This window comes from Ranitomeya imitator, chromosome 3 (genome assembly GCF_032444005.1).
Source record: "Ranitomeya imitator isolate aRanImi1 chromosome 3, aRanImi1.pri, whole genome shotgun sequence".
Lineage (NCBI taxonomy): Eukaryota > Metazoa > Chordata > Amphibia > Anura > Dendrobatidae > Ranitomeya > Ranitomeya imitator.
The window spans coordinates 454,377,409-454,954,124 of NC_091284.1; the positions used below are offsets into that span (position 1 = coordinate 454,377,409).

A 576,716-nucleotide genomic window follows, 5' to 3' on the forward strand; every position below is an offset into this window, starting at 1 on the left:
TACGTGACTGGACAATATACTACATGACGGCAATATACTACGTGGCTGGGCAATATACTACGTGGCTGGGCAATATACTACGTAGCTGGGCAATATACTACGTGGCTGGGCAATATACTACGTGGCTGGGCAATATACGTTGCTGGGCAATATACTACGTGGCTGGGCAATATACTACGTGACTGGACAATATACTACGTGACGGCAATATACTACGTGGCTGGGCAATATGCTACGTAGCTGGGCAATATACTACGTGGCTGGGCAATATACTACGTGGCTGGGCAATATACTACGTGGCTGGGCAATATACTACGTGACTGGGCAATATACTACGTGACTGCAATATACTACGTGGCTGGGCAATATACTACGTAGCTGGGCAATATACTACGTGGCTGGGCAATATACTACGTGACTGGCCAATATACTACGTGACTGGACAATATACTACGTGACGGCAATATACTACGTGGCTGGGCAATATACTACGTGGCTGGCCAATATACTACGTGACTGGACAATATACTACATGACGGCAATATACTACGTGGCTGGGCAATATACTACGTGGCTGGGCAATATACGTCGCTGGGCAATATACTACGTGGCTGGGCAATATACTACGTGACTGGACAATATACTACATGACGGCAATATACTACGTGGCTGGGCAATATACTACGTGACTGGGCAATATACTACGTAGCTGGGCAATATAGTACGTGACTGGGCAATATACTACATGGGCAGTGCAATATACTACGTGGCTGGGCAATATACTACGTGGCTGGGCAATATACTACGTGGTTAGGCAATATACTACATGGCTGGGCAATATACTACGTGGACAAGCATATTCTAGAATACCCGATGCGTTAGAATTGGGCCACCATCTAGTGTATATATATATATATATATATATATATATATACAGGGTGGGCCATGTATATGGATACACCTAAATAAAATGGGAATGGTTGGTGATATCAACTTCCTGTTTGTGGCACATTAGTATATGAGAGGGGAAAAACTTTTCAAGATGGGTGGTGACCATGGCGATCATTTTGAAGTCGGCCATTTTGGATCCAACTTTATTCTTTCCAATGGGAAAAGGGTCATGTGACACATCAAACATATTCAGAATTTCACAATAAAAACAATGGTGTGCTTGGTTTAACGTAACTTTATTCTTTCATGAGTTATTTACAAGGGTCCTGTTCAGATTTTTGTTGTGCCCATTCTGCAAATTCAGCGCGATGATCTGGGTCATCCTGGTTGAGATGCTGCAGCAGCTGGATTTTGTAAGGGTGCCATTTGTGAGTACTGTAGCTAATATCCGCCGAAGGGATGTTCAACCAGTGCCAGATCAGCTCGCTGAATTTGTAGCATGGGCAAACCCAAAATTGGAACAGAACCCCCAGTTTACACTGAACATTATGTTCAGTGATGAGGTGGGCCATTTATATGGATACACCTAAATAACATGGGAATGGTGACACTTTTCTTGCGTAGGGTGTCTTGCATTGAAATCTGCTGCAATGACCTGGATACTGCGTTCACCAGACATCAGCACAATTTCTATCTGCTCTGCACGTGTTAACCTCTGCGACATGTCAATGGCTGTAAACAAAGAGAAACTTGTAAATAACTCATGAAAGAATAAAGTTACGTTAAAACCAAGAGCACCATTGTTTTTCCTGTGAAATTCTCAATAAGTTTGATGTGTCACATGACCCTCTTCCCACTGGAAAAATTAAAGTTGGATCCAAAATGGCTGACTTCAAAATGGCCGCCACGGTCACCACCCATCTGGAAAAGTTTTCCCCCTCTCATATACTAATGTGCCATAAACAGGAAGTTGAAATCACCAACCATTCCCATTTTATTTAGGTGTATCCATATACATGGACCACCCTGTATATATATACCTGTATATATATATATATGTTTAATTTGTGGACTATAAGATGCACCTGACCCTAAGATGCACCCCAATTTTTCCATCTTCTAGTCTGGTTTAAAGGTAGCGTGCCGAGGGGGTGGCATCACAGGAGGCAGGGTAACTGCTTCAGGAGGCTGGAGAAGGCAGCAGGAGTAGGCCGATGCTGCTGGCCCTGGGCTCTCATAAGCTGTTTGCGCTGGTGAGTGGAGTCCCCTTTCCCATCGATTTCCCTGTGGTGGGCTTTGGGAAAATTGCTGCCGGAGGCCGTGCACATGCGGATTGAGATCTTGGGAGACGAGATCTTGGAAGATGAGATCTCATCTCCCGAGATCACAATCTACGCATGCGCCACCTAAGGCAGCCATTTTTCCAAAGCTCATTGCATGGAAATCAATGGAAAGGGAGACTCTGCTCACCGATGCTGACATCTTATGAGAGCCCAGGGCCAGCAGCATCGGACCACTCCTGCCGCCTACACCAGCCTCCTGAAGCAATGAACCTGCCTCCTGTGACTACGTTCCACCGCACTCACCACTTTGGTAAGCTACCTTCAGATTATAAAATGCATCCTCATTTTCCTCCAAAATTTGGAGGGGAAAAAAGTGGGTTTTATAATTCGAAAAATACGTTGCCTGCAGAAGCAGGGAGCTGCTTTGTGTATGGTCAAGTGTCAAGTTTGCACCCTTAATGCCAGCCTTGCATAGATGTTTAAAAGCCTTATGGTGAATTAAATTTCCCGATGTGTAGCTTATTCCCACTGGTAGACTCAACTTCAGATATTCAATGGACGATCTGTAATAAATCATTCAGTGTGCAATATTCTCGCCAGCACATGTCCAATTTAGACAGGATAATCTGCCAATAAGAACGATGATCTTTTTGTGAGGACAAAAGATAATTTCTCATGACAAACAAGCATTTTGCTCATTCATTGGTTGATTGGCAGTCTATCTAGATGGCACAATTATCGTGAACGAGCGTCCCTAAGAAACTCTTGATCACAGTAATCGTGAAGTGTAAATGCACCTTTGGCAGCAGAATATCTATTGCTAATTAGATCAGCAAAGTATTCATGGAATTCGAATGTAAACTTCTAGGACCAGGGTGTAGATTAGTCTGTAGGCTTTCAGCAGCCTATATATAGTATATTAGATTGTAAACTAGGAGCAGGGTGCAGATTAAATTCTCAGGGGCAGCCTGTATATTGTATATTATATTATCAGCTCTTTTAAATGTTACACAAATAAAAATGGTAACTTTTATTTCCTGGTTGGATGTGCCGACATATGCCCTCTCGTCATTTCGGTATCGCTGTAATGACCAGTGGGTGCGGCACCCACCAGCATGTCTCCAGGCTGAACTGAAGATCGCAAGCCGTCAACATGGTGGGCTCCTATATATGCCCTCCCTCATTTACCTGTACATTATTCTGTATGCTCTCAACTGGATGTATATTAGATTGTAAGCTCCTAGAAGAAAGGTGTATATTGTATATTAGATTGTAAGCTCCTAGGAGCAGGGTGTATATTGTGTATTAGAATGTAAGCTCCTAGGATCAGGGTGTATATTGTATATTAGATTGTAAGCTCCTAGGAGCAAGGTGTATATTGTATTAGTTGTAAGCTCCTAGGAGCAGGGTGTATACTGTATATTAGATTGTAATCTCCTAGGATCAGGGTGAATATTGTATATTAGATTGTAAGCTCCTAGGAGCAATGTGTATATTGTATATTAGATTGTAAGCTCCAAGGAGCAGGGTGTATACTGTATATTAGATTGTAAGCTCCTAGGATCAGGGTGTATATTGTATATTAGATTGTAAGCTCCTAGGAGCAAGGTGTATATTGTATTAGTTGTAAGCTCCTAGGAGCAGGGTGTATACTGTATATTAGATTGTAAGCTCCTAGGATCAGGGTGAATATTGTATATTAGATTGTAAGCTCCTAGGAGCAATGTGTATATTGTATATTAGATTGTAAGCTCCAAGGAGCAGGGTGTATACTGTATATTAGATTGTAAGCTCCTAGGATCAGGGTCTATATTGTATATTAGATTGTAAGCTCCTAGGAGCAAGGTGTATATTGTATATGAGATAGTAAGCTCCTAGGAGCAATGTATATTGTATATTAGATTGTAAACTCCTAGGAGCAGGGCGTATATTAGATTGTAAGCTCCTAGGAGCAAGGTGTATTTATCTTTTCCCTTCCAAATTGACTCTCCTGAGCTTATAATACATGTAGATATACAGCAATATGCATCAGGACAGATGTGATCCAGGGAAATATCCAATCGCCACAACTTGGGTCAGGAAGGAATTTTTTCCCCCTGAGGCAGAACTCTCCGGGGGGTTTCTTCACCTTCCTCTGGATCTTTCGGTCCAGTGGCTCTCAGCCAGTCCTCAATGTCCACAGATAGTTCTGCGGTCTGTATAGGGCCTGACCTGAGAGACATTGGGATCATGGTTTAATTTATTAAAGGGCCAGTAATATTTTTATTACAGTGTTGCTTATTGCTATTCCAATAAAAAAATGAAAAGAAAAAATAAGTGTCATGGAAGTTTTTTTGTATTCACTTTCTTTTTACACAGTTACAATGCGATTTTCACATCTCCGGCCACATTCCAACTAATTGTATTCGGCTTTGTGTGTTTCACTTGTATTGAGCGAGGCCGCACAAACTCAAAATGCACTGTTCCAAATTATTAGGCACAGTAGAATTTCTATACATTTGATATGTTTTAAAGAACTGAAAATGCTCATTTGTGGAATTTGCAGCATTAGGTCACATTCACTGAACAAAAAAGCTATTTAACTCCAAGACATTCTAACAGGCCAAGTTACATGTTAACATAGGACCCCTTCTTTGATATCACCTTCACAATTCTTGCATCCATTGAGCTTGTGAGTTTTTGGAGAGTTTCTGCTTGTATATCTTTGCATGAAGTCAGAATCGCCTCCCAGAGCTGCTGTTTTGATGTGAACTGCCTCCCACCCTCATAGATCTTTTGCTTGATGATACTACAAAGGTTCTCTATATAGGGTTGAGGTCAGGGGAAGATGGTGGCCACACCATGAGTTTATCTTCTTTTATGCCCATAGCAATGACTCAGAGGTATTCCTTGCAGCATGAGATGATGTATTGTCATGCATGAAGATGATTTCGCTCCTGAAGGCACATTTCTGCTTTTCTATACCATGTAAGAAAGTTGTCAGTCAGAAACTCTATATACTTTGCAGAGGTCATTTTCACACCTGCGGGAACCTTAAAGGACCCTACCTGCTGATTCTGGCCCAAAACATGACTCCTCCACCTCCTTGCTGACGTCGCAGCCTTGTTGGGACATGGTGACCATCCACCAACCATCCACTGCTCCATCAATCTGGACAATCCAGGGTTGCTCGACACTCATCAGTAAACGAGACTGTTTGAAAATTAGTCTTCATGTATGTCTGGGCCCACTGCAACCGTTTCTGCTCGTGAACACTGTTTAGGGGTGGCCGAATAGTAGGTTTATGAACCACAGCAAGCCTTTGAAGGATCACACCTTAAGGTTCAGGGACTCCAGAGGCACCAGCAGCTTCAAATAACTGTTTGCTGCTTTGTAATGGTATTTTGGCAGCTGCTCTCTTAATCCAATTAATTTGTCTGGCAGAAACCTTCCTCATTATGCCTTTATCTGCACGAACTCTGTACTCTGCTTCAGTCACAAATCTCTTCACAGTATGATGATCACTCTTAAGTTTTCGTGAAATATCTAATGTTTTCATACCTTGTCCAAGGCATTGCACTATTTAACGCTTTACAGCAGCAGAGAGATCCTTTTTATTTCCCATATTGCTTGAAACCTGTGGCCTGCTTAATAATGTGGAACATCATTTTTAAGTAGTTTCCCTTTAATTAGAATCACCTGGAAAACTAATTATCACATGTGTTTAAGATTGATTTCAGTGATCCATTGAGCCCTGAGACACAATACCATCCATAAGTTTATTTGAAAAATAAAAAACAATTAATTCTTTATGACACTTAACCCCTTAAGCCCCGAGGGTGGTTTGCACGTTAATGACCGGGCCAATTTTTACAATTCTGACCACTGTCCCTTTATGAGATTATAACTCTGGAACGCTTCAACGGATCTTGGCGATTCTGACATTGTTTTCTCGTGACGTATTGTACTTCATGTTAGTGGTAAAATTTATTCGATATAACATGCGTTTATTTGAGAAAAAAACGGAAATTTGGCAAAAAAAATTTCCAACTTTGAATTTTTATACCCTTAAATCACAGAGATATGTCATGCAAAATACTTAATATGTAACATTTCCCACATGTCTACTTTACATGAGCACAATTTTGGAACCAAAATTTTTTTTTGTTAGGGAGTTATAAGGGTTAAAAGTTGACCAGCAATTTCTCATTTTTACAACACCATTTTTTTTTTAGGGACCACATCTCATTTGAAGTCATTTTGAGGGGTCTATATGATAGAAAATAACCAAGTGTGACACCATTCTAAAAACTGCACCCCTCAATGTGCTCAAAACCACATTCAAGAAGTTTATTAACCCTTCAAGTGTTTTACAGGAATTTTTGGAATGTTTAAATAAAAATGAACATTTAACTTTTTTTCACACAAAATTTATTTCAGCTCCAATTTGTTTTATTTTACCAAGGGTAACAGGAGAAAATGGACCCCGAAAGTTGTTGTACAATTTGTCCTGAGTACGTTGATACCCCATATGTGGGGATAAACCACTGTTTGGGCGCATAGCAGAGCTTGGAAGGAAAGGAGCGCCATTTGACTTTTCAATGCAAAATTGACTGGAATTGAGATGGGACGCCATGTTGCGTTTGGAGAGCCCCTGATGTGCCTAAACATTGAAACCCCCCACAAGTGACACCATTTTGAAAAGTAGACCCCTTAAGGAACTTATCTAGATGTGTGGTGAGCACTTTGACCCACCAAGTGCTTCATAGAAGTTTATAATGCAGAGCCATAAAAATAAAAAATCATATTTTTTCACAAAAATTATCTTTTTGCCCCCAATTTTTTATTTTCCCAAGGGTAAGAGAAGAAATTAGACCACAAAAGTTTTTGTGCAATTTGTCCTGAGTACGCTGATACCCCATATGTGGGTGTAAACCATTGTTTGGGCGTATGGCAGAGCTCGGAAAGGAAGGAGCGCCATTTGACTTTTCAATGCAAAATTGACTGGAATTGAGATGGGACGCCATGTTGCGTTTGGAGAGCCCCTGATGTGCCTAAACATTGAAACCACCCACAAGTGACACCATTTTGGAAAGTAGACCCCCTAAGTAACTTATCTAGATGTGTTTTGAGAGCTTTGAGCCCCCAAGTGTTTCACTACAGTTTATAACGCAGAGCCGTGAAAATATATATTTTTTTTCACAAAAATGATTTTTCAGCCCCCAGTTTTGTATTTTCACAAGGGTATCAGGATAAATTGGACCCCAAAAGTTGTTGTCCAATTTGTCCTGAGTACGCCGATACCCCATATGTGGGGGGGAACCACTGTTTGGGCGCATGGCAGAGCTCAGAAGGGAAGGAGCGCCATTTGGAATACAGATGTAGATGGATTGGTCTGCAGGCGTCACGTTGCATTTGCAGAGCCCCTGATGTACCCAAACAGTAGAAACCCCCCACAAGTGACCCCATATTGGAAACTAGGACTTATCTAGATGTGTTGTGAGAACTTTGAACCCCCAAGTGTTTCACTGCAGTTTACAACGGAGAGCCGCGAAAATAAAATCTTATTTTTCCCACAAAAATGATTTTTAGCCCCCCACATTTTTATTTTCCCAAGGATAACAAGAGAACTTGGACCCCAAAAGTTGTTGTCCAATTTTTCCAGAGTACGCTGATACCCCATATGTTGGGGTAAACCCATTTGGGCGCACCGGAGAGCTCGGAAGGGAAGGAGCACTGTTTTACTTTTTCAACGCAGAATTGGCTGGAATTGAGATCGGACGCCATGTCGCGTTTGGAGAGCCCCTGATGTGCCTGAACAGTGGAAACTCCCCAATTCTACCTGAAACCCTAATCCAACAACACCCCTAACCCTAATCCCAACAGTAACCCTAATCACACCCCTAACCCTGACACACCCCTAACTCTAATCCCAACCCTAATCCCAACCGTAAATTTAATCCAAACCCTAACCCTAACTTTAGCCCCAACCATAACCCTAACTTTAGCTCCGAACCCTAACCCCAACCCTAACCCTAGCCCTAACCCTAGCCCCAACCCTGATGGGAAAATGGAAATAAATACATTTTTTTAATTTTATTATTTTTCCCTAACTAAGGGGGTGATGAAGGGGGCTTTGATTTACTTTTATAGCGTTTTTTATATCGGATTTTTATGATTGGCAGCTGTCACACACTAAAAGACGCTTTTTTTTATAGCAAAAAAGTTTTTGCATCTCCACATTCTGAGACCTATAATTTTTCCATATTTTGGTCCACAGAGTCATCTGAGGTCTTGTTTTTTGTGGGACGAGTTGACATTTTTATTGGTAACATTTTTGGACACGTGACAGTTTTTGATCACTTTTTATTCCGATTTTTGTGAGGCAGAATGACCAAAAACCAGCTATTCATGAATTTCTTTTGGGGGAGGCGTTTATACCGTTCTGCGTTTGGTAAAATTGATAAAGCAGTTTTATTCGTCGGGTCAGTACGATTACAGCGATATCTCATTTATATCATTTTTTTTTATGTTTTGGCGCTTTTATATGATAAAAGCTATTTTATAGAAAAAATAATTATTTTGGCATCGCTTTATTCTCAGGACTATAACTTTTTTATTTTTTTGCTTATTATGCTTTGTGGCGGCTCGTTTTTTGCGGGACAAGATGACATTTTCAGCGATACCATGGTTATTTACATCTGTCTTTTTGATCGCGTGTTTTTCCACTTTTTGGTCGGCGGTATGATAATAAAGCGTTGTTTTTTGGCTCTTTTTTTTTTTTCTTACGGTGTTCACTGAAGGGGTTAACTAGTGGGACAGTTTTATAGGATGGGTCGTTACGGACGCACCGATACTAAATATGTGTACTTTTATTGTTTTTTTTTTTTAGATAAAGAAATGTATTTATGGGAATAATATATATATATTTTATTTATTTATTTATTTTTTTTTTTACACATGTGGAATTTTTTTTTTTTTTAACTTTTTTACTTTGTCCCAGGGGGGGACATCACAGATCGCCGATCTCACAGTTTGCATAGCACTCTGAGATCGGCAATCTCTCTCATCGCTGCAGGCTTACAGAGCTGCAGCTGCAGCCTGCTCCTGACCCGGAAGTACTCCCTGCAAGACCCGGATGCAGCCCTGCGGCCATTTTGGATCCGGGGACTGCAGGGAGAAGACGCTCGGTACAAGGTGAGCACATCACCTTGTACCGATCGTCTCAGGGAAGCCCGCAGGGAGCTCCCTCCCTGCGCGATGCTTTCCTGTACCGCCGGCACACCACGATCATGTTTGATCGCGGTGTGTCGGGGGTTAATGTGCCGGGAGCGGTCCGTGACCGCTCCTGGCACATAGTGCCGGATGTCAGCTGTGATAGTCAGCTGACACCTGGCCGCGATCGGCCGATCGCCTATGACGTACTATCCCGTCGGTGGGAATTAAGGCCCACCCCACCTCGACGGGATAGTACGTCATATGGGATTAAGGGGTTTAATCCAATTTGCATAATAATTTTGAACATGGTGTATAATGCTGCATAAAGGTTGATTATGGCCCCACAAGATGCTCCATAGAAACTTTTGCCCCATACAATGCTGCAAAAAGAGGGATTTTTGGTACTTACCGTAAAATCTTTCTTGGAGCCTTAATTGGGGGACACAGGACAACCATGGGTGTATGCTGCTGCTGCTAGGAGGCTGACACAATGCAAAAAAAGGAAAAGGCGTAGCTCCTCCCTGGCAGTATACACCCACCGACAGGCACCAAGTACCTCAGTTAGTGCAAAAAGCAGTAGGAGAAAAGACAGAACTGATAATAGTAAAAGTACCAACTCAACTAGGGCCTCCAGGCCCCAAACACGGTACCAGAACAATCAAGTAGGGAGGGTGCTGTGTCCCCCAATGAAGGCTCCAATAAAGAGATTTTACAGTAAGTACCAAAAATCCCTCTTTCTGTATCGCTTCATTGGGGGACACAGGACAACCATGGGACGTCCGAAAGCAGTCCCGGAAAAGGGTGGGTAGAAAGGAAATGAGAAAAGGTCTCAGGTCGGCCGGTGTGCGACCGCCGCCTGCAGTACCTTCCTACCAAGACCTGCATCGGACGAGGCTTGGGTATGAACCCGAAAGAACTTCGTAAACGTGTGCAAAGACGACCAGATTGCGGCCTTGCAAACTTGCAAGGCGGAGGCCTGGTGGTTAACAGCCCAAGAAGCTCCGACAGCTCTGGTGGAGTGAGCTCACACCCCTGGAGGAGGACGTGCCTCATGAACACAGTACGATTCTGAAATTGCCGAGCGAATCCAGCGCGAGATAGTGGATTTAGACGCTTGAAGGCCCTTCCGACGGCCTTCGGAAACAACAAGGAGAGAATCGGATTGACGGAAAGGAGCGGTTCTAGAAAGATAGACCCGAATGGCCCTGACCACGTCAAGCTTGTGAAGGGACTTCTCCAAGGGATGAGCCTGAGAAGAGCAAAATAATGGAAGGACAATGTCCTCGTTGATGTGGAAAGCCGAGACCACCTTGGGAAGGAATTCGGGAACCGGTCTAAGAACGATCTTATCCTGATGAAGATTCAGGAAGGGGGAACGGCATGAAAGGGCTGCCAGCTCAGAGACCCTCCTGATAGATGTAATGGCAATGAGGAAGGCGACCTTCCAAGAAAGAAGGGAAAAGGACACGTCATAAAGAGGCTCAAAGGGAGCAGCCTGAGGAGCACCAAGGACCAGGTTAAGGTCCCAAGGGAGGACGGAAAGGAGGGGCAATATGCACAACTCCCTGTAGAAAAATCTGAACTTGGTGAATGGAGGAAAGGTCATTCTGGAAAAGGATCGACAGAGCGGACACTTGTCCCTTGAGTGTGCTAAGGGATAAGCCCGAATCGAGACCAGACTGGAGGAAACCGAGAAGCTCCGGAAGAGAAAAGGACATTGGAAAAACTTCATTAGTTTCATACCACCAGAAGAATGATTTCCAGTACCTATGGTTGATACGGGAAGATGCCGTTTTTCTGGCTCTGATCATGGTCTGTATGACCTGAGGAGAGAGGCCAGAGTTCTTCAAGACTGCGGCCTCAACAGCCATGCCATTAAACTCAGCGACTGAGAACTCTGGTGGTAGAGAGGTCCCTGCGAGAGGAGGTCTGGGCGATCCGGGATTCTCCAAGGAGTGTCCGCGAGCATGTTTACGAGCTTGGCGTACCACGGCCGCCTTGGCCAGTCCGGCGCTATCAGTATGACTGGAATCCCTTCCAACTTGATCTTCTTTATCACCCTTGGAATCAAGGGGAGGGGTGGGAAAAGGTAGGGAAACCGAAACTGGGACCATGGAATTACCAGAGCGTCGTGGCCGACGGCAAGAGGGTCCCGGGATCTGGCGACAAACTGAGGGACCTTGTGGTTCATCCGGGATGCCATAAGGTCGACGTCTGGCGTGCCCCAGCGGTGGCAGATTTGATCGAAGACTGCGGGGTGGAGAGACCACTCGCCCGCTGCTAGGCCCTGGCGACTGAGAAAGTCAGCTGCCCAGTTTTCGACCCCGGGGAGATGAACGGCTGATATGGCCGGAACGTGGCGTTCCGCCCATCGAAGAATCTTTGCCGCTTCTGCCATTACTTGGTCTCTGCGAGTCCCGCCCTGGTGGTTTAAGTACGCCACGGCTGTGGCGATGTCCGACTGTATGCGGACGGGAAGATTCATCAGAAGAGACTGCCAGTGGATTAGCGCAAGGAAGATTGCCCTGATCTCCAGAAGATTGATGGGAAGGAGAGCTTCCTGGGTGGTCCAACGGCTCTGAGCCGTGTGCTGTCAGAAGACTGCTCCCCACCTGAGAAGGCTGGCATCGGTGGTGATGACCTGCCACTGAAGGGGAAGAAATGATCTTCCTCTCAGGAGAGAGGAGGACAGCGTCCACCAGGTTAGGGACTGACGGACCTGGAGAGGAAGGTGGACGGGACAGTCCAGGGAGTCCAAAGACCTGTTCCAGGTGGATAGGAGGAATAGCTGGAGGGGGCGGGTGTGGAACTGGGCGTAAGGAACAGCCTCCATGGAGGCCACCATTTTTCCCAGGACTCCCATGCAGAACCCAAGCGACTGGGGAGCTGGGCGTTTGAGAAGGCGGACCGCCTTGAGGAGCACTGAGAACTTGTCCTCTGGGAGGAAGACCCGAGCTAAGTTCGTGTCGAACACCATGCCCAGGAAGGACAGTCATTGGGACGGGATCAGGGAGGACTTGGTCCGGTTGATAATCCAGCCGAGACGGGTCAGTGTCCAGAGAGACACTGTCTAGCACAGTCTAGACGAGAGGACCCCTTGATCAACAGATCATCCACGTAGGGGATAACGAGGATCCCCCTGGAACGGAGGAGAGCCATGACCGCCGCCATGATTTTGGTGAAGACCCTGGGGGCAGACGCTAACCCGAAAGGGAGAGCCGTGAATTGGTAGTGACTGTCTTCGATAGCAAACCGAAGGAATCTCTGATGCCGTACACAGATGGGGACATGAAGGTCGACCGAGCAGAGGAACTCCCCGAGTTCCATGGCTGCGATCACTGACCGCATGGATTCCATTCTGAAGTGGCGAGGTCGGACGTGGCGGTTCAGAAGCTTCAAATCAAGGATAGGGCGAAGAGACCCGTCCTTTTTTGGGACTACAAAAAGATTCGAGTAGAACCTGGAAAAATGTTCTTCGGAAGGAACGGGAATTACGACTCCGGCAGCGACCAGAGACGTTACGGCTTGAAGCAAGCCGGGTAAATGGGACGGTTGCTTTGGGGGACGAGAGAGAAAAAAGCGATTTTCCGGGAGGGTAGAAAATTCGATCTTGTACCCGGAGGTAATAATCTCTCTGACCCAGGTGTCGCTGATCACTGACAGCCAGGTGTCTTTGAAGAGAAGAAGCCTGCCTCCCACCCTGGAAAGACTCCCAGGTGGGAGCGACCCATCACTTGGAACGGTATCTGTTGGAACGAGGTCCGGAAGACCTGGGAGGTGGAGCCCTGGATCTCCACATGGGAGCTGGCTTGTAAGAGGGTTTTCTACGCTCACCCGTGATAGTAGTTCGCTCTTGTTGCGATGAGGAATCTGAGGCTGCAAACGGGCGAAAGGTTCGAGGACCCTTTGGGTTAAAGAAGTGTTTTGGCTTGGACTGGGGGAGAGAGGTACTCTTGCCCCCAGTCGCGTCTGAGATAATTTTATCCAGAAGAGCACGAAAAAGCCTGGAACCGTGAAACACCAGGTTGGTGAGAGACTTTTTGGAAGTAGCATCTGCATTCCATGCTTTGAGCCAAAGAATGCGGCGAATAGCGACAATGTTGCTGCTTGCCCTGGCCGAACAGGCTGCTGCATCTAGGGAGGCAGTGAGAAGGTATTTCCCTGCGTGGTTAATCTGGTCTGCGAGGTCAGCCAGCTCGGTAGGGGAGGCCGAAGCCAAAATGCCCCGACGGAGGATCTTGGCCCAGGCAGAGATGGCCTTAGCCACCCAGGTGGAAGCAAAGCTGGGACAGAAGGAAGCACCCGTTGCCTCGAAAGCTGACTTAGCCAGTGCCTCAATTTTTCTGTCCGATGCATCCTTAAGCGATGCGCCGTCTGGTAAGGAGAGAACCGTCTTGGAAGAAAAACGGGAAATCGGCGGATCGACCTTGGGGGACTCAGCCCACTTAGAGAGAAGATCTGCGCTAAAGGGATTGAGCACGTCCAGATGTTTTCTACCCGAAAAACGTTTTTCAGGATGTTCTCAGTGTTTAGACAGGATAGAATCAAACTCATCATGGGTAGGAAAGGAGCGAGAGGGACACTTCGCCCGCTTAAAAGAGACAGAGGAATCCTGGGGGGAAACCTCATCTTGTTTTAGTTTGAGGGTTTGCGAGATAGCCGAAATAAGACTATCTACGACAGCCTGTATGCTAGAAACCTGGTCTGAATCGGAGTCAGAACCGGATTGGGAATCCACATCAGACCCAATGTCCTCCTCCGAAGAGGGGAATTGGGAGGAGGAGAGAAGTTTGAGCGCTGCGGAGGGACCCGGAGAACCAGACGAAGAGCCAGAGTCCTCTTTCTAGAGCGGCTGGCTGGTTTGTCTCCCTGTGGTTCAGGGTCAGGTGCGGCCGACTCGCCATGGGAGACAGTCGGAGCACTGGTGGCTGAAGGAAGCTGTGGAAGACGTTCAAGCGCCTGGATCAGGGACTGAGATACCTTAGTCAAATCAGAGACCGACTGCGAGATAGCAACGGCCCATTCAGGGGGAGCGCCCCCATCCCGAGAGTCAGAAGCTTCCTGCGGTGCAGACATGGCAGGAGGACTGCAGGACTGGCAGAGAGGCGACGATTGGCCTACTGACCACTTTATCTTACAACGAGCACAGGCGTAGTAAGTTATGGTAGGTTTGGTAGGGAAGGCTCTAGAAGAGTTGAACATAAGGTTATTCTGCAGCACTATACTACAGAAAAGAATAAGGGGCCTACAGTGGTATGGATAATACCGAGGGAGGGGCCAATATAGCGTCGCAATCCTACCGCACTGCAGAGCAGAGTTGTCTGTGTCCCCCAACGCAAGATGTCTCCTGTGCACGGAGCTGCTGAGGCAGGAAGTGCCAGCAGTGAAGAAGGGGCGGTGCTGTGCTGTGAGGAATAAGCCAAGGCTCCTGACAGGGCCGCACCGAAAGGGAAGGGCGTGCCCAAGATGTAAGAGCCATCCTGAGTGGAGAAGGAAAAGAGCGCCGAAAAAGCGCGCCCGAAAAAGGGCGTGGCCGGTTGCAGCTGTGAAAGTGAAAGTAAAAACGACCAGGACTCTGTGTGACAACGAAAGTGAAAGTAAAAACGGCCGGGACTCTGTGTGAGAGCACTGTACATCTAGACAGGGGAAGCTACTGCTGCGGTGGAGCGGCTTCTGAAGCTCTGGTACCTGCATATCCGGTTCTGCAGGTAGAGTGGGGAGAGAGGATCGTCCAGGGGCCCAAAGAGAGAGGGGTCGCTGGAAACGGAATCCTTCGTCCAGAAGACAGTCTCGACCCCAAAGACAAGGGGGAGGGTCACCGCTGGTGACCACAGTCTTCCTCTCAGCCCTCTCCGAGGAGAGGGGTGAGGGGGACCGTTTGGCAAGGACCGCCACCATAAAGACCCTGGAGCACCTGGGAGGGTGACAGGGGATAATGTCCTGCCAGCGGTCTGAGAGTTGCGATGCGGACGATACCACACTGCTCGCTCAGCCGCCCTCCTGGGGAGCCAGGGTGGAACCTTGCACCCTGAATGCTGTGATCTGAAAAAGAAAGCCAAAACGTTAATAAAAACAACAAAACCTGTAAAGGAATCAAGGTTAGTAGCGGATCTGAAGATCCAGGTCCGCCTCCTACAGACACTAAGCACAAACTGAGGTACTTGGTGCCTGTCGGTGGGTGTATACTGCCAGGGAGGAGCTACGCCTTTTCCTTTTTTTTGCATAGTGTCAGCCTCCTAGCAGCAGCATACACCCATGGTTGTCCTGTGTCCCCCAATGAAGCGATAAAGAAAGGTAGATTATGGCCCCATAAAATGCTCCATAGAATATTATGCCCCATATGCTGCTGCTGCGATTAAAAAAAAAAAATAATAAAAAAATGACATACCTCATGTCCTGAGCAGGCAGGGACAGTGGCACTTGCAATATTCACCTGTCTCCGTTCCACTGTCGCGCCGCTCTGTCTTCCGTCTCTCTGCAGTGACTGTTCAGGCGGAGGGCGGCGCGCACACTAAACACGTCATCGCGCCCACTGACCTGAACGTCAGAGCCAGAGGATGGGGAAGACACAGCGGCGCATGGCGGTGGAATGGAGACAGGTGAATATCTCCCTCGTTATACTCTCTCTTCCGGCGCGGTCCCTGCTTCTCCGACGTCCCAGGCTGGCAGCTTGTTCCTGTGTTCAGTGGTCACTGGTACCGCTCATTAAAGTAATGAATATGCGCTCCACCCCTATGGGAGTGGAGTCGCGTCTATATGCATTACTTTAATGATCGGTACCACGTGACTGCTGAACACAGGAAGAGCCGGAGAAACAGGGACTTGCAGAGACGCGCCTGGAGCAGGTGAGTATGATGTGACAGCTGCCACTCCCCATCCCCCGCCGACCCCTGGGACAATGACTCAAGTATAAGCCAAGAGGGGCACTCTCAGCCTAAAAAATGGGCTGAAAATCTCGGCTTATACTGGAGTATATGTGGTAAATATACCGGATTACTCACCGGTAATGCTCTTTTATAGAGCCCACGACAGCACCCACTAGAGAGAGAGGGGATCCGCCCCTAGGAACAGGAAACCTACAGAGAGATAAAAGGGGCGGCCCCCCCTCGCTCCTCAGTTGTTTTACAGAGAATAGGAGGAACCGCCGCCAGGTTTTAGTTAACAGGTTCAGGTATATCCATATATATATATATACATATTTACAACCTTATGCTACTTTCTTCTAATATTTACACCTCACCAAAGAAGCACCACGTGCGACTATATACAGAAAAGGGAGGGATGTGAAAGGGTGCTGTCGTGGGCTCTATAAAAGAGCATTACCGGTGAGTAATCCGGTATTTTCTATTCGCCACGACAGCACCCACTAGAGAGAATTTCAGAGACTATAGACTGGGTGGGTTTACTGAGTCAAGGACCGATACCCCAAAAGTCAGATCAGAAGCAGAAGATAGATCTAATCTATAATGTTTATAGAAGGTATTAGGTGAAGACCAAGTTGCAGCCTTACATATAAGGTCTATTGGCACATTCGCCCTTTCTGCCCAGGAAGTCGACAAGGCTCTTGTAGAGTGTGCTCCTATATGCATTGGAGGATCTCTACCTCCAGCTTTATACGCCAAGATTATGGCCTCTCTGATCCAGCGAGATAATGTGTTCTTTGTCACTCTGGTACCTTTGGTTTTACCCTGGAAAGACACAAAGAGAGCCCTACTCTTCCTCCAGTCCCTGGTTCTCTCTAAATAGGCTAGCACAATCCTTTTTACATCTAGAGTATGAAGTTTTACTTCTTCTGGAGTTGAGTGGTTCTCATAAAAGGTAGGTAACAAGATCTCCTGGGCTCTATGAAAAGTAGTGGCTACTTTAGGAAGATAACAAGGGTCTGTTTTCAAAATTATCCTATCTGATGTTACAGATAAAAAGGGAGGATCTATAGATAATGCATGGAGATCACTCACTCTTCTAGCAGAAACTAATGCCACTAACAATACCGTTTTCAAAGAAATATTTTTTAGTGAGGCTGTATGGAGAGGCTCAAACGGTGGCTGTGTCAATGCTTCCAGGACTATGGATAAATCCCACTGAGGAACCTGCGGTATGCTAATTGGTCTTGAACGCTCACAGGCAGATATAAATCGGGATATCCACCTATTACCCGCAACATCATAATTAAAAAGAGCTCCTAAAGCTGAAACCTGGACCTTCAGAGTGCTTACGGAGAGTCCTAATTCCAAACCTCTTTGTAGAAATTCCAACACTGGAAATATAGGAACTTCAGATGAAAGTTGTGCAGTATGGAATTGAAGAAATTTTCTCCAAATTCTAACATAAATTCTAGTAGTTGAAGGTTTTCTACTCTTCATAAGAGTGTTAATTAACCCACTAGAAAACCCCCTTATACTTAGTAACTGCCTCTCAAACTCCAGGCAGTCAGGTTCATGCCCTTTGCCTGAGGATGGAGGAATGGTCCCTGAGAGAGCAAGTCCTTGGACTGAGGCAGAATCCACGGGTCTGACACTGACATCGCCCTCAGCCATGAGAACCATGGCCTTTTGGGCCAGAATGGGGCTATTAACAGAACTCTTGCGCCTTCCTCCCTTATTTTTCTTATTACTATAGGTAATAGATTCCATGGGGGGAAAGCATAGGCCAGGTCGAATGTCCATGGTACCTGGAGGGCATCGAGTATGTCCGGCTTGTCCTCCCTGCATAGAGAGGCAAACCTCCTGACCTGACGGTTGGCTCTTGTGGAAAACAAGTCTATTTGAGGAACACCCCATCGAGCTGTTATTAATCTGAAAATCTTCCTGTTCAGCATCCATTCTCCCTGATGAAGAGTGTGACGGCTGAGGAAATCGGCATGAAAATTGTCTATGCCCCTGATGTGCACTGCTGACAAGGATAGCAGATGACCTTCGGCCAACTCCATGATGTCTGAAGCCACTTCTCTGAGTTTGTCCGACCTTGTACCTCCTTGATGGTTCAGATACGCCACCGCAGTGGTGTTGTCGGAGAATACTCTTGTGTGAGAGCCGCTGAGCTGAGGAAGAAAGTGAAGTAGGGAGTAGTATATAGCCCTCAACTCTTTGACATTTGAGGAATTATTAAGTTCTGAACTGGACCAAAGACCCTGGACCCACTGATCCTGAAAATGTGCCCCCCAGCCTTCAGGACTAGCGTCTGTGGTCACTATACTAGAAGGGGTGATTACCCATAGAACCCCTCTCGAAAGATTTTTTCGATTCAACCACCACATAAGGGAGTGTACTACTTCTGACGTTAGGAAAACTGTTCTATCCAGACATCCTCTATTTTTAATGTCCTCATCCAATACAAATTTTTGTAGATGCCTAGTATGGAACTGCGCCCACTGGACCGCAGGAATGCACGATGTTAGAGAACCTAGTAGTGACATGACATTCCTTAATGACATACTACGCTTTCTGATCGCTAAGGACACTTTATCGAATATGGAAGTTTTCTTATCCTCAGGAAGCTTGCAAATCTGGTCAACTGAATCTAGAAGGAGCCCAAGGAATTTCTGACACGTTACTGGCTGGAGTCTAGATTTTTCCCAATTATCCAGCCAGCCCAGGTTTTGTAAGGATGACACTACCTCCTGTAACCTCTGCTCACACTGTAGGGAGTTCTTACCTACAATCAATAGGTCATCCAAATACGGAATGACCAAGGTATCTTTTACCCGTAAAAAGGACATTACTTCCACTAGCAATTTAGTAAAAACCCTTGGGGCCATAGATAAACCGAAGGGCATTGCCCGGTATTGTAGATGACGAATTTGCCCTTCTATACAAACTGCTACTCGAAGAAATTGCTGATGTAAATGGTGTATAGGAATATGGTAATAAGCATCTTTAAGATCCAATACTACCATGTAACAGTTTGGAAATAGATTTTTTATGGCCGAACGTATGGATTCCATTTTAAATGTTTTGGGTCTTATAAAGGAGTTCAGTTTTCTCAAGTTAATTATAGTTCTGAAAGAGCCATCAGGCTTACTAATCAGAAATAAGGGAGAGTAAAATCCCCTCCCTATCTGGGAAGATGGAACCTCTACCAGGACTTGTTTGAGTAAGAGGGATTTAACTTCGGTTTCAAGTGCCTCTTGTTGAGGCCTGGATCTTAAGGTGGTAAGGAGGAAGGAGTCCGGAGGCCTTCTAATAAAGTCTAATGTGAGGCCTGAAGATATTAAATCAATGGCCCATGGATTAACCGTTATGTCTTTCCACTGCTTACTAAATTGTTTTAGGCTTCCTCCCACCGGTGAAATATAATCAGCGGAATTTATCTGCTGGCTTGAAGGGGCGCTTATTGAACAAATTTCCTCTTTGTTTGAAATCTTTGTTATTCCATCGGTCCCTGAAGCCTCCCTTCCTTCCGAATGGTGGCTTCTTGAACGCCCTTCTGTAAGAAGGAATAAAGGGATTAGGGAACCCCTTCTTCCTTTCACCTGCCTTAGTGAGAATTTCGTCTAAGACCGTTCCAAAGAGGTACTCACCCTGGCAGGGTATAGTACACAATTTAGCCCTGGACTGGGCATCCCCTTTCCAATTCTTTAACCATAAAGCGCGCCGTGCCGTATTAGTGAGGCTGGCTGTTCTGGCTGCTAGGCGGAGAGAGTCTATAGAGGCATCAGAAATGAAGGCTGCCGCCCCCTTAATCAAAGGAATAGAGGCACGTAGTTTCTCCCTAGATACACCACTCTTAATATTTTGGTCCAACTGCTCCAGCCAGACCAGCATAGATCTACTAGTGGACGTGGCTGAGATCGCCGGTTTAAATGCCGTGACACAAGCTTCCCATGACCTTTTAAGCAGAGCGTCTGATTTTCTATCCATGGGGTCAGGCAAGGAGCCCGCATCCTCTACGGGTAAGGAGGATCGGCGAGAAGTTGATGCTACAGCCGCATCCACTTTAGGAATTTTAGACCAAACTGCCAAGTCCTCATCATCAAAGGGGCACCGCCTCTTACATGATACCGGTACAAAGCCCTTCTGTCCTTTAGCCCATTCTTTTTTAACAAGGTCTTTAATGGCCTGATTCACAGGGAATACTTGGCCCTTTCGCTGCGATAAACCTGCGAACATGATGTCCTGTGGTGTCTGGGGATCTTTAGACTCTGACACCCCCATTGTTCCTCTTACAGCTTTAACCAAATTATTTACATTGTCTGTAGGAAAACAGACATAATCTTCCTCCTCCGAGGAATCCAATCTCTGAGAGATGTCTGAGTCCACCTCTCCACTTTCTGCTGATGTGTCGGCTATAGGTGAAAGAGTCCTTCTACTTCTCCTTTCCATATTACCCCTCAAGGACTGAAGCTCTTCCCGGATCATGAGACGTATGTCATTCATCCTGACCGAACTCTCCTGCTGTAAAGTGTTATCAATGCAATGTTGACATAGCTCCTTAATATATGAGTCAGGAAGGGGCTCATTACATATCTTACACTGCTTATGTTTAGATTTTGACGTCCGCTTAGCCTACAAAAAAAGACACAAGCAGAGGAGACTACTGTAAGAGATATGAAGCTATATATACACTTATCCGGAAAATAAAATATATACCGGCTGCAGAGTTGTCTGGTCGGCCTGGGGTTTGGAACGGAACGATTTTTTCCCTGATTTATCCGTGGAATCACTCATTTTTGAGTGTCCGCTGATTTTCTTATTAGCATCACCACTAGGCAGGATTACAACCTCCAGTGGGCGCTCAATATCTTCCTGAGACGACATGGTGCGCACAGTGCCATGTGTCTTCAGCCTTATATAGAGCCGTTCTTACAAGGGATACACGCCCCCATCTTTCCTCCCCCCTTTTTTTTTTTTTTTTTTTACCTGACCAACTTTATTGGCCCTCTCCACCGCTGTTGAGCGCCAAGGCGTCCACGCCAGCACGCTCAGCTGACCCCGCATACCCGGAAGTTCCTCTTTACATCCGGGTACGCCGACCATACAGCGCCTGCATGTGCGCTCGCGCGTCTTCCTTCTATGCTGCAGAGGAAGAGAAGCTCCTGCTACCGCGGCCGTTCATGCCCCACTGTGGCCGGAGGGTAAGCGCTTTCCATAGCGACACTTACTTGATGTGCTGACGGGGATTCTTTAGGCGGTGGAGCAAAAACCAACGGTCTCCCAACAGGGAGACTGTTGTGATCCCGGCATGCTGCTGATGTATCCAGATGAGGGGGGAACCAACAGGAACACCCGTCTCTGATGCTCGCTCTGGGGCCCCTGTCGCTCAACAGAGACGTACAGGCTGTGTTCCAGGCGAGCTTTTCCTCTTCTTAGCTGCAGAGATTCTCTCTGAGGGTTTCCTCCTTGGGAACAGGAAACCAACTGAGGAGCGAGGGGGGGCCGCCCCTTTTATCTCTCTGTAGGTTTCCTGTTCCTAGGGGCGGATCCCCTCTCTCTCTAGTGGGTGCTGTCGTGGCGAATAGAAAAAAACCAATTCTTCACCTGCTATTGATTTTTTCATTCTGCCTCCCAAAGATCGCAGTAAGGCTCGGCGAACATTTATCCTGCGCCGAGTGCTTACACCAGGGTTCCATGTAAATCTCTGAAATACGTGATTCATACGGAATCAATGGCGAAAGATTCCCTATGACGCAGATTGGAGGTACTGTGGACGCCGTCTGACCTGTGATCCGGCGGTGTCCGTCTTTTTAGGATTGCATGAAAGTGCCATAGGCCACAGTTTTGTGGGAAATCGCGGAACAGAGGCCAGACGGAGTCCAGAGTAACAACTGCCTAATTATAGTGAATGGATCCCTTGGGGGGGGTTTCATCTGTCACATCACTGAGAGATTTAGATGGAAACCCCAAAGTAAGTGGTCAGTGTAGAGTAATGGATAAATGTGATCCCAAATGTTATGTAAAATTTTCCCAATAACAGTTTCAACTCCATCCACAAAAAAAAGCAATTCCCCACTCAGGTCTGTCATCTGTTAACGGAAAAATAGGGGACTTCTATGTTATTGGTAGCACAAAGGCTCTGGAAAAGTGAAGAGGCTCCTGACCCGCCAAAACAAATTCAACACATTCTCAGCTCCCAAATCCAAATCCACAAAGGCTCTGGAAAAGCGAAAGGCTCCTTACCAGCCAAACTAAACCACATATAGCGTTCACATGTTGGCACTTCTGAAGAGATGAGAGCCCGCCTAACTTATGAGTGCATGTCTCCAGAAGCATGGGCTGGGCTTAACGTACTGGTGACTGCAACGTACTGGTCACTACAACGGCAGTTTGCAAGTTTCACTCGGCAACATTCATTGCTGCTTGTTTCTGGAAAATACCCATGGAGTCAAAATCGTCACTACTGTAGATAAATTCCCCAAAGTGGTATAATTTCCAAAATCACTTGAGGGTGGGATTCTGCTCTTCTAGCCATTAGGGTCTCTGTATATGGAGTCCGCAAACTGTTCAAGGAAAATCTGTGCTCCAGGAGGCAAATAGCGCTGTTTCTCCCTCTCCATATGGCTAAGCAGTACTGTACAGCTGCATATGTGGTATTGCCACATTCAGTAGAAATTGTGGGACAAATTATGGTGCCAATTTTACCCACTTCTTGTGGGAAAATATAAAATCTGGGGCTAAAACTAAATTGTGGTGGTAAAAATGTAGTTATTTTTTCTTCACTGCCCAATGGTATAAAATTCTGTGACACACCCATGGTGTCAATATGATCACTGCACCCCTAGATGAATTCATTGAGAGGTGTAGTTTGTAAAATGGGGTCACTTATGGGGGGTTCTGCTGTTCTGGCTCCTCATGGGCTCTCCTAGTGGGTCATGGCACCTGTAAACAATAACAGTAAAATCTGCACAACAATATGGTGCTCCTTCCCTTCTGAGCTTTGTACTATGCCTCAAAGTAGTTTTTGACCACATATGGGGTATTGGCGTACACAGCAGAAATTGCGTAACCAACTGTACCATTCATTTTCTCCTGATACCCTTGTGAAAATTTAAAATTTGGGGCTAAAGCAACATTTTTGTGGGAAACAGTAACATTTTGATATTTTTCTTCCACATGGTTTTAAATTCCTGTGACACCCCTATAAGATTAATAAAATTTTTGAATGCGTTTTTAAAATTGGGTCACTTTTTGGTTATTTTCTATCAGGTAATAAAAATGCCTTAAAACATTCTCTCTCATTATTCTGACATTTGGCAAATATTAATAATTATGGTAATCCTAATTGACCTAAAACGGAAAAGAGGTTATATATATATATATATATAAAAATAGACAACCCCAAAGAGGTTATATATATATATATATATATATATATATATATATATATATATATATATATATATATATATATATATATATATATATATATATATATATATATATATATATATATATATATAAAAATAGACAACCCCGCTGTACAGGGCACATACATAGGTTTACTTGTAGTTAATGCTCCCTCCACCCTCTGAAAAGATTTGCAGCATTTTAAAAGTCAACATTTTTAACAGATCTGGGAAGGGATCCAAGAAAGGATACCACCACCCTCACCCTCCAGTAAGATAAAAACTGTTGTAGGAAAAGTATTACACTTGTCAAGAATCAATTGGTATGTGTATTCTCAACACATAAATGAGAAGGTGCATTAATAAAAAGCCAAAATAAACTAAACTGGTGAAAGATTTATTTTATAGAAGCAAAAAGATAATTTTTCATACTACATACTTGCTATTTTGTTTCTGTATAAGTGAAAATGCTGCTGTTAATACGATCCTACAGACACAAAGCATGTGACACTGGGGACTGAAAGGCTCCTATGAGAAGACCGCGTCTCTATATGGCAGCGCACTACTAGAACATGAATTCCTTCTACCCTAACTAAGCGCCCAGCACCTATGGGCACCTATCTTACAGATCGACACCTGCAGTGGTGGCACAGAACACTCAGCTTTACCAAGATAAAAATATAAATTTATACTTTTGTTAATAACTTACATAAGAATAGTTATATGTCAAAGGCCACGTTCACACATTCAGTATTTGGTCAGTATTTTATATCAGTATTTGTAAGCCAAAACCAGGACTGGGAGATAAATCCAGAAGTGGTGCATATGTTTCTATTATACTTTTCCTCTATTTGTTCCACTCCTGGTTTTGGCTTACAAATACTGATGTAAAATACTGACAAAATACTAAACGTGTGAACGTGGCCTTATATTACCTGCTCAGCATCCTGCCATTTTGTTCTAAAACTTTACTAAAAGCAGGTTTTTAGATTTTTATTTAATGCACTTTCTGTGCATTTTATAGATTTTTATTTAATTTAGGTTGTGCATCCAGCTAAAAAGATCTGATAAGCGGAGTGTTGCAAGTTGGTCAGAATTGTTTTCAACCAATCTACTTCATCAGGAAGATACTTATAAATGTTGTTTGGCTTATAGCTGCCGGCTGCTAATAATGCTCCCACCTTAAGTCCTTTTCAGCCAGATGACAGGCACATTGTACAGCCTCCAGGAAAGCTCTAGTCCTGGGAGCACCCACTGATGTAACCCATTATAAGAATTTCCTTGAGCTATAGTAGTATAATTAGAAGTAATATGCATGTATATACCCTTTGTGAATATCACCTGCTCTAAATGTAATATTGCTGAATTTTCATACATTTAGAATGCTGCAAAGAAAACCAGCACAAAATAAAAATATCTGAGTTTTTCATTGTTGCCTCAATAACTTATACACGCTGAGGCAATGTTACGGCTTTTGGAAGAGCAAAAAATGATCTGTTGTGCTGTGAAAAGCTGTCAGCTGCGGAAGGTATAAACCAGTCTTTACTCCAAAGCCATTCTCATTGGGACAGAGCGGCCCAGTGTCCTCACTCCAGCTTCTCATCTCCTTCTTCTACATCCTTCAGACTGAGAACTTCCAGGGTGCCTTTCCCTCTCGTTTCACAACGTATCAGCTCATCGATTTCTCTGAAGCAGCCAGGATCAATCAAACAGACCTAAAAACATGAATTAAAGATGCGGATAGATTATTCCCACTGTAGCGTCAAGAAAAAAAAGTTTACATTCTATACCTTAGGGCTGGTAACGCGCCATAGTGCATGTGTGTGCCCAGCTTCTGCTGTACGAGCTATACATGGACCTGGCAGATAAAGCATGAACGCTGCTGGCATTTCCCGGCACGCCATTATGAATGGTGCCAGGGACGAACATATGTCATCCAGCACAAATTAATAGCTATTGTTATTATATGACATGCTCAGCTGAAAGCAAATGAAAATAACCAGGTCCTACAGTATCACACAGTGCAGTCCCCAGCAGACGTAATAACCCTGCCCGATCACAGATGTGGGAGAGTGCGCCCAGAAAGTCTCTGAAGGCTACGTGCACACCTTCATGACTTGTAGCCGGAAACTCTGCTGCAAATCCTGATGTGTAAGAAGGAAAAACACTGTGGAAAATACCATGCATTTTTGTTGCATTTTTTCCCCCACTCATTAGTATGCTGCAAGAATTGAAATGCTGCAGATTTGAATCTGCAAGGAAAAAATAAGCATGATGTGCATGAGACTTAAAAAAAATAAATCTTCGCTTTGCTGGAACTAGGAAATGCTTCAGATTGTGTGACAAAACTGTGTGAAAAAAAGTAAGAAAAATATAACGTGTTCACACACCCTAAATAGGTTATAGGGGACTTGTTGTTTTTTTTTTTTGGCTGTGGGACAAATAACTTACCATCAGGTAGTTGTTACCTACCAGCCAGTTCTACCCATCCCCCATGTATTCCAGATCAGGGAACGATTTTCCAACCTCATCTGACCTCACCAACAGAGTAGTTCTTTCTCTTCCTTTCCGCTCTGTTGATGAGGCATCACTGCCATGCTGAATGAAACCGGCCTCCCAGTAGGGATCTTTTCATGGTATGCAAATATATTTACCAAGCAATTCCTTAATTACAGTATACACTCGAGTATAAGCCCACCAAGTAGAAGCCAAGGCACCTAATTTTGCCACGGAAAACTGGATAAGCTTATTGACTCGAGTTTAAGCCGGGTATGCATTGTCCCATCATCCCTGTCCTGCTCTGTGTGGCTCCCCCCGTCACTGTCCTGGTATGAATGCCTCCCCTATCCCTGTATGCATGCCTCCCCATCCCTGTCCTGGTATGAATGCCTCCCCCTTCCATGTCCTGGTATGCATGCCTCCCCAGTTCCGTCCCTGTAAGCATGCCTCCTTATCCCCCATCCCTGTGTGCATGTTTCCTATTGAAAAACAAAACATCATACTCCCCTATCTGCACGCCCTGGGTGCTGGCACTGCATCTTGTTACAGCCGCTGGCGCCTGCCTGCAGCTCTTCCTGTGCTCAGCGGTCACGTGGTACCGCTCATTAAGGAGATGAATATGTGCTTTATGCCTATGGGAGATGCGTCCATATTCATCACCTTAATGAGCGGTACCACGTGACCGCTGAGCACAGGAAGAGCTGCAGGCATGCGCCGGCGGCCTGAATGAGAAGCAGTGCCAGCACCGTGGGCGCGCAGGTAGGCGAGTATGTGTGCGCTGGCTCCTGTCACCTGCTGCTCTGCCACTGGCTTTCTGTACCGTCACTCGTCTATAAGCCGAGGGAGGTGTTTTCAGCACAAAAAAAAGAGCTGAAAAACTTGGCTTATACACAAATATATACGGTATACTTAGAAAAGTTTTTTTATTTTTGATGTGCACTATAGTGGTATTTTTGGCCACAGTTACTCTCTAAGTCCCAGTCATTCCAATAGAAAGTGAGTGTGCCTACATGACTACTTCTCTTATAAAACCAAAGAACTATCTGGAATCAAGTCACAGCCTGACTGTAATACAAGTGTCAGGTACGTTACCACATCATTTACTTACAATCTCCAGCTCTTGGTCAAAGTCTTCACTCTCTATGTGTTTTATTAGTGGCTTCAACTTTTCTTTCAATCTCTTCCCATCCTTGGCAGGGAGGACAAAGCGCAGCCTCATGTGAGCTCGCTCTATCTGCATGGTTTCTTTAAGTTGCTTTATAACTTCCAGTGCCTAGAGAACAAAGAAGCTTATAGAATGCATAAAAGAAATGTGCACATATACCCTATGTATAAGGGAGCCCTACAGGGTGGGCCTTCTTAAGAAAGGGGTGTGGGAGCTATCAAAATTACAAACAACATTACAGTTTTTTTTCCGGATTATAAGACGCACCCCAAATTTTGAGGGGAAAAAAAAAGGAAAAAAACACACTTTTTTAATAAAATGGTGGTGCTTCTTACAATCCATGCGTCTTATTGCTTACCGGGGGTGGTGGCTGCAGTGAAGCAGGGTCCCAGGGACACTGGTGGAGGAGGCAAAGTGGAGCGTTGCTGCAGGCTGGGATGAGGGGGTGTTCGGATGTGCGATACGGCATGCCGCTGTGGGTGTCTCAGCGCTGAGATCTCATCTCTAGAGATCTTGGTGCTGAGATCTCCATCTGCGCATGTGCCGACCCCCGGCCGGCAGCCATTTTCCCGGAGTCCAGTCCACCGCATAGGAAACCATGTGACTGCGGGGGCTCTGGGCTTTCACAAGATGTCGGCAGAGCCCCCGCAGCATCAGACACTGGTGTGCCGCACCGCACATCCAAACAACCCCTCATCCCAGCCGGTAAGGTATATCCGCATTGTAAGATGCACCCCCATTTTCCCCAAAATTTTTTTGGGAAAAAAAGTGTGTTTCATAATCCGAAAAAGAAAGTACTTGCCCTCCCAGGGTTCAGAGACGTCTCTCCACTGCTGCTCCGGTTTCTGTAATTTGGCCCGTTACTATAGTTGTAGCACCAATACCATCTTGGAGTGCAGTGACCATGATGATTATGCCTGATACCAGAGAACTGATAAAATAACTGTATCTTCCACCCAAAAGTGAAAAGGGACATGTGGCACCACCTTACCCAATACTGCATCCCCCACTTATTGCATTAATCTTCTGGACTAGTAGTGCTGCTTAGATGAGTGGGTAGCTATGCACCAAACGGCAGTCGCCACGTGGCCATTAACAATAAGACTGCTTTCTACTAGGAAGTGACAGGACTCCTGTTTGTGGATAAGGACAGCACATATGTGCCAATATTTGTAATAAAGCTGCTCCTCTTCTCCATTATCAGTTGTTGGCTGCAGGAACACCAGAATTTAAGTGCATATTTTCAAAGCAACTGTCCTGGACCCCACCATCGGCTATGAGCAATGAAAGGACCTCTCAGAAGGCAATGGACAGAGAATGAAAGAAATTTGTTATGGTGTGTCATCCCTATAATATTGGACCAGCAATACAGATGTATTGAAGGAAAGGGGAAACCATCTGCCTTACTTGTTGTTTCGTGCTCTTCGTTGCCTTGACCGAGTAGTGGATGTCTTTCATGGCCCTCTCAATGAGGTTTACCGTGTACGGCCTCTTGGTTTCTGGATTTACACATTTGTCTGCCACAATTGTGGCAATATCCCGGAACATTTGCTCTAGCTGGGTACTCCGCTCTTTCTCAGACACTTGCAGCTCTCCCTTTGACAGAATCTGATATAAAAAGTAAAAAAAATAAAATGTAGAAAGCCTGTAACCAATATGCAGAAAACGCTGCTTACTTATAAAATGTAATTATTTCTCATGCTACAGTAGTTAGAAAATACACATACAAAGCACTGGAAAACGTGCAGTCCCTTGTGCTCATCTGAGTACATAAGACTGCCAATATGCCATGAGATGTGATAAGGTTTGCCCACAGTCTAGATTATACGAGAAGCCGGATCACACAACACGCCCTCTGGGTACAGCTATCTAATAGCGCACACAGACAGAAGGTAGTGACCTATGAAAGGGGCTTCAGCTTAAAGGGTGTCTGGGGCTTAGCTACTATAAAAATCACACCTCTGGGGTGCTCATCCATCACTCATTCCTCCGGTGTACTCATCCATCACTCATTCCTCCGATGTACTCATCCATCACTCATTCCTCCGGTGTACCCATTCATCACTCATTCCTCTGTTGTACTCATCCATCACTCATTCCTCCGGTGTACTCATCCATCACTCATTCCTCCGGTGTACTCATCCATCACTCATTCCTCCGGTGTACTCATCCATCACTCATTCCTCCGGTGTACCCATCCATCACTCATTCCTCCGGTGTACCCATTCATCACTCATTCCTCCGGTGTACTCATCCATCACTCATTCCTCCGGTGTACTCATCCATCACTCATTCCTCCGGTGTACTCATCCATCACTCATTCCTCCGGTGTACCCATTCATCACTCATTCCTCTGTTGTACTCATCCATCACTCATTCCTCCGGTGTACTCATCCATCACTCATTCCTCCGGTGTACCCATTCATCAATCATTCCTCCGGTGTACTCATCCATCACTCATTCCTCCGGTTTACTCATTCATCACTCATTCCTCCGGTGTACCCATTCATCAATCATTCCTCCGGTGTACTCATCCATCACTCATTCCTCCGGTGTACTCATCCATCACTCATTCCTCCGGTGTACTCATCCATCACTCATTCCTCCGGTTTATTCATCCATCACTCATTCCTCCGGTTTACTCATTCATCCGATGTACCCATTCATCACTCATTCCTCCGGTTTACTCATCCATCACTCATTCCTCCGGTTTACTCATTCATCACTCATTCCTCCGGTTTACTCATTCATCACTCATTCCTCCGGTCTACTCATTCATCACTCATTCCTCACTCATTCATCACTCATTCCTCCGGTTTACTCATTCATCACTCATTCCTCCGGTGTACTCATCCATCACTCATTCCTCCGGGGTACTCATCCATCACTCATTCCTCCGGGGTACTGATCCATCACTCATTCCTCCGGTGTACTCATTAATCACTCATTCCTCCGGTGTACTCATTCATCACTCATTCCTCTAGTGTACTCATTCATCACTCTTTCCTCCGGTGTACTCATCCATCACTCATTCCTCCGGGGTACTGATCCATCACTCATTCCTCCGGTGTACTCATTCATCACTCATTCCTCCAGTGTACTCATCCATCACTCATTCCTCCGGTGTACTCATTCATCACTCATTCCTCCAGTGTACTCATTCATCACTCATTCCTCTAGTGTACTCATTCATCACTCATTCCTCTGGTGTACTAAACATCGTGTTTGATGAATAGAAAAAGAGCAGTTTATCTTATGTGCAAATGAGAGTTGCGTGTCCAAAAAGGCACCGCTCCACCCTTTAGTTACCATGCTCCACCGCCCCCACCTATTTAAATTTATAGCGTTCCCTTGGTCAGACTTAGTGCTGCGTGAAGGTGAAGCCTTGGCATGCGGGCACACAGTGTTACTGCCTGGGCGAGTGCAGAGCTTTCATCTCTGTCACCACCCTTAGCTCACCTTTGATTTTGGGGGTGACAGGTTCCCTTTAAAGGGACACCAATTAACAATGTTGCAATACTGGACAGCTCCTGGTAATAACACTGTGTCCCAGGTCAGGAGTCGACAGCTCTAGTGATACACCATCAATGAGATTAAGGAACAGCAGTAGTGCCAGATTATAGATATTCATTTATTTGGGTAAGTGCTCACAGTGGATTCTTCAGTACCTGCTTGCAGATTTCGGTTTGATCTTCTGTCCCAAATGACTTGATAAGATCTTCTTTTTTAGCTACTTGTCCTTTAGACACATTCATGAATACAGAGTGGGTCTGCAAAACTTCATCAATGTCTTTCTCACTTTAAAAATATAAATAAAAAATAAAAAGTTACATAGGATGATTGCTACATTTGCAATTCTTTTGTATTTTCAATAGTGCTCATTGTAACCCATCTTGTAACAGAGCAGGGAGCGAGTAAAGTAACTGTCAGGAATGACTGGCCGCATCCTGCTACAATCTGTCAACAGTTGGGAGAAATGTAGCACGGAGCAGGGCGGCAGCACGGAGCAGGGCGGCAGCACGGAGCAGGGCGGCAGCACGGAGCAGGGCGGCAGCACGGAGCAGGGCGGCAGCACGGAGCAGGGCGGCAGCACGGAGCAGGGCGGCAGCACGGAGCAGGGCGGCTCAGTTGTGGAGACGCTCCTGCAGCTTTTTCATTAGCAGTTTATTTCGTGAGTGGCATTACCATAACAGTCATGTACTTTATCATCAGTATCATAGTAGTAGTATCATTATTCCATCACTTTATGATGAGCGATCTTTAGAATAATGGGGTTGCAGGTAATGGATCTCACAGTCATCTATAAGCTGGGATTACCCATTCATAGTGGAGCCCACCCACTATGGACTTTGTCACTGTGGATTTCACAATACATCTACAAATATATATGTGGACTGTAATAAAATCTATATCAAGCTATCATTTCTATACAGGTTTTTTTCAACTATTTGAAACCCCCTTCATATGTATCATAAGGTGAATTACTGTGGATTCTCTATCATTTGATTGGTGTGGGATGAACCAGAGATGGTGTGAGGTTATTCAGAGGACCCGGTCCAGTGGGCCTGTCACTAATCTGTGACCGCTAGACGAGAACCCTGTGAACCACCTTCTACCATCCTTCATCCCCAGCTACTCTTTATTACCCAGCCGGGTGCAACGCCATCGTTATGACGCACGTGTGACATGGCACCAGGCCGGCTAATCAATCAAAAGAAGAGTCAGGGATAATGGCGGGTAGGAGCCAGTTCTCCTGTTTGGGGGCTATACATTATGGATGTGGCCACTGGACCGGATTGTTTGCACCATCATTAAAAAAAAAAAAAAATGATGACTAGTTTATTCCCAGGCAGAAAAAGCTAAGTGTGAACATGGCTCAGAATAACCTCAGTGCTCACCATGCCTCTGCAGAAACAGTTTTGGACATGAAGACAACATAACACCGATCTCAGTTATGCAGGCACATATAGTCATATTTCCTTTTGGGGGGGGGGGTCCATTTAATTTATCATGTAAAATTGCTAAAGATTCATGCTGCTGACAAATTTAGCTTTAAAGACAGAACAATTTCTTAAGCCTGGGATTTAATACATGAATAACAAGTAGTGGTTTCTCAAGGGATATAATTATTGGTAAGTGCTTAGGCAGGTATAAAAGGGAAAGAGCAAGTTACACTCACTGATCCTTACGCATTGGAAATGCTCGCTCAGTCTAACTGGGCTATACTGGTGACATGCGACCAAACCAGGACGCAGAGAGCCGCAGGAGACAGCCGATGCCACAGAGCCTTGGCTGATGGGCGGCTTCCATCATCTGAGGGGGACTGTGTGTTTTTATAGGGGTTATCCGGCCTTGTGCGGAGCCCGTCACTTCGCACTGGAGGTGATGCCGATAAGACCTCACACTCCCGCTGAGGCGCATGTACAACTGCCGGCCATCATACATGCGTCCTATTACCAGGAAAGGTGCACAACAGCGGCTGATCTTACACTCGTCTCCTCAGGTGTCTGGGGCCTCGCCATCATTGGCACTGCTCACCGTGGCGGCACTGGACGAGGCCGGATAACCCTTTTACGGTCAGGTTTAGAGTGGTGGGTGTTCGGTGCCACCATGAATTCTGAGGCTCATTAGGAAATGGGGGCCATATCCCCCTGTGGCGGCTGCACAGGAGCAGTGACAGGGTCGCTGAGGGAAGGATTACTACTTTTGTACACAGGGATAGGCGTCCTTCTAGAAATTCTTACTAGTCTTTGGACAGCTCATTTCATACCAAGTACAAATTATAAGGCACAAAGCTGTCGGCAAGAGGTGAGGATTAGTGGTGATAATGATAATGGCTGGAGACACGGTCACTGATATAATCTAACGAGTTATTATGGTTTATAATGTGTCTGTGATATGATGATAAGCTGCTAGAAAGAAGAAAAAGGCATGTTGGCATCACTGTATACAGAGCTGACCCGCACACGTGACTCTGCTTGCGTGTCAAGCCTCGCTATGAAACGAACAGGTCTAGTTAGCCAATGACGTCACTCTGCCGCTTCCCTAGCCAACAGTTGCCCCGAGTAGCACGCAGCAGTCCAGCAGATACTCACGCTCCGCTCCTCCAGCTCATAACCTTGTTCTTGTAGCAGGCGATCTCATATCTCTTCCCTCCCTTCTTCATCCGCACCACGGCCACGTTGGTCAGGCGGATTTGGTTGGTGGGTGTGAATATAGACATGGTGGCTGTTGCCCCGGGGCTTCTCCCTGCCGCACAGTGAGACCAGAAGCCGCTGTCGCATGCGGTACTCCGTCACCCGTCACCTGCGGCCGCTTCTCCTAGCGCATGCGCAGAAAGCTGTGTGTTAAACGGAAGCGCTTTTGCCCCCTTGTCGTTTACGTGTTAATAAAGTTGGTTGAAGACTAAAGAAAAAAAAAAAAAAAAAAAGAGCAGTCTGAGGCTGATACGTAAGGAAACCAATATGGCGGCCCCCAGTGTGGCATGAATGTGGAAGTTGTGTGCTGAGTCTTGGGCTGACAGCTGTACGGCTCTCCTCAGCATGAAGCGCCTCCGTCAGATAGTATGGCCGCTACTGGCGGCGGCTTGTGTGAGCGCTCAGCAGGAGCAGCAAGGTAGGTCCGGGCACCCAGGTCTCTGCACGGCCGTGCGTCTGGTGGGCTCTGTAACCAGCGGCTCTGGGGGCCCAGCTCCTGTGTGTAGGTGTATAGCCGGGACTGTGGGGCCCCCGCTCCTGTGTGTGTAGTGGGGACTGTGGGGCCCCCGTGTGTGTAGGGGGGACTGTGGGGCCCCAGCTCCCGCGTGTGTGTAGTGGGGACTGTGGGGCCCCCGCTCCTGTGTGTGTAGCGGGGACTGTGGGGCCCCCGCTCCTGTGTGTGTAGCGGGGACTGTGGGGCCCCCGCTCCTGTGTGTGTAGCGGGGACTGTGGGGCCCCAGCTCCCGCGCGTGTGTGTAGCGGGGACTGTGGGGCCCCAGCTCCCGCGCGTGTGTGTAGCGGGGACTGTGGGGCCCCAGCTCCCGCGCGTGTGTGTAGCGGGGACTGTGGGGCCCCAGCTCCCGCGCGTGTGTGTAGCGGGGACTGTGGGGCCCCAGCTCCCGCGCGTGTGTGTAGCGGGGACTGTGGGGCCCCAGCTCCCGCGCGTGTGTGTAGCGGGGACTGTGGGGCCCCAGCTCCCGCGCGTGTGTGTAGCGGGGACTGTGGGGCCCCAGCTCCCGCGCGTGTGTGTAGCGGGGACTGTGGGGCCCCTGCTCCCGCGCGTGTGTGTAGCGGGGACTGTGGGGCCCCAGCTCCCGCGCGTGTGTGTAGCGGGGACTGTGGGGCCCCAGCTCCCGCGCGTGTGTGTAGCGGGGACTGTGGGGCCCCAGCTCCCGCGCGCGTGTGTGTAGCGGGGACTGTGGGGCCCCAGCTCCCGCGCGCGTGTGTGTAGCGGGGACTGTGGGGCCCCAGCTCCCGCGCGCGTGTGTGTAGCGGGGACTGTGGGGCCCCAGCTCCCGCGCGCGTGTGTGTAGCGGGGACTGTGGGGCCCCAGCTCCCGCGCGCGTGTGTGTAGCGGGGACTGTGGGGCCCCAGCTCCCGCGCGCGTGTGTGTAGCGGGGACTGTGGGGCCCCAGCTCCCGCGCGCGTGTGTGTAGCGGGGACTGTGGGGCCCCAGCTCCCGCGCGCGTGTGTGTAGCGGGGACTGTGGGGCCCCAGCTCCCGCGCGCGTGTGTGTAGCGGGGACTGTGGGGCCCCAGCTCCCGCGCGCGTGTGTGTAGCGGGGACTGTGGGGCCCCAGCTCCCGCGCGCGTGTGTGTAGCGGGGACTGTGGGGCCCCAGCTCCCGCGCGCGTGTGTGTAGCGGGGACTGTGGGGCCCCAGCTCCCGCGCGCGTGTGTGTAGCGGGGACTGTGGGGCCCCAGCTCCCGCGCGCGTGTGTGTAGCGGGGACTGTGGGGCCCCAGCTCCCGCGCGCGTGTGTGTAGCGGGGACTGTGGGGCCCCAGCTCCCGCGCGCGTGTGTGTAGCGGGGACTGTGGGGCCCCAGCTCCCGCGCGCGCGTGTGTGTAGCGGGGACTGTGGGGCCCCAGCTCCCGCGCGCGTGTGTGTAGCGGGGACTGTGGGGCCCCAGCTCCCGCGCGCGTGTGTGTAGCGGGGACTGTGGGGCCCCAGCTCCCGCGCGCGTGTGTGTAGCGGGGACTGTGGGGCCCCAGCTCCCGCGCGCGTGTGTGTAGCGGGGACTGTGGGGCCCCAGCTCCCGCGCGCGTGTGTGTAGCGGGGACTGTGGGGCCCCAGCTCCCGCGCGCGTGTGTGTAGCGGGGACTGTGGGGCCCCAGCTCCCGCGCGCGTGTGTGTAGCGGGGACTGTGGGGCCCCAGCTCCCGCGCGCGTGTGTGTAGCGGGGACTGTGGGGCCCCAGCTCCCGCGCGCGTGTGTGTAGCGGGGACTGTGGGGCCCCAGCTCCCGCGCGCGTGTGTGTAGCGGGGACTGTGGGGCCCCAGCTCCCGCGCGCGTGTGTGTAGCGGGGACTGTGGGGCCCCAGCTCCCGCGCGCGTGTGTGTAGCGGGGACTGTGGGGCCCCAGCTCCCGCGCGCGTGTGTGTAGCGGGGACTGTGGGGCCCCAGCTCCCGCGCGCGTGTGTGTAGCGGGGACTGTGGGGCCCCAGCTCCCGCGCGCGTGTGTGTAGCGGGGACTGTGGGGCCCCAGCTCCCGCGCGCGTGTGTGTAGCGGGGACTGTGGGGCCCCAGCTCCCGCGCGCGTGTGTGTAGCGGGGACTGTGGGGCCCCAGCTCCCGCGCGCGTGTGTGTAGCGGGGACTGTGGGGCCCCAGCTCCCGCGCGCGTGTGTGTAGCGGGGACTGTGGGGCCCCAGCTCCCGCGCGCGTGTGTGTAGCGGGGACTGTGGGGCCCCAGCTCCCGCGCGCGTGTGTGTAGCGGGGACTGTGGGGCCCCAGCTCCCGCGCGCGTGTGTGTAGCGGGGACTGTGGGGCCCCAGCTCCCGCGCGCGTGTGTGTAGCGGGGACTGTGGGGCCCCAGCTCCCGCGCGCGTGTGTGTAGCGGGGACTGTGGGGCCCCAGCTCCCGCGCGCGTGTGTGTAGCGGGGACTGTGGGGCCCCAGCTCCCGCGCGCGTGTGTGTAGCGGGGACTGTGGGGCCCCAGCTCCCGCGCGCGTGTGTGTAGCGGGGACTGTGGGGCCCCAGCTCCCGCGCGCGTGTGTGTAGCGGGGACTGTGGGGCCCCAGCTCCCGCGCGCGTGTGTGTAGCGGGGACTGTGGGGCCCCAGCTCCCGCGCGCGTGTGTGTAGCGGGGACTGTGGGGCCCCAGCTCCCGCGCGCGTGTGTGTAGCGGGGACTGTGGGGCCCCAGCTCCCGCGCGCGTGTGTGTAGCGGGGACTGTGGGGCCCCAGCTCCCGCGCGCGTGTGTGTAGCGGGGACTGTGGGGCCCCAGCTCCCGCGCGCGTGTGTGTAGCGGGGACTGTGGGGCCCCAGCTCCCGCGCGCGTGTGTGTAGCGGGGACTGTGGGGCCCCAGCTCCCGCGCGCGTGTGTGTAGCGGGGACTGTGGGGCCCCAGCTCCCGCGCGCGTGTGTGTAGCGGGGACTGTGGGGGCCCAGCTCCCGCGCGCGTGTGTGTAGCGGGGACTGTGGGGCCCCAGCTCCCGCGCGCGTGTGTGTAGCGGGGACTGTGGGGCCCCAGCTCCCGCGCGCGTGTGTGTAGCGGGGACTGTGGGGCCCCAGCTCCCGCGCGCGTGTGTGTAGCGGGGACTGTGGGGCCCCAGCTCCCGCGCGCGTGTGTGTAGCGGGGACTGTGGGGCCCCAGCTCCCGCGCGCGTGTGTGTAGCGGGGACTGTGGGGCCCCAGCTCCCGCGCGCGTGTGTGTAGCGGGGACTGTGGGGCCCCAGCTCCCGCGCGCGTGTGTGTAGCGGGGACTGTGGGGCCCCAGCTCCCGCGCGCGTGTGTGTAGCGGGGACTGTGGGGCCCCAGCTCCCGCGCGCGTGTGTGTAGCGGGGACTGTGGGGCCCCAGCTCCCGCGCGCGTGTGTGTAGCGGGGACTGTGGGGCCCCAGCTCCCGCGCGCGTGTGTGTAGCGGGGACTGTGGGGCCCCAGCTCCCGCGCGCGTGTGTGTAGCGGGGACTGTGGGGCCCCAGCTCCCGCGCGCGTGTGTGTAGCGGGGACTGTGGGGCCCCAGCTCCCGCGCGCGTGTGTGTAGCGGGGACTGTGGGGCCCCAGCTCCCGCGCGCGTGTGTGTAGCGGGGACTGTGGGGCCCCGCGCCCATGTAAAAGCACAACTGACTGATGCTAAATAACAGACCTAAAGCCTCCCCAACATGTTTCACCAGAAACCTGGCATCATCAGGGGACAGAGGACAGAAGCTGCCCCGCCTTGGCCTCTGTCCCCTGATGACGCCAGGTTTCTGGTGAAACACGGTGGGGAGGCTTTAGGTCTGTTATTTAGCATCAGTCAGTTGTGCTTTTGATTAACCTTGGAAGAGCGGCCGAACCAAACCAATACTTATAACCCAGGTGCACTAATGTGTTAGTGGCACAGACAATCTCCAGGAAACTACTATGCTGAGGTTATTGTTGAAAAGGAGTTCTGTCCTGGATGTCTCCTTATACCCTGACTCTTGTCATTTTAATCCTTTAAATAGTTAAATTTGAACCGTCTTTACTGAGGGATCACTTTCTTTTTTTTGCACTTTGTAATTAAAGGGAACCTGTCACCCCAAAAATCGATGATGAGGTAAGCCCACCAGCATCAGGGGCTTATTTACAGCATTCTGTAATGCATTCTGTAATGCTGTAGATAAGCCCCCGATGTATCCTGAAAGAGGAGAAAAAGAGTTTAGATTATTCTCACCCAGGGGCGGTCCCGCTGTGGTCCGGGTCCGATTAGTGTCTCAGGTCCGCTCCGGCACCTCCTATCTTCATTCCATGACGTCCTCTTCTGGTCTTCATGCTGTGGCTCCGGTTCCGGTGCAGGCGTACTTTGTCTGCCCTGTTGAGGGCAGAGCAAAGTACTACAGTGCGCAGGCGCCGGGCCTCTCTCACCTTTCTGGCGCCTGCGTACGGACGCCTGCGAAATAATAAAGCAATGGCGGTAGGTGACAAGATGTCTGGTCTATGCGTTTTCAGCAAAATGCTCTTGGCTAAGTGTATTGTGCGAAGCTGGAAAAGGTCTAGTCTGGTTATTGGCCGGCAGTATGCACATCACATACTTGCCGTCACATGATAGCCGCTCCCGTCTCTGACACTGGCAAATCCTCACAGCGCAAAGTGCGTGCGTTGGGAGGATTCACAAGTCTGCAGTCACATAGACTGACTGCAGACTTGCCATTATAAGTCAGACAACCCCTTTTAATCACGTTGAGAATAACCCTTTATCTGTCAATGTTCGTAGATCACAAGCAGGGCCCTCACTCCTTTTTGATATCGAAGTTGTTTTATTCTGTAATGTCTTTGTCACCTCTAAATGTAAAGTGCTGCGGAATATGTTGGCGCTATAGAAATGAAAATGTATTATGGTAAGTGGATTCTATAGGAGTGTTGTATTTTAGATGGAGTTCTTAACTGGATTACTCCGTTTCATTTCTTATTTCGTGTGTTTTTTTTTTTTTTGTCTTTTGGTGCTATATAAATAAATATTATTATACATCTAATTTTTTTTTTGTCTTTTTGTGTGTGTTTATTTTAAAGATGAATCTGCTGGACCATGGGATTTTCTGCATGTACACGTGAAGCAGTTATGGCTCAACCGGTTTTACATCTACGCATGTGCTGCAGTTGGTATCACTTTTTGGATCTGCAAACATTTTACCACAAGGAAGAAAAAGCAGGTCAGTATTTTTTATTTTTTTCTCTTTTCCATTATGCATTAAAATGGCTTGTGAGCTTGGTTTGTTACATCATTGTAAAGCCCATGACAAGTGAAGAAACTGCATAATTTACTTGCTGTTAAAATTCAGCTCTTTCCCATCTGTCCTATGTGGTCCTGTGTCCCTCAGCTGGTAAAGCACAGAGTCCCGAGATTTCCTGTCTGAGGTTTAAATGGAATGCGGGCTGTGAGTCCGGCACAGGTCTGTGCGCAGGAGGCGACGCTCAGCCAGCAGCTCTCACAGCAGTGTGCTCTGCTGACCTTCCAAGTCCCTAGAGAGTGCGGAACCTCACGTTGGTACAATTGGGGAGACCTCACCATGTGATCCCACTGACATGATATTGACGTCAGATGGGGTGGCAAAGTGTGACCCTTCACATTTCATCACAGAAAGTAAGGATCGCAAAACTGTATCCAGTGATTTATTATCTTGAAACTAGCCAGAAATCTCAGGATGGAGCTTTTTAGGTGGAGTTTGTGGCACTAAAGGGGTTTTCCCACTAACAAAAGTTTATTTTAATCAATAGATCTTTCAATAATAACTTCCACAATTGATGTGATTAAATAAAATGTCCCTGTGAGGTAAAAAAAAAAATCAGCAGAATAAGTGGAAGCAAAAGACGGTTTATTTCAATAAATAAAAAACAATGTAATTTTATTAGTGCACAATGCACAACAATAAGAATGGGGAAAAAATTGGGAGAGTGACAGTGAGTGCAGCACGGCGTATGCAGTAGCATAGAAATGTAACCACGTGACTTGCTAATACAAATAGAAGACACAGTAATTATAAATAACCACCTAAAGCAAAATCATAATATCAAGGGTAAGGAAAACCACACTTTAATTAGAAATGGATGGTCGAGTCGAAAATGTGGATAGGAGTGCAGATACACTGGGGTTAAATGTAACCTGGAATTTCCTAAAGAGCTGCCTGCGGGAGGTAATCAGACAATAAGTCCTGACAAATATTTGAGTAATAAGGAAAAAGTAAATATAGAAAAGTTCCCAACACTTTACTCCATAATAAAGTCCTCAATGAGCGTTTACAGGCAGTTATTGAGGTAGTAACATAAACATTAGCGTGGCTACGTGCCCAGTAATAAGATTTTGTGTCTGTGCTTTCCTTATGATCAGCATACTTATCCAACCTGGGGGTGTAGGCGAACCCCAGTGCATGTTTCACATTTCCTTCTTTGTGGGGGTCTTTTCCTGTGGTGAGATAATCTTATCAATGTGCCCCTGCTGTGTACTGTGTAATGGCCCTGTCTGACTGTACAGGGACATGGTCTCATCATATCACATCTCCTGGGCAGGGGAGGATGCAATACAGAGTATACTGACATTACGACATGGGATCACAGCTGATTCTTTCTTTTAACCCTTTCATGCCAGGGCCTGTTTTTGCTTTTGTAATCAGGCTAATTTTTTCGATTTAGACCAGTGTCACTTTGAGGTAGTAATTCTGGAATGCTTTAACGGATCCCAGTGATTCAGTGATTGCTTTTTTTCATGACATGATGTACTTCATTATAATGGTAAAATTTGTTCGATATGACTTGCTTTTAGTTCTGAAAATATTGGAAATTTTGACTAAAATTTCACAATTTTCAAAATTGTAATCTTTATGCCCTTATGTCAGAGTCATGTCACACAAAAGAGTTTATAAATATGATTTTCCACATGTCTACTTTACAGCTGTGCAATTTTGGAAACATTAATGTTTTTTGTTACAAAGTTAGAAGTGTGTTAAGTTGATCAGAAATTTATTTTTTACATAAAATTAACAAAACCATATTTTTAGTGACCATATCACATTTGAAATGACTTTGAGAGGTCTAAATGACATAAAATACCCAAAAGTGACATCATTCTAAATACTGCCCCTCTCAAGGTGCTCAAAACTACATTCCAGAAGTTTATTAATTCTTCAGATGCTTCACAAGAATTAAAGGGAACCTGTCACCCCCAAAATGGAAGGTGATCTAAGCCCACCGGCATCAGGGGCTTATCTACAGCATTCTGTAATGCTGTAGATAAGCCCCCGATGTATCCTAAAAGATGAGAAAAAGAGGTTAGATTATACTCACCCAGGGGGCGGTCTCGGTACAATGGGCATCGCGGTCCGGTCCGGGGCCTCTCATCTTCTTACGATGACGTCCTATTCTTGTAGTCATGCTGCATCTCCGGCGCAGGCGTACTTTGTCTGCCCTGTTGAAGGCAGAGCAAAGTACTGCAGTACGCAGGTGCTGGGCCTCCCTGACCTTTCCCGGCGCCTGCACACTGCAGTACTTTACTCTGCCTTCAACAGGGCAGACAAAATACACCTGCGCCGGAGACGCAGCGTGAATACAAGAAGAGGACGTCATCGTAAGAAGATGGGAGGCCCCAGACTAGACCGCGATGCCTAGAAGACCGGACTGCAGCGGGAACGCCCCTGGGTGAGTATAATATAACCTCTTTTTCTCATCTTTCAGGATACATCGGGGGCTTAGCTATAGCATTACAGAATGCTGTAGATAAGCCCCTGATTCTGGTGGAATCAGGTTTACACGGATTTACACGGAAACCTCAGTTAAGCGCTCAGCATAGAGTGCAGGATAAATGTGAGCCAAGCTTTACTGCGATCTTTGTGAGGCATAATGAACAAATCAACAGAAGGTGAAGAATGTTTTATTTGCTTTTTATGCCGATCCTTGTGCAGTATAAGTGATAAGACCACTTTATTCTTTGGGTCGGTGCGATTACAGCGATAACAGGTTTATATGGGGTTTTTATGTTTGACTGCTGTCAACACACTAAAAGAAGCTTTTTGTTTAAAAAAAAAAAAAAATTACTTACCGGTAATGCTCTTTTATAGAGCCCACGACAGCACCCACTGAGAGAGGGAATCCGCCCCCTAGGAACAGGAAACCTACAGAGAGAGATAAAAAGGGCCGCCCCCCCTTGCTCCTCAGTTGTATTACAGAGAATGGGAGGAATTGCCACCAGTGTTTAGTCAATAAGGCTACTTTCACACTAGCGTAGTTTTCAATACGTCGCAATGCGTCGTTTAGGGGAAAAAACGCATCCTGCAAAGTTGTCTGCAGGATGCGTTTTTTACCCCTCGCCACGACAGCACCCTACAGGAGAGAGGGATCCGCCCCACAGGAACAGGAAACCTACAGAAAGATAAAAGGGGGCGGTCCGCCTTTCCTCCTCAGTTTAGGTTTCCTGTTCCTGCGGGAACGACAGGACTCTAGAAGCTACGGAAATACCTGGGCATGCACGCCGCCTGTGCAGTCTCTTAGGAACGGCAGGGGCTGCAGCCTGGAAGCAGCGTCGGGGGAGTTCCGCTAGACGGCTCCCTCCTCGTCTGGAAGGCATACAGATGGCCGGGTCCGGAGAAAGCCGCCCGGCATCTGCATTATGCGGCGGCTTCAGCGTGGGAGTTCCTCGCCCGGCAGAAGGGGTGAGTGAGAGGAGCTTCCTGCATGGCGGTCCGGGGACTGGAGGCCGCTCCGCGCACGCTGACCGCCATTAGTAAGTTCACCCCGGAAGTAGATGCTAAACTTCCGGGGTAAGCAGGCCGAGATCAGCGGTGGGGGTAGCGCGAGTTCGCGCATGCGCAGTACCGCTTAAAAAAAAATGGCGCTCTATATAAACTGGCTAACCACTGTTACCTGCGATGCAAGATGTCATCTCCAGGTGCCATGGATCCTGCAGCAGGAGACTCAGTTCCCTCCAAGGACCGCTCCAGCAGAGGATCATCAGATGTCGGTCGAAAGAGCGACACAGTGGATAAATCCAAAGGATCTCGGCCGTCTGATCCGGTAATAGAAAGCTTCACTGGGTGAGTTTATAACTCTGCCTATTAAGCTGACGCCGTCTCCCCTCCTTTCTCTCTCTTTCTCCTCTCGCTATGTCTTATCTGGATCAGGCCAAAAAACGACAAAAAAACAAACATAAAGAATGCGCCTTATGTAGCCAGCCCCTACCAGACTCATACCCCAAAAAACTCTGCAAAGATTGTATAGCAGAAACCACACAAGGAGCAGCGGTGTCTGTTACGGACTTACGCGCCATTATAAGAGAGGAGTTAAAGGCTATGTCAAAGGATAAACCACAAAAAAGTAAATCCAAAAAGCCAACACCTTTATCAGACTCTGATAGTGAGCAAGCCGTACTCTCAGATGTCTCTATAGCCTCTTCATCATCATCATCTTCAGAAATTGAGGGACGTTCATGTTTCCCGATAGTGTGGATAATCTAGTGAAATCAATAAGAGACACTATGGGGTGTGAGGAAACAAAGGGCGCACAAACCACGCAAGATATAATGTTTGCGGGTTTGGCGGAGAGGAAAAGGAAATGCTTTCCAGTCATTCCAGCAGTGAAGGCATTAATAAAAAGAGAATGGGAGAAACAAGATCAGAGAAGTTTTTTACCCTCGGCGTCAAAACGGAAATACCCGTTTAGTGACGATGAGTTACTTACGTGGACCAAAATCCCTAAGGTTGACGCAGCTGTTGCCTCTACCTCTAAGCCGTCCACATTGCCTGTTGAAGACGCGGGGTTACTCTCAGACCCTCTAGATCGCAAAGCCGAGTCGTCCCTTAAAAGATCCTGGGAGGCAACTACAGGCATATTTAAGCCAGCAATAGCGAGCACTTGTACCGCCAGGTCAATGCTCATCTGGATTGACCAGCTAGACCAAAGCATTGAAAATAAAATGTCACGAGAAAAATTACGAGCTGCTATTCCCTTACTACGAGGTGCAGCAGCCTTTATGGCGGACGCTTCTGCAGATTCTCTCCGCCTAGCAGCTAGATCTGCAGGTCTGGTAAACAATGCAAGACGGGCGTTATGGATGAAAAGCTGGAGAGGGGACGCACAATCAAAATCTAAAATATGCGCAATCCCATGTGAGGGTGAGTTCCTCTTTGGCAAAACCTTAGACGACATACTCAAGAAGGCAAAAGACAGGAAAAAGGCTTTTCCTGATACCTCTATTCCCTTTTATAAGAGAGCCTTTAAGAGAAGGCCATTCAGCAAGAGAAGGCAGACGGACAGGTCGGCAACATGGTTCCCTAAGGAAGATAAACAAAGAGGTACCATGTTCAGAAGACCCAACCCCCCAAAAGACAGCAAATTCTGAGGATATAACCATTCCAGTAGGGGGCAGATTAAAATTTTTCACTCCCCAGTGGCAAAATATTACAACTAGTTCGTGGATTTTAAATATAATCAGAGATGGAATAAAATTACAATTCTCTCGCTTTCCCCACGAATCATACATTATAACATCTCTCAGCTCGCCTATACAACAGGAGGCCCTGGAGAGTGAAATCCAAACCCTATTATCAAAAAGGGTTTTGGTCCAAGTTCCGGAAGGACAGGAGACTAGAGGATTCTATTCTCCTCTATTCTTAATTTCCAAACCCGATGGTTCATTCAGAACAATCCTAAACCTCAAAAAGCTTAATTCATTTATTAAAAATGATACATTTAAAATGGAGTCTATAAAATCCACCATAAAGTTACTCTTTCCAAACTGTATGATGGGGGGCATTGATCTAAAAGATGCTTACTACCATCTCCCTATTCATGACAGATACCAGAAGTTCTTCAGGGTAGCGGTGGCAATCAAAGGCAAGATTTGTCATTTCCAGTATGCAGCCATGCCCTTCTGCCTTTCTACAGCGCCAAGGATTTTCACCAAAGTGATTCTAGAGGTGATGGCTTATCTTCGCAAAAAAGAGACATTAATTGTGCCCTACTTAGATGACTTTTTAGTCATCGGAAATTCAGTTTCTCAGTGTGCTGACCGTTTAGCTCATGCAGTTTCATCTCTACAGGATCTAGGTTGGATAATCAATATCGACAAATCCAGACTGACTCCACTGTCACTTCAAGCGTTTCTGGGGTTCCATCTAGACTCCATAACTCAAAAATGTCTGCTCCCTCAGGTAAAAATCTCACTCATCAGACATAAAGTCACAACAGCGATAAATAATCCTCACATGACCCTAAGAAAAGCCATGTCGTTACTGGGATCTCTTATTTCCTGTATACCTGCAGTCCAGTGGGCACAATACCATACCCGGACACTGCAGCACCAAATCCTCCAAGAGGAAAGACGGCTACTTAGCTTAAATGCAAAGATAACGTTGTCCCAGGAAGTTTTATGTTCTTTAACGTGGTGGCTGGTTTCTAACCATTTGATGAGTGGTGTTCCATGGGTAATAACACCATCTCATATTATAACCACTGACGCCAGTCCTCATGGATGGGGCGCTCATATGGGAAATGATTTTTGCCAAGGGTTATGGGACACTGAAGAATGCCACAACTCATCTAATCTGAAAGAACTAAATGCAGTAAGATACGCCTTATGTCATTTTCTCCCACAGCTCCGGGGAAAAGACGTTCGAATCCTTTCAGACAACACCACCACAGTGGCTTATATAAACAGACAAGGAGGTACTCAATCAGAGACTCTGATGTCTTCCGCTGGGAAAATTCTGGATTTGGCAGAAAAACATCTATTATCCCTCACTGCAGTTCACATAAGGGGGAAAAACAACCAGCAGGCAGACTTCTTAAGTCGACATACCCTAAGGCAGGGAGAGTGGTGCCTAAACCATCATATCTTCCAACGGATAGTATCCCTATGGGGTTGTCCACAAATAGACCTCTTCGCCACGAGAAAATACAGGCAAGTCCAGAAATTTGCATCCCTATCGTTAGCAGATCATCCGGACATTCTAGACGCTTTCCAAACCCCTTGGCAATACAGTCTAGCGTACGCCTTCCCTCCGATAATATTGTTACCACAGGTTATTCGGAAGATCAGGGAGGATGGAGCGAGAGTTGTACTAATAGCGACATTCTGGCCCAAAAGGCCATGGTTCTCATGCCTACAAGCCATGTCGGTTTCGGACCCTTGGGTCCTCCCCTCGACACCCAACCTTCTCTTCCAGGGTCCGTTTCTCCACCCCCAGGTGGACAATCTCCATCTGACGGCCTGGAATTTGAGAGGCAGATGCTAAAATTAAGGGAATTTTCCGAGGGACTAATTGACACACTCCTCCAAAGTAGAAAACGCTCTACCACAAAAATTTATACAAAAATCTGGAAAAAATTCCTACAGTTCCATAAATCTCCCAACACATCAGAAATTCCAGTACAATCTATATTGGAATTCCTTCAAAAAGGGAGGGAACTAGGTTTAGCTGTAAATACGTTAAAAGTTCACGTATCAGCACTGGGAGCCCTCTATGGCCATAATATTGCAGGAAATAGATGGGTATCCCGATTTATCACGGCTTGTGAAAGGATAAATCCTGTTAATATACCTAGAATTCCACCCTGGGATCTAAATTTAGTTCTACAAGCCCTAACAGACTCTCCATTTGAACCAATAGATTCAGTATCCATTAAATATTTATCACTTAAAACTGTCCTCTTGGTAGCACTGACTTCAGCTAGGAGAATCAGTGACATCCAAGCTCTTTCTATAGATTCACCTTTCCTGCTAACTTTTCAGGATAAGTTGATTCTTAAATTAGACCCTTCCTATCTCCCCAAGGTAGCGAAGAAATTCCATAGGTCACAAGAAATAGTCCTACCCACCTTTTTCAGTAACCCTTCCACTACTGAGGAATGTAAATATCACACTCTAGATGTTAAAAGAGTAGTTTTAAAATACATTGAAAGGACCAGTAGCTGGCGACAGTGTAGGGCTCTGTTTATATCCTTTCAGGGTCACAAGAAGGGTCATGCAGTCACAAAAAGCACCTTATCCCGGTGGATCAGGGAGTCTATCACACTGGCTTACTTCGCGAGGAAAGAAAACCCTCCGGAAGGCATAACGGCACACTCTACCAGAGCTATGGCAGCCTCCTGGGCCGAAAGAGGAGACGTCCCAATAGAAACCATATGTAAGGCGGCAACTTGGTCAGATCCTTCTACTTTCTATAACCACTATAGGCTTGACCTATCGTCAACTTCTGACCTAGACTTTGGCAGGACTGTCCTCAGCACAGTGGTCCCCCCTAGGTGATGGTCTCTGAAAGATCTCCTGTAGGGTGCTGTCGTGGCGAGGGGTAAAAAGCCGGATTACTCACCGGTAATACTCTTTTAGTGAGTCCACGACAGCACCCTCTTACATCCCTCCCTATATTAATATAGTACTTACTATTGAGTAAAATTCTTTTAATCATACATGAGCAAATAAGTTTGAAAATGAAATAAATTATATTTGCCTAATACTGGCGGTCCTCCGGGTACTCTGAAATCAAAACTGAGGAGGAAAGGCGGACCGCCCCCTTTTATCTTTCTGTAGGTTTCCTGTTCCTGTGGGGTGGATCCCTCTCTCCTGTAGGGTGCTGTCGTGGACTCACTAAAAGAGTATTACCGGTGAGTAATCCAGCTTTTTCCCCATAGACTAACACTAGCGACGCATTGACACACGTCGCAACCGTCGTGCAACGGTTGCGTCGTGTTGTGGCGGACCGCCGGCAGCAAAAAACGTTACATGTAACGTTTTTTGCTGCGCTGTGTCCGCCATTTCTGACCGCGCATGTGCGGCCGGAACTCCGCCCCCGCCTCCTCGCACCTCACAATAGGGCAGCGGATGCGCTGGGAAAATGCATCCGCTGCCCCCGTTGTGTGGCGCTTTCACTGCTTGCGTCGGTGCGCCGCAACGTCGCATAGCGACGTGCAGTGCACGACGCAAGTGTGAAAGTAGCTTTAGCTCCATAAACAACCATATATACATATTTACAATTTCTATATTCAAATTGCCTCTTCTGAGAAAAAAAGGACTTAAACTCTATAGCGCCACCTGTTGGAAGTAGCGATCCTACAAGTCACAATCAACCCTTTAATGAGTCGTGCAATATGACTTGGGATAAAAGCCAAATCAGTATCTCAATTCGCAGACCCGGTATTTTGGGCCCCAGTCCAGAGCCTTAAGGTACCATCACACTCAGCGACGCTGCAGCGATATAGACAACGAGCCGATCGCTGGAGCGTCGCTGTTTAGGTCGCTGTAGAGACGTCAAACACAGCAACTCCAGAACGATGTAGGAGCGATCCAGTGACGTAACGGCGACTCACTTATCGTTCTCGCTGGTTGTTGGCTCCATGTAAAACGTTGCTGGCATCGTTGCTTTTGCTGTCAAACATGACGATACACGCCGACCTGATGACGAAATAAAGTTCTGGACTTCTAGCTCCGACCAGCGATGGCACAGCGGGATCCAGATCGCTGCTGCGTGTCAAACACAACGAGATCGCTATCCAGGACGCTGCAATGTCACGGATTGTTGTCGCTCTCGTTCTCGTTGCTGAGTGCGACGGTACATACCCTAATTACAATTTCTAATCATATACTGTCTACAATCAGCAACTCACCACCAAAATACCACGTGTAACTATAATAAGGGAGGGATGCGAGTGGGTGCTGTCGTGGGCTTTATAAAAGAGCATTACTGGTAAGTAATCCGTTTTTTTTTTCTTCGCTACGACAACACCCACTGAGAGATTTACAGAGGCAATCACCTTGGGGGGTTCACCGTGTCAAGGACTGATACTCCAAAGGTTAAATCAGATGAAGAAAAGTCTAGCCTATAGTGCCTATAAAAGGTAGAAGGCGGAGACCAGGTTGCGGCCTTACATGTAAGATCTATTGGATCGTCTGCCTTTTCCGCCCAGGAAGCCGATATGGCTCTTGTAGAGTGTGTTCCCACATTTTCTGCTTGATCTCTTCCTTTGGTCTTATATGCCAGCGTTATGGCATCTCTGATCCAGTGACACAGCGTATTTTTCGTGACCCTGGAACCTTTCTTATTACCCTGGAAAGACACAGATCCCTGCTCTGCCTCCAGGCCTTAGTCCTATCTAAGTATGCCAAAACAGTCTGTCCTTTTTAGGTCCAGGGTATGTGGTTTTCATGAAGGGTAGGAAGGAAGATTTCTTGTGACCTATGAAATTTAGTAGCGACTTTGGGAAGATAGGATGGGTCTGTTTTTAAGACTATTCTGTCAGGCAATATTGATAAAAAAAAAATGGATCAATTGATAAAGCTTGGAGGTCACTCACTCTCCTAGCAGACACCAAAGCTACTAATATAGTTTTTAACGAGATATATTTTATTGAGGCTATCTGTAGAGGTTCGAATGGGCTCTCTGTTAATGCATGCAGAACTAAATTTAAATCCCATGGTGGGACCTGTGGTATATGGACAGGGTTTGAACGTTGGCACACAGATATAAAACGAGATACCCATTTATTACCTGCAATGTCATGATTATAAAGGGCCCCTAGAGATGAAATTTGAGTATTTACTGAAAGGCCTAATTCGTGTCCTTTTTGTAGGAACTCTAATATGGGAAATATAGTTACCTCCGTAGTTAAATCTGCTGTATAAAACTCTAAGAATTTTTTCCAGACTTTAGTGTAGATCTTTGTTGTGGATGGTTTTCTACTTTAAGAGGGTATTAATTAAACCCTCAGAGAATCCTCTAAGTTTTAATAATTGCCTCTCAAATTTCATACCGTCAAGTTCATGCCCTTGACTTGAGGGTGGAAGAAGGGGCCTTATGAGAGTAGGTCTCTGGTCCCCGGAAGAATCCAAGGATTGGAAACTGACATTGCTTTTAGCCATGAGAACCATGGCCTTTTGGGCCAAAATGGAGCTATTAAAAGTACTCTTGCCCATTGTTCCCTTCTCTTCCTGATGACTATAGGTAGAAGATTCCATGGGGGAAAGGCATAGGCCAGATTGAATGTCCTTGGGATCTGCAGGGCGTAGAACACGTCTGGATTGTCCTGCCTGCACAACGAGGTGAATCTTTTGACCTGTCTGTTGCATCTTGTTGCAAACAAGTCTATCTGAGGTATTCCCCATCTGGTAGTTATCATCCTGAAGATTTGCTTGCTGAGCATCCATTCCCCCTGGTGCAGGGTGTGGCAGCTGAGAAAATCTGCTCGGGAGTTGTCTATACCCCTGATATGTACAGCTGACAGGGACAAAAGATGTCTCTCGGCTAGATCCATAATGTCTGCTGTAATGGCCATGAGGGTGTTTGATCGCGTACCTCCTTGATGGTTTAGGTAAGCTACTAAAGTGGTGTTGGCAGGAATAGTGTACGTTCCAAATGTCCTTGCAGCCTGCTGTCTTCCTGTAACACAAATTTCTGTAATTTCTTAGTATGTAGCTGAGCCCACTGTACTGCGGGAATACAAGAGGTTAAAGAACCCAGTAAGGACATACTACACCTGCCAACTGCTAGGCATACTTTATTAATTATGGATGACTTCTTTGCATCAGGAAGCAGACCATTTTGGCTTACTGAGTCCAGATGAAGCCCTAGGAACGTCTGGCACGTCACTGGTTGTAGTCTGGATTTTTCCCAGTTGATAATCCAGCCAAGCGATTGTAAAGAATAAACTATATCTCCTAGTCTTTGGTCACATTGAAAGGGCGAATTTAACCCGTAAGTAACACATTACCTCCAATAACAATTTGTTAAAGACTCGGGGTGCCATAGATAACCCGAAGGGCATTGCTTTAAATTGTAGATGACAGATCTGACCCCCACCCCCCCATTGTGATTGCTGCCCGCGAAGAAACTGGTGATGTGAATTATGTATGGGCAGATGGTAATACACATCCTTAGGGTGTAATACAGCCATATAACAACCGGGAAGCAAAACTTTAATGGCTGAACGTATAGACTCCATTTTAAAGGTTTTAGATCTTAAAAAGGTATTTCATTTCCTTAGATTAATTATGGTTCTGAATGAACCATCAGTTTTGGGAATTAGAAATAAGGGAGAGTAAAAGCCTTTCCCTCTTTGGTGTGTGGGAACTTCTACTAACATTTGTTTAGATAAAAGGCTCCTAATTTCCACTTCTAACGCTTCCTGTTGTACCTGGGATCTTAAGTAAGTCAATAGGAAGGAATCCGGAGGTCTACGGATAAAGTCTAAGGGTACCGTCACACAATGGCATTTTGATCGCTACGACGGCACGATTCGTGACGTTCCAGCGATATATCCGTGACGTTCCAGCGATCTCGCTGTGTCTGACACGCTCCTGCGATCAGGGACCTTGCTGAGAATCGTACGTCGTAGCAGATCGTTTGAAACTTTCTTTCGTTGTCTAGTGTCCCGCTGTGGCGGCATGATCGCATGGTGTAACAAAGGTGTGCACGATATTGTATACGATGTGCGCATAGTAACCAACGGCTTCTACATCGCACATATGTCATGAAATTATCGCTCCAGCGTCATACATTGCAAAGTGTGACAGCAGTCTACGACGCTGGAGCGATATTGTTACGATGCTGGAGTATCACGGATCGTGCCGTCGTAGTGATCAAAATGCCACTGTGTGACAGTACCCATACATATTCCTCCTCCTCTGAGGATACGGACCTCTGTGAAACATCCAAATTAATTTCCCCACTCTCAGAAGAGGACTCTGCTCTGGGAGAAGTCTATTTTTCTGCTGGACTTTCTCTCTAATTTACTCCTTGAATCCCCTAAAGACTGCAGTTCTTCCCGGAACATTAAGCGCATGTCCTCCATCTTGACTGAACCCTCCTTCTGTAGGGTATGAATGATACAAAATTGGCATAATCTTTTGATATAGATGTCTGGCAGGGGTTCAGAACATAAGGCACATTGCTTGGTTTTCCCACTTTTTTTTGCCTATGAATATACAAAACAAAAAATAGGCGGTTATCAGCTTAGAAAAATCTTATCAAACACTCACCCTGGTGAATAATCTGAAAAAATACCGGCTGTAGGGATGGCTGTTTAGACTGGGGTGTGATTTTCTATTTAGACTGGGATTTGATTTTCTATCTTTCCGTCTTATCCGTGGAATCACTCTGTTTAGTGTCCGCTACCATTCTTGCTACTGTCACGAGTAGGTAACGTTAGCTCCTCCAGTGGGCGCGCGGTATTGTCACTAGGAGGTGACATGTTAGCGCGCACACACATCTACTTCCCCCAGTTTGTGCCTTTTATATAGCACCAGCTCATGGAGGCAGGACACACACCACACACACCACACACACACCACACCACACCACACACACCACACACACCACACCACTCACACCACACCACACACACCACACACACCACACCACTCACACCACTCACACCACACACACCACACACACCACACCACACACACCACACCACACACACCACACCACACCACACCACACACACCACACCACACCACACACACCACACCACACACACCACACACACCACACCACACACCACACACACCACACACCCCACACACACCACACCACACACCACACACACCACACACCCCACACACCACACCACACCACACACACACCACACCACACACACCACACACACCACACCACACCCCACACCACACCCCACACCACACCCCACACCACACACACCACACACACCACCCACACCACCCACACCACACCACCCACACCACCCACACCACACCACACACACCACACACACCACCCACACCACACCACACCACACACACCACACACACCACACCACACACACCACACACACACCACACTCACCACACTCACCACACCACACCACACTCACCACACTCGCCACACCACACTCGCCACACCACACTCGCCACACCACACTCACCACACCACACACACCACACCACACACTTTTTTTTTTACCAATATTGCCAGCAATGTTACTTCCGTATTCCTCCTCCCTGTGCAATCTGTCAGCCGCGCTGCCTCCTCCGAAATAGCGGTCGCTGAAGGCTACGTCACAGCATTCCCCATAGCGCCCCCGGAAGTATACCCGACTACTTCTGGGGCCCTCCAGTGACCACGAATGCGCGCGAATACACGCGGCTTCTCACTGGACCGGTCATGTGATTCAGGTAGGTGCCTGCGGTCAACATATACAGCACACGCCTTACCTTCCGGCCCCCTGAGGCAGCGCATTCCTGCAAGGTATATCCTGCAAACAGTGTCCCAGCAGGGAAACTGTTGCTATAGCATGTGCACAAGGAGCTTTCCATACCCCTTGGATCCATCCAGAGGTATTGTTAATAAATGACTCCTGTCATTTTACACAGAGGAGGGGGGAGCCTGAAGGAACATTCCCCCGACCCTGCCACCAGCACTGGAGCCCCTGCCGCTCTATCAGAAACTGCACAGGCGGCAATCCAGGCAGGTATTCCTCTTCTTAGCACAATCTTCAGAGACCTATCTCTGCAGGTTCCCCTCTAGGAACAGGAAACCAACTGAGGAGCGAGGGGGGCCGCCCCTTTAACCCCTCTGTGACCTTAGACGTACTATCCCGTCGAGGTGCCCTGGGCTTATCTGACCCTGGACGGGATAGTACGTCATAGCCGATCGGCCGCGCTCACGGGGGGAGCGCGGCCGATCGCGGCCGGGTGTCAGCTGCTTATCGCAGCTGACATCCGGCACTATGTGCCAGGAGCGGTCACGGACCGCCCCCGGCACATTAACCCCTGGCACACCGCGATCAAAGATGATCGCGATGTGCCGGCGGTGCAGGGAAGCACCGCGCAGGGAGGGGGCTCCCTGCGGGCTTCCCTGAGCCCCCCGCAGCAACGCGATGTGATCGCGTTGCTGCGAGGGTCTCCTCACCTCCCTCCCTGCTCGAGCCCCGGATCCAAGATGGCCGCGGATCCGGGTCCTGCAGGGAGGGAGGTGGCTTCACAGAGCCTGCTTAGAGCAGGCACTGTGAAGCCTGCAGCGCTGCATGTCAGATCAGTGATCTGACAGAGTGCTGTGCAAACTGTCAGATCACTGATCTGTGATGTCCCCCCCTGGGACAAAGTAAAAAAGTAAAAAAAAAATTTTCCAAATGTGTAAAAAAAATAAAAAAAAATATTCCAAAATAATGAAAAAAAAAAAAAAATATTATTCCCATAAATACATTTCTTCATCTTAATAAAAAAAAAAACCCAATAAAAGTACACATATTTAGTATCGCCGCGTCCGTAACGACCCGACCTATAAAACTGTCCCACTAGTTAACCCCTTCAGTAAACACCGTAAGAAAAAAAAAAAAAAAACGAGGCAAAAAACAACGCTTTATTATCATACCGCCGAACAAAAAGTGGAATAACACGCGATCAAAAGGACAGATATAAATAACCATGGTACCGCTGAAAGCGTCATATTGTCCCGCAAAAAAAGAGCCGCCATACAGCATCATCAGCAAAAAAATAAAAAAGTTATAGTCCTGAGAATAAAGCGATGCAAAAATAATTATTTTTTCTGTAAAATAGTTTTTATCGTATAAAAGCACCAAACCATAAAAAAATGATATAAATGAGGTATCGCTGTAATCGTACTGACCCGAAGAATAAAACTGATTTATCAATTTTACCAAACGCGGAACGGTATAAACGCCTCCCCCAATAGAAATTCATGAATAGCTGGCTTTTGGTCATTCTTCCTCACAAAAATCGGAATAAAAAGCGATAAAAAAATGTCACGTGCCCAAAAATGTTTTCAATAAAAACGTCAACTCGTCCCGCAAAAAACAAGACCTCACATGACTCTGTGGACCAAAATATGGAAAAATTATAGCTCTCAAAATGTGGTATTGCAAAAAATATTTTTTGCAATAAAAAGGGTCTTTCAGTGTGTGACGGCTGCCAATCATAAAAATCCGCTAAAAAACTCGCTATAAAAGTAAATCAAACCCCCCTTCATCACCCCCTTAGTTAGGGAAAAATAAAAAAAAATGTATTTATTTCCATTTTCCCATTAGGGCTAGGGTTAGGGCTAGGGCTAGGGTTAGGGCTAGGGTTAGGGCTAGGGTTAGGGCTAGGGTTAGGGCTAGGGTTAGGGCTAGGGTTAGGGCTAGGGTTAGGGTTAGGGCTAGGGTTAGGGTTAGGGCTAGGGTTAGGGCTAGGGTTAGGGCTAGGGTTAGGGTTAGGGCTAGGGTTAGGGCTAGGGTTAGGGCTAGGGTTAGGGTTAGGGTTGGGGCTACAGTTAGGGTTGGGGCTAAAGTTAGGGTTAGGGTTTAGATTACATTTACAGTTGGGAATAGGGTTGGGATTAGGGTTAGGGGTGTGTCAGGGTTAGAGGTGTGGTTAGGGTTACCGTTGGAATTAGGGTTAGGGGTGTGTTTAGATTAGGGTTTCAGTTATAATTGGGGGGTTTCCACTGTTTCGGCACATCAGGGGCTCTCCAAACACGACATGGCGTCCGATCTCAATTCCAGCCAATTCTGCGTTGAAAAAGTAAAACAGTGCTCCTTCCCTTCCGAGCTCTCCTGTGTGCCCAAACAGGGGTTTACCCCAACATATGGGGTATCAGCGTACTCAGGACAAATTGGACAACAACTTTTGTGGACCAATTTCTCCTGTTACCCTTGGGAAAATACAAAACTGGGCGCTAAAAAATAATTTTTGTGGGAAAACAAAAAGATTTTTTATTTTCACGGCTCTGCGTTATAAACTGTAGTGAAACACTTGGGGGTTCAAAGTTCTCACAACACATCTAGATAAGTTCATTGAGGGGTCTAGTTTCCAATATGGGGTCACTTGTGGGGGGTTTCTACTGTTTAGGTACATTAGGGGCTCTGCAAACGCAATGTGACGCCTGCAGACCAATCCATCTAAGTCTGCATTCCAAATGATGCTCCTTCCCTTCCGAGCCCTCCCATGCGCCCAAACGGTGGTTCCCCCCCACATATCGGGTATCAGCGTACTCAGGACAAATTGGACAACAACATTTAGGGTCCAATTTCTCCTGCTAACCTTGGAAAAATACAAAACTGGGGGCTAAAATATAATTTTTGTGGAAAAAAAAATATTTTTTATTTGCATGGCTCTGCGTTATAAACTGTAGTGAAATACTTGGGGGTTCAAAGCTCTCACAACACATCAAGATGAGTTCCTTAGGGGGTCTACTTTCCAAAATGGTGTCACTTGTGGGGGGTTTCTACTGTTTAGGTACATTAGGGGCTCTGCAAACGCAATGTGACGCCTGCAGACCATTCCATCTAAGTCTGCATTCCAAATGGCGCTCCTTCCCTTCCGAGCCCTCCCATGCGCCCAAACGGTGGTTCCCCCCCACATATGGGGTATCAGCGTACTCAGGACAAATTGGACAACAACTTTTGGGGTCCAATTTCTCCTGTTACCCTAGGGAAAATACAAAACTGGGGGCTAAAAAATAATTTTTGTGGGAAAAAAATTTTGTTTTATTTTTATGGCTCTGCATTATAAACTTCTGTGAAGCCCTTGGTGGGTCAAAGTGCTCACCACACATCCAGATAAGTTCCTTAGGGGGTCTACTTTCCAAAATGGTGTCACTTGTGGGGGGTTTCAATGTTTAGGCACATCAGTGGCTCTCCAAACGCAACATGGCGTCCCATCTCAATTCCTGTCAATTTTGCATTGAAAAGTCAAACTGCGCTCCTTCCCTTCCGAGCTCTCCCATGCGCCCAAACAGTGGTTTACTGCCACATATGAGGTATCAGCGTACTCAGGACAAATTGGACAACAACTTTTGAGGTCCAATTTCTTCTCTTACCCTTGGAAAAATAAAAAATTGGGGGCAAAAATATAATTTTTGTGAAAAAATATGATTTTTTATTTTTACGGTTCTGCATTATAAACTTCTGTGAAGCACTTGGTGGGTCAAAGTGCTCACCACACATCCAGATAAGTTCCTTAGGGGGTCTACTTTCCAAAATGGTGTCACTTGTGGGGGGTTTCAATGTTTAGGCACATCAGTGGCTCTCCAAACGCAACATGGCGTCCCATCTCAATTTCTGTCAATTTTGCATTGAAAAGTCAAACTGCGCTCCTTCCCTTCCGAGCTCTCCCATGTGCCCAAACAGTGGTTTACTGCCACATATGAGGTATCAGCGTACTCAGGACAAATTGGACAACAACTTTTGAGGTCCAATTTCTTCTCTTACCCTTGGAAAAATAAAAAATTGGGGGCAAAAATATAATTTTTGTGAAAAAATATGATTTTTTATTTTTACGGTTCTGCATTATAAACTTCTGTGAAGCACTTGGTGGGTCAAAGTGCTCACCACACATCCAGATAAGTTCCTTAGGGGGTCTACTTTCCAAAATGGTGTCACTTGTGGGGGGTTTCAATGTTTAGGCACATCAGTGGCTCTCCAAACGCAACATGGCGTCCCATCTCAATTCCTGTCAATTTTGCATTGAAAAGTCAAATAGCGCTCCTTCCTTTCTGAGCTCTCCCATGCGCCCAAACAGTGGTTTACTGCCACATATGGGGTATCAGCGTACTCAGGACAAATTGGACAACAACTTTTTGGGTCCAATTTCTCCTGTTACCCTTGGTAAAATAAAACAAATTGGAGCTGAAGTAAATTTTTTGTGTAAAAAAGTTAAATGTTCATTTTTATTTAAACATTCCAAAAATTCCTATTAAACACCTGAAGGGTTAATAAACTTCTTGAATGTGGTTTTGAGCACCTTGAGGGGTGCAGTTTTTAGAATGGTGTCACACTTGGGCATTTTCTATCATATAGACCCCTCAAAATGACTTCAAATGAGACGTGGTCCCTAAAAAAAAATGGTGTTGTAAAAATGAGAAATTGCTGGTCAACTTTTAACCCTTATAACTCCCTAACAAAAAAAAAAATTGGTTCCAAAATTATGCTGATGTAAAGGAGACATGTGGGAAATGTTACTTATTAAGTATTTTGTGTGACATATCTCTGTGATTTAATTGCATAAAAATTCAAAGTTTGAAAATTGCGAAATTTTCAAAATTTTCGCCAAATTTCCGTTTTTTTCACAAATAAACGCAGGTAATATCAAATAAATTTTACCACTATCATGAAGTACAATATGTCACGAGAAAACAATGTCAGAATCACCAGGATCCGTTGAAGCGTTTCGGAGTTATAACCTCATAAAGGGACAGTGGTCAGAATTGTAAAAATTGGCCTGGTCATTAACGTGCAAACCACCCTTGGGGGTAAAGGGGTTAATCTCTCTGTAGGTTTCCTGTTCCTAGGGGCGGATCCCCTCTCTGTGGGTGCTGTTGTGGCAAAGAGAAAAAAATAATAATAATAAAAAAAAAAAATTCCATGACGTCCCTCCTGACAAGCACCATCAGGAGGTTGTCCTTCATATCCTTGATGGGGACAGTGTTCCAGCATTTAACGCACTTCTGAGATTTGAGAAAAAAAAAAAAAAGGTGCAGAATCCTAAATTAAAGGGAACCATCTTTTCTGCGCACTCAGATGTAATTGCTGTGACTACCACACCCCTGTTTAAAATAGCTGGATTTTTACGCTGTACTATGGAAAGGATCTGGCTGTATTCTGCAGTGCCAACAAGACAGAGAAAAAAAAAAAAGTTCTCTGGATTGCTTTTGAATAAAATAATCAGGATTAAGATGAAAAAAAAGTTTTCCTGTCCCCTGATACCTGGAGCTATTTATATACCGTTAATATCTGTAATAGGCAGCAGACAGTAATGGAATAGACCCCCTTGCTGTATGCAATGAAGTATGCCACATACCCTGCCTGCATGCCTAGTACTGATATCTACCCTGTGTGCCAAATTATTATGCACAAAGAGTTTAGGGGTGATAAGGTTAGAATTTTTTTGTTTGTCATTTAAACTCATTGATGGTGATGTGTGTCAGGGCTCTTTATGTCACTGAAAGCAATTGCGGATACCTGTGCAAATTAGCTTGGCAGGTGTGTCCAAATAAAGGCAAGACTACTTTAGAAGGCTGTTCCACATTATTAAGCAACCTACATTTTTGGCCAAAATGGGAAAGAAAAAGGATGTGTCGGCTGCTGAGAAGCAACAAATTGTGGAGTATTTAGGTCAAGGCATGACTACAATCAACATTGCCAAGACACTTCATCGTGATCATCGCACAATCAAGAAGTGTGTAGCTGATTCCCAGCACACACGTGTGCGTGCGGATAAGATAAAATTGAGGACTCTTTCCAACAGGCAATTGCATAAGGTTAAAAGAGCAGCTGCAAAAATGCCTTGTCATAGCAGCAGACAAGTTTTTGAAGCTGCTGGTGCCTCCAACGTCCTCAGAACAAGAAGATGCAGGGTCCTTCAGAGGTTTGCAGCTGTGCGTAAACCATCCTGTCTATCACCTCTATCCACTGCACACAAGCAGAAACTGCTCCGGTGGACCAAACGATACATGAAGACTGACTTACAAACTGTTTTGTTCACCGATGAGTGCCGTGCAACGCTCGATGGTCCAGATGGATGGAGTGGCGGATGGCTGGTTGATGGACACCCCATGAAAACACTGCTAAGGCGCCAACAAGGAGGAGGTGGATGTTTTGGGCTGGAATCATGGGGAGAGAGATTGTCGGCCCCTTTATGATCCCTGAAGAGGTAAAGATGAACTCCATAATCTATGTGGAGTTTCTAAAACAACACTTCCTGCCATGGTTCAAGAGGAAGAACCGTGCTTTCCACAGCAAAATCACTTTCATGCATGATAATGCACCGTCTCATGCTGTAAAAAACATCTGCATCTCTGGCTGCTATGGGCATAAAAGAGGACAAACTTATGGTGTGGCCAACATCTTTCCCTGCCCTCAACACCATTGAGAACCTCTGGAGCATCATCAAAAGGAGTGTCTATGATGGCGGGAGGCAGTTCACATCTAAGCAACAGCTCTGGGAGGGTATTCTGTCCACATGCAAAACAATTGAAGCAGAAACCATCCAAAAACTGACAAATTCAATGGACGAGAGAGTTCAGAAGCTTCTTTCGAACAAGGGGTCCTATGTGCAAATGTAACATCACCTAGAATAAAGTTTTCACTTGAAAACTGTTTGATTTCATTTTATAATAAGCTGATAATGCTTATAACTTCACAATTGACCATTTTTTGTTCAAAATTAAATAAAAAAGGTTGAAAACTCTGCTGTGCATAATAATTTGGAACATGCATTTTGAGTGTTTATTTTTTTTAAAAAAGATACTGTTTTCATAGGCCGTTTGTTCCAAAACATTGCAATTATACTAGAATAGTAGATGACTGGAAAATAACTGACTGCAATTCAGATAGGTAATTTGGAGAAAATTTGAGGAAATATTATTTGCATAATAATTTGGAACACAGTGTATATACACCATAATTAGTCCTTAGAAGGACTGTTGGTTTAGCTGTATTTGTGTATTCAATATGGTATACCCACAATAACTTATACTTTCCTAAATCTGTCCCTATCTCTGCAGCAGCTCTCCCTACACCAGGGGTGTCAAACTGCATTCCTCGAGGGCTGCAAACAGGTCATGTTTTTAGGATTTCCTTCTACTGCACAGGTGATAATTTAATCACCAACTCATTATTTGTGTAGGTGATTAAATTATCACCTGTGCAGTACAAGGAAATCCTGAACACATGACCTTTTTGCAGCCCTCGAGGAATTTGACACCCCTGCCCTACACTGCCTAAGGGTACCGTCACACTATACGATTTACCTACGATCACGACCAGCGATATGACCTGGCCGTGATCGTAGGTAAATCGTAGTGTGGTCGCTGGGGAGCTGTCACACAGACAGCTCTCCAGCGACCAACGATGCCGAGGTCCCTGGGTAACCAGGGTAAACATCGGGTAACTAAGCGCAGGACCGCGCTTAGTTACCCGATGTTTACCCTGGTTACAAGCGTTAAACTAAAAAAAAAACAAACAGCACATACTTACATTCTGGTGTCCGTCAGGTCCCTTGCAGTCTGCTTCCCGCACTCAGTGACTGCCGGCCGTAAAGTGAAAGTGAAAGCACAGCCGCTGTGCTCTGCTTTCACTTTACGGCCGGCAGTCACAGTGCGGGAAGCAGAGACGGCAAGGGACCTGACGGACACCAGAATGTAAGTATGTGCTGTTTGTTTTTTTTTTTAGTTTAACGCTTGTAACCAGGGTAAACATCGGGTAACTAAGCGCGGTCCTGCGCTTAGTTACCCGATGTTTACCCTGGTTACAAGCGAACGCATCGCTGGATCGCATCGCTAGATCGGTGTCACACACACCGATCTAGCGATGACAGCGGGAGATCCAGCGATGAAAGAAAGTTCCAAACGATCTGCTACGACGTACGATTCTCAGCAGGATCCCTGATCGCTGCTGCGTGTCAGACACAGCGATATCGTAACGATATCGCTGGAACGTCACGAATCGTACCGTCGTAGCGATCGAAATGTTATAGTGTGACGGTACCCTAAGTCTGGACCTGACTGTGACGAGCAGGGCGGCGCCAGGTCTGATATAGACCTGATGACTCTGCGGCCAGCCAATCGCTGTAATGCCACAGCCAACATGGCTGCAGCATTCCACTGCGTGGCAGATAATCCCTGCATGTTGATTGGTGCTCTAAACAGTGCCAAACATGCAGGCGGTCACCCAAACTCCTGCCGAGCATCCCCGGAGATGCTCGCCGAGCATTACAGAGCATGCTCGCTCATAACTAGTCACCACTTCTGCATGTTTCACTCACTCCTGGTTTTGAATAACAAATATTGAGTCACAATACTGACCAAATCTAGAACGCGGCTTAGCAGATTACTTTCTTCACTGTAGTTGCTTATAAAACCAGAAGGAACAGCTGTTTATCCAATCTGTCTGAAGTGTATAGCCAGCTATAGAACTTAGTCCTGTCTCCATCATTAAAACACCAGTTATGATTTGATAACTGCTGCCAATAAGGGCTTTTTCAGATGTCCGTGATCATCGATCCGATTTCCAAATGCAATGCATGGACTGACTGCGTGTCTCCTAACCTAGATTGTGACTGCTTCATACATTTCTATGAGGCTGTCATGTTAGGAGTCGGGAGACACGCGGCCAGTCTGCATTGTGATCTGAGAGCGGACTGATTTATCATGGACATGTGACACTGCCCTAATTATTGTTTTACATATGCAGGTAGCGCTTCTTAGAATGTGAGATCTTGCTCTTTAATCAGCAAATGTGGCTGTGGAGAGTTGTGCATTGCTGATCTAACCCCCCCAATTTTGGAGTCGGGCCCTTTAGAAGCCAGAAAAGGGCCAGTTCTGTTACTTATCTTTTAATTAGACCTATTTAGTCAAATGTTTAGTGCTGGACTCCTTTATTTATTGCCTATGGTGAAATCCAACCGAGAGACATTACTAATCCCTGACTAGATGTAGCTTAGCTAAAGGAAAACATTGGGGTTTTTACATATTGGGCCAGATGATGAGTACCAAAGATTTCAATGGATGCTACACAATTGTCATGGTTTATAAAGAGGACTTTGATTAATTCAAATGCATAAGGAATATATTTACGGTACATAGTATTCATTATTAAATGATGGTAATTGCATTTTATAGACAGGGTTTGTTCCCCTACATCATATCAATCTGCATCGATGCATAAGTTCGGTAGGATCAAGTCTTGTCTACGATTTATTTCACTTACAACATATGTATTTAACCTAAACATCCAAAAGGACTCGTGATTTAGAAGTGTCCTTCTATGGCTGCCTCCTCGCAAATGCTAGTTAATACATTTCTGAAACTTAAAGTAATTCATGATGTGGCTTATTTTTGAATTTTTTTTTTTTTTTTTGGGTGGAGGTGAATTGTAAAGAAGTAAAATTTATTGAGTAAAATAAAAATGAGTTGAAAGACCATGGTTTGGAAAATGGGGCGATTCTCCTCCATCCACTAAAATAATAATTTCTTTGTGTAGCAAATGAAGCAATTATTAGATAATAGAGAGGACCTGATGAATTACAGCACTGTATTATTCAGTGAAATCTTCTGCTGTCCTGATAATTACTTTGTGTATAAATAAGTTAAACGCGTTTCTTTACAAGTTAAAGAATAGTTTCCTCAAGCTTTAGGGTATGTTCACACGTTCAGGATTTCCATCCTTTTTTTTTCAGGACAGTTTTTTTTAAAAAACTGCAGCTCTTGGCAGAAAACGCAGGTCCTTTTTTTGTCCTTTTTTGATGCGTTTTTGATGCGTTTTTTGATGCGTTTTTTTATCCTTTTTTTACTGTGTGTTTCCTAGGAAGCTTTTTAGGGCTAAAATGGCTGAAAATACCCTAACCCTACCCCTAACCCTACCCCTAACCCTAACCCTACCCCTAACCCTACCCCTAACCCTACCCCTAACCCTACCCCTACCCCTACCCCTACCCCTAACCCTACCCCTACCCCTAACCCTACCCCTAACCCTACCCCTAACCCTACCCCTAACCCTACCCCTAACCCTACCCCTAACCCTAGCCCTAACCCTAGCCCTAACCCTAGCCCTAACCCTACCCCTAACCCTACCCCTAACCCTACCCCTAACCCTACCCCTGGGGCATCGGAGCACGGGGGGGCGGGATCGGAGCACGGGGGGGCAGCCACACTCCGCCCACGCACTTCCGCCTGCTCCCCCGCACTTCCTGCTGCAGCGGTTCTGCACATCAAATCGCAGTAAAACCCGCAGATATATTTTTGATCTGCGGGTTTTACTGCGATTTTGACCTCACAATGGAGGTCTATGGGTGCAGAACCGCTGCGGTTCAGGAAGAAGAATTGACATGCTCCTTCTTTTTTCCGGGAGCTATTCAGCGCGGCTTTTTTTTTACAATTTCCGGACCATGTGCACAGTGTGTCCTGTTTTCCATAGGGTACAGTGTACTGTACCCTGCATGGAAAACAGCTGCGGAACCGCAGCGGCAAAACCGCCGCGGTTCCGCGGTAAAAAACGCACTGTGTGAACATGGCCTTAACTTAAGTACCGTATGTTTCCTGTCTTTTAAAAATACAGTAGTTCAGAAATGCTAACTGTATCGAATTTATCCAGATTAACCCTTCGAGACTGTTTTCACCTTTATGACCAGGCCAAAGTTTACAATTCTGACCAGTGTCACTTTGTGGTAATAACTCAAGAACACTTCAATGGATCCCAGTGATTCTCAGACTGTTTTTTATTCGTGACATATTGTACTTCATGATGGTGGTAAAATTTGTTTGATATGACTTGCGATTGTGAAAATATCGGAGATTTGGAGAAAACTTTGAAAATGTTGCAATTTTTATACCTAAATCTGATTTAAGTGCATAAAAATGTTATGTCCCACAAAATATGTCACACAAAATATTTCCCATATGTATAATTTACCCCAGCACAATACAAGTGCGCCAAAAATCCATATGCAGGAGAAAGCTGCTGTTTGGGCACATGGCAGGGCTTAGAAAGGCAGGAGTGAAGTTTGGAACGCAGACGTTGATGGAAAGGTCTGCGGGCATCATGTTGCGTTTGGAGAGCCATGATGTGCCAAAACAATGGACATCCCCCCCCCCCCCCCCGCCTGCCTTACAAGTGACCTCATTTTGGAAACTAGACCCCTTAAGGAATTTACCTAGTTGTGTAATGAGCACCTTGACTCCCCACGTGCTTCACAGAAGCTTATAACCTTGAGATACGAAAATAAAAAAATCTATTCTCTGCAAAAATGTCTTTAGATCCAAATTAGTTTTATTTTCACAAGGATAACAGGAGAAAAAAAGATGACAAAATTTGTTGTGCAATTTCTCCTGAGTATGCCAGTACTCCAAATGTAAAGGAAAACTACTGTTTGGGCACACGGCAGGGCTTGGAAAGTATGGAGCAATGTTTGCAGACTTCGATGGAATGGTCTGAGTGTCATGTTGCGTTTGGAAGAGCCCCTGATGTGCCTAAACAGTGGAAACCTGTCCTCCCCCACAAGTGAAACTATATTGGAATTAATCTAGAGTTTTCCTGGTATGTCAATTATTTTTATGTGGTGGCATACATGAGTAGTGTAGAGTACATCAGGTTGGCATGTGTGAGTGGTGTAAGTCAAGAATACATTTTAGTCCATGCATGAGTGGTAGATTCTGAAACGGTGTCTCAAATACACACCAGGTTTGTCAGGGTAGGTGTTAAACTGATAAATGGTGTCCTTTCATATTCCCCTTTGCACCTTTTTTGTGACCTTTCTCTTTGCAGTTTGACAGACCTCACCGGGGAAATGTTGCCCTCGTACCACACGGGCACCTTCAGTTTTGGAAGTACTGGGGCCCGCTCCTTACTGACTGCCATATGTTAGGGTCTTAATTACTACCTCCTGGAACTGAAGGAAGGTCGTAGTCTGACCTTCACATTGTGATGGCACGAAAAAATGGAAATTGCCATCTGTATGATGTGCAAGGACAGCTTCTTGTACCACACAATGGCTTTTCTCGCGGCACTGTAGGGTTGGAGGACTTGATCAGAGAGATCAAATCCCCACTCACACTTGTTCTTGTTGTAAGCCAGGACACAGTCTGGCTTGGTGACCTGTGTAGAGCAACGTCGTAGAGCGGTGGGGTTGCTGTCATCATGTATGGTCGTCAAGAATAAGGCACCCCTCTTATCATTGTACTTGACTGTCATCATGTTGTTGCTACATTGGGCTCTGCTCTCGCCCCTTCTGAGCAGCTGTGGAGGCCTCTGTTTCTTGTGGACAGTGCTGCAGGCTGCACTAGCACGCCTTGAGAGGGGCTTGAAAAGTGGGATGCTGGTCTAAAAGTTATTTACGTAGAGAGAACCTTGATCCAGCAGTGGGTGCACCAAATCCCACTCACTCCTAGGACTGAGGGGCATTCAGAGGGTCCAATCCTGGTGTCCTTCCCTTCATAAACTCTAAAACTGTAGGTGTACCTTGAGGTACTCTGTAGAGCTTATTTCCGTACCTGGCCCTCTTACTGGGCAGATATTGCCTGAATTTAACCCTTCCCTTGAAATGTATTAGTGACTCATCCACGGAGATGTCTCTTTGGGGAACATGCATGTCAGCAAGCTTGTTGCTGAAGTGAACAATGACCTGTCGAACTTAGAAAAGACTATCAAAGTTGGGGTCATCTCGGGAGTGGGCGAGTGGGAACATTTTGCAATATTACTGTAATGCAAAAATTTGTGGATAGCCTCAAAGCGTGTCGAGGGCATAGCCATGTTGAACAGTGGAGTGTTATACTCCAATATCAATATTGCCGAATTTCTGGCTTCTTCACTATCCACATGTGAAGAGCAAGACCCCAAAACTGTCTACTGTGTCTGCAGGGGTCCTATTGGCAAATGATGAAATGGTATTATGGGGTAAAAATTGTTGTGTGTACTAATTTGTCTGGGACACCATGAGATTTACAAAAGCTCAGAGAAAAAGACATTGAAAAGGTACATTTCTGTGAGGCCGGTAGTGTCAAATTGGATTCCTGACTGCACAACAAAATCAGGAATATGTGGCTCATAGCCTTCGGGGGGGAGGGGGATGTGTAGTCTATACAAGGTCACTAACTGTAGGCGCTGGTTCGTTTTCGGTGTCTGCGTGGTGGTTCGGTATCACTTGAGGAAGAGGTAGAAAAATAAAGGCAGGTGGGATCATCTCTCTCACTATCTGTGTCAGAGACAAATAGGCATATGCATATGCATTTGCTGAATACTGGGTTTGGTAAATTTTTTTCATGTGTATTTTTATTCAGGGGTGTGTGTATGTTTGGTGTAAACTCCCCCTTTTTTTTTCTTTTTTTTTCTCCCAAAACCGTAAAGAAACTAAAAAATAAAAGAGAAATTAAAAATATAAATTTGGTATTACGAAAAAGCAAACTTACTAAACAGATGTAATAAAAAAAATAAATAAAAAGAATAACTGAGTGCCCACAACTATCTAACATTAATCCTGACTATTTACTGTTGTAGATGTGGATTACTATGTTATACTTTACCTGTCCCATCAACTAATCCATCTCCATTCACACGAAAAACTGCAATGGGCAGCCGATCAGTGATATTCATTACTGACCAGCGCTCGACGGCCGTAGGATACACATACGGATGTGGTGCAAAAAGGAATGGAAAAAGTCTCTGCCAAAAGTGAGCATGAGTGCCAATCAGTGATGTGTGTTCGATCGGCAGCTGTTGGATGCATGCATGGAGAGGTGCAAAGTGGGGGGAGAAAATTTAGGGACAAAAAAGTCCTTGAAAACGGCATGCACGGGTTCTGTGATTTGTGTCACTGATCAGTGCTCGACAGCTGCAGGATGCAGAAAAAGAAAAAAACCTTTAAAAAAAATCATGTGATCAATTACTGATCAGTTCTCTGCGGCAGAAGAGGTAGGTGGGCAAAGGATTGGGGTGGTGTGGGTGGGTAGAGGTATTAACTCCTTCCCGACCTGTGACGCCATGTAGGCGTCATGAAAGTCTGTGTCAATCCAACCTGTGACGCCTATGTGGCGTCATGGCAGGATCACGTTCCTGCAGATCGGGTGAAAGGGTTAACTAAAATTTCCCCGTTACCTGCAGGGAAAGGGGGAGTGGTACTTCAGCCCAGGGGGGGTGGCTTTGCCCCAATGTGGCTACAATCGCTCTGATTGGCTTTCACTTTCAACAGCTAATCAGAGCAATTTGTATTTCACCAATGAAACTTGGTGAAATATTACAATCCAGCCATGGCTGATGCTGCAATATCGGTCATGGCTGGAGACCGCGATTCACCACCTACTGACAGCGGCGATCTGCCGCTGCTGTCAGTCTTTCCTCCACGTCCTGTCATCTGCTGCCCCCCCCCCCCCTGCGCTGTCCGATTTTCCCCCCCCCCATACTTACCGAGTCCCGGTGTCCTTATTTTTATTTTTCCCCTAGGATTAGGGTTGGGGCTGCAATTAGTGTTGGGGTTGCATTTAGGGTTGGGGTTGCATTTAGGGTTGGGGTTGCAATTAGGGTTGGGGTTGCAATTAGGGTTGGGGTTGCAATTAGGGTTAGGGTTGGGGTTGCGGTTGCGGTTGGGGTTAGGGTTGCGGTTGGGGTTAGGGCTGTGGTTGGGGTTAGGGCTGTGGTTGGGGTTAGGTTATGTGCACATAGTGCAGATTGGCCGCTGCGGATTCGTGTCAGTTTTCCATCACATTTACAGTACCATGTAAACCTATGGAAATCCAAATCCGCTATGCTGTGCGGAAATGCTGCGTTGTATTTTCTGCAGCATGTCAATTCTTTGTGCGGATTCCGCAGCGTTTTACACCTGTTCTTCAATAGGAATCCGCAGGTGATATCCGCACAAAAAACACTGTAAATCCGCAAGTAAAACGCAGTACGTTTTACCTGTGGATTATTCAAAAACCGTGCGGAAAAATCTGCGCTGCGGGCACTTAGGGTTAGGGTTGGAATTAGCGTTAAGATTAGGGTTAGGGGTGTGTTGGGGTTAGGGTTAGGCTTGTGGTTGGGGTTAGGGTTGGGGTTAGGGTTGTGGATAGGTTTAGGGTTGGGATTAGGGTTAGGGGTGTGTTGGGGTTAGTGTTGGAGTTAGAATTGAGGGGTTTCCACTGTTTAGGGACATCAGGGGTCTCCAATCGCGACATGGCGCCACCATTGATTCCAGCCAATCTTGCATTCAAAAAGTCAAATGGTGCTCCCTCCCTTCCGAGCTCCGACATGCGCCCAAACAGTGGTTTACCCAAACATATGGGGCATAAGTGTACTCAGGAAAAATTGTACAACAACTTTGGAGGTCATGTTTGGATGTGCAGGTCAGGTTTTTGAAATGTATTCTCTAGCCTTCTGATCGTGCACTCCGCCTCCTAGCTTTCAGGTGTTTTAATTACAGCAGGTCCAATACCCCTCCACAGAGAGAGAGAATTTTAGTCTAAGAAGAGGTTTCACATGCACCCATTCAGATGGAGACGTTTATTCTCAGCGAGGAAGGCAAGCGTAGGACCTGGTATAAGAGAGATGCCGTAAAGAGGCTACCAGGTACACATAAAATTGGCCATTTTTATGCGCTAAAAGCTCTCATTTTTCATATTTCTAGTGCAGTAATGCAGTTCAAATTTCGTGTTTTCAAGTTTGCATGTTTTAGCGCTGCAGTGTGCTGCCTTATTTACTTAATTTATCCTGTTACTCTTGGAAAACTAAAAAATGGAGGCTAAAAAATTCTGTGAAGCACTTGGGGGTTGAAAGTGCTCACTATGCATCTAGATAAGTTCCTTGGGGGGGTCTAGGTTTCAGAATGGGGTCACTTGTGGTGGGTTACTACTGTTTACGTACATCAGGGGCTCTGCAAATGCAACGTGACCCCCGCAGACCATTCCATCAAAGTCTGCATTTCAAAACGTCACTACTTCCCTTCCGAGCTCTGCCATGCACCCAAACAGTGGTTTACCCCCACATGTGGGGTATCAGCGTACTCGGGACAAACTGGACAACAACTTTTTGGGTCCAATTTCTCCTGTTACCCTTGTGAAAATAAAAAATAATTTTTGAGGAAAGAAAAATTATTTCTTATTTTCATGGCTCTGCGTTATAAACTTCTGTGAAGCACCTGTGGGTTGAAAGTGCTCACTATGCATCTGGATAAGTTCCTTGGGGGTCTAGTTTCCAAAATGGGGTCACTTGTGGGGGAGCTCCAATGTTTAGGCACACAAATGTTCTCCAAACACGACATGGTGTCCGCTAACGATTGGAGCTAATTTTTCATTCAAAAAGTCAAATGGCGCTCCTTCCCTTCTGAGCCTTACCGTGTGCACAAACAGTGGTTTACCCCCGCATGTGAGGTATCGGTGTACTTAGGAGAAATTGCCCAACAAATTTTAGCATCCATTTTATCCTGTTACCCATGTGAAAACAAAAAAATTGAGGCTAAAATAATTTTTTGGTGAAAAAAAAAAAAAAAAAAAAAGTTTTCATTTTTACAGATCAATTTGTGAAGCACCTGGGGGGTTTTGTTTCCAAAATGGGGTCACTTGTCGGGGAGCTCCAATGTTTAGGCACACAGGGGCTCTCCAAACGCGACATGGTGTCCGCTAAAGATTGGAGCCAATTTTTCATTCTAAAAGTCAAATGACGCTCCTTCCCTTCCGGGCCCTGTCGTGCGCCCAAACATTGGTTCCCCCCACATATGTGGTATCAGCGTACTCAGGACAAATTGTACAACAACTTTCGGGGTCCAGTTTCTCCTTTTACCTTTGGGAAAATAAAAAAAAATTGTTGCTAAGAGATCATTTTTGTGACTAAAAAGTTAAACGTTCATTTTTTCCTTCCATGTTGCTTCTGCTGCTGTGAAGCACCTGAAGGGTTAATAAACTTTTTGAATGTGGTTTTGAGTACCTTGGGTGCAGTTTTTAGAATGGTGTCACTTTTGGGTATTTTCAGCCATATAGACCCCTCAAACTGACTTCAAATGTGAGGTGGTCATTAAAAAAAAATAAAATGGTTTTGTAAATTGTGTTTTAAAAATGGGAAATTTGCTGGTCAAATTTTAACCCTTATAACTTCCTAGCAAAAAAAAAATTGTTTCCAAAATTGTGCTGCTGTAAAGTAGACATGTGGGTAATGTCATTTATTAACTATTTTGTGTCATACAACTCTCTGGTTTAACAGAATAAAAATTCAAAATTTAAAAATTGCGGAATTTTTTAAAATTTTCACAAAAAATACTGAATTGAGAGTCCTCAGTGGTTGATACCTTTTAATGGCTAACTGAAAAGATGGTAACAAATTGCAAGCTTTGCAGACTACAGAGGTAGTTTCGTCAGGCAAAGACTAAAAGAAATTCTGAAGAATCACATATTTATGCACAACATAGCACAGAAAAAAAAAAGGGAAAAACTATGGATAAGACAGGTGACATGAAGCAGAATTACCATGAGTGATAAACAGTTCTGTCCATAAATATTGGGCCAGTTCTTAGATAAGGATTGTCTTATTGTCCTCTGATTGGGGTCTGGTCTCTGTTGTGATGACCCCTCATAGTCTGAGGGGCAAGTTCCTTAGTTGATGTAAAGAGACATAAATCTGTGCGACACATTCATTCCTGCAGTGAGATTGTCAAAGGTCGTCATCAGTTTATATTCCCATACTCTTCTGTCTCTTAGATTTGAATCTACCTTTTAACACAAGTAATTTCATGTCCATAATGTTATGATTTGGGAGACAAAAATGTATTGCCACAGGTAGATCCATTCTTTTTTTTCTCTTATTGTGTGGCGGTGAGAATTCATTCTTGTTCTAAGCTTTTGCCCTGTCTTCCCCACATACAGACCCTCAGTTGGACATTTAGTACGAATAATTAGGTATACCACTAAAATTTTCACCAAATTTCTGTTTTTTTCACAAACGCAATAATTATCGACCTAAATTTACTACTAACATGAAGCTCAATATGTCACGAAAAAACAATCTCACAAACGCTAGGATCCGTTGAAGCGTTCTTGAGTTACCTCATAAAGGGACACTGGTCAGAATTGCAAAAAAATGGCCAGGTCATTAAGGTCAAAATAGGCTGGGTCATGAAGGGGTTAATGGTGGAGAGGGGTGTTGGGGTGGATTGTGAGGGATCAGAAACGTCTTCTTTCTTGAACACCAGCAGTGATGGCACAGGCTTCAAAAAGTCTGGCACTACAAGGTTCAGCACAACTTGACAGAACATCACTATGACTGCTCTGCACACGTCCGAAGCTAGAATGGGTAAGTGCAAGGTGGTTCACTTTAAGTGTATTTTTGAACCTCAAGAACATAAGTCTGTCTAGGTCCCGGTGGATGACATACCCACAGAACAACTTTAAAGACCACACTTTCTTTTCCCTTACTTTTGATTAAAGTTATTTAATTTTTCTATCAATACTGAACAGAATCTTTCCTTACAATTGAAAGGATTTACATTGTTTTTTTCCAATTACTACAGGCCCTCAATATTTGATCAGCTTTGGTCCACTTCTCGGCACACCATTGGTCAAGGCATTGGATGGCTCAGGCGAGCGCTGCAGCCTCTTCATTGCTTACATTACTCCAAACTGCACATTGTTCCCTTTCTTAGTGGTTGTGTGTAATATTGTAGCTACGTCCTGTTCAAAACAGTGAGACAAATCTGCAACCCCAACAAACAACTGATTGGTGGGGGTGACGAAAGTCAGACCACCATTGATCTAATATTGATTGCTTAGGATAGGCCTAGGCCATAAATATAAAGTGTTATAATTGGTATATTATACTGACCCAGGAATCCTTTTTTTTTTTTTTTTCTTTCCTCATCAGGAAGAAAAATCGTCTCTGAATGGTTTTCCACCATTAACAAGCAAAACATTAAAAAGCAACACTTTTAATAAGGAAAAAGAAGTCTTTGTTTCGGGTGTTAAGATTTTCTTTGGCTCTCAGACTGGTACTGCCAAGGTAGGTTGAAAGCCGCAGAATGCCTGTTCTAACAGCCACAAATCATGCAGCCGCGGGGACTCGAACATAATATACGAGCACGCCCAAGATACTCAGATAATACCCCATCATGCTTGGATAAGACGTCATCCGAGCGTGTTCACTCAACACTAATGACTACATGAATGGAAATCCACTTTAAACAGGCAGTTAAAATGATACATATTGTGATACATTTGTGTTTAGGGCTTTGCTGCTGCTCTTGCTGAAGAAGTTGCTTCTCTGGGGATTTCTGTAGAAATTATAAACATGAAGGACTATGATCCAGATGACCATCTGGTCGAAGAGGTGAGTACATATACACATGAAATAATATCCCATCCACTGCATTTTGGCATTGTAACATTTAGAAGCGCTGCCACAATGCAGCATTGTGTTTTTTGTTTTGGTTTTATTATATGGTAGTGTTGACCCCTTCACAAAAAAGGAATTTCCAGGTTTGCATCTTCATTTTTTCCTCCCTTTCTTCCCAGGCCACAACTCTTATTTTTCTGTTCAGGGCTTGTTTTTTTGCGGGATGAGTTGTACTTTTGATTGACACTATTCATTTTACTGTAAATTGGGAAAAAAATTCTAAGTAGGGAGAAATTGTGGGGAAAAAAGACAAACCCTGCAATTCTGACATTGTTTTTTTTTTATTTTTAAGGATTGTTTTTACGGTGTACGTTTTCTGGTAACCCCGCAATATGATTCTGCTCATCAATACAATAATGACAATACCAAAATACCCCTTTCTGACATCGGACGGGATAGTACATCCGACGTCAGAAGCCTCTCTTTGAGGTAGGCTCCGGCGGTGAGCCCACCTCAAAGCCGCGACATGCCAGCTGTTTTCAGCAGCCGGTGATTCTGCATGTGTTCATTGAACCATGCGGAATCACAGCGTCCTATACATTTAACGGTGCTATTTATCATGCGGAGACTGAGTGACTCCGCAAGATAATTTGACATGCTGCAGTCTGGAAAGACGTACCGCATGTCCGGTTACGCAGGGAAGCCGGAGGCGTCCGTTCATGCATAGTGGAGATGCGATTTCATTAAATCCCATCCATTATGCTGTAACATCTGGCCGCTGCGGATGTACGCAGCGTCCAACCCGGAGCATTTACTGACAGTAGAAACATACCAACAAAACAACCCAAAAATGTAGCTTTTTTTTTTGCTTACTGATTGAGTTAATTTAAATATTTTCATTTGAAATTGTCATTGTGATGTTTTTTTTATTTTATTCAGATTTTACAGGGTTTCAAAGGAACTCTGTAATGACAATCACAGGGGTCAGAGCCCCAACTGTCATAGTAACACATCAGCGACCCACAATCATGTCAGTCAGCTGATGGAATGATTCCCCCCACCCCACATCCCATGTTGGCACATGTAAAATTTTGCTGTCAGAGTTGACAACATCATTTAACAGATTAGCATTTACAGCCGGAGCTCCGCTTCACCTGTGATTGTTAGTCAGGTCCTGGCTGTAACACACAGCCATCACTTGCCAGGTATGTTGCGGGCTCACTTCATTTTGGTTTGTGTTCATGCCTGTAAAAGGCACCTTGAGGGATAAAAGTAAAAATTCCTGAATGCGGTTTTGGGTACCTGTACTTTTGAGGGGTGTCATTTTTAAAGTGAAGACGTTAGTTTAAATATCGACTAGTTTGTAAAATCATGCTCACATAAAGTATACATGCAGTACAGGTTATTTATTACCTACTAGATGGTGGCCCGATTCTAACGCATCGGGTATTCTAGAATGTATATGTATGTATATAGCAGCCACATAGTATATAGCACAGGGCACGTAGTATATAGGAGCCATGTAATATATAGCAGACAAATATTACGTGGCCTATACTATGTACTCCCCTGCACTTACTGCCCGGCGCCCGCTCCATAATCCCCTCCACTCACCGCTCACACAGGGTTAATGGCAGCGGTAACAGCCCGCAGTGTAACGCACTCTGTTACCGCTGCTATTAACCCTGTGTGTCCCCAACTATTTACTATTGATGCTGCCTATGCAGCATCAATAGTAAAAATGTCATGTTAAAAATAATAAAAAAAAAAACAAACAAAAAAAAACCTGCTATCATCACCATCCGCCGCGTTTCCCGCTCCTCGCGGCGCTCCCGGGACCGCTCCATGGCAAGCGGCAGCTTCCAGTCCCAGGGCTGGTGTGCGACAAGGACCTGCCGTGACGTCACGGTCATGTGACTGACGTCATCACAGGTCCTGCTCATACCAGCCCTGGGACCGGAAGCTGACGCTTGCAATGGAGCGATCCCGGGAGCGTTCCCGGGAGCGTTCCGAGGAGCGGGAAAGGCGGTGGATGATGAGTATAGCAGGACTTCAACGGGCCTTCGGAAGGTGAGTATATGTTTATTTTATTTTTTTAAGTCTCTATACTACGTGGCTGGGCAATATACTACGTGGCTGTGCAATATACTACGTGGCTGTGCAATATACTACATGGCTGTGCAATATACTACGTGGCCTGTGCAATATACTACGTGGCTGGCCAATATACTACGTGGCTGGGCAATATACTACGTGGCTGGTCCATATACTATGTGGACATGCATATTCTAGAATACCCGATGCGTTAGAATCGGGCCACCATCTAGTGTGTGTGTATGTGTATATATATATCTATAATATAAAGCTGGGAGCGTCACTCTGTCCGAAGCCTTTATAGACTGCGCAGGCGCAAGCGCCGGCGCAGTCTGGGCCTCACAGAGTGACGCTCCCGGGAGATCGCGGTATGGGTTAACACTGAACGCACACCGCGATCTCCAACAGAGAAGCAGGGACCGCCAGGAGGGTGAGTATCGGCCATATTCACCTGTCCTGCGTTCCACCGCTGAGCGCCGCCATCTTCCCGGTCTTCGGCCTGTGACCTTCAGTTCAGAGGGCGCAATGACGCGCTTAATGCGCGCCGGCGCCGCCCTCTGAACAGTCACAGCCAGGAGACCGAGAAGATGGCGGTGCCCAGCGGTGGAACGCAGGACAGGTGAATATAGTAAGTGTTGGTGGGCTGAGCTGGCGGCGATACCGGCACCTGACCCCCACAGCGCGCCGGTGTCCCCGTCTGCTCAGGCCCCCGGATGGGTGCAGCAAATGACAGGATGGGGACGCAGGATGGGTGCAGCACATGACAGGATGGGGACGCAGGATGGGTGCAGCACATGACAGGATGGGGACGCAGGATAGGTGCAGCACATGACAGGATGGGGACGCAGGATGGGTGCAGCACATGACAGGATGGGGACGCAGGATGGGTGCAGCACATGACAAAATAAGGACGCAGGATGGGTGCAGCACATGACAGGATGGGGACGCAGGATGGGTGCAGCACATGACAGGATGGGGACGCAGGATGGGTGCAGCACATGACAGGATGGGGACGCAGGATGGGTGCAGCACATGACAGGATGGGGTTTTTTTTTTGCTATCTGAGAAAAGCGGATCAATTATGCAAATGACAATCCAATCAGGCTCTGATCATCAGAATGTTCTCTTTAGGGCTCATATGGCATAACAATCAGCGTCTGCCTTTGGGCTACTCCTCTTCTTCCCATCCAGGACTTGCGGAGTTTGCAGTCCAAACAACTCTGATTCCTCACTTTGCCTCCACCTTCTCAGCACAAACTCTCCCAGGTTTGTTGTCCTTAACGGTGTCCTCTAGCTGCCACCACTTCTCTCGTCTCTGCTCTATGTAGTGCCCTCTCTGTACTGCAGAATTTCGTGGAAGACCATTGTCATCTCAAAGATAGTACTGAACAGATCGCCATTGCCAGTAATTACTCCAACAAATGGCACATAAGAAGTTTTTCGACAGTCTTCATGATGGTAATTAGTGTCTCACACATTGCACCCAACAAAACCCATGATATAAAACGGATAGTGTCCTGACATTATTTGTAACCCCCCAAGGAGAACCGTGCCAACCAAATACTGCCATACAAAAAGAGCCCTCCAGTAATGGCAGCCATTAGACAGTGCATAGGTGTCACTCTGCCTCTAGTAACCCACAAATGGTTCCATCTTCCTGCTATTTAGATTTTCGAATGATTTGCTACATACAGTAATAAGGTATTACTTGGGAAAGTCTTCGGGCATCCATAGTGTGGACAGAAGTGGCGTGTCTGCCCAACAGCACTGGTGCCTAGTATGTAGATAGGTTGATGCCCTTCTATACCAAATGCTAAGGATTTCTATAGAACTTTTTTCTCTCTAGGCATTTTTGTCAGCTACTAAACTACTTTGTGACTGTGGTGTCAGCATTTACTGGTGGCGTTTCTGCTGCTGAGCAATCTCACCTGACCTACATATCAGCCGTCTGCAGCCAAATTGATTTAGCTTCGCATTCTTGAATTATTATGGACTGAAAGTTGCCAACTGCCAGTGAATTGAACGGCACATTAGCATTTACATTGTTTATAACCTGACTTGACCTTTTTTTGATTGGAAGCTTCTGTGACTGTGATTTAAAAAAATAATAATGGCAAATTGTCTTTGCTTCAATTACTTTGGATTATCTAAACCAAACACTTGACTACACCTTCATTTGTGAAGAAGCGGGCAACAAGTGGCTTGCAGATGGCCCTTTTATGATGGTTAGGCATTAGAATAGCAGATTTTTGTTTATCATTTTCTTTAGATATTTAACCTAAATTTATGGCTAATTTTCTGTCTGCATGTGACTGTTTATAGGGCCTGCGACTGATGGCGTGGATCTCATGTTCATTGTGCTTGTTTTTGGCTTACATGCTATGACTGGAGTGTATTGAGGGGGGTGGGGTGGTAAATAAAAAGCACATTAGAATCATCTTAATGATACTACCTAGAAGACATAAGGTAGCACTGTGAATGGTAAAAAATGCTTTCCAGTCAGTGTAAGAATTACTGTTCTCTTCTCTGCCCCTCCCTCCTCCCACCAGAAGGAATTTAAAGGATTGTTCTACTACTTTCATATTGATGTTAGAGTGCCAGCGGTAGGAGGATGTTTGCAGTAGTGGAACTGAATAGTACAGCTCTGTCATCTGTGTAGTGGCGGCTGCCAGGTATTGTCCATATCCCCCTATTTATTTAAATGAGGAGCACTGCATTTTGCATATGTAAAAAGTTTGTCCGACACCACTCCATTTTGGATGGAGAGCAGTGTGATTACTTTGCACTGGCATATACCTATACAGAAATGTTTAATTCATCTGTCCTAGTAAGTGGAATAAGACTGATGATGATGATGATGACCTATCACATCGGACACTTTTTTTTTTTTAACCCTTTACCGTTGACCAACATACAAGTACAGCGGCCTTGTGCTCTCACTGTATAAAGTGAACTGTGGAGCTGATCCTGATCCATGCAGTGTCCATTGTGTTACATAGCTGATACCTGACTGTAACTGATGCCATCTCTGATCACATTAGTTTAATCTCTTAAATGCCACTGTCAAACACGACTGGCATTTAAAAATATGCAAGATGGCTGCTGTAAAATCTGATGGCCGTCAGCACTTTCCATAATGCAATCACCAATCAGTTGCTGCATACATAATTGCCCTATCTAATAAAGTATACAAATATTTACCCCATACAGTGAACACTGAAACAGGAAAACATATTAACCCCTTCACCCCAAAGCCTGTTTTCACCTAAGTGACAGGGCCAATTTTTACAATTCTGACCACTGTCACTTTATGAGGTCATAACTCTGAAACGCTTCAACGGATCCTGGTGATTCTGACACTGTTTTCTCGTGACATATTGTACTTCATGATAGTGGTAAAACTTCTTCGATATGACTTGCATTTATTTGTGAAAAAAACAAAAATTTGTTTGGAAATTATGAAAATTTAGCAATTTTCAAACTCTTAGTTTTTATGCCCTTAAATTAGAGAGTTATATCACATAATATAGTTAATAAACAACATTTCCCACATGTCTGCTTTACATCAGCACAATTTTGGAAACATAATTTTTTTTTTTGTTAGGACGTTATAAGGGTTAAAAGTTGACCAGCGATTTCTCATTTTTGCAACAAAATTTGCAAAACCATTTTTTTACGGACCACCTCACACTTGAAGTGACTTTGAGGGGTCTATATGACAGAAAATGCCCAAAAGTGACACCATTCTAAAAACTGCACCCCTCAAGGTACTCAAAACCACATTCAAAAAGTTTAGTAACCCTTCAGGTGCTTCACAGGAATTTTTTGAATGTTTAAAAAAATTGAACATTTAACTTTTTTTTCACAAAATTTTTACTTCAGGTCCAATTTGTTTCATTTTACCAAGGGTTACAGGAGAAATTGGACCACAAAAGTCGTTGTACAATTTGTCCTGAGTACGCCGATACCCCATATGTGGGGGTAAACCACTGTTTGGGCACATGGCAGAGCTCGGAAGGGAAGGAGCGCCATTTGACTTTTCAATGCAAGATTTGCTGGTATTGAGATCGGAGCCCATGTCACGATTGGAGAGCCCCTGATGTGCCTAAACAGTGGAAACCCCCACAAGTGACACCATTTTGGAAAGTAGACCCCCTAAGGAACTAATCTAGATGTGTGGTGAGCACTTTGAACCCCCAAGTGCTTCATAGAAGTTTATAATGTAGAGCCGAAAAAAAATTTTTTTTTATTAATTTTCACAAAAAATGATCTTTTTGCCCCAAATTTTTTATTTTCCCAAGGGTAAAAGGATAAATTGGACCCCAAAAGTTGTTGTGCAATTTGTCCTGAGTACGTCGATACTTCATATATGGGGATAAACCACTGTTTGAGCGCATGGCAGAGCTCGGAAGGGAAGGAGTGCCATTTGACTTTTCAATGCAAAATTGGCTGGAATTGAGATCGGACGCCATGTCGCATTTGGAGAGCCCCTGACGTGCCTAACAGTGGAAACCCCCCACAAGTGACCCCATTTTGGAAAGAAGACCCCCTAAGGAACTTATCTAGATGTGTGGTGAGCACTTTTAATCCCCAATTGTTTCACTAAAGTTTAGAATGTAGCATTGTGAAAATTAAAAAATAATTTTTTTTCCCACGAAAATGATATTTTATCCCTTATGTTTTTATTTTCCCAAGGGTAACAGGACAAATTGGACCCCAAAAGTTGTTGTCGAACTTGTCCTGAGAACGCTGATACCCCATATGTTGGGGGGAACCACTGTTTGGGTGCACGGCAGAGCTCGGAAGGGAAGGAGCGCCATTTGAAATGCAGACTTAGATGGATTGGTCTGCAGGCGTCATGTTGCATTTGCAGAGCCCCTGATGTACCTAAACAGTAGAACCCCCCCACAAGTGACCCCATATTGGAAACTAGACCCCCAAAGGAACTTATCTAGATGTGTTGTGAGAGCTTTGAACCAACAAGTGTTTCACTACAGTTTATAACGCAGAGCCGTGAAAATAAAAAATATTTTTTTTTCCACGAAAATGATATTTTATCCCCTATGTTTTTATTTTCCCAAGGGTAACAGGACAAATTGGACCCCAAAAGTTGTTGTCCAACTTGTCCTGAGAACGCTGATACCCCATATGTTGGGGGGAACCACTGTTTGGGCACACAGGAGAACTCGGAAGGGAAGGAGCACTGTTTTACTTTTTCAAAGCAGAATTGGCTGGAATTGAGATCGGACGCCCCCTGATGTGCCTAAACAGTGGAAACCCCCAATTATAACTGAAACCCTAACCCCAACCCTAGCCCTAGCCCTAACCCTAGCCCTAACCCTAGCCCTAACCCTAGCACTAATGGGAAAATGGAAATAAATACATTTTTTTACATTTTATTATTTTTCCCTAACTAAGGGGGTGATGAAGGGGGGTTTGATTTACTTTTATAGCGTTTTTTTGGCGGATTTTTATGATTGGCAGCTGTCACACACTAAAAGACGCTTTTTATTGCAAAAAATAGTTTTTGCATCACCACATTTTGAGAGCTATAATTTATCCATATTTTGGCCCACAGAGTCATGTGAATTCTTGTTTTTTGCGGGACGAGTTGACGTTTTTATTGGTAACATTTTCGGGCAGATGACATTTTTTGATCGCTTTTTATTCCGATTTTTGGGAGGCGGAATGAACAAAAACCAGCTATTCATGAATTTCTTTTAGGGGGGGCGTTTATACCGTTCCACGTGTGGTAAAATGGATAAAGCAGTTTTATTCTTCGGGTCAGTACGATTACAGCGATACCTCATTTATGTAATTTTTTTTATGTTTTGGCGCTTTTACACAATAAAAACTATTTTATATAAAAAAATAATTGTTTTTGCATCGCATTATTCTGAGAGCTATAACTTTTTTATTTTTCTGCTGATGATGCTGTATGGCGGCTTTTTTTTTGCGGGACAAGATGACGTTTTCAGCGGTACCATGGTTATTTATATCCGTCGTTTTGATCGCGTGTTATTCCACTTTTTGTTCGCCTGTATGATAATAAAGCAATGTTTTTTGCCTTGTTTTTTTTTTTTTTTTTGCGGTGTTCACTGAAGGGGTTAACTAGTGGGATAGTTTTATAGAGCGGGTCGTTACGGACGCGGCGATACCAAATATGTGTACATTTATTGTTTTTTTTTTTACATAAATAAATGGATTTATTGGGAAATGTTTGTTTTTTTTTATTTGGGGATTTTTTTTAATTTTTTTTTACACATTCTATTTATTTTTTTTTTTACTTTCTAACATTGTCCCAGGGTGGGACATCTCTGTATTAGATCAGATCGTTGATCTGACACTGTGCATAGCACACTGTCAGATCAACGATCTGACAGGCAGCTTAGCTGGCTCTCCAGCGCCTGCTCTCAGCAGGCGCCGGCTAGCCAGGTCACTTCATGACCCGGAAGGAGTCCGGCGGCCATCTTGGATCCGGGGACTCCTTCCGGGTCACCGGAGCAACGTGATCTCATTGCGTTGCTCCAGTGGGAGAGCGCAGGGAGCCCCCGTCCCTGCGCGATCCCCCTCTATGCCGCTGTCACTACTGACAGCGGCATCAGAGGGGTTAAATGCCCGCGATCGGCGATAGCGCCGATCGTGGGCATTGCTGCGGGGTGCCAGCTGTTGTATACAGCTGACATCCGCACCCGATCACCGCGGCGCTCAGCGCGAGACCGCGGTGATCGGTGCGCCGTACTAGTACTGCTGCTGGCACTAATGCAGTGACGGCAGCGCAGTACTAGTACGGCGCATGTCGCGAAGGGGTTAAAGTTCCTAAATCAGCATTTTTCAGTATGCCCAATTCTTCCCAAACATGCAATAAAAAACGATTTTAAACATCGCAAGTACTCCAAAATGGTATCACACAGGACCATTGATGGAAGAACAGTTATGGGTCTCAGAAAATGGGAACAAAAAACATTTTTTTATTTTTCATTACATACAGTTACATCCATATATATTTGGACAGACAACATTTTTCTAATTTTGGTTATAGGCATTACCACAATGAATTTTAAACAAAACCATTCAGATGCAGTTGAAGTTCAGACTTTCAGCTTTCTTTTGAGGGTATCCACACAGCATGCTCATTCTTTGTGCGAAATCGCGGCAATTCCGAACACATAGGAATGCATTGATCTGCTTACTTCCCACATGGGGCTATGCCCACCATGCACAAAGTAAACGGATCATGTGCGGATGGTACCCGGGTGTGGAGGAGAGGAGACTCTCTTCTCCAGGCCCTGGGTACCATATCCCTGTTAAAACCAACAAAAAAAGAATTAAAATTAAACACTAGTTATATACGCCTCTGGCTGACCCTGCATCCAGCCCAGGCCTAAGCGATGCTCCTGTTACCAGTGATGCTTTGCGACATTGACCTGTGATGACGTAGCGGTTTCGCGTGATGCTACGTCATTGTCGCGAGGCATCGCTGGGAACGGGAGTTGCCGGGAGCATCGTGAGGAGCGGGAAGGGGTGCTGCGGCCGCCAGAAGGTGAGAATATCACGATTTTTTTAAATTTTTTTTTTTTTATGTTTTTAACATTATATCTGTTTACTATTGATGCTTCATAGGCAGCATCAATAGTAAAAAGTTGGTCACACATGTCAAACACTGTTTGACATGTGTGACCAACCTGTCAAATCAATTTTCCAAGCGAACTGTAGCTAATTATGTTTTCAAAAAGCTAGTGTTTAGCGGGAAATGCATGCCAATTCTGCATGCATTTTACCTGCGGCAGGGAGTTGTGGAATTGCAATCTACTGTAAAGTACTGCAGTGCGCAGGCAACGGGAAAGGTTAGAAGCCCGGCGCCTGCGCACTGCAGTACTTTGCTCTGCCTTCAACAGGGCAGACAAAGTATGCCTGCGCCAGAGCCTCGACAGGAAGACAAGAAGTGGACGTCATCGTTTGAAGATAGGAGGTGCTGGACCGGACCGTGACGCCCATCGGACCCGAATCAAACCGGGACCGCCCCTGGGTGAGTATAATATAACCTGTTTTTCTTACCTTTCAGGTTACATCGGGGGCTTATCTATAGCATTACAGAATGCTGTAGATAAGCCCCTGATGCCGGCGGCCTTAGCTCATATATGATTTTTGGGGTGACAAATTCCCTTTAAATAAAAAAAAAAAAGAGAATTTCTTAATTTATTTGATAAATGAAATAACTTATTGCGAAATGTCTTCAGATTTTCTCATTAACGGAGTTTAACATTTGATCACCGAGTGCAGAATTTTGTGGCTGACATCCTAAATAGAGGTATATGTATTAGATCTCCTGGATCCAATACCATCATATAGCCTCTCTAGGATGTGGATTTGTTGGATCTTGTTGACGAAGTTCCTTGATCTGGTCAGTAATAAAATTCTTAGACTATGTTAACACCATGTCTTTTTCAGGCGGGTACTTCTCCGAAACCTGCCAGAAAAACTGCCATGGAATGCTCATGAGAATGAACATAGTCCTTTTTATGTGAAAACGCTTGCTGTTCATAACTTGTCTTTTAAACGTCTTCTAGCCTCTTCATGTTTCCAAAGATGCCAAGCGGTTAAGACGTTAGTGGACCACTCTATTGGTGTTTTCTGCTCTGGAGGCTATCTGTACTGTGCAAGCTGATGCTTGGTTTTCTCATTGTTGAATGGAGTTTTTTTTTTTTTTTTAAAGTCTGCAGCCAAACGTTAAGGTGCTCCAGAAGTAACCAAAAAAATTACACTACTGGAAAAAAGAAACCATAGACGTTTCCTGTGGTGTCTTGCTCTTGAAAAACTCAGCTGGTTCGGCTGCCTGAAAGCTGTCTTGTGCATATACCCTTATGCTTTCCGTGCTGAGGCTTTATGCTCCTCACCTTCTGAACACTTTTTGTTCTTCTCCATGACCATCCTAACACTCTCACCAATATCTTCAGATTCCTTTCACTTTGGTCTTCATTTGATGTCTCCTTTTCTTTGGTTCCTAAGGGGTTAGTGTCATTCAGTAATAGCCCAGTTCTAGGATCTGTCCTGTGATCCTGTGTTTAGTATAAACGGCCCTTCGTCATCTGTACGGATGGCTTGATGCTTTTCTCCTGTCAGATACCTCCTGGAACTCCTCCCAGTGACACTCCTAAATGTCTGTCAGTTAGAATGCTATACTTCAGTGGGTATACTTTTTCTAACCTTTCTAGTATGGCATGGATTGTTGCTTAGGGTAGTACATAGAAATATTCAATGGAACCACAGCACCACAAATGAATTTAGTATAAGTTGCTGTATAACCCATATAACATTTCTGATTTTCCTTTTGTAGACAACAAGTCAAAGCATATGCGTCTTCCTAGTTGCTACTTACTCTGATGGACTGCCTCCTGACAGTGCGGCGTGGTTCTGCAAATGGCTAGAAGAAGCCTCCAATGATTTTCGTTTTGGAAAAACTTTTCTCAAAGGCTTGAGATATGCTGTGTTTGGATTGGGAAACTCTGTATACAGTGGCCATTACAACACGGTAAAATTAGCGAATCTTTTTTTTTTTTTGCTTCATAATTATTTAGCTCTTTGTGAAAACTTCGCACTAAATGCCGTTTTTAATTGGGTAACTCTGACTGTAGTGGGGCTTTGTGTCAGCTTGTGACGTTTAGGACTGTCCGCACAGAATGACTGTTCAAGCGAAGTCCGCTTGTTCGGTGCTTCACGGCGGGGCCAATCCTTTCTATACACCTTCCCACCTGCTTGTTGTCCCTCTATCTACACTCCCCTGTTTGACAGCTCTGGCTTCATAGCGCCAGAGAAGGGTGAAGAAAGATGAAAAACAAGCAGGGGGAAGGTGTATATGATTGACCTGTCAAGAAGCACCGAGCGCCTGTACTGGTTTTAAACCATCATTCTGTGCTGACCGTCCTTTTAATCATTAAGTCTAGATCACACCATTTCTTTACTAGAAACCCGCCGGGGGAGGGGGTTGGGGAAAAACACTGAACACTGACCAACTGACATGCCAAGAGCCAGTTTAATGGGAAGTTATTACCTCCAGGAATGCTATTTACCTATAGATGTAGTGGTAGTCTGCAGCTAAATGGCATTTATCTCATGGAAGAAAAATAGTGATATTCCTAGAATGTTAGAATTGGAAGGGACCTTAAAGCTGGAGTCACACATAACGATATCGTTGCAACGTCATGCTTTTGGTGACGTAGCAACGATCCTGCTAACGATCTCGTTATGTGTGACCGCGACCAACGATCAGGCCCCTGCTGGGAGATCGTTGGTCATTGGGGAATGATCAGGACCATTTTTTTTGGTCGCTGATCACCCGCTGTCATCACTGGATCGGCGTGTGTGACGCCGATCCAGCGATGTGTTCACTTGTAACCAGGGTAAATATCGGGTTACTAAGTGCAGGGCCGCGCTTAGTAACCCGATATTTACCCTGGTTACCATTGTAAAAGTAAAAAAAAAAAACATACTCACATTCTGATGTCTGTCACGTCCCCCGGCGTCCACAGGGTTAAAACTGCTTTCTGTGTCAGCGCCGGCCGTAAAGCAGAGCACAGCGGTGACGTCACCGCTGTTACTGCCGGCGCTGACACAGTCAGTGCAGGGAAGCTCTCAGCAGCAGTGCGTGCATTAGCAGCGCTCTTGCCGAAAGCAGTTTTAACCCTGTGGACACCGGCGGGGGACGTGACAGACATCAGAATGTGAGTACGTAGTGATTTTTTTTTTTTTTTTAACTTTTACAATGGTAACCAGGGTAAATATCGGGTTACTAAGCATGGCCCTGCACTTGGTAACCCGATGTTTACCCTGGTTACCCGGGGACTTCGGCATGGTTGAAGACAGTTTCAACGATGCCGAAGTCGTTCCCCTGATCGTTGGTCGCTGGAGAGAGCTGTCTGTGTGACAGCTCCCCAGCGACCACACAACGACTTACCAACGATCACAGCCAGGTCGTATCGCTGGTCGTGATCGTTGGTAAGTCGTTTAGTGTGACTAAATCCTTAGGGTCATCGTGTCCAACCCCCAGCTCAAGGCAGCCCCCCTTCCCTGCAGTTGCTCACTCCAGTCATCGGGGCAATGCAGTGAGCTGTTAAGGCTTGATACAGTGTTGTGATCACTACACGGTATACTGATTGACAACCTGCTGTGCACACTCACTGTAGAGAGCAGGTTGTCCATCACCGTGGCGGAAAGTGACTACAGAGCACTCACTGTGTAGTAAGCCAACAACAGGTCAGCCGCGGGCATCTTGCTCTATATTGTGGTAGTGATGGCTGCCTACAGAATGAGCATGTCACTTCTTTCAGCGGCTTCATATCTTCCGAACCCTGAAGTAGTAACAAGACGTGACATAAGAGCAGAGACATATATGGTAGTTTTCCTATTGCTGTGCGTTTCCTGACTGAAACTGCCTGACATAGACATCATATACTATATGAGGATCTCTTATCAGACACAATCCACATTGTACATAATAATGAGCATGTATGTCTTTACTAATCTCTTTTTTTTTTTTCCATTATCAGGTCGGTAAAAATATTGACAAGTGGCTGTGGATGCTGAGTGCCAGCCGGGTGATGACTCGCGCAGAGGGAGACTGTAATGTTGTAAAGAGTAAGCATGGCAGCATAGAAGCAGACTTCAGTGCCTGGAAAGCCAAGTTCTTAAGTAGGCTGAAGACCCTGGTGAATGGGGAGAAAAAGTGTAGCGGGAAATGTAAGAAAGGAAAATGCAAAACAAAAAAGGATGGAGCAAACTCTGTGGACGAAGATGAGCACAAACCTGGAGAGTCAGAACATGAAGGTTCTGAGGTAAATCTGCACAGATACATGTTTATTCTTTCTCTAGGGGGTCGTCTGTATCAGTCGGTGTGGGTGTAGCTCCCATCACCCGCCACCGATCACCTATCTGTCGCAACAGCCAGAAGTAAATGGTGTATGGATACTGAACAGTGTGGCTCCATACAGTGCTTAGTGGCTGCTCGCTGTCCAGATCAACTCCTCGTCAAGTGAATCTGCTGTATAATGCTTTGGCCATCAAGTGTACGGAGCCTTGCTGTTCAGCCTCTGTACACTGTGTACCTCCTGGTCGTCACTGGAGCCAATAACAGCTGATTGATGGGGTGGGGGGATATTCACCAATCTGATATTATGGACATAATGTATGGCTCAAAGAAATATACTTCACAACATTGTTACTCCTTGGTGTTGCAATTTCAATTGTGAAACTAGTGGTTTAGCCTTTTCTCCAAAGTATCTGAAGAGCCATTTTTCAACATGACAGCTGTAGGCCGCATGTTGCCAGCTGGTGCTACTGTGAGCAGCCAACGTGATCTAAACATATTACCTTGACCTGCAGAGACTCCAAAATTATCTCTCTTCACTTACAGTGTAGACCAAAAGTTTGGACACACCTTCTTCTCATTTTAACCCCTTTACCCCCAAGGGTGGTTTGCACGTTAATGACCGGGCCAATTTTATCAATTCTGACCACTGTCCCTTTATGAGGTTATAACTCTGGAACGCTTCAACGGATCCCAGTGATTCTGACAGTTTTCTCGTGACATATTGTACTTCATGATAGTGGTAAAATTTCTTTGATATTACCTGCGTTTATTTGTGAAAAAAATGGAAATTTGGCAAAAATGTTGAAAATTTTGCAATTTTCCAACTTTGAATTTTTATGCAATTAAATCACAGAGATATGTTACACAAAATACTTGGTAAGTAACATTTCCCACATGTCTACTTTACATCAGCACAATTTTGGAACCCCAATTTTTTTTTTGTTAGGGAGTTATAAGGGTTAAAATTTGACCAGCAATTTCTCATTTTTACAACACCATTTTTTTTTTTTTTTTTTTTTTTTTAGGGACCACATCTCATTTGAAGTCATTTTGAGGGGTCTATATGATAGAAAATAACCAAGTGTGACACCATTCTAAAAATTGCACCCCTCAAGGTGCTCAAAACCACATTCAAGAAGTTTATTAACCCTTTAGGTGTTTCACAGGAATTTTTGGAATGTTTAAATAAAAATGAACATTTAACTTTTTTTCACACAAAATTGACTTCAGCTCCAATTTGTTTTATTTTACCAAGGGTAACAGGAGAAAATGGACCCCAAAAGTTGTTGTACAATTTGTCCTGAGTACACAGATACCCCATATGTGGGGGTAAAGCACTGTTTGGGCGCATGGCAGAGCTCGGAAGGATAGGAGCACCATTTGACTTTTCAATGCAAAATTTACTGGAATTGAGATGGGACGCCATGTTGCGTTTGGAGAGCCTCTGATGTGCCTAAACATTGAAACCCCCCCACAATTGACACCATTTTGGAAAGTAGACCCCCTAAGGAACTTATCTAGGTGTGCGGTGAGCACTTTGACTCACCTAGGGCTTCACAGAAGATTATAATGCAGAGCCGTAAAAATAAAAACATAAATATTTTCCCGCAAAAATTATTTTTTAGCCCCCAGTTTGTATTTTCCCAAGGGTAACAGGAGAAATTGGACCCCAAAAGTTGTTGTCCAATTTGTCCTGAGTACGCTGATACCCCATATATGGGGAGGAACCACCGTTTGGGCGCATGGGAGGACTCGGAAGGGAAGGAGCGCCATTTGGAATGCAGACTTAGATGGAATGGTCTGCAGGCGTCGCATTGCGTTTGCAGAGCCCCTAATGTACCTAAACAGTAGAAACCCCCCACAAGTGACCCCATATTGGAAACTAGACCCCACAAGGAACTAATCTAGATGTGTTGTGAGAACTTTGAACCCCCAAGTGTTTCACTACAGTTTATAATGCAGAGCCGTAAAAATAAAAACATAAATATTTTCCCGCAAATATTATTTTTTAGCCCCCAGTTTTGTATTTTCCCAAGGGTAACAGGAGAAATTGGACACAAAAAGTTGTTGTCCAATTTGTCCTGAGTATGCTGGTACCTCATGTTGGGGTAAACCCCTGTTTGGGAGCCCGGGAGAGCTCGGAAGGGAAGGAGCACTGTTTTACTTTTTCAACGCAGAATTGGCTGGAATTGAGATCGGACGCCATGTCGCGTCTGGAGAGCCCCTTATGTGCCTAAACAGTGGAAACCCCCCAATTATAACTGAAACCCTAATCCAAACACACCCCTAACCCTAATCCCAACGGTAACCCTAACCACACCTCTAACCCTGACACACCCCTAACCCTAATTCCAACCCTATTCCCAACTGTAAATGTAGCCCTAACCCTAGCCCTAATGGGAAAATGGAAATAAATACATTTTTTAATTTTTCCCTAACTAAGGGGGTGAAGAAGGGGGGGTTTGATTTACTTTTATAGCGGGTTATTTAGCGGATTTTTATGATTTCACACACTGAAAGACGCTTTTATTGCAGAAAATATTTTGTTGTTACCACATTTTGAGAGCTATAATTTTTCCATAGTTGGGTCCACAGAGTCATGTGAGGTTTTGTTTTTTGCGGGATGAGTTGACGTTGTTAGTCTACGTTCACATTAGCGTCGCGTCGCCGTTGCGTCGGCGACGCAGCGGCGACGCACGGAAAAACGCGTGCAAATTTGCGTCGCGTGCGTCGTTTTTGACGAAAATCGGATGCACAGAAAATGCTACATGTAGCGTTTTCTTGCGTCCGACGCTAGCGTCGGAAACGACGCACGTGGCGAAAAACGCCACCAAAACAACGCACGCGTCCCCTATATTAAACATAGGGGCGCGTCGCCGCTGCGTCGCCGACGCAACAGCGACGCACATTAGCGTAACGCTAATGTGAACGTAGCCTTATTGGTAACATTTTCGGGCACATGACATTTTTTGATCGCTTTTTGTTCCGATTTTTGTGAGACAGAATGACCAAAAACCAGCTATTCATGAATTTCTTTTTTTGGAGGGGGGGTGCGTTTATATCGTTCCGTGTTTGGTAAAATAGATAGTTTTATTGTTCAGGTCAGTACAATTACAGCGTTAACTCATTTAGATCATTTTTTTTATGTTTTGGCGCTTTTTACATGATAAAAACTATTTTATGGAAAAAATAATTTTTGCATCGCTTTATTCTGAGGACTATAACTTTTTTCTATTTTTTTCGCTGATGATGCTGTATGGTGGGTCGTCTTTTGCGGGACAAGATGACGTTTTCAGCGGTACCATGGTTATTTATATCACTTTTTGATCGCGTGTTATTCCACTTTTTGTTTAGTGGTATGAGAATAAAGCGTTTTTTGCCTCATTTTTTTTTTTTTTTTTTTAAGGTGTTCACTGAAGGGGTTAACTAGTGATATAGTTTTATAGGTGGGGTCGTTACAGACGCGGTGATACTAAATGTATACTTTTTTAAAATTTATTTAGATAAATGTATTTATAGGAAGAATATATATATTTTTTTTAATTTGTTTTTAATTTTTTTTACACATGTGAATATTTTTTTTTTTTACACTATAACATTGCCCCAGGAAGGGCATCATGTTATAGTGTAAGATCGCTGATCTGACACTTTGCTGTGCACTGTGTCAGATCAGCGATCTGACGTGCACAGAGCAGTGAGGCTTCCCGGCGCCCGCTTTGAGCAGGCGCAGTGAAGCCACCTCCCTGCAGGACCCAGATGCCGCGGCCATCTTGGATCCGGGCCTGCAAGGAGGAGGAGAGGAGGTAAGACCCTCGCAGCAACGCGATCACATCGCGTTGCTCCGGGGGTCTCAGGGAAGCCCGCAGGGAGCCCCCTCCCTGCGCTGTGCTTCCCTATACCGCCGGCACACCGCGATCATGTTTGATCGCGGTGTGCCAGGGGTTAATGTGCCAGGGGCGGTCCGTGACCGCTCCTGGCACATAGTACCGGATGTCAGCTGCGATAGCTAACACCTGGCCGCGCTTCCCCCGTGAGCGTGACCGATCGCTATGACGTACTATCCCGTCGGTGGTCATACGGGCCCACCCCACCTCGACGGGATAGTACGTCATATGTCAGAAAGGGGTTAAAGATTTTTCTGTATTTTCAGGACTATGAAAATTGTACATTCACACTGAAGGCATCAAAACTATGAATTAACACATGTGAAATTATATACTTAAACAAAAAAGTGTGAAACAACTGAAATTATCTCTTATATTCTAGGTTCTTCAAAGTAGCCACCTTTTGCTTTGATGCTTTGAGTTTTGATGCCTTCAGTGTGTTTACAATTCTCATAGTCATGAAAATACAGAAATCTTTAAATGAGGTGTGTCCAAACTTTTGGCCTGTACTGTACATCTGGGATATCATTGATCATCAATTACAAAGGGAGCTGCCAGCAGAGGATCTTGCTTTCTGTGCCAAAGTGGTGTTAATTGAGGGATAACATTCCACAGATTTTTTTTTTTAATTAACCTGATTGATAGTATGCCAAAGTGTGTAAGTCCATGTATTTCTGTGAGTGGCACTCATACTCGTTACTGAATTAATCATGATGTAGGCTGTTTGTGGAAATGTCTTCATATATACCATTGCTGCTGCTTGTACGGATGCTCTTGGAACACTACAACCTCCAGTTGTGTGCGCTCTGTAGCATGAGTACTTTATGGAGACTGAATCTTTTGAAGGTGGGATTCCACAGCACAGCCAGAGTGCAGTCTTTTTAAATGGCTTAATCATTGCCTTCCTGAGATAAGACTAGTGTTTACAGAAATGTGAACCTATTACTGGATCTATATTTATGGATAACTGTAGGTGTATATGATTTACATTATATTTTATTTATTGCTTTTCTTTCGTTTGCCGTAAAACTTCTAATTTTAACACAAATGCCTTTTTTTTTCTTCTACAGGAAGAACTGTATGAAACTACCAGCGAATCCGAATCTGAAGGGGAGACTGAATCGGGGAGTGGTGGTCTCATAGATGTGGAAGATTTGGGAAAGGCCATGAGCAGCATGAAAAAAGCAAAAGTAAGTAACACTGGTCCGTTTAATGTGTCATAATGGCCTGTGTGGTGCTGACTGGCATCCTGTGTAAGGTGAACGTTGGACTTTCTAAAAATGGTACATAACCATGTTATTACGTGGTTTTCCTATGCAGCCATAGGTAAAATTACTTTCTCATATTGATAGCATTTTCATTGGTGATTCCGGTAAGTACAACACTGTGACTGTAGTGGTCATGTGTAGAGCTGGCAGCTGGTGGGGGCATCCGCGCTTAGTAACCCGATGTTTACCCTGGTTACCATCGTTAAAGTAAAAAAAACAACCACTACATACTTACCTACCGCTGTCTGCCCCTGGCGCTCTGCTTCTCTGGTCTGGCTGTGAGCGCCGGGCAGCCGGAAAGCAGAGCGGTGACGTCACCGCTCTGCTTTCCGGGCGCTGTGCTCACAGCCAGAGCAGAGAAGCAGAGCGTCGGGGACTGACACTGAAGGTAAGTATGTAGTGTTTGTTTTTTTTTACTTTAACGATGGTAACCAGGGCCCTGCGCTTAGTAACCCGATGTTTTACCCTGGTTACCGGCATCGTTGGTCGCTGGAGAGCTGTCTGTGTGACAGCTCTCCAGCGACCAAACAGCGACGCTGCAGCGATCCGGATCGTTGTCGGTATCGCTGCAGCGTCGCTTAGTGTGACGGTACCTTAAGTGCAACACATTCAGTAGCCTACAAAGTGTTTGTTTATTGAAGTTCATTAAATTCCATGATTAGCTTTTTCTGTCCTCTTTAACCCCTTTCTGACCTCGGACGGGATAGTACGTCCGAGGTCAGAAGCCCCGCTTTGATGCGGGCTCCGGCGGTGAGCCCGCATCAAAGCCGGGACATGTCAGCTGTTTTGAACAGCTGACATGTGCCCGTAATAGGCGCGGGCAGAATCGCGATCTGCCCGCACCTATTAAATAGTTAAATGCTGCTGTCAAACGCAGACAGCGGCATTTAACTACCGCATCCGGCCGGGCGGCCGGAAATGACGGCATCGCCGACCCCCGTCACATGATCGGAAGTTGGCGATGCTTCTCCATTGTAACCATAGAGGTCCTTGAGACCTCTATGGTTACTGATCACCGGTAGCTGTGAGCGCCACCCTGTGGTCGGCGCTCACAGCACACCTGATTTTCTGCTACATAGCAGCGATCAGCAGATCGCTGCTATGTAGCAGAGGCGATCGTGCTGTGCCTGCTTCTAGCCTCCCATGGAGACTATTGAAGCATGGCAAAAGTAAAAAAAAAAAAAAAAAAAAAGTTAAAACAATGTGAAAAAAATAAAAAAATATAAGTTTAAATCACCCCCCTTTCGCCCCAATCAAAATAAATCAATAAAAAAAATATCAAATCTACACATTTGGTATCACCGTGTTCAGAATCGCCTGATCTATCAATTAAAAAAAAGCATTAACCTGATCGCTAAACAGCGTAGCGAGAAAAAAATTCGAAACGCCAGAATTACGTTTTTTTGGTCGCTGCGACATTGCATTAAAATGCAATAACGGGCGATCAAAAGAACGTATCTGCACCGAAATGCTATCATTAAAAACGTCATCTTGGCACGCAAAAAATAAGCCCTCAACCGACCCCAGATCATGAAAAATGGAGACGCTACTAGTATCGGAAAATGGCGCAAAATTTATTTATTTTTTTTTAGCAAAGTTTGGAATTTTTTTTCACCACTTAGATAAAAAATAACCTAGTCATGTTAGGTGTCTATGAACTCGTAATGACCTGGAGAATCATAATGTCAGGTTAGTTTTAGCATTTAGTGAACCTAGCAAAAAAGCCAAACAAAAAACAAGTGTGGGACTGCACTTTTTTTGCAATTTCACCGCACTTGGAGTTTTTTTTCCAGTTTTCTAGTACACGACATGCTAAAACCAATGATGTCGTTCAAAAGTACAACTCGTCCCGCAAAAAATAAGCCCTCACATGGCCAAATTGATGGAAAAATAAAAAAGTTATGGCTCTGGGAAGGAGGGGAGTGAAAAACGAACACGGAAAAACGAAAAATCCCAAGGTCATGAAAGGGTTAATTGTTTAATACCATGCTTCTTACTATTCTTTTTTGATTATATAAAAAACAAAAAACTAAAGCAAACTACGGAATCACTTTTCCGGCACCATTGAAGGGGGTATGTGATGCAAAGTGTTGAATATAACATAAACATCAGATGCCTCACTACTTCCTTCTTTTTGAATCCGGGCTTGTCTGTTGTATTTATCTTTGACCACTAGATGTCGCCAGACATAGAGTAATTGCCTGCTGCAATGCCTGACAGTAGCGGAACGGACTGCATTTTCTCTCGAGCTGTGATTGGCCCAATCTAAAAGTGCCAGCAATGAATTGAATTGCTATGCTTCAAACACTTCATCATCTTGTGCTCCTTATTAATATGCCATAACATAATAGTTTTTCCTGTTCACCATAATGTAAAAGCTGTACAATATAAATGTATACATTCAGCAGAGTAATGGTATGTGTTACATTAAAGTGTTATAAACACATAGGTAACCACACATAGAAGCTTGCGATGCTCAGTATTTGAGAACAGTCAACTTTTTGTTTGAAATTCCAGCCTTTTTATGGATTACACAGGTCTGCAAAAAAATTTTTTTCAAGAGCTGTTTTGGTTATTCCACGTAATCTTTGTTTAAGTGCGCTGAATCCGAAAATGACCTCCATTTTGTCATATGACATCACGTTTTCTGACAATTTAAGTAACTATGGCCTCATAAAATTAATTTTTTATTACAAATGTTTCATGAAAATCATTTTTTAACTGCAATGAGCTCACTAACACACTAAAATCGATTGTTCTTCCCTGTGAGGCTTCTCTTGGTACATTTACGCTTGTGAGTAGCATCTGGAATGTCTCTCTGAAGCGTCCAACAGTAGTCTGCCATCATTATAATGCTCCATCTTCCCTGGTATCTTGTTTCCATCTCTTTAACCCCTTTACCCCCAAGGGTGGTTTGCACGTTAATGACCGGGCCAATTTTTACAATTCTGACCACTGTCCCTTTATGAGGTTATAACTCTGGAACGCTTCAACGGATCCCGGTGATTCTGACATTGTTTTCTCGTGACATATTGTACTTCATGATAGTGGTAAAATTTCTTTGATATTACCTGCGTTTATTTGTGAAAAAAACGGAAATATGGCGAAAATTTTTAAAATTTCGCAATTTTCCAACTTTGAATTTTTATGCAATTAAATCACAGAGATATGTCACACAAAATACTTAATAAGTAACATTTCCCACATGTCTACTTTACATAAGCACAATTTTGGAACCAAAATTTTTTTCTGTTAGGGAGTTATAAGGGTTAAAAGTTGACCAGCAATTTCTCATTTTTACAACAAAATTTAGAAAACCATTTTTTTAGGGACCACCTCACATTTGAAGTCATTTTAAGGGTTCTATCTGGCAGAAAATACCCAAAAGTGACACCATTCTAAAAACTGCACCCCTCAAGGTGCGCAAAACCATATTCAAGAAGTTGATTAACCCTTCAGGTGTTTCACAGCAGCAGAAGCAACATGGAAGGAAAAAATTAACATTTTTACTTTTTAGTCACAAAAATGATCTTTCAGCAATAATTCTTTTAATTTCCCAAGGGTAAAAAGATGAAATGGACCTCAAAAGTTGTTGTCCAATTTGTCCTGAGTACGCTGATACCCCACATGTGAGGGGGAACCACTTTTTGGGCGCACGGCAGGGCTCAGAAGGAAAGGAGCGCCGTTTGACATTTTCAATCTAAAATTGGCTGGAATTGAGATCGGACGCCATGTTGCGTTTGGCAAGCCCCTGATGTGCCTAAACAGTGGAAAACCACCACAAGTGACCCTATTTTGGAAACTAGACCCCCTAAGGAACTTATCTAGGTGTGTTGTGAGCACTTTTATCCCCAAGTGCTTCATGCAAGTTTATAATGCCCGGGCGTGAAAATAAAAAATCCTATTTTTTCCACAAACATCATCGTTTAGTCCCCAATTTTTAATTTTCCCAAGTGTAACAGGAGACATTGGACCCCAAAAGTTGTTATCCAATTTGTCCTGAGTATGCTGATACCCCACATGTGGGAGAAAACTACTGTTTGGGTACACTTCGGGGCTCGGAATGGAAGTAGTGACGTTTTGAAAAGCAGACTTTGATGGAATGGTACGCGGACATCATGTTCTGTTTGCAGAGCCCCTGATGTGCCTGAACAGTAGAAATCCCCCACAAGTGACCCCATTTTGGAAACTAGACCTAACTTGGAACTTATCTAGGTGTGTGGTGACAATATTGAACCCCCAAGTGTTTCACTTAAATTTATAACGCCCGGGCGTGAAAATAAAATCTCCTATTTTTTCCTACAAAAATGATCATTTAGTCCCCAATTTTTAATTTTCCCAAGTGTAACAGGAGAAATTGGACCCCAAAAGTTGTTGTCCAATTTGTCCTGAATACGGTGATACCCCACATGTGGGGAAAAAATACTGTTTGGGCACACGTCGGGGCTCGGAAGGGATGTGGTGACGTTTTGGAAAGCAGACTTTGATGGAATGGTCTGCAGGCGTCATGTTCCGTTTGCAGAGCCCCTGATGTGCCCAAACAGTAAAAAAAAACCCACAAGTGACATTTTGTAAACTAGACCCCCAATGAACTTACATAGATGTGCCCCCTTTTTGGAACTACGGTAATCTACTGTTTCCTGTAAAGTAAATTAGTAGTGCATGGAGGTGTGGTACACTCTGAAGCAATCCTTCATACACAGGCCAGGTTTTTCGGGGCAGGTGTCGCATTGATAAATGGTGTCCTTGCGTATTCCCCTTTTGTAACACACTCGGCACCTTTTTTGCGACTTACCTCTTTTTGCAGTTTGCGGGACCTCCCCCGGGAAATGCTGACCTGGTACGATACGAGCACCTTCAGTTCCGGAAGTACTAAGGCCAGCTCCTTCCCTCGTGCCAAATAACAGGGCCTTAACCACTACCTCCTGGAACTGAAGGTACGACGTATCGCTGTGGCGTGCACATCGTGACAGCAGGAAAGCGTTGAGCATTGCCATTTGTACGATGTGCACGGACAGCTTTTTGTACCACACCTTGGCCTTCCTCAAAGCACTGTATGGTTGGAGGAGTTGATCGGAGAGATCAACGTCCCCCATGTTTTTGTTGTATCCCAGTACACAGTCCGGTTTGCAGACCTGTGTAGAGGTACCCCGTACAGTGCTGAGGGCACTGCCATCACCGTGTATGGTGGTCAAGAGAAGGACATCCCTCTTGTCCTCTTACTTGACCACCAGCAGGTGGTCGCTACATTGGGCTCTGCTCTCACCTTTTCTGAGCATCTGCCCAAGTAGTTTCTTTGGGAGGCCTCTCTGATTTTTGCGGACAGTACCGCAGGCTGCGGTACCTCGCGCAGAGAGGGATTTGTAGAGTGGGATGCTGGAATAAAAGTTATCAGTGTAGAGGTGATAACCTTTATCCAGCAGTGGGTGCACCAAATCCCACACTATTTTCCCACTCACTCCCAGGACAGGGGGACACTCAGGCGGTTCAATCCTGCTGTCCTTCCCCTCGTAGACTCTAAAGCTGTAGGTGTACCCTGAGGTACTCTCACACAGCTTGTAGAGTTTGATTCCGTACCTGGCCCTCTTGCTGGGCAGGTATTGACGGAATCCGAGCCGCCCCTTAAAATGAACCAAGGACTCATCCACGCAGATGTCCCTTTTGGGCACGTACACTTCTCCGAACTTTTTGTTGAAGTGTTCGATGACAGGCCGAACTTTGAACAGACGGTCAAAGTTGGGGTCATCTCGTGCGGGACACTGTGCATTATCGGAATAATGCAGGAACTTGTGGATGGTCTCAAAACGCGTTCGGACCATGACCATTCGGAACACTGGAATGTTGAATAAAATATCAACACTCCAATATTGCCGAACTTCTGGCTTCTTCAGGAGCCCCATATGAAGCATCAGGCCCCAAAACTGCATCATCTCAACTGCGTCTACAGGAGACCAGTTAGAATATGATGAACCGGTGTTTTGCTCCAAAAATTGACGAGCGTACAAATTAGTTTGCTCCACCATGAGGTTAACAAAATCCTCAGAGAAAAAGACTTTGAAAAAGTCTATTTCTGTGAGGCCGGTGGTGTCAAACGTGATTCCTGATTCTGCCACAAAATCAGGAATCAGTGGCTCGTAATTTTCGGGGGGCGAGGTCCATACGGGGTCCGAAGAGGGGCGCGCTGGTTCATCTTCAGGAGTGGGCCCTGCCTCATCTTCATCTTCATGAATGATGGGCACTTCTTCTGTCCTGCGGCGTCTGCGTGGCGGTTCCGCAGGGCCGGAGGAGGAAGATGAGGAGGGGGAAGAGGATGAGGAAGAGGATGAGGAAGAATCAGAAAAATAAAGAAAAGTGGGATCCTCTCCCTCGCTATCAGTGTCGGAGGCAAGGAAAGCATATGCCTCCTCCGCTGAATAGCGCTGTTGGGACGAACGGGACATTTTTTTGTCAGTATGGTGCTTTTGTGTACTTTATTGGTAACTATGTGTACGTGTGGGGGGATAGTGTTTGGTGCAAACTATTCTAAAAAGAAAAGCTAAAGGAAAAAAAAAAGCAAAGGGGAGAAAAAAATACCTGTGAAAGGAAAAGTCTAAAACAGCAGGCCCTAGCTCTGATAAGTGAACCGCGTCACTTATCAAATTTCGGCGCCTGCTGGGTGTACGAACGGGGATCTGGAAAAAACGCCAGGCATGAGAGCTCTGATAAGTGACACGGTTCACTTATCAGAGTTCGGCGGCTGCTGGGTGTGCGAACGGGGATGTGAAAAGGGAAGGCACAGATTAGACGCGGCGGCTGGGGGAGCGCAAGGGGATGGGGGAAAAAAAGAAAAGGCACGGATTAGACGCAGCGGCTGGGGGAGCGCACGGAGATGGGAAAAAAAAAAAAGAAAAGGGAAGGCACAAATTAAACGCGGCGGCTGGGGGAGCGCAAGGGGATGGGGGAAAAAAAAAAGGAAAGACACGGATTAGGCGCAGCGGCTGGGGGAGCGCACGGGGATGGGAAAAAAAAGAAAAAGAAAAGGGATGGCACAGATTAAACGCGGCGGCTGGGGGAGCGCACGGGGATGGGGAAAAAAAAGAAAAAAAAGAAAAGGGAAGGCACAGATTACACGCGGCGGCTGGGGGAGCGCAAGGGGATGGGGGAAAAAAAAAAGAAAAGGCACGGATTAGACGCAGCGGCTGGGGGAGCGCACGGGGATGGGAAAAAAAAGAAAAGAAAAGGGAAGGCACAAATTAAACGCGGCGGCTGGGGGAGCGCAAGGGGATGGGGGGAAAAAAAAAAAAAAGGGAAGGCACAGATTACACGCGGCGGCTGGGGGAGCGCAAGGGGATGGGGAAAAAAAAAATCGTCGATCGCGCCAATCAGAGTTGAATGCTCCGGAGCCATGGCAGGGGATCCGGAGCCATGGCCCGGGGCTGCCGAGCACGCAGGTACAGGCAGGGCACAGAGCGGTAACACCGCCGCTGTGCCCTGCGATTGGCGCGATCGATCTCGATCGCGCCAATCCTGGGGGGGTTTGGGCCCATGCCTGGCATTGCCAGGCACTGGCCTAGGATCGAGTACATCGGTACTCGATCCTAGGCTGGGACCTCACTGTTTCAGCCAAATTGATTGGCTGAAACAATGAGAAAGGCTGCGATTGGCTGCTCAGAATTGAGCAGCCAATCACAGCGATCGGCAGGCTGGGGGGGCGGCGACAGGCCCTAGGATGCCGACACCATCTTCCTGCAGGTAAGATGGCGTCGGAATTTTAATGCGATCACTGCGACTTAAGTCGCAGTGTCGCATTAAAGGGCATGACGTACTATTCCGTCCTTGGGAAGTAAAGCCCACCCAACATGGACGGAATAGTACGTCTGATGGCAGAAAGGGGTTAATGTCCTGGTGGAATCGTTCACCTTGCTCTTCACTCACAGCTCCCAAATTTTCAGGAAAGTTGTCAAGGTGGGAATGGAGGAAATGCGCTTTCAAACTCATCAGGCAACCTAAAGCTTGAAATACTTTCAGCATTCGTCCGACGATTTTTTTGTAGTCAGGGTCTTGTATATCTTCAGTGCATTGATGTCAATTAACAGTAATTTTGACTTTCAAAACCCTAAGATAAAAAAAAACACAAAAATTTTGAAAAATATACTAAATTTGAAGATAACTTTGCATTTTGTGGCCATTCCTGACGTCCAGGATTTTTGTCAATATTTTTTTTCGTTTTCAGCACACCAAAATACATGGAAATTAGATGAAAATAATCAAACAGCTTTTTAGTCGCAGACCTGTTATTTATTTTACTTGTATAGCGCCATTAATTCGACAGCTTTACATTCATTATCGGCACTGTCCCATTTGGGCTCACAATCTATATTCCCTGTAAGTATGTCTTTGGAATCTGGGCGAAAAACAGAGTACACGGAGGAAACCCATGCATGCATGGATTACAGCTTGTGGACATTAGTTAACTGTTTCTAGTTCTGCACCCTCTTTGTACCACTGGTGCGCTATACAGTGGCATGTAAAAGCTTAAGCACCCCGGTCCAAATTACTTTTATTGCAAAGAGTTAAGCAATTTGAAGATGAAATGATCTTGAGCAGGCCTAACGTTAAAGATGACACAATTCCTTTTGTATTTTAGGCACAAAAAAAAAAAAACTATTGTAACTTTTTACATTTTAAGAATTACAAAAAGGTTAATTTGCCCGTGCAAAAGTTTTGGTACCCTGCATGGTTAGTACCTAGTAGCGCCCCAATTTGCAAGTATCACCGCTTTTAAATGCTTTTTGTAGCCAGCCAAGAGTTTTTCAATTCTTGTTTGAGGGATTTTCATTAGTGATGAGCGAATATACTCGTTACTCGAGGTTTCTCGAGCATGCTTGGGTGACCTCCGAGTATTTTTTAGTGCTCGGAGATAGTTTTTTTTTTTTTTTTTTTGCTGCAGCTGAATGATCTACATCTGTTAGCCAGCATAAGTACATGTGGGGGTTGCCTCGTTGAAAAGGAATCCCCACATGTACTTATGCTGGCTAACAGATGTAAATCATTCAGCTGCAGCAAAAAAAACTAAATCTCCGAGCACTAAAAAATACTCGGAGGACCGCTGAGCATGCTCGAGAAATCTCGAGTAACAAGTATATTCGCTCATCACTAATTTTCATCCATTCTAACTTGGAAAGTTCTTCCTGTTCTATGAGATTCCTGGGTCGTTTTGCATGCACTGCTATTTTGAGGTCTAGCTACAGATTTTCAATGATGATCAGATCTAGGGACTGTGAGGGCCATTTTAAAACCTTCAGCTTGTGCCTTTTGAGGTGGTATATTATGGATTCTGACGTCTGTTTAGGATCATTATCCATTTTAGAAAGCCGTCTTCTTTTCAACGTCCGCTTTTTTACAGGTAGTGTTTTGTTTGTGTCAAGAATTTGATGAAATTTCATTGAACCCATGCTACCCTCTACCTGTGAAAGCATGATTGATCCACGAAGTATGATTGATCCACCCTTCATACGTGATGGTTGGCAAGATGTTTTTTTTTTTTTCTGCAATGGTGTGCCCTTTTTTCTCCACACATACCTTTTGAACATTGTGGCCAAAGAGTTTTATTTTAATCTCATCAGTCCAAATGACATGTTTCCGAAATGCATCAGGCTTGTTTACTTATTCGTTTGCATACTTCTGAAGCTGCATTTTATGGTGAGGACTCAGGAGAGGTTTTCTTATGATTACTCTTCCATGTAGGTCATATTTGTGCAAGTGTTAAACCTAGAACAATGTACCAGAACTCCAGAGTCTGCTAAATCTTTCTGAAGGTCTTTTGCAGTCAAGCAGTGGTTCTGATTTTGCCTCTCTAGAAATCAACTCTTCCTGAAATTTTGCTTGGTCTTCAAGACCTTATCTTGACCTCCACTATTCCTGTTAACTGCCATTTCTTAATTTTCAAACAGAAAAGGGCAACTTGAAATCGATTTTCTATTTTCTTATAGCCTTCTCCTGCTTTGTGGGCCTCAACCATTTTCATAGTGCTAGGCAGCTGCTTTGAAGAACCCCTGGCTGGTGTGTAGGCATTACACCATGAAATGTGTGTACAACTGCTGGTAATAGTAACAAATAGCTTCACTATGGCGTGTCAAAACTGATTATATTGTAGTGGCACTACACTGCAGGATATGGAGAGTGCACACTGTACGCTGGGGTCACACTGCACAGTGCAATAGGTAGTGTGCAGGCAGACCTATGCTGGGGTCACACTATACAGTGCAATATGGAGTGTGCAGGCACTGTACGCTGGGTCACACGACACATTGCAATATGGAGTGTGCAGACTATACGCTGGGGGTCACAGTACACAATGCTGTAGTCGTGTGGTGGGATGTGGCGTGTGCAGGCACTGTATGCTGTAGTCGTGTGGCGGGATGTGGCGTGTGCAGGCACTGTATGCTGTAGTCGTGTGGTGGGATGTGGCGTGTGCAGGCCCTGTATGCTGTAGTCGTGTGGTGGGATGTGGCTTGTGCAGGCCCTGTATGCTGTAGTCGTGTGGTGGGATGTGACGTGTGCAGGCAGTGTATGCTGTAGTCGTGTGGTGGGATGTGGCGTATGCAGGCACTGTATGCTGTAGTCGTGTGGTGGGATGTGGCGTGCAGGCACTGTATGCTGTAGTCGTGTGGCGGGATGTGGCGTGTGCAGACACTGTATGCTGTAGTCGTGTGGCGGGATGTGGCATGTGCAGGCACTGTATGCTGTAGTCATGTGGCGTGTGCAGGCAGTGTATGCTGTAGTCGTGTGGTGGGATGTGGCGTGTGCAGGCACTGTATGCTGTAGTCGTGTGGTGGGATGTGGCGTGTGCAGGCACTGTATGCTGTAGTCGTGTAGTGGAATGTGGCGTGTGCAGGCACTGTATGCTGTAGTCGTGTGGTGGGATGTGGCGTGTGCAGGCACTGTATGCTGTAGTCGTGTGGCGTGTGCAGGCAGTGTATGCTGTAGTCGTGTGGTGGGATGTGGCGTGTGCAGGCACTGTATGCTGTAGCCGTGTGGCGGGATGTGGCGTGTGCAGGCACTGTATGCTGTAGTCGTGTGGCGGGATGTGGCGTGTGCAGGCACTGTATGCTGTAGTCGTGTGGTGGGATGTGGCGTGTGCAGGCACTGTATGCTGTAGTCGTGTGGTGGGATGTGGCGTGCAGGCACTGTATGCTGTAGTCGTGTGGCGGGATGTGGCGTGTGCAGACACTGTATGCTGTAGTCGTGTGGCTGGATGTGGCGTGTGCAGGCACTGTATGCTGTAGTCGTGTGGCGGGATGTGGCGTGTGCAGACACTGTATGCTGTAGTCGTGTGCAGACACTGTATGCTGTAGTCGAGTGGCGGGATGTGGCGTGTGCAGGCAGTGTATGCTGTAGTCGTGTGGTGGGATGTGGCGTGTGCAGGCACTGTATGCTGTAGTCGTGTGGTGGGATGTGGCGTGTGCAGGCACTGTATGCTGTAGTCGTGTAGTGGGATGTGGCGTGTGCAGGCACTGTATGCTGTAGTCGTGTGGTGGGATGTGGCGTGTGCAGGCACTGTATGCTGTAGTCGTGTGGCGGGATGTGGCGTGTGCAGGCACTGTATGCTGTAGTCGTGTGGTGGGATGTGGCGTGTGCAGGCACTGTATGCTGTAGTCGTGTGGTGGGATGTGGCGTGCAGGCACTGTATGCTGTAGTCGTGTGGCGGGATGTGGCGTGTGCAGACACTGTATGCTGTAGTCGTGTGGCTGGATGTGGCGTGTGCAGGCACTGTATGCTGTAGTCGTGTGCAGACACTGTATGCTGTAGTCGTGTGGCGGGATGTGGCGTGTGCAGGCAGTGTATGCTGTAGTCGTGTGGTGGGATGTGGCGTGTGCAGGCACTGTATGCTGTAGTCGTGTGGTGGGATGTGGCGTGTGCAGGCACTGTATGCTGTAGTCGTGTAGTGGGATGTGGCGTGTGCAGGCACTGTATGCTGTAGTCGTGTGGTGGGATGTGGCGTGTGCAGGCACTGTATGCTGTAGTCGTGTGGCGGGATGTGGCGTGTGCAGGCACTGTATGCTGTAGTCGTGTGGTGGGATGTGGCGTGTGCAGGCACTGTATGCTGTAGTCGTGTGGTGGGATGTGGCGTGCAGGCACTGTATGCTGTAGTCGTGTGGCGGGATGTGGCGTGTGCAGACACTGTATGCTGTAGTCGTGTGGCTGGATGTGGCGTGTGCAGGCACTGTATGCTGTAGTCGTGTGCAGACACTGTATGCTGTAGTCGTGTGGCGGGATGTGGCGTGTGCAGGCAGTGTATGCTGTAGTCGTGTGGCGGGATGTGGCGTGTGCAGGCACTGTATGCTGTAGTCGTGTGGTGGGATGTAGCGTGTGCAGGCACTGTATGCTGTAGTCGTGTAGTGGGATGTGGCGTGTGCAGGCACTGTATGCTGTAGTCGTGTGGTGGGATGTGGCGTGTGCAGGCACTATGCTGTAGTCGTGTGCAGACACTGTATGCTGTAGTCGTGTGGCGGGATGTGGCGTGTGCAGGCACTGTATGCTGTAGTCGTGTGCAGACACTGTATGCTGTAGTCGTGTGGCGGGATGTGGCGTGTGCAGGCACTGTATGCTGTAGTCGTGTGCAGACACTGTATGCTGTAGTCGTGTGGTGGGATGTGGCGTGTGCAGGCACTGTATGCTGTAGTCGTGTGGTGGGATGTGGCGTGTGCAGGCACTGTATGCTGTAGTCGTGTAGTGGGATGTGGCGTGTGCAGGCACTGTATGCTGTAGTCGTGTGGTGGGATGTGGCGTGTGCAGACACTGTATGCTGTAGTCGTGTGCAGACACTGTATGCTGTAGTCGTGTGGCGGGATGTGGCGTGTGCAGGCAGTGTATGCTGTAGTCGTGTGGTGGGATGTGGCGTGTGCAGGCACTGTATGCTGTAGTCGTGTGGTGGGATGTGGCGTGTGCAGGCACTGTATGCTGTAGTCGTGTGGCAGGATGTGGCGTGTGCAGGCACTGTATGCTGTAGTCGTGTGGTGGGATGTGGCGTGTGCAGGCACTGTATGCTGTAGTCGTGTGGCGTGTGCAGGCAGTGTATGCTGTAGTCGTGTGGTGGGATGTGGCGTGTGCAGGCACTGTATGCTGTAGCCGTGTGGCGGGATGTGGCGTGTGCAGGCACTGTATGCTGTAGTCGTGTGGCGGGATGTGGCGTGTGCAGGCACTGTATGCTGTAGTCGTGTGGTGGGATGTGGCGTGTGCAGGCACTGTATGCTGTAGTCGTGTGGTGGGATGTGGCGTGTGCAGGCACTGTATGCTGTAGCTGTGTGGCGGGATGTGGCGTGTGCAGGCACTGTATGCTGTAGTCGTGTGGCGGGATGTGGCGTGTGCAGGCACTGTATGCTGTAGTCGTGTGGTGGGATGTGGCGTGTGCAGGCACTGTATGCTGTAGTCGTGTGGCGGGATGTGGCGTGTGCAGACACTGTATGCTGTAGTCGTGTGGCTGGATGTGGCGTGTGCAGGCACTGTATGCTGTAGTCGTGTGGTGGGATGTGGCGTGTGCAGACACTGTATGCTGTAGTCGTGTGGTGGGATGTGGCGTGTGCAGGCACTGTATGCTGTAGTCGTGTGGTGGGATGTGGCGTGTGCAGGCACTGTATGCTGTAGTCGCGTGGTGGGATGTGGCGTGTGCAGGCACTGTATACTCTTGAGTATTTTTATGTGTTAACATGTTGACGTCCACATAAAAGGTTTCTTCTACAGTTATTCATCTCCAGCAGACACTGTGATTTTGGCTGATTTTTTAAGTATTGCATTGTTACTATGGAAACCAAGTGTTTCTGTAAACCCGGTCTGAATTATCACTGATGTATTTACAGATCCCATGCTACCAGACAATAAGTGTTAGTAGTTCTACCACATCTATGTATGACTGTGTGTAAATTCATTGATGAAGCTTCAATTTGTATTTTCCTAAGAGCTATGTTATTCTGATCTGCTGAAGCATTGTTTCATTTCTGGCCTTCATCAATATTGCTGACTGCTAATAATCCATCTCCTTGTGTATACTACACTGTGTGCAGAATTATTAGGCAAGTTGTATTTTGATCACATGATACTTTTTATACATGTTGTCCTACTCCAAGCTGTTCAGGCTTGAGAGCCAACTACCAATTAAGTAAATCAGGTGATGTGCATCTCTGTAATGAGGAGGGGTGTTGTCTAATGACATCAAAACCCTATATAAGGTGTGCTTAATTATTAGGCAACTTCCTTTCCTTTGGCAAAATGGGTCAGAAGAGAGATTTGACGGGCTCTGAAAAGTCCAAAAATGTGAGATGTCTTGCAGAGGGAAGCAGCAGTCTTGAAATTGCCAAACGTTTGAAGCGTGATCACCGAACAATCAAGCGTTTTATGGCAAATAGCCCACTGGGTCGCAAGAAGCGTGCTGGGCAAAAAAGGCGCAAAATAACTGCCCATGAATTGAGGAAAATTAAGCGTGAAGCTGCCAAAATTCCATTTGCCACCAATTTTGCCATATTTCAGAGCTGCAACGTTACTGGAGTAACAAAAAGCACAAGGTGTGTGATACTCAGGGACATGGCCAAGGTAAGGAAGGCTGAAAAATGACCACCTTTGAAAAAGAAACATAAATAAAACGTCAAAACTGGGCCAAGAAATATCTTAAGACTGACATTTCAAGGGTTTTATGGACTGATGAAATGAGTGACTCTTGATGGGCCACATGGATGGGCCAGAGGCTGGATCAGTAAAGGGCAGAGAGCTCCACTCCTACTCAGACGCCAGCAAGGTGGAGGTGGGGTACTGGTATGGGCTGGTATCAAAGATGAACTTGTGGGACCTTTTTGGGTTGAAGATGGTGTGAAGTTCAACTCCCAGACCTACTGCCAGTTTCTGGAAGACAACTTCTTCAAGAAGTGGTACAGGAAGAAGTCGGTATCGTTCAAGAAAAACATGATTTTCATGCAGGACAATGCTCCATCGCATGCCTCCAACTACCCCACAGTATGGCTAGCCAGTAAAGGTCTCAAAGAAGAAAAAATAATGACATGGCCCCCTTGTTCACCTGATCTGAACCCCATAGAGAACCTGTGGTCCCTCATAAAATGTGAGATCTGCAGGGAGGGAAAACAGTCCAACTCTCGGAACAGTGTCTGGGAGTCTGTGGAGGCTACTGCACGCAATGTTGATCGTAAACAGATCAAGCAACTGACAGAATCTATGGATGGAAGGCTGTTGAGTGTCATCGTAAAGGTGGCTATATTGGTCACTAATTTTTGGGGGTGTTGTTTTTGCATGTCAGAAATGTTTATTTCTTAATTTTGTGCAGTTGTATTGGTTTACCTGGTGAAAATAAACTGAGATGGGAATATATTTGGTTTTTATTAAGTTGCCCAATAATTCTGCACAGTAATAGTTACCTTCACAAACAGATATCCTCCTAAGATAGCCAAATGTAAAAAAAAAAACCCACTCCAACTTCCAAAAATATTAAGCTTTGATATTTGAGTCTTTTGGGTTGATTGAGAACATAGTTGTTGATCAATAATAAAAATAATCCTCTAAAATACAACTTGCCTAATAATTCTGCACGCAGTGTAGATCACTGGAAGTGTATTGTGCAGCATTCAGCCATCATGCAGCAAATATTGTGGTTATTGCCCCCTCTATGTTATATTTATGGACACAAGCCATGCCGACCGTGGAGTACGGACTGCGCCATATAAGTTGATTGGCAGTGGGCTCTCCTGCTACCTGACCGTTCAGTGCCCATAGGTGACTAATAGTTGCCCTCAAGTGTACTAATTCAGTCATATGTAAACCAGGACACACTTGTCTTCAAAGCACGTTTATATTAGTGAAATATTCCAACTTGTATATATGTCTTCACAAGCCATAAAGTATAGCATGTAACGCCAAACTGAAATTAATCTAGTCTCTAGTCTACGGAGTCCAAGCAAAAGTGCTGCAGGGATGATAAAGTTTGTATAATTGGGCAGCCACCATTGTAACTATTTATTTATTATTTATTGTACCAAAAGTCCCAAGAGGGAGCTTTAAACTTAAAAAAGAACTAGTCCCAAACCCGGAAATAGAAACATTTAATGACTGTGTAACTGTGTTTCTAATCTATCTTTGTTATGGATATTAAACTGTCCACACATGCTGCAATATTTTGGGGCCTCCTCATTTACCTGTGTATTATGTCTTCCTGTTTGTTTAAAATGCACATCAAGTGATTTACCCTCTGCTTCAGGGGTCCCCAAAATTTACTTGGTCCAATGGCCACACTGCTATGCAGAACCAATCCCAAAGGCCACCAGAAGAAGAAAAAAAATGCTCACATTAATACATCACCACAACCAAGTTTTGAATATTTAAGGAGGATTTGGAGAGATTTTTTTTTCTTTGCTCCCAAGAAAAAAAAATTCAGTGTGAGCACCTGGCAACTTATACTGAGTTTTTGGTGCAGAAACTCTCCAAATCCTCCTCATAATATCAAAACTCTGAGTTTTGAGGATTTTTAAGTTTTAACATGGCCATGAATCAAGTTATGGATTGCTACATTTGAATAAGATCAGAACCATTGTCAGTACATAAATGCATCGCCAGGACCACAATCAGTACATGAATTGTAGTACAGCAATCAATTTTTAAGGTCAGCCATATACAATACAACCTGCAACAGTATATCCTTAACAATGGTAATGAGATACTGGGAGTTGTTGCCTACCATCATTAGACTGTGGAACATACAGGAATCACAGCACTGATACGTGCAAAGTATTACAAATAAACATTTACATTGAGATACTTTATAGGTGATGGCTTCTCTGATTGAAGTTCATCACTTCTTTCGTCTCCTTGTAGTACAGACGCCATGATGCGTTTCCATGCCTTCAGCTCATCTCTGTAGACTTCCCTCTTCTCTGGTCTTCTGCAGCACTTCCCAACACTGTGGCCCTAAAAAATTAAAGTATGCTTATACTGGCCCATGAATAAAAATGTCCCCTATGCTTTGCCCCTGAATAATTGCCCCTCTCTATATTCTTACTACAAAAAATGCCCCTTCTCAAAATATCCCCTGCACTCTGGTCCTCTACAAAATAATTCCACGCTCTGTTTTTCTGCATTAAGTACCACCACCCCACTGCCCCTCACTATACTGTTCTCCCATTTACAATTCCCCACCCCCATTGCTCCACAATGTGCCTTCACACAAGCATCAACCTGCCCCCTCATAGAAAATAATAGGGCATTCAGTCTTCGGGTCCTCCATGGATTGGGTTGACGGATAGGGCAAAAATGGGCGTGGTGGGGGAGAAAGCAATGATTGGGGTGGTGGGGGAGGAGGAAATGATGGAGGTGGTGTAATGGGCAATGATGGGGGTGGTGGGGGAAGAGACAGTGATGGTAGTGGTTTGGAAGGGCAATGATGGGGATGGTGAGGGAGGAGGAAATGATGGAGGTCCTGGAATGGGTAATGATGGGGAAGAAGACCATGATGGCAGTGGAAAGGACTGATGGGGTGGTGGGGGGGGGAGGCAATAATGGAGATGGAATGGGTAATGATGGGGGAGAAGACATTGATGATGGCAGTGGAAAGGACAGTGGTGGGGGAGGAGGAAATGATGGAGGGAGGGGAATGGGTAATGATGGGGTGATGGGGAGAAGGCAATGATGGTGGCAGTGGAAAGGACAGTGGTGGGGAGGAGGCAATGATGGAGGTGGTGGAATGGGCAATAATGGGGTGGTGGGGAGAAAGCAATGATGGTGGTGAGGGTAATCTTGGGGGTGGGGGATTGGGATGGGAGGGATGGGTATTTATAATGGATTTAGGAACAGGGGGAGGTGAAGGAAGATGTTATCGATTTGTCTAACACCATCCCTTAGTATAAAGTGTACTCACTTATGTATAGCACAGTCCCTTAGAGTATAGTACTCGCTTATGTATAGCACCATCCCTCAGTACGTAGTGTGCGTTTTTTTTTTGTCTATGCTAATATCCTTGGATTTTCAGCAGCAAAAACGCACAAATAATGATACCTGCGTTTTTGCTGCATTTTTTTCAACACTCATTGAAGTCAATGAGTGAGAAAACGCAGCAAAAACGCTGAAAGTGACATGCTCTATGTCCAAAAAAAGCAGCAAAGTACAAAATACTGATCAAACAAAAAAACAATGTTTCTGAAATCTCATAGGCTTTGCTGGTGTTGTAAAAAACAGCTGAAAATTAGCATAAAAAAACAGCAAAAACGCCCTGTGTGAACTTACTCTAAATGTACAAGTAAGCCTATAGTGCAAACTGGATGTACAAAGCCACTAGATAGTGGTAGTGTTGCGTAAAGTGCTAATGCTTATGGTTGTAAGAATGGTAGCATTGTAAGAGCAGCCTTCCACTCTAATCAGCAAAAATACACAAAAAATCGTTGGCGCAACATTGGCCATTGTAATTCGCCAGGGAAAGGAAATAAAAATAGTGAAGGTAAAAGTATGTCGATGAATTGGCTTACCATATCTGGCATCACAATGTAGTAATTGCCATTGTTTCCTAATTTGTTTTTTTTTTTTTTTTTTTTTTTTAATCAATCCAGGTTGATTATCAAACGTGGAAATAAGACGTTTGGTATTCTCTGCTTTCGCTCTTTTCGCCTCCTTTTTACAATACCTCTGCACACACATCCTATCCATCGTCTAATTATTGCTATGCTTATCTTCACTAGAACCCGTTCTCATTCTAGTGAGTTGACTTCTTAGTTTCCATTCACCGCATTGATATCCTATTTGTGCATGGTACATGTTTGTACGGTCAGACACGGCCATCACACAGTACACAGCAGGGGCACATTTATAAGATTATCTCAGCACAGGAGCATTTTATGTAAACACATCCAATTGTGGAACTTTTACTCCAAGATCCAGTAAAATGTACATTGTTTGTACGACAACTCCTTTTAAGTGATGTGCGCCTCGTAATGAATTATGCGCATGGTACTCCAGCGCACACTGTATTAAGACTCGTGCATGCTATGCCTTTCTTAATGATTTTGCCCCAATGGGTTTTCTAGGCTCCTAATGTAGCTAGAATTAAAAAAAAAAAAAAAAAAAAAGTGCAAAATGTTTACGATATTAAAATAGACGAAAAAATGTTTTCCCTATTTAAGTCTTGTTTTACATTGAAAGATAAAGAAAAATGGAAAAGAAGCATGCAGACGTAAATGAGAATGTCCATCTCTAGATTAACCCAAATTCTGACATTTTTCTTATTTAGCTTGCACGTTAAATTCTGAAGGTCTTTATCAAAAGCTTTTTTTTTTTTTTTGGTAAGAAAAGTTACAAAAAAAAAAAATTAAAAATCCAATGTACTAGTGTACAGAGACAAAATGAGTGGAAATTCTATTAATCCGATGGCGCCAATTCCTTAAGCGCCAGCTGACAACGGGTTCCTCCTCGCACATGGCATCCAGGCAGCCTCAGTCTTTGTTTCAGTACCACTAGAGGACAGGACAACTACACTGGAATATAGAAATTCTGCAACTATACCAGTTCTGATGAAGGTCCGAGCCAGGACCGAAAACGTTTAACAGCGGTTATTATGCACACTATATGGAACCTTGTTTTTTCATACTTAATTCTCTCGTGAGTGCCAACTTTATTGACTGCGGGTTGAATACCCTACTTGGGCACCACACTCCCTATTTTTAAGAGTGCCATGAACATTACAAATTAATTTCACAGGTGATTCTCATTTGTGATTTTACCACAGGGAGTCAAAATGTTTCCATACTAATTTAATGTAAAGGGTGCCAATACCAGTCACCGCAAGCTTTAGGTTTTTCTATTTTAGCCTCCCATTGGTTTTTGTTTTAAATTGATTATCATTTGCTCTTTTGAATTTGACTTGAGTGCTCTATACAAAAATACTGTTTCACTTGATTCTTTTTTTCAGGAAAAATTCCACATTATGTTCTTTAAATTTCATGGGTGCCAATAATGATAAGCAGGACTGTGCCTGGCAGATGTGTTACTTCTGACAAATGCTTGTTAGTTGAGCTTTTTAGGTTCACTTTTTTCTAGCTCTTGCTTATGTAGAGTATATGAGACTCATCTGTGTGTATTCTGGCATGATTTTCTTTTTCCCAGCCAATACTGTAAACTAAGCGTAGTTCTATTTGACATCACATTTGTTTTCTCACACAAGCGTATGAAAATGGGAATTTATATTAAGGGAATGTGTATGAGGATGAATATGACTTTGAAATTCTCCGAAGTGTGTTTTTCAGCTTAAAATCTGCTCTGTGTCCTGATATATTTAGAGCTGTTCTGTACTTTTATTTATCATGTAGTTTAGTAAACAAGAGCCAAGAACTTGGTATTACGGTGGATTTATAGCGAGACATTAACGCTTCCTAATATTTACTTCTAGCTGTCACATAGATGTCTTTTCCTGAAATAGAAAAATTGGATGTTATAAAATACCGCCAACCTTTTTTCAGTTATCTGTAATAAAGTAGATACGGTTTATTGAAGCTGGCTGCACCACAGAACCGCAAATGGGCGATATTTTTCATCCATTGAAACGTGTGGTCTGACTTCATCTGTTTTATCAAAAGAACTGTGGTCTTGTCGTTCCACAGATGACATATTATAGATATGGTCCATATTTATAGGTTGCATCGATGGGGTAAACCGAAGATACCACCTATAAATTTAAAAGTATAAAATAGGGTTGTTTAAGTTTTTTTTTTTTTCTGTTAAAAATGTGAAGGGGTTAGTCCAACGAATAAATATTACATTCATTTGCTAACTCGCACAAAACAGCATTTATTTAATGGTAATCCATCAGGAAATATTTGCCATGTAATAAGTAGGATATGGAGGCTGAAACCAAGAATTCAGGGATGTCACTAGTCAAAGTGCAAGCTGGTTAAGAACTGTGAAGCATTAATCACCAAGAGATTAACATTGCTGGACTTCACTAGTCAGGCAACACCCCTCCTGTGATCACCTCACTGCCCATGGACATTGTATATACAGAGCTTGTTGTGGGTGGGGTTAGCCTTCTAAATCTAAGGCTGCTTTCACACATCCGTTTTTGACGATCAGTCGCAATGGACGGATCCGACTAGCTGATCCAGCGAATAGGATCCTAAAAAAATCAGAGCATGCTCAGTTAAAAAAAAAAAAAAATCAGTTGCCGGATTCCGTCATTTGATGGATCTGGCGCCATAGGGTTCCATTCTAGCAAATGACGGACGGCGAAAGTTACTATGTCCGTTATCTCCGGCCACCAGAAAAACTATTTTAGACGGATCAGGCGAAAAAACGGATGAAACGTGAGGCCATCCGTCGCAATCCATGTCTAATACAACTAGATGGACTTAAAGTCTTCCTTCAACCTTAATAACTATGTTTTAACATATTTATTAAGTTTATGAGGAAAAAAAACAATCCGGCGGCAACTTTTGCCTGATCCATTTTTTTTCAAAATTCACCGGATTGTGACTGACTGCAACAAACTGATGTGTGAAAGCAGCCTAAGAGCTCTCATGATGTCAGAACTGCTGCACCCAGTGACCTAATTGATACATTGTTGGATTCAGGGTCTCTGTACCTGCATCATGGTACTCTCACATGTGGTAGCAAAACCTGCTGACAGATACCCTTTCATTGAAAAATATTAGTGTCTTGATCAATGATCCACAATCTCTCTTACCTTGAGAGCTAAACTCGGCTCTGACAGAGGGTTGCAAGCCACATCCAGAGCCCCCCCGAATAGTGACATCCAGCTCCTGCCTTTCCCACACTAGTGACACCCAGAGCCCCCATTATCTGTATAACGACAACCAAAGCTTCTCCACAGAAATCGTACTGAGGCGGTATACTTGCATCTACGGCTTTCCACCTTTGCATAAATCGTTCTCACCACACTCACATCCGGTTTGATGTGCCCCCTCTATCTGGCAATATAATCCTGTGTCCAGCTTAGCACTTACTCAATTTCTGTCTCCAAGGCTAGTATATACGCATCCAATGTTGGGTTATTCACAGAAGTCACCATCTGTAGAACTGCTCTTCATGGCTGTTTGCTAGACCTTGTGCTAATGTACCAAGTTGGCAGACAGCTGCGACAACACATCTGTCCCTTGAGCCACATGAGGCTTCCTAAACATAGACTTGAGGATCCCTGGTCTAGATATAGTTGTTGCTTGTTAGGACACCTGGGAAGAATGAGGGGATTTAATTGCAGCTTACAATCCTCCTTCAGCATGTGCAGCTATAGCGGGACACCTGGCTCAGCAGGTAGTCCAACCATACCAGGTGGTTCACCTAGTATCCAAGCTCCTTCAAGATGACGTCCTGCGGAGCCCACGCTGTGGAACTTTGTCCACTCCGAGTGGAATTTCATGAGATTTAAGGAAGAATATGGAGTTATTATACGTCCTAGCTACACAGGGATTACATTTTCACGATCTCTGGAATGGGCTGTACGCTTTTCAGGGTTTCTAGCACCCCAGGGCGGAGAGTTAAGGAGAACGGCTAGTAGAAGCCAGATAGGGAAGCCATGTTTGGTTTCAGAGCATAACTCTGGCCCGGCGGGAGTCGATGGCGCCAGAACTGTTGCACTATACCCTTCCATTGAGAAGTTAGGACCCTTGATAGGTTTAAGGAGTTTTGGCTTCAAACACCCAGGAGAGGGGGGGATAAGGCCCCTCCCGGGGGCATAACGGGTGTTACCAACCTAGGGAATAAATGCTACAGCTGCCATGTGCTGTTTCTTTGTCATGCTTGCTGTTCGCTTCTAAAGGTGTGTGTGTGTGGGGGGGGGGGGCGGTCAAGTAATGTGCTGGGAGGAACCGGAAAAAGCTGGAATGCCCCCATGCTGTCCAGCACACATGGTGGAACATCAAACCGGTAATTGACATGATTTATCTGCTTAATACATAAGTTATATCACCTGTATCTGCATATCTGGTTGTATACAGTACAGACCAAAAGTTTAAACACGCCTTCTCATTCTGATTTTTTTGTATTTTCATGACTATAAAAATTGTAAATTCACACTGAAGGCATCAAAACTAATGAGTTAACACATGTGGAATTATGTACTTAACAAAAAAGTGTGAAACAATGAAAATATCTTATATTCTAGGTTCTTCAAAGTAGCCGCCTTTTGCTTTGAAATGTGCTTTGCACACTCTTGGCATTCTCTTGATGAGCTTCAAGAGGTAGTCACCAAAAATGGTTTTCAATTCACATGTGTGCCCTGTCAGGTTTAATAAGTTGGATTTCTTGCCTTAAAAATGGGGTTGGGACCATCAGTTGTGTTGAGCAGCAGTCAGGTGGATACACAGCTGATAGTCCTACTGAATAGACTGTTAGCTGCTTTTTTCTTGCCATATAACAAATTCTAAGTAAAGAAAAACATCATTGCTTTAAGAAATGAAGGTCAATCAGTCCGAAAAACTGGGAAAACTTTGAAAGTGTCCCCAAGTGCAGTGATAAAAACCATCAAGCGCTATAAAGAAACTGGCTCACATGAGGACCACCCCAGGAAAGGAAGACCAAGAGTCACCTCAGCTTCTGAGGATAAGTTTATCCGAGTCACCAGCCTCAGAAATCGCAGGTTACCAGCAGCTCAGATTAGAGACCAGGTCAATGCCACACAGAGTTCTAGCAGCAGACACATCTCTACAACAACTGTAAAGAGGAGACTTTGTGCAGCAGGCCTTCATGGTAAAATAGCTGCTAGGTAACCACTGCTAAGGACAGGCAACAAGCAGAGACTTGTTTGGGCTAAAGAACACAAGGAATGGACATTAGACTAGTGGAAATCTGTGCTTTGGTCTGATGAGTCCAAATTTGAGATCTTTGGTTCCAGCCACCGTGTCTTTGTGCGACGCAGAAAAGGTGAATGGATGGACTCTACATGCCTGGTTCCCACCGTGAAGCATGGAGGAGGAGGTGTGATGGTGTGGGGGTGCTTTGTTGGTGACATTGTTGGGGATTTATTCAACATTGAAGGCATACTGAACCAGCATGGCTACCACAGCATCTTGCAGCGGCATGCTATTCCATCCGGTTTGCGTTTAGTTGGACCATCATTTATTTTTCAACAGGACAATGAGCCCAAACACACCTCCAGGCTGTGTAAGGGCTATTTGACCAAGAAGGAGAGTGATGGGGTGCTACGCCAGATGACCTGGTCTCCACAGTCACCCGGCCTGAACCCAATCGAGATGGTTTGGGGTGAGCTGGACCGCAAAGTGAAGGCAAGATTGTTGGAAGACCATTCCCGGTGACTACCTCTTGAAGCTCATCAAGAGAATGCCAAGAGTGTGCAAAGCAGTCATCAAAGCAAAAGGTGGCTACTTTGAACTTAACCCAGTTCTTTATGTCCTTGAAGGTTTTACCCTTTGTAGCTCTCTGGTAAAGTTATACAACAGTAGGATTATGCTAATTTTCTCATGATATATCACATAATCTATGATAAAATTATATTGTTGGACATTATTCGCATCTGTGATTTAAAGTATCTGATTGTTTCTCTACTTCATTGTGAAACTCGACTTGAATAATGCAACTTTAAATGTATAAAAAGCCAGTAGCTCCCTTTATTTAAAAAAAAATTATAATTAGTTACTTATTTTCATTTCCTTAGAAGGATCAAGATATTGGCGGAGAGGCAGGAACTGTGGGAGGCTCTCTGAGAAACTCCGCCAAGAAAGCAAATGAAGAACCTAAGGAAATGATTACGCCTGCCCTCCAGGAAGCCCTGACTAAGCAAGGTATGTCAAGCATGAAAACTCCATACATGACCTGTCCAAGACGCATACACTGGGCCAAGTATCGAGGGTGCCAGTGTGCTGTGGAACAATCTCTTGTACTTTTGTGCATGAGACAAATTAACAAAACATGAGTTCTCTCATTGAAAAGTAGAACGTGTGTGGTAATCTGGTGATGGGCTTTTTCTCAGTGATGCTCCCCTCTGCTCCAACTATGACTACCGTCAGACAAACTTCCTTTAGGTCTTACAAATATAGGATGTAATTGGTCAGTCAATAATTTAATCGGTCGTACGAGACGAGAGAACAATCAACAAGCTGTCCACCCATATAGCCAGAAGCATTTGTGAAATATGGCTTCCAGATTACATTAACCCCATAATCCCATATGACGTACTATCCCGTCAAGGTGACTTGGGGCTTAATTCCCAGTGACGAGATAGTACGTCATATGCGATCGGCCGCGCTCACGGGGGGAGTGCGGCTGAGCGCGGCCGGGTGTCAGCTGACTATCGCAGCTGACATCCGGCACTATGTGCCAGGAGCGGTCACTGACCGCTCCCGGCACATTAACACCCGGCACACCGCGATCAAACATGATCGCAGTGTTCCGGGGGCATAGGGAAGCAACGCGCAGGCAGGGGGCTCCCTGCGGGCTTCCCTGAGACGATCGGTACAAGGCGATGTGCTCACCTTGTACCGAGCGTCTCCTCCCTGCAGGCCTCGGATCCAAAATGGCCGCGGGGCTACTTCCAGGTCCTGCAGGGCACGCCAGATCGCTGATCTGACACAATGCTCTGCAAAGTGTCAGATCAGGGATCTGTCACTATACAGTGATGTCCCCCCTGGGATAAAGTAAAAAAGTTAAAAAAAAAATTTTTTTTAGATGTGTAAAAAAAATAAAAATAATAATCCTAAATAAAGAAAAAAAAAATATATTGTTCCCATAAATACATTTCTTTATCTAAATTAAAAAAAACAAACAATAAAAGTACACATATTTAGTATCGCCGCATCTGTAACTACCCGACCCATAAAACTGTCCCACTAGTTAACCCTTTCAGTGAACACCGTAAAAAAAAAGGGGCAAAAAACGCTTTATCATATAAATATTGTATATTTAACTTTTTAAACTTTATATTCTTCACAATACATCCATCCATATGTATTCTATAGCAAGACACTAGTACCTTTCAATTGTCTGGGACTACCTTTGTTTTTTAATTTTAAATAAAAAAAAAAAATAGGAAGAAAAAGCCTATTGACTTAATAAATCAGATGAGTAAAAGCGGTCCCAAGTGTCCCTAATGCCTCCCCTTAAAAGCCAACTAGAAATTCAGCTCTGAACTTCCCCGATTGCTGTACTAAAGCGGCATCCCACAACCCTTCATGACCCATCTTGCTGTTAAAGAGCATGATCTCGCACATATTCACAACAAATCCCTAATGATATGCTCTTAATCTTGACGGAAGCTTACGGAAACCTAGTAGATACCTAAGTCATAATTATAGTAATAGTGACAATCCATCATCTCTCCCTTTGCATCATGTTATATACCATGGCACATAAAAATACAAAAACTGTAATCCTTGTTTAATATACGAAGCAGAAAATGCCTTTGTATACGAATACATTGAATGTACTGTTTTTAGGAAGTCCTTTTTAAAACCGGTTAATTTTTTATGTGAAAGCAAGAGTTTTGTGAAAGTATAGGTATTTTAGTTGTACAGACTATTTTCTTTCCATTACACAGTAATACTGTGATTTAATAAATCAAGGTAGAGGTTTTAAATCCTTTTTATGATGCGTGAAATTATGTGCTTATTCTGGTTAGATGGGGATTAAAGTTCACAGGTAATAAAGTGTCTCTTTGGTTTGATAAAGAAAGAGAGATGGTCGAACATTAAGTGATGACATTTTATTGCAAAATTGCTTCACTGCTGTCAGACGTGGAGTTAGTTACCTTTTTGTGAGTTCGAGGTTATCCTGGTGTAACGATTCGGAGAAGAACCCGAGAGTGGACTCTCTGGGTTGTGACTTTAGAGCCCCCGAGGATGAGCGGACCAGATGGAACCACCCCCTATACAGGGAGCGTTAGGAGCAGGCCCAAGGGGGGTGGAGACACAACAGCTGGAGCCAAAGGGACGGCTACTAAAACAAAAGAGGAAAGTAGATAGAATGGAGGGAACTGGAACAGGAACGGAAGAATATATGTATCTGGAGACTCAAAAGAGGGACACGTAACCACGAAGCTGCAAAAGAAACAAAGAGAAAAAACTAGAGAACTGGGTTACAAACAGGAGGGGCTGAGAAACGGAAAACTAGCGTAGGACTGGGAAAGGACAGGTATGATAGGGTCACGGGTAAGACAAGACTGGAAAATAGGGCAGACACAGCGGAGACCAAGAGTGGGCAAGACTGGAACACTGAGAAGGCACGGCGGAGACACAGGGCTGACAAGGCAAGAACGTGGGGCAGGCACTGCAGAGACACAGGGCAGACGAAGCAGGAACGCAGGGCAGGCACGGTGGAATCCGTCGGTGGTTTCATTTGAATTATGTATTTCGAAGATTTAGATGGAAACTCTGTAAGTGCGGATCCCTTCACATCAGGTATCATATTAAACAGCACCACAGTGCTATTATGCCCATGCATTATGTTTAGGGCTCAATCCTGCTGGGGTATTGGCATACAGAAGGAATTGTGCAACACTTTGTACCATATATTTTTCCATATTAGCCCTTTTGAAAATTAAAAATTTGGGACAAAGCAACATTTTAGTTGGAAAAAATGGTAATTTTTCATTTTCACAGCCCAATGTTATACAATTCTGTGAATTACCTGAGGCTTAAAATCCTCACTACACCCCTTGATAAATTGCTTGAGAAGTGCAGTTTCCAAAATGGGTTCACTTGTAGGGCGTTTCTACTGTATAGGCATGTCATCTATTCGAGCCAAAATGGCACTCTAAAATTCATGTACCATTCATGCCGCCTCAGTCCTCTGTGCCCAAACAGTACAGTTTGTGACCACACATGGGGTATCGTTGCAAACTCCGGAGAAATTGCACAACAAGTTGTGCTGTTTCTTCTCCTACTCTTGGGAAAATGAAAAATTTTGGGCTACAGCAACATTATTGTGGAAACATTTTTTTTTTCATTTTTTGGCGTCCCTGTTATAAAATTCTGTGAAGCACCTGTGGAGTCAAGATGGTCACCGCACACCTTGTGTAATTTCTTAAGGTGTGTATCTTGCAAAATGGTGTACCCTTAGGCCTTAATTGTTTTTTGGACTTTCTTTTGTTAGCATCAGGTAATGTTCCAACAATAAAGTTTTAGGCTCAATTCATCAAAGCTTTTATGCTAAAAGTCAGACATAAAAGCTTTGAAAAGTCACAACGCGCAACGTGCAGCTGCGTTAAAATTTTACAATTTAAGGCGTTCTAAGTCTATTGTCGCATAGCTCAGAAAAAGTGGGTGGGGCTGGGGAAGAAATGGGCGTGGCAACCCCTGCTTATCAAATTCATTGTGAGCAAAGACATTCCCTGCCCAATAGAGACATTCCTTGCTCCACAAATTTTACTCTCCTCCACAAAGCTAAGCTTTGGGCGAGACACACATGAAGGTGGTGCCAACCAGTTGTCAGTTGCTCGTGATTTTTCAAGAAGCCTGTGCCTCTCTATAAATCGGGAATGCCCATCTCCAGTACTCCTCGTGAAAATCGCTAATCTTGATGAATCGGGGCCTAAATGTTGATAATTGCATACTTTCTTTTCTCTCATCAAAAGTATGTTGGAGGCTACTGTGATATTAGAGTGGTTGGTTAAAAGTTGTTTCAATGTGACTGACTTTCTGGCTCACTTATTGAATCAAGTTAGACAGCCAGCCCCCTTAGGCTGTGTGCACACGTTGCTGTTTTTTCGCATTTTTTTTCGCGGTTTTTCCCTATAAAAACGCTATAAAACCGCAAAAAAAACGCATACAATAAGCATCCCATCATTTAGAATGAATTCCACATGTTTTGTGCACATGATGCGTTTTTTTCCGCGAAAAAAACGCATCGCGGCAAAAAACGCAGCATGTTCATTAATTTTCCGTTTTTTTTTGCTGATTTCCCACTCCAAAATGCATTGGGAAGTGTCCGGAAAAAACCGCATCAAAACCGCGGCAAAAACGCATGCGGTTTTCTTGCGGATTTCTTGCAGAAAATGTCCGGAATTCTCAGGAATTTTCTGCGAGAAATCCAGAACGTGTGCACATAGCCTAAAAACGCTATAAAACCGCAGATAATCTGCATACATTAAGCATCCCATCATTTATAATGGAATCCGCAATTTCTGTGCACATGATGTGCGTTTTTCCGCATGAAAAATGCATTGCGGAAAAATAATGAACCTGTTCATTAATTTTGCGTTTTTTTCGCGGATTTCCCACTGTCTAATGCATTGGGAAATGTCCGGGAAAAACCGCGGATTTCATGCGGAAATCTGGCAGAAATGTCCGGATTTCCACAGGAATTTTCTGCATGAATTCCTGAACGTGTGCACATACCCTTAGAGTATGTTACTAAGAAACACAGAGAAAGTGTCGCAGGCAAGCACTCTGCCACAGAATGAAACCAGGAGTGGAACTCCCTGAATGGCAGACTGGTGCTGGTATTAAAGGTATTGAGACATTAGGACAGCTATCATAATGAAAGTATATTGGGAGGTTAGCAATTTCAAACACATTGAAGGAACACTTTTATTTGGCAGGACACCCTCTTTAACCCTTTCATGCCACCGCCTGTTTTCGCCTTTGTGGCCGGGCCAATTTTTACAATTCTGACCACTGTCACTTTGCAGCACTTCAACAAATCCCATTGACTCTGAGATTGTTTTTTTTTTTTTGTTTTTTTTGTGTGACATATTGTACTTTATGATAGTGGTAAACTTTGTTCAATATGACTTGTGTTTATTTCTGAAAATATTGGAAATTTGGCAAAACGTTTGGAAAGTTCACAATTTTTAATCTTTATGCCCTTAAACCAGAGTTAGGTCACACAAAATAGTTACCGTAATAAATAACATTTCCCACATGTTTACTTTACATCAGCAAAAGTTTTGAAACCTAATGTTTTTTTTGGGGTTAATAGTTGATCAGCAGTTTAAATCTGCACCCTACAAGGTGCTCAAAACCACATTCAAGAAGTTTATTACCCTTCAAGTGCTTCACAAGAATCAATGGAATGTGCAAAGAAAAAAATTAACATCCCCCCCCACCCCCCTCCCCACACACACACACACACACACGACCCCATTTTGGAAATTAGGGCCCTCAAGGACTTTATCTAGATGTGTGGTGAGCACTTTGAACCCCCAAGTGGCTTCACAGAATTTTATAATGTTGAGACGTGAAAATTAGTGAAAAAAAACATTTTCCCAACAAAGTTGTTTCAGCCCCATTTTTTTTTTTTTAATTTTCATGATGGTACAAGGAGAAAAGGAATGCCAAAATTTGTATTGCAGTTTTTCCAAAGTACGCAGGTACCCCATATTTGTGGAAAAACAACTGCTTGGGTGCATGGTAGGGCTTGAAAGAGAATGAGCTGAAATAAGTTGCGGATACCATGTCACATTTGAAGAGCCCCTGACATAGCAAAACAGCAGAAACCTCCACAGGTGATCCTATTTTGTAAACTACAGCTCTCAAGGTATTAATCTAGGGTAGTAGTGAGTATGTTTAACCCTCAGGCGATTCACAAACTTGTATAAAATTGGGCCGAGTAAATTAAATTACAATTTTTTTTTTCCACTAAAATGTCACTTTGACCCCAAGTTTGTAGTTTTTAAAAGGGGTAATAGGAGAAAACGAACAATACAATTTGTTATGCAATCTCTCCTGAGTAGTTCAAAACTACTTTTTAGGCTGCACTCATTTGATGGGGGCATGTCACATTGGCAGAGCCCCTGAAGTGACCCCATTTTACAAACTACATCTCTCAATGAGTTCATCTTACGGGTGCAGTGATCATATTGACATCACAAGTGGGTCACAGAATTTTATATCTTTGGGCTGTGAAGAAAAAATAATTACATTTTTACCACACAACATTTTTAGCCCCAGATTTTACATTTTCATACTGGGAAATGGGTAATAATTTGTCCCACAATTTCTGCTGAGCTTTACCATACCCTATATGTGGCTTTACAGTGCTGCTTAGCCACACAGCAACACTTAAGAGGGACATAGCATTATTTGACTCGTGGAGAACAAATTATTGTAGAATAGTTTCCGTACTCCTTATAAAGAGCCCCTAAATGCCAGAAAAGTAGAAATCCCCCAATGTTAAGTGACGTCAGTTTGGAAATTACACCCCTTTGGGAATTTATGTTGTGATGATTTTGACTCCATTAGTGTTTTCCAGAAACAAGCAGCAGTGGATTTTGCTGAGTGAAAATTGCAAATTGCCAACGCTATAGTAACCAGTATGTTGCAGTCACCAGTTCCTTATGCCCAACCCATGCTTCTGGAGACATGCAACCTTAAATTAGGCAGGCACTCATCACTACAGAAATGTCAAACATGTGGACGCTATATGTGGTTTAGACACACTGGGACTCAGAAGGGAGGGTGGCATTTGAATTTGGAAGCTCAGAATTTCTTTTAAAGGGGTGAGGAGTCATAACAGTTTTCCAGAGCCTTTGTACTAGTAGTAACGTGGAAGCCCGCTATGTTTCTGTTAACAGATGATGGACCGGAGTGAGGGCTTGCTTTATTTTTTGTGGATTGAGTTGAAGCTTTTATTGGGAACATTTTGGATAACGTTTGGGATCACATTTATCTGGCGCTCTACGCTGAGCACTTACTTTGGGGTTTACATCTAAATCTGAGTGACGGGATTCAGATGAAACTCCCCAAGTGATCCATTCACTATAATGGAGCAGCAGAGTTACGCTGGACTTCGTCTGGCCTCTATTCAGCGGTGTCCTTTTCAGAGGTGCACAAAATTGGCAGACTGCGCTTTTGTGTATGACTAAAAAGATAGATACCACTGGATCACAGGTCCTGTGGCGTCCATAGTGCGACCATATGCCTCATTATAGGGAATCTTCTGTCTGGCGTTCCATGTGAATAACGTATTTCAGAGATTTACACGGAAACTCTGATGTAAGCGCTCAGCGCAGAGCGCAGGATAAATGTGCGCCGAGCCATACTGCGACCTTTGGGAGTCAGAATGAAGAAAAAAACAGATGAATTGATTTTGTTTTACGCTGTCTCTTGCGCAGAATAAGTGATTAGGTGACTTTATTCTTCAGGTCGGTGCGTTTACAGCAATACCAGATTTATATCTGGTTTTTATGTTTGGCTGCTGTCACACACTAAGGCTATGTGTCCACGTTGCAGAAATGCCTCGGAAATGTCCGCAGCATTTCTGCAGAATTTTACGCAAGCGTTTTTAGCTTGCAGAATGCTTGCGTTTTCCAAGCGATTTGAAGCATCGCTTGGAAAAGTGATTGACAGGTTGGTCACACTTGTCAGGCATAGTGATTGACAGGTTGGTCACACTTGTCAAGCATAGTGCTTGACAAGTGTGACCAACTTTTTACTATTGATATTGCCTATGCAGCATCAATAGTAACAGATAGAAGGTAAAAATAATTTTAAAAAATATGGTTATTCTCGCCTTCCGACGGCCCCCGATCTCAGCGGCGCTCCCGGTATGTTCCGTTCCCAGGGTTGCGTTGCGCGAAGTACCTTTGTGATGTCATGGTCGCCTGACCACAACGTCATCCTAGGTGACTTGTGGAATGCATCCCTGGGAACAGAAGCCGTCGTGTGCACCACTGAGAGCCGGAATTGTTGTGGACACCTGTCGTGCGTTATGGAATGTACTCCGTGAGGAGTTTATACCCGTACCCACCGTGGACATGTGGCGGGAAATATCAAAAATATTTTTGAACGTGTGTGATTTTCCAAACTGTTTAGGGGCGGTGGATGGGAAGCACATCCGCATTGTTAAACCTGCCAGAACCGGATCTGAGTTTTTTAATTATAAAAAATATTTTTCGGTAGTGCTCATGGCAATAGCGGATGCGGAGTGTCGCTTCATCGCCGTGGACATTGGAGCTTTTGGCCGTGGCAATGATTCCCAGACCTTCAAGAGCTCGGATATGGGCCGTCGGGTATATGGCAACAATTTTAATTTTCCCCCTCCACAGCCTCTCCCCAACACTCAAGGCCCACCGCTGCCATTTGTTATGGTTGGGGATGAGGCCTTCCAGATGTGTGAAAATCTCCTGAAGCCCTATTCTAGTAGGGACTTGGACCACACTCGCAGAATATTCAACTACAGACTGACCAGGGCCAGAAGAATCGTAGAGTGCAGCTTTGGCATTCTGGTTGCTAAATGGCGCATTCTTGCAACAGCCATCAATCTAAAAGTGGAAACAGTGGACGAGGTGGTCAAAGCCTGTGTGGTTCTACACAATTATATAATGGCTAAGGAGCGACCCCACATTGAACTTGATGAACCAGTTTCACACCCATTGCCAGATTTTCAGCATCACCCGATGCGGTCAACTGCAGCCGTTGGTCTTATGCGGGACCAATTTGCGGCCTATTTTGTGTCCGATATTGGACGGGTTTCATGGCAGGACAATGTTGTTTAAATGTCCTGTTGTATGTTAATGTTTACCAATTATTAAATACTGATACAAATTTTTCTAATTAATAAACTTTTTTGTATTCACCAGGTCTCCTGTCTTTTTCCTCTCTAAACAAAGGTTGAACAAAGATGGGCAGTAGATATGTATATCATAATTTGTAATCCAAAACCAGGAGTGGGTGATAGTTGATGAGGTAATAATTAGATTTTTTTAATCATAATTGACCTCTGTTGCACTCCCTATTTTGGTTTACAAAGAATGATATAAACACGCATACTTATAATAATGTAATCAGATTTAAATTTATTTATTGGTAATCTTCTTGACGTCATTGTGTCAAGACTGGCACGCTCTCTATACCCGTCAAGTCAAGTGTAAGAAATAATGAATTCATGATGAACATATACATGATCATGAATTCAAAATTTCTTACACCTGCCCAGGTGAGGATAGATAGTTAGCGTGTGCCAACCATTGTCCCATCAGTTTGACAAACATTGTCACATAATGTGCTATATAGAATATGGTGAATATACAAGTCAGTAATCAACTAAACAGGTCAGGTGTCTATTTTGACATCATCTGACCGGTTCAGTTGAGTTCTGAACTTGATTGCCACCATTTTCTCTTTGTACAGTGACACTACACTAGTTAAAAATTAAAAATAAGAGTATGGAAATAACTACTATTTTTTTGGCCAACTCATCTGTATACTAAAGAAACACATATAGATGTTGTCTGGTATTTTATACTACTGGAGATATGTGTAGGCCAAAAGAATAAGTGTGTGACGAAGTTTATTGGTGTGTATTGAGAGCGGTGAAAGACACAATAAACCAAACATAATTGTTGCAAATAAACTTTTTTTTTATTGAGGAAAAACAAAACAAATTTATTTTTTGGTACCGCGCCGGGTTGAACCACGCCGGCTTGGGGTTGAGTGACGTAACTGGGGGGTATTCAGAACTGAAGCCTGGCTCACTGTGGAGGAGGCAGAGGTGGCAGGAGAATGGGCAAGAAAACTTGAAGGGTCTGGATGTTCGGGGATGGGGCTTAAAACATGAGGGGCTTGAGACACACTGGAAGGTTGAGACACATCGGTAGGTGATGGGGGAGGAATAATCAAAGTTTTTTGTTTTTTATGCGTTTTGCCAGTTTTCCGTTGGGTTTTCCGGGTTGGGGGAAGTCTTCTTGGGCTAGGTTGTAAAGTGTGTGCGGGTGACACGTCAGGACCCGGCTCCATTGTGGAGCGCTCGGCAATGTCTGAGTCCAATGGGGGGAAAGATAAAGTCCCTCCTGGGTCCTGGTGCCTCGTTGGGGGGGGGGGGGGGGGGGGAACAACACCCTCCCAGGGTCCTAGTGCATCGTTGGGGGGGGAAACAAATCCCATACCAGTGTCCTGCTGCATTGCTGGTGGGGGGGAACATAAAGCCATGGATGGGTCCTGCTGCATCGGGGTGGGTCCTGCCCGGAAAGGTATGGCTTGGTCGTGCTGCATCATGGGGGGCCCGGTGCGATACGCCATGGATGGGTCCTGCTGCATCGGGGGTGTCCTGCCCGGAAAGCAACGCCTCGGTCCTGCTGCATCAGGCTGGGTCCGGTCCGATATGCCAGGCCTCGGTCCTGCTGCATCGGGGTGGGTCCGGTCTGATATGCCAGGCCTCGGTCCTGCTGCATTGGGGGTGGGCCGGTCCGATATTGCATGGATGGGTCCTGCTGCATCGGGAGGGTGCCGGGCCGATAAGCCACGCCAGGGTCCTGCGTCATCGTGGTGTCAGCGGAGGGGGTCCAAGCCGGAGCAGCGGTCGTCACGGTGGTGGCGGTGGGATGTCCAACAGCACTCGTCATCGAGTTGGCGCTGTAGTGGAGTACACCTGTAGAGGGAATAGAGGTGGCCGTGCAGTGGTATGCAGCAGAGGTAGGAATGGTGTTTACTTGTGACAGTGACGGCACAGTTGGATATGCCGCACATTACGACTCTGACTCTGCTGCATAGCCTGCACAAAAGCAACATTGCAGGCCTGCATCACACTCAGCTGGAGATCAGGGCTAAGGTGTTCCGACATGCCCTGTTGGATTTGATTAAAAATATGATGAGCTGGCTTCTGGAGGTCGGCTTTCACTTGATCAACGCTTTTGGCGACATCCTGGATGCGGCACTCTAACAGGTTATGGGACACATCCATTCTGTCACCTAAAGCCTTGATAGCTTCGTGTAAAACCGAGCTCAAGTGCAAAAACTCGGGTATGAGGGACCTATCCGAAGCCCTCTGTCGCTGCCGGGATGAGCCCGCAAAAATGGGTGCAGTGAAAGAGGACTGCAAAAGGGGAAGACCTGATGGGCCAGCCCCCTGGTCTCCAGTGAGTGTGGAAGACCCACCTGGTGCTGCGCTGCTGGATGGCTGGGACGGGTCCGTGGCTGCCGGCTGAAGGACCGCTCCAGAACCTGTGGCGACAGTCGTGCAGTGTGTGCTGTGAAAAAAGAAAACAGAAAATTAATACCAAACTATAACAAGACGGTACATCCTGTGGAATTAAAAATGACACATTATGTCAATGCAATACAACCGGAGGCATGTGAGAAATACTTACGTTCTCATGAGAAGGACCGGTCTCAGGAAGGCCAACACACGGTGATATTTGTAGAGCCGATGCCTTGCTCCGGAACCACTAGCTGCACTCTTCTCTGCACGCAGGTCCTTGTTGAAGCGGTCCTTCATGGAACGCCAACGTGTTCTTACTTTGTCCACTGTGAAATAACAATAAAATATAATTGTCAGAATAAGGACTTTTGGCCGTGCTCTCGTGACTGTGTGTGATGACAAACTACGAAAAGTTTCTTTCATCACACACAGTCAAGAGAGCATGGCCAAGGTCTGTTGCTTCACACTACCGTGCAATACTTACCAAATGCATTACGGACCCGTGGCGGGGAATTCTCCCAGCCATCCCACAACGCTTGGGCCACCTCACTCCACAAACGACGGAGAACACTATTGACGGCGTGCTGTTGATCCCGGCTGTCCCACAACAGGACTCGCTCCTGGACCAGACTGATCAGCAGGTCATTATCAATCCGGTCGTCATCCCGTTGTGAAACCTAAAATTAAAAGAAAATCATTTAAGTTTGCTCAACCACATTTGGAAAAAAAAAGACCCGAAGATGAGAAAGGGCAGGAATATGAAAGACAACTTTCAGAAAAGGATGATACAAGAAAAATGTAAAGAAAAACAAGGGTACAGAAAGGAAGTTAAAAGAATATTACAATAAGGACAGTCTGCCTGGTATACATACCCGCTGCCGTCTTCCACCTGGACCTTGACTCCGCTGCTCAGTACCTCTCTGTCCCTCAGTTGAAGTGCTCTATAAAATAAAAAAAAAAAATTGCCTCATGTGTCGATGTGACAGTCAATACTTACCAAGCTGACGGACAAAAAAATTACCTCGCTCACGTGATCCACTTCTGATTGCCGTGGCTGGAACTCCTCATCAGACGAAGAAACCGGAGAAGACATTCTGATGCGTGTTGAAAGAAAAAAATAGAAGAAATTAGGACATGTAGATCCAAAAAATTGAAAATGAATGCATTGGCTAGGATATACTCACATTGCTCTGTGTCTTGTCCAACAATGCGTCCGGGCAGGGTGCTGTCTTCTTTGGAGTCTGATGAGAAGTGACCAGAAACTTCCCCCAACCTTCCTTTTACAACCCTGCTGCTATGGGGGAGGCTTATCAGTGTCTAGACAACCTTATCTACAGTTAATTCAATCTTGCCCAAAAAAAACGCATGCGTCAAAAAAACGCATGTCCAAAAAAACGCATGCGTCCCCATTGACTCCAATGCATTTTTTGTCCCAAAAAAAAGCATGTAGACGCATGCGTTTTTTTGGTAAAAAAAAACGCCCCTCAAAATACTACAAGTTGCATTTTAGAAAATGAACGCATGCAGTTAAAAAACGCATGCGTTCACAAACGCGTGCAAACGCGTACACCTAAAAACGCATGCGTTTTCAATGTTAAATATAGGGGAAAAAACGCATGCTTTTTTTTGTAAAAAACGCTGCAGACAAAAACGCAAGTGTGAAACCACCCTAAGCATGGTGGGCATAGCCACATGCGTAAAGTGAGCGTTTCAATGCAATCCTATGGCTGCGGAATCGCCGTGATTCCGCAGAAATAATGAACATACTGCGCATTTTACCGCTATGTGATAACGCAGAGGGAAAATCCACAGCATGGGCACAGCAACTGCGGAATCCCAAAGGATTGCATTGAATGTGGTTTTTAAGCGTTGTGTTTCCACTGCGGCAAAAAGCGTGGCAGAAACGTATAAAAAATGCAATGTGGGCACACAGCCTAAAAGAAGCTTTTTATTGCTACATCACCATGTTTTGAGAGCTATAATTTTCCCATATTTTGGCTGACAGTCATATGAGGGCTTGTTTTTTGCAGGTCGAGCTGACATTTTTATTGGTACCATTTATGGGCACATGACACTTTTTAATTACTTTCTGTTTTGATTTTTGGGAGACTGAACAAAAACCAGCAATTCAGGAATTTTAGGGTTTGTTTTATTGCTGTTCTGCATGTGGTAAAATTGATAAGGCAGTTTTATTCTTCGGGTCAGTACGATTAGTGATACCACATTTATATAGTTTGTTTTGCCGCTTTTTCACAATAAAAAGTATTTTATAGAAAAAATAATTTAGATTTTGCGTCACTTATTCTGCAAGCTCTTAACTTTTTTTTTTTATCTTTCAGCTGTTGGAGCTGTATGGCGGCTTGTTATTTTGCGGGAAAAGATGATATTTTCATCGCTACCATTTTTTTTAAATTTGACTTTTTGATCGCATTTTATTCTACTTTGTTTGGCAGCATGATGAAAAAGCAAAGGTTTTTGCTCAGTTTTTTTTTCGATTTGTTTTTAGATAAATATATGCATTGGTTTAATATATATTTTTTTTTTTTTAATTTACTTTGTGATTTTTTTTTTTTTCTTTTTTTAATGGTTTGAAAACATTTATTTTTACTTAGTCACTGTATGGTACTTAAATTTTTGCTTCTCTGTTCACTGATCTCATACAATGTAATTCATATGTATTGCATTGCATGACAGCTGACAGTGTTACACAGGCAGATCGCTTGTTAGACTCAGCTGCTGGCTGAGTCTAACAAGCCACTGCAGCAGGCAGACCCCGAAGACAACACGGGTGAGTATAGCAGTGGTTTCCCTCTGCTATCTTATAAATGCCACAATCACGGCATCTAGAAGATAGTAAAAGGTTAACATCATTGGGACCTGATCTAATCAGGTCCCGAAGATGTCGCCTGTTAAAGCTACCACTCTGCACAGGGATTGCAGTGCTTGCAGGACCCTGGGGGTCCTGAGCGCTGTGAGACCACTGACCGATTATAAAAGTCGGCGTTTACAGAGCCCAGCAAGCGGTGACGTTTATGTGACGGGGGAAGGTTGGGAAGCAATTAAATAATAAAGTCCATAGAAAAATAGAAATTGTATTTGCTTTGCTGTTACATGGTTGCCCTAATCTTCTGTAGTCAGGAGCACGCTGCTCCACTGCCTCTTGGTTGACAGCGGTGATTTGCTCCTGCAGAGCGACAATTTACGCTAACTGCTTGGCTGCACCACCGGCCCAAACTGAGCACTTTTCTAGGCTGCTGGCAGATGCTTTTGTAGAAGCACGTAGGGACTGTAGCTGGCAAGGTGTAGTCAGATTCAGAGTGGTGCTTGCAGGCTCTGAGGCTAGGTCCCCACGATGAGTTTTTGGTGAGTTCCAGCACAATGTATGGGATTTAGAGAAATCTCATACCCACCGTGTTTCTTTTTTGTCCAGCCTAAACTGATTGCGGTGTGTGTTTCAAATCCGTAACCTGTCAATTTCTCTTTAGGGTATGCAGAGTTTTATGTGCACATTTTTTCCCTAGACTTGCATTGGGTGCGGAAACTCATAAAACACATGTAATTTACGCGTGACTCAATCAATAAAGTGTTGTCAAAGCCAAACACCAGGAAGTATCAAAAACAAAGCAGCTTTATTTAAACCCTTTCTGACATTGGGCGTACATTTACGCTGATGTCGGACTCCCTCCCTTTGATGTTTGCTCCGGCAGTGAGCCCACATCTTTCCCGACACTTGTCAGCTGCAGAACAGTCGCAGGTATAATCGCGATCTGCCCATGGCTATTAACCCGTTAAATGCCGCTGTCAAACTCTGGCAGTGACATTTATCGCGCGCTTCCTGCCATAGGGCCAGAATTCCGCCCATCGGTGACCCCAGTCACGGGAGTCATCGGTGGGTTGGCATGACAACCAGGGGTTTCCTGGAGACCTCTATGGTGGCGCTTGTAGCAAGTTAGTAAATCTACACAGGTGATCTGATCATCGCCTGTATGTAGCAGAGCCGATTGGGTTATGGCAGCTTCTTGTCACCCATGGAGTCTATTGAAGCATGCCAAAAGTTTAAAAAAAAAATTACAAAAATAGAAAAATATAAGTTTAAATCACCCCCTCCACCCCATTCAAAATAAAACAATAAAAAAAAATCAAACATACACATATTTAGTATCGCCGCGTTCAGAATCGCTCAATGTCAATAAAAAAAAAAAAAAGGATTAAACGTAGCAAGAAAAAGTCAAAACGCCAGAATTAAGTTTTTTTTTTTTTTTGGGGGGGGATCGCTGCGACATTGCATTAAAATGTAATAACGGGCAATCAAAAGATGGTATCTGCACTAAAATGGTATCATTAAAAACTTCAGCTCGGCGAGCAAAAAAGAAGCCCTCACCCGACCCAAGATCACGAAAAATGGAGATGCTATGGGTATCGGAAAACGGCACAATTTTTTTTTTAAAGAACAGTTTGCCATTTTTTTTTCACCACTTAGATAAAAAAGAACCTAGACATGTTTGGTGTCTATGAACTCGTAGTAATGGCAGGTCAGCTCTAGCATTTAGTGAACCTAGTAAAAAAAAAGTCAAACAAAAAACAAGTGTGGGATTGAACTTTTTTTTTTTTTTTGCAATTTCACCGCACGTGTTAAGGTACACAACATGGTAAAAACCAATGGTGTCGTTGAAAAGTACAACTCGTCCTGCAAAAAACAAGCCATCACATGGCCATATTGATGAAAAAAAGTTATGGCTCTGGGAAGAAGGGAAGCAAAAAAACAAATAGCTCTCATCGTTAAGGGGTTAAAGGAAACCTGTCACCAGGTTTGGCCGATATGAAATGTGGCCACTGCCTTTCAGTGCTGATATACAGCATTCTATATTGATGTATATCGGCCCCAACCTGACCTGTAAGAGAATAAACATTACTGTAATTTTACTCATCTCTCTGACCTTTCCCGGCGCCTGCGCACTGCAGTCCTTTGCTCTGTCCTCAACAGGGCAGATAAGTACGCCTGCGCAGGAGCGCAATGCCGGCGAAACTCTGTGGATGATGCAAGGAGGAGGACACTGATCATAAGAAGATGGGAGGTGCTGGACCAAGAAGAGCGACACTCATTGGATCAGACCGCCCCCAGGTGACTATAATAAGTTATTTTTCTTCTCTTACAGGTCAGGTTGGGGGCTTATACATAGCGTTATAGGATGCATTATAGGATGCTGTATATCAGCCCTGAAAGGCGGTGGCCTCATGTCATATCGGCCAAGCCTTGTGACAGGTTCCCTTTAAAATTATGGCACACCAACAAGAGACATAAATTGCAGCATGAATGACACACTAAAAACTCCATGTAAATAAAACACACTAAAAAATGCATGTAACCTAATTGGCATACTAGGGGCAGAAATGGCGCAGAACATCGGTAACACCAACAACTCGCCAGATATATGGCCCGGTCACGAAGGGGTTAATAAAAGTTTTCCTGGATGACCTATTGGGTTTACAATGGAAATTTCTGGTGAGCCTAGGTGTACTGGTAGAAAATGGGGCACAACCACATGTAATTTTATAGTTCCTGATTCATTGAAGTGTTTTTGCTAGAAAACTATTGCAGAACACTAGGAAAAGTTGCAATCTTTTTTTGCAATACGAGATTAAGGAACAGTTTTCGGAATTTTGGCGCTTTGCGTGTGGTTGAAAAAGCGCTGTAAAAGTGGGCAGAGCTAGTAAGCGGCCAAAACTGTGTAGCTATCCCCACATGTTAAAAAAAAATAAAAAAAATAACCAATTTTAATCCATAAATGTTAATCCAGTCTGATTGGAGTAGTATTTCTGGCGAGGTGTAAGGGATTTCACCCTACTGAGAAGATGTGATGGACGCCTCTTAATGCATTCAGCACAATCCCACTCAGAGGACCCTTAATGTCTGGCTTGCCCTACACCAGTACTGATGGATCTGCCCTATCTAGTCCGTAACGGGTTTTTCCATGAGATTGGTAGCGGATAAAACGTGATCCCTGTGCCTAGAATTCGGGTACTAGTCTTTGGCTCCTCTCTAGAGCAGCCAGTAACATTGATGCCTCGCGTCTGCCATTTGCCATGCTTGCGTCTATCCACGTGACACCTAAAATGAAAGGGAAGCAGTCACACAATTCATGCTGCCCGAACCACGGATTACACAGTTGCAGGCTGGCATGGTTTTCTCTGAAACGCTGTGACATTTTAGAGAAATCAGTTTGTAAAGCGGGGAGGAACCGGAGCAGTTTACTGATGTCCCCGGCCGGCTTCTCTACATATTAAATTATGCAAATGTTTTCCTGGATCAACTTGTCAGTGATTTGGGGAATTTACATCATGTTCAGTAATATCTGCAAAATTCAGGAGTCCAGGGTCTTGTGCTGTTGTTATAATCTCATTATAATCATCTCCTCGTTTTTTTTTCTCCCCCATTTAGATGTAATTTTCATCTGCCGTCATTTTTTCTGCTCACGGTGATGACACCTGCTTGTGTGATTTAAATGATTTTACATCAATCACTTTCAACCAAAGCAGCTGCTCAGTTATGGAGGGAATTGTAATGCAATTCATTTTCTTTAAAAAAAAAAAAATTGACTTAATTGCATAGTCCTGCGTCTGTAAGTTATATAATAAAATATACAGTATTGAAACCTTTAGTAGTATTTAAAGGGATCCTCCAAGGCTCTGTCTCATAAGGATAGTGTATTTCTCTGCCAGTAAATGTGTGGTAGTATTTCTTACATTTTGGTTTGCTGTGACTTTTGTGTGTTATGACAGTCTGCTAATCCTTCATTTTTTATTAGATTAATTTTTTTTTCCCTACATGGCTATATAGATGGTGTATTCGTTAAATAAAAAAATATTTACAATGTAGAATAACCTGATCTTTTTTTCTTTTCCTAAAGTAAAGTATTGAATGTTGTCAATTCTTCAATTTTTTTTTTTTACCAACAGCGACCAATGACGGCGCAGCTTTTATTTTGCTAAAGCAGTTTAAGAAATGAAAACTGAGCACTGGATCCTGCCGGCAATAAAGACAGATTTTCTTTTAGCCGGTTTTGGTAAATGAGGCCCTTGTATATGATTATGGGCCAAAGGATGAAGGAAAGGTGTCGGAAATTATATATTATCTGATTCACAGGTGACATGGCCATTGGTATTCAGCAGTCATTATTCAACTGATAATGCAGCAGGGAGCTCATTCCGTAACATCGCTCCATGATGCAAGTTTGATTCTTCTCCGAGTAACCCCATGACCCTGCACTTTATCAAGCAACGTTCATGACTGAGGCACAAATCTGAGCATGGCAGTAGCAAATACATTTGACTATTGCACAAAAATGAGCCTAAATGTAGGTTGAAAATGAGTAGAACAAGTAGACTTTTGCACGTTGCACTTTGGCTCTCCAATTTTAAACAACTTGCTTTAAACCCCTCGTTATGCCAGATTCATAAAAAATATTGTTGTAAAGTTGGCTTAATTTAACAGTAGTGTTCGCACCAGGCCAGTAAATAACCATCCCAGCTAGTGTAGAAAATGTTTTACTAGTATATTAAGACAGTCAGCTCTCAGACTGTATCCCAATTGGACTGGATATTCCTACGTTACCTGGCATGTTAGAAGTGGGACTAAGGGTGCAGTTAGATGGCCGTAACGCGCACGACGATCGCATCCCTATTCTCGGACTGGCTGTCTGCTCTCCTTACACAAGCCTGACATCTTGTATTTCTATGCAGCTGTCACGCTCTGGTCAGGACAGCCGATGGCCAGTCCGAGGATTGCGATGCCGCAGTCAGACAGCCGTTTAAGTGTGGGAGTTGCAAAATGCCAGAAACTCACATTCCGTAGTGTGAAATGCACACACTGATTACCTACACAGTTGTCGTAAAGACAAAGGATTTATATACACTTATCAATAATCGAGAATGAGCATTTCCACCAACACCCATTTTCCAAAAAACAGTATTTTTGGATATTCAAAATGCTCGATCATATGATGAAATATTTTTTTTAATCAAGATTAAATCTCAATGTTTTAAACAGGACATGTCCTACCGAGAGCAATGATATTTTTACAAACAAAAAAATGAATGTTCTGCTCACAGAAGTGTGGTCATCTGTCCAAATAGGCGGGTTTTCCTTTTTCAATAAAGTGGACCCCAGATGCTATAAAATTACTAAAAATAGATCAGGTACTCTTCCTGCCCAGGTCCAATGCTGACACCATGCAACTGATCACATTAATCACCATTGTAGCTTGAGCTTGGCGGCTGTCCACATCACCGCTTCATCTAGGCTCAAGCAGCAGCTATGTGCTGACCTGGGCTATTCAATACCTGTATTTTTTTAACCCCTTAATGACCACCAATACATCTTTTTACTGACGTGTGATATGGGATAATAGCATTCTCACAGGTGACAATCCTGCAGCTATAAGCTGTACACTATAGCTGAAAACTTGCTGCATCAACCATGATCAGTGTTGGCACCAACTATGGCCGTTTAAACCCTTAGGGACTACAGCACCTAAATGGTTAACATTGTGGGGGCTCCCTCTTCAACCCCATTGGCAACCTCTTGATGATGTGGTCCTGAGGTTTGTCATCACAATTCATAGCCAAATAATGGCCTTAGTCTGCCAGCTATAGTGACACGTTCAGAAGTTGGCGACATTTAGGTGGTTAACCCCTTACTGACCTCGGACGGGATAGTATGTCCGAGGTCAGCTCCCCTGCTTTGATGCAGGGCTCCGCGGTGAGCCCGCATCAAAGCCGGGACATGTCAGCTGTTTTGAACAGCTGACATGTGCCCGCAATAGCAGCGTGTGAAATCGCGATTCACCCGCCGCTATTAACTAGTTAAATGCCGCTGTCAAACGCAGACAGCGGCATTTAACTACCGCATCCGGCCGGGGGTGGCCGGATATGAGCGCATCGCTGACCCCCGTCACATGATCGGAGGTTGGCGATGCTTCTCCATTGTAACCATAGAGGTCCTTGAGACCTCTATGGTTACTGATCGCCGGTAGCTGTGAGCGCCACCCTGTGGTTGGCGCTCACAGCACACCTGATTTTCTACTACATAGCAGCGAACAGCAGATCGCTGCTATGTAGCAGAGGTGATCGGGTTGTGCCTGCTTCTAGCCTCCCATGGAGGCTATTGAAGCATAGCAAAAGTAAAAAAAATATATATATATATGTTTAAATCCCCCCCCCCTTTCGCCCCAATCAAAATAAATCAATAAAAAAAAAAAATCAAACCTACACATATTTGGTATCGCCGCGTTCAGAATCGCCCGATCTATCAATAAAAAAAAGCATTAACCTGATCGCTAAACGGCATAACAAAAAAAAAATCGAAACGCCAGAATTACGTTTTTTTGGTCGCCGCGACATTGCATTAAAGTGCAATAACGGGCGATCAAATTAACGTATCTGCACCAATATGGTATCATTAAAAACGCCAGCTTGGCACGCAAAAAATAAGCTCTCAACCGACCCCAGATCATGAAAAATGGAGACGCTACAAGTATCGGAAAATGGCGCAATTTTTTTATTTTTTATTTTTTTTTTTTTAGCAAAGTTTGGAATTTTTTTTAGACATGTTAGGGGTCTATGAACTCGTAGTGACCTGGAGAATCATAATGGCAGGTCAGTTTTAGCATTTAGTTAACATAGCAAAAAAGCCAAACAAAAAACAAGTGCGGGACTACACTTTTTTTGCAATTTCACTGCACTTGGAATTTTTTTCCCGTTTTCTAGTACACGACATGGTAAAACCAATGATGTTGTTCAAAAGTACAACTCGTCCCGCAAAATATAAGCCCTCATATGGCCGAATTGACGGAAAAATAAAAAAGTTACGGCTCTGGGAAGGAGGGGAGCGAAAAACGAACACGGAAAAATGGAAAATCCCAAGGTCATGAAGGGGTTAAAATCAACTTTTTCATTCCTGTTATGCCACTTTGCATTAATTCCTGAAAAGCACCTGAAGGGTTAATAAATTACCTCAAAGTAACGTCCCCTCTTTAATGCGCTAGATTAATGTAGCTGTATGAGGGCATGTCCTCTGTGTTCCAAAATATTATAAAAATGCTATTTTTCTCTGATTTTTCATCAACTCTATTTAAGGCTGCCGTCACACTAGCAGTATTTCACATCAGTATTTGCAACCCAAAACCAGGAGTGGGTGATAAATACAGAAGTGGTGACGTGTTTCTATTATACTTTTCCTCTAATTGTTCCACTCCTGGTTTTCGCTTACAAATACTGATGTAAAATACTGACCAAATACTGCTAGTGTGACTGCAGCCAAAGAGTATAAATCAAGTTTTATTGAACAAACCCCCCAATGATAAGTTCACACTGCGTTAGCAGCAGCCCGTTCAGCAGATACGCTAACGGGCTGCTGCTAGCGCAAGTGCCAGCGCTACATCGCGCTAGCGCAGATAGAGCATCTGCTAGCTCTATCTGCGCTAGCAGTGACGGACCCGGAAATGCGGCAGCCCGCGTCTCCGGGTCCATCACTCAATGACGGCACATCCCTAGCGCACGCCCATTGTGGGCGTGCACTAGCGATGCGTCCGACATTGCAGTCAATGGCAGCCGTAACTGACTACGTTACACCGCATTTATGCCGCGGTGTAACGTAGTCTGTCTAACGACACCATTGACGCAGTGTGAACCCAGCTTAAGTGTTTTTTTTCCTCAAAACTTAAAAACCCCTCTGCACTGTAGCTGACTCTCATTCATGTGATATAATTTATAAATTACACTACTCACTAAAACTTAGGGATATTTGGCTTCTGTGCAAAATTTCAGGATGAACCTAAAATGTACTCCAACCTTTTCAAGTGCGCTTAATCTGACCCTTCTCTAAACTTTTGAATGCACATGTCCAACTGTTCAATATTTCAGTACTTTTTGCATAGCTTGCTCTCTAACAAGGGGCATAAAAACAAAATTCACTACAGGTGTTTTGATCTATGAATCACCCATTAATTTTCAGGGTTCAATTAGAATTGATATTTAAAGTAGTTGTCCTCATCATGCTGTTCATTTTGACATCATGAGACCAAGACTAAACCTAACAATATGTGAAAAAGTACCTCACCATTGTGAGGCTTCAAGCAGGATGTTCTCAGATAGAAGTGCCCACTGAGCTTAGAGTGTCAGTCATCAGCAGGCTGCAACAGAGAGAGATTGGAAGAGTCACAGAAAAGCAGAGAAGTTGACGCCCTTTGGCCACATCCCACACTGATGGCTGCTTCATTGTGAACAACAACCTTCAGAATCAGATGATGAATACCACTCAACTCCAGGCATGTTTTAAGGGGGATGACAAGCACCCAAGTGTCATGTCAACCATTAGGCTGTGTGCACACGTTGCTTTTTTTTCGCGGTTTTTCCCGATAACGCTATAAAACCGCAAAAAAAAAATGCATACAATAAGCATCCCATCATTTAGAATGAATTCCGCATGTTTTGTGCACATGATGCGTTTTTTTCCGCGAAAAAAACGCATCGTGGCAAAAAACGCAGCATGTTCATTAATTTTCCGTTTTTTTTGCGGGTTTCCCACTCCAAAATGCATTGGGAAGTGTCCGGCAAAAAAACGCGTCAAAACCGCGGCAAAAACACATGCGGTTTTCTTCTCAGGAATTTTCTGCGAGAAATCCTGAACGTGTGCACATAGCCTTAAAAACCATTTTACATCAGCGTGATCTGCCTGCTAGATGATCTGCAAGGGTGGGCAAATAACCACACGACCATCATCTTGCATGGGCCATGGAGAATCTATGCTGGCCAAAGGACTAGTGGGTCTCTGTGTTGTTCACTGATGAAAGTCGATTTACGCTCAGCAGAAATGATAGCCGCCAATGATATTGAAGATGTCAAGGAGAGTGCTATGCATCAACCACTATGCTTACCAGACAAGCATTTGGTGGTGGTGTTAGTGTGGGCAGCTGTGTCTAGTGTCAATACAGAACTGGCCTACACTTTGTGAATGGCACAGTGATAAGCCCCTATTACTTGAATAACATCGTTAATCCAGTCATTGTGCCTCTGCATGAGCAACACAGGCCTAATTTTATCTTCATGGATGACAATGCTCCAGCTTATCGAGGTCATATCATTCGGGAACAGCTGCTACAGTACCTCATGTGGAGTGGCCTACACTTTCTTCAGACCTGAATCCCATAGAAAATATAGAAAACTATGGGATCAACTGAGTCGCCGTGTACAGGCTTGTAAATCTGTACCCTAGAACCTCAATGATCTGAGAGCAGCCCTCCTTGCTTTAGTTCCATTATTTTCTTCCTGAGCACCGGTTTCCCAAAACTGTACACAGTACTCAATGTGCGGTCTAACCAGGGATTTGTACAGAGGCAGTATAATGCTCTCATCATGTGTATCCAGACCTCTTTTAATGCACCCCATGATCCTGTTTGCCTTGGCAGCCGCTACCTGGTACTGGCTGCTCCAGGTAAGTTTATCATTAACTTGGATCCCCAAGTCCTTCTCCATGTCAGATTTACCCAGTGGTTTCCCATTCAGTGTGTAATGGTGATATTGATTCCTTCTTCCCATGTGTATAACCTTACATTTGTCATTGTTAAACCGCATCTGCCACCTTTCTGCACAAGTTTTCAACTTATCCAGATCCATCTGTAACAGAATACGATCTTCTCTTGTATTGACTGCTTTACATAGTTTTGTATCATCTGCAAATATCGATATTTTACTGTGTAAACCTTCTACCAGATCATTAATGAATATGTTGAAGAGAACAGGTCCCAATACCGACCCCTGCGGTACCCCACTGGTCACAGCGACCCAGTTAGAGACTATACCATTTATAACCACCCTCTGCTTTCTATCACTAAGCCAGTTACTAACCCATTTACACACATTTTCCCCCAGACCCAGCATTCTCATTTTGTACCAACCTCTTGTGTGGCACGGTATTAAATGCTTTGGAAAAACAAGATTTATATGCCAGTACCCGTCCAAGGATGACACAATAGATCCTATGTCAGGAAAGCGCTTCAGGGATTTTTTGATTATAAGAAAGTTGGCCAAGAGTAGGGAATTTAGTAAAAATAAAGAAATTGTCATTATTTACCCATTAAATCCACTAATGTGCTGGGGTTTTATGCAGTGCAAGACTTCGTTCATTTGAACACTGCAGCCCATCACTAGGCTTAGGGGTGCTTTTTTTTCACTGGCCATAGCATGGTGGAATGAACAATACATTATCACCAAAGCAGTGGGGCTTGGCCATGAGTGGATTTAACCGGTAAGTAATGTCTGTTTTAGAATATTTCTTACTCTTCTTTTTAAAGGGGTAATGCCACAAGATTGGGTATCAATGTGCGATTGCTGAGGACCTTGCCACCAAGATTCCCACCAGTCACTTAAACAGGGTTTCCCACCTCTGATTGTTGCAACTTGCTGCACGATTGTGATGAGGAATTTAGATAGAGCAGTAGTGGCGCATGTGCACAGACTCCACAAAAGAGAATTGAATGCATTGCCAAGGTGCATGTAGAACTGCCACGTCAATCAAACTCCAGCTTGCTGTAAACATGCAGTGAGGAGGACCTGAGGGTGAGTCTAGGACGTCATTCTCAAGATATGGCCACGTTCAGTATTTGGTCAGTATTAAGCTGATCAAATGTAAATGTAATTAATGAGATGATGAGCACAGAGATGTGTGTCACTGACATATATATATATATATATATATATATATATATATATATATATATATATATATATATATATATATATATATATATATATATATATATATATATACCACAAGTTTGGACACACCTTCTCATTTAAAGATTTTTCTGTATTTTTGAGACTATGAAAATTGTAAATTCACACTGAAGGCATCAAAACTATGAATTAAAACATGTGGAAATATATACTTAACAAAAAATTGTGAAACAACTGAAAATGTCTTATATTCAAGGATCTACATAGTAGCCACCTATTGCTTTTGATGACTGCTGAAAATACAGAAAAATCTTTAAATGAGAAGGTGTCCAAACTTTTGGTCTGTACTGTATATGTATGTGTATATATATATATATATATATATATATATATATATATATATATATATATATATATGCGTATCTACTATATAATTGTCTAAGGGTCACTTCCGTCTGTCCTTCTGTCTGTCACGGATATTCATTGGTCGCGGCCTCTGTCTGTCATGGAATCCAAGTCGCTGATTGGTCGTGGCAACATGGCTGCCCCTTCCTCCCCGCAGTCCGTGCCCGCTCCATTATCCCCTCCAGTCAACGCTCACACAGAGTTAATGGCAGCGCTACTGGACCACGTTATGCCGCGGTGTAACGCACTCCATTAACACTACTATTAACCCTGTGTGACCACCTTTTTTACTTTTGAGGCTGCCTATGCAGCCTCAATAGTAAAAAGATCTAATGTTAAAAATAATAAAAAATCATCATATACTCACATTCCGGCGCCTTTCCCACTCCTCGCGACGCTCCAGTGACCGCTCCATGCAAGTGGCAGGTTCCGGTGGCAAGGATGGTATGCGACAAGGACCTGCCATGACGTCACGGTCCTGTGACCGCGACCTCATCATGGGTCCTGCGCTACCAACCCTGGGACTGGAAGCTGCCGAGTGCACCGCACACAGGCGACATGACTACAAGGGCTCCCTCGGAAGGTGAGTATATGTTAATTTTTTATTTTTTAACCTGTGACATACGTGGCTGGGAGATATACTACGTGACTGGCCAATATACTACGCGACTGGCCAATATACTACGCGACTGGCCAATATACTACGTGACTGGCCAATATACTACGTGACTGGCCAATATACTACGTGGCTGGCCAATATACTACGTGGCTGGCCAATATACTACGTGGCTGGCCAATATACTACGTGGCTGGCCAATATACTACGTGGCTGGCCAATATACTACGTGGCTGGCCAATATACTACGTGGCTGGCCAATATACTACGTGGCTGGCCAATATACTACGTGGCTGGCCAATATACTACGTGGCTGGCCAATATACTACGTGGCTGGCCAATATACTACGTGGCTGGCCAATATACTACGTGGCTGGCCAATATACTACGTGGCTGGGCAATATACTACGTGGCTGGGCAATATACTACGTGGCTGGGCAATATACTACTTGGCTGGGCAATATACTAGGCTGGGCAATATACTACTTGGCTGGGCAATATACTACTTGGCTGGGCAATATACTACGTTGGTGGGCAATATACTACGTTGGTGGGCAATATACTACGTTGGTGGGCAATATACTACGTTGGTGGGCAATATACTACGTTGGTGGGCAATGTACTACGCGGGCTGGGCAATGTACTACGTAACTGGGCAATGTACTACGTTGGTGGGCAATATACTACGTTGGTGGGCAATATACTACGTTGGTGGGCAATATACTACTAGGCTGGGCAATATACTACTTGGCTGGGCAATATACTACTTGGCTGGGCAATATACTACGTTGGTGGGCAATATACTACGTTGGTGGGCAATATACTACGTTGGTGGGCAATATACTACGTTGGTGGGCAATATACTACGTTGGTGGGCAATATACTACGCGGGCTGGGCAATATACTACGCGGGCTGGGCAATATACTACGCGGGCTGGGCAATATACTACGCGGGCTGGGCAATATACTACGCGGGCTGGGCAATATACTACGCGGGCTGGGCAATATACTACGCGGGCTGGGCAATATACTACGCGGGCTGGGCAATATACTACGCGGGCTGGGCAATATACTACGTTGGTGGGCAATATACTACTTGGCTGGGCAATATACTAGGCTGGGCAATATACTACTTGGCTGGGCAATATACTACTTGGCTGGGCAATATACTACGTTGGTGGGCAATATACTACGTTGGTGGGCAATATACTACGTTGGTGGGCAATATACTACGTTGGTGGGCAATATACTACGCGGGCTGGGCAATATACTACGCGGGCTGGGCAATATACTACGCGTGCTGGGCAATATACTACGCGGCGGGCAATATACTACTTGGCTGGGCAATATACTACTTGGCTGGGCAATATACTACGTTGGTGGGCAATATACTACGTTGGTGGGCAATATACTACGCGGGCTGGGCAATATACTACGCGGGCTGGGCAATATACTACGTGGACATGCATATTCTAGAATACCCGATGCGTTAGACTTTTCAAAGACTGTCCAATGATATGGAAAATCTGATGGTTCAGAACCTGTCCGGTCCCTTTTAGGCTGCATTCATTTAGATCTTCAGTTTTAAAACTGATATCTTAAACCGATAAAGTTTTACTTTTATTCTTTTGCAAAGCATGTTCTTGTCTCTTTCTTGGACCAGCACTCCTCCCATTTGGCACAGGTGATTTTAATTAGCAGGAGACTGCAAAGTATGGGGTCTAGCCCATTTTGGCTCTCACTGAAGAGCTGGAGGAAGGTGAGTTTCAATGCTCCTTTCATTTTGGTGCTGGTGCTGTGTGGCGGCCATTGTTGCTGTGGCTTTGTGCTGGTGGGGCGGCGCGGTCTGGAGTCATGGGGGCTCAGTCTCGCAGCATGGGTGCTGTGGGGCAACAGGCCGTCCGCCCTGCTGGTGCGTGGCCGCTGTGGCGGTGGTTGCCGCACGGCTCCGCTCCGTTAGGGCGATAGGACCCACTACGAGGTTTGCCGTGAAGTGGCAGTGGGCTTCATACAGTCTGATCAGAATGTTAAACTGAAAACCTCATGTTCAGTATATAAATTTTTGCCTAGCGGCTTTAGATCAAAGTATGAATTTGGGATGTGCGGTTCATGCTCTTTTTTTTTTTACTTTTATTCTACTTCCACATATGTAGCAAATATTTTATATGTGCCTGCGTGAAATTGGCTGGGCAAGGAATTCGGCAAGCTGGAAAGCCCCCAAGGCAAATGTTAGGATTTGTTTCAGCCTTGTGGTATTATGTATGGGGTAGTGTGGTGCCACCTGCAGGTCATTTTTCCTTGTGTATGTGGTTGCAGTATGAACAGAGATACAAAGTAATCACCGAAAAAGAGCGTTTTGAAATATAGAAGGATTGGGTACAGTAATACAATGCAGCATGTGCTGTAATGTTTTCATAATTTATATACCGTATATACTCGCGTATAAGCCGACCCGAGTATAAGCTGACCCCCCCTAATTTTGCAACAAAAAACTGGGAAAACTTATTGACTCGAGTATAAGCCTAGGGTGGAAAATGCAGCAGCTACCGGTAAATGTCAAAAATAAAAATAGATACCAATAAAACTAAAATTAATTGAGACATCAGTAGGTTAAATGTTTTTGAATATCCATATTCAATCAGGAGCCCCATATAATGCTCCATACAATTCATGATAGGCCCCATATAATGCTCCATACTGTTCATTATGGCCCCATAAGATGCTCCATACAAAATAGGCCCCATATAATGCTCCATACAGTTCATTATGGCCCCATAGATGCTCCATATAATGCTCCATGCAGTTCTTTATGGCCCCATAGATGCTCCATATAATGCTCCATGCAGTTCTTTATGGCCCCATAGATGCTCCATATAATGCTCCATGCAGTTCTTTATGGCCCCATAGATGCCCCATAGATGCCCCATATAATGCCCCATATAATGCTCCATGCAGTTATGGCCCCATAGATGCCCCATATAATGATCCTTGCAGTTATGGCCCCATAGATGCTCCATACAGCTCATTATGGCCCCATAGATGCCCCATATAATGCTCCATGCAGTTCTTTATGGCCCCATAGATGCTCCATATAATGCTCCATGCAGTTATGGCCCCATAGATGCTCCATATAATGCTCCATGCAGTTATGGCCCCATAGATGCTCCATATAATGCTCCATGCAGTTCTTTATGGCCCCATAGATGCCCCATATAATGCCCCATATAATGCTCCATGCAGTTATGGCCCCATAGATGCCCCATATAATGATCCTTGCAGTTATGGCCCCATAGATGCTCCATACAGCTCATTATGGTCCCATAGATGCCCCATATAATGCTCCATGCAGTTCTTTATGGCCCCATAGACGCTCCATATAGCATTGTGCCACATGTAATGCTGCTGCTGCACTAAAAAAAAGACATACTCACCTCTCATCGCTGCCAGCTGCTCCTCAGCGTCCCGTCTCTCCGCACTGACTGTTAAGGCAGAGGGCGGCGCGCACACTAATACGTCATCGCGCCCTCTGACCTGAACAGTCACTGCAGAGGGCGCGGAAAACGAGGCAGCGGTGGAACGTGGAAAGGTGAATATGAAATACTCACCTGCTCCTGGCGTGGTCCCTGCATGTCCCACATCTACGGGAGCGGCAGCTTCTTCCTGTAGTGGGCGGTCACGTGGCACCGCTCATTACAATAATAAATATGCGGCTCCACCCCTATGGGAGTGGATTCCATATTCATAACTTTAATGACCCGTACCAGTGACCGCTGAACAGGGGAAGAAGCTGCCGTGCCTGAAGACCGTGGGACATGCAGGGACTGCGCCGGGAGCAGGTGAGTATTTGACAGTCCCCGCTCCCCCTCACCCGCCGACCCCCCCTGCCTTCCATGACTCGAATATAAGCCGAGTGGGGAACTTTCAGCCCATTTTTTTTGGGCTGAAAATCTCGGCTTATACTCCAGTATATAAGGTAATATATATGTGTATAGGTAAGTATACATAAAATTTGAGATGACTGCTCAGTGTCCCTTCTTTTTCATGAGTAAGAACAGCATTTACCTAGCCCTGTATGCGATCGAGGTCAGACTGGATGTAACCTGTGTCATAAATATCATTATAAATACTGTGTTGACCTTGGATCCTTGATAACACGTTTCCTGTATCAGGGAAGGACCCATTAACTAAAACTTGGTTAAATAATGATATTCCTCTTATTATATCTTTTTTATTTAAATGGAAGTAACCTTTAAGGAGATCTGTAAATGTCAGTGCCGTATAAATAACACCAGGCATTTCTTGCTATAAAGACCGCTGTAGCTGAAGTTTTACATCCAGATGTTCGCTTTTTATGCACGGCCTGTTAATTAGATCTACTCTGTACTTAAATTGGCGAGACATGCTGTTCATGAATTATAATAAGTAATGAAGCTGCGGGAAAGTGCCACCAGCTCTTTTCCTCCGAGTCGCTTTACTTTTCGTGGAATTATCGTTTGTTAATCATATGATTAATAAGTTGTACAACTTGTGTAATGATATGCTGATTTTGATAACTCATTTTGGTCCATGACTAATAACTTTTCATTTTGACGCTTCCATAAACGTTATTCCGCATGTCCCTTTTTAACCATCCCCTGCCTTGTTTATATCTTCCACACTACATTAATGGGAGAGAATTGTATCGCTTATAAATCCAAGAGCTCTGCAATTGGAATCAGAAGAGGAGAGATAAAAGTGGCAGGATAATTGATTGACCTTGCCAGCCAGTAGTAGCTGCTTAGAGCCTGGTTATCCATTAGATTACAATTCTCTCTTTTGCTTTCCAGGTTACAGGCTGATTGGAAGCCATTCGGGTGTTAAGCTTTGCCGGTGGACAAAGGTATTTTGTTGTAATCAAGTCGTTTAGTAACAAATTTTTAAGTAACTAACATATACTAGAGTTGAGCAAAAATGTTTGCAAGATCTTTGTCTAATGGACATATCAATAGCTTGTACCTGCCAGACCAGAGACTTGTGAACCTCTCCCTACTTATGAAGACATTATACTAGCCTTTCTAACCAGATTACATTTTTGTATTGCAATGTTTGATCTCGCCATCAGCATTCCTGTCATTGCCATTGTGTGAATTTTGTTACTTGTATAAATTTGGAGATCTGTAAATGATAGTCTTGTACTAGGGCTAATAAAAGCATATATACTTCTTTTCACTATTCCTTAACCTTAGGTATTGTGCATCTAAATTTTGTAAATGTTGGTTGGTTAGGATGTTAATTGTTAAAGGATGCTGTTTTTACTGACAATATATACTGTGTTACATAGACTCTCTGTGGACTGGAGAAGTTTTTCCAAAGCAGAACTGTTAGGCTTTGCTAACATCCCCTCAGAGTCCTCTACTCATATAAATGGATAGAGTGGATTAAAAAGGCTGCACACTCCTGGTTAAAATACCAGTTTTTGTCATGTAAAGAAATCCTACCAAAGAATAACTTTAGTATCTTCCACTATTAATGTCATCCATAATCTTGATTAATAAACTGAAATCTTTTTAGGTAGAAAAAGAAAGAAAAGTGTTTCTTTAAATATGCACACCCTTAGGCCGGCGTCACACTTTTGTAGAATATGGACGAGTGCTATGCTAGAAAATACTCGGCCCAGTGTTAATCTATGGGGCAGTTCACATCACTGTATTTTTTCCTCAGGTGTAGCGTGCGAGAGAAATGGCAGCATGCTGCGATTGTACGTGTATATCGTCCCAAGTATCGCCTATGGCTGTGAGGAAAAACTCTGACACCACACAGACCATCCGTCTAGCTTGCGACAAATATGCACACATTTTCCTCATTTCAGCCCATTGAGCCATTAAATTTAATGGGGGAAAAGCAGTGAGAAATGTAAAGCCATACAGATACATGGGTGGGAGAAAATCGCATTGCAAACGCATTACACACGGATGACCATACGGAGAACACTCGTGCGACTCTCGGCAGGGAGACTCAACCAATTTTTCATATGTTTAGTATGACTCCGGCCTTATGCTAATACTTTGTTGAAGTACCCTTTTGAATTCATGACTGCATTCAGTCTTTTTTTTTTTTTTTTTTGGGGTAGGAGTGGCACATCGGCTTGGCACATCTACAATTAGCACTCTTTACCCATTCTTCCCTGCAGTAGCTCTCCAAGTCTGTCAGACTGTGAGAGCATCCCCTAATTGGGGGAACCCTCAGTTTTTCAATTTGATTCAAGTTTGAACTCTGGCTGGCCATTTCAATTCTCTGCTCTTATTCTAGCGATGCCCTTCTATTGTTGCATTTGGAGGTGTGCTTAAGGTCATTGTGATGAAAGCAGAGGCTGGAAAGTTATGATGCAAAATTGACTGAAATTTTGAACTGTTAATAATTCCCTCCACCTTGACTAAAGCCCCAATTCCAGCTACTGAAAAACTCACCCAAAGCATAATTCTGCCTCCACTGTTCTTCACTGTGTGTATTGTATTCTTTTGGTGATGCGAAGTGATGGCTTTATATCAAATACACCATTTGTAAGTGTGGACAAAATGTTAAACCTTGGTCTCTGCAGATCTTATTACGTTTTCACAGAGGCTTTTGGCAGACTTGATGTAGGGTGATGTTTGCTTGGATGTTCTTCTTTGTAAGAAAAGGCTTCCACTTTGCCATCCTACCCCACAGGCCAAAGATATGAAGAATATGGGAGGTTTTTGTGACATGCAGTATACAACCAGTTTATGCCAGTGCAGCGCCCCAGAGATTTCGTCGTTGCAGTATAACACTGTGCCGCTAAGGGGAGTGATGGTACGTCTGATGGCACTAAAGGAGTTCTGACCAGGTATCACAAACACACATGACACTTCACACTCCGGCCACCAGAGGGAGTGGTTCTATCTAGTAGGCCACTCTTCACACTCTGGTAAAACTGGGGGTTGGACAGGAAGTTAGACAGAAAGAGCCCGGGAGAGTTCGGGAGAGGACCTGTCAGGGGTGGGATCCTGACAGTGGTCTAGAAAGAGAACAGATCGTTACGGAGCCGCGCCGCACTACCTTGCGGCGGTATTCTAAGAAAGGACACGAAGTGAAGTTGATTGTGGAGAAGTGAGAAGCGAGATCACAGTGTAAAGGAGATACAGCCGGTAGGAGTCGTGCCATGAGACCGAGGCAACATCCTTCTGAGGCGCATAGCGGTGGCCGGAGCACCGAGAAAGTAAGAGACTTTACGCATTACTTCAACACGGCAGGACAGTTAATTATAGGTTGGCTGTCTCACCTAAATCACCTAAGCAGACAAGGGAGGCAACTGTGGGAGAGGGGCGTCTCTAGGGTCCCAGAATAACTCCAGGCCTACCCGTCATACGGGTGCGTCTTAACCATATCATCTAGGGGACGAAGAGAGAGAGAAATAACAACGAACACAGACACAACAGTTGTGAGGACTATCCCGTGGTGCTCAGCAGGGAAGGACTACAACACACAGGCGCTAGTGGGTAGGCACTGATTTCCACCTGCAAAGGAAACTCTGGATGTGCCTTCGGACCAGCCGGTCTCAGCCAGCCCTGTTAGCAGTGCTCTGGATTGCGGATCCCAAAGCCTTCAGTAAAGAGGTAAAGAGACTACAACCCTGTGTCCTTGTTATTCATCGCGCCTCGCACCACGCATCACACTATCACCTTTCATTGGGCGCCCCTTAGCAGGGTCACGGACCGGGTCTAGCCACCGTGACGACCCCAATACAGAGACTGAGGGGCCCGGTATCGAGAACTCGTGGCCCTGTGTCTGGGGGCGCTCCACCAGGAATTCCTGCAGCTCCTTTCATGTTGCTGTAAGCCTTTAGATCGCCTTCTCAACCAGTTTTATTTGTCTTTTCATCAATTTTTGAGGGACATAATATTCTAGGTAATTTCACTTTTATGCCAAATCTAAGTCACTTCTGGTTAAGTCTTCATTGTGTTCTATAGTATATCTAATGCCTTGGGATAAAAGGTCACCATTCTGTCTCAAAGCAGCAATAAGATCCATTTTGCTGTGTTGTAACCTGTTCACAGACGATGGCTGTTGCTGTAAGATGCAAGAAAGAAGAAAACGTCAGGAATCTCCTACTAGAACAGCTAAACTTTATATGAAGTATTTCACTTGAAATGGTGGTAGCTGTGTGCTGACTACAATTTAACATGATTTTAAATTAGATTTCCTAATTATGAGCATAACCATGTCTCCAATTAGAGGGTGTTCACACTTATGCAACCACATTATTTTAGTTTTGTTGTTTTTATTTTTTTCCCCTACAAAATATTTTTTTTTTTCCAATTAATTTATATAGATTGCAGGGGACATTGGAGGTGGAAATAGTTCTGAAATTATTCCTGTTGGTATGATTTTTTGCATGATAAAAACCTGCCATTTTTACAGGGAAGTGTAGACTTTTAATACCCACTGTAGTTGGATCGATAAACCTAGATGCCTTATCTACAAGTGTGACGCCCCAGGGTCCTGGTTGTCACAGTGGCGTTGCTTTCCTCACGGGGAGAGTGATGTCACGCTTGGAAGCGATAGAGGATTCCCTTTAACAGGTAATTAGCACATACAACACCATTCTGACTTCAGGCCAGAAGGGGGAGCTCTACACCTCACTTCAGGGGAGCTGTGCTCTCTGGTTGGGAGGAGGAGTTCGTTGCTAGGCAGTTAGGATGAGTTAGAGAGTTGGTGCCAGACAGCAGACTGGAGCAGTCTGAGGCAGAAGGACGAGTGAGAGGTTGTACAGCCTGAGGTGCTGCAGCTCCTAGATAGCGAAATACAGAAAGAACAGTTTTAGTGAACGTGCCGGAGAGCGAAGCACAGGAGAGTGACAACAAGGGAGAATAGCTGCGACTTGCGACTGGGCTATATCCCTGAGAGAGCACAGATACCAGTAACAGGAAGACCGAGGTTGTGTCGTACTCTAGGAGGCACAGCAGAAACCGGAAGGACAGCTAGACTACACGTAACCTGTCCGCCCTAATACCCAGGAGGCATAGTGACACATAGAGCCTGGGTACTGATAGGTGGCTCAAGCCTTTTTACAGGGTCTTTGTCATACAGGTTTGTGTCCCATTTCAACAAAGGACAGAGAGAACTTGGAGGACCTTGCTACAAAGCCATAGGCAGTAAGGGACTATAACAACACAGTGCTAGAAGGAAGGCTTTTAACTCCACCTGATAAAGCTGGACTCTGAACTCGCTTCCAAGCCGACCGGACCCTGCCTATACCTGTGATCTGGTGCCCTGTACTGTGACTGCCTGCTACCATCCATAAACCAGGTAAAAAGACTGCACAACTGCGTCCTTCGTTCTTTACTGCATCACTCACCATCTTCCATCTATTCACCGGGAGCGCTGGGGACCTACTTCACCTGTGGGAAGTTATACTATCTGGCTGCCATAACATAACCCCAGAGGACCCCTTTAAGCAGCATTAGTCATCCCTGACCGAATACCACAGGTAGCGTCACAAACTTTCTTTATTTCAAAAACCCCTTTAAAGACCTTCCCTTTAACATGGGAGCCCAGGGCCACGGACCCGGTCGTTGTCGCTGTGACACAGCCCTTTAAGTACCGAGTATCCCACGGCCCTGGCGGGTGTTCCATTTGTGTATGTGTAATGTTTATTTTTATATTGGCATGAGCCGAAAACTCTGCTGTGGTGTGACCAGAGCCTAAGGAACTCTGCTTTAAAATAGAAAAATAAAAGCTTTTATTTTTTTTGTAATGAGGGGTCTGATGGCTATGCTTGGCAAATGCATCATTAGAGCTTTGTGTTGAAACTTGCTGTTTTTCTTTTGTTAGATGCTAACATTTTGGGAAAGTATTACTGAACGTTGCTTGTCTTCTCTCCTAGTCGATGCTGCGAGGAAGAGGCGGCTGTTACAAGCACACATTTTATGGTATTGAAAGTCACAGGTGTATGGAAACTACTCCCAGTTTGGCTTGTGCTAACAAATGTGTTTTCTGCTGGAGGTAAACTTGTGCCTATTAAAGTTAACAAGTTCAGAAAATAAATTTGCATATACTTTACTATGGAATTCTAAGTTGAAACAAGAATACCACTATTCGGGATCCTCCTCTCTTGGCCTGATTAGGCAACATTTATGAGGAGTACCCTTTTGGTGTGGATTGGATTAAAACTGCACCAACATAACATTTTACCACAAAATTATGGTTAATTTCTCCTCTAATTGTACAGTTTTGCAGCTAGGAGTCATTTGTAAACTCTACTTTGCTGTAATACTGAGTTTTTGGACATCTTCTGCTTTTTGGTCAGCACGTTGGCCATTGATTGTCTCTACCCTTACTGCTAGATGTTCTCATAGATAACAGCAGATTGTGGGTTCATAAAATATGACAAAAAATCCAACTGGTTTTTGTTGCAGGGAAAAAAATACTGCATAAACACAACGTGTGAACATACTGCAAAATGAAAATTAGTGGGTAAATGAGGCTGTAGGTCTGAGACCTCTGTCAAATCGGCTCTGTTCCTCTCCCTGTACCATGTCATCCTGCCTATCTATCGGCCTTGATTCTGTGTGACTTCAGACAAAGGAGCAGTCAGTCTAGCAGGAAATGGTGGAGCTGGGCAGGGAATAGAGCTGGAGTGACAGTGGTGTCCTATCTAAAAATTGATCTTCTGCCTTATCTGCATATCAATTCAAAGGCTGGTTTCTGAGTAAGGAACCGTGGTCCCTGACCTGCAAGCATCGCCTATGAGGCCAGTTAATGGCTGCAGTGGTAATGTATATGTACAGGACGTCATAGCTGCAGAGATGCAAACCAACAACAGTGGAGGACCGCTGGGATAATAAAATAATGGAATATATATATATATATATATATATTATATACACTGTGTGCAGAATTATTAGGCAAGTTGTATTTTAGAGGATTATTTTTCATTATTTATTCTCAATCAACCCAAAAGACTCATAAATATCAAAGCTTAATATTTTTAGAAGTTGGGTTTTTTTTTTTTTTTTTTTTTTTTAGATTTGGCTATCTTAGGAGGATATCTGTTTGTGCAGGTAAATATTACTGGCAGAATTATTGGGCAACTTAATAAAACCCAAATATATTCCCATCTCACTTGTTTACCAGGTAAAGCAATATAACTGCAGAAAATTTAGAAATAAACATGACATGCAAAACAAAACCCCAAAAAATTAGTGACCAATATAGCCACCTTTCTTTATGATGACACTTAACAGCCTTCCATCCATAGATTGTCAGTTGCTTGATCTGTTTACGATCAACATTGTGTGCAGCAGCCACCACAGCCTCCCAGACACTGTTCCGAGAGGTGTACTGTTTCCCCTCCCTGCAGATCTCACACTTTATGAGGGACCACCGGTTCCCTATGGGGTTCAGATCAGGTGAACAAGGGGGCCATGTCATTATTTTTTCTTCTTTGAGACCTTTACTGGCCAGCCACGCTGTTGAGTAGTTAAAGGCATGTGATGGAGCATTGTCCTGCATGAAAATCATGGTTTTTTTTTAACGATACCGACTTCTTCCTGTACCACTGCTTGAAGAAGTTGTCTTCCAGAAACTGGCAGTAGGTCAGGGAGTTGAACTTCACTCCATCCTCAACCCCAAAAGGTCCCACAAGTTCATCAGCCTATACCAGTACCCCACCTCCACCTTGCTGGCGTCTGAGTCGGAGTGGAGCTCTCTGTCCTTTACTGATCCAGCCTCTGGCCCATCAAGAGTCACTTTCATTTCATCAGTCCATAAAACCTTTGAAAAGTCAGTCTTAAGATATTTCTTGGCCCAGTCTTGATGTTTTATCTTATGTTTCTTGTTCAAAGGTGGTCGTTTTTCAGCCTTCCTTACCTTGGCCATGTCCCTGAGTATCGCACACCTTGTGCTTTTTGTTACTCCAGTAACGTTGTAGCTCTGAAATATGGCAAAACTGGTGGCAAATGACATCTTGGCAGCTTCACGCTTGATTTTCCTCAATTCATGGGCAGTTATTTTGCGCCTTTTTTGCCCAACACGCTTCTTGCGACCCTGTTGGCTATTTGCCATGAAACACTTGATTGTTCGGTGATCACGCTTCAAACGTTTGGCAATTTCAAGACTGCTGCATCCCTCCGCAAGACTTAACACAATTTTGGACTTTTCAGAGGCCCTCAAATCTCTCTTCTGACCCATTTTGCCAAAGGTATATACCAAAAGTACAGACCAAAAGTTTGGACACACCTCATTTAAAGATTTTTCTGTATTTTCATGACTATGAAAATTGTAGATTCACACTGAAGGCATCAAAACTATGCATTAACACATGTGGAATTATATACTTAACAAAAAAGTGTGAAACAACTGAAATTATGTCTTATATTCTAGGTTCTTCAAAGTAGCCACGTTTTGCTTTGATGACTGCTTTGCACACTCTTGGCATTCTCTTGATGAGCTTCGAGGTAGCCACCTGGAATAGTCTTCCAACAATCTTGAAGGAGTTCCCAGAGATGCTTAGCACTTGTTGGCCCTTTTGCCTTCACTCTGCAGTCCAGCTCACCCCAAACCATCTTGATTGGGTTCAGGTCTGGTGACTGAGGCCAGGTCATCTGGCGTAGCACCCCATCACTCTCTTTCTTGGTCAAATAGCCCTTTCACAGCCTGGAGGTGTGTTTGGCGTCATTGTCCTGTTGAAAAATAAATGATGGTCCAACTAAACGCAAACCGGATGGAATAGCATGCCGCTGCAAGATGCTGTGGTAGCCATACTGGTTCCGTATGCCTTTTATTTTGAATAAATCCCCAACAGTGTCACCAGCAAAGTACCCCCACACCATCACACCTCCTCCTCCATGCTTCATGGTGGGAACCAGGCATGTAGAGTCCATCCGTTCACCTTTTCTGCATCGCACAAAGACACGGTGGTTGGAAGCAAAGATCTCAAATTTGGAATCATCAGACCAAAGCACAGATTTCCACTGGTCTAATGTCCATTCCTTGTGTTCTTTAGTCCAAACAAGTCTCTTCTGCTTGTTACCTGTCCTTAGCAGTGGTTTCCTAGCAGCTTTTTTTACCATGAAGGCCTGCTGCACAAAGTCTCCTCTTAACAGTTGTTGTAGGGATGTCTGCTGCTAGAACTCTTGAGCTGCTGTTAACCTGCGATTTCAGAGGCTGGTGACTTGGATAAACTTATCCTCAGAAGCAGAGGTGACTCTTGGTCTTCCTTTCCTGGGGCGGTCCTCATGTGAGCTAGTTTCTTTGTAGTGCTTGATGGTTTTTGCCACTGCACTTGTGGACACTTTCAAAGTTTTCCTAATTTTTCGGCCTGACTGACCTTCATTTCTTAAAGTAATACTGGCCACTCGTTTTTCTTTTCTTAGCTGCTTTTTTCTTGCCATAATACAAGTTCTAACAATCTATTCAGTATCAGCTGTGTATCCACCAGACTTCTGCACGACACAACTGATGGTCCCAACCCCATTTATAAGGCAAGAAATCCCACTTATTAAACCTGACAGGGCACACCTGTGAATTGAAAACCATTCCCGGTGACTACCACTTGAAGCTCATCAAGAGAATGCCAAGAGTGTGCAAAGCAGTCATCAAAGCAAAAGGTGGCTACTTTGAAAAACCTAGAATATGAGACATAATCTCAGTTGTTTCACACTTTCTTGTTAAGTATATAATTCCACATGTGATAATTCGTAGTTTTGATGCCTTCAGTGTGAATGTACAATTTTCAGTCATGAAAATACAGCAAAATCCTTAAATGAGTTGAGGTGCGTACAGTTAATAGTTATCTAAGTACTCCAGGTATACAGATTCTTTAAATGAAGTTTTGCACACTCAAATATTAACCATGGACCCTTATCTCTGCTGCATAATCATTTTTTTTTGTAATTTATTTTTTCGGTTGTCTTCTCTCCAGAAGTGTGTGAATACCTATAACATATTGATACTACGGCCCTATAAATAATTCAGTGCCGGATAGTTACCTCCATGTCTGACAGTGACTGCAGGGCACATTCCAAGTAAAAAGCCATGATTGCTGCGTAGTGTAATATTTTTCCGAGGCCTCTAGTTTCTGCACTTTTTGCAGTAATTCTCCCAACTGCTGATATTTATGGGAAAGCGCCATAAAAACATCTGATCTGATAAGAATGCTAATAGTTCACTTGTAGGACACATTGATTAAAAGATGGATGGCTGAGGCAAATAGAAGAATGTCTCCTTGTTCTTCAATGTCATCTTTCAACAGCATTTCATTGCTTCTTGCAATACCTCCGATATGAGACAAGTTTGTCAAAAGCAGGAGTATTGACTTGAACCTGGGTTTAAATTAATGCATTTTTCCTTTTTTAAACCTGCAATAATCTATCATTTCTTTTTAATCAGCCTATAATCATTGAAATGAATTAATCCGACTTGATCTAAAGATTGAGAAATTCTGCTCTTTATGATATTTTTTTTTACCTTCTGTCTCTGAACTTTTTGTTTTTCTGTTATGTTTACCTTACTTTTTTGCTGATCAGTGAACATACACATAAGTATAAACTGTGTGAGTATAACTTCTTTATTGAGATGTGAACTCTCTTCCAATTCCTATAACATTTGGTAAAGTTAATGTACAATTAGACACAAGTATGTGAATGTCTCATCCAGACACCTGGCCATCCCAGATGGTGTCCGGACTGAGGTGAAAAACCTAATGACCAACTGATGTTTTAAACCCTTTAGCTTAATTCATATTGCCGTAGATCATCTAGGATGTGATGATGAAAGCTGGTGACTATATAAAGAAACACTACTAATCTAGTGGTTATCGGGAATGACCAAGAAAAGCATTAACCTGGTTGCAAAAATGTTCCAACCCTGGAGCAGATTTAATTTTCTGTTTTAATAAATTACTGTTAAGTAATTTTAAATAATTAACAATAGCCTTTTCATCTCTGGTGTATATATACATTACTGTGAAAAAGTTTTAGGCAATTGTGGAATAAATGTAAAGTAAGAATTATTTCAAAGATGTTAATATCAAAATGTAAAGTGAATGAACGAAACAGATCTAAATCAAACCAACATGTGGCATGAGCACTCTTCAGAACAGCATTAAATTCTTTGAAGTCCAGTTGGCAGGGAGGTGGACGCAAACCTCTTTGACAACAAACCTCAGCTTTGTGGATGTAGGTCTGCTGAAATTATTCTGCATCTTCTTGTGATTCCAAACAGACCAGATGCTGACATTGGAGCTCTGTGGAGGCCAAATCATCACTCCCAGGTTCCCTTGTTCTTTTTTTTAATATTGAAGATGGTTCTTGATGACATTGGCTTTGTTTGGCTCCAAATTTATTCTGCAGAAGGACACAAACTCCAATCAGGTGCCTTTGTGATGTTATTGCATGATGGATAAGTTTCTGATTGTATTTTTCAGCATTGAGGATACCATTAATTCTGACAAAATCCCCAACTCTATTTGCTGAAATGAAGCCCCAAACTTGCAAGGAACCTCAACCATGCTTTTACTATTGCCTTCAGATACTCATATTGTACTGTTCTTCGGCCCTCTGGTGACAAACTGCTTTTCATTTCACATTTTGACTCCTCCGTATGTAGCACTTGATACCATTTTTCTGTAGCCCAATTCTTGTATTGTCATGCATAATTGAGTCATATGGCCTTGTTTCCATGCGAAAGCTATGGCTTTTTGGTCTCCATTTTTTACATGGAGACAAATTCTGGATAGTCTTCTCTGAACAGTAGATCGGTGTAAGTAGGGTACTCTGGTTGCAGCTAGTTTTGAGCTGATGGACTTGCGATTTCAAACATGAGAAATCATGATGTGTCCTTTTATCTGCTGCCCTAATTTTCCTTGGCTGACTATTACATCCTCAACTTTGCCCGTGTCTTGATGCTTCTATAAAACCATTTGGACACCACATCTTAAAACCCTAGTCTGCTTTGAAGTCTTTGTTTGGAAGAGACTTTGCTGATGGAGCTTAACTGTTGTAGGTTTTACTGCTGTTCTTAGTCTTCTCATTGTATGGGACCTGTGACAAGAAACTGTCTTGCACAACCTGACCTTTGTAACAGTTTCTGTTCGTCACACTTGCCTTTGAGTTAGAGATTTTCTGGGTTTTTTATATTGATGGTCTATCTTTATGATCTGTCATCAATATTTGATCAAAAGGGGTGCGACAAGTGAATAAACAAGAGAAATCTAAACAAAATATTTGATGCGACAATATTTTGCCTTTGCCATTTCCAACCACCGCAACCGCTGATATTGGGGAAAGCTGACAAATTGCTGTTGCGGTGTCCAGAAATTCGCCGTTGCGAATCTGTGCAGGACCGCTCAGTAAACTGTACAGTTTCCATAACCGGGCACTGCACAACCTGTTCGAATTGATAGCAACTGTGAACATCAGGCTGGCAGCGGGAACAGCTGATCAACGGGGTTACCAGGTGTCATATTCCCACCAATCAGATATTGATGAAATAACCTAAGGAGAGGCATCAATGTGAAAGTTCTAAACAACCCCTTTACGGACTACGTTTCAACTTGCTTATTAATATGTTGATCCTTCTCACCTCTCTGGTAACATTGGTTCTCAAGTTTCTCACTATTAGCCTAGAAAAATTGATGTTGTTTTGGAGGCAAAAGATAGCTATGTAAAATATTCAATTTGTTCAGATTTTTGATCCGTTCATTCATTCACTTTGCATTTTATTTGATAAACTAAACTACAGACACTTTTTTTCTATTTTTTTTTTTTAAATCCTTTTTACTTTGCAGATTTTTTTCTCCCACACCTGCCAGATCTTTAGTGCAATAGTGTATAATATAGCAGGTACACGGCATATCTTAAGGGCAGAATATCCTGAGTGTATTTCAGTAGAAGCAAGCTTGAAGAGACTTTGTCAAATCGCATTCTTAGGCTACTTTAACACTAGCGTTGTTTTCAATACGTCGCAATGCGTCGTTTAGGGGAAAAAAACGCATCCTGCAAAGTTGTTTGCAGGATGCGTTTTTTCCCCATAGAGTAACATTACCGATGCATTGCGACGTATTGACACACGTCGCAAACTGTCGTGCGACGGTTGTGCCGTGTTTTGGCGGACCGCCGGGAGCAAAAAAACGTTAAATGTAACGTTCTTTGCTGCCGACGGAACGCTTTTTCCGACCGCGCATGCGCGGCCTGAACTCCGCCCCCACCTCCCTGCACCTCACAATGGGGCAGCGGATGCGCCGGAGAAATGCATCCGCTGCCTCCGTTGTGCAGCGCATCAAACGCTAGCGTCGGAATCTCGGCCCGACGCATTGCGACGGGCCGAATCCGACGCTAGTGTGAAAGTAGCCTTATGCTATCCTTGCTGCAATCTAATCTAGCAGCGGACATGCAAACTTTTAAACCTCATTACATAGGATGAAGATTTTGCTGTCTGTAGTAAACTATGCAACAAATCCTCATGTAGTTTATGCTGATTCTTTGTGGGGGTTTTTAAATGTCCTTGTTGGTGTAGCTTAAACCTCTAAAATGATACTCTGAGCCATCTCCTTTTGTTAATTACAAGTTTGCCTCTATCTTTACCTAACAGACATCATACCAATCCTGTGGGAACTGAATGGAGGTGGAAGATGGACCAGCCGGAAATGATTATACAGGAAGCCATTGAAAATCACCAAAATCTGATTAAGCAATTTAAAGGTATGAAGATGGTCACCATGTTGTTAGTTATGTGTAAGTTTCTTTTGGTGGTGTTAATCATGTATGATTGGATGCAGTGTGTACAGTTATATGGATAACTAGCAGTTATCCTTACCACTGCAATTGTCATTTGTAGGAAAAACTATGTGAACCCGAGTTGTGCAAACTGAGCACCCCTTGTTAATAAACGTTCAGCATTGCTGGGTATAGATCTTGAAGCCTTGATTCTTCATCAAGTAGTTTCACCACTTTTCTGGTATGAAACTGCTAGAGAAGAGTAGAAACCTTTTTGCACGGCCCTTATTTGGGCAAAAAGTTCCAACTTTTGTTATTTCTTTTTTACTCCCCGACTTTGCTGTCAGCTTTTTGAAAAGTGGTCAGTGCTTAGCTGACGGGGGAGCATGGCTGAGTGCAAATGACAAATTCATCATCATTAACATGAAAAATTTACCGTACCATAGACCTTTTTTTTGCAGTTACACACAAATGAAAAGTGCACCAAATCAATTGATGCTCTCACATCTTAAAGGGAAGGTGCCATCAAAAAATTTTTTTCCCAGCGATTGAAAAAATGTAAAGAATTAATGTTTACATTTTCTTAAAAAATATTATAATTTGTTTATAATTTAGTAAACTATTAAAAATAATTTCTCCTTCGCCTCATTGGGGGACACAGGACTGTGGGTGTATGCTTCTGCCGCCAGGAGGCTGACACTAAGTAAACTTGAAAAAAAGTTAACTCCTCCTCCATCGTATACACCCTGACACTGGCTACCAGAGACTCCAGTTTATGCTTAGTGTCTCAAGGAGGCACATCTCTGGGTCCTGGATTCTTTGGACCTGATTTTCAACATCTTTGGATTGAGGGGGCGACGGACCTTTTTGAGGGTCCGATCTCCCCAAACCAGCAACGGGCAAGTACGTGCGAATTTTTTCCACGTATCCTTTTCCGCTACGTGGGATCCTTCACCGGACTTGGCCCTGACCACCTTGAGGTAGCTAGACTCCAGGCTGTACAGGTGCCCGTAGGTGTCCGTGTGTTCCCCCCTAACTCCTACACCCCTGCTCGGCGGTGTTGGCTGGGGTGGTGGACGGTCCCTCTCCTTATCCTGGGGATAATGGAGATAGGGTTCCTGCACCGTCATTTGTCTTCCCCCTCTCTGGAGTGCGGTGTGACAAAGGGGGGGCTCCTGGCATTACCTGCTGCTGCGTTCTCCGGGAGCGCTGTGCCTTTTTTTGTCTTTGCTCTGGCGCTGCAGTGAGGCTCCTTCTCGGGTGGTGTGAGTCGGCGCTGCAGCGTGATCCGGCGCTGCGGCGTTAGGACTGCTGCGCTGCAGCGTTTTTCCGGCTCTGCGGCGTTGGGGCTGCGGCACTGCAGCGTTAAAAGCGGCGCTGCGGCGGTATAATGAGGCGGTGCCGCTATCCCCCACAGGCTTCGGTCCTTGCCTAGCCTCCTTCGGGCCCTCCGGCGCGTCACTTCCGGTTCCGGCTTCTCCTCTCTCAGAAGGGGAAAAATTGAGGCCCCGGCTTCGGGCCTGCTCCAGGCCGCAGCGTTGATTGGCGGTCCCTCCCCCCTAAGGCCTGCTGTGCATATAAGGCAGCGCATTTGGGCTCCGCTTCGTGCATCAGGATCCATCACTGTACTCGTGGGGACACAGGACTGGGGTAAGTGCTTCTCCCTCCATCGGGCTGAAGCATTCTTTTTGTCCCAGTCTCTGGCCCTGGGTATAGCTTTACGGATCACTATGTCTAGAAGGGTTAAGACTCACACGGTTCTTTTTACCGGTTGTGTAACCTGTCGTGCCCCTTTTCCGCACGCCCAAAGTAATTGCCTCTGCGAGGCCTGTGACTCTGAACGCGCCCTGGAGCCCCCCCCTGCCAGTTCTCCAGTAGTCTCTCCGGCTCTGGTCCCTCAAGCAGATGCTGGGGCAGCTCTGCCGGAATGGGTCGCGTCCTTGTCGCAATCCATGGCGTCCCTTACTGAAGCGATCAAATCTCTGCAGACCCCGGCAGTCAGGGCCCGGTAGTCCACCTGTCTCGGAGAGGGCCCCGGGGTCTCAGGAGCCTTCGGCCTGCAGGGGCCGCGCTCACTCTAGACAGACGCATGGAAAGCGGATTCGCACAGCGTCGCCCAGGCACTCAGATGCTTCCGCATCCTGGAGTTCCGTATCTCGTTCTCCTTCCCCTGCGGAAAGCGGGGAAGTTGAGACTGACTACGAGTCAGAAGGGTCCCTTAATTTTGAGAATCCTGGGTTTCAGGAGTCTGTAGATAGCCTAAGGCTACGTTCACACTAGCGTTGCGCCGCCCTGCGTCGGCGACGCAACGCGCGACGCATGGAAAAACGCGCGCAAACGCGCGCGTTTTGCGACGCGTGCGTCGTTTTTGACGAAAATCGGACGCACAGAAAATGCAACTTGTTGCGTTTTCGTGCGTCCGACGCCAGCGTCGGAAACGACGCACGTGGCGAAAAACGCCACCCAAAAAACGCACGCGTCCCCTATGTTAAACATAGGGGCGCGTCGCCGCTGCGTCGCCGACGCAACAGCGGCGCAACGCTAATGTGAACGTAGCCTAATTGAGGCTGTCAATCAGTCTTTGGGGATAGAGGACGAGCTCGCCTCATCCTCTGATCATGTGGTCTCTTTTAAGTGGGCTAAATGGGCCCATAGGGTTTTTTCCTCTCACCCTGAGTTTGAGGACCTGATTCGACGCAACCGGGAGCACCCGGACAAGCGCTTTTCAGGGCAAAGAGCTCTGAAGGCTAGGTATCCCTTTACTTCGGAACTTTGTAGTAAATGGGCAGAAAATCCTTCTGTAGATCCTCCAGTGTCCCGTTTAGCCTCTAGCACGTTGCTATCTCTGCCTAATGGCTCATCGATTAAGGATCCTACGGATCGTCTTATAGAGAGCTTGGCTCGTTCCGTCTTTGAGTCCTCAAGTTCGGCTCTTTTTCCTTCCTTTGCGGCAACTTGGGTTGCCAGGGCTATAATATCTTGGGCAGAGTCGTTATCAAAGGCTCTTCAAGAAGGTAATTTGTCAGCAGAATTGGCGGAAATGTCATCTCAGGTAGCACTGGCTGGTAGCTATCTGATTAACGCGTCCCTAGATGCAGCAGATTGTGCTTCTTCGGCTGCTTCTAATGCTATTGCCATCAGAAGGGCCCTTTGGTTAAGGTCCTGGCGGGCTGATTCTACCTCTAAAAAATCACTTACATTCCTACCGTATCAGGGTGGTCGTTTGTTCGGAGAGAAGCTGGATCAGCTCATTTCTGACTCCACAGGAGGGAAAAGTAAGTTTCTTCCTCAGCAGAGGGCTAGACAGCCTTTTCGTCGCCAATTTCAGGCCCGTTTTAGAACCTTTCGCAATGTTAGATGGGCCCCAGCATCAGGCTCTCCTGCGCAAGGTCGACCCAATCAGGACCGAGACGGTCGGATCTCTTATACGGCCAGCCAGGGGGGAAGAATGCGTCTCCAGTCTACTAGATCCAGAGGATCTAGGACTCAAAGATTTTCGGCTAAGTGACTGGAGGCCTCCTCTGGGTGTCTCCAACAAAGTAGGCGGACGTCTACTTTTATTTCGCCAGGTCTGGCTTCAGGTAATCCACGACCGGTGGGTTGGAGAGCTCGTATCATCAGGGTACAAAATAGAGCTGGTTCAACTGCCTCCTCCCCGGTTCTTCCCATCCCGTCTTCCCAGGTCCGAGTCTCTCAGTCTAAGCCTGTTCAATTCCGTAGAGTCCCTTCGTATCAGCGGTGTCATTTCTCCTGTTCCAAGGGAGGAAAGGTTTCAGGGCTTTTATTCCAATCTTTTTGTAGTGCCCAAAAAGGACGGAGCAGTGAGGCCTATCCTAGATCTCAAACTCTTAAACAGGTTTGTCCGCGTTCGTCACTTTCGGATGGAGTCTCTCCGGTCAGTCATCGCCTCTCTGGAAAAGGGAGAGTTTTTGGCCTCAGTAGACATTCAGGATGCTTAACTACATATTCCCATCTTTCCGCCTCATCAAAGATTTCTCCGGTTTGCCGTAAACCATCTACACTTTCAATTCACGGCATTACCCTTTGGGCTGGCCTCCGCTCCCAGGGTGTTCACAAAGGTCATGTCTACTGTGGTGTCCATTCTGCACTCCCGAGGTATAGTTGTCTTGCCATACCTAGACGATCTGCTGATCAAGGGACCGACTTTTCAATCTTGCAGGGAAAATGTCGGCATCACTCTGGACACCCTTTCTCGTCTAGGTTGGCTGGTAAATTTAAGGAAGTCATCCCTACAGCCGTCTCGGAAGATCTCATTTTTAGGCATGATCTTCGACACCTCTCAAGCCCTATCAATCCTTCCCCAGGACAAGGTCCTAGCCCTTCGGCGGGAAGTGAGGAATCTTCAACAACCGTACCCTCATACGATTCGGTCTGGCATGAGGGTGTTAGGAAAGATGGTTGCAACTATAGAGGCGGTTCCGTTTGCGCAGCTACATCTTCGACCCCTCCAACAAGCAATCCTATCAGTGTGGAACAGAAATCCTCTCTCTCTCTCTCAACCGCAGATTTCGGTTGTCTCTCCAGGCCAGGCAGGCCCTCTCTTGGTGGCTAATCAGTTCATCTCTACTCAGGGGGAAACCCTTTCCCCCAACCAATTGGCTAGTGGTTTCCACAGATGCCAGTCTCCTGGGTTGGGGAGCGGTGTTTTTTCATCACACAGCTCAGGGACGCTGGTCTCCTCGGGAATCAGATCTCCCCATCAATATCTTAGAGATTCGAGCAGTTCGACTAGCCTTGTTACATTTCCACCATCTTCTGGCAGGTCGCCCTGTCCGAATTCAATCGGACAACGCCACAGCGGTAGCCTACATAAATCACCAGTGGGGCACCCGCAGCAAGGCAGCCATGCAGGAGGTAAAACAAATTCTACTCTGGGCGGAGAGAAATCACTCTGTGATCTCAACGGTCCACATTCCGGGCGAAGAAAACTGGGCGGCAGATTTTCTAAGCCGTCAGGGTCTAGCTTCCGGGGAATGGTCTCTCCATCCCGAGGTATTTTTGCAGATATGCCATCTTTGGGGGACTCCGGACGTGGATCTAATGGCGTCCAAGATGAATGCCAAGGTGTCCAGTTTTGTCTCTCGGTACCGAGACCCCCAGGCAATCGCCGTGGATGCGCTGGTACTGTCTTGGAACCAGTTTCATCTCTCTTATCTGTTCCCTCCTCTGGCACTGCTCCCGAGGGTAATCAAGAAGATCAAATCAGAGAGAGTGCCGGCCATCCTGATCGCTCCGGATTGGCCACGACTGACCTGGTATGCAGAACTGGTACAACTTCTCGCCGGGATTCCTTGGCGGCTCCCCGATCGGCCGGATCTTCTATCTCAAGGGCCGATCTACCACCAGAACTCAGAGGTCCAACGTTTGACGGCCTGGCCGTTGAATCTTGGGTTTTAACTCAGGCTGGGTTTTCTCAAGAAGTGGCTGATACCATGATCAGTGCACGCAAGTCCTTCTCGGCCAGGATTTATTATCACACTTGGAAGGTGTTTCTTTCCTGGTGTAGAGAGTGCGGGCTGCCTCCTCTGCGTTTTTCCGTTCCAAACATTCTAGCCTTCCTTCAAGCAGGCTTTGATTCTGGGCTTGCTCCAAGTACCCTTAAAAGGCAGATTTCGGCTTTATCAGTCCTTTTTCAGCGCAAGATTGCTACTAATCGTCAGGTCAGGACTTTTTTCCAGGGAGTCGCTCATAAGGTCCCTCCTTATAAAACTCCTTTGGAAGCTTGGGACCTTAATCTGGTCTTAAGGGCTTTACAGAACGCTCCTTTTGAGCCTCTTCAAGATGTTTCTTTCTTGGAAAGTCGTATTTTTAGTGGCCATAACGTCCATAAGACGGGTATCGGAGCTGGCAGCCCTTTCTTGTCATCCCCCTTATTTGCGTTTTCATCAGGACAAGGTAGTGCTCAGACCAGCACCGTCCTGTTTGCCGAAGGTTGTTTCATCATTCCACATCAATGAAGATATTGTTCTGCCCTCTTTTTGTCCGGCACCTACGCACCGTGTAGAAAAAGCTCTCCATACGTTGGATCTGGTGAGGGCTCTGAGGAGGTACGTTTCCCGAACGGCTCCTTTTCGCCAGACAGATGCTCTGTTTGTCCTTCCGCAGGGTCGCAGGAAGGGATGCGCGGCTTCAAAATTTACTCTGGCCAGGTGGATAAGGGCGACCATTCAGGAGGCTTATTGCTCCATGGGCATGACGGTTCCGGCCGGAATCAAGGCTCATTCGACTAGAGCAGTGGGGGCTTCCTGGGCCATTCGGCACCAGGCCTCAGCAGAACAGGTTTGCAAGGCTGCGACCTGGTCTAGTCTGCATACGTTTGTCAAACATTATAATGTCCACTCCCAGACCTCTGCAGATGCAAGTCTGGGTAGAAGGATTCTTCAGGCGGCAGTGGCGCATTTATAGACAACCATCATCTGGATGTCTTTTACTGGTGAGTTATTTTTCCCTTCCAGGGACTGCTTTAGGACATCCCACAGTCCTGTGTCCCCCAATGAGGCGAAGGAGAAATAGGGATTTTTGTGTTACTCACCGTATAATCCTTTTCTCCTAGACGCTCATTGGGGGACACAGCTCCCTCCCTGGTAGCCTTATGGCTGCTTTGGTTATATCTGATTACATTAGTCAGTAGGATCTTTTCTAGACATAAGTTTTCTGTATTTTTGCTGTTATATTATTTTTTTGTGTTTTGTTCTCCTACTGCTTTTTGCACCAAACTGGAGTCTCTGGTAGCCAGTGTCAGGGTGTATACGATGGAGGAGGAGCTAACTTTTTTTTCAAGTTTACTTAGTGTCAGCCTCCTGGCGGCAGAAGCATACACCCCCACAGTCCTGTGTCCCCCAATGAGCGTCTCGGAGAAAAGGATTTTACGGTGAGTAACACAAAAATCCCTATTTTAAAAGGTTTGGCATTTCCACTTTTAAACACTAGGGGAGCAGCTGCTGAAATTTGATAAAAACCTAGTGTACAACTAGCCCAGAGTACTGCACTGCAGTAATTATGGGCGGAGTCTGCTGACATGTGTGTGATCTCACTCCTCTCCTCCCCTTCTGGGTGTTTGCTAAGGGATAAGAGAGGATGATATTCAGGAACCCAGTGAGCAGCCATTTTGTTGGTGACTGCAGAGTTATACTGACAAGTAGACAGTCACCGAGGATGGCAGGCAGCAAGGATTCTGGGAGATATGTGGTGGAGGGAGCAGGGTGACAGCAGCACAGAGTATTTCAGGAGAGCAGTATGCTGGTCTATGGGGGGCACCATGTTCAGTGCGTGGAGCAGCCAGGGATTGTACATAGAGCGCTGTCTTTTATACACATGGATGGACCATCTGCTCCACTGAAATCCAGGAAACCTTTCTGTGGATTGACAGCCTGTTCTGATCAGACATTGCATGCAAACCCCATTCCCCTCCTCAGATCCTGTCTTCTCCATCCTGTCCTGGCAATGTGTGAAAGCGAGGTGACAGGCGAAGTACGGGGTAAAGCTGGGAAGGAAATGTAGCCATATGGTAACGATAAAAATGAGACTCTCTTCAGCTACCTCACCAGCCTTCCCCTGACTGCACCTAACTGGAGGTCATGCTGTCCCCTCTATTACCCCAGACCCGCGTGCAGGTGCTCAGCCAGAACCACCATGGAATGGGTCCCCTTATTTGAAGATAATACTGCCATAGTGTTCTCACATAATAACGCCATACAGATCACACATAATACCGCCATATAGATCACACATAATATCATATAGAGCACACAATACCGCCATATAGAGCACACATAATACTGTCCTATAGTTCTCACATAATACCATCATATAGTAAAAGGCATGAAGGAAAAGAAGAGCACTCACCGTCCGTACAAAAGGTCCATTCTTTATTGATTTGTGGCTTCACAGTAAAATAGCAGGACATGGCAGGGAGAAACAATGGAGAAGGACGACGGCCGTTTCACGCTACTGCGCTTCTACGGGTCCGATGAGCGCAGTAGCGTGAAACGGCCGTCGTCCTTCTCCATTGTTTCTCCCTGCCATGTCCTGCTATTTTACTGTGAAGCCATAAATCAATAAAGAACGGACCTTTTGTACGGACGGTGAGTGCTCTTCTTTTCCTTCATGCCTTTTACCATTTGAGACAGTTTATTTTCCTCTGAATGAGCACCCATAGTCCGGAGTGGCTGAAGCACGCTTTACAGCTACAGGGAGGTGAAATTGGTGTAACAGGCTGATTGTGTGCACTTCTATTTTCTACATTGTTTTTGTTAATACCATCATATAGATTGCAAATAACGACGCCATAGTGTTCTCACATAATACCGACATATAGATCTCACATAATACCGCCATACAGAGCACACATAATACCGCCATATAGAGCACACAATACCGCCATATACTTCACACATAAAACCGCCATATACTTCACATATAATACAGCCATATAGATCACACAACGGGGAGAGGAGTGCATAGGAGAGAATTAGATACACAGCTCAGCAGTCAGTATCACACAGGATAGGATTAGATGCACATCTCAGCACAGTATCACACAGGGTAGGATTAGATACATGGCTCAGCAGACAGTATCACACAGGATAGGATTAGATGCACATCTCAGCACAGTATCACACAGGGTAGGATTAGATACATGGCTCAGCAGACAGTATCACACAGGATAGGATTAGATGCACATCTCAGCACAGTATCACACAGGGTAGGATTAAATACATGGCTCAGCAGACAGTATCACACAGGACAGGATTAGATACATGGCTCAGCACAGTATCACACGGTAGGATTAGATACATGGCTCAGCAGACAGTATCACACAGGATAGGATTAGATGCACATCTCAGCACAGTATCACACAGGGTGAGATTAAATACATGGCTCAGCAGACAGTATCACAGGACAGGATTAGATACATGGCTCAGCACAGTATCACACAGGGTAGGATTAGATACACAGCTCAGCAGTCAGTATCACACAGGACAGTATTAGATACACAGCTCAGTCAGTATCATACAGGATAGGATTAAATACATGGCTCAGCCTTCAGTATCACAAATGATAGCATTAGATACACAGCTCAGCAGTCAATATCACACAGGGGAGGATTAGATGCACATCTCAGCACAGTATCACACAGGGTAGGATTAGATACATGGCTCAGCAGACAGTATCACACAGGATAGGATTAGATACACATCTCAGCACATTATCACACAGGGTAGGATTAGATACATGGCTCAGCAAGTATCACACAGGATAGGATTAGATACATAGCTCAGCAGTCAGTATCACACAGGAGAGGATTAGATACATGGCTCAGCAGACAGTATCACACAGGACAGGATTAGATACATGGCTCAGCACAGTATCACACAGGGTAGGAATAGATACACAGCTCAGCAAACAGTATCACACAGGATAGGATTAGATACACAGCTCAGCAAACAGTATCACACAGGATAGGATTAGATGTATGGCTCAGCAGACAGTCTCACACAGGAGAGGATTAGATACACGGATCAGCACAGTAACACACATGGGAGGAGATAACTGCTCAGTCAGCACCACAAAGGATAGGATTAGAGAGCCTCCCCCTCCCCACTGATACTTACTTCACTGCTTGGCTGCTGTGTCCTGTCTCCCTCCTGTCCTTGGTCTCCTCCTTCTCCTCCTCCTACAACCGCAGGGCTCCTGCGATTATACTGGGAAACTGGAGCTCACAGCACACTATGAGCTCCAGGAAGATGGCGCTGATCTCCTGCCTCTGCTGTGATGTGGACTGCTCAGGGGGCGTGGCCACATCAGAGCAGGGAGCAGCACAATGAAAACTACACGGTCGGACGCCGACTGCTGACTCCTTTGCCCAGGGCTGCCGTAATTGCAGAGTGTGTCGTGCAGCTACACTTACACTCCTGCAAAGGAAAATGGCGCGCCCAGTGGCTGAAAAAAAAATTAATCATAAAAAAATGTTAAAGTTAATAAAAGTAAATTTGTATTAAAAATAATCTATATATATAATTGTCTAAGGGTCACTTCTGTCTGTCTGTCCTTCTGTCACGGTTATTCGTTCGCTGATTGGTCTCGGCAGCTGCCTGTCATGGCTGCCGCGACCAATCAGCGCCGCACACAGTCCGGAAGAAAATGGCCGCTCCTTACTCCCCGCACTAACTGCCCGGCGCCCGCATACACCTCACCACTCACACAGGGTTAATGCCGGTGGTAATGGACCGCGTTATGCCGCGGGTAACGCACTCCGTTACCGCTGCTATTAACCCTGTGTGACCAAGGTTTTTACTATTGACGCGGCCTATGCAGCGCCAATAGTAAAAACATCTAATGTTAAAAATAATAAAAAAAATAAAAAACGATTATATACTCACCTACGCCGCCTTTCCCGCTCCTCACGATACAGCCACCACGTTCCGTTGGCACAGATAGTCTGGCAGAAGGACCCGCCGTGACGTCACGGTCATGTGACCGCGACGTCCTCACAGGCCCTGCTCGAGCAGGACCTGCCATGACGTCTCGGTCATGTTCCCGCGCCGTTATCACAAGCCCTGGGCGACCGGGACCTGCCATGACGTCACGGTCATGTGACATCATAGGCCCTGCGCGCCTGCGCGAGCAGGTTAGGACCGGAAGCTGCCGCCTGGACCTCGCACAGGCGACAGAACTACAAGTATGGTCAGTATATTACAACTACAAGGGGCCCTCGGATCGGAAGGTGAGTATGTTTATTTTTTAACCTGTGACATACGTGGCTAGGCAATATACTATGTGGCTGGGTAATATACTACGTGGCTATGTGCTGTATGCTATGTCACTGGGAAATGTACTACGTGGCTTGGCAATATACTACGTGGCTGGGCAATATACTATGTGGCTGGGTAATATACTACGTGGCTATGTGCTGTATGCTATGTCACTGGGCAATATACTACGTGGCTTGGCAATATACTACGTGGCTGGGCAATATACTATGTGGCTGGGCAATATACTACGTTGCTAGGCAATATACTACGTGGCTGGGCAATATACTACGTGGCTGGGCAATATACTACGTGGCTGGGCAATATACTACGTGGCTGGGCAATATACTACGTGACTGGGCAATATACTACGTGGCTGGGCAATATACTACGTGGCTGGGCAATATACTACGTGGCTGGGCAATATACTACGTGGCTGGGCAATATACTACGTGACTGGGCAATATACTACGTCTCTGGGCAGTATACTACGTGGCTGGGCAGTATACTACGTGGCTGGGCAGTATACTACGTGGCTGGGCAGTATACTACGTGGCTGGGCAATATACTACGTGGCTGGGCAATATACTACGTGTCTGACCAATATACTACGTGGACATGCATATTCTAGAATACCGATGCTTTAGAATCGGGCCACCATCTAGTTGTTTATATAAACAATCATTTTTAATGCAAAAAATAAAATGCGGCACCTTCCCTTTAAATACGTTTTCCTCTACATTGTATAATTCTCCCACTGATTTATCCCTTGTATATAATTATTTTGTAAATCCCTCTTGTTGTCCTCTCTTCCTGTGAGTGGCGCTGTAGCTGAACATTCACTCAGCATCACGTTACCCCTGCTGCGGCCGCTGCTGACATCCGCTGATGTCACGTCAAGTACCAGGATACCTTGCTTCACCTGGGTGTGATGAAGTTGCGTGCACCCTCCTGATCAACGGACTGGGCCGTGGGCAGAGTTTCTCCGCACATCACAGCCCAGTATACAGTGCGTGCTTTCCTTTGCGTTCAGCAAGCAGGCTTGTGCTAGGACTGTGAGTAGCATGATGTAGAGGCTGGGCTGCTTGTTGCAGTTTAAATAAAATTTGTGTTTAATCAGCAGCCAATAATCACTAGAGGACTAATTGTCTGGTGCCATTTACTCTTTCTGCTTTGTGTAACCTTGCTCCCACCCCTGATTAGCAGCCGTATGGCAGCAAATGCACAGTGTACACAGAAAGCCGCCAATCAGTGGTGTGGGCGTGGTTATACAGAGCTCAGCATTTAGAGAACTGCTAGATCTGCAGTACAGAAGCAGCCTAGCATGTGATGCATCACTGGAATAAGGAAAAATAAATCTTCGGAACAGACCACATAGTGCAAACAGGGATACTAGTCTATTTTACCCAGATCACTAACTGCAATAGCTGTGGATATACTCCCACCAGAATGTAAACATGCAAGAAAGAAGAGTAATCGAACCACCAGGAAATAAAACATTGCATCATTTTATGAAGGTACAATCCTAAAAGGCGCTTACATAATAGTAACTTCAATACCAGATGACAGTTATAAACGAGAGTAGCCATATCAGCATAGACCTAGAGTATCCTCAAGTGAGGTCAAGTGAGTCATCTTGACGCCCGTTTCACGTGGACTTCTTCCGGGGGTGTTGCTCAGCCCCCGGAAGAAGCCCACGCGAACTCACTTGAGGATACTCTAGGTCTATGCTGATATCACTACTCTGGTCATTAGGATCTATTATTGCACTGGCACTTTATTTCTAGATACGGATTTGAATACTGTATTGTACTGTATATCCTATTGTGCTTCACTAATGATGTTACACCTGTTTTCCCTAGTTTATAACTGTCATCTGGTATTGATGTTACTATTATGTAAGCGCCTTTTATGATTTTTACTAGTGATGAGCGAGTATACTCGTTGCTCTGGTATTCCTGAGCACGCTCGGTGGTCTCTGACTATTTGTTAGTGCTCGGAGATTTAGTTTTTGTCCACGCAGCTGCATGATTTACGGCTGCTAGACAGGCTGAATACATGTGAGGATTCCCTGGCAACCCCCACATGTATTCAGGCTGTCAAGCAGCCGTAAATCATGCAGCTTGAGGTGACGAAAATGAAATCTCCAAGCACAAATACTCGGAGATCACCCGAGCGTACTCTGGAAAACCCGAGCAACGAGTATACTCGCTCATCACTAATTTTTACCTTAATAAAATTATACGATGTTTTATTTCCTGGTGGTTCGATTACTCTTCTTTCTTGCATGTTTGCATCACTGGAATCTGGGTCTGTGTCCCTACAGCACACTGCTTTCAGATTGCAAAACAAAACCCTGGTGAGAGCCTCCCTGTAAGCTTTTAGTTGATAAAGTAGAACTCATCCATGTCTGCTAGTGAGAGGAAACTTTGTCCAGAGCAGAAGAGTTAAGTTTTGTTTGCATTTCCTAGAACGTTCTGATGGATTCCCAGTTGGCCTGGAAGCACTAAATCATTTCCAACATGCAGTTAATAGTGCAGTCTCCTATGTCCATGTAAATGAATACTCACCGCTTCATTAGACAAGCTATTTCCTTCCTTGCTCTGATGAACGTGCAGTCCTGTATAACTAAGCTGTGGTTGAGCTGAAGCATTCTAGCATTGTCTTATACAGGTGGAAATGATCACACTGAATGAGGGAAGAAATGTTTTGTCTTTGACAAGTCACCTACTGTATGAGTAGAAAGGAACTATACTGAAAGGGTTTTAACATTACTGAAAATGTTCTAATAAAGTCCCTTTTATAAAAAATAAGTCACACTTTGTCATATGCTTTAATTAAAACTATTGCGATGTTTGTAATAAAGTAATACCTTCAGCTCCTGGGAACAATGTAGAAACTTTCCCAGCCCTGGTTGATTCTGAGCAGTTTGCACAAGCCTTCTCCTCCCTGGGAAGCATTACGCCACTATTTGGCTTCAGGCTACACTTAGACAGTGTATAAGTCATATAGAAAATGCCCTAACGTTTAAAATAAATATACTTTATTATTAAAACCAAGGCAAACTGCCGTGTACAAAAGAAAACCAACACAAAAAAAACAAACAAAAAGGTGCTCAAAACAACAAAAATACTAATGGGGAAAAAAACTAGACAGCCCTAGCTACGGCACCTAGATATGCCCCTGCCTAGCTGCGGAGGTTGGCACCCTAGGGGGGAGCGTTGTGGCGCCCCCGCTCCACGACGGCTATCCCTATTGGCCCTGATAAATCCTACCGCCGCTAGTGAGCTCCTCTACCCACAAGCTAAAGGATCCTCTAGCACTAAACAGAGGACTGCCTGTGCTAGGGAAAATCTAGAACCCCAAGAATAAAAACATTGTATGAACACATAGGCGTATATAAATGAGGGAAACAAATAACACCGCCCTATAGGGGATCACTCATGTATCAGCCTCAGTGATCTAGGTATCACTTTGATAAGTGTCCCAAAAAAATGGAGCAAGGGTCACAGACTCGCCTGTATATAGCACATAAATGTATGCAGACCAGGACAATGTACACTTCTGATTAGATACATGTGTCATTAAGTGTAATACAGGACAAGTATAACACATCATTAATTTAGATCCCCTGCAAAGACCAATCTGGTCCTGATACCAAAAGATCACCTTGCATAAATGCCAAAATATATGGGATATATAAATAGATACTCATCTCCCAGTGTGTCAGTGGTGGTTCCCTATACGCCCTTAATACATAGCGCGCCTCTACGCGTTTCGCCCATACGGGCTCCTCAGGAGGCCTGATGCAACGATAATGTGTGTCATATCTGATGGTAAGCAATCTGTCATAAGGCACATACCTGCTCTTATAGTTCCCGCCATCTCCAACACAGGAGAAGCTCCCCCTGCTCATTTCCTTTAGCACTCAAATGTGCGTAGATCCTAGGTCGGTGTCCTTTTAAGAGTATTGAGTTATACCATTATCTTGATGGATTCCTTCTAGCTTAGGGAATCGCATGGATTTCCATGATACATTAATGAGGGCATTGCCCCTGTAAATATCTTTATATATACCTGTCTCTATAGTTCCCCCTTTCTGTTACTTTGTTTATTTTGTATCATGTTCTAATATTATTATTTTTTGAAACTCCCATATGTCGCTTTGTTAATCTGGCAGGTCCCTGATGAGGAGGAGATTGGGCAAGTGGGCCGCTCGGCCCTTTATCTGTCGGTATATCCGGCACTGGTATATGTGCCTTTTGTCTATAGCTTCTGGGACTCAGCAATAACTAATAAGCCGATGATGTGTTAACAAGTATGGCTCGGTGGGCTGGTTCCATGGCAAACATGAGTGATATGATGATATGTGTATCCAGGTTTTTTCGGCCGCTCTGCAGTATTCCTATATTCTATATGCCTTATATGGCTGCCTGGGACTTAAGATGGTGGGTGGCTGCCCGCGGGTCCTATAGTTTTATTGTTGCTAAGGCAGCTGAGTATTGGGAAGGTGAAATGCGCGGGTTGTCATGCCCGGCTTGTCTGGCCGCTCCCCACTGGATACTGTTGCCATATTGTGAATAGAGGCGACATGCGCATCCTGTGATGCCCGGCTTATCTGGCCGCTCCTCACAGGATACTGTTGCCAGGGCGATTGTGAGTAGAGGCGACATGCGCAGTGATATCCTATATGAAGCGCCCTCTGTCTGGCATGGATTGACGTCAGAGAGTGGATCACTGTGAGCGGGGCGGGGTCTAGGGTGGGCATGCGCTCTGGCTCTGTTTGCGTTCCACGGCAGACATGCGCAGATCGTGTCGCTGCATGTAGAGTCGGGGGACCGGAAGCAGCAATGGATGGACGTCATCAGAGGCCGGACTACTGTGAGTAGTGCGCGGTCCAGGGTGGACATGCGCAATGTCCAAGGGGATGGGAGAACTAAAATACCCAGATAGATTAGCGAAATTAGGATTATTTAGTCTAGAAAAAAGACGACTGAGGGGCGATCTAATAACCATGTATAAGTATATAAGGGGACAATACAAATATCTCGCTGAGGATCTGTTTATACCAAGGAAGGTGACGGGCACAAGGGGGCATTCTTTGCGTCTGGAGGAGAGAAGGTTTTTCCACCAACATAGAAGAGGATTCTTTACTGTTAGGGCAGTGAGAATCTGGAATTGCTTGCCTGAGGAGGTGGTGATGGCGAACTCAGTCGAGGGGTTCAAGAGAGGCCTGGATGTCTTCCTGGAGCAGAACAATATTGTATCATACAATTATTAGGTTCTGTAGAAGGACGTAGATCTGGGTATTTATTATGATGGAATATAGGCTGAACTGGATGGACAAATGTCTTTTTTCGGCCTTACTAACTATGTTACTATGTTACTATGTTACTATGTAATGATAAGTTGGGGACGCTCTGTAGAGGAGCATTCAGGCTCTGTTTGCGCTCCACATGCGGCCCAGGGCGGACATGCGCAGACTATGGCGCTGAACGCTAAAGGAAATGAGGAGGGGGAGCTTCTCCTGTGTTGGAGATGGCGGGAACTATAAGAGCAGGTATGTGCCTTATGACAGATTGCTTACCATCAGATATGACACACATTATCGTTGCATCAGGCCTCCTGAGGAGCCCCTATGGGCGAAACGCGTAGAGGCGCGCTATGTATTAAGGGCGTATAGGGAACCACCGCTGACACACTGGGAGATGAGTATCTATTTATATATCCCATATATTTTGGCATTTATGCAAGGTGATCTTTTGGTATCAGGACCAGATTGGTCTTTGCAGGGGATCTAAATTAATGATGTGTTATACTTGTCCTGTATTACACTTAATGACACATGTATCTAATCAGAAGTGTACATTGTCCTGGTCTGCATACATTTATGTGCTATATACAGGCGAGTCTGTGACCCTTGCTCCATTTTTTGGGACACTTATCAAAGTGATACCTAGATCACTGAGGCTGATACATGAGTGATCCCCTATAGGGCGGTGTTATTTGTTTCCCTCATTTATATACGCCTATGTGTTCATACAATGTTTTTATTCTTGGGGTTCTAGATTTTCCGTAGCATAGGCAGTCCTCTGTTTAGTGCTAGAGGATCCTTTAGCTTGTGGGTAGAGGAGCTCACTAGCGGCGGTAGGATTTATCAGGGCCAATAGGGATAGCCGTCGTGGAGCGGGGGCGCCACAATGCTCCCCCCTAGGGTGCCAACCTCCGCAGCTAGGCAGGGGCATATCTAGGTGCCGTAGCTAGGGCTGTCTAGTTTTTTTCCCCATTAGTATTTTTGTTGTTTTGAGCACCTTTTTTGTTTGTTTTTTTTTGTGTTGGTTTTCTTTTGTACACGGCAGTTTGCCTTGGTTTTAATAATAAAGTATATTTATTTTAAACGTTAGGGCATTTTCTATATGACTTATACCTTTTTCCTACTATACGTATTTGCTATTAGAAGTTTACACTTACAGTGACACCTGTCACATAACCCAAGCTCATAAGGTATCACTGCTTCGTCGCAATGCAAGTCAGTGGCGTGAAATTGTAACCTTGAGTGTACTAAGAAAAGAAAGTCGCAATAAAAATCCCACTTGGTTGGACTTCTTGCGTTCTGGTTTGTCACAGTTGCAGTACTCTCAGGGTCACAATATTACCCCATTCAGCTGCAATGTAGCAACGACATCTCGTGAACTTTGGTCGCATAACAGGTGTCACGTTCCAACTCTGCGCTTGGCCACGGCCTAACTTTTGCTCAGCCTTTCACAGACTTATAAGGGTTTATATAAAAGTAGATCTGTCAGTAGGATCAACCCTCCTAAGTAGTCTATAGGGGCATCAAGGTCATAGGAAGCCTAATAAAATGAGACCTTGACATCTGCGATCTGATGTCTTATTCCATTGATATCCATGTTTTTCTTGTATGCAAATGAGCTGTTAAGATCTATCGGTCAGATACTGATTTCCTTGGGAATCTGCCTAAGGAGCTTTATTTATTTTTTTTTTTTTTTGTATATATTGTTTATATAGAAAATGTCAGTAATATAACAGGAAAGCAAAAAAGGGTAAATATTTTCCGGAAATAATAAAAGAATAGAATAACAAACAAACAAAAAACAAACAATCGTAATAAACCACAATGATAACATTACAAGGCTGCAGATTTCCAAACCAAAATGGTTGAAAGAAGAATTTAAAACCCCTTCATGACCGGGGGATTTTTCGTTTTTCCGTGTTCGTTTTTCGCTCCCCTCCTTCCCAGAGCCATAACTTTTTTATTTTTCCATCAATTTGGCCATGTGAGGGCTTATTTTTTGCAGGACGAGTTGTACTTTTGAACGACATCATTGGTTTTAGCATGTCGTGTACTAGAAAACGGGAAAAAAATTCCAAGTGCGGTGAAATTGCAAAAAAAGTGCAATCCCACATTGGTTTTTTGTTTGGCTTTTTTGCTAGGTTCACTAAATGCTAAAAATGACTTGACATTATGATTCTGCAGGTCATTACGAGTTCATAGACACCAAACATGACTAGGTTATTTTTTATCTAAGTGGTGAAAAAAATTTCCAAACTTTGCTAAAAAAAAATAATAAAAAAAAAAAAAATTGCGCCATTTTCCGATACTCGTAGCGTCTCCATTTTTCATCATCTGGGGTCGGTTGAGGGCTTATGTTTTGCGTGCCGAGATGACGTTTTTAATGATAGCATTTCGGTGCAGATACGTTCTTTTGATCGCCCATTATTGCATTTTAATGCAATGTCGCGGCGACCAAAAAAAGGTAATTCTGGCGTTTCGAGTTTTTTTCCCGCTACGCTGTTTAGCGATCAGGTTAATACTTTTTTTTATTTGATAGATCGGGCGATTCTGAGCGCGGCGATACCAAATATGCGTAGATTTGATATTTTTTTTATTGATTTATTTTGATTGGGGCGAAAGGGGGGTGATTTAAACTTTTATGTTTTTTTTATTTTTTTCACATTTTTTTAAACTTTTTTTTTTAACTTTTGCCATGCTTCAATAGCCTCCATGAGAGGCTAGAAGCAGGCACAACCCGATCGGCTCTGCTACATAGCAGCGATCTGCTGATCGCTGCTATGTAGCAGAATTGCACGTGTGCTGTGAGCGCCGACCACAGGGTGGCGCTCACAGCGACGGGCAATCAGTAACCATAGAGGTCTCAAGGACCTCTATGGTTACCATTCACAAGCATCGCCGACCCCCGATCATGTGACGGGGGTCGGCGATGACGTCATTTCCGGCCGCCCGGCCGGAAGCGGTAGTTAAATGCCGCTGTCTGCGTTTGACAGCGGCATTTAACTAGTTAATAGGTGCGGGCAGATCGCGATTCTGCCCGCGCCTATTACGGGCACATGTCAGCTGTTCAAAACAGCTGACATGTCCCGGCTTTGGTGCGGGCTCACCGCGGAGCCCTGCATCAAAGCAGGGGAGCCGGCATCGGACGGTATAGTACGTCCGATGCCGGTAAGGGGTTAAAAAAACAAGGGGCAGTGGTGGGAAGGGTATGTAGTCAGAAAATCCTGCTTAAAATATAGAGATTAACTAAGCGATTTGGGACATCAGACTCAAATCAAGGCATCAACGTTACAGAACAGGCTATATGTAAAGAAAAAAGGGAATAACTAAAGAAATTTGTAGGGAGACAGAAATTAAGGATTACCGGCTGTGCTTATTTGGTGATCCTCTGAGGCATTCAACCACGCTATCCATGCAATGAGAGTCTTTAGGTTTTTAGATCCTGAAAGTCTTATTTTCTCTTATATGCCAATTTGGTTGGATTATTTTATCCATTCTTTGCAAGTACTAGTAGGGGTCTCTACATCTTTCCAATGTCTTGCGATAGTTATGTAAGGCTGGTTTCACAGTTGCGTTTAAAAACGCAGCGTTTTTAACACAAACGCATTTGGTGAAAAAACGCGTTTAAACTCTGTGTTTTTTAGACGCATGCGTTTTTGCATGTTTTAATACAAACGTGGCGTTTTGACGTGTTTACATGCGTTTTTACCTGCGTTTGCGTTTTTGAAATGCATGATGAGAAGTGTGTGACAGCTGCCAATCATCAAAATCAACAAGAAAACCCACTATAAACAGAAATAGCTAGGGTTAGGGTTAGGATTCCTAGTAACCCTAGGGATCCTAACCCTAAGGGATCCTAACCCAAACCCTAGGGATCCTAACCCTAACCCTAGGGATCCTAACCCTAACCCTTAGGGTTAGGATCTCTTATGGTTAGGGTTGGGGGTTGGCTTATCAGTGTGTATTCTTGTGTTTTTCTATTGAAACACATGCGTTTAAAAACACATGCAAACGCATGTGCTTGAACGCATGCGTTTACATAGACAGCAATATGTTTTTTTTTTTGCGGCAAAAAAACGCCGCTAGAAATTACTACATGTTGCATTTCTGCAACAAAACGCATGCATAGAAACGACGCATGCGTCGGCAAAACGCATGCAAAAAAGCATGCGTTTTTAATGTTAAGTATAGGAAAAACGCATGCTTTTTTGCAGTAAAACACAGCGGCAAAAAACACAAATGTGAAACCAGTCTTAGCTGCGCTGACCATGTGAGATATCAGGGAGCCTTTTTCAAAGTGTAAATTTGAAGGATCCAGATTGAATAGAATGAAACTTGGCGTTAATGGGATGTCTCCGTTTAAGGTTTTCTTTATATGCTCTCTAACTCTCTCCCAGAAACTTTAAATTTTTGTGCATTCCAACCAAATGTGAGACGGAGAACCCTTCTCTTTGGTGCATCTCCATCAAAGAGGGGAGCTGTCTATTTTATTCAATATGTCAGGTGTTCTATGCCATCTTGATATGATTTTATAGTTAAGTTCTTGGAATCTCACTGAAGATGTTAGGAAGTGGATGTTTTTGTGTTTAGTTCTAATTCCCATTTTTTTAATGAAATCTGGGATCTCCTGAGTTTGGGTTAGGTTCTTATTTATTTTGGCTATCGTTTTTTCCTTTCTTTTTGTGTTCATAGATAGTTTAAGAATTGGCGGATCAGGTGCTGAGGTAGAAATGTCTGGGAGATAACGTTTTGTAACTTCCTGTAGAGTTTGAATTTCCTCATCTTTCACGTGAAGGTTTTTAGTGAGTGAGCTGATCTTGTTTTTGCTCATACATCTATTTTTGTACACCAAGGAGTAAATCGGCAAGTTTCTGAAGGGAGTTGAGAGCCTGATTTTCCTGTTAAGAGATCCATAATTATTAAGGATCAAATGCAAGGAGTGGCTTTGCATATATTTGGAATAAGATTTTTTTTTTTTAATTGAAAGCGGATGTTACTAGTGTAAGACATGGAATAACGGGCGTTCTGCTCTCTTGATCTACATGTCTCACGCTGATTATTCATACTAAGAAAAAGGTGGCTATCTCTGGTATGGAACTTCGGATCACAGATAAGGTCTCATATTATTCAGCTTCCTATGATTTACATGCCCATATAGATGGCTTAGGAGGGTTGGTCCTACTGGCAGACTCCATGTAAAGTCAGCGGAGCCTGTAGAAATCATTAGATAACGCTTTTTACAATGCATGCTCAGTTTTTCATATATGTAAATGACTTGATAAGGGCCATAGAAGTGTATGAACCCCACCAGGCGGGCAGAGCACGCTAAGGAGGGGGAATGTAGTACACAGATTTCAGCAGGTGCCGGACGGCCTCCTGGCTCTGAAAGCTTGTCCTGAATTTTCTCCAAAGGCTTGGAGTTATTACCTTTTCATGCAAAATTTAATTGACGCAAATATAAGGGTAGTTTTATATTAATGTTGTTTTAGGTCATATGATCACCCCCTAAGTCTTAGATCATAGAAATGTCATTACTTATTTATATTATAAACTCATTTAAACTTAACTAATTCTGCTGGAAAATGTAAAGAGAAACTCGCTAAACTGATTACATTTTGCAGCTAATGGTAGGGATTATTGAATGATGTAAATGGTGTTCATTACGGAGCCTGCTTTGCATGCACAAGCGTTGCTTGTAAAAGTAGCATGGAGAAATCTCCTTGGAGTTGCTGATGACGGTGCGAAGCCACAAATCTGCAATGGCATGACTGTACAGCCATAAAGAATGGATCTGGCTTGTGAAATTGGAGAACGTGCTTCCTGAGGGGCTCTTCCAGCCTGTTAGAGGTATTAATAATTGTCAGGCAGACGTACGTTAGTGTAACAGATGAACACTATCCTATTGACTAGACACTCGGACTGGTTGCAGAACACTTTAGAATAGATTGAACCTACTTACTCCATTTGTTACTTTAGCCTGCTCTTTATTCCCAGTCTAGTTTAGCAATGCTTCTTTGTCTAGGTCCTGCAGACACTGACTGAACTGTAAGGCCAATGTTCCATCTGTTTCTTAATAGTTTATTTGCAACTGCAACTGGGCAATGGCTTGATAATTTTTTATATTTTTGAGATACTGTTTTTGAACATTTTTTTTTCTTTTAGATTTTTTTTAAGCATTTTGTTTCCTTATGTAAAGGGAATCTGTTTCCATTTTTTTTCTGTATAATTTGAGAACCGCATAATGTAGGGGAAGAGGTCCTGATTCCAGCAATGTGTCACTTGCTGTAGTTTTTATGAAACCATTGTTTTATCAGTTGCACATTCACTAGAGAGATGACTAGTTGGCCTGCTGCCTGGTAGCCCAACCACGCCCCCACTACTGATTGGTAGATTTCTGTTTACACTGTGCATATACTGCCAATCAGTAGTGTGGGCGGGATTATACAGAGCTCAGCATTTAGACAACTCGTAGATCTGCAGAAAACTTTCTTTTTTTTTTTCTCCAATTCAGATTATTTTTACTGAACATTTTCAACACACAAAATTTAAAGAAAAGAAAAGTCGCACTCACTAAATCCTTGCAGTTTAAACATGTCCTTTATTCTGTGTTATGTGGCCAAACTTCAGCGGAAAGTAAGTAAAAAGAGGAGGCATGGCGGGCAACAGGTGGTGGACTACAGCAGTTCTGCGTCTGTTTGGAGCTACCACGGGGCCATGTTAAAAATAGTGTGTTCTCCCTTTTTCATGGGTGGTAACATCACACATGTCATGACACAGAAAAACAATCTTTTTAACAACAGACATGTGAAGTTTATCATTAAGCCCCAAAAGACCTTGGACATCTGTATGTAAAATCCATCTAGCACCCTTTTTCAATAATAATCGATTCTAGTCACTTCATTGTATGGGATATTTTACATGCTCTAAGCCTGCAAACCGGAGGGTATTGGGATCCGCATTGTGATGACCTTATATATGTTTAATTAATTTAGGAGATCCTTTGCTAGTAATAATGGAATGACCGTGTTCTCTGAACCGAACGAACAATGATCTAAAGGTTCTGTGGGCTCCTTCTATGTACTCTGAGCTTTAGTTCCTTCCATAAATGTTCTACTGTAGTCACGCCTGGTAATTGGCTCGGCCATTCTAGCAGCTTTGATTTCTTTCTCTGAAACCAATTGAGAGTTTCATTGGCTGTGTGTTTGGGAATATTATCTTTCTGTAATGTCCACTCTCATTTCATCTTCATCATTCTGGTAGATGATAGCAGATTTTTATCAAGAATGTCTTTGTATAGTTGTCCATTCATCTTTCATTCAATTATGACATTTGCCAGTGCTGTATGCTGAAAAACAGGCCCACGTCATGTTTCCCACCTCTAAAGGTCACTGTTGGTATGGTATATTTGGGGTGATGTGCAGTGCCTTTTGGCCTCCAAGCATGATGTGTATTACTGCATCTAAAGAGTTCAATTTTGGTCTCATCCGTCCAGACTTAATTCTCTCAGCATTTCCCAGGCTAGTCTAAATGTTGTTGAGCAAACTTAAATGCACTTGGACTTGTTTTTTGTTCAGCACTGCAGTCTTGAGTGAGGTAGTGTGCATGGAGGTTGAGTGCATTACTTCTCGTTTTCTTTCAAACGTTTGTACCTTCTTTCTGTAGCTCTCTGCAGGTGATCTTCGACTCTTGGACAACTCTTCTGATAATTATTTTCACTCTTATGCCTGATGAAATAATCTGAAGAGCACCTGGTTGTGGCTGGTTTATGGTGAAATAGTTTTTTCCACTTCCAAATTATGGCCCCAACTCGCTCACTGGCACCTTCAGTAGTTTAGAAATTCTTCTGTAACCAATGCTATCCATATGCTGTGCAGCAATAAGGTTGTGAAGGTTCTGAGACAGCTTACTGGTTCTGCCCATCATGAGATGTTTCTTGTGTGACACCTTTTTATAGGCTGTCAGTTGAACAAGCTGATATAATTTATCGTTAAGTGTCAAGATTGCTTTTTATTTATTGATAATTTCAGCTGGTGTCATGCCGTTACATGGCTTTTTACACTTCTGTCTTCATGTGTTCAGTACTTTTTTTTCTCGTGCCATTTCTCATTGTTACATGTGACTTAATTTATGGACATCTATTGTTTTGATTTTGTTTTTTGTCTTATATGGATTGGACAAGTTGTTACTGATATCTGGTGAGCCTTTCGTGTTAATTGCATTGTAAGAAATATATTTACGGTACTTGGAAAATGGAGGACGTGTTCAATGCTTATTTCGCCGACTTTATATGTATTTTATTTATTGTTTGTTGCTCATCCACCATTTGTGTATCTGCTATTACCATGTTGGATATTTTATCCTTTATTCCCCTTTTTTATTCAACTTTTTTTTTTCATTGTTACGGTAAATTTCATTAATCTAATTTTTTACTACTTTCAATAAGTACCTTCCCAGCATGTTCCTTTTCATTGGTTTCTATTTAATTTGGGAGTGTAATTATGATGTATTTTGGTATAGGTATTGTTGGAGAGCGTAAATATTAGATGATTTTTATGTAATGTCCTATTACCATGCCAAGCTCCTACCTGATTAAGGCATCCAACTCCTTTTTTTTTTTTTTGTAATTTGATAGAGGTTTTAAATGATAGTTAATCTTCAGCTTGCAGGAGGATGTACATTGTATTGCTAAATATTAAATACATTCTTTCAAGAGGAAAGGACTTTTGAAGGTCAATTTTGGTTTCAGATGAGATGTTTAGACCTGGGATTTAGTCTATTTTATAATATGAAATTTTACTAAATGATTTGAGGTTCTCATAAGTTACTATGAGTGAGGTTACTTTATTTTCAAGGGCAATTTTATTGTCAACCATAAATGTTTCCTCTAATTAAACGATGGGATATTGTTTTTTCGACAGGGAGTACTAAAATTTGAATAAAATCAAATGGGAAAGTGGAATCTTTTTTTTTATTTTTTTATTTTGCTTTTTTCTTCGAGGTGGTCCAAAACTAATATTGATTTCCATGTCTATTTATTGTAATAATTGAATAGCTTTTAAAATATACTTTAATGAAAAGTCCCTACCATTTTGATGACATTTCGTTTGAGAATCATCAGTGCATGTTGGGGTAATCAAACAGGACATCTTCAGGGGGCATCAGCTGATATCACTTGTGTAGCCTCTGTCTCCACCCTGAAACGAATCGTTATCAGTGACGTTCAATTCAGAAGCTGGGCTAGTTCTTGTTCTACTGAGCATGTATGTGTTGGTTATCTCTTCCGTCATATGCTTAGTAGAAGCTCCATTGTCACTGTGCAATATTCTTACTTCATAGTGACTGTGCCCTCCCTTGCTGGCTGTACTATACAACAAGCTGGCAACTGAGCGCACTGTCAGTGTGCATTGTAAGGAAAGAATGTGTCAAGCATTAGAAGAGACTTTTTGGATATTTGTTTTGGACTAATCCTTTAAAGGAACATGTCTGTTCTATGAGATATATATATATATGTTCATGAAATGTAGTCAGATAATTTCCAATATGTCCTATATGATAGTTGTAGCACATGTGACATAGAGTATATCTTCAAAGAGAGAGGTTACAATCCCTTGATCATTTTCAATTTACTATGATCTTGTCTCCTTGAAAATGCAGTACAATTACATGTACTGTAGGATGCAATAGAGGAAGAGGCACTGAGCAGATTAATAGTTATGTTGAAAAGTTTAAACCTGTCTTATAAAATTCAATCTTTGTTCTATGCTTAGGAGTCTAGTGGGCTATGTGAAATGGCCACTGAATGAAAACTCATATGGGATGCCAGTTGGAGATATCAGTCAATGAAGCCGTGGAAACCATTGAATTGCACTTTGATATCAGAGTGCCGTCCCATGGCTGACAAAAGTGGAGAAAATGGAGACGGAGAAAAAAAATCTTAGAAAGTTGGTCAACACTATGCTCCGACTCTGATCAGAGTTTCATAAGCGTGTAATTTGCATAATCAGCCTGATTCACTCGAATAGAGACTACATCGTTGTCTGCACTTAACCCCTTAGCGACCGCCGATATGCCATTTAACGGCGGCAGTTAATGGTACTTAAACCACAGCGCCGTTAATTAACTGCTGTGGAAAAAGTGTATAGCGCCCCCCAGAGTCGATTTTCTCTGGTGTCTCGGTTGCCGGAGATAGCCGAGACCCCAAAGAACATGCTCGGGGTCGGTTTTTTATCGACTCATGTTTTGCGATCGCCGGTAATTAACTTTACCGGCGGCCGCAAAAAAAAAAAAAAAGCGATGTGTCATTCTCTGTACTCTGATGTGATCACACATCAGTGGACAGAGAAATAGGGGGATTCGGGGACCCGGTTATACTTACCGGTGTCCCTGGGTCCTCCTGCGTCCCCTCCTGGCTTCTTCATCCGGTAAGAAAATGGCAGGCGCATGCGCAGTGCACCCGCCATGATCTGCCGGCAGCTAGAGGAGTTGGGCCAAAGCTAGGGTTAGGGTTGGGGCTGAAGTTAGTGTTAGGGTTAGGGCTAGGGTTAGGGCTAGGGTTAAGGCTAGGGTTAAGGCTAGGGTTAGGGTTGGGGCTAAAGTTAGGGCTAGGGTTGCTGCTAAAGTTAGGGTTAGGGTTAGAGTTGGGGTTACGGTTAGAGTTACGTTTGGGATTAGGGTTAAGGTTAGGGTTGGGATTAGGGTTAGGGGTGTATTGGGATTAGGGTTAGGTTTGAGGTTAGGCTTGAGATTAGGATTAGGGGTGTTTTGGATTTAGGGTTTTGGTTAGGGTTGGGATTAGGGTTGTTTTGGGGTTAGGATTGTGATTTTCTCCTTCGCCTCATTGGGGGACACAGGACTGTGGGTGTATGCTTCTGCTGCCAGGAGGCTGACACTAAGTAAACGTGAAAAAAAGTTAGCTCCTCCTCCATCGTATACACCCTGACACTGGCTACCAGATACTCCAGTTTATGCTTAGTGTCTCAAGGAGGCACACCTCTGAGTCCTGTTCCTTTGGACTCCATTTTCATCGCTATGAATTGAAGGGGCGACGGATCATTTTGAGGGTCCGATCTCCCCAAACCATCAACGGGCAAGCACGTGTGATTCCATATCCACGTATCCTTTCCCGCTACGTGGGATTCTTCACCAGACTTGGCCCTGATCACCCTAAGGTATTGAGACCCTGGGCTGTACAGGTGCCCCTAGACGTCAGTGTTTCCCCCCGGATTTTTACACCCCTGCTCTGCTGCGGTGATGGATGGGGTGGTGGACGGTCCCTCTCCTTATCCTAGATAATGGAGATAGGGTTCCTGCACCGTCTTTTTGCTTCCCCCCTCGCTCTGCTGGCATCTAACTGGGGGGCTCCTGACAGGGTGCTTTAGGCTTTACCTGACGCTGCTGGCATCTTGCGTCGGCAGGGGCTCTCCAGTGTTGCCCTGGGTATAGAATTTACGGATCGCTATGTCTAGAAGAGTTAAGTCTCACACGGTTCTATTTACCGGTTGTGTAGATTGTCGTGCCCCATTCCCGCACGCCCAGAGTAATCGCCGCTGAGAGGCCCGTGACTCTGAACGCGCCCAGGAGCCCCCCCATCCCCCCCCCCTGCCAGCTCTTCAGCAATCCCTCCGGCTCCTGCCCCTCAGGATTCTGGGGCAGCTCCGCCGGAATGGGTCACGTCCTTGTCGCAATCTGTGGCGTCCCTTACTGAAGCAATCAAATCCCTTCAGACCCCGGCAGTTAGGGCCAGCAGTCCATCTGTCTCGGAGAGGGCCTCGGGGTCTCAGGAGCCTTCGGCCTGCAGGGGCCGCGCTCGCACTAGACAGACGCGTGGAAAGCGGATTTGCACTGCGTCACCCAGGCCCTCAGGTGCTTGCGCATCCTGGAGCTCTGTATCTCGTTCTCCTTCCCCTGCAGAGAGCGGGGAAGTTGAGACAGACTGAGTCTGAAGGGTCCCTTAATTTTGAGAGTCCTGGATTTCAGGAGTCAGTAGATAGCCTCATTGAGGCTGTCAATCAATCCCTGGGGATAGAGGACGAGCACGCCTCATCCTCGGATCATAAGGTCTCGTTTAAGTGGGCAAAACGGGCCAATAGGGCATTCTCCTCTCATCCGGAATTTGAGGACCTGATTCGCCGTAACCGAGAGCACCCGGACAAACGCTTTTCAGGGCATAGGGCTCTGAAAGCTAGGTATCCCTTTGCTACTGAACTTTGTAGTAATTGGGCGGAAAATACTGCTGTGGATCCTCCGGTGTCCCGTTTAGCCTCTAACACATTGCTATCTCTCCCTAATGGCTTGGCAATTAAGGATCCTACGGATCGTCTTATTGAAAGCTTGGCTCGCTCCGTTTTCGAGGCTTCAAGTTCAGCGCTTTTCCCTTCTTTCGCGGCAACCTGGGTTACTAAGGCTATGATGTCTTGGTCAGAGTCTTTAACAAAGGTTCTTCAAAAAAGTGATTTGTCAACAGAATTGGCGGAAATGTCATCTCAGATAGCTCTGGCTGGTAGTTATCTGATTAATGCATCTTTTGATGCTGCAGCTAATGCTATTGCTATTAGAAGGGCTCTCTGGCTAAGATCATGGCGGGCTGACTCTACCTCTAAAAAATCGCTTACAACTCTACCGTATCAGGGTGGTTGCTTGTTCGGTGAAAAACTGGATCAGCTGATTTCGGATTCCACAGGAGGGAAGTTTCTTCCTCAGCTGAGGATTAGACAGCCTTTTCGCCGCCAAATTCAATCTCGTTTCAGACCCTTTCGCAATGCTAGATGGGCTCCAGCATCGAGTTCTGCTGCGCAGGGTCGACCCAATCAGGACCGAGACGTTCGGGTTCCCCTATTCGGCCAACCAGGGGGGAAGAATGCGTTCCCAGTCAACTAGATCCAGAGGATCTAGGACTCAAAGGTTTTCGGCCAAGTGACTGGAGGCCTCCTCGGGGTTCCTCCAACAGAGTAGGCGGACGTCTACTTTTGTTTCGCCAGGTCTGGCTTCAGGTAATCCATGACCGGTGGGTGGGGGAGCTCGTATCTTCAGGTTACAAGATAGAGTTGGTCTGTCTACCTCCTCCCCGGTTCTTCCCATCCCGTCTTCCCAAGTCCGAGTCCCTCCGACAAGACCTGTACAACTCCATAGAGACCCTTCATCTCAGCGGAGTAATTTCTCCTGTTCCAAGGGAGGAAAGGTTTCGGGGCTATCATTCCAGTCTTTTTGTAGTCCCCAAAAAGGACGGAACAGTAAGGCCTATTCTAGATCTAAAACTTTTAAACAGGTTTGTCCGCGTTCGTCACTTTCGGATGGAATCGCTCAGGTCTGTCATTGCCTCGCTAGAAAAGGGAGAGTTTTTTGGCCTCAATAGACATTCAGGATGTCTATCTACATATCCCCCATCTTTCCACCTCATCAAATATTTCTCCGGTTTGCCTTAAACGATCGGCACTTCCAGTTCACAGCTTTACCCTTCGGGCTGGCCTCCGCCCCCAGGGTGTTCACAAAAGTCATGGCAACTGTAGTGTCCATTCTGCACTCCCGGGGCATAGTTGTCTTGCCTTATCTTGACGATCTACTGATCAAAGGGGCGACTTTTCAATCTTGCAGGGAAAATGTCGGCATCACTCTGGACACCCTTTCTCGTCTAGGTTGGCTAATAAATTTAAGGAAGTCATCCCTTCAACCATCTCGGAGAATCTCATTTTTAGGCATGATCTTCGACACCTCTCAAGCCCTTTCAATTCTCCCCCAGGACAAGGTCCTCGCCCTTCGGCAGGAAGTGTGGAAGCTTCAACAACCGTACTCTCATATGATCCAGTCTTGCATGAGGGTGTTAGGAAAGCTGGTTGCAACTATAGAGGCAGTTCCTTTTGCGCAGCTTCATCTTCGTCCTCTCCAACAAGCAATCCTAGCAGTGTGGAACAGAAATCCTCTCTCCCTCAACCGCAGATTTCGGTTGTCTCTCCAGGTCAGGCAGTCCCTCTCTTGGTGGCTAAACAGCTCATCACTACTCAGGGGGAAGGCCTTTCCCCCAACCAATTGGCTAGTGGTCACAACAGATGCCAGTCTCCTGGGTTGGGGAGCAGTGTTCTTCCATCACACAGCTCAGGGGCTCTGGTCCCCTCAGGAATCAGCCCTCCCCATCAATCTATTAGAGATCCGGACAGTTCGGCTAGCCTTGCAACATTTCCACCATCTTCTGTTGGGTCGCCCTGTCCGAATTCAATCGGACAACGCCACAGCTGTGGCCTACATAAATCACCAGGGGGGCACCCGCAGCAAGGCAGCCATGCAGGAAGTAAAACAGATTCTGTTCTGAGCAGAGAGAAATCACTCTGTGATTTCGGCAGTCCACATTCCGGGCGAAGAGAACTGGGCGGCAGATTTCCTAAGCCGTCAGAGTCTAGCTTCTGGGGAATGGTCTATCCATCCTGAGGTATTTCTGCAGATATGCCATCGTTGGGGGACGCCAGACATGGATCTAATGGCGTCCAAGGGCAATGCCAAGGTACCCAGATTTGTCTCTCGGTACCGAGATCCTCAAGCTGTCGCGGTAGATGCGCTAGCACTGTCTTGGAACCAATTTCTCTTCCCTTATCTGTTCCCGCCTCTGGCTCTGCTCCCGAGAGCAATCAAGAAAATCAAGTCAGAGAGAGTACCGGCTATTCTGATCGCTCCGGATTGGCCACGTCTGACCTGGTATGCAGACCTGGTGCAGCTTCTCGCCGGGGTTCCATGGCGGCTCCCCGATCGGCCAGATCTTCTTTCGCAAGGGCCGATCTACCACCAAAACTCAGGGGTCCTACGTTTGACGGCCTGGCCATTGAATCTTGGGTTTTAACTCTGGCAGGGTTCTCCCAAGAGGTAGCTAATACCATGATAAGTGCGCGTAAGACTGTTTTGGCCAGAATCTACCATCACACTTGGAAAGTTTTCCTTTCTTGGTGTAGAGAGCGCGGGCTGCCTCCTCTGCGTTTTTCCGTCCCTAACATTCTAGCCTTTCTTCAAACAGGCCTGGATTCCGGGCTTGCGCCAAGTACTCTTAAACGGCAGATCTCGGCCTTATCTGTCTTTTTTCAGCGCAGGAATGCTACTAATCATCAGGTCAAAACTTTTTTCCAGGGTGTCGCTCATAAGGTTCCTCCTTATAAGACTCCTTTGGATGCTTGGGACCTTAATTTGGTCTTAAGGACTTTACAGGACGCTCATTTTGAGCCTCTTCAGGATATTTCCTTGACTCTCCTTTCCTGGAAAGTTGTATTTTTAGTGGCCATAACCTCCATAAGGCGGGTATCAGAGCTGGCAGCCCTCTCCTGTCGTTCTCCCTTTCTTCATTTTCATCAGGACAAGGTAGTGCTCAGACCAGCACCGTCCTTTTTGCCGAAGGTTGTTTCCTCATTCCACATCAATGAGGATATTGTTCTGCCCTCTTTTTGTCCTGCGCCTACGCACCATGTAGAAAAAGCTCTCTATATGTTGGATCTGGTGAGGGCACTGAGGAGGTACGTTTCCCGAACGGCTCCTTTTCGCCAGACAGATGCTCTGTTTGTCCTTCCGGAAGGTCGCAGGAAGGGTTGTGCGGCCTCAAAATCCACCCTGGCAAGGTGGATACGGGCGACCATTCAGGAGGCCTATCGCACCAAGGGCATGATGGTTCCGGCTGGAATCAAGGCTCATTCCACTAGAGCAGTGGGGGCTTCCTGGACGATTCGGCACCAGGCCTCAGCAGAACAGGTTTGCAGGGCTGCAACCTGGTCTTGTCTGCATACTTTTGCCAAACATTATAATGTACACTCCCAGATCTCTGCGGATGCAAGTTTGGGTAGAAGGATTCTTCAAGCGGCGGTGGTGCACTTATAGAGAATCATTATCCGAATAATTACTACTAGTGAGTTAATTTCCCTCCCTGGGACTGCTTTAGGACATCCCACAGTCCTGTGTCCCCCAATGAGGCGAAGGAGAAATAGGGATTTTTGTGTTACTCACCGTAAAATCCTTTTCTCCGAGACGCTCATTGGGGGACACAGCTCCCTCCCTGGTAGCCTGTTGGCTGCTTTGGCTGTATCTGTTTTTGTTAGTCAGTAGGATCTTTTCTAGACATAAGTTTTCTGTATTTATGCTGTTATATTTTGTGTTTTGTTCTCCTACTGCTTTTGCACCAAACTGGAGTCTCTGGTAGCCAGTGTCAGGGTGTATACGATGGAGGAGGAGCTAACTTTTTTTTCACGTTTACTTAGTGTCAGCCTCCTGGCGGCAGAAGCATACACCCACAGTCCTGTGTCCCCCAATGAGCGTCTCGGAGAAAAGGATTTTACGGTGAGTAACCCAAAAATCCCTATATCGCTAGGGTTGTGATTAGGATTTTGGATCGCATTGGGATTAGTGTTAGGGGTGTGTTGGCATCAGCGTACTCGGGATAAATTAGACAACAACTTTTGGAGTCCAATTTCTCCTGTTACCCTTGTGAAAATAAAAACTTGGAGGCTAAAAAATCTTTTTTTGGGGAAAAAAAAAATTATTTTCACGATTCTGCATTATAAACTAATGTGAAGCACTTGGGCATTCAAAGTTCTCACCACACATCTAGATAAGTTCCGTGGGGGGGCTAGTTTCCAAAATGGGGTCACTTGTGGGGGGTTTCTACTGTTTAGGTACATCAAGGGCTCTGCAAACGCAACAGAACGCCCCCAGACCATTCTATCAAAGTCTGCATACCCAAACGGCGCTCCTTCCCTTTAGAGCTCTGCCGTGCATCCAAACAGTGGTCCCTCCCACACATGGGGTATCAGTGTACTCAGGACAAATTGCACTATAAATTTTGGGGTCCAATTTCTCCTGTTACCCTTGTGAAAGTGAAAATTTGGGGGGAAAAGATAATTTTTGTGGGAAAATTATTTTCATGGCTCTACATTATAAACTTCTGTGAAGCAGTTGGGGGTTCATAGTGCTCACCACACATCTAGATAAGCTCTTTGGGGGGTCTAGTTTCCAAAATGGGGTCACTTGTGGGGGTTTCTACTGTTTAGGTACATCAGGGGCTCTGCAAATGCAACATGACGCCCGCAGACTATCCCATCAAAGTTTGCATTCCAAGCGGCACTCCTTCCCTTCCGAGCCCCGATGTGTGCCCAAACATTCCCCCCCCCTACATATGGGATATTCGCATACTCAGGACAAACTGTTCAACAAATTTTGGGGTCCAATGTCTTGTTACCCTTGAGAAAATAAAAAATTGCAGGCTAAAAAAATCATTTTTGAGGGGGAAAAAAAGGATTTTTTTTTTCCCGGCTCTACTTTATAAATTTCTGTGAAGCACTTGGGGGTTCAAAGTGCTCACCACACATCTAGATAAGTTCCTTAAGGGGTCTAGTGTCCAAAATGGGGTCACTTGTGGAGCGTTTCCACTGTTTAGGCACATCAGGGGCTCTCTTAACTTGACATGGTGTCCGATCTCAATTCCAGCCAATTCTGCATTGAAAAAGTCAAACGGCACTCCTTCTCTTCCAAGCTCTGCGGTGCGCCCAAACAGTGGTTTACCCCCACATATGGGGTATCTGCGTATTCAGGAGAAATTGCACAATAAAATTTATGGTCAAATTTTTGTTTTTACACTTGTGAAAAAAAAAAAAAATGGTTCTGAAGTAAAATGTTGGCAAAAAAAAGTTAAATGTTCATTTTTTTTCCTTCCACATTGTTTCAGTTCCTGTGAAGCACGTAAAAAGTGAATAAACTTCTTGAATGTGGTTTTGAGAACCTTGACGGGTGCAGTTTTTAGAATGGTGTCCCTTTTTTTGGTATCTTCTATCATATAGACCACTCAAAGTGACTTCAAATGTGATGTGGTCTCTAAAAAAAAGAAAATGGTGTTGTAAAAATGAAAAATTGCTGGTCAACTTTTAACCCTTATAACTTCCTAACCAAAAAAAAAATTTCTTTCAAAAATTGTGCTGATGTAAAGTAGACATGTGGTAAATGTTATTTATTAACTATTTTTGTGACATATCTCTCTGATTTAAGGGCATAAAAATGCAAAGTTTGAAAATTGCTAAATTTTAGACATTTTCGCCATATTTCCGTTTTTTTCATAAATAATCGCAAGTAACATCGAAGAAGTGTTACCACTAACATGAAGCGCAATATGTCACGAAATTACATTCTCTGAATCAGCGGGATCCGTTAAAGCGTTCCAGAGTTATAACCTCATAAAATGAAAGTGGTCAGAATTGTAAAAATTGGCTCTGTCACAAAGGGGTTAATGATCCATGACCCAATTTTGATGTTGTGATACCCATTGTACGGGTTTTTAATAGTGGTCAGGAGTGACCATAGTGACAGCTATGCGAGCTTATACACAACAAGCTGCAATGAACTGTGGGGTAGGGCACCATTCTCATAGCCATAATTATTTTTTCTTGCCGTGTGTTCTACAGTGTTTATGTGGATTGGATGTGATGGACTAGTCCTTACTCCTCATTGGCATCAATGTTCCTTGGATGTCCGTGACCTTGTCACCGATTGTTCTTTCCTGGACTTGACCTCTTTTGATAAGTACTAGCCACCACATTTTGTGAATACCCCACAACACCTGAGACTTTGGAGATGCTTTCATTCAGTAACCATGCCACCATAATTAGGCATTTGTAAAAGTTGCTCAGATCCTTAGGCCTACTCATTTTCTTACTTTTAAGGCTACGTTCACATTAGCGTTTTGCGGGGCTGCGTCGGGCGCAGCCGCGGCTATGCATGCGCCATGCGCCCCTCTATTCAACATGGGGGGGCGCATGGACATGCGTTGTCTTGCGTTTTGTGACGCATGCGTTTTTTTGGCGCAACAGAAAACGCTGCATGATGCACCAAAAAATCATGAAAAAATGAACGCATGCGTCACAAAAAGTTGCGTTTTGCATGCGTTGTGCGTTGCGTCACCGACGCAGCACCGCAAAACGCTAATGTCAACGTAGCCTAACTTTGAGAACGGACTGTTCACTTGATGAATGGATGCTTGGCTATCAAGTGTTTGACTTGGCCTTTTTTTTTTTTTCTTAAAGCACCTTCAAATATCAATGCCATTTGGTCTGAATGGAGCATAATTCACAGACTGGCTGTGGCCCTCCCGACATGTCACATTGTCATAGACATATATGAAGCTGTCGCTCTCAGGTCAGGAGATCTGCAGCCTATCCGTACACAGTCCGATTTGCGCAGACCACTGAAACAGATCACTGCTGTCCTACAAACCAGACATCAGCTGTGTGATATACATATTTTATCATTTTCCATTCCGTTCTTTCTATTATCTACTCTTGAATAGCCATGCTTAAAGAGTAATCATGATTTTAATTTTATTTCGTAAATCAATAGTACTCCTAATAAGCAACTTTGTGATATCTCATCAGAGAAATCTGCTTCATTCTCTTCCTGCACTCATCAACCATGCTCAGCTCATGGGTAAAATCTGTGTTCAGTGAAGAGATATTTTCCAGTTAGTTAAATGAGATGGCAGTTGGTGATTATAAAATCCTATGGACGAGGTAGGAGGTGGATCTGGATGTAGACACAAACATTCTGCTGCAAGAGCTTCTGAAACAGTTCTCCATAGAATCTTGCAAGCACCAAGTGTCATCTATCTCTGTAATGGGTACATCTGTATTCACTGAAGACAGATTTTACCTGTGAAGTGAGAATTTTGAGAAAGAATGATCAGTTTACGAGGAGAAAGAAGCAGATTCAGCTGTATTACAAAGTTTTTTTTATTTTCACGTGTAATATTGATTTGTGGAGTAAGCTAAAACGATGGTTACTCTTTAAGTACTATATTTCATTACAATCTTTATTTTCTAAGGCATTAAAGAATGAATTTGTCACAAAGTAGAAGCCATTACACTTAATCTGACGTGTTCACTTTATTATTTTTTTTTTTTTAAATAGTCAAAAGTAATTAATAAAAAGGTGAATAAAGAGCAATCCTGAGACCACTTCCAGATAAATGAATCCGCTGCCCGCCGAATATACTTTTCCCCACTATACAAATCAGAGTAGAGATGACCACGCAGAGAAATTGAAACTGGTTTAAAAACGTATCTGGAATAAATGTAGTACTGAATTAAGTTTGCTAAACCTGCTGATGGTCATCAGTGTGTTTGCTAGACGATAAATATGTTTACTTAGCGCTACTGCATATACAGCTTGGGGCAAGGCAACATTTTTATAATGCCACATTTCGAGACTAAATTCTTTTAAAATCCAATATTAACACACCATAAACAAGCTGATTTAAAGGGCTTGTCCGATCTTCTTTCCTCGGGAGCGAACCGCTCCTCTGCCGCCTTGCTGCTTCTTTGGTGGTGGGGCAGAGCGCTCCTGAAGATTGGCTTTTTGGATCAGTAGCATGGTCGCTCCGCAGACTGAGCCTTCTTACATACTACAAGCGCAGACACTTTTGTCTAGGCAGCATGAGCGAAACGCAGCGGTACTGAAGCTTCACAGCGGCATGAGCAGGCGCTGATGCATAGAGCTTGAAAGCAGCGCACACCGCTTGTCTAGGTGACTGGTCTCTGAGAGTGGTCGGTAACCCAGGCAATCAGCCGTACACTAATGAGTTAAGAATCCTTCTGTTTTACCAGCTTTACACGTTAATGAAGAAGAGAAAACCACCTTTTAGTCCCGAAAGCTACTATTTATCCCGCTTTTGATTAACTGCTCTCTTCCCTTACACTGTATAGACAGAAAGCAGTTAATCAGCTGCAGGAGCTGGAACTTGGCTAACCACAACTTCTAGATATCGGGGACTCCATAGTGCTCACATGGCGGGGAGGATTACAATTCTTTTCTCATATGGCCGGATATCAAGAGTGATTTTGTGAAAACAAAACAAACAACTAAAAATTGCTAAAGCAAATGAGACCAGCGCTAGATTATGGATCGGTGTCACTACTTTATGCTTTTCTCAATTTATGGTTCATCAGTTATATGTTGGACATTATTCCAATATTTAGTGTACATGAACACTGTGAAGCATATTAGGCACAGTAGTTGACATATAACGTTTATGTTGAAAAAGATGGTTGAGGAAGGTTTTTTTTTTTTCGTGGTGAGAGCCTAGCTTTCTAAAATCTTTCTTTTAATTTAGAAAGCCCAGTGCATAACCTTTTCTGTACCACCGTGACCTCCACAAGGAGAATGGGTAGTCCTGAGTGTTGCATATAATCCAGTCAAGCCACCTTGAACTGATGGGTGTCGGATGGCTGATGTACCTAGTCACGTTTGAGATGTTTTGGACATTTTCCTTTCAGGGTAGTTACCTAGAAGTTGCACTAGACCAGAGCCTGTGTAGGAAAGCTCATTTCCTACAATAGATAAAACCCAGAAGCCTGACATTAAATATAGAATAAGTTGTTATCTCTGCTAATAGTTTTCCCTTTCCTGCAGGGGTACCCGGTGTGAAGGCTGATCGATTTGAGGAAGGCATGGCCATCAAGCACTGTGCATTGTCTTTAGTAGGGGAGCCAATAATGTATCCTGAGATCAACAGATTTCTAAAATTACTTCATCACAAGGAAATCTCTAGTTTTTTAGTTACAAATGCACAATTCCCAGAAGAAATAAGGTATTGAGATATTCTACTTCTCGATTAACTTTGTCAGTTTTATGTGCAGTAATGAATTTTGTAATAGTATGTTTTCATTCTACTCTAGAATGGTCTCATGTATAGACCAATGTGTTGGCTGTTTCCAAGTTACAGTTGTTAGGCTTACTGCGATTTGTCTATGGTCAACTTTAAAGGGAATCAGTTGGGTCATCCCTAAGCTGATTATATGGGCATGTAGGTCAAAGGAATGATGCCTTGATATGTTATCCGATGTGTTTTTCCAGAGTTAACCATGTTTATCTTGTATCTAAATGAGCTGTTCAGAACTATGGGCTGGACACTGATCTGCATGAGAATGTGTCTCCAGAGATGATTTTAGGTAAAAGGGCACATCACCAACATTGGACATGTATCTGACACAGAACAACAGAAGTGAACTTTGTCTAAACACTTTAGCAGCTGCAGCTCTCACAGCTCTGCTGTATTGCTGCACTGTCTGCCTGTGAGATGGAAGCTGAAGCTGAGAAGAACCTGCTGATCTGTCCTTCATAATCACACACAGCTCTGTAGTGAGATCAGGAGAGCAGAGAGTGGTCATTACACATCACACTGGTAATAAGCTCTGGAGCCAGATTCTCTGGAAGACCCATAGTCCTGAATAGCTAATTTACATATAAGAAAAACATGGATATCTCTAGTATAATACATTGGATCGCAGATATCACATTATCTTTTTATTCAGCTTCTTATGACCTGCATGCCCATATAGACTGTATAGGAAAGTTGATCCTCCTGACATACTCCCTTTAATAGTGGTAAATGCATGACACCAGGCCGCGCTTAGTAACCCGATGTTTACCCTGGTTACCATCGTAAAAGTAAAAAAAACAAACAGTACATACTTACCTTCCGCTGTCTGTCCCCGGCGCTGTGCTTTCCTGCACTGACTGTGAGCACAGTGGCCGGAAAGCAGAGCGGTGACGTCACCGCTGTGCTCTGCATTCCGGCTGGCCGGCGCTCACAACCAGTGCAGGAAAGCACAGCGCCGGGGACAGACAGTGGAAAGTAAGTATGGAGTGTTTTTTTTTTTTTTTTTAACTTTTACACTGGTAACCAGGGTAAACATCGGGTTACTAAGCGCGGCCCTGCGCTTAGTAACCCAATGTTTACCCTGGTTACCAGTGAAGACATCGCTGAATCGGCGTCACACACGCCGATTCAGCGATGTCTGCAGGGAGTCCAGCGACGAAACAAAGTTCTGGACTTTCTGCAGCGACCAACGACATCACAGCAGGATCCTGATCGCTGCTGCGTGTCAAACTGAACGATATCGCTAGCCAGGACGCTGCAACGTCACGGATCGCTAGCGATATCGTTCAGTGTGACGGTACCTTTAGATTTTCTGAGACAAGTAGTAAAGTAGGGCAGGATGTTTGGTTACAGACATCATTACTGCCCCTTGGGAACTCCCAATCTAAATTTCCCATCAGTACGTCTTTGTAGTTTGGGAGGAAATTGGAGTGCCTGGAGGAAACCCATGCAAGCACTGGGAGATATATGTATATAACGTGTAATCTATATGCTTTATTTTAAATGAACATGCGTATAATTGTGGAAAACGTATATCTTTGAATATTTCTCTTTTTGCCTAATAAGTATGTGCTTGGTGGGTGTATTTCATCTGTTGCCCATACATCTTGTTATAAATGTAATAGTAAAATAGGTTCAATTTCTAAAACATGGACAAGTTGGATATGCTATTTCTTCTATTTATAGAAAGCTAAAATCATAATAATAAGTATGGCATTAATAGCTCTGGCCTGGGAATTCTCAGGCAGGACAGATATAATTTAAAGGGGTTGTCCAATCCAAATCGATAAGTCTACAATCTACCTGCCCCCATCTGAGATCACCAAGGGGAGTGGCTTGTACCTGCTAAAAGCAAATTTGGAATTATTGCCATTGTTCAGTGCTGGGAGATTGTTTGTTTTAGAACTGCACCATTTTCCAATCATTGTACTCCCCTCCGCAAAGATCTGTGTCATTCTTGTGACATGAATGATAGTAATTTCCTTTTGTTTTATCCTTTTTATTTTGTATGTGATTGTATATACTGTATTGTCTTGTCCCAATTGTAATATCTTTTTACATTTTTATAAACGCTGCCTAATTTCTTGGATTAAATGTATAAAATTTAATAGATTTGTACCTCTTGCTCTATAAACTGCACCACTGAAGCCTTGTGAGGCCTCTTTGTTACCATAAACTGGTATCCAACTGTATGTATATACAGTACAGACCTAAAGTTTGGACACACCTTCTCATTTAAAGATTTTTCTGTATTTTCATGACTATGAAAATTGTAAATTCACATTGAAGGCATCAAAACTATGAATTAACACATGCGGAGTTATATACTTAACAAAAAAGTGTGAAACAACTGAAAATGTCTTATATTCTAGGTTCTTCAAAGTAGCCACCTTTTGCTTTGATGACTGCTTTGCACACTCTTGGCATTCTCTTGATGAGCTTCAAGAGGTAGTCACCGGGAATGGTCTTCCAACAATCTTGAAGGAGTTCCTGAAGATGCCTTCACTCTGTGGTCCAGCTCACCCCAAACCATCTCGATTGGGTTCAGGTCTGGTGGCTGTGGAGGCCAGGTCATCTGGCGTAGCACCCATCACTCTCCTTCTTGGTCAAATAGCCCTTATACCACCTGGAGGTGTGTTTGGGGTCATTGTCCTGTTAAAAAATAAATGATGGTTCAACTAAACGCAAATCGGATGGAAAAGCATGCCACTGCAAGATGCTGTGGTAGCCATGCTGGTTCATTATGCCTTCAATTTTGAATAAATCCCCAACAGTGTCACCAGTAAAGCACCCCCACATCATCACACCTCCTCCTTCATGCTTCACGGTGGGAACCAGGCATGTAGAGTCCATCCGTTCACCTTTTCTGCATCGCACAAAGACACGGTGGTTGGAACCAAAAATCTCAAATTTGGACTCGTCAGACCAAAGCACAGATTTCAACTGGTCTAATGTCCATTCCTTGTGTTTTTTTAGCCCAAACAAGTCTCTTCTGCTTGTTGCCTGTCCTTAGCAGTGGTTTCCTAGCAGCTATTTTGCCATGAAGGCCTACTGCACAAAGTCTCCTCTTAACAGTTGTTGTAGAGATGTGTCTGCTGCTAGAACTCTGTGTGGCATTGACCTGGTCTCTAATCTGAGCTGCTGTTAACCTGAGATTTCTGAGGCTGGTGACTGGGATAAACTTATCCTCAGAAGCAGAGGTGACTCTTGGTCTTCCTTTCCTGGGGCGGTCCTCATGTGAGCCAGTTTCTTTGTAGCGCTTGATGGTTTTTGCAACTGCACTTGGGGACACTTTCAAAGTTTTCCCAATTTTTCGGACTGACCTTCATTTCTTAACCCCTTACTGACCTCGGACGGGATAGTACGTCCGAGGTCAGCTCCCCTGCTTTGATCCAGGGCTCCGCGGTGAGCCCGCATCAAAGCCGGGACATGTCAGCTGTTTTGAACAGCTGACATGTGCCCGCAATAGCGGCGGGTGAAATTGCGATTCACCCGCCGCTATTAACTAGTTAAATGCCGCTGTCAAACGCAGACAGCGGCATTTAACTACTGCATCCGGCCGGGCGGCCGGATATGAGCGCATCGCCGACCCCCGTCACATGATCGGGGGTCGGCGATGCTTCTCCATTGTAACCATAAAGGGCCTTGAGACTTCTATGGTTACTGATCGCCGGTGGCTGTGAGCGCCACCCTGTGGTCGGCGCTCACAGCACACCTGATTTTCTGCTACATAGCAGCGAACATAAGATCGCTGCTATGTAGCAGAGGCGATCGGGTTGTGCCTGCTTCTATGGAGGCTATTGAAGCATGGCAAAAGTTTAAAAAAAAAAAAAAAAAAAAAGTTAAAAAAAAAAATGTGAAAAAAATATAAAAGTTTAAATCACCCCCCTTTCGCCCCAATCAAAATAAATAAAAAAAAAAAAATCAAACCTACACATATTTGGTATCGCCGCATTCAAAATCGCCCGATCAATAAAAAAAAGCATTAACCTGATCGCTAAACGGCGTAACGAGAAAAAAAAATAGAAACGCCAGAATTACGTTTTTTTTGGTCACCGCGACGTTAAATTAAAATGCAATAATGGGCGATCAAATGAACGTATCTGCACCGAATTGGAATCATTAAAAACGCCAGCTCGGCACGCAAAAAATAAGCCCTCAACCGACCCCAGATCATGAAAAATGGAGACGCTACGAGTATCGGAAAATGGCGCATTTTTTTTTATTTTTTTTTTTTTTTTTTAGCAAAGTTTGGAAATTTTTTTCACCACTTACGTAAAAAAATAGTAGTGACCTGGAGAATCATAATGGCAGGTCAGTTTAAGCATTTAGTGAACCTAGCAAAAAAGCCAAACAAAAAACAAGTGTGGGACTGCACTTTTTTTTGCAATTTCACTGCACTTGGATTTTTTTTCCCCGTTTTCTAGTACACGACATGGTAAAACCAATGATGTCGTTCAAAAGTACAACTCGTCCTGCAAAAAATAAGCCCTCACATGGCCAAATTGACGGAAAAATAAAAAAGTTATGGCTCTGGGAAGGAGGGGAGCGAAAAACGAACACGGAAAAATGGAAAATCCCAAGGTCATGAAGGGGTTAAAGTAATGATGGCCACTCATTTTTCTTTACTTAGCTGCTTTTTTCTTGCCATAATACAAATTCTAACAGTCTATTCAGTAGGACTATCAGCTGTGTATCCACCAGACTTCTGCACAACACAACTGATGGTCCCAACCCCATTTATAAGGCAAGAAATCCCACTTATTAAGCCTGACAGGGCACACCTGTGAAGTGAAAACCATTCCCGGTGACTACCTCTTGAAGCTCATCAAGAGAATGCCGAGAGTGTGCAAAGCAGTCATCAAAGCAAAAGGTGGCTACTTTGAAGAACCTAGAATATAAGACATATTTTCAGTGGTTTCACACTTTTTTAAGTATATAATTCCAAATGTGTTAATTCATAGTTTTGATGCCTTCAGTGTGAATTTACAATTTTCATAGTCATGAAAATACAGAAAAATCTTTAAATGAGGTGTGTCCAAACTTTTGGTCTGTACTGTATGTGTGTTTGTGAATATGTTGTAGCGATCGTACTAACTCAGGTGCAGCAGGAGGAAGACAGGAGGCGTTTCTTTAAAAGAAAGTCCATGCAGATTTATTTGCTCTATAAATTCCTAAGCACAACAAAAGGTAAACGGCCTTCAGAGCAGGCAAAACACAAAATGTCCTTAGCCGGGCTCTCTGCTCCCTCAGACCTGTGGGCACACAGACTGGGGCAATGTCCAGCACGCAGGCACAGTCTGGAGCCACACACACAGGAGGCCTTCTACCTCCCAAGACACAGACCATGTGCCATACAGCCTCCATTATGTAGGCTGTAACCACACCCACAGGTGAGGTATGTTGGTAGCCAGACATGCCCATCTCTCATAGCTACCCGCAACCCAAACCTAGGTGCTTTAAATGACATCCTAGTGCTTATGTGCACTGAAGAAAAATACTCTCTGGTTACATCACAGGGAGCAGCCATCCCTGTGATACATACCTCCCTTTGATTACGCGACCATTAGTTTCCTTACATACCTTACCCCTCTGCCTAAAGCCGTGGAGCTTGGTACCTTCCCTTACCCGACCAGAGACTCTTCTCTGTCGCCTTCGGAAGTAAACCCGTCTATCATTCAGGTTTTGTCACTGAAGCCTTTTGGAACAGCAGGTTATCCAACTCCATCACCTCCTCTGATACGGTTGCCCTTTTGTCAGACCACCCCCATCCCCGGCGGTCAGTACGGTGTTGCGATTCCCTTGACCCCATACCTTCTGTCTGGTCTGACTCTCTGTTCCCACGTCTGCTACAGGGTCCCCTGCCTAGGCCACTCAGCACTGAGCTAACACAGGAGTCACTACTTCTAACTCTTCCATTCTTTAGGGAACCCCTTTGTCTCTCCAGACCTCGGGTTGAAAGTGGCCGCCAACTTCTTAGCACTTTTTGCAGCTTTTTATTGATCTGCAGCCTGTCAAGTCTTAGCTGCTCTACCTCTCAAGTACGCCACGTAATATTCAAGGAGTACTGTACTCGGATATTCTTAAGGCTTTCCATTGATCCGACAATGAAAAATGGAACCATCCCATCTTCACCAGCTACCTGGGCTTCGTTATCAGACAGAATCCGCACACTCGCAGACTTATCTACGATCTCCTGCATTCATTTTCCAAGTTTCCCAATGATTTTTCTCACCAGTTACCTGGGCACTTGAACGATATCCTCCACCAATTCCAACCGACCTTGAGCTTTCTTTGCATGCTCCAGTTGTCAAGCGGCTTCCTCATTCCTCAACAAGATCTTCCTTTTTGTGCAATGACCGTGTAGGTGCATGTCACTCAGGATAGCCACCTTCTTCATCGTGACTTCCCTAGTCGACAATATAACAAACTGCTTAGACTCTGGCTCCCAGTTCACGCTACATGCTTCCACTGCCTTTCTAAATGCCTCATGCACAGCCTCACTGGCACAAGCTTGCTGCACGTCCTCGGGTACCTTTCCAGGCACTTGAAGAGCGAAGTCTCACCTCCTTGGATATAGTATTTGATCTTCTCATCTTGAGTCTGAGCAATTTTTCAGTATGTCGACCTTCTTTGTGAGGCCGTCTACGTGGCACTTCCCCTGCTGGATTTCTTCCCCCCTGGAGGCCACTTCCTTGGTCCGTCTCTCCAGCTCACTCTCCTTCATTGTGATCACATCGGGAGAGTGGCGACAGTTCGTTCTGTAGAGCAGAGAGCTTGGTTTTTTGGCCGTCCATGTATTTCTGGAGCTGGGCCTTAGCCTCCTGCTCGATCTTGAGGTCTCGAAGAACTTTATCCTGCTCCCCTGCCAGCCAGCGACGCTCGTCCTCCCTCTGGAGAAGCTCCTGCTGATGCTTCTCATGGGCCTCCCTGGTACATGCATGTTCTTCTCCAAGTCTGCGGACAGTTCCCAGAGGGCTTCTTCACGTTGTATCCCCGCATTTCGCATTCAACTTATTTTTTACTCCATAGCCGCGATTTCCTCAGATTTCTGTTCTTTGAGACGCTTTAATTCGGCCTGTAAATCTGCCACTTTTTGCTTCAAACTCTTTGGCGAGATCCTAGAACTCCTGAGCTTTGTTGCAGCAGGTCATTTCCAGCTGAGACACTTGTTCTGTGTCCTCCTGCTGAGCAGAGCGCAGCTTCTCCTTGGTGGAGCGGATGGTATGAAGCAGCTTATGCTCCTGCTTTTCCTTCTCTTCGAGCTGAACCTTGGCTGCCGATAGCTCGGACTCCAGGTGACGCACCTAATCCAGCTGCACGGAGTTGGCGGCTTTCATACTCGACACCTTCAACCTCTCGTTTGTCAGCTGATGACAGACGTCATCGTGCTCTTTCTCCAAACTTTGGACGTGCACTTCCACTTTCCGGAAACTGTTGGCTTGCTCTTTCCACGTGCGCATTTACTTTGTCAGATTGTCGATTTGATCCTTTCGTTGTCAGGTGGGATCGGTCGATTCGGACAGCTTCTCTGTTTTTGCTCGGAGTTCTTCTCCAACTGAGATCTTAGCTATTGGATCCCTACCACCACTCTGGGTCAGTTTTATCAATGACATTAACCTTGTTTGCCCTGACCTTATTTCTTTTTCACCTCTCTTCTCAGAGGGTGTAGCCTGTCCTGCCATTCTGCAGCCACCATGTCTCCGGCGATGAGGAAGACTTGCCATCTGTACCCGGGTCTACCTTACCGCACTTTTTCACTCGCATCAGTCTGAATGGGAGTCGCCACTGCTCACTGTCACCCTGGAACAAGTCCCCACTTACACAGGTGTCGGACCCCTTTCCTGGAGCTACCCCGTTTTAAACGATCACACTGTTGGTCACCTCTGTTAAGTCCCATAGGTTGGTCAGATCCACACTTTTCCCTGGTCACCCCTAACTCTGGGAGATTGACCTTAGGGAGCGCTACCTCCTCCTCTTTATGCATCACACCACCGGGAATCCCTATAGCTGCCTGCTATGGTGGGGCTCCTTTAAGGTCATTCCGGCTCCCCTCTAAGCAATCAGACACTCCCCTTTCCTCCCACAAGTCCCAAAACAATTCAAAGTCCGGACCGATTACAATAGGGTATGGCAGGTTCAGGACTACATGGACATCGTGGCTGGTAAGAATCGTGGGTGTCTCAATGGTTACCCTGGACACCGGATAATCCCTAGGGACCCCGTGGATGCAGTAGACCTCCATCTTCCTTCCGGGGATCAGATAAACAAGGAGTGTGGCACTCACCAGGGTCATCGGGCTCCGTGAGTCCAGAAGTCCAGTCACGCACTCTCCATTGACTTCCTCAGTACAGCGCTGCGACAACTTGTCAGACGGAAAGTCAGTACATAATCCTGGACATGCGCTGTTCGAATACTGAACCCGCCAACAGTCCCTCGGTGCATTTGTTGCCATCCCCTTTTGGGACTCAACCCCCTTTTTGGTCACCTCCCCTTTTTGGACTCTACACTCTTTTGGGTCACCTACCCCTTTTTGGGGCTCCACCCCCTGTCTAGCAACCATCGCTACTTGGTGTGCACACTGTGGACTCCCCACGGTCCTCTCAGGCCCCTCACCGCCTGTGCACGACAGTCTTTCTGCCCCAACAGTTCCACACAGCGCGACTCCTCACTGCTCTGCAAGGCTCTGCCAGGCTCCGCTCTGCAGATTTCATGGACCCACCTATCCACAGCAAGCCGCCCAAAGTTCGTAGACTTGCCGATCCACAGCAAGCCGCCCGGAGTTCGTGGACCCGTCGATTCACAGCAAACACCTTCTGAAATCCTCCCAGATACCTCCTGGACCGATGCCCGCAGTCTAGCACCAATTGTAGTGTTCGTACTCACTCAGGTGCGGCAGGAGGAAGACAGGAGGCGTTTCTTTAAAAGAAAGTCCGTGCGGGTATTTTTGCTCCATAAACCCCTAAGTACAACAAAAGGTAAACGACCTTCAGAGCACGCAAAAAACGTAAAATGTCCTTAGCCGGGCTCTCTACTCCCTCAGGCCTGTGGGCACACAGGCTGTGGCAATGTCCCGCACGCAGGCTCGGTCTGGAGCCACACACAGGAAGCCTTCTACCTCCCAAGACACAGACCATGTGCCAAACAGCCTCCATTACGTAGGCTGTAACCACACCCACAGATGAGGTATGTGGGTAGCCAGACCTGCCCATCTCACATAGCTACCCGCAACCTGGACCCAGGTGCACTAAACCAGGGGTCCCCAACTCCAGTCCTCAAGGCCCACCAACAGGTCATGTTTTCAGGATTTCCTTTGCATTGCACAGGTGATGCAATTATTACCTGGGCAAGATTAAGGAAATCCTGAAAACATGACATGTTGGTGGGCCTTGAGGACTGGAGTTGGGGACCCCTGCACTAAACGATATCCTAGTGCTTACGTGCACTGAAGAAAAATACTCCGGGTTACATCACTGGGAGCAGCCATCCCTGTGACACATACCTCTCATTGATTACGCGGCCATTAGCCTCCTTACAATGTGTGTAAAAAAAAATAAATATATATATATATATATATATATATATATATATATATATATAATTTTTTTTTTCATTATAATGTGTATGTACAATCTACATGGATGACTTAAAGCTGTATGAGAAAAACGAGTGAGCTATCAATTCACTAATCCACCTGACAAGGATCTACAGCGAAGATATCGAGATGTCCTTTGGACTGGAGAAGTTCGGCCGGTTGTTAATAGAGAGGCAAATTAAGTCAAAACTAATGGAGTTGAGTTGCCAGCAGGGTGCATAGCATTATGAGGAGGCAAATAAAGCGGCAACATCCAAATACCATCAAAGGGTAAGACAGGTCTTGAAGAGCCAGCTCAATGGGAAGAATAAAATCTGTGCCATCAATACATATGCCCTGCCAGTTATCAGATACCCTGCTGGCATAGTGTGCTGGCCAAAAGAATAGATGGAAGCTGCAGATGTGAAGACGCGAAAGCTCCTCACATTGCATGGAGGACTCCACCCTAAAGGTACCTTCACACATAACGATATTGTTAACGATATCGTTGCTTTTTGTGACGTAGCAACGATATCGTTAATAAAGTCGTTGTGTGACAGCGACCAACGATCAGGCCCCTGCTGGGAGATTGTTGGTCGCTGAAGAAAGTCCAGAACTTTATTTCGTCGCTGGATCTCCCGTGGACATCGCTGGATCGGCGTGTGTGACACCGATCCAGCGATGTCTTCACTGGTAACCAGGGTAAACATCGGGTAACTAAGCGCAGGGCCACGCTTAGTAACCCAATGTTTACCCTGGTTACCATCCTAAAAGTAAAAAAACCAAACACTTCATACTTACCTAACGCTGTCTGTCCTCCAGCGCTGTGCTCTGCACTCCTCCTGTACTGGCTGTGAGCGTCGGTCAGCCGGAAAGCAGAGCGGTGACGTCACTGCTCTGCTTTCCGGCCGCTGTGCTCACACAGACAGTACAGGAGGAGTGCAGAGGACAGACAGCGTTAGGTAAGTGTGTACTGTTTGTTTTTTTTACTTTTAGGATGGTAACCAGGGTAAACATCGGGTTACTAAGCGCGGCCCCGCGCTTAGTTACCCGATGTTTACCCTGGTTACCGGCATCGTTGGTCGCTGGAGAGCGGTCTGTGTGACAGCTCTCCAGCAACCAAACAGCGACGCTGCAGCGATCCGGATCATTGTCGGTATCACTGCAGCGTCGCTTAATGTGAAGGGGCCTTAAGTCTTGCACCCAAAGATTGTTGACTAACAGAAAGGAGGGTGGTCAAGGCTTGATAAGCATCCAAGCCACCATTACGGATGAAATGTTGGTGTTGGGGTGATCGCTAAGATCTCACTTTAAGAGATTGCCAGGCTGCCCCTGACCTGATAAATATGAGCCAAGAGCATGCATAGAGGAAATACATCGGCACAAGTTAGATATGTGCTCCTCTCTGCAAAAGCTGGCACAAAACTGCCTTTGTTAGTACAAAACAAAAGATCACATAGCAGGCAGGAAAAGGGCATCGCACATCTCCTGAGCAACCATCCTGTCAGTCTGTGATTGGTCCATGTTAGGTCCGTTCCATCTTTAGTCTGCAGTGTTATCTACTTCACATTCCAAGGATTCCTTCTAGGGCGTAGTTCCAGGATGCAGACGCCATCTTGCCACACCACATTCATTACCCATTCTCTCCTTCACATTGGTATACGATATTTGGGTGCTAGACTTAGGGTGGAGACCTCCATGTATCGTGAGCTTTCGTGTCTTCACATCTGCACCTTCCATATCTTCTTTTGAAGCAACTGAAGAGTTAATAAACTTCTTGAATGTAGTTTTGAGCACCTTGAGCAGTGCAGTTTTTAGAATGTTACTTTCGGGCATTTTCTGTCGTATAGACCCCTCAGTCATTTCAAATGTAATATGGTCCCTAAAACTATGATTCTGTAAATTTTGTTGAAAAAATAAGAGATTGTTGGTCAAGTTTTAACCCTTATAATGTCCTAGCAAAGAAAAATTGTTTTAAAAAATTGTGCTGATGGTAAAGTAAACATGTGGAAAATGTTATTTTATTAACTATTTTGTGTGATATAACTCTGATTTAAGGGCATGCAAATTAAAAGTTAGAAAATTGCAACATTTTTGCCATATTTCATTTTTTTTTTTTTGCGCACATAAACTCAAGTCACGTTAAAGAAATTTTACCACTATCATGATATAATATGTCACAGAAAAACAGTCTCCAAATCAGTGGGATCCATTGAAGCGTTCCAGAGTTTTTGCCACACAACGTGACACTGGTCAGAATTGTGAAATTTCACCTTGTCCTGAAGGTGCAATCGGAGAATTCTCCGGTTCCAGCTTTGGGAGCGGATGTCATGTTACAAGTATGCGATTTTCACACCTCCAGCCACATTGTGACTAATTGTACTCTACTTTTCTAATTTCAGTTGTATTGAGCAACCCTGTGCTTGTATTGAGCAACGCTGTACACATCTAGTTGGCACGTGACAGCATATATGCAAATCAGAGGTGTAACTACAGTAGGTACGAGGGTTACAATTGCACCTGGGCCCTGGAGCCTAGTGGTTCCAAAGGTCCTTTTGGTCTATAAAAAAGTTACCAATGCTATTAAAGACTTGCAATAATTGGGGGCCCCATTAGAGCTTTTCTTTGCGGCCCATGCTGTTTAAGTTAATTCACTGTACATGATCACCAACTCCCAGTGCCCGCATCGGAGAATCTCTACAGCCTGCGAGTTCAATGAGGATTCAGAAGTCCGCAATGACAGTTACTGCAGACTAACTTGAAGCTTGGACAACTACTTTATCTGCAGACCTTATATGTTATATTGTGCAGATTCTTATCAGGGTCGTTCTTACCATCCTATGCAGTATGATGGTCACCACAGCTCCCAACAAAGTATAATTTACCCCATTGACCTCCAGACAGTATAATGCCCACCACATAGCAAGTAATGGTAAACTGACTGAACAGCGAACTAGTCTGAACTGGTGCGTAACCAAAAGCAACTTACATAGCAAATAGATGAATGGCTGAACTCAATTGTACTAAAGCAAGGGAATGTGTGATACATGAAATGTGAATAGCATAATGGCTTGTGAAATCTATGAACAAACACATGAAATGCTTAGCACAAAAAGTGTGAGCCCATCTACCAACGTCAAGGTAATCTCATGGATTAAGATCATAGCATGGTGAAGGGCGGGGCGTTCAAGTCAGAAAAAAAAATAGTACATCGCTGTTAAGTCAGTTTACCATTACTTGCTAAGTACTATTTTTTTTGTGACTTGAATGCCCCGCCCTTCACCATGCTGTGATTTTAATTACATCCAAACACAGTTGGTTCCGACCTTCCTATAAATGCAGGCTTTACCATGATATTAGCCAGAGGTAAGTGTTCACACTAGCCAGTCAGGTCAGGGACACATTCGATACATGAGATTACCTTGACATTGGTGATGGGCTCACATTTTTTGGCCAAACTTTGTGCTAAGCATCTCGTGTTTTTTCATAGATTTCACAAGCCATAATGCTATTCAGATTTCATGTATCACACATTCCCTTGCTTTAGTACAATTGAGTGCAGCCATTGATCTATTTGCTAATGCCCACTACAGCCACCCCACACAGTATAATATCCACTACGACATCACAACACCGCAAGATGATGCCCCCACAGCCATCCCACACAGTATGATGGATCCCCCATACACTATGAAGATCCCCCATAGCCCCAGTACTGTATGGTACCCTCACAAACCCCTATATAGTATGATTGTCCATCTTACAGCCCCCTATATGGTATGATGGTCAATCTCACAGCCCCCCACATAACATGATGGTCCCTCCAACATCCCACTCATAGTATGTTTCACCACCTAGCCACCTATATAGTAAGATGGTCCAACCCATAGGCCCCTATATAATGGTCCCCCCAACATCCACCCATATGGTATGATGGTCCGCCTCACAACCCCTATATAGTATGATGGTCCATCTCACAGCAACCCATGTAATATTATGGTCCCTATAACAGCCCCCTATATCATATGGTACCCCAACAACCCCCCCATATAGTAAGATGTTCCACCTCCTAGCCCCAATATAGTAAGATGGTCCACCTCACAGCCCCCCATTTAGTACAGTGGCACAGCTCCTATGTAGTGTGATGATTCTCCCAACATCCCCCATATAGTATGATGGTTCACCTCATAGCCCCCTATATAGAATGACTGTCCAAATCACTGTCCCCGCATATAGTATGATGGTCCTTCCAACAGCCCTCTATGTAGTATGATGGTCCCCCAACAGTACACTATATAGTATGGTGGTCCACCCTTATATACTATAATGATCCAACTCTCAGCTCCCTATATAGTGTGATAGACCCCCACAGCCCAACAAAAACAAAAAAAAATCCCTATACTCCCCTAATCCAGACACCTCATCCTCTGAAGCATCTGGCTGCTCTGGCATCATTCCACCACTGACATCCCCCGTTGGTGCTGGCCTCCGGCAGGTCGCAGACTGAACGGATGCCTGTGACCTGCAGGAGTAAGTGATGGAGCCAGCGACAGTGTAGCAGACAGGTGATTTCAAATGCCAGAATTCCAGATGGCCAGTCCAGCCCTACTAACAGAAGCATCTATGGGATTAAACGGCCGCTATTGGTGCTTACAGTGATTGTGGCTGATGCAGCAGGATGTCGGCTATAGTGTTCAGAATTTTTGCCCATAGGGGGGCACTAATTTCTTATCCTCATGTCAGTAAAATGGTGTATTGGCGGTCAATAAGTGGTTAAAACCAATAGAGAATTAATTTGGTGATGCACTGAGGCTGGTTTCACATTTGCGTTTTTGCCGCTGCGTTTTAATGCAAAAAAAGCAATGTGTTTTTTTCCCTATATTTAACATTAAAAACACATGCGTTTTTTGTGGATGCGTTTTGCAGTGTTTGACGACGCATGCGTCGTTTCTATGCTTGCGTTTTGTTGCGGAAATGCAACATGTAGTAATTTCTAGAGGCGTTTTTTTGCGGCAAAAAAAGTATTGCTGTCTATGTAAACGCATGCGTTTTTTAGCACATGCGTTTTGTTGTGTTTTTTAATGCATGCGTTTCCATAGAGAAAAACAAGTCTACACACTGATAAGCCACCCCCCACCATCAAGGTGATAAAGGGATCCAAACACTAACCCTAGCCCTAACCCATCAAGGTGATAAAGGGATCCAAACCCTAACCCTAACCCATCAAGGTGATAAAGGGATCCAAACCCTAACCCATACCCATCAAGGTGATAAAGGGATCCAAACCCTAACCCTAACCCATCAAGGTGATAAAGGGATCCAAACCCTAACCCATCAAGGTGATAAAGGGATCCAAACCCTAACCCATCAAGGTGATAAAGGGATCCAAACCCTAACCCCAACCCATCAAGGTGATAAAGGGATCCAAACCCTAACCCTAACCCATCAAGGTGATAAAGGGATCCAAACCCTAACCCTAACCCATCAAGGTGATAAAGGGATCCAAACCATAACCCTAACCCATCAAGGTGATAAAGGGATCCAAACCCTAACCCTAACCCATCAAGGTGATAAAGGGATCCAAACCCTAACCCATCAAGGTGATAAAGGGATCCAAACCCTAACCCATCAAGGTGATAAAGGGATCCAAACCCTAACCCTAACCCATCAAGGTGATAAAGGGATCCAAACCCTAACCCTAGGGATTCACACCCAAACCCTAACCTTAACCCTAGGGATCCAAACCCTAACCCTAGCCATTTCTATTTATAGAGGGTTTTCTAGTTGATTTTTATGATTGGCTGCTGTCACACACTAAAGACGCTTTTTATTCCCAAAAATATTTTTTGCGTTACCACATTTTGAGAGCTACAATTTTTCCATATTTTGTTCCACAGTCATGTCACACGCCCTCTGTAGTCCCATTGGCGGTGTCTGGATCTTGATTTTTCTCTTGTGAAATTTCTCATCATGCTTTTAAGAAACGCAAACGCGGTAAAAAAACGCATGTAAACGCGTAAAAACGCGGAGTTTTTTTTTTACCGCATACGAAAACGCATGCGTCTAAAAAACGCAGCGTTTTTACGCGTTTACATGCTTTTTTGTTCACCACCTGCGGATGCGTTTTAACGCTGCGTTTTTTAACGCTAATGTGAAACTAGCCTTACCCAGTTAGATGCTTGTTTTATGTTCAAGAAAGCCTACAGCCTGCAATAACCATTTTGCCGCTTCGCCATCGCCAGAGCCGCCGTTTCACCCCGACCTTCTGCCTCTTCCCCACTATCCCATAGAATGTAAGTCCACAAGGACCGGGTCCTCTCCCCTCTGTACCAGTCTGTCACTGTAAACTTGTTTACGGTAAACGATATCTATAACTCTATATGTAACCCCTTTCTCATGTACAGCACCATGGAATTAATAAATAACTAAATAATAATACCGGTTAACTCTTTTTTCCTACTTACGTTCTTTAATAAGTTAAATTTCCCAGACTACTTCCTGAATTTGTTTTTATTTTTACATCCTTGTAATGTTGTATATTTGCACAAATCCAGCTAATAAACCATCCTCTTCTATGTGAAGATCAAAAGTAAACTACGGTATATAGCAACAAAATATTGAAGCATTTGAAAACTGCTCTTTATTGCCCTGCAGATTCCTTTGAGCTGCTGAGATGAATTGCAGACACATTTGGGTTCATCTTTCCTCCATTAAATGTTTCATTCCTTAGTACAGTAATGCTGACAGAGTAAATCAAATGTTTGTGGTTTCGACATGCATTTTGTACCCTAATGGACGATAGTGTTGCGCTCCTTTCAGACATAGGATTGCGTTGAGGACTAATTGATCTGAGCAAGATAATTTTAGAGTAACATCTAAAACATAAAGAAAACTATCGGTAGTGCTGAGTGCTGTGACCAAAGGCTGTTTGTACCTATGTGCTGCACATAACGGGAAAGCACTCGGCTGGTAAGTGGGGTCCCAGGAATGAGCTGTAGGAGGAATGGAAGTTTAGCAGGGCCCAGCTGCAATCCTGTGTAGGCTCTTACTGCATACTGGCTGCAATAGAAAGCGTGGGCCACCCTCCTGTCCACCACATATAGCCTTTAAAAGCAGGGCTGTGGAGTCGGAGTCTGGGGTAGTTTTGGTTGGAGTCGGTAGAAATGTACCGACTCCGACTCCAGCTTTTAAAAATATGTATTAATATTTCATAATTGAACTTTCATATGAATTTTATAAATGTTACTCAAATATATATGTTCTATCAAACTATGAACAACAGTGATAAGCAGTTCTGCTGGAGATAGAGACATTTCTTACTTCTTGTGTGTCACTGTTCTCCACTGCCCTTATGAAATCTTATACTTGGTTAACCTCATGCTGCCCCAACCCCCCTACTTACAATGTATGACACTGAAAGTGAAAATGTGTTGCAAATTCTTAGTAGTAAAGCTCCTCCTCTAGACTAGATGTTTGGTGTGCGTCTTCCAAGCATCTCACAGCTGCTACTCAGAAGAGGAAGACTGTAAGAAGTATTATCCTTTCAACAAACTTTGCATCAGTTAAAGGGACACTGTCACCTGAATTTGGAGGGAACAATCTTCAGCCATAGAGGCGGAGTTTTCGGGTGTTTGATTCACCCTTTCCTTACCCGCTGGCTGCATGCTGGCTGCAATATTGGATTGAAGTTCATTCTCTGTCCTCCATAGTACACGCCTGCGCAAGGCAAGATTGCACCTTGTGCAGGCATGTACTATGGAGGACAGAGAATGAACTTCAATCCAATATTGCAGCCAGCAAGTAAGGAAAGGGTGAATCAAAAACCCCAAAACCCCGCCTCCATGGCTGAAGATTGTTCCCTCCAAATTCAGGTGACAGTGTCCCTTTAACTGTGAGTACATGAGGAATAACCATTTCGAAAAATATTTGGATCACAAGGACCGTGCAAAGCGTTCCCGCATAGAAGAGTCATCCCCATCAAAGAACACAGCCAGTACATTTCAGCAGAATTTTTCATGTGCACTAAAAGAAATTGAGAAATTTGACAGTCATCAAAAATAACAGTGCAACAAGCGATTCCTCTGTATCCTGACATTGTCAGAGATGTTGCCCGAGTGGTTACTGCTTTGCCACCAACCCAAGTTAGTGTACAGAGGTTGTTCTCTGCTCTCAAAATAATTCGATCAGATTTGAGGGCATCCATGAAGGATCTGACAGAGGCAATACTTTTTCTGAGGACAAATTTATAGATTTCTTCTTATTAACTGCATAACCGTGTTCATTGCATATTTACTTACAAGAGTTTATAAAAGTTATTTGCTATATTCTAATTGTATTCTAATAAATATAGTTTTTGCTCTGTGGTCTGATTACTTATATGATGGTGAGAAACTGAATAAGCACGATGTTAATATTTGACAACAGTAAATTTATTGTTACGAATTGGCCATTTATGAAGGAGTCGGAGCCTGATAAAATCCAGGAGTCGGAGTCGCAACTGTGGCTTACCGACTCCACAGCCCTGTTTAAAAGGAATTTGTCAGCTAATTCACCCTGCCCAAACTATAGACATCACTTGTCGGACAACAGTTGTTGTTGCAGCAAGAGACCTGTCAGTCATGGGGAAAATTCACCTTTTAAAAGGAATCAGCAGGTTTTTGCAATGTAATCTGAGTGCATCATAAACCCTAATTACAGGGATGTGTCACTTACTAGACTGTGTTTTGCTATTTCAATAAAATCAGTGTTTTGTCAGCAGGAGAGGATCACTGGAGGACTTGTGTGCCCATGTATTGTGCCAGTTGGTCTATCCATGCCCCCAACACTGCTTTAGCAGCTTTCTATTAATTTAGTGTACACAGAGAGCTGCTAATTAGTGGTGTGAATGGGGTTATCCACGTTTCAGCTTTCTGAGCTCTGCTAAATCTGCAGCATAAAAAATTGTGATCCTATCACAACTGCTGCACCCAGTAAACAAAATGATATCTTGCTGGAATCAGGGTCTCTGCCGCTACATCATGCTGCTGACTGTTTCCCTTCAAAAAATGGTCTTTTCTGTTTCCTGTGCCACTTTGTTTTTTATGGCTGAAGTGTGCCTCCATTATCACATATTGTCTTCTTTCTGTGTTCCCCCTCGAATAATAAAATATCCTACTGTTCTTGTGCCTTCTCAAACTTTGTGTCTGAGGGTCAACTCCTAACCCTCCACCTGTATCAATTGTACTTTTGTTGTGTGGTCTGTCCTCACTTCCATCATGTAATTGTGTGCTCTGCATATTGTTGTCAGGTCTCTGGAGCCAGTCACACAGTTGTATGTCAGTGTGGATGCAAGTACTAAGGACAGTCTTAAGAAAATTGATCGCCCACTCTTTAAGGATTTTTGGCAACGGTTTCTTGACAGCTTGACGGCTTTGGCAGAAAAGGTAAAATGTGGAATTTTATTAACTGTGTGGTACTTGACACAAATGTAAGTGCTGTTTTCTTGCTCATCTTGGCATCTTTGTGTATAACCATAGTTATATGGCTGAATTCTGAAGCGCTTTCCTAATTAAGGAGCAAGCTCTAAATAGACCAGATGTTCAGATCGCCCTCTTCTGTTAATCTGTCTGGTATTAGATTTAGCATAAAAAGAAATGTCTTCTTGTGCTGCAGACATTACGCGGCTTTTTCTTTTATATCGGCTTTTCACTCATTTATTATTATTTCATGTTAATGTGTTGTATAGTTTGCCAAGTACATGTACATTTTTGAATCGTACCTTTTTTTTTTTTTTCATTTTATTCCATTTTTTTATGACAACGTTGAGTCATAAAGAATTCTCAGTAACCCTTATGGTCAGGACATTATCAAACCGTTTTTGACAAACGCAAAAAGAATCTGAATTCTAAAACAAGAAAGCCTATCTAAATCCTTAGATGCACAGCACAAAGTTTCGTGATATTCCGAGTTCACACTTGACACGTGTGCCTATAGTATAGGCACCTGTCTTCAAATAATCACTTGTACATAGCGGACCAAAAATGTCAGATTCAGAGAGAAGATGTATTTATTATTGGTTACAGTGTATGGTGGAAATGCTGGGCTGTGATCTTTTACCCGGATACGCAGAACCTCAGAGCAAAACTTTTCATGCTTCTCTGTGAATATTGCATGTAAAATATTGAGCCTGAATTCCTTTCAGCCCAGAATCCTTCAAATGTAATCTGTCATCAGTTTTTTGCTATGTAATCTAAGAGCAGCATGATACAGGAAAACAGACCCTGATTCCAACGATGTGCCACTTGCTGTTCTGAATGTTGTCATTTGATACAATTACTGTTTACACTGGTGCAGATTTGGCATTGCTCAGAATGCTCAGCCCTGTATACCGTGCCCGCACCACTGATTAGGAGCATGTGTACACTGTGTATTGACAAAAGCTGCGAATCGGTGATGTTGGCGAGGTTACACAAAGCAGTTGAGTGGGAGGCATGAGGGTATGTGCACACGTATTTTTTAGCTCTGCGGATTTTTCCGCAGCGGATTTGATAAATCCGCAGGTAAAAGGCACTGCGTTTTACCCTCGGATTTACTGCGGATTTACCGTGGTTTTTGTGCGGATTCCACCTGCGGTTTTACACCTGCGGATTCCTATAGAGGAGCAGGTGTAAACCGCAGCGGAATCCGCACAAAGGATTGACATGCTGCGGAATGTAACCCGCAGCGTTTCCGCAACATGGGCACTGCGGATTGCATTTTCCGTAGGTTTAGATTGTACTGTAAACTCATGGAAAGCTGCTGTGGACCTGCAGCAGCTGCGGATCCACAGCAAAATCCGCAATGTGTGCACATAGCTTGAGACGCCTAGTCCTGTACTGATAATCTCCTGCCAATAAAGCACTTCTTTTTATTGAAAAGCAACACACAGCCTAGTAAGTGACACATCACTGGATCAAATACTTTTCTTCATATAGTGAATGATCGCTGGACACACAGCCATCATTGCAGTCTTTGTAAGATTCATGGACTTAGAAGGGTTGTCTAATGAAATATGGATTTACTCTATTACTTCATACACAGCATAAGTTTTTCATTAAATAATATTGTACTATGCTTCTCTCACACTTGTAACAAATCTGGTGCGCTTTTGATTGTTGACTTTTGCTACTCATATTGTATAAGAGATCATCCTATGTATGGCTGGCTTCAGAATCTAATAAACTCCAGTTATCAATGACCCCAGTTCTCCATTATCCTAGAGGAGAGCCATGTGTGCGTTTTAGTGACAGAGTCCCGCTTTTGGCATTGTTTGCAGTCTCCATCTGCCATTGTCTTGTTGCAAACATTTTGCATATTGTGTAATTTTAGGCAGAATGTTCCTGGGGTGCCAACTGGGGTAATGGGGTCCAAGTAAGCAGAAGAGGTAGAAGTGGTGAATAGTCTGAGCAGGTGTGCGGCTTATTATGCGATAATATGAGCATAAGGAGGCTAATTTCCTCAGCGCGGCACGGACTGCAGAGTACCCGACATCTGCTGCAAAAGGCATCATTATATGTGTGGCTGCCTGACGCTGTCTAACTTTATTTACACCCAGACATTGATTTAACTGCCTGAAAAAGCTAATTTAACAGTACGTGGAGAGAAGCAATTTGCCAAAACCACATAAAATGGCTTAAGAAATTGTCTTGTACATTTTGTTATGCAGGTGAGGATGTTCTTGATTAAAGGGGTAGTCCCAAGTATAAATCTGTATATCGAGACTCCCTGGCTTTCTAGGTAATTTCCCACGATCTATGAACAGCCAGCAGAGGGTGCCTCACCGCAAATGAAGCTAAATATAGATCATTGATCTATTTTTAGCCTCATTCCCTGGGGTTTTGCAGCGAGGAGCAGCCTGCATTAGCACAGCTCCTTGCTGCAAAATGTTTTAACCCCTTCAGAAGGATTTACATCGTTGGACGTTACAGATCTGCGGAGGGTAAGTATATTGTTGGTTTATTATGTTTTTTTACTCACAGAACGAGGGTCTTCAGTGACTGGATTGGGCGTTGAATAAAATACTGCAACAACCATTGTTTTTATTTCATTAAAATAATTTTAAAAAATGTGTTTGTGTTTTATTTAACCCTTTACTAGTATTGGATTAATAATGGATAGGTGTCATAATTGACGCCTCTCCATTATTAATTAGGCTTAATGTCACCTTACAATAGCAAGGTGGCATTAACCCTTCATTACCCCATATCCCACCGCTACACGGGAATGGGAAGAGAGTGGCCAAGTGCCAGAATAGGCGCATCTTCCAGATGTGCCTTTTCTGGGGTGGCTGGGGGCAGATATTTTTAGCCAGGGGGGGCCAATAACCGTGGACCCTCTCCAGGCTATTAATATCTGCCCTCAGTCACTGGCTTTACTACTCTGGCGGAGAAAATTGCGCGGGAGCCCACGCCAATTTTTTCCGCCATTTAACCCTTTATTTTAAGAGCTAGAACGGCCAAATTTTGCAGATACACACTACTGACATTAGTAGTGTGGAATCTGCAAAAAAAATGGAGAGAAGACATGGTTTACTGTATGTAAACCATGTCTCAAATCATGTCGGGTTTTAGGAAGGAGAAGGAAAAAGCCGGTAATTGAATTACCGGCTTTCAAGCTGTCTAGCGCTGGAATAAATATTAATATATATACATATATGTGTCTCACTGACATATATATATATATATATATATATATATATATATATATATATATATACCTATTCTATGTGTACACATTTATTCTACCTATTCTACTGTAAGCTGTCAGTGTGATTTTACTGTACACCGCACTGAATTACCGGCTTTTCTCTCTAACAGCGCTGCGTATTTCTCGCAAGTCACACTGCTTGTCCGTGTGTAATCCGTATTTTTCACGCTTCCATAGACTTTCATTGGCGTATTTCTTGCGCAGTACGGTGACAAACGCAGCATGCTGCGATTTTGTACGGCCGTAGAAAGCCGTATAATACTGATCAGTAAAATACGGCAAATAGGAGCAGGGGCATAGAGAATAATTGTGCCGTATTTTTTGCGAGTTTTACGGACGTAGATTCTGCGCTCTTACGTCCGTAAAACTCGCATGTGTGACGGCGGCCTTATTCTGATATGATTGATTGTCCCCATCTTGTTCCTGGTATGATTGATTGGCCCCATCTCGTTCCTGGTATGAGTGGTTGGCCCCATCCAGTTCCTGGTATGATAGATTGGCCCCATCCCAGCAGGTCACAGAGGCAGGCTAACTCCTGTGCCCGCTGTTAAAGAGAAATGAATAAGCACTGCATTCCACGCCCATGGGCGTGGAGGGCAATGAATATTAATTTCTTCCTGGTATGGTTGGTCCCATCCCTTTGCTGGTATGATTGGCCCCATCAGAAAAGATAACAAAAACTTTACTCTTGCCTTCCTCTGCTCCCTCGCAGTCGCAGCGTCTTGCTCCAGTGCCAGCAGCTGCTTAATGCTTGTAAGCAGCACATGGCAGGGACCTCATGCGCTGCTTACAAGCACAACGAGCACAGCTACCAGAATACTCTCCGGGTGTTCATCAGAGATCACGGTGAGAATCCATTCCTCTTCAGTAGCACGCACGGTCAGCCGCCTGCTTCCTGCTGGGGCTGGCGGTGACGTGTGCCGATACTTAAGAGAAATGAATATTCAGAATATTCATTTCTCAAGTATCGGCACACGTGACCGCCGGCGGCAGCAGTTAGCAGGTGGCTGACAGTGCGTGCTACTGAAGAGGAATGGATATGTGACGCACCAGGGTCCTGGTTGTCACAGTGGCATTGCTTTTCTCACGGGGAGAGTCATGTCACGCTTGGAAGCGTTGGAAGATTCCTCTTAACAGGTAATTAGCACATATAACACCGTTCTGACTCCAGGCCAGAAGGGGGAGCTCTACACCTAAAAGGGGAGCTGCTCTCTCTGGTCAGGAGGAGGAGTTAGTTGCTAGGCAGTTGCTAGGCAGTTAGGAAGAGTTAGACAGTTGATGCTAGACAGCAGACTGGAGCAGTCTGAAGCAGAAGGATGGGTAAGGGGCCGTACAGCCTAAAGTGCTGTAGCACCTGGATAGTGATATACTGAAGGAAGAACAGCTTTTAGTGAACGTGCCAGAGAGCGAAGCACAGGAGAGTGACAACAAGGGAGAATAGCTGCGAGAGGGTTACCTCCCTGACAGAGCACAGATACCGGTAACTGGAAGACCGAGGTTGTGTCATACTCTAGGAGGCACAGCAGAAACCGGTAGGACAGCTAGACTACACATAACCTGTCCATCCTAATACCCGAGAGACACAGTGACACATAGAGCCCGGGTCATGATAGAGACCCTGTAAAAAGGCTTAAGTCACCTGTCATACGGGTTTGTGTCCCACTTCAACAAAGGACAGAGAGAACTGAGAGGACCTTGCTAAGAAGCCATAGGCAGTAAGGAACTACACCACAGGGCTAGAAGGAAGGCTTTTAACTCCACCTGGTAAAGCTGAACTCTGAACTCTCTTCCAAGCCGGCAGGACCCTGCCTGTACCTGTGATCTGGTGCCCTGTACCGTGGCTGCCTGCTACCATCAGTAAACCAGGTAAAAAGACTGCACAACTCACCATCTTCCATCTATTCACCGGGAGTCCTGGGGACCTACTTCACCTGTGTCACCTCTGTCCGAATACCACAGGTGGCGTCACAAACTTTCTTTATTTCGAAAACCCTTTTAAAGACCTTTCCTTTAACATGGGCCCCCAGGGCCACGGACCGGGTCACCGCCACCGTGACACGTCCCTTTAACTACCGGACCCGGTACTGAGTACCCCACGGCCCTGGCGGGCGCTCCATTAACTCACCGCGATCTCTGATGAACACCTGGTGAGTATTCCGGCAGCTATGCTCTGCTTGTGAACAGCGCATGATGTCCCTTCTGCTTACAAGCATTAAGCAGCTGCTGGCACCGGAACAGGACGCTGCAACTGCGAGGGAGCGGAGGAAGGTAAGAGTAAAAGGTTTTTTTTTTTCATCTTTTCTGATGGGGCCAGTCATACCAGGACTTGGATGTGGCCAATCATACCAGCAAGGGGATGGGGCCAATCATACCAGGAACAAATGAATATTCATTGCCCTCCATGCCCATGGGCGTGGAATGCAGTGCATATTCATTTCTCTTTAGCAGCGGGCACAGGATTTAGCCTGCCTCTGTGACCCCGCTGCTCCTCCGATACTGCTCCCCCACCTCCCCACCACAGCCAGAACCAATATATCTGGACTATAAGATGCACCCCTTATTTTCCTCCACATTTCGGGAGGAAAAAAGTGTGGCTTATAGTCCGAAAAATACGGTATAAAGCACCCCATGCTCCGTTTACTCTGGTTCTATTGTCACTGTCTCACCTTTAACTTTGCCCATTTTTGTCTGTTTTTACTTCAAAAAATTTGTATGAATTGTTCCAATAGAATGTATGTTTTTATTGAATAGCATTGACTCGCTTTTCTCTTTGTATAAATATTAGACAGTCACTATTATACCTAATGTATGAGCATGTTTTGCATATGTATGCATAAATTGTGTTTCAAATGTTTTTATTAAAATTTTAATATGGGGGAAATACAAATAAGCAAGAAAAATAGGGGAAAATACTTAGGGAAATAAAAGATAGAAAAAAACATTAGAAAACTCTACCAATACAGAATATAAAAGAAAGCATCAAGATTTGGCATTCAATATACCGTATATACTCGAGTATAAGCCAACCAGAGTATAAGCCGAGACCCCTAATTTTGCCACAAAAAAACTGGGAAAACTTAATGACTCGAATATAAGCCTAGGGTGGAAAATGCAGCAGCTACCGGAAAATGTCAAAAATAAAAATAGGTACCAATAAAAGTAAAATTGAGACATCAGTAGGTTGTGTTTTTGAATATCCATATTAAATCAGGATCCCATATAATGCTCCATACAGTTCATGATGGGTTCATATAATGCTCCATGCAAAATAGGCCCCATTAGATGCTCCATATTAAAATATGGCCCATACAATGCTGCACAAATGCTGATTATGGCCCCATAAGATGCTCCATAGAGACATTTGCCCCATACAATGCTGCACAAATGCGGATTATGGCCCCATAAGATGCTCCATAGACACATTTGCCCCATATAATGCTGCACAAATGCTGATTATGGCCCCATAAGATGCTCCATAGACACATTTGCCCCATATAATGCTGCACAAATGCTGATTATGGCCCCATAAGAAGCTCCATATTTGCCCCCATATAATGCTGTACACGGCCCCATAAGATGCTACAGAGATATTTGCCCCCATATAATGCTGCACATGGCCCCATAAGATGCTCCATAGAGATATTTGCCCCCATATAATGCTGCACATGGCCCCATAAGATGCTCCATAGAGATATTTGCCCCATATGCTGTTGCTGTGATTATTTAAAAAAAAAAAAAAAAAATCACATACTCACCTCTCGTCGCTCAGGCCCCGTGCACTTGCTATACTCTCCTTTCCCGTTCCACTGCTGGGCGCCGCTGTCTTCCGCATCCTCCGCACTGACTGTTCAGGCAGAGGGCGGTGCGCACACTAATCGCGTCATCGCGCCCTCTGACCTGAGCTTCACTGCAGAGGACGCGGAAGACTGAGCAGTGCTGACGGTGGAATGCAGGACAGGTGAATATGCCCCCCGTTATACTCACCTGCTCTTAGCGCGGTCCCTGCAGGTCTCTGGTTCTCCGGGCGCTGACAGTTTCTTCCTGTATTGAGCGGTCACATGGTACTCCTAATTACAGTAATGAATATGCGGCTCCACCCCTATGGGAGTGGAGTCGGGTCCATATTCATTACTGTAATATTATACTCACCCAAGGGCGGTCCCGGTTCTGTTCGGGTCTGATGGGCATCGTGGTCCGGGTCCGGCGCCTCCCATCTTCATATGATGACATCCTCTTCTTTGCTTACTTCCGCGGCTCCTGCACAAGCGTAATTATCTGTCATGTTGAGGGCAGAGCAAAGTACTGCAGTGCGTCGGGAAAGGTCAGAGGCCCAGCGCCTGCGCACTGCAGTACTTTACGCTGCCCTCAACAGGGCAGGTCAAGTACACCTGCGCAGGAGCTGCGGCAGGAAGCAAAGAAGTGGACGTCATCGTATGAAGATGGGAGGCTCAGGACCCAGACCGCGACGCCCATCGGACCCGAACAGAACCGGGACCGACCCCTGGGTGAGTATAATCTAATGTGTTTTTCTTTTCTTTCAGGTTACATTTGGGGCTTATCTACAGCATTACATAATGCTGTAGATAAGCCCCTGATGGCGGTGGCCACAGCTTATAGGGCAAGATTGAGGTGGCAGATTCCCTTTAAGCTATTATTATGTTTGAGTATAGAAAAATTAGGGTATGTGCACACGTCAGGATTTCTTGCAGAAATTTTCCTGACAAAAACCAGACATTTCTGCCAGAAATCCGCATGCGTTTTTTTTTGCATTTTTTCATGCGTTTTTGATGTGTTTTTTGTGCGTTTTTTCCCCAAATGCATAGAATAGCGGGAAAAACGCAGAAAATCCGCAAAATTAATGAACATGCTGCTTTTTTTACCATGATGCGTTTTTTTTCATGGAAAAAACGCATCATGTGCACAAAACATGCAGAATGCATTCTAAATGATAGGATGCATCATGTATGCATTTTTAATGATTTTTTATTGCGTTTATACCGCGAAAAAACGCAAAAAAAATCTGAACGCATGCACATAGCCTTAAAGGTAACCTGTCACCCCCAAAATGGAAGGTGAGCTAAGCCCACCAGCATCAGGGGCTTATCTACAGCATTCTGGAATGCTGTAGATAAGCCCCCGATGTATCTTAAAAGATGAGAAAAAAAGGTTATATTATACTCACCCAGGGGCGGTCCCGATCCGGTCTGATGGGTGTCGCCGTCCGGCGCCTCCTATCTTCATGAGATGACATCCTCTTCTTGTCTTCACGCTCCGGCGTACTTTATCTGCCCTGTTGAGGGCTGAGCAAAGTACTGCAGTGTGCAGGTGCCAGGCCTCTCTGACCTTTCCCGGCGCCTGCACACTGCAGTACTTTGCTCTGACCTCAACAGGACAGACAAAGTACGCCTGCGCCGGAGCCGCAGCGTGAAGAAAAGAGGACGTCAATGTAAGAAGATGGGAGGCCCCGGACCGCGACGCCCATCGGACCAGGACTGCCCCTGGGTGAGTATAATATAACCTGTTTTTCTCATCTTTCAGGATACATCGGGGGCTTTTCTACAGCATTCCACAATGCTGTAGATAAGCCCCTGATGCTGGTGGGCTTAGCTCACCTTTGATTTTGGGGGTGACAGGTTCCCTTTAAGCAGTAGCCAAATCTTCTTGTAATGTCCATCAACCACATATTGAACGAAAGTGTAAAGTCCAAGTAAAGTTGCCATCAAATATCTTCGGATAACACGTTTGCTCATCACTAGTACATACCACACTGAACTCGTGGGTAGGGAGACGTGTTTTCTTTCCTATTACTATTCCTATTACTGTTTTCTTTCCTATTTTATAACAGCAGGATGTGAGAGACTAAAACATTAAGGACCTGCAGAACTGCTGCTCATCTGCATTTATATGGAAGGAGGTTGAGCCACTCCTCATTGGTCTGTGTGACAAAAAGGACTATCAATGTTATTGGCAGCATGACCGCAAAAAAAAATTCCCTTTTTCATGTTTATTTGCATAGTAACTAAAAGATTTTTGACATTTTAAAGGGGAATCTGTGAGCAGGTTTTTGCCATTTTATCTGAGAGTAGCATATTATAAGTTAGAAGACCCTTATTCCAGAAGTCACTCATAAGGCTTTGTTGCAATTTTCATGCAAACAGTGTTTTATCAACAGATTAACACTGCTAGGACTACAGCTCACATGCTGCCCAGTCAGGCTAATCTGTGTAACTCCACCCCCACCACAGAGTAGCACAGTGTGCACAGGAAATTGCCAGTCAGGGGTGTGTGGGTGGGTTATACACAGAGCAGAAGCTCTGCTACATGTACATCAGAGAAAACCCGTATTGGCAAACTACACCAAGCAGCTCAGTAAAGGATCTGTTCCTGGAGTCAAGCGTTCTTGCTCTCAGATTACATGGAGAAAACCTGCTGACATATTCTCTTCTTCAATTTTGGATTCAAAAGTACCCTAGAAAAACAAATCTTGGTATTTTTTAAGTTTAGCAAAAAAAAAAAACATCAGTCAAAATTAAAATCAAGAGTAGCTCTTGTAAAAGTAGCTCAATAGCAGCTAGCCACACGTGGTGTCCCACTGTGCATTCTGCCCCCTGGCCAAACTTTTTTGTTCTACCCTGAAAAACTCTTAAGCCAGCACATTATAATACCAAAACATTGTTCAAAATGATGCCTCATGGCTTAGAAAGGGTTAAAAGCGTTCAACTTGCAACCAATTAATAATGAATCATACTGTAACGCACGTTCTTGGACTACAAAATGAATATCCCCTCCATAGCCTTGTCCACCCAGCTTGATACACTGCCTGTGATCTGTTTTGATTCATTTCTTGACCCGGCGTTTCTTTGGGAACCGAACCTGATAAGAATCGGAAAAAAAATCATAATATACAGATCGTCCTGTCACTGTCATGAAAAAAGGCATAAACTGTAGGCGGAAAATGGTCTAAATCTTTTCATCTGTCTAAAATGTGTAACCTGGCCTTCTGTATAATAACTTATTTTCGTTCCGGAGTGTGGTTCATGGAGGGCAGTGTTCTGTGCTGATAGATCACTCATTGTCGCTAGCGGCCTTAAGGAGGTTTTCCAGATAAATCATTGATTCTTATGTAATTTACTGACACAGAACTGGGTAGTGTCATTTTTTTCTCTATGCAGATCTCAAATCTTCCTTCCTGCATGGCTCGGAATCGCAAAGCTGGAGCTAAGTTTTGCCGAGTGTCTGAGCTTATGCCACCAAGAACGCTGTGATTGGGTTAGTGTGACAGACCATGATGGTGTGTGCACATGCTGCGGAGTTTGCTGCGGATCCGCAGCGTTTCCGCAGCTGCGGATCCGCAGCAGTTTCCCATGAGTTTACAGTACAATGTTAACCTATGGGAAACGAAATCCGCAGCGCACATGCTGCGAAAAAAAACGCGCGGAAACGCAGCGGTTTATTTTCCCCAGCATGTCAATTCTTTGTGCGGATTCCGCTGCGGTTTTACATCTGCTCTAATAGAAAACTGCAGATGTAAAGCCGTAGCGGAATCCGCAGGAAAAAAACGCAGCGGTTTTGCACTGCGGTTTTTCCAAATCCGCTGCGGAAAAATCCGCAGTCCTCCAGAATACGTGTGCACATACCCTGAAAGTCCTTGCATATTTCTCTAAAACACCATGATTTTAAAGGGGTTTTCTCACGAACAAAGTACATTTTTAATTAATAGATCTTATAATAATAATAATTTCCTCAATTGCATGTGATTAAATAAAATGTTCCTGTGCTGAGATAATCTTATAAATGTGTCTCTGCTGTGTACTGTGTAATGGCTGTGTCTGACCGTACAGGGGCATACGGTCTGATCATACCACATCGCCTGGGCATGGGAGGAAGGAAAAGAGAATACAGATCGTACAGCAGGAGATCACAACGGATTCTTTCTGTGAGGGAAAACAAAATTCTGTCCTGTTTTAAGCAATGTTTCAGAAGTTCTCATATACTGCCAGAGCATAGCTGCACCTTCATTTCAATAATGGCATTCGCCGGTACTGAAGATCTATTCCCCTTATTAAAGTGAATAGGTTTGGAACTATAGTTCCTGGCCACTGTATCACTATTTCTAGCCCCATCCTTCTCAAATAAAAAAAAAAAATGTATCTGATAGTTCAAACCATTTTAAATTGCGTTCACATTTTTTTGTCTTTTGTGGATTTAACCCCTTAGTGACTAGGTCAAATTTTTAAAATCTGACCAGTGTCCCTTTATGGGGTAATTGGTGATGAGCGAGTGTACTCATTGCTCGGGTTTTCCAGAGCACGCTCGGGTGGTCTCCAAGTATTTATAACTGCTCGGAGGTTTAGTTTTTGTTGATGCAGCTGCATGATTTACGGCTGCTAGCCAGTCTGAATACATATGAGGAATGCCTATTTGTTACGGAATTCACACATGTATTCAGCCTGGCAAGCAGCCGTAAATCATGCAGCTGAGGGGACAAAAACTAAAAGTCCGAGCACTACAAACTACTCGGCGATCACCCGATCACAGTCATCACTATTAATCAGTATTGTACATTTACATGTTTTTCTGTCTTTTGTGGATTTAACACCTTAGTGACCAGTTTAAATTTTTAAAATCTGACCAGTGTCCCTTTATGTGGTAATTGGTGATGAGCGAGTGTATTCCTGAGCACGCTCGAGTAGTCTCCAAGTATTTGTTAGTGCTCGGAAAATGATTTTTTGTTGACACAGCTGCATGATTTACAGCTGCTAGCCAGCCTGAGTACATGTGGGGGTTGCCCAGTTGCTAGGGAATCCCCACATGTAATCAAGCTGTCTAGCAGCCGTAAATCATGCAGCTGATGCAATGAAAACTAAATCTCCGAGCACTAACAAATACTCTGAGACCACTCGAGCGTGCTCAGGAAAACCCGAGCAACGAGTATACTCCTCACTAGTGGTAATAACTCTGGAATGCTTAAACATCCCATTTTATTTTGAGATTTTTTTTTTCAACACATATTGTACTTTATGATAAAATGATAGTAAATTTGTGTTGAAATTTTCTGTTTATTTCTAAAAATATCAGACATTTTACTAAATTATTTAAATGTTATCAATTTTCAAACTTTGAATGATTACCCCTTTAACCCCTTAGTGACAGAGCCAATTTGGTACTTAATGACCAAGCCAATTTTTGCAATTCTGACCACTGTCACTTTATGAGGTTATAACTCTGGAACGCTTCAACGGATCCCGCTGATTCTGAGATTGTTTTTTCGTCACATATTGTACTTCATGTTAGTGGTAACATTTCTTCGATATTACTTGCGATTATTTATTAAAAAAACGGAAATATGGCGAAAATTTTGAAAATTTAGCAATTTTCAAAATTTGAATTTTTATTCCCTTACATCAAAGAGATATGTCACACAAAATGGTCAATAAATAACATTTCCCATATGTCTACTTTACATCAGCACAATTTTGGAATAAATTTTTTTTTTTATTAGGGAGTTATAGGGGTTAAAATTTGACCAGCAATTTTTTATTTTTACAGCAAAATTTACAAAACCATTTTTTTTAGGGACCACCTCACATTTGAAGTCAGTTTGAGGGGTCTATGTGGCAGAAAATGCCCAAAATTGACACCATTCTAAAAACTGCACCCCTCAAGGTGCGCAAAACCACATTCAAGAAGTTTATTAACCCTTCAGTTGCTGCACAGGAACTGAAGCAATGTGGAAGGAAAAAATGAACATTTTACTTTTTTTCACAAACATTTTACTTCAGAACCAATTTTTTTTTATTTTCACAAGTGTAAAAAAAGAAAATGAACCACATAATTTGTTGTGCAATTTGTCCGGAGAATGCCGATACCCCATATGTGGGGAAGGACCACTGTTTGGGTGCACAGTAGAGCTCAGAAGGGAAGAAGCGCCATTTGGCTTTGGCTTTTTCAACATAGAATTCCCTGGAATTGAGATCGGACACCATGTCGCGTTTGGAGAGCCGCTGATGTGCCTAAACAGTGGAAACCCCCCACAAGTGACACCTTTTGGAAACTAGACCCCCTAAGGAACTTATCTAGGTGTGTGGTCAACACTTTGAACCCCCAAGTGCTTCACACAAGTTTATAACGTAGAGCCGAAAAAATTAAAAATCATTTTTTTTTTCACAAAAATGATCTTTTCACCCCCAATTTTTTATTTTCCCAAGGGTAGCAAGACAAATTGGACCCCAAAAGTTGTTGTGCAATTTGTCCTGAGTATGTCGATACCCCGTATGTGGGGGTAAACCTTTGTTTGGGCGCACTGCGGAGCTTGGAAGGGAAGGAGCGCCGTTTGACTTTTTAATCTCTTAATTGTGAGAGCGGACGCAATTTTGGGTTTGTAGATGTGCCTAACAGCAGAAACCCCCCACAACTGACCCCGTTTTGGAAACTACACCCCTCAAAGATTTTAATCAGGGGTATATTGAGCAATTTGAACCCACATGTATGACACAGAGTTTGATAACATTAGGTCGTCATATTGAAAAAATTCATTTTTTTCCACGAGAATCTTGTTTTAGACCTGAATGTCTCACTTTTTCAGAAATAACATCAAAAAAGTGGACCCCACAATTCGTTACCCACTTTATTATGAGCGCAGCGATATCCCATATGTAGTCAAAAAGTTCTGTTTGGACAAATGGCAGGGCTTGGACAGAAAGGGGCACAATGTGACAAATTTGGCTTTATTTGAAATTGAAGATCCAGGACCCATTCAAAGCTTCTAGAGACATTGAGCAAAAAAGAAAATCCTTCCAGGAATTATTACTCACAGAGGGAGGCATCCTCCTAAAACACAATGGCTGACTATAAAATTGGTCTTGCTAACAAAACAGTTGTCCCGCATTTGCGTATATTGTAGCAGGAAGAATAAACTGTACTGGAATGAAGGGCAAAATGTGTAGGAAAATGCAGCCAACTATGTGGCAAAGCGGAGTTTGTTCCAAAGATGAAAGAACACCATCAGGGCTAGAATGGCAGACACTTTCAGAGACTGGTCGTACAACGTCCTTTTAGCTCCATCAATCCCTATATGAGAGACGAATGTGCCAATAGACGTGGTACACTATAGCAAGCTCCCACCCGCCAAGGTCAGAACCGCTATATGCACAAAACAACCAGTTCTCTATAGAAAGTATTGTCTGGTACCAGAGGTTCGGCAAGAACCATAAAGTAAAGCCCATAGTGTATAAGTACGGAACTTCCTAATTTTTTTTAGAAATCCTACAATAAAATGATCATGCCCGTATCATCAACATAAATATAAGTAATATAAATGGAAGCCAAAGTTTTGTGTAGCAAGAGTCATAAAACAGTCAAAGTTAGATAAATGGTCAAAAATGTGTGTGTGTAATCAAGTCCTAGAATTCATTTTCAGATGATCTCACTTTTCAAGATCATTTCTGGGGTCCACATTCTAACGCTTATTGACATGGGTACGTGGACGAGAATTTGTTGGAATAGTAGTTTGGTATGGGATTGATCGAGTCGTAGAATTTTCAGATGACCTGACTTTGCAAGAACATTTGTGGGGTCCACACTCTAGAGCGTACAGACGTGGGTACGTGGATGAGAATTTGTTGGGGTAGTAGTTTGGTATGGGATTGATCAAGTTCTGGAATTAATTGTGAAATGGGGTAAAATGGGATCTACTAATTAAAATATTATTTATCAACTAGATGGCAGCCCGATTCTATAGAATCGGGAGTCTAGAATCCATATATACTTGAAATTCGGCAGGAGCTTGAAGAGCAACGTCACTGGGCCCGCCTCCACGCAGTAGAAACTTGCTGTGAGGTAAAAATTCAAAAATCACACCAAAATGGCGGGCGGAGTGTGTCACAGTACGGCACGTTTCTGATTGGTCGCTCGCAGCAGGCGGCAACCAATCAGACACTGGACACTGTTGACGTCACTTATCTCCGGACATTAGCTCCGGACATTAGCTCCGGACATTAGCTCCGGACATTAGCTCCAGACATTAGCTCCGGACATTAGCTCCGGACAAAGCCACGGAAGTTGGCACAAATTGCAGGAAGTAGTATTCTAGGCAATTAATCTCCGGACATTAGCTCCGGACATTAGCTCCGGACAAAGCCACGGAAGTTGGCACAAATTGCAGGAAGTAGTATTCTAGGCAATTATATATTAGATTGTTCCAAATTTTACTACTGGGGCCACTAAGCAGAAAATAAAAATTATTGAAAAAAAAACAAACTAATAATTGTAGGTGGTGTGGTAGGTCTCAAAACAGGGGGAGATACAAAGGCCTGGTTGGGATGGGCATGTGGGGCAATAGAATCGGGAATCACTCGGTCTGCCATGCTTTCTGCAAACTCAGCACCTTTTTTGAGGATACCTTTGGGTGGGAGTGACAGGGACAGGGTGAGGAAAATGGCGTTCTGAAAGTCTCCGGGAATCCTCAGAGTCGAAGGCTTCCCCCGGTGCCATGGACTCAAATATGAGGCTCTCTACTACTTTTTCCTGAAAGTGCAGGAACGTAAGTGGTCCTTGAGATTTTTTATATAGGACAAAACTGTTATATGTGGCAGTTTGAATTAGATAGATTCCCACCTTTTTATACCACGCCCTGGTCTTCCTCTTGACCAGGTATGGTTGCAGAACCTGGTCTGACAGGTCTACGCCACCCATATGTCTGTTATAGTCTGTGACGCAGACAGGTTTTTCTTTGTCCCTGGTGGCACCCCTCTCTCTGACCGTCACAGTGGTGTCCGTATGCAGTGTGGAAAGCATGTAGATGTCCTTCCTGTCTTTCCACTTCACTGCAAGAAGTTGGTCGCTTGCAAGTGAGAATGACGCCCCCCTCTCCAAACGTCTGGACACCAACTGTGACGGAAACCCCACTCTGTTTTTCCTCACTGTCCCACAGGCCCCTGTATTTGCAGCATGGAGGAATTTGTATAGGGGGATGCTCGTGTAATAGTTGTCGGTATACACGTGGTACCCTTGATTGAGAAAGGGCGTCATTAGCTCCCAGACAATTTTGCCTGGGATACCAATTGTCTGGGGGCAGTTTAGGGGGTTTATTTGGTGGTCCCTACCTTCATAAATTAGGAAGGTGGACGTGTACCCTGATGAGCTCTCGCAAGCTTTATATAATTTTACGCCGTATTTGGCTCTCTTGGAGGGAATAAATTGGCGGAATAACAGACGGCCCTTGTAGCTCATCAAGGACTCGTCGACTGCCACATTTTGCTCTGGGGTATAGGAATTTAGAAAGGAAGTTTTTAGGAGGGAAATTAGGGGTCTTAATTTATTTAGCCGATTGTAGTTGGGGTCAGTTCTTGGGAGAGCTTGGGAATTGTCACTGAAGTGGAGGAATCTCATCAGGGCTTCGTAACGGGCTCGGGACATGATGGCTGCAAATACAGGGGTGCAGTGGACAGCTTTTGTTGCCCAGTAAGAGCGGAGAGTGTTTTTTTTTTACTATACCCATATTCAGGGTGAGGCCTAAGAATTTTTTTATTTCGGGGACATTCGTGGGAATCCAGGAACGGGAATGAAAGGCAGTGGGTTTTTGGGAAATATATTGCCGGGCATATAGGTTTGTTTGGTGGACGATTAATTGCAGGACTTCGGGGCTAATGAAAATTTCAAAAAAATCAATGGGGGTAAAATTGGCAACATCTACTTTTATTCCAGGGACTGCAGAAAAAAAGGGAATTTGAGGGGAAAATGAGGTGTCATTATACCACAGCAGTGGGGGGACTGCGGTACTTGGTCCTGCCTCTGAAGCTTCAGCAGTGACGACCGACTCCGCTACCACCGGGCTGGGGGATCCCGTGGAGGAAGAGTCGTCATCACTGTCTGAAAGCTGCTCAACTTCAGGGGCAGAATCTGTTTAGCTGCCGGAGCAAAGCAAGCTGTAAGCTTGCTCCGCGCTAAAAGTTCTGTGGGCCATTTTATCTAATTCCTCCCCTAACCCTAAAATTTTTAAAAAAAAAAATTATAATTATTTTTTCTTTTTTTCTTGTTTTTTATAATCCTCTGCTGATGATGCAGGGATTACGGAGAACGGGGGTTGGTAAATGGGATGCTGGCGGAGGCAGATATTATGTTTTGTGAATAACTGACAGGGCAGCACTTGAACTGTAGTCTCTCTCTCTTCTCTCCTAGAACAACTACAAGGCGAGAAGAGAAAGGTACAGCCCAAGTGCTGCCATATTTATTAAATATTAGGGGTTTTGATCACTGTAATTGGACATATTACAGTAATCAAAACCCAGCAGCCAATGAGAAAATTCTCATAGGTTGCTGGGTCTCTGCTGGCAGATCATGGCAGGCGCACTGCGCATGCGCCCGCCATTTTCTTCCAGCAGAGAAGAAGGGGGGGCCAGGAGCCGTGGGCTGAGGACCGGGGACCATGGGCTGGGGACCGGGGACAGGGGCACATCAGCAGGAGGTATGGTGGGGGGCTCGGGGGCTCTATTTCTCTCCCTTCTGATGTGCGATCACATCAGAGGGGAGAGAAATGCAAAGCATTTGTTTTTACAAACTATTTGCAGCGATCGCAACCCCGGGGGTCTTTACAGACCCCCGGGATTGCGATCGCTCCAGGGGTCGGTAAAAACAGACCCCAATACACTGCGGGGGAAGCTAGGTTTTGGCGGGCGCATCTGCACATGCGCCCGCCATTTTGGAGCCCGGACAGAAAGGAGGAGGGTCGGGGACCGGGGGGGCACCTTCTCCGGTACATAAGGTACCGTGGGGGGCTCGGGGGACCCTATTTCTCTCCCCTCTAATGTCCGATCACATTAGAGGGGAGAGAAACACAACGCAAATCGCGTTTTTTTTTTTTTTTTTGCGATCGCCGGTAAACGGTTAATTACCGGCGATCGCAAATGTGGGGTGGGTAAAAAAAACCCCCGAATCATGTTCTCTGGGGTCTCGGCTACCCCCGGCAGCCGAGACCCCGGAGAAAATCCGACTCTGGGGGGCGCTATTCACTTTTTCCACAGCGCCGTTAATTAACGGCGCTGTGGTTTAAGTACCCTTAGCGGCCGCCGTTAAAAGGCGTATCGGCGGTCGCTAAGGGGTTAAGGCTACGGTCACACTATCAGTATGTGGTCAGTATTTTACATCAGTGTTTGTAATCCAAAACCAGGAGTGGAACAGAGGGGAAAGCTATACTAGAAACACATCACCAAGTCTATATTTTTGACCCACTCCTGGTTTTGGCTAGCAAATAATGACCAAATACTGATAGTGTGACTGTAGCCTAATCCAGATAGTCATACCACACAAAAATATTAATATTTCCCTCATGTCTGATTTGCATCAGCACCCTTTGCAAAATGTTTTATTTTGTTAGAATTTTAGAAGGTTTAAAAAATGTAGCAGTAATTTTTTAATTTTTTCAAGGAAATTTACAAATTACCCCTTTCCGACGTTAGGCGGAATAGTACGACCACGTTGGACTCCCTCCCTTTGATGTGAACAGCTGACATGTGCCTCTAACAGCCGTGGCTGTTAAGCAGTTAAATGCCGCTGTCAAGCTCTCACACTTCCGGCATGTGTGCCAGAAATCATGCCCATCGGTGACCCTGTCACATGATTGCGCTTCGCCGATGGATTAGCATTGACAACCAGATGTCTCCAGCAGACCTCTATGGTTGTCATAGTCAGATTGCTATGAGCGCTCATAACAAGTGTGCATTTTGTGCTGCATACAGCCGATCTGATCATCGCCTGTATGTATCAGAGCCAATCAGACAACTGCAGCTTCTAGTCCCATGGAGACTATTGAAGCATGCAAAAAAAAAAAAATTAAATATAAAAAAAATATAAAAGTTCAAATCACCCTCTTTTCGCCCCATTCAAAATAAAACAATAAAAAAAATCAGACATACACATATTTGGTATTTCCACGTTCAGAATTGCAATAACGGACGATCAAGAGATCGTATCTGCACCAAAATGGTATCATTAAAAACGTCAGCTTGGCACGCACAAAATAAGCACTCGCCCAGCCCCAAATCCTAAAAAATGGAGACGCTACAGGTCTCGAAAAATGGCGCCTTTTTTTCCACCAAATAAATAAAAAAGAACCTAGACATGTTTGATGTTTATGAACTCGTAATGACCCGGAGAATCATATTGGCAGGTCAGTTTTAGCATTTAGTGAACATGGTAAAAAAACTGCAATTGCACTTTTTTTGCTATTTCTCCGGACTTGGAATTTTCTTTCCTGTTTTATAGTACACAATATGTTAAAACCAATGGTGCCTTTCAAAAGTAAAACTCGTCCCACAAGAAACAAGCCCTCACACTGCCATATTGACTGAAAAATAAGATAGTTGGGGCTCTGGGACGAAGGGGAGCAAAAAAAAACAAAAACAGAAAATCGCCCAGGGATTTAAGGGGTTAAGGGTCCTATATATTCGAAGCCCCCAAAAGTGAGATTATTTTAAAAACACCCTTCAACATACTCAAAATTGCTTTCAAGTACTTTATTAACCCTTCAGGTGCTTTTCAGCAATTAATGCAAAGTGGCATGACAGGAATGAAAAAGTTAAAAAGTTAATTTTTACCACTTAAATGTTTCTAACTTCCGAACAGACAGGCTATAAGACTCTAATGCCGTTATTTGGCCATGAATTGCCATCGCAAACACCTGTACCACACAAGCAAGATCTCAGGGTGCCAATGGGGTTAAAGAGGGAGCCCCTACACTGTTAACCGTCTAGCTGCAGTAGTAATTATTTACTGCAGCATATAAGGGGTTAAACAACTATTTTCAGTGCCAACACAGATTGTGGCTGATGCTGCAAGCTGTCAGCTATAATGTACAGCTAACAACTGCTGGACTCACCTGTCGGGGATGCCTCTCTTATATCGCAGGTCAGCAAAAAGACGTATTGGTGGTCACTAAGGGTTTAAAACAAAACTGATGCATAGTATTTCCGATTTTCTACTTGCATTTTCCTCCGATATCGGGGAAAAAAGGAATATAAAGATTACATAGAATTTAAAGGGGTTGTCTCACAAACAAATTTCATTTTAATCAGTAGATCTTGAAATACGAATTTCCACAGTTGGATGTGTTTAAAAAATGTTCCTGTGCTGATATATTACAAATGTACTCCTGCTGTGTACTGTCTGACCGTGCAGGAATATGGTTTGATCATGCCTAATCTCCTGGGCAGGGGAGGATGCAAAAGAGTATACAGACAGGACAGCACAGGATCAGAGCTGATAATTTCTTTGAGGTAAAACCATTTTTATTTACAAACAAGCAGGGAAATGTTTAGCTGTGATTTTATACTGTCCTGTCTGTATACCCTTTTGCTTCTTTTCCCTGCCAGGGAGATGTGGTATGATCAGACCATGTCCCTGCATGTTCAGGCACAACCATTGCACAGTACATAGCAAAATGGCAGACTGCACTCGCTCTCCCTCACTACAGCATAGTCTCCCCAGCACTGTTGTTTTGGCTGCAAAGATGTCACATCAACAGTGGGCATCACTGCTGATGCCATTCCCTGACCTCCGTGGCTCTGCCAATGGAGAAAACATAAGCCTTGAGGTCCACTTTACTAAAAGTGGAAAACCACTTTAAATAGTTTAAGATTGACCTTCGTCCTTCTGAGTAGGTACAATTGTAACTATTCCGTTTTAAAATTGCAATAACTTTTTTTTTCGAAAAGCCGTAGAGGGCTGAAATTTCGGTACAATTGTACCTCTGCAGCCTGTTAACGTTGTAAAATTATGCAGCCTGACGAAGGTTAAGAAAAATAGATTGACTTCCTTTTATTTATGCTTGGTCCAGTCCGAAGGGTGTAGCTTATTGTCTGGCTCTCACCCCCTCCTGGCTTGCTCCACGCATTCCTTTTGGGGAATTTCTGAGCTCGCATAGAGTTTTGGCACGTGTGCATTCATATGGCCTGTGCGCAGTATGCTTTGCCCAACTGTGGGCAAATCATAAAATCATTATTGCGCATGTGCTGGCATATGCCATGGCCTTCTATGGCTCGGAAGTATACTTGTGCATACTGCGCACGTGCGAGAGGCCATTTGAATGTGCACGCGCAGAAACTCTGAGATCTTTGATATTCACAGAAATGAAGCAAGCCGAAGGGAGCGGGGAGGAGACGGACAATAAGCCATGCCCATCGGACGAGCATATTTACATACAGTGCGGGAGGAATAAACTGTATTTATGGATCATACGTGGGGAGTCAAGGGGTATCAAAAGTACTTGTGTAATGCATAGGGGACACTAAATTGAATGATATTTTTACCTGGTAACACAAAAAACTGGTGACAGATTCCCTTTAAACCCTTAATGACCCCCCATACTCTGTTTGCCTATTTCTATCTAGTGATATAAAGACCACACTGATATAAAGTGATTCAAGACCACACAGAAAATAGTTTGATGGTATAGGGTTTCCTAGGGTGAGCCGACGTTGAGCGGGACCTCCAATATTGCATTTTATTTAGGGTGCCCACTTCTGCAATGTTTTGAATATTTAAAAAATGTTTTTAAAATGATTTTTGGGGGTTTTCCAATATGTAGGCTGCTCCAAGTAACTTCAAAATTTAAACATTCCCCCAGTTCTATCCCACTTGGGTTTTGTTCGCTGTTCTTTGGTACATTGTTTGTTAAATTTATTGGTGTCATTCAAAACTCCAACCTACACAGCAAAATGAGAAGCTCTCATATGGTTGAGTTTTGGCTCTTGGAAGGCAAGGAGGAAAAAAAAACATGCAGAAAAAATGGCTGTTTCTCCAAGGTGTTGTTCAGAAGCCAGAAGTTGAATGACATACTTTTCCTTCTTGCCAGATTCACTTTTGGTGTTGTCAAAAAAATACTGTGATTCCTACTATTTTTCCACGCACCACTTCGTTTTCACTAGAATTGACCACATATTTACTCATCCATCGTTAATACCCAATATTTTGAATATTTCTTTTCCCACCACCCCATGGTCAGACCACTTGCCAATCTAGCAGACCTGGTCCTTTCTGCAACCGTGTCCGTGCTCATTTAATGGGGCTCTGAATGACTCCTTGTTTTCCTAACGAAAAATCTCCCAAAGACCAAGTAACCATATTGATGATTACTTCTCTTTGGTGGAGCGGCAGACTTCTGGTTCAATTTCCCTTTGAGAGGCCCATAAAGCAGTCTTAAGGGGTTTCTATATTCAAGAAGCTGCTTGCAAGAAAAAATAATGGCTTGCTAGAACAGGCGACCTAGAGAGCAGGGTGTAAGCATTAGTCCCAGAAGAAGACCTTGCGCTTCCTTACAACATATTGGAACCTCACACACTGACGCACCGAACTATACTTTTGCCTTTCTGAGAATAGAGATCGTGCCCTTCGGTGGTCTCTGCAGCGCTTCTATTACCTCAATAAAAAATACAACTCCAATCTTGCTTAATGCCTAAAATGTCTCTCTGTACCAAGCACCCCGATACAACTACGTAGCAATACTGGTCTTGCATCTAACCCACAACACATCACCTGTCTGTTTCAGCAGCAGCTTGAGCAACTATACAATGGCCTTTCCCCTAGCAACTCACAAATGAGGCTTTCCTCAACTCTATTCTCCTTCCAGCCCTCAACCTTACCTTGATTAGCCTTTTAAATGAAGCCATTTCACTTGCCGAACTAGAAACGATCTGCCAATTAAAACTAAAGAAAAACAGACCCTGCTGGCTTCACAGCCCTTTACTGCAAAAAGTACACAATTATTATCCCCCATCTCACTAGTTATTTCACCTCACTGATAGACAGACAAAACCAGTACCAGCCTGCTGAACAATGGCAATATCCGTGATACCCAAACCAAACTCGGACCACACATTATATTCAAATTACAGACCCATATCTTTGATTAACATACAGGTCCTTCTCAAAAAATTAGCATATAGTGTTAAATTTCATTATTTACCATAATGTAATGATTACAATTAAACTTTCATATATTATAGATTCATTATCCACCAACTGAAATTTGTCAGGTCTTTTATTGTTTTAATACTGATGATTTTGGCATACAACTCCTGATAACCCAAAAAACCTGTCTCAATAAATTAGCATATTTCACCCATCCAATCAAATAAAAGTGTTTTTTAATAACAAACAAAAAAACCATCAAATAATAATGTTCAGTTATGCACTCAATACTTGGTCGGGAATCCTTTTGCAGAAATGACTGCTTCAATGCGGCGTGGCATGGAGGCAATCAGCCTGTGACACTGCTGAGATGTTATGGAGGCCCAGGATGCTTCAATAGCGGCCTTAAGCTCATCCAGAGTGTTGGGTCTTGCGTCTCTCAACTTTCTCTTCACAATATCCCACAGATTCTCTATGGGGTTCAGGCCAGGAGAGTTGGCAGGCCAATTGAGCACAGTAATACCATGTTCAGTAAACCATTTACCAGTGGTTTTGGCACTGTGAGCAGGTGCCAGGTCGTGCTGAAAAATGAAATCTTCATCTCCATAAAGCATTTCAGCCGATGGAAGCATGAAGTGCTCCAAAATCTCCTGATAGCTAGCTGCATTGACCCTGCCCTTGATGAAACACAGTGGACCAACACCAGCAGCTGACATAGTAACATAGTAACATAGTTAGTAAGGCCGAAAAAAGACATTTGTCCATCCAGTTCAGCCTATATTCCATCATAATAAATACCCAGATCTACGTCCATCTACAGAACCTAATAATTGTATGATACAATATTGTTCTGCTCCAGGAAGACATCCAGGCCTCTCTTGAACCCCTCGACTGAGTTCGCCATCACCACCTCCTCAGGCAAGCAATTCCAGATTCTCACTGCCCTAACAGTAAAGAATCCTCTTCTATGTTGGTGGAAAAACCTTCTCTCCTCCAGACGCAAAGAATGCCCCCTTGTGCCCGTCACCTTCCCTGGTATAAACAGATCCTCAGCGAGATATTTGTATTGTCCCCTTATATATACTTATACATGGTTATTAGATCGCCCCTCAGTCGTCTTTTTTCTAGACTAAATAATCCTAATTTCGCTAATCTATCTGGGTATTGTAGTTCTCCCATCCCCTTTATTAATTTTGTTGCCCTCCTTTGTACTCTCTCTAGTTCCATTATATCCTTCCTGAGCACCGGTGCCCAAAACTGGACACAGTACTCCATGTGCGGTCTAACTAGGGATTTGTACAGAGGCAGTATAATGCTCTCATCATGTGTATCCAGACCTCTTTTAATGCACCCCATGATCCTGTTTGCCTTGGCAGCTGCTGCCTGGCACTGGCTGCTCCAGGTAAGTTTATCATTAACTAGGATCCCCAAGTCCTTCTCCCTGTCAGATTTACCCAGTGGTTTCCCGTTCAGTGTGTAATGGTGATATTGATTCCCTCTTCCCATGTGTATAACCTTACATTTATCATTGTTAAACCTCATCTGCCACCTTTCAGCCCAAGTTTCCAACTTATCCAGATCCATCTGTAGCAGAATACTATCTTCTCTTGTATTAACTGCTTTACATAGTTTTGTATCATCTGCAAATATCGATATTTTACTGTGTAAACCTTCTACCAGATCATTAATGAATATGTTGAAGAGAACAGGTCCCAATACTGACCCCTGCGGTACCCCACTGGTCACAGCGACCCAGTTAGAGACTATACCATTTATAACCACCCTCTGCTTTCTATCACTAAGCCAGTTACTAACCCATTTACACACATTTTCCCCCAGACCAAGCATTCTCATTTTGTGTACCAACCTCTTGTGCGGCACGGTATCAAACGCTTTGGAAAAATCGAGATATACCACGTCCAATGACTCACCGTGGTCCAGTCTATAACTTACCTCTTCATAAAAACTGATTAGATTGGTTTGACAGGAGCGATTTCTCATAAACCCATGCTGATATGGAGTTAAACAGTTATTCTCATTGAGATAATCCAGAATAACATCCCTCAGAAACCCTTCAAATATTTTACCAACAATAGAGGTTAGACTTACTGGCCTATAATTTCCAGGTTCACTTTTAGAGCCCTTTTTGAATATTGGCACCACATTTGCTATGCGCCAGTCCTGCGGAACAGACCCTGTCGCCATAGAGTCACTAAAAATAAGAAATAATGGTTTATCTATTACATTACTTAGTTCTCTTAGTACTCGTGGGTGTATGCCATCCGGACCCGGAGATTTATCTATTTTAATCTTATTTAGCCGGTTTCGCACCTCTTCTTGGGTTAGATTGGTGACCCTTAATATAGGGTTTTCATTGTTTCTTGGGATTTCACCTAGCATTTCATTTTCCACCGTGAATACCGTGGAGAAGAAGGTGTTTAATATGTTAGCTTTTTCCTCGTCATCTACAACCATTCTTTCCTCACTATTTTTTAAGGGGCCTACATTTTCAGTTTTTATTCTTTTACTATTGATATAGTTGAAGAACAGTTTGGGATTAGTTTTACTCTCCTTAGCAATGTGCTTCTCTGTTTCCTTTTTGGCAGCTTTAATTAGTTTTTTAGATAAAGTATTTTTCTCCCTATAGTTTTTTAGAGCTTCAATGGTGCCATCCTGCTTTAGTAGTGCAAATGCTTTCTTTTTACTGTTAATTGCCTCTTACTTCTTTGTTTAGCCACATTGGGTTTTTCCTATTTCTAGTCCTTTTATTCCCACAAGGTATAAACCGCTTACACTGCCTATTTAGGATGTTCTTAAACATTTCCCATTTATTATCTGTATTCTCATTTCTGAGGATATTGTCCCAGTCTACCAGATTAAGGGCATCTCTAAGCTGTTCAAACTTTGCCTTCCTAAAGTTCAGTGTTTTTGTGACTCCCTGACAAGTCCCCCTAGTGAAAGACAGGTGAAACTGCACAATATTGTGGTCTCTATTTCCTAGATGCCCGACCACCTGCAGATTTGTTATTCTGTCAGGTCTATTAGATAGTATTAGGTCTAAAAGTGCTGCTCCTCTGGTTGGATTCTGCACCAATTGTGAAAGATAATTTTTCTTGGTTATTAGCAGAAACCTGTTGCCTTTATGGGTTTCACAGGTTTCTGTTTCCCAGTTAATATCCGGGTAGTTAAAGTCCCCCATAACCAGGACCTCATTATGGGTTGCAGCTTCATCTATCTGCTTTAGAAGTAGACTTTCCATGCTTTCTGTTATATTTGGGGGTTTGTAACAGACCCCAATGAGAATTTTGTTACCATTTTTCCCTCCATGAATTTCAACCCATATGGACTCGACATCCTCATTCCCTTCGCTAATATCCTCCCTTAAAGTGGACTTTAGACAAGACTTTACATAGAGACAAACCCCTCCTCCTCTCCGATTTTTACGATCCTTTCTAAACAGACTGTAACCCTGTAAGTTAACTGCCCAGTCATAGCTTTCATCTAACCATGTCTCGGTTATTCCCACTATGTCAAAGTTACCTGTAGATATTTCTGCTTCTAGTTCTTCCATCTTGTTTGTCAGGCTTCTGGCGTTTGCGAGCATGCAGTTTAGAGGATTTTGTTTTGTTCCAATCTCCTCACTGTGGATTGTTTTAGAAATGTTCTTACCTCCCTTCTGAGTATGTTTTCCTGGGTCGTCTTTGTTCGAGTCTAATGTTTTTCTTTCCGTCCCCTCTTCTTCTAGTTTAACGCCCTCCTGATGAGTGTAGCGAGGCACCCCACACCATCACTGACTGTGGGTACTTGACACTGGACTTCAGGCATTTTGGCATTTCCTTCTCCCCAGTCTTCCTCCAGACTCTGGCACCTTGATTTCCGAATGACATGCAAAATTTGCTTTCATCAGAAAAAAGTACTTGGGACCACTTAGCAACAGTCCAGTGCTGCTTCTCTGTAGCCCAGGTCAGGCGCCTCTGTCGCTGTTTATGGTTCAAAAGTGGCTTTACCTGGGGAATGCGGCACCTGTAGCCCATTTCCTGCACACGCCTGTGCACGGTGGCTCTGGATGTTTCCACACCAGACTCAGTCCACTGCTTCCTCAGGTTCCCCAAGGTCTGGAATCGGTCCTTCTCCACAATCTTCCTCAGGGTCCGGTCTCCTCTTCTCGTTGTACAGCGTTTTCTGCCACATTGTTTCCTTCCAACAGACTTACCACTGAGGTGCCTTGATACAGCACTCTGGGAACAGCCTATTTGTTGAGAAATTTCTTTCTGGGTCTTACCCTCTTGCTTGAGGGTGTCAATGATGGCCTTCTTGACATCTGTCAGGTCGCTAGTCTTACCCATGATGGGGGTTTTGAGTAATGAACCAGGCAGGGAGTTTATAAAAGCCTCAGGTATCTTTTGCATGTGTTTAGAGTTAATTAGTTGATTCAGAAGATTAGGGTAATAGGTCGTTTAGAGAACCTTTTCTTGATATGCTAATTTATTGAGACAGGTTTTTTGGGTTATCAGGAGTTGTATGCCAAAATCATCAGTATTAAAACAATAAAAGACCTGACAAATTTCAGTTGGTGGATAATGAATCTATAATATATGAAAGTTTAATTGTAATCATTACATTATGGTAAATTAATGAAATTTAACACTATATGCTAATTTTTTGAGAAGGACCTGTAGACCTTAAACTCTTAGCAAAAATGTTAGCACAGTAACAGGATACCCCCCCCCCCCCATTTAAAACAGTATCCTCAAAAAATAAATCCATGACTGCAGTAATAATATCCTTTAATTAGCCCCTATGATAATATCCCCCATCATGGCCCCCATGTGTTTCATTCCTGGCTCCAGCCATAAGTTCTCTCATCCTACCCTCATTAGTATCCATTCTGCAACCATGTGATGTCCCATTCTGCCCCCATGCGATCTCCCATCCTGCCCCATCTTCCCCATGATCCTGCCCCATCTGTCTCCATTGTATCCATCGTGCCCCATGATACTGCACCGTGTCTCCATCCTGCCCCATAGTCCTGCACCATGTCTCCATCCTGCCCCATATTCCTGCCCCCTGTGTCTCCATTCTGCCTCCTGTGTCTCCATTCTGCCCTCTGTTTCAACATTCTGCCCCGTTTCAACATTCTGCCCCCCGTGTCAACAATCTTTTACGGGCTTGCCACTTTCAATAAAAATTAAAATAAATCCCCATTTTATCTTTACCTGGCCGCTCTCCAGCGCTGATGTTCCACCCCAGGCATATTAAGCTCGTGCTCACCGGCGAATGACAATGGTGTCATACGCCGGTGACTTGTTTGCTGACGTCCGCTTCCAGCCTCCGATTGGCTGGCGGCTTTTAACTATTGCTGTGCGGACCCACACGGCAATAGTTTAACGGAACCTGCTTTCAGTTACTGCACCAGCAGAATCCTGCCGCTGGGGCCCTATGAGCAGAAGAGATGGGGCCCGATGCCGTCACCCTCTGCTCATCGGGCCCCATACGCTAGTCAGGGCAGTAATGCCCTGATGGCAGCCTTGAGTATGTGCCACACCTCACACATCCAAGGTATAGCAATGACATCAATTCCTCGCAAACTCTACATATTTGCAGAAAACATTCTGCTTCTCCTTACCTACCCTCAAACTTGTCTGTCTACTCTGTTCCAATCCTTGCAAAACTTCGAACAAAACTCTGGTTTACATATTAACCAATCAAAGTCCCAAACTTTAAGTATTTCTCTTCCAGCCACCACAATCTCACAGCTTAAACTAGACTTCCCCTTTCAATGATCCATTAATTAACCCTCTTGATTGGACATGCACTTAAAATGACACTGCTTCCTCAATTACTCCACTTATTCTGAAATCTGCCAGTTCCTACCATCCCATCACCTTGCAATAACTCAATGTCTAATCATTACTTTTGTCTGAAAAAGCAGCCTCCCTAGAATCAACAGGGCTACACTGAAACATCACCGTCTCAACGGGAGCTCTATTTTATCCAAATAATACCAAGCAACCCAATCATGTCTTCTGTATACCACCTCTCTGGCTTTCTTTAGAAGCTCCAGTGTCACCCGCTAAGCCGCGATACTTTATTATGGCTCTTCACAGCCCAGCGGAAATACATTTCTAACCCTATAATGTTGCACTTGTTTAAAATCTGGCATGCTCTAACATACTCCTCAAGTCTGATTTCTCCTTTTCTACCTCTAGCCCTCTTATGGAGCAATTCACAATTCCCCCAATGTACTGAGTCCCTTCTGACTGTTTATTTATGTATCGCAGCTTGAATCGCTAGATTCCACCATCTGTTTAACGTAAATGGTATTATTTCATTCCTAGCGGAAAATATTCAGATATCTACAGCCAAAACATTTGGTTTCCACATTATTAGGCCTCTTTCACATTTCCATTGGTACCGGTCCGTCGTAATGCGTCGTGCCGACGTACCGACGGACATTGTGAAATTTGTGGACGACGTGGGCAGCAGATGCAGTTTTTCAACGCATCCGCTGCCCATTCTGAAGTCTGGGGATGAGGGGGCGAAGTTTCGGCCAAGCATGCCCGGTCGAAAATGGCAGACGCGACGGACAAAAAAGTTACATTGAAAGTTTTTTTGTCCTTCGCGTCCGCCAAAACACGACGGATCCGTTGCACGACGGATCTGTCGCACGACGGATGCGACGTGTGCCCATCCGTCGCGATCAGTCGCTAATACAAGTCTATGGGCAAAAAACGCATTTGCAGGATCGTTTTTTGCCCAAAACGAAGAATTGCGACGGATGGCAAAAGACGGAAATGTGAAAGAGGCCTTAAAGAACTCGACACCATTTTACTTGTTCACATTTTTCCAGCAAAGATGCCATCAAAACCCACATACCTCAGGTACCATCTCACTCTTATACTCCCACATAAATTGCACTACGCATAGATTCAGTTTAACCTACACCTCCCACTGGGAATCTGACATTGGAACCATCTTAACTGACTCAGAATGAACCCACATTTGGTCCTTCTCCACTAGCGGAGTACTATACACTTTGATTAAAACCAATTACAAGGTTTTAAAGAGATGGTATCTGACTCCAGCTAGGGAAGCCAACACAGTCACCAACTACCACAAATGTTAGTTATGCCCCATAGTTTACCGACTTCGGATTGATGATTTCTTATTTTTTTGTTACTGACCTTTAACCTTAACCCCTTAGTGAACGGGCCAAATTTTTTAAATCTGACCAGTGTCCCTTTTATGTGGCAATAACTCTGGAACGCGTCATAAAATACCAGTGATTCTGAATTTGTTTTTCTGTTGCACATTTATAATTTAGGCAAATGGTAAATTTAGGTCGATATGTTTTGTGTATATTTGTCAAATATATCAGAAATTTGAGAAAATGTAAAAAAAATTACCGTGACCATTTTTAAATATTGGAAGATTATCCCTTTAATCCAGATAGTCATACCACAGAAAAACATTAATAAATAACATTCCCCTCTTGTTTCAGCACCATTTGTCAAATGTTCTTTTATTTTAGCATTTTAGGAGGCTTAAAAATGTAGCAGCATTATTTAAAATTTTTTCAAGGAAATTTACAAAATGTGTTTTTTAGAGATCTATTCAGGTTTGAAATTACTTTGGGGGTATTATATATAGGGGAATCTCCAAAACTCATACCATTTTAAAAATAGTAGCTATTTGAAAACTGCTGTCAGGTAGGTTATTTACCCTTCAGGTGATTTTCAGGAATGCAAAGTGGCATTATAGGAATGAAAAAGTGTATTTTTACCACCTAAATGTCGCTAACTTAACAGGGCACTACAGCCGGCAGACTTTAAAGCCGCTGTTTGGTGGTGAATTGCCATGGTAAACATTAGGACTGCAAAATCATGATCTCGGGGTGCCGATGGGGATAAAGAGGAAGCCCCCACACTGTTAACCATTTATATGATGTAGTCACTATTGACAGCCGCATCTAAGGGGTAAGGCTACTTTCACACTTGCGTTTTCTGCTGTCCGTCGTGGTGCAGGAAAATGACGTATTGACGGATGTCAGGAAAATAGGGAAAAACGTGTGCGACGGATCCAGTGTAATGACGGATGCGTCATACACAAATTGCGAGAATTAAATGAGCGAGAGAGAATGACTTTTTTCGGGATTTGAAAATCTTTCTGGGCATGCTCAGAGGGGAAAAACTGGATCCGTCGCTGGATTCCAGTGTGTGATGGTCAGCTGACCGATTTTCCGACGTGCAGAAAAAACATTCCTATGAACGTTTTCTTCGCACGACGGACCGCTATTTTCCGACGGATCCAGTGCACGACGGATGAAACGGATGGCCATCCGTCACAATCCTTCGCTAATACAAGTCTATGGGAAAATGCAGGATCCTGCAAATTTTTTTGCAGGATCCTGCATTCTCAAAAAACGACGGATTGTGACGCATTAAAAAAAACGCAAGTGTGAAAGTAGCCTTAAACAGATAAGGACAGTGCCAACACTGATCATGAATAATACAGCAAGTTGTCAGCTATAGTGGATAGCTGACAGCTGATGTGTTGTCACCTGTATGGGGATGCTATTCCCTTATATTTCAGGTCAATAAAATGACCTATTGGTGTTCATTAACCCCTTCCCGACCTGTGAAGCAGCGTATGCGTCATGGCAGGATCATGTTCCTGCGGGTCGGGTGAAATAGTTAACTGAAATTTCACCCAACCTGCAGGAACAGGGGGACTTGTACTTGAGCCCAGTGGTGGGGGTGGCTTTGCTCTGATTGCTCTGGTGACCACTTTGTCACCACCCCCCAGATCTGATTGGAGCTAGCGTCCATGTGACACTATCTCTCCATTCAGATGTGGATGGGTGGAGTAAACCATGGCTGCCTCGCTGTCCAGCTTATTGCTGTCCAGTTTAATGCCGTCCGTGGAAGCTGAACAGCGAGGTGCCTGCTTGCTGCCCTGTCACCTACTCACCGCAATCGCCTCCAGGTACTCCTTTCTGCTGCCCTCCGCTCCCCCCCACCATCCACTCCCTTCCCCCTGCCCCAGTGATCACCCCCTGATCACTTCCACACTTCTGCTGCCGGCTCCATCTGCTGCTGCATATCCTCAGCCCCCCACACCTGACAGCGTCCCCGCCCCTGTGATCACCCCGATCGCCCCCTGCCCCCCTGATCGCCCCCTGCCCCGCCCCTCTGATGTGCCCCCTGCCTCGCTGACCTGCCCCTTGCCTCGCTGATTTGCCCCGCTGATCTGCCCCGCTGATTTCCCCCTGCCCCAGTGATCTTCCTCGCTGATCTGCCCCGCTGATTTCCCCTCTGCCCTGGTGACCTGCCCCACTGATTTCCCCCCTGCCCCGGTGATCTGCTCTGCTGATCTGCCCCGCTGATTTCCCCTCCTGCCCTGCTGATCTGCCCCACTAATTTGCCCCCTGCTCCAGTTATCGCCCCCTCCCGCCCCAATTTTCCCATTAGGGTTAGAGTTGGGCTAAAGTGAGGGGTTGGGGCTAAAGTGAGGGGTTGGGGCTAAAGTGAGGGGTTAGGTTAGGGGTGTGTTGGGGTTAGGGTTTGAGTTAGAATTGGGGGGTTTCCACTGTTTAGGCACATCAGGGGCTCTCCAAACGTGACATAATGCCCGCGAACCATTCCATCAAAGTCTGCATTCCAAAACGTCACTACTTCCCTTCCAAGCCCTGACGTGTGCCCAAACAGTGGTTCCCACCACATATGGGGTACCAGCGTACTCGGGACAGACTGGACAACAACTTTTGGGGTCCAATTTCTCCTGTTACTCTTGTGAAAATAAAAAAAATTGCGGGCTAAAAAAATCATTTTTGAAGAAAATTTTTATTTTCACCGCTCTGCGTTATAAACTTCTGTGAAGCACTTGGGGGTTTAAAATGCTCATCACACATCTAGAGAAGTTCTTTGCGGGGGGTCTAGTTTCCAAAATGAAGTCATTTGTGGGGGAGCTCCAATGTTTAGGCACACAGGGGCTCTCCAAATGCAACATGGTGTCCGCTATCAATTGGAGCTAATTTTTCATTCAAAAAGTCAAATGGTGCTCCTTCTCTTCTGAGCCCTGCCGTACGCCCAAACATTGGTTTATGACCACATATGAGGTATCGGTGTACTTAGGAGAAATCGCTAGGATCCGTTGAAGCGTTCCTGAGTTATTACCTCATAAAGGGACACTGGTCAGAATTGCAAAAAATGGCCAGGTCATTGAAGTCAAAATTGGCTGGGTCATGAAAGGGTTAAAAAAGACCCTTGACAAGCCCTGCTTAAAGGGACACTGTCACCCCCTCCAGCCGTTATAAACTAAAAGAGCCACCTTGTGCAGCAGTAATGCTGCATTCTAACAAGGTGGCTCTTTTAGTTTTTGCTTCTGTTATTCCCTCAATAAAGCGTTTTATAATTTTCCCCAAATACCTATCTTTGTACCTGGAGGCAGTTCTGAAGCCTCCTCTGTGAAGCGCCCAACTGCCGTCACTCATCTCTTCTGGGGCGATGGTCCCCCTGCGCGCTGTTCTTCTTAAATCCGACGCCTGCGCTGTGCGTGCCTGCCTGGGGCAGGTGCAGTGTTCATTGGCCGTCATAGCTCAGATGCCGGTTCCTGACTGCGACTGTGCGGGCAGTGCGGCCACCCTGTTACTGAATCCCCGCCCCGCACTGTTATGCATTATGCACAGTGCGGGGCTGGGATTCCTGGGCAGATTCCTGCACAGACCGACGCTGGAACGCGGGGAACCTGGGGGAGCGTCTGACAAGCGCAGTGCGCATGCCCAGGAATCCCAGCCCCGCACTGTGCATAATGCATAACACAGTGCGGGGCGGGGATTCAGTAACAGGGTGGCCGCACTGCCCGCACAGGCGCAGTCAGGAACCCGGCATCTGAGCTATGACTGCCAATTCTCAATGCGCCTGCCCCAGGCAGGCACGCACAGCGCAGGCACCGGATTTAAGAAGAACAGCGCGCAGGGGGCGGCGACCATCGCCCCAAAAGAGATGAGTGACGGCAGTTGGGCGCTTCACAGAGGAGGCTTCACATGCCTCCAGGTACAAAGATGGGTATTTGGGGTAAAATATAAAATGCTTTATTGAGGGATTAACAGAAGCAAAAACGAAAAGAGCCACCTTGTTAGCAGCATTACTGCTGCACACAGTGGCTCTTTTAGTTTTATAACTGCTGGAGGGGGTGACAGTGTCCCTTTAATAACTGAATTTCTAACATTCCCCAAAACTCTTGAGCCCTAATTTGCTTTATATGGACAAGAGAGAGGCTAAAAAAAATAGCAGTGCTCACCCCTGGTAACTTACAACGGCATCTTTATTGAGGGAACATGCACACAATCTGGAGCTCGGAAAGCAGAAACGAGTGTCAACTATTGTGTGGTTAAAATTCACATTTAACCCCTTCACCCCAAAGCCTGTTTTCACCTAAGTGACAGGGTCAATTTTTACAATTCTGACCACTGTCACTTTATGAGGTCATAACTCTGAAACGCTTCAACGGATCATGGTGATTCTGACATTGTTTTCTCGTGACATATTGTACTTCATGATAGTGGTAAAACTTCTTCGATATGACTTGTATTTATTTGTGAAAAAAACAAAAATTTGTTGGAAATTATGAAAATGTAGCAATTTTCAAACTCTTAGTTTTTATGCCCTTAAATTAGAGAGTTATATCACATAATATAGTTAATAAACAACATTTCCCACATGTCTGCTTTACATCAGCACAATTTTGGAAACATAATTTTTTTTTTGTTAGGACGTTATAAGGGTTAAAAGTTGACCAGCGATTTCTCATTTTTGCAACAAAATTTGCAAAGCCATTTTTTTTACGGACCACCTCACACTTGAAGTGACTTTGAGGGGTCTATATGACAGAAAATGCCCAAAAGTGACACAATTCTAAAAACTGCACCCCTCAAGGTACTCAAAACCACATTCAAAAAGTTTACCCTTCAGGTGCTTCACAGGAATTTTTTGAATGTTTAAAAAAATTGAACATTTAACTTTTTTTTCACAAAATTTTTACTTCAGGTCCAATTTGTTTCATTTTACCAAGGGTAACAGGAGAAATTGGACCACAAAAGTCGTTGTACAATTTGTCCTGAGTACGCCGATACCCCATATGTGGGGGTAAACCACTGTTTGGGCACATGGCAGAGCTCGGAAGGGAAGGAGCGCCATTTGACGTTTCAATGCAAGATTTGCTGGAATTGAGATCAGAGCCCATGTCACGATTGGAGAGCCCCTGATGTGCCTTAACAGTGGAAACCCCCCACAAGTGACCCCATTTTGGAAAGAAGACCCCCTAAGGAACTTATCTAGATGTGTGGTGAGCACTTTTAACCCCCAAGTGTTTCACTAAAGTTTAGAATGTAGCATTGTGAAAATTAAAAAATCATTTTTTCTTTCCACAAAATGATGTTTTAGCCCGCAATTTTTTTTTCCCAAGGGTAACAGGAGAAATTGGACCACAAATGTTATTGTCCAATTTGTCCTGAGTACGCTGATACCCCACATGTGGGGGGGAACCACCGTTTGAGTGCATGGCAGAGCTCGGAAGGGAAGGAGCACCGTTTGAAATGCAGACTTAGATGGAATGGACTGCAGGTGTCATGTTGCATTTGCAGAGCCCCTGATGTACCTAAACAGTAGAAACCCCCCACAAGTGACCCCATATTGGAAACTAGACCCCCCAAGGAACTTATCTAGATGTGTTGTGAGAGCTTTGAGCCAACAAGTGTTTCACTACAGTTTATAACGCAGAGCCGTGAAAATAAAAAATATTTTTTTTCCACGAAAATGATATTTTAGCCCCCACGTTTTTATTTTCCCAAGGGTAACAGGACAAATTAGACCCCAAAAGTTGTTGTCCAACTTGTCCTGAGAACGCTGATACCCCATATGTTGGGGGGAACCACTGTTTGGGCACACAGGAGAACTCGGAAGGGAAGTAGCACTGTTTTACTTTTTCAAAGCAGAATTGGCTGGAATTGAGATCGGACGCCATGTCACGTTTGGAGAGCCCCTGATGTGCCTGAACAGTGGAAACCCCCCAATTATAACTGAAACCCTAATCCAAACACACCCCTAACCCTAACCCCAACCCTAACCCTAGCCCTAACCCTAGCCCTAATGGGAAAATGGAAATAAATACATTTTTTTACATTTTATTATTTTTCCCTAACTAAGGGGGTGATGAAGGGGGGTTTGATTTACTTTTATAGCGTTTTTTGGCGGATTTTTATGATTGGCAGCCGTCACACACTAAAAGACGCTTTTTATTGCAAAAAATAGTTTTTGCATCACCACATTTTGAGAGCTATAATTTATCCATATTTTGGCCCACAGAGTCATGTGAGATCTTGTTTTTTGCGGGACGAGTTGACGTTTTTATTGGTAACATTTTCGGGCAGATGACATTTTTTGATCGCTTTTTATTCCGATTTTTGGGAGGCGGAATGAACAAAAACCAGCAATTCCTGAATTTCTTTTAGGGGGGGCGTTTATACCGTTCCACGTGTGGTAAAATGATAAAGCAGTTTTATTCTTCAGGTCAGTACGATTACAGCGATACCTCATTTATGTAATTTTTTTTATGTTTTGGCGCTTTTATACGATAAAAACTATTTTATATAAAAAAATAATTGTTTTTGCATCGCATTATTCTGAGAGCTATAACTTTTTTATTTTTCTGCTGATGATGCTGTATGGCAGCTTTTTTTTTGCGGGACAAGATGACGTTTTCAGCGGTACCATGGTTATTTATATCCGTCGTTTTGATCGCGTGTTATTCCACTTTTTGTTCGCCTGTATGATAATAAAGCAATGTTTTTTGCCTTGTTTTTTTTTTTTTTTTTTGCGGTGTTCACTGAAGGGGTTAACTAGTGGGATAGTTTTATAGAGCGGGTCGTTACGGACGCGGCGATACCAAATATGTGTACATTTATTGAGGGAAATGTTGTTGTTTTTTTATTTGGGGATTTTTTTTTTTTTTTTTTTACACATTCTATTTTTTTTTTTTTTTACTTTCTAACATTGTCCCAGGGCGGGACATCTCTGTATTAGATCAGATCGTTGATCTGACACTGTGCATAGCACACTGTCAGATCAACGATCTGACATGCAGTTTAGCTGGCTCTCCAGCGCCTGCTCGCCAGGTCACTTCATGACCCGGAAGGAGTCCGGCGGCCATCTTGGATCCGGGGACTCCTTCCGGGTCACCGGAGCAACGCGATCTCATTGCGTTGCTCCGGTGGGAGAGCGCAGGGAGCCCCCGTCCCTGCGCGATCCCCCTCTATGCCGCTGTCACTACTGACAGCGGCATCAGAGGGGTTAAATGCCCGCGATCGGCGATAGCGCTGATCGTGGGCATTGCTGCGGGGTGTCAGCTGTCATATACAGTTGACACCCGCACCCGATCACCGCGGCGCTCAGCGCGAGACCGCGGTGATCGGTGCGCCGTACTAGTACTGCTGCTGGCACAAATGCAGTGCCGGCAGCGCAGTACTAGTACGGCGCATGGCGCGAAGGGGTTAAAGTAATACTTCCCAATTATGTGTCATTGATATGTGAGCTAGTACCACCAGCATTTTTGTCCTTACATTTACTAATTTTGTTTATATTGCTAGTGACTAAACAAACCATAACCTCAGCATGGAAAAAATTGGGGCTAGATCTAGCTGAAGTCAAAAGACTGGCATATAATTAATGAAAAATTATCCGCATTACGTACAGATAAAGTCCACAGATTTTGGAAAGTTTGGTTGCCCTGGGCAATATATACACCAATCATACGCCTTTTGCCACACTGCCACTTCACTTAAAGCCATGTTCACATGTTAAATACTGACCAAATAATAAACAGTAGTATTTGTAACCCAAAATAAGGAATGGGAACAAAATGAAGTGGTGCACAAGATACGGATTTTGATTTACAAATACTGCTGTGAAATACCGATCAAATACTGAATGTGTGAACGTGGCCTAAAGGCATTTACTGCCCCCAATGCTCCATGAAGTTTTCAAGTAGGAGACTTAGTAGGTTGTCTCTCTTCCCTTCTCTCCTTCCCTCACCTCTACATGTTTGTCCCCGCTATAGTATTTTTTAATTATGTTTGCTTTACAGTTTTTTTGGCATGCATCATATTTATGTACCTAATATTTCCCCAAAAATGTGTTGTTCAAAAACTACAATCCGATCAGTTTATATCCTGGTGAAGTCAGAAGATAATAGTTAATAAAACCTGTGCCAAGTTTTATGGAGTCTCTTGGATTATTCCTTGATTTTCCAGCAGCTGTGCAGAGGAACCACAGCTCCTGCTCAGGAAGGAGTAGTGTAATTCACTTATGATAAGTGAGTGGACAGCCGAAGCAACAGGGGCAGGTGCTGCTTACTGAGGGAACACGTTTCCTTATTTTAATTCAGGAGTGGTTGTGCTATGTCACCAGTCTTGTGAGTTCATCTACTATATAAAGCTGAATGTGTGTGTGTATGTGTGTATGTCCGGGATTGGCATCTGCACCGTTGCAGCTACAGCCACAAAATTTTGCACAGTCACACGTCTGGACCCTGAGAGCGTCATAGGCAATGTTGTGAGGTGAAATTTTAACCCCGCGCGTTCCAATTCACCAAACAATTTTGCCCCTATCTACATAATGGGGAAAATAGTGAAAGGAAAAGTGTTGGAGGCGTCGCAGCTACAGAAACAAAATTTTGCACAGTCACACGTCTGGACCCCGAGAGCGTCATAGGCTATATTGTGAGGCGAAATTTTAACCCCGCGCGTTCCAATTCACCAAACAATTTTGCCCCTATCTACATAATGGGGAAAAAAGTGAAAGGAAAAGTGTTGGAGGCGTCGCAGCTACAGAAACAAAATTTTGCACAGTCACACGTCTGGACCCTGAGAGCGTCATAGGCTATGTAACATAGTAACATAGTAAGGCCGAAAAAAGACATTTGTCCATCCAGTTCAGCCTATATTCCATCATAATAAATCCCCAGATCTACGTCCTTCTACAGAACCTAATTGTATGATACAATATTGTTCTGCTCCAGGAAGACATCCAGGCCTCTCTTGAACCCCTCGACTGAGTTCGCCATCACCACCTCCTCAGGCAAGCAATTCCAGATTCTCACTGCCCTAACAGTAAAGAATCCTCTTCTATGTTGGTGGAAAAACCTTCTCTCCTCCAGACGCAAAGAATGCCCCCTTGTGCCCGTCACCTTCCTTGGTATAAACAGATCCTCAGCGAGATATTTGTATTGTCCCCTTATATACTTATACATGGTTATTAGATCGCCCCTCAGTCGTCTTTTTTCTAGACTAAATAATCCTAATTTCGCTAATCTATCTGGGTATTGTAGTTCTCCCATCCCCTTTATTAATTTTGTTGCCCTCCTTTGTACTCTCTCTAGTTCCATTATATCCTTCCTGAGCACCGGTGCCCAAAACTGGACACAGTACTCCATGTGCGGTCTAACTAGGGATTTGTACAGAGGCAGTATAATGCTCTCATCATGTGTATCCAGACCTCTTTTAATGCACCCCATGATCCTGTTTGCCTTGGCAGCTGCTGCCTGGCACTGGCTGCTCCAGGTAAGTTTATCATTAACTAGGATCCCCAAGTCCTTCTCCCTGTCAGATTTACCCAGTGGTTTCCCATTCAGTGTGTAATGGTAACATTGATTCCTTCTTCCCATGTGTATAACCTTACATTTATCATTGTTAAACCTCATCTGCCACCTTTCAGCCCAAGTTTCCAACCTATCCAGATCCATCTGTAGCAGAATACCATCTTCTCTTGTATTAACTGCTTTACATAGTTTTGTATCATCTGCAAATATCGATATTTTACTGTGTAAACCTTCTACCAGATCATTAATGAATATGTTGAAGAGAACAGGTCCCAATACTGACCCCTGCAGTACCCCACTGGTCACAGCGACCCAGTTAGAGACTATACCATTTATAACCACCCTCTGCTTTCTATCACTAAGCCAGTTACTAACCCATTTACACACAATTTCCCCCAGACCAAGCATTCTCATTTTGTGTACCAACCTCTTGTGCGGCACGGTATCAAACGCTTTGGAAAAATCGAGATATACCACGTCCAATGACTCACCGTGGTCCAGCCTATAGCTTACCTCTTCATAAAAACTGATTAGATTGGTTTGACAGGAGCGATTTCTCATAAACCCATGCTGATATGGAGTTAAACAGTTATTCTCATTGAGATAATCCAGAATAACATCCTTCAGAAACCCTTCAAATATTTTACCAACAATAGAGGTTAGACTTACTGGCCTATAATTTCCAGGTTCACTTTTAGAGCCCTTTTTGAATATTGGCACCACATTTGCTATGCGCCAATCCTGCGGAACAGACCCTGTCGCTATAGAGTCCCTAAAAATAAGAAATAATGGTTTATCTATTACATTACTTAGTTCTCTTAGTACTCGTGGGTGTATGCCATCCGGACCCGGAGATTTATCTATTTTAATCTTATTTAGCCGGTTTCGCACCTCTTCTTGGGTTAGATTGGTGACCCTTAATATAGGGTTTTCATTGTTTCTTGGGATTTCACCTAGCACCTAGCAGATTTCACCTATGTTGTGAGGTGAAATTTTAACCCCGCGCTTTCCAATTCACCAAACAATTTTGCCCCTATCTACATAATGGGGAAAAAAGTGAACGGAAAAGTGTTGGAGGCGTCGCAGCTACAGAAACAAAATTTTGCACAGTCACACGTCTGGACCCTGAGAGCGTCATAGGCTACGTTGTGAGGTGAAATTTTAACCCCGCGCTTTCCAATTCACCAAACTATTTTTCCCCTATCTACATAATGGGGAAAAGTGAAGGGAAAAGTGTTGGAGGCAAATTGACAGCTGCCAGATGTGAACAAGGGGGACTTAAAGAATGAGAGCAATGGCGCCAAAGAGTATGTACCGATCAGTTGCTAAGGTGGGGCCCCGACATGATGGGGATATGAACCCACACACAAAATGCGCCACACACTACCACGTGCTTGAACACATATACCACCCTCAGCACACATTTCACCACACATACACCAACCTCACCACATAAAAGTCGAAACACAAAAGTCGCCGCTCAAAACTCACCACGCGCAAAACTCGCCACATGCAAAAACTAGGCTCACGCAAAACTCGCCACAAGTGCAAAACTCACCTCATGGAAAACTCGCCACACGCAAAACTTGCACACGCGGAAAAATTGCCACATGCACAAAATTTGCAACACATGCAAAAGTTGCCTCACACAAAACTTGCACATACTCAAAAGGCACCAGACATAAAACTCACCACGTGCAAAACTCGCCATGCGCAAAACTTGCTGCACACAACTTGCTACACTAACCTGTCACATGCAACTCGACACACAAAAAGTTGCTACACGTATGTTGCCACACAAAACTCATCTCACAAAAGTCGCTACATGCATGTCGCCACACACAACTCAACACACACAACTCAACACACACAACTTGACAGACGAAACTCGCCCTAAAACACACACAAGTCTGGTATTAGCCTTCAAAAATAAAAATCTGATTAATAAGCAGACAAACTACAAGAGCAACAAATGTACCATATATGAAATACAGCAGCTGTCAGTCACATGCCCTGTCTATTATGTGTATGTGTGAGCTAATATATACTGCCAGGGGGAGGGCTTCCTGTTGGCTGGGGATTTATCAGGCTGCCAATTTATCTTACAAATACTGAGGTAAAAATACTGAGCAAATAACGTGTTCTAATACAGGAGATCACACAGGTATATACTATATACAGGGGAGATGACACACAGATATATACTATATACAGGAAAGATGACATACAGGTATATACTATATACAGGAGCAGATTACCTACAGGTATATACTATATACAGGAGGAGATGACATACAGGTACATACTATATACAGGAGGAGATGACATACAGGTATATACTATATACAGGAGGAGATGACACACAGGTATATACTATATACAGGAGCAGATTACCTACAGGTATATACTATATACAGGAGGAGATGACATACAGGTATATGCTATATATAGAAGATGACATACAGGTATATACTATATACAGGAGGAGATGACACACAGATATATACTATATACAGGGGAGATGACACACAGGTATATACTATATACAGGAGGAGATGACATACAGGTATATACTATATATAGAAGGAGATGACATACAGGTATATACTATATATAGGAGGAGATGACATACAGGTATTTACTATATATAGGAGGAGATGACATACAGGTATATACTATATACAGGGGAGATGACACACAGCAGGTATATACTATATACAGGGGAGATGACATACAGGTATATACTATATACAGGAGATGACATACAGGTGTATACTATATATAAGGGAGATGACAAACATGTATATACTGAGGTGAAAATGAAAGGTGTGAGTGCAAAATGAGAGGAGTGAGGGAAAATAGTGTAGTGATCGGAAAATGACAGATGTGAGGTCGAAATGACAAGTGTTAGGCGGGAATGAGGAGTGAGGGAGAAAATGAGATGTGAGGGGGAAAATTAAAGATGTGATTGGGAAAATGAGAGGAGTGATGGGAAAATAAGAGAAGTGACGTGCTATAACTAACCACAGATATTTACTATGCCCAGGCAACGCCGGGCTCTTCAGCTAGTTATAAATAAAGTTGGTGACGTATAAGCGTAACCCCTGCATCACAGACTTGAGTTATGTTAAACTTGGGTGCTGGAGACAAGGCAAAAACACCCACTCTTTTGATAAAACAAGGAAATGTTACCTCAGCAGGGAAAAGTTCTGCCTCTGAAAGGAGCAGCTGTGATCCCCTACTGTTTCCTCTGTATGCTCACTTATCAAAGTGACACTTGCTTGCCCATTCAGACAGGGTCTGTGGCATCTTCTGATCATGGACTGGAGCAGCTCTGCCTGGTCGGACAGAGCCAGTACTCAGTACGTATCTGGGGCACATTTACAGTATAACATTATTTCAGCACAAGAACATTTTTTAGCTCATCCAGTTGTGAAATTTGTTATTACATGGTCTATTAATTAAAATGTACTTTGTTCCCGACACAACCCTTTTAACTATTTCTTGAGCTAAAAGCACTCCTGAGTTCTGTTGTCAGTCTTTGAAAAGTCGGTCCTTTTTATCAGTAATTTTGTTTTCCGTAAAACGTGGATTTGGCTTACCATGTCTGCCAAATGTGATTTACTGAAGGAAGCAGACTGTTACCTCTGGTTAGTATCGGATCCTCTGCACACTCATTTGGTGAATGAAAGTGTAGTGTAGCTTGTAGCTGTTCCTATTCACTTGATGAAGGTCACGTTTGTCTACTTTGATATACACTTTGAATTTATGTCTGTATGAAGCAGTCGTGTTCATGGTATCGTAAATCAGTTCATGAACTTTCAATTTCCCTCTGGATCTGTCAAACATAGGAAGCCTTCTGCATCAGGACGCCATTTATTTTTTAAGACACAGGATGTAAACCTTGAAGCTTAAGAACAAGAATAGATTTATCTGGCCTTACATTTTTCAGAGTCTCCCTCAGTAATGCACAAAACAGTCTTCCCAAGAACAGATTTTCTTTAGTGTAGTGGTATTGTTTGTGGAACCTAAGGCGTAGCAGTAAAGGTTGCTTACTTTTTAGTTCAGAAGTGTTTTTTTTCGTACATTTTCTAATTAATTTTACATTGATGAATCCAGATTAGATTGAGAGATGCTTAACTAGGTGATTTTTTTTTTTTCTTTAAACTGCTTTTACTCTCTTAACCTCATCCTGATATGGTGGTGTTTGAGCACTCGTAAGTTAAGTTGTACTTTTACAATGACACTTTCCATTTTGCCATGCAATGTACTGGAAGACTGGGGGGAAAGCGAAAAATTTGTATTAAAAAAACAAAAAGAAAAACGTACAATTCCACAACTTAATGTTTTGGATTTTGATTTTGCATCGTTGTTTTTGGTGAAAAAATGACCTGGCAGTTTGATTGTCCATGTAAGTACAATTACCCTGATACCAAAACATGCAAGCTGATGTTTTTGTTATAATTTTGAGGTAGATATTGACATTTTAATTGCTTTTAATTGTATTTTTCTTTTATGGTGTAGCTGTGAGCGGAAAAATACAATTCTGGCGTTTTGATTTATTTCCTGATTGATTTGGTTTTATTCGCTTTGTTTCAAATGGCTTTTTAAAATGTGTGAATCAAGTATGGCTTTAATGCAGCACTTCAGATTTGCTTTGTGGCTTCTGCTTATATCAAGCCTTAATGTGCAGCCATTTTGTCACATGACAGATGCCTGCAGCACCTTAAGGACCTGATCGCCTGACAGTGTATTGTGTTAGTGTCTGTTGTTTTGACCGGAAAAATAAAGATAATGTAGCATAGACCCTTGTGGGTCGCGAATGCAGATGGAACTATAGTGTTACTGTGTTTTTTTTTGTTTTTTTTTAGGCACATATTCTATGCAAATTCTGTTTTTACGACTAATTAATTTCCTCTTCCTAGGCATGCTTCAGATGAGAGAGACTTGTCTCTTAATTGTTACTTTTTTCAGTGATGCTAAAGACTCTCTCTGGTTACTAATGAGTCTGAATAACAGTCTTAACAAAAGAAGCATGAAACCAAAATGATTGCTAAAGCCTAACGGGTTTGTCTGGTCATACCATTCTGATCACCTATTCACTATATACATCATCATTATAAGGTCGGTGAGGGTCTGACAACCCGGCACTCTTGACAATCAGATAAGCTCAGACAGACAGCATGGACAGCTCCGTAGCGGTAAAAGTAGGAGTAGTAAAAGCAGCTTCAAATGGTTAACTGTTTAACTTGAGTTTGTCTTTGAGCTCCAATGCACCGATCCTGCCAATACTGCACTGCTCCCTCTCTTAACTCTTTTGGCTCTGTATACAACAAAGGACTGCATTTTCTGTATCTCCATATGACCAGAGTAGTATGTGAGGTGGATGGGGACGAACTGCTATTTATTTATTTTTTAATAGTATAGTCAGTCCCATTACCTGTAACATAGAGTGAACATAGATCTAGATGAGCAACAACAGGGACCCAGGACCAGGTCAGCTTTCAAAGAATTGGGGCCCCCGCTTAGTACTACCTACATCACTCTGCTTATTCTTGTACAATGTTTTGATAAGGACACTGATTGTAGCAGGAGCCACTGTTTGCTACACTGGGGAGTAAAGGTACTGTCACACTAGACGATATCGCTAGCGATCCGTGACGTTGCAGCGTCCTCGCTAGCGATATCGTCCAGTGTGACAGGCAGCAGCGATCAGGCCCCTGCTGGGAGATCGCTGGTCGGGGAAGAAAGTCCAGAACTTTATTTCGTCGCTGGACTCCCCGTAGACATCGCTGAATCGGCGTGTGTGACACCGATTCAGCGATGTCTTAACTGGTAACCAGGGTAAACATCGGGTAACTAAGCGCAGGGCCGCGCTTAGTAACCCGATGTTTACCCTGGTTACCAGCGTAAAAAAACAAACAGTACATACTTACATTCAGCTGTCTGTACCTTGCCGTCTGGTTCCTGCACTGACTGCTGGCCGGAAAGTGAAAGCAGAGCACAGCCACAGCGGTGAGTCACCGCTGTGTGACTCACCGCTGTGCTGTGCTTTCACTTTCACTTTCCGGCCAGCAGTCAGTGCAGGAACCAGACGGCAAGGGACAGACAGCTGAATGTAAGTATGTACTGTTTGTTTTTTTACGCTGGTAACCAGGGTAAACATCGGGTTACTAAGCGCGGCCCTGCGCTTAGTTACCCGATGTTTACCCTGGTTACCGAGGACCTCGGGATCGTTGGTCGCTGGAGAGCTGTCTGTGTGACAGCTCTCCAGCGACCAAACAGCGACGCTGCAGCGATCCGGATCGTTGTCGGTATCGCTGCAGCGTCGCTAAGTGTGACGGTACCTTAAGGCTTGTCTTAGTTTTCACTCAACCTTTTTCTACCGACTAGTGAATGAGCACCAGTGTCCTCTACAATATAAATAACTACCTGTTGAGGCCCCCTCTATTGGCCCACAAAATTATAAATGTTATCCAATCACATAGTGGCAGTATTTGTTACAAGCCAACACAGGACACGCTAAGGTACAATTGTGCTCAAAAGTTTACATACCCCGGCAGAATTTTTGCCGCCTTGGCCTTTTTTCAGAGAAAATGAATAACACCAAAACTTTTTCTCCACTCACGGTTTGTGGTTGGATAAAGCCATTTATTGTCAAACTACTGTGTCTTCTCTTTTTAAATCATAATGACAACCCAAAACATCCAAATGACCCTGATCAAAAGTTTATATACCCCATATCTTAATACCGTGTATTGCCCCCTCTATCATCAAGGACAGCTTCAAGTCTTTTGTGATAGTTGTGGATGAGCTGCCCACTCTTCTTGGCAAAAAGCCTTCAGTTCCTGTTAATTCCCTGGCCGCCTAGCATGAACTGCGCACTTGAGATCTCCCCAGAATGGCTCAATGATATTGCGGTCAGGAGACTGAGATGGCCACTCCAGAGCCTTCACTTTGTTCTGCTGTAGCAAATGACAGATCGACTCGGCCTTGTGTTTTGGATTGCTGTCATGTTGGAACATCCAAGTACGTCCCATGCACAGCTTCCGGGCTGATGAGTGCAAATTTGCCTCCAGTATTTGCTGATAATGTGCTGCATTCATCTTTCCTTTAACTTTGACTATGCTTCCAGTGCCTTTGTAGCTCACACATCCCCAAAACATCAGCGATCCACCTCCATGCTTTACAGTAGGAATGGTGTTCCTTTCATCATAGGCCTTGTTGACCTCTCTCCAAATGTAACGTTTATAGTTGTGGCCAAAAAGTTCCAGTAGTTTTGAGGCTTGTCTCTGTGCTGTTTTGCGTATTGTAACATAGTTATTAAGGTTGAAGGAAGACTTTAAGTCCATCTAGTTCTTCAGATAGCCTAACCTAACATGCCCTAACATGTTGATCCAGAGGAAGGCAAAAAAAAAACCCATGTGGCAAAGAGTAAGCTCCACATTGAGGAAAAAAATTCCTTCCCGACTCCACATACTGCAATCAGACTAGTTCCCTGGATCAACGCCCTATCAAGGAATCTAATATATATTACCTGTAACATTATACTTTTAAAGAGAGGCATCCAGTCCCCTTTTTTCCTCCAGGCGTAGAGGATGCTCCCTTGTCCCTGTCTCAGGTCTATGATTAAAAAGATCATCAGAAAGGTCTTTGTACTGTCCCCTCATATATTTATACATTAAAATAAGATCACCCCTTAGCCTTCGTTTTTCCAAACTAAATAGCTCCAAGTGTAATAACTTATCTTGGTATTGCAGACCCCCCAGTCCTCTAATAACCTTGGTCGCTCTTCTCTGCACCCGCTCCAGTTCAGCTATGTCTTTCTTATACACCGGTGACCAGAACTGTACACAGTATTCTAAGTGTGGTCGAACTAGTGACTTGTATAGAGGTACAGTATCTTGTAGGCGAGATACTTTGTAGCATTTGCACAGTAATGACTTTCTTCTGTCAGCATGACCATGCAGCCCATTTGTCTTGAAGTGACTTCTTATTGTGCATCTTTAAACAGCCACACTGCTAGTTTTCAGAGAGTCTTGTATTTCAGCTGATGTTATTTGTGGGTTTTTCTTGGCATCCCAAACAATTTTCCTGGCAGTTGTGGACGACAGTTTTGTTGGTCTGCCTGACTGTGGTTTTGTTTTTACAGAGCTCTTGATTTTCCATTTGTTAATCAAGGTTTGAACGCTTATGACTGGTATTATCAATTCCTTGGATATCTTTTTGTATCCCTTTCCTGTTTTATACAGTTCAACTACCTTTTCCCGTAGATCCGTTGACAATTCTTTCGCTTTCCCCATGACTCACAATCCAGAAATGTCAGTTGCTGGATGAAAGATGCAAGAGCCTGTCTGTATCCCAGAAACTCACGGGCTTTTTTGCACACACACTGATTGCAAGCAAACAGGTCACAGATGAGGATGTTACCTTTAGTAGCCATTCAAACCCATTTTTGTCAACGTCTGTGCATGTTATCAGGCCAAAATCATCAGGGTATGTGAACTTTTGATCAGGATTATTTGGATGTTTTGGGTTGTCATTATGATTTAAAAAGAAAATACAGTAGTTTGACAATAAATGGCTTCACCTAACCACTAACAATGAGTGGAGAAAAAGTTTTGTTATCATTCATATTCTCTTAAAGGCCAAGAAAGCAAAAATTCTGCCGGGGTATGTAAACTTTTGAGCACAACTGTATATACTTTTGGCTAGATGGCTATATGTATATACTAGTGTGTATAGTTCATGGAAATCCCTTTAGTCCCATACTGTATTTGTACTTGTTGAAAGCCTACTTAAAATGATATACATGCAACTTGAGTTATAAATAAGCCTCTAGAAAGTGCAACGCAGTATTTGCCAAGATTGTATGACTTATGAAAATGTAAACATTAAAGCGTTTCTCCACTATTAGAACATCCCTTTCTTGATCCCTTTCTTTATTTTCCCCGTGAAAATAAAAACGCCTATATTCCCCTCCTGTGTCGGCGCTGTTTCAGCGGTGTAGGCGCTTGGGTTCCTGGGGCTCACATAAGGTTATGTTGCATGAACCCTGCACTCAATTAGTGTTTGCGTCACGGTCTCCTCCTTGAGACTTATTAATAATCAAAAGGAGGTGAACAGTCGCGGGTCTCATTTCCTCTTCATTACTAATACATCTGAAGATCGGGACAGTGACACCATCACTGATTGGGTTTAGGGCTCTCATGTCACAACAAACTCATGTGAGGCCCGAGAATGCGAGTGCCAACAACACTGGAATGTTGCCAGCATGAGAGGGGGGAGTATGTGTTTTTATTTGAACGGGAAAAAATTGAGATCGAGAAGGGGATGTCTTCGTAGTGGGCAACTCTCTTATGGTTAAAGTGTAGTTCCATTTATGGCATATCCTCATACCTGGTGGGTTTGAGAGCCATGAGAGTTTTTGGAAAGTACTGTGTAAATTAGTAAATGGCACACCATTTTTTCGTGAAGATATATTGATCTTCCAGTATGAGTACTGTAGATGGGACCCCTTCTAGGTATTTAGTGTGTATTCTTATGAAGAACAGAAGCCTTTAGAGCTGAGAGATTTCATTTGTATACAAGTAATGTTCTTTTTAATAGGAGACAACTATTGACAGTTTCTAGACTGTGATTCATATTCAAGTTTTCAGATCTGGTAAGAAATGGATGATGAATAGAAATTTAACTACTAGTGTGTTGGAGTGCTAACCAAAGTACATGTAAGACATGTAAATCAAAAAAAGAGGCAAGGCCTATACAATTGATCACTTCCGAAATTTAAAATAATGTTAATCTTTAAGTAACAAACACACAAGCCTAGGCAAGACAAATAAAACTTTTTTTTTTTTTTAATTTAATTTTGTATATAGCATCAAAACATATTTCCTAGGCCAAAAATTGGCATTGGGATGCAACACATATAACCGGCATGATAACCAATAGAGCCATGTAAATGTGGTGGATATTTGAGATACAGTACAGACCAAAAGTTTGGACACACCTTCTCATTTAAAGATTTTTCTGTATTTTCAGGACTATGAAAATTGTGCATTCACACTGAAGGCATCAAAACTATGAATTAACACATGTGGAATTATATACTTAACAAAAAAGTGTGAAACAACTGAATTATTTCTTATATTCTAGGTTCTTCAAAGTAGCCACCTTTTGCTTTGATGACTGCTTTGCACACTCTTGGCATTCTCTTGATGAGCTTCAAGAGGTAGTCACCGGGAATGGTTTTCACTTCACAGGTGTGCCCTGTCAGGTTTAATAAGTGGGATTTCTTGCCTTATAAATGAGGTTGGGACCATCAGTTGTGTTGTGCAGAAGTCTGGTGGATACATAGCTGATAGTCCTACTGAATAGACTGTTAGAATTTGTAGTATGGCAAGAAAAAAGCAGCTAAGTAAAGAAAAGCGAGTGGCCATCATTACTTTAACCCCTTAAGCCCCGAGGGTGGTTTGCACGTTAATGACCGGGCCAATTTTTACAATTCTGACCACTGTCCCTTTATGAGGTTATAACTCTGGAACGCTTCAACGGATCTTGGCGATTCTGACATTGTTTTCTCGTGACATATTGTACTTCATTTTAGTGGTAACATTTATTCGATAAAACTTGCGTTTATTTGTGAAAAAAACGGAAATTTGGCGAAAATTTAGAAAATTTCGCAATTTTCCAACTTTAATTTTTTATGCCCTTAAATCACAAAGATATGTCACGCAAAATACTTAATAAGTAACATTTCCCACATGTCTACTTTACATCAGCACAATTTTGGAACCAAATTTTTTTTTTGTTAAGGAGTTATAAGGGTTAAAAGTTGACCAGCAATTTCTCATTTTTACAACACCATTTTTTTTTAGGGACCACATCTCATTTGAAGTCATTTTGAGGGGTCTATATGATAGAAAATACCCAAGTGTGACACCATTCTAAAAACTGCACCCCTCAAGGTGCTCAAAACCACATTCAAGAAGTTTATTAACCCTTCAGGGGTTTCACAGGAATTTTTGGAATGTTTAAATAAAAATGAATATTTAACTTTTTTTCACACAAAATTTATTTCAGCTCCAATTTGTTTTATTTTACCAAGGGTAACAGGATAAAATGGATGCCAAACGATGTTGTACAATCTGTACTGAGTACGCTGATACCCCATATGTGGGGGTAAACCATTGTTTGGGCGCATGGCAGAGCTCGGAATGAAAGGAGCGCCATTTGACTTTTCAATGCAAAATTGACAGGAATTGAGATGGGACGCCAACGCCATGTTGCGTTTGGAGAGCCCCTCATGTGCCTAAACATTGAAACCCCCCACAAGTGACACCATTTTGGAAAGTAGACACCCTAAGGAACTTATCTAGATGTGTGGTGACCACTTTGACCCACCAATTGCTTCACAGAAGTTTATAATGCAGAGCCGTAAAAATAAAAAATCATATTTTTTCACAAAAATGATCTTTTCGCCCCCAATTTTTTATTTTCCCAAGAGTAAGAGAAGAAATTGGACCTCAAAAATTGTTGTCCAATTTGTCCTGAGTATGCTGATACCCCATATATGGGTGTAAACCATTGTTTGGGCGTATGGCAGAGCTCGGAAGGGAAGGAGCGCCATTTTACTTTTCAATGCAAAATTGACTGGAATTGAGATGACATGCCATGTTGCGTTTGGAGAGCCCCTGATGTGCCTAAACATTGGAACCCCTCACAAGTGACACCATTTTGAAAAGTAGACCCCTTAAGGAACTTATCTAGATGTGTGGTGAGCACTTTGACCCAACAAGTGCTTCACAGAAGTTTATAATGCAGAGTCGTAAAAATAAAAAATCATATTTTTTCACAAAAATGATCTTTTCGCCCCCAATTTTTTATTTTCCCAAGGGTAAGAGAAGAAATTAGACCACAAAAGTTGTTGTGCAATTTGTCCTGAGTGCGACGATACCCCATATGTGGGGGTAAACCACTTTTTGGGCGCATAGCAGAGCTCGGAAGGGAAGGAGTGCCATTTGACTTTTCAATGCAAAATTGACTGGAATTAAGATGGGACGCCATGTTGGTTTGGAGAGCCCCTGATGTGCCTAAACATTAAAACCCCCCACAAGTGACACCATTTTGGAAACTAGACCCCCTAAGGAACTTATCTAGATGTGTTTTGAGAGCTTTGAACCTCCAAGTGCTTCACTACAGTTTATAACGCAGAGCCGTTAAAATTTTTTTTTTTTTTCGCAAAAATTATATTTTAACCCCCAGTTTTGTATTTTCACAAGGGTAACAGAATAAATTGGACCTCAAAAGTTGTTGTCCAATTTGTCCTGAGTATGCTGATACCCAATATGTGGGGGGGAACCACTGTTTGGGCGCATGGCAGAGCTCGGAAGGGATGGAGCGCCATTTGGAATGCAGACTTAGATGGATTGGTCTGCAGGCGTCACGTTGCATTTGCAGAGCCCCTGATGTACCCAAACAGTACAAACCCCCCACAAGTGACCTCATATTGGAAACTAGACCTCCCACGGAACTTATCTAGATGTGTTGTGAAAACTTTGAACCCCCAAGTGTTTCACTACAGTTTACAACGCAGAGCCGTGAAAATAAAAAATCCTTTTTTTTTCCCCACAAAAATGATTTTTAGCCCCCCAAATTTTTATTTTCCCAAGGATAACAAGAGAACTTGGACCCAAAAAGTTGTTGTCCAATTTGTCTCGAGTACGATGATACCCCATATGTTGGGGTAAACCCCTGTTTGGGCGCACGGGAGAGCTCGGAAGTGAAGGAGCACTGTTTTACTTTTTCAATGCAGAATTGGCTGGAATTGAGATCGGACGCCATGTCGCGTTTGGAGAGCCCCTGATGTGCCTAAACAGAGGAAACCCCCCAATTATAAATGAAACCCTAATCCAAACGCACCCCTAACCCTAATCCCAACTGTAACCCTAACCACACCTCTAACCCAGACACACCCCTAACCCTAATCCCAACTGTAACCCTAACCACACACCTAACCCTGACACACCCCTAATTCTAATCCCAACCCTAATCCCAACCGTAAATGTAATCCAAACCCTAACCCTAGCCCTAACCCGAATGGGAAAATGGAAATAAATACATTTTTTTAAATTTTATTATTTTTCCCTAAGGCTAGGTTCACATTGCGTTAGGGAAATCCGTTTAGCGCTAGCGGATTGCGCTAACGCAATGTCTTTTTAGGTGTCGTGTTTAGTGGTCGCGTTAACGTCCCCTCTCTGGAAGATCGGGGATCGGACCTCGGGCGCGCCGCGGACGCTGCAAGCAGCGTCCGAGGCGCGCCACAAAAGAACTGCACCTTGCTAGCGCGAGCCGAAAATGGCACGCTCTAGCGATGCGCTGCACCCGAAAATCACATTGCTGTCAATGGGTGTGCTAACGGACCCGTTGCACGGCGTTAATTGTGACATTTTCGCCGTGCAACGCTGTCCGTTAGCGTTAACCCATTAACGCAATGTGAACCTAGCCTAACTAAGGGGGTGAAGAAGGGGGGTTTGATTTACTTTTATAGCGTTTTTTATATCGGATTTTTATGATTGGAAGCTGTCACACACTAAAAGACACTTTTTATAGCAGAAAAGTTTTTGCGTCTCCACATTTTGAGACCTATAATTTTTCCATATTTTGGTCCACAGAGTCATGTGAGGTCTTGTTTTTTGCGGGACGAGTTGACGTTTTTATCGGTTACATTTTCGGACACGTGACAGTTTTTGATCGCTTTTTATTCAGATTTTTTGTGAGGCAGAATGACCAAAAACCAGCTATTCATGAATTTCTTTTGGGTGAGGCGTTTATACCGTTCCGCGTTTGGTAAAATTGATAAAGCAGTTTTATTCTTCGGGTCAGTACGATTACAGCGATACCTCATTTATATCATTTTTTTTATGTTTTGGCGCTTTTATACGATAAAAGCTATTTTATAGAAAAAATAATTATTTTGGCATCACTTTATTCTGAGGACTATAACTTTTTTATTTTTTTGGTTATGATGCTATATTGCGGCTAATTGACGCTTTCAGCGGTATCATGGTTATTTATATCTGTCTTTTTGATCGCGTGTTATTCCACTTTTTGTTCAGCGTTATGATAATAAAGCGTTGTTTTTTTGGCTCGTTTTTTTTTTTTTTTTTTCTTCTTACGGTGTTCACTGAAGGGGTTAACTAGTGGGCCAGTTTTATAGGTCGGGTCGTTACGGACGCGGCGATACTAAATGTGTACTTTTATTGTTTTTTTGTTTTTTTTTAGATAAAGAAATGTATTTATGGGAATAATATATATATTTTTTTCTTTATTTAGGATTTTTTTTTTCTTTTTTTTTTTTACACGTGTGGAAATTTTTTTTTCTACTTTTTCACTTTGTCCCAGGGGGGACATCACAGATCACCGATCTGACAGTGTGCACAGCACTCTATCAGATCGGTGATCTGACATACAGCCGGGCAGGATTAGAGCTGCAGCTGCAGCCTGATCCTGACCCGGAAGTGCTCCCTGCAGGACCCGGATGCAGCCCGGCGGCCATTTTGGATCCGGGGACTGCAGGGAGAAGACGCTCGGTACACGGTGAGTACATCACCGTGTACCGATCGTCTCAGGGAAGCACGCAGGGAGCCCCCTCCCTGCGCGATGCTTCCCTGCACCGCCGGCACATCGCGATCATCTTTGATCGCGGTGTGCTGGGGGTTAATGTGCCGGGAGCGGTCCGTGACCGCTCCTGGCACATAGTGCCGGATGTCAGCTGCGATAGTCAGCTGACACCCGGCCGCGATCGGCCGCGCTCCCCCCGTGAGCGCGGCCGATCGCATATGACGTACTATCCCGTCACTGGGAATTAAGTCCCAGGTAACCTGGACGGGATAGTACGTCTTATGGGATTAAGGGGTTAAGAAATGAAGGTCAATCAGTCTGAAAAATTGGGCAAACTTTGAAAGTGTCCCCAAGTGCAGTGGCAAAAATCAAGTGCTACAAAGAAACTGGCTCACATGAGGGTCGCCCCAGGAAAGGAAGACAAAGTCACCTCTGCTTCTGAGGATGTTTATCCGAGTCACCAGCCTCAGAAATCGCAGGTTAACAGCAGCTCAGATTAGAGACCAGGTCAATGCCACACAGAGTTCTAGCAGCAGACACATCTCTACAACAACTGTTAACCCTGCTGTTCTGTTCGCATTTGCTATACAATTGTACTGTTCCCGGGTCAATGTGACCCGACCTATTAATTCTTGATTTTTAGCTACTCTAAGTGTTTTATTTGAATACTTTTTTCATTATTATACTGTATGTGAACATGGTTGATCATAAACAAATGAAAAATGTAAATTTAAACTTAATATTTTTTTTTTCATAAAAAGGTTACACATGCTTTTTACAATTATCTTTGTTGTCATTCTGCACACAAATAACAAAGAAGCTTTACATTACTATTACTAAAGCATGAAATTTAACTTTTTGAAAACAATATTTATAAATCAACAACTGAAAAATCATAACTTCAACTTTTTTTAAAGAAAAAGAAAAACTGAACATGTTCATGCGTTTTTACACTGAACACAATAATAAGACACATGTCCTTTACACATATTTTGAACATCCAGCACGTGTCGGATTAGTCTTATTGTCACAGGAAGATGGACGGAAGCTACATCTCTTCCTTTTTTTGCTGGTAGCTGTGCTGCTGGTAGCTGTGCTGGTGGAGGCCGTGGATGTGGAGTCTCTTTCTTGAGCATGCTGTACACTTTTTACGATGGCTGTTGCTCCTTCACTTCTGGGGGTCACTTTTTTGCTCTCAATATATGGCCTAACCAGGGATTTGCCCAATTCCTCAAGAAATAATCTTCTTTTATGCAGCTTATTCCGGTTCCAATCGGGGTCGATTTCTCTCCATAAGACAAATGCATTGTATGCAGAAACGTCCAGTATGTTATAAAATAAAATCATTGGCCACCGATTGGCTTTGCGTTTGCATGTATATGTTGATATTGCTTGGTCTAAAGTATCAACTGCTCACTTTGTGGCATTATAATCCAAAATAATGTCAGGCTTTCTGTCTTCGTTATCACTTACGACATTGTCATGGTGCATTGTGCTCATTAGAATTACCTAAGTTTGGGAAAGAAAAGAATAGTTGTAAAGATATGTATTCACAGCGTCAGTCATTAGACATTTTAGAAACATTTTTATCCAAGTTTTGAAAAAAAAAATACCTGTAAAGATGTGTATTCACAGCTCAGTGCTCTCTCTCACAGATTCCAGTGTCTCTTTCACAGGACTTAGCTTCAGGGTGTAAGGCAAATGACTGGTGTCCAATTTATAAGACAACAGTGTCTCCTCTCACAAACTGAAAATGCATTTGACTAAATGTATACTTGATTACTGATGACAGTGAAACCCCCAGCCTTTGAATGATAGACAACCAGTCTCCTCTCTCACAAACAGCAAATGGATAATACTAGATAATTACTTGTTTACTGATAAGAACAGTGATACCCCCACCATTTTGAGATGAAGTACACATAAAAAAAACATAACTTTTGCAGTCAGAAATAATCAGAGACCTATAGAACAGTATAAAATGCTATCAGGTCATATTGACCCGAACAGTACAAGTGTAACAATCAGCATGTAGCATAAAGTAAACAAAAACAAAAAAAATCTATAGAGCTCCACAAATGAGAAGTCAAGATACCACTAGTTTCAAATCCTCATATAAAAAAATCTACAGGGTCTCAAAAAATCATTTTGGGTCATATTGACCCGAACAGTACAGCAGGGTTAAGAGGAGACTTTGTGCAGCAGGCCTTCATGGTAAAATAGCTGCTAGGAAACCACTGCTAAGGACAAGTAACAAGCAGAAGAGACTTGTTTGGGCTAAAGAACACAAGGAATGGACATTAGACCAGTGGAAATCTGTGCTTTGATCTGATGAGTCTAAATTTGAGATTTTTGGTTCCAACCACTGTCTTTGTTAGACGCAGAAAAGGTGAACGGATGAACTCTACATGCCTGGTTCCCTCCGTGAAGCATGGAGGAGGAGGAGGTGTGATGGTGTGGGGGTGCTTTGCTGGTGACACTGTTGGGGATTTATTCAAAATTTAAGGCCTACTGAACCAGCATGGCTACCACAGCATCTTGTGGCAGCATGCTATTCCATCCGGTTTGCGATTAGTTGGATCATCATTTATTTTTCAACAGGACAATAACAATTATAAGAATTTTTTTTATTTGTATAGCGCCAACATATTCCGCAGCACTTTACAATTAAGCGGGGACATGTACAAACAATAAATTTGGTACGAGTTGACAATTTAAACAGTGACATTAGGAGTGAGGTCCCTGCTCACAAGCTTACAATCTACAAGGAAATGGGGGGACCCAATAGGTGAAAAGTGCTTGTTATTTCATGTCTGGCAATTATAAATAGGGATTTTCATACAAAGCTGCATGATCCGGTCATCAGCCTGTGTGTTTAAGTGCAATAGTCAAGTATCAAGTGCAGTTATTGTGTATGGAGGGTGTAGAGACAGATGAATAGTAGGGTGCAGATTCGGAGTAATATTTGGAAGAAGGGAACAGGGCAAAATTAGTTAACTGAGTAGTTGATGTGGTAGGCTTGTTTGAAGAGATGGGTTTTCAAAGCGCGCTTGAATAGGTCGGGGCTAGGTATCAGTCTGATCGTCTGGGGAAGTGCATTCCAGAGAGCTGGCGCAGCTCGAGAGAAGTCTTGGAGATGGAGGTGTGAGGTTCGGATTACAGGGGATGTTAAGGCCCCTTCACATTAAGCGACGCTGCAGCGATACCGACAACGATCCGGATCGCTGCAGCCTCGCTGTTTGGTCGCTGGAGAGCTGTCACATAGACAGCTCTCCAGCGACCAACGATCCCGAAGTCCCCGGGTAACCAGGGTAAACATCGGGTTACTAAGCGCAGGGCCGCGCTTAGTAACCCGATGTTTACCCTGGTTACCAGCGTAAAAGTAAAAAAAAAAAAAACAGTACATACTTACCTACCGCTGTCTGCTGTCTGTCCCCGGCGCTGTGCTCTGCACTCCTCCTGCACTGACTGTGAGCACAGCGGCCGGAAAGCAGAGCGGTGACGTCACCGCTCTGCTTTCCGGCTGACCGACGCTCACAGCCAGTACAAGAGGAGTGCAGAGAAGCTGAGCGCCGGGGATGACAGCGGTAGGTAAGTATGTACTGTTTGTTTTTTTTTTTTACTTTTACGCTGGTAACCAGGGTAAACATCGGGTTACTAAGCGCGGCCCTGCGCTTAGTTACCCGATGTTTACCCTGGTTACCAGTGAAGACATCGCTGGATCGGTGTCACACACGCCGATCCAGCGATGTCCACGGGAGATCCAGCGACGAAATAAAGTTCTGGACTTTGTTCAGCGACCAACGATCTCCCAGCAGGGGCCTGATCGTTGGTCGCTGTCACACATAACGATTTCCTTAACGATATCGTTGCTACGTCACAAAAAGCAACGATATCGTTATGTGTGAAGGTACCTTTAGTCTTAGGTCATTTGTAGAACGGAGGGCACGTGTAGGGCGATAGACAGAGATGAGAGAGGAGATATAAAGCGGTGCAGAACTGTGGAGAGCTTTGTGGGTGAGAGAGATGAGTTTATACTGGACCCTGTAGCGAATGGGTAGCCAGTGTAATGACTGGCACAAGAATGAGGCATCGGTGAAGGGACTTGACAGAAATATAACTCTGGCTGCAGCATTCAAGATGGATTGGAGAGGAGAAAGTTTGGTAAGAGGGAGACCGATCAGAAGAGAGTTGCAGTAGTCCAGATGGAAATGAATAAGAGCGACAGTAAGTCTAAAGGTATCGTCACACATAACGATATCGTTAACGATATAGTTGCTTTTTGTGACGTAGTAACGATATCGTTAACGAAATCGTTGTGTGACAGCGACCAACGATCAGGCCCCTGCTGGGAGATCGTTGGTCGCTGGGGAAAGTCCAGGACTTTATTTTGTCGCTGGATCTCCCGCTGACATCGCTGAATGTGTGACGCCGATGAATGAGTGTGTGACACTGAATGAGTGTGTGACGCCGATTCAGCGATGTCTTCACTGGTAACCAGGGTAAATATCGGGTTACTAAGCGCAGGGCCGCGCTTAGTAACCCGATGTTTACCCTGGTTACCATTGTAAATGTAAAAAAAAAAAAACCACTACATACATACATTCCCGGTGTCTGGTCATGTCCCTCGCCTTCAGCTTCCCGCACTGACTGGTGAGCGACGGCCAGCCGTAAAGTACAGCACAGCGGTGACGTCACCGCTGTACTTTACGGCCGGCCCTCAGTCAGTGCGGGAAGCTGAAGGCGAGGGACATGACCAGACACAGGGAATGTAAGTATGTAGTGTTTTTTTTTTTTTACATTTACAACGGTAACCAGGGTAAACATCGGGTTACTAAGCACGGCCCTGCGCTTAGTAACCAGATATTTACCCTGGTTACCCGGTGACTTCGGGGTCGCTGGAGATCTGTCTGTGTGACAGCTCTCCAGCGACCAAACAGCGATGCTGCAGCGATCGACATCGTTGTCTGTATCGCTGCGGCGTCGCTTAGTGTGACTGTACCTTTAGCAGTTTCAACGGTGAGAAAAGGTCAGATTCTGGAGAAGTTTTTAAGATGCAGGTGACAAGAGCGAGTGAGTGATCGGATATAGGGTGTAAAGGAAAGTTTGGTGTCGAATATGACCTTAAGACAGCGGGCATGCTGCTTGAGAGTTATGGTTGAACCCTCCAGGGTAATTTTGATGTTGAGTAGAGTGAGGTTAGTAGAAGGGAGAAACACAAGAAGTTCCATTTTGGAGAGATTTAGTTTCAGGTAGAGGGAGGACATGATGTTAGAGACAGCAGACAGACAATCCTTGGTATTTTGAATTAGAGTAGGGGTGATGTCAGGGGAAGAAGTGTATAATTGGGTGTCATCAGCATAGAGATGATACTGGAACCCAAACCTGCTGATTGTTTGTCCAATAGGGGCCGTGTAAAGAGAGAAGAGGGAGCCTAGGACTGAGCCTTGCGGAACCCCGATAGTAAGGGGGCGAGGAGAGGAAGAGGAGCCTGCAAAAGATACAGTGAAGGAGCGGTCAGAGAGGTGGGAGGAGAACCAGGAAAGGGCTGTGTCCTTGAGGCCTATAGAGCGGAGCATAGTGAGGAGGAGCTGGGGATCCACAGTGTCAAATGCGGCAGAGAGATCCGGGAGAATCAGCAGAGAGCAATGACCTTTGGATTTAGTGGTTATTAGATCATTAGAGACTTTAGTGAGGGCAGTTTCAGTGGAGTGTAAAGAGTGGAAACCAGATTGTAAGGGGTCAAGAAGAGAGTTATCCGAGAGATGGCGGATTAGATGGGATTGGACCAAGCGTTACAGGAGTTTAGAGATGAAGGAAAGGTTAGAGACAAGTCTGTAGTTAGCAGTGCAGTTCTGGTCCAGGGATGGCTTTTTAAGTAAAGGGGTTATGATGGCATATTTTAATGAGGGAAATATACATGAAGAAAGAGAGTTTAAATATTTGTCAGGTTAGTGGTGACCACTGATGAGAGAGACTGCAGGATATGTGAAGGAATGGGGTCACTGTTGCAGGTTGTAGGCCGAGCAGAAGCGAGGAGCTTGGAAACTTCTTCTTCTGAAACAGGCTCAAAGATGTCTAGTGAGCTTGAGGTGCGGCAGGGAAGGGGATCCAGGCACTGAGGAGATTGCGCTGAGATATTCTGATGGATGTGGTTGATTTTTTCTAAGAAATAAGTGGCCAGATCCTCCCCTGAGGTTGGTGATGGGGGCCTGTACTTTAGGTTTCAGGAGGGAGTTTAAGGTTTCAAAAAGTCATTTTTGGTTGTTGGATAGTGAGGTGATGAGGGTGGTGAAGTAGGATTGTTTGGCCAGAGAAAGGGCAGAGTTAAAGGTTTTGAGCATGAACTTATAGTGGATGAAGTCTTCTGCTAAGAGAGATTTTCTCCACTGCCGCTCTGCACACCTTGAGCAACGCTGAAGAAAGCGTGTTTGCATAGTGTGCCAGGGCTGCCGTTGTCTGTGTCGGGTCTTTCTGCGTGTAGAAGGTGCTGCTTCATCTAGGGCATTCTTCAGTGTATTATTGAAGTGTCACAATGCTAAGTCTGGACAGGAGAGGGAGGAGATGGGGGCTAGAGATGTGTGGAGATTGTCCACAAACTGCTGGGTCTTAATGGTAGGTGTATTCCGATAAGTGTGGTAAGTGGTGGTGTCCCGGGTGAGGAGACAATTCTTGACAGAGAAGGAAAGAAGGTTGTGGTCCGAGAGCGGGAGAGGGGAGTTAGTAAAGTCGTGCAGCGAGCCGGGACGGGAGAAAACCAGGTCCAGAGTATTCCCGTCCTCATGCATAGGAGAATTAGTAAACTGTGAGAGGCCGAATGAAGAAGTTAGAGAAAGAAGATGAGGCAGATTGGGAGAGGGGATCATTGATGGGGATGTTAAAGTCTCCCATGATGAGGGCGGGGATGTCACAGGATAGAAAGTGAGTAGGCCAGGTGGCAAAGTGGTCTAAAATCTGGCAGGAGGAGCCTGGAGGGCGATAAACAACCGCCACTCGCAAGGAGAAGGGCTTAAAGAGTCTGACGGTGTGGACTTCAAAGGAAGGAAATGTGAGTGAGGGAACCGGGGGGGGATGACCTGGAAAGCACATTGTGATGAAAGGAGCAAACAAACACCTCCACCCTGTCTGTTCTCAGGTCTGGTGGTATGTGAAATTTCACCCCACCAAACGAGAGTGCCGCAGCGGCGGTGGTGTCTGAATGCTGGATCCAGGTTTCTGTAATAGCCAGAAGGTTAAGGGAATTAGAGAGGAAAAGATCGTGAATGTAAGTTAGTTTGTTACACACAGACCGTGCATTCCAGAGAGCACAGTGGAAAGCGATATGAGAAGGCATGCACTGAATGTTAATACGATTAGCAGGGTTTCTATATGTAGCTGGAGGAGAGTAATGTATGCTGGTGGAGGGAGGCCCAGGGTTGGGGGAGATGTCACCTGCAACTAGTAGAAGGAGAAAAAACAGAAAGAGCAGGTGGTGGAATGGTTTGTATTAACGTATTAACGTTTGAGTGCGGCATGGCGGTAGTGGCCGGTTTGAAGTGGGTAAGAAATGTCAGTAGAGCCTCAGTTATACATGGGAGAGGGGAGAAGGGAGGAGTGGATATAGAGAGAGTGGCCAGAATGTGTTAAACGGCAGGCGAGTTGTGAGAAAGCAGACGTAAAAACAAATAAGAAGCAGATGGATATGATCAATGCACAATGTAGTATGACTAACCAAGAAGCTTGATTGTTTGAAAAACTTATGCACCTTACCTGTCTCCTGCCCTGTCCCACTGCCATTTTCTAACTGCCAAGCACTTTAAACTGTTGCACTTAAAATCTGTTAAACACGCGAACCTGTGCGCGTGCTATCCCAGCCAGACTAAATATACCGTATATGAAATGGAGTGACTGCTAGCATCAGGAACCAAATGGTCACAATCATCAATTAACCAATTATCTTAAGGCCAGAGCAGGCATTACTATGGATGGTAAACAACCAATGCTGAACAAGGCCATAAAGCAGTGGGACAAAAGGAAAAAAATAGCTTTGAAATCTTTAAATCAGAAACAAAAAAACAAAAAACACAGAAGTGATGGATAAAATACCATGTGCAAAGCTTGCTAAATATGGTTCAGTTCACACTTGCAGTCAGCATACGGATGGATAAAATACCATGTGCACAGCTTGCTAAATACATGGTTCAATTCACACTTGCAGTCAGCACACAGATGGATGGATAAAATACCCCAAACACACCTCCAGGCTGTGCAAGGGCTATTTGACCAAGAAGGAGAGTGATGGAGTGCTATGCCATATGACCTGGCCTCCACAGTCACCAGACCTGAACCCAATCGAGATGGTTTGGGGTGAGCTGGACCGCAGAGTGAAGGCAAAAGGGCTAACAAGTGCTAAGCATCTCGTGGAACTCCTTCAAGATTGTTGGAAGACAATTCCCGGTGACTACTTCTTGAAGCTCATCAAGAGAATGCCAAGAGTGTGCAAAGCAGTCATCAAAGCAAAAGGTTGCTACTTTGAAGAACCTAGAATATAACATATTTTCTCGGTCTCCCATGACAGCACTACGGAGAGAGGGGATCCGCCCTTCAGGGACAGGAAACCTACAGATAAAAGGGCGGTACCTCTCCCTCGCATTAGTTGGTTTCCTGTCCCTGAACAGGGAACCTCTTTCCGGTGGTACCTGTATGAAGACCGATGGACCGGGACCGGGCGGTCGAGTACCGGCAGCGAGGAGGCTCCTGCCGCGGCTTGTCCGGCTCCCGAAGCCGCCACCGCTGGAACCGAGGGGTTCTTCAGGGTGAGCGGAGGGAGAACGCCGCCGACTCTGAGAGAGGAAGGGGCGCTGGATCACCCGGAGCTTCTGTGCCGACAAGCGCACGCTCCGGGTGTACTAAGATGGCCGCCGCTCCGGAAATGCGGTAGGACTTCCGGGTCATCGCCGCGCGCATGCGCGGTAGCTTCTCTTCTCCCTGGACGTGACGCAGGACCGGAAGTGCGGGGGAACGCCGGAGGTGGCGCCAAATACAAATAGGGAGATGGTGCACACACAGTTGTCGCACCATCTCCCTGTAAATCATGGAGGACAGCGATCCACAGGAGCTGCAGCCTAGGCAGCAGCACCACAAGAAGACAGACCCTAAGAGCGCTAGGAGTGGGTCTAGCAGCCGTTCTACACAGCGCAGCAGGTCTGCTGCGAAGACTAGTTCACCTCCTCAGGAACCTTCCATTCCAGACCCAGGGCCCCCTCCAGAACCGGTACCTGCCTGCACGTCCGAATGGTGAGTGATCTTCGTGAATGTATATATTATAATAGGGCTCCCTCTTCTCCCTTAATAGGGAAAGAAGAAGCTGGAGAAAAGGAAAAACAAATCCTGCCCCATCTGTGACAAAGCTTTACCAGTAGCCTGGGACAAAAAGCTATGTAAATCCTGTATCCAGCGTGTGCTATGTGAGGAGACTCCCGACTTTGCATCAGAGCTAAAAAATATTATTAGATCTGAGGTTCAGAATGCTGTATCTTCCTCCAAAAAAGGAAAAGATAAAGTAAAGGAAACAGTACAATCCCACTCTGTCCGATCCTCATCTGATGACGCAGATTCGGACGACTCTGACTCCTCCCTATCCTCCTCCGAGGAAGATTCAGGCCGACATTGTTTTCCTCTCGAGGAAGTGGATGCCTTAGTAAGAGCTGTTAGGGCTACTATGGGGGTGGAGGAGCCTAAACCTGACAAAACAGCCCAAGATGTTATGTTTGGTGGCTTGGGACAAAAAAAACGGAAAACCTTTCCTTTAAATCCCAATGTCCAATCCCTAATTAAAAAAGAAGGGGAAAAACCTGATAGGAGAAACTTTTCAGTACCCTCGCTTAAAAGAAAGTATCCCTTCGAAGATGACGCATCCACTTCCTGGGATAAGGCACCAAAGTTGGATGTAGCGGTGGCAAAAGCCTCGAAAAAATTTGCGCTCCCGTTCGAGGACATGGGTACCCTCAGAGACCCTTTAGATAAAAAAGCAGACACATTTCTTAAAGGGGCATGGGAGTCGGCTGGGGGTAGCTTGAGGCCTACTGTTGCGGCTACCTGCACCTCCAGATCTCTGATGGTATGGATCGATCAATTAGAGAGTCAAATTAGAGACGGGCTACCCAGGAATAAATTACTGGATTCTATCCCTGCAATCAGAGCAGCAGCAGCATTCCTGGCGGACTCCTCGGCAGACTCCGTACGGTTAACATCTAAGGCCGCTGCTCTCTCCAATGCAGCCAGAAGAACCTTATGGCTCAAAAGCTGGCCTGGGGATCTCCAGACAAAGCTTAAGCTATGTTCTATTCCGTGTGAAGGAAATTTTCTGTTTGGAGAGACCCTGGATGACATTCTCCAAAAAGCAGGAGACAAAAAGAAAGGGTTTCCAAATTTGGGCCCAGCCCCATTCAGGCAGTCCTTTCGGAATCGGAGATTTTTCCGCCGCAGACCCCCCAGGGAGCAGAATAAATGGGAAGAAGGCAGGAGAAGGGATAGAGGTTACCTCTTTGGCAACACCTCTCGTGACAAAAAACCCGCCAAATGACATTGTGCCTACGGTAGGGGGAAGACTCACATCTTTCCTTCCCGCTTGGGAGAAAATATCCAACAACACCTGGATTCTAAACATCATACAGTACGGTCTAAAAATAGATTTTATTTCTTTTCCTCCCCGGAAGTACATAGAAACGAAAATAAGATCTTCAGTGGCAGAACAAGCAGCTTTAGAGAAAGAAATCATTTCCCTACTGCAAAAATCTGTAATTCAAGATATCCCTCCTCAGGAAGTAGGAGAAGGGTTTTTCTCCCCTCTTTTTTTAGTACCAAAACCCGACGGGTCCTTTCGGACCATTATAAATCTAAAAAACCTGAACAAATACGTAAAAAATTACAAATTCAAAATGGAAACAATAAAGTCCACCATAAAAATCCTGTTTCCGAATTGCTACATGGTCGTGATAGTCCTAACCGATGCATATTATCATGTGCCCATCCACAATCAGTCTCAAAAATTCCTGAGATTGGCAGTTTCCATAAAAGGACAATTAAGATTTTTTCAGTACAGAGCTCTTCCGTTCGGAATCTCTATAGCCCCTCGAATATTCACGAAGGTAATAGCGGAAATGATGGCCCACATAAGGGAACAAAATATATTAATAGTCCCTTACCTAGACGACTTTCTCATCGTAAGCAACTCGGCCCAAAGTTGCAAAGAACAGAGGGACCGGGTAATGACTATCTTGACGGACTTGGGGTGGCTCATAAACTTAAAAAAATCAAAGTTGGAACCCTGTCAAGTACAGGAGTTCCTAGGTCTGACATTAGACTCCCGAGTCCAAGAATGTCGGCTTCCAAACCCCAAAAAAGACAGCATATTAGCTATGATAACGCAAACTTTTCACCATCCTTCCATGACTCTAAGGAGAGCAATGTCGCTACTAGGCTCTCTGTCCTCATGCCTACCAGCGATACCCTTCGCACAGTTCCACACAAGAGAACTTCAGTGTCACGTACTTGAATGGCAGTCAATACTAAAGGACAACTTGGAAGGTCAAATCACCCTGAATTCCTCAGTTATTCATTCCCTTCGTTGGTGGGGGGAAACCCAAAACTTATCAAAGGGAGTTCCTTGGGTGACACAAATATCCCGGGTGATAACAACCGATGCGAGTCCCACAGGGTGGGGGGCTCACATGGGGGACAGAGTTGCTCAGGGAACCTGGTCAGTCCAGGAACTATCAGCATCCTCAAACCAAAAAGAACTTTGGGCAGTACTTCAAGCTCTTCTTTCTTTTCTGACCTATATTCGGGGACATCATGTCCGAAGCTTTTCGGACAACAAAGTGACTGTAGCGTATATAAACCACCAGGGAGGAACAAGGTCTCGGGCACTCATGAGTTCTTCAGCCAAAATTTTCAACCTAGCGGAAGAAAATCTACTATCCCTCTCTGCGCTACACATTCAGGGTTCAAACAACGAGAGAGCAGATTACCTGAGTCGGTCTCAGTTAAAACAAGGCGAATGGTCTCTAAACCAATCCATCTACGATCAGATCACAAAAATGTGGGGAGCACCGACAATAGATCTATTCGCCAATCACAAAAACAAAAAAGTGAACAAATTCTGCTCACTGAACCCGGTAGGGAATCCACAGGCTCTAGATGCCTTTATGATTCCGTGGACCCAAAAATTAACGTATGCCTTTCCTCCAACTATTCTGATCCCGGCAGTCATTCGGAAAGTCAGAGAGGACAAAACGAAAATGATCCTCATAGCCCCGTTCTGGCCAAAAAGGACGTGGTTCTCCTGGCTGAGGATGCTTTCGGTCTCGGACCCATGGGTCCTGCCGAATATACCAGACCTTCTACATCAAGGGCCGATCTTCCACCCACAGGAATCGAACTTACATTTGACAGCCTGGTTTTTGAACGGAGACTATTAAAAGAAAGAGGTTTCTCGGATAATTTAGTTACCACGTTGTTAAAAAGTAGAAAACCCATCACTACTAGAATATATGGGAAAACATGGAAAAAATTTCTGTCCGTCTCCAAAGTAAAAGTCCAAGATGGGCCCTCAATTCCTAAAATACTGGAGTTCCTACAAAAAGGTCTGGAACAGGGGTTGTCGGTTAGTACTCTTAAAGTACAAATAGCAGCTCTAGGAGCACTCTATAACCATAATATTGCGGCCAACCCATGGATAATTAGATTTGTTAAGGCGGTGACAAGATCAAAGCCATTAGTCGCTCAGAAAGTGCCCTCATGGGACTTAAATTTAGTCCTCTCGGCGTTAACGGGTCCTCCATTCGAACCCATAGAGACGATTTCCATTAAAACTCTATCACTTAAAACCATTCTCTTGGTAGCGTTAACATCCGCACGCAGAATAAGTGACATTCAAGCCTTATCCTCTAATCCACCCTTCACCAAAATATTAGATGATAGAGTCACTCTTAGACCCGACCCGGCCTATTTGCCAAAAGTGGCATCAAAATTCCATAGGTCACAAGAAGTCTCCCTGCCATCCTTTTGTCCAAACCCAAAAAATGAGAAAGAGCAGAACTTCCATAATCTAGACGTCAGAAGGTGCCTAATCCAATATTTAGATTCCACCAGAGAGTATAGGAAGGAAGGCTCTCTGTTTGTCTGTTTTCAGGGTCCCAGAAAAGGATTCCGGGCATCCAAGGGTACTTTGGCGAGGTGGATAAAGGAGGCGATAGTCCTGGCATATTCATCCTCAGGGAATGAGATCCCAGATGGTATAAGAGCACATTCCACAAGAGCAGTAGCTACCTCATGGGCTGAGAGGTCAGAGGTATCAATAGAGCAAATCTGTAAAGCGGCCACCTGGTCATCACCATCGACCTTTTTTAGACACTATAGATTAAATCTAGCCTCTGTGTCTGACTTAACCTTCGGACGAAGGGTTCTCGAGGCGGTGGTCCCTCCCTAAGCTTAGTCTCTGCAATTCTCTCCGTAGTGCTGTCATGGGAGACCGAGAAAGTCGTAGTTACTCACCGATAACTGTGTTTCTCGGAGCCCATGACAGCACTCGCTTATTCCCTCCCATCACGTGTGCGGTGAGCACCTTTAATTACATATAATTTATATACTGTATATAGTTTGAGTATAGGCACGGGGTTCCTCTTTTAAGAAATGTTGTAATATGATTTTTTCTCTGTTGTAAACTAACCTGGAGGTCCTCCGATGCTCTGTAAACCAACTGATGCGAGGGAGAGGTACCGCCCTTTTATCTGTAGGTTTCCTGTCCCTGAAGGGCGGATCCCCTCTCTCCGTAGTGCTGTCATGGGCTCCGAGAAACAGTTATCGGTGAGTAACTACGACTTTCAGTTTTTTCACACTTTTTTTTATATATATTATATAGTATATAATTCCACATGTGTTAATTCATAGTTTTTGATACCTTCAGTGTGAATGTACAATTTTCATAGTCATGAAAATACAGAAAAATCTTTAAATGAGAAGGTGTCCAAACTTTTGGTCTGTACTGTAAGTATAAATGGACATTGCCCCTAAAGTGAGGTCAAGAGAAAAGTAACAACTCAATGCAATAAAGCGCCTTGTGCAGAGTCACCGAGGTAAATTGGATCATAATAAAGGTATTGTATAGAAATAGAACCCCATGTGTAATGCCATAGGATGTGGCTTCCTCTGTCTTTTTTAAATGGACTTTTTGACAAATATAATAAACTTTAACGCATCATATCAGAGAAATATGCGTTTTTGTCCAATTTTAAAATATTTACGGTATTCTCCCTTGTCCCTCCTGAACTCATCATCCAATCTGGAGATTAAAAAAAAACCAAAAAAAAAAAACTGCTCTAATTCATCTTACTCTAGAGAAGTCTTATATCCAGCTCACTGTATGATCCAGTAAAGAGTACAGAGTGGAGTAGAGTGGCAGAGCCACAAAAAGATGGTACTGCATTCTAGTGTTTTATCTTGTCAGATGTGGATTCCCACCTACACTGCTCAGTACTGCTGTTTAATGTCTATTATACAGATGCTTCCTAAGATGTTCTACATTGAGAAACGTAAAGTTATAGCTGCAGAAGGAAAAACTGGTGACAAGTCATATAATGGACATAGTTTATACCTCATACACAACAGCTTATTCTTTAGTTTCCTTAATATGCAAGTACATATAAGTTTTATGGTTAAAATAAGCATAGGAAAATACACAATTGCAATGTAGGGAGGCATTCTTGAGAACCAGTCTACAAAAGCACAATCTGTTTTACGCACACAGTGTTCCCAGTTACTAATTAGATCTCAGGATCTCCTGCTGCTCTGATAATGGATATTTATGGTTTTCTCTAGACTGAAGGATTGTGAATCATATTGTCCAGTAATCGCAAAAGCTTTTTGGTAGGGAGAGTGAATCTGGGCATAGCATGGGGTTTCTGTGTTCAAACTGCCAAATTAGAAAACCGTAGTCATTTGCCTATGCCATACTATTGCTGTTAGAAAATATCCACCTAAACATTGTTTTAAAGAAAAACTGAATAAAGGAATGAATGATGAGTAAACCAGGATTATAGTTTGACATGTTTTCTTTATGATTAGAGATAAGCGGTTTTCGAGTTGAACTGTTCGCCAATCTCAAATTCGAGCTTTTTTGGGCGGTGTTCGAGTCGTTCGACGAACCCGAACAATTTGCTTAAAATTCGGCTGTTTGAGTTTCTGTTCGATAACTGTTCGTTCAGCAAAAGCCTCGCTTGATTTGCACATTAAAATTGTTGATCATTGTTAATAGACTGTTTCAGTGTATAGTGGGCAGGAGGGGGGCGGAGGATAGATCTCTGCTGAAATAACGCCGATCTCCAATTTTTTTTTTTTTTCCTGAATTTACAGTGGGGCGGAGCAGTCTCTCAGCCTATCAGCAGTGCACACACAGCAATGTGCATGTGATGCACACAAGCAAGGGCATGTGTCATTGGCTGTGTATGTCACATGTCCTTGCCCTATAAGAACCAGCCATTTGCCCCATCGCCACCATTTCCTCACTGCTGCAGCTTGGTGTTAGACGGAGCGAATTGTCAGAGAGAATGGTTTAGGGAGTTGGGAGGAGTTGGAACTAGTTGTAATATCAGCTCTTATCAGAGTTGGTTACAGCAGTTCATAGCACTGATTGCCAGGCAGGTCTGTGCCAGTGCTGTGCAAGTGTTTGTCACAGCATTTGGTGTAATCTAGCTCAGCCAATCCTTTTAGGCTAGTAGCATTGTCTGATAGTCATCTTAGTAGCCCGCCTGTGAAGCTAGCTACACCGCCTGTGTATCTCAATTTTCACTGCATCTAATCCAGTTGATAGTTTAGGGCCTAGGAGCAGTGTCTGCACGTCAGCAGAGTAGCCTGTTTGTGAAACAAACTATACCGCCTGTGTATCTCAATTTTCACTGCATCTAATCCAGTTGATAGTTTAGGGCCTAGGAGCAGTGTCTGCACGTCAGCAGAGTAGCCTGTTTGTGAAACAAACTATACCGCCTGTGTATCTCAATTTTCACTGCATCTAATCCAGTTGATAGTTTAGGGCCTAGGAGCAGTGTCTGCACGTCAGCAGAGTAGCCTGTTTGTGAAACAAACTATACCGCCTGTGTATCTCAATTTTCACTGCATCTAATCCAGTTGATAGTTTAGGGCCTAGGAGCAGTGTCTGCACGTCAGCAGAGTAGCCTGTTTGTGAAACAAACTATACCGCCTGTGTATCTCAATTTTCACTGCATCTAATCCAGTTGATAGTTTAGGGCCTAGGAGCAGTGTCTGCACGTCAGCAGAGTAGCCTGTTTGTGAAACAAACTATACCGCCTGTGTATCTCAATTTTCACTGCATCTAATCCAGTTATTAGTTTTGGGCCTAGTTCCACAGTTTGGCCACTCAGTTCTGCTCGGTTTTCATCCATCGGTTGTTGTCAATAACTACAGATACAAGTTGCCAGTTAAGCACTAAAATAAGTGGCAAAAGGCCTGCTGCTGGTGGAAAGGGGAATAGGCGTGTTGGAAGGGGAAAAAAAGGTTGTGTCCGTGGGGTAGGTGGTCAAGCAACAGTAACATCTGCAGAAGAAAGACCATCTTTCAGCCAAAGAAAGATGTCTACTTCTTTTCGTGGACAATCTGATATGATCCCTTTCTTACGACCATCGCTACAAGCATCGCCAACAATTCCAGATGAGGCACAAAAACAGCAGGTGCTTAAACGGATATTAAGTGCTCATTCAAGTGGGCTCTCCTCCATGTCAGCTTCAACATCACAACTACTCCAGTCCTCAGAGTTGTCACCCCAATCACACTTGCTTCCTCACAGCTCCCAAGTCTCCAGCCGCCCGTTTGAGCATGGGGTAACACACATGGTTTCTGTCTGTAGAGCTGTTTACGCATACTATAGCCTGGGAATCAGAGGTCTGCTTCAGAGCTTCTGTGAATCCAGATGAGGAAATGATCTGCACTGATGCCCAGAATCTTTGTGAGTCGGATCCGGGCCCAGATGAAGAAGGTTCTGAGCATAATGAACACCATCGTTCCCAAACTGTAACTCCTGTTGGTGGAGGCAATGAGGAAGATGATGATGAGACTGAGATACCTTATTGGAACGAAAACGTGACTTTTCGGTCGGGGCAGGAAGAGGTTGGCTCTGAGGATGACGGGTGTGAGAACACACAGGATGATGATGACGAGGTTGTAGACCCCACTTACTGTCAACCCCCAGTCCGCCAGTCCATGAGGTCAGCAGAGGAGGTGTTGGAGGATGCTAGTGACGAGTCTGACGACGAGGTAACGGTGCGCCTTCCTGGACAGACACTGAGTACTGGAAGCACATCAACAACTGCATCCTCAACCCCATCTGTGCCTCAGACCAGAAGTTGTGGCTCTTGAGGTCGAATGGGCTCTAAGCCTTGCATTGCCTGGGCATTTTTTGACATCGCAAAGGATGACCCAACTTATGTTGTCTGTAAGATTTGTCAACAAAATCTCAGTAGAGGCCAAAAAATCACTAGCTTGAGTACTTCATGCATGAACCGTCACATGGATATGAGGCATAAGTTGCAGTGGGAAGCTCACTGTGCTACAATGCGGCCTAGTGGCGCCGGGTCAACTAATGTCTGCCCCATCAAGTGCATCCGCATCCTCTTCATCCTCTGTGACTGTGGGGACAGCAGTCGCACATGGTTTTGGATGCAGACCTTCCACCTCTTTACCCGCAACAGCCAGTGTTATTGGCAGGTCGTCAGGACATTTGCACGTGGAAACACCTGCTGGTGTTGAGCGCGCTCCGACATCGACACCACATTTTTATCAAGGCAACATAACATCTCCGCCTGCACCTTCCTCACAGACTAACAGTTTGCCGGGGACACCCTACTCAACTCCGTCTAAGCACGGCAGCCAGCCCTCAGTCCCTCAGATGTGGACAAGTAAAAGACCATTTCCTCCTAGCCATGACAAAGCTAAGAGGTTGAATTTCTCCATCTGCAAGCTGTTTGCTACAGAAATGCTGCCTTTTCTGCCTGGTGGACACAGAGGATTTTCGAGACCTTATGTCTGTCGCGGTGCCCCAGTACCAGATGCCCAGTCGCCACTACTTCTCAAAGAAAGCTGTGCCTGCGCTACACCAGCATGACGCACAAAATATCACCGTTTCCTTGAGAAACTGTGTGTGACAGGGTGCATTTCACCACAGACACTTGGACGAGTAGACAAGGGTGTTTCATGTCGGTGACTGGGCACTGGGTAACTATGGCGACATCAGGAGAAGGGGCTGCTGTCCAAGTCTTGCCGTCCCCACGAGTTGCTCCTCGATCCTCTGTATCTAGAAGTTCCTCCACTGCTTCTGCCTCCTCAACCTCCTCTCGTTCCTCCACCTGCACCCGAAGCCTGTCTGGTAATGCCACCCACGTTGTAACTGGGAAGAAGGAATCCTGTTAACCTCACTATGCTGTCACGATGGCTCAACGGCATCAGGCATTGTTTACATTGAAATGTCTGGGAAATGTGAGTCACACAGCTGAGGAGTTGTGGTCAGCTCTGGAGACCGAGTTCCATCAATGGTTGTCTCCACTCAACCTGCAGCCAGGGAAGGCTGTGTGCGACAATGCTGCAAACCTGGGTGCAGCCCTTCGCCAGGGCAATGTCACACACACGCCTTGTATGGCTCACGTTTTGAACCTGGTTGTCCAGCAATTTTTATCCCACTATCCCGGACTAGATGGGCTTCTGCAGAGGGCACGGTCACTGTGTGCTCACTTCCGCCGTTCCCATCCCGTAGCTCAATGACTTGGATCTCTACACAAGTCATTGGGCCTGCCAGTTCACCGGCTTAAATGCGATGTGCCCACACGGTGGAATTCAACTCTGCACATGTTGCAGCGACTGTGGCAGCACCGACTAGCCCTGGTGCAATATGTTATGACGTATAGCCTGGACCAACGAGATCAAGAGGTGGGGCAAATCACGCTGCAGGAGTGGTCTCAGATCAGGGACCGATGTACCCTTCTGCACAGTTTTGAAATAGCGATGAAGATGTTTAGTGCTGACGATGCCATTATCAGCATGACCATTCCGTTGATTTTCATGCTGGAGCACACCTTACACAGTGTCCGGAGTCAGGTGGTGGAACAAGAGGAGGAACAGGAGTCGTCGTATGCGGAATGGATCATATCTCCAAGGTCAAAAAGGTTGGCAGCACCAAGGCGGCTGGCATTGGAGGCTGGGGGAGAGGGATTACCGAGGGCGCATGGTAGCAGCCGAACTGTTGAGGAAGGTGCAGGAGGCGAGGAAGAAGTGGAGGACGACCTGGCACTGGGCATGGAAGACTCATCAGATGAGGGAGACCTTGATCAAATTTCTGTGCGAGGTTGGGGGGAGAAGGCAGAAGAAGGAAGCACGATTCTCACCACCAAGACAACTAGGACTTGGTCCTCCTGGATGCGCAAGACACATGAGTGCCTTCTTGCTGCACTACCTGCAACATGACTCTCGGATTATCAGAATCCGAAGCAATGCCGACTACTGGGTTGCCACTCTTAGATCCCCTGTACAAAAGCAAATTTGGCGAAATAATTCCTGCCATAGAAAGGAATTCACACATGCAGGAGTATCAGCAAAGACTGTTACAGAATCGAACATTCTTTTCCACAAAACACCAGTGGTGCACGTAGTGAATCTCTGAGTTCTAACTTGCCAACCGTGGGACTATCGAGTCATCACTCAAACTGTAACAGTAACATCGTATCTGGTGCTAACAGCAATTTTATCCAATCGTTTCAAGATTTTTTAGACCATCCTTTACAAGGCCACAGGAGACAAGAAGTCTGACGCACAGCCAATGCCAAGAGAGGATGGTACAAGAGTATCTCCAAGTTAACATCGATGCCATGACTGTGGAACTGGACCCTTGCTCATTCTGGGCTTCCAATCTTAAAAAATAGCCTGAGCTCGCCACTCACGCCTTGGAGATCTTGTCGTGCCCCGCAGCCAGCGTTCTCTCTGAACGTGTGTTCAGCGCTGCTGGTGGTGTGCTGACAGATAAGCGCATGCGGCTGTCCAGTGACAATGTAGACAGACTAACGTTCATCAAGATGAACAAATCCTGGATCCACAAAGACTTTTCTACCCCTGTGTCATCTTGGGGAGACTAAAAGCTTGATGATTTTTGAAAATCACCTCACCAACTGTTTTAAAAAACTCTGGCGAAATTGATGCCACTTAAGTGGTGTCTGTGGTCGATTTTTTGGAAAAAATGGAGACTCTTTATTTAGTCCCCTTGCTGAGTTTTACATGACGTTGCCATCGTCAATTCCAGGTGGGTGGGGTCGTCTGCAGAGTTGTTTACTCATACTATGGCCTGGGATTCAGAAGTCTGCTCCATATCTTCAGTGTCTGCTAGTCAGTAGAGTAGCCCAGCCACCCACCGCCTGTTTACCTAAGTACTATTTTTAACGGCATGTAGCCCAGGAAATTCTTTTGGGCCTAGTAGCAATTTCTGCTACTCAGCAGCGTACCCCACCCATGAAGCAAGCTACACCGCCTGTTTACCTAACTACTATTTTGTAACGGTATTTAGCACAGGAAATCCTTTTGGGCCTAGTAGAATTTGGTGCAACTCTGCAGCGTACCCCACCCATGAAGCAAGCTACATCGCCTTCTTCCTTTCTCAATCTAACCCCTCGGCTCTGGGGTGTCCACTTTCCCTCCAGCTCTCTTTCTCACAGGTAGACTACCACGTGTTTTCACACTGACGCGAATCTTTTGGCCCCAGGCATAAGAAGTCGTCGAGGTAATGGATAATATGTGCCGCCTAACAAACGTTCATGACGACACATTCGAGGAAGCAACTAAACGCCTCAAATAGTGATCAGGATATGGAGCACCCCATGGGCAAACAGCAATCTATGTAGTATGCTCCTTCACAGAAGCGGCCCAATGGGAGGACACTATTCGGAGGCACAGGTAGTAACCGGAACGCCCCCTCAATGTCTGTTTTGGCCATTAGGATGCCCCTTACCAACTTCCTGACCCGCCTGATTACCTCGTCAAAGGAGGTACAGTACATAGTACTGTACTTGGTTCCGTGTCAATGTTGTCGTTTACTGACCTGCCCCTTGGATATGACAAATGGTGGATTAGTCGGAATGTATTGGGCTCATTTTTTGGCACAACTCCCAACCACTACGTCTTCTAAGGAAAGTGTTCTGAATGGACCCGCCGCCATTCTACCTAAAGATATTTATTTTATTTTTTTGTCAAGACTTCTGGGTGTTGTTAGCGTGAGTTTAGATTTTTACTCCAGCCTTTCTTGATTTTAGAAGGGCATGACATGCCTATATCTGTGTTTCCTCCTCCTTTTACTCCTCCACCTCTTCTCTTTTCGCATGACTATATGTAGTTGTGACTTTTCCATGTGTTTGTGTCTTCTGAGCAGTTTGTCAGCTTTTGGACACCTTTTAAGGTGTTTTCTATGTGTTTTCCATGTGTTTGTATGTGTTTGTGTTTGCCTGCCATTGGTTTCAATGGGGTTCGATGGTGTTCGTCTAACGTTCGACGAACACCTCCCTGTTCGACGATCCGAACCCGAACACTAGGGAGGTGGCTCAACACTATTTATGATCCCCAAAACATACAGGAGAATGTATTACTCCATTTGTGCTACTCTTATAGCATCAAAAAGACACAAACTTTTATGAATCACAAAAGTAGCAGCAAAAGTGTGAGAGGTTTAGCAGGAGGCGAATAATGGTAATAGCTAACCACTTGATGACCGCCAATATGTGTTTTTACTGACCTGAGATATAAGAGTATAGCATCCCCATACAGGTGACAATCCAGCATCTGTCGGCTCTCCACTATAGCTGACAACTTGCTGCATTAGCCAGGATCAATGTTGGCACGGCCCATATCTGTTTAACCCCTTAGATGCTGCTGTAAATATACTACGTTATATAAATTAACAGTGTGGAGGCTTCCTCTTTATCCCCATTGGCACCCTGAGATCATGATTTTGTGGTCCTGATGTTTGCCATGGCAATTCACGGCCAAATAGAGGCTTTAGAGTCTGCCGGCTGTAGTAACCTGTTCAGAAGTTAGCGACATTTAGGTGGTGGTAATACACTTTTTTATTCCTGTCATGCTACTTTGTATCAATTCCTGAAAATCACCTAAAGGGTTAATAAGCTGCCGGACAGCACTTCAATATGTTAAGTGGTGCTGTTCTTAAAATGGTATCAATTTTGGGGGTTTTCCAATATATAGGTCCCCCAAAGTCATTTCAAATCTGGATAGGTCCATAAAAATAATTTTGTAAATTTTCCTTGGTAAAAATGAAAAATTGCTGCTATATTTTTAAACCTCCTAAAATGCTAAGAAAATAAAATAACATTTTACAAATTGCACCGATTTAAAACGTACATGAGGGAAATGTTATTTATTAACGTTTCTCTATGGTTTCACTATCTGGATTAACCCCTTTACCCCCAAGGGTGGTTTGCACGTTATGGACCGGGCCAATTTTTACAATTCTGACCACTGTCCCTTTGAGGTTATAACTCTAAAACGCTTCAACGGCTCCCGGTGATTCTGACATTGTTTTCTCGTGACATATTGTACTTCATGGTAGTGGTAACATTTCTTTGATATTACCTGCGTTTATTTGTGAAAAAAACGGAAATATGGCGAAAATTTTGAAAATTTTGCAATTCTCCAACTTTGAATTTTTATGCAATTAAATCACAGAGATATATCACACAAAATACTTAATAAGTAACATTTCCCACATGTCTACTTTACATCAGCACAATTTTGGAATCAAAATTTTTTTTTTGTTAGGGAGTTATAAGGGTTAAAAGTTGACCAGCAATTTCTCATTTTTACAACACCATTTTATTTTAGGGACCACATCTCATTTGAAGTCATTTTGAGGGGTCTATATGATAGAAAATACCCAAGTGTGACACCATTCTAAAAACTGCACCACTCAAGGTTCTCAAAACCACATTCAAGAAGTTTATTAACCCTTCAGGTGTTTCACAGGAATTTTTGGAATGTTTAAATAAAAATGAACATCTAACTTTTTTTCACAAAAAATTTACTTCAGCTCCAATTTGTTTTATTTTACCAAGGGTTACAGGAGAAAATGGACCCCAAACCTTGTTGTACAATTTGTCCTGAGTACGCTGATACCCCATATGTGGAGGTAAACCACTGTTTGGGCGCATGACAGAGCTTGGAAGCGAAGGAGCGCCATTTGACTTTTCAATGCAAAATTGACTGGAATTGAGATGGGACGCCATGTTGCGTTTGGAGAGCCACTGATGTGCCTAAACATTGAGACCCCCCACAAGTGACACCATTTTGGAAAGTAGACCCCCTAAGGAACTTATCTAGATGTGTGGTGAGCACTTTGACCCACCAAGTGCTTCATAGAAGTTTATAATGCAGAACCGTAAAAATAAAAAATCATTTTTTTTCACACAAATTATCTTTTCGCCCCCAATTTTTTATTTTCCCAATGGTAAGAGAAGAAATTGGAACCAAAAAGTTGTTGTACAATTTGTCCTGAGTACGCTGGTACCCGATATGTGGGGGTAAACCACTGTTTGGGCGCATGGGAGAGCTCGGAAGGGAAGGAGCGCCGTTTGACTTTTCAATGCAAAATTCACAGGAATTGAGATGGGACGCCATGTTGCGTTTGGAGAGCCACTAATGTGCCTAAACATTGAAACCCCCCACAAGTGACACCATTTTGGAAAGTAGACCCCCCTAAGGAACTTATCTAGATGTGTGGTGAGCACTTTGACCCACCAAGAGCTTCACAGAAGTTTATAATGCAGAGCCGTAAAAATAAAACACAAATTTTTTTCCCACAAAAATTATTTTTTAGCCCCCAGTTTTGTATTTTCCCGAGGGTAACAGGAAAAATTGCACAACAACTTTTGGGGTCCAATTTCTCCTGAGTGCGCTGATACCCCATATGTGGGGGGGGGGGGGGGAACCACCGTTTGGGCGCATGGGAGGGCTCGGAAGGGAAGGAGCGCCATTTGGAATATAGACTTAGATGGAATGGTCTGCAGGCGTCACATTGCGTTTGCAGAGCCCCTAATGTACCTAAACAGTAGAAGCCCCCCACAAGTGACACCATTTTGGAAAGTAGACCCCCTAAGGAACTTATCTAGATGTGTTGTGATCACTTTGACCCACCAAGTGTTTCACTACAGTTTATAACGCAGAGATGTGAAAATAAAAAATCTTTTTTTTCCCACAAAAATTATTTTTTAGCCCCCAGTTTTGTATTTTCCCAAGGGTAACAGGAGAAATTGGACCCCAAAAGTTGTTGTCCGATTTGTCCTGAGTACACTGATACCCCATATGTTGGGGTAAACTCCTGTTTGGGCACACGGGAGAGCTCGGAAGGGAAGGAGCACTGTTTTACTTTTTCAACGCAGAATTGGCTGGAATTGAGATCGGACGCCGTGTCGCGTTTGGAGAGCCCCTGATGTGCCTAAATAGTGGAAACCCCCCAATTATAACTGAAACCCTAATCCAAACACACCCCTAACCCCAATTCCAACGGTAACCCCAACCACACCTCTAACCCAGACACACCCCTAACCCCAACCCTATTCCCAACCGCAAATGTAATCCAAACCCTAACCCTAACTTTAGCCCCAACCCTAACTGTAGCCTTAACCCTAACCGTAGCACTAGCCCTAACCCTAACCCTAGCCCTAACCCTAGCCCCAACCCTAATGGGAAAATGGAAATAAATACATATTTTTTAATTTTTTTTTTTTCCTAACTAAGGGGGTGATGAAGGGGGGTTTGATTTACTTTTATAGCGAGTTTTTTAGCGGATTTTTGTGATTGGCAGCCGTCACACACTGAAAGACGCTTTTTATTGCAAAAAATATTTTTTGCGTTACCACATTTTGAGAGCTATAATTTTTCCATATTTTGGTCCACAGTCATGTGAGGTCTTGTTTTTTGCGGGACGAGTTGACGTATTTATTGCTAACATTTTTGGGCACGTGACATTTTTTGATCGCTTTTTATTCTGATTTTTGTGAGGCAGAATTACCAAAAACCAGCTATTCATGAATTTCTTTTGGGGGAGGCGTTTATACCGTTCCGCATTTGGTAAAATTGATAAAGCAGTTTTATTCTTCGGGTCAGTACGATTACAGCGATATCTCATTTATATCATTTTTTTAATGTTTTGGCGCTTTTATACGATAAAAACTATTTTATAGAAAAAATAATTATTTTTGCATCGCTTTATTCTGAGGACTATAACTTTTTTATTTTTTTGCTGATGTTGCTGTATGGCGGCTCGTTTTTTGCGGGACAAGTTGTCGCTTTCAGCGGTACCATGGTTATTTATATCCGTCTTTTTGATCGCGTGTTATTCCACTTTTTGTTTGGCGGTATGATAATAAAGCGTTGTTTTTTTGCCCCGTTTTTTTTTTTTTTCTTACGGTGTTTACTGAAGGGGTTAACTAGTAGGCCAGTTTTATAGGTCGGGTCGTTACGGACGCGGCGATACTAAATATGTGCACTTTTATTGTTTTTTTTTTTTTTTTTTTAGATATAAAGAAATTTATTTATGGGAATAATTTTTTTTTTTCATTATTTAGGATTTTTTTTTTTTTTTTTTTACACACTTGTAAAAAATTTTTTTTACTTTGTCCCAGGGGGGGACATCACAGATCGGTGATCTGACAGTTTGCACAGCACTCTGTCAGATCACTGGTCTGTCTCAGAGCGCTGCAGCGTTACCAAGTGTCTGCTCTGAGCAGGCACTTGGTAAGCCACCTCCCTCCCTGCAGGACCCAGATCCGCGGCCATCTTGGATCCGGGATTTTCTGCAGGGAGGAAGGTAGGAGACCCCCGGAGCAACGCGATCACATTGCGTTGGTCCGGGGGTCTCAGGGAAGCCCGCAGGGAGCCCCCTCCCTGCGCGATGCTTCCCTGCACCGCCGGCACATCGCGATCATGTTTGATCGCGATGTGCCGGGGGCGATCCATGACCGTGCCTGGCACATAGTGCCGGATGTCAGCTGCGATAAGCAGTTGACACCCGGCCGCGATTGGCCGCGCTCCCCCCGTGAGCGCGGCCGATCGCCTATGACGTACTATTCCGTCCTTGGGAAGTAGGGCCCACCCCACATGGACGGAATAGTACGTCTAATGGCAGAAAGGGGTTAAAGGGATAATCATTCAAACTTTGAAAATTACCTTTTTTTTTTTTTTGTCTAATTTCTGATTATTTTTTTTTTTAATAACTAAACACTAGATCATCCTAAATTTACTATTATTATAAAGTATAATGTCATGAAAAAACAGTCTCAAAATCCATGGGATAAGCGTTCCAGAATTATTACCACATAAAGTGAATCTGGTCATATTTTAAAAAATTTGGCCCAGTCACAAAGGGGTTATTAATTTATTTAGTTATATAACAAACCTGTGTGAAAAAACCATTGGATTTTTCTGATTTAAGTCATGACTAGTGTTGAGCATTCCGATACCGCAAGTATCGGGTATCGGCCGATACTTGCGGTATCGGAATTCCGATACCGAGATCCGATACTTTTGTGGTATGGGGTATCGGTATCGGATCCATAGTGAGGTGTAAAATAAAGAATTAAAATAAAAAATATTGATATATTCACCTCTCCGGCGGCCCCTGGACATCACCGCGGGTAACCGGCAGGCTTCTTTGTTTAAAATGAGCGCGTTTAGGACCTGAGGAATGACGTCGCGGCTTCTGATTGGTCGCGTGCCGCCCATGTGACCGCCACGCGACCAATCAGAAGCCGCGACGTCATTCCTCAGGTCCTAAACGCGCTCATTCTAGGAATTTAGGACCTGAGGAATGACGTCGCGGCTTCTGATTGGTCGCGTGGCGGTCACATGGGCGGCACGCGACCAATCAGAAGCCGCGACGTCATTCCTCAGGTCCTAAGCGCGCTCATTTTAAACAAAGAAGCCTGCCGGTTACCCGCGGTGATGTCCAGGGGCCGCCGGAGAGGTGAATATATCAATATTTTTTATTTTAATTCTTTATTTTACACATTAACATGGATCCCAGGGCCTGAAGGAGAGTTTTCTCTCCTTCAGACCCTGGGAACCATCAGGATACCTTCCGATACTTGGTGTCCCATTGACTTGTATTGGTATCGGATATCGGTATCGGCGATATCCGATACTTTTCGGGTATCGGCCGATACTATCCGATACCGATACTTTCAAGTATCGGACGGTATCGCTCAACACTAGTCATGACTTGTTATAAATTATAGGAATAGATACAAAACTGTGTACCTACATAACAGCTGAAAATGACCTGTGTGCATTGTGACTGGGAACTGCAGGCCATGGTCAGTGGCAGCTTTTTTTTTTTTTTGAATCCCTATAAAAAGATATGACTGAGGGCAAAATCCAATCGGAAATGCGGACATTAAGCTCCATGGTGTCACGTCTGACAGTGTCCAATGCTATATAATGCATGTTCTCTTGTCTTCTCGTCACTCATTCTGCAGGAAATGAAAAAGTTTGGGCACCCCTATTAATCTTAAGCTTAATGTTTTATAAAAATTGTTTTTTTTGCGACAGCTATTTCAGTTTCATATATCTAATAACTGTTGGACACAGTAATGTTTCTGCCTTGAAATGAGGTTTATTGTACTAACAGAAAATGTGCAATCTGCATTCAAACAAAATTTGACAGGTGCATAAGTATGGGCACCCCACCAGAAAAGTGATATTAATATTTAGTAGATCCTCCTTTTGCAAAAATAACAGCCTCTAGTCGCTTCCTGTAGCTTTTAATGAGTTCCTGGATCCTGGATGAAGGTATTTTTGACCATTCCTCTTTACAAAACAATTCCAGTTCAGTTAAGTTTGATAGTCGCCGAGCATGGACAGCCCTCTTCAAATGATCCCACAGATGTTCAATGATATTCAGGTCTGGGGACTGGGATGGCCATTCCAGAACAGTGTAATTGTTCCTCTGCATGAATCCCTGAGTAGATTTGGAGCGGTGTTTTGGATCATTGTCTTGCTGAAAGATCCATCCCCTTCGTAACTTCAACTTTGTCACTGATTCATGAACATTATTGTTAAGAATCTGCTAATACTGAGAGGAATCCATGCGTCCCTCAACTTGAACAAGATTCCCGGTGTCGGCATTGGCCACACAGCCCCAAGGCATGATGGAACCTCCACAAAATTTTACTGTGGGTAGCAAGTGTTTTTCTTGGAATGCAGTGTTTTTTGGCAGCCATGCATAACGCCTTTTTGTATGACCAAACAACTCAATCTTGGTTTCATCAGTCCACAGGACCTTCTTCCAAAAAGAAATTGGCTTCTCCAAATGTGCTTGTGCATACCTCAGCCAACTCGGTTTGTGGCGTGCTTGCAGAAACGGCTTCTTTGGCATCACTCTCCCATACAGCTTCTTCTTGTGCAAAGTGCGTTGTATAGTTGACCGATGCACAGTGACACCATCTGCAGCAAGTTGATGCTGCAGCTCTCTGGAGGTGGTCTGAGGATTGTCCTTGACTGATCTCACCATTCTTCTTCTCTGCCTTTCTGATGTTTTTCTTGGCCTGCCACTTCTGGCCTTAACAAGAACTGTACCTGTGTTTTTTCATTTCCTTACTATGTTCCTCACAGTGGAAATTGACAGGTTAAATCTCCGAGACAGCTTTTTGTATCCTTCCCCTGAACAACTATGTTGAATAATCTTTGTTTTCAGATCATTAGACAGTTGTTTTGAGGAGCCCATGATGCCACTCTTCAGCGGAGATTCAAACAGAAGAACAACTTGCAAGTGGCCACTTTAAGTAGCTTTTCTCATGATTGCATACACCTGGCTATGAAGTTCAAAGCTCAATGAGGTTAGAAAACCAAAAAAAGTGCTTTAGTAAGTCAGTAAAAAGTAGGTAGGAGTATTTAAAACAAGAAAATGATAAGGGTGCCCATACTTATGCACCTGTCAAATTTTGTTTGAATGCAGACTGCACATTAGATTTTTGGGTTGATCTGTCTAATCACTGTGCTATTTTAGCAAGGTTCGGGACTACTATATCGTTAACCTATCCAGTCTATAAACACTGTACGGATCCGTGCTGTTCCAGCTCTATACATAGTTTACATTGGCGCCTGCTAGAGCAGGTACAATGCTGGGTGTCAGATCCCCACCTATATGATTTTGATGACCTACCCTTTGTGTGACTGACAGCACACAAGCTTGATGTATTGCCAAGTTTGTAACACTAAGGTTTGAATACTACTTTAAAGAAGGCTACTACTTGCGATATAATGCAGTTTTATTTCAAAATACAAAATTAAGGAATAGTATGATTGCGTTCATTTTAACTTAGAAAGGTTAAGTACATATAAAGATTAACTATATTTAAAGATTAAATACAAATACTCACATCAACACCAAGGAGCTTTTAAACATCATAAGTCTGGAATATCGGAAAAGCAAGCACCAAGTCAGAGAACTCCTGGGAAATTCACAACACTGCATGGGCGTCCCTACTTATGCAGGTCTCACATTGCTGTACAGGTACCCAAATTTCTGCTTCAGTCTTAGTCATGTTTCTCTGGCCTTATATAGTGAATAACATTGTATAACTCTGGTTCAGCCTCTCCATCTTGTGGCCAGCTTTTGGGATAAGATGAATCAGAGATACCAGGCAAACACCAGACAATGGGCAATAAACTCATAGAATATAAAAGCTCCCAAGATAACATAAGTCCACAGCAGACAGAGGTTAATTAATCTTCTATGTTTAACAATAACAACCAACATACATAGATAAACAGAGAACTATTTGTGAGGTAAAAGCTTTCAAACAATGAAGTAAACAGCTCTCAAGATTGTGTCACTATGAGCATTGTCTGTCTGTAAGGGCCCCGTCACACTTAGCGACGCTAAAGCGATCCTGACAACGATACGACCTGTCTGGGATCGTTGCTGCGTCGCTATGTGGTCGCTGGTGAGATGTCAAACAGTGAGATCTTCCCAACGACGCAGCAGCGATGCGGCGACCTGTAGCGACCTGTACAATGATGTCGTTGGTCGTTGTGACCCTGTCACATGGCAGCTATTATGACGATGCAGACCTCGATGAGGGACGTCCTGTGTGATGTTGTAGTCACACAGGCGTGCATTTGCGTTGCCTTTTCCGCGCCCATTCAGTTCCGATTGGTGGTCGCTACTGTGTTCTGATTGGTGGCGGCCTTGCCAAATAAATTAAGGAAAAATGAAAACGCATTTGAGACCCCAAACGATACCTACCGTGCACAAAATATAGGTGTCAGAAGAACCGTTGAAGAATAGATAAATCGAAGAGGAGTCGCAGGCCGGAGAACTCTACAACGATCTGCAAACCACCACGTGGTCAGGAACAAAGGATGGAAGCACTACTATGTCGCCTTCTGTTGAAGGCATGACCGCCAATCAGAACGCAGTAGCGACCACCAATCGGAGCGGAGGGGTGCGGAAAAGGCAACGCATTTGCACGCCTATGTGTCGGTGTCTGAGTCGTCAACGAGGTCGTTGGTAAGGTGTCAAACACAGCGATGTGTGCTACCCAGCGGGACCTCAACGATCAAAAAAAGGTCCAGGCCATTCCGACATGACCAGCGATCTCACAGCAGGGGCCTTGTCGCTGCTACATGTCAAACATAGCGAGATCGCTACTGAGGTCGCTGTTGCGTCACAAAACTTGTGACTCAGCAGCGATCTCGCTAGCGACCTCGCTTAGTGTGAAGGTCCCTTAAATGTGTGACCAGTAATGCTGCTTTGTCATGGTCTGAATGCATTCTGTATATTTCAATACGGACTAAAAATAACCATTTTTATGTTCACACTACACATGACTACTTAAATAGTGATCTATCAGTTTAGCAGAAGGTGAAAAATACAACCAATGAAGCAGAAGCTTGGGGAAGTGCTTTGGAACTCCCAGAGCACTGAAGCCTTTTCAGTGCTGCTTTAAGTGATCTGGCAACAGATTGTATCAGTAAAGGCCTTATGTTTCTGAAATGGCCATGTGTAGATGACAATATTAACAGTTTTGGGGAGTGGATCGTTACGAATGATTCCTACTTTTAATGCCTGTATTGATTTTAGATCTACGTTTATAATATTGAAGCTCTCCATAAGAGAGCCAAGTTGGATCAAGGGTATATTGGTTAGTCAGAGAACATTGTAGCGCTTATTTTGTTCAGCTTTGTGTGTTTCCCGTACCCCTTTTACTCCATTCACATGTTAATGCCACATCATATATTTTTTTCTTTTGCTGCAATCATGGCAAAAACAAATACCGTATATACTCGAGTATAAGCCGAGATTTTCAGCCCAAATTTTTGGGCTGAAAGTGCCCCTCTCGGCTTATACTCGAGTCACGGTCGGCGGTGGGGTCGGCGGGTGAGGGGGAGAGGGCGCTGAGGCATACTCACCTAGTCCCAGCGATCCTGGCGCTGTCCCACGGTCTTCGGATGCTGCAGCTCTTCCCCTGTTCAGCGGTCACGTGGGACCGCTCATTAGAGAAATGAATATGGACTCCACTCCCATAGGGGTGGAGCCGCATATTCATTTCTCTAATCAGCGGTAACGGTGATCGCTGATAGAGGAAGAGGCTGCGGCACCCGGAGACCATTTGTCTGGGATAAGGAGCCAGGGACGCCGGGAGAAGGTAAGTATTACATATTCACCTATCCCCGTTCCACACGCTGGGCGCCTCTCAGTCTTCCCGTCCTCTGCACAGACTGTTGACGCATATAGTGTGCGCGGCGCCCTCTGCCTGAACAGTCGGAGTGGAGAGACGTCGGGACGAGACGCCGGGAGCTGCAAGCAAGAGAGGTGAGTTTGGCATTTTTTTTTTATTGCAGCATTATATTTACCGGTGGCACAGCTTTATAAGGAGCATCTATGGAGCACAAATGAACGGTGCAGAGCACTATATGGCAGAGCTTTATAAGGAGCATCTATGGGGCACAAATGAACGGTGCAGAGCACTATATGGCAGAGCTTTATAAGGAGCATCTATGGGTCACAAATGAACGGTGCAGAGCACTATATGGCAGAGCTTTCTAAGGAGCATCTATGGGGCACAAATGAACGGTGCAGAGCATATATGTGGCAGAGCTTTATAAGGAGCATCTATGGGGCAATAATGAACGGTGCAGAGCACTATATGGCACAGTTTTATATGGCACATCTATGGGGCATTGATGAACGGTGCAGAGCACTTTATGGCACAGCTTTATATGGCACATCTATGGGGCAATAATGAACGGTGCAGAGCATATATGTGGCACAGCTTTATATGGAGCTTCTATGGGGCAATAATGAACGGTGCAGAGCATATATGGGGCACAGCTTTATATGGAGCATCTTATGGGGCAATAATGAACGGTATGGAGCATCTATTTTTATTTTTGAAATTCACCGGTAGCTGCTGCATTTTCCACCCTAGGATTATACTCGAGTCAATAAGTTTTCCCAGTTTTTTGTGGCAAAAGTAGGGGGGTCGGCTTATACTCGGGTCGGCTTATACTCGAGTATATACGGTAATTTTGAAATTATTTTCCAAAAATTGAGGCAGAAACATCTTGATTCTCCTGCAAATGAGGCGCCCTCCCACACCACCACCCAAACAAAGCAACTCTGCAGCAACTTGTGGCTTATTAGTAGGCACTGTTGCTTTGCAGCACTGGGGTCTTGGGTTCAAATCCCACCAAGGACATCTGCAAGGAGTTTGTATTTTTTCCCCATGTTTGCACGGGTTTCCACTGGGATCTTGGGTTTTCTCCCATATTCCAAAGTCATACTAATAGGTAACCTAGATTGTGAGCCCCAATGGGGACAAGTCATGATGATGTCTGTAAAGCACTAATGAATAAGATGACATTATATGAGCAACACATAATAAATAAATATTTGTTTATTTTGGGCTTTTTGCATTCGTCCAGGTATTTTATATCTATATTTTGTTTTGTATTTTATGATAGTCTATTGTTAAGGCACATAATTAAGAATTATTACTGACTTTACTCTTCAGTTTTTGTGTGATAAAAATGTTTTTACTTTGTAGATGTTGAAATATCCTTCATTCATTTAGTGTTTTATAATCACACAGCATTTTTTGTAATGTTCTATAGCTTATTTCTGAAACATTTATTGTAATGTTATTGCACTTATTACATTTTGTCTTTGTAGTTAGAGGGGAAAATAAACTAATCGATTCATTCTGTAAGTTCTTTGCATTAAGCCACATGTACTTCTTAATTACCTTTCCTAGTGCCCTCACGAATACTTATGTCGCAGGCAATTTCACAGCAATTAGCCATACAAACTATATTCTGACAGGCCTCAGAGCAAGTTTTGGACCAATAAACCCAATTCGTCACTTCCTGCTTTGCCTTGTCCTCCACTAGTTTCCAGCACATCCAGGAGTCACCGGACAGCTCGGCTGTTCTGAGAACCACTCTGCTCAGCTCACTTGCACATAGTGCTTGACTCTCAAATGAAGTGTCTGACTGTGAAAAGTGATATGGGCAGCCACCCTTCTCCATTTGTAACTTAAAAACCATTTCACCGATACATTTTTACCCATTGGATCCAGTGAGATAATTCTGTCCTCAAGGGGTATAAATCATTGCACATTTCTCCTGTTGGGGTTAATTAATTTTCTAAAAGTGGTGATCATACAAAAGGTTTGATTGTTTTTTTTTTTTTACATCCAGCCTTAGGAGAATCCCAGAAATGTTGTTTTTTTTTTATCAATTCCAGTGTAGTTTTGAAAATTCTTTAAAGAATAAATCGAAAGATACTGAGTTATCCCCTATCCATATGATAGATACCTTACTGATTGATGGGAGCTCGACCACTGGGACCAAGAAGTAGGTCTTTGGAGCCCTGTCTTGAATGAGTCAGTGATGCGCATGTTTGACCTCTACTCATTTATGGGGCTGTCCCATAGACATTGAATGCAGTCAAGAAGTTGAATGCCCAATTGAATGGGAGGGTCTCAGTGGTCTGACCCCATCGATCAGTTAATTCCCTATCTGATGGATAGGGGATAATTTAGTATTTTGAAAATAACCATTTAAAAGGTTTTTTTTCCCCAAGAACATTAAGTTGCATTCTGCTTCTCTGCTACCAGGCTACCCACTTGCTGATGAGTTGTTGTCCTGACTATTGACAATTTTGGCTGTTTGCATGGTTAAGCTGCTGGTCTGAATTTTGTGATGCCACAAGCAGAGGCAGCTTTGTCTATGCAGCAATGGCAGAGCACATTGACACTGAAGCTGGCTGGATCCGGCAAGTTTCAGAGAAACCCTTAAGGCCCCTTGACATTAAGCGACGCTGCAGCGATACCGACAACGATCCGGATCGCTGCAGCGTCGCTGGAGAGCTGTCACACAGACAGCTCTCCAGCGACCAACGATCCCGAAGTCCCCGGGTAACCAGGGTAAACATCGGGTTACTAAGCGCAGGGCCGCGCTTAGTAACCCGATGTTTACCCTGGTTACCAGCGTAAAAGTAAAAAAAAACAAACATTACATACTTACCTACAGCTGTCTGTCCCCGGCGCTCTGCTTCTCTGCACTCCTCCTGTACTGTCGGTGTGAGCACAGCGGCCGGAAAGCAGAGCGGTGACATCACCGCTCTGCTTTCCGGCTGACCGACGCTCACAGCCAGTACAGGAGGAGTGCAGAGCACAGCGCCGGGGACAGACAGCGGTAGGTAAGTATGTAATGTTTGTTTTTTTTTACTTTTACGCTGGTAACCAGGGTAAACATCGGGTTACTAAGCGTGGCCCTGCGCTTAGTTACCCGATGTTTACCCTGGTTACCAGTGAAGACATCGCTGGATCGGTGTCACACACGCCGATCCAGCGATGTCCACGGGAGATCCAGCGACGAAATAAAGTTCTGGACTTTGTTCAGCGACCATCGATCTCCCAGCAGGGGCCTGATCGTTGGTCGCTGTCACACATAACGATTTCCTTAACGATATCGTTGCTACGTCACAAAAAGCAACGATATCGTTATGTGTGAAGGTACCTTAACAAGCGCTATAGAAAATGGCTTGCAACCACTATGCTCCTTGCCTACGAAATTGGCGACCTCTGATAAACTGCAGAGGTGTCTGGTAATCTTTTTAGAATCAAAAAGCCTTCCCTTCTTGAAACCAAAGTATTTTTAACAAGTAGTAAATTGCAAATTTGGTAGTATTTACAAGCACTTTGCCAGTGTAAGCCACTTATCATGTAGAGACAACCTCTTTAGGTGTTCGGCTTGTTGTCTTGTAGTTACACAAGCAAAGCCCTTAAGACAGCGATGTCTTCACTGGTAACCAGGGTAAACATCGGGTAACTAAGCGCAGGGCCGCGCTTAGAAACCCGATGTTTACCCTGGTTACCAGCGTAAAAGTAAAAAAAAACAAACACTACATACTTACCTACCGCTGTCTGTCCCCGGCGCTGTGCTCTGCACTCCTCCTGTACTGGCTGTGAGCGTCGGTCAGCCGGAAAACAGAGCGGTGACGTGCTCACAGTCAGTACAGGAGGAGTGCAGAGAAGCACAGCGCCGGGGACAGACAGCGATAGGTAAGTATGTAGTGTTTCTTTTTTTTTACTTTTACGCTGGTAACCAGGGTAAACATCGGGTTACTAAGCGCGGCCCTGCGCTTAGTAACCCGATGTTTACCCTGGTTACCCGGGGACTTCGGGATCGTTGGTCGCTGGAGAGCTGTCTGTGTGACAGCTCTCCAGCGACCAAACAGCGACGCTGCAGCGATCCGGATCGTTGTCGGTATCGCTGCAGCGTCGCTTAATGTGAAGGGACCTTTACACATACACTGTGTGGCAGTTACTTTGGCATGAAGCTGAAAAATCATCTATTTCTTTCACTATAAATTGAAGTATTAAAAGTTACCACAAACGCATCCCTCCATTTTTATTTCTTTGGCTTATTTTGAAAAGTATTTATTTGTTTTTGTAACTTTTATATGCAGTTTTTACTTCCAACTTCATTCTCTTTACCTGCCTATAAGGCTCATCATCTTTATCAGATTAGTAATTATAAGGATCTGGAGGCATTGTCAATCATTTAGTTCAATTCTGCGTACTCTTTGGCTAACATTTTTGACTGACCAATGGGTGTTATCCTGGAATGTAGATGCTTTTTTATTTGTCTCCTTTAAACCAGACAAATTAATTTACATTATTAATTTTTATCTTTTTTTTGTTTTTTTCAAATGTCGTATTTTTCCCATTTTGGTAATGTGTGTGCCATTTAAGCTGACAACTCTATTTTTTGGACTGTTACCTTTTATATGTGTCCCGGCTGTGACAAATAAAAAGCTTCCATCCATTGCATTTTACTGCACTGTTTTGTGCTCTTATAGCCATGTGAATGAAATATGTGAGCGTCTTCTCCTCCCCAAGTGACCTGTTGACATTAATGAAACACATTTCTTCCTTGTCCTTCAGTGTCCTTGTGTATAGTATGTTACGTCATTCATTTTCACTCTACTATTGCTGATTACATGAGATGTATGAATCCAGCTGAAACAGAGCCACTTCAGCTTGGGGTTAATCATCAGCCATCAGAGGCGGTAAGTAATTTACCGCTGCAACAAATTGCAGTATCTTCTATCTGCTGTGCACCCCTAAAACTTTACAAATGAGCCCACAAATTTCAACCAATATACAGGTGAACCCAGATTACAAGGGGCAAACAGTCACATATTCATTTAACACAGGAGCTGCACTGTCAGTCAATATATATACGATGGTCTGTTCAGCTGAGAAAAATTTATAGTTGCCAGTCTCATTCTCTATTAGGTGCTAATGTCACCCATAAAGCCTCAAATATAAGCCCCTCAGCAGACATCTCTGATGACAGGTCACAGTGGTCACAGAATACCTTGGAGGACTACAATCATGTTCTACCACTGAGGACTGTGACACCCCTAATTCTTTGAACCCTCCTAAAAAACTATAGATGGCAATTTTAAGGTCTCTTCTTTCCAAAAAAATATTGACTATAGGCTTGAACAGATGCTGGCTAATCAAAGGTCCTGGGTAGATGCCATGATGGAAAAGACTACACTTCCTTTTTGTCAAACAACGTGAGGAATTTCCCCTTAAAATACCCACAAATTATACTTCTAATGGAGAATCAGTTGATTACAAAAATAAGTGACTCAGAGGATCATTTGAGCCCGACAGATTGAGATCATGGTTCATATTCTGGAACAGACATCTCTTCTGGTTCACATGAAGAGTTAGAAAGCTTTCTTTGAGAAAATTTCACTGTCGTGGCAGATTCTTCATATAACTCTGAGAGTAATTTCCCTAATGATATAGACCACGATGATAATCTGTCTTCACAATGTCACTCAGAGTCAAATTGGTTCTGAGAATCCTGATTTCTCAGAAAGATCTCCAGAGCAACTAATTAAAGAAAATATTAGTCAGGAACAAATTTCTATGGAAGCTGGAGATTGTCCCTTTAAACTTTTTTCCAGTCGATAATATACCTGCTTCTGAAAATTCTCCCTCTGAAAGGTTTATGATATTTGTAGTGCCTTTTTAGCATTGGTGGATGTAGTGAAATATGTATAGGTATGGATGTATGACCAGCAGTAAATTAACATCTGTCCTTAGGCTAGGGTCACATTGCGTTAGTGCAACCCGTTTAGCGCTAGCGGGTTGCGCTAACACAATGTTTTTAATGTGGCCGCGTCCCGGGGTCGCGGTAACGTCCCCGCTCTCGCAGATCCCCGATCTGCGAGAGCGGGGAACGGACCGTGGGCGCGCCTCGGACGCTGCGAGCTGCGTCCGCGGCGCGCCAGGAAACACCGGCGCGTCGCTAGCGCGTGCCAAACATGGCACGCGCTAGTGCTGCGCGTTCCCATTGCCGTGAATGGGCGCGCTAACGGACGCGTTGCATGGCGTTAATTTCACCTTGCAACGCTGTCCGTTAGCGCTTTCCCATTAACGCAATGGGAACCAAGCCTTAGACTGCAGCTCTTCACAAAGGTCATGACCTATGGTATCCTGAGAAAAAGACAGTCTTCCTAGTCTAACCCCAGGGGGTTGTCCTGAACACGCACACAATTGGAAACACTTCACGCCTCCTAGTGCCTTTGATGGCAAGATGCCAAATTGCAGCCGGACGCTGTATATTTGCTCTGAGAAAGAAAGATTACATGAATAGTGTTGAAAGAAAAAAAAATGTATTCGTTGGTAAAATAGCCAGGATCCAGTCACAAACCAAAGATTAGAATATTAACCTGAGAGGCTGGTCTAGAAATTTGACCCCCAGGGTGACTCTATAACTTAGGCCTTTAGACATGGAAACACTTTCACAGACTGATGGGCAGCCAAGCTGATGTGAGCCATTCCATGTTCATCCCCCCCCCCCCCCCCCCCCGGGAGCAGAATCCCGGACTGCAAAGTTTACATATTTCTGTAAGTTTTCTCCCTTTTATTTGATCACTGTTTTTGCATATTTGTATATCACTTTTTATTTCCATGTTTTTATATCTTTTATTGTAAGCCCTGTACCTTTTCTATTAAAGCTTCAAACTTTAATAAGTTTGAACCTTGTATGCTCTAAAGAATCCATAGACTTAGTGTGTGATCCTGCTGATTGGCAGACAGCAGTAGTATTTTCCCTTCCCCATGACAGCACCGCACATTGAGAGAGATGGTATCCGCCCCCAGGAACAGGAAACCTGTAGCAGAGATAAAAGATGGGGGCGGCACCTCTCTCCTCAGTTTTTTTGTTTCCTGTTCCTGCAGGCAGATGCCTGTACAGAAATACCTCCGGAGGGATCCCCCTCTGATGTTGCCGGTCCGGAGGCTGAGGTCCGGGGGGGGGGAGCTGCAGCTGGGTGCAGTGGTGCGTGTCTGTGATCCCGGCCATGGGGAGCTGTCTGGCCGCACTCGTCCCCTTCCTGGACTCCCCGGCGGCCTGCCCTGCCCATCACGACGCTGGCGCTGACTGAATGGGTGACAACTTCCGGTCGCGCCGGAAGTGACATCACATGCTGGAGTGAGGGTTGTGCTGGGCGCTTCTAGGCGGAAGTTGTTCCAGGAGCGCACACCACTCCACTCATAAAAAACAAGACAGCGCAAGTAACCAGCAGTGAGCAGCCTCAAGCTTGGCGGACCCCGCTGCAGATGGACGCGCGCCAGAGGAGGACCCACAGCCTGTCGTGGTATTCATGGGTTCGGTGGGTGAGTGCCTTTGTAAGGCGAAGCACACTATTACTGATGGCCCTATCTCATGTTTATATAATAGGGTAGAAAGGCCACCACAAAGCAGAAGAATAGGGTGTGTGCGTTATGCAGGGAAACCTTCCCTAAAACATAAGGAAAAGGATCTGTCAGTCATGTATTGAAAAAATAGTAGCCGAAGAGTCGCCATCCCTAATCCAGAGCATTAAAACCATTATTAGGGATGAGGTGAAGATGTCCGTAAAAGAGCAGTTAAAGGAACAAACAATCAGCTCTGAAAAACCCACCCCTCCCTATACCTCTAAAAAAAAAACCCCCAAAGCTCTGATATAGATTGACGAAGAGCTGGGAGAATTAACCCCCTCCGAGATATCAGATCTAGATTCATCGGATAATGAGTATGGCCACCCTTATTTCTTATCTGAGAATATTGGGGAATTGTTAAAATTGGTTAGGTCCACTATGGGGGTTGAAACGCCCAGGGAACAATGCACGGTACAAAACTATGTTTAGCAATTTAGAAGAGAAGAAACGTAAGGTTTTTCCTTTTCATGAAAGCATCCTAAATCTAATTAAGAGTGTAAAAACCTAATGAAAAGATGTCAGTACCACGGACACTAAAACGCAAATATCCGTTTGACAAGGAAGTTTGTGATAAATGGGATAAATCCACAAGATTAGATGCAGCCATCGCCAGCACATCTAAAGGGATAGCCTTACCATTTGAGGATATGGGTGCCCTAAAAGACTCCCTTGACAAAAAGGCTGATGCCTTCTTAAAATCCGCTTGGGAGGCGTCAATGTGGTCATTTAAACCAGGGGTTGCCACCACTTGCACAGCTCGTGCTATGGTCAAGTGGCTGGAGGAGTTAACTGACCAAATTAAAAATGCCCAAGAGTAAGACTGCTAGAGGCAATACCCTCAATACAGAAAGCGGCAGGTTTTCTAGCGGATGCGTCAGTGGACTCCGTTCGATGTGCCGCCCATGCATGTGCCCTATCAAACTCAGGGCATAGGGCATTATGGCTAAAAAACTGGAACGCAGACTTCAGTAAAACTTTGCAGTCCCTTGTGAGAGTCAGTACCTTTTTGGGAAAACATTAGATGAACTACTGGAAAAAGCTCCGGATAAAAAGAAACGGTTTCCACTTCCTCCCTTTAAACGTCGTTGGGGTGATACTCGCTCGTCTTTTCGAGGATCAGAAAATAGGGGTGACCGTGGACGATCTGATGATAGGTCCATTTGGGGAAGACCCTGGAGGAAAGATAAGGGACTCATCTTCAATAAGCCTCCCCGTATATCAAACTAAAAAAAGCAATGACTCCAGGAATCCGTTGGGAGGAAGGCTCCAACATTTCCTCCATCAATGGGTGGCATTACCTGCCTCTCAATGGATAACAAATTTATTATCCAAGGGCCTGCTACTAAATTTCATCAGGCCCCCACCACGAAGAGTAATATTCACTCAAGTGGCCAAGAAAAATCAGGCCGAACTAGAGAAAGAAATTCAGATCCTTTTACAAAAGAAAGTCCTAAAAAAGGTACCTCATCAACAAGTGGGACAAGGGTTCTACAGCACTCTTTTCCTTACACCAAAACCAGACGGTTCAATGAGAACAATATTCAACCTAAAATCGTTAAACCGGTGTATCCTGCTGGAAAAGTTCAAAATGGATTCTAAGGTCGGCAGTGAAGTTACTCAGTCCAGGGTGTTACATGGTGGTAATAGACTTAACCGACGCCTATTACCATGTACGAATCTGCAAAGAACACCAGCAATAACTAAGATTGGCAGTAGAAATAGCTCAGGTTCCCACTCATCTACAATACCGGTGCCTTCCCTTCGGGGTCTCAGTAGCTCCCTGTATATTTAAAAAAATATCGGAAATAGCATCTTGCGTAAGGATGGAAGATATACTGCTGATGCCCTGTTTGGACGACTTTCTTGTTGTAGCAGATGACGAACAAAAATGCAGAGAGGCGGTCACAAGGGTACTAGAAATACTGACAAAATTGGGCTGGATAATAAACTTAAGAAAGTCCAGACTAAATTCAACCCAGATACAGGAGTTCCTGGGAATCCAGCTGAATTCAATCGAGCAAAAATGCGTTCTCCAAGACAGAAAGATTCACTCCATCATTCAAAAAATACTCTAAGGTCTGCAATGTCACTTCTAGGGGTCCTAACGGCGACAATTCCAGCAGTCAAGTGGGCGCAGGCCCATACAAGAGAATTACAACATCAAATCTTGTCCGAACAGTCGGTGGTTTCATGCAATCTAAATTTGAAAATACTCCTATCACCGCAAGTACAAGAATCGTTGAAGTAGTGGCTGAACACGGAAAACTTAATAAATGCTGTACCATGGTCAATTCAAGACCCGGTAGTACTAACTACGAATGCAGCGCCATTAGGTTGGGGAGCACGCCTGTCAGATCTAGTTCTACAGGGTTCGTGGGAACCCTCAATGTATACGACATCCCCCAACCTAAAAGAGTTGACAGCCGTAAGGCGAGCGCTTCTCCAAGCAGGAAAAAAGGTCCAAGGAAAACACGTTACAATACTGTCTGACAACAGTACTACCATAACATACATAAAACGACAAGGAGGAACAAGATCAACGTCCCTGATGGCGGAAGCCAAACGACTGTTCGAATGGGCAGAAAACAACATTTTGTCTTTGTCAGGAACGCCCTTAAAGGGAAAAGAAAATCTTGTGGTGGAGTTAAGTCGTCATGTATTACGCCAGGGAGAGTGGTCCTTGAACCGAGATGTATTTGGGATAATCTGTGCTATCTGGGGCATGCCAGAGATAGATTTATTTGCCACAAGAAAAAAACAACAAGTAAACAGGTTCTTCTCCCTCAATCCAAGGGAACACCCGGAAGTGGTAGATGCACTGCTACACCAGTGGAAATTTCATCTAGGGTATGTGTTTCCTCCAATTCAATTAATTCCGATAGTCCTAAAGAAGATTCAGGAGGACAAAGCACTTATAATCCTTGTAGCACCCTTTTGGCCGAGGCTGGCATGGTTCACATGGCTCAGACGAATGTCTTCTCGGACCCATGGATCCTCCCGGACATACCAAATCTCCTACACCATGGCCCAGTGCCACATCATCAAGTGCACAGACTTCATCTCACTGCCTGGAACTTGAAAGGGGACTACTACTAGCAAAGGGTTTCTCGAACTCTTTAGTAGACACGCTGCTCACCAGCAGAAAGAAAGTAACATCGGATAAGTACCAAAAGATATGGAAAAAGTTCCTGGAATTCTCGGGTCAGAAGTCCCGTTAAAAGAAATACTGGAATTCCTTCAAAAAGGGCTGGAAAGTGGGTTATCTACTAACACCCTAAAAGTACAAGCCTCTGCCCTGGGTGCATTGTTCGACCAAAAACTTGAAGATCACCCCTGGGTCTACCGGTTCATACGAGCCTCATTTGCAGCGAGACCCTCAAAATGATTACCTAAGGTGCCTTCCTGGGATCTAAATTTATTCCTAAATGCCTTAATCTCTCCCCCTTTCGAGCCTCTTGCTTCTATCTCTGAGAAGGCCTTAACGTTAAAAACCGTACTCCTGGTTGCCCTAACGTCGGCTCAGTTTATCTGCGAGCTGCAAGCTATATCTGTAAATCCTCCATATACTACCTTTTTGGAGGACAGAGTGATTATAAAAACTGATCCGGCCTTCTTTCCAAAGGTCAACTCAAAATATCACAGGGACCAGGATATAATTTTGCCCTCATTTTGTGCAAATCCAAAATCCCAGGGAGAGCAAGCTTTTCATTGCCTTGATGTAAGACGTTACCTACTCCAATACATAGAAATGTCAAAATCATGGCGAAAGTCGTCAACCCTTTTTGTCTCCTTCCATGGGGCAAACTGGTAAAAAAAAGCTTCAAAATCAACTATTGCTCGGTGGCTTTGTATGACTATTGCACTGTCTTACTCTTCCTCAGGTCAGACTCCCCCATTGGGTATAAGGGCTCTCTATAAGGGCCATAGCCATGTGCTGGGCTGAAAGGGTAAATGCGTCTGTAGAACAGGTTTGCAGAGCAGCAGTATGGTCTTCACACTCCACTTTCTTCCGCCACTACAGGCTAGACCTAGGGCCCTCAAATCTAGGCTTTGGTAGGAAGGTGTTATCTACTGTTGTCCCACCCTAAGATTCTATTCTATTTCTTCCTCTCAATATGCGCTGCTGTCATGGAAAAGGGAAAAAATAATTACTTGTAATTTGATTTTCCAGAGCCATGACAGCACCGCATTAGTTCCCGCCCTATCTTGGTGATGGTTGTGTGATGCACAAAAAAAAGGAAAGAAAAAAACTCCATTAAATGTAAAAGGTGTATAAATGTAACCTTTTTAAAGGGAACCTGTCACCCCCCCCAGGCGTTTGTAACTAAAAGAGCCAGCTTGTGCAGCAGTAATGCTGCATTTGGACAAGGTGGCTCTTTTAGTTATGCTCCCTGCACACGCTGAAATAAACACTTATGAAATGTGCCCCCTCATACCGTGAAATCACCAGGGAGGCGGGACTTTCCTTCCTAATCAGACGCAGCATAGCCGTCACTCATACCCCCTTGGCGCCACCTCCTCAGCGTTGTTTGAATCTGTCCCGGAGCCTGCGCTGTTATGTGATCCCTTGTGCATGCGCAGTTAGCGCTGCCAGTCTTCTGACATCATTTCATGTCAGGCTGACTGTGCCTGTGCGGCTGCGCAGGCTCCGGGACAGATTCAAAAAACGTTGAGGAGGCGGCGCCATGGCGGTATGAGTGACGGCTGTGCTGCGTCTGATAAGGAAGGAAAGTCCCGCCTCCATGGCGATTTCACGGTATGAGGGGTCACATTTTATAAGTGTTTATTTCAGCGTGTGCAGGGAGCATAACTAAAAGAGCCACCTTGTCCAAATGCAGCATTAGTGCTGCACAAGGTGGCTCTTTTAGTTACATACGCCTGGGGGGGTGACAGGTTCCCTTTAAGTAATATACAGGTGTACTAATTTGGCGGTGCATACTCTGAAACAAAAACTTAGGAGAGAGGTGCCGCCCCCTTCTTTTATCTCTGCTACAGGTTTCCTGTTCCTGGGAGCTGATATCATCTCTCTCAATGTGCGGTGCTGTCATGGCTCTAGAAAATCAAATTACCGGTAAGTAATTATCATTTTTCCGGGACTCATCGCCGTGTGTTCGGTGAGTGGTGGCAGCATGTATGAGCGGGGTGCATGGTCTGTGTCGGGGTATGAGTTATGCTCCCATTGCAGCATAGGACAGAGGCTGAATGCTGGACCAAGAGAGGAGAATAACCCTTGCAGGCGCAACCGCCAGTCAAGTGCTGAGAAGCAGGTACGTGACAGTGGATATTCCAGGAAAAGGTTGTCATTAACGGTGGAAATCTGGAAGTTCTGTTTGGGAAACATAGTGAGGTTATCTGACGGTCAACAAACGGACAAAGCAAAGGCCTCTGAAATTTTTATGAAAAACCTCCTTAAAGATAAACTGTCTTTTATAGTTAAAAGATTCTACCTCCAACACTACTAAGGTCCTGGATAACTCGCTTCATCTTCCAAAAATAACGCAGAAGGCACACAAATTACTAAACTCTGCCTTTTAGTGATGTTCAAAGCCTTTCTACATTTTCGGATTCTCTGGAAAAGATTCAAAGAGACACTGTTTCCTCTAGAAATTGTTTGGCTAATTACGAACATTTTATAAGAAAAAACTTAAAAATTAGCAGTTCCGGAAACGGTTCAGCCCTCTACTAAAAGACTATATTTCTAATATATCTCATTTATTACCTAAAACTAAAGGGAAAAAAGATTTGATCGAGAAGGCTTTCAGAATACGCAGGCCACTCGCTCTCCCAACGGACATAGCGAGAGATGTTATTGTGTCCTTCTACCCTAGTTGGGTAAGAAATGAACTTCTGGTCTTGACAAGGGAATCAAAAAACTTCCATTTCCGTACAATAAAATAACTTTTTTAAAGAACCTTTCTAGAGCCACTCTGCAAAAACGGAAATCATTTTATCAAACTACATGTGAGCTTCTGCGCGCCGGAATATCTTACCAGAATTCTAAATTTGCATCAAAGCTAATCACTATTTCTTCTTCGGAAGAAGGAATGGACTTCTTAAAAAGATCAGGAATAACATCTTCCGGGGTTTCTCGCAGGCTCTCCTTCCCATCTCCTCCAGACCTTGGTTCCACTTGAGGCTCCGGGATTACAACACTTGCTACATTTATATGGGTACCTTACATTCCTGGAGTACAACTACTTTCCTATTCGAAACAACGGACTTTAATATTTAGCCTAAATAATTTAAATATCCAAGAGGTTTCCTAGTCCCCTTGATATTGTTTTTATTGAACCAAATTTTCCCTCCAATTAGTCTTGGGGTCACCTATAGGTGTTCCCAGACGCGACAAGCTCTCATATATTTCAAATACTACTGTTTTTTATAGTAGGTTTTTTGCATTTTTTGTATACTACATTATTATTATTTATATACAGTACAGACCAAAAGTTTGGACACACCTTCTCATTTAAAGATTTTTCTGTATTTTCATGACTATGAAAATCGTACATTCACACTGAAGGCATCAAAACTATGAATTAACACTTGTGGAATTATATACTTGACAAAAAAGCGTGAAACAACTGAAAATATGTCTTATATTCTAGGTTCTTCAAAGTAGCCACCTTTTGCTTTGATGACTGCTTTGCACACTCTTGGCATTCTCTTGATGAGCTTCAAGAGGTAGTCACCGGGAATGGTTTTCACTTCGCAGGTGTGCCCTGTCAGGTTTAATAAGTGGGATTTCTTGCCTTATTAATGGGGTTGGGACCATCAGTTGTGTTGAGCAGAAGTCCAGTGGATACACAGCTGATAGTCCTTCTGAATAGACTGTTAGAATTTGTAATATGGCAAGAAAAAAGCAGCTAACTAAAGAAAAACGAGTGACCATCATTACTTTAAAAAATGAAGGTCAGTCAGTCCGAAAAATTGGGAAAACTTTGAACGTGTCCCCAAGTGTAGTGGCAAAAACCATCAAGCGCTACAAAGAAACTGGCTCACATGAGGACCGCCCCAGGAGAGGAAGACCAAGAGTCACCTCTGCTTCTGAGGATAAGTTTATCAGTCACCAGCCTCAGAAATTGCAGGTTAACAGCAGCTCAGATTAGAGTCCAGGTCAATACCACACAGAGTTATAGTAGCAGACACATCTCTACAACAACTGTTAAGGGCTGTTCAAGTAATGGTGAAATGAACCATCACAGTTTACCTTAATATGCAGTGAAAATAAACTTTCTCTATCCCCATGATGGCACCACGGAGAGAGGGGTCCGCCCCCAGGGACAGGAAACCTACAGATGAAAAAAGGCGTACCTCTCTCCCACATCAGTTGGTTTCCGGTCCCTGACTGGGAACCTACAGCGACGTACCTGAAGGATTCTTCGTGGGATTCCAGGGTGCTGGCCGGTCGGTTCCTGACAGGGGGCTCCCTGTCACGGCTGTGTCCAGCAGGTTTTCTCCCCCCTTTTTCTTCCGACCCTGAGGCACCACCACGGGGGTCGGCGGGCCCTACGGGTGAGTGTTGCAGGGGAAGGCAGTGAAGAGGTTCGAGCCTGCCTTCCCCAGGAAAGAAAAAAAAAAAAAAGGGGGGAGGAAAGAGGCAGGTGACGGCGGTCACCATTACAGCCTCTGCACCGCTAATCGGTGCATGGGGGTAGCGGTGGCTACGCTACCATCATCAGGAGCGCTAGAGCACGCATAAGCGCCGCAGGGCACCGCTGAACCGCCGCCCAAACCGGAAGTACGGGCTCGGGCGGAACGTTAGAACGCGCGCACAGGCGTCCCCAATAATATCTTCCCTATAGGACGCCTGTGCCGCGAACCGGAAGTGACGCGCGTGCGCAGATGACCGCTTCTACCGGCGGCAAGTTTAAAAAACAGCGTTCTCTGTAGAGGAAACGTGGAAAACCCTCTCCTTTGGCAAACGCAGTGCGGAGCCACTATGAGCAGTAAAGAACCACAAGAGGCACAGGAATGTGCACAATCATCACCTGAGCAAGTACTGCGTCCGCGCTCACAACATCAGCGCAAGGGGAACGCTTCATCCCAGCAACGCAGCAGCAGCGGACGCTCAGGGTCACAATGCAGCCGAGTCTCTGGGGGAAATACACGGCCGGCGACGAATCCAGTGGATACAGTCCCGAGGCCAGAGACGGTATCTCTTAGTCGTAAGGGGTGAGTGATCTACGTGAAAGTAATAATGTAATACGAGATTACTTTTTTCTCCTAGGGAAGGAAATGTACAGGCAAATCAAAGCACAAAGTGTGTGCGATATGTTTGGAAGAGCTACCTTCCTCATGGGAAAAAAAGCTATGCGGGTCCTGCATAGAAAAAACCATCCAGGAGGAATCTCCGGCGTTCGCGTCGGACCTGAAAACTAATAAAAAATCAAGTGGAAAGTGCCCTCAAAGGCATTAAAATTCCGAGGAAAAAACATAGATCAGGTCATAAGTCTCCCGAGTCCAGTATAGACGAATCAGAAAATGAGACATCTGACTCTAATGATTCATCGACATCCGAGACCTCCTCACTATCATCAGAGGGGGGACGCAGTTGCTTCCCCATCGAGGAGACAGACGCAGTGGTAAAGGCCATCAGAACAACTATGGGTCTGGTAGATGAACGCCCTAAAAGAACAGCACAGGACATAATGTTCAGCAGACTAGAACAAAAGAAAAGAAGAGTATTTCCAATAAATGAAAAAATTTATTCTTTGATCAAGATAGAATGGAAGAAACCGGGTAAAAAAGTTCTCTTGACCCCCAAGCAAAAATACCCGTTCGATGACCCAGCCTGCTCATCCTGGAGCAAGGCACCCAAACTGGATGTGGCCATAGCAAAGGCCTCTAAAAAGTTCGCTCTGCCCTTCGAGGACATGGGCACTCTAAAGGATCCAATGGACAAAAAGGCAGACACCTTCTTAAAAAACTCCTGGGAAGCGGCAGGAGGGGGTCTAAAGCCAGCCATCGCAGCCACCTGCACGGCCCGTGCTCTAATGGTATGGCTTGAGCATTTGGATTCTCAACTAAAAGAGAAAGTCCCAAGAGAGACAATACAAAAGTCAGTGTCCATGATGAAAGGGGCAGCAGCTTTTCTGGCGGACGCTTCGGTGGACTCAGCAAGATTATCAGCCAGGTCGGCTTCTTTCTCAAACGCCGCAAGACGCGCCCTGTGGCTAAAGTGCTGGCCGGGGGACATGCAGACAAAGACCAAGCTTTGCTCAATACCTTGCGAAGGTGAATTCCTGTTTGGGTCAACGTTGGACGACATCTTCGACAAAGCAGGAGATAAAAAGAAATCTTTTCCCGGGTTCCCCAACCAGTCATATAGGCGCTCCTTTCGGAACAGAAAGTTCATGCGCAGAAGACCTCCAAAAGGAAATAAAGACGGATGGGAAGACAGAAGAAACAAAAACAGGGGCTTCTTGTTCAACAAACCCCCCCCCTCCAGATAATAAAAAATCCCAATGAAGGTACTCCCCGGGTCGGAGGGAGACTAGCCGAGTTTCTTCCAGCCTGGGAAAGAATTTCAAACAGTCCTTGGATTCTCTAGGTATTATACGAGAAGGCCTCAAATTCAAATTTCGTATTCCTCCCGGCAACTCCTTCATGGTAACGCCTCAAAAACAATCACTCGAACAGTCAGCTCTCCAGAAGGAGATTCTGAGCCTAATCCAGAAAGATGTATTGCAAGAAGTTCCATACCAGGAAAGAGGCACGGGTTTCTATTCTCCTCTCTTCCTCCGCAAAAAACCGGACGGATCGTACAGAACGATCATAAATCTCAAAAAACTAAACAGTTTCCTGGAGATACAACATTTCAAAATGGAGACAATAAAATCTTGCGTGAGAATACTCTTTCCTTTGTGTTTCATGACTGTTCTAGATTTACTAGACGCATATTACCATGTGCCCATCCACAGAGATTACCAAAAATATCTCAGACTGGCAGTGAATATCCAGGGGGAAGTAAAACACTTCCAATTCTGGGCTCTCCCCTTCGGGATAGCTATCGCTCCTCGGGTATTCACGAAAATAATGTCAGAGGTAATGGCCCACATACGGGAACAGAATATCTTAATAGTTCCCTATCTAGATGACCTACTCGTGGTAGGGAACTCATTTCAACACTGCGAACAACAGTTGAATCTGGTCATTGCTTCTCTGTCGAGTCTAGGCTGGCTGCTAAACATACCCAAGTCCAAAATGGTGCCATATCGGGTACAGGAGTACTTGGGGATAGTCCTAGACTCAATCACGCAGACATGCTATCTTCCTCAGGAGAAGGTACAAAAAATGACACAGGCCGTGTTACAGATGACTGTATCCCCAGTCACCACTCCGAGGAGAGCAATGTCCCTCCTGGGCTCTATGACTGCCTGCATTCCGGCAGTTCAGTGGGCACAACTTCATTCCCGGGATCTACAATGGGAGACTTTAAATTTAGGCATATCTCTGCACGGAAATTTAGACGGGCAGTTAAGTATTTCTCCAAACACGATACACTCCCTAGCATGGTGGGCAGACCCAGGGAATCTAACCAAATGGGTTCCTTGGGCGCTACCGACGGAGAAGATTCTAACGACGGATGCAAGCCCCTGGGGCTGGGGAGCACATATAGGCGATCAAGTGGCACAGGGGAGTTGGAACAAAAGTCAAGAGCTAGACTCTTCCAACATGAAAGAACTGCTAGCGGTAAAACTGGCCCTAACACACTTCCTATATCGCCTGCACGGTCATCACGTAAAAGTCTTTTCGGACAACCAGGTAGTGGTTGCATATCTAAACCACCAAGGGGGAACCAGGTGTCGAGCTCTGATGGAGGTAACCCAATCCATCTTCCACATAGCGGAACACAGTCTAAAGTCCTTGACAGCTCTCCACTTAAAAGGCTCCGAAAACCAAACTGCAGACTTCCTGAGCAGAACATGCTTAAAGCAGGGAGAGTGGGAGCTAAACCAATCGGTCTTCGATCAGATCGTGAATCTCTGGGGCCTACCAGTAATAGACCTATTCGCGAACAGTCAAAACCGCAAAGTAAAAACATTCTGCTCAATCGATCCCCGGGGGAACCCTGTAGCTCTAGACGCATTGACAATTCCTTGGAACTATCACCTTGCCTATGCGTTCCCTCCAATGTCACTCATCCCCTTAGTGCTGAGGAAAATTCGGGAGGAGGGAACTACAGTGATACTAATAGCGCCATTCTGGCCCCGCAGAATATGGTTTTCTTGGCTAAGGAAAATGTCTATATCAAGTCCATGGGTTCTACCAGACACTCCGAAACTTCTGTCCCAGGGTCCAGTATTTCACCCAATGTAAAAAATTTACACATGACAGCGTGGCTTTTGAAAGGAGGTTACTAAGGGACAAAGGATTCTCTCCTAACTTGGTGTCCACTCTATTACAGAGTAGAAAACCCGTAACCACTAGAATATATGGAAAAGTGTGGAAAAAATTCATATCAGTATCAGGGGCAGACCCGTCCGGGGAAATTCCTATAGGGAAATCCTTGAATTTTTACAGAAAGGTCTGGAAAGAGGTTTGGCTACAAGCACTCTAAAGGTTCAGGTAGCAGCCTTGGCAGCACTGTATAATTATGATCTGGCCAGAAATCGTTGGGCCATTCGATTTATTAAAGCCTCATCTAGGTCCAGACCCATTCCCCTCCACAACTCTCCCCCATGGGATCTAAACCTCGTACTAAACGCTCTAACCAAACCTCCCTTTGAGCCCCTGACAGAAGTTCCTTTAAAGATCTTATCTCTAAAAACCACACTCCTAGTGGCCCTAACCTCAGCTCGTCGTGTCAGCGATATACAAGCGTTATCTTCATGCCCGCCCTTTACTCAGATACTTGATGACCGAGTCATTCTAAAAACTGACCCGGCTTATCTCCCTAAAATAGCGTCACAGTTTCACAGAACGCAAGAAATTTCTTTACCCTCCTTTTGTCCCAACCCTAAAAATGAGGGGGGAAAAACACTGCATACCCTAGACGTAAAAAGATGTCTGGTCCAATATCTATCAGCCACTAGGGAGTGCAGAAAGGATAGGGCTCTGTTTGTCTGCTTCCAGGGTCCACGCAAAGGACAAAAAGCATCGAAAGCCACGTTAGCAAGATGGATAAGAGACGCCATCGCCCTATCCTACTCATCCTGTGGGACAGCCATCCCAGAGAACATAAAAGCTCATTCAACCAGAGCAGTGGCATCATCCTGGGCGGAGAGAGCTGGCGCTTCAATACAACAGATATGTAGAGCGGCCACTTGGTCTTCCCAGTCTACATTTTTCAAGCATTACCGCTTAGACTTGACCTCCTCTGATCCTACCTTTGGGCGAAGGGTTCTAGAGGCAGTGGTCCCTCCCTAATAGCTCTATCTATTCAAATCTCTCCGTGGTGCCATCATGGGGATAGAGAAAATGGTAGTTACCTGCCGATAACGGTATTTCTCTGATCCCATGATGGCACCCGTATATTCCCTCCCTTTTCACACACAGGTGTGCACTTGATAATGTACTAGTAATTAATTTTAGTCATGGTGCCTCTGTTAAGTTAAATAGGTTAAGTTTAATTTGTGCAAATATTGAGTTGCAGCTGAAGTTCTGTATAAAGCTCTGTAATCCAACTGATGTGGGAGAGAGGTACGCCCTTTTTCATCTGTAGGTTTCCTGTCCCTGGGGGCGGACCCCTCTCTCCGTGGTGCCATCATGGGATCAGAGAAATACCGTTATCGGCAGGTAACTACCATTTTTATTTTTTTTCTTTTAAAGAGAATCCGTCAGCAGGATTTAACCCCAAAACTATTTATATACACATGTGGCTTTCAATGGCAAGACCAGCAATACCTTTACATGGCCAGTCTGTTCCTCCATTGCTGAGAAATCAGCGTTTTAATTAACATGCGGATGGGGCTGTAGACCTGACTCCTCTGTCACTCCAGCTCTATTCCCCACCCAGCACCGCCTCCTCCTGCTTAACTTATGGCCTCTCTGTTGTAGAGACTAAAAAGGTTGCCAGCTCAGCTATTGCATTTAGATGTCAGGCGGCCTCATTCACATTTCTCGTTTTCCACCACTGAAAAAATTGTTCTATGCCCAGCATAGGATTGGTGTGAAAACCTCAATTGCGTTCAGTGGAGCAATTTGTGGAAGATCCACCAGATCTAATAAAACTATATTGGTAAGTTATCAAATGTTAGCTATACTCTATCTAATTTTATTTTTTTTACACATGAAAAAATGTTTTCAATCATTTAAATCGCCAGATCAGATTTAGTTTGTGGCACTGAAAACCAGATGTATGCTTTATCTTATATAGTGAGTCATGCAGACTCATCAGACAAGCACTCAAAAATACTTTTATCCACACTATTGAATGAAAAAGCACTTCACAGTGTGTGAACGTGTGCGGTTTGCTTACGCTCTTCTAATGAGCTGAAATTGGGAATACCTGTTTCTGTGCCAGCTCTCCATTGTTCTTTGAAGTTAGAACTTTGTTTTACCTACATTTTAGTACTTGGTTATTGACAATCTTGCATAAACCACAAATTGAGACATATCTATTGTTTTGCTAAATGAAAGTATTATATCTTGTCATTCTCATAAGAGGATAAAGTGCGCCACAGGTTAGCCCTATTAAATGACAATTAGGCTAATCCACATGTTATCTGAAGCAAAAACCTGTGTTTCTTTATCAGATAGCAAGCTGATGAGACTAAAGGTACCGTCACACATAACGATATCGTTAACGATATCGTTGCTTTTTGTGACGTAGCAACGATATCGTTAACGAAATCGTTATGCATGACAGCGACCAACGATCAGGCCCCTGCTGGGAGATCGTTGGTCGCTGGGGAAAGTCCAGGACTTTATTTTGTCGCTGGATCACCCGCTGACATCGCTGAATCGGCGTGTGTGACACCGATTCAGCGATGCATGTAAAGAAGCTGCGGAGACACCATCACGTGTTTCTCGACGCAAGCAGTGAATAGCCAGGCCTTTCCCCGGGAAGGAACAACCACGGGAAGGGCAGCATCCTATGAAGGAAAGCCACCTATGCCAAGCATGGTATCCATCCACAGACAGCTGTTTCAGGGTTTTTGCCCCTCATCAGTGTGGAGTAGGAATCTGGCTATTAGGAGCAGTGCCTAGTAAAAAGGCTATAAAGGCACAGATGATTGGCCTCGGGGAGACCAAAACATCCAACACCACGGAGACACCATCACGTGTTTCTCAACGCAGTGATTCCAGAACACTGCCCCCATCCCTTATGGGAAATATGCAGATGCATGTAAAGAAGCTGCGGAGACACCATCACGTGTTTCTCGACGCAAGCAGTGAATAGCCAGGCCTTTCCCCGGGAAGGAACAACCACGGGAAGGGCAGCATCCTATGAAGGAAAGCCACCTATGCCAAGCATGGTATCCATCCACAGACAGCTGTTTCAGGGTTTTTGCCCCTCATCAGTGTGGAGTAGGAATCTGGCTATTAGAAGCAGTGCCTAGTAAAAAGGCTATAAAGGCACAGATGATTGGCCTCGGGGAGACCAAAACATCTTTTTACTAGGCACTGCTCCTAATAGCCAGATTCCTACTCCACACTGATGAGGGGCAAAAACCCTGAAACAGCTGTCTGTGGATGGATACCATGCTTGGCATAGGTGGCTTTCCTTCATAGGATGCTGCCCTTCCCGTGGTTGTTCCTTCCCGGGGAAAGGCCTGGCTATTCACTGCTTGCGTCGAGAAACACGTGATGGTGTCTCCGCAGCTTCTTTACATGCATCTGCATATTTCCCATAAGGGATGGGGGCAGTGTTCTGGAATCACTGCGTTGAGAAACACGTGATGGTGTCTCCGTGGTGTTGGATGTTTTGGTCTCCCCGAGGCCAATCATCTGTGCCTTTTATAACCGATTCAGCGATGTCTTCACTGGTAACCAGGGTAAACATCAGGTTACTAAGCGCAGGGCCGCCTTAGTAACCCGATGTTTACCCTGGTTACCATTGTAAAAGTTAAAAAAAAAAACACTACGTACTCACATTCCTATTGCGTCATTCAGCATCCGCTTCCCTGCGTCCCCCAGTGTCAGCGCCGGCCAGCCGTAAAGCAGAGCACAGCGGTGACGTCACCGCTCTGCTTTCCGGCCAGCGCGCTTACACAGTGCAGGGAAGCTGACGCTGGGGGACGCGACAGGAATGTAAGTATGTAGTGTTTTTTTTTTTTTACTTTTACAATGGTAACCAGGGTAAACATCGGTTTACTAAACGCGGCCCTGCTCTTAGTAACCCGATGTTTACCCTGGTTACCCAGGGACTTCGGGATCGTTGGTCGCTGGAGAGCTGTCTGTGTGACAGCTCTCCAGCGACCAAACAGCGACGCTGCAGCGATCGGCATCGCTGTCTGGATCGCTGCAGCGTCACTGAGTGTGACGGTACCTTAAGACCCCTAAATAATAGAGCTTAGTGGCTTAAAGCTTCTGTCTTTTTGTTGTATAATTTCCCTGACACAGGTGGACATGTGGCATGTGCTAGCTGTTTCAACTGCACAGGGGGCTATGGGAGAGGGGGCCACAGTGAGGCTGAGATGTGGCAATACATGTTACTTTATGCAAGCACATAGCCATCACGGTACACGTTCTGTGTAAGACATGAGGCTACATGAACATCTTTGGTATCACTGTTATCGAAACAACCCATAAAATACAGTCGACATGCTAATGGCAATTTACATTTTTATTTACACCATTTAACAAACCTTTTTTTTTTTTTATTTGCGGTAACTCATAATAAAAGATCATATAGATAGAACACATACGGTACATATGTGTATGGTAATACAAACACAAAAAAATTGTAGCCTGTCTCTTCAAAAAAAAAAAAAAGCCTTCCCATAGTTAAAGGTTGAGTATTGTATGTCGGAAGGTGAAAACAAAAATAAATCTGATGTGCTCTGATCAAGAAACAAAGTTTCCATAAGAAAATATATTAAGTTACAAAATTTTTTTTTTCATTTGTTAGAAATTACAGGAAAAGATGTGTATAATATGTACGTAATGTGTACATACCATATATTATTTGGGGTATTGCACTTGTGTGTTTGTGTATGCATGTGTAATATATAATGTATGGATATGTGTGCGTGTAACAGAAGTGTTAATGTTTAATGTTCATGTGGATATGTGGGTGGTGCATTATAGAGGAGGCTTTTTGCTAGGGCACCAGCTTGAGTTGACATGCTTACTTGGCATGTTGTCTCATAAGACCCGTCCCACTGAAAAAGCCAAAGTGGAGCCAGTGACTATAGTGTGAGCTTTCTTTTGTTCGCGAATCTGTCATCTCCCAAAATGTTAACTAAACCACTAAAGGTACCGTCACACTAAACGATATCGCTAGCGATCCGTGACGTTGCAGCGTCCTGGCTAGCGATATCGTTCAGTTTGACACACAGCAGCAATCACAATCCTGCTGTGATGTCATTGGTCGCTGCAGAAAGTCCAGCACTTTATTTCGTCGCTGGACTTCCTGCTGATATAGCTCAATTGGCGTGTGTGACGCCGATTCAGCGATGTCTTCGCTGGTAACCAGGGTAAACATCAGGTTACTAAGCGCAGGGCAGAGAAGCAGAGCGCAGAGGGACAGACAGCGGAAGGTAAGTATGTAGTGTTTTTTTTTTTTAGCAAGTGTTACCTGAATGCTGTAACTTTAGCGCAAAGCATGGCTGTAGTGTCCACGCAGAGCTGCTGATTGAGTTCAACACTGTCAATCAGGATATAGTAAACAGGAGGTGGCAATAACCCTACGTGAGTGTAGCTGCAGAATTCATGCAGTGCTCGCTTGTGCATATAGCTCTTGCTTGCATGAGTACACTCAAGCAAAATAGTGCCCAGTATGCAAACTGATGGGGCATAATGGTACCCACGTCAAGGATTCACCAAACCCCCTGCATTTGCAGTTTGTCAACTACTCCGCTAATAGCTATACTACAGGTATCATGTTTTAGGGGTGTAGTTCCCTACTTACCTGAATAAGTGGTTTAGTTAGCATTTTGGGGTGAGACATTTATAACTGCTTCCCTGGAGGTGATGTCAAATCAACTTCCAGACTTCCTTGGTTCACCCAGTTGCATGGACCCCACTGACTGGGTGTGGGCAGCGTTTCACCATATGTCATAGCCCGGTTTTCAGCTTTTCCTCTCTCCTCTGTTTTCATTGGCCGAAAGCACGCGCTGGATACTGGTCTGTTGCGTATGGTGGAATGCCACCCTTTGCCCAGTTAGTAAGGGGGTGCGTGCAACTGGATCACACCTGGGTGAATCAAGGATGTCCGGAAGTTGACGTGACATCAGCGAAGGTGGCTGCAGCCTGGGTCACATGATGCGGACCGATCGAGTGGTGATATTGCCGATCACAGGCACATGTGGCCGCAGAAGGTATTTAGAAAAATACTTATTTAAAAGGTGTTTATAGATGGGCGCCTTATATAACGTAGTGGACCAACTCTTTAACATGCCAAAAGCTTCGTATTTTTCCGCAACCTTCAACTTGCACAAACATTTTTCAACATTTGCTGGTGTTTAACATCAGACTTCTGGTGTATACACTTTGCTGACTCTGGCTCAGAGTTCAGGCTTGTTACACACTGCCTGGCTTCTTTTAACAAAGCTCTGCCAGTAATTTGAATACAGATATATAGATTTAGTATCTTTTTCTATTTGTTTCCCAAAGAATATTTTCTGCTGTATTGTTTGTTTGTTTGTGTAAGGCAAGCTGTTAAACCTAATCAGACATCTGTTTTAAACAGGCTCTTGGAAAAAAAGAAATAAAAATTAATGGCAAAACATCTTGTAGACTGTTAGCTTGATATTTTATTGGTACTGAACATCTGTAATTTTCTAAAAATCTTTTCTACGGGGAAATCTATCATCGTGTGTGTTGCATAGTTCCATACATGTGTAGATGAGTTTGAAGGTTTAAGCTTTTCTTTTGGTTATTAAACTTACAACATACCGTATTTAAAACTCCATTTTTGTAGATTGTGGCAGGACAGCAGAATTGTGCAGTTTTTCTTTACTATTAAAGGGACACTGTCACCTGAATTTGGAGGGAATAATCTTCAGCCATGGAGGCGGTGTTTTGGGGTTTTTGATTCACCCTTTCCTTACCCACTGGCTGCATGCTGGCTGCAATATTGGATTGAAGTTCATTCTCTGTCCTCTGTAGTACAAGTCTGCACAAGGTGCAATCTTGCCTTGTGCAGGCGTGTACTACGGAGGACAGAGAATGAACTTCAATCCAATATTGCAGCCAGCGGGTAAGGAAAGGGTGAATCAAAAACCCCAAAACCCCGCCTCCATGGCTGAAGATTGTTCCCTCCAAATTCAGGTGACAGTGTCCCTTTAACTTTGTAATTTCCCTTCTTATTTTGAAGAAAGTTACTAAAGCAAGCGATCAGTTTTACAAGGGAAATAAGTGTTTTTTAGCTACTTTTAATTCTGAAGTTTTTCTGTTATGTTTAGATGACAAGAGGTCTGGTAGAATATTTGTGTTCAGCAAATCCTGTGATTTTAAGCTTATGTACAAATATATTGTAACCTTTTGTACATGGCAAAACCTGAAACAAAAGGAAAAGCAAAGGCCATATAGCATGGGGATCACCAAACAGCAGGAATTTGTACAAAATTTGGGGGATTCGTCCACAGCCACTGGATCTCTACTATGTCATTGCCCCATTTGAATGCTTGTCCTCCAGTAGTAGGTATTTGCTTCTTTTTGTAGTGGGTACCTCTATGTGGGCTATTGGACATGGTGCCTTTTTTCCAGGTCTGTCATGATTTTTCCATTTTGTGTATCAATGTTCTCCTTTGGGTCTGGCCCTCCCTCGGAGATTACATTGTTCTACTCATTTTCTCTATCCTTTTTTGGGGGTTTCAGCCTCACCACTCTGCTGGTATGTTTGCCTTGTCGTGCTCATAAATATGTACATGCTGTTATTGGTAATACCTAGCAATTATTGTGACACCTGTAGTGATATGATTGGATTATTTTACAGCATGAGAGCTGCGTAACTCTATTAAAAGCTTTATACCTTGTGAATTTTCTAACGCTTATCCTTCCATTTCTTGGCGTTTGTTTCATTACGGGTCTTATTGGGTATTGGTTATCTGATTTGGTGCTAACTTCTTTTCTAAACCGGCACATAGTCATACTCATTTGTATGCATATGCTTCTATATGCCAGTCCTCTCTTTTTCCTGATAGTACTGTGCAGGCGCCGGGTCTATAGGCCAGTATTGATTGATTGACTTCTTGTGCCTGGTGTCATCTTTAAAAGCGATCGGGAAGCATTTACTGTTGCCAGGTTACGGCTATTTTCGGCTGATGTATACCGGCGCCTGCACAGTGGGTACCCTATATTGGGGACTGGTGTCCTGGATTGATTGCCCGGTTCCGGCCACCTCCTGGTTCTGGGACGCCGATACCTGTGCAGACTGAGCCGCGGTGAGTAATACGTCACCATACGCTGCTTTAATGTCTGTGCGGGTACGGCTTTTTTGGATTTTTGGATGTTTATCTATACCTACTGTTGCTAGGCACCGGAGCTTTCCGGCTCTAATGCACAGGCGCTTGCGCAGTGATTCTTGCTGGTCGCCACTTGCCTGTCTACCTATTGCCGATGCATGCGCAGATCGAGCTGTTGTGAGCAACTTATCACCACACACCGCTCGGATCTCTGTGTGGGCATGGCTCATTTATGCTTATGTTTATTGTTGCTAAGTAACTGTGGTTCCGGCTTGAATATGCCGGTGCCTGCGCAGTAGGTACCCCATATTGGAGACTGGTGTCCTGGGCCGATCACCTGGTTCCAGCCACCTCCTGGTTCTGGGACGCCGATGCCTGCGCAGACTGAGCCGCGGTGAGTAATACGTCACCACACGCCGCTTTAATGTCTGTGCGGGTACGGCTTTTTGGATGTTTATACCTATTGTTGCTAAGCACCGGAGGTTTCCGGCTCTAATGCGCAGGCGTTTGTGTAGTGAATCATGTTGTTCGCCACTTGCCTGTCTGCCTGACACCGACGCATGCGCAGATCGAGCTGTTGTAAGCAACTTGTCACCACACACTGCTTGGATCTTTGTGTGGGCACGGCTCATTTATGCTTATGTCTACTGTTGCCAAGTAACGGTGGTTTCCGGCTTGAATATGCTGGCGCATGCGCAATGGACCATGTTGGACGTCTCCTGCCTGACTTTGTTCTGCCATACTCGTATGAACCTTCACAGCTGCGTCCACTTATACGTCATCATGTAAGGTATTTATACATGGGTATTGGTAGCGAAAACTATACCCCTGATGAAGCCACCGCAGTGGCGACACGCGTAGGGTATTCGCTCTCCTCCCATGCCGGTCAGTAATTTAGGGTTATTATACCCATTTGTTCTTTGGGGACATGATTGGTGTGCTTGTTTTGCTTAGTTTGCACATAGGTAGTTTGTCCACTTAGAATGGTACACCTTGGTTCTGTATTAGTATGTTATACAGTGGGGCAAAAAAGTATTTAGTCAGTCAGCAATAGTGCAAGTTCCACCACTTAAAAAGATGAGAGGCGTCTGTAATTTACATCATAGGTAGACCTCAACTATGGGAGACAAACTGAGAAAAAAAAATCCAGAAAATCACATTGTCTGTTTTTTTTAACATTTTATTTGCATATTATGGTGGAAAATAAGTATTTGGTCAGAAACAAAATTTCATCTCAATACTTTGTAATATATCCTTTGTTGGCAATGACAGAGGTCAAACGTTTTCTGTAAGTCTTCACAAGGTTGCCACACACTGTTGTTGGTATGTTGGCCCATTCCTCCATGCAGATCTCCTCTAGAGCAGTGATGTTTTTGGCTTTTCGCTTGGCAACACGGACTTTCAACTCCCTCCAAAGGTTTTCTATAGGGTTGAGATCTGGAGACTGGCTAGGCCACTCCAGGACCTTGAAATGCTTCTTACGAAGCCACTCCTTCGTTGCCCTGGCGGTGTGCTTTGGATCATTGTCATGTTGAAAGACCCAGCCACGTTTCATCTTCAATGCCCTTGCTGATGGAAGGAGGTTTGCACTCAAAATCTCACGATACATGGCCCCATTCATTCTTTCATGTACCCGGATCAGTCGTCCTGGCCCCTTTGCAGAGAAACAGCCCCAAAGCATGATGTTTCCACCACCATGCTTTACAGTAGGTATGGTGTTTGATGGATGCAACTCCGTATTCTTTTTCCTCCAAACACGACAAGTTGTGTTTCTACCAAACAGTTCCAGTTTGGTTTCATCAGACCATAGGACATTCTCCCAAAACTCCTCTGGATCATCCAAATGCTCTCTAGCAAACTTCAGACGGGCCCGGACATGTACTGGCTTAAGCAGTGGGACACGTCTGGCACTGCAGGATCTGAGTCCATGGTGGCGTAGTGTGTTACTTATGGTAGGCCTTGTTACATTGGTCCCAGCTCTCTGCAGTTCATTCACTAGGTCCCCCCACATGGTTCTGGGATTTTTGCTCACCGTCAGGGCTGCCACTAGAAATTTCGGGGCCCCATACTGGCAAAATTTTCTGGGCCCCCTTGAGACTCCGCCCAGGCTCCACCCCAGCCCCGCCTCCAGGCTCCACCCCACGAACTGTCCACAGTCCCACAGTAATGTAAATTACAGACGCCTCTCATCTTTTTAAGTGGTGAAACTTGCACTATTGCTGACTGACTAAATACTTTTTTGCCCCACTGTAGCTTTGGGACACTCAGGGCTATTGTGCCTGTCTCTTTGTGTACCATCTGGGAAGTAGGAGTATTTTATATATACAGCTTTATCTCCTATCTGTGTGTATATATCTGAGTGGTTTTATTGTTTGCATACTACCTGTGGCTGCTACCCTCAGGGCCTTACCACAGGCCTACCTCTAGTCTATTTGGAGCTGCTATATTGCATGTATTTACACATATCACAGTATTCCTATGTATGTTTCATATAGTTTTTATGTGTGTGTTTCTACACCATGTATGATGACAAATACTGTATTCTGTCCATATAGTATTCTGAGGACTATTTGCACACCGATTTATGTATCTTTTTTCATTTCCTCTTGTATCTGTTTTCAGGCATGTGCCCTATTTTGGGCATTAGTTTCTAAGTGTTTTTAGATGTTTTTAATGTCTTTTTCCTGTGTTAAACCTTAATAAAGCTGTGTTTTTTTGTACAAATTCCTGCTGTTTGGTGATCCCCATGCTATATAGCCTTTGCTTTTTCTTTTGTTTCTTGTATCTCTATATTCTTAGGTCAGGGTTGGATCCCAATGCTGTATATTCTGTGGTGCCCCCATACCTTTATATTTTATTTACATGGCAAAACCTGGTAACAGATTGCCTTAATAAAGCATGTAATAGTTTGTTGCTGCTGACCCTTAAAGAGAAACTTATTTTATTTTTTAATTGATAAATAGTGGTACACGTGAAAAAAAAACTTTGTACTATACCTTATTAGAGCAATATGTTTTGTTTTGTTTTTTTCCTTTCAAGACTGATTACGGTATGTATTTTCAAGTCTCATTTCCCAGGTCAAGTCTGTTTTTAATGAGGACAGGTTTTCCCATTACTGAGCTGGGAAATTATGGTTTGTTTTTATACTATTCTATGTAGAAAGGAGGAACTCTGTCCACAAGTTATCACTTACCCTTTGGCTAGTTGATTACTTTTGACGATTGGAGTTGCACTTTAAGGCAGGCCCCCAGTTATCACATTGTGACTTATCACTTGAGATCCACTAAATCACAGAACCTCGGATCATGGCTTCCTGGAGTTTTATAACCGTAAGAATGTAAAAACTAATAATGATAAAAACCGTTTTGAGTATTCCACTCCTGTGTGGACCTATGTATATCATTGGTTACAGACTGCAGGACCAGACCACAGAATAGTATGGCGATGAGCATGGCACTATTATTATTTATTTATATAGCACCATTAATTCCATGGTGCTGTACATGAGACAGGGTTACATTAAAATACAAATATTACTTTCAGTAAACAAAACTAACAATGACTGGTACAGAGGGAAGAGGACCCTGCCCTTGTGGGCTTACATTCTACAGGACTACTGTTTCTACTGTGTAATGGTGCACAAGTAGGATCCAATCTGGTCATGGAGTTGATGCATGGAATGCTATCGGCCACCAGGGCTTGTCCCATAAGGCTGGATGATCATACAGTGCATCTCCTCAGGTGGTGGTCTGTAAAGTCTCAAGGAGCCGCAAAATGCTTTTTCCTGAGATCCAACCATAAAATTCAGACTCTGCAGTAGATTAAGGCTTCTTTTACACATACCAGGTTTTTTGCGTCCTTTTACTGCGGGCCTTTTTTGTGGGCCGTATCGCCGCAATTTTCACGGTCTGCCGCACTAACTGACCTCAAATAACTTGTGGATCGTCGTTTTTCTAGTTTCCAATACTATGGAAATAATATTTGAAAAAAAAGGTGTTCCGCAAAACCGGAAGTCATGGTGAACTGCAAAAATTTCCGTAGATTTTTCGACCCCATTGATTTTCAATGTCGGCCGTGTCCGTAAGCCGAGAAAAAGATCAAGCAGGCTCGATTTATTTTTTTTCCACGGCTGTAAACACGGCCATACAGCACACGGCACACCGTGAAATTATTGAGGTCCATTTTTGCGGCCCCATAGAAATCTATTGGGGCCGCAAAAGCGTGCCGCAAAACAACGGTATGTGTAAAAGAAGCCTAAAGAGCTGAGCTCCAAACACTGCTGTTAAAAATGGATAATGCATCTAAATGTTTAAGTGCAGCCACTGCAGTTGCTCGGCATGGGTGGAATGCCATCGTGGCTGGTCAGCCTACCGAATGCCCCAGTCACTGCCATGTTAGCTCTTCTGTGAAGCTCAGCCATAAGCGGAGACAGTTGTCCCATATTCTGCAATATTGTTCTATTGCAATATATAGTATAAGCGATTACCTGTCCTAAAACGACTAAAAAAGTAAAATAATTAAAATCAGCGGTCCCGGTCCAACGCTGCAGCCTCCCTTCCCAGGCTGGTGCGGCTCTCTGTTGTGGTAGTGGCCCTCAGAGCATGCACCGCCCTGGCGGCCATTTTGTCAGAGGCCACCGCATCGCAGGAATGGATCTGCGTAGGCCTCCGAGTATTCACGAAATGCCGACGGAGCCCCGCTGCCCCATAGACTACTGCCGCCCCACAGGACCCCGCATCCCCACGGAGCAGCACCAGCCTGAGATGGGATTTCCCAGAGGCCACTGCACCAGCCTGGATCACCAAACAACCCCTGTGACCACTCCTCCACCCCGGTAAGCTGAGTTCGGACTGTAAGACGACCCCCACTGGACACATTTTTCCGCTATTTTCCTTCTGAAAATTTGGGGTGCGTCTTATGGCCCGAAAAATATGGTTAATGGCTGGAATGTGCTTTTTCTGCAGTCACTGTGACTGGGTGTGTGACTGAGCAGGCCCGGGGCGCAAGACCGGTGAACAATCAAACAAACTTTATTGCTTCGCTTGGAGGATATTCCGCCAAACACAAATTTAATTCCCCAGAGTCTGTAAGTTGGCAACAGGGTAAAATCTGGGTGCACCAACCGGTAGTTTAAAGCCATACAACACTGTTCCTTAGAATATCTATCCAAATCTGGTAGGTTGTGCAAGAAAAACAACAACAACAAAAAAACATTTAACCGATGATCTCCAGTTTCTAAGGCTATGTGCACACGTTGCGGATTGGGGTGCAGAATTTTCTGCACGAAATCCGCATCTCCTGGCAGAAAACGCAGGTGCAGATTTGACATGTTTTTTTAATGCGGATTTTGTGTGTTTTTGATGCGGATTTTCTGCGTTTTTTACCCCTGCGGATTTCTATAATGGAAGTGTTCAGAAGCGTTGCAGTTCCGCACAAAATAAGTGACATGCTACTTCTTTTGATCCGCAGCGGTTTTCATGTGGATTTTTCCGCACCATTAGCACAGCATTTTTTTTTTCTATTGATTTACATTGTATTGTAAATCACTTTGCGGAACTGCAGCGTTTATGCGTGGAAAAATCCACTGCGGATCCGCACTAATTTCGCATCGTGTGCACATAGCCTAAATGTTCATGTAGTGGCACCAGGTTCTGGCCTCAGCAGCAGAAGACGTAGCACCAACAACCAGAGGCCAAACATTTTTTCCTTTTCTACCTTTTTCCTAGGATCAGCCCCCTGTTGGGTAGAAATACTCATTCCCCACCCCCTTAAATACCTGGTACATTAAATTCAAAGCGTGAATGAAGGTCCCTGAATTCCAGTCTTTGGTGACTTCTAAAGTTGTGTATCAGGCAGGCCTCCTGTAGACAGTAGCAAAGACACACAAGCCCCTTCGAGATGCAGGGCGTGGAATGCCAATGGAGGCCTAATTACATTATGGTCCATGGAGGCTAACTGGCATGACACATTATTAGTCAGGTTCCACAGTGTAATCCTGTGATTGTTCTTATGTCTGATGTAGACCTGCTAATGGTGCGCATATTCTGACATTTTTCATTTTGTGTTACAGATGTACCGTATTTGTTTTCTAGCAGGGACCCAAGGCATTCACTAGTAGCCTTAATATCCCACGTCAGAAACTGTTCACTGCCTTCAACCCACGTTTCCAGCATTGGGTGATTTATTTATGAGCAAGGCTTCAGAAATATCCCAGTGTCCTGTAGTAAAATGTGTGACTTGTACATGAACTGGCCATTATCAACCTTGGACTGCAGCAAAGTGCTCTAAAGATGTTGGACTTAAGAAATATATATTTTTTAACATGCCAAATATTTATTTCCCTAGAACCAATGATCTTGTTTTGCTAACAATAAAAGCAGAAAAGCACACCAAGGTTATAAAGCTGTGACTACATGAACAGACTACAAAAGCCTAAAAATGTTCTAATCAAATTCTGTTTTGCATTAGCTTTATCACAGGTAGCAGTATATATGTATGTAGGTGCAGGGCTCCCGCTCCCACCCAACCTAAATCTCTGCTTTGTTTTATGTTCACTCATTGATTTTCACTGTGACCATTACATTAATTTGGCTCAATATAGAAACAGGAATTATAATGTCATTGATTTTGGCTGAAGGGGAAATTGTGCTGTTGGTTCGCAGCAATTTTCTATGTGTTACATCAGTACACTGGTCACAGAGCAGCATGTTACACAGTAATTAAAGGGCCATTAAAATTACTTTTATGGTGAGGGTCACACATTTGTGAACCTGTCAGTCTTTCAACTGAATACAGTTTGCTTACCTAGATTTATACTTGTGTAATTTGAACAAGAATGGTTCCTGTATATGGGAATGGGCAGCGTGATGGCTTTACTTTGCAGTGTTGCTTTGCAACATTATGTATCAGTGGGTAGCACTATTGCTTTGCAGCCCTGGGATCAAATCACCAAGATCAACATATGCAAGGAGTTATGTTCTCCCCATTTTTTTGCTTGGGTTTCCTTGAGTTTACTCCCACACTCTATAGACACACTGATTGGGGCTCACAATCTAAGTTCCCTATAGGGACAGTGATGATATTGTCTGTAAAGTGCTGTGAGATTAATGGCACTGTAAAAGCCAAAAATATAAATAAAACTATTGGGTTTCAAAGGACACGTTTCCTTGTGACATTTCAGCTGTGGAAAAAATACTGTATAATTTACTAGTGATATTTATGTGAAAATGGCACAGTTTAGCCACTCATTTTGGAATTTTTATTGCAGAGGGTGAAATAGGTACTGACCGCTCAGCTTTCCAGTTTATTTAAAACTCTGCATCTGTCAGTATATTCTATGGGTATTTTTACATGTGCATGTGATTTCTTAGGATCTCATACAGTGCTTTTAAAGTGAACCTGACAGCTGATACATGGTGCTCAGTCCATTGGCAGTATGCATTGGGCACTGGCTGTATTATCTCAGCGAGGTATGTATGACTCTGAAATACTGCAGCATTTCCGAGAAAAGCATACTTTAAAAGCTGCCTGGGACCAAACCATACTGTAGAGTAGTCGGACAAGCCCACTTCTGGCTTATTCTTGCCTGCTGCCCTGGATTAACAGGTCTCTGCCTATACGCGCACGTAGGCAGAGAGCTGTCACTCCAGAGTAGTGGGTGGGGAGAAGCAGCTGTTGTCCTGCGTGTCTGACTAGACTACAGCAAGGCTCCATCCCTCTGTGATGAGTTTGTGTGACTCTAGTCACTTCTCACAGCCAAGCCGTGAGTCAGAATGGTCAAGGAGTCCAAGGTCAGAAGCCAGGAGGGTACGTCATTAACAGAAAGAAGAGACAAAAGCATAGTCGGGTAATGTTCTGAGGTCAGAAAACCAGGAGGATAACTGAGCAGAGCAGAAGAGGTTAAACAGACAAAACAAGTCCAAGATCAGGAAACAAAAGAGCAAGCATACAGAACTCAAGGCATAGGAAGCACAAACCTCACTAACTGAATGTACGTCTTGGCAGAGATCTGGGAGAAACAGCTCAGTTAAGTAGCATGGCAATCACCTGGAATAATGAAGACTTGGAGACAGTGGAGGCCTCCCAGTCTTAGTTTGGATATTCGAGCTGTCAATCAACGCACTGACTGCTCAGCACACTCCTGTACAAGATTGGATGACTAAGCTGTCAGTAACTTCATCCCAGACACACTGAGGGGTGGAACTGTGACAGTTTAAGAGCTCTTATTAGCACTGGATGGTTTTTCTGCCTGTGTAATACACAAAAGGCTTACAAGGTTGTCACAACTAGTACTGGACAGTACACAAAGGAACTAGTGGATGATGAACAATGCACAAAGGAACTACCAGATGATGGCCATTGCAGCAGTCATATCTGGAGAAGAGGTGACAAACTCTGCCATTTCAAGAGGAACTGTAGTAGATGCCTATGTCAATGTTGTCACCAAGTATTGTGGGACATTCTGAGACGTGCCTGTTCCAAATTGTAAAATCCAGGTATGTACAGGGGAGAGTCATGCAGACTCATACACTTATGCATCTGTTAAAGCAGATTTGCAAAAGAAAAAAGGACACATACAGATATGAATGATTAAATAATTAGCTGTGTGCTATACCTGGGTGTGCCTATGGACAATAGTGTAAAGCACTCGGATAAACTGAACAAACCAAAGAGACTGAAGAGATGAGGTAAAAATTGTTTGGATAATGGGACAATTTTAATGAAAGTTGCCTTTATTGCAAAACAGGGCATGTGGTGGCGAAGAAGACACTCACAAAAATAAAAAAAATTGTACTTAGCACATAAAAATAATAAATAATGAATGAATAAAAAACAGCATATATCCACCATTAAGTAAGTAAATATAAGTATGACCTAAAAAAATGCAAGGTACTAGCAGCAAAAAGAATAGATGAAAAATAATGCATTTAATTTGGAAATAGAGGTCCCAGAGTCTGGAGGGAAGAGTGGAGAGGCACACAATCCAAGCTGCTTGAGGTTTAGAGTGAAGTTTCCACAGTCAGTGATGGTTTGAGGAGCCGTGTCATCTGCTGGTATAATTCCACAGTGTTTTATCAAAACCAAAGTCAGCGCAGCAGTCTACCAGGAAATTTTAGAGCACTTCATGCTTTCCTCTTTCAACAAGCACTTTGAAGATGGATATTTCATTCTCCAGGAGAACTTGACACTTGTACACACTGCCAAAAGTACCAATACCTGGTATAAAAACACCATTATCACTGTGCTTGATTGGCCAGCAAGCTCGCCTGACCTTAACACCAGAGAATCTATGGGGTATTGTCAAGAGGAAGATGAGACACCAGATCCAACAATGCAGATGAGCTGAAGGCTGCTATCAAAGCAACTGGGCTTCCATAACAAATCAGCCCTAGCTACTGTCTAATTCAGGAGGACAAGACCTTGTACCAAGTTAGTGGTGGTGATGGGACTACAGTATGAAGAATCGAAATGCTTTAGGCCAACGGTATCTGTTAAACTCTGAAAACACATGTAATTCACAGGATAGGGGCTAAATCTACTGGCCTTTTACGTGTTTAGGATTTACCAAGTCTCTTTACTCACGCATTGCACAGCACGCTGTATCCTCCGGATTGCAGCCGGATAAACCAAAGACAGCCTGAGACATAGGGTGTCAGTCTCTTTTGGTTCCTCTTGCCCCTGTGTTGCCTCACACAGGGAGTGCTCTGCAGACAACTGCTCTGTCTGCTTCCCAGACCAACACTGACACACCTCCCCCTATACTACAGGGCTTTTAATCAGTCACTTCTTCTCCATTCTAATCACAGCTACACCTGTGACTTCAATACACCCTCATGGCCTCACTACCCCTCCGTGTGCATTCTGGAGAGCACAAACAGCGCCCCCTAGCTGTAACAGGGGTCACTGCCTCACACTAGACTGATGTTAGGTCTGGTGTTAGCAATTGGTTGTCTCTCTGGGGGCCAGCATAATGGTTGGGTCAGCAGTCTTTTGAATTAGCAGATCCCGGTGTTTTGCACCCGGTTTTGTTGTCGCCACGTAATGTGGAACGTTCTAAGATATTGTGCTTGTTCCAAATTAAATTGTAAAATCCAAGTATGTACACGAGAGTCATACAGACACACACACTTATGTATCTCAACAGAATCGGTCAGTATAGGTTTTCTATGAACATACATTGTAGCAATATAATTGTCTCTGCTTATGTCTAAATATGTGCTGGCATCGGCGAAATAGATTCAATAATTTAGCCAGTTATATACATCATCTAATTGGCTAAAGTTAACATTATCGACACCCAGCTTTAGAGTCTACATGCATCTTAAGGGTCTTGGTGTGGCTCTCACTTATTTCTTTCACTTTCCTAAGTTGTCTGTAATTCTGTTAGACAAAGAAATTCCTTAGACTCCTTATATCAAAACATACAGAGACTCTATTTTGGAAAGCAAGGAGATGCTTGTAGAATAACCAAAATGGAGTCAGGATAGAGAAATAAATACTGCTCTCACATCAACTTTCATCTCCCCATCACTGCAAGTGGTGATAATGGCACATAAAGGAGGAAGAATAGAGTTATATATCATCATGTATACAATGAGTTTTTCTTGTGTTTTGGAAAATGTCTGTTTGGTATTTCAATGTGCAATGCAATAAACATTTGGTTGTCTCAAGCAAAAAAATAGTTTTCGTCCTCTTAAGCGCCAAGATGACATTTCTAAAGGAGACCAGTTATCTCTTGTAGACCTGGGTTAACACTTGTTCTACAAATATTGAGACCACAAAGACTGTGTTATCCTGGATTCATAATGGCCATCCTTCTCTATTATTCTAAAATCTGACCATGTAATCATGGCTTTAGTTTAGTTTTACTTTCTTAAATAAAATATGCACCAGTTTGAGAAGTTAGGTGTTGTGGAGTTGTGTGAGACAAGAGACAGACAAGACAGAGATGACCCAGCAACTGACATCTCAGACTTGTGTGCCTTAGGCAAGCTGCAAATCTGTTGTCAGCAGCAGTTTGAGGAAACTAGTCATTAAGAACCTGAACAGCTAATATGGTCTCTTCTATGCTTCTGGGATATTGTACAGCAGAACATATTCCTGTCTTCATTTAAGATAATATAATACCATAAACTTAATTTTTACACAGTGCAGCACAATTTCAGGATCTGAAAACAACAGTTCTCTGGGCGCTGTGCAGGCGTTCTCCTGAGTATTGATCTTGGTCCAATAAAAAGTGTCCTCACCAAGTCTTAGCCGACCAGTAGCTACAGCAGAAATTTGCATTATGCTTTACCCGAATTCACACTTGAGAGAAATTAGTTGCTTGTGTAGTCTTAAGGTACCTTCACACATAACGATATCGTTAACGATATCGTTGCTATTTGTGACGTAGCAACGATATCGTTAATGAAATCGTTATGTGTGACAGCGACCAACGATCAGGCCCCTGCTGGGAGATCGTTGGTCGCTGAACAAAGTCCAGAACTTTATTTCGTCGCTGGACTCCCTGGAGACATCGCTGGATCGGCGTGTGTGACACCGATCCAGCGATGTCTTCACTGGTAACCAGGGTAAACATCGGGTAACTAAGCGCAGGGCCGCGCTTAGTAACCCGATGTTTACCCTGGTTACATCCTAAAAGTAAAAAAAAAACAAACACTACATACTTACCTACCGCTGTCTGTCCTCCAGCGCTGTGCTCTGCACTCCTCCTGTACTGGCTGTGAGCCGGAAAGCAGAGCGGTGACGTCACCGCTCTGCTTTCCGGCTCCCAGACAGTACAGGAGGAGAGCAGAGAAGCAGAGCGCAGCGCTGGAGGACAGACGGCTGTAGGGAAGTATGTAGTGTTTGTTTTTTTTTACTTTTAGCATGGTAACCAGGGTAAACATCGGGTTACTAAGCGCGGCCCTGCGCTTAGTTACCCGATGTTTACCCTGGTTACCGGCATCGTTGGTCGCTGGAGAGCGGTCTGTGTGACAGCTCTCCAGCGACCAAATAGCGACGCTGCAGCGATCCGGATCGTTGTCGGTATCGCTGCAGCGTCGCTTAATGTGAAGGGGCCTTTAGATGAATTGTTATGTATGCACCAGTGTCTTCAGCTGTTATTCTATACATGGGTTGTATACACAGCATATTGCAATAGTAGAATTGTATAGAATTTTCTGAAAATCTCATCCACACATTGAAGAGAAGATGCGTGTTACATTAAGCTGTGTAATCACAAAGAATTTTTTTTGTGATGGAGTGGGTTAAGCCTATGGTATTTCCTCTGTGAAGTCTGCTTGATTGGGCTATTGTAGATTCCATGTTAAATTTTCACATTTACCTTAAGAGTTTTTATTTGTTGCCATTGCATATATGACAATTGTTGGCTTAAAGGGAACCTTTCAGCAGGATTGTGCACGGTAACCTACAATGTCATATTGGCTATGTTATACAGATTTAAATGTTACATTGGTTGATGAAATCTGTCTTGTGGTTGTTGTTTAATCTTTTATTTTCAGTTTTGAGTTAATGATATGCTCGTGCTCCAGGGCGGGACTTTGTCTTCATGTGGTGCCCTGATGAGCTATTCATAATGAAGACTGCTTACAGATACCGCAGTGACCTGCCCCCTAGTTTTCATGATGAATATTATATATATCTCTCTATGTTGGGGAAAAAAATCCCCTTCTGCAGACAGGCTCCATCTTGGAGGAGGAATTTTTTTCTCCCTCTAGCAAGATGGCGCCACCAGTGCTTGCTCAATAACGGCTATTGGCCGATAGCTGCTAAAGCGCAGGCGGCAGTGGTGCCATCTTGGATGAGGAATTTCTTTTTTCTCTAAAAAGATGGCGCTGCTACTGCACAGGCGCAGCTTCCCCATTTTCAAACTTTTTTTTTAATGAATTTCAGTATAACCGCAAACTATTCAGCGGTCACGTGGTACCGCTCATTAAAGTAATGAATATGGACACGTCTCCACTCCCATAGGCGTGTAGTGCATATTCATTACTTTAATGAGCGGTACCACATGACCGCTGAACACAGAAAGAAGCTGCTGGTCCCGGGACAACAGTGATATGCAGGGACTTGCAGCGACAGTGTAAGCAGAGTGAAAAGGATGGAGGACGACGGGGGAAGCAGAGCGGAGCCATGCATACAAGAGGGGGAAGACAGAGGAGCCATGCACACAATAGCGGGAGGACGGAGGAGCCATGCACACAACAGGGGGGGACGGAGGAGCCATGCACACAACAGGGGGGGTCAGAGGAGCCATGCACACAACGGGGGGGGGGGGGGCGTAGGAGCCATGCACACAACAGGGGGAGGACGGAGGAGCTATGCATGCAATAGGGGGAGCATGTATAATGTCAATTGCACACTCCTTTTGAATTCAAATAAGATTTCTTTTTATTAAAGGTAAAAAATAAGCGCATTCTTTGAATGTCAACGAGTTTCGGCCAACTCGGCCTTTTCATGACAGTTGCTCTCCGCAAGTAATCTCTTCTAGATAGGGATTTTTCTTCCCTGGAGATGCGATTTGTTGAATCTGGAAGGTATAGTTCATGAGATATCCTTGGGTAGATTGATGAATGTGGAATGTCTGTATTTCACATGTCCCGGTCTCCTCTTTTTCTCTGAAGAGGCAATTTGCATTTTTTCTTTCTACTTTCCAAATATTCCTGTGAAGCATCTGAAGGGTTATAAACTTCTTGAATGTGGTTTTGAGTACCTTGAGTGGTGCAGCTTTTAGAATGGTGTCACTTTTGGGTATTTTTTTTATCATATAAGTCACTTCATTTTTTTAGGGACCACTTCACATTTGGTTTTGCAAATTTTATTGTAAAAATGAGAAATCACTTTTGATTTTTAAACCCTTATAACTTCCTAACAAAAAAATCTGTTTCAAAAATTGTGCTGATGTTAAGTAGTCATGTGGGAAATGTTAATTATTAACTGTTTTTTGTGATATGACTGATTTAAGGGCATAAAAATGAAAAGTTTGAAAATTGGTACCCTCAAGGTACCGTCAGGGTATGTGCACACGTCAGGTTTTTTTCCTGACAAAATCCTGAGAATTCTGCCTGAAATCCGCGTTTTTTTCTGCGCGGATTTCTCGCGGAATTTGCACGTTTTTTTTTGCGGATTTTTAGCGTTTTTTTTTTTTCCTGAATGTCCTTTTTGCAATGGAATCCGCAAAAAATCCGCAAAAAGAATGAGCATGTCCGTTCTTTTTGCGGAATGCGTTTTTTTTGCGGAAAAAAAAACGCTAACATATGCACAAAAAATGCGGAATGCATTCTAAAAGATAGGATGCATAATGTTGCTGTTTTTTTACCGGATTTATAGCGTTTTTATAGCGAAAATCCGCAAAAAAAAACGCTAAAAATCCGGACGTGTGCACATACCCTCACACTTAACGATATCGTTGCTTTTTGTGATGTAGCAACGATATCGTTACCGAAATCGTTATACGTGACAGCGACCAACGATCAGGCCCCTGCTGGGAGATCGTTGGTTGCTGGGGAATGATCAGGACTTTATTTTGGTCGCTGATCTCCCGCTGACATCGCTGAATCGGCGTGTGACGCCGATTCAGCGATGTCTTCACTGGTAACCAGGGTAAATATCGGGTTACTAAGCGCAGGGCCGCGTTTAGTAACCCGATGTTTACCCTGGTTACCATTGTAAATGTAAAAAAAAAAACACTACATACTTACATTCCGGTGTCTGGTCACGTCCCTCGCCTTCAGCTTCCCGTACTGACTGTGAGCGCCGGTCGGCCGTAAAGCAGAGCACAGCAGTGACGTCACCGCTCTGCTTTACGGCCGGCGCACCGCTCAGTCAGTGCGGGAAGCTGAAGGCGAGGGACGTGACCAGACACCGGAATGTAAGTATGTAGTGTTTTTTTTTAAACATTTACAATGGTAACCAGGGTAAACATCAGGTTACTAAGCGCGACCCTGCGCTTAGTAACCCGATGTTTACCCTGGTTACCCGGGGACTTAGGCACCGTTGGTCGCTGGAGAGCTGTCTGTGTGACAGCTCTCCAGCGACCAAACAGCGACGCTGCAGCGATCGGCATCGTTGTCTATATCGTTGCAGCGTCGCTTAATGTGACGGTACCTTTAAGGGTATGTTCACACGTTCCTGATTTCCATCCTTTTTTTTTCAGGACTGTTTTTTAAAAAACTGCAGCTCTTGGCAGAAAACGCAGGTCCTTTTTTTGGTCCTTTTTTTGTCCTTTTTTGATGCGTTTTTTGATCCTTTTTTTGATCCTTTTTTTTATGCAGTTTTCTATGCAGAGTCTGAAAATACCCTAACCCTACCCCTAACCCTAACCCTATTCTAACCTTAGTGGGGAAAAAAAAAAAATTCTTAATTTTTTTTTATTGTCCCTACCTATGGGGGTGACAAAGGGGGGGGGGGGGGTCATTTACTATTTTTTTTATTTTGATCACTGAGATAGATTATATCTCAGTGATCAAAATGCACTTTGGAACGAATCTGCCGGCCGGCAGATTCGGCGGGCGCACTGCGCATGCGCCCGCCATTTTGCAAGATGGCGGCGCCCAGGGAGAAGACGGCCGGATGGACACCGGGACGCCGGGTAAGTATAAGGGGGGGGGGGAGATTAGGGCACGGGGGGGCATCGGAGCACTGGGGGGGGCATCGGAGCACGGGGCGGTGGGATTGGAGCACGGGGGGCGGGATCGGAGCACGGGGGGGCAGCCACACTCCGCCCACGCACTTCCGCCCGCTTCCCCGCACTTCCTGCTGCAGCGGTTCTGCACCACAAACCGCAGTAAAACCCGCAGAGATTTTTTTTTCATCTGCGGGTTTTACTGCGGGTTTGACCTCACAATGGAGGTCAATGGGTGCAGAACCGCTGCGGCTCCGAAAAAAGAAGTGACATGGTACTTCTTTTTTCCCGCAGCTATTCAGCGCGGCTTTTTTTTTTATTTTCCGCATTGTGGGCACAGCAGTTCCTGTTTTCCATAGGGTACAATGTAATGTACCCTGCATGGAAAACAGCTGCGGACCCGCAGCGGGAAAATCGCGGCAATTCCGCATGAAAAAAAGGATCGTGTGAACATGGCCTAAAGGGCTTAGAAATAAAAAGGCACCAATGGAATAATGCATCGTGGCCTTATTGTGTTTTTTGTTTTTTTTGCCATGGGTCAACTCACTTTCTGCATTGGAAGCTTTCAATCCAATATCTGGTTTTGGATATTCACAGCCAAACAAAATCATATTTGTAAGTTAATGAACGATTTTTGGACTCTGATCTCTTTGCCTGTGTCCATTTTTTGCACAAAATAGCATGGTACAAATTATGCTATTTTATTTAGCAAAGAAAAAAACCTCACCCCTGCAAATTGTAACAAACTGAACGATTTCCTGCTAAACCTAAATACTATAGCTAAATTTACACTTACATGTGGTTTATGTACGCTTGCATTATTTAATTGTAAATGATTGACATTGTTGCTCTGGTATTGGTCACAACAATATGTGAGGATGTTTCTTTTCATGCTCAAATGTGTAAAATTAATTAGTGGATTTTTCTTGTGTTTAATAGCAACAACGAACAGTATACAGATTAACCCTTGTAAAAGCATGGAATGTGGATGAGCTTAAAGCCTACGCAGACCTGGTGAACCTTGGAAAGCCAGACTTCATAGAAGTTAAGGTAAGACCCTATTTATATACATATGTAATATACACAGGGCTGCCACTAGAAATTTCGGGGCCCCATACTGGCAAAATTTTCGGGGCCCCCTTGAGACTCCGCCCAGGCTCCACCCTAGCCCCGCCTCCAGGCTCCACCCCTCGAACTGTCCACAGTCCCACCGCTCTCTCTTGGAAAAACTCCACTTCTCACCAATCACACATTAACAGTTCCCATCACCAGATCACACATATAGCAGGCAGCTTTTGTTTTGGCCAAAAGATTTTTTAAGCCGCCACCATAACACGGTAGACACTTTTGGCCGGGCCCTACTCTGCTGTAACCTATTAAATATTTGTTAAAATATGCAATACAATTTAGGTATATTTTTATTTATTTTTCAATTTTTAAAATGCCCAATAATATCACATAGAAGGAACAAATACCACAACACCATGACCAGATGACATATTACCACCACAGTGATCGAATAATATCACATACAAGGAACAAATACCACAACACCATGACCAGACCACATATTACCACCACAGTGATCGAATAATATCACATACAAGGAACAAATACCACAACACCATGTCCAGACCACATATTACCACCACATAGTGACTGAATACTACAATTCTGATCAGTAATTTTTAAAAAAGCACCATACTATCACCATAAGTGCCATTATACACAGGAGATCTGTACTTAGTATGCAGTGTCTGTGTACAGATAATATAGTGATCACTAGTGAAATTATACACAGGAGCTCTGTATACAGTGTATAGTGTCAGTGTATAGGTAACACACTGACTCACCAGTGACGTCTCTAGGTGAAGTCCTTCATCTTTCATCCAGCACAGACCGCCATCATTTCATCCAGCCAGGACTTCTCTCTGCAGGAAATAACACAGTTATCTCGAGCTCCGCTTGCAGAACACATTACTTAATTTTTCACAACTTCTACATTACACCACATGAAGAAGGCGACATAGTATCACTCTATACAGTAACAGGACCCCCCCCCATTTAAAACAGTATACTCAAAAAATAAAATAAATACATCACTGCAGTAATAATATCCCTAAATTAGCCCCTATGGTATTAATAATATCACCCAGCCTGGCCCCGTGTGTCTCATTCCTGGCGTCAGCCAGATATTCTCCCATCCTGCCCTCATGAGTATCCATTCTGCCCCATATGATCTCCTTATCCTGCCCCATATGATCGCCCCATGTGATCTCTCCATCCTGCCCCATCTGTCTCCATCATATCCATCCTGCCCCATGATCCTGCACGATCTGTCTCCAATTCTGCCCCCAGTGTCTCCAATCATGCCCCATGTCTCCATTCTGCCCCCTATGTCTCCAACCATGCCCCCATGTCTGCAATCCTGACACTTGTCTCCAATCATGCCCCCTGTGTCTCCATTCTGCCCCATCTGTCTCCAATCCTGCCCCATCTGTCTCCAGTCATGCCCCCATGTCTTTCATCCTGCCCCGTGTCTCCAATCATGCCCCGTATCTCCATTCTGCCCCGTGTCTCGCATTCTGCCCCTGGGTCTCACAGTCTGCCCCTGTGTCCAGCATTCTGCACCTGTCACTGTGTCCAGCATTTCTGCCCCACTGTGTCCAGCATTCTGCCCCAATGTCCAGCATTCTGCCCCTGTCACTGTGTCCAGCATTTCTGCCCCTGTCTCCAGCATTCTGCCCCACTGTGTGTCCAGCATTCTGCCCCACTGTGTGTCCAGCATTCTGCCCCACTGTGTGTCCAGCATTCTGCCCCACTGTGTGTCCAGCATTCTGCCCCACTGTGTCCAGCATTTTGCCCCACTGTGTGTCCAGCATTCTGCCCCACTGTGTGTCCAGCATTCTGCCCCACTGTGTGTCCAGCATTTCTGCCCCTGTGTCCAGCATTTCTGCCCCTGTGTGTCCAGCATTTCTGCCCCTGTGTGTCCAGCATTTCTGCCCCACTGTGTCCAGCATTTCTGCCCCACTGTGTCCAGCATTTCTGCCCCACTGTGTCCAGCATTTCTGCCCCACTGTGTCCAGCATTTCTGCCCCACTGTGTCCAGCATTTCTGCCCCACTGTGTCCAGCATTTCTGCCCCACTGTGTCCAGCATTTCTGCCCCACTGTGTCCAGCATTTCTGCCCCACTGTGTCCAGCATTTCTGCCCCACTGTGTCCAGCATTCTGCCCCACTGTGTCCACCATTCTGCCCCACTGTGTCCGGCATTTCTGCCCCTGTGTCACTGTGTCCAGCATTCTGCCCCACTGTGTCCAGCATTCTGCCCCTGTGTGTCCACCATTCTGCCCCACTGTGTCCAGCATTTCTGCCCCACTGTGTCCAGCATTTCTGCCCCACTGTGTCCAGCATTCTGCCCCACTGTGTCTACCATTCTGCCCCTGTGTGTCCGGCATTTCTGCCCCTGTGTGTCCAGCATTCTGCCCCACTGTGTCCACCATTCTGCCCCTGTGTGTCCAGCATTCTGCCCCTGTGTGTCCGGCATTTCTGCCCCTGTGTGTCCACCATTCTGCCCCTGTGTGTCCACCATTCTGCCCCACTGTGTCCAGCATTTCTGCCCCACTGTGTCCAGCATTTCTGCCCCTGTGTGTCCACCATTCTGCCCCTGTGTGTCCACCATTCTGCCCCTGTGTGTCCACCATTCTGCCCCACTGTGTCCAGCATTTCTGCCCCTGTGTGTCCACCATTCTGCCCCTGTGTGTCCAGCATTTCTGCCCCTGTGTGTCCATCATCCTGCCCCCCGGGCCCCCCTGGATCGCAGCAGCTCTCAAAGAAAGAAAAAAAACACAACTTCTTACCTGGCCAAGCTCCAGCGCCGGGTGAAGCTCCCTCTCCAGGCTCCACACAGACGCACTCGCCGCCGGGCCCGGCGGCTGACAATGACGTCAGACGCCGGCGGCGGCGAGTGCGCACTGCGGCCCTATTCAGCCGCCAGCCTCAGACTGGCTGGCGGCTGTTAACTATTGACGTGCGGGCGCGGGCCCGCACGTCAATAGTGTGCCGCTGCCGCAGCGCCTGCAGGGGGGGCCCGGTGACCAGATGAGACGGGGCCCGATGCGGGCCCCCTCTGCTCACCGGGCCCCATACGCCAGTCACGGCTGTCATGCCCTGATGGCGGCCCTGAATATACACACTTGCACAGTACTGGGAGGTGGGTATGATGAGGTTTTACAGAAGCTTTGGTAGATATAGTGAGGTTCCGTAGCAGCTGAAGTGGGTTTAATGAGCTGTGCAGGGGCAGACACTGACATCTTGGAGCCCCTGTGCAAGAATTCTTTGGACTTCCCTCCATTTATGGTGACAAAGCTACAGATTGTGTGTGTGTGTGTGTCTACAGCGAAGACATCGGGATGTCCTTCGGACTGGTAAAGTGCGGCCTGTTGGTAGTAAAGAGAGGCATGGTAGTCAAGACTGATAGAGTGGAATTACCAGCAGGGCACATAGCAGATGTACAGACATTCTACAGTACCTTGGCATCCCACAGGGATATGGTAACCATGATGAGGAGGCAAGGAAAGCAGCAACATCCAAATACGATCAAAGGGTAAGACAGGTCCTGAAGAGCCAGCTCAATGGGAAGTATAAAATCCACGTCATCAATATATATGCCCTGCCAGTTATCAGATACCCTGCTGGAGTAGTGTGCTGACCAAAAGAGGAGGTTGAAGATGCAGATGTGATCACACGAAAGCTCCTCACAATGCATGGAGGTCTCCACCCTAAGTCTTAACACACAAACAGGGCCAGACTGGCCATCGGGCAGTTCTGGCAAATGCCAGAAGGGCCGGTGGATGTCGTGGGCCGCTCGCCAGCGCCGACTGCTCCTCCCCGCCGCCGCTGACTTACCCCCCCCCGCCAGCGCAGCCGCATTCAACTATACCGGTGTCTGGCGTTGGTACAGTTGAATGCAATGATAGAGGAGACGCTCCTTCTCCCATCATTCCCCGCTCTGCCTGGCGCTGACACTGCGGGTGCGCGATGACGTAAAATCATTGCGCACCTGCTGTGTGACCGGGCAGACTGCAGCTGCTGAGACCGGAGCCAGGAGCAGCGCTGGGCACAAGGAGAGGTAAGTGTTTTTTTGTTTGTTTGTTTTTTAAATATATCACTGAGTGATAACTGGATTGTGGGGCTATTGGGGGGGCTGCATTACATTCTATGGGGGCTGGCTGTACTACATTCTATGGGGGCTGTGCTGCATTACCTACTATGGGGGCTGTGCTGCATTACCTACTATGGGGGCTGGCTGCATTACATTCTATGGGGGCTGGACTGCGTTACATTCTATGGGGGGCAGTGCTGCATTACATTCTATAGGGGCTGTGCTGCATTACATTCTATGGGGGGCTGGCTGCATTACATTCTATGGGGGGCTGGCTGCATTACATTCTATGGGGGAGGGCTGTATTACATTCTATGGGGTGCTGTATTTTATTCTATGGAGGGGCTACGTTATATTCTATGGGGGGCTGCATTATGCTCTGAGGGGGCTACCATATATTATACATGCAGGGGCTGTATTATACTATGAGGGGGCTGCATTATATTCTCAGGGGGGTTACAGTATACTCAGAGGGCTACAATATATTCTGTGGGGTGGCTGCATTATACTCTGGGGTGGCATCATTATACTAAATGTGGGCTGCATTATACTGTATCGAGGACTATGGGGAATACATTATACTATATGAAGAACTATGGGAAGTGAATTGTACTACATGGAAGACAATGTCGGGGCATTATACTATATGGAGCACTATGAGGAGTGTATTATACTATTTCGAGGTCTGAGGAATGTATTATACTGTTTGGAGGACTGAGGGGTGTATTATACTATATGGAGGAATTGCAGTGTATTTTAATATATGGAGGTCTATGAGGAGTGTATTATACTATATGGAGGACTATGTGGAGTGTATTATACTATATGGAGGACTAAGGAGTGTATTATACTATATGGAGGACTGAGGTGCACATTATAATATATGGAGGACTATGGGGTGTATTATACTAAACAAGCAAAATGCTGCCTATTCATCGAGTGATTGGATTGTTTATGTAGGAACAGAAATCCTTGTTCTCAGCAGCACATCGCTGGTGTAAACTGTAGTTGTGCTGCTGATAACATGATACTGTATGGGGACAGATTGATCTAATTGTGATTGTTCTGGTCCCTTCATTCTTTCTCAGTTCGTGTAAAGAGGCTGGGAAACAAGCGAACGACTTCACTATTGTCGATCACACTCGTTCAGTGGCCTGAGATCAGCCCATGTAAATACAGCAGAAATTCTTCGCAGGGAGACCAGGCAGGGATAATGACAGTTGTAGTTAGCACCCGGCGCCTGGGAATAGCGCTAACGCTACTGCTTTTCCCAGCTGCCAGAGCATTTAATTCTGGTACAGTACAGGCCTAAAGTTTGGACACACCTTCTCATTTAACCCCTATCTGACCTTGGACGGGATAGTACGTCCAAGGTCAGATCCCCTGCTTTGATGCAGGGCTCCGCGGTGAGCCCGCACCAAAGCCGGGACATGTCAGCTGTTTTGAACAGCTGACATGTGCCCGTAATAGGCGCGGGCAGAATCGCGATCTGCCCGCACCTATTAACTAGTTAAATGCCGCTGTCAGACGCAGACAGCGGCATTTAACTACCGCTTCCGGCCGGGCGGCCGGAAATGACGTCATCGCCGACCCCCGTCACATGATCGGGGGTCGGCGATGCGTCTCCATTGTAACCATAGAGGTCCTTGAGACATCTATGGTTACTGATCGCCGGTGGCTGTGAGTGCCACCCTGTGGTCGGCGCTCACAGCACACCTCCATTTCTGCTACATAGCAGCAATCAGCAGATCGCTGCTATGTAGCAGAGGTGATCGCGTTGTGCCTGCTTCTAGCCTCCCATGGAGGCTATCTAAGCATGGCAAAAGTAAAAAAAAAAAAAAGTTGAGAAAAATGTTAAAAAAATAAAAAAAAATATAAAAGTTTAAATCACCCCCCTTTCGCCCCAATCAAAATAAATCAATAAAAAAAATATCAAATCTACACATATTTGGTATCGCCGCGCTCAGAATCGCCCGATCTATTAATTAAAAAAAAGCATTAACCTGATCGCTAAACGGCGTAGTGGGAAAAAAATTCGAAACACCAGAGTTACGTTTTTTTGGTCGCCGCGACATTGCATTAAAATGCAATAACAGGCGATCAAAAGAACGTACCTGCACCGAAATGCTATCATTAAAAACGTCATCTCGGCACGCAAAAAATAAGCCCTCAACCGACCCCAGATCACGAAAAATGGAGACGCTACGAGTATCGGAAAATGGCGCAATTTTTTATTTTATTTTTTTTAGCAAAGTTTGGAATTTTTTTTCACCACTTAGATTAAAAATAACCTAGTCATGTTAGGTGTCTACGAACTCGTACTGACCTGCAAAATCATAATGTCAAGTCAGTTTTAGCATTTAGTGAACCTAGCAAAAAAGCCAAACAAACAACAAGTGTGGGATTGCACTTTTTTTGCAATTTCACCGCACTTGGAATTTTTTTCCCGTTTTCTAGTACACGACATGCTAAAACAAATGATGTCGTTCAAAAGTACAACTCGTCCTGCAAAAAATAAGCCCTCACATGGCCAAATTGACGGAAAAAAAAAAGTTATGGCTCTGGGAAGGAGGGGAGCGAAAAACGAACACGGAAAAATGAAAAATCCCATGGTCATGAAGGGGTTAAAGATTTTTTCTGTATTTTCATGACTATGAAAATTGTACATTCACACTGAAGGCATCAAAACTATGAAGTAACACATGTGGAATTATATACTTAACAAAAAAGTGTGAAACAACTGAAAATATGTCTTATATTCTAGGTTCTTCAAAGTAGCCACCTTTTGCTTTGATGACTGCTTTGCACACTCTTGGCATTCTCTTGATGGGCTTCAAGAGGTAGTCACCGGAAATGGTTTTCACTTCACAGGTGTGCCCTGTCAGGTTTAATAAGTGGGATTTCTTGCCTTATAAATGGGGTTGGGACCATCAGTTATGTTGTGCAGAAGTCTGGTGGATACAAAGCTGATAGTCCTACTGAGTAGACTGTTAGCTGCTTTTTTTCTTGCCAGAATACAAATTCTAAGTTAAAAAAAAGAATGGCCATCATTACTTTAAGAAATGAAGGTCCGTCAGTCTGAAAAATTGGGAAAACTTTGAAAGTGTCCCCAAGTGCAGTGGCAAAAACCATCAAGTGCTGCAAAGAAACTGGCTTACATGAGGACCGCCCCAGGAAAGGAAGACCAAGAGTCACCGCTGCTTCTGAGGATAAATTTATCTGAGTCACCAGCCTAAGAAATCGCAGGTTAACAGCAGCTCAGATTAGAGACCAGGTCAATGTCACACAGAGTTCTAGCAGCAGACACATCTCTACAACAACTCTTAAGAGGAGACTTTGTGCAGCAGGCCTTCATGGTAAAATAGCTGCTAGGAAACCACTGCTAAGGACAGGCAACAAGCAGAAGAGACTTGTTTTGGCTAAAGAACACAATAAATGAACAATAGACCAGTGGAAATCTGTGCTTTGGTCTGATGAGTCCAAATTTGAGATCTTTGGTTCCAACCACCGTGTCTTTGTGTGACGCAGAAAAGGTGAACGGATGGACTCTACATGCCTGGTTCCCACCGTGAAGCATGGAGGAGGAGGTGTGATGGTCTGGGGTGCTTTGCTGGTGACACTGTTGGGGATTTATTCAAAATTGAAGGCATACTGAACCAGCATGGCTACCACAGCATCTTGCAGCGACATGTTATTCCATCCAGTTTGTGTTTAGTTGGACCATCATTTATTTTTCAACAGGACAATGACCCCAAACACACCTCCAGGCTGTGTAAGGGCTATTTGACCAAGAAGGAGAGTGATGGGATGCTATGCCAGATGACCTGGCCTCCACAGTCACCAGGCTTGAATCCAATCGAGATGGTTTGGGGTGAGCTGGACCGCAGAGTGAAGGCAAAAGGGCCAACAAAGTGCTAAGCATCTCTGGGAACTCCTTCAAGATTGTTAGAAGACCATTTCCGGTGACTACCTCTTGAAGTTCATCAAGAGAATGCCAAGAGTGTGCAAAGCAGTCATCAAAGAAAAAGGTGGCTAATTTGAAGAACCTAGAATATAAGACAATTTCAGTTGTTTCACACTTTTTTGTTAACTATATAATTCCACAAGTGTTAATTCATAGTTTTGATGCCTTCAATGTGAATGTACAATTTTCATAGACATGAAAATAAAGAAAAATCTTTAATTGAGAAGGTGTGTCCAAACTTTTGGTCTGTACTGTATGTGTAATGATTTTTAGGGTTGATGTCAGCTGGGTAATGTCAGCTGCTATCAATCCCTGGTGTAAGTAATGGAGAGGTGTCTTTTGGACATCCCCACTACTAGCCCAGACCTGGAGAGATCCAGCGACTCTGAAGAGCAGTGACGGTAGTAACAATACCGCTCTTCAGTCGCCAAGCTCAGCGCAGGACCTGGAATATCTGAAGAGCAGTGACGTTACTGATGTCACCGCTCTTCAGAGTCACCGAGTCTCATGCTGCGCAGCGGAAGCAAAAGTGGCTGTAGGCAAAGTTTATGGAGCATCAGAATGAGGTTCCATAGCCTTTGGTCGTCTCAATCCCTTCATTATCTACAAGATCCAGTTATGTAGGTAAAGTAGCGGCTTTTCTTGGTACTGCAACTGAAAGCAATAAAAAGGACCGAGCTGTTATGCTGGATACAGCTGTGATTATATGTTATATAGTCGTGTTACACTCCCCTCACTTCTTGTAACCTACAAGTGTACAAAGATATCCTACAGTCACCATGTGATAAGTGGGCCTGTGTACCTTCAAATGCCAGGGCTGAATTTTAGTCTGTCTGGCTCTGCACACAAAGATTGTATACTAACAGAAAGGAGGATGGTCGAGGCTTGATAAGCATCCAAGCCACCATCATGGATGAAACAAGGAGTAATAATAATCTGTATTTTTATATAGCGCTAACATATTCCGCAGCGCTTTACAGTTTGCACACATTATCATCGCTGTCCCTGACAGGGCTCACAATCTAAATTCCCTATCAGTATGTCTTTGGAATGTGGGAGGAAACCGGAGTACCCGGAGGAAACCCATATGCAAACACGGAGAGAACATACAAACTCTTTGCAGATGTTGTTCTTGGTGTGGTTTGAACCCAGGACTCCAGCGCTGCAAGGCTGCAGTGCTAACCACTGTGCCACCGTGGTGCCTGAGTATCCAGGAATACATCAGGAAAATGGCACCAAAAGATGAGGTGCTGAGAGAAAGCCTAAGGCAGCAACAACAACAGACCTGGAAGGAAGAACAGGAACATGAAGCGCCATGGCAAGATAAGCCGCTTTGTGGGATGTACCATCGACAGATAATGGAGGTGGCTGACATGGAGAAATCCAACCAATGGCTGGAGAAAGTAGAGAGGCCCTAATCATAGCTGCACAAGAGCAAGCACCAAGTACCAGATCCATAGAAGCCGGAATCTACCAAACAAGACAAGACCCAAGGTGCAGACTATGCAAAGAACAGCGTATACCGAACGCCACAACCAAGTAGCGGGAATTGTATACAGGAACATCTGCACAGTATATGAGCTAAGCCCCCCTAAGTCCAAGTGGGAGACCCCAGAAAAAGTGGTGGAGAATGAAAGGGCTAAAATCCTATGGGACTTCAAGATCCAGATGGATAAAAAAGTGTTGGCTAACCAACCAGACATTGTGATAGTAGACAAGGGTCAGAAGACAGCAATAATAATAGATGTGGCAGTGCCAAGTGACAGCAACATCAGAAAGAAGTAATATGAGAAACTGGAGAAATACCAAGGCCTCAAAGGAGAGCTGGACAAGATGTGGAAGGTGAAGGCAACAGTGATTCCAGTGGTGATAGGAGCACTTGGAGCAGTGACCCTAAGTTGGAAGAATGGTTGCAACAGATCCCAGGAGCAACATCTGAGCTCTGTCCAGAAAAGCGTAATGCTGGGAATAGCTAAGATCCTGCGCATAACTCTCAAACTCCCAGGCCTCTGGTAGAAGACCCGAAAATGAGAAAGGACAACATCTTACATAGCCTCCTTTTATTATATATATTGCCATCTCTTATTACACAGTGCCCTTGTTTAAAAAATAAACAAAGAAAAGTAACAAGAATAAGCTATGTATGGGACAGCACTGTACATAACATCATGTAATAAGGGGCGGCACCATATATAACTAGATAGGATAGTACGTAATATGGGATAGTGTTATATATAATGAAAGAGGAAGAATTATCACGTCACACAGTGCAGTGTGAGGCAGTGACCGGTGCTACCTGTAGGGGTCGCTGTATGTTCTTGCCAGGATGCGTAAGCCGGCGTATGGAGGCCATGATTGTTCATTGCAGTCACAAGTGTAGCTGTGATTGCAATGCGGAATAAAAATAAGTGTTAGTCTTGGGCATGTTAGTGTCCAAGGCAGAGTTGGGAATACCTGCTCTGGGGGTTTTGTATTTTGAAACTAGACCGCAGGGTGGTAGTCGTGCAGTCTGTTTCATACCAGGCCCGGGTTTTCCATGTGGCTGAAGGCTACAGATCCCAGTTATAATCCCTGCAGTAAAGGGTTTCGGTGTGTCAGTTATAGACCGTATCAGTCTGGTGTATGCTAGAAGGCAGAACAGTCGGCTCTGCAGAGCTCCTGTGTGAGGCAACATAGACAAGCGGAGCCAAGCAACCAGGGAAGCTGAGACGCCTGGCACCCACAGCGTGAACGGCGTTGCAGTTGCCCACGGTAACTGGCCAGAGGAGGACTGGCATGTTTAGTGACTGTAATCTGGAGAATGTTTCCCGGCTGCAACCTGAAGCCTACTTGGTACTATGTAATGCTATGAATTGGACATTAATGCTGTGAAGTAACCGCATTAGGACAGGGTCACACTAGCGTAGAATACGGATGATTGCTATGCGAGAAAACATCGCATAGCACTCAGACCAGTGTTAATCTATGGGGCAGCTCACATCTCCGTATTTTTTCTCTGACGTATTCTACATGCATGTAAAATCACAGCATGCTGTAATTTTACACGTATATCGGCTGAGTCTCGCTAATGCAAGCCAATGGGTGCGAGAAAACATCGGACACCACATGGACCCTTTAAAAAGCTTTGTAGTATGACTTTTGATTCTGGTTTGGCTTTTATCCTAATTTGCAGACACGATGTTTTGGGGTATTGTCGCTCGTCAGTGCAAAGTAGGAGATCTGATTTGGCTAGGTGAGAGGCTAAGACTAGAATATAAGGGGTAAGATTTCGCCAGGACTGGCAGGCCAGTTTGAAGAGACTTAAACGCCTTCATACTCCTCTGGAAAATGAAGTATGCAAATTGTGTAATGCTAGTTTCTGAAACTTTGTGGTCATATTTTACTTCAGTGCTTGTTTGTAGCACCTGATATCTCTATCCGCAGGCCTAATCCTTTCCACATAGTCTACGTCTTTACCCACCGATATAGTCTGACCCCTCTCTCACATGTATAACCCTTTATTTGCTGTTTTTTCCTCCTTCCTTGTCTCTATTTTAAATGTTCTGCCACACCTGCAAGTATTCGGTCTTCAAGCACACTAGACTACTTCCATTCAGGTGTGATTTAGCTGCAAAATGCAGATTGTACCCCAATGAAAAGTAAGCCCAAGGCTCTAGGAGCCTAAATCAGTCTGCACTGCACAAGACTTTACACCAGCACTTTACTTCTTAAGGCTAAGTTCACACTAGCCTTTTTTGATGCGTTTTTTATGCTTATCAGCTGGTTTTTACGGTACTAGCAAAGCTTATGAGATCTCAGAAATCTCATGCACAAACATGGTTTTTTTTGTAATAAGCATTTTGTGCTTTGCATGGTTTTTTGGACAGAGCATGTCACTTCACTTTCAGGTATCATGTTTTGCTGCTTTCTTTGTGCAAATACCTGATTCTGTGGAATTGACTTATTTTTTAGCACTAACTTTCAGTATGCACAAGAGAAATCTAGCTTGCCAAAACAGCCACAAAACGCATCAAAAACATTTTTTTTTTGGCAGCTTCTTTCCTGCCAAGTGATTGTGATGTGCTGCAGAAAAAAGGCTGGAAAAACACCTAGTGTGAACTTACCGTACTCTTAGTTCCTGTTGTGTTTCCTGTGATTCCCATGGCACAAGCAGTTTTCCAGAGTCTACCTTGGAGATTCTTCTTTTTCAGCTTGGAGCCTAATTCTTTCAAATTATTTTTAAGGATCCTCCATGTACCACTTATCCTGTCATTGATTCCCACATGGACTACAACAGCTAGATTATCACCAGTCACCTGCAGTAATTTAGCTGCCCGTTCCACTATATTCCGAACTCTAGCAAAGGGAGACGGCAAACCATTCTGTTGATGCGGTCTTGGCGACAGATTATTCTATCAATTGCCTAACTATACCACTATAACTAATTGCCTGTTACATTACCATTCCCAGGCTACCAGCAGTCTGCTGTCCAGTTCTGATATTACTAGTATATGATGGGGAAAAAAATAAGTACTTACAGGCCTTGAACTCCTTTTTTAACTCTCCCTTGTTCCGAAACCACTTAGTATTTAAGCTTCGGAAACTTTTCATATGTTGTTACTTGAAGGTATTGTCATACTAAAGGCAATTTGTGGCATTTTGTGAGGATAAGCTGCGAATGTTCAAGTGAAAACAAATTTTACTATCCTCTGCCAATCACCAGGATAAAGTTGCTTGAGATCTAGGAAAGCACCATGCTGCTGTGTCTACTGTTGCGGTGCTCAGTTTTTCTTTTAGGAGATTGGGTAGACAGGCAATTGTTACGTTCTCCGACATATGAGTCCCTTGAACACCCACTCTGACTGGTGCAGAAGCCACAGTGACAGGAATGATGGCCGCAAATTTGAAGAGAGAAGTGATACCCACATTGATTAATCATTTATAACATTTGCAAAAGTATGTCATCATTCAACCCCTTTAATATACTGTACTAGGGCCTGTTCTAGAGTCTAGATGAAGTATCATAACCTCTGTATAAGTGTTCATGAAATATTTATTTTTCTGTGTAATTCAATTATGTCTGATATCTGCTACATTATCCAATGCTATGAAAATTGGGAATTATATTCCTTTTTGTCCATGCCAATTTACTTTATATTTTTTACTTTCACCTGAGTAAAGCTGTATTAAATGACTTGTGTAAGATGGGTATGATACTCCTTTTTTATGAAAATTATATATAACATATGTTGATTAAACTATTGCTCGTAGAGTTGTTTTTTTCAGCTTGTGTTATGTTTTTAGGGTGTAACCTACTGTGGAGAGAGTTCTGCTAGCAATCTAACAATGGCAAATGTTCCTTGGCACGAAGAGGTTGTTCATTTTGTCCAAGAGTTGGCAGATATGCTCCCAGGTTATGAAGTTGCATGCGAACATGAACATTCAAATTGTATGCTGATTGCTCATAAAAAGGTAGGTGTTTCTGAGAAAAAATGTTGAGTCGATCTCTCTTGGCAGAGACTGCTCCCGTAAAGTAGAAAGCCTACAACGGCTGTCAGACGATGCCTTATTTTCATGTCTTGGCAAAATCGAATGAAAAATTCACATTCAGTAGTGAATGTTGTGTGTAGAAAGATGGACCTTCCTGTGCTTACTGGGGAAAAGCATAGCCATGCAATAATTGCTTCATAAGGTAATGTGTCTACTATAGGGAAATCATGGAAGAACTGTTATGTCTGATGAGAGAAACATGATCAGATAATTTTTTAACCATGTGTAAATGTGCATCCAATGCCCTTCAGCCAGGTTCTGTGAACCCAACCAAATTGTGTCCTAGGAATGCATTACTAGCTTGTAAATCTGACTTTAAAACTGTCATGGTTTAACCCCTATCTGACCTTGGACGGGATAGTACGTCCAAGGTCAGATCCCCTGCTTTGATGCAGGGCTCCGCGGTGAGCCCGCACCAAAGCCGGGACATGTCAGCTGTTTTGAACAGCTGACATGTGCCCGTAATAGGCGCGGGCAGACTCGCGATCTGCCCGCACCTACTAACTAGTTAAATGCCGCTGTCAAACGCAGACAGCGGCATTTAACTACCGCTTCCGGCCGGGCGGCCGGAAATGACGTCATCGCCGACCCCCGTCACATGATCGGGGGTCGGCGATGCGTCTCCATTGGAACCATAGAGGTCCTTGAGACCTCTATGGTTACTGATCGCCGGTAGCTGTGAGCGCCACCCTGCGGTCGGCGCTCACAGCACACCTGATTTTCAGCTACATAGCAGCGAACAGCAGATCGCTGCTATGTAGCAGAGGCGATCGCGTTGTACCTGCTTCTAACCTCCCATGGAGGCTATTGAAGCATGGCAAAAGTAAAAAAAAAAAAAAAAAAAAAAAGTTGAAAAAAATGTTAAAAAAATATATAAAAGTTTAAATCACCCCCCTTTCGCCCCAATCAAAATAAATCAATAAAAAAAATATCAAATCTACACATATTTGGTATCGCCGCGCTCAGAATCACCCGATCTATCAGTTAAAAAAAGCATTAACCTGATCTCTAAACAGCGTAGTGGGAAAAAAATTCGAAACACCAGAATTACGTTTTTTTGGTCGCCGCGACATTGCATTAAAATACAATAACGGGCGATCAAAAGAACGTATCTGCACCGAAATGCTATCATTAAAAACGTCATCTCGGCACGCAAAAAATAAGCCCTCAACCGACCCCAGATCACGAAAAATGGAGACGCTACGAGTATCGGAAAATGGCGCAATTCTTTTTTATTATATTTTTTTTTTTTAGCAAAGTTTGGAATTGTTTTTCACCACTTAGATAAAAAATAACCTAGTCATGTTAGGTGTCTATGAACTCGTACTGACCTGCAGAATCATAATGTCAAGTCAGTTTTAGCATTTAGTGAACCTAGCAAAAAAGCCAAACAAAAAACCAAGTGTGGGACTGCACTTTTTTTGCAATTTCACAGCACTTGGAATTTTTTTCCCATTTTCTAGTACACGACATGCTAAAACCAATGATGTCGTTCAAAAGTACAGCTCGTCCCGCAAAGAATAAGCCCTCACATGGCCAAATTGACAGAAAAATAAAAAAGTTATGGCTCTGGGAAGGAGGGGAGTGAAAAACGAACACGGAAAAATGAAAAATCCCATGGTCATGAAGGGGTTAATATATGTCCAAGCCTGTAACAGATATGAATAAGATTTTACACAGGTTCCTTACATTGGCTTTGATAGAAAGGTATCCGAACAGTGTGGCTTGGCTGCAGACTGGGCACTGGGCCCATGCTGACCACTTCCATTGCTGAAAGTGCCTACAAGAGCATTAAAACCTGAGCCATGGAAGAAGTTATGACTAATCATGTTTTATTTTACATCACATGGCTGGCTAGGTTCATATGCGTCTCTCGCCTGGGAAAGACATTGCACCAGGACGCACTGTGGGAAGAGTGTGAGCCATTGTGGTGCTCTGGCATTCATTTCAGGGTATGTCTGACATGTAAGACCTATATAAACATTTTTGAATACCAAATGCTCCTCTTCTTGGCAACAGTATTCCCTAATTGCAGGGAAGTCTTTTACCACAATATTGCATCCGTTCTAAATTCTCCATGTCTCAATTTGAGCATTTGCGGGATATACTAGAAAAACTAGTCCGATGCGTAGAGGCTCCACCTTCCAATTTACATGACTTAAAGGAATTTCACAGCGACTTTCTCACTTAAAGGAGTTGTTCACTTTCAGTTTGCTCAAGTTTGTTTGCCTTCAAGTCCAACAGTGAGTCTCAGCCCTGTTTCCAGAGGTGCTGACGGTCATGTTGACAGCTCAGCAGACAATTCGTGAGAAGAGCGGCTCTGAAAAATGCAATCAGTCTATACTGGCAGAGCCATTGAATTCTCTGGCTGCTTCGTAGCCAATGCAAGACACTGGGAACAGTGACTTTTACTTTACAGAGAACCGGGGAGAATAAGTACGGAGCAGTTTATTTCTTTTTAGAAAACTACAGCTGGGGCTTTATCATTAAGTCTTCTAAGGAATCCTCAGATGCCAGGCAAGTATCGTTCATGATACCGAACAGTTGTTGCCCCATTATTGAATAATGTGGTTACACTTAAAGGGAACCTGTCACCCTGTTTTTTCAGATTGAGATATAAATACTGTTAAATAGGGCCTGCGCTGTGCGTTACTATAGTGTATGTAGTGTACCCTGATTCCCCACCTATGCTGAGAAATACATTACCAAAGTCGCCGTTTTCGCCTGTCAATCAGGCTGGTCAGGTCAGGTGGGCGTGGTGACTTCATTCTTTTCTTCCCCAGCTTTCCGTTGGTGGCGTAGTGGTGTGCGCATGTCGCAGTGACGAATCCACTGCGCGCACGTGAAGAAGCAGCGCGCGATCTGCGCTATTACCCCCTGTCATCGGTGGGGCGGCCATCTTCCTGGGGTCGCGCGTGCGCAGATGGAGTGCTCTGCTGCATGGGGCTTCAGGAAAATGGCCGCGGGATGCCGCGCGTGCGCAGAAGAGATCGCGTCGGCCATTTTCCCAAAGCCGAGATCTCTTCTGCGCACGCGCGGCATCCCGCGGCCATTTTCCTGAAGCCCCGTGCAGCAGAGCACTGCATCTGCGCACGCGCGGCCCCAGGACGATGGCCGCCCCCACCGATGACAGGGGGTAATAGCGCAGATCGCGCGCTGCTTCTTCACGTGCGCGCAGTGGATTCGTCACTGCGACATGCGCACACCACTACGCCACCAACGGAAAGCTGGGGAAGAAAAGAGCGATGTCACCACGCCCACCTGACCTGACCAGCCTGATTGACAGGCGAAAACGGCGACTTTGGTAATGTATTTCTCAGCATAGGTGGGGAATCGGGGTACACTACATACACTATAGTAACGCACAGCGCAGGCCCTATTTAACAGTATTTATATCTCAATCTGAAAAAACGGGGTGACAGGTTCCCTTTAAAATACTGACCCAATACTGAAATGAATCAGTTTATAGAAATGGGCTTGGTTTCTGCTAGGCTGTATGCTCATGTGGCCCTATCCTTCACTGTTAGTAGCCAGAAAGTAAGCAGCCTACTGTTGCACTTAGACCCTGTTCCTTTGTCGATTTCTGCAGTAAGCGCATAGGACAGGAGATGGATGGATCTGCAGCAATCGTGGTCTACTAATTGTCTGAATTGTGCCTGGACACATGGCAGCTATGCCAAACTACACACTGTCTTTAGGAACTTTCTTCCTGTCTGTGTGTTTTGTCCGTTTACCCCGGCTGTGTATTCATCAAGGTTATTTAGAGTATTGTCTTTGTCCAAACACGAAACCTCATTTGCTCACGGCTGTTGAATTAATGTAGTTATCAGTTTAAAGTCAACTGCGCCGTTACTGGCAGCTGTAATATCATTTAAGTGAATCTTTCAGTATCCGCTGGGGAGCAGCACGTAGAATACAGTCCTGTCATCTCCTGCATTACCATAAACTACTGATAAGGAACAAATCATTTTTCTCTTTAAGGAAACAAAATGGAAATAAAGACCTAGAAATAATAAGATAGCAGCATAGCTACGCTGCACAGACTAGCGCGTTGCTGTAGTCTCTAAGAACTTCCGTTTGATCTCTATCATTCTCAGAAGACAGTTTACAGAATTCTGGATCAGTTATCGCATGTCAGACAACGATCTGCATCAAACAACATGAGTGATGTGCAATATAAAAAAACAGCGGGGCAAGGTAGATGCCGTGAGATTTCTTCATAGACAAACTGTAGTGCGTTGGCTACAGCACATTTAACTATTCGTGTCAGTGCAGTCAGGTATCAAATGGCATGTTGGGATAGGCGTGGTAACTTATTAAAGGGTTTGTTTCTTTTAGATAGACCCTTTTTAATAGAAACAAGCCCATGATTGATTAATATATCTAGGAGGCCACACTGGACATATACTGTATGGACAAAAGTATCTACTATATAATTGTCTAAGGGTCACTTCCGCCTGTCCTTCTGTCTTTCGCGGATATTCATTGGTCGCGGCCTCTGTCATGGAAATCCAAGTTGCTGATTGGTCGTGGCAAAATACCCACGACCATTGCCACGACCAATCCGCGACGGGCACAGTCTGCCGGCAAAATGGCTGCTCCTTCCTCCCCGCAGTCAGTGCCCGCTCCATACTCTCCTTCAGTCAGCCCTCACACGGGGTTAATGCCAGCGTTAATGGACCACGGTGTAACGCACTCCATAAACGCAGCTATTAACCCTGTGTGACCAACTTTTTACTATTGATTCTGCGTATGCAGCATCAATAGTAAAAAGATCTAATGTTACAAATAATAAAAAAAAGTTATTCTCACCCTCCGACGTCGGCAAGGATGCTATGCGAGAAGGACCTGCCATGACGTCACGGTCATGTGACCGCGACGTCCTCACAGATCATGCGCTCATACCAACCCTGGGACCAGAAGCTGCAGCGTGCACCGCACACAGGCGCCAGGACTACAAGGGGCCCTTGGAAGATGAGTATATGTTTATTTTTTATTTTAAGTCTTTTTTAACCTGTTACATACGTGGCTGGGCAATATACTACGTGACTGGGCAATATACTACGTGGCTGGGCAATATACTACGTGACTGGGCAATATACTATGTGACTGGGCAATATACTATGTGACTGGGCAATATACTATGTGACTGGGCAATATACTATGTGACTGGGCAATATACTACGTGACTGGGCAATATACTATGTGACTGGGCAATATACTATGTGACTGGGCAATATACTATGTGACTGGGCAATATACTACGTGACTGGGCAATATACTACGTGGTTGGGCAATATATTACGTGACTGGGCAATATACTACGTGGTTGGGCAATATACTTTGTGGGCTGTGCAATATACTACGTGGACATGCATATTCTAGAATACCCGATACGTTAGAATCGGGCCACCATCTAGTTGACACATATATTACATTTGGAGCAGCTTTTAGAACGTCTCATTCTAAATTTATAGGTTTGTCCTTTCACTTGCAGGATTAATAGCCTGCACTCTTTTGTAATTATGGAACGTTTTAAAGTTTGCACATTCCCCAAAAAGCATTTCTGAGGTCATACAATGATGTTGGATGCAAGGGCTTAGTCTGCAATTCTATTCTAGTAAATTTCAAAGGTGTTCCATGGGGTTGAGGTTAGGGTCTGTGTGGGCTACTCAATTCTTCCACACCAAGCCACCCAACCAGTTGGAGGCATGCAGTTGTTAAGAATGGCTTGGTATGCCAGGACATTGTTTTCCCCTCACTGAACCAAAGGGGTCTAGGCAGAGACGTGGCTGGAGTTTCAGCTCAGAGAGCAGTTGGGGACATCTGAGTGGGCCCCTAACCAGGTAACCCTGATTACAACAAGAGTGATGCACCCTAATTGTGGGGACGTAAGCTGTTGACTGTGCTGTTTCTAAATAAAAAAAAATAAATATGTGTACAAACACCAGCATTGAAATAACTGCCATATGGTGACCGTATAGTAGTATATACCAGTTTTGCAGATCATATGAGATTATAGTACAGTTACAGATAGTGACTAACAACTGATGTTGTTTCTGATGGTGTCCAAATTTTTCCCATCGTTTCCATCTTGCCCAGACCACCATAACATTTTCTTCCAGCCAGTACTCATCTGTGGAGATATCAAAGACACATTTGACTTCTCACATTTCCAACACCTATTCCTCATTCTGTTAATTCTCCTGCTGCCGTATGTGTCCCTATTACTTCACCTGCTGTTTAACACACAAAAATGCACCTTACTGCCCCACATATTGGCTACCACTTTTCCCCTTACAAAGTAAAATGACTCCTTTTCTAGAATATATTAATGTCCTGAGCACGTACCATAGAAAACCGTGCCCATATTTTGCTCCTAGAAAAGGGATAATGCCCTATTACAGTCACAATACTGAGTGCCCCAATTATGCTTAAGTGCCTATTTAACATTTAATAATGTTCCCTGAGACCTCTATGTACATCTCTCCTATACACAATATAATGCCCCCACAGCTCCCCTATATATAGGATGATGAGCCCACAGCTTCCATATATGCAGTATTATGGGCCCACAGCTCCCCCCTATATGCAGTATGGTGGGCCCACAGCTCCCCTATATGCAGTATGATGGGCCCACCGCTCCCCTATATGCAGTATTATGGGCCCACAGCTCCCCCTATATGCAGTATTATGGGCCCACAGCTCCCCTATATGCAGTATTATGGGCCCACAGCTCCCCTACATGCAGTATTATGGACCCACAGCTCCACTATATGCAGCATGATGGGCCCACAGTTGGCCCTTCATGCAGTGTGATGGGCCCACAGCTTCCCTATATCCAGTATTATGGGCCCACAGCTCCCCTATATGCAGTATTATGGGCCCGCAGCTCCCCTATATGCAGTATTATGGGCCCACAGCTCCTCTATATGCAGTATTATGGGCCCACAGCTCCCCTATATGCAGTATTATGGGCCCACAGCTCCCCTACATGCAGTATTATGGACCCACAGCTCCACTATATGCAGCATGATGGGCCCACAGTTGGCCCTTCATGCAGTATGATGGGCGCACAGCTTTCCTATACACATTGTATCTTGAAGAGGCACAAGGTAAGTGTTTCACCTAGCGATCATACAAATATAGGAAATAAAGGCAACCACAAATTGGTTGTCAGTTAGTGGGTCCTAGAAATGTGCACAAAAAGTATGCAGCTTATATTCATATATGTATAATATAAAAAAAAGTATTTCAACAAGTGATAATGGAGAACACATCATAATGGGCATTATAAAATGTAAAAGCACATACGTGGTTTTTGTTATGACATACAAAACATGTAAAGTGCAGAATGTTGGCTGCACTACTAGAACGTTAAGAAAGCGAATATCTGAACATATATATGATGCACTAAACAAAACCACCCGTGGTTTGTCAGGTGCCTCTCAACATTTTTTAAATTGCCACAATGGTGATGTTTCTACCTAAAAGGGAGGTGACAGATCACGATCCCTAAAGTACAAAGAAGCATCTGCTATTCTTAGGTTAAATACCAGAGTACCAAGTGGCATGAACATCAGAACGGATTTGATGTATATTTACTAAACAAAGATACAATATCACCAAATAATTAAAATTAAAAACGGCTATATAATATAGAGATCTGTCAATGCCATTTCCTGGCGCGCACTAGACTACATTCTTCCCGTATTTCACAAGCTTGTCTAAGTGTTGTTGAACAAACTGTAAACGTGCTTGAACATTTTTTTTTTGCTAAGCAATGGTGAGCATGCATACAGGCCATTTGCGCTTTAGCAAGATGGCGTTTTCAACACATCTAATGTGTACAATGCATCTGGCTTCCTTTACACACCGCAATATAATTTCACATCCCTTTCATACTATTGAATGAATGCGGACATGTGCACAGCACTCGCTAACCTTTTCCAAGATGGCGCTGCTGGCTTCAATAGTCACTGTGCATGTGCAAAATCACATTGCACACCTGCCTTTTGTCCTGACATGTGCAGCTGGCTAATTAGGACGCAGAATAAGGCGGTTTTGTTATATAGATGTTCCTGTGACCTGCAGGGTGAGTCATCTGAGCGATGGTTAATTCTTGTGATTTTTTTTTTTTCACCTCGTATTTACTTGCATAATTAAGCACTATTGCACTTTTTCTGTACACTGTGATACTACAATACCTTCACTTACAGGCATTTTTAATATATCTCCCCCACAGATTCAGTACAAAGTGATCAAAACTTGTTATGTACCCCAAAACGGTACCAACAGAAACCACAGCTAGACTTGCGAAATACAATCTCATATAGCCCCATCGATGTAAACCTAAAGTTTTAAGTCTCAGAAAACGGCAAAACAAATTAATACATAATTATATATACATTTATTTTTATGAATTACAATTCTTTTATGCCTCTACAAATAAACAGTACAAGATTCGCATAGCTGTAATCATCGTGACCTGAACAATCACAACACGAAGTAATTTTTACTTCACAGTCGTCAAAGTAGAAATAAAACAAAAAAAACTGTGGTAGAATTGCCACACTTGTAATTTTTATGTCCTGCTTTTCAGTACATTATTTGGTAAAAATGAATCATGTCCTATAAAATTACAGCATATCCCTTGGAAGAAGGAAAGGAAAAAATGTAAGCTGAAAATGGCCAGGACCTAATGAGGCTAAAGGAAAATTCCACAGAAATGTGAAACTTTTAGGATTCATTCACTTAGCTCTACAAATAAATCAACTGAGATAGGTGTGGTTTATATGGTGGAATCCTTCATAAATGGTTAAAACATTCTAAAAAAAGCTATTCCAAACATTCAATACAGTCAGCCTTTTAAAGTGTGTGGATATCTAGATATATTATATTTAGCTAAAAATGTCAAATGGTCACCAGTGAAAATTAATAGGGCAATACATACATGGGGCTCGATATGTAGCCATACAGTGTCTGTTCACATTATTTTTTTTATTAGTAGAAGTGGATAGGTAAACGAGACCTGGTTGAATGACCTCAACAGTCACCAGACCCAGATGGGTTTTTTCTAATGGAGAGTTATCAAAAGTTAGTACCATATATTCAAGAAAACAATGCACCGTTGATGACATGAGCATAATTCAATATATTTAAACTTCATAACTTCCCCTGTATCTTAGCAGTTCAGAGGAAAAGCAGGGGTTCTGCCCTTAACCAGCATTCAAGTTTGGTTCTTAATATTCTGTTAGTGGGGAAGGATCCTATGGGCAAGATATATACAGTATACGGTAATAATCTCACTCTGGTCAGGTGCTAACCTCTCCCTCTTCCATGGTGTTGGGCTAACGCTGAACTGTAATTCCTATGCAATATTCCTTATAAAAACTGGATTTCATGAAAGCCCAAATTTAATATTTTATAATTAAAGCTTTTGAGCAGTGAGATTTAGAAAGTTCAATCTTGTTCAGTGATTGCGTCTGATTTTTGTGTTTTCATTTTAACACAGCCTTTTTTAAATATCTTTATATATATTCAAGCAATTATAGTTGATCGTTGCAGCACTTGGTGAGAAAAGCCCTTTCATATTCTTTGAAGAACAAAGTAATTCATGTTACTTTTAGGTATGGCAATCTGGTAGGTTAATGTGTAAAGAAGCAGGAAAGTAGTGGCCATAGTTGCATTTACAGTCATGGCCAAAAGTATTGACACCCCTGCAATTCTGTCAGATAATACTCATTTTCTTCCTGAAAATGATTGCAATCACAAATTCTTTGGCATTATTATCTTCATTTAATTAGTCTTAAGTGAAAAAAAACACAAAAGAGAATGAAGCAAAAAGTAAAACATTGATCATTTCACACAAAACTCCAAAAATGGGCCAGACAAAAGTATTGGCACCCTCAGCCTAATACTTGGTTGCACAACCTTTAGCCAAAATAACTGCGACCAACCGCTTCCGGTAACCATCAATGAGTTTCTTACAATGCTCTGCTGGAATTTTAGACCATTCTTCTTTGGCAAACTGCTCCAGGTCCCTGATATTTGAAGGGTGCCTTCTCCAAACTGCCATTTTTAGTTCTCTCCACAGGTGTTCTATGGGATTCAGGTCTGGACTCATTGCTGGCCACCGTAGAAGTCTCCAGTGCTTTCTCTCAAACCATTTTCTAGTGCTTTTTGAAGTGTATTTTGGGTCATTGTCCTGCTGGAAGACCCATGATCTCTGAGGGAGACCCAGCTTTCTCACACTGGGCCCTACATTATGCTGCAAAATTTGTTGGTAGTCTTCAGACTTTATAATGCCATGCACACGGTCAAGCAGTCCAGTGCCAGAGGCAGCAAAGCAACCCCAAAACATCAGGGAACCCCCGCCATGTTTAGCTGTAGGGACCGTGTTCTTTGAATGCCTCTTTTTTTCTCCTGTAAACTCCTATGTTGATGCCTATACCAAAAAGCTCCACTTTTGTCTCATCTGACCAGAGAACATTCTTCCAAAACGTTTTAGGCTTTTTCAGGTAAGCTTTGGCAAACTCCAGCCTGGCTTTTTTATGTTTCGGGGTAAGAAGTGGGGTCTTCCTGGGTCTCCTACCATACAGCCCTTTTTCATTCAGACGCCGACGGATAGTACGGGTTGACACTGTTGTACCCTCGGACTGCAGGGCAGCTTGTACTTGTTTGGATGTTAGTCAAGGTTCTTTATCCAACATCCGCACAATCTTGTGTTGAAATCTCTTGTCAATTTTTCTTTTCCGTCCACATCTAGGGAGGTTAGCCACAGTGCCATGGGCTTTAAACTTCTTGATGACACTGCGCACGGTAGACACAGGAACATTCAGGTCTTTGGAGATGGATTTGTAGCCTTGAGATTGCTCATGCTTCCTCACAATTTGGTTTCTCAAGTCCTCAGACAGTTCTTTGGTCTTCTTTCTTTTCTCCATGCTCAATGTGGTACACACAAGGACACAGGACAGAGGTTGAGTCAACTTTAATCCATGTCAACTGGCTGCAAGTGTGATTTAGGTATTGCCAACACCTGTTAGGCGCCACAGGTAAGTTACAGGTGCTGTTAATTACACAAATTAGAGAAGCATCACATGATTTTTCGAACAGTGCCAATACGTTTGTCCACCCCCTTTTTAATGTTTGGTGTGGAACTATATCCAATTTGGCTGTAGGACAATTCTTTTTGTGTTTTTTCATTTAAGACAAATTAAATGAAGATAATAATACCTAATAATTTGTGTTTGCAATCATTATCAGGAAGAAAATGAGTGTTATCTGACAGAATTGCACGGATGTCAATACTTTTGGCCATGACTGTACTAGTACAGGCAAGTCTTGCAGTGCATGTCTAGGCCATGTTCACACTTGGTGGTTGAGGTTTAATGACAAGTTTACCAAGTACAACATGCAATATGGAATGTTTCATCCTCTTTTTTTTTTTTTTTTTTTTCTCCAGGTATGAACTCACACTGGCAGGGAATCCGTTTGAAGGATCAACCCTCTTAAGCCATCTATATGGTCATGTAGGTTATAGGAAATTGAATGAAATGATGCCTTGATAAGCTTTTCATAAAATGTAAATGATCTGTTCCAGACTATGAGCAGAACATAGATATGCATGAGAATGTGTGAGACATGTAGATCAGCAGAGCAGACTGTCAATCATCACATATAACACTGGTAACGCCTCCTTCCATGTAAAATAAGCTCTGGGTGCAAATTCTCATGCACATCAGTGTCTCGCCCATAGATCTTAATAGCTCATTTGCTTATTATGAAAGCGTAGATTTCTCCTAAACAAGACATTGGATTGCAAATGTCAAAGTATCATTTTATTTAGCCTCCTGTGACCTTCATGACCATACCGTCCTGTTTAGAAGGGTTGATCCTACTGACAGATTCCCTTAAAGGGACACTGTCACCTGATTTGGAGGGAACAATCTTCAGCCATGGAGGCGGGGTTTTGGGGTTTTTGATTCACCCTTTCCTTACCCTCTGGCTGCATGCTGGCTGCAATATTGGATTGAAGTTCATTCTCTGTCCTCCGTAGTACACGCCTGCGCAAAGCAAGATTGCCTTGCGCAGGCGTGTACTATGGAGGACAGAGAATGAACTTCAATCCGATATTGCAGCCAGCATGCAGCCAGCGGGTAAGGAAAGGGTGAATCAAAAACCCCAAAACCCCGCCTCCATGGCTGAAGATTGTTCCCTCCAAATTCAGGTGACAGTGTCCCTTTAAAGCATGAATGCAGCATCACTGGAAAAGAAATTCAAGATTTTAGCTTTCTGTGTGCCAGAACATAAAGGGTGAATTTGGCTTCCAGTTAAGGAATTTCACCTTCACAATGTGAAAGTCACGTCCACTCTCCCGAACATATTCTCTTCCATTATTTCTGGCGTACATTTCAGTATGGCCCTAATGGAAAGAGCCAAGATCTTGCCAAGCGTTCTTCACATTTGGAATCAGGTAGCAGCAGGCTCTATTAGAGGCCTTTGCTATTTACGTTGTAGCTAAGTAAGCACTCTGTCTATTATCTGCTCGGCTACAATAGCCCTCTTGTGTTAAGCCTGAATTTATCAGCATCCTCTTCTTTATTACTTTTCAAATGATTTGGTATTTTCTAAATGGAATACAAAATCTTCTGTATAGACTCAAGATTCAGAAGGGAAATTACCAAAAGCATTATGCAATAATAAGCACTAATGCACTCTAATTCAGAGATTAGCTATGCAGTGAATGTCCTAGAGTTTGAAATTGCACAAACAAGCTCGTTTAGGTCTCGCTGGCAGGTCTCACAATTCGTCTATTTCCTCTTCATTGATGAAACATTAGGATAGAACACTTTGCTTTTAGCCAAATGTTATTGTATGATGTTCAGTACAAAAACTGTGCTATTTTACCTCTGGTTATGCTATCTCTTGTATATGTACTATTTAGCTGAAAAGGGTGTGTGAAGAATATTGGAAATATAATTCCATGTCAATCATTTGTATCCTATGTAGCTTGGGATCATAAAAACTCCTTCAGTGTGCAGTTGTAGCAGAACACCAAGCAGCAGCAGTGGGGGTCGAAAGCCAAAGGGCTGTAACTGACAGAACTTACACCTTGAACAGCTGCGGTCAGCACAAAAGGCTTGCAGCAATGTGAAGACCATGCGGTCAAAATTGCTTTGTTAGCCATGATTCCATAAGGAGTTATGGAGAATACTATGCATCCTAGCCAGGGCCATATTTGCCACTAGGCACTTGAGGGCATGTGCTTAGGGCACTAGGATGCGGGGGGCGGCACCTGAGCAATTTTTTTTTTTAAGTCTGGGGTCATACTGAACCCGCTGGCGGGCGTTTATAATAACAGCCACAACTGTGGGTATAGCGCAAAATAAAATTAGGCGTGGACTGGGTCAAGTTTTTTTTGACCAAGTCAGATTAAGAAAGCCTAACATGGGCTTTTATTTTTGGAAAGGTCTATAGAAAGATAGGACAGATCTTTCCCTTCAGTCCGAGTCTTAAAATCGAAACATGGCCATGGTTTACATTTAAACGTGCAGGAAAGGGCAGGGTGTGGTCGGTTGTGAGTGTGTCTGTCTGTGTGAGGTGAACACAGATTGGTGACTGGGTAAAGCTGACGCCGCCCTCAAGATTCCTACAGTAGTGCAGGTGTTCCTTACTACTGCAGGAGCTATGAATATTATAACTCCATACACAAAGGACTGTAGGTTGCTTAAACTGATAGTGAAAACACGTTGGGGTTTTTTTTTTACAGCAGGATAAGGTTATAGCTGAATTCATTCCTTATTATCTTAGCTTTGTATACAGGAAATCTAAGAATTTACTGAATTGCATGGCTTTTACAGTGGTGAGGAACCGCACACAAAACAATTCAGTCCTCACTTTGAACTCAGGGACAGTGAGTAAAGTACAGTTTAGATTTTTTTTTTTTTAGTACACTTTTATAAATGCAGTGCTACCAAATGTACAGGACAATACAATATTAATCAGTCAGAGCCAAAATGCACAATTACATCCACTGACTTACAGGGGACATCTCTGATTGGAGTTATTCTTTCCTCATTTTTACATGTAGTCTAATCTGCATGACCCCTCTTCCAGCCAAAACTCACCTGTTTACTTTGTTGTCTAGACATCTTTGATGCCTCACTTTTTATAGCATCTGTTTTACCTGCCTGGTATAGCAGTTTACTGAAAAATTATAGTAGTACTTCAAGGAGGAATTATGCAGCCGTCCACAAAGCCCCCGTACGCAAGTGTGAACGTAGCCTAACAAAGATCTACATTGTGTCTGTAAAGTCATGGTGCACTTTTGACCAGTCACTGGAAAGCAACAAAAAACGATAAAAATGTGAAATCTGCTCCAAACAAAAGAAAAACACTCCAAATTTCATACCTATTCAGTGCAGCTTGATGTGGGCTCCATTTGTTGCCCTACACACATCCAAACAATAGTGAAGTTCTTGCCACACATGGATAAGGACGTCTGGTGTAACAGAGTGAATAACGTCTGTCTTTCTTTGTTTTAAGTGATTAATGTCATTGATACGTTCAATGTACACATGTTGCTTCACATAACCCCAAAAGTAAAAGTTTAAGGGCTTCAGATCCGGGGATCGTGGTGGCCATGGCTTCACAGAACCCCTGCCTATCCGCCGCCAGGGGAATGTTCTATCCAGAAACTCACGAACAATGGTGGCATAGTGTGGTGGAACGCCGTCCTGTTGAAAGATGACACCTTCTGGAAATTGTGGCACTGCATACAATTCCAACATGTCAAGATACGTGTTTGCTGTCACACACCGCTCTGCGAAAAAAAATGTGCCTATCACCTTATCATGCATCAGGCCACAACAAGTTCACTTTAGGGGTGTTATGTTCGTACTTATGTAGGCATGAAGATGTTCAGCAGAATATATTTGGACTTTATGGCGATGAACATGTCCACAGATATGGAAGGTCACCTCATCGCTAAACACAATCTTCTTCAAAAATCTTGCATCATTGTCAATCTCATGAAGCATATAGGTAGCAAATGCGCATCGTTTGCGTCTATCCGCCGGTTTGATAGCGTGCAACAGCCGCAGTTTGACCTGGCAGTGTATTAATCAGAATTCAGTTTATCAGTGGTTAATCTGACTGGGGGCTCAGCAACAGCTTAACCCCTTAGTGACCGAGCCAAATTTTTGAAATCTGACCAGTGTCACTTTATGTGGTAATAACTCTGCAACGCTTCAACAAATCCCAGTGATTTTGAGATTGTTTTTTCGTGACACATTATACTTTATGATAATGGTAAATTTTGTTCAACATTTTTTGTGTTTATTTATAAAAAATATCAAAAATTTGAGAAAAATGTTAAAAAATTAGCAATTTTCTAAATTTGAATGATTATCCCTTTAATCCAGATGGTCATACAACAGCAAACCATTAATAAATAACATTTCCCACATGTCTGCTTTACATCAGCACCATTTGTAAAATGTTATTTTATTTTGTTAGCATTTTAGGAGGTTTAAAAATGTAGCAGCAATTTTTCATTTTTTCAAAGAAATTTACAAAATTTATTTTTTTAGGGACTTATCCATGTTTGAAGTGACTTTAGGGGTCCCATATATTGGGAAACCCACAAACGTGATACCATTTTAAAAACAGCACCCCTAAACATATTGAAAACTGCTGTCAGGTAGTTTATTAACCCTTCAGGTGCTTTACAGGAATTAATGCAAAGTGGTATGACAGAAATGAAAATGTGTATTTTTACCACCTAAATGTTGCTAACTTCTAAACAGATTACTACAGCCGTCAGACTCTAAGGCCACTATTTGGTCATGAATTGCCATGGCAAACATCAGGACAACAAAATCATTATCTGAGGGCACCAATTGTGACAAAGGAGAAGCCCCCACACTCTGTTAACCATTTATAATGATGTAGTCACTATTGACAGCAGCATCTAAGGGGTTAAACAGATTTAGATGGTGCAAATACTGATCGTGGCTGGTACAGCAAGTTGTCAGCTATAGTGTACAACCGACAGATGCTGGATTGTCATCTGTATGGGGAGGCTATTCTCTTATATCTCAGGTTAGTTAAAAGACGTATTGGCGGTCATTAAGGGGTTAAATGAGTTTGTGTTGTTTGATTTGTTCTTGTTATCTCTCCTCATGAACAGGTTTGATTTTTTTGGCCCAGAGAGCGGGCGCAAAATGTAAACTATAAATAGATCCTGTGACTGGTCAAAAGTGCACCATGACTTTACGGACTCACTCTATTATTTTTATTTTTCCTTTGATATGGTCATGTGAAAGCTTGTCTTTTCTGCAGAGCAAGGTGTTGTTTTCAAGTATAATATACTTGAAAACAAACAAATATTAGTGTGGTTAAATGAAAACTGTATATCCATTATTGCTTTTTGGGTTTTGTTTTTTATGGTGTTTTTCTGGTCTCGTCCTGGCTCAACCCCTTACCTCTATCTTTGGAAGGATGGAGTTTCACATGCTGGACAGCAGATCCTGCAGTCAGTCTGTGTAGTGTCAGTCTGTGTTGTATGTGTGAAGACATTGAATAATTATAGCAAGTACTATAGGCATTGATAAACGAACATGGAAGTAGCTGTAAAAAGTTAATGTCGGTGAGAGGAGCGAGAAATCATGGCAACTGTAGCCGCTTTTATTTTGCTAGAGCTTGCTGAGGTGGAATTATGAATGTAAACATTGTTGCATTGCTGGACATTGTTTTGAAAATGAAAAATAACTATTTCTAATCTATGGTAGCAAAAGAAAAAAGCAGGATGCACTCACCAATCTTCAAAGTAGCAAATTTTATTGAGTCTTCACAATTAAAATTAAAACTTCATGGCCGGGGGAGAAGAAAAGGAGCTCATGCGAGCTCCTTTTCTTCTCCCCCGGCCATGAAGTTTTAATTGTGAAGACTCAATAAAATTTGCTACTTTGAAGATTGGTGAGTGCATCCTGCTTTTTTCTTTTGCTACCTGGGACACATATGTTATTTCATGGTTTTGCACCCGATATCTTTTTCGCCATGGCTGTTGCTGACATGATATAGCTCTTTAGTACCGGCTTTCCTGAAGATTATGGATTTAGTTGGGGCAGTGCCGTCCATATGCTATTTTTTCTCTTTTATTCATCTATTTCTAATCTATGGTTAGCATTCAGATAGACATAGCTACTACTATAGCTGAGGAAATGTGTCTGTAGGATCAACATTCCAAAGCCATCTCTGTGCTTTTCAAGTCATGGAAAGTTGAATAAAATGTGTAAGACATGTAATGACTGACAGTCTTCTCTCCTGATCTACATGTCTCACATTGGTATCTCCCCCTTCCATGTAAAATAATCTCTGGAGGCAGATTCTCAGGGCGATCTGTGTCCGGCCCATAGATTTTCACAGCTCATTTACATATGAAGAAGAATGTGGATTTTTCTTGAATAAGACCTCGGATTGCAGATATCAAGGTCTCATTTTATTCAGCTTTCTATGACCTACATGCACATAGACGGGTTAGGATGTGTTGCTGTCAGTACTTCAGAGTCTATTAATGGGAATCCCGAATCTTGAATGACCGATACAAGAACCAGCTCTGGCTGTTTCCATATAACCCTTCATTTTTTTGCCACTTACATTCTATAAAAAGTTTACCCTTCATTTAATAGCAGCTTTACCTGCAAATCCACACTATTTAAAGTTATTTGCTACAAAACTTGTTCTGGTAAAATATGCTATGACAAAATTGGGAATCAAATGCCAAAACAGAGCAGAAATTACATGACAAATGGTTGTAAAATTGCCGTCTAACTTTAATTTTCTGAAAGTTTATAACACTGACCGGTGCTTTCCAAAGTCAGTGTAAAACCCTGTCAGTTGTATAAACTTATCTTCTATAAAGTGAAGAACTGTGCAGACTGAGAGAAGTACGTTCATGTGCACTTTGGCTTTTAGGGGAAGACCTGCTGTGCAAATACATCATTGAGTCTCTGCAGCGAAAGGTTGTTCTTGATTGTCATTTGGCCTTTTTTCCTTCTAAGTAGTGATTGGTAAAAAAAAAAAAGTGTTATACTACTGTGAGTGGCATCGGTTTTTTTTTTTTTTTTTAAAGCGTATGGCTTTTATGTCATTCTGTGAGGTATGGTTGATTGACATATGTACACAATATGCGTTTTTATGTGCGTTTTTCTGCAGCATTTTTATTTGCGCTTTTCATCTACTCATTGGTGATAAAGCGCTGCTAAAATGCTGAGAGAATAGACAAGCTGTGTATTTTACGTGCCTAATAAGTTGCGTAAAATAATGCCCGAAAAGCCACATGTAAACACATGCTAAAGCATACAGGCCTACATCTGTACTGCCAGTAATCCTCCTTACCTACATTTGTTGGCTGCAATTTGGTCATGGAGATCTTATGTAGATTCACGTCAACACATCCATCAAATTCCAGTTACATGCACAACTGCCACCAACCAGTTTGGGTTATATTTAGTGATGAGCACAAGTGTTCGTTACTCTAGTTTGCCTTCGCTGCTCGGTATGCACAGAGTATCACAGGAGCTCGTGTGACTAGTTCAAGTTCCTGCGCCCACATGTTTTGCGGCTGTTAGACAGCCACAAACCATGGGCGAGATTGCCCATGTATGTCAGGCAATCGCCGTATGTTTTGTGGCTGTCTAACAGCCTCAAAACATGTGGGGATTCGAACAAGTCACTCGAGCTCCTGCTACATATTCTCTACATATTCGAAAACCTTAGGCAAATTTAATTAATGAGTTGTGCTAATCACTAGTCATAATTTGTTTTTGACTTCAGTCTACACAAGGTGATCAAGTCAATACTTCACCAGTCTCTCTCAGGAGATTAACTATGCTAATGGCCTTTAACCTTAAGCCTTTAACGCAAAATGATGTGCATGTATGTCCTGATGTGGTATAATTTGTAAATTGGCATAATCTGGACATTTATGTATGACTACAAGATGGCGTGGAGACAGGAGTTGTGCCCATGCCATCTGCAGTGGAGGCCAGCTCTAATATACAGCTGAGCTCCCTCTGATCGGACTGGAGCTCTAATTACAGCAGTTTAACCCCTTAAGTTCTAACATGCATTTTCTTAAAAAGTCGCTTCGTGCTTAATGAAGTAGGCTCAGGCCGGCTGTGTTACCTATTCAGCATCTGCCTGTAACAGCAGCAATCGGAGCTATCTCTATTCACTACTGTTGGCCATTAAGATGCCGATGTCAATCATTGAAAGTAGCAATGAAATTACCTTCTTGCCCTTGTGCAATCAGGGATAATTTACCTTGGCAGCAGGGGACCTTCGTGGCTGCCATTTTTCTCCTCTTCTAAAGCTCTGCAAGATGCTGAGCTTCATACGAAAACAGCAATTACATTTTTGTGATTTGATATTAGTATATTGTGGTAGATAAAGTGCCATATGACTGAAAAAGAGCTGCACAGGAAAGCCGAAACAAACACTTGACTAGATATATCTGTAAGGGTACAGTGCTTACAGTAAATATGTACATCAAGTCCTAAATGTGATATTACACTGTTGCTCAATCGTACATCAGATTAATGGTAATCCATATTGCCTTCCATATATAATTCAGGTAACCAGAAAAAAATCTGTATGCTCTAACAAACGACCCAAAATGGTTCATGATAACTAGCTACAGGTGTCCTATGAAGGGCATCCTGCCAGTTTAATCATGATCAGGATGCATGCAACAGACTTCATTGCTAGTTTGGATAACAAATATGTAAAGGATGTTTCCATAAAGAGTCACATTGCATGAAGTGTAAAGTACCTGGATAGTGAATGCTATTTAGGAGTAAAGTGAGTCTTTTTTTGTCCTTGAGCCCCTACTTGCATGTTTCGCCCAGCTTCTTAATGGGTGTAGTTTCTGCAGTTTCATTACCATAATTGATACAATTTTCTTGGAAGAGAATCATTCCTCGTGTCAGCGAACCCCAGCAGTGAAACTTTTGCTATAACAACTGGGAATAACCTCTTTGATGCTGTGATAACGATTGACCAGGGCTTTAATTATTAGTTCAAGTAGTGCTGTGTATATTGTAAATGATCAAATTATTGCACGTTCAGGTCTTTGCGGGGCCAATAAATTGGAAAAAAAAAATGTTCTGGGAAAAAAATGTAAGTAGAAAAAAATAGAATAAACCATTTTTTCTCTTCACAAGCTACTGAAGAGGAAAAATTGTTGTTGTTTTTTTAATATATATATTTTACAGCCTGCAGAGTGAGATATGTGATGGGGGAGGGTCAGGGTCTTGTGTCACCCAAGAGATTGAAGTTAACATGTTATGTTTGTTACATGGTAAAATAAATATTGCAAAACACTTAAAAATAAATAAATAAAATACAATGATTCTTATTGCATATTTTTTATTAGGAAACGCTTTAGTGTTTGTTGAAAAAAAAGCCTGTTATTATTTTCCATTAGTACTTTTGCATACCATATTTTTTTCCTCTCAATTCTCTAACAATGCAGCATGAGTAAAGCAAAGTTCCTTTTTGTTGTAATCGTCTCTTAATATTTTCCTTCTTAATATTTGTCTCCTCCAGTTCAGGATTGATAATGAATGGTGGACCTGGATTGATTATGAGAGATTCCAAGAACTGATCCGTATATATGAGAAGAGTGGAGGCACCAAGACCTTCACAGCCTTGGATTATGTTGCAAAAACTCCCAACTGGGCTTTGTTTGGTTCCACTGAGAGGGGGTTTGATCCTGTAGATACACGTTTTCAACGCAAAAATAAAACTAAAGATATTTCCGGTTGCTAGCTCATGGTCCTTGAGCATATTGAAAATCTCTGTTTTGCTTTTCATGGTCACAAATTGAACTTTTGGAAAACGCAGTACTTGGGGCCCCAATTCATTATTTGCAGTTTTTTTAAGTCTCATTTCTATATTGACTTGTGGTTTTTACTGGTGTTTTTTGCACCAAATTCATGAAAATAGTGCACTATTTTTGCGGAATGCCCCACCCCATCTTTTTTTTTTCTCCCTGCATTTAACTTTTTGCAACTATTTAGTACAGTACAAAAAGTTTTGCAAAGTGGCTTAAAGAATGTGACTTTTAAACTGAAGTGCATAAAATCATTCCAGGGAGGACTGGAATGGAATTGGCCAATTTTGCAACTTTTTGAAAGTCGCATTTCTATCTGGAAAAGCCACACTGACTTAAAAATCAGAAAACTAAACCACAAAAGAAAACTTTAAAAAAGGTTGAGTTTGTCCCAAATTAAAAAGTCACAAATTGAGTTACCGTACTCATGCAAATAAGATAGAAATGCAATAATGAATTGGGCCCTTAGTTTAGAAAGTTGTATGGTTATTTCCAATAATTTTGTGTTGTACTTTCTCAGTAGCAACACCAAAATGTCAGGCTAATTTTCAAACTACAATATTATAAAAACATTTTTTTAAGGGGAGATGTCCTATCATAAAACCTTTTTCTTTTGAGTCCTTGGTAAACAGTTGTTGTTGTTTTATTGTTTCCTTTAATGATTTTAGGACATTATTTTATTACTTTGGGGAAAAAAATTGTACCTGAAAGCTAGAAAATAAAGTTGTGAAGGGGTTAGATTAAAATAAGTGTTCTTATTTTTTTGTATCGAAATAAAGTTGCTATAAAGAATGACTAGATTGTCTATTAATCTGTGGAAGATTGTGTGCTGGTAGACAAAATAGGGTCAATGCAGCCAGCGATGGCGAAGCAGAAGCTTGCCGTTACTTTGATTTGGTCGTAGAACCTGTGTTAAGATCATTTCTGAAGTGTCTCAGGAGTTTTTTTTTTTTAAACACAACACCAGAATGCATACAGCTTGTGCTACTTTGAGCAGCCGCTGTGAACCATCTACCATGGACTGTAGCATCTGCTGACTTGTCTTCCATCGAGCACATCATTGGTCAGGAATTGCAGTAGGAGCTGCCAGCAGATCTTGATGATTTGTGTGCCCAAAGTGCATTCATCGTCGCAGAACATTCCTCAGACAACCGATAATAACCTCATAGCTTACCAAGGCAAGTAAATTGAGATATTTTTGAAAAAAAAACTATTTTTTTCATCATTTGCATATCATTAACATGTCTTTTAGTCCTTATTCGATCATGCCTGGATAACACCTTATCCAAGCACATTTGCTATTCACTAGTTGTCAGATATTCTGCTTTTTCTAAGGAAATATGCACACATTCAGTATTTGGTCAGTATTTTACCTCAGTATTTGTAATCCAAAGCCAGGAATGGGTGATAAATACAGAAGTGGTGACGTGCTTCTATTATACTTTTCCTCTGATTGTTCCACTCCTGGTTTTGGCTTACAAATACTGATGTAAAATACTGACCAAATACTGCTAGTGTGATCGTGGCCTAATAGTGATAGAAAATTGTTTGAAACTCACAAGGAAAGGTAGAAAAACTATAGAAAGTACCATATATACTTGTGTATGAGCTGAGTTCTTCAGCACATTTTTTGTGCTGAAAAGGCCCAACACGGCTTATACACGAGTTATGGAACAGAAAGCCAGCGGGGGAGGGGGGCGGCGGAGCAGCAGGAGCCGGCGCACACATACTCTCCTACCTGCGCATCCTCGGTGCTGGCATTGCATCTTGTTCCGGCCGCCAGGGCCTGCCTGCAGCTCTTCCTTTGCTCAGCGGTGACGTGGTACTGCTCATTAGTGTGATGAATATGGACGCACCTCCACTCCCATAGGCGTGCAGCGCATATTCATCACCTTAATGAGCGGTGATGAAACGAGATGCAGTGCCAGCACCCAGGGCGTGCAGGTAGGCGAGTATGTTGTTTTATTTTATTGTTTTTCAATAGGAAACATGCACACAGGGATAGGGGATAAGGAGGCATGCATTCAGGGACGGATCCGGGGAGGCATGCATACAGGGACGGAATCGGGAAGGCATTCATTCCAGGACAGGGAAAGGGGAGGCATGCGTATAATGACAAGGACAGGGAGGCATGCAGACAAGGATGGGGAAGCATTCATACCAGGACAGGGAAGGGGAGCCATGCATAGCAGGACAGGGCTTATACTCGAGTCAATGAGCTTACCCAGTTTTCCTTGGCAAAAGTAGGTGCATCGGTTTATACTCAAATATATACGGTAAGTAAATTATAGCATTAACAGTACATAGAAAGTTTTCTGTTTTTCAATTAGTTATTTGCAAATTGTTTCTCTCTGCTCTGTCTTCTACTTCCGGCCTTGTTACATAACATATTGTCACATTCTGTGCCAGTTATAACCAGATTATTAAGTTTGTGGATTATCAGGTGAAGGATTGAAGCAGTTTCACTGTACTACTATTAAAATTTACCATCTAATATAGAGGCTTCCAATGATGACTTGTTAAGGCGGCTGTGATCCAGGTATGTCCCTGTTTTCAAGCATCAAGTAGCATGTAATGAGATTGAGCAGCCAGTTGTCATTGCTTTTATACGTGAGTGAAATTACAGTAACGCATTGTGACTTGGTTTGAAATGAGAAATCTTCCATGTGTCAGCAGTGTGAATTTGGGTAAGAAAATTAACAACTTAAACTGAAGATTCATTCACTCAGATTGAACACTACACTGACACAAATATATGATTTATTTATGATTAATGCTAATGTTACGTGGCACTAATATGCATCTGAGCGAGTCTTCACAGCCGGCCTCTGACTCCAGCATCAAATCATGAATGAGTGCATGGAGCCAGCTGTGTTATACAGCCAGCATCTGCCTCTATTTCAGCAGCTATAGCTTGGTGTTATCATTGGTGTTTACTCCGCCATCAATTATAATATTAAATCGCTGATAGCGGCACTTAAAAGAACTGTCCGATACATAAAATGACTTTTATAAATGTCTATTTTTAATCCTTACTAACTTTTGTAATGTGCTTAATTTGAAAATTCTCTTCGGTTATCCCTATACAACTAATCTCTATATCTGTGTTACTGTGACACTTAGTTTGAGGGCAGTCTCAATTGAGACGTCATTGGGTTGGCCTTGCAGTCATGTCTCCTCAGGTTCTGTCACTCCCACTAAAGCAGAACATCCTCTTGTGCTGGAGCTGCAGTCACTTATCACAGATTCTTTCATTGGCTTTAGAGACCTAATGACGTGGGCAAAGTAAGCTGCACGAGATTTGTAGAGAGGTCTCAATGACTCCGACTTTTGCAAATCATCTTATCAGGGGCATGGGCTTGTTAGACAGAGTATTTAGGAACAAATATACAAATGCTGCTGTGATGGAGGGCATAGGGGACCTGTCAGGTTCCCTTTAAGAAAGAGCAGAATATTTTTAAAGGGAGCCTGTCATGTAATATAAAGCTATTAACCTGCAGATATAAAGTTAATCAGGTTGATGGCATTATGACACTGTACTGCACATGCATCGAGAGCCCCACTGCCGAGTGGAAATAAACTTTTCTCCCTAGCAGGCTCGCTCTTCCAATCACAAGGGTGACGCCGGCACCATTTCAGTCACAGCTCTGTGTGTAGAGAGCAGTGGTTGTAACCTGCTCCCCACTTTGACTGACAATTGGCTCGATTGATGAGCTATGGACAGTCCGTACTGGGTTCGCGGTTACAGCAACCACACTCTACACAGTGGTTACTGAAACCGTGCCAGCGCCACCCCTGTAACTCAAAGAGCAAGCCTGCTGGAAAGAATGTTCGTTCATTTCCTCCCGGCAGCGGGGCTCTGTGTCAGAATGCTATGAACTTGCAGATTAAATATCTGAAGGTTAATAGCTTTATTTTACATGACTGGTTCACTTTAAGCCACTAAAATTGTTTTCTTTTCACCATTATACTTTTTTTCCCTACTTTTCTCAACACTATATAGTAAAGTAAATGGTCTCTTTGAAAGAATAACAAGAAAATATTAAAATGAAAAATGAAAATTGGCTGCGTTCGTAAGAGGTTAATGTGACTACAACTGGGAGTCAATTTAAAGGGACAAAATTGCTTTATTACTGTCTGCTAAACAATTATGTTGTACCGTAAGCTCCCTTGGGCTCTGTAGTGGCATCTGCAGGCTTCACGGTGTACATTAACCCCTTCATGACCCAGCCTATTTTGACCTTAATGACCTGGCTATTTTTTGCAATTCTGACCAGTGTCCCTTTGAGGTAATAACTCAAGAACGTTTCAACGGATCCTAGCGATTCTGAGATTGTTTTTTCGTGACATATTGAGCTTCATATTATTGGAAAATTTTAGGTCGATAAGTTTTGCGTTTATTTGTGAAAAAACGGAAATTTTGCAATTTTCAAATTTTGAATTTTTATTCTGTTAAACCAGAGTTATGACACAAAATAGTTAATAAATAACATTTCCTATATGTCTACTTTACATCAGCATAATTTTGGAAACAAAATTTTTTTTTTTTGCTAGGAAGTTATAAGGGTTAAAATTTGACCAGCGATTTCTCATTTTTACAACAAAATTTACAAAACCATTTTTTTTAGAGACCACCTCACATTTGAAGTCAGTTTGAGAGGTCTATATGGCTGAAAATACCCAAAAGTGACACCATTCTAAAGGTGCCCAATACCACATTCAAGAAGGTTATTAACCCTTCAGGTGTTTCACAGTGGCAGAAGCAACATGGAAGGAAAAAATGAACATTTAACTTTTTAGTCACAAAAATGATCTTTTAGCAACAATTTTTTTATTTTCCCAAGGGTGAAAGTAGAAATTTGACCCCGTAGGTTGTTGTACAATTTGTCCTGAGTACGCCGATACCCCATATGTGGGGGGGGGGACCACTGTTTGGACGCACAACAGGGCTCAGAAGGGAAGGAGCGCCAATGAAAAATTGGCTCCAATCTTCAGCGGACACCATGTCGTGTTTGGGGAGCCCCTGTGTGCCTAAATATTGGTGCTCCCCCACAAGTGACCCCATTTTGGAAACTAGACCCCCCCCAAGAAGCTTATCTAGTAGCATAGTTAGCACTTTCAATCCCCAGGTGCTTCACAAATTGATCCGTAAAAATGAAAAAGTATTTTTTTTCACAAAATTCTTTTAGCCTCAATTATTTCATTTTTTATATGGGTAACAGGATAAATTGGATCCTAAAATTAGCTGGGCAATTTCTCCTGAGTACACCGATACCTTACATGTGGGGGTAAACCACTGTTTGGGCACACGGCAAGGCTCAGAAGTGAAGGAGTGCCATTTGACTTTTTGAATGAAAAATTGGCTCCAATCGTTAGCGGACACCATGTCGTGTTTGGAGAGCCCCTGTGTGCCTAAGCATTTGAACTCCCCCACAAGTGACACTATTTTGGAAACTAGACCCCGCAAGGAACTTATCTAGATGCATAGTGAGCACTTTCAATCCCCAGGGGCTTCACAAATTGATCCGTAAAAATGAAAAAGTACTTTTTTTTTTTTTGCACAAAAAATGTCTTTTAGCCTCAATGTTTTCATTTTCACATGGGCTACAGAAGGGAAGAAGCGCCATTTGACCTTTTGAATGATAAATTAGCTCCAAACGTTAGCGGATACCATGTCGTGTTTGGAGAGCCCCTGTGTGCCTAAACATTTGAACTCCCCCACAAGTGACACCATTTTGGAAACTAGACCCCCCAAGGAACTCATCTAGATGTATGGTGAGCACTTTGAACCCCCAAGTGCTTCACAGAATGTTATAACGCAGAGCCCTTAAAATAAAAAATCATTGTTCTTTCCTCAAAAATTATATTTTAGCCCGCAATTTTTTTTATTTTCATAAGGGTAACAGGAGAAATTGGATCCCAAAAGTTGTCCAGTTTGTCCTGAGTATGCTGATACCCCATATGTGGGGGTACACCACTGTTTGGGCGCATGGCAGAGCTCAGAAGGGAAGTAGTGACGTTTTGAAATGCAGACTTTGATGGAATGGTCTGTGGGTGTCATGTTGCGTTTGCAGAGCCCCTGATGTGCCTAAACAGTAGAAACCCCCCCACAAGTGACCCCATTTTGGAAAGTAGACACCCTAAGGAACTTATCTAGATGTGTGGTGAGCACTTTAAACCCCCTAGTGCTTCACAGAATTTTATAACGCAGAGCTGTGAAAATAAAAAATAATTTTTTTTCCCTCTTTTTATTTTTAAGAGTAACAGGAGAAATTAGACCCCAAAAAATGTTGTACATTTTTCCTGAGTACGCTTATGCCCCTTATGTTTAGGTAAACCACTGTTTGGGCGCACGTTGGGTCTCGGAAGGAAGGGAGCACCATTTGACTTTTTGAATGCAAGATTGGCTGGAATCAATGGTGGTGCTATGTCGTGATTGGAGACCCCCTGGTGTGCCTAAACAGTGGAAACCCCTCAATTCTAACTCCAACACTAACCCCAACACACCCCTAATCCCAACCCTAACCCCAACACACAACCAACCCTAATCCCAACCATAACCCTAACCACAAGCCTAGCCCTAACCTCAACACACCCCTAACCCTCATCTTAACCGTAATTCCAACCCTAACCCTAATTCCAACCCTAACTCTAGTTCCAGCCCTAACCCTATGTCTATGTGCCCACGTTGCGGATTCGTGTGAGGATTTTTCCGCACTGTTTATGAAAAACTAAATGGTGGCCCGATTCTAACTCATCGGGTATTCTAGAATATGCATGTCCACATAGTATATTGCCCAGACACATAGTATATTGCCCAGTGACATAGTATATTGCCCAGTGAGGTAGTATATTGCCCAGCCACGTAGTATATTGGCTAGTGACGTAGTATATTGCGCAGCCACGTAGTATATTGGCCAGTTACGTAGTATATTGCCCAGTCACGTAGTATATTGCCCAGCCACGTAGTATATTGTGCAGCCACGTAGTATATTGCCCAGTTACGTAGTATATTGCCCAGTGACGTAGTATATCGCACAGCGACGTAGTATACAGCATAGAGCCAAGTAGTATATTGGCCAGTAACGTAGTATATTGCCGAGTGACGTAGTATATTGCCGAGTGACGTAGTATACAGCACAGAGCCATATTGCACAGCGAAGTAGTATACAGCACAGAGCCACGTAGTATATTGGCTAGTCACGTAGTATATTGCCCAGCTACATAGTATATTGCCCAGCCAGGTTTGTCACAGGTGAAAAAATAAACATATACTCACCTTTCCGAAGGCCCCTTGTAGTCCACGGCCGTTTCTGGTCCCAGCGTTGGTATGGGTGCAGGACCTGTGATGACGTCGTGGTCACATGACCGTGACGTCATGGCAGGTCTTTCTAGCGCAGGCGCGCAGGGCCTGTGATGACGTCGCGGTCACATGACCGTCTTTGCCACCGGAAACTGCAGCGGAAGATGGCGGCCGGCGGGAGCGGCTCAGCGGACTACAGAGGGTGAGTATAGCAGGTTTATTTTTTTTAAATTATTTTTAACAGATTTTTTTACTATTGATGCCGCATAGGCAGCGTCAATAGTAAAAAGTTGGGAGGCACACAGGGTTAATAGCGGCGGTAACGGAGTGCGTTACCCGTGGCATAACGCGGTCCGTTACCGCCGGCATTAACCCTGTGTTAGCGGTGACCGGATGGGAGTATGCGGGCGACAGGCACTGACTGCGGGGAGTAGGGGGCGGCCATTTTTTTCCGGACTGTGCCCGTCGCTGATTGGTCCCTGCAGCCATGACAGGCAGCTGGCGAGACCAATCAGCGAATGAATAACCGTGACAGAAAGAAAGAAGGACAGACAGAAGTGACCCTTAGACAATTATATAGTAGATCCGCAGGTAAAATGCACTGCGTTTTGCTTGCGGATTTCCAGTGTTTTTTTGTGCGGATTTCACCTGCGGATTCCTATTGAGGGACAGGTGTAAAACGCTGCAGATTCCACACAAAGAATTGACAAGCTGTGGAAAATACAACGCAGCGTTTCCGCACGGTATTTTCCGCACCACGGGCACAGCGTATTTAGTTTTCCGTAGGTTTACATGGTACTGCAAACGTGATGGAAAACTGCCATGAATCCGCAGCGGCCAATCCGCACCGTGTGCACATACAAACACAGGAAAATAGAGCACAAATGGCCCAAACAACATCATGTATAAAAAGTTCATTTATTGAAAAAATTATATAAAAGATATTCCAAATATATATCTACATGCTGAATGCATCAAGAGACTTAAACGGAGGAAATCTGAAGGTAAGCAGAGACTCGAGGAGGGCAACACAATACACCCCAGGGAAGCAAACATCCAATACCAAATCTGTACGGAGGCCCACTGGCTTTTAACAATCAATGGAAATTTACAATACAACGGTAAAATATAAGCCCGGTGAGCCCCAGATGTGCTTTTCTAGTTCCAGCTTTTTCAACTGTTGAAAAAGCTTCTAGTGTTGGTGAAAAACTGACTTGGACACAACACAGATGGCATAGATATGTTGTCCAACTTTTTTTTTATTGGGGTGTGGGATGCTCATTCACTTAAACAAGCAAATCTGGTTCCCAAATCAGACCAAACTTTGGCCTTGTGTCCGTTTCATGGTCCACAAAAAAAGAAAATGGACATGATAAAATTGATACATGTTCTATTTGTTAGAAAAAAAGACCGAACATCTCCATGAACATGGACATTTGAAAGGGGCCTGATTATTGGACTACACTTGGTTTACAGAGTCCTATCCACTGGTGATATGAGACTTAAAAAAATAAATAAATAAAATCAATAATGTGACTTTTTCCCCATACACTTTCTCAATATTGTTATATTACAAAGTTTATAATTTTTGCATGTACTATTGAGTTTTAAAACAAAAATGAAAACATTGGTTATACTTTAACAATTCCGTGTTTTCAACAAACACTTTATTCACATCCTGATTGGCACTGTTCTAGTGTTACATATAATGAAAGGTGGTTTAGAGTAGCTGTCCTGTTTTGGGGAACCAAATTCATACATCCTATTAAGGAATGTTCCTAAAATGATAGTGAAATTCACAGTATTACATAGTAACATAGTAACATAGTTAGTAAGGCCGAAAAAAGACATCTGTCCATCCAGTTCAGCCTATATTTCATCATAATAAATCCCCAGATCTACGTCCTTCTACAGAACCTAATAATTGTATGATACAATATTGTTCTGCTCCAGGAAGACATCCAGGCCTCTCTTGAACCCCTCGACTGAGTTCGCCATCACCACCTCCTCAGGCAAGCAATTCCAGATTCTCACTGCCCTAACAGTAAAGAATCCTCTTCTATGTTGGTGGAAAAACCTTCTCTCCTCCAGACGCAAAGAATGCCCCCTTGTGCCCGTCACCTTCCTTGGTATAGACAGATCCTCAGGGAGATATTTGTATTGTCCCCTTATATACTTATACATGGTTATTAGATCGCCCCTCAGTCGTCTTTTTTCCAGACTAAATAATCCTAATTTCGCTAATCTATCTGGGTACTGTAGTTCTCCCATCCCCTTTATTAATTTTGTTGCCCTCCTTTGTACTCTCTCTCAAAGAGGTTCCTCTTTGCAATTGAAGGAAAGTAAATGTGGTCATGCTGTAACCTTCATCTTACCCAGCAAATATGAATGTCTAACAACTCATGGGTTGCCACATACACTGTGTGAAAGTCTACGTTCACATTAGCGTTTTGCGTGTTTGCGTCGGGCGACGCAGCGGCGACACATGCGTCATGCGCCCCTATATTTAACATGGGGGACGCATGGACATGCGTTGTGTTGCGTTGTGCGACGCATGCGGTTTTTTTTGCCGCAAGCGTCGGGCGCAGAAAACGCAACAAGTTGCATTTTTCTTGCGTCCAAATTTCGGCAAAAAAGGACGCATGCGTCGCAAAACGCAGCGTTTTTGCGTGCGTTTTGGTGCGTTTTTATTTGCGTTGTGCGTTGCGTCGCTGACGCAGCGGCGCACAACGCAAATGTGAACGTAGCCTTACTATGTACAATCGCCCTACTGTTACTTTGTAACTTTGGCCATGACACATTTGATGCATCCAAAGAGGAGATACAGATGCACCAGTGGAATACACAGATGATTGATTTTGTTGAGCAGTGCTTAGTAGTTTTTATGGGGTATTGCAATGAAGTTGAACACTTAATGTCATGGTTCCCCACCATTTAGTCATTGTGGTGCAGTGATACACTGATTTTTGGGGGACTCTTCTATGGTGCAGTTCACATGTGTTGTATTTATATAAACCAAATTCAATACTGAATATACCATAAGGTTAGCGGCTGAAATCCAAAGGAGACTCTCAAACTGCTGCCGCAGATTTGCCGTTACAACAGTGGTTTGTCCGCATTCATGGTGCTTATCCCATCAACAATTCCTTACTGAACCTGCAAGTAGCAGGTTACTTTTTCGTACATATTTTTTCAGCATGAAATTTTTCTGTAGGTTTTAGATAGATAGGATTATAGAAACATTCATTTATATGCTTTGGATGGGAATTTTTTCTTTAATTGTGACACATCATATCTTTGACTTTGAATGTACCCCTTTCAAGAAGGAATTGTACAAAGCAGATAAGCTCTTTAATATGTGTCTCTTATAGCCCGATATAAATGTATGTGCCAGAAAAAAACGATTTTCTTTAGAGCGGGTCTGTATAGTGCAGAATAAATGTGGGTCAGTTCTGGAGCCTTTCCGCTTACCTTATGCTTCTTAACTTCTATCTTCAAGCCATGGTATTAGCTGTAAATTGACTTTCCCTGCAATGCTTCTGCCTGAGACATTACATTTTAAAAGCTTCTGTCTTTCATCATTTCCAGAATTTAGTTGGTTTCTCTTGTGCAGCGGTTAAATTGCAATTTCTCGGTGCCAGAGCTAATCGCAGCATCTTATACAGTGTCATGTCTGTAGAATACTGCATGTTTTCATTGTTGTCACATATATAACTAATGGGACTGGCCGTTAACAACAAAAATGATCGGTGAGTAAGTAGATGTAAATCCGAATTAACACGACCGGTGTCCTCCTGCAGAGCAGGGCAGAAACCTTGCGACTCCTTAATAATTATTATTATTATAATGATCTTTTTAGTGCCATCACCTTGGCACACGGGGTAGGTTGTCGACACTCCAGGCTATTGCTTTCTGCATAAGCTCTTGTCCTATCACCTTGATACATGTAAAGTGCCCATGTCTGATGTGACTCACCCAAGTTTTTTTTGTAAAACAAAGACCTACATTAATAAATGACACATGAAATTCATTTCTCAGGCACCTGACGTGCCAACCAAACCCTGGAAGCATTTGTCATGCAATGTATATTCAGCACCATAATACCAATCTCTAGTGGCTGGTTTGATGGATTTGTCTTTATTACATATATTTTTTATCAGGACATAAGTGTGTGTAGATGTTGCTAATATCTAATGCATCTTTTATGTTATGTGAAAGCCGTGAGAGATGTGTGACCGCCAGCTGTACCTTCAAGAGCAAAGCACAATTAACATATTTAAAGATGTTCTCCTATTTAAACCTGTGTGGAATAAATAGGGGATTTGTGAAACATTCATTATAGATGCAGGCTCCAGTGTGGAGAAGAGAGGTCAATTGACCTTTGGTTGCTACCTCACGACTGAAACCCAGATAGAAAAAAGAACGTTTCATCCCAGTTTAACCTGGTAAATGCTTGCAGCATTTAGAAGGCAGGCAGATGGAGGGACCCCTTCTAATCTCTGATCGGCACCCACCATATACAAGCATGTTCGCTGATCACTATTTATAAGTGATAAGAGTGAAAAAAGTAAAAGTCCCATAGAGGGACTAAGTAAAATATGTTGAAAAAATGTTAACGAAAAATAAATTCACAGAATAATATAAATAAATATATATGTACAGTACAGACCAAAAGTTTGGACACACCTCATTTTAAGATTATTCTGTTTTTTCATGACTATGAAAATTGTACATTCACACTGAAGGCATCAAAACTATGAATTAACACCTGTGGAATTATATGCTTAACAAAAAAGTGTGAAACAACTGAAAATATGTCTTACATTCTAGGTTCTTCAAAATATCCACCTTTTGCTTTGATGACTGCTTTGCACACTTTTGGCATTCTCTTGATGAGCTTCAAGAGGTAGTCACCGGGAATGGTTTTCACTTCACAGGTGTGCCCTCTCAGGTTTAATAAGTGGGATTTCTTGGCTTATAAATGGAGTTGGGACCATCAGTTGTGTTGTGCAGAAGTCTGATGGATACACAATTGATAGTCCTACTGAATACACTGTTAGCTGCTTTTTTCTTGCCATAATACAACTTCTAAGTAAAGAAAAATGAGTGGCCATCATTACTTTAAGAAATGAAGGTCAGTCAGTCCAAAAAATTGGGAAAACATTGAAAGTGTCCCCATGTACAGTGGCAAAAACCATCAAACGCTACAAAGAAACTGGCTCACATGAGGACCACCCCAGGAAAGGAAGACCAAGAGTCACCTTTGCTTCAGGGGATAAGTTTATCCGAGTCACCAGCCTCAGAAATCACAGGTTAACAGCAGCTCAGATTAGAGACCAGGTCAATGCCACACAGAGTTCTAGCAGCAGACACATCTCTACAACAACTGTTAAGAGGAGACTATAATCGTACCAACCTGAAGAAAAGTCATCTAATCACTTATACTACACCAGTAACGGCATAAAAAATAATTAAAACCAATTCTTCACCTGCTTTTGATTTTTTTCATTCTTCCTCCCAAAGATTGCAGTAAGACTCAGCGCACGTTTATTCCTGCAAAACACAAGCGTTTTGCAAGCGTTTTTAGCATAGTGTTTTTAGCATAGTGCTTGACAAGTGTGACCAACTTTTTAAAATTGATGCTGCCTATGCAGCATCAATAGTAAAAGATAGAATGTTAAAAATATTAAAAAAAAATTAAAAAATGGTTATTCTCACCCGATCTCCTCAGCGGCGCTCCCGGTACGTTCCGTTTCCAGGGATGCTTTGCGCGAAGGACGTTTGTGATGTCACGGTCGTGTCACCGCGACATCATCCCAGGTGATTCACGCAATGCGTCCCTGGGAACGGAAGCTGCCTCATGCACCGCTGAGAGCCGGTGCACCTATTTTTTATTTTAATTCTTTTTTTACAGGGATATTGTACCCAGGGCCTGGAGGAGAGTCTCCTCTCCTCCAGACCCGGGTACCATCCGCACATGAAGAGCTCACTTTACGCATGGGGGGCATAGCCACATGCGTAAAGTGAGCGTTTCAATGCAATCCTATGGCTGCGGAATCGCTGCGATTCCGCAGAAATAATGAACATGCTGCGGATTTTACCGCTATGCGATTCCGCAGCATGGGCACAGCAACTGCGGAATCCAATAGGATTGCATGGGAATGCGTTTTTTAAGCGTTTTAGCGTTTCCGCTGCGCCAAAAAATGCGGCAGAAGCGCATAAAAAATGCAACATGGGCACACAGCCCTAGACGGAGCCCCCGGCAGAAGATTGCCTATAATGTGGCAGATTAAGTCTATGTGAACGCTATCTGGCCTGTCAACCAGCGGTGTTTGTCTTTTTAGGCATGCATTAATGTGCGATCCACCACAGTTTTGTGCACTTCAGAAAAGGACACCACTGAACGAAGGCCAGACAGAGTCCAGAGTAACTCATCGTGAATGGCTCCCTCAATGGTTTCATTTGAATCACGTCACTTGGAGATTTAGATGGAAACCCCAAAATGCTCAGTGTAGACTAGAGCGCTTGATAAATGTGATCCCAAATGTTATGTAAATGTTCCCAACAAAACCTTCAACTCAATCCACAAAAAAGCAAGTCCCACTCAAGTTCGCCATCTATTAATGGAAATATTGGGTGCTTCCCTAATGTCCCTCCTCCCTTCTGAGCCCCAGTGTGCCTTATCCACATTCTCCGTCAACATGTTGGGTATTTCTGTAGCGATGAGAGCTTGCCTAATTTACGGGTGTGTGCCTCTAGAAGAACGAGCTTGGCACTACAACGTATTGGGCACTACAATGGCAGTTTGTAATTTTCACTCGGTAACATCCACTGTTACTTATTTCTGAAAAACACTTAGTGCTAATGTCGGAGCTCCTGCCTTGTCTCTTCTTCCTCCATGCAGGCACGCCGGCGTACTCGCTGCCCCAGCCTCTGGCATGCTTCCTGGTTGTGTGCGCTCTACAGTTTCAATGTGCACACACTCTCCCCTGCTCTTAAAAGGAACCTGTCACCTGAATTTGGTGGGACCGGTTTTCGGTCATATGGGCGGAGTTTTCAGGTGTTTGATTCACCCTTTCCTTACCCGCTGGCTGCATGCTGGCCGCAATATTGGATTGAAGTTCATTTTCTGGCCTCCGTCGTACACGCCTAAAAATATAAAAATGATTAACCCAATAGGTAAGCACCATAAACATTAAAAAAAAATCAAGAACGCTAAAATTACATTTCTTTTCGTCACTGCAATTCCACAAAAAAATGCTGTAACAAGCTACAAAAATGTCCTACATCAATCCTAAAATGTTATCAATAAAAACATCATCTAGTCCGTCAAAACAGAAGCCGTGCCACAGCTCATTGGGCTCATCAGAGGGCTTAAGTCTGCATTATCACTGAAATGTGTGTTGTTTTTTTTTTTTTTTTTTTTTTTTTTTTTTTTTGGACCAGGGCTAATAATCTTCAGAACCAAGAGGAAAGGAAAGCAGCACTTACCGTATTAAATCACACATTTATAGAAGTGCTTTAAAACATGTGGTCAGGGAGAGAGTATAAGCAGTTGCGGCTGGTCAGACGACAGCGGTTATGCCCATGAGAACGCTTCTATGGGTCTGTTGGCTGTCATAGGGTATGATGGCGCTACAGCTTCATATGCAGTGTGATGTCCATACAGCTCCCTATATACAGTATGATGTTCCTACAGTCATGGCCAAAAATATTGGCACCCCTGCAATTCTGTGAGATAATACTCATTTTCTTCCTGAAAATGATTGCAAACACATTATTTGGTGGTATTATCTTCATTTAATTTGTTTTAAATGAAAAAACACAAAAAGAATTGTCCTAAAGTCAAATTGGATATAATTCCACACCAAACATAAAAAAGGGGGTGGACAAAAGTATTGGCACTGTTCAAAAAATCATGTGATGCTTCTCTAATTTGTGTAATTAACAGCACCTGTAACTTACCTGTGGCACCTAACAGGTGTTGGCAATAACTAAATCACACTTGCAGCCAGTTGACATGGATTAAAGTTGACTCAACCTCTGTCCTATGTCCTTGTGTGTACCACATTGAGCATGGAGAAAAGAAAGAAGTCCAAAGAACTGTCTGAGGACTTGAGAAACCAAATTGTGAGGAAGCATGAGCAATCTCAAGGCTACAAGTCCATTTCCAAAGATCTGAATGTTCCTCTACCATGCGCAGTGTCATCAAGATGTCTAAAGCCCAAAGCACTGTGGCTAACCTCCCTAGATGTGGACGGAAAAGAAAAATTGACAAGAGATTTCAACGCAAGATTGTGCCGATGTTGGATAAAGAACCTCGACTAACATCCAAACAAGTTCAAGCTGCCCTGCAGTCCGAGGCTACAACAGTGTCAACCTGTACTATCCGTCGGCATCTGAATGAAAAGCTTCTTACCCCGAGACATAAAAAAGCCAGGCTGGAGTTTGCCAAAACTTACCTGAAAAAGTCTAAAACGTTTTGGAAGAATGTTCTCTGGTCAGATGAGACAAAAGTAGAACTTTTTGGGCAAAGGCATCAACATAGAGTTTACAGGAGAAAAAAAGAGGCATTCAAAGAAAAGAACACGGTCCCTACAGCCAAACATGGTGGAGGTTCCCTGATGTTTTGGGGTTGCTTTGCTGCCTCTGGCACTGGACTGCTTGACCGTGTACATGGCATTATGAAGTTGAAGACTACCAACAAATTTTGCAGCATAATGTAGGGCCCAGTGTGAAAAAGCTGGGTCTCCCTCAGAGGTCATGGGTCTTCCAGCAGGACAATGACCCAAAACACACTTCAAAAAGCACTAGAAAATGGTTTGAGAGAAAGCACTGGAGACTTCTAAGGTGGCCAGCAATGAGTCCAGACCTGAATCCCATAGAACACCTGTGGAGAGATCTAAAAATGGCAGTTTGCAGAAGGCACCCTTCAAATATGAGGGACCTGGAGCAGTTTGCCAAAGAAGAATGGTCTAAAATTCCAGCAGAGCATTGTAAGAAACTCATTGATGGTTACCGGAAGCGGTTGGTCGCAGTTATTTTGGCTAAAGGTTGTGCAACCAAGTATTAGGCTGAAGGTGCCAATACTTTTGTCTGGCCCATTTTTGGAGTTTTGTTACGTTTTGTTACGTTTAGTTTTTTGCTTCATTCTGTTTTGTGTTTTTTCATTTAAGACAAATTAAATGAAGATAATAATACCAAATAATTTGTTTGCAATCATTTTCAGGAAGAAAATGAGTATTATCTGACAGAATTGCAGGGGTGTCAATACTTTTGGCCATGACTGTATATCCCTCTATACACCGTATGATGTCCCCGACAATTACCCTAAATACAGTGTGATTTCCCAATAGCTCCTCCGTATACAGTGATAGCCCCTCACATCCTTGTATACAGTATAATTCACCCACCAAGCTTACTTTCTACAGTATGTCACCCCACAGGCTCCTATACAGTAGAATTGTATGATTTTCCATTTGTTGAAATATGTTGCCATTTGTTTCAATACAATGTTTATCCTGCTTTAACTTACTAAATAGGCATAGTGTACTGTCTAATGTGATGTAAGAAACATGAGCCAAGTGTTCGTCTATCTCTATTCACATCCTCTACCCTACCCCACAATTCATATTTTATTACTTATGCTTGGAGGTCAGAAAGGTGAGCCTGCCACCCCTTCATAAAAATTGAGCCTATGCTTCTTAAAAGCAAATTTTATGTTTTGTAAAATCAAGAAATCCAATAACTGTGCTGTGCCATGGAGTATTATGCACGTTTCTGAAGTTGTTTTAATATTTTGCACACGCCTTATTAATACAAATTTTGTGTTGTGCATACTCCTAATTTCTATCCTTGATCAGACACTGTCGTTACCCAATGATGTGCCTGCTCTGCTTCTTAAGAATGGCCATTTATTATTGCCATGCTTTCACAATTCATTATGCTAATTCCGTCAATATACAGATATATACACTGCTCAAAAAATAAAGGGAACACTAAAATCCCACATCCTAGATATCACTGAATGAAATATTCCAGTTTTAAATCTTTATTCATCACATAGTGGAATGTGTTGAGAACAATAAAACCTAAAAATGATCAATGTAAATCATTGTTATCCCACGGAGGTCTGGAGTTGGGATGATGCTCAAAATCAAAGTGGAAAATGAAGTCACAGGCTGATCCAACTTCAGTGGAAATGCCTCAAGACAAGGAAATGATGCTCAGTAGTGTGTGTGGCCTCTACATGCCTGTATGATGTCCCTACAATGCCTGATCATGATCCTGATGAGGCGGCAGATGGTCTCCTGAGGGATCTCCTCCCAGACCTGGACAAAAGCATCCGCCAACTCCTGGACAGTCTGTGGTGCAACGTGACGTTGGTGGATGGTGCGAGACATGATGTCCCAGATATGTTCAATTAGATTCAGGTCTGGGGAATGGGTGTTCCAGTCCATAGCTTCAATGCCTTCATCTTGCAGGAACTGCTGACACATTCAAGACGTATGAGGTCTGGCATTGTCCTGCATTAGGAGGAACCCAGGGCCAACCACACTAGCATATGGTCTCGCAAGGAGTCTGAGGATCTCATCTCGGTACCTATTGGCAGTCAGACTACTTCTGGCGAGCACATGGAGGGCTCGCCAAAGGGCCCTCCAAAGAAATGCCACCCCACACCATTACTGACCCACTGCCAAACTGGTCATGCTGAAGGATGTTGCAGGCAGCAGATCAATCTCCACGGCATCTCCAGACTCTGTCATGTCTGTCACGTGCTCAGTGTGAACCTGCTTTCATCTGTGAAGAGCACAGGGAGCCAGTGGCGAATTTGCCAATCCTTGTGTTCTGTGGCAAATGCCAAGCATCCTGCACAGTGTTGGGCAGTGAGCATAACCCCCATCTGTGGACGTTGGGCACTCAGACCGTCCTCATGGAGTCAGTTTCTAACGGTTTGTGCAACACATGCACATTTGTGGCCTGCTGGAGGTAATTTTGCAGGGCTCTGGCAGTGCTCCTCCTGTTCCTCCTTGCACAAAGTCTGAGGTAGCGGTACTGTTGCTCGGTTGTTGCTCTCCTACGGCCCCCTCCACATCCCCTGGTGTACTGGCCTGTGTCCTGGTAGCGCCTCCAGCCTCTGGACACTACGCTGATAGACACAGCAAACCTTGCCACAGCTCGCATTGATGTGCCATCCTGGATGAGCTGCACTACCTGAGTCACTTGTGTGGGTTGTAGAGTCTGTCTCATGCTACCACGGATGTGAGAGCATAACCAACATTCAAAAGTGACCAATACATCAGCCAGAAAGCATTGGTACTGAGATGTGGTCTGTGGTCACCACCTGCAGAACCACTCCTTTATTGTGTGTCTTGATCATTTCCAATAATTTCCATCTGTTGTCTATTCCATTTGCAGAACAGCATGTGAAATTGATTGTCAAACAGTGTTGCTTCCTAAGTGGACAGTTTGATTTCACAGAAGTTTGATTTACTTGTAGTTATATTCTGTTGTTTTAGTGTTCCCTTTATTTTTTTGAGCAGTGTATTTTGATGTATAAGAGAGAGATTTTTTTTTCTAATGGCATATGATGTCATTTGGCACATAATGGATGCCAGTATATTACCACTTTAATGGGAAGAACACCTAAGGGGAGTTCTGCTTGAGAAGATGCCATTGAAAGAGGTTTAGAGGTCTTCAGCATCTCTGTTTAAGAACGAGTGTATTTCTGTGTCTGTGTAAAAGTTAGTACACCGAGTTGCTGGTGACCATAGTTGGGTAAGAGGGTTGCATGGAGGTGGAGTTATGAGTGCTCACCCGCATCACTGGTCTCATGACTAGGTTCATAAAAAGGTTCTGTTTGTAAAAAAAAAAAAAAAAAGAGAAAAATGTCTGTCATAGCTAAATAGAAGGGTTGAAGAATGATATATTGTGCATTATACCCAAGCTTTTATATGGGTCACAGAGAAGCAAAGTGAGTAAAGCTCTAGCATATTTTGTCTTCCTGTAGTCTGTCCTAGGAGAATTACACATGTCTGTCTAATGCTGCAAGGCCATAAACCAACATTGTTGAGAGTAAGGGAGAAGATCCATTTCAGAGAAGAGCATTGTGGCTTATTTCTGTGATTGGAGAGCGCATCCATCACTGGCCAAAGAATAGTCTCCTAAGGGCAATGATTAGCCATCAAATAGCTGAGACAAGAGTACCACATCAGTACCAGGAGACTGGTTCTTAAGGGTGAGGTACTTATACGCTGTAACTATATGAATAGTTTACAGAACTGCAATCTGTGCTGTGCTATTGCAGTGCATTGATGTTAAAAGAAGTAACCAAGAGGAGAGACTGATCCAAGCAGTCAGGTGTGACACAGAGACTGTGACTTAAGAACTGCTGAAATCTTTCCAGCAAGTTTTATAAACTGCCGCAAATGCAAACCCACCACTCATGGTTATGCTAACCATTTACCCTCTGTTAAAGCTGCTGAATTTTAAAATGCCTTAACCACCAAGCTCGTTGCCTCTTAAGATACTCTGTAACAATCAAGTATGTTGCCATTTTGTGAGTCAAGTTATCTTGAATTTATTTTAAATTTAAAATGCCATACCAACATCTATGATATTCTCCTACTTACCAGCTCAATCGATAAGTGGTAGCAAAGCATATCATACACTGTAGATAAACCAGATCCAAGTTCAGTAGAGATTCAGTAAAAGAATTTAGCATAAGGTATAATTACAATAAAGATTTAGAGCATAAAGTATACAAAGTTTACAAGGGTTTGTGTAAAAGTAGAAAAACATGAAAACTTTTAGCTATTTGGCACAGATCCATGAATAAATGCGGTACATTTATTATCAAGATAAACTACACAAAATTTATCACATAAAAATTAACAGTGAAAAGATTCACATGATAGTGTTGACAGACAAAAAAAATAAAATGTCTTTTACAATGCCAAGATGAAAAACACAAACAAAATCGATAAGTCCTGAAGGCCAAAATGGACTCTTTCCTTAAGGGCTCACTCAAACTGGCGTATAATATGGAGGAGTGCAATGCAAGAAAACATCACATTGCAATCTCACCAATGTTGTTCAATAAGTCAGTGCTCATCTACGATTTTTTTTCTCTCGGATCAGACTGAGAAAAAATAAATAAAAAAATCGCAGTGTGATGTGATTGAGTGAGAACAGTCATTGGCTGCTGCTCCTGTCTCCAGTTCTCACACTGTGATGATCAATGACGTCTGTAATGTTACCGCATATCTCTGCCACTGAACTGCAGTAACTTTACTGACGTCACCAGGCAGCCAGGTTATCGCGCTGTGTGTTGAGACCCAGCAGTGGCTGCTGCTCCAGTGTATGGAGCGTTGTTCTCTGAATGGAGTTCCAGAAACTTGACGAAGAAGACAAGGAATGTCGTGGGACCTTCATATGGATTGCGTTTGACCACTGTGGATTCCTTTTTTATATCTGTAATAAATGGGTAAAAGATGGAAATTTTGGGATGCTTTTTTACAAATGAAGGAATTTTGTGTATGTGTGTTTCTTTCTTTTGACTAAGGGGTTAGTAATGGGGATGTCTGACAGATATCTCCTCATTACTAACCTCTGGGCTTGATGTCAGCCAACATCAACCCAAAAAACCATTACCCCGGTTGCCAACGCATCAGGGCAATCAGGAAAAGTCAGACTCAGGAAGGACAGAGCACTATTTGCTTCCTGCAGTGCATATTTTCCTAGAATAGTTTGTGGATTCCTTATACAGAGCCCCTAAGTGCTAGAATAGCAGAATCCCTCCCTCAGGTGACCCCATTTTGGAAATTAAACCCCTTTGGGAATTTATCTACAGGTGTAGTGATGATTTTGACTCCATGGGTGTTTTCCAAAGATTAGCATCAGAGGATGCTGCTGAGTGACAAATGCAAGCTGCAGTTTCAGTGCCCACTACATAGTAGTGCCCCGTATCGTATATTGTAGTGACCAGTACATGGTTGTCATGGGATTACAGTGACAGAGAAAAGTCCGAAGACCGCAGCATCTGATTTCTCCTACTCCTGCACTGATTAGAAGCACTTCACCTTCATATTAAATGGTGGAATTTTTTTTTTAGAAGTGCAGGGTTAATCTGCTCAGTTGAGAGGTCCTGGAAGCTTTCCTGAGTTAAGGCTCTCAGCTGCCACTCCCATCTCCTATACATTCTGGGCCCTGGCTAGCATGCATTGTCAAAGGTAGCTTATGCTGGAGGCTGGGGCTGCTGACTGACTCATCCTGGTGTAACACTATGGGTAAGAATTTGGATTAATTGATAGACTTCACTCTCAATTCATGCATGGGTTTACTGGTTGGGATTTGTCTCCCTATTATAGTCTTTTTGATAATTGAACTTAAAATGCATGCCTTATATTGGGATTATGTGAAATGCTAATGCACTGGCACTATGGCGTTTTGCACTAATACAATACTTTTCCATGGTTCATTTCCCATATCACCAAAACTCTTTTTTTGGATGAGTTGGTCTCCCTGTTCTCACTGAGCCCTTCATATCACCTTGTCTTCATATATAATGTACATGTTTATACAGTATACCTGTCTTTATATGTGTTTTTTTAAATAAAACTTTGTATGAATATTTAAATGGACCTTTACTCCGTGTTTTTTGTGTTTTGAATGGCTGGAGGTTGTGTGTATATTTGTATGATTGGTATTTTCCTTTATCCCTGTTTATTATCTTGTTAGTCTGGTTGGTGTATTATGGTACACTACTACTTCCCTCTTCCCTGAGTGGGGGAAGGTTACAGACTGAGGGTAGATTCAGGAACTAAGGCAAGGTACGTTGACCCGGCATGTTCACCATCAGAAGTAATCCGGGAAACAGGGTGAGCTAGGGCGCCCTTTGCGTTAGAACCAGGGAAGGAGCACCTGGTCCTGGGACACAGACAAACAGAGTAGTGACATTATTTCTCTTTTTATTGTAAAATGATTCTCCATTATATAGTGCATCTAGTCTCATATACTCTAATAGTTGTCTTTTGATGAATCTTAGATGTGCAAATAATTTTGACATGTATGAAAACCTTGATTCTCTCAAGGAATAGGTTGTGGCATTGCCTGCAAGTGTGGTTGTCGCAGGTGTGTCAGGTGTGACAGACAATCATCCTGGATCTGGCTGTAGAAGGTCATTGCAATTGGCTCCAAAAACACTTTCTTGATTTTTGCATCTCTGTTATAGAGTGTTACCCTTCTCCTTCTAGGACCCAACAGTTACCTCCACCTTCTGCTGCTAAATAACACATCCTTGCTGAAGGTTTCAATACGTGCAGTCTCTTCGGCAGGGTGCTTGTGTTAGCTTAATTTCCCTCTATGTGGTTGGAAGTATTACCAGTCAGTTAGCGTCTTGTTGGTGGATTGCTGGCGTAATAGCTCGGTGCTCTTTTCAAGCTAAGTGTATCCCCTTGTTTGTCCACCCTCTTTGTCTTTAGTTATCGTGGAGGCAGCCTAGTGCTCATCCCGTCCCCTCCCTATCCAGGGCCTATCGCTAGGTTCAGGTGGGGATTAGGTTCCTGCTTGGTGATAGGTGTGGAACCTATTTAGGAATGTTTAGGGCAGACAGGGTGTTAGATGTGCCTAGGGTTCTCCACTCCCCCCTTCACTAGTGTTTGGGCTACCCTCCTCCCCCTTGTTGTGCACCTTGTCTCCCTCACCCATCGTGACAATGGGTTCTACACTTGTTTCCCCCTTGTTTTATGATTTTTGCAATTGTTATTATGTACTAATAAAGTTTTTCTTTGTATTTTCAAGTGGCTATAGCTTCTTTTACTGTATAGGTTTATTATGTATTACAGGTAGAGATGGGCCGACCCCGGATGTTCAGGTCCGGCGGGTTTGGCTGAATAGTTAACAAAAAGTTCGGGTTTGGGTACCAGAACAGTACCCAGACTTGACAGTGCGGCAAACACAGCTTTTGATAGGCAGTAAAATCATTAATGCCGTTCAGAGAGCCACAGTTCCTATGCTGTCAAATGACAGTGTGACCCCACTGCTGTGATTGGAGGTATAAAGTTGACCGGGCTGAACTGCACCGGTTCAAGTTCACTGCAGTGAAATTCTCCTCATGAACTGCGGTTAACTCATCTCTCTTCGGAGGGAGTTTACTGCAGTTCAGCGACGGCTGGGAATGCAGCCTCAGTGACTGGAGGTAACTTCAATGAAGTCACCACTAGTCACTGATGCTGCACTGGCAGCAGCTTATTCTCCAGTGTTCTCAGCCTGGATGGTCAGATCTTGGCACCGTCCAGGTTGAAAACTGTTTCTCCCTAGACATGGATTACAGAATGACGGACAGGTGAGGGATATTGTGTTTTTTTATTTTTGCTTTCTTACAGTAGATGAGGAAATCAATGGAATGGGCGTTAGGTGAGTATAACTGTTTATTTTTAAATAAAAAAAAAGTAAAAGTGTGGTTTGCTTTTATTTCATATGAAAGACTTTATTCTTGATGTGTCATTATTTACAATACAACTATAGGATTACTAATGGATAGGAGTCTTATAGATGCCTCTCTATTACTAATCCATTGGTTTGATGTCGCCAGACAATACAAAGGTGACATCAACCCTACAAATATGAACCCCACTTGCCACTGCTCACGGGCAAGTGAGAAGAGCCGGGCAAAGCGCCAGAATTGGCGCATCTAGTAGATGTGCCTTTTCTGGGCACTTGCGGGCTGCTATTTTTAGGCTGGGGGGAATCAATATCCATGACCCCTAACCATCCTGAGAATACCAGCCTCCAGCTATCTGCTTTAGCAAGGTTGGTTGTCAAAAATGGGGGGGACCACACGCCGTATTTTAAAATAATTTAAATATTTAAAGACAGCGTGGGGAGCCCTCTATTATTGATAACCAGCCTTGCTAACGCTGATACCTGAGGGTTGCAGCCCCAAGCTGTCAGTTTTGCCTGGCTGGTTATCAAAAATACAGGGGCACCCATGCCTTTTCTTTAAATTATTTATTTAGAACGTAGCCACCGTCTGTTGAATACTCCCATAAGCTGCCTGATCTCGCTGTTATTAGCAGAAGCAGGTGTAGACTGATGGGAGCAGTAGTCCCATCAGCCTGCGACAGTGACTGGAGGTAAACTTTATCCCTCCAACCGCAGCTGCGGGCTCACACTGTCATTTGACAGTGTGGGAACCACGGCTGTCTGACCGGCAACACCAGGCTGTATTATGGTCATGGGACAACAGGCTGTATTATGGTCATGGGACAACAGGCTGTATTATGAAGATGCTACTCCAGGCTTTATTACAGTCATGCTACACTAGGCTGTACTACGGGCACACTGCCCCAGGCTGTATTATGAATTTGAAAAAGGGAAAAGACCAAGCAATAAATGGTTTGCACACCGAATCATTGTCAAATATATAAACCACAATTTATTGGGGAAACAATTCATACAATGTATTAAAACCATTTAAAAACATGTGCAAATACAAATCATAACACCCCTGGTCCAATATACATGTGTAATAATAATACAACTTCCTATTGCGCTACAACACTGTTATGTGAAACCATGTGCGTACGTCACATGCAATAAACAGGCGATGATTATAATAAAATCAAAACCGAAGGAAGCGTATACATGTGTACAAATGTCCACATAGAACTAAATGGGAAACAGTGATCCCCTATGTATTAGAAAGCCATAGATGCCCAAACCTTGGATAAATCGCCCATGCCTATAGAAAAAAAGCAAAATGGCTATATGAGAGCTTCTGAATAAAGGAGGTAAAGACCAGAAAAAAGGCCACAGCTCTGTAATAATTACCAAACCGGTTGGAATAAAGGCAAGAAGCAAGTAGAGATGGGCTGAGGGTCCACAAGACGAAAGAGAAGAGGGGTGTGGGGAGAACACCACGCGTATCGCTGCACAAGGCAGCTTCATCAGGGAAACACTGACATAGCCTCCTTTTTTTTTTTGCACTATTTGATGTCTGCAAGCACTGCATTTTTTTGTTATGTTAACCAATTCTCATTTTCAGAAAATAAATACAAAATTTATTGCTTGGAACTTCGGAAATATGTTGTCAGTAGTTTAGAGAATAAAAGAACAATTTAGGCTATGTGCACACGTTGTGGATTAGGCTTAGGAATTTCTGGTGCGGATTCTGCCTCTCCTGGCAGAAAACACACCTGCGGATTTGTCGCGTTTTTTGTGAGGTTCCACAGCATTTTTTGTGAGGTTCCGCAGCGTTTTTTGTGCGTTTTTGCTTGTGGATTTGCTGCGTTTTTTTACCCCTGCAGTTTTCTATAATGGAATGGGTACAAAAAACGCTGCAGATTAACAAAAAAGAAGTGACATGCTACTTCTTTTAAACCGCAGCTTTTCCGCAGCGGATTTTCTGCAAAGTGCACAGCATTTTTTTTTCTCATTGATTTACATTGTACTGTAAATCAATTGCAGATCTGCAGCGTTTCTGCACTGCAAAAAAACGCTGCGGATCCGCAGAGAATCCGCAACGTGTGCAAATACCCTTACATTTTACTCAAAAATATACCTATAAAGAGAAAAATCAGACAAACTGAAAATGTTGCAGTGATCTCTTAATTTTTGCCAGAGCTGTATAATCAATATATGAAAAAAAAGGATTCAAAATCTTTTATAACAAGTGGCTCTATATATAAATGAGGGGAAGACTCACTCAGCTGCTTTCCATGGTAAACACAGGAACGCTTCTTGTGGTAAAACACCTGCTGGTTTATTGTGGAACAGCATAGACTATAGCAGGGTTCAGCAAAGTAAACATGGGCTTTCTGGCATAACGGGAAAGCAAAAAGATAATGTATAACAAAGTCCATTTGTCTGAGGGATTTACCCTCTCAGACCACCATGTGTCGTCAGCTCCACCTGGAGCTACCGTATTGGAGTCTTTCCTCTCCAAAAGCAACATACAGACTGCCTCTCAAGGCCAGCCATTTAAACCCAGACCGTATGACTGATCACATGATTGTGATGTCACGCAGGTCCTGTTAGCACACCGCTGTGCCGACTCCGCAGGTGGAGATATGGTGGACAGCTTCCCACCCACTCTATAGATGTCCACTAAAACCAGCCCATGTATGCAACTTTAATTTAACACCCACAACACCTAATGTGCTGGAGGAAACATATAGACGTATAGTCTATGCCTGATGAAGAGACCTGTGTCGTCTCGAAAGCTTGCAATTTGTTACCATCTTTTCAGTTAGCCATTAAAAGGTATCAACCACTGAGGACTCTCAATTCTAAATATTTTTCTAAAGAATACCATACATCAATAAAAACATGAGGTCTAGTAACATTAATATCACATAAAACAGCTACTCTAAGACATTTCTCCTGTGTACCTTGATGTGCTTTTCTCTTGTCTTGGACATGTGTGCTTATCTCCGTGGAAGCAGTTAATACAGTAATCTTTAGCCTGGGGCAGTCATTGGGGAGCTTAGTGTCTGATCATTGAGCGGACATTAATCATGTTTGCAGACGCTCAGATGAGATTCGCTGCAGAATCATCTTAGCAGTAAATGCTTGTTATGTAGGAATGGAGTCACGAAGAGTCAGATACAGAATTAACCAGATTTTTATCTCTGGGTCCCTACCTCCAGACCATGTAATAGCAAGTCCTGGAATGATTATATTGTCTGCCTCAGCTCCTAGCGTAACTAATAGATCATTAAATGCCCTGTATAGTTTTCAATAACATCTATATAACAATAAAAGAAACATCCCCACATTTCTCAGTATGAGTCTATCAACTATTGACATATCAAAATGCTTTGCTGATAAAAATGTTTTGTTTTTTTATTTCCAAAAAGGTGTCAAATACTAACACAATACAATACTAAGTAATAACAATAAGATTAGAAGTTTATTGTGTATAATCTTTAGATGTTTGTGTTCCCTAAAAAAATGAAATAAATTTATGCAGAGAAAAGTTCCCACAGTAAAGCCTCCGCGCTGAATGTTCTCCGTTTTGAAAGGGAATCTGTCAGTGGGATCAACCATCTTAGGTCGTCTTAATGGGTATGCAGGTCATAAAACCCTGAATAGAATGATACCTTGATGGCGAGAGTGTTGGCGTTTTTTACTCCAAAATTGTTACTAGGGCATCTACAATAGAGATATTTAACCCTCTCTATATATCCTATTTGTGTTTATACTTGGGAAGTTTAAGTTGGGCTTAGAGTTTTAAGGCTAAGGGGAATTTCCATATATTGCATCATTGCCAAAATAAAGACTAAATAAATACTGTCATTGCCAAAAAAATAAATGTTTTTGTGAATATAATTATTTTTCCAAAATGTAATTCTATGTAACGCTCTTCATAAAAAAGCTATACTTATCTTGAGTGGCTTTCATTGATCGCACTCATACCTGTGATAGTCTATGGGGCCACTCGCATGTCCATAATTTTCCGCAGACGGAGCGGTCGATGATTTTTAGCAGAGACATGTCTGATTTTGATCATAGCAGCGGATCAAAATTGGCAATGGAAGTCTATGGGTACGTAAAAAAAAAAAATCGAGCCACACTCTCAAAACATCGAAGTATTCTCCTGTCAGAAAGGAGAAGGTAGAGGTGTTTTTTTTTTTTTTTTAATCTCATGTGAGAGAAAAACAGATGACAATTGAACTCTGGCCAATGTCTGATCAAAATACTTGGTCTGTTCTTCTCATTCGTGAGAAAAACGAACATCTGAATGAGGCTTTAGGGAGAGCATGCACAGGGTGGATTCACAATTAATTTCTAATGACTATCTTCATATCTATATGCAGGGAGATGGTTTCCCTATTCATGGTTTTGCTCTCCTCGCTTCATGGTAGGCATGCCCATTGTTCTTCATGGAACTTACATTAGACAAGCCTGGAAGAGAAGCAAGGCACGAATGGGAAACATAGTTTTATAGGAGCAAACAGTGCTCACATGTGCAGCGATGCAAGGCAGCCCACATCACTAGAGATGAGCGAGCACTAAAATGCTCATTGCCTGAAATGAGCAATTCCAATACTCAAATGTTCATTTCAAGTAATGAGTATAATGGGAGTCAATGGGAAATCTATGCATTTTTCCAGCAAACCCTACAAAGAGGTCTGTCTAGGGGGCAGTGAAAATTTTGAAATGAATGAGAAAAGTGCTGAATGGAAAGAAAACAGTAAGGGGGAAACCCCTGGAAGTATCTCGGACTTCCAGATTGCTGCTGAAAACAATGGTGACACACTTTTACTCCACTTTAAGGAGAGGCAAGAAAACATTCCAAATCAATTAAAAATTGCATTTTACAAGGAAAAAAATGTTAAACGTTTTTTCCATTAAAATGACACATAAGTGCAAATCCTGCCAAAAATTACAGGGTCATCCATTTACCCCTGAAGGCACCACCTGTATTGCCTCATTCAAATATTATAAACACTGTGTAGTTGTAAAACTACTGCACTCATAAGGCTATGTGCACACGTCAGGATTTCTGGCAGAAATTTTCTTGACAAAAACCTGACATTTCTGCCAGAAATCCGCATGCGTTTTTTTCATGTTTTTTTTTGCGGTTCTGATGCATTTTTTTGCGCGTTTTTATGCGTTTTTGATGCGTTTTTTGTTGCGTTTTTTCCAAATGCATAGAATAGCTGGAAAAACGCAGAAAATCCACAAAATTAATAAACATGCTGCTTTTTTTTACCGCAATGCGTTTTTTTCGCGGAAAAAACGCATCATGTGCACAAAAATTGCAGAATGCATTCTAAATGATAGAATGCATAATGTATGCGTTTTTAATGAGTTTTTATCGCGTTTTTATCGCGAAAACACCTGAACAAAGTGCAAAGCCAGGAAAAAATATAGGGTCACCCATAGACCCTAGAAGGCAACAACTGGAAGGCCTCATTCAAATATAGAACATTAAAAACACTTTATGTGCTGCTATCATCTGGTGGTGTGTAAGAGCCAGGGTTTGTTTATTATCACGATGAGCCTGTCTGCACTTTCTGTTGACAGGCTAAAGTCACCTTGTGGCACTAAAAATCCACTCAGACAAGATGCTTGTGGCAGGACAGCATAACACCTCCAAGGCATAGAGGGACAGCTCATGCCAGATGTCCAGTATAAAGTCCAATATCTGAAAGTCACAGAGAAATGGCGTGCACTGTAGGGATGAGCGAGCACTAGTCATTAGCGAACATGCTCTGATAACTTCCCCGAGCATTTATGTTTTGTCACAAATCTGCTCCAAAAAAAGCAACAAAAATGCACCAAATCTGCAAGTCTACAATATTTAACGTGTGCATGACACTTTAATTTTCTCATTCACTTTGCTGGCATCAGATTTTATGATAAATCAGTGCTGAAAAATGTATCAAAAACATACCAAATCTGCAAAGTGTGCACACAGCCTAAAATTTTGAACATGTTTTTTAAGGCTTATACAGCAACTAAATATACCCAAGAATATGTAAAAGTCTATGGATGAGCAATATAATATTGATATATTTTTAAACATGTGTCTTGAGGGCTATGTATATAGAGAGAGGCCAATTCTGGCACTTTGCACGGCTCTTCCAACTTGCCCTGTGGTGGTGACAAGTGGGGTTCATGTTTGTGGGATTGATGTCACTTTGTATTGTGCAGTGACATCAAGCCCACGGTTTAGTAATGGAATGGCGTCTATATGACGCCTATCCATTACTAATCCTATAATTATGTTGTAAATAAACACACAGTCAGTAAATAGTCCTTTATTTGAAATAAAAAACACCTTTACTTTATTTAAAAATAATAAACACAGTTATACTCACCTAACACCAATTCCATTGAAGCCATTGTCTTCTGTAAAGAGCAGAAAATAATAAACAACAAAAATACTCACCTAACCATCACACACAGTACAATTCTCAGAGGTGGCACCCAATTCACCCTTGTTTCCCTGACTGTGGGGAACCACAGGTGGGCCATTCTACAGAGTTGTTCACACATTCTATTCCATGAGCATCAGAGGTCTACTCCAAAGATTCACGGAATCCAGAGGAGGAAAATATCTGTACCTATGCCCAAAATGTTTTCATGTTGGATCCAGGGCCGGACGAAGTAGGGTTCGAGCAGAATCCAGACCCTTGTGACCAGATGTTAACCACCAAGGGTGGAGGTGATCCTGATGAGATTCAGATACCAAAGGCGCACGCAGACTGTACTGTGGTGTCATGGCAGGATGAGGAGGAGGGTGACTCTCTGGGTGAGGAGTGTGAGAACAGAGAGGATGACAATGAGGTTGTAGATCCTACTTGGTGTAAGCCCAGAGTTAAGCAGCTGAGCAGCTCAGCAGAGGAGGTGAAGGAGGAGTAAGATGAGGAGGCTACATTGTGGCTTCCCACACAGACACAAAGTGATGCAACTATGACAAGCACTACATACTCAGCCTCAACTCTGGCTGTGGCCAGCATCGGTCGTGATAGTGCAGTTCACAGAGGCGGCAAGGGTTACTTAGCTTGGGCCTTTTTTGAGACCGCAGAAAGATGACCCAACTCACAGTCTGCCAAATTTGCAAAAAACTCAGTAGAGGCAAAAATTGCAATAATTTCATGACTACATGCACCGACACATGCGCTATCAACATGCCTTAGCGTGCAAATCTCATTGATCTAAAATACGAACTAGTGGACCTCACCAACCACAGGTCCTATCAACCACATCTGCTGCTTCCTCTCTGTTACCGTGGCAAGTCTCACACAGGTCTCCGTCTGCAGAATCTTCACTTGTTTAACCCCTACAGTCGTGAATGAGAGCCCATCAGATGTTACGGAAGTGGACATGACTGTTGTTACCTAGCACAGCAGATCTTTCTCAATCCACCATAACATCTCCGCCTGCACCTCATGCACAGTCCAGCAATTTGTCTTTTTCTCCGTACTCCACCCTATCTCAGCACATCATCCAAGTCTCGTTCCTGCAGTTGTGGTCATGTAACAGAATGTTAACTCCTACACATGCCAAAGCTAAGAGCTTGAACTCCACCATCTCCAATCTGTTGGCCACAGAAATGCTGGTGGATTCAAACGTTCCAGAAAGTTGATGGCCGTCGCAGCCCCCCGTACCAGTTGCTCAGTCGTCATTACTTCTTTAAGAAAGCTGTGTCTGCGCTACACCAGCAGACAACATAACCGGTTTCCTGAAAAAATCTATGTCTGCCAGAGTGCATTTCACCACTGACATCTGGATGAGCAAACATGCGAAGGGGCATTACATCTCACTGACTGGGCACTGGGTGAGTCTGGTGGCTGTGGGGGCAGGCTGTCAAGGGGCTGCTCCACAAGTCTTTGAATCCCCAAGGCCTGGGGGACAAATGTCTGTCTAACACTTTCTCCACTGCTTCTGGCTCCTCCACCACCTCTAGCGCCCGCACCAGTGCCCTCAACATCTCCTTTAAACACACGTGTTCCCACAGTGCAGATAGATCCCCCCCACCTCCGTACTGCGCAGCCATGGCTCACCACAATTAAGCAGTGTTCAAATTAATATGCCTTGGAGATCGCAGTCACACAGCTCAAGAGTTTTGTACATCTATACAGTTAGAGCAATGCCTGTCTCCATTGCACCTGAAGCCAAGGAAAGCCGTGTGCGATAATGGTGCAAACTTGGTGCGTCTCTACGTCAGGCCAACCTCAAACACGTGCCTTGCATGTGTTACATCCTCCACCTGGTGGTACAGCATTTTCTATCTCGACCTGGATGCACTGCTGCAGAAAGCACGGTTGCTGTGTGCTCATCTCCGACTAGCACACTATGCAGGTTATCGACTTGCATCGCTACAGAGGTCTTTTGGCCTACTGGTTAACCGTTTGATTCATGGTGTTCCAACATGGTAGAATTCCACTCTGCACATGTTGCAGCAGCTGTGGCAGCAGCGACAAGCCCTGGTTCAGTATGTACTTTTGCATAGCCTGGGCCAATGCAGTACTGACGTGATGCAAATCACGCTTGCTGAGTGGGCACAGATGAAAGACCTCTGCACTCTTCTGCACAATTTTGAAATAGCAACTAAGATGGTTAGCACTGATGTAGCCATCATCAGCATCACTATTCCGGTCATCTTCATTATGGAGCACACTTTGAATAATCTGTGTGAGGAGGTGGTGGTCCCAGAGGAAGAGGTGAAAGCAGGGGAGGATGTGGAAGGGATAACAACATCCCATGATCTTTCACGATCTTTTCCTCTCTAATTCCATTAACCTTCTGGCTATTACAGAAACCTGGATCCAGCACTCAGACACCACCGCCGCTGCCGCTCTCTCGTTTGGTGGGCTGAAATTTTCACATACCACCAGACCTGAGAACAGACAGGGTGGAGGTGTTGGTTTACTCCTTTCCTCACAATGTGCTTTCCATGTCATCCCCCCGGTTCCCTCACTTCCATTTCCTTCCTTTGAAGTCCACGCTGTCAGACTCTATAAGCCCTTCCACTTGCGGGTGGCGGTTGTTTATCGCCCTCCAGGCTCCTCCCGCCTGTTTCTAGACCACTTTGCCACCTGGCTTACTCAGTTTCTATCCTGTGACATCCCCACCCTCATCATGGGAGACTTTAACATCCCCATCAATGATCCCCTCTCCCAATCTGCCTCTCATCTTCTCTCTCTAGCTTCTTCATTCAACCTCTCACAGTTTACTAATTCTTCTATGCATGAGGATGGGAATACTCTGGACCTGGTTTACTCCCGTCCCGGATCGCTGCACGACTTTACTAACTTCACTCTCCTGCTCTCGGACCACAACCATCTTTCCTTCTCTGTCAACAATTGTCTCCTCACACGGGACACCCCCACTTACCACACTTATCGGAATACACGTACCATTAATACCCAGCAGCTTATGGACAACCTCCACACATCTTTAGCCCCCATCTCCTCACTCTCCTGTCCAGACCTAGCATTGTCACACTTCAATATTACACTTAAGAATGCCCTGGATGAAGCAGCACCTTCTACACGCAGAAAGACCCAACACAGACAACCGCAGCCCTGGCACACTATGCAAACACGCTTTCTTCAGCGTTGCTCAAGGTGTGCAGAGCAGCAGTAGAGAAAATCTCTTAGCAGAAGACTTCATCCACTATAAGTTCATGCTCAAAACCTATAACTCTGCCCTTTCTCTGGCCAAACAATCCTACTTCACCACCCTCATCACCTCACTCTCCAACAACCCAAAACGACTTTTTGAAACCTTAAACTCCCTCCTGAAACCTAAAGTACAGGCCCCCATCTCCAATCTCAGTGGTGAGGATCTGGCCACTTATTTCCTAGAAAAAATCAACCACATCCATCAGGATATCTCAGCCCAATCTCCTCAGTGCCTGGATCCCCTTTCCTGCCGCACCTCAAGCTCATTAGACATCTTTGAGCCTGTTTCAGAAGAAGTAGTTTCCAAGCTCCTCGCTTCTGCCCGGCCTACAACCTGCAATAGTGACCCCATTCCTTCACCTCTCCTGCAGTCTCTGTCACCAGTGGTCACCACTCACCTGACTAAAATATTTAACCTCTCTCTTTCCTCGGGCATCTTTCCCTCCTCATTTAAACATGCCATCATTACCCCTTTACTTAAAAAGCCATCCCTGGACCAGAACTGCACGGCTAACTACAGACCTGTCTCTAACCTTTCCTTCATCTCTAAACTCCTGGAACGCTTGGTCCACTCCCATCTAATCTGCTATCTCTCAGATAACTCTCTTCTTGACCCATGGGCGGACATACCGCCGGTTCAACCGGTGCAGCTGCACCGGGGCCCGGAGGCTCTGGGGGGCCCATGCAGGGCGGCCAGGGACGCGGCTACCATTAGGCGATTTGACTATCAGGCGGCAGAAGAGAGGGCAGCAGACTCTATAGTAAGTGAATTTGCGCTGCTAGTGTTTTTTGTTTTTTTTTTTCTAAAACTCCGGGGTTAAGTGCCCGCCCCCCCTCCTCCCTCCCTCCTTCCCGCCCCCCCCTCCTCCCTCCCTCCTTCCCGCCCCCCCCTCCTCCTCCCTCCCTCCTTCCCGCCCCCCCTCCTCCTCCCTCCCTCCCTGAAGACGTAATACTCACCTTCCTCCAGCGGTGGCTGCAACTGCGTCCCAGCGCCGGCAGCGCGTCCTGTCTTCAGCGGTCACATGGTACCGCTAATTTAAGGTCATGAATATGCGCATATTCATGACCTTAATTAGCGCTATCATGTGACCGCTGAAGACAGGAAGGAAGACGCTGCAGAAGAGATGCCAGGAAGGAAGTTCTGTTCTGTGCTGCGCGGTGAGAGGTAAGTATGACAGGGAAAAAGGATTTGGAGCCATGCACGCAGGGAAAAAGGATGTGGAGCCATGCACGCAGGGAAAAAGGATGTGGAGCCATGCACGCAGGGAAAAAGGATGTGGAGCCATGCACGCAGGGAAAAAGGATGTGGAGCCATGCACGCAGGGAAAAAGGATGTGGAGCCATGCACGCAGGGAAAAAGGATGTGGAGCCATGCACACAGGGGAGAAGAATGGGGGAGCCATGCACGCAGGGTGGGAGGATAGGGGAGGCATGCACGCAGGGGAGAACGAATGGGGGAGCCGTGAACGCAGGGGAGAAGAATGGGGGAGCCGTGAACGCAGGGGAGAAGGATGGGGGAGCCGTGAACGCAGGGGAGAAGGATGGGGGAGCCGTGAATGCAGGGGAGAAGGATGGGGGAGCCCAGCACGCAGGGGAGAAGGATGGGGGAGCCCAGCACGCAGGGGAGAAGGATGGGGGAGCTGTGAACACAGGGGAGAAGGATGGGGGAGCCCAGCACGCAGGGGAGAAGGATGGGGGAGCCGTGAACGCAGGGGAGAAGGATGGCGGAGCCCAGCACGCAGGGGAGAAGGATGGGGGAGCCGTGAACGCAGGGGAGAAGGATGGCGGAGCCGTGAACGCAGGGGAGAAGGAATTACGGGAGCCGTGAACGCAGGGGAGAAGGATGGGGGAGCTGTGAACGCAGGGGAGAAGGATGGAGCCGTGAACGCAGGGGAGAAGGAATTACGGGAGCCGTGAACGCAGGGGAGAAGGATGGGGGAGCCATGCACACAGGGTGGGAGGATGGAGTATAAATATGGAGTATAAATATTGGGCCCTATAGGGGGGACACAGTGTGAGTGGACAGTGTGAAGAGGGGGCCGGTATAGAAAGGAGAGGTCAGTGTGAAGAGCATGTACCATAAGAGGGACAGTGTGGGGGTCATATTTTGTGCAGACAATATAGTGAGGGGCAATTTTTTATTCCGGAGCATTATAATGACACTTGTATCTTTAAGGGCATCTTGTAGAGACTTTCTGCAAAAGAGCGGAAAAGATGGAAGTCTGCAGAGACGGCTGTGGCTGAGAAAACTCATCGTGGGGTCTGGACAAGATGAAGAAAAGAAGAACAGCTCCAGAGACGACGTTATCTATAAGGTACCTGGATGTAAATGTTATTTGTGATACTAACTAATTCTCATGTTTTTATTTGTTAGGAGCCATTTTTCCGTTCGCCTCAGGCAGCAGAGAGGCTAGGTTCACCCCTGAGGGCGGCTAATATAGAGGGCAATCTGGCCAGCCTATCCGGCCCCGAGGCTCCGGGGGCCCCCTGGCCAGATTGCCCTCATGTGCGGCAGGCATGGAGCAATCCCTGCAGCTCCGCTGCCTGCAAGAGAAAATGGCAACGGATCTGCAGGGAATGGATGCTTCCTGCTTCCTTTCTCACACAGACAGCAGAGGCTCAGCTGAATGACATCATCATTCCGCGCTGCGGCTGTGCGAGACAGGAAGCTGCCGCACACTGGCTTCTGCACACTCATGCCTGGAAGGAAGCTGCAGCTGTGCAGGACCTCAATCACCCCCTGAACAGGAGGTAAAGAACGGTCTGAATGTGATGGATTGTTTGCAGAGTAAAGAGGGGAGACAGGGGCAGCAGTCAGAGACTAGAAGCAGTGATTTACTGACTGTGACCCCCGGAGCTTTCTGTTCTCTGGTCAGTGCAGGATTTTCATCCACACACAGCAGGGACCGGAGAGCTCAGAACTTGGGAACACAGTCACTAAATCACTGGGTCTATTCTCTGACGGGACTCCAGTCATCACTGCAGTATCAGATCCAGGCTGGGACTGACCCCTGAGCCCATCCCCCAGTGAAGACTTTTTCACATATACTGTATCTGTTGCATTAAACACACATATAAGGGTATGTTTCCACTGTCAGTAAACTCTGCGGATTGGACGCTGTGTACATCCGCAGCATCCAGTCCACAGCTCCTGATGTAACAGCATAGTGCATGAGATTTCAAGGAATCCAATGTCCACTATGTATGCAGCGGCACCCGCAGCTTCCCTGCAGAGACGGACATGCGACACATCTTTCTAGACCGTAGCATGTCTATTTATCTTGCGGAGACGCTCAGTCTCCACAAGATAAATATCACAGTCCAATGTATAGGATGCGGTGATTCCGCATGTGTTCAATGAACACATGCGGAAGCATCACTCGTACAAAAGCCGGCAGCGCTTTGGACCGAGCGGACATGTGCTGCATCCAAAGCGCTGCCGATTCCTGACCGTGGAACCATACCCTTATACATTAATGTATACTATGTCACATATGCAGTAGACACAGGTGTTTATTATACATGGGCATATTGTACAGTATATATATATATATATATATATATATATATATATTAGCTTTGTCGCCTTTAAAGAAGGGGGGGCCCAAACACATTTCCTGCACAGGGGCCCCAAGCTGTCTGTGTCCGCCCCTGTCTTGACCCATTACAATCTGGTTTCCGCTCTTTACACTCCACTGAAACTGCCCTCACTAAAGTCTCTAATGACCTAATAACAGCTAAATCCAAAGGTCATTGCTCTCTGCTGATTCTCCTGGATCTATCTGCCACATTTGATACTGTGGATCACCAGCTCCTTCTCACCATGCTCCGCTCCATAGGCCTCAAGGACACAGCCCTCTCCTGGTTCTCCTCCTACCTCTCTGACCGCTCCTTCACTGTATCTTTTGCCGGCTCCTCTTCCTCTCCTTGTCCCCTTACTATCGGGATTGCCCCTATTGGACAAACAATCAGCAGATTTGGGTTCCAGTACCATCTCTATGCTGACGACACCCAATTATACACTTCTTCCCCCGACATCACCCCTACCCTAATTCAAAATACCAAGGATTGTCTGTCTGCTGTCTCTAAAACAGGGGTGTCAAACTGCATTCCTCGAGGGCTGCAAACAGGTCGTGTTTTCAGGATTTCCTTGCACTGCACAGGTGATAATTTAATCACCAACTCATTATTTTTGTAGGTGATTAAATTATCACCTGTGCAGTACAAGGAAATCCTGAAAACATGACCTGTTTGCAGCCCTCGAGGAATGCAGTTTGACACCCCTGCTCTAACATCATGTCCTCCCTCTATCTGAAACTAAATCTCTCCAAAACTGAACTACTTGTGTTTCTCCCTTCTACTAAACTCACTCTACCCAACATCGAAATTACCCTGGAGGGTTCAACCATAACTCCCAAACAGCATGCCCGCTGTCTTGGGGTCATATTCGACACCGAACTTTCCTTTACTCCCTATATCCGATTACTCACTCGCTCCTGTCACCTGCATCTTAAAAACATCTCCAGAATCCGACCTTTTCTCACCTTTGAAACTGCTAAGACTCTTACTGTTGCTCTTATTCATTCTCGTGTGGACTACTGCAACTCTCTTCTAATCGGTCTCCCTCTTTCCAAACTTTCTCCTCTCCAATCCATCTTGAATGCGGCAGCCAGGGTCATATTTCTGTCCAACCGCTTCACCGATGCCTCCATCTTGTGCCAGTCATTACACTGGCTACCCATTCGCTACAGGGTCCAGTATAAACTCATCTCTCTCACCAACAAAGCTCTCCGCAGTTCTGCACCGCCTTATATCTCCTCTCTCATCTCCGTCTATCGCCCTACACGTGCCCTTCGTTCTACAAATGACCTAAGACTAACATCCCCCGTAATCCGAACCTCGCACCTCTGTCTCCAAGACTTCTCTCGTGCTGCACCAGCTCTCTGGAATGCACTTCCCCAGACGATCAGACTGATACCTAGCCCCGACCTATTCAAGCGCGCTTTAAAAACCCATCTCTTCAAACACGCCTACCACATCAACTACTCAGTAAACTAACTTTGTCCTGTTCCCTCCTTCCAAATATTATCTGCATGTGAATCCGCACCCTACTATTCATCTGTCTCCACACCCTCCATGCACACGATAACTGCACTTGATACTTGACTATTGCACTTAAACACACGGGCTGAGGACCGGATGATGCAGCTTCATATGAAAATCCCTATTTATTATAATTGCCAGACCTGAAATAACAAGCACTTTTCACCTACTGTGTCCCCCCATTTCCTTGTAGATTGTAAGCTTGCGAGCAGGGACCTCACCCCTAATGTCACTGTTTAAATTGTCTTAACTTATACTGAATTTATTGTCTGTACATGTCCCCGCTTAATTGTAAAGTGCTGCGGAATATGTTGGCGCTATATAAATAAAAATTATAATTATTATTATTATCCCAAATTTCATGACTGTCGTTGCAGCGGCAGGTGGCATTTGATGGTGGCTTACAGCGATAGAGGGGGACTCATGGTATCAGACAAACTGTTAGTGATGGTGCAGGAGCCGAGGAACAAATGGAGGACGATGAGGTGATGGACATGCAACAGTCAGGAGATGAAGAGGATAATGATCCCCTCTCTGTTTTCCATGGTTGTCGGGAGGGGACATATAAAGCAACCTTGAGTGTTACACACCATAAACTTGGACTTCATGGAAGCACCTGACACATGAGCGCCTTCTTGCTGCACTATTTTCAACATGATGCCCATATTCTTAGTATTAGAAATAGTGCTAATGGGTTGCCACTCTTATATCCATGATACAAGAGGACCGTATGCTGGAGTATCGAAAAAAGTTTGTAGACAATCGTAAGAGTGGTTTTCCCCAAGACAGCACTGAGGAACACAGTGTGCATCCCAGTTCTAGACGTCCAACCCTGGGAAAATCAAGGCGTTATCGCAAAAACATTAGAAGTAGCAGTGTAAGTGGCATAAGCAATTTCTGTGAGTCGTTTCCCATATTCTTTAGACCAGCCCGTGTACCAGTCTGACACGCTGTGAACGACTGTAGAGGATGGTGCAAGAGTAACTGGAGCTCAATATCAATGTCATCTGGGGGTTTGGACCATTTTGCATTTTGGACTTAAAAAAATGGAAGAGTGGCCTGAGCAGTTCAAAATTGGTAACCGGACAAAAGAGGCGGCATAGCTTTGTTCAGTGGAGGACAACTGTAATGAGTGGTGCAGACACGGTTAGTAGGCCCAAATAGAAAAGTAGGCTAAAAGCAGTTCAAAATTGGTAATAGGATTAAACAGGCGGCATAGCTAGGTACTGGGGTGGGCTCCTCTGCTGAGTAGCAGACAGTGGTAGTAGACGCAAAATATTAACTGGTCTAAATGGAGGCCAGGGCCCCTGTATATTTTTACTATCATCTATCATTTCAACAAATTTGTATTGTCAGTGCCATTGAAGGATTTAACAGCACAGACTACACAGTGGTGGAGCAGGGAGAGGTAAGTATTGCAAGTGGTAGAGCACTGTTCGAGCTGGCGGAGAACACTCTCTCGTGGGAAGCGGTACTGGCACAGGGCCCCTCGTATTACGACAGTGTGACTGACGTTGGTTGTGCACCACCATCGTCAGAGACACTTCATTGTACTATGAGGGACCCTGTGTCAGTGCCGTCGCCCAAGAGTGGGCGCACCCACTTGTCCAGGCAAACGGCACTCGCATGGGTGCTTGCACCAGGTGGTGACCACGGCCCTGTGGAGGGAGTCAGCCCATTTAGGGAGGTATAAAAATGGCCTATGGTGGACATTCAGCAGCTGCAAATGGCAGAATTGGAGAACTCAGTAAGAGGAGGCCAAAAGCAAGACATTTTTCAGGCAAGCTACGTGTCAGCAGGAGAAGGTGGGGCAAAATAATTTGAAATCCATGATTGGTTCATTTTAATGAAGGTTAGATCATCAACAATCTGGGCAGCCAGCCGTGTCCTTTTTTCGGTCAGTATTGAACCAGCAGCACTGAAGACTCTTTCTGATAGCACACTAGAAGCAGGGCAAGCGAGCTCCTGTTATGCATATTCTGCCAATTCAGGCCAGGTGTCTATTTTAGATGCCCAGTAATCAAAGGGGAATGACCTGTGAGGGAGAACATCGATAAGGGAGGTTAGTTCGTAACCATACTGGACAAATGCTGTCTCCTGTCACTTTGAATCGATGCAGCACTACCTGTCGTGTCAGCGGTCATTGCGAAATCACTCCACAACCTGGTCATTAAACCCCTCTGTCCAACGCCACTTCGGATTTGTGCACCTCTAACACCTCTGCCATGTTGCCCCCTATGGCTCGTGTGAGAACCATCACCGCCGCTGTGTGCTTGGAATGTCTGAACCAAACTGTCTACAAGAGTTGCTTGTTTGGTAGCCAATATTTGCTCAAAGTTCTCATGTGGCATGATATTTTGTAATTTTCCTTTATATCGTGGATCCAGGAGGCAGGCCAACCAGTAATAATCATCGGTCATCATTTTGATAATGCTGGGGTCCCTTTTTAGGATACGCAAGGCATACTCAGCCATGTGGGCCAATGTTCCAGGTGTCAATTCACTGCTTGTGCTGGGTTGAGGAGCACTTTCTTGCAAATCAACATCACTTGTGTCCTGCAAAAACCCTGTACCTAACCTTGCAACGCCACCAGTTTCTATTGCCCCCTGTGAAGCATCCTCCTCCCATAAATATTCATCCCCATCATCCTCCTCCTCCTCCTCTTCATCCGCCACCTCATCCAGGAGAGTTCTCTGAACAGACAATGGCTGACTCATCAAGGCTTCCCTCCTCCTCGGCTTCAGACGCCAGCTCCTTAATGTGCGTCAAACTTTGCATCAGCAGACGCATTAGTGGGATGCTCATGCTTATGATGGCGTCGTCTGCACTTATCAGCCGTGTGCATTCCTCAAAGCTCTGAAGGACTTGATAGAAGTCTTGGAGCTTCGACCACTGCACACCAGACAACTCCATGTCTGCCATACAACTGCCTGCCCGTGTATGTGTATCCTCCCACAAATTAAGTACAGCACGCCTCTGTTTGCACAGCCTCTGAACCATGTGCAGTGTGGAGTTCCACCTTGTTGCAACGTTGATTATTAGGCAGTGCTGGGGAAGATTCAGCGATCGCTGATGGTTCAGCATATGGCTGGAGTGTACGGGCGACCGGCGGATGTGTGAGCAAAGTCTTCTCACCTTCAGGAGCAGGGCTAGTAACTCCGGATAATTTTTGAGGAAACACTGCACCACCAGGTTCAAGGTGTGAGCCAGGCAAGGTATGTGTTCAAGTTCTGAAAGGGCTATGGCAGCCATAAAATTCCTTCCGTTATCACTGACTTCCTTGCCTGCCTCAAGATGTACACTGCCCAGCCATGACTGAGTTTGTTGCTGCAAGTGCTCGGCCAGTACATCCGAGGTGTGTCTGTTGTCGCCCAAACACTTCATTTCTAACACAGTCTGCTGACGCTTACCACTAGCTGTTCGATAATGGGACACCTCGTGTGCAACACTGGGAGCTGCGGATGGAGTGGTCATGCGACTGTGCTCTGTGGATGAGCTTTTGCTTCTGGAGGAGGGGTGGCAGCGAACGCCTACAGCCAACTGTTTCCTAGACCATGGGCTAGGCAGAACTGTCCAACTATGGCTGTCCCCTGTGGACACGTGTGTGCCATGATGGACACGTAACGTCCCTGGCCATGCCTACTGGTCCATGCATCTGTTGTGAGGTGCACCTTTCTACTGACTGATTGCCTTAGTGCATGGACAATGCGGTCTTTGACATGCTGGTGGAGGGCTGGGATGGCTTTTCTTACAAAGAAGTGTCGACTGGGTAGGTCATAGCGTAGTACTGCGTAGGCCATCAGGGCTTTAAAAGCTTCGCTTTCAACCAACCGGTAGGGCATCATCTCTAACGAGATTAGTCTAGCAATGTGGGCGTTCAAACCCTGTGTACGCGTATAAGAGGATGAGTACTTTCTTTTCCTAACGAGAGTCTCTTGTAGGGTGAGCTGGACTGGAGAGGTGCATGTGGTGGAACTAGCGGTGGTGGTGGACATGGCGGATTGAGAGAGGGTTGGTGATGGTATTCTTAATGTTGGCCGACATACAGTGTTTCCTACCAATAACCTTGTGATTCCCTGACGCTTTGACCTTGCGACGATACCTCCACATTTGCTGCTGGTGGTGTCCTAACTGGTGGGCTTACAGTGAGGGAAGCAATGTAGCGTTGCTGACTACCTTCATTCTGAGCAGGTGCACCAACGGTACTGGACGTTTGGTAGTTAGTCCAGGCTTGCAAGTGCATGCTGGTTAAATGTCTAAGCATGCATGTTGCATTTAAATTTTGAAGATTCTTCCCTCTGCTAAAGGTCTTTGAGCATTTCTTACAGATAACTTTTGACTGATCATTCTGATCTTGGTTAAAAAATTGCCACACTGCACTCTTCCTACTATAGAATACCTTTTCAGGCATTGCACGCTGTGCTACTTTCACTGGATGGCCACGCTGTCCTAAAACTGTATTTGTTTTTGACAAACATTTTTGGCTTGATACGGGCCTTCCAGATGACAGCTGTTGCAATGTAGATGGCTGCTGCGGATCATCCTCCTCCGCTTCTGAGCTACTGGCAGCGGCACCCTCTTCCCCCAATGGCTGCCAATCTGGGTCAACAACTGGGTCATCTATCACCTCCTCTTCAATGCCATGTGCACCTTCCTTTGTATCACCGTGTAAGGTGCTATAGCGTTTGGGACGGGGCTTAATAGTCTCATCAGGGTCAGATTCTGGCTCAGTACACTGCGAGGGCAATGTAGTGATCTGAGTCAATGGAACTGCATTATAATCTAGCTGTGCATCAGTGCACTCCATGTCCGATTCATCTTGTAATGGGCAGTTAACAATTTCCCGTTCTAACCCAGGCACGGTATGTGTAAAGAGCTCCATGGAGTAGCCTGTAGTGTCGCCTGACGCATCCTTCACTTTTAGTTTGGGTGAAGGACACAAGGAAACGTCTTGTTCCTGACCGGGAGCATCCACTGACGACTCGCTGCTTTTATATTTGGAACTTTCTGAAGAGGAGGCGAAAGAGCTAGAGGCTGAGTCAGCAAGGAAAGCCAAAACTTTTTCCTGCTGCTCCGGCTTTAAAAGCCATTTTCCTATTCCAAGATAAGGGAGCCTTTGAGGCCTTGTGTAGCCAGATGATGATGCTGGCTCAACACCTCCAGCCTTAGGTGCTATTGTGCTTTTCCCACTACCACCAGATGCACCACCACCACCATCAGTACCAGCTCGCAACCACCGCCCACGGACTCTTCCACCTGACTTCCTCATTTTTTGGAAAATCTAACCAAAATAACTGTTATATGGTACTGTAAAACAAGTTAGAGGGTGTATATAAACGTGTTGAGATTTTAAATCTCCCTTTTTTTTGGGGAGACTGAACAAAAAAATCAGGCCCTGTGCATAAAACAACACAATGTAAATGGCAGAAAGTGGCTGGCTGATATACCACTAACTAACAGGACTGCAGTATATCCACTTTGTGATAATTTAAATCTCACTTTTTTTGAGGGGAGACTAAACCAAACCTCAGGCCCTGTGCATAAAACAACATAATGTAAGTGGCAGAAAGTGGCCGGAAGATATATAAAAAAAAATACAAGGACTGTAGTACAATTTCAATATCCCTACAATGATCTCAGGACAAGTATGGCAGCAATAAAAAGGACTGCTGCACACAAAAGTGTGGACAAATAAACAAGATAACTGTGCAGAAAGGAGCAACAGGATTTTTGCTTTTAATAAAGCAGTTGATTTGCACAGCGGCGTGCAAACAGCAATGCAGCTATCAGGGAGCCTTATAAGGCAGCCTAATAAGCTACAGAGCTGATGCACAAAAATATAGCCTCCACTGTCCCTGCAAACAAATGGTGGTGTTGGATAGTGGAAATCGCTACAGCACAAGCAATTTCGGGGCTTAATCTTCCCTCCATAACTATATCTGTTGTGAATTCTGTTGCAGAGCTCCCTCTTGTGGTCACAAGTGGTACTTCGGCTGATTCTCTCTGTGATCTTCCGTTAGTGGAGAAAAGTGGTACTGCGGCTTCTGAGTTTCCTTCCTCAGGTGATATGGTGAAGTCGTTAGGTGCTACCCTATTTAACTCCACCTGGTGCTTGGATCCTTGCTTCCAGTCAATGTTCTAGTGTTGGACCTGTTTCCTCCTGGAGTGTTCCTGTGGCCTGCTGATCTGCATAGCTAAGTTCCTCTTTGCTATTTGTTTGCTGTTTTTTCTATTCCAGCTTGTCAATTTGTTTTTTCTGCTAGCTGGAAGCTCTGGGACGCAGAGGGTGTACCTCCGTGCCGTTAGTTCGGTACGGAGGGTCTTTTTGCCCCCTTTGCGTGGATTTTGTAGGGTTTTGTGTTGACCGCAAAGTTGCCTTTTCTATCCTCGCTCTGTTCAGGAAGTTGGGCCTCACTTTGCTAAATCTATTTCATCTCTACGTTTGTCTATTCATCTTAACTCACAGTCATTATATGTGGGGGCTGCCTTTTCCTTTGGGGTATTTCTCTTAGGCAAGGTAGGCTTATTTTCCATCTTCAGGCTAGCTAGTTTCTCAGGCCGTGCCGAGTTGCATAGGTAGCGTTAGGCGCAATCCACGGCTGCCTCTAGTTGTGTTGGAGAGGATTAGGGATTGCGGTCAACAGAGTTCCCACGTCTCAGAGCTCGTTCTTATTTTTTGGGTTATTGCCAGGTCACTGTATGTGCACTGACCTCTATGTCCATTGTGGTACTGAATTACCAGCCATAACAGTACTGGAAGCCAAAAGTACTAATGATTCTCAATAGAGGGAAAAAAGAAGTTCTGAGACCATTTTTTTTTTCTTTGCACTGTGTTTTTTTTTTTTTTTCCCCCTAGACATTTGGGTGGTTCAGGACACAGGTGTAGCAATGGACATTAAAGGTCTGTCATCATGTGTGGATCAGCTCACGGCAAGAGTACAAAGTATTCAAGACTTTGTGGTTCAGAAATCTATGTTAGAACCGAGAATTCCTATTCCTGATTTGTTTTTTGGAGATAGAACCAAATTTCTGAGTTTCAAAAATAATTGCAAACTATTTCTGGCTTTGAAACCTCGTTCCTCTGGTGACCCAGGTCAACAAGTTAGGATCGTTATTTCTTTTTTGCGTGGCGACCCTCAGGACTGGGCATTTTCTCTTGCGTCAGGAGATCCTGCATTAAGTAATATCGATGCGTTTTTCCTGGCGCTCGGATTGCTGTACGATGAGCCTAATTCTGTGGATCAGGCAGAGAAGAATTTGCTGGCTCTGTGTCAGGGTCAGGATGAAATAGAGGTATACTGTCAGAAATTTAGAAAGTGGTCCGTACTCACTCAGTGGAATGAAGGTGCGCTCGCAGCTATTTTCAGAAAAGGTCTCTCTGAAGCCCTTAAGGATGTCATGGTGGGATTTCCTATGCCTGCTGGTCTGAACGAGTCTATGTCTTTGGCCATTCAGATCGGTCGACGCTTGCGCGAGCGTAAATCTGTGCACCATTTGGCGGTAGTACCTGAGCTTAGACCTGAGCCTATGCAGTGCGATAGGACTTTGACCAGAGTTGAACGGCAAGAACACAGACGTCTGAATGGGCTGTGTTTCTACTGTGGTGATTCCACTCATGCCATCTCTGATTGTCCTAAGCGCACTATACGGTTCGCTAGGTCTGCCACCATTGGTACGGTACAGTCAAAATTTCTTCTGTCCGTTACCTTGATCTGCTCTTTGTCATCGTATTCTGTCATGGCTTTTGTGGACTCAGGCGCTGCTTTGAATTTGATGGACTTGGAGTATGCTAGGCGTTGTGGGTTTGTCTTGGAGCCCTTGCAGTGTCCTATTCCATTGAGAGGAATTGATGCTACGCCTTTGGCCAAGAATAAGCCTCAGTACTGGACCCAGCTGACCATGTGCATGGCTCCTCCACATCAGGAGGTTATTCGCTTTCTGGTGTTGCATAATCTGCATGATGTGGTCGTGTTGGGGTTGCCATGGCTACAAGTCCATAATCCAGTATTAGATTGGAAATCCATGTCTGTGTCCAGCTGGGGTTGTAAGGGGGTACATGGTGATGTCCCATTTCTGACTATTTCGTCATCCACCCCTTCCGAGGTTCCTGAGTTTTGTCTGATTACCGGGATCTATTTGATGAGCCCAAGTCCGATACCCTACCTCCGCATAGGGATTGTGATTGTGCTATCGATTTGATTCCTGGTAGTAAATTCCCAAAAGGTCGACTGTTTAATTTATCTGTGCCTGAGCACGCCGCTATGCGGAGTTATGTGAAGGAGTCTTTGGAGAAGGGGCATATTCGCCCGTCATCGTCGCCATTGGGAGCAGGGTTCTTTTTTTGTAGCCAAGAAGGATGGTTCACTGAGACCTTGTATAGATTACCGCCTTCTGAATAAGATCACGGTTAAATTTCAGTACCCCTTGACATTGTTTTCTGATTTGTTTGCTCGGATTAAGGGGGCTAGTTGGTTCACCAAGATAGATCTTCGTGGTGCATATAATCTTGTGTGTATTAAGCGAGGCGATGAGTGGAAAACTTGGAAAACTGCATTTAATACGCCCGAGGGCCATTTTGAGTATCTAGTAATGCCATTCGGACTTGCCAATGCTCCATCAGTGTTTCAGTCCTTTATGCATGACATCTTCCGAGAGTACCTGGATAAATTCCTGATTGTGTACTTAGATGACATTTTGATCTTCTCGGATGATTGGGAGTCTCATGTGAAGCGGGTCAGAACGGTGTTTCAGGTCCTGCGTGCTAATTCTTTGTTTGTAAAGGGATCAAAGTGTCTCTTTGGTGTTCAGAAGGTTTCATTTTTGGGGTTTATTTTTTCCCCTTCTACTATCGAGATGGACCCTGTTAAGGTCCAAGCCATCCATAATTGGACTCAGCCGACATCTCTGAAAAGTCTGCAAAAGTTCCTGGGCTTTGCTAATTTTTATCGTCGCTTCATCTGCAATTTTTCTAGTATTGCTAAACCATTGACCGATTTGACCAAGAAAGGTGCTGATGTGGTCAATTGGTCTTCTGCTGCTGTGGAAGCTTTTCAAGAGTTGAAGCGTCGTTTTTCTTCTGCCCCTGTGTTGTCAGCCAGATGTTTCGCTTCCATTCCAGGTCGAGGTTGATGCTTCTGAGATTGGAGCAGGGGCTGTTTTGTCGCAGAGAAGTTCTGATTGCTCGGTGATGAAACCATGTGCCTTCTTTTCCAGGAAGTTTTCGCCTGCTGAGCGAAATTATGATGTGGGCAATCGAGAGTTGCTGGCCATGAAGTGGGCATTCGAGGAGTGGCGTCATTGGCTTGAAGGAGCTAAGCATCGCGTGGTGGTCTTGACTGATCATAAGAACTTGACTTATCTCGAGTCCGCCAAGCGGTTGAATCCTAGACAAGCTCGTTGGTCGTTGTTTTTTGCCCGTTTTGACTTTATTTCATACCTTCCGGGCTCTAAAAATGTGAAGGCGGATGCTCTGTCTAGGAGTTTTGTGCCCGACTCTCCGGGTGTATCTGAGCCGGCGGGTATCCTCAAAGAGGGAGTGATTGTGTCTGCCATCTCCCCTGATTTGCGGCGGGTGCTGCAGAAATTTCAGGCTAATAAACCTGATCGTTGCCCAGCGGAGAGACTGTTTGTCCCTGATAGGTGGACGAATAAAGTCATCTCTGAGGTTCATTGTTCGGTGTTGGCTGGTCATCCTGGAATCTTTGGTACCAGAGAGTTAGTGGCTAGATCCTTTTGGTGGCCATCTCTGTCGCGGGATCTGCGTACGTTTGTGCAGTCCTGTGGGATTTGTGCTCGGGCTAAGCCCTGCTGTTCTCGTGCCAGTGGGTTGCTCTTACCCTTGCCGGTCCCGAAGAGGCCTTGGACACATATCTCTATGGATTTTATTTCAGATCTTCCCGTCTCTCAAAAGATGTCAGTCATTTGGGTGGTCTGTGATCGCTTCTCTAAGATGGTCCATTTGGTACCCTTATCTAAATTGCCTTCCTCCTCTGATTTGGTGCCATTGTTTTTCCAGCATGTGGTTCGTTTACATGGCATTCCAGAGAATATCGTTTCTGACAGAGGTTCCCAGTTTGTTTCGAGGTTTTGGCGAGCCTTTTGTGGTAGGATGGGCATTGACTTGTCTTTTTCCTCGGCTTTCCATCCTCAGACTAATGGCCAGACCGAACGAACCAATCAGACCTTGGAAACATATCTGAGATGCTTTGTTTCTGCTGATCAGGATGACTGGGTGTCCTTTTTGCCTTTGGCTGAGTTCGCCTTTAATAATCGGGCCAGCTCGGCTACCTTGGTTTCACCGTTTTTCTGCAACTCTGGGTTCCATCCTCGTTTCTCTTCAGGGCAGGTTGAGTCTTCGGACTGTCCTGGTGTGGATACTGTGGTGGACAGGTTGCAGCAGATGTGGACTCAGGTAGTGGACAATTTGACCTTGTCCCAGGAGAAGGCTCAACGTTTCGCTAATCGCAGACGCTGTGTGGGTCCCCGACTTCGGGTTGGGGACTTGGTTTGGTTATCTTCTCGTCATATTCCTATGAAGGTCTCCTCTCCTAAGTTTAAACCGCGTTTTATTGGTCCATATAGGATTTCTGAGGTCCTTAATCCTGTGTCTTTTCGTCTGACCCTTCCAGATTCTTTTTCCATACATAACGTATTCCATAGGTCATTGTTGCGGAGATACGTGGCACCCGTGGTTCCATCTGTTGATCCTCCTGCCCCGGTTTTGGTGGAGGGGGAGTTGGAGTATATTGTGGAGAAGATTTTGGATTCTCCTGTTTCTAGACGGAAACTCCAGTATCTGGTTAAGTGGAAGGGTTATGCTCAGGAAGATAATTCCTTGGTCTTTGCCTCTCATGTCCATGCTCCCGATCTTGTTCGTGCCTTTCATATGGCTCATCCTGGTCATCCTGGGAGCTCTGGTGAGAGTTCGGTGACCCCTCCTCAAGGGGGGGGTACTGTTGTGAATTCTGTTGCAGAGCTCCCTCTTGTGGTCACAAGTGGTACTTCGGCTGATTCTCTCTGTGATCTTCCGTTAGTGGAGAAAAGTGGTACTGCGGCTTCTGAGTTTCCTTCCTCAGGTGATATGGTGAAGTCGTTAGGTGCTACCCTATTTAACTCCACCTGGTGCTTGGATCCTTGCTTCCAGTCAATGTTCTAGTGTTGGACCTGTTTCCTCATGGAGTGTTCCTGTGGCCTGCTGATCTGCATAGCTAAGTTCCTCTTTGCTATTTGTTTGCTGTTTTTTCTATTCCAGCTTGTCAATTTGTTTTTTTCTGCTAGCTGGAAGCTCTGGGACGCAGAGGGTGTACCTCCGTGCCATTAGTTCGGTACGGAGGGTCTTTTTGCCCCCTTTGCGTGGATTTTGTAGGGTTTTGTGTTGACCGCAAAGTTGCCTTTTCTATCCTTGCTCTGTTCAGGAAGTTGGGCCTCACTTTGCTAAATCTATTTCATCTCTACGTTTGTCTATTCATCTTAACTCACAGTCATTATATGTGGGGGCTGCCTTTTCCTTTGGGGTATTTCTCTGAGGCAAGGTAGGCTTATTTTCCATCTTCAGGCTAGCTAGTATCTCAGGCCGTGCCGAGTTGTATAGGTAGCGTTAGGCGCAATCCACGGCTGCCTCTAGTTGTGTTGGAGAGGATTAGGGATTGCGGTCAACAGAGTTCCCACGTCTCAGAGCTCGTTCTTATTTTTTGGGTTATTGCCAGGTCACTGTATGTGCACTGACCTCTATGTCCATTGTGGTACTGAATTACCAGCCATAACAAATATCCCTTCTTCTGATGAAGCTGCGGCAACCTCTCCCTATGCTACGATCGGCAGAAGTAAGATGGCGGTCGGCGTGCACGCCCCTTTATAGCCCCTGTGATGCCGCAGAAAGCAAGCCAATCACTGTCATGCCCTTCTCTAAGATGGTGGGGACCTCATGGCCGATCCCACACTAGGATCGGGTCGGGCGATTTTTGAATTTGTCCGATCCATTTCGCTTAACCCTAGTCTCTATATGTCCTAATTTCTGTCTTTTTTACTTGCTGCATGCATCTGAATGTCATCTTCTTCTGAGGAGCAAGGCTTGCGCCTGCTCAAGGTGGAATTGAAAGTGAAGTGAGTACTTACCTCTTCAGATTGGTAAGTATTCCCTGTCACATCTACACATGTGACAACTTTTTTTTTTCCTTTTTTGAGAGCAGTTCTTCCACTGCGGCCGAGGCTGAGCAGGAGCAGCGTGGACACGGTCGGGTGGCAAGGCGGCAGCATGTAAGTATACCTGGCTGACTGTTTATTGTATCCTGACTTTTCTATTCTTGAATGTGCATTTCTTTACTTTCCTCTTTCTTTACGTTTTTCTTCTTGACTCCTTTTTTTTTTTCTTGACTTTGAATATTCATGCCAGTTTTCTGTTTCTGTTGTTTTCTTTCTTTTCCTTATGTTAATGTCTCCAACATTAATGTCTTTATTTCTTTTTTAGGGTCCAGAACGGGATGAGGACCTCATTGACAATGATATCCTCATCTCCCGGGTCCATGAGCGAGTCCCGTTGTGGGACACCCGGGTTCCGCAGCACTCGGACAACGTGATGATCCGTTGGCTATGGAATGAGGTGGCCAAAGCGATGTGGGATGGCTGGGACAACGCCCCGACGGAATGCATTTTGTAAGTAATGCAATGCGGTGTTCTGATCATTGACCTTGGCCGTGATCAGACAACTGTGTGTGATGAGAGAAACTTCTGAGGGTTTCTCTGATCACACACAGTTTTGTGATCACGGTCAAAAGTGCATTGTCTAATCATTATTTATATTTTTCAACAGTGCTCAAAGTCAAAACACGTTGGCGTTTGATGAAGGATCACGTCAACAAGGATCTTCGTCAAGAGAGCCGGGTTCGTAGTGGTTCTGGAGCAAGGATCCGCAAATATAAATATCACCCCATCCTTGCATTTTTGAGACCGGTCCTTGCCCAGAGAACGTAAGTATTTTTTGTGGTGTAATGGGTTGTGTTGTTATTGCCTAATCTATATTTTTCTGTTCCACAGGAGTTGGCGCTTTACTATTGTAAATGTTTGGTAGTAATGTTTTTTACAGGATATGGAGCAGCACTCTTGACCCTGGTTCTGGAGCGGTCCTTCACCAAACAGCCATGGACCCGTCCCAGCCATCCAGCAGCGCTGCAGAAAGTGGGCCTGCAACACAAACTGGAGACCAGAAAGCTGGTCCATCAGGTGTTCCCCTGTTCCAGTCCGCTGCCTCTGCTTCTTTTTTTTTGGGCTCTTCCCGGCAGCGGCAGAGGGTGTCGGACAAGTCACTTATGCCCAAGTTTTTGCACTTGAGCTCAGTCTTTCATGATGAACTCAAGGCGATGGGTGACCAACTGGATAGTACCATAAACCATATGAATACACTTATCCAGGATGTCACCAGAAGCCTTGACCAAGTGAAAGCCGACCTCCAGAGGCCAGCACATCATTTTTTCAATCAAATAGAAAAGGGCATGTACTCCTGATCTCCAGCTTAGTGTCATGCAGGCCTGCAATGCTGCTTACATGCAGGCTATGCAGCAGAGTCGGTATTTTCAGCAGTGGGGGCATTTCCACCTGAGCCAACACTGTCACGCTTGACCTTAATGCCGATCTCTGCTGCATACCACTGCATGGCCACCACCATTCCAAGCACTGCTGGACACCACTACAGCACCACCACCATGCCGAGTGCTGTTTGACAGCCCACCGCCACCACCATGACAACTGCTGCTCCTGCTTGGACTTCCTCCACTGCCACCAGCATGCAGCAGCAGCAGCAGGACCCAGGCATAGCCTTCCCCACCACCATGCAGCAGCAGGACCTTGGCATGGCCTTCCGCTCTACCAACACAATGCAGCAGCAGAAGCAGCAGGACCCTGGCATGGCCTTCCCCACCACCATGCAGCAGCAGGACCCTGGCATGGCTTTCCGCTCTACCACCACGATTATGCAGCAGCAGCCAGACCCTGGCATGGCCTTCCCCACCACTACAACCATGCAGCGGCACACGGTCCCTGACAGGTCGGCCACCATGACCAGGCCGCAAGAAATGAGCCCGCCGAGCCTCCCTAGACCACAGCGCCGATCCCAAAAAGGGGAAAAAAAAAAATAAAAAAGCAAAGGACTATCTCAATTCCTCCCCCTTACCTCCCAATGTGTCTGTAATGTCAGGTTTGTCTCACCCTTCCAGTGTGTCTCTGCCCTCTCATGCGTCAAGCACCATGCCCGAGCTCCCAGATCCCACTACTTTAATTGCCCCTTTTCTTGCCACCACTGCGTCGTCCACAGTTAGCCAGGCCTCACAGCTACACACCCCCTAGTTCTGTCACTCTACCCCAAAGAGGCGCAGTTAATTATTTTTTATGTTTAAAAATAAATGTTAATGTTTTTTGCCCCCAATACTGTTTGGTTATTTGTGTATTTTGCCGCCGGTTACACACACCGTGCGCCGAATAAACACACTGCGCCGTACACTTTGATTTTTTGCAAAGTACAACACTGCAGCTTTGTGTGTTTGGTATGGAGCTATGAGTTGTCAAAAAATTATAATACCTGTATTTACTCCATGATCTTTTCTGTTTAATCTGTGTCGCAGACTGAAGAGACAATGGTGGTAATACAAAGCAGAACTATACTCAACAGGTCATGTGTCAAAAAACTAATTAGTTATGACACCTGACCTGGTGAGTAGAGAACTGCCTTGTATAACCTCCACTTTCTCTTCAGTCTACGTAATCTATTTCACACAAACTGAAGAGACGATGGCGGTCATACAAGGCATATCTATACTCACCTGGACTGGTGTCAGAAATAGTGAATTCATGAGGCTGGGCTTTGTGTTCATGAAGTCATTATTTGTCACACATGACTTGTTGAGTATAGATCTGCTTTGCATTATACCTCCATCGTCTCTTCAGTCTGCGTCCAATAGATACTGCAGAACAGAATCAGGATATACAGTAATGACATCAATTACCTTACCACTAGCAACCTAAGTGGTTTTTAGAGGAAATACATAGGAGACCCGGTAAAGATATCAAAACACGTAGCTTATTAACAAAAAATATTAGTAGCATTTAAAACATAACTGGTACAGACCCAAACCCAACAGCACATTTTACACAATATTATCTTGCCATGCCACACGTCCAATATCAGAATCGAAATAGGCAGCAAATTGGTCCCGCATGTCGCCAACTTCAACAGTTGACCGCAGCGGGTAGTGCTGGTAATCTGGCAATGGGTTTGCAACTGGTCCATCCAGTTCAATGTTGGGTCGCTCCTTAGTCCTTAGCCATTATGTAATTGTGGACAACCACACAGGCTTTGACCACCTCATCGACTGTCTCCATTTTTAGATTAATGGCTGTCCCAAGAATGCGCCATTTTGAGACAAGAATCCCAAAGGTACACTCTACTGTTCTTCAGGCCCTGGTCAGTCTGTAGTTATAAATCCTTTTAGTGTGGTTCAAGTCCCGACTTGAATATGGCTTCAGTAGGTTTTCACACATCTGAAAAGCCTCATCCCCAACCATAACAAATGGCATCGGTGGGCCTTGAGTGTTGGGGAGAGGTCATGGCAGGGGAAAATTAAAATTTTTGCCATACACACGTCGGCCCATATCAGAGTTCTCGAAAGTCTGTGAGTCATTGCCACTGCCAAAAGCTCCAATGTCCACAGCGATGAAGCGACAGTCCGCATCTGTTATTGCCATGAGCACTACAGAAAAATATTTTTTGTAGTTGAAGTACTCCAATCCTGTTCTGGCGGGTTTGATAATGTGTATGTGCTTTCCATCCACCGCTCCCAAACATTTGGGGAAATCACACACACTCCAGAATTTTTCTGCAATTTCCATCCACATGTCCGCGGTGGGTAGGGGAATAAATTCATCCTGGAGAACGTTCCACAAAGCCCGGCAGGTGTCCGCAACTATTCCAGACAAGGTGGAAATTCCAAGCTGGTACTTTAAGTGGAGTGATGATAAGCTCTCTCCGGTAGCCAGAAATCTGAAATAAAATTAAAAAATAAAATTACAATCAATTCTGTTTATGCTGGTGTTTAGCGCTTTACATAAAGGAAAATGCAAATAATACATGGCAGACCAACAATAATTATGACTGGCATTTGTTTAGAATTATTACGTACCTTAATGTAACCTGGTGACGTTTCTCTGCAGAAATCGCTCTACAGAGCTGGGTGTCCTGCCTCCCGATGGCTCCTTGGACACGACCAAGCAAATCCTGAAATGACTCTTGAGACATCCTGGTATATTCTGGGAATTAGTCCGGGTTGGCATTAAGCTCGCCATATAGTGTGTGGTAGGCTCCACGGCTCTCTAAGGAGTTCAATAATGGGGTTTCTCCAAAAACGCCTATGCCGTGTCCTCCTCTGTCGTTTTCTATTTCTTTGTTGCTCCCAAACAAACGCACAGGCAAGAAACAGCTTGATACTTAAATCCAGGTTGAAATAAAAGCTCTCCATGGGAAGATCCATCATGACACAGGATACAGTAGCAAAATCTGTAGATTTCAGCAGTCCAAGGGTCTATATATAGATATCCCATAATACACGCCCACTGTAGTCCCATTGACGGTGTCTGGTTATCTAGATTTTTCTTCTGTTAAATTTTTCACCACGCGCACAGAAAACGCAAACGCATGCAAAACGCATGAAAAAGCATGAAAACGCAGTGTTTTTTAACCGCATGCGTTACCTTATGCGTCTAAAAAACGCTGCGTTTGCATGCGGTTTATCGTGTGTTTCAGGTTGCGGATTAAACGCTGTGGATTCTACCGCAAATGTGAAACTAGCCTTAATGATTGATACAACTTCAAGGCAGAGTATATGTACATATTCAGTTATCCAATTTAGGCATTGCACAGTCCTGATCTATACAGTTTACGATTCTATTTATGAAGCTAGAGACCACTGTGCTAATACAATAAACATATGTAAAGTGTATTTAAAAGTTCTACAAAAAAATAATTAAAACATAAAATCTGGATTACTCCTTTTCACATAAGAACCTACAAAATCCGCAACAATGTATTTTGAAGTGTATTTCTTTAACAACAGTTCTATAATTATTCTGGAGTACTTCCCCTTTAAATATATCAGTATTTCTGATTTCCACTATCCTCCAAAATATGAAATTAGACTTTTGCTCAGTATAGTATTTTGGCCTGAAGTCTTCTTCCTCTCTTGCTTTCATGTCTAAAAATGCAGATGGCCCTTTTCTAAACGGCACATGAAAAGCTGTGCAATACTTTTGAACTACATGATGAGGAAGCCATTCACATTTTTACTGCCAACAACATGTTGTTTCTATGGACACTAACGAGCATTATAACTGTTGTCAAAAATTCAGTATTGGACACAAATATGTTTAATGAACATAACTGAGAAAAGATAAAAGAAATGGACTCCTTAGACAAGTGCAATCAGGATTATTCTTCATACTTACCCTACCTCTTATTTTGCATAGGCGCTGATTTAACAATCTAGAAAATAGAGGCTAATTTTGCATTTGTTTTTGGATTTTATCCCATTTGAAATGACTGAGAAGTAAGAAACAATAATTAACCGAAATCTCTGTTCTTCACATTTTCTGTAAATAACATTGTACTCATGTCATGACAGCGGAACAACTTGACCTGCTCATAACTGCAAGTAAAAGGAAATTGCAACTTGTGCTTTTCGTATTCCTCCATACACCCATTTATGCTCAAAAGTAATTAGAAAGCACTTTTAAGAAATCCAAACTTATAGTGATGTACAACACAGTATCCTCTGTCTCTGCACGTTTTGACAGGAAACAATACACAGAGTCTACAATTTGATGTGCGTCTACCATCATGGGAGCTATGAGAATTTTGTTATGTAATTTCAGGCTCAATAATGCCCAAGTCGTCTTTTTGGAGACCTTAAAGAGGATATGCCACCAGATGAAAATTGGCCAGTTTCTTCTCTTATTTTTATTCCCCAGTACTCCGCAGAGTATTATTATTTTTTAATCCACCATACGGTTCCATAGATACTGGTCTTTTATTAGAGCTAGTTTTTATGATCTTTTCTAAGTGGGAGCAACTGATCCAGGATTCCCCTGAGGCTTGTCTTTAAGCTGTTCTGTAAAATTACCCTGTGAGCAATTCTCCCTAGGTAAAGATTAGCACTAAATAAAAAGGCTTATATCTATGGAACCGTATGGCGGATTGTAAATGATAAGAACAGACAACTCAAGGGAGCAGCGGGGATAAAAAAAGAGCAAAATCTGGCCAATTTTGACCTGGCGATAGGTCCTCTTTAAATCAGCAATTGCCTCATGGGTAGGGGCAATGAAATAATATCCTGTCAAACAGAGTATACAGCATGGAGATAACTTATAATAAAACCTAACTTTAATTACACAGATTCAAATTTGTGAACAAAGCTCAGTAAGTAGCATATGGACACACACAATGGGTGAACACGCATTCACTTCAAACATACGTGATCATAAAAACCATGCAGTTAATAAAAAGGTTTGATCTCACCCCTATGATGACAGTGGATACCCTCCAAAGTAAATCAGGATATGATATGAGAGGAAGGGAACTAATATCCATGCCCTAAGTATAAACTACCACCCTGACAAAGACATTACCCAAGCGTGGTCCTGTCCAACTAGATATGCTCCTAGAGTTCCTTCTGGCACATCCCTGGTACAAGTCAACTATTTATGGGAGTGTATTTGAAAATAAGGCAAGGGATAGGGACGTGCAATGGCACAGCAGAGTGCTGAATGGCCCGTACATAAATATGAATGTCTGGGCAATCGAATTTGAACACTCAAGCCATATATAGGTGGACAATCTGTGATCCTATTATCCAGTTTCTGACGTCATTGCCGGGACTTGGCCAGTGATTAGCTGAGCTAAAATCTGTTTCCATAGAAATGCATCATGATGACTTGCCAGGAGTGCACTTTCTGATTGGACAGTGGTAATATGTTCTCAGATCATTTATCTGTGTGGTTGACGTGGAGATGAGCTCATCCACTTGCGGACACAAGCAGAAGAAGGTTCCTGTTCAAGGACAATATGTGGGCCCTTAGTAGTCCAACAATTTCTCATAATGCACAATTCTACCTGCTTTAGAGGAGTTGCTGGGCCCCTTTAACTTTTGGCTCCTGTGTGGCTCCATAGGTGGCACTTATGATATGTCCGCCTCTGAGCTCGTCCACATGACCTTAAGGCTCCAATAGTTAGTCAATTTTGCCATTTATTAGTGACTAATTTATTTGACATTTTTCTTCTGTCATTGCACCTTTTACTGCCCCAATTAGCAAATGAAATATTGGACTATTGAGACTAAATCGGCTACAGTTCGTAATAGAGCTGATCCCAATATGCTGTTTTTCTTGAAAATGAATGCTTCACCTATAGGATTTTAGGCAGCTTTCTCACTGAAACTAAGTAAAGTAAAAGCATTATCCTGTGGCTTCTTCTCAAAGTTTTTCCCCCTCTGTGAAAAATGAAAGTTTCAGCAACCGTGAATTTCTAACAAGTAAATTGGTCCTTAAGGAGTGCTGCAGGGCGCTCAACGTCCAGGATTGAGTAACCACAAAAATTTGCTCTACGTCCTGACTGCACATCATTTGCATTCTCTACTTCTCTACAAATAAGGTGGTCATTTCTATCACCAGGCTGAGAGAGTGTAAAACCAGACCCTTCTTTTCACTTAGGAGAAAAAGCTACAAAGTACTAATACATTAACCATTTCCCGCCAGAGCCACTTTTTATTTTTATGCATTCATTTTTTTCTCTCTTTCTTCCAAGAACCATAACAATTTAATTTTTGCATCAATATGGCCTTGTTTTTATAGGATGAATTGTAGTTTAAAATAACATGTCGTGCTGTAAACAGGAACCATTTTTTAAGTTAGGTGAAATGGCAAATAGTTGCAATTTTGCCTTTTCTTTAAGTTTCAGTTTTACAGTGCTCATTGTGCCATAAAATTGACACAGTAGCATGATTCTCCTAGTCAGAATGATTATGGTGATACCAAACGAATAGGTTTTGATTATTTTAGTGGCTTAAAAAATTCTGAATGTTGAAAAAAAATTGGTTTGAGTTGCCATTTTATGAAACCCATAACTTTTTTGTTTTCCTTTGATAAACCTGTATGAGGGCTTACTTTTAATATGCCAAACTGTAATTTTGAATAGTACCATTTTCGGTTACATAAAATGTTTTGATCACTTTTGTATTGCATTTTTAGACAGAATTGTGGAGACCAAAAGTCGGCAATTTTACAGTTTGTTTTGTCTTTTCTTTTGCTCTATTTTCTTTACCTTATAGTAATGCAGAACAGCCTTATTTATTTTTTTAAATGTATTATTTTAAACTGAGGAAAAAAGGGTGTAACTTAAATTTTGATGTATTTTAATTTTTTAAGAAACTGTTTTAAACTTTTTTTTTTTTTTTAATTTTACATTGTATTTTTCAGGGGACTTGAACTGGCACCAGTCACCAGGTTAGTAGTGGAAAGTTCTTCCTCTTATTCTATCCCTATTGCTCACCTAAAATCTGCCATACTGTCCCAGGGATATTTTTATTTAGTGATTTTCTTTCTTTTGTTTGTCATTTCCAAAAGGTAACGCAGTTCAGAGTAAAATGGTTTTTTTTTTAGGTTTTTTTTTTAAACTTTGCTTCTTTATAATCGACATATTAGATATTACATAGTAACATAGTAACATAGTTAGTAAGGCCGAAAAAAGACATTTGTCCATCCAGTTCAGCCTATATTCCATCATAATAAATACCCAGATCTACGTCCTACAGAACCTAATAATTGTATGATACAATATTGTTCTGCTCCAGGAAGACATCCAGGCCTCTCTTGAACCCCTCGACTGAGTTCGCCATCACCACCTCCTCAGGCAAGCAATTCCAGATTCTCACTGCCCTAACAGTAAAGAATCCTCTTCTATGTTGGTGGAAAAACCTTCTCTCCTCCAGACGCAAAGAATGCCCCCATGTGCCCGTCACCTTCCTTGGTATAAACAGATCCTCAGCGAGATATTTGTATTGTCCCCTTATATACTTATACATGGTTATTAGATCGCCCCTCAGTCGTCTTTTTTCTAGACTAAATAATCCTAATTTCGCTAATCTATCTGGGTATTGTAGTTCTCCCATCCCCTTTATTAATTTTGTTGCCCTCCTTTGTACTCTCTCTAGTTCCATTATATCCTTCCTGAGCACCGGTGCCCAAAACTGGACACAGTACTCCATGTGCGGTCTAACTAGGGATTTGTACAGAGGCAGTATAATGCTCTCATCATGTGTATCCAGACCTCTTTTAATGCACCCCATGATCCTGTTTGCCTTGGCAGCTGCTGCCTGGCACTGGCTGCTCCAGGTAAGTTTATCATTAACTAGGATCCCCAAGTCCTTCTCCCTGTCAGATTTACCCAGTGGTTTCCCGTTCAGTGTGTAATGGTGATATTGATTCCCTCTTCCCATGTGTATAACCTTACATTTATCATTGTTAAACCTCATCTGCCACCTTTCAGCCCAAGTTTCCAACTTATCCAGATCCATCTGTAGCAGAATACTATCTTCTCTTGTATTAACTGCTTTACATAGTTTTGTATCATCTGCAAATATCGATATTTTACTGTGTAAACCTTCTACCAGATCATTAATGAATATGTTGAAGAGAACAGGTCCCAATACTGACCCCTGCGGTACCCCACTGGTCACAGCGACCCAGTTAGAGACTATACCATTTATAACCACCCTCTGCTTTCTATCACTAAGCCAGTTACTAACCCATTTACACACATTTTCCCCCCAGACCAAGCATTCTCATTTTGTGTACCAACCTCTTGTGCGGCACGGTATCAAACGCTTTGGAAAAATCGAGATATACCACGTCCAATGACTCACCGTGGTCCAGCCTATAGCTTACCTCTTCATAAAAACTGATTAGATTGGTTTGACAGGAGCGATTTCTCATAAACCCATGCTGATATGGAGTTAAACAGTTATTCTCATTGAGATAATCCAGAATAACATCCCTCAGAAACCCTTCAAATATTTTACCAACAATAGAGGTTAGACTTACTGGCCTATAATTTCCAGGTTCCCTTTTAGATTTTTGAATATTGGCACCACATTTGCTATGCGCCAGTCCTGCGGAACAGACCCTGTCGCTATAGAGTCACTAAAAATAAGAAATAATGGTTTATCTATTACATTACTTAGTTCTCTTAGTACTCGTGGGTGTATGCCATCCGGACCCGGAGATTTATCTATTTTAATCTTATTTAGCCGGTTTCGCACCTCTTCTTGGGTTAGATTGGTGACCCTTAATATAGGGTTTTCATTGTTTCTTGGGATTTCACCTAGCATTTCATTTTCCACCGTGAATACCGTGGAGAAGAAGGTGTTTAATATGTTAGCTTTTTCCTCGTCATCTACAACCATTCTTTCCTCACTATTTTTTAAGGGGCCTACATTTTCAGTTTTTATTCTTTTACTATTGATATAGTTGAAGAACAGTTTGGGATTAGTTTTACTCTCCTTAGCAATGTGCTTCTCTGTTTCCTTTTTGGCAGCTTTAATTAGTTTTTTAGATAAAGTATTTTTCTCCCTATAGTTTTTTAGAGCTTCAATGGTGCCATCCTGCTTTAGTAGTGCAAATGCTTTCTTTTTACTGTTAATTGCCTGTCTTACTTCTTTGTTTAGCCACATTGGGTTTTTCCTATTTCTAGTCCTTTTATTACCACAAGGTATAAACCGCTTACACTGCCTATTTAGGATGTTCTTAAACATTTCCCATTTATTATCTGTATTCTTATTTCTGAGGATATTGTCCCAGTCTACCAGATTAAGGGCATCTCTAAGCTGTTCAAACTTTGCCTTCCTAAAGTTCAATGTTTTTGTGACTCCCTGACAAGTCCCCCTAGTGAAAGACAGGTGAAACTGCACAATATTGTGGTCGCTATTTCCTAAATGCCCGACCACCTGCAGATTTGTTATTCTGTCAGGTCTATTAGATAGTATTAGGTCTAAAAGTGCTGCTCCTCTGGTTGGATTCTGCGAAAGATAATTTTTCTTGGTTATTAGCAGAAACCTGTTGCCTTTATGGGTTTCACAGGTTTCTGTTTCCCAGTTAATATCCGGGTAGTTAAAGTCCCCCATAACCAGGACCTCATTATGGGTTGCAGCTTCATCTATCTGCTTTAGAAGTAGACTTTCCATGCTTTCTGTTATATTTGGGGGTTTGTAACAGACCCCAATGAGAATTTTGTTACCATTTTTCCCTCCATGAATTTCAACCCATATGGACTCGACATCCTCATTCCCTTCGCTAATATCCTCCCTTAAAGTGGACTTTAGACAAGACTTTACATAGAGACAAACCCCTCCTCCTCTCCGATTTTTACGATCCTTTCTAAACAGACTGTAACCCTGTAAGTTAACTGCCCAGTCATAGCTTTCATCTAACCATGTCTCGGTTATTCCCACTATGTCAAAGTTACCTGTAGATATTTCTGCTTCTAGTTCTTCCATCTTGTTTGTCAGGCTTCTGGCGTTTGCGAGCATGCAGTTTAGAGGATTTTGTTTTGTTCCAATCTCCTCACTGTGGATTGTTTTAGAAATGTTCTTACCTCCCTTCAGAGTATGTTTTCCTGGGTCGTCTTTGTTCGAGTCTAATGTTTTTCTTCCCGTCCCCTCTTCTTCTAGTTTAACGCCCTCCTGATGAGTGTAGCGAGTCTTCTGGCGAATGTGTGTTTCCCAGGTTTGTTGAGGTGTAGTCCGTCTCTGGCGAGGAGTCCATCATACCAATAATTCACACCGTGGTCCAGGAATCCAAATCCTTGTTGTCTGCACCATCGTCTTAGCCAGTTGTTTGCATCAAGGATCCTGTTCCATCTCCTGGTGCCATGCCCGTCTACTGGAAGGATAGAAGAAAAAACTACCTGTGCATCCAGTTCCTTTACTTTCTTCCCCAACTCTTCAAAGTCCTTGTAGATTGTCGGTAGGTCCTTCCTTGCCGTGTCATTGGTGCCAACATGTATCAGAAGAAATGGGTGGACGTCCTTGGAGCTGAAGAGCTTTGGTATCCTATCGGTCACATCCTTGATCATCGCACCTGGAAGGCAGCATACTTCTCTTGCAGTTATGTCCGGTCTGCAGATGGCTGCTTCTGTGCCTCTCAGTAGTGAGTCTCCCACCACCACCACTCTTCGTTGCTTCTTGGCTGTACTTTTTGCTGTCACTTGTTGCTGTGTGCCCTTTTCTTTTTTGCTTGCTAGTATTGCTTCATTCTTAGGTGTGCCATCTTCATCCTCTACAAAGATTTGATATCGGTTCTTCAGTTGTGTGGTTGGTGATTTCTCCATGGTCTTCTTGCTTCTTTTGGTCACATGCTTCCACTCATCTGCTTTTGGAGGTTCTCTGACACTTTTTTCACCTTCTGTGACCAGTAGAGATGCTTCTGTTCTGTCTAGAAAGTCTTCATTCTCTTTGATGAGTTTCAAAGTTGCTATTCTTTCTTCCAGACCCCGCACCTTTTCTTCTAAAAGGGCCACTAGTCTACACTTCTGACAGGTGAAATTGGATTCTTCTTCTGGTCGATCTGTGAACATGTAGCACATGCTGCAGCTCACCATGTAGGTTGTCACATCTGCCATGTTGCTCCTAGATCCTGCTGACTTGCTGTGTGTTTTCCTTCTTGTGTAATCTACTCAGCCAAGCTCTCTTGCAATAATGTCCTACAGGCAAAAACTTCCAAGCAGCTGGTCCCGGCTGTACCCAACGATCTTCTAGCTTAGGGAGACTTCGCTTCTCCAAGAAGGCACCTGGAATATGCAAATTAGCCTCCTGAAGCTTGAATCCCTGGTTTGGTGATGCTTTCGAAGCAGCTGGTCCCGGCTGTACCCAACGATCTTCTAGCTTAGGGAGACTTCGCTTCTCCAAGAAGGCACCTGGAATATGCAAATTAGCCTCCTGAAGCTTGAATCCCTGGTTTGGTGATGCTTTCGAAGCAGCTGGTCCCGGCTGTACCCAACGATCTTCTAGCTTAGGGAGACTTCGCTTCTCCAAGAAGGCACCTGGAATATGCAAATTAGCCTCCTGAAGCTTGAATCCCTGGTTTGGTGATGCTTTCGAAGCAGCTGGTCCCGGCTGTACCCAACGATCTTCTAGCTTAGGGAGACTTCGCTTCTCCCAGAAGGCACCTGGAATATGCAAATTAGCCTCCTGAAGCTTGAATCCCTGGTTTGATTGATTGATATTGAAGTACTGGACATAACACATCAGAAGCCATTCATCATTCTAAACTGGGTTCTGAGTTACAGTTTTCTGTGTCAAGATATCATGCCGTATTGTTGTATGTGCATCATGTTAGGAAATGCTACATCTGTGTCTAACCTTTGCGCTTTTAAGGAGGACCAATAACCATATTTTTCATGTTGATCTGGACATGTAATGAAATAGTGGCTTCAGTGTGGAATAATATATATATATATATATATATATATATATATATATATATATATATATATATATACAGTGCCTACAAGTAGTATTCAACCCCCTGCAGATTTAGCAGGTTTACACATTTGGAATAACTTGGCATTGTGACATTTGGACTGTAGATCAGCCTGGAAGTGTGAAATGCACTGCAGCAAAAAAGAATGTTATTTCTTTGTTTATTTTTTTTTTTAAATTGTGAAAAGTCTTTTCAGAGGGTCATTTATTATTCAACCCCTCAACCCACCAGAATTCTGTTTGGTTCCCCTAAAGTATTAAGAAGTAGTTCAGGCACAAAGAACAATGAGCTTCACATGTTTGGATTAATTATCTCTTTTTCCAGCCTTTTCTGACTATTTAAGACCCTCCCCAAACTTGTGAACAGCACTCATACATGGTCATCATGGGAAAGACAAAGGAGCATTCCAAGGCCATCAGAGACAAGATCGTGGAGGGTCACAAGGCTGGCAAGGGGTACAAAACCCTTTCCAAGGAGTTGGGCCTACCTGTCTCCACTGTTGGGAGCATCATCCGGAAGTGGAAGGCTTATGGAACTACTGTTAGCCTTCCATGGCCTGGACAGCCTTTGAAAGTTTCCTCCCGTGCCGAGGCCAGGCTTGTCCGAAGAGTCAAGGCTAACCCAAGGACAACAAGGAAGGAGCTCCGGGAAGATCTCATGGCAGTGGGGACATTGGTTTCAGTTAATACCATAAGTAACGTACTCCACCGCAATGGTCTCCGTTCCAGGCGAGCCCGTAAGGTACCTTTACTTTCAAAGCGTCATGTCAAGGCTTGTCTACAGTTTGCTCATGATCACTTGGAGGACTCTGAGACTGACTGGTTCAAGGTTCTCTGGTCTGATAAGACCAAGATTGAGATCTTTGGTGCCAACCACACACGTGACGTTTGGAGACTGGATGGCACTGCATACGACCCCAAGAATACCATCCCTACAGTCAAGCATGGTGGTGGCAGCATCATGCTGTGGGGCTGTTTCTCAGCCAAGGGGCCTGGCCATCTGGTCCGCATCCATGGGAAGATGGATAGCACGGCCTACCTGGAGATTTTGGCCAAGAACCTCCGCTCCTCCATCAAGGATCTTAAGATGGGTCGTCATTTCATCTTCCAACAAGACAACGACCCAAAGCACACAGCCAAGAAAACCAAGGCCTGGTTCAAGAGGCAAAAAATCAAGGTGTTGCAGTGGCCTAGTCAGTCTCCTGACCTTAACCCAATTGAAAACTTGTGGAAGGAGCTCAAGATTAAAGTCCACATGAGACACCCAAAGAACCTAGATAACTTGGAGAAGATCTGCATGGAGGAGTGGGCCAAGAAAACTCCAGAGACCTGTGCCGGCCTGATCAGGTCTTATAAAAGACGATTATTAGCTGTAATTGCAAACGAAGGTTATACCACAAAATATTAAACCTAGGGGTTGAATAATAATTGACCCACACTTTTATGTTTAAAATTTAACTGAGCAACAAAACTTTTTGGTTTGTAAGATTTATGCATCTGTTAATAAATCCTGCTCTTGTTTGAAGTTTGAAGGCTCTAACTTATTTGCATCTTATTAAACCTGCTAAATCTGCAGGGGGTTGAATACTACTTGTAGGCACTGTATATATATATATATATATATATATATATATATATATATTAGTTTCTTTATTATGGAAATGTTGGAAATCAAAGTATTTCCCACCTAATAGATAAAAAAAATTAAGTCCAAGTGAGTGCTATGGTGTTATCAGATAGTTTTCACTGGCAGCATGTACTTATTTTACCTGTATGATGCTGACCAATCATAAGCAGGAAGCTAAACTTAAAGGAAAGAAGAAAGAAGAACACCTCCAACCATGGTTTAGAGAAGATTTCAAAGTTTGGAGATGTAATGATACAGCTCTGATCTCCTGGTCTAACTTTCTGCATGAACCAGTGTCGGTGGAGGGCCAATGCAGCTGAGTTTAGGTGTGATCATTGCAAAACCTTCTATGAGCTCTAAATAATATGGTCACCTCTGCTGTACTGCCTCTCACCCATACTGCCTTCCGGAGATGAGACAGTATATCATTTATTGTCCTTAACTTGTAATTGATATTCAGTGAGAGCAGAGCTGGGTGTCATTATATCTCACACAAGATAAGTGCAGAACAGGCAGTTGATACATGTGATAGGTAATGACAGCTCTGCGCTCACTGTAGAGTGATTGTAATGTGACACAGAACAAGAGAACTTGTAATGTGACACAGCTAAACTCAGCTTAACTGTCCCTTTTCCCACACTCACTCAGGAGGTTAGACCAGGAGATCAAAGCTGGATCATTACATTTCACAAACTGACAAATCTGCAATAAACTATGGTGGCGCATGTTCCTCTTTCTGCTAAGTGTTGCTGTCTGCTTATCATTAGTCAGCATCATACAGGAAGAACAAGTACACAGACATAGTGAAAAGTCTGATAATATCAACTTGCACTTAAAATAGTTATTTCATTAGATGCCTAATACTTTGAATGCTAATATTCCGAAATAAAAAACAAAAGTAAGAAATTATTTGAATTCTACCCTACAGCTACTGCTACATCCTGTGTCCAGTTCTGCATGAAACATTCGGTGAAAGGTAATCTTTAACTGCAACTTCCAGCACAGATACAGGTGCCTTAGGCCTATGAATTGGGATCTACAGTCGAAGTTTAACCCCTTTACCCACCAACGCTGATTGCATGTTAATGACTAAGCCAATTTTTACAATTCTGACCAGTGTCAATTTATGAGGTAATAACTCGGAAATGCTTAAGGGATCCCACTGATTCTGAGATTCTTTTCTGTGACATATTGTACTTGATGATATTAGTAAAAACTTCTCCAATATGACTTGAGTTTATTTCGGAAACAAATGGAAATTTGTCAAAAAATATTTAAAGTTTGCAATTTTCAAACTTTTTATTTTTATTCCCTTAAATCAGAGAGTTCTACCTCACAAATAGTTGATAGATAACATTTCCCACATGTCGACTTTACATCAGCACAATTTTTGAAACATAATTTTTTTTTGCTAGGAAGTTACTGTATACAGGTTAAAAGTTGACCATTGAGTTCTCATTTTTCCAGCAAAATTTACAAATCAATTTTTTTAGCGACACCATCTCATTTGAAGTGACTTTGAGGGACCTATATGACAGAAAATACCCCAAAGTGACACTATTCTAAAAACTGCACCCCTCAAGGTGCTCAAAACCACATTCAAGAATTGTAATTACCTCTTCAGGTGCTTCACGGTACATGTGTAAGGAAAAAATGAATATTTAACTTTGTAACAAAAATTTTACTTTGAACCCACTTTTTCATTTTCACAAGGGTAAGATGAAAAAAATGGACCCCAAAATTTGTTGTGCAATTTCTCCTGAGCATACCGATTCCCATATGTCCTCATAAAGGAAGGAGCGCCATTGGACTTTCTGAATGTAAAATTTGCTGGAATAATTAGCGAAAGCCATGTCACATTTGGAGATCCACTGATGTGCCTGAACAGTAGAAACCCACCACAAGTGATGCTATTTTGGAAGCTAGACCCCTCAAGGAATGTATCTACAAGGATACAGGAGAAAACACACCCCAAAATTTGTTATCCAATTTCTCTTGAGTACGCCAATATCTCATAAGTTGTCGAAAACTACTTTTGAGGTGCAGTGCAAAGATCAGAAGGGAATAAGTGCCATATTGGTGTGCCATGTCTTCTTGAACCCCTGAGGAGCCAAAACAGCGTAACACCCATAAGAGACCCCATTTTACAAACTACACCTCTCATAGCAGTGATCATATTGAAAAAAATTTCACCAAAATTTGGTTTTAGTCTCAGATTTTACTTTTTAACATTGGAAAATGGGTAAAAATAGCACAAAAATGTGTCCCATTTTTGCTGAATGTAGTGGTTGAACAGTACTGCTTAGCCATATGGCGAAACTCGGGAGGGACAGACCACTATTTGCAAATAACAGTTTGCGGATTCCTTATTCAGAGCCCCTAAGTGCTAGAAAATAATAATAAGTAATTTTTATATAGTGCTAACATATTTCACAGTGCTTTACAGTTTGCACATATTATCATTGCTGTTCCTGATGGGGCTCACAATCTAAATTCCCTATACCCCTTAGGGAATTTATCTACAGGTGTAGTGATAATTTTGACTCCATGGGTGTTTTCCAGAAACAAGCAGCAGTGGATATTGCTGAATGAAAACTGCAAACTGGCGTTGTAATAACCAATATAGTACAGTGACCAGTAAATTGTGGTGCCGGTACATTGTAACCAGCTCATGCACCAGTAAATTAGGCAGGCTGTTATCACTACAGAAATGTCAAACATGTGGATGCTAAATGTGGTTTAGAAACACTGTGGGGCAAATGATTTAGTTGAAGCTTTTATTGGGAACATTTCACATAATGCTTGGATTCACATTTATCTACGCTGAGCACTTACTTGGTATTTCCATCTAAATCTCTGAGTGATGTGACAAATGAAACCCCCGAGGTACCCAATTCACTGTAATGCGGCAGCAGAATTACTCTGGACTATATCTGGCCTCTGTTCAGCAGGGCTGTTTTCTCCAGGTGTACACAAAACTGTGGCCGACGGCACTCTTATGCACTCCTAATAAAAAGAGGGACATCGCTGTATCACAGGTCAAACAGCGTTCACAGTGCATCCATCTGCCTCATTATAGGGAATCGTCTGCCGGGGGTTCCATCTGAATTACGAATTACAGAGATTTAGACGGAAACCTTGATGTAAGCACTCAGCAGAACAAATAAGTGCCAAGCCTTACTGTGATCTTTGGGATTCATAATGAACAAATCAACAGCAAGTGAAAAATTTGTTTTATTTTTTTATGCCATTCCTTGTGCGGTATAAGCGATTATATGACTTTATTCTTTGGATCAGTGCGAATACAGCGATACCATAATTGTTCTCTTGTGTCTACAAGACTAGGGCGTTACCCACCACTCCTCTTGGGCTATCTGCACAAAAGCTGTTCCACTCAGCATGTCCACATGGACTTTTCCTCTCTAAACCCTGTTCACACAGGTAATATACAGATGATCATGTTTTTAAATACATCAGAAAGGGATTGCATACATCAGTTAGGACTGCTCTGATATGGGTATACCTTGACGTTTGGTGGAGCAGCTTAGTATACATTTTTTGCAAAAAAAACTATCAACCAAATACCCTGTTTTTTACATCTTTTTACTAGCACTTGCGGATTACTGTGATTTTTTTGAAACTGAGTGTTTTTGGTTCTACTATTCTCTTTTGTGTCTACAACAGGGCATAGAATAGTGCAGTGACTAATACTCTATCATTCCTGTGTTTTCTTGAGTCCTCTTATGTATAAATATGTGACTCTTCAGATTTTGTTTTATTCTATGCCTGATGAAGAGACCTGAGTAGTCTGAAATACTTGCTACTTATTACCTTCTTTTCAGATACCTATTAAAAGGTACCAACAAAGACTCTCAAATTGGAATATTTTTCTTTCTACTGGCTAACAAAGTACAAAGCTATATCTTTTCTGTCTGTCAATATGGCAGCTATTGCTTACAAAGTCATCTGCGGGGGTATTGACCTGGGAATTTCCTTTAGGAAAGTGTACACCATAAAAAAAGCAAATTACTAAATTTGCAATCATCGTAATTGTGATAACCCACTGTCAAGGGGCTACCGCGACAGAGAGGTTCCAGAGAACAGCAGCGCTCTGGGCCTCGTTCACACACGATGAACAGAAGCTCTTCTCCTGAATTCTGACCTGTCTGTCTTGTGCCAGCAGGGCAGGAGTTAAACCTTGTTACTGAAGTTACTGAAAACTTGGTCTCTCAGCTGATTTGGTTTTTGTAATCTCCGCTATATAGACTCAGCTTAACTACAACTGTTGTCATTGATCAGTTCTGCTGCCTGGCTTGAAGTGGGAAGGAGCGTGGTATTAGGAGCTTGGAGGTTTATTTACAGAGATTGGTGTCTGCTGTTTTGGTTGCATGTTAAACCTGTTTTCCTTCCTAGTTTTTTCCTTCTCTTCCCTTCTCTGTGTTTCCTCTGTGGTTGTGTGAGCATTTGGTGAGTTTGAGATTTTAGTTACCTTGTCTGCATACCCTGTTTAATTGTCGTATTTATGCACTGGTGCAGTCCACCTCCCTTGGGGGGGAGAGGGGGCCACTGATAGGGCCTGCACAGGAGACAGGGATATGCTGGCGGCTCAGGCCTCCTAACCATTATAGGTATCCCTGAGATAAGGGAAAGTCAGGGCCTCATTATAGTGGCGGGTCCCAGTACGCCGTCCTGCCCCTTTATCGCCGTTAATGGCGTGACACCCACATAGTAAAGTTAACATGTAATTTTTACCACACAGTGAACACTGAAAAAAGGAGAAACAAATGAAATTCTTTTTTTTTCTGTTTCAACTTTTCCGCTTCAATTTTTTTTTCTGTCAGTCCAAATCTTAAAGCCCAATTTCTTCATGTAAATTGCAGTACTTGCTTGATTGATTTTTGCAGCATTTCAGAAACGTAGTCTCTTTTTCTTCCGGGCCTGTTTAAGTATTACATAAGTTGTGTCAATCTTTGGTAAGTGCTTGCCAATAAAAGAAGGGGTATATAATGGGCAGTGCAGTTAAGAACCAGCATCTATTGTACATTGTGATAGGTAATGTTTTGCCTACAGCAGTCAATGAAGTGAAGGCCACAAGGCACATTTCCACTATATATATATATATATATATATATATATTTATATATATATTTATATATATATATATATATATATATATATATATATATATATATATATATATATATACAGTGCCTACAAGTAGTATTCAACACCCTGCAGATTTAGCAGGTTTACACATTTGGAATTAACTTGGCATTGTGACATTTGGACTGTAGATCAGCCTGGAAGTGTGAAATGCACTGCAGCAAAAAAGAATGTTATTTCTTTGTTTATTTTTTTTTTTAAATTGTGAAAAGTCTTTTCAGAGGGTCATTTATTATTCAACCCCTCAACCCACCAGAATTCTGTTTGGTTCCCCTAAAGTATTAAGAAGTAGTTCAGGCACAAAGAACAATGAGCTTCACATGTTTGGATTAATTATCTCTTTTCCAGCCTTTTCTGACTATTTAAGACCCTCCCCAAACTTGTGAACAGCACTCATACATGGTCAACATGGGAAAGACAAAGGAGCATTCCAAGGCCATCAGAGACAAGATCGTGGAGGGTCACAAGGCTGGCAAGGGGTACAAAACCCTTTTTAAGGAGTTGGGCCTACCTGTCTCCACTGTTGGGAGCATCATCCGGAAGTGGAAGGCTTATGGAACTACTGTTAGCCTTCCACGGCCTGGACAGCCTTTGAAAGTTTCCTCCCGTGCCGAGGCCAGGCTTGTCCGAAGAGTCAAGGCTAACCCAAGGACAACAAGGAAGGAGCTCCGGGAAGATCTCGTGGCAGTGGGGACATTGGTTTCAGTCAATACCATAAGTAACGTACTCCACCGCAATGGTCTCCGTTCCAGACGAGCCCGTAAGGTACCTTTACTTTCAAAGCGTCATGTCAAGGCTCGTCTACAGTTTGCTCATGATCACTTGGAGGACTCTGAGACTGACTGGTTCAAGGTTCTCTGGTCTGATGAGACCAAGATCGAGATCTTTGGTGCCAACCACACACGTGACGTTTGGAGACTGGATGGCACTGCATACGACCCCAAGAATACCATCCCTACAGTCAAGCATGGTGGTGGCAGCATCATGCTGTGGGGCTGTTTCTCAGCCAAGGGGCCTGGCCATCTGGTCCGCATCCATGGGAAGATGGATAGCACGGCCTACCTGGAGATTTTGGCCAAGAACCTCCGCTCCTCCGTCAAGGATCTTAAGATGGGTCGTCATTTCATCTTCCAACAAGACAACGACCCAAAGCACACAGCCAAGAAAACCAAGGCCTGGTTCAAGAGGCAAAAAATCAAGGTGTTGCAGTGACCTTAACTCAATTGAAAACTTGTGGAAGGAGCTCAAGATTAAAGTCCACATGAGAATCCTAAAGAACCTAGATAACTTGGAGAAGATCTGCATGGAGGAGTGGGCCAAGATAACTCCAGAGACCTGTGCCGCCCTGATCAGGTCTTATAAAAGACGATTATTAGCTGTAATTGCAAACAAAGGTTATTCCACAAAAAATTAAACCTAGGGGTTGAATAATAATTGACCCACACTTTTATGTTTAAAATTTATAAAAATTTAACTGAGCAACAAAACTTTTTGGTTTGTAAGATTTATGCATCTGTTAATAAATCCTGCTCTTGTTTGAAGTTTGAAGGCTCTAACTTATTTGCATCTTATTAAACCTGCTAAATCTGCAGGGGGTTGAATACTACTTGTAGGCACTGTATATATAGGAAAATGAATAGGACTAAACTTTGAGTTGAAACATTTCATTTGAAATTGAGAGTATTTAGCTCTCATTGATATACTATACAGTTTAAAGGGAACCCGACACCTACAAAAACACAATTTTCATGTAGATATAATGTCAATCTGAAGGTAACTAGCATGTTAACCATGTGTTACTGTGTTACTTGAAAAAAATAGCTAATATTCTCCCTGTAGCCACTTGCTTCCAGTCATCAGGGCAGTGCAATGGGCTGTTAGTCACCACTTACTACACAGTGAGCATACTGTAATTACTCCCCTGTACCTTTACTAAAATCCTGCTCTGCAGCGTGTGTGCTACATGTGTTGGCCGAGCAAGCTGTCATTCAAGGTGCAAGGGGAGTGATTACAGCGCACTCACTGGTGACTGTTACAACCGCCTGCATGAACACAATGGCTGGAACAATTGACTGCAGGATGAATAATTCTTAATTTTCTCCCTGTAGCCATGATTCCAGTAAAACAGCAAAACATGGTTAAAATGCTTATTATCTACAGACTACCATTATATCTGCAGGTAAATAACATTCATAACAATTATAGTTTCCCTTTTTAATATGACATTTACTACATAATGTCATGTAGAGTTAGTGTCTTTTGCATATTTGCTTTAGATAGTCACTGTATATTTAGCGGTAAGACTCAAACTGGGGAATTAATCACTAAGGCTTTATCTTATTTTTTGGACTATAAGATGCACCTTACCATAGGACACACTTCAGATTTAGGCAGCAGAAAATTGGAAAAATATTTTTCTTATTAATTAAAACTTCCCTTGTAGTGTAAAGTGGAGGGGGCATTATCACTAATTTTAATGTCAAAGGGTAGAATAGGGAGGTGATAGATATATTGTCTCTCTGCAGTGTGTCTACTTTATAATTGTCTAAGGGTCACTTCCGTCTGTCCTTCTGTCTGTCTGTCTGTCTTTCTGTCACGGTTATTCATTCACTGATTGGTCTCGCCAGCTGTCTGTCATGGCTGCCACGACCAATCAGCGACGGGCACAGTCTGGAAGAAAATGGCCGCTCCTTACTCCCCGCAGTCAGTGCCTGTCGCCCGCATACTCTCCTCTGGTCACCGCTAACACAGAGGGTTAATGCCGGCGGTAACGGACCGCGTTATGCCGCGGGTAACACACTCCGTTACCGCCGCTATTAAACCTGTGTGTCCCCAACTTTTTACTATTGATGTTGCCTACGCGGCATCAATAGTAAAAAAATTAATGTTAAAAATAATTTTTAAAAAAACTGCTATACTTACCCCTTGAGAAAGGCATCTGCCGAAACGCGCGTCGGGGGGGACGGGGGTCGCAGGTCCATTCATCCCATGTTATCATCTTTCACGGTATGTATATGTTTATTCCAGCGGTTCTTATGATTTTACATATGTTGGGACTTAGTGCCCCTGATTACTGATGTAGGAACTGTTTGGGACTTATTTACCTATACTCTGTATTGTTATACGTACTATGCGGGGTTATTTATATATGATATGGGTTTTGTGATAATGGGTTGCCTCCCCCCGTCCCATTTTTCGTGCTGTGGATGTGCACGGTGATCATTTTTTCATTGTTATTTGATACCTTTTTTCCATCTTTATTATGTTTTTATCTAATAAAATTTGTTATGTTTTGTATTTTGGACTTTTTGACTGTGGTTTTTCTAGTGTGTTTTCCATATACTCACCCTCCGTAGTCCGCTGAGCCGCTCCCGCCGGCCACCATCTTCCGCTGCAGTTTCCGGTGGCAAAGATGGTATGGCAGAAGGACCTGCCATGACGTCACGGTCATGTGACCGCGACGTCATCACAGGCCCTGCGCGACAAGGACCTGCCATGACGTCACGGTCATGTGACCGCGACGTCTTCACAGTCCCTGCGCGCCTGCGCTAGAAAGACCTGCCATGACGTCACGGTCATGTGACTGCGACGTAATCACAGGTCCTGCGCTCTGATACCAACCCTGGGACCGCAAGTTGCCGTGGACTACAAGGGGTCTTCGGAAAGGTGAGTATATGTTTATTTTTTATTTTTTCACCTGTGACAAACCTGGCTGGGTAATATACTACGTAGCTGGGCAATATACTACGTGGCTCTGTGCTGTATACTACTTCGCTGTGCAATATACTACGTGGTCCTGTGCTGTATACTACGTCACTGGGCAATATACTACGTTACTGGCCAATATACTACATGGCTCTGTGCTGTATACTACGTCGCTGTGCGATATACTACATAACTGGGCAATATACTACGTGACTGGGCAATATACTTCGTGGCTGGGCAATATACTACGTGGCTGCGCAATATACTATGTGACTGGGCAATATAGTACGTGACTGGGCAATATACTACGTAACTGGGCAATAGACTACGTTACTGGCCAATATACTACGTGGCTCTGTGCTGTATACTATGTCGCTGTGCGATATACTACGTCACTGGGCAATATAGTACATAACTGGGCAATATACTACGTGGCTGGGCAATATACTACGTGACTGGGCAATATACTGCGTAACTGGGCAATATACTACGTGACTGGGCAATATACTGCGTAACTGGGCAATATACTACGTGGCTGCGCAATATACTACGTGACTGGGCAATATACTATGTAACTGGCCAATATACTATGTGGCTGCGCAATATACTATGTCACTAGGCAATATACTACGTAACTGGGCAATATACTACGTGGCTGGGCAATATACTACATGGCTGGGCAATATACTACGTGGCTGGGCAATATACTACGTGGCTGGGCAATATACTACGTGGCTGTGCAATATACTACGTGGCTGTGCAATATACTACGTGGCTGGGCAATATACTATGTGGGCTGTGCAATATTCTAGAATACGCGATGCGTTAGAATCGGGCCACCATCTAGTATTATATAATTAGCTGGCTGCGGTGTATAATCAGGCAATAAATAATCTTAAAAACGTGTAAAAGCAAAAAGTAGGGGAAATACTTTGTGAAAAAGACAGTCTCCAGGACAGAATAAAAAATGATACAAATAGTCTCCCCACTAATAAAATTCATAATAATGCACAAGAAGATACACTAATCAGGGTTGTTGAGAATTGAGACAAATGCAGTCTATGTATATATAAGGTGCATATCAATACAGGCACGGGAACATTAGTAGAATATATAAAGATGCATAGAGATTACTGATGGGCAAGTGTGCTCGACACTGCTTGATACGCGATCGAGCATCGGGTGTTCGGGCATGCTCGGAAATCGGTTGAGTGTCACGGGTGCTCAAGCACCATGCTTGACTCCCCGTTGTGCATGTTTGGTGCCTTGTGAATTTTTTATTTTCACAATGGTAACAGTTGAAAATGGACCCTAAAATATGTTATGCAATTTTTCCTTAGTATGCAGATACCCCATATGTGGGGAAAAACCACTGTTTGGGTGAATGGCCAGGCTCAGAAGGGAAGGAAGACCGTTTGACTTTTTAAACCAAAAATGGCTGGAATTGAGAGCAGACGTCATGTCACATTTGGAGTGCCCCTGATGTGCCTAAACAGTGGAACACCCCCCCAAGTGACAACATTTTGGAAACTAGACCTCTTAAGAAATGCATCTAGATGTGTGGTGAGCACCTTGAGCCTCCAGATGCTTCACAGACGTTCATAACGTAGAGCTATGAAAATAAAAAAATATCTCCCCCCCCCCCCCTGAAAAATGTACATTTAGCCCCAATTTTTTATTTTCACAAGAGTAAGAGGAGAAAATTGACCTCAGAATTTCTTGTACATTTTCTACTGAGTACGCAGATACCCCATATGTAGGGGAATACCACTATTTGGGTGCACGGCGGGGCTCGGAAGGGACGGAGCATCATTTGACTTTTTGAATGCAAAAAGGTCTGGAATCGAGAGCTGACACCACATTTCATTTTGAGAGCCCTTGATGTGCCTAAACAGTGGAAACCCCCCACAAGTGACTCCACTTTGGAAATAGACCCCTTAGGGAACTTATGTAGATGTGTCATGAGCACTTGGAACCCCCAGGTGCTTCACAGAAGTTTATAATGTAGAACTGTGAAGATACTAAATCACATTTTACCCACAATTTTTTTACTTTCACAATTTCTCCTTAGTATGTCAATACCCCATATATGGAGGAAAACCACCTTTTGGGCGCACAGCAGGGCTCAGAAAGTCAAGAGTGTTGTTTTGGAATGCAGCGTTTGATGGAATGTTCTGGGGGCATTTTGTCACATTTGGAGAGCCCATGATGTGCCTAAACAGTAAAAACTCCCCACAAGTGACCCCATTTCAGAAATTACACCTCTTAAGGATTTTATCCAGAGGTATAGTGAGTGTTTTGAACACAGAATTTCTTAACATTAGGTTGTCATATTGAAAATTTTCATTTTTTTCATGAAAATGTTGCCTTAGCCCCAAATTTATAATTTTCACAATAGAAAATAGGAGAAAACAGACCTCATATTTGTTTCACAATTTGGCAGGGCTAGGAAAGAAAAGAGTGCTATTTGCTTTGGGGTAGATTGTGAATGCTATGTCGCATTTGAAAAGGCCCTTAAGTGTGAAAACAGCAGAAACCCCATAAAAGTGACCCCATTTTGGAAACTAGACTCCTCAAGGAATTCATCTAGGGGTGAAGTGAGTATTTTGAACCCATAGGTGCCTCACAGAATTTTATAACAATGAGATGTGGAAATATGATATTTTAGTGGTAAAAATGTAATTTTTGTATTTCCTGCAAATATTGCAATTGCTGCAACATCTTGTGCAATTTTTCCCGAACGCGGTGCTGCCCCATATGTTGTCAGAAATTACTGTTAGGCCACACACCAGGCCTGAGAAGTAAGGAGCACTATTTGGATTTTGGAGCACAGATTTTGCTAAAATAGTTTATGGGCCCCAAATGTGCGAGAACAGCAGAAAACCCCCAAAGTGACTCCATTGTAGAAACTGCACCTCTCAATGAGTTCATCAATGGCTGCAGTGACTATTTTGTAACATCCATATCAGGTTTTATTCTGGAGAATTGTCAATCTGCCTGTCTAGTACCCATATATTGTTACCCCATATCATCAAGATTCAGGTTTGGATTTGTGGCAGCTCTTGTTCCGCTATAATTTAAATGTAGCTTTTTTCCTTTCAAGCCAGCAAGCGTTAATGTCTGTTTCCTTGTTGGCATATACTGCATTGCTGGTCAGCTGATGGGGGTGGTGACCATTACCACCATCCTCTAAATAGTCACCTGACGCATCAACTGACTGTCGGTGTTAGAGTAATCTATGTTGGCCAAGCATAGAGTAAGGAGCTCTCTGGTTGCAGTGGTGAATCTGCTGGTTTCGTGGAGTTCATGGTCCTGGTGCCTTTCCTCTGCTGTGTGGTGCTTTGTAGCTGAGACCATTGTTAAGTTAAGTTTTCCTCTGTCTTGTGTTTGTCACTCTCCCTGTGCTGTTCATAATTTGCAGTGGTGAGGCTAACGTCCTTGCCAGCCAGTGCACTAGCCAGGGATTAGTGAGGTGACAATCAGGGTTCAGGCACGTGATAGCGGTGGGGGGGAAGGACGCACTTAGGTGAGTGTAGGGACAGGCTCAGGATGGTAGTTCAGGAGGTGCCTCCGTCCCTCATTCCCTACGGTTAGGGCCTTCCTCACCCCATTCCATCCTGTTGAAGGTATAAGTTGTGTCATCCGCTGGCCTTAACCTTGTTGGTCAGGACACATATAGTAATCCCCCAAAAAAGGCAAGTTAAAGAAGAGCTCATCCATAGAATTTTTACATAAATAATCAAAGAAGAGAATGAACAGTGTAGCATTATTGAAAATGATATATTCAGATTTAGCACCATTTTTGGGATGTTTTTCTATTATTTTTTTGCGTTGTTCACCAAACGTAATAAATAACATGCCAATTTTATAGAGCCGGTTATTACAGACGCGACGATTATATGTACGCGCAAAAGGTGACGCATCAAGGTATTAAGTTAAAAGGGCCGTGTAATATTGCACGCCCCACTTTTCAGGTTTTGAATTTCCACAAAATTTTAAATAACCAATAAATTTCATTCAACTTCACAATTGTGTTCCACTTGTTGTTGATTCTTCACCAAAAATGTACATTTGGTATCTTTATGTTTGAAGCATGATATGTGGGAAAAGGTTGAAATGTTCCAGAGAGCCGAATACTTTCGCAAGGCACTGTAAGAGGAATTCCATGCAATCTCACAACATGAGAAATGAACACACTGGAGAATGTCTCTGCATTAGGTAACCTTGACAAAGGAATAAAATGAGACTGTTTACTGAATTGAAAAAGAAACCAAAATCGCAATAACCGAGGTCTAGTATTAAGAAAGCAAAACCCCCGCTCAACGTGGACTGTCCCTGAAGTCCCTAAAAAGGAATCCCTCAAAAAAAGCCACCACCAAAAAATAACACCACAAACACAAAAAATAAAAAACAAGTGAAATAAAATATCAGAGCTGCTAGATGCTGGCTTTAGGTGCAGTGATGGCTCAATTCAGCTGATATTTATAAACTCTGGCGTATAATGTGAGCTAGAGAGTATGCGGACAATAATATAACAGATATAAAAATATGTAGTAAGAAATATTTGACACTGCAAAACCTCTTATAGTCTGTGATGGTGGTGCTGCAAAAGTATCAGTAGATTATTAGTACCCATAGTGTATTCCCATAAAAAATTCAGGGTACACATATAGGAAATCTCTATTATATGATACAGCAAAATAGCTTGAATATAGGGTACCATAAACAGAATACCATAGAGATCACCCAAGTTCATTTAAAGTATGCACCTCATAGTACAGTAACTCTTATAGGACTCAGATCAATCATGCTGAGTACTTAGATAAATATGAGCATCGGTGAGTTGAAAGTACAGGTCTAATAACCCCACCAGACAGAGGCATAAATATAGAAAGGTTTGTATTGTTGCCTCACTTTCCAAGCATATTATGAACGCACCTCGTAATTCAGTTACTCTAATCGGACTCAGTGCTGAGTACTTAGATAAATGTACACATCAATGAGTTACAGGTACAGGTTTAATAGCTTAATGGCATCACCGCCAGATAGAAATATACATGTAAAGAGGTTGGTATTATTGCACCTCATAGTACAGTAACTCTTATAGGGCTCAGATCAATCGTGCTGAGCATTTAGATAGAAATGAGCATCAGTGAGTTAAAAGTACAGGTCAAGTAACCTAATGGCATCACCGCCAGACAAAGAGGTTGGTGTTGTTGCCGTACTATCCAAGCTCATTATGAACGCACCTCGTTGTACAATAACTCTAGTCGGACTCAGATCAATCGTGCTGAGTACTTAGATGTACACATCAGTGAGTTACAAGTACAAATTTAGTAACTTAATGGCATCACCGCCAGACAAAAACATAAATGTAGAGAGGTTTGGTATTATTGCCAAACTTTCAAAGCTCATTTAGAGCGCACCTCATAGTCCAGTAACTCTTCTCGGACTCAGATCAATCATACTGAGTACTTAGGTGGATACAAAAAAATTCAGTGAGTTACAAGTACAGGTTTAATAACCTAATGGCATCACCGCCAGACAGAAACATAAATATAAAGAGGGGCGTCCTTGCCAGAGTAAGAAATAGGACATGAACAAGGGCATCAACGCCAGAAGTGTACGCACAGAGTGTCGATCACTTGGTCACATGGGTTTTGTTAGGTTCACACTTAAAGGCATCCCCGCCAGATGAGAAAATAAAAAATGTTTTTTTTAACTAATAAATACCTATATGGCATCCACGCCAGAGAAAAAAGAAAAGGGGATGTCAGAATGGTGACCTAATCAAATGACCGGTTGGCATCTCGCCAGACAGAGACCATGTATCCTGCAGCTAGAGGTGCCCTTTGCAGAAAGAACCTTAATCGGGGCAAATAGCCTCACCGCCAGGGCCAATACAGACCCCACACGGTAATAGGTCAATAGTCAGGCGTGCTTAAGGTGTTATTCACGTTATACCTAATAGCCCATATCATGTCCATATATTAAGATGAAACGGCGCCAGCCTAGCAACACAGATGTATCAATAAACAACACTTATCTCAGAGACAGATGTCTCATCCCTACGCGTTTCGCCCCATAAGACAGTCCAAAGGGGCTCATCAGGGGATTGCCATTAATGGGCATAAGAGCAGCGGGCGATGTAAGCACTGCACGCGGTCCGGAGAAAGCTTTGATGCCATTAGGTTACTTGACCTGTACTTTTAACTCACTGATGCTCATTTCTATCTAAATGCTCAGCACGATTGATCTGAGCCCTATAAGAGTTACTGTACTATGAGGTGCAATAATACCAACCTCTTTACATGTATATTTCTATCTGGCGGTGATGCCATTAAGCTATTAAACCTGTACCTGTAACTCATTGATGTGTACATTTATCTAAGTACTCAGCACTCAGTCCGATTAGAGTAACTGAACTACGAGGTGCGTTCATAATATGCTTGGAAGGTGAGGCAACAATACAAACCTTTCTATATTTATGCCTCTGTCTGGTGGGGTTATTAGACCTGTACTTTCAACTCACCGATGCTCATATTTATCTAAGTACTCAGCATGATTGATCTGAGTCCTATGAGAGTTACTGTACTATGAGGTGCATTCTTTAAATGAACTTGGGTGATCTCTATGGTATTCTGTTTATGGTACCCTATATTCAAGCTATTTTGCTGTATCATATAATAGAGATTTCCTATATGTGTACCCTGAATTTTTTATGGGAATACACTATGGGTACTAATAATCTACTGATACTTTTGCAGCACCACCATCACAGACTATAAGAGGTTTTGCAGTGTCAAATATTTCTTACTACATATTTTTATATCCGTTATATTATTGTCCGCATACTCTCTAGCTCACATTATACGCCAGAGTTTATAAATATCAGCTGAATTGAGCCATCACTGCACCTAAAGCCAGCATCTAGCAGCACTGATATTTTATTTCACTTGTTTTTTCTTTTTTGTGTTTGTGGTGTTATTTTTTGGTGGTGGCTTTATTTGAGGGATTCCTTTTTAGGGACTTCAGGGACAGTCCACGTTGAGCGGGGGCGCTATATTGTATCCCAGGGTGCCAACCTCCGCTGTCAGGAAGGGAATCCAGTAGGGATAGGCACGTCTATCTTCCCTAGTCCTTTCCTGTACGTTTGTATTGTTATACATTTTTTCTGGCAAAAAATTTTTGTATACCAGAGACCCTGTTTTCCCGTAGGATCCCTCCTACTGGTCTCTATGATATTTTTGCTCTTTGGTTTTTAATTATTACATTAAAACTTACTGTTTTAGGTCTTGCGTCAGTTTTTTGGTTTTGCTTTGTTTACTGAATTGGTCAACCACCACCCAAATAAGTTTTCCCTCCAGACAGAGGCAAATCTGTAATGAAATCCATGGACAGATGAGTCCACAGTCTTTCTGGAATTGGCAATGGAGCCAATTCCTGGCTAGTGCCTGCTCACACTTAACAAGTGGACACAAAATGTTTAATATCATTATTCATAGTCAGCCACCAAAAGAGCCTAACAATAGCTTTCTGCATAGCTGCAACCTGTAGGATGGCCAATCAAGACAGATTCATGAAACTTCTGCAACAGATACAGTCTTAGGAACACAGGTACAAATAAATTCGATCCTGGAGTGGCGGAAGAATAATAATAATAATATAATAATAATCTTTATTTATATAGCGCCAACATATTCCGCAGCGCTTTACAGTTTAACAGTTTCAAACACAAAAGTCATAAGTAACAACGTTAACAATACAATAATTAAAGCAAAATAAGACGACCCTGCTCGTGAGAGCTTACAATCTACAATGAGGAGGGGGAGATGCAAAGTACAGGTGTGTATTTACAATGATGTATTTACAATCATGGTCCAGCCATCTTCAGGGGTTGGGGAATAGATGGGGATAGTGAATGGGCTACACACACACAAACATAACTTTGATTAGTGAACGTGATAGGCCGCTCTGAACAAATGTGTTTTGAGCGAGCGCCTAAAACTATGCAAATTATGGATGGTCCTAATATCTTGGGGTAGAGCATTCCAGAGGATTGGCGCAGCACGGGAGAAGTCTTGGAGTCTGGAGTGGGAGGTACGGATTAGTGCAGAGGTTAATCGAAAGTCATTTGCAGAGCGCAGTGGTCTGTTAGGCTGATAGACAGAAATGAGGGAGGAGATGTAAGGGGGTGCCACACTGTGGAGAGCTTTGTGGGTGAGAACAAGTACTTTGAATTGTATCCTGTAATGAATGGGTAGCCAGTGTAACGACTGGTGAAGAGCGGACGCGTCCGAGTGACGATTAGCCAGATGGACGACCCTGGCTGCTGCATTAAGGATGGACTGGAGAGGGGAAAGTCGAGTGAGAGGGAGGCCAATTAATAGAGCGTTACAGTAGTCCAGGCGGGAGTGGATCAGGGCGACAGTGAGGGTTTTAGCTGTCTCCATGGTGAGAAAAGGGCGGAAGCCAACGACTGGACTTTACGGATCTCCACTTCCAACTCCAAGTATACCACAGAGACCACAATGCCCTTAGGGAGAAACTGAATTAAGACTGTGTGATAATGCATCAGTCTTCACATTCTTGGACCCAGGCCTGAATGTGATAGAGAAATTGAGTCTACAGAAAAATAACGACCATCTGGCCTGTCTGAGTTAAGCATTTAGCTGATTCAACGTAAGCTGAATTCTTTTGGTTGGTAACCACAGTGACTTGATGAAATTCCCTCTCTAAAAAATGCCTCCATTCCTCAAAAGCTAATTTAACAGTGAGTAACTCACGATTCCCCATATCATAATTTATTTCAGCAAATGAAAATGTTCTCGAGAAAAATGCACATGTCTGCAAATTGTTTAGAATTTTGGAACCCTGAGATAAAACAACCCCTGGCTCGATCTCCACAATGAATGGTTCTTGAAGATCAGGTTCGATTAGAAGAAGACAAGACATAAAAAAAACTATTTCAATTTTTCAAAATCCTTAATAGAATTCGGTGAACAAACCTTGAGATCCACCCCCTTATGTGTGAGGTCAGTAAGAGGTTTAGCAATCAGAGAGAAATCCCTAATGAATTTCCTATAATAGTTGGTGAATCATAGAAAACATTGCAATGCTTTAAGGTGACTAGGTTGAACCCAATCTATTATGAAATACACCTTCCCAGGTTCCATCTTAAAGCCATCAGCTGATACAATGAACCCTATGAATAAAATTTCCTGAGCAGAATAAAAAATTTCTCAATTTTAGTAAACAAAGAAATTTCCCTCAACCTTTGCAATACTATACTGACATTTTCCTGGTGAAAATCGAAATCAGGTGAAAAAATTAAAATATCATCAAGTTTAGTGATGAGCAAACCAATAGATGCTCGGGTTCGCTGGGTTTGGCCAGACTTTTTAAAAAGTCTGGTTTGGGACCTGAACTTTTCCTCCGGACACTGAACCCCATATAAGTCAACAGGGACCAGAACTTCAGTGCTGTAAAATAGTCAGAGGTAAGGCAGGGCCGGATTCAAGAGGTGGGTGGCCCGGGGCCCATTTTGGAGGGAGGCCCATTTTTCAAGGTGTTTCAATATGTAATGCAAAAACAAAAAATGAAACTAACACAAGTTTATTTACAAAAATCATTTACGCAGAGTAATTCAGGTAAAACCATTCATTTTTTACAATGCAGGCACTTTCCTTGATTTTCATGCTACAAAATCACTAATGATGTCACTAAAGTCCAATTCATGCAGTATATCTGACTCGATGCTCATGATAGCCAAATTTACAAGTCGTTCCTACTTCATGGATGTCCTTAATCGGTTTTCAACTAATTTGAGTTTTGAGAAGGAATGCTCACCACTGCAGTTTGTTACCATCAAAATTAGATATATCCTTAGAGCTATCTCAATATTTGGGAAAGTATTCTGCACACCCTTTTCCATGATAAGCTTGTACATGAAAAGTTCAGTGCTGATATCTTTTGGCTCCTCATCTGTGAATAAATTGGCCAATGTTACAAACTGACACAATTCATCAATAAATGTAATGTGCAAGTCATCTGAATAAGACCTGACAAGTTGCTTTGCTGTGGCCTTAAGCTCGTCTGAAGACCGTTCTTTCAGATGGCTAAAAAAGCTAAATTTGCTTGATATATCTTTATATGCTTGAAAATGTTGGTCAAGAGAAGCGATACACTGATCAATAATAAGCAAGAAAGTTTCTGACCTGTATTTTTCAGAAGGGCTGAGTTGTACTTCTTCCGTATGGCCATAATCCAATGGGTTGAGACACACGTTTCGGCGCCTGTGTCGAGTTATCGTCTGAACATACTCCGATGAACCAGACAGCTCTTCACCTTGCTTCTCATAAATTTTGAAGAGTCGCGCTTTGATGCAACATAGTTTTTTAAGCTGGTCAGTGACGCCACAGCAGTGTTTAGATTGAGTTTTGCGTGTTTTAGATTTTTACTAGTAGCATCTGTTCTTTGCAGGATATCATTCCAGAAGGTGGTGTTAATACCAATTTCAAGCTGATTCACTTGTCTTAACAGTCCTTCTGCTTCACACTATACACAGCTTTTTTCTTCAAAGTCAACAGCAATCTGTTTAAGTACATCTTTAATCTGCTGATAGTCATGCTTAAGGGCCTTAGTATCACCAGCTCTGCAGGACCAACGCGTTGTTGTGACACGTATGAGAGTCAATGCTGTTGCTGAGTCAATATTTTTCAAAGCCTCAGTCAGGAGCTGATGCTGATGTGTTGAAAATGTGAAGAAGAGGAACAGCTTTTCAAGGAAGTCAAAAAAAGTACAACACTCAAGCAGCTTTCTACAGCAGTTTTAGCAACCAGATTTAAAGAGTGAGCCGTGCAAAGAATCCAGGATGCAAGATTGTTCTTCTCTCTCACTTTAGCTTGCAGGCTGTTGTATTTGCCACTCATTGCAGATGCATTGTCATAACTTTGTCCTCGGCAATTTCCCAGGTCTAGGTCATGTCTCTTCAAAAATTCCAACAAGGCATTGAACATGTCTTGAGCGCCATGGTCTGTCTTCCACAGGGCCATCTTTTTCCATATACAGTACCTCAATGCAAGGGTTAGTTGGTCAACGTGAGCTGAATCGGGTGTGGAGTCCAAAGAGATGGAGTAGTATTTTGATTTGTTAACTCAAGAAATAATTTATCTGAGAACTTGTTCGCCCATTACATTGATAATTTCTTCCATAATTGTAGATGACAGGTAATTTGTATGACCCTTACAGCGATTGGCTTGAGTTTTGATATGCTGTGCAAGAAAGTCGTCGTTGATCCAACCAATTCGTTATCTCCTCTAAATGCTAAGCCACGCTCAGCAATAAACTGAATAACATTTACTACTCGTTTCAATACTGACCTCCAATAATGCTCCTGAACGTATTAGCTCTGTATCAATTTGCCCAATCACTTTTAACCTCATATTGAAAACAATTGTAGAATTCATATGTTCCGCTGACTGCTCATGACTTTTTATACCTTCTTGGGAATGTTTCCAATCACAGAATCCATTAGATGAAAGCTGAGAAGACATAGATGCTGTAATAAAGCACATCAATCTGCACGTGAAGCAGTAAATGCCTCCCTTAGCATAATCATTTCCTTGTTATGACTTCTCCATTATGATTTTGACGACGGAAAAGCCCAAGTGTGCACATTCTTTGAATTTTGTGGTCCTTTCTAGGTTGCTGAACCGAGTGTGCAATGAACAAACTTTCATCACAGTGCTGGATTGTTGCTACACCCCTTTTCAGACAGTAATTCTGAAATAATGGATGGCTAAAGTCCAATGTCATTGCCCCCTGGTGGGCCCTCAACTTCACCTTCTTCATAAGATGAGCCACTATCAGTCTCCTTTTCTTTATGTTCTTCAGTTGTACATGTTACTTCTTCAGCCTTTTCTTTGCCAGGATCAACAACCATTTCCACTGAAGCATTGTCATGTTGATCAGATTCTACAAGGTTATTACTCCTTTCCGACACTTGCCTTGAATGAACAGTGAAGAACTCGTCCAATTTTCTTGTCTTCGCTATCTCTTCTGTTGATTTCATTGTTGCTTCTTTTGCCTTACGTCTTTTAGAAGCCCCAGACTCTCAAATTCTTGAGGACTTGGTCACCTTGCACCCTTGCATATACCTGCAGCCTTTTGAAATGATGTCCTTAATCCATGAGACGGAGTAATAAAGGACTTTTATCACAACACGACTCGGTGAGTGCCACATCTTTCCTTCTTTCTTCATATATGCTGCCTATGGATTGCTACATGATGTCGAGCACCGCAATGAGTGTGTAAAACACCACCCTTTCATTAGAAATCGGACTTACTATAATATTTTCTACCATTAAATCTACTGCCGTTCTACTCTTTTCTTTGTTTTTTGGCTATAGAACTACTAAAATATTAGTTAAAAAAACCCTGAGACTCGTAAGGATTGTGGCAAGGTTATTGCTTTGTACCTGCGGTGCAAGTAGCTGCATCAAATAGAACAATCTGTGGATCCCAAGCGGTGGTGGTAAAATGAAGCTACTTATCTGCTGCAGTTGTGTTCACTTGTGGATTCCTGAGTAACTTCTGCGAGCGGCCGTCCCGGCCTGTGAAGGACGCTCTCGCGGTCAGAGATCCTTGCGCGATGTTCGGTGGGACCTTCCCGCTGTTCGGGTCACGTGATCGGCAGTCACGTGGTGCCCCTGAAGAGAGTACGGATCGCAGTGGGAGCCAATTACCAATGCATTTCTGAATGACAATAGATTCCTTCATCAGGGTTGGCTCCCCCTGCATTGAATGGCTTTAATTACCTGCTGCTCATCTTGTTTAATTTAATCAAAAGTGAACAATTCCACCTCGTTGTTCAGTCCCTTTGGTTTCAAAGTTTCCATCTCAAGGATGTATCGGGATTCTTCATGGGACATTAGTTTAATAAAGTCCCCTTTTCTCCAGTCCTTTTTGACCACTTTCTTTACTCCTTGTACTTATCCCTTATGGTAAACTGAAAAATGTTTGGACAGAGGGTGTTCATCATATTTGTTACGCATATTACACAAGTGCTCGTCTATCCTTTTACATAGGGGGTATTTAGTGTGTTCTACGTATTGTTTTTTACAAGAGCACTCAATACCGTAGATAACCCTCTGTGTTGTGCATGTTATAAAGTCCGTAATGTCAATCTGTGTGCCATTATCAAAGAGCACAAATTTTTGATTGGTCAAAAATAGTGATTTGCACATTTTGCATTTTTTACATGGAAAGAAACCCTTTAATGTCTGTTTGAAAGGTCCCTTTAAGTTACTTAATTGGTTAGGGTTCTTAACTGTAGGGACAATAGACAAACCTAAATTGCGTGCTTTCCTGAAAACAAAGCTCGGTCATATTGTTAATTTTTCCCCAATTTTTCCCTCGATTAAATTTACAGAGGATCTAAAAAAATTATTGATCAAGGGCCTAGACGGTGGACTAGAGTTGAGCGACTTTTACTATTTTAGGATCGAGTTGGGTTTCGCGAAACCCGACTTTGTCAAAAGTCGGGTGAAATCGGCTGATTATTTTGAAAAGTCGGGGGCCGACCGAAACACGAAACCCAATGCAAGTCAATGGGGAATAAAAGTCAGCAGTAAGTGGAGGACAGGAAAATACCTACAGTGCCCATTTTAATGCCCAAGACATCAATTCTTATTTCTTAAGCTTGTAAATCTTAATAATAGTTAGACATTGAAAACAGGAGGTCACTTGGCTAAAGTTGTGGGGGGGTAGGGCTGGCTCAAGATTTTCGTGGACTCACGAAACGCGGAATACGTCACGGCGGTGGAGCAGGGAGAGGTAAGTATTTCAACTTTGCAAGTGCTGTGATCCTGAGCAAGCAGAGGGGACCCACTCGTTGGCACTTGGCACTGGCTCAGGGCCCCTCATAGTACGGCGGTATGTTTGACGGCAAGTGGCGCCTCCCACTGCCAGAGACATTTTTGCATACAATGAGGGGCCCTGTGCCAGTGACGTCGCCAACGAGTATGCCCCCCTCACCTGATGAAGGAACCTGCACTTTCATCTGCACCTTCATCTTTGTCCCCGTGTAAGGTGGTATAGTATGCGGGAAGGGGAAGCTGACTTTCAGCAGGGTCAGATTCTGGCTGTGTAGAGTGCAAGGGGAATGTAGTGGTCTGTAGTGGTCAGCAGACTCATCTAGCAGAGGTTGGGCAATGGGCAGGATGAGGAGGAAACACAGATATAGGCCCAAATAATAAAGTAGGCTAAATGCAGTTCAAAATTGGTAACAGGACTAAACAGGCGGCCTAGCTTTGTTCAGTGGAGGACAACTGTAATGAGTGGCACATACACAGTTAGTAGGCCCAAATACAAAAATAGGCTAAATGCAGTTCAAAATTGGTAACAGGACTAAACAGGCGGAATAGCTTTGTTCAGTGGAGGACAACTGTAATGAGTGGCGAAGACACAGTTTGTAGGCCCACAATAAAAAAGTAGGCTAAATGCAGTTCAAAATTGGTAACAGGACTAAACAGGCGGCCTAGCTTTGTTCAGTGGAGGACAACTGTAATGAGTGGCGCAGACACAGTTAGTAGGCCCAAATACAAAAGTAGGCTAAATGCAGTTCAAAATTGGTAACAGGACTAAACAGGCGGCATAGCTTTGTTCAGTGGAGGACAACTGTAATGAGTGGCGCAGACACAGTTTGTAGGCCCACAATAAAAAAGTAGGCTAAATGCAGTTCAAAATTGGTAACAGGACTAAGCAGGCGGCATAGCTTTGTTCAGTGGAGGACAACTGTAATGAGTGGCGCAGACACAGTTTGTAGGCCCACAATAAAAAAAGTAGGCTAAATGCAGTTCAAAATTGGTAACAGGACTAAACTGGCAGCATAGCTAGGTACTGGGGTGGGCTCCTCTGCTGAGTAGCAGACAGTGGTAGTAGGTGCAATGTATTAACTGGTCTAAATGGAGGCCAGGGCCCCTGTATATTTTAACTATCATCTATCATTTCAACAAATTTGTATTGGCAGTGCCATTGAAGGATTTAACAGCACAGACTACACAGTGGTGGAGCAGGGAGAGGTAAGTATTGCAAGTGGTAGAGCACTGTTTGAGCTGGGGGGGAACACTCTCTCGTGGGTGGCGTTACTGGCACAGGGCCCCTCATATTACGATGGTGTGTCTGACGTTGGTTGTGCACCACCACCGTCAGAGACACTTCATTGTACTATGAGGGACCCTGTGCCAGTGCCGTCGCCCAAGAGTGGGCGCACCCACCTGTCCAGTCAAACGGCACTCGCACGGGTGCTTGCGCCAGGTGGTAACCACGGCCCTGTGGAGGGAGTCAGCCCATTTAGGGAGGTATAAAAATGGTCTATGGTGGACATTCAGCAGCTGCAAATGGCAGAATTGGAGAAGTCAGTAAGAGGAGGCCAAAGCAAGACATTTTTCATGCAAGCTACGTGTCAGCAGGAGAAGGTGGGGCAAAATAATTTGAAATCCATGATTGGTTCATTTTAATGAAGGTTAGATCATCAACATTCTGGATAGCCAGACATGTCCTTTTTTCGGTCAGTATTGAACCAGCAGCACTGAAGACTCTTTCTGATAGCACACTAGAAGCAGGGCAAGCGAGCTCCTGTAATGCATATTCTGCCAATTCAGGCCAGGTGTCTATTTTAGATGCCCAGTAATCAAAGGGGAATGACCTGTGAGGGAGAACATCGATAAGGGAGGAAAATTAGTTGGTAACCATACTGGACAAATGCTGTCTCCTGTCACTTTGAATCGATGCAGCACTACCTGTCGTGTCAGCGGTCATTGCAAAATCACTCCACAACCTGGTCAGAAAACCCCTCTGTCCAACGCCACTTCGGATTTGTGCACCTCTAACACCTCTGCCATGTTGTCCCCTACGGCTCGTGTGAGACCCATCACCGCCGCTGTGTGCTGGGAATGCCTGAACCAAACGGTCTACAAGAGTTGCTTGTTTGGTAGCCAATATTTGCTCAAGGTTCTCATGTGGCATGATATTTTGTAATTTTCCTTTATATCGTGGATCCAGGAGGCAGGCCAACCAGTAATCGTCACCGGTCATCATTTTGATAATGCGGGGGTCCCTTTTTAGGATACGCAAGGCATACTCAGCCATGTGGGCCAATGTTCCAGGTGTCAATTCACTGCTTGTGCTGGGTTGAGGAGCACTTTCTTGCAAATCAACATCACTTGGGACCCGCAAAAACCCTGTACCTGACCTTGCAACGCCACCAGCTTCTATTGCCCCCTGTGAAGCATCCTCCTCCCATAAATATTCATCCCCATCATCCTCCTCCTCCTCCTCTTCATCTGCCACCTCGTCTAGGAGAGTTTCCTGAGCAGACAAAGGCTGACTGTCATCAAGGCTTCCCTCCTCCTCGGCTGCAGACGCCAGCTCCTTAATGTGCGTCAAACTTTGCATCAGCAGACGCATTAGTGGGATGCTCATGCTTATGATTGCGTCGTCTGCACTTACCAGCCGTGTGCATTCCTCAAAACACTGAAGGACTTGACAGAGGTCTTTGAGCTTCGACCACTGCACATCCAACTGCCTGCCCATGTATGTGTATCCTCCCACAAATTAATTACAGCACGCCTCTGTTCGCACAGCCTCTGAACCATGTGCAGTGTGGAGTTCCACCATGTTGCAACGTCGATTATTAGGCGGTGCTGGGGAAGATTCAGCGATCCCTGATGGTTCAGCATACAGCTCGACCGGCGAATATGCAAGCAAAGTCTTCGCAACTTCAGGAGCAGGGCTGGTAACTCTGGATAATTTTTGAGGAAGCACTGCACCACCAGGTTCAAGGTGTGAGCCAGGCAAGGTACGTGTTTAAGTTCTGAAAGGGCTATGGCAGCCATAAAATTCCTTCCGTTATCACTGACTACCTTGCCTGCCTCAAGATGTACACTGCCCAGCCATGACTGAGTTTGTTGCTGCAAGTGCTCGGCCAGTACATCCGCGGTGTGTCTGTTGTCACCCAAACACTTAATTTCTAACACAGCCTGCTGACGCTTACCACTAGCTGTTCGATAATGGGACACCTCGTGTGCAATACTGGCAGCTGCGGATGGAGTGATCATGCGACTGCGCTCTGTGGACGAGCTTTCGCTTCTGGAGGAGGAGGAGGGGTGGCGAACGCCTACAGCCAACTGTTTCCTAGACCGTGGGCTAGGAAGAACTATCCCACTATGGCTGTCTCCTGTGGTCCCTGCATCCACCACATTAACCCCGTGATGGACACGTAACGTCCCTGGCCATGCCTACTGGTCCATGCATCTGTTGTGTGGTGCACCTTTCTACTGACTGCCTCAGTGCATGGACAATGCGGTCTTTGACATGCTGGTGGAGGGTTGGGATGTCTTTTCTCGCAAAGAAGTGTCGACTGGGTAGGTCATAACGTGGTACTGCATAGGCCATCATGGCTTTGAAAGCTTTGCTTTCAACCAACCGGTAGGGCATCATCTCTATCGAGATTAGTCTAGCAATGTGGGCGTTCAAACCCTGTGTACGCGGATGAGAGGATGAGTACTTTCTTTTCCTAATGAGAGTCTCTTGTAGGGTGAGCTGGACTGGAGAGGTGCATATGGTGGAACTAGCGGTGGTGGTGATGGTGGACATGGCGGATTGAGAGAGGGTTGGTGATGGTATTCTCGATGTTGGCCTACATACAGTGTTTCCTACCAATAACCTTGTGATTCCCTGACTGCTTTGGCCTTGAGACGATACCTCAACATTTGCTGCTGGTGGTGTCCTATCCCGTGGGCTTACAGTGAAGGAAGCAATGTAACGTTGCTGACTACCTTCATTCTGAGCAGGTGCACCAACGGTACAGGACATTTGGTAGTTAGTCCCGGCTTGCAAGTGCATGCTGGTTAAATGTCTAAGCATGCACCTTGTATTTAAATTTTGAAGATTCTTCCCTCTGCTAAAGGTCTTTGAGCATTTCTTACAGATAACTTTTGACTGATCATTCGGATCTTGGTTAAAAAATTGCCACACTGCACTCTTCCTACTATGGAATACTTTTCAGGCATTGCACGCTGTGCTACCTTCACCGGATGGCCACACTGTCCTAAAACTGTTTTTATTTTTGACAAACGTTTTTGGCCTGATATGGGCCTGCCAGATGACAGCTGTTGCGATGTAGATGGCTGCTGTGGATCATCCTCCTCCGCTTCTGAGCTACTAGCAGTGGCACCCTCTTCCCCAATGGCTACCAATCTGGGTCAACAACTGGGTCATCTATCACCTCCTCTTCAATGTCATGTGCACCTTTCTCTGTGTCACCGTGTAAGGTGCTATAGTGTTCGGGACAAGGCATCATAGTCTCATCAGGGTCAGATTCTGGCTCAGTACACTGCGAGGGCAATGTAGTGATCTGAGTCAATGGAGCAGCATTATAATCTAGCTGTGGCTGTGCATCAGTGTACTCCATGTCAGATTCATCTTGTAATGGGCAGTTAACAATTTCCCGTTCTAACCCAGGCACGGTATGTGTAAGGAGCTCCATGGAGTAACCTGTAGTGTCGTCTGACGCATCCTTCACTTTTGGTTTGGGTGAAGGACATAATGAAATGTCTTGTTCCTGATCAGCTGCTTTTATATTTGGAACTTTCTGAAGAGGAGGCGAAAGAGCTAGAGGCTGAGTCAGCAAGGAAAGCCAAAACTTTTTCCTGCTGCTCCGGCTTTAAAAGCCGTTTTCCTACTCCCAGATAATTGAGCCTTCGAGGCCTTGTGTAGCCAGACGATGACGCTGGCTCAACACCTCCAGCCTTAGGTGCTATTGTGCTTTTGCCACTACCACCAGATGCACCACCACCACCATCAGAACCAGCTCGCAACCTCTGCCCACGGCCTCTTCCACCTGACTTCCTCATTTTTTGGAAAATCTAACCAAAATAACAACCGTTATATGGTACTGTAAAACAAGGTAGAAGGTGTATATAAACGTGTTGAGATTTTAAATCTCCCTTTTTTTTTTGGAGACTGAACAAAAAATCAGACCCTGTGCAAAAAACAACACAATGTAAGTGGCATTAAGTGGCTGGCTGATACACGACAAACTAACAGGACTGAAATATATCCACTTTGTGATAATTTGAATCTCACTTTTTTGGGGGGGAGACTAAACCAAACCTCAGGCCCTGTGCATAAAACAACACAATGTACGTGGCAGAAAGTGGCTGGCTGATATACCACAAACTAACAGGACTGAAATATATCCACTTTTTGATAATTTGAATCTCCCTTTTTTGGGGGGGAAGACTAAACCAAGCCTCAGGCCCTGTGCATAAAACAACACGATGTAAGTGGCAGAAAGTGGCTGGAAGAAATATGAAAAAATATAAGGACTGTACTACAATTTCAATCTCCCTACAATGATCTCAGGACAAGTATGGCAGCAATAAAAAGGACTGCTGCACACAAAAGTGTGGACAACAACAAGATAACTGTGCAGAAAGGAGCAACAGGATTTTTGCTTTTAAAAAAGCAGTTGGTTTGCACAGCGGCATGCAAACAGCAATGCAGCTATCAGGGAGCCTTATAAGGCAGCCTAATAAGCTACAGAGCTGATGCACAAAAATATATCCCCCACTGTTCCTGCAAACAAATGGTGGTGTTGGACAGTGGAAATCGTTACAGCACAAGCAGTTTCGGGGCTTAATCTTCCCTCCCTAACTATTTCCCTTTTTCTGATGAAGCTGCGGCAACCTCTCCTTATGCTACGATCGGCAGAAGTAAGATGGCGGTCGGCGTGCACGCCCCTATATAGCCCCTCTGACGCTGCAGAAAGCAAGCCAATCACTGTCATGCCGTTCTCTAAGATGGTGGGGACCGAGACCTATGTCATCACGCTACCCACACTCTGCGTCCTCCTTCATTGGCTGAAAAATGGCGCTGAACGTGTCATACGAAACGCGACTTTGGCGCGAAGATCGCCGACCTCATGGCCGATCCCACTCTAGGATCGGGTCGGGTTTCATGAAACCCAACTTTGCCGAAAGTCGACGATTTTTGAATTTGTCTGATCCATTTCGCTCAACCCTAAATACCACCACATTGTGACTGAATACTACAATACTGATCATTAATAAAAAAATACTATCACCATAAGTGCCATTATCCACAGGGGATCTGTACTTAGTATGCAGTCTCTGTGTCCAGGTAATACTGTGATCACCGATGCCATTATATACAGGAGCTCTGTATATAGTGTTAGTGTACAGGTAATGCAGTGATCACTGGTGACATTATACACAGGAGCTCTGCATATAGTGTACAGGTAATATAGTGATCACCAATGACATTATACACAGGAGCTCTGTATACAGTATACAGTGTATAGTGTCAGTGTACAGGTAACACACTGACTCATCAGCGACGTCTCTAGCTGACGTCCTTCATCTTTGCATTTCTTTTTAATCAAGCGCAGACCACCATCACTTCTTTCAGCCAGGACTTGTCTGTGCATAAAATAACACAGTTATCTAGAGCACCGCTTCCAGAGCACATTCCCCACTTTTTCCCCTTCTTCTACACTACACATCTGAAAACAGATGTGCACCCACCATTAATATATAATTGGTTATTATGCAACCCACCATTGCAAATATCTCTATATATAATTGTCTAAGGGTCACTTCCGTCTTTCTGTCTGTCTGTCCTTCTTTCTGTCACGGATATTAATTGGTCGCGGCCTCTGTCAGTCATGGAATCCAAGTCGCTGATTGGTCTCGCCAGCTGCCTGTCATGGCTGCCGCGACCAATCAGCGACGGGTAGAGTCTGATTAGTCCCTCCCCTACTCCCCTGCAGCCACAGTCCCCGCTGCCCGCTCCATACTCTCCGTAGTCGGTGTGCCCGGTGCCTGCTCCATACTCCCCGCTCCATACTCCCCGTAGTCAGTGTGCCCGGCGCCCGCTCCATACTCCCCGCAGTCAGTGTCCCCGGCGCCCGCTCCATACTCCCCGCTCCATACTCCCCGTAGTCAGTGTGCCTGGCGCCCGCTCCATACTCCCCGCAGTTAGTGTCCCCGGCCCCCACTCCATACTCCCCTCCGGTCACCGCTCACACAGGGTTAATGCCAGCGGTAACGGACAGCGTTATGCTGCGGGTAACGCACTCCGTAACCACTGCTATTAACCCTGTGTGACCACATTTTTACTATTGATGCTGCCTATGCAGCGTCAATAGTAAAAAGATCTAATGTTAAAAATAATAAAAAAAACAAAAAACCTGCTATTCTCACCTTCCGTCGTCGGACGATGCGCTCGCGCCGGCTGCCATCTTCCGTTCCCAAGATGCATTGCGAACTTACCCAGAAAACTTAGCGATCACGCAAGACCGCTAAGTCATCTGGGTAATTTCGCAATGCATCCTGGGAACGGAAGATGGCGGCCGCATTACACAGCTTCGCTGGATCCCAGGGGTGAATATATAACTATTTTTTATTTTAATAATTTTTTTTAACAGGGATATGGTGCACACACTGCTAAATACTGCGTGGGCAGTGTTATATACCTACGTGTCTGGGCAATATACTACGTGACTGGTCAATATACTACGTGACTGGTCAATATACTACGTGACTGGCCAATATACTACGTGACTGGGCAATATACTACGTGACTAGGCAAAATACTACATGGCTGGGCAATATACTACGTGACTGGGCAATATACTACATGGCTGGGCACTATACTACGTGGCTGGGCAATATACTACTTGACTGGGCAATATACTACGTGGCTGGGCAATATACTATGTCGCTGGGCAATATACTACGTGACTGGGCAATATGCTACATGACTGGGCAATATGCTACGTGACTGGGCAATATACTAGGTGGCTGGGCAATATACTACATGACTGGGCAATATAGTACTTGGCTGGGCAATATACTACGTCGCTGGGCAATATACTACGTGACTGGGCAATATGCTACGTGACTGGGCAATATGCTACGTGACTGGGCAATATGCTACGTGACTGAGCAATATGCTACGTGACTGGGCAATATGCTACGTGACTGGGCAATATACTACGTGACTGGGCAATATACTACGTGACTGGGCAATATACTACGTGACTGGGCAATATACTGTGTGGCTGTGCAATATACTACGTGACTGGGCAATATGCTACGTGACTGGGCAATATACTAGGTGGCTGGGCAATATACTACATGACTGGGCAATATAGTACTTGGCTGCGCAATATACTACGTCGCTGGGCAATATACTACGTGACTGGGCAATATGCTACGTGACTGGGCAATATGCTACGTGACTGGGCAATATACTACGTGACTGGGCAATATACTGTGTGGCTGTGCAATATACTACGTGACTGGGCAATATGCTACGTGACTGGGCAATATACTAGGTGGCTGGGCAATATACTACATGACTGGGCAATATAGTACTTGGCTGGGCAATATACTACGTCGCTGGGCAATTTACTACGTGACTGGGCAATATGCTACGTGACTGGGCAATATGCTACGTGACTGGGCAATATGCTACGTGACTGAGCAATATGCTACGTGACTGGGCAATATGGTACGTGACTGGGCAATATGCTATGTGACTGGGCAATATACTACGTGACTGGGCAATATACTACGTGACTGGGCAATATACTACGTGACTGGGCAATATACTGTGTGGCTGTGCAATATACTTCGTGGCTGGGCAATATACTTCGTGGCTGGGCAATATACTAGGTGGCTGGGCAATATACTACGTGGCTGGGCAATATACTACGTGACTGGGCAATATACTACGTGGCTGGGCAATATACTACGTGGCTGGGCAATATACTACGTGGCTGGGCAATATACTACGTGGCTGGGCAATATGCTACGTGACTGGGCAATATGCTACGTGACTGGGCAATATGCTACGTGACTGGGCAATATGCTACGTGACTGGGCAATATGCTACGTGACTGGGCAATATGCTACGTGACTGGGCAATATGCTACGTGACTGGGCAATATACTACGTGACTGTGCAATATACTACGTGACTATGCAATATACTTCGTGGCTGGGCAATATACTAGGTGGCTGGGCAATATACTATGTGGCTGGGCAATATACTACATCGCTGGGCAATATACTACGTGACTGGGCAATATGCTACGTGACTGGGCAATATGCTACGTGACTGGGCAATATGCTACGTGACTGGGCAATATGCTACGTGACTGGGCAATATGCTACGTGACTGGGCAATATGCTACGTGACTGGGCAATATGCTACGTGACTGGGCAATATGCTACGTGACTGGGCAATATGCTACGTGACTGGGCAATATGCTACGTGACTGTGCAATATGCTACGTGACTGGGCAATATGCTACGTGACTGTGCAATATACTACGTGACTGTGCAATATACTACGTGACTATGCAATATACTTCGTGGCTGGGCAATATACTACGTGGCTGGGCAATATACTACGTTGGCATGCATATTCTAGAATACCCGATGCGTTAGAATCGGGCCACCATCTAGTAAACTATAATCCTCCACTGTGCCCTCACACTATCTATACATTGCCACTTTTCCCATTTAATATATAAATTAATTAACACCTGTACTCTTTCCCCCAATTCATTACCAGTCACTTTATCCTCAATGCTCCCAGTATGTACCTCCTACTCTAACGCTTAGGCTGCCGTCACACTAGCAGTGTTTGGTCAGTATTTTACATCAGTATTTGTAAGCCAAAACCAGGAATGGGTGATAAATCCTGAGGTGGTGCATATGTTTCTATTATACTTTTCCTCTGATTGTTCCACTCCTGGTTTTGGCTTGCAAATACTGATGTAAAATACTGACTAAATACTGCTAGTGTGACGGCAGCCTAAGCGTTAGAGTAGGAGGTACATACTGGGAGCATTGAGGATAAAGTGACTGGTAATGAATTGGGGGAAAGAGTACAGGTGTTAATTAATTTATATATTAAATGGGAAAAGTGGCAATGTATAGATAGTGTGAGGGCACAGTGGAGGATTATAGTTTTACCCTTATTCATTATAGTTACATGCCCCTTCTGCCTCAATTCATTGTCATGACTTCTTTCTCTCCCACCCTCTATTCATTATCAGCTGCCCTTCCCCACATTCAATACATCATTTACTCCCCCACCCTCAAAATTCATCTTATTTGCTCTTCCCACTCCCCACTTTCAATTCACCATTTGCTCTCCCCACCCCCCACCTTCAACTCAATTGCTGTCTCCCATCCTTCACCCCCACTTCATCATTTGCAGTCCCAATCACCCCCACTTCATCATTTGCAGTCCCCATCACCCCCACATCATCATTTGCAGTCCATATTACTTCATCATTTACAGTTCTCTATCCCCCTTCACGTCATCTGCAGTCTCCCTTACTTCATCATTTGCAGCACCCTATCCCACTATCATTTCGCCATGTGCAGTACCCCCTCAAACACACTTCATCATGTGCAGTCTCACTCCCCCCACCTCACCCATTTAAAAAACAAAAACTTTTTTTTATACTTACCTCAGTCGTTCCTGGGGCATCTAGTGTTTTCAGCAGTGAAGCAGCTAGAATGTATGGGCTATAGCCAGGACCTGAAAGGAGCTCATACATTCTAGCTACAGCCGAGCAGGAGCTGCGCAGCCATCAAGGTTAGACAGCCATGGACAGCTCCATAAAGGCTCCCGGGCCCCAGCGCTGATGTGTGTGCAGCAGTGCACATTATTTTACTGCACGATGGGGCCCGATCTGCAGAAGCACAAGAGCGCACCCCGGACCTGTGGGCCCTTCTGTGTACTGCTGCTCACCAGGCCCCATACAGCAGTAAGGGCAATAATGCCAAAGTCAGCTTGGCAGTGTTGCCTCTTAGCTTGGCTTGGCAGATGCTGCAAATTACAGTTGTTTTATCTAAAGGACTTTCAGAAACAAACTGCCATACAGGGGAACAACGCACACTTGGCCTGTTATCTAGCTGGGTTGGGGAGGCTCTGTGGAACAGTTGACCGAGTTCTATCTCTGGGTAAAACACTACCTCTTCTTACCTGTTTTTTTGCTACGGATCCATCCCTCTCTGCACTGCTGTGCTCGCTAGGAGGGTCACAGTACCAGGTTGGATCAGTGGCCTCATCTTCGACCACGTCGTCTTCCAATTCTTCAATCTGATCCTCCTGAGCTGTAATTTGAGGCTGACCTGATGGCAACTGTGCCTCATATTTATCCTCCACTTCTTCAGACATCAATTGACCTCATGACCCTCTTTAATGGTGCACGTTGAGAGGCGTGACAAATTACAAGAGAACGTAACATAACATCTTAACATTAGCTAGACTTGATATTACAAAAATTGTGAAGGGCTCTAAATATACCTTTGGTTAAACAAATGCAATACTTATATATCTGTTTAATACAAATATGTTTTTATCAAATAAAATTACAAACAAATCACAAGAGAACGTAAACAGTTCCTCAGAGTGGCCAGAGTTGGGGTCATATGTCTCCTGGGACTCTTGGTGGTGGGAGAAAGAAGAACCAGATTGAGGATTCAGAGGCCCAGCTTCTTAGCTACTGAGACTGGACCATGTGGAAGACTTTGTGGTGCTGCTTGTAAACACACTGGAGCATTTATCTGCCATCTAACCCACAACATCCTTGTACTCGTCTAAGTTCATTAGTGATGTATCATGCTGACTAAATTTTGACCGGAACCTTGAACGAGATACAGTTACCTTCGGATCTGTCACACGGCCTTGGCGTGCACTACTACATCCACATCCCTTAATGTCACACTTTCGCATCTTGAATGCGTTATGCTTATGAAACAAAAAATACTGGCTTTATTTTTCACAAGTACCCTTACAAAGGTCTAATGTACAAATTCACTGTATCTAGCAATGTGTGGCAATTGTTTTGGAAATCGTCTGGCTGACACACTCCAAATGCGGAATAATGAAGGTTATTGCCCCTGCTAAATTGTCATGTACGATTATCTCTACACAGATTGCACCAGTTGCACAACTGCTAGACAAATATTAGGTATTTTAAGTGGAAAATAGCAGAGAGCTGCAGCATGTACTTCCAATGATCAGAACACCCAGGTGCCTGCCTTTCACCCACCCTCCTTCCATCCTATTAAATCTCTCACTACTATATCCCCACCTAACAAACAAAAATAAGTAATCTTAACAGTCTACAGCTCTTAAAAGAGCGTTCAGGAATAAATAACACTCACTATAACGTCCTTATCTCCTTTAACTATCCCTAGGCTCAGACTGTGCTCTCACTACTCTGCTTCCGGCTGCAATGTGCGCAAGATGGCGTCGGCAGCGTTTAAATAGTCCCTATGATGCTGGAAGGCCAGCGAATCACAGTAATGCCACACTAAAGATGGTGATGGCATTTCTTTGATTGGCAAGCCAGTGCAGCATGTTCATTGGCTGCAAATAAAGCACTAAACATGCTGGGCAGGTCACTCGAGTATACTGAGGTGAATACCTAATAACTTACCGAGTAACGAATAGCCCAAATAGTGTACTATTCGTACGAGTAACGAACAGTGCCGAATGTATCCACTCATCACTAGTCATGAAATATTTGAGTCAGTACTGCTTGATCTTAACATTAGCTAGACTTGATATTACAAAAATTGTGAAGGGCTCTAAATATACCTTTTGGTTAAACAAATGCAATACTTACAGTATATACAGTATCTGTTTAATGCAAATATGTTTTTATCAAATAAAATGCACAATAATGTTATTTTGGAAATAAAATATGAAATTTGCTGGTAGAGTTACATTCCCCAAATGTAGAACACTGGTGCAGAAGAAATTACAGGCAATACCCAGAGCTTGTCTTTTTACCTTCAGGCAATAAGATTGATTTATTGCCATTTTACCGGTCTGGCTTAAACATCCTCCACGGAGGCATTACATTCAAGGATCTGACATGCCATATGGAGAAATAATTGTATAGATGTCCTTCTGGGAAGGAGAAAGAAACATTTTAAACTTCATCTGAGACCATGGGAATCGTAATTGAGCTTTGCAAACTTGATTTTTTTTAGGATGACTTTCATGCAAAGCAGAGCAATAATGAACAGTGATGTAATTGAAACATAAGTAAATTGGTCACAGGTCCATTGCACATTGTAGAGTACAATACAGCATATAATATGTATCACAATTATAGTAATTAACATTAACCCCTTACCGATACCTAAAGTACATGTACGGCGCAAGTCGCTAGCAGGTGTATGAAGTAGGCTCACGGAGTGAGCTCGCCCAAAACTCGGTAGATAATGGCTGCGACACACAGCCAGGACTTGCCTCTAACAGACATCAGTGCAGCGGCGATCTGCATGAGACTGTTAACCTGTTAAATGCCACTGTTAATCTCTAGTAGCGGCACTAACAGAGCACTGGCATGGAGGTGCGTCATTCAATGAGCCCATCGGCAAACCCGTAACATGATCACGGGGTGCCGTTGGGTTACTATAACAGCTCAGGGTCTGTTGAAGATCTCTCTGCCTGTCATTACAAGCTCAATTGAAACCCAACCCGTGGCCGTTCTTCAATGGAGACCGTGATTTTTACTACATGCAGCAATACTGTGGAAAATTTGGCGAGGTTGGCGAATTCCAATTTCAAAAGATTTGCTAATCTCTAACACTGACATATCTGCATACTGCATTTCAGAATAAAATACCATGCCACGTTGCTATAACTCTTGAGCTCACAGTGATTTTCCTCAATGATACTTATAGGGCAACATACCCCACTCCACTGACAGATTGCAAATCTACTATATGAGTGCAATCCCACTACAAATTTGCCTTCAACTGAAAGGAACACTATGGGCCTGATTCATCAAGAATGGCATTATCACAGATATGCTGTAAGGCAAAGAATTGAGATTTAAGCTACCTGTGTAGAAGGAAAGCCATAGTAACAAAGCTCAAGAGTGAAATAATTGAAACTAAAGCTAAATAAACTTTATATTGGGGAAGATGTAATAGGATCATTTTAAGGCAACAAAATGACATGAGTTGTCCACAGGAGATAATAGAAAATGGGTTTAAGAAAAGTAAAAAGAAAATTAACTGATATTTCTGCAGTTGTAAAACTACTGCCCAAAGCCTATCATCTGGAATTACAAGTTTTACTAGAACAACAAACCGGACCAGAATCTCATTTTGCAAAATGTTTTATGTATAGTTAAGGCTTAGGATCTTTACAGTTCATCACATGCTAGAATGTTATATCCACTTTACCTTTTATAGTTTTTTTCTGAAAATGAAATAAGCACTTGAAAGGGCCTTTTCTTCTTCAAAAAAGAATTGCCAGTGAATTAAGTGGATTTCATGTATATTTTTGAATTTGATTCAGTTTTCTCTTGTTATATATGTTTCTATGAAAGTTAGGTGAATACCAAGGTGACTGCTATGACAGTTTGTATGGAAGTTTCTAAGAAAAAAATTAGACTATAGAGGGGACAACAATTTAGGGAAATTTTCTAGCATTTTATACTAGGATTTTAAAGACATTCTAAAGATATTATATACTGAAATAAATGACTCCTTGCTTGTCTGGGTATTATTATTGTCATCTATATAATTCTAAGAACTTAAGTTGTCTCTGCCTTTGTACAAAGTAGGCACTAGGCAATAAGTTACTATACAGTATACAGTCATGGCCAAATGTATTGACACCCCTGCAATTCTGTCAAATAATACTCATTTTCCTCCTGAAAATGACTGCAAACACAAATTATTTGGTATTATTATCTTCATTTAATTTGTCTTAAATGAAAAAGCACAAAAGAGAATGAAGCAAAAAGCAAAACATTGATCATTTCACACAAAACTCCAAAAATGGGCCAGACAAAAGTATTGGCACCCTCAGCCTAATACTTGGTTGCACAACCTTTAGGCAAAATAACTGCGACCAACAGCTTCCAGTAACCATCAATGAGTTTCTTACAATGCTCTGCTGGAATTTTAGACCATTCTTCTTTGGCAAACTGCTCCAGGTCCCTGATATTTGAAGGGTGCCTTCTCCAAACTGCCAATTTTAGATCTCTCCACATGTGTTCTATGGGATTCAGGTCTGGACTCATTGCTGGCCACCTTAGAAGTCTCCAGTGCTTTCTCTCAAACCATTTTCTAATGCTTTTTGAAGTGTGTTTTGGGTCATTGTCCTGCTGGAAGACCCATGACCTCTGAGGGAGACCCAGCTTTCTCACACTGGGACCTACATTATGCTGCAAAATTTGTTGGTAGTCTTCAGACTTCATAATGCCATGCACACGGTCAAGCAGTCCAGTGCCAGAGGCAGCAAAGCAACCCCAAAACATCAGGGAACCTCCACCATGTTTGACTGTAGGGACCGTGTTCTTTTCTTTGAATGCCTCTTTTTTTCTCTTGTAAACTCTATGTTGATGCCTTTGCCCAAAAAGCTCTACTTTTGTCTCATCTGACCAGAGAACATTCTTCCAAAACGTTTTAGGCTTTTTCAGGTAAGTTTTAGAAACTCCAGCCTGGCTTTTTTATGTCTCGGGGTAAGAAGTGGGGTCTTCCTGGGTCTCCTACCATACAGTCCTTTTTCATTCAGATACCGACGGATAGTACGGGTTGACACTGTTGTAACCTCGGACTACAGGGCAGCTTGAACTTGCTTGGATGTTAGTCGAGGTTCTTTATTCAACATCCGCACAATCTTGCATTGAAATCTCTTTTCAATTTTTCTTTTCTGTCCACATCTAGGGAGGTTAGCCACAGTGACATGGGCTGTAAACTTCTTGATTACACTGCGCACGGTAGACACAGAAATATTCAAGTCTTTGGAGATGGACTTGTAGCCTTGAGATTGCTCATGCTTCCTCACAATTTGGTTTCTCAAGTCCTCAGACAGTTCTTTGGTCTTCTTTCTTTTCTCCATGCTCAATGTGGTACACACAAGGACACAGGACAGAGGTTGAGTCAACTTTAATCCATGTCAACTGGCTGCAAGTGTGATTTAGTTATTGCCAATACCTGTTAGGTGCCACAGGAAAGTTACAGGTGCTGTTAATTACACAAATTAGAGAAGCATCACATGATTTTTCGAAGGGTGCCAATACTTTTGTCCACCCCCTTTTTTATGTTTGATGTGAAATTATATCCAATTTGGCTTTAGGACAATTTTTTTGTGTGTTTTCATTTAAGACAAATTAAATGAAGATAATACCAAATAATTTGTGTTTGCAATCATTTTTAGGAAGAAACTGAGTATTATCTGACAGAATTGCAGGGGTGTGAATACTTTTGGCCATGACTGTATATTGTGAAAATTGCTCCCTGTCCAAAGGAATTTTTAATGAGTGTATTTGCCCATTCAAGCATGCTAATGTTTCCAAAAGAAAGCCCTTCCAGCACCTAAAAAAGCAAAACAATTTTTTATTCATGATATTAAAAAGAAGCAGGGTACCACATTTACCTGATTATCAACATATGGTACCTTACTGCTATTTTTTCTGTGTACCCTAATTCTTACATGGTCATTTAGGGAAAGGGAGGGAGAGCCGTCATTGAATGGTGGCGCCACTGCGCAGGATTAAGGGTGCCAACCTCCGCTGGTAGGTAGGTAGTCCATAGTAACCAATCAGGGTGATCTTTTTTACTTTCTTTCCGTCCCTCATAATTGACAGACCCATATCATTTTGGGGTGATGATAAAATTTTGTTGTGTATTGTGTTATATGTAACTTTTTTACCTTTATATTTACATTAAAAGCTATGTTTTATATAACTATCTTTAATTTGAGTACTATTCTGTGAATTCCTTGTTTGGAGATCTCCTGTTTCTTGATGGTGTTGTTTGTTTAGTGATGCCTCTTGCTTAATGATGTTGCAGCCTTTGAGGCCTTTCAGAATGGCAGACGCGGTACTTATTAAGGTGCGCGTCTCTGACTGGGGAGCACACAGAGAGAGCTGCACGTAAAGGTTGTCTGTGCCAGTTCCCCCCTAGCATCACTCCCCCTTAGAGATGCACTAATTAGAAGACCCCCAGCCGGCCAGTGGGCACTAGAGGGGAGGGGTCCTACGGCCACTCCTACAGGGGTTAAATCCAGGTGTCCGGCCGAGAACTTTTTCTTTCACTCTTTCACTCTCAGCGGACACCTGGAAGCTTTTGTGCCTGCATCCCCGTAGTAATGTCGGACCCCCTGGTCGAGGCCCTGCGGAAGGGAGTGGAACAGAGAGGTGAGAACTGGCTTCAGGCCATCCTTACCGGCGTCAGGGCTCACCACCCTGGGCCTTCTCCCGACCCCGCTTTGTCTTTCCTCACCCCTTCGTCCCCTGGTCCCATAGGTCCGTCCTCCATTACCCCGTCGCCCCCTGGTCCCCTAGGTCCGTCCCCCAGTATACCCTCTCCCCCGGGTCACCCAGATCTGTCCTCACTTACCCCTCCGCCCTCGGGCCCCCTCGGGCCTAGCTCACCTCCGCTGCCTTCGGGGGCGCCAGCACCCTGGGGTCCGTCGTTTGGTCCGGCCCCGATCGTTGGACAGAGGCCCCTCTCCGCGCCGCTGCCGGTATCGGGCCCCTCGGCTGCAGATGGTCTGGGGACCTCACGAGGGCGGCGGGGTAGAGCCGGGCGTCGCACCTGCCGGAAGGTTGTTGGCGTCTCCTCGCCGGCTCCTGTCCAGACTCCGGTGGGGGCGGAGGGCGGCAATGTGCAGCCGGCGTCGGCTGCTCCGTCCCGGCTGTGCGGGGCTACATCCGGCGGCACCCGGTGGCGGATGGTGTCGCCCCCTTCCCCGGCCGCTCCGGAGAGGCCGGTGGTGGCGCCGGGTGGAAGGCGATCCGCCCGCTTACCCCACGCCCCGGAGCGGCTCCAGGTCGGGGAGGGGAGGGCCTCGCCGCCTCACAGCTGCAGGCGACTTCCGGAGGCCTCGGCCGCCCAGCCACTTCCGGTCCCCGCCCAGCCACTTCCGGTCGCCGCATATCAGCGCTGAACACAGCGCTGGCCAGTCCTCGGTTGCCTTCCCTGCGGGCTCATATATGTTGCCCGCAGGGAGTAACCTGGGGGCTGGTTTTAACCCCTCACTTTCCCCACAGTGCGCTGATCGGTCGAACTCGACCGATCAGCGTTCTGATTTATCACCTGGCCTGACCTCCAGCCTACCCCCGGGAGACGCAGCACTGATGCCTGCACGGGGGTATCAGGGGTCAGGCCGGAGAGGTCACAGGGCGGCTGAAGAGCGCGTTGTTCGGTCCCATAGGACCGAGCAGGGCGCTCAACAGCCGCTCAGCGGGAATCACTGCGAAATCTCAGTAAACGCACCAAGCACGGACACATTCACACCTCCCCCCACTGCCCAAAATCCTAATAAAAATCCATTAACCGCCGCCCCGCCAAATCCCAGCAATAGGGAGGGATACAGTTACCTCCTAACCCCCCCACTTCTAAGTAGCACTACAGGACCATCTACGGCCAATTATCCCCCTCGGTCTACTGATAGAATCCCCCATTACACCGCATAGTAACGGCGGACGAAGGCGTAGACGCCGCACGTCCTCCCAATCTTCCTCAGATAACTCCCGTCGCCATTCGGGCTACCCCTCTAAACGCCCCTCCCGTCACCGCCGCAGACGCAGCTCCCACAGGAGCCGCCGCTGATCCCGGGCCTCAGGATGGCTTTCATCAGCAACATCTGAGGGGTCTGATGTATCACTGAGCCCGGAGTTATCGGGCACGCGACAAGACTTCAAAATCACGGGCATCCTCTAGGGCTTTCAGCTGGGAAGAACAATCCCCCGCGGCTTCCAGCCACAACAACCACCACGCAGTCGCGGAAGACAGAGCCATCAATCCGCCACTACGTGGTAGTAATCTGGCTCCAACGCACGATATTCAAGACATCGGCCAGTCCCTCGCTGTAGTGGGAGCCAGAGTTTACCCGTCCTGCGACATCACCCCGTCAACATCTGCGGGGGTTCCTCCAGGATCGGTGTCCACTCGTACAGAGTCACACAGCGGTGAGTGTTCCAAGGATAGCGAGGAAACGTTACGCTACGGGGTTAATGTAAAGGAAATGGAGCTAACTTCAGCGTTAAAGGAGATAATCCTACAATTATCTCATGCAAGGGGAAATGTGGTGAACAATTCAACACCACAGTCCGCTAATCTAAACAAAGACGCCTTCTTCTGCGGGATCAGCCCGCTTGGCGCCCATATAGATCAGGAAACGAGACAGAAAATCTGGAGCAACGATTATATTGATATATGGTCGCTGTTATCAGCGGACCAACAAACTGTGGATAAAGCTAACGATAGGGGTTTTGATAGGGGGAGATCGAAAATTGCTCTAACCATGAATAATTGGCTCCAGGCCTTTGCAGTATTGGGCTGTATTATGGGCCAGAAACATCCGGAACGCTGCTCGGAATTGTTTATATATCAGGACATGATATATAGTTCGTACAAGTCGCATGGCGGTTCAGCCTGGCGACGGTACGACGAGGAGTTCCGCAGGCGTCTGGCCCTACAGCCCGATCTAGGTTGGGGGGTTAAAGCGACAGACGTGTGGTTGCGGCTGATGCTGTCCCAAAAGCAGCCCCCCTTTTCAGCCACGACCACTAATTACTCCGGTGCCGCAGGTCAGAACTCAGTGGTCGTGCGAAAACCCGGGGCCTGCTGGCTATATAACGAGGGAAACTGCCGTTTCCACGTGCTATGCAAATTCAGACACGAATGCTCCGCTTGCGGGGGGGGGACACCCAGCATCAAGGTGCACTCGTCAGGCATACAAAGGGCCTACAAGGCAGAACCCCAGTGAGCGTAACCGCGATGGCCCCTTGGCTAAAGCTCTACCCCAATAAAAAAGCGGCTCAGCAGCTGCAGGCGGAATTTACCGACGGGTTCTTTATTCCCTTTAGGCTAACAAGAACGCCAACCCTATCCGATAACCTTAAATCGGCTCGCGAATTCCCCAAAATTCTTAGGCAAAAAATTGGAAAGGAGGTAGAATTGGGTAGGGTAGCAGGCCCCTTTAATAATAATAATCTTTATTTTTATATAGCGCTAACATATTCCGCAGCGTTTTACAGTTTGCACACATTATCATCACTGTCCCCGATGGGGCTCACAATCTAGAATCCCTATCAGTATGTCTTTGGAATGTGGGAGGAAACCGGAGTGCCCGGAGGAAACCCACGCAAACACGGAGAGAACATACAAACTCTTTGCAGATGTTGTCCTGGGTGGGATTCGAACCCAGGACCCCAGCGCTGCAAGGCTGCAGTGCTAACCACTGTGCCACCGTGCTGCCCTCTTTACGTCGCTCCCCTTTAAAAACATTAAAATATCTCCGTTAGGCATTATACCAAAAAAGGAACCCGGTAAATACCGCCTAATCCATCATTTATCCCACCCAAAGGGCGACTCGGTTAACGACACAATTTCCCCAGAAGAAGCTTCTGTCTCATACGCGTCTTTTGATAAGGCGGTAGAATTAGTGCGGGCAGCCGGAACCGGCGCCCTGCTAGCCAAATCCGACATAGAATCGGCATTCCGTTTACTACCCGTGCACCCCGAATGTTTCCACCTTCTGGGCTGCAAAGTGGACCAGTACTATTACTTCGACATGTGCCTCCCGATGGGATGTTCCATCTCATGTCACTATTTCGAGCTATTCAGCACCTTCCTAGATTGGGTAGTTCGGTACGAGACGGGCAGTAAATCCCTAATCCACTACCTCGACGATTTCCTGTTCGTCGGCCCCAGAAATTCTAAACTCTGCTCCGATCTACTAGAAAAATTCAAATCTATCTCACTCAAATTCGGCGTGCCCTTGTCACCAGAGAAGACGGAGGGACCATGTAATGTATTGCCCTTCTTGGGCATTGAAATAGATACCAACATGATGGTGTTCCGCTTACCAGAGGATAAAATACAAAAAACCCTGCAAATGTTGAAAGGCTTTGGCGAAGTTAACAAGGTAACCCTACAGCAAATGCAGGCGTTATTGGGTCTACTGACCTTCGCCTGCCGCGTAATGCCAGTTGGTAGAGCATTCTCGCGCAGACTATCTCTGGCAACAAAAGGTGCTTCTCAGCCCAGCCATAGATTTAGGCTCACTCGTTCGCTAAAAGCAGATCTGCTGGTATGGCAGACGTTCCTACAATCGTACAACGATCACACATGCGTCATGGCTAGTGCGATCACAAAGATCACAAGCAAGGAATTAGGGCTGACAATAGGGTGGAACAAAAAAGAGGGTTTCGCAGCAATCTATAAAAACCAATGGTGCAAATCTGGTTGGCCAGAGAAATGGACGACAACAAAGTGGGGGAAAGACCCGGCCCTATGGGAATTGTTTGCGGTAGTAGCAGCGATGGAGTTATGGGCCGATCAGTTGAGGAACATGAACATTCGTTTCCAAACTAAAAATACGAAAACAGCGAAGAGTTTAAATCACATGTCTTCTTCATCCCTGCCCATACGTGCTCTTTTGCGACGGCTTGTGCTGTTATGCCTAGAAAACAATATTTGGTGTAGAGCCACCGTGGTGGCGGAGGTCGATGAGAATATCATTAACCCATTGTTATTTTCCAATTGGCAGGCTTTCAGAATCCAGCAGCCCAACGCGCAACCCCGGGGTATTCTGTGTCCACCGTCCCTGTGGGACACAGTGGCCAATCATTGATGCCCTTAATCGGGCCTCCATTTCGCCAGCTACCTGGCAGGTGTATGGTAAGGATTGGGAGGAGTGGTGCTCACTAATTCGGGGTAGGCCAGTCGATAAATGCGATCGAGCACGAAGCGCGGTGACAACTGATTTTCTATTGTAGATGAGAGAAGATGGGGCGTCGGGCACCTCGGCACAACGGAAATTATCGGGGCTAGCATTTTTCTTTCAATTATTGGGATGGGTAGACTTAACGAAGTCCTTCTGCATAAGACAAGCCATAAAAGGGTGGAAAAGGCTTCAGCCAAGCCAAGAATGTCGCCGCCCCATTTCACTGAGATTATTGCAGGACCTGATTGCGATATCCCAGTCAGTCTGCTCATCGCAATATGAGGCGGCCCTCATATCGGCAGCATTTGCGACCGTCTTTTTCGGAGCACTGCGTATCAGCGAATTGCTACCGCGGTCAAAAAACGCATCGGAAGGAGGCCTAATTAATGAGGACATAGTAATATGCAGCGACGCCCTGCGCATCAGAGTTAGAAAGTCCAAATGCGATCCCACTGGTAGGGGCACATGGGTCCTGGTTAACTCCACAGATGGCCCAGCTTGCCCGCTAAAAATGGTTAGAAGATACGCCGTGATAAGACACGCTGGTAGATTTTTCTTCACTCATACAGACGGGTCCCCTCTGACCAAATACCAATTTCAGGCGATGTTCAAGCTATGCTTGGAAAAAAACGGCGCTAATCCAAAGGAGTACGGAAAACACATTCGTTCCGCATAGGGGCAGCCACAGAAGCAGCTAGAGCAGGAGTGTCAGAGGCCGAAGTGCAGAGAATGGGTCGTTGGAAGTCCGCATGCTTCACCAGATACATAAGACCCGACTTGCTTAATTAACATGTGTTGTCTCTTACAGGGGTTGAAGTGTGGGTTGTAGGAAATTCCTACGTTTACTGGGCCGAAAAGAGGGCCAAACTGCGGCCAGGAGGAACAAATCTTTACCTCCCGGGCATAAAAGTGAACTGGAGGGGTATCAGAGGCCTCCAGTGGAAACAGGTGTTCAAAGAGATGGTTGGCATAGCAAGGATGGCGGAACATCCGGTGACAATGGTGGCAATGACCTGGGCAAACAAAAGGTGGCCGAATTGTACAAATGGGTGACAACGGATATGGAAAGGTTCAAATATCTCGCTGAGGATCTGTTTATACCAAGGAAGGTGACGGGCACAAGAGGGCATTCTTTGCGTCTGGAGGAGAGAAGGTTTTTCCACCAACATAGAAGAGGATTCTTTACTGTTAGGGCAGTGAGAATCTGGAATTGCTTGCCTGAGGAGGTGGTGATGGCGAACTCAGTCGAGGGGTTCAAGAGAGGCCTGGATGTCTTCCTGGAGCAGAACAATATTGTATCATACAATTATTAGGTTCTGTAGAAGGACGTAGATCTGGGTATTTATTATGATGGAATATAGGCTGAACTGGATGGACAAATGTCTTTTTTCGGCCTTACTAACTATGTTACTATGTTACTATGTAACTGTCTATTCAGGAAAATAATACTGGTGTGGTCGGATATAACACCACGGGCCGTTTGGCGAGGAGTAAGAGATAAAAAAGCCATAGAGCGGACAAGAAGGAAATTCAATGCGCGGATTGGAAAATATGTGAGAGGAAGAGGCGGTATCGTGATCCGTCACCACCAGCTACAAGGGGATAACACGCTACAATTAAGACCGGACGGAGTTCACCTAACCGACATTGGCCTCGATATTTTTCTGTCTGGTTTACAGGATGGGGTTGAACAGGCCCTAACATTGAGGGGTGGGGTCGGAGTCCCGCGTAGGTAATACACGGGATCCTCCATGGCAGAAGCGGGGGAGGGCAAAGGTCGTAACCGCTCGTTGGGCCAATTCCCCTGTCGATCACGGACAGGAGCTCGGCGCGAGCCGCTCGTTACGATATGTAATTGCCCTTTCTCTGCTTATTTAATTAATAAACTGTGACCGACCTGTTCAACCCACCTAGGACTGTGTGTGTTTCATTACGGGACTGATGGGAGGGGGGAAGGCACTGGTTACGACACCCAGGTCTCCACAGTCTGGCAGACGCGGTACTGATTAAGGTGCGCGTCTCTGACTGGGGAGCACACAGAGAGAGCTGCACGTAAAGGTTGTCTGTGCCAGTTCCCCCCTAGCATCACTCCCCCTTAGAGATGCACTAATTAGAAGACCCCCAGCCGGCCAGTGGGCACTAGAGGGGAGGGGTCCTACGGCCACTCCTACAGGGGTTAAATCCAGGTGTCCGGCCGAGAACTTTCTCTTTCACTCTCGGCGGACACCTGGAAGCTTTTGTCCCACCCACCCTCCCTTTTAAAGGCTAATTATGATACTAACCCGCAGGATAATGTAAATGTGTAAATTAGGTTGTAATATTTAAAAAAAAAAAGTGTTTTTGCATACGTATGTGATATAACTATCCCTGGTAACCTTTATTAAGTCACAGCGGAAGAAGCGGGGGAGGGCAAAGGTCATAACCGCTCGTTGGGCCAATTCCTCTGTCGATCACGGACAGGAGCTCGGCGCGAGCCGCTCGTTACGATATGTAATTGCCCTTTCTCTGCTTTTTTAATTAATAAACTGTGACCGACCTGTTCAACCCACCTAGGACTGTGCGTGTTTCATTACGGGACTGATGGGAGGGGGGAAGGCACTGGTTACGACACCCAGGTCTCCACAGTCAGGGTATATATATACTGACAGATCTTAAATTGCACACGGGTGGACTTCCTTTCACTAAGCATGCGACTTATAAAGGTAATTTCTTGCACCAAATTGTTTTAGGGGCTTATTAGCAAAAGGGATGAATACATATGCACATACCAATTTTTAGTTATTTAATCCCATACATTTAACCCCTTAATGACCGCCAATACGTCTTTTAACTGACCTGAGATATAAGAGAATAGCCTCCCCATACAGGTGACAATCCATCATGTGTCGGCTGTACACTATAGCTGACAACTTGCTGTATCAGCCACGATCAGTATTTGCACCTTCTAAATCTGTTTAACTCCTTAGATGCTGCTGTCAATAGTGACTACATCATTATAAATGGTTAACAGAGTGTGGGGGCTTCTTCTTTATCCCAATTGGTGCCCTCAGATCATGATTTTGTTGTCCTAATGTTTGCGATGGCAATTCATGACCAAATAGCGGCCTTAGAGTCTGTCGGCTGTAGTAATCTGTTTAGAAGTTAGCAACATTTAGGTGGTAAAAATACACATTTTCATTTCTGTCATGCCACTTTGCATTAATTCCTGTAAAGCACCTGAAGGGTTAATAAACTACCTGACAGCAGTTTTCAATATGTTTAGGGGTGCCGTTTTTAAAATGGTATCACGTTTGGGGTTTTTCCAATATATGGGACCCCTAAAGTCACTTCAAACATGGATAAGTCCCTAAAAAAATAAATGTGGTAAATTTCTTTGAAAAAATGAAAAATTGCTGCTACATTTTTAAACCTCCTAAAATGCTAACAAAATAAAATAACATTTTACAAATGGTGCTGATGTAAAGCAGACATGTGGGAAATGTTATTTATTAATGGTTTGCTGTTGTATGACTATCTGGATTAAAGGGATAATCCTTCAAATTTAGAAAATTGCTAATTTTTTAACATTTTTCTCAAATTTGTAATATTTTTTATAAATAAACACAAAAAATGTTGAACTAAATTTACCATTATCATAAAGTATAATGTGTCACGAAAAAACAATCTCAAAATCACTGGGATTTGTTGAAGCATTGCAGAGTTATTACCACATAAAGTGACACTGGTCAGATTTCAAAAATTTGGCTCGGTCACTAAGGGGTTAATGTATGCTTCTATTTTTCTCACTTCACTTCACCAATTTAAACTACTTAGTGCTGATGCATCACACACAAATTGGATTACAACAATATTTAAACACAGGTTGTAATGTAACAAAATAGGTAAAAATCCAAGGAGATGAATACTTTCGCAAGCCACTGTAGGTTGAAAAAAGACTTGGGTCTATCAAGTTCAAGCTTTCTCCACCAACTATACATGTTGTCACTAAATTAGCAGATTTTTTAAAAAAATTTTGGAGGAAAATGGGGGGTGCGTCTTATAGTCCAAATGCAGGCTAACCGGGAGTTGCCACAGTGGTATAGCAGCATCCCTTCCTCAGGGAACCGGCGGCTGCAGAGGTGTGCTGATGCTGAGGCTCGCTGTCGGCACTGCGAAGTGCATCCTTGGTTTCCCTGTGGCCATCTTCCTGAAGCCGTGGGTCACCGAAGGCTGCATGTGCACAGATTGAGATCTTGGCGGCCATGAAGCCGAGGGCCGCCAAGATCTCAAGCTTCGCACTCGCAGCCTCAGGAAGATGGCCGCTGAGAAATCGGTGATGCACTTGGCTCTGCTTGCTGTGGACACTGGGCTGCGGCGTCGCCACATTTCTGCCACCGGCTCCTGAGGAAGGGACCCTGCTCTATGCTTTGCCTCACTGCCGACACTGGACTTGCAACATTGCACCTCTGGGATACCTCGGGACTGCAGCATTGCCCCACTTCTGCTACCGCCGGCTTCCTAAGGAAGGGACCATGTCTCCAGTGACGCTCCTCTACCACTGTCGGCCCTCAAGTAAGATACCTTAAATGCAGACAATAAGATGGCCCCCATCTTATAAAAATCTTTTTCTGCTATTTTCCACCCTAAAATTTGAGGTGCGTCTTATTGGTCCAGTGCTTCTTATAGTCCGAAAAATACAGTAACTGTAACCCACAATGTTATGTGTACTGAGGAAATCATCCACTCCTTTTTTAAAAGCTGTTATAGTGTCTGCCATTACTACATCTTGTGGTAGGGCATTCCACATTCTGACTGTTCCAACTATAAAGTCTTTATTGACCCCCTGATAAAGCATCTGCAAAATGCGCATTGGATCCTTGGTGTGTAAGTTACCGCTAAGTACTACATGTGATTCTATATACCTTTATCTTGGGGGCCATTCCTTGGTTTATGTGCATATCTGTATACACCCTGGTCACACTATATGACACTACTAAAGGCTAATTTACTGGATCTGGATTTTATGTGCTTGAATCGCATAAACTCTAAATCCTTGGGGCTCTGTGAGCCAATTCACTAATATGTGAGTCCCATAAAATCTTAACTAAGGGTTATTTTACTATGTTTCTTATGCACATTTTTGTCTGGATAATAGAGACATTGTAATATTCTTTTTATTGTAGTGCCACCATCACTTCCCACCCACCAGTTTATGTGTCTGTTTTCTGGATTTTAATATTTACTTTAATAATGTGTATTATTCTTAATACTTTATGAAATATTAGTCCTGGCATTTTTTTCTCTCTATGGTATCTATGTAATCGGTTATGCTATATGGGACAACATATATGTTTACCAGATGAAATATTGCAGCTCCCTTCAGATATTTGCAGACAGCCAAACCTCCTCTTAGCCTTCTTTTTTTCAAGTGAAACATTCCCAGATCCTTTAATAGTTCCTCGTAGGACATGCTTAGCAGTCCGCTCACCATCCTGGTAACTCTTCTGTTAACTAACATGTTCCAGTTTTTTATGTCTTTTTTAAAATGTGGTGCCCAGAACTGGACACAGTTTACTGTCTTTTAGCCAGTTCTTTACCCATCTGCATATTGTTTCCCCCAGTCCTTGCTCCTGGGGCCCCAGTGTAAGGCTGTTATTTGGTACAGTATCAAATGCCTTTGCAAAGTCCAGATAAATCACATCAGCTGCATTACCAGCATCTAGATTTACCTCCTCATAGAAACACAACATATTTGTTAGACATGACTTCTCTTTCATGAATCCATGCTGGTTGTTGTTAGGGGTTGAGTTCCCACCTCTGCACGGGGGGAATCTTGGGCCATCTCTGCTGCAGTCTCCCATTCTTCTTCTGCCGCAGTGGAGCATGCTCAGCGGAGACGTCGGTCCCAGCGTCTTGCTCAGTCTCACTCTGTGCAAAGGGTTACTGCTGCTTTTCCAGCTTCTGCCATTGAAGCTAGTGCTGGGCAGTGGCGAGCAGACGTTTTTGGGACAAAGTCCTGCTTTTCCCCTTCTGAGCATGCCCAGGGCATCTTGCCACCAGATGTTCCCAGCGGTCGAGGAAACGTCAGCATCTAGTGGTAGTAGGTGGAGGTACACTAGACACGGCGACATTTGCCTATAAGCTCATTTTCCCACTCTGTAGAGCTCTGTGTAGATTCTGGGGAGGAGGGCAATTTTATGTCTTCTGCCTTCACCCAACGTCACGCAATTCCCCTGGTAATGTTAGCTCAACCAGTAACCGTACAAGTGGTAAATGGGTCGACACTGCCCTCACAGATAACACACCAGACCATCCCTTTTTCTCTGTCCATGTCGCCATCTCATCAGGAAATTATATCTCTGCTCGTCATTCCTGAGTAGATGTCAGAGGGAAAGCGTTCAGGTTGCTACTACTGAGGTACCCGTAGATCTATCCTCTCTCCCCCACCAATATTGGCCCTATGTGGACGTGTTCTCCAAAAGGGCTGCGGAGACCCTTCCGCCTCACCATCCCTATGACTGTCCTATTGATCTCTTGCCTGGTGCTGAGCCTCCCCAGGGTCGAGTCTATCCGTTATCTCTCCCGGAGACGGAGGCAATGTGTCAGTACATCCAGGAAAATCTGGCAAGAGGATTCATTAGGAAGTCAGTGTCACCTGCAGGGGCTGGGTTCTTCTTCATGCAGAAGAAGAACGGGGAACTACATCCATGCATAGATTACAGGTGTCTTAACGCCATCACCGTTAAGAATAAGTATCCTCTGCCCCTGATATCTGAGCTCTTTAATAGGCTTCGGAGAGCAAGGGTATTTACAAAATTAGATCTGCGGGGTGCTTACAACCTGATTCACATCAGTGAGGGGGACGAATGGAAGATGGCTTTCAACACCAGGGATGGGCACTATGAATATCTGGTGATGCCCTTCGGGCTCTGTAATGCCCCAGCCATTTCCCAAGACTTTGTGAACGACATCTTCCGGGATATGCTCTCTACCTCAGTCGTAGTCTATCTGGATGATATTCTCATCTACTCTCCAGATATTGACTCCCACCGGAGAGATGTTTGCAGAGTCTTCGACCTCTTACGGGCAAATTCCCTCTACGCCAAGTTGGAGAAACTTTCCTGGGCTATATTACCTCCAGCCAGGGATTGGCTATGGATCCTGCCAAACTACAGGCTGTGATGGACTGGCAGGAACCCCATTCTCTTAAAGCGGTGCAGCGCTTTATTGGGTTCATTAATTACTATCGCCAGTTCATTCCATACTTCTTTGGTAGCTCCCTTGGTTGCCCTCACCAAGAAGGGAGCAAATCCCAAATTGTGGTCTGAGAAGGTCTCCAAGGCCTTTCACTCCACTAAGTCACACTTCGCTAGCACTCCCATCCTACATCGCCCTGATGTAGATAAGCCATTTATGATGGAGGTGGATGCCTCATCTGTTGGTGCTGGAGCAGTCCTTTTCCAAAAGGATGCTCAAGGTCAGAAGCATCCTTGCTTCTTCTTTTCTAAGACCTTCTCACCAGCGGAGAGGAATTATTCCATCGGGGACAGGGACAGTCCGGGACAGTTTCATGAATCCATGCTGGTTGTTGTTGTAAATCACATCAGCTGCATTACCAGCATCTAGATTTACCTCCTCATAGAAACACAACATATTTGTTAGACATGACTTCTCTTTCATGAATCCATGCTGGTTGTTGTTAGGGGTTGAGTTCCCACCTCTGCACGGGGGGAATCTTGGGCCATCTCTGCTGCAGTCTCCCATTCTTCTTCTGCCGCAATGGAGCATGCTCAGTGGAGACGTCGGTCCCAGCGTCTTGCTCAGTCTCACTCTGTGCAAAGGGTTACTGCTGCTTTTCCAGCTTCTGCCATTGAAGCTAGTGCTGGGCAGCGGTGAGCAGACGCTTTTGGGACTAAGTCCTGCTTTTTCCTTTCTGAACATGCCCAGGGCAAGATCTCTCATTGGAGATCAAGGGTCATGTGCTCAGATAATACAGCACTTCCCATTGGTCCTCCAGGAAGGTCCTGAAGGTGCTCAACTTCTGTGGCAGCCTCCCATTGGTCCTTCTGGGAAGGTCCTGTACATGCTGCAGCTATATAAGGTTCACATGACCGCAAGGCCATGCGTTTGTGAACACTTGTAAACGTGTGTGTGTTGATGTGTGAAAGTTGTTCATTAATTATCCCCTCCCTTGTGTATGACTGCTCGCGTAAGGTGGATGATTGCTATCTAGCGCCCGCCATTAGCACGTGACACACAATACAGCGTCAGATTGCTGTGACCACAAGTGCGGTGCCGTGCGCTTTCGCAGCGCTTTCCTTACCCAAGCTTGGGTGGTTAGTGGCATCCGCCAGAGCGGCACCGCACTCACTCCCGTACTCTAATCCGGATCTAGGGGTAGAGTTCTGTGACTCCTTGCTTGCGCTCTTTGTGCGGTACGGCGGCCCTGTGATGCAACAAGGTTTGCTTTCTTCATACTGGGTGAAGTTAACCCCTGTGTGAATCCATATTGTACCGCCATATAGTCCATCATTACTTAGCAGAAGGTTCCATCTCTGCACGGTGGACCCCGGGCTGCGAACGCGCCTTACTCTATTTTTCTAAATATTTTGTGCGTTCCGCTAGCCCTAACAGTTGTCAGTTATTATATTATTCTGTGCTATATATTTCTGCAGGTTATCTCTTATAATGCCTTATAATCTCTTAAAGGTTTGCACACTACCGATGTCAGACTTACGGGATGGTATTTGCCTGATTCCACCTTCATACCTTTCTTAAACATCAGCCATCCTCCAATTCTGTGGCACCAACACTGTTCCAAGAAAGTCTAAAAGTAAAAGATAAATCGGTCTGTCAATTACTGAGCACAATTCCCTCAATATCCATAGATGAACACCATCTGGGAAGATAGATTTGTCAATATTTAATTTGCTCAGATGCAGGCGTACTTCTTCTTGTCTTAAACTAATTATATCAGGTGGTGAACTTTAATTTTTGCCTTGTTGAATGATCCCTGGAACAAACAGTCCTTCATTGGTGAAAACAGCTGAAAAGTGCATATTTAAAATCTCATCCTTTTCTTTGTCCTCTATAATTATTAGGCCACCAATGCAAGACCTATGTGAAACCATAAAATATTTTTGGAAAAAACTGCAATTTGATCAAATTATTCAGTGAAAAAAAGATTTTTATGGGTGAAAAAATAGTGACTGTTCTGAACAAAAAAGTTCATATAAGTTCATGAAAAAATATACAATTTCAAATGTAAAAACAGCAGGAGAAAGTTGACTTGGTTGGGCATAGTTTACTTGAAACATTGGCAGTTCATTGGGTTGGACAGACATTGTTTACTTAACACATTCGTAGTAGTGTGTTGGTCAGGAATTGCTCAATTTCACACATTGGTCAGGCACTGAACTGAATTACCTTACATGTCTTTACTCCATTCATTGTCAGCAAGCAACCTGAATGGTAAACATATCACTCAAGCTCTGAACTGAATTACCTTCCATATCTTTTACTCCACTCATTGTCAGCAAGCAACCTGAATAGTAGTCATGTAATTCTATCTCCGGCATTGAATCCTGCACGTATCTAGATTTGTTAGCCATCTTAGTAAGCCTTTGTTTTTTTATATAGATATTGAACTCACTTCTGCTTGTCCTTATGCAGAGAGATCACATAACTGTTTTCAAAGTGGTTTATGATCCATGTAGGCCTGGACATTTGTTTATCTGTTCACTATATTTATTGTGTCCTGCTGTCTCAACTGAGTTAGATTGATTATGGAAACAGGAACACATGGGCTACTTGCACAGTGAACAAGTCTGTATGATCATGTTCACACACCACCAAGAAACCTGAAGACACAAAAGAGAATAGTAAAACCAAAAACACTCAGTTTGAAAAAATGTTGCAGTAATCCGCAAGTGCTAGTAAAAGATGTAAAAAACAGGGTATTTGGTTGATACGTTTTTTGCAAAAAATGTATACTAAGCTGCTCTACCAATCTTCACGGTATACCCTTATCAGAGCAGTCCTAACTAATGTATGCAATCCCTATCTGATGTATTTAAAAACCTGATCATCTGTATATAACCTGTATATAACCTGTATGTAACAGGTTATATACAGATGATCAGGTTTTTAAATACATCAGATAGGGATTGCATACATTAGTTAGGACTGCTCTGATAAGGGTATACCGTGAAGATTGGTAGAGCAGCTTAGTATACATTTTTTGCAAAAAACGTATCAACCAAATACCCTGTTTTTTACATCTTTTACTAGCACTTGCGGATTACTGCAACATTTTTTCAAACTGAGTGTTTTTGGTTTTACTATTCTCTTTTGTGTCTTCAGGTTTCTTGGTGGTGTGTGAACATGATCATACAGACTTGTTCACTGTGCAAGTAGCCCATGTGTTCCTGTTTCCATAATTGTTCTCTTGTGTCTACAAGACTGGGGAGTTCCACCACTCCTCTTGGGCTATCTGCACTAAAGCTGTTCTACCCTGTATGCACACATGGATTTTTCCTCTCTGAACCCTGTTCACACAGGTTATATACAGATGATCAGGTTTTTAAATACATCAGATAGGGATTGCATACATTAGTTAGGACTGCTCTGATAAGGGTATACCGTGAAGATTGGTAGAGCAGCTTAGTATACATTTTTTGCAAAAAACGTATCAACCAAATACCCTGTTTTTTACATCTTTTACTAGCACTTGCGGATTACTGCAACATTTTTTCAAACTGAGTGTTTTTGGTTTTACTATTCTCTTTTGTGTCTTGAGTTAGATTGATTGCTAACGAGAGTGAAAAAAAAGTGAGATCCAAGAGCTAGCCTTCTATAAATTTAGACATAGTTTGGGGACGCATTCGTGCAGGGGAGCATTTGTGCACTATTATTCGTGTACATTTATTCAAAGTCCTTTTTTCAAAGTACTGGCAGTTTAAAACATGTCAGTTAGACAGGGCAGGAGACAGGTAAGACAATTAAATAAATCTATTCCCCGTACATTTGGAACACAACAAATAGTCACCATTTGCATTTGTATAATCTATATCCTGGCTGCGGCATTCACTCGCATTCACCGCCCTTGCATTAACTCTTTACACTCCATCCATATCGGCCCCTCTGTCCTCTCCTCTCCTATGTATAGCACTCATGCTCTGTTCACATTGCTTAACAGCGCAGATCCATTCAGTCCCACCTTCAAACACAAGAGACGCTCTCAAAAATCACTTAACCATCTGCTCACTCTTTCTATCCTCCTTCTCCTAGTTGCTGGAGACATCTCTCCCAACCCTGGCCCCCCATATTATAGCCAGTCAAACCTCCCAACTGCTACACTCAGAAACCCCTCTAACCTTATTAATATTCCATGCATGCCTTCTGCCTCATTCAATTGTGCCCTTTGGAATTCTTGCTCTGTGTTTAATAAACTCCCTTTCATCCATGACTTCTTCCTTTCTAATTCTCTTAACCTCTTGGCTCTTACTGAAACCAGGATCCAGCAGTCAGACACCACCGCTTCTGCTGCTCTTTCATATGGTGGACAACTCTTTTCTCATACTTCAAGATTGGACAACAGAGTAGGTGAAGGCGTTGGCCTGGTCCTATCAACCAAATGTACCTTCCAAGTTATCCCCCAAGTACCCTCACTTGTCTTCCCTTCTTTTGAGGTCCATGCTGTCAGACTCTACATCCTTTTCTCCATGCGAGTGGCGGTGGTGTATCGTCCTCCGGGCCCTTCTCATCAATTCCTGGATCACTTTGCTACCTGGCTTCCACACTTTCTCTCCTGTGACATCCCCACCCTCATCATGGGTGATTTCAACATCCCCATTGCTTCTCCCCTCTCCCCATCTGCTTCTCACCTTTTATCTCTAACCTCGTCTTTCGGCCTCTCGCGGCATACTAACTCTCCAACGCATGAAGACGGAAACTCCCTCCACTTGGTCTTCTCCCGGCTTTGCTCTTTGGATGATTTCACAAACTCCCCTCTTCTGCTCTCTGACCCCAACCTTCTTTCATTCTCTATCAAGAACTGCCATCCCGCTCTGGTCACCCCCACTTTTCACACTTATAGAAACATACAGGCCATTAACACCCAGAAACTTATGAAGAACTTGCAGTCCTCATTGGCCCCTGTCTCCTCCATCTCATGTCCTGATTTTGCATTGAAGCATTACAACGAAACCCTGCAAAGTGCCCTGGATGAAATTGCGCCTCCTATACATAGAACAAATCGGCACAGACGGCGACAACTGTGGCACACGCTGCAAACACGTTTCCTACAGCAGTGCTCCAGGTGTGCCGAACGTATGTGGAGAAAATCTAATCTACCCAAAGATTTCATCCATTATAAGTTTATGCTTAAACATACAACTCTGCCCTTCACCTCTCCAAACAAACCTATTTTTACACCCTCATCACCTCGCTGTCCAATGACCCTAAACGTCTCTTTGACACTTTCCATTCCCTACTCAACTGTTATGACCTGGTGGTTAGGAGCACCCGGAATGACCTGATAGTTAAACCTCATACAGGACGAGCTCTGGGATGTGGGAGCTCTGCTGACCGCAAGCCCTAATCCTATCACACACACTAGAAATAGCTGTGGAGCGCTGCTGACCAGACTTAGGCGCCTCGTCACAGCCTAAGAACTATCTAGCCCTAGAGATAGAAAATAAAGCCTACCTTGCCTCAGAGAAATTCCCCAAAGGTAAAGGAAGCCCCCCACATATATTGACTGTGAGTAAAGATGAAAGTCACAAACGCAGAAATGAAACAGGTTTCAGCAAAGGGAGGCCAGACTTACTAAATAGACAGAGGATAGGAAAGGTAACTTTGCGATCAGCACAAAAACCTACAACAGACCACGCAGAGTGTGCAAAAAAGACCTCCGCACCGACTCACGGTGCGGAGCGGCCACTCTGCATCCCAGAGCTTCCAGCTAGCAAGACAAAATCATGATAACCAGCTGGACAAGAAAACAGTGAACAAATAATGACTATCAGGAACTTAGCTTCTGCAGGAGAAGGCAGGTCACCAGAGAGATCCAGGAGCGAACTGAACCAATGCAAAAACATTGACAGCTGGCATGGGGTAACGATCTGAGAGGAGTTAAATAGAGCAGCCAACCAAAGGATAAACCATGTCACCTGTGTAAGGAACCTCAGAAGCAGCAGCTTCACTCATAGCCACCAGAGGGAGCCCATGGACAGAACTCGCCGAAGTACCATTCACGACCACAGGAGGGAGTTCGACAACAGAATTCACAACACTCAACCCAAGATTGCAGGCCCCAACCACGGATCTCCGCGCTGACGATCTGGCCAATTACTTCAAAGAAAAGCATCTTCTCGCCCAACCACTTGCACCAGTGACCCCATTCCGTCACATCTCCTTCAGTCCCTTTCCCCGGCTGTCACCTCTCACCTAACAAAAATATTAAACTTTTCTCTCTCTTCCAGTATTTTTCCCTCCTCATTTAAGCATGCTATCATACATCCATAGCTTAAAAAAGCAATCCTCGATCAAAACTGTGCCGTTCATTATAGACCTGTCTCTAATCTTCCCTTCATCTCTAAATGCCTCGAACGCCTGGTCCACTCCAGTCTTATCTGCTGTCTCTCAGATAACTCTCTTTTCGACCTTCTTCAATCTGGTTTCCGCTCTTTACACTACTGAAACTGCCCTCACTAAAGTCTCTAATGATCTACTAACAGCTAACCCTATTGGTGACTACTCCATGCTAATTCTCTTGGATCTCTCCTCAGCATTTGATACTGTGGATCATCAGCTCCTCCTCACTATGCTCCGCTCCATCAGCCTCAATAACACCATTCTCTCCTGGTTCTCCTATCTCTCTGACCACTCCTTCACTGTATCTTTTCCTGGTTCCTCCTCCTCTCACCTTCCCCTTACTGTTGTGGTTACTCAAGGATCAGTCCTAGGCCACCTCCTCTTCTCTTTGTATACTGCCCCTATTGGACAAACAATCAGTAGATTTGGGTTCCAGTACCATCTCTGTGCTGATGACACCCAATTATACACTTCTTCTCCTGATATCACGCCGGCCTTTTTAGAAAACACCAGTGATTGCCTTACCGCTGTCTCTAACATCATGTCCTCCCTCTATCTGAAACTGAACCTGTCAAAAACTGAACTCCTCGTGTTCTCTCCCTCTACGAACCTACCTTTGCCTGACATTGCCATCTCCGCGTGTGGTTCCACCATTACTCCCATGCAACATGCCCGCTGCCTTGGGGTCATACTTGATTCCGAGCTTTCATTCACCCCCCACATCCGATCACTGGCTCGCTCTTCTTATCTGCATCTCAAAAACATTTCTGGAAATCACTTTTTCCTACTTTCGACTCTGCAAAAACTTACTGTTTCACTTATTCATCCTAACCCTAACCCTACCCGTGCTCTCTGTTCTGCTAATGACCTGAGGTTAGCATCCTCAATAATCAGAAGCTCCCACTCCAGTCTCCAAGACTTTACACGTGCTGCGTCAATTCTTTGGAATGCACTACCCAGGTTAATACGATTAATCCCCAATCCCCACAGTTTTAAGCGTGCCCTAAAAACTCATTTATTCAGATTGGCCTACCATCTCAATGCATTAGCCTAACTATCCCTGTGTGGCCCATTCAAAAAATGTAAACCATAATCGGGTTCCTCGCATCATGTTCTCATTCATTTTATACAGTTAGTGGCCTCTGTGTCTGTACTGCTACATACTTAGGCTATTAACTGGTTCATGCAGCTTTATATGAACACCCGGGCCTTACACTATGGCTGGTCCGAACAGCGAAAGCAATTATTACCATCCACCTCTCGTGTCTCCCCCTTTTCCTCATAGTTTGTAAGCTTGCGAGCAGGGCCCTCATTCCTCTTGGTATCTATTTTGAACTGTGATTTTTGTTATGCTGTAATGTCTATTGTCTGTACAAGTCCCCGCTATAATTTGTAAAGCGCTGCGGAATATGTTGGCGCTATATAAATAAAATTATGATTATTAATATTATTATTGTTTACTTTAATACATATCACTGATTTAATTAAATTGCACTAATCTTAAGTGGAAAAACAAACAAAAAAGGAAGCTCACCAACATTGCTAATCGAAATATCCACCAAAATAGTTCTAGTGTGCTGTATTCAGCTGGCAGGTTTCAGAAGTAACAGGCAGTAGAGGAGAAATTGCCACATCCGTAGGTAGTATAAAAAAAGGTATTTTAATATTGGTCCATTAAAAATAGAAAAACACATACAAAGGCGCATAAAAAACTGATGTGTTTCAAATGATAAAATGCTCTTAATCATAGCAATCATAACTGATTAAGAATGTTTTATCGCTTTAAATGCGTCAAATTTTTATGTCTATATGCATTTTTCTATTTTTATTGGACCAATAATAAAATATTTTTTGTGATATACTACCTAACTGGCATTCACAGGTGAAGAAACCAAGACATTTTGGTTCAAACTTGAGAAAATCACAAAAATAAAGGGGTTCCACATCTTACTGTACCTGATTTTTTCATGACAAACTGCAAAAACTGATGGGAACTTTCTTGCAGAGTTTTTGCTGTTTTTTGCACTTGGTCATTGCTTTCTATAAGAAAAAAATGATGGAAAAACACTGAAAGAATTTACATTACTGCAGTTTTCAAAAAAGCAGCAGTTTTCCAATTCAGTAAAAAAAAAGAGATTTGTCAAATCTCATAACTTTTGCTGATACTGTAAAATCAGCTTTTAATATGCATGAAAAAATGCAGCAAAAACAATGTTTAAGCAAAGCCTAAAGACTTTTGTGTTTTATTTTTCATTTTTTGATGTGGCGCATACATTCCTGATAACCTCCTTTCTGCAGTCTGCTATTTTCCTAACGTTATATGTTGGAAGTCGTATCATCTGAAAAAAACTCTTCTAATACAGGTGTATTTGCTCAATTATATTTCTTTAATTACATGTTTTGGACATAATGTGTTAGCTTTTATTGATTTCCTCCTTGGGGTTTATGGTAAATAGATGTTTTAACTAGTGCCTGATTGAAAATATTAATTTAGATTTATGTATAAAACAATTTGGCTGAATCCTAATATCACCCCTAGTAAATTTTAAATTAAATTCATTACTATTAGGGATAAGCGAATAGCTTCGGATAAGCACTTCAATAATGTATAGGCTTAATTAACCTTTTAGTTGCTTCAGGCTTTCCTATCAATGGATGGTGGGTGAGATAGTATGGACCTGTAACAGCAAGGGTTAGCATTTTGATTTCTTGCTTTTATGACCTTCTGCTGTATTTGGGCCCATGAGTTCTTCATACATGGGTAAACAGTGTCTTCTAGTTTGCCAGTTGTGCCCTTCTGTTACCTTGCACAACATCATAAAATCAGTTTATTGTAAAGCAATCAATCATCTTTCCTTATTTGTAACCAAAGCAGATGATACAACCCAACTTTGACTTTATCTGTTAAGCTACTCAGTTTGCTGTAATATGACATGTCACTTGCTCTTATGCTGATTCTGATGTGAGCCATTGTAATGTAATCAGTTATAGTAATGTTATCCATTCATGATGTCATTTTTGTTTGATGTCATCCATGGTTTTACTTTCTGTCATGTCAGTAGTAATGTCTCTGCTGCCATGCTATTTTTGTTTTTATTAGCTTTACATGAAACAGAAAATACATAAGAATATTTAGTGATATGGAACATTATAAACAAATGTACTAAATACACAGGAAGCACAGAAGTTAACAAGATTGATCAGAAAGCTTAACCCCTTCCCGACCTGTGACACAGCGTATGCGTCATGAAAGTCGGTGCCAATCCGACCTGTGACGCATATGCTGTGTCACAGAAAGATCGCGTCCCTGCAGGCCGGGTGAAAGGGTTAACTCCCATTTCACCCGATCTGCAGGGACAGGGGGAGTGGTAGTTTAGCCCGGGGGGGTGGCTTCACCCCCTCGTGGCTACGATCGCTCTGATTGGCTGTTGAAAGTGAAACTGCCAATCAGAGCGATTTGTAATATTTCACCTAAAAAAATGGTGAAATATTACAATCCAGCCATGGCCGATGCTGCAATATCATCGGCCATGGCTGGAAATACTAATGTGCCCCCACCCCACCCCACCGATCGCCCCCCCAGCCCCCCGATCTGTGGCCCGCTCCCCTCCGTCCTGTGCTCCGCTCCCCCGTCCTCCTGCCCGCTCCCCCCGTGCTCCAATCAAACCCCCCCGCACTCCGATCCCCCCCGTGCTCCGAACCACCCCCCCTGCACACCGATCCACCCCCCCTGCACACCGATCCACCCGCCCGCACACCGATCACTCTCCCCCATGCTCCGACGCCCCCCAAGTGCCCTGATCTCCCCCCCCTGTGCCCTGATCTCCCCCCCTTATACTTACCGATCCTGGCGGGGTCCGTCCGTCTTCTTCCCCGAGCGCCGCCATGTTCCAAAATGGCGGGCGCATGCGCAGTGCGCCCGCCGAATCTGCCGGCCGGCAGATTCGTTCCAATGTGAATTTTGATCACTGTGATATAATCTATCACAGTGGTCAAAATAAAAAAACAGTAAATGACCCCCCCCCCATTTGTCCCCCATAGATAGGGACAATAATAAAATAAAGAATTTTTTTTTTTTTTCACTAAGGTTGGAGTTAGAACTAGGGTTAGGGTTAGGGGTAGGGTTAGGGGTAGGGTTAGGGGTAGGGTTAGGGGTAGGGGTAGGGGTAGGGGTAGGGGTAGGGTTTCGGTATGTGCACACGTATTCTGGTCCTCTGCGGATTTTTCCGCAGCGGATTTGATAAATCCGCAGTGCTAAACCGCTGCGGATTTATGGCAGATTTACCGCGGTTTTTCTGCGCATTTCACTGCGGTTTTACAACTGCGATTTTCTATTGGAGCAGTTGTAAAACCGCTGTGGAATCCGCAGAAAGAAGTGACATGCTGCGGAATGTAAACCGCTGCGTTTCCGTGCAGTTTTTCCGCAGCATGTGTACAGCGATTTTTGTTTCCCGTAGGTTTACATTGAAATGTAAACTCATGGGAAACTGCTGCGGATCCGCAGCGTTTTCCGAAGCGTGTGCACATACCTTTAGAATTAGGCTATGTGCACACGGTGCGGATTTGGCTGCGGATCCGCAGCGGATTGGCCGCTGCGGATCCACAGCAGTGTTCCATCAGGTTTACAGTACCATGTAAACCTATGGAAAACCAAATCCGCTGTGCCCATGGTGCGGAAAATACCGCACGGAAACGCTGCGTTGTATTTTCCGCAGCATGTCAATTCTTTGTGCGGATTCCGCAGCGTTTTACACCTATTCCTCAATAGGAATCCACAGGTGAAATCCGCAGTAAATCCGCAGGTAAAACGCAGTGCCTTTTACCCGCGGATTTTTCAAAAATGGTGCGGAAAAATCTCACACGAATCCGCAACGTGGGTACATAGCCTTAGGGTTAGGGTTGGGTTGGAATTAGGGTTGTGGTTAGGGTTAGGGGTGTGTTGGGGTTAGGGTTGTGGTTAGGGGTGTGTTGCGGTTAGGGTTGTGGTTAGGGTTACGGCTACAGTTGGGATAAGGGTTAGGGGTGTGTTGGCGTTAGAATTGAGGGGTTTCCACTGTTTAGGCACATCAGGGGGTCTCCAAACGCAACATGGCGCCACCATTGATTCCAGCCAATCTTTTATTCAAAAAGTCAAATGGTGCTCCTTCCCTTCCGAGCCCCGACGTGTGCCCAAACAGTGGTTTACCCCCACATATGGGGTATCAGTGTACTCAGGACAAACTGGGCAACAATTACTGGGGTCCAATTTCTCCTGTTACCCTTGAGAAAATAAAAAATTGCTTGCTAAAACATCATTTTTGAGGAAAGTAAAATGATTTTTTATTTTCACGGCTCTGCGTTGTAAACGTCTGTGAAGCACTTGGGGGTTCAAAGTGCTCACCACATATCTAGATAAGTTCCTTGGGGGGTCTAGTTTCCAAAATGGGGTCACTTGTGGGGGGTTTCTACTGTTTAGGCACACCAGGGGCTCTGCAAACGCAACGTGACGCCCGCAGACCATTCCATCAAAGTCTGCATTTCAAAACGTCACTACTTGACTTCCGAGCCCCGACATGTGCCCAAACAGTGGTTTACCCCCACATATGGGGTATCAGCGTACTCAGGACAAACTGGGCAACAATTACTGGGGTCCAATTTCTCCTGTTACCCTTGAGAAAATAAAAAATTGCTTGCTAAAACATCATTTTTGAGGAAAGAAAAATGATTTTTTATTTTCACGGCTCTGCGTTGTAAACGTCTGTGAAGCACTTGGGGGTTCAAAGTGCTCACCACATATCTAGATAAGTTCCTTGGGGGGTCTAGTTTCCAAAATGGGGTCACTTGTGGGGGGTTTCTACTGTTTAGGCACACCAGGGGCTCTGCAAACGCAACGTGACGCCCGCAGACCATTCCATCAAAGTCTGCATTTCAAAACGTCACTACTTGACTTCCGAGCCCCGACATGTGCCCAAACAGTGGTTTACCCCCACATATGGGGTATCAGCGTACTCAGGACAAACTGGGCAACAATTACTGGGGTCCAATTTCTCCTGTTACCCTTGAGAAAATAAAAAATTGCTTGCTAAAACATCATTTTTGAGGAAAGAAAAATGATTTTTTATTTTCACGGCTCTGCGTTGTAAACGTCTGTGAAGCACTTGGGGGTTCAAAGTGCTCACCACATATCTAGATAAGTTCCTTGGGGGGTCTAGTTTCCAAAATGGGGTCACTTGTGGGGGGTTTCTACTGTTTAGGCACACCAGGGGCTCTGCAAACGCAACGTGACGCCCGCAGACCATTCCATCAAAGTCTGCATTTCAAAACGTCACTACTTGACTTCCGAGCCCCGACATGTGCCCAAACAGTGGTTTACCCCCACATATGGGGTATCAGCGTACTCAGGACAAACTGGGCAACAATTACTGGGGTCCAATTTCTCCTGTAACCCTTGGGAAAATAAAAAATTCTGGGCTAAAAAATTATTTTTGAGGAAAGAAAACGTATTTATTATTTTCACTGCTCTGTGTTATAAACTTCTGTGAAGCACTTGGGGGTTCAAAGTGCTCACCTCACATCTAGATAAGTTCCTTTCGGGGTCTAGTTTCTAAAATGGGGTCACTTGTGGGGGGTTTCTACTGTTTAGCCACATCAGGGGCTCTGCAAACGCAACGTAACGCCCGCAGAGCATTCCATCAAAGTCTGCATTTCAAAATGTCACTACTTGACTTCCGAGCCCCGACATGTGCCCAAACTGTGGTTTACCCCCACATATGGGGTATCAGCGTACTCAGGAGAAACTGTACAACAACTTTTGGGGTCAAATTTCTCCTTTTACCCTTGGGAAAATAATAAATTGCAGGCTAAAAAATCATTTTAGAGAAAATAAAATTTTTATTTTATTTTCATGGCTCTGCGTTATAAACTTCTGTGAAGCACTTGGAAGTTCAAAGTCCTCACCACACATCTAGATTAGTTCCTTTGGGGGTCTAGTTTCCAAAATGGGGTCATATGTGGGGGATCTCCAATGTTTAGGCACACAGGGGCTCTCCAAACGTGACATGGTGTCCGCTAATGATTGGAGCTAATTTTCCATTTAAAAAGCCAATTGGCGTGCCTTCCCTTCCGAGCCCTGCCGTGCGCCCAAACAGTGGTTTACCCCCACATATGGGGTATCAGCGTACTCAGGACAAACTGGACAACAACATTTGCGGTCCAATTTCTCCTATTACCCTTGGCAAAATAGGAAATTCCAGGCTAAAAATCATTTTTGAGGAAAGAAAAATTATTTTTTATTTTCATGGCTCTGCATTATAAACTTCTGTGAAGCACCTGGGGGTTTAAAGTGCTCAATATGCATCTAGATAAGTTCCTTGGGGGGTCTAGTTTCCAAAATGGGGTCACTTGTGGGGGAGCTCCAATGCATAGGCACACAGGGGCTCTCTAAACGCGACATGGTGTCCGCTAACAATTGGAGCTAATTTTCCATTCAAAAAGTCAAATGGCGCGCCTTCCCTTCCGAGCCCTGCCGTGTGCCCAAACAGTGGTTTACCCCCACATATGAGGTATCGGCGTACTCGGGAGAAATTGCCCAACAAATTTTAGGATTCATTTTATCCTATTGCCCATGTGAAAATGAAAAACTGAGGCGAAAAGAATTTTTTTGTGAAAAAAAAAGTACTTTTTCATTTTTACAGATCAATTTGTGAAGCACCTGAGGGTTTAAAGTGCTCAATATGCATCTAGATATGTTCCTTGGGGGGTCTAGTTTCCAAAATGGGGTCATTTGTGGGGGAGCTCCAATGTTTAGGCACACGGGGGCTCTCCAAACACGACATGGTGTCCGCTAACGATGGAGATAATTTTTCATTCAAAAAGTCAAATGGCGCTCCTTCCCTTCCGAACCTTACCATGTGCCCAAACAGTGGTTTACCCCCACATGTGAGGTATCGGTGTACTCATGAGAAATTGCCCAACAAATTTTAGGATCCATTTTATCCTGTTACCCATGTGAAAATGAAAAAAATTGAGGCTAAAAGAATTATTTTGTGAAAAAAAAGTACTTTTTCATTTTTACGGATCAATTTGTGAAGCCCCCGGGGGTTCAAAGTTCTCACTATGCATCTAGATAAGTTCCTTGGGGCGTCTAGTTTCCAAAATGGGGTCACGTGTCGGGGAGCTCCAATTTTTAGGCACACGGGGGCTCTCCAAACGTGACATGGTGTCCGCTAAAGAGTGGAGCCAATTTTTCATTCAAAAAGTCAAATGGCGCTCCTTCCCTTCCAAGCCCTGCCGTGCGCCCAAACAGTGGTTTACCCCCACATATGAGGTATCAGCGTACTCAGGACAAATTGGACAACAACTTTCGTGGTTCAGTTTCTCCTTGTACCATTGGGAAAATAAAAAAAATGTTGCTAAAAGATAATTTTTGTGACTAAAAAGTTAAATGTTCATTTTTTCCTTCCATGTTGCTTCTGCTGCTGTGAAGCACCTGAAGGGTTCATAAACTTCTTGAATGTGGTTTTGAGCACCTTGAGGGGTGCAGTTTTTAGAATGGTGTCACTTTTGGGTATTTTCAGCCATATAGACCCCTCAAACTGACTTCAAATGTGAGGTGGTCCCTAAAAAAAATGGTTTTGTAAATTTCGTTGTAAAAATGAGAAATCGCAGGTCAAATTTTAACTCTTATAACTTCCTAGCAAAAAAAAATTTTGTTTCCAAAATTGTGCTGGTGTAAAGTAGACATGTGGGAAATGTTATTTATTAACTATTTTGTGTCACATAACTCTCTGGTTTAACAGAATAAAAATTCAAAATGTGAAAATTGCGAAATTTTCAAAATTTTCGCCAAATTTCCGTTTTTATCACAAATAAACGCAGAATTTATTGACCTAAATTTACCACTAACATGAAGCCCAATATGTCACGAAAAAACAATCTCAGAACCGCTAGGATCCGTTGAAGCGTTCCTGAGTTATTACCTCATAAAGGGACACTGGTCAGAATTGCAAAAAACGGCCAGGTCATTAAGGTCAAAATAGGCTGGGTCATGAAGGGGTTAAAAAGGGAAGCAAAAAAATAAATGTATTAAATTGTAAAGGATACAGTTCGGTTAACATTTTTGTTGCAAAAATAGATGGCAAAAATATTTAGAAGAGAATGAGATGTAAAAACTCTGCTTTTTGTTCTTACCTCTTCTCCTTCCAAGGGCCAAAACTTTTTTAGATTCTCACAAACATAACCATGCGAGGTTTTTTTTTTTGCATGACTAGTTGTACTTTTGAATAACACAAATCATATAAAATATAATATATTGGAAAATGGGAAACAAATTACAAGTGAGGTTTAATTGAGAAAAAAATGCAACCACATTTGTTTTTTGGGTTTTGTTTTTATTGCATTCTTTGCGGCAGCAAAAGTAACTGTGAAATATGATTCTCTAGATCACTACAATTTTATTGATGTCAAACTTGCATAATTTTTATTTATTTAGTGAAAAAATGGAATTTGAAACAATTTTTTTTCATATATATATATATATATATATATATATATATACACTGCTCAATCTGAATGTATGAAATATTCTCTTTGAATACTTTGTTCTGTGTAACGTTGAATGTGCTGAAAACAAAATCACACAAAAATCATCAATGTAAATCAAGTTTATTAACCAATAGATAAGTAAATAAGGCAGCATACTGCAGCGCTAAAACCTGCAAACTTGAAAACACGAAATTTGATCTGCATTACTGCACTAGAAACATGAAAAATGAGAGCTTTTAGCGCATAAGAATGGCCAATTTTATGTGTATCTGTAGCCCCTTTACGGCATCTCTCTTATACCAGGTCCTACGCTTGCCCTACCTCGCTGAGAATAAACGTCTCCATCTGAATGGGTGCATGTGAAACCTCTTCTTAGACTAAAATTCTCTCTCTCTGTGGAGGGGTATTGGACCTGCTGTAATTAAAACACCTGAAGCTAGGAGGCGGAGTGCATGATCAGAAGGCTAGAGAATACATTTCAAAAACCTGACCTGCACATCCAAACATAGACTAAGTGTGAACAGGTGCTGAACCCAGAGTCGCCAACTCGTTTATAGTTAAGTAAATAAGGCAGCACACTGCGGCGCTAAAACATGCAAACTTGAAAACACGAAATTTGAACTGCATTACTGCACTAGAAATATGAAAAATGAGAGCTTTTAGCGCATAAGAATGGCCAATTTTATGTGTACCTGTAGCCCCTTTACGGCATCTCTCTTATACCAGGTCCTACGCTTGCCCTACCTCGCTGAGAATAAACGTCTCCATCTGAATGGGTGCATGTGAAAGCTCTTCTTAGACTAAAATTCTCTCTCTCTGTGGAGGGGTATTGGACCTGCTGTAATTAAAACACCTGAAGCTAGGAGGCGGAGTGCACGATCAGAAGGCTAGAGAATACATTTCAAAAATCTGACCTGCACATCCAAACATAGACTAAGTGTGAACAGGTGCTGAACCCAGAGTCGCCAACTCGTATATAGTTAAGTAAATAAGGCAGCACACTGCAGCGCTAAAACATGCAAACTTGAAAACACGAAATTTGAACTGCATTACTGCACTAGAAATATGAAAAATGAGAGCTTTTAGCGCATAAAAATGGCTTTGCCTGTAGGATATTATTGCAAGGGAGCTTGGCTGAGTAGATTACACAAGAAGGAAAACACACAGCAAGTCAGCAGGATCTAGGAGCAACATGGCAGATGTGACAACCTACATGGTGAGCTGCAGCATGTGCTACATGTTCACAGACCGACCAGAAGAAGAATCAAATTTCACCTGTCAGAAGTGTAGACTAGTGGCCCTTTTAGAAGAAAAGGTGCGGGGTCTGGAAGAAAGAATAGCAACTTTGAAACTCATCAAAGAGAATGAAGACTTTCTAGACAGAACAGAAGCATCTCTACTGGTCACAGAAGGTGAAAAAAGTGTCAGAGAACCTCCAAAAGCAGATGAGTGGAAGCATGTGACCAAAAGAAGCAAGAAGACCATGGATAAATCACCAACCACACAACTGAAGAACCGATATCAAATCTTTGTAGAGGATGAAGATGGCACACCTAAGCATGAAGCAATACCAACAAGCAAAAAAGAAAAGGGCACACAGCAACAAGTGACAGCAAAAAGTACAGCCAAGAAGCAACGAAGAGTGGTGGTGGTGGGAGACTCACTACTGAGAGGCACAGAAGCAGCCATCTGCAGACCGGACATAACTGCAAGAGAAGTATGCTGCCTTCCAGGTGCGATGATCAAGGATGTGACCGATAGGATACCAAAGCTCTTCAGCTCCAAGGACGTCCACCCATTTCTTCTGATACATGTTGGCACCAATGACACGGCAAGGAAAGACCTACCGACAATCTGCAAAGACTTTGAAGAGTTGGGGAAGAAAGTAAAGGAACTGGATGCACAGGTAGTTTTTTCTTCTATCCTTCCAGTAGACGGGCATGGCACCAGGAGATGGAACAGGATCCTTGATGCAAACAACTGGCTAAGACGATGGTGCAGACAACAAGGATTCGGATTCCTGGACCACGGTGTGAATTACTGGTACGATGGACTCCTCGCCAGAGATGGACTACACCTCAACAAACCTGGGAAACACACATTCGCCAGAAGACTCGCTACACTCATCAGGAGGGCGTTAAACTAGAAGAAGAGGGGACGGGAAGAAAAACATTAGACTTGAACAAAGAAGACCCAGGAAAACATACTCAGATGGGAGGACATTTCTAAAGCAATCCACAGCGAGGAGATTGGAACAAAACAAAATCCTCTAAACTGCATGCTCGCAAACGCCAGAAGCCTGACAAACAAGATGGAAGAACTAGAAGCAGAAATATCTACAGGTAACTTTGACATAGTGGGAATAACCGAGACATGGTTAGATGAAAGCTATGACTGGGCAGTTAACTTACAGGGTTACAGTCTGTTTAGAAAGGATCGTAAAAATCGGAGAGGAGGAGGGGTTTGTCTCTATGTAAAGTCTTGTCTAAAGTCCACTTTAAGGGAGGATATTAGCGAAGGAAATGAGGATGTCGAGTCCATATGGGTCGAAATTCATGGAGGGAAAAATGGTAACAAAATTCTCATTGGGGTCTGTTACAAACCCCCAAATATAACAGAAATTTTGGAAAGTCTACTTCTAAAGCAGATAGATGAAGCTGCAACCCATAATGAGGTCCTGGTTATGGGGGACTTTAACTACCCGGATATTAACTGGGAAAGTGAAACCTGTGAAACCCATAAAGGTTTCTGCTAATAACCAAGAAAAATTATCTTTCACAATTGGTGCAGAATCCAACCAGAGGAGCAGCACTTTTAGACCTAATACTATCTAATAGACCTGACAGAATAACAAATCTGCAGGTGGTTGGGCATCTAGGAAATAGCGACCACAATATTGTACAGTTTCACCTGTCTTTCACTAGGGGGACTTGTCAGGGAGTCACAAAAACACTGAACTTTAGGAAGGCAAAGTTTGACCAGCTTAGAGATGCCCTTAATCTGGTAGACTGGGACAATATCCTCAGAAATAAGAATACAGATAATAAATGGGAAATGTTTAAGAACATCCTAAATAGGCAGTGTAAGCGGTTTATACCTTGTGGGAATAAAAGGACTAGAAATAGGAAAAACCCAATGTGGCTAAACAAAGAAGTAAGACAGGCAATTAACAGTAAAAAGAAAGCATTTGCACTACTAAAGCAGGATGGCACCATTGAAGCTCTAAAAAACTATAGGGAGAAAAATACTTTATCTAAAAAACTAATTAAAGCTGCCAAAAAGGAAACAGAGAAGCACATTGCTAAGGAGAGTAAAACTAATCCCAAACTGTTCTTCAACTATATCAATAGTAAAAGAATAAAAACTGAAAATGTAGGCCCCTTAAAAAATAGTGAGGAAAGAATGGTTGTAGATGACGAGGAAAAAGCTAACATATTAAACACCTTCTTCTCCACGGTATTCACGGTGGAAAATGAAATGCTAGGTGAAATCCCAAGAAACAATGAAAACCCTATATTAAGGGTCACAAATCTAACCCAAGAAGAGGTGCGAAATCGGCTAAATAAGATTAAAATAGATAAATCTCCGGGTCCGGATGGCATACACCCACGAGTACTAAGGGAACTAAGTAATGTAATAGATAAACCATTATTTCTTATTTTTAGGGACTCTATAGCGACAGGATCTGTTCCGCAGGACTGGCGCATAGCAAATGTGGTGCCAATATTGAAAAAGGGCTCTAAAAGTGAACCTGGAAATTATAGGCCAGTAAGTCTAACCTCTATTGTTGGTAAAATATTTGAAGGGTTTCTGAGGGATGTTATTCTGGATTATCTTAATGAGAATAACTGTTTAACTCCATATCAGCATGGGTTTATGAGAAATCGCTCCTGTCAAACCAATCTAATCAGTTTTTATGAAGAGGTAAGCTATAGGCTGGACCACGGTGAGTCATTGGACGTGGTATATCTCGATTTTTCCAAAGTGTTTGATACCGTGCCGCACAAGAGGTTGGTACACAAAATGAGAATGCTTGGTCTGGGGGAAAATGTGTGTAAATGGGTTAGTAACTGGCTAAGTGATAGAAAGCAGAGGGTGGTTATAAATGGTATAATCTCTAACTGAGTCGCTGTGACCAGTGGGGTACCGCAGGGGTCAGTATTGGGACCTGTTCTCTTCAACATATTCATTAATGATCTGGTAGAAGGTTTACACAGTAAAATATCGATATTTGCAGATGATACAAAACTATGTAAAGCAGTTAATACAAGAGAAGATAGTATTCTGCTACAGATGGATCTGGATAAGTTGGAAACTTGGGCTGAAAGGTGGCAGATGAGGTTTAACAATGATAAATGTAAGGTTATACACATGGGAAGAAGGAATCAATATCACCATTACACACTGAATGGGAAACCACTGGGTAAATCTGACAGGGAGAAGGACTTGGGGATCCTAGTTAATGATAAACTTACCTGGAGCAGCCAGTGCCAGGCAGCAGCTGCCAAGGCAAACAGGATCATGGGGTGCATTAAAAGAGGTCTGGATACACATGATGAGAGCATTATACTGCCTCTGTACAAATCCCTAGTTAGACCGCACATGGAGTACTGTGTCCAGTTTTGGGCACCGGTGCTCATGAAGGATATAATGGAACTAGAGAGAGTACAAAGGAGGGCAACAAAATTAATAAAGGGGATGGGAGAACTACAATACCCAGATAGATTAGCGAAATTAGGATTATTTAGTCTAGAAAAAAGACGACTGAGGGGCGATCTAATAACCATGTATAAGTATATAAGGGGACAATACAAATATCTCGCTGAGGATCTGTTTATACCAAGGAAGGTGACGGGCACAAGGGGGCATTCTTTGCGTCTGGAGGAGAGAAGGTTTTTCCACCAACATAGAAGAGGATTCTTTACTGTTAGGGCAGTGAGAATCTGGAATTGCTTGCCTGAGGAGGTGGTGATGGCGAACTCAGTCGAGGGGTTCAAGAGAGGCCTGGATGTCTTCCTGGAGCAGAACAATATTGTATCATACAATTATTAGGTTCTGTAGAAGGACGTAGATCTGGGGATTTATTATGATGGAATATAGGCTGAACTGGATGGACAAATGTCTTTTTTCGGCCTTACTAACTATGTTACTATGTTACTATGAATGGGTGGGCCAGTCCATAGCTTCAATGCCTTCATCTTGCAGGAACTGCTGACACACTCCAGCCACATGAAGTCTGGCATTGTCCTGCATTAGGAGGAACCCAGGGACAACCGCACCAGCATATGGTCTCACAAGAGGTCTGAGAATCTCATCTTGGTACCTAATGGCAGTCAGGCTACATCTGGCGAGCACATGGATGGATGTGTGGCCCTCCAATGAAATACCACCCCACACCATTACTGAACCACTGCTAAACCGGTTATGCTGAAGGATGTTGCAGGCAGCAGTTCACGCTCCATGGCGTCTCCAGACTCTGCACATCTGTCACATGTGCTCAGTGTGAACTTGCTTTCATCTGTAAAGAGCACAGGGTGCCAGTGGCGAATTTGCCAATCCTGGTGTTCTGTGGAAAATTCCAAGCGTCCTGCATGGTGTTGGGCTGTGAACACAACCCCCATCTGTGGACGTTGGGCACTCAGACTTTCCTGATGGAGTCGATTTCTAACCGTTTGTGTAGACACATGCACATTTGTGGCCTGCTGGAGGTCATTTTGCAGGGCTCTGGCAGTGTTCCTCCTGTTCCTCCTTGCACAAAGGCTGAGGTAGCGGTCTTGCTTCTGGGTTGTTGCCCTCCTACGGCCCCCTCCATGTCTCCTGGTGTACTGGCCTGTCTCCTGGTAGCGCCTCTGGACACTACGCTTACAGACACAGCAGACCTTCTTGCCACAGATCGCATGGATGTGGCATCCTGGATGAGCTGCACTACCTGAGCCACTTCTGTGGGTTGTAGAGTCTGTCTCATGCTACCACGAGTGCGAAAGCACAACCAACATTCAAAAGTGACCAAAACATCAGCCAGAAAGCATTGGTACTGAGATGTGGTCTGTGGTCCCCATCTGCAAAACCTCTCCTTTATTGAGTGTGTCTTGATAATTTCCAATAATTTCCATCTGTTTTCTATTCCATTTGCACAACTGCATGTGAAATTGATTGTCAAACAGTGTTGCTCCCTAAGTGGACAGTTTGATTTCACAGAAGTTTGATTTACTTGGAGTTATATTCTGTTGTTTAAGTGTTCCCTTTATTTTTTTGAGCAGTGTATATAAGGGTGGGCCATTTATAAGGATACACCTAAATAATATGGGAATGGTTGGTGATATCAACTGTCACGCTCACGCCCTGACTGGTGGGCGTGAGCTCGGGGGTTTTGTGGCCCCTCTGTGCCACAAACCAGACTACCCTGGAAGGGGCGTGACTATGACAGCTGCCTGGGTTTTCACTGGAGCCTCTGATGGTGAGGACAGGCTTGTGCAGCAGGCAGCTGCCAGGTGCTACTCCAGGGTGGTGTCTGGCTGTGGCTGCTGATCCCACTTGGGAGACAGGAACACCTGGATTAGTGCGGGCATTAGGCAGGACTGGCAGAAGAGCACGGCTGGAACACAGACGAGTAGGCTGGCACGGCTGAGACAGGGCTAGCAGAGACACGGCAGAGAACTCAGGGCTGGCAGAGACACGGCAGGAAACAGGACTGGCTAGGACAGCAGGAACACAGGACTGGAAGGCAGGGCAGGAACGGCAGGACTGGCAGGAACACAGGATTGGGAGGCACTGCAGAGAACACAGGACTGGAAGGCAGGGCAGGAACGGCAGGACTGGCAGGAACACAGGATACACAGGACGGGTTGATGTGATGTATGAATCAGGCTGCACTCTGATGACACCCGAGTGCAGTCCTATTGTGAGTGTGATGAAGGAACAGGTAGGGACCTGTACACACAGAAGATGCAGGTACGGAAACAAGCCAGAAGGAAAGGAGAATGAAGGAACAGGTAGGGACCTGTTCACACAGGAGGACCAAGTAACAAGTAGAAGGTGGAACTAAGAGAAGAGAAGGAGAAGGCAGAGCCAAGGACGAAGCTGCAAGAGGCGGAGCCAATGGCGGAGATGCTGGAGGCGGAGCCAAGAGCGGAGATGCTGGAAGCGGAGCCAAGAGCGGAGACGCTGGAGGCGGAGCTAAGGGCAGAGACGGAGCCAAGTGCAGAAACACAGGAGGCGGAGCCAGATAGTACCGCAAAGAGCGGAGCCAGATAGAACCGCAAAGAGTGGAGCCACAGAGCAAAGCCAGAGAGTGTGAAGCAAGGTCTGAGTGCAGAGCCGCAAGAGTGCGGAGTTAAGCAGACAGAAAACACAAGGAAAGAAAGCAGGGAAGGAAGCCACAAACAAGGAGACCGAGAAAAGACAAAGTACAGACAAGGCAATAGAACAAGACACAGGGAGAAAGACACAGGGAGAAAGACACAGGGACCAGGATATTCTGCCTCCTGGAGGGCGGACTACAAGAACAAGGCAAAAGCACAGAGAAAAGCTCAGAGGGAGTAACTCAGAGCAAGGCCAGGCAAACTCAGCAGCAAAACACTAACTGAGCTAACACATTGCACAGGCCCAGACCACAGGGTGGAGCTGCACTATATACAGGAGGCCTCTTGGTAATTGGTCAGGAACTGATTGGACAGGTGCACCTGATTCCTATAAGAACCAGAGAGTTCAGGCGCCGGCCCCCTATACACATAGCCATGAGGCATGCAGAGAGCAAAGACACAGAACATGGAGCTGGCATTAAAGAGAAAGCACATCATGGCCTGGAGCAGTGGGTAAGATTGTGTGAGAGATGTGAGGCCATGCTGTGATGCCAGCAGAGTTGTTACAGTACCCCCCCTTTATGGCCCCTCCTCTTCAAGCCTGCCAGAACAACCTGTAGAAGAAGGATAGGAGCACACATAGTCATAGCCATCACATTCCTCTCGTAGAATGAGGTATTTGAGACATTAAAGATCTCAGGATGCTCTGTCTCTTTGAGTCCAGTAAGATCAGCCTCCCACTCAGAAGACACAAGGGACAGGACTTCTTTCACCTGGTCAACAGGAAGCAGGGACTTGGAAGCTTGTGATTTGACCACAACATAGTCTGATTCTTTGGACACTGAAGACACCTTCACTGGATCCAACTTAAGTCCATCATCACAAGAAAATTGGACCTCCTCCTTTAGACCGGTAGGAAGCAGAGATGAGAACACTTCAGTCTTGGGATCTTCGCCCGATAGTCAGATGGAAACTGGTGGCATACATATAGGAAACATCTTCAACCTGGTACCCTGAAAAAACTGGACCTCCTCTTCAAGATTAGAGGATGAGTAAGTCTCTGTCTTAGTATTATCAGCAAGTAGCCACTTGGAAGCAGAAGACATACATTTAGCAAGACTCATCAGCCAGTTGCTCTGACAAGACTGGACCATTTCTTCCTCCGGATTGGGGAAGAACAGATGCAAGAGCTTCAGCTTCAATTTCTTCATCCACCTGCCACATGGAATCCGAAGGCATCATTACAGGAAGCATCTTCTTCCCAAAGTTCATAGAAAATTTTTTAAGTGACAGGGATGTTCCTGGGAACTGGTCACAGGTATTGACACTGGAGGTGTGCGGAGAGGACGCCACTGTCTCCTTTACTTCAGTGAGGTCAGCACACCGTGACTCAATAGCCAGCTGATTGGGTGGAGAAGATATCAACACTGTAGGTTGACCTAGCAGTTTAGGAACAAGAAACTTCTGGAGACTTGATAGTTCCAAACGCAGAACCATGCTGGGTCTTTGGACCGGAACGGGCAGCAGAGTATCCGGTTCAGAACGACCGACGGGCGGACTGGTCAACAAGTGGAAAACAAATCTCTCCGCATACAATGCTCCGATTTGGAGCTGTAGTTGTCCCTTCAACACTGGACTGTTCATAAGTAGGACTCGGCAATCACCAAACACCTTCACAGGATTCTGGAGCAGTGGAACAGGAATCACACTTAGAGTCTGTCTGGTTAGCAGCTTTAACACATCTGCAGGACCGAAGCTCCCACAAGGCACTGGAACAGGCTCAGACTTTAGCGGAAGGGAGTTATTCTCACCAAGGGCAGTCTCTCCTACTGGCCCGAGGTTTTGGAGCTTTAGATCCCCTGGACAGAGGTCTTCCAGGTGTTCCTCACAACAGCAGCAACATAGTAAGCCCTTCTTACGACTGGTCTTAGACTGATGCTTTGCCAGTCCACTCTTGACAGTCTTTTTGGGTTCTATTAGAGTAGCTGCTTTAACGGGTAGAGGAACTGGAGGATCACAGACGGTCATGGCTTGACGTGGAGGTTTCCTCAAAGGTTTCGCCCGTCTGGAGCGCCTCTCGGATCTAGATGGGGAAGACTTCACAGGAGCAGCAGGACGAGGCTTGTCAAAGACTTTACGGAAGGCCACCAGGAAGGCCCCAAGACTCATGACGATAGGATCCCCTGCTTCCCAGAGGGGACAAATCCATAATAAAGCATCTCCTGCTAGGTAGGACATGATGTAGGCCACCTTAATCCGGTCAGAGGGAAAACAAGCTGCATTCTGCAGGATGTAGCGCAAGCACTGTTCCAGGAAGGTTTGGCATTCTTCTGGATTCCCATAGAACCTAGGTGGGTCAGCTGGGTCGTGCTCCTCCTCATAGGCCCGGAGTTGATGATCGTAGAGAGCGTTAGAAATTATGATTGGACCCGAGGTCTCCTCAATAGGAATGACACAGGGCGGAACAAATTCTTCAGCTTGCTCATACCGGTAGAGAGAAAGTTCATCATGCTCTGAGAGCGGTAGGACATGGGATACAGCGGAGGCCATGGCCTGTGCAAACTGTCACGCTCACGCCCTAACTGGTGGGCGTGAGCTCGGGGGTTTTGTGGCCCCTCTGTGCCACAAACCAGACTACCCTGGAAGGGGCGTGACTGACAGCTGCCTGGGTTTTTACTGGAGCCTCTGATGGTGAGGACAGGCTTGTGCAGCAGGCAGCTGCCAGGTGCTACTCCAGGGTGGTGTCTGGCTGTGGCTGCTGATCCCACTTGGGAGACAGGAACACCTGGATTAGTGCGGGCATTAGGCAGGACTGGCAGAAGAGCACGGCTGGAACACAGACGAGTAGGCTGGCACGGCTGAGACAGGGCTGGCAGAGACACGGCAGAGAACTCAGGGCTGGCAGAGACAGGGCAGGAAACAGGACTGGCTAGGACAGCAGGAACTCAGGACTGGAAGGCAGGGCAGGAATGGCAGGACTGGCAGGAACACAGGATTGGGAGGCACTGCAGAGAACACAGGACTGGAAGGCGGGGCAGGAACGGCAGGACTGGCAGGAACACAGGATACACAGGACGGGTTGATGTGATGTATGAATCAGGCTGCACTCTGATGACACCCGAGTGCAGTCCTATTGTGAGTGTGATGAAGGAACAGGTAGGGACCTGTACACACAGAAGATGCAGGTACAGAAACAAGCCAGAAGGAAAGGAGAATGAAGGAACAGGTAGGGACCTGTTCACACAGGAGGACCAAGTAACAAGTAGAAGGTGGAACTAAGAGAAGGAGAAGGCAGAGCCAAGGACGAAGCCGCAAGAGGCGGAGTCAAGGGCGGAGACGCTGGAGGCGGAGCCAAGAGCAGAGACTCTGGAGGCAGAGCCAAGAGCGGAGACGCTGGAGGCGGAGCCAAGAGCGGAGATGCTGGAGGCGGAGCCAAGAGCGGAGACGCTGGAGGCGGAGTCAAGAGCGGAGACGCTGGAGGCGGAGCCAAGAGCGGCGACGCTGGAGGCGGAGCCAAGGGCAGAGACGGAGCCAAGTGCAGAAACACAGGAGGCGGAGCCAGATAGTACCGCAAAGAGCGGAGCCAGATAGAACCGCAAAGAGCGGAGCCACAGAGCAAAGCCAGAGAGTGTGAAGCAAGGTCTGAGTGCAGAGCCGCAAGAGTGCGGAGTTAAGCAGACAGAAAACACAAGGAAAGAAAGCAGGGAAGGAAGCCACAAACAAGGAGACCGAGAAAAGACAAAGTACAGACAAGGCAATAGAACAAGACACAGGGAGAAAGACACAGGGACCAGGATATTCTGCCTCCTGGAGGGCGGACTACAAGAACAAGGCAAAAGCACAGAGAAAAGCTCAGAGGGAGTAACTCAGAGCAAGGCCAGGCAAACTCAGCAGCTAAACACTAACTGAGCTAACACATTGCACAGGCCCAGACCACAGGGTGGAGCTGCACTATATACAGGAGGCCTCTTGGTAATTGGTCAGGAACTGATTTGACAGGTGCACCTGATTCCTATAAGAACCAGAGAGTTCAGGCGCCGGCCCCCTATACACATAGCCATGAAGCATGCAGAGAGCAAAGACACAGAACATGGAGCTGGCATTAAAGAGAAAGCACATCATGGCCTGGAGCAGTGGGTAAGATTGTGTGAGAGATGTGAGGCCATGCTGTGATGCCAGCAGAGTTGTTACATCAACCTCCTGTTTGTGGCACATTAGTATAGGGGGGGGACTTTTCAAGATGGGTGGTGACTATGGTGGCCATTTTGAAGTTGTCCATTTTGGATTCAACTTTATTTTGTCCAATCTGAAGAGGGTCATGTGACACATCAAACTTATTGAGAATTTCACAAGAAAAACAATGGTGTGCTTGGTTTTAACGTAACTTTATTCTTTCATGAGTTATTTACAAGTTTCTCTTTGTTTACAGCCATTGATATGTCGCAGAAGTTAACACGTGAGGCGCTGATAGAAATTGTGTTGATGTCTGGTGGACGCAATACCCGGGCCATTAAAGCAGATTTCAATGCAAGACACCCTACGCAAGAAAACTGTCACCACTCCCATAATATTTAGGTGTATCCATATAAATAGTCCGCCCAAAAAAGTTTGCCTCATTGCTGAACATAATGTTCTGTGTAAACTGAGGGTCCTGTTCCAATTTTTGTTTTGCCCATTCTGCATATTCAGCATGCCGATCTGGGTCATCCTTATTGAGATGCTACAGCAGATGGATTTTGTTAGAGAGCCATTTGTAAGTAGCTAATATCCGCCGAAGGGATGTTCGACTGATGCCAGATCGGCACACTGAATTTGCAGAATGTTCCTAGTATTCTGAAACTGAAAATAGTAGTGGCCCACAAAGGAGAAGAAGGCAATAGGAATATAGCAAAGAGTTTTCAATTTGCCCTTCCCTCAGTTCAAAATGTAATTAAGAAATTGCAGTTTACAAGACCAGTAAAGCTCAAGATAAGGTCTGGAAGACCAAGCAAAATTTCAGTGAGAGCTGCTGATAGGATTGCTTGAGAGGCAAATCAGGATCCCCACTTGACTGCAAAAAAGACCTTCAGAAATAACTTTTTGGTCACAATAATCAAAGGTACAGTGGGGCAAAAAAGTATTTAGTCAGTCAGCAATAGCGCAAGTTCCACCACTTAAAAAGATGAGAGGCGTCTGTAATTTACATCATAGGTAGACCTCAACTATGGGAGACAAACTGAGAAAAAGAAATCCAGAAAATCACATTGTCTGTTTTTTTAACATTTTATTTGCATATTATGGTGGAAAATAAGTATTTGGTCAGAAACAAAATTTCATCTCAATACTTTGTAATATATCCTTTGTTGGCAATGACAGAGGTCAAACGTTTTCTGTAAGTCTTCACAAGGTTGCCACACACTGTTGTTGGTATGTTGGCCCATTCCTCCATGCAGATCTCCTCTAGAGCAGTGATGTTTTTGGCTTTTCGCTTGGCAACACGGACTTTCAACTCCCTCCAAAGGTTTTCTATAGGGTTGAGATCTGGAGACTGGCTAGGCCACTCAAGGACCTTGAAATGCTTCTTACGAAGCCACTCCTTTGTTGCCCTGGCGGTGTGCTTTTGATCATTATCATGTTGAAAGACCCAGCCACGTTTCATCTTCAATGCCCTTGCTGATGGAAGGAGGTTTGCACTCAAAATCTCACGATACATCGCCCCATTCATGCTTTCATGTACCCGGATCAGTCGTCCTGGCCCCTTTGCAGAGAAACAGCCCCAAAGCATGATGTTTCCACCACCATGCTTTACAGTAGGTATGGTGTTTGATGGATGCAACTCAGTATTCTTTTTCCTCCAAACACGACAAGTTGTGTTTCTACCAAACAGTTCCAGTTTGGTTTCAGCAGACCATAGGACATTCTCCCAAAACTCCTCTGGATCATCCAAATGCTCTCTAGCAAACTTCAGACGGGCCCGGACATGTACTGGCTTAAGCAGTGGGACACGTCTGGCACTGCAGAATCTGAGTCCATGGTGGCGTAGTGTGTTACTTATGGTAGGCCTTGTTACATTGTTCCCAGCTCTCTGCAGTTCATTCACTAGGTCCCCCCGCGTGGTTCTGGGATTTTTGCTCACCGTTCTTGTAATCATTCTGACCCCACGGGGTGGGATTTTGCGTGGAGCCCCAGATCGAGGGAGATTATCAGTGGTCTTGTATGTCTTCCATTTTCTAATTATTGCTCCCACTGTTGATTTCTTCACTCCAAGCTGGTTGGCTATTGCAGATTCAGTCTTCCCAGCCTGGTGCAGGGCTACAATTTTGTTTCTGGTGTCCTTTGACAGCTCTTTGGTCTTCACCATAGTGGAGTTTGGAGTCAGATTGTTTGAGGGTGTGCACAGGTGTCTTTTTATATTGATAACAAGTTTAAACAGGTGCCATTACTACAGGTAATGAGTGGAGGAAAGAGAAGACTCTTAAAGAAGAAGTTACAGGTCTGTGTGAGCCAGAAATCTTGATTGTTTGTTTGTGACCAAATACTTATTTTCCACCATAATATGCAAATAAAATGATAAAAAAACAGACAATGTGATTTTCTGGATTTTTTTTTCTCAGTTTGTCTCCCATAGTTGAGGTCTACCTATGATGTAAATTACAGACGCCTCTCATCTTTTTAAGTGGTGGAACTTGCACTATTGCTGACTGACTAAATACTTTTTTCCCCACTGTATGTGTGGAGAAAAAAGGGCGCAGAATTTAAAAAAAAAAAAGACCATCTCCCCTCCGTTAAGCATGGGAGTGGATCAATCATGCTTTGGGGTTCCATTGCAGCTAATGGTGCTGGGAATATTTTATGGGTTGAGGGAAAAATGGATTCAGTGAAATTTAATCAAATTGTTGATGTAAACATAACATCATCTGTTAAAAAAAAGCAGAGGTTGAAAAGAGGATGGCTTTTACACATGGATAATGATCTTAAACACACGTCAAAATCCACAATAGACTGCCTCAAAAGGCGCAAGCTGAATGTTTTACAATGGCCCTCACAGTCCCCTGATCTGAACATCATTGAAAATCAGTGACTAGGCCTTAAAAACCAGTCTGTGCAAGAAATCTCACAGAACTAGAAGATTTTTCCAAGGAAGAATGGATGAAAATCCCTCAAAGAAGAATTTAAAGACTGTTGGCTGGCTACAAAAATCATTTGCAATCTGTTAGGTGCTGGGATTCTCCCGCTGCATGGGGTAGATCCCAAGCCTTGCCTGCATCTGCTGTCTCCCATTCTGCTTTGGCCGCTGCGGGTGCTGCTGAGCATAGACATCAGTCCTAGCATCTTGCTCAGGCTTGTGCTATTCATCTGGTTACTGCTAGCTCTTCAGTCAAGCCTATGTAATCAGTAGTAGTCAGTGACAAGCAAACACTCTGGAGACTAAGTTCAGAGATCACCCTACTGAGCATGCTCATGATGTGGCGACGTCTCATTGGTGGTCAGTCGGCAGCTGCCCCTGGTGATGTGGCAGCTCCGGATTGCTCCACGGGAAAGGTCCTGTCCGACTGGATTTGAGCTGTACGTATAAAAGATTCTCAGAGGAACATGCCAGTGCGCTAGTATCAATCTAATTTTATGTATGAATGTACTTTGCAATGGTGTGGTCTGTGTCAGCATGTGCTCAGTGTTTGCTGTTAGCCGTTAGAATTCCGACATCCCTGGGGGGAGGAGTTTGTTCGTGTGGATTCAGGGCTGGCATAATGCCACTAGAATTCCGGCACCTCTGGAGTGGAGTTGCTTGAGTGCTGTTGCGGACTGATCACTGTTGCTATCTGCTCTGAGAGTAGGCTTAGATCCTCTGCAAAGTTAACAGGGATTGTGTCTTGCGTCATAACTTTTGTTGCTGTGTGCGAGTGACACAGCTCTATTGCTGAGCATCTGCCTTATTACTGTGTGCGATTGACACAGCTCTATTGCAGAGCATCAGCTTCGTTACTGTGTGCAAGTGACACTACCTCTTGTGCTGCTTTCTGAGTCACGTGAAACTTAGTGTGTGCTAACAATTGCACACTGAATTCTCCACCATTGTTCACATTAGCTGCAGTTTTACATCTCTGCACAGTGGACCCCGAGTTGCGATTGCACTTCCTCTTTAAATCTATTTAGTGCAATCAACCAACTCTAACACAAGCTGTGATACTTTCCAAAGGGGGTGCTACTGGGTACTAACCATGCAGGGTGACCAAACTTTTGCATTGGCCCAGTTTCCTTTTTGTAATTTTTAAAATGCAAAAGATGAATTTTTTTAGACTAAAATACAAAATAAATTAAGTGTCATCTTTAGCTTTAGGCCTTGTAGAGATCATTTCATCTTCAGCTTGCTTAACTGTTCACAATAAGAGTAATTTTGGCAAGAGGTGCCAAAGCTTTTGCATGAACCTGTATATTATATACAGTATACAGGCCGCAGTTTGTAAGGATGGGGGAGGTGGTATCTGGCAGTGTACGGAGCAGTGTTTGAGCCCCTCAGGGTACAGTGCTGTCGCATATGCTGGGGCAGTAGTGTGCAAGTAGCCGACGCTAATAAACTCAACAAACTTATCAAGAAGGCAAGTGCGGCTGTTGGCCTCCATCTGGACTCTTTTGAGGAGGTATTGGAGGATAGAATTCAGAAGTGTAGGGCTATAATGATCAATAATACACACCCACTATACGAGCTGTTCTTGAAGCAGAAGAGCACATTCAGCAGCCGCCTAATCCTACTAAGGTGTAAGAAGGAGAAATTCAGGAAATCGTTTGTACCTACTGCTATGGGGATGTATTATAATTTCCTAATGGTGGTAGACAATAATGACTGATTGCAGGTGTACTAATGTCAACAGTGACTTGTATACCTGAACTACCCACATTTATTTGTTATGTAATGTTGGCATACTTGCGTAAGATTTGTGTCCTAATATTTTATGTACTGCTGTTTGTATTGCTGCTGTAATACTGTAATTTCCCCCGGGATCAATAAAGTGTATCGAATTGTATCGTATACAATGCTATTTAAGGGAACCAGTTTGTAGAAGAGAATAGTCCAGGCAGTCTAAATCCTAGTGTAGATTACTACATGCACAAAATAAATTACCGTATATACTCGAGTATAAGCTGACCCGAGTATAAGCCGACCCCCCTAATTTTGCCAGAAAAAAACTGGGAAAACTTATTGACTCGAGTATAAGCCTAGGGTAGGAAATGCAGCAGCTACCAGTGAATTTCAAAAACAAAAATAGATGCTCCATACCGTTCATTATTGCCCCATAAGATGCTCCATATAAAGCTGTGCAACATATAATGCTGCATACTGTTCATTATTGCCCCATAAGATGCTCCATATAAAGGTGTGCCATATATAATGCTCCATACTGTTCATTATTGCCCCATAGATGCTCCATATAAAGCAGTGCCACATATAATGCTCCATATCGTTCATTATTGCCCCATAGATGCTCCATATAAAGCTGTGCCACATATAATGCTCTGCACCGTTCATTATGGCCCCATAGATGCTCCATATAAAGCTGTGCCATATATAATGCTCCATACTATTCATTATTGCCCCATAGATGCTCCATATAAAGCTGTGCCCCACATATATTGCTCTGCACCGTTCACTATGGTCCCATAAATGCTCCATATAAAGCTGTGCCCCATATATAATGCTCTGCACCATTCATAATGGCCCCATAGATGCTCCATATAAAGATGTGCCATATATAATGCTCTGCACCGTTCATTATAGCCCCATAGATGCTCCACAAGAAATACACAAGAAAATCCCATGGCAGACAAAATGACTAGTGATAAAAATTCCCCATTAAATGTCACCTGCTTAACCCAGCAGGAAGTGCGGCGGCGTCTAAAAATCACTAAAATTGACAAATCTCCGGGCCCGGATGGGATACACCCTCGAGTACTGCAGGAATTAAGTACAGTCATTGATAGACCATTATTTTTAAGTTTTAAAGTCTCCATAATAACAGGGTCTGTACCACAGGACTGGCGTATAGCAAATGTGGTGCCAATATTCAAAAAGGGGACAAAAACTGAACTCGGAAATTATAGGCCAGTAAGCTTAACCTCTACTGTGGGTAAAATCCTGGAAGGCATTCTAAGGGATGCTATACTGGAGTATCTGAAGAGGAATAACCTCATGACCCAGTATCAGAACAGGTTTACTAGGGACCGTTCATGTCAGACTAATTTGATCAGTTTCTATGAAGAGGTAAGTTCCGGACTGGACCAAAAGAACCCAGTAGATGTAGTGTATATGGACTTTTCAAATGCTTTTGATACAGTGCCACACAAAAGGTTGAAACATAAAATGAGAATAATGGGGATAGGGGAAAATATGTGTAAGTGGGTTGAGAGCTGGCTTAGGGATAGGAAACAAAGGGTGGTTATTAATGGAACACACTCGGACTGGTTAGCGGTTAGCAGTGGGGTACCACAGGGGTCAGTATTGGGCCCTCTTCTTTTTAACATATTTATTAATGACCTTGTAGGGGGCATTCAGAGTAGAATTTCAATATTTGCAGATGACACTAAACTCTGCAGGGCAATCAATACAGAGGAGGACAATTTTATATTAAAGGATGATTTATGTAAACTAGAAGCTTGGACTGATAAATGGCAAATGAGCTTTAATGGGGATAAATGTAAGGTCATGCACTTGGGTAGAAGTAATAAGATGTATAATTATGTGCTTAATTCTAAAACTCTGGGCAAAACCGTCAATGAAAAAGACCTGGGTGTATGGGTGGATGACAAACTCATATTCAGTTGCGAGTGTCAGGCAGCTGCTACAAAGGCAAATAAAATAATGGAATGCATTAAAAGAGGCATAGATGCTCATGAGGAGAACATAATTTTACCTCTATACAAGTCACTTGTTCGACCACACTTAGAATACTGTGCACAGTTCTGGTCTCCGGTGTATAAGAAAGACATAGCTGAACTGGAGCGGGTGCAGAGAAGAGCGACCAAGGTTATTAGAGGACTGGGGGGTCTGCAATACCAAGATAGGTTATTACACTTGGGGCTATTTAGTTTGGAAAAACGAAGACTAAGGGGTGATCTTATGGTAATGTATAAATATATGAGGGGACAGTACAAAGACCTTTCTGATGATCTTTTTAATCATAGACCTGAAACAGGGACAAGGGGGCATCCTCTACGTTTGGAGGAAAAAAGGTTTAAGCATAATAACAGACGCGGATTCTTTACTGTAAGAGCAGTGAGACTATGGAACTCTCTGCCGTATGATGTTGTAATGAGTGATTCATTACTTAAATTTAAGAGGGGACTGGATACATATCTGGAAAAGTATAATGTTACAGGGTATGTACACTAGATTCCTTGATAGGGCGTTGATCCAGGGAACTAGTCTGATTGCCATATGTGGAGTCGGGAAGGAATTTTTTTCCCCAAGGTGGAGCTTACTCTTTGCCACATGGGTTTTTTTTGCCTTCCTCTGGATCAACATGTTAGGGCAAGTTAGGTTAGGCTATGGGTTGAACTAGATGGACTTAAAGTCTTCCTTCAACCTTAATAACTATGTAACTATATAAAGCTGTGCCCCACATATAATGCTCTGCACCGTTCATTATGGCCCCATAAATGCTCCACATAAAGCTGTGCCCCACATATAATGTTCTGCACCGTTCATTATGGCCCCATAGATGCTCCATATAAATCTGTGCCCCATATATAATGCTCTGCTCCGTTCATTATGGCCCCATAGATGCTCCATATAAAGCTGTGCACCATATATATTGCTCTGAACCATTCATTATGGCCCCATAGATGCTCCATATAAAGATGTGCCATATATAATGCTCTGCACCGTTCATTATGGCCCCGTAGATGCTCCATATGAAGCTGTGCCCCACATATAATGCTCTGCACTGTTCATTATGGCCCCATAAATGCTCCATATAAAGCTGTGCCCCACATATAATGTTCTGCACCGTTCATTATGGCCCCATAGATGCTCCATATAAATCTGTGCCCCATATATAATGCTCTGCTCCGTTCATTATGGCCCCATAGATGATCCATATAAAGCTGTGCCCCATATATATTGCTCTGAACCATTCATTATGGCCCCATAGATGATCCATATAAAGCTGTGCCATATATAATGCTGCTGCAATAAAAAAAAATAAATCACATACTCACCTCTCTTCGCTCAGGACGCCGGCGCTTTCAATATTTACCTGCATCTCGTGCGGCTCCGTCTCCAGCACTGATGCTCAGCAGAAGGCATGCACTGACTACGTCACTGCGCCCTCTGACCTGAGCGTCACAGCCCAAGGACGCTGGAGACAGAGCCGCACCGGAACGAGGAGCAGGTAAATATCGCACAGCGCTGCGCTCCCCGTATACTTACCTGCTCCTGGAGTGGTCCCTGCAGTCCCTGCTTCTTCCACCGCTGCATCTTCTTCCTGTACTGAGCGGTCACAGTTACTGATCATTACAGTAATGAATATGCGGCTCCACCTCTATGGGAGGTGGAGCCGCATATTCATTACTGTAATGGGCGGTACCATGTGACCGCTCAATACAGGAAAAATCTGCAGCGCTGGAAGAAGCAGGGACTGCAGGGACCGCGCCAGGAGCAGGTAAGTATAATTACACAGCCCCCGCTCCCCCTCCCCTGCTGACCCCCGGGTATGACTCCAGTATAAGCCGAGAGGGGGACTTTCAACCCCCAAAAATGGGCTGAAAATGTCGGCTTATACTCGAGTATATACGGTAAGTTGTCATTTTGATATATTTTAACTCATATGATTTTATCATTCATATTTGAATTTTGACAATTTCAATATTTCTCTTGGTATAAACTTTTGCTATCATGTCATGTGATTCATTCTGCTATCTCTAGAGCGACCGACTAATTTCTAAGGTAATGTAACCAGTGATTTTACACACTATGATGTGCTTAGAGATGCCTTGCTCAACACGTGTAGGTAAAAGTGTGGCTATTATGCTCTACACTGCAACAAGATGTAAATATGTATGTATCTATAAGAATTCCACCTTCACAAACCATGCAGGCTTACACTTTATGCTAGAGCGGTAGTCTTTCCTTCAATTTATGCACCATATTTGCTTGAAAATTATTTTTTACAGAAATATATGTACAGTTTTTCTTTCTTCTGCAGTGTTACGATGCCAGTATTTACTGGAAATATTTACTAACTTCATATATTAATGGAATCAGTAGTATAGTAATTAAATTATCACTATGGACATTAATGCACCATTTAAGATTGATTTTCCCCAATTAAAGAGCCTTTCCATAATATACTGTTCATGACATTAATTTGACTTGTTTTATGTTCTTCTTAGACAGTTACAGTAAATAGATGAAGTCAGCTTGTAATATTTGTCGTTTTATTGCATCACGTTTGTACATTTAAGAACTCAACTTCTGACAGCTTGTAAACATCACATTTTAGTTGTATGAGACTCAGCAATTTCGTTCTGTAGCTTTCTTCATATCGCTTGTATATTAAATTTTTCAATAAATTGTTGAATAAAGAGTGGAAACAGCTCAATATTAGAGAGAAAAAAGAGAAAATCTACAAAGATATTCACTTGGTTAATCTTATTAAAGATGGCTTGTCACAAAGCCAGTAATTACTTTATGTTAAAACCAGGGGCAAAGCTATTTACCGTATTCCCAGGTGGGGTAGCTAGCATAAAGCTGTGACTAGGCTACAGTAGGTTTTTTTTTTTTTTATTTACATGTCAATGTGTGTTCATGTATTAATTACTGGACTTCTCACTTGGATTGTTCTGAAATAACTGGAAATAAAGGGAGACTTCTGGTTTTACCAATTGAGACAATTAAGCTTCTACTCAGTTTAGTGTCTGTTAAGGCCCCTTCACATTAAGCGACGCTGCAGCGATACCGACAACGATCCGGATCGCTGCAGCATCGCTGTTTGGTCGCTGGAGAGCTGTCACACAGACCGCTCTCCAGCGACCAACGATGCCGGTAACCAGGGTAAACATCGGGTAACTAAGCGCAGGGCCGCGCTTAGTAACCCGATGTTTACCCTGGTTACCATGCTAAAAGTAAAAAAAAACAAACACTAGATACTTACCTAACGCTGTCTGTCCTCCAGCGCTGCGCTCTGCTCTCCTCCTGTACTGGCTGGGAGCCGGAAAGCAGAGCGGTGACGTCACCGCTCTGCTTTCTGGCTCACAGCCAGTACAGGAGGAGTGCAGATCACAGCGCTGGAGGACAGACAGCGGTAGGTAAGTATCTAGTGTTTGTTTTTTTTTACTTTTAGCATGGTAACCAGGGTAAACATCGGGTTACTAAGCGCGGCCCTGCGCTTAGTTACCCGATGTTTACCCTGGTTACCAGTGAAGACATCGCTGGATCGGTGTCACACACGCCGATCCAGCGATGTCAGCAGGAGTCCAGCGACGAAATAAAGTTCTGGACTTTCTTCAGCGACCAACGATCTCCCAGCAGGTGCCTGATCGTTGGTCGCTGTCACACATAACGATTTCATTAACGATATCGTTGCTACGTCACAAATAGCAACGATATTGTTAACAATATCGTTATGTGTGAAGGTACCTTTAGCCTGAGGTGGTCTGTCCTTGACCACTATCTTCTAAAGGAGATTTATGATCAGTGTTAAAAAGGTTTTCCCTGAATTTACATTTTTTACCTATCCGTGGGATAGGTAATGTGTTTCATTGCACTCCTTGTACTCCTCTCTTGATTATTGATCACATGGAACCCCTATCTGTTCTCCTACACATCAGAATCATGATGAGGAGGAACCTGACTGGACTTCAGTGTACAAGGGAGACTTCCTGTGCTCCCAACAGATAAAATTTAGCTTGGCATCTGTTCTTGTGAGTTGGTCTGTCCTTGACCAAAAGAAAATTTATGATCAGTGTTAAAAGGGTTTTCTGAATATTGATATTTATTAACTATTCACAGAATAGGTAATAAACATTTTATTTCAGGGACTCCTACTTTAAACACATGGGACCCCTTCCTGTTCCCTTATACATCACAACCTTGGTGAGGAGGAGCCGGACTAGACTTCAGTGTACATTGCACACCATACATTGTGAAAGAGGCTGAGGGAAACAGTGAGGCTATTTCTGTCAGCCCCACATATTTTGAATGAAGTAATGAGGTGCATACTCCAGTGTTGCTTCATGCAAAATCCTCTTAAATGGCTGACTGAAATGGAACAGTGGACATTAAACATCTAACCTTATGATCTGTGGCACTCCCAGTGGTTAGCCTATTAACTATCCTGTTAATAGGTGGCAAATGTCAGGTAGGTGATAATAGGTGGCCTATTGTAGCAGTAAAAGAAAAATATAAAATACCACTATATAGCGTCTTACAAGTTTTTTATGTAGCTACATAAAAAATAGGGCATCCATTATCCAAGTCCTAAATAAATTTGTGGCTCACAAAGTCACTCCAAACCGTATATAGAAACCATAATCCTCTGCGGGGTACACCAAAGAGACGATAAGAAGTGAACTGAACAATATTTGAAAGTTAAGATCAATGTTTATTAATACATATGTTAAAAACAAGGTGGGACAAAAAATGTAAAAAAGACATGAAAATGGGACCTCCAAATGGTAACGGGAGAGAGAAGCCAGCCAGCAATAATCAGTATTATATATCTGTTGCATGTAGAGAAAACCCCCCTCCAATACAAGATGTAAAGAACCATAAAAGCACAAGTGTGACTGCCAAGATATGGCTGTGTAAAGAAAACAGGCATATATTTTTTAAACCTAGTATCTCTCACATGGAATATATGGTAGCAAGTAAGAAAAAGGTTTCTTTTAAATGCATTATATATGTATACTGAAGAGGGTATCCATGTAATAAGCCAGCTAGTGCTATTTTATTTACAGCTACTTATAAGCTGGTAGTGGAAATCCCAGTATACATACTAGCAAAATAATTATGGAAACAAGCATGAAAGATATAGGATAAATATTGTTTACCTGAACGGTTCTGTATAGGAGGTGAAGGCAGGTGCCCTGGGGTCATGTAAACATGGAAGGAAGTGTGGCTGCGCTCTCCCGACACCCGACGAGCGCCGTTTCGCAAAAATGCTTCTTCTGGGGGTGGGTACAGGAGTTTGGGAAAGTGCGGTGTTTTATAGGAAGGGGAGGCGTGCTGATAGGGGGAGAGGTGCAGGGCGGCGAGTCTGTTATGACCAATAGGAGCGCAATCGTCAGGAGACGCCCCCTGTTGCCAAGGGGAACTCCGGAAAAGCACTCCTGTGACACGCAGTGGAGCGCACAGCGGTCACATAATGGAGCACTTCCGGGGGTCAGAGGGGGCTATAATCTCCCAGCGCGTGCTGGATTGGAAAACTATGACTGTGACTAGTTGGGGTTGTCAAGGGGTACATAGTGACGTTCCTTTGATGTCAATTTCCTCTTCCCCCTCTTCTGAGGTCCCTGAGTTTTTGTCGGATTTCCAGGATGTATTTGATGAGCCCAAGTCCAGTTCCCTTCCACCACACAGGGACTGTGATTGTGCTATTAACTTGATTCCTGGTTGCAAGTTCCCTAAGGGTCGACTTTTCAATCTGTCTGTGCCAGAGCATGCCGCCATGCGGAGTTATGTTAAGGAGTCTTTGGAGAAGGGGCATATTCGGCCCTCTTCGTCACCATTGGGAGCGGGTTTCTTTTTTGTTGCTAAGAAGGATGGCTCCTTGAGACCCTGTATTGATTATCGTCTTCTTAATAAGATCACGGTTAAATTCCAATACCCCTTGCCTCTGCTTACTGATTTGTTTGCTCAGATTAAGGGGGCTAGTTGGTTTACTAAGATTGACCTCTGAGGGGCATATAATCTTGTTCGTATTACACAGGGTGACGAATGGAAAACTGCATTTAATACGCCCGAAGGCCATTTTGAATACCTTGTGATGCCATTTGGGCTATCTAATGCTCCATCTGTGTTCCAGTCTTTCATGCATGATATTTTCCGCAATTATCTTGATAAATTCATGGTCGTATATTTGGATGATATTTTGATTTTTTCCGATGATTGGGAGTCTCATGTGAAGCAGGTCAGGATGGTGTTCCAGATCCTTCGTGATAATGCTTTGTTTGTGAAGGGGTCTAAGTGCCTATTCGGAGTTCAGAAGGTCTCTTTTTTGGGTTTTATTTTTTCTCCCTCGTCTATAGAAATGGATCCTGTTAAGGTTCAAGCTATTCATGACTGGATTCAACCCACATCTGTGAAGGGCCTTCAAAAATTTTTGGGCTTTGCTAATTTCTATCGCCGTTTCATTGCCAACTTTTCCAGTGTGGTTAAGCTCCTTACTGATTTGACGAAGAAAGGCGCTGATGTGACGAATTGGTCCTCTGCGGCTATTGAGGCCTTTCAGGACCTTAAACGCCGATTTACTTCTGCCCCTGTGTTGCGTCAGCCGGATGTTTCTCTTCCTTTTCAGGTTGAGGTCGACGCTTCTGAGATTGAGGCAGGGGCCGTTTTGTCTCAGAGGGAGTCTGATGGTTCTTTGATGAAACCGTATGCTTTTTTTTCCAGAAAGTTTTCGCCTGCGGAACGCAATTATGATGTCGGCAATCGGGAGTTTTTGGCTATGAAGTGTGTTACAACCTGGTGGTCAGGACAATAATGGACCTGGTGGTTAAGAGCACACGAAATGACCTGATAGTTACTGATAATAAGGACGAGCTCTGGAACATGGGAACTCTGCTGACCGCAATCCCTAAACCTATCAAAACACACTAGAAATAGCCGTGGATTGCGCCTAACGCTCCCTATGCAACTCGGCACAGCCTAAGAAATTAGCTAGCCCTGAAGATAGAAAAATAAAGCCTACCTTGCCTCAGAGAAATTCCCCAAAGGAAAAGGCAGCCCCCCACATATGACTGTGAGTAAAGATGAAAATACAAACACAGAGATGAAATAGATTTAGCAAAGTGAGGCCCGACTTACTGAACAGACCGAGGATAGGAAAGGTTACTTTGCGGTCAGCACAAAAACCTAGAAAAAGACCACGCAGAGGGCGCAAAAAGACCCTCCGCACCGACTCACTGTGCGGAGGTGCTCCCTCTGTGTCCCAGAGCTTCCAGCAAGCAAGACAACAAATTAAATAGCAAGCTGGACAGAAAAATAGCAAACCAAAAAAAACCAAGCTGGAACTTAGCTTCTGATGGGAAGACAGGTCACAAGAACGATCCAGGAGTGAACTAGACCAATACTGGAACATTGACAGGTGGCATGGAGCAAAGATCTAAGTGGAGTTAAATAGAGCAGCAGCTAACGAATTAACCTCGTCACCTGTGAAACTCAGAAACACCCACCAGAGGACGTCCATGGACAGAACCAGCCGAAGTACCATTCACGACCACAGGAGGGAGCCCGACAACCGAATTCACAACAGAAGTGGGCGTTTGAGGAGTGGCGACATTGGCTTAAGGGAGCTAAGCACCGCGTTGTGGTCTTGACTGATCATAAGAATCTGGCTTACCTCGAGTCGGCCAAGCGGCTGAATCCTAGACAGGCTCGATGGTCTCTGTTTTTCTCCCGTTTTGATTTTGTGGTCTCGTATCTTCCGGGATCTAAGAATGTTAAGGCTGATGCCCTCTCTAGTTTTTTGCCTGATTCTCCTGGAGTCCTTGAGCCGGTTGGCATTCTTAAGGAAGAGGTGATTCTTTCCGCCATCTCCCCTGATTTGCGGCGGGTGCTTCAGGAATTCCAGGCTGATAGGCCTGACCGCTGTCCTGTGGGGAAGCTGTTTGTTCCTGATAGATGGACAAGTAAGGTGATTTCTGAGGTGCATTGTTCAGTGTTGGCTGGTCATCCTGGGATTTTTGGTACCAGAGATTTGGTTGCTAGGTCCTTTTGGTGGCCTTCCTTGTCGCGCGATGTCCGTGCTTTTGTGCAGTCCTGTGGGACTTGCGCCCGAGCCAAGCCTTGCTGTTCCCGCGCTAGTGGGTTGCTTTTGCCTTTGCCGGTCCCTGAGAGGCCCTGGACGCATATTTCCATGGATTTTATTTCGGATCTTCCTGTTTCCCAGAAGATGTCTGTTATCTGGGTTGTTTGTAACCGGTTCTCTAAAATGGTCCATCTGGTACCTTTGCCTAAGTTGCCTTCCTCCTCAGATCTGGTTCCATTGTTTTTTCAGCATGTGATTCGTTTGCATGGCATTCCGGAGAATACTGTGTCTGACAGAGGTTCTCAGTTTGTCTCTAGATTTTGGCGGGCCTTTTGTGCTAGGATTGGGCATTGATTTGTCTTTTTCTTCGGCGTTTCATCCTCAGACTAATGGCCAAAATGAGCGAACTAATCAGACCTTGGAGACCTATTTGAGATGCTTTGTGTCTTCTGATCAGGATGATTGGGTGTCTTTCTTGCCGTTGGCTGAGTTTGCCCTTAATAATCGGGCTAGTTCGGCTACTTTGGTTTCACCTTTCTTTTGTAATTTTGGTTTTCATCCTCGCTTTTCTTCTGGGCAGGTTGAGCCTTCTGATTGTCCTGGTGTTGACTCTGTGGTGGACAGGCTGCAGCAGATTTGGACTCATGTGGTGGACAATTTGATGTTGTCTCAGGAAAGGGCTCAACGTTTTGCTAACCGCCGTCAGTGTGTTGGTCCCCGGCTTCATGTGGGGGATTTGATTTGGTTGTCTTCTCGTCATGTTCCTATGAAGGTTTCGTCCCCTAAGTTTAAGCCTCGGTTTATTGGTCCTTATAAAATTTCTGAAATTATTAATCCGGTGTCTTTTCGTTTGGCTCTTCCAGCCTCTTTTGCCATTCATAATGTTTTCCATAGATCTTTGTTGCGGAGATATGTGGTGCCCGTTGTTCCCTCGGTTGACCCTCCTGCCCCGGTGTTGGTTGAGGGAGAGTTGGAATATGAGGTTGAGAAGATTTTGGATTCTCGTTTTTCCAGGCGGAGGCTTCAGTATCTTGTCAAGTGAAATGGTTTTGGTCAGGAGGATAATTCTTGGGTTGTTGCCTCCGATGTCCATGCCACCAATTTGGTTCGTGCTTTTCACTTGGCTCATCCTGATCGGCCTGGGGGCTCTGGTGAGGGTTCGGTGACCCCTCCTCAAGGGGGGGGGGTACTGTTGTGAATTCCGCTCTTGGGCTCCCTCCGGTGGTTGTAAGTGGCACTTTTGTGAGTTCTGCTCTTGGGCTTCCTCTTGTGGTTTCAAGTGGTATGGCTGCTCCTTGGAGTTAGCTGTCTTCAGCTGCTTCTACTGATCGTCTTTCCTGTTCGGCTATTTATGCCTGGCTCTGTCCTTCAGCCAGTGCCGCTTGTAAATGGTTCCTGGTTGGATTCACATCTCTTTAGAGTTCCCTGTTATCCTGACCAGTTCAGCAAAGCTAAGTTTTTGCTTGCTCTTTTCTGTTTACAGATTGTGGACTTATCCGTTCTGTGCTTCTATGTTTGTCCAGCGTTATCAGTATGAATTTATTCTGTCTTGCTGGAAGCTCTGGGAAGCAGATTTACCCTCCACACCTTTAGTCAGGTGTGGAGATTTTTAGTAAACTCTGCGTGGATTTTTGTAGTGTTTTATACTGACCGCACAGTATTCCATCCTGTCCTATCTATCAAGTTATGCATCGTCTATACTGCTCCCAGGTGTGCCCGACGACATAAGAGCCCTCCTGTCTGGACCCGTCTGGTTGGATCCTTGGAGCATCCCATTCAAAGATCACCCCCTTGTGACTCACGTCTAACGGCTCACCCATAGAGGTCGGTAGCGGGGGCAGTATCCCCTTCATGGCGTAAAGGGCTGCCACCACAATCTCGGCAGCGGAAGACCGGTCATAGATTGGATGGGGAGCTGTCGCTAGAGCTGGATCGGTCAGTGGGGCAGGGTCGCTTTTGGTACCTGCGTCTGATGTGGTTCTACCTATGTCGATCGGCTCCGCTGACGAGGACACTGGAGTCCGCTGCAGCTCTGACCACGGCTCTCCCTGTGCAATCTTCTTGCACAGCCTCCATCTTCCATTTCTTCGCCGTCGCCAACCCCACGTCCGGAGTCGGGAGGTGTGACGCCTCCAGTAGCGGCAGGCTCTGGTTCGCCTCCGGTGGGCTGAGGGGGTCCTGGGCCACTTCGTCGCGGTTCAGGTACCTGCTGGTTGCCGTCTCTACTCCTTGATCTGTAGCGGCACACACACGCAGCTCCTCCATTTTCTGGGGTTTGAGCTCCTGCATTCCTGAGCTCGTCATCCTGCAGCCGTAGTCGGAGGGGGCGGTCGCTACTTTTGGCGCCGCTTTCGTGATCTCCTCCCATGGCACGCCATCCTTCTTCTCCTGCGCTCCTCGTGGTGGGGCAATGGCAGCGGTTTTGGCAGGAATCTTGGCGGCAGTTAGCAATACACAGTCTTTGCAATAAATCACAGTCCAAGCACGATTCAATCACAGTTCCAAGGCACACATGACCTGATTCCTTAGGCTTAAGTACGATCCTGTTCGTGATGCCAAGTTGAAGCGCCCCCAGACGCAGGGCCGCGGGTTTCTCGTTACCGGTCCCCTCTGTTTGGCTCTGGGGTTGTCACGGTGGCTGGACCCGGTCCGTGACCCTGCTAAGGGGCGTCCAATGAAAGGGTGAAGAAAATCGGCCAAGGTTTCGTGACACCACCTGTGGTGTTCGGTCAGGATGACCGACGCTGCTTGGGGCGCACTGGGGTGGTGTTATGGCAGCTAGATGGTATACCTTCCCACAGGTGAAGTATATCCCCAGGGCTTCCCAGTAGTGTAGGTGGCGATGATGTGAGGCGTGGTTAATAACGAGGACACAGGGTTGCAGTCTCTTTACCTTTTACTGAAGACTTCGGGATCCGCAATCCAGAGCACTGTTAACAGGGCTGACTGAGACCGGCCGGTCCAAAGGCACATCCAGAGTTCCCTTTGCAGGTGGAAATCAGTGCCTACCAACTAGCGCTGTGTGTTGTAGTTCTTCCCTGCTGAGCATTCGGGATAGTCCTCACAACTTTCATATTCGTTCTTTCTCTCTCCATCCCCCAGGTTTATCTGGATAGGACGCACCCGTTTGACGGGAAGGCTCGGAGCTATTCTGGGACCCTAGAGACGCCCCTCTCCACGCTTGCCCCCTATGTCTTCTTAGGTGATGTATGGTAGAGAGCCAACCTATAATCAACTGTCCTGCCGCTGTTTGAAGTAATGCTTGGAGTCAGTTACTTCCTCGGCGTTCCGGCCACCGGCTACGCGCCTCAGTAGGATGTTGCCGATCTCGGGGCACGACTCCTACTGGCTCTCCTTTGTGCTGTGATCTCGTTTCTCACTTCTCCACAATATCCTTTGCTTCGTGTCCTTTCTTAGGATGCCGCCGCAAGGTAGTGCAGGCGCGGCTCCGTCACGTTCTGTTCTTTCTGCTAGGTACCTGCCAGGAACCCACCCCTGACAGGTCCTCCCTGGAGCTCTCCCAGGCTGCGTTCTGTTCTAACTTCCTATCCAACCCCCAGTTTTACCAGTGTGAGGAGTGGCCTAATACATAGTGCCTTTTGCTCCCCCTGGTGGCCGGAGTGTGAAGTGTAATGTGGGACTGTGATACCTGGTCAGGTGAACTCCTTTAGTGCAATCAGACATAACATCACTCCCTTTAGTGGCAGAGCGACATTACTGCAACAACCAGGACTCTGGGGTGCTGCACTTTACTTCCTCAATCATTTCCTCCCTGTTGGTAGCAATTAGGTCCAAAATTGCAGATCCTCATGTTCTCTCTTCTAGTTTTAAAAGATAAGGATGTCAGCAAGAGAAGATAAGAATTTTCTGGACCCATTACTTTTGCCTGAGAGAGATTCCCAACAAATACAGTACCTGGATAGTTGAAATCTCCCGTGATCACTATGTCTTACTTTTTTGAGAACAGAGATATGAAAAAAGAGTTCATCCATATCTTCAGTCTGTTCAGGCGGCCTATAGTAAACACCTATAATAGAGTCCTTTCTGTTCTTTCTCCTTGTATTCTTACCCAAACAGGTTCTACAGCGCTATCTTAAGCTTGGATTTATGTGGAATTTTCCTAACATACAATGCTGCATCTCCTCCCCTCTTGCTTATCTTGTTTCTAATAAGTTGTAGCCTTCAAGGTTTGTATTTCAATCATGAGTATCATCCCACCAACTTTCAGTGATGCCTATGATATCATATCTCTCTTCCTGTGTTAGCAGTTTCAATTCTCCTTATTTGTTTCCCATGCTTTGTGCATTTGTATAGACACATTTTAGTCTGTAGTCGGTTTCTCTTGCTCCACTATTTTCATTCAGAATTTTTTGTTTTTCTTCATTTCCACTTCTAATAGCATGGTTCTCAAAATAATTAATTAGCTGCATATATTTTCCTGGCTGTATATTTCCCATCTCATAATACCCTAGTTTAAAGCTCTCCTGATGAGTATAGCAAGGTGTCTACCAAATAGGTGTCTTCCTGTTTATGTAAAATGCAACTCATCTCTAGTTCATTATACAGGTAATTCAATCCATAGTCAAAAAACCCCAAACATTGCTCATGGCACCATCAACTTAGCTAGTTGTTTACCTGTAGAATACTGTTCAATCCCCTTGGTCCATGTCCATTTACTTGGATGATGGATGAGAAGACAACCTGTGCTCCTAGTTCCTTCACTTTCCGGCCTAGATCTTCTCTAGATCCTTCAGGTTTTAGGGCTGTCACTGGGCAACACTGATTTTCAGCTCTTTACAAAGATTTTCTGTTGGGTTCATGTCTGGAGACTGGCTAGGCTACTCCAGGACCTTAGTTGCTCTGGCTGTGTGTTTCAGGTCAATGTCATACTGGAAGACTCTGCCACGACCCATCTTCAATGCTCTTACTGAGGAAAGAATGTTGTTGTCCAAAATCTCACGATACATGGCCCCAGTGCAGTCATCCTGTCCCCATTGCAGAAAAACACTCCCAAAGTATGATTTTTACCACACCACGCTTCACGGTTGGAACGGTGTTCTTGGGGTTTTACTCATCCTTCTTCCTCTAAACACGGCAAGTGGAGTTGATGCCAAAAAGTTCAATTTTGGTCTCATCTGACCACATGACCTTCTCTCATGCCTCCTCTGGATCATCCAGATGGTCATTGGCAACCTTCAAATGGGCCTGGACATGTGCTGGCATTAGCAGGGGGACCTTGTGTCCTGCAGGATTTTAATCCATGATGGCGTCATTTGCTACGAACAGTAATGTTTGAAACTGTGGTCCCAGCTCTCTTCAGGTCACTGACCAGGTCCTCCCATGTAGTTCTGAGCTGATTCCTGACCTTTCTCTGTTGTGAATTCTGTTGTCGGGCTCCCTCCTGTGGTCATGAATGGTACTTTGGCTGGTTCTGTCCATGGACTTCATCTGGTGGGTGTTTCAGAGTTTCCTTCCACAGGTGATGAGGTTAATTCGTTAGCTGGCTGCTCTATTTAACTCCACTTAGATCTTTGCTCCATGCCACCTGTCAATGTTCCAGTATTGGTCTAGTTCACTCCTGGATCGTTCTAGTGACCTGTCTTCCCAGCAGAAGCTAAGTTCCAGCTTGTATTTCTTTGGTTTGCTATTTTTCTGTCCAGCTTGCTATTTTTATTGTTGTCTTGCTTGCTGGAAGCTCTGGGACGCAGAGGGACCTCTGCGTGGTCTTTTTGTAGGTTTTTGTGCTGACCGCAAAGTAACCTTTCCTATCCTCGGTCTGTTCAGTAAGTTGGGCCTCACTTTGCTAAATTTATTTCATCTCTGTGTTTGTATTTTCATCTTTACTCAGTCATTATATGTGGGGGGCTGCCTTTTCCTTTGGGGAATTTCTCTGAGGCAAGGTAGGCTTTATTTTTCTATCTTCAGGGCTAGCTAGTTTCTTAGGCTGTGCCAAGTTGCATAGGGAGCGTTAGGCGCAATCCACGGCTATTTCTAGTGTGTTTTGATAGGTTTAGGGATTGCGGTCAGCAGAGTTCCCACGTCCCAGAGCTCGTCCTTTATTATCAGTAACTATCAGGTCATTCCGTGTGCTCTTAACCACCAGGTCCATTATTGTCCTGACCACCAGGTCATAACAGTACAGGTGGCCCAAAGTAGTAATGCATCTCAATAGAGGGATAAGAGAAGTTCTGAGACCATTTTTTTCCTTTGCAGTGTGTTTTGTCTCTCTTTTCCCCTTTACCTCTGGGTGGTTCAGGACACAGGTGTAAACATGGACATTGAAGGTCTGTCCTCTTGGATGGATAATCTCACTACACGGGTACAAAACATTCAAGATTTTGTGGTTCAGAATCCGGTGTCAGAGCCTAGGATTCCAATTCCTGATTTGTTTTTTGGTGATAGATCTAAGTTCTTGAATTTCAAAAATAATTGTAAATTGTTTCTTGCCTTGAAACCTCGCTCCTCAGGTGACCCTGTTCAACAAGTAAAGATCATTATTTCTTTATTACGTGGTGACCCTCAAGACTGGGAATTTTCCCTTGCGCCAGGAGATCCGGCATTGCGTGATGTTGATGCGTTTTTCCTGGCGCTTGGATTGCTTTATGACGAACCTAATTCAGTGGATCAGGCAGAGAAAATCTTGCTGGCTCTGTGTCAGGGTCAGGATGAAGCGGAGATATATTGTCAGAAGTTTAGAAAGTGGTCTGTGCTCACTCAGTGGAATGAATGTGCCCTGGCAGCAATCTTCAGAAAGGGTCTCTCTGAAGCCCTTAAGGATGTCATGGTGGGATTTCCCATGCCTGCTGGTCTGAATGAGTCTATGTCCTTGGCCTTTCAGATCGATCGACGCTTGCGTGAGCGTAAAGCTGTGCACCATTTGGCGGTACTATCTGAGCATGGGCCTGAGCCTATGCAATGTGATAGGACTTTGACCAGAGCTGAATGGCAAGAACACAGATGTCGGAATAGGCTATGTTTTTGCTGTGGTGATTCCACTCATGCTATCTCCGATTGTCCTAAGCGCACTAAGCGGTTCGCTAGGTCTGCCACCATTGGTACGGTACAGTCTAAATTTCTATTGTCCGTTACTCTGATTTGCTCTTTTTCATCCTATTCTGTTATGGCATTTGTGGATTCAGGCGCTGCCCTGAATTTGATGGACTTGGAGTATGCTAGGCGCTGTGGTTTTTTCTTGGAGCCCTTGCAGTATCCTATTCCATTGAGAGGAATTGATGCTACGCCTTTGGCCAAGAATAAGCCTCAGTACTGGACCCAATTGACCATGTGCATGGCTCCTGCACATCAGGAGGATATCCGCTTTCTGGTGTTGCATAATCTGCATGATGTGGTCGTTTTGGGGTTGCCATGGCTACAGGTTCATAATCCAGTATTGGACTGGAAATCTATGTCTGTGTCCAGCTGGGGTTGCCAGGGGGTACATGGTGATGTTCCATTTTTGTCTATTTCGTCTTCCACTCCTTCTGAAGTTCCAGATTTTTTGTTGGATTATCGGGATGTATTTGATGAGCCCAAAGCCAGTGCCCTACCTCCTCATAGGGATTGCGATTGTGCAATTAATTTGATTCCTGGTAGTAAGTTTCCTAAGGGCCGATTGTTCAATTTATCTGTGCCAGAACATGCCGCTATGCGGAGTTATATAAAGGAATCCTTGGAGAAAGGCCATATTCGCCCGTCGTCTTCACCGTTAGGAGCAGGGTTCTTTTTTGTGGCCAAGAAGGATGGTTCTTTGAGACCTTGTATTGATTACCGCCTTCTTAATAAAATTACAGTCAAATTTCAGTATCCTTTGCCGTTGCTGTCTGATTTGTTTGCTCGTATTAAAGGGGCTAGTTGGTTCACCAAGATAGATCTTCGAGGGGCGTATAATCTTGTGCATATTAAACAAGGCGATGAATGGAAAACAGCATTTAATACGCCCGAGGGCCATTTTGAGTACCTGGTTATGCCATTCGGGCTTTCCAATGCTCCATCAGTATTTCAGTCCTTTATGCATGACATCTTCCGAGAGTACCTGGATAAATTCCTGATTGTGTATTTGGATGATATTTTGGTCTTTTTGGATGATTGGGAGTCTCATGTGAAGCAGGTCAGAATGGTGTTCCAGGTCCTTCGTGCGAATTCCTTGTTTGTGAAGGGGTCAAAGTGTCTCTTTGGAGTTCAGAAGGTTTCATTTTTGGGGTTCATTTTTTCCCCTTCTACTATCGAGATGGACCCTGTTAAAGTCCAGGCCATTTACGATTGGACTCAGCCGACATCTGTGAAGAGCCTGCAAAAGTTCCTGGGCTTTGCTAATTTTTATCAGCGCTTCATCGCTAATTTTTCTACTGTTGCTAAACCGTTGACTGATTTGACCAAGAAGGGTGCTGATGTGGTCAATTGGTCTTCTGCAGCTGTGGAGGCTTTTCAGGAGTTGAAGCGTCGTTTTTCTTCTGCCCCTGTGTTGTGCCAGCCAGATGTTTCACTCCCGTTTCAGGTTGAGGTTGATGCTTCTGAGATTGGAGCAGGGGCTGTTTTGTCGCAAAGAAGTTCTGATGGCTCAGTGATGAAGCCATGTGCTTTCTTTTCTAGAAAGTTTTCGCCTGCTGAGCGTAATTATGATGTTGGTAATCGTGAGTTGTTGGCCATGAAGTGGGCATTCGAGGAGTGGCGTCATTGGCTTGAAGGAGCCAAGCATCGCGTGATGGTCTTGACAGATCACAAGAATTTGACTTATCTTGAGTCTGCCAAACGGTTGAATCTGAGACAGGCTCGATGGTCGTTATTTTTCTCCCGTTTTGATTTTGTGGTTTCGTACCTTCCGGGCTCTAAAAATGTGAAGGCTGATGCCCTGTCAAGTAGTTTTGTGCCTGACTCTCCGGGTGTTCCTGAGCCGGCGGGTATTCTCAAAGAGGGGGTAATTTTGTCTGCCATCTCCCCTGATTTGCGGCGGGTGCTGCAAAAATTTCAGGCTGATAGACCTGACCGTTGCCCAGCGGAGAAACTGTTTGTCCCTGATAGATGGACTAGTAGAGTTATCTCTGAGATTTATTGTTCAGTGTTGGCTGGGCATCCTGGAATCTTTGGTACCAGAGATTTGGTGGCTAGATCCTTTTGGTGGCCGTCTTTGTCATGGGATGTGCGTTCTTTTGTGCAGTCCTGTGGGACTTGTGCTCGGGCTAAGCCCTGCTGTTCTCGTGCCAGTGGGTTGCTTTTGCCCTTGCCGGTCCCGAAGAGGCCCTGGACGCATATTTCTATGGATTTTATTTTGGATCTCCCCGTCTCTCAAAAGATGTCGGTCATTTGGGTGGTTTGTGATCGCTTTTCTAAGATGGTCCATTTGGTACCTTTGTCTAAATTGCCTTCCTCCTCTGATTTGGTGCCATTATTTTTCCAGCATGTGGTTCGTTTACATGGTATCCCGGAGAACATCGTTTCTGACAGAGGTTCCCAGTTTGTTTCGAGGTTTCGGCGTTCCTTTTGTGCAAGGATGGGCATTGATTTGTCTTTTTCCTCGGCTTTCCATCCTCAGACAAATGGCCAAACCGAACGAACTAATCAAACTTTGGAAACATATCTGAGATGCTTTGTTTCTGCTGATCAGGATGATTGGGTGTCCTTTTTGCCGTTGGCTGAGTTCGCCCTTAATAATCGGGCCAGCTCGGCTACTTTGGTTTTGCCGTTTTTCTGCAATTCTGGTTTCCATCCTCGTTTCTCTTCAGGGCAGGTTGAGTCTTCGGACTGTCCTGGTGTAGATACTGTGGTGGATAGGTTGCAGCAGATTTGGACTCATGTGGTGGACAATTTGACATTGTCCCAGGAGAAGGCTCAATGTTTTGCTAACCGCCGGCGCTGCGTGGGTCCCCAACTTCGTGTTGGGGATTTGGTTTGGTTGTCGTCTCGTTATGTTCCTATGAAGGTTTCCTCTCCTAAGTTTAAGCCTCGTTTCATTGGTCCGTATAAGATTTCTGAGGTTATCAATCCTGTGTCATTTCGTTTGGCCCTTCCTGCTTCTTTTGCCATCCATAATGTGTTCCATAGGTCGTTATTGCGGAGATACGTGGCGCCTGTGGTTCCATCCGTTGATCCTCCTGCCCCGGTGTTGGTTGAGGGGGAGTTGGAGTATGTGGTGGAGAAGATTTTGGATTCTCGTGTTTCGAGATGGAAACTCCAGTACCTGGTCAAGTGGAAGGGTTATGGTCAGGAAGATAATTCCTGGGTTTTTGCCTCTGATGTTCATGCTGCCGATCTTGTTCGTGCCTTTCATTTGGCTCATCCTGGTCGGCCTGGGGGCTCTGGTGAGGGTTCGGTGACCCCTCCTCAAGGGGGGGGTACTGTTGTGAATTCTGTTGTCGGGCTCCCTCCTGTGGTCATGAATGGTACTTCGGCTGGTTCTGTCCATGGACTTCCTCTGGTGGGTGTTTCTGAGTTTCCTTCCACAGGTGACGAGGTTAATTCGTTAGCTGGCTGCTCTATTTAACTCCACTTAGATCTTTGCTCCATGCCACCTGTCAATGTTCCAGTATTGGTCTAGTTCATTCCTGGATCGTTCTAGTGACCTGTCTTCCCAGCAGAAGCTAAGTTCCAGCTTGTATTTCTTTGGTTTGCTATTTTTCTGTCCAGCTTGCTATTTTTATTGTTGTCTTGCTTGCTGGAAGCTCTGGGACGCAGAGGGAGCGCCTCCGCACCGTGAGTCGGTGCGGAGGGTCTTTTTGCGCCCTCTGCGTGGTCTTTTTGTAGGTTTTTGTGCTGACCGCAAAGTAACCTTTCCTATCCTCGGTCTGTTCAGTAAGTCGGGCCTCACTTTGCTAAATCTATTTCATCTCTGTGTTTGTATTTTCATCTTTACTCACAGTCATTATATGTGGGGGGCTGCCTTTTCCTTTGGGGAATTTCTCTGAGGCAAGGTAGGCTTTATTTTTCTATCTTCAGGGCTAGCTAGTTCCTTAGGCTGTGCCGAGTTGAATAGGGAGCGCTAGGTGCAACCCACGGCTATTTCTAGTGTGTTTGATAGGATTAGGGATTGCGGTCAGCAGAGTTCCCACGTCCCAGAGCTCGTCCTTTATTATCAGTAACTATCAGGTCATTCCGTGTGCTCTTAACCACCAGGTCCATTATTGTCCTGACCACCAGGTCATAACATTTCTCAGAATGATCTTTACGCCATGAGTCAAGATCTTGCATGGAGCCCCAGACTGAGGAAGACAGTGATCTTGTGTTTCTTCAATTTTCTTATAATTGTGCCAACAGTTTCCTTCTCTACAAGCTGCTTGCCTATTGTTCTGTAGCCCATCCCAGACATGTGCAGGTCTACAATTTTGTCCCTGGTGTTCTTAAGCAGCTCTTTGGTCTTGGCTATGGTTGAGAGGATGGAATGTTATTATTATTATTTATTATTATAGCGCCATTTATTCCATGGCGCTTTACATGTGAGGAGGGGTATACATAATAAAAACAGGTACAATAATCTTGAACAATACAAGTCACAACTGGTACAGGAGGAGAGAGGACCCTGCCCGCGAGGGCTCACAATCTACAAGGGATGGGTGAGGATACAGTAGATGAGGATACAGTAGGTGAGGGTAGAGCTGGTCGTGCAGTGGTTTGGTCGATCAATGGTTACTGCAGGTTGTAGGCTTGCCAGAAGAGGTAGGTCTTCAGGTTTTGAAGGATTTCATGGTAGGTGAGAGTCTGATATGTTGTGGTAGAGAGTTCCAGAGTAGGGGTGATGCACGAGAGAAATCTTGTATGCGATTGTGGGAAGAGGAGATAAGAGGGGAGTAGAGAAGGAGATCTTGTGAGGATCGGAGGTTGCGAGCAGGAAAGTATCAGGAGATGAGGTCACAGATGTATGGAGGAGACAGGTTGTGGATGGCTTTGTATGTCATGGTCAGGCTTTTGTACTGGAGTCTCTGGGTAATGGGGAGCCAGTGAAGGGATTGACAGAGGGGAGAGGCCAGGGAATAGCGAGGAGACCAGTGGATTAGTTGGGCAGCAGAGTTTAGAATAGATTGGAGGGGTGCGAGAGTGTTAGAGGGGAGGCCACAGAGCAGGAGGTTACAGTAGTCGAGGCGGGAGATGATGAGGATATGAACTAGGGTTTTTGCAGATTCTTGGTTTAGGAATGTACGGATCCGTGAAATATTTTTGAGTTGAAGGCGGCAGGAAGTGGAAAGGGCTTGGATATGTGGTTTGAAGGAGAGATCAGGGTCAAGGAATGTGATTGATTGTGTTGACAGGTGTCTTTTATACAGGTAATAAGTTCAAACAGGTAGCGAGTGCAGAGTTGTAGGGCTTCTTAAAGAAAAACTAACAGGTCTGTATGAGCCGCAATCCTTGCTGGTTGGTAGATCGTCAAGTACTTATTTCATGCAATACAATGCTATTTAATTATTTAAAAATCATACAATGTTATTTTCCATTTTTTATCTTTAGACTGTCTCCTGTCTCTCATAGTTGAAGTGTGCCTATGATAAAAAATTATAGACCTCTCCATTCTTTGTAGGTCGGACAACTTTCAAAATAGGCAGTGTATTAAATACTTATTTTCCCCACTGTAGGTGTATGGGCTCTTTATTTTTTTTTGTATAATAAAAAAAAAATCAATTTCCTAGAATGTCTCAAAGTTAAGCAAGTACAAGAGATGAAAAACAATACATGGCAAATTACAGTGTTATTATTAGTTAACCAAAAATAGGTCAAAATATAGAATGTGTGCAAAAGTAAGTACACCTTTGCTGCTTCCATACAAATTAAGGGTGTAAGAAGCAGCCCGGTGCTGCTAATAAAATGCCCTTAATTAATTCTTCATCAGCAAGTATGAACTGTGAACACCTCTATAAAAGCAGAAGTTTTGACATTTTGCTAGTGATTCATATGTTAACTAGTGTTGAGCGATACCTTCCAATATCCAGAAGTATCGGTATCGGACAGGATCGGCCGATATCCAAAAAATATCGGATATCGCTGATACCGATACCCGATACCAGTACAAGTCAATAGGACACAAATATCGGAATGTAAATAAGCCCTTTCTGTCCTTCTATATCCTGTTCCGGAGGGGGGAAGTGTGGGCGGTGCATGGGCGGACACTGTGCGTGTCTGTGTGTGCGGGCGGGGTCTGTGCGGGCCTGCCGGGGATCTGTATGGGCCTCTCATGGGCCTGTGCATGCCTGCTGGGGGTCTGTGCATGCCTGCCGGGGGTCTGTGCGGTGTGCCGGGGCTCTGTGCGGCGTGCCGGGCTCTGTGCAGCATGCCAGGGCTCTGTGTGGTGTGCCGGGGCTCTGTACGGCGTGCCGGGGCTCTGTACGGCGTGCGAGGCTCTGTGCGGCATGCCAGGGCTCTGTGCATGTGTGCAGGCATCGTCCAATGGGACTACAAGTTCCATCAGACGATGCCTTCTACAGTGACAGTGATTGACACATTAGCCAATGATGGGACAGTAGTAGTCCCATCATCCGGCTAATGTGTTGAATGAAAAAAACAACAACATACATACTACATACATACTACATACATGCTACATACATGCTACATACATGTTACATACATACATACTACATACATACTGCATACAGTACATTCATACATTACATAGAATACATACATACAGACATACAGGACATTAAACATAGAGTTCATACTCACCATTACTTGTCACTTTGTTCCCCGAAGCCAGTGTCATCTGTAAAAAAATATGAAAATAACAAACAACCAGTATACTCCCTGTCCGCAGAAATCCACTAGTGTCCCACGACGATCTCCCGTAGAGAACAGCAGCACAGCTGATGCGAACAATCTTCAGGGGCTCCAGGAGCATAATGACGGGAGGAAGGTATCCTTCCGCACTGTATTCCTCCGCCGCTGTAAAAAAAAAATGTCCCTAGTCTCACTTTTGGCATTGCTGTATGAGAAATTTTCCCACGCAGCAATTGCCATAAAGTGAGACTTTGTCCTAAGGTAACCTCTCAGCCATTGTCTCCTGTCAGTGTGTCACTGAGTGTCCTATAGAGCAGTGACATCACCCGATGTCACTGTTCTATAAGGGAGATCGTCGTGGGACACTCGTTATTAATTGGACTACGGCGGACAGGTAGTATACGGTTTATTATTTTACGTTTTTTGCAGGCGCTGAAGTATGGTAAGTATGATTAAATGAAGAATATTAAAATACGTTTTTCCTAATGTGTGTGTGTTTTATTAACCCTTTATTACTATTGGATTAATAATGGATAGGCGTCTTATTGATGCCTCTCCGTTATTAACCCGGCTTAATGTCCCCTTACAATAGCAAGGTGACATTAACCCCTTATTACCCCATATCCCACCGCTACACGTGTGTGGGAAGAGAGGGGCTAAGTGCCGGAATTTGCATATCTTACAGATGCGCCATTTCTGGGGCAGCTGTGGACTGGTATTAGTAGCCGGGGGGCCAATATCCATGGCTCCTCTCTAGGCTATGAATATCAGCCCGCAGCTGTCTCCATAGCCTTTCTGGCTATAAAATATAGGGGGACCCCATGTCATTTTTTTAGGGGTCCCGCTATTTTAATAGCCAGTAAAGGCTACGAAAACAGCTGCGGGCTGATACTCATAGCAGGCTACAGATATTGGTCCCCTGCCGTCGGCTTTCCCCCTCCGACGCAGAAAGTTGCGTGTGAGCCCATGCCTGAAGAGCCCGGCGTTGCCTGGGCATAGAAAATACTTGTGGTTAGTTGTAGCACCTCACTTCTCTTATTTTCCCATCACGCCTCTCATTTTCCCCCTCACATCTCTCATTTTCTCCCTTACATCTCTCATTTTCCCCCTCACTCTTATTTTCCCCCTCACTCCTCTCATTCCCCCCTAACACTTGTCATTTCGACCTCACATCTGTCATTTTCCGATTACTCCACTATTTTCCCTCACTCCTCTCATTTTGCACTCACACCTTTTTATTTTCACCTCACACCTCTCACTTTCCACTCAGTATATACATGTTTGTCATTTCCCTTATAAATAGTATACACCTGTATTTCATCTCCTGAATATACAGGTCCTTCTCAAAAAATTAGCATATAGTGTTAAATTTCATTATTTACCATAATGTAATGATTACAATTAAACTTTCATATATTATAGATTCATTATCCACCAACTGAAATTTGTCTTTTATTGTTTTAATACTGATGATTTTGGCATACAACTCCTGATAACCCAAAAAACCTGTCTCAATAAATTAGCATATCAAGAAAAGGTTCTCTAAACGACCTATTACCCTAATCTTCTGAATCAACTAATTAACTCTAAACACATGCAAAAGATACCTGAGGCTTTTATAAACTCCCTGCCTGGTTCATTACTCAAAACCCCCATCATGGGTAAGACTAGCGACCTGACAGATGTCAAGAAGGCCATCATTGACACCCTCAAGCAAGAGGGTAAGACCCAGAAAGAAATTTCTCAACAAATAGGCTGTTCCCAGAGTGCTGTATCAAGGCACCTCAATGGTAAGTCTGTTGGAAGGAAACAATGTGGCAGAAAACGCTGTACAACGAGAAGAGGAGACCGGACCCTGAGGAAGATTGTGGAGAAGGACCGATTCCAGACCTTGGGGAACCTGAGGAAGCAGTGGACTGAGTCTGGTGTGGAAACATCCAGAGCCACCGTGCACAGGCGTGTGCAGGAAATGGGCTACAGGTGCCGCATTCCCCAGGTAAAGCCACTTTTGAACCATAAACAGCGGCAGAGGCGCCTGACCTGGGCTACAGAGAAGCAGCACTGGACTGTTGCTAAGTGGTCCCAAGTACTTTTTTCTGATGAAAGCAAATTTTGCATGTCATTCGGAAATCAAGGTGCCAGAGTCTGGAGGAAGACTGGGGAGAAGGAAATGCCAAAATGCCTGAAGTCCAGTGTCAAGTACCCACAGTCAGTGATGGTGTGGGGTGCCATGTCAGCTGTTGGTGTTGGTCCACTGTGTTTCATCAAGGGCAGGGTCAATGCAGCTAGCTATCAGGAGATTTTGGAGCACTTCATGCTTCCATCGGCTGAAATGCTTTATGGAGATGAAGATTTCATTTTTCAGCACGACCTGGCACCTGCTCACAGTGCCAAAACCACTGGTAAATGGTTTACTGACCATGGTATTACTGTGCTCAATTGGCCTGCCAACTCTCCTGACCTGAACCCCATAGAGAATCTGTGGGATATTGTGAAGAGAAAGTTGAGAGACGCAAGACCCAACACTCTGGATGAGCTTAAGGCCGCTATTGAAGCATCCTGGGCCTCCATAACATCTCAGCAGTGTCACAGGCTGATTGCCTCCATGCCACGCCGCATTGAAGCAGTCATTTCTGCCAAAGGATTCCCGACCAAGTATTGAGTGCATAACTGAACATTATTATTTGATGGTTTTTTTGTTTGTTATTAAAAAACACTTTTATTTGATTGGATGGGTGAAATATGCTAATTTATTGAGACAGGTTTTTTTTGGGTTATCAGGAGTTGTATGCCAAAATCATCAGTATTAAAACAATAAAAGACCTGACAAATTTCAGTTGGTGGATAATGGATCTATAATATATGAAAGTTTAATTGTAATCATTACATTATGGTAAATAATGAAATGTAACACTATATGCTAATTTTTTGAGAAGGACCTGTAGTATATACCTGTATGTCATCTCCCCAGTAAATAGTATATACCTGCTGTATGTCATCTCCTCCTGTATATTGTATATACCTTTGTGTCAGCTCCTCCTGTATATAGCATATACCTGTATGTCATCTCTTCTGTATATACTATATACCTGTATGTCATCTCCTCCTATATATAGTATATACCTGTATGTCATCTCCTGTATATAGTATATACCTGCTGTATGTCATCTCCTCCTCTAAATACCTATGTGTCATCTCCTCTTTTATATAGTATATACCTGTATGTCATCTCCTCCTGTATATAGTATATACGTGTGTCATCTCCTCCTGTATATAGTATATACCTGTAAGTCATCTCCTCCTGTACATAGTATATACCTGTGTGTCATCTGCTCCTGTATATAGTATATACCTGTGTGTCATCTCCTCCTGTATATAGTATGTACCTGTATGTCATGTGTTAAAGCATAACACACTGTGGGGCTGGGATTCACAAGCAGGGCAGCCGCACAGGTGCAGTCTGCGAGACTGCATTTGAGGTCAGACGGGCAGCGCTCACTGCGCCTGCCCCTGGCAGAACTAAACAGCGCAGGCACCGGATTTGATTGGAAAACAGCGCAGAGGGGGCGGCACCCGGCGCCGAAGAAGCTTTGAGTGACGGAAGTGTGGCATGTGCAGCAGGGGGGTTAAAACGTGCCTCCCTGTCTAGAGACAGGTATTTTTGCGAAATTATAAAACGCTTTATTTCTGCTTTGACTGCACCAATAACTAAAAGAGCCACCTTGTCAGAATGCAGCATTACTGCTGCACAAGGTGGCTCTTTTAGTTTCTAATGGCTGGAGGGAGTGACAGAGTCCCTTTAAGTTCCCCTTGTTCACATCTGGCAGCTGTCAATTTGCCTCCAACACTTTTACTTTCACTTTTTCCCCATTATGTAAATAGGGGCAAAATTGTTTGGTGAATTGGAACGCGCGGGGTTAAAATTTCGCCTCACAACATAGCCTATGACGCTCTCAGGGTCCAGACGTGTGACTGTGCAAAATTTTGTGGCTGTAGCTGCGACGGTGCAGATGCCAATCCCGAACATACACACACACATTCAGCTTTATATATATATATATATATATATATATATATATATATATATATACACACACACACACCCTCCATCCTGGCATATATGCCCCTCAACCATTATACTCACCAAAGACTTACATACAAGTCATGGGGCTCCTTAGAAGTATAATGCACCCACATAGTCCTCCTTATAATGTACTGCATAGCCAATATTCATCCATGTAGTATAATGCATCCCATAGTCCTCCATGTAATATAATACACAATCCATATCCTTCATATAGTATACTTCCCAGCCCATAGTCATCCATGTAATATAACGCACAGCTCATAGTGTTCCATAAAGTATAATGCACCCCATAGTCATCCATGTACTAGTATGGCTACTGATTTATTAAAAAAACCTACTTTCAAAGTGCTCCCACGCTGCATGTATTCTGTTGTGAATCCGGCAGATGACTTCGGCATGTGACGGGAGTGCATGAATTCGGCATGTGATGGGAGTGCATGACGTCATGTGAACGCTGATGTCACCTGCTGGCTCTGATTGGCCAGCAGCATGTGTTGTAGTGCATGGGCCCAATGTGTCTCTGCATGACAATACACTTCAACTAGATGTCTGTGCGTCAAACTTGATGTCTGTCCAAGGACGCACATCCAGCTGAAGTTTCTGCTGGTGTCTGCAGGCCCCTATTGACCACAGTCGTTTTTCCCTGATTCGCTCCTTTGCTTCACTCAACCTTGGAAATTTATCGATGAGATGCTTGAATGCTTTTGCATTTTTACCTATTGCCTTTACAAAGTTCAATCATTAGCCCCAACCTCATATGCAATTGTGGTAACAAAATCTTATACGGGTCAACAAGTGCTGGATGCAGGACATTTTTGTTCCCTAGCTGAAGTGAAAGTCGGAGAGGTCAGTCTCTTTTAAATAGTTATATTCTCTTGCATGACTATGCTACTTATGCAGAAAGCAGCAGTACTTTGTGTAATCACCCTAGAGACCAAGTAAGAGGGCAACCATCTTTAATTCACTAAAGAGGAGCCACAAAAGGTCATAGTTCAGGCACCTCAATAACTGTTTCATGTGGTCATAGGTTTCTTTCATGTGGACTTCATAGCCAACTGGAATTGAAGGTAGTGCATTGTCATGTAGCAAGATGACTTGTTTTGAATGAAACTATGAAGAGTCTCGATTCTTCTGTATTGTGATTTATCTTCAGATCTTCCATTAAACTGTTGATGTTGTTGCATTCCACATGATTGCCCTCCATGAAGAAGTATTTAACAAAATCTTTATCACAGTTGCGGAACAAAGGAATCCAAACATCACCAGCTATGAGATTCCACTGCTGTAATTTGGAACCTAAGAGCTCAGCATTACTCATAGGCAGATCCAATTCTCTAGCAAGATCTTTCAGGTTACTTTGTATTATTGTGGTTCAGTTGTTGTTGCTGACAGATAGTCTGGGTCATGAGAGAAAGATGTATCACCAAGTGCCCACTTCCTCACTTGACTCAATTGAAAAGGTTTCTGGTGCTTTTAGAACCAGCAGCTCTTGTGTGTGTAGTACTGGGCATATTGAAGATGGAATGCTTGGATACTATAAAGTCCACTTCTTCCTTGAAACTCTTTTCCTAATGGGGGACTTTATAAAGAAAAAGGAATTCGTAGTATGATCAGTTGTCTCTCTCCAGGTCATTGGGACTGCAAAAGACATAGGTTGCATCTTCCCATGCAACCACTGGGTAAGATGTGATGCACATCTGTTGCAGAACATGTGTGACGCAAAAGTGACTTTTCTGCGTATGTAGTAAAACTATCAGCTTTGCTAATGCAAGAACTGAACATATCTGAAAAAAAAACATATAGAAACATGGCAATATGTTAAGTAACTAAGCTAAGAAATCCTAAAACTGTATACCTTACACAGAGAGCATTTATGGTAGGTTATGCAACTGTAGGATTACATAATCGAAGCAAAGTTGATGTTTTTTGATTGGTCACTCTAAAGGTACCGTCACATTTAGCGACGCTGCAGCGATCTAGACAACGATGCCGATCGCTGCAGCGTCGCTGTTTGGTCGCTGGAGAGCTGTCACACAGACAGCTCTCCAGCAACCAACGATCCCGAAGTCCCCAGGTAACCAGGGTAAACATTGGGTTACTAAGCGCAGGGCCGCGCTTAGTAACCCGATGTTTACCCTGGTTACCATTGTAAAAGTAAAAAAAAAAAAAAACACTACATACTTACATTCCTGTCGCGTCCCGCAGCGTCAGCTTCCTTGCACTGTGTAAGCGCGCTGGTCGGAAAGCAGAGCGGTGACATCACCGCTGTGCTCTGCTTTACGGCCGGCCGGCGCTGACACTGGGGACGCAGGGAAGCTGACGCTGAGGAACGTGACAGGAATGTAAGTATGTAGTGTTTTTTTTTTTTTTACTTTTACCATGGTAACTAGGGTAAACATCGGGTTACTAAGCGCGGCCCTGCGCTTAGTAACCCGATGTTTACCCTGGTTACCAGTGAAGACATCGCTGAATCGGCGTCACACACGCCGATTCAGCGATGTCAGCGGGTGATCCAGCGACGAAATAAAGTCCTGGACTTTCCCCAGCAACCAACGATCTCCCAGCAGGGGCCTAATCGTTGGTCGCTGTCACACATAACGATTTCGTTAAAGATATCGTTGCTATGTCACAAAAAGCAACGATATCGTTAACGATATCGTTATGTGTGACGATACCTTAAGATGATAGAATACTGAAGGCTCAATAGACTAAACAGATGATGTAATCGATGTAATAGACTAGCAAACAACAATAAGAAACAACAAAGTGAAACAAATCACTAATAAATGCACATTAGTTATATGAATATTCACTGTTAAGCAACATACTTACTCTAAAAAGGTGAATAGACAAAAAGTATATTAAAAAAAATACACAATAATAAAATAAATGGAAAAAACAATTAGAAGAACATGAGGGGATAAAAAAAAGTCCATTAAAAGATCATATATAAACATCATAAAAAGTGAAATAATGTGGGAAAGTTTAGTTACAAATTATTTTTACTCCAGTCACATGGCCATATTGTGGAACCTTAATGCTATCTCTTGATTATACCCACTCTCTATATGTTTTTTTTGTGATTTCCCTGCATATGACTTTTTTTATCCCCTCATGTTCTTCTCATTGTTTTTTTACCTTGATTTTTTTCTGATGTATTCAATGAAATTATATATATTTATTTAATATACTTTGTGTCTATTCACCTTTTTTGAGCAGGTATGTTAGCTAACAACAGTGCAATAATGATGATAAAACAATAAAGACACAATTTTTCTATAAGCCCGTATGAAAGGTGTCATAAGTAATTACAACCTTCTCTGGAGCTTGAAAATTAGAACCAATCAGCAAATTTAGGCATCATAATCGTTTTCAGCACCACAAAATTAGTTAAGTTCAACTATTTTCATTTCTGAACAAATTTGGCTGAAAATTTGAGAAAATCTATGGTCATCTGACCCAGCCTAATTGAAATACTGTGGTGGGACCCGAAGAGATCAGTACATAAGTGAATATCCCCAAAGCTCATTGAACGCAGATAATGTTGTAAAGAAGAGTGGACCAAAATTGATACAAAACGATGTGAGAGAATGATAAAATCATTCAGAAAACTATTATTTCACATTATTACTGTTAAAGGTGGTTCTACAAGTTTATGATTCATGGGGTGTACTTACTTTTTCATACACCGCCTCCGCAGTTTGATCTTATTTTTTTAATTATGACATGGTGTAATTAGTTGACTGCCCCCTGACGAAGCAAACGCGAAACGCGCGTTGGGGCTCCAGCGTGGATGATTTCTGAGTGCCAGCTCCAGGGGTAAGGATGTAGGGGGGATTTGGGCGCCATTACGGACACCTGTATTTTATTGGAGCCTATGTACAGGGCTCTGTGACGGTCCACATGGACCTATGACTATCTGATTAGGCCCTATACCCCTTTACCTTTCCTTGGTTCTATATTTACCTTTGCACTAGGCACTTTATTTACATATGTGGCATCAGTTTTCCTCCACGTTGGTTTTTTATCTGTGCTACCGTCACTGTTTACTTTTTTCTTGTTACTTTATTCATTATTTTGATGTAATTGATATTGGATTTTTATTTTCTATTGTGTATTTAATAAAATTGTTATTTTAGTATGGACTTGTACTCCGTCTTTGTTGTATCATGATGGTGTAATTAGTTACAGTATGTGTTTTTATCCATCTGTAGTTGTATTTACCTAATGTTAAGGCCTTGTTAAGATCAGATTTTTTCTTATTATATCCTGATATCTAGACCATTTCAATTCAAAAAGGGTGTGCTTAGTTTTTATCGTGACCCAATACTGTACCTTTAGGATAATACTGTATATATTGTAGTGCTTTTGATTGATAGAGTTACAAAAAACCTAAAAAGGTGCACACAAGTACAGAAAAATATAATATTATTAAATGTGTTTATATTCATTAGTGATCCATGAATTTAGAAATTATATTGTCATATGGATATAAAGTGTTTAAAAGCAAATTAATAGCAAAGAGTTTGGGCTTCTGCTCTGCCATGGAAGGATAGCGGATATCAATCAATGTATTGGAAAGGCTGCACTCTTATTTATTACACTTGTCATACTGCTGATTTAGGACAGGTATTATGTTTTTCTTCATGCAAACCAACCTCTGAATCAAGAACATTGCATCTCTTGTCTTCATTGTTGAGTTTATTTTATTGCATAGAAATTGACAAATTGAAATATTGTGTTTGTGACACAAAGGTGACCTTCATCTTTTCTGCTCTATGATGCATTATGTACGCTCATAAAACAAAGTTATTAAATTAGAGTCACTTTTCTGTATGAAATGGTAAAGAGCAATCCTTATTATTACGCATTGCAACACTGCTTTTTAAAAGAGTAGATTCCACTATCAGTGTTCAACAAAGTCACATACTTGGGCAGTGTGGTGGCTCAATGGTGAGCACAGTAGCTCCAGATCCAGAAAAATGGAGATGCTACGGGTCTGGGAAAAAAGAACCTATAATTTTTTGGCATTTATAAACTCGTAATGACCTGGAGAATCACATTGACAGGTCAGTTTTAGCATTTAGTGAACATTGTAATAAAACAAAAAACAATTGTGAAATTGCACCGGACTTGGAATTTTTTTTCCCATTATCCAGTACACTATATGGTAAAATCAATGGTGTCATTCAAAAGTACAACTCCGCCAGCAAAAAACAAATCCTCACATGACCATATTGTCAGACAAATAAAAAAGTTATGGCTTTGGGAAAAAGGGGAGCAAAAAAAATAAACACAAAAACCCAAGGTGGTAATGGGGTTAACCCCTTCATGACCCAGCCTATTTTCATCTTAAAGACCTTGCCGTTTTTTGCAATTCTGACCAGTGTCCCTTTATGAGGTAATAACTCAGGAACGTTTCAACGGATCCTAGCGGTTCTGAGATTGTTTTTTCGTGACATATTGGGCTTCATGTTAGTGGTAAATTTAGGTCAATAAATTCTGCGTTTATTTGTGATAAAAACGGAAATTTGGCGAAAATTTTGAAAATTTTGCAATTTTCACATTTTGAATTTTTATTCTGTTAAACCAGAGAGTTATGTGACACAAAATAGTTAATAAATAACATTTCCCACATGTATACTTTACATCAGCACAATTTTGGAAACAAAATTTTTTTTGCTAGGAAGTTATAAGGGTTAAAATTTGACCAGCGATTTCTCATTTTTACAACAAAATTTACAAAACCATTTTTTTTAGGGACCACCTCACATTTGAAGTCAGTTTGAGGGGTCTATATAGCTGAAAATACCCAAAAGTGACACCATTCTAAAAACTGCACCCCTCAAGGTACTCAAAACCACATTCAAGAAGTTTATTAACCCTTTAGGTACTTCACAGCAGCAGAAGCAACATGGAAGGAAAAAAAATGAACATTTAACTTTTTAGTCACAAAAATGATCTTTTAGCAACAATTTTTTTATTTTCCCAATGGTAAAAGGAGAAACTGAACCACAAAAGTTGTTGTCCAATTTGTCCTGAGTACGCTGATACCTCATATGTGGGGGTAAACCACTGTTTGGGCGCACGGCAGGGCTTGGAAGGGAAGGAGCGCCATTTGACTTTTTGAATGAAAAATTGGCTCCACTCTTTAGCGGACACCATGTCACGTTTGGAGAGCCCCCATGTGCCTAAAAATTGGAGCTCCCCCACAAGTGACCCCATTTTGGAAACTAGACGCCCCAAGGAACTTATCTAGATGCATAGTGAGCACTTTGAACCCCCAGGTGCTTCACAAATTGATCCGTAAAAATGAAAAAGTACTTTTTTTTCACAAAAAAATTCTTTTAGCCTCAATTTTTTCATTTTCACATGGGCAACAGGATAAAATGGATCCTAAAATTTGTTGGGCAATTTCTCCTGAGTACACCGATACCTCATATGTGGGGGTAAACCACTGTTTGGGCACATGGTAAGGCTCGGAAGGTAAGGAGCGCCATTTGACTTTTTGAATGAAAAATTATCTCCATCGTTAGCGGACACCATGTCGCGTTTGGAGAGCCCCTGTGTGCCTAAACATTGGAGCTCCCCCACAAGTGACCCAATTTTGGAAACTAGACCCCCCAAGGAACTTATCTAGATGCATAGTGAGCACTTTAAACCCCCAGGTGCTTCACAGAAGTTTATAACGCAGAGCCATGAAAATAAAAAATAATTTTTCTTTCCTCAAAAATGATTTTTTTAGCCTGGAATTTCCTATTTTGCCAAGGGTAATAGGAGAAATTGGACCCCAAATGTTCTTGTCCAGTTTGTCCTGAGTACGCTGATACCGTATATGTGGGGGTAAACCACTGTTTGGGCGCACGGCAGGGCTCGGAAGGGAAGGCACGCCATTTGGCTTTTTAAATGGAAAATTAGCTCCAATCATTAGCGGACACCATGTCACGTTTGGAGAGCCCTGTATGCCTAAACATTGGAGATCCCCCACAAATGACCCCATTATGGAAACTAGACCCCCAAAGGAACTAATCTATATGTGTGGTGAGGACTTTGAACCCCCAAGTGCTTCACAGAAGTTTATAACGCAGAGCCATGAAAATAAAATAAAAAAAATATTTTCTCAAAAATGATCTTGTAGCCTGCAATTTTTTATTTTCCCAAGGGTAACAGGAGAAATTTCACCCTAAAAGTTGTTGTCCAGTTTCTCCTGAGTACGCTGATACCCCATATGTGGGGGTAAACTACTGTTTGGGCACATGCCGGGGCTCGGAAGTGAAGTAGTGACGTTTTGAAATGCAGACTTTGATGGAATGCTCTGCGGGCATCACGTTGGGTTTGCAGAGCCCCTGATGTGGCTAAACAGTAGAAACCCCCCACAAGTGACCCCATTTTGGAAACTAGACCCCGAAAGGAACTTATCTAGATGTGTGGTGAGGACTTTGAACCCCCAAGTGCTTCACAGAAGTTTATAATGCAGAGCCGTGAAAATAATAAATACGTTTTCTTTCCTCAAAAATAATTATTTAGCCCAGAATTTTTTATTTTTCCAAGGGTTACAGGAGAAATTGGACCCCAAAAGTTGTTGTCCAGTTTCTCCTGAGTATGCTGATACCCCATGTGTGGTGGTAAACCACTGTTTGGGCACACGTCGGGGCTCAGAAGGGAAGTAGTGACTTTTGAAATGCAGACTTTGATGGAATGGTCTGCGGGCGTCACGTTGCGTTTGCAGAGCCCCTGGTGTGCCTAAACAGTAGAAACCCCCCCACAAGTGACCCCATTTTAGAAACTAGACCCCCCAAGGAACTTATCTAGATATGTGGTGAGCACTTTGAACCCCCAAGTGCTTCACAGACGTTTACAACGCAGAGCCGTGAAAATAAAAAATAATTTTTCTTTCCTCAAAAATGATGTTTTAGCAAGCATTTTTTTATTTTCACAAGGGTAACAGGAGAAATTGGACCCCAGTAATTGTTGCGCAGTTTATCCTGAGTACGCTGATACCCCATGTGTGGGGGTAAACCACTGTTTGGGCACACGTCGGGGCTCGGAATTGAGGGAGCACCATTTGACTTTTTGAATACAAGATTGGCTGGAATCAATGGTGGCGCCATGTTGCGTTTGGAGACCCCTGATGTGCCTAAACAGTGGAAACCCCTCAATTCTAACTCCAACACTAACCCCAACACATCCCTAACCCTAATCCCAACTGTAGCCGTAACCCTAATCACAACCCTAACCCCAACACACCCCTAACCACAACCCTAACCCCAACACACCCCTAACCCTAACCACAACCCTAATTCCAACTGTAGCCATAACCCTAATCACAGCCCTAACCCTAACCCCAACACACCCCTAACCCTAATCCCAACTGTAGCCATAACCCTAATCACAACCCTAACCACAACCCCAACACACCCCTAACCCTAATCCCAACTGTAGCCATAACCCTAATCACAACCCTAACCACAACCCTAATTCCAACCCTAAGGCTATGTGCCCACGTTGCGGATTCGTGAGATTTTTCAGCATCATTTTTGAAAAATCCACGGGTAAAAGGCACTGCGTTTTACCTGCGGATTTTCCGCGGATTTCCAGTGTTTTTTGTGCAGATTTCACCTGCGGATTCCTATTGAGGAACAGGTGTAAAACGCTGCGGAATCCGCACAAAGAATTGACATGCTGCGGAAAATACAACGCAGCGTTTCCGCGCGGTATTTTCCGCACCATGGGCACAGCGGATTTGGTTTTCCATAGGTTTACATGGTACTGTAAACCTGATGGAACACTGCTGCGAATCCGCAGCGGCCAATCCGCTGCGGATCCGCAGCCAAATCCGCACCGTGTGCACATAGCCTAATTCTAAAGGTATGTGCACACGCTGCGGAAAACGCTGCGGATCCGCAGCAGTTTCCAATGAGATTACAGTTCAATGTAAACCTATGGGAAACAAAAATCGCTGTACACACGCTGCGGAAAAACTGCACGGAAACGCAGGGGTTTACATTCTGCATCATGTCACTTCTTTGTGCGGATTCCGCAGCGGTTTTACAACTGCTCCAATAGAAAATCGCAGTTGTAAAACCGCAGTGAAATGCGCAGAAAAAACATGGTAAATCCGCCATAAATCCGCAGCGGTTTAGCACTGCGGATTTATCAAATCCGCAGCGGAAAAATCCGCAGAGGACCAAAATACGTGTGCACATACCAAAACCCTAACCCTAACCCTAGCCCTAACCCTAGCTCTAACCCTAACCCTACCCTAACCCTACCTCTAACCCTAGCCCTAACCCTATCCCTAACCCTATCCCTAACCCTAACCCTATCCCTAACCCTACCCCTAACCCTATTCTAAAATCTTTATTTTTTTTATTGTCCCTACCTATAGGTGTGACAAAAGGGGGGTGTCATTTATTATTTTTTTATTTTGATCACTGAGATATAATATCTCAGTGATCAAAATGCACTTTGAACGAATCTGCCGGCCGGCAGATTCGGCGGGCGCACTGCGCATGCGCCCGCCATTTTGCAAGATGGCGGCACCCAGGGAGAAGACGGACGGTCCCCGGCAGGATCGGTAAGTATGATGGGGCGGGGGGGAGCAGGGGGGGGGGGGATCGGAGCATGGGGGTGTGGATCGGAACGCGGGAGGGGTGGAACGGAGCACGGGGGGGGTGGAACGGAGCACGGGGGGGTGGAACGGAGCACGGGGGGGTGGATCGGAGTGCAGGGGGGGTGATTGGAGCACGGGGGGGTGATTGGAGCATGGGGGTGAGCGGACAAGAGCACGGGGGGGCGCGGACAGGAGGACGGAGGGGAGTGGGGCAGTGTACCGGACAGATCGGAGGGCTGGGGGGGCGATCGGTGGGGTGGGGTGGGGGCACATTAGTGTTTCCAGCCATGGCCGATGATATTGCAGCATCGGCCATGGCTGGATTGTAATATTTCACCCATTATAATAGGTGAAATATTACAAATCACTCTGATTGGCAGTTTCACTTTCAACAGTCAATCAGAGCGATCGTAGCCACGGGGGGGGTGAAGCCACCCCCCTGGGCTAAACTACCACTCCCCCTGTCCCTGCAGATCGGGTGAAATGGGAGTTAACCCTTTCACCCGATCTGTAGGGACGCGATCTTTCCATGACGCCACATAGGCGTCATGGGTCGGATTGGCACCGACTTTCATGACGCCTACGTGGCGTCATGGGTCGGGAAGGGGTTAAATACCACTGTGAAACGGCGTTCTAGTGGTAATTCAGGAGTTATAAATGCTCAAAAATTAACACAGATTAGATGAAAAGCTTAATTGCCGCTATAATATTTGATTTCATTTTGCCTGTTGTGTAAAGCAGATGTTATTTATGGAGGAATGCATCCATCTGTAGGATAGGAGTCAACAAAGTGTGTTCAGCACAAGCAATTAAAATTCAGCATTTATTTTGCAATTATTTCAAGTAATCCACAATAAAAATTTTAATGAAAGTTTTTGCAGCTTTCATAATGTGACCTACGCACAGAGACCAATAAGTGGCATCCTACCCTTATAAAAAAAAGTAGAACTAATAGGAGCACAGCAAATGTGACACCCCAGCAGTTCAGTTGTCACAGGGGTATTGCATTCCTCATGGTGAGGGTGATGCAATGCTTGGAAGTGATGAGGATCCCTTTAACAGGTAACATGTACACACAACACTGTTCTGACTCCAGGCCAGAAGGGGGAGCTCTAGACCTGGTTTCAGGGGAGCTTCCATATATATTCTGTCTGAGGGAGGAGCTAGTCTGTCAGAGGGAGTCTGTCAGAGGGAGTCTGTCAGGGAGGAGTGAGGAGTGGGAAGCTGGGGTCATGCAGACACGAGGTTCTGCAGCTCCTGGAAAGAGAAGAGAGATACAGAGCAGATTGTAAGAGACTATGTGAGGAGAAGGAGCACAGGAGAAGTGAAGAGCTGAGGGGAGCTGCAACTGAGCTCCCTCGGTGCTGAAGCGCAGAAGCCGGAGGCTGGAATTCTGAGGTTGTGGGGGTAACTGTATGCCCCGTAGCAGAAACCGGCAGGCTGGAGATTTCAAGTCGCCTGTCCACCATTACATCTGAAGGCACAGCAGCATATAGAGCCAGGAGTCGCCACAAGTAAGGACACCTGTTCTTGGTTTCATGTGAACTTGAATAAATTCTATTTGCAAGTCACACAAAAGAAAAAATAAACTTGCCCAGCACCATATCACACATATCACACTCAACTGAAACATTAGAGATCAGGCAAACATCATTCTGCATTGCTACTTGGGCCTCTGCATATTGTCCTGCAGCCAAGACATCGAGTGGATTTAATACCTTGTACAGTGCTGGTCAGTACACAGGGTATCACAGATCACTGGTTCCCAGTGGAACTTAGTATGTATGGCAGGGTTTTCCATCCCCAGAATCACTGGGTAAGTCTCTCTTTTCTATAGCGTGTACGTTCTTATGGTCAACAAGGTCCTTTCTCTCTATTATCTATGATGTGTAAGCTCTTGTCATCAGCAAAGTCCCCTCTCTCATGTAGCGTGTAAGCTCTTATGTTGAGAGGGTCCTCGCTCTCTCTCTCTTAAAGAGTGTAAACTCTTATGGTCTGCAAAGTCCTCTTTCTGTTCGAGTGTAAGCTTGTACGATCAGAAGAATGCTCTTTCTCTTCTGTAGCGTGCAAGCTTTCATGCTTAGCAGGGTTCGCTCGTTATCTTCTCACCCATGTACATATTTTTTTAGCATTTACAAGCTTTCCTGTATTGAAATTCGCTCAAATTTGCCGCAAATCAAATTTTGTGTGAGAATTCGGGGATGATGGCAGCTCATCTCTATTTGCACCCAGTTATCCACTCTACTGATAACTCCGCAGATTTTTAATAACAGACACTGTAAAAATGGTAATTATTTTTATATAATTATTCATCATTTCACATTGATATTAGATAAGTTTTTAATTTTAATAGTGTAAAACCTAACTCCTTCTCTCCATACCAACAATGAAGGGATTCATGTTATGTGGTTTAAATATATTGATTGCTGATGACTTTTTTTTTTTACAAAGCAGAAAAAATAGAAAGAAATGTTTTCCATTCCCACTTGTTAACAAGTTCCAGAAAATTGCTTGGCTGTCCAGTGGAGTTGGCAATGAATAAGGTTATTAAGTTGCCAACTGCTGCAGTTTTGAATCGAGTCTTCTAGCCAACAAGATGACTTGTCACTAAACATGTTGTAACTTTGCAGTCACGTATGGAATACTAAAATAAAATAGCACTGCTGTTTACAACCCACGGCAAAACTGTTCTCAGATTAAAGTTTTGTTTTCCAAAAGCGCAAGTTCTCGGAAATTGGTAATTAGATAAAAGCCTAGGCGGTCAATGTGTACAAGGTGGTATATGGTGGTTGTTAGAGGTTTTTTGCTAGTTTTCTTTTCTTACACCAATATGATTTAGAGTTATTTTTTTTTTATCTATAAGATGTAGATAAATTTTAAATTGCCACAGAAAATGTTTCCTTTACAGAATTTGCAAGTAAAGGCAAGAACCAGGTCATTCCATCCATATATATATTGTAGTGCTGCGGTAGCCTACTTACGCAGAGTTGTGGCAATGACCCAGCACAGTTCCAAACTAAGTCTCGTTTACGTCACAGCATTAAATGTCCAACTCACGAAAACACAGCATTAATGTCCAACTCACAGCTCTACATAGTAAATAATATCCTCTGGATAGCAGTCAGGAACATATCCTCCAGATTACAGTCCCTAAATACACTGGTCCTACTCTGACCGGTTGCCATGGGTGACTGCACCGCTGTGTACACTGCGGGCGCCAGGAGTTCGCTCTGCTGGGCTCTTTGTTACTCTCGCACAGATCTGAGTTTTTACAGAGCCGTCTGCTTTGCTTGCTGCAAACTCCACTCTGATACTGACACCGCCAAACCCTTTACTGCAGGGATATCTAACTAGAATATGTGGCCTTTAGCCACATGGAAAACCCGTACTGGGCTGAAACGGACTGCACGACTACCATTCTGAAGTCTGTTTCAAAACACCAAAAGCCAGAGCAGGTTTTCCCTGAATCTGCCTTGGACACAAGCATGGCCAAGACCTACTGTATACTTATTTTTTTATTGTGCATTGCAATCACAGCTATGCCTGTGACTGCAGTGCACTCTCAAACTGGAATCTGTGGCCTTAGACCACCTGTAAGACCCGACCTGGAGGAAAAAGATCGGCCCCACTTCCTTCCTGCAGTCCGTTTCTAAAATAAAAGCCCTTACCAAATAGCTTGACCAGGTCCACACTTTCTTTTATTTTGCCATGTGACTCACAGGAGTCCTGCTGTGACCACAAGGCACTCCAGCGAGTCTAATAGGGCTCCATTCGCATCCTGGGGGAACACACTGCGATCCTTACACAATGCCTAATAATATACAGTTAGGGCCAGAAATATTTGGACAGTGACACAAGTTTTGTTATTTTAGCTGTTTACAAAAACATGTTCAGAAATACAATTATATATATAATATGGGCTGAAAGTGCACACTCCCAGCTGCAATATGATAGTTTCCACATCCAAATCGGAGAAAGGGTTTAGGAATCATAGCTCTGTAATGCATAGCGTCCTCTTTTTCAAGGGACCAAAAGTAATTGGACAATGGACTCTAAGGGCTGCAATTAACTCTGAAGGCGTCTCCCTCGTTAACCTGTAATCAATGAAGTAGTTAAAAGGTCAGGGGTGGATTTCAGGTGTGTGGTTTTGCATTTGGAAGCTGTTGCTGTGAGCAGACAACATGCAGTCAAAGGAACTCTCAATTGAGGTGAAGCAGAACATCCTGAGGCTGAAAAAAAAGAAAAAATCCATCAGAGAGATAGCAGACATGCTTGGAGTAGCAAAATCAACAGTTGGGTACATTCTGAGAAAAAAGGAATTGACTGGTGAGCTTGGGAACTCAAAAAGGCCTGGGCGTCCACAGATGACAACAGTGGTGGATGATCGCCGCATACTTAATTTGGTGAAGAAGAACCCGTTCACAACATCAACTGAAGTCCAGAACACTCTCGGTGAAGTAGGTGTATCTGTCTCTAAGTCAACAGTAAAGAGAAGACTCCATGACAGTAAATACAAAGGGTTCACATCTAGATGCAAACCATTCATCAATACCAAAAATAGACAGGCCAGAGTTAAATTTGCAGAAAAACACCTCAAGAAGCCAGCTCAGTTCTGGAAAAGTATTCTATGGACAGATGAGACAAAGATCAACCTGTACCAGAATGATGGGAAGAAAAAAGTTTGGAGAAGAAAGGGAACGGCACATGATCCAAGGCACACCACATCCTCTGTAAAACATGGTGGAGGCAACGTGATGGCATGGGCATGCATGGCTTTCAATGGCACTGGGTCACTTGTGTTTATTGATGACATAAGAGCAGACAAGAGTAGCCGGATGAATTCTGAAGTGTACCGGGATATACTTTCAGCCCAGATTCAGCCAAATGCTGCAAAGTTGATTGGACGGCGCTTCATAGTACAGATGGACAATGACCCCAAGCATACAGCCAAAGCTACCCAGGAGTTCATGAGTGCCAAAAAGTGGAACATTCTGCAATGGCCAAGTCAATCTCCAGATCTAAACCCAATTGAGCATGCATTTCACTTGCTCAAATCCAGACTTAAGACGGAAAGACCCACAAACAAGCAAGACCTGAAGGCTGCGGCTGTAAAGGCCTGGCAAAGCATTAAGAAGGAGGAAACCCAGCGTTTGGTGATGTCCATGGGTTCCAGACTTAAGGCAGTGATTGCCTCCAAAGGATTTGCAACAAAATATTGAAAATAAAAATATTTTGTTTGGGTTATGTTTATTTGTCCAATTACTTTTGACCTCCTAAAATGTGGAGTGTTTGTAAAGAAATGTGTACAATTCCTACATTTTCTATCAGATATTTTTGTTCAACCCTTCAAATTAAACGTTACAATCTGCACTTGAATTCTGTTGTAGAGGTTTCATTTCAAATCCAATGTGGTGGCATGCAGAGCCCAACTCGCGAAAATTGTGTCACTGTCCAAATATTTCTGGCCCTAACTGTATATATATATATATATATATATATATATATATACACAGTATATATATATACACACATACACACACATATATTCAGCAATAATTCACACCTAAAGCAAAAAAAATGATATTAAAGAATAATTCTAACAGGTTGTTAAAATCTCTTAATAGCTGTTATGTAAACACAGAAGATTTCATAGAATTTGTAATATGTGAACATTGTATATTTTAAACCAAATATTTACCAAAAATGAGTGCCCTCATGGTAAAAAATGAAGTACAAGAATCAATATTAAAATGCAATTTATTTGACAGCAAATAAAGAAAATGTATAAAAATAGAAAGGTGCTAGGCAAGTTAAAAGGGAACATATTCCAAGGTGTGCCAAAACACGCGAAATAGCAGTTCACAATTTAAAGGGAACCTGTCACCTGAATTTGGCGGGACTGGTTTTGGGTCATATGGGCGGAGTTTTCGGGTGTTTGATTCACCCTTTCCTTACCCGCTGGCTGCATGCTGGCTGCAATATTGGATTGAAGTTCATTCTCTGTCCTCTATAGTACACGCCTGCACAAGGCAAGATTGCTTTGCGCAGGCGTGTACTATGGAGAACAGAGAATGAACTTCAATCCAATATTGCAGCCAGCATGCAGCCAGCGGGTAAGGAAAGGGTGAATCAAACACCCGAAAACTCCGCCCATATGACCCAAAACCAGTCCCGCCAAATTCAGGTGACAGAGTCCCTTTAATACCAAGCAACATTAAGGATTCAATAAAAGAAGTTGCCTAAGTGGATCTCTGTACTAAGGTTCATCTATAGTCTTGTGATCCAAACGCAAGGTGATTGAATCCAATGTGATCAGCTTGAAACAATAAGCTAGACAAGCAAATAAAGGGGGTTTTAAACAAGCAATTCCCTGCACTAAAGTGCCATCAGTATACAGCCATCTAAAGTCCAATGGTTAAGGCAAGGGATAATGAACTTAATATGTCTATGTTTATACCTGCTGAACTGCTGGGCACATAATGGCGTCCCTCTGCCCTGACACGCGTTTCGCTCCGCTTCTTCATATTTGTACAGCTTTGGTTCAGAATTTTCTTTTTATTATTAATTGATATGCAAAAGAGGGTCTATCTTCATTTGCTGGCTTGGCTGCAGCAGTAATATTCATGGGCAATTATTGGAGCTGTGACAACACTATGTGCGCTCACTAGCTTTTCTTCTCTACAACCCAACATGTGACATACATGTACTTCACATATCAGGAAGAGGGTTATTTTACTTCTCCTAGATCAACCAATTGTAGACTGTAGTTGAGAACATTACCTGCTTAAGACTTTAAAACGGAAGATATAAATGAATGCAGCCTAAAAGGGACCAGACAGGTTCTGAACCATAAGATTTTCCGTATTATTGGACATTCATTGAAAAGTCTATCTTCCTTCTAAGGTTGCAGCTTATTGGTGACCTGGAGTTACCTCTGGTTCCAAGTAAAAAACTGCAGCATTGACATAACTCAGACTGTACATTGTTTCCTGATGGGAGAGATTGGTGGAAACAACCTTGCAAAAATTTTAAAAAAATCCAACCGTAGGGAAAAAAAGGTAAAATAATCTGCAGATATTACTTTTTTTTATTATTAAAGGGATATTCCCAATTATTATATAGAGGTGTAAATACACTCTCAGTCATGGGGTCAATTCTCCTTCATCATTTTTACTGACAAAGTGGCACTGCTGTACAGGGAGCTGCTCGATTCACATACATAGGGCTGTGTTGCACTTCCCTACAATGCAAATAGATGGCAGTGCTGCTGTGGAGGGGAAAAAATGCTGCTGCCCCTGTTCTTTTGCAAGCAGCCAAACATAAAAACCCTATATAGATCTGGTATCGCTGAAATCGCACCAACCAAAAGAATAAAGCTGTCTAATCACATACCGCACAGCCTCCCAAATATCGCAGCAAGGCTTGGCTCGGTTCACATTTATCCTGAGCTCTACATTGAGCTCTTACACTGGATTTTCCATGTAAGTCCCTGAAATATGTGATTCAGATGGAACCCCCATAGGAAGATCCTCTATAATGAGGCAGATGGAGTCATTTTGGCTGTATGTGTTATGACCTGGTGGTTAGGAGCACCCGGAATGACCTGATAGTTAAACCTCATACAGGACGAGCTCTGGGATGTGGGAGCTCTGCTGACCGCAAGCCCTAATCCTATCACACACACTAGAAATAGCCGTGGAGCGCTCCTGACCAGACCTAGGCGCCTCGTCACAGCCTAAGAACTATCTAGCCCTAGAGATAGAAAATAAAGCCTACCTTGCCTCAGAGAAATTCCCCAAAGGTAAAGGAAGCCCCCCACATATATTGACTGTGAGTAAAGATGAAAGTCACAAACGCAGAAATGAAACAGGTTTCAGCAAAGGGAGGCCAGACTTACTAAATAGACAGAGGATAGGAAAGGTAACTTTGCGATCAGCACAAAAACCTACAAAAGACCACGCAGAGTGTGCAAAAAAGACCTCCGCACCGACTCACGGTGCGGAGGGGCCACTCTGCATCCCAGAGCTTCCAGCTAGCAAGACAAAATCATGAAAACCAGCTGTACAAGAAAACAATGAACAAATAATGACTATCAGGAACTTAGCTTCAGCAGGAGAAGGCAGGTCACCAGAGAGATCCAGGAGCGATCTTAACC

General features: G+C 44.1%; 2 protein-coding genes across 2 annotated transcripts; one reads left to right on the forward strand and one right to left on the reverse strand.

The window, feature by feature from the left end:
* Window positions 1–25,060: 25,060 nt before the first annotated feature.
* SBDS (SBDS ribosome maturation factor) lies at window positions 25,061–33,660 on the reverse strand. Its single transcript, XM_069757421.1, has 5 exons — window positions 33,412–33,660; window positions 30,985–31,114; window positions 28,724–28,924; window positions 27,260–27,424; window positions 25,061–25,367 (listed from the first exon to the last, which is right to left on the reverse strand). The coding sequence occupies exons 1-5, from the start codon at window positions 33,537–33,539 to the stop codon at window positions 25,239–25,241; spliced, it is 753 nt and encodes a 250-aa protein (XP_069613522.1). The 5' UTR covers window positions 33,540–33,660; the 3' UTR covers window positions 25,061–25,238.
* An 83-nt stretch (window positions 33,661–33,743) lies between these two features.
* Window positions 33,744–382,193, forward strand: LOC138670246 (S-adenosyl-L-methionine-dependent tRNA 4-demethylwyosine synthase TYW1-like). Its single transcript, XM_069757420.1, has 16 exons — window positions 33,744–33,931; window positions 38,981–39,120; window positions 72,212–72,346; window positions 72,572–72,673; window positions 84,111–84,305; window positions 86,320–86,604; window positions 91,594–91,713; window positions 116,435–116,561; window positions 147,208–147,260; window positions 152,265–152,383; window positions 159,971–160,080; window positions 197,593–197,770; window positions 216,703–216,838; window positions 346,784–346,894; window positions 360,254–360,421; window positions 381,113–382,193. Exons 1-16 carry the CDS (start codon window positions 33,805–33,807, stop codon window positions 381,332–381,334), a joined length of 2,328 nt encoding a protein of 775 aa, XP_069613521.1. The 5' UTR covers window positions 33,744–33,804; the 3' UTR covers window positions 381,335–382,193.
* Window positions 382,194–576,716: the final 194,523 nt, after the last annotated feature.

Coding starts and splice junctions, on each gene's coding strand:
- SBDS (XM_069757421.1), bottom strand. CDS start 33,539: ATGTCTATATTCACACCCACCAACCAAATCCGCCTGACCAACGTGGCC. Junction 31,115..33,411: donor ATGAGCTGGAGGAGCGGAGC/GTGAGTATCTGC, acceptor ATATTTTTAAAG/TGAGAAAGACATTGATGAAG. Junction 25,368..27,259: donor TTGACCAAGAGCTGGAGATT/GTAAGTAAATGA, acceptor TCATGTTTTTAG/GTCTGTTTGATTGATCCTGG.
- LOC138670246 (XM_069757420.1), top strand. CDS start 33,805: ATGTGGAAGTTGTGTGCTGAGTCTTGGGCTGACAGCTGTACGGCTCTC. Junction 84,306..86,319: donor ACAGTGGCCATTACAACACG/GTAAAATTAGCG, acceptor TTCCATTATCAG/GTCGGTAAAAATATTGACAA. Junction 360,422..381,112: donor TGCTGATTGCTCATAAAAAG/GTAGGTGTTTCT, acceptor TGTCTCCTCCAG/TTCAGGATTGATAATGAATG.